Raw genomic sequence first — 574,671 nt, forward strand, 5'->3', positions numbered from 1 at the left:
ATTGCAGTGGTGCACAGATGAGACTGAATGGCGAACCCCAGGGCTGTAAGTGCTTATTGGATTGCTTTTCAAGTGCGTAGGCTGTCGACCGAAGATAGGCTTTTCACTTGGCGGAAGAATCTCACAGGAAAGGGGTGAGGGCGGTGCAGAGTCAGCGGGGGAGGGAAGGGACATGAACGTGCGGTTTGAAGCGTACTCAGTTAGAGGGAGGAGCGACGGTGCTCTAGAGACTCGTGCGCAGGCGCTTCGCGGAGGAGAGGCTGGAGCTTGGGCTGCTGGGCGAAATGGCCGCGGGAGGCGCAGGCGCACGTGGTGCTGATCATGGAACGTCTAAAGTCCGCCATTTTGAAGGAAAAATGAAGAAAGGCATGGAGTCCCTGGGAAATGACATTAATTAAATCCAAAGCAAAAGATGCAGTTCAGTACAATGCAGAATGGGTATTTTTCTTTTTGTTTTTCAATGTAAAGGGAGGATGAAAAGATATTCTGAGTCTTACAATGAAATGGAAAGACTAGATCAAGGTCATAATGATGTAAGAGATATGAAGAGGAGGTGACTTTGAAGGACAAAGGAGTTGAGGGGTGATTGTGTCTTTTGGACCTGAAGTTTTTTGGTTGAATGAAGAAAAAACGGAATGAAGTAATTGAAGATCTCTTATTTTATAAAGGCTGGTGCTTGACCTGGCATCACATTTAATCTTTAAATGAAGATTAAGTGAAGAACTCAAGCTCCCAATTTTACAAGTGTGAAAACCGAGAATCCGAAAAAGTTCAGAAATGTATTCAAGGAATTATAGATAGAAGTTAAATCCAGGTGTTGATTTTCAACATATATGTTCTGAATACATGACATTAAATAAAAATTTTAATTAAGAATAAACACTGAAGGATTAATTTGATTTGTAATTTACAGACCATTGAAAAGGGGGAAAATGGAACAGAGAAAACTTGTCCAGTACAACATAAGTCAGAATGGGAAGAAGGGAGGAATAAAAAAAGAAAAAAAAAAAAAAACCTAAGCAGAAATACGGTAAATACAAAAATAAAATAAAATAAAATTAGAGGAGTAAGTCTAAATATCAGTATTTACAATAAATATAAGTGGGTTAATTTACTCAGACCTTAAAAAGACACACTGGATTAAAAATAAAATCCATCTATAAACTGACCACCAGCAAACTCCAACAACAACACAGAAAGCTTGAAAATAGTGGGTTAAAAGAGTTTGTAATCTAATGGTAATTGAAGGAAAGCGATATAGCAATGTTAATATAATTGAAAGCAAAGGCATCAAAGAGAAAAGGATTTTATACTAATAAAGGATAAAGTCCACAAAGGTAACACACACCCTTGAACTATTGTGACTCTGGGAACATATTCTAGCCTATGCTAAGACTAAACTTATGAGAAATTTTTGACAATTTGTAATAAGAGTACAGTGAAGATATTTATAAATACATCTACCCCAGAAATAGGCATCTCAGATTTTTAAAATAAGTGAGGGTATGGAGGATCTAGATTACATAATTAAATATTAATGTGAAAAACAATAGCTGGGAACAAGTTCTATCAAACTTCAAATAACATATAATTCCTAGGTTACATTCATGGTTCCAGAACTTAAGAAAGATGGAAAGGTATCCAATGCATCTTATAAAACTTGCAAACCCCTATTATCCAATCTGAACCAGTAGAGTACAAGAAAGGAAAACGATAGTTCAATCACACTTATGAACAGAGATAGAAAATTCTTACATAAAACATCAGCAAGTTAAACCCAGCAACATATTTTTAAAATAATCACTGTGATTAATTAGATTATATGAATATGAGGATATTTCAAGATTAGAAAATTACTATAACTCACCACAACAGGTTAAAAGAGAAAAATTGTGTTCCTTTTAATAGAGGCTGAAAAGAACACACACTCACAATGAACACTGAACTACCAAGAAAACTAGGAATATTAAGAGCACACACATATTTAATGCTTATTCATGATTAAAAAATAATTTTAAACTTCCTACAAACCTAGGAATATAAGACACCCACCTTAGAAAAACACCTTCAAATATGAACTAGGAGACATCGACAAGGTTGTTCATTTCAGCATTGTCTGTGGCTGTGAAAAATTAGAAATAATCGAAATGTGCTTCAATTAAATAAATAAATGAAATGTGATACATATAGTGAAAAGCTGTAGAGCATTTGAAAGGGAATGAAATATATTTAGATGTACAAATAACGATAGATTAGCAAAACACATTTTGAATGAAAAAGAAAGTTGCATTTGGCAATATTTGAAAATACACACACACAAATTACACTATATATGTTCTATGAAATACATATATTGAGACTCATAATGATGGTTACTAGTATTGGAGGGTGCACACTAGTATTGGGGGTGTTGGTCAAAGGTGATTTAACATTGTAATTCATTTTTATAAGGCAAAAGTATTCATGTTACTTTTGAAATTTAAAGCTATATTTTAAATCCTATGAATGTAGTTTACTACATTAACACTCAAGAGTATTCATGACAAATTATTAGAACTAATACAAGCATCGAGAAGGTGATGCAATAAAAAATCAACAAAAAAAGATCAAAGAATTCCTATTCCTCAACAAGCATCAATTACAACAGAAAACAGAAAAAAAGAAACCATTTATGATTATGAAACTACAGAATACCTTGGAAAAAAACATAACATGAAATGAACAAAACCTGTATGAAGAAAGCCATAGAACTTTACCAATGGAAAGATATCCATAAAATATATGCATAAAGGAAGATTTGAAAAATTCCGTTTCCTTATATTACTTGATAAAGATGTCATTTCTCCTCAACTTAAACTACTTTCAAATTACATTTCTTTCAGTGAATGAAAGAAGCAAAATAGAAATACAGTAAGTCCCCTACATACAAACAAGTTCCATTCCAAGAGTGCATTCGTAAGTCCAATTTGTTTGTAAGTCCAACAAAGTTAGCCTAGGTACCCAACTAACACAATTGGCTATATAATACTGCACTGTAATAGGTTTATAATACTTTTCATGCAAATAATACATAAAAAACAAACAAAAAAAAAACATTTTTAATCTTAACAGTACAGTACCTTGAAGAGTACAGTAGTACAGTACAACAGCTGGCATACAGGGGCTGGCATCAAGTGAACAGGCAAGAAGAGTTACTGACTGGAGGAGGGAGGGGAGGTGGGAGATGGCAAAGCTGAAGGATCGTCAGCAATAGGAGACAGAGGGGAAGCTGCCATTTCCGTCACGCCTGACGCTGATGGCACAGGTTCTGGTTCCTTGCTGGATTCAATTCTGTCTACCCTCTTGAAAAAATGATCCAGTGATGTCTGGGTACTAGCTCTTTTTTTTTTCATCATAGATGACATAGTAGCACTGGATTGCATTCTGAACGGCTGCTGCAACCTTCGTGTACCATTCTAGGTTCGGGTCCTCTGCCTCAAAAACTAACAGTGCCTCCCAACAAAAGAAAGTCCCCTTGCCATTTCCTGCATCGTGAATCTCTTTGGTTGTTCAGTTACTTCTTCCTTTTGTCTCTCTTCCTTCTTTCTCTGGGCCTCCAATTCCATCAGGTCTTCAGTGAAGCTCCTCGTGTTGCACAGCAAGGAGTTCAATGAAGTCATCCTCTTGTAGATCTAGCTTGAAATAAAGATACTCTACTACTGTACTCTATACAGTACCGTACAGTAAAATACACAAAAGCACAACCACTTGTAGAGGATACACACACATGACAATGTACGCCAGACGCGTGAACTAACTTAAATGATTCGTCATGTGAACGCACGTTGGCATCTTTGAAACTTCGCAACTTGAAGGTTTGTTTGTAGGGGACTTACTGTGTGTAAATAATTAAGAGAATACATAAACAGATCCATGTATATATGAACAATTAATTTATGATTAACACAGCATTTCAAATGAATGTAAACAATAAACTATTCAATATATGCTTTGGGGTCTATTTGTTATCCATTAGGAAAAAATAACAAAGTCAGATCCCCACATCAACGTTCACAAAAATAAGTTCCAGGTGAATCAAAGAGCTTGATATAAAAAATCTAATAAAATATTTTAAGATTCCTTCCCCTTTTCCTTCCTCCTTCTCTTTCTCTTCCTCTTCCTGAACATTTCAGTCCTAAAGCCATTAGGAGTGCAGAGTAAGGTAGGTTTTCATAAGAAGAGGAATGGCATGGAATGTTTGAGCTAATTAAGAGTTATGGCCTGGCATCCCAGAGCCCAAGTGGGATGAAAAGGGTAGATATACAGAAGGTCAACCTGGCATGGGGTACCTAGAGCCCAAGTAAGGTGAGGCGGGCATCCATGAATGAGGATCACCTGGTGTGGTATGTTAGAGTCCAAACAAGGTGAATAGACTGCTCTCGTTGGGGGAAAGCATGGGACTGGAAGTTAGAGCCTGGGGAAGGTAAGGAGAGCATTCACTCAGGCACCAGCAAAGGACACTGAGAAGACTAAGAGAGACCTTAGAAGTAGGAGGAGAACAGGAGACAGGTGCATCCTGGAAACAAGGCAGGAGAGAATTTCAATATGGAGAACCATTCACAGAGGTCAAAGGATAAGCAGAAGTCAAGGCAGATGGAGGACTGAGAAGCAGGATATTGACACTTCCAACAAATATATTTTAGCCTGGAGGTATTGCCATAAATTGCTTCTATTAGTTTGTAAAAACTATCATCCAAGCTCCAGCATAAACATGACACTCAAAATCCTGCCGCTAATTAAATGAGTTGACTTTTACCCCAAGGAACATCAGAAGTTTCCAAAAGCCCTTAAGAAAGTTAGCAACTAGAAATATGGAGTCTGTTCGGACCTTGATTTCTCAATTGCAGAACAATTAGAATACAATTTTCTGTCTAAATCTGCTTCTCTTATATAGCACAAGAATAGTGTTTTGTGTGAAAATTTAAATGTTTTATGTTATTTCTGTTAATGCATTGCACCTGTGACAATTAATGCAAAAGACCATCAGTACTAAGCTCCTTGCCTCCTTTTTTTTTTTTAAAGAATTTTTCTGTTGAGGAATCATTTCCAGAGAAATGCACAGATCTTAAGTGACCAGTTTCTTCAATTGTACAAATGCATACATCCGTATAACCCACACCCCTATCAAGATGTAGAACAGGGGTCAGCCAACTACAGGCTACAGGCCAAATCTGACACACCACCTAATTTTCTACAGCCTATGAAGAATGATTTTTACTTTTTTTTTTTTTGGCCCAGCTATGCGGCTTGTGGGATTTTAGTTTCCAGACCAGAGATCGAACCCAGGGCCCCAGCAGTGAAACACACCAAGTCCTAACCACTGGACCACTGGGGAATTCCATATTTTTACATTTTTTAATGTTTGGAAAAAAAACCAAACAGTAGTAATATTTTTTGACCATGAAGACTGTGCAGAATTCAAATTTCAGTGTCTATACATAAAATTAGAACACAACCTGTAAACAGAGGGACCCATAATTTATTTTCTTCTGTAGTTTCCTTAATGTCTTCAAAATTTGGTCCCTAAATATCTCTAGATAAATTCTCTGGATTAAGTCCACTGGAAAGGCTAATACGCCTCCCCCACCCCCCCACACAAAAGAATCTCTTTCTTAAAATCATATATTTCAGTTACTGACTTCTTACCATCTGGCTGAATGACTCTGTAAGTGACCAAATATTGTTTCAAAAGTTTTGTAGAACTTGTCTTTTAGTTAGTTGACTTATGGCTGAATATATTGTTATTTCTCCAGCTGTTTTCTGTTCTACAACTCCGACCTCAACAATCTGTGCAATGAGTGGAAAAGGGAAAGAGGGAACATTTCACATGAGACAGTTCCTAAATGCAACCTTCTGTTTGTTTTTCCCCCCAATGCTTTATTATGAAAAATTTTAAATATTACCCATATGCCTACCATCTAAGTTCAACAATTAACATTTTGCCGTGGTTGCTTTATTTATATAATTTTATTTACATGTATATATATAATTTTTTTCTGAACCACAAAAATTTGCAAATATCATTGAACTTCACCACCTAAATACACCAGTGTGCATCTTCTAAAAATAGTCTTTTCGTACAAAACTGTAGCATTGTTATCTAATATAATTTAACATCCTGTCAATTTTCAACTTTCTCCAATCATTTTGAGTTTAATCTTGAAAAACAGACATTCTTGGATCTCAAATATTCCCTGAAGGAAAGAGATGATAAATAATCTATAATTAAGAAGTTTGGATCTTTCCCTGGTCTCTAAAACAAGGTGAGAACTAAAGGGATTTAGTTCATCAAAGTTGAACAAACAATTCTTTTATGCAAATCTTTCTGTCTCCCTCCTAAGAAATCACAGGGTAGTAATCATCCCTAAGAAGTTTTCCAAATAAAAGATTATAGGGCTTCCCTGGTGGCACAGAGGTTGAGAGTCCGCCTGCCGATGCAGGGGACACGGGTTCGTGCCCGGGTCCGGGAAGATCCCACATGCCGCGGAGCGTCTGGGCCCGTGAGCCATGGCCGCTGAGCCTGCGCATCCGGAGCCTGTGCGCCGCAACGGGAGAGGCCACAACAGTGAGAGACCCACATACCACAAAAAAAAAAAAAAAAAAAAAGATTATACATGTTTGGATTCTTAATATCTACCCCTCTCCCCCAACAAAAAGTGATTAACTGATTTTAAATCTTGATGATGATAAGTTCTGGCTTTCCATGGTTAAATGATTTGGGGTGCCTAAAAAAATTTTTTAGAACACAGCCACACCCAATCGTTGTTTTATGTATGGCTAATTTCATGCTACAACAGAGATTGTATGACCCCCAAAACCTAAAATATTTACTCTTCACCCCCTTACAGAAAAAAAATCTGCCAAACCCTGACAGAGAACATTCCATGACCCCTGAATGTTCCTAAGTATTATTTCCTAGTCAATACCCCTGCCCAGAGTAAACTTTGTTCCCATGTCTATTACTATAAATTGACTTTGCCTGTTTTTGAATTTTATTTAAATGACATAATACAGTATGTATTCTTTTGTGTCTAGCTTCCTTTACTCAGCATGTTTTTGAGATTTATCCATGTAATTATATCTATAAGATGTTTGTTTCCATTCATTGCTAGGTAGTATTCCATTGTCTAAATATGCCATATTTTGTACGTCCGTGCTCTGTTAAATATCTGAATTGTTTTCAGTTCTTGGTGATTATGAATAATGTAATTATGGGGGACTTCCCTGGCAGTCCAGTGTTTAAGACTCCGTGTTTCCACTGCAGGGTCTTGGGTTCAATCGCCAGTTGGGGAACTAAGATCCCACATGCCATGAAGTGCAGCCAAAAAAAAAAAAAGTAATTATGAATATGTTTGGGTTTAAGTCTGTTTTCTTAGTGTTTGATTTCTTATCTGTTCTGCCTTTATACTTTCCAACATTTTAACTCTTTCTGCTACTGTTCATTCCTTCCTGCAAAATCAGATTTCTATTTCATATTCTTTCCCTTCAGCCTAATGAACTTTTAAAAAGGGATTAACAATTTATTCAGTAATTTAGATGGCACAAGAACAAATAATCTGATAATCTGATAATTGCTCAGTGTGTAATTCTGACTACTGATAATGCTAAACCAAGAATTTGATATATATTCCACTCAGTTGTATTACAAGTTTCCATGTGTGTGATTTGGTCAACAACAAAGACCAACAGGGTTTGGTCTTCTTAAGAGCAGCTCAATGATTTGGGGAGTATTAATACAATACAGAAAACATAAGGGGGAAACGATATTTAGAATTTTACTTTGGAAAGAATTCATGAGAAAGCAAATTGGAAGGTAAGACTTCATCTTTGTTTTCAAATAAGTGATCTTAATTTTTCTATATAGAAAAAGTTTAATTCAGTTCATTATAAATATACCTAAACCATTCATTTTTGCAGCTTTCAGGTAGAGCCTAGCACTTTTACACGAATGAACTAATTTTAGTAGATCTTACAGTGTGTAGATGTGCTGCAGATAAATTCTTTCAACTTCTGTCCATTTAAAAAGTCATACTTTTAGGGAATTCCCTGGCAGTCCAGTGGTTAGGCCTCAGCGCTCTCACTGCTGGGGCCAGGTTTGATCCCTGGTCAGTGTACTAAGATCCCACAAGCCATGAAGCTTGGCAAAAAGAAAAAAAAAGTCATAATTTTACCTTCAATTTTGAACGATATTTTTGCTAGATATAGAAATCTAGATTGACAGGGATTTTTTTTTTCCTTTTACCTTTAAAGATGCCAATACATTATCTTTTGGTCTCTATTATTCCTGATGAGAAGTCAGACATTATTCTTATCATTGTTCCTCTGTATGTAATGTACCTTTTAGTCTCTGCTGTCAAAATATTCTCTTTACCTTTGGTTTTTAGCATTTTGACTCTGATGTGCCTAGGTGTGGTTTCCTTCGTATTTAAACTACTGTAGATTTACTGAGCTTCTTAGATCTGTGGGCTAATATCTTTAAATAATTTTAGAAAAATTCTTAGCCATTATGTCTTTAAATATTTTCATTCCATCTCTGTTCTTGTGGGAATTCATTCACACATATATTAAACAGTTCAGTATTGTTCTACACACTCAGATATTTTGTTTTGTTTTGTTTTCATTCTTTTCCTCTTTGTATTTTGGTTTGGGTAATTTCTAATGACTTGTCTTGAAGTTATCCTATGCCTGTGTGTGACCTGCCCTTTAAAAAAATCCTTTATTTCTTATATCATTTTTTTTTTTATACCTAGCATTTCCACTTGGCCCTTTATTATAGTTTTCCTCTTTCTGGGGAAATTCCCCATCTGTTAGCATATGTTGTCCACTTTTACCACTAAATCTTTTACATATATATCATGGTTATTTTAAGTATGGATTTTGATTATGCCAACATATGAGACAGCTCTGTGTCTGTTCTATTGACTGTTTTATCTCTTGACAACGGATATAATTTTCTTGTTTTTAAAATGTCCTTACACAGGACTTATTTGACCACATTATTGAGGCAATTAGTCTAAGGCTTATTTTGCCCTTCCGAGGACCCTATCCAATGCCCAGTGAATTATGATGCATTCTACTCTGCCTGGTACAACCATGGATTATTCCCAGCTCTCTGGTGATTGTGTTCCTTTCACACAGTTATTACCCTAGCTATGGGTAGATTACTTACTCAAACGCTCTGATCAACATTTAGCTAACTACTCAAGGTGGACCTTTAACAGTTATCCAGAACTTTTTCTTTGTGCAGCTATTTCCCTTCTGGTACCCTGCCCTGTGAACTTTAGCCTCCTTGGCCTCCCCAGTCTCCCAACTCTATCTGTTCAACTAAAGGAGACTTCCAGGCTCTGCCTGGGTTCCCACTCCTTGCACTGTAACCTGAAGCCTCTCTCAAAAAAAGTAAGTTGGGGGCTTCCCTGGTGGCACAGTGGTTGAGAGTCCACCTGCCGATGCAGGGGACATGGGTTCGTGCCCCGGTCCGGGAAGATCCCATATGCTGCGGAGCAGCTAGGCCCGTGAGCCATGGCTGCTGAGCCTGTGCATCTGGAGCCTGTGCTCCGCAACAGCAGAGGCCACAACAGTGAGAGGCCCGCGTACCGCAAAAAAAAAAAAGTAAGCTGGGGCAATTGTAGGGCACACTTCATTTGTTTCCCTTCTCTCAGTTCTGCACCATCCAATGTTATGTCTGTGACCCATTGTTTCATATAGTTGGCCTTGTTTTTTAATTTGTTTCAGGCAGGAGGGGTGAATATGGTCTTCAATGCTCCATCTTTCCAGAAGCAGAATTCCATCAAAGGTGCAATTCAGATCAGGGAGGAGAAGATGAATTGTTCAATAAATGGTACCAGCCCATGTATTAATTGGGGGTCCTAATTTACAGCTATAGAGTCCATTGTTGATAGTTTTAATAGAAAATAAATGTATGAAGCAATAGGAAGTAGAATAAAAAATTTCCAGAAGAGTTGGAGAGTTAGACTTTGAAGTGAAGCATTTGGAAACTGAGTTAGCTTGTTCAGCTACCCAAAGGAATGGTTGCACCATTTCTGGTGCTGGCACCAAACTTTCCACCATAGATGTGCTGTTGTTGCTGCTGACTTCTTCATGACTTTCTGCTGCACTTCATCACGCTCTTCAGAAACTATGTTCAGGTGGAAACTGTCTCCTCATTCTACTCTTTTCCAACTCAAGACCTCACTTGTGCATGCCTGGTTAATGAAACTTAGGTCATATTCCTCATAGCCACAAGAGAACCTGGGGAATCCTCTTTCCTAGCCACATGAGGAGGCAGGGCACATAACATGAGAATATCCCCAGATATAGAAATGGGATTCAAATGACACTAGGTGGCCACAAATAAAACACATGATCCCACAGCAAAAACTGAAAAATCATCTGAAAAAAAGGTAAAGTTGAATTCCCTGTCTCACACCTCACACCAGCAGGTCAAAGAGTTAAGCAGGAAAAAGTAAAACAGTAAAGGTACTAACAGAAAACTAAGAACAACTGAAAAATAACCTATTTTATTTATTTTTTGTATCTGTATCTTCTAATCAAGTATCTAAGAACTTACGAATCTAAAATAAACAACAAAAAACCCAATTGAAAAATGGGAAGAAGACCTAAATAGACATTTCTCTGAAGAAGATATACAGATGGCCAATAGGCACATGAAAAGATGCTCAACATCACTAATAATAGAGAAATGCAAATCAAAACTACAATGAGGTACCACCTTACACTGGTCAGAATGGCCATTATTAAAAAGTCTACAAATGACAAATGCTGGAGAAGGAGTGGAGAAAAGGGAACACTCCTACACTGTTGGTGGGAATGTAAGTTGGTGCAGTCACTATGGAAAACAGTATGGAGATTCCTCAGAAAACTAAAAATAGAATTACCATATGATCCAGCAATCCTAATCCTGGGCATATATCCAGACAAAACTATAATTCAAAGAGATACATGCATCCCTATGTTCACAGCAGCACTATTCACAGTAACCAAGACATGGAAACAACTTAAATGTTCATTGACAGATGAATGGATGAAGAAGATGTGGTACATATATGCAATGGAATACTACTCAGCCATAAAAAAGAATGAAATAATGCCATTTGCAGCAACATGGATGCAACTAGAGATTATACTAAGTCAGAAAGAGAAAGAATAATACCATATGATATCACTTCTATGTAAAACCTAAAATATGGCACAAATGAACATAGCTATGAAACAGGAACAGAATCACGGACGTGGAGAATAGACTGGTGGTTGCCAAGGGGGCTGGGGGAGGGGTGGAGTGAGAGGTTGGGCCTAGCAGATGTAAGCTTTTATACATAGAATGCATAAACAACAAGGTCCTACTGCATAGCACAGAGAAATATATTTAATATCTTATGATAAACCATAATGGAAAATAATATTTTTAAATGCATATATATGTATAACTGCATCACTTTGCTGTATAACAGTAATTAACACAACATTCTAAGTCAACTATACTTCAATTTAAAAAAGCAAAATTAAATAATATAAACAACATTAAAATGTACCAATGAAATGCTGATGACCTGTGAAATAAACATAAAATCCAACTTCATGGCTCTGCCTTAGGCATAGGCTGTACTAGTAGGATCTGGGAGGTGTCTCAAAGGGTCTACAGAGTTTTCTAATCTCTATGACTAAATATCCACAACCCATCAGCTGTGCTTCGGAGTCTTATCCCCTAGGGTCTCTATTTTTGTCAACAGGTCCGTATCCAACAGAGTCCTTTTAGCCTTTAAGAGCTGGAGGTGAGGGCCATTTCTTGTGGTGTTATTAACAGTGCTGCTGGAGGTTCTTAACTGCACTGTGGAACAACAGACACGGGAGAGTCAGTTGTGCAGTGGAAAGAACACGGGCTTTGACTCATGAGCCCTGGTTTGCGCCCTGGCTCCCATCACTTACTGGATGATTGAACACATCATCTAATCTCTATGGGGCTCAGTTTCCTCACAGATAAAATTGCCCCAGTAACACCTACCACATTGGGTTGTTCATGAGGACAAAATAAAAATAACATATATGTAATCTTATTTTTACGAAAGAAGAGATGTTTAGTTATGCTTATTTTATGCATACATAGTCCATCACAATATTTATAAAATTAATTTAAAATAGCACTTTCCTTTGAAGAATGAGGAAAACTATCCTTCTAATATATCAAGGAAGACATGGTTTGCATTGTGGAATATGAAACACATTTTTAAGTCACACATTTTAACTATCCAGGGGCTCGCAGTTGAATTGGTGAGCTCAGGTGTTAAAAAAATTGAGATGGAGTGAGGGGTTTTCACTGTCACTAATTTTGGACTCTGATAGACTTTCAGAACTCCATCTCATTTGCCTACAGTAGGAGAAGCATCCCCCTCATTTCTTGTCACAGAGCTCTGCTAAATTAAAACTGGTTTTATCCATTCTATATTTGGAGAAACATGAGTTTCATCCTTGCAGTTCCTCGTTTAACAAGAGCTGTAGGGACATAATACCTAATGTTGGAATCTTGAGGATGTATCGTTAAAAATGAACTATTTAATAGACCACCTTCAATATATTTTCTAACAGAGAAATTATTATGAACATCTCACCTCTCAAACTCCAGCATATTATGGGCTTAATTATTTGACTTAGTGACCTTGGCTGTAACAACCAATAATAAGGCAGATTTGAGGATATTGTTACCATGATAAGGTTCTAGAAAAGTGAAATCCCCTTACTGGTCCACTTACCTGCCATGTGGCATCCTCAAAACCATCTTTCATACTACTGCTCACCTACCAGAATGACCAAAATCCAAATTACTGACAATACCAAATGCTGACAGAGATGTGGAACAACAGGAACTCATTCATTGCTGGTGGGAATGCGAAATGGTACAGGCACTTTGGAAGACAGTTTGACAATTTCTTACAAAACTAAACACGCTCTCACCATGGGATCCAGCAGTTACGCTCTCTGGTATTTCCCAAAGGAGCTGAAAACTATGTCCACCTGAAAACCTGCATTCAGATGTTTATAACAGCTTTATCATAACTGCCAAAACTTGAAAGCAACCAAGATGTCTTTCAGAAGATGAATGGATAAGTAAACAGGTATATCCAGACAGTGGAATAATATTCAGTGCTTATAAAGGAATGAGCTATCGAGCCATGAAAAGACATGGAGGAATCGTAAATGCATATTACTAAGTAAAAGAAACCAATCTGAAAATACTACTTATTGTATGATTCCATTTGTATGACATTCTGGGAAAGGCAAAATTGTGGAGAGAGGAAAAAGATTAGAGGTTACTGGGGCTGAGACAGGCTGGGAGAGGGATGAACAGGTGGGGCACAGAGGATTTTTAGGACAGTGGAAATACTCTGTATGATACTACAATGATGGTTACATGTCATTATACAGTATATATACATTGTACATAAAAGGTACAACTCCAAGAGTGAACTGTAATGTAAACTGTGGACTTTGGGTGATTATGTTGTGTCAATGTATGTTCACCAGTTATAACAAACATACCACTCTGGTGGGAGATGTTGATAATGGGGTGGCTATGTATGTGTGGGAGCAGGAGGTACATGGGAAACCTCTGTACCTTCCTCTCAATTTTGCTGTGAACCTAAAACTGATCTAAAAAAAAATGAAGTCTCAAAAAAAGAAAACCAAAAAAACTTTTCACACAATCCCACGAGAATGGTCCTCCTGAAATGGCTGTAGCAAAAATATTTCAGTGGCTGGAAAGAATAAGTCGAAGACCCTTACCATGGCTTTTGAGGTCTTCCATACTTACCCCAACTTGCTGCTGCCCTGCATATATTAATTTTTCTTTTCTTCTTGGCCACACTGCATGGCATGGGGGAATCTTAGTTACTCCACCAGGGATCGAACCCCCACCCTCTGCACTGGAAGCACAGAGTTCTAACCACTGGACAGCCAGGGAATTCCTGCACATATTAATCTTGATTAACATAAACATACCTGTAGTTCCACACCTTCACGCTGATGTTTCTTGATTTCATGGTTTTGCATATACTATTCCAAGAATCTAGAATACCCATTACTTCTCCAAAGCCTGGCTAATTCCAGCTCACCTTTGAGACACAGATCCAGTGCCACCTCTCTGACAGTCCTAGGCTGGGCTGAGCACGAAGCCTTCTGTCTCCTTCTTTCAGGGCTCATGGATTAGGGTGGGTGAGTGAGGCGGGGGGATAGTGAACAGAGAGAGTAGTGAATGCTACGGTGGGAAAGTACAGGGTTCTGGTGGCGCCCCCGTCTCATGCAAGTGACACTGCAGCTGATAGCCAGCAAAAGGGGATGGAGAAATAATTTTACACCAAGGGAAGAGCTTGTGCAAAGGCCCAGAAAAAGGAAGCTGAAGAGTTATACCGGGCCCAGGTGGAAAGGAGTTTTTGAGGCATGTCAAAGAGTTTGGACTTTATGTTGAGTAAAGGGCAGCCATTGAAGGATTTAAGCAAGTTTAAGCAGATCTGCCTTCCAAAAGATCACTTTGATCAACTGTATCATGAATTATAAAACAGAGGAGGTGAGAACAACTGCAGGGAGGTGAGTAAGGAGATTGCTTTCTTAATAAAGATGGAAGATGATGGTAGCTTGATGTGGGTTAGCCAAAGAGGAGTTGGAGGGAAATGGAAGGGTTTGGAAAGTAATAAGGAAAAATCAACAGGACTTGGGGATACTTAGAGAGATGCTGGTGGTCCCAGTTTTCTGGGTTGGATGGTGACACTATCCATGAGAGAGGAGACAGGTAAGAAAACTGTGCAAATGTGAGTTGGTCTAACATTTTAGATCTTTAGAGCTTAAAATTTTAGATCTCAGCTACAGAGGAGTCATTCAACATTTGACAAAGATTTACTGAGCAACTACTATGTGCCAGACCCTGTTCTAGGCACTGGGGATATAGTAATAAATAAAACAGAATAAAATTCTTGCCTCTCTGGAGCTTACATTCTAGTGGGGAGATGGAAGGAAAATTAGTATATTGTACAGGTTATCAGAAGATGATAAGTGCTAGGAAGAAGAAAAAAAAAAAGCTAGAATAGTGTCCTAAGTGAGAAGGTTACCTCTGGACAGAGACCTGAGGCTTTAGGGGAACAAGCTATGTGGGTCACTGGGGAAAGAGTATTCCTGGCAGAGGGACCAGACAGTGTCCTGAGGCAGACGTGTACCCCGCATGTCCCATGGAGGCCAGAGTGGCTTCAGCAGAGGGAGCAAAGAAGAATAAATCTAAACAAGTAGCAGAAGGCCAGTGGCAGTCCTGACAGGCACTGTAAACATCTTGGATTTTAAACTGAGTGAAATGGGAAGTTTTTCAGACTAAGAGAGAGATGACCCGATACATGTTTATCCAGGATCCTCCTTGGGGCAAGAATGGAAGTTGGGGGTCCAGTTAGGAGGCTATTGCTGTGGTCCAGGTGGGAGATGGGGGTAGCTGTGGAGGTGGTGAGAGGCAGTCAGGTTATAGATGTATTCTGAAGGCTCTGCCAAATGATTGAATGTGTGGGGTGTGAGGAAGGGGAGAGTCAGGGATGCAATCATCCTGATACACTGCCTCGTTTTCACACGGTGGCCTCGCTCACTGATGCACTTCATGAGAGGCATTCCCTAAGTGACTGCGCTGACTTCTGTGGTTCACCACAAAGTCTATTTCCATGAAAAGTTGAGTTTCATAGTGCCCATTATGGTGTCTTTAACATCACCACAGAACAATTGATCCATGCTCTGTATCCTCTTAGCATGACCCTCAAGAAGCACATGTTTTCTGTTCTTACATGCTGAATAGTGTTTTGAAATACTTAATTCTTTGATTCTCCCTGAATTTTCCCCTTTCTCCCTCCTCTCTGAAAGCCCCCTCCCACCCTGTTGAACTCAGGAGTAACATTTGTTGGCAAAAGTGAAGTGGATCACTTTGAAATCAAAGCTTTAAGAGCTAGCCCGTGATTCTCCACACTTTCTCTCCCTTGGCCACAATGACTGACAATATTCCATACAGAGAATGCCCCAACAGCATGGGTCCAGAAGTGAAAGCAACATGGAATAGAGACACAGCTTACCCCTCAGTAAACATGTAGTCCAAGGGAGAACACAAAAACCCAGAAAACCAAAACAAACACAAAAACCTTTGTTGCTGTAAACAATTGAGATTTGGGGGTCGTTTGTTCCCACAGCATCATCTAGCCTATCCTGACTGACAAACTCACCTAAGGACATGTCACGATAAGCAGGGTTGCTGGGCTCCTGGGGCTCAAACCTAGACAGTCTGGCCACAGTTATTGATTGGTCACAATATGTAACGCTGTCTCTTTGTACAAACACAAAAGTTGCAGCCCACAGCAGCTCAGGTAAGCAATAGGTAGTAACTATTGCAAGAATTCAGCCTCACTTCTGCTTCAAGCCTCTACTCCATGAGGGGCTAGAAACTTCAGTGCAGGGTTGGGTCTACACTATACCATGGACATAATTTAAATTAGTAGATACAGATTTACAGGATGATCTTCCTAATTTACACCACTCCCCTGTTTAGACTTTTCCAATGACCTCCTTTGCATTCAGAATAAACCCCAAACCCTTACCATGACATGGACACCTTCCTGCTGTGGCCCTGCCACCCCTTTGGTCTCCTCTCCAACCTCCTGGCCCATCCACACAAGGCTTCAGCCACTTCCTAGCCTCACTAGACTGGTCCCCACCTAGGACCATGCCACTGGCAGTCAAGTCTGGAGTTTTTTTCGCCCAGATATTCCTAAGACTGGCTTCTCCTACTCATGCAGGTTTTCAACTCAGCATTCATTTCTTTTAAAGGGCCTTCCCTGGCAAGCCCCTCGCTGCACTGCCTCCGCTTTCCCTACCCAGCCCTGCCCACTACTAACACACTTATTTTATTTTTGAAACTTATCATACCTGAAACTATCCTGTTGATTTATTTATTTACCTGTTTATTATCCATCTTCACCCTCTTTCACACACCAGAAAGAGAAGAATCGTTGTATGTCTTGTTAACTGCAGAAAACCTGACTAAAAACCCTGTAGGAAAAGGGCTTAGTGTGTGGAAAGGCTCAATTGTGGAAATATTATTAACGTTATAAACAGTCTCGATACATATTGTCAAAATGCTTTCCAAAAAAATTGGACAACTTACATCTTTCCCTGCACTCTTGATAATATTAGAGAAGATTTACAAGTTTTGTTTTTGCTAATTTGCTAGTAACCAAATTTGAATCTGGTTATTTCAAATCTGCTTTTCTTTGATTACTAGTAAGTCTGAATATTTCTTATCCTCTTTCTAAACATTGTTTATTCACATCATTTGTCCATTGATGAGTTAGGGAGTTAGCTCTTGTCTTACTGATCTATATGTCTTCTTTATAACGAAAGGCAGAATTTTGAAGATCAGTAACTTACTGGGAGCTTGAAATCTATTTTAAAATATCCCACTGGAAGCCCAGAATAAAGACATGCTCACATGGTTTGTTTTGTTTGTTTGTCTTTAAATTTTTAAAAAATATTTATTTATGTATTTTATTTTTGACTGCATTGGGTCTTAGTTGCGGCACACAGGATCTTCCCTGTGGCGTGTGGGCTTCTCTCTAGTTGTGGTCCGCGGGCTCCAGAGCACGTGAGCTCTGTAGTTGTGGCCCGTGTGCTCAGCAGTTGCGGCACGGGGCGTAGTTGCCCTGCAGCATGCGGGATCTTAGTTCCCCGACCAGGGATCGAACCCACATCCCCTGCATTAGAAGGCGGATTCTTAACCACTGGACCACGAGGGAAGTCCCTGTTTGTCTTTATTGGAGTGGGGAGTGCATGTCTAGTTAATAAGCCATGTCAAGGGGAAGATTACAGGGGTAAACAAAATGCTTTTCACAATATGGTAAAAAAAATCCTACTGAAAACAGACAGGAACCTATAAGTGAGTCAGGTAGGTAAGACAAAGTCCTAGATCAGGGTTCAAAATAAGATTCAAGGTGAGTTCCAAAGGGAATTGTGAATAGAGGTCTCCCTATGAGACCAGGGTTAGATGAAGCTACAATTAATAATATTAAGGTGAATTTGAAAGGTAAAGTAACTACTTCTATTTAATGTTTATTAATCTGCTTAAATAATTCTTATTAACTCTGTATACTTGAGCTGTTTTAATGAAAAGTTGATTTGCTGCCTACTTTGTATCTGCCCCTCCAGATTTGCCCATCTCTTGTCTCTGTGTCCCAGGAGGCTGGCCCTCCTGTTGGGTAAGAGTTTGGATGGTGGGAGAGGGAGAAGTTGGCATGTGTATTCCCCAGGCTCTTCTTTCCCTGCTGGACCCTGGGTTAACTGCATTCCTTTAGTGAAGGTCACATCTCCTGCTGGGTGGCTCTCTCCTACAACCATAGCCTCTCCTTCCGGGCCCCAGTGACCCCTTCCTCTTCTTGCCCCTTGAGGTAATGGGTGGTGACGGCTCCACCTCGTTGCTAGCCTTGGAGTATTGCACCATCCTTGTGGTTAACCTTAACCCTGCCCTGGTCCTGTAAATACAGTGGCTTCATTTCGCACTTCTTGGTTTTCTTACTTGAGTGTGCTATTTGCTGCCAGGATCCTCACTGGTAAAGTGATGTTCCTTATTAAAAATAAGGAAGGAAGGAAGGGAGGGAGGGAGGGAGGGAGGAAGGAAACTGTCAATCTGGTACTAGTACCAATTGGTAGGATCATAATATATCCAAAGATGAGAAAATCTCTTAACAATCAAACTTACGAATCTCAGCAAACCCCATGACACATTCCCCCTTTTCTCTGCACAGCTCTGCTTACGTTGTGTCCCTGTAATGTAACACACCACCCTTTGTGGAGTATGTTGGCAGAGACAGCGAGTTGTCTCTGCATATCCATTATCCTCCCTTTTAGTAATGAATCCCCAAGTTTTAGCTGGGCTCATAGTCATGCAGCTCAAGATTACATTACTGAGCCTGTTCTATAACTAGATGTGGCCATGTGACTAAGTGCTGGCTAATGGGATATGAGCAGAAACAATAAATGAGGTGCACCTTCAGGTCATGCCTTTAAAGGGAAGGTGTGACCTCCATGTTTCCTCTCCCCTTCCTGCTGGATGGAGTATTATAGGGTGACCAGGGGCCCCTGTTTGTACAGATTCCTGAGATGCAGGACTTTCTGAGCGAAAACTGGGAGAGTCTCAGGTAAACTGGGACATGTTGGTCACCCTAAATGTGGATGTGATGGTAGAGACTGGAGCAGCCATTTTGAAAGCTGTTAAAGACAGAGGAGCTTGGATTCCTGGTTCCATGACTCTTACATAATCGAAAAACAAACTCCTTTCAGGCTATTGTTATTTTGGCTTCTTTTACAGTAACTAAACCTGTCTCTTGACTAATGCATGTGTTTTCCTTCTATATTTTTTCTCTTTCATTTTCTCCTCCTTCTTTCCTCTCTTTCATCATCTTCTCCTTGAGAGCTCTTACTTCCTACTGGAGTATTATAATGGTTTTTTTTTAAATTTACTTGTCTTATTTATGTTGTATTTTTAAAAGATGGCCCATTAAATGTATTATTACCATATGACCCTGCAATTCCACTCCTAGGTATATACCCAACATAATTAAAAACAGGTATTCCAACAAAAGTTGGTAGATGGACATAGCAGCATTATTCACAATAGCCAAAAGTTGGAAACAATCTAAATACCCATCAACTGATGAAATGGATGAACAAGTACAATGGAATCTTATCTGGCAACATAAAGTAATGAAATACATGCTACAACACGAATGGACCTTGAAAACAGGCTAAGTGAAAGAAGCCAGGCATAAAAGGTGACATATTGTTGTCCATTCATATGAAACATCTAGAATATAATATTGTATAGAGACAAAGTAGATTAGTGGTTGCCAGGGTTTGGACGAGGGGGAAATGGAGTGTCACTGCTAAGTGGGTATCCTCTTGCAGTGATGAAAATGTCCTGGGAGAAGATTGTGGAACTAGATCGTCGTGATGTTGAACAGCATTGTCAGTGTGCTAATGCCACTGAATTGTACACTTTAAGATGGCTGAGATGGTGAATTTTATGTTATGTGAATTTTATCATACTCTCTCTCTCTCTCTCTCACATACACACACACACACACACACACACACACACACACACACACACACACACACCACTCTGTAACTGGAACTGAGAAAGTATAGACTGGTTGAAAAGTATAAAACTGGTTGAGTTTTCTTCCTCGCTCCAATGGGCTTTTCTCCCTGTTTTACCTCTCCTATGGCTTCCTGGAGAGCTGGGGCAATAATGTGTCCAGAGCACAGTGTCTCCTTGGCTTTCATCACAAACAACTAGACCCCACTCCTCCAACCCCTTTTTAGGGAAGGGTCTCTGTTTGCTATTGGACTGAGTGATGATGCGTCAGAAGTCAGGGGCAGCATTCTCAACAGCAGGGTTTTGATGTGTTAGATGGTCCTCCAAGGCAGATCTGAATAATCTGTTCCTAGTAAGAGTTAGGTCTTAAGGAGCTAGGACACCTTAGCATGGACACTAGGTTAATCCTTACGGGGGGTATGGTAAATAGAATAATGACCACCTAAATATGTCCAGGGCCTAATCCTCAGAACCTGTAAATATGTCACCTCACATGGCAAAGGGACTTTGTAGGTATGACTAAATTAAGGATCTTGAGATGAGAAGATTATCCTGGATTATCCAAGTGGGTTTGATGTAATCCACAATTGTCCTTATATAAGAGGGGACAGGAGGATCAGAGAAGGAGATGTGATGGCAGAAATGAGAAAGACAGAAAGAGAGAGGTTTGAAGATGCTATTCTGATCACTTTGAAGATGGAGAAGGAGGGGGCCATAAGCCAAGGAATGCAGGAGATTTCTAGAAGCTGGAAAAGGCAAGGAAATGGATACTTCCCTATAGCCTCTAGAAAGAATTTAGCTCAGCTGACACCTTGATTTTAGGACTTCTGAGCCTCAGAACTGTAAGACAATAAATTTACGTTTTAGAGAAACAGACAACAAAAAAGTGGCATGGTTGAACCTTTCCTTTTTCTCCCTCAAGAAAATCCCAAAACCTTAAAAATGCTTTTCTTTCCTATACAGCTGTCATGAAAACGAACTCTTTTCTCCTAATGAGTGAATGATGAAGGCTATCCTTTGTTGATAGCTTATCACATAATTTGTAAGCTTTATCTTATAGAATCGTCAAGATAGCCTTATAAGGTAGGTGTATTATTCTTACTTTTCTCAGGAGAAACTTGAGTCTTTGAAAGGTTAGGAAGCTTGCCTAGGAGCGTGTAGCTAAGAAGGGTGAGTTGGTCTGTCTTCAAAGCTGGTGTGTCTTTACCCCAGTCTTCTACTATTCTTGACCTGGGGTGTTAAGATGTGTCTGACCTCTGCCGTAGACCATTATTGACTGCTGCAGCTGTGACCGCATGTGTGCAAGGGGCTGAGAGGGGCCTCCTGGCAACCCAGTTGGTTTGACAGATTTAGCTGACAGCTGCCTACTATTGCAGTGTGGTTTCTCCCAAAGAGCAGCCTGCAAGGGGCTCCCACAGGGGACTGGGGCCAGAGGACAGCGGTCCTGCTCTCTTGCTCTATGCCGCCCCCCAGGTTCCTCCCTATGGGGCTGCTTCAGCCCTAAATTCCTTCTTAAACACTCACCCTTGACTGTTTTTCATGAGTATATCTTTCCTTTTTAAGGGTTTAGTCTGAAATAGTTTTACCATTGTACTTTTGTATTGTCTTACTTTGTTTTTTTAATTCTGATTTATGTTGCTCTGATTTATTTTATTTTATTTTTATAAATTTATTTTATTACTTATTTTATTTTTGGCTGCGTTGGGTCTTCATTGCTGTGCGCGGGTTTCTCTAGTTGCGGCAAGCAGGGGCTGCTCTTCGTTGTGGTGCGCGGGCTTCTCCCTGCGGTGGCTTCTCTTGTTGCAGAGCACGGGCTCTCGGCCCGCGGGCTCAGTACTTGTGGCTCGCAGGCTCTAGAGCGCAGGCTCAGTAGTTGTGGCGCACAGGCTTAGTTGGTCCGCGACATATGGGATCTTCCCAGACCAGGGCTCGAACCCATGTCCCCTGCATTGGCTGGTGGATTCTTAACCACTGCACCACCAGGGAAGCCCTTCTGACTTACTTTAAATGGTATTCTCTTATTTTTTCACCTCTCAAGTCTTTATCAGTTTTCTAATTTTATCTTTTTAATCTTTTCATATTTGTTTTTCTTTAAAATGTTTCCTTTTTAAACTTTTATTTTGTATGCAATTTTTAAAATATATAGCTTTCCTAACATTGTGTTTGATTTTTAATCTTTTTGTTGCTGTTTTTCTCCCTTTAATCTTTTTCGTTTTTTGCCCTGCTGTCCTTTAGCAGTCACTATTTTATCTTCAACATTTTTGATCTTCTGGTTTTACTTGTTTCAATATATGGTTTTTTTCCAATTCTTTACATTTTAAATTAATTGGCTTCCTTGTTTTGATTTATTTTATAATTTCTATTCTCTAGCTCATTGTCTCCTTTTTATCTGAACACATTATATTAGCTTTGGGATTTATTTAAAGATTATTTGGGTTTTTTGATATTTATTTTCATATTTTATATTATTTTAAATTCCTTTAAAAATAATTTTATATCTAAACTGTGCCATTGATTTCACCAGATGAATTATTAAGCTTCTGCCTTGTTTTGAATTTTTTTCATGAATTTGAATCATGATTCTTTCCCCCTCCTTTTCATTTCATTTCTTTATCCCCTTAAAAAAGATAACTTCATCTTAATAGTTGTATCTATTTCTTCTTTTCTTAACTTCTACTTTTTACTGTTTGTTTTCATAATGGTCATCAAGAAGTTGCTGGGAGGCTGAAAGTTTCTGCAAAAACTCTCACCGTAAACTGCTGAGATTTCTTCTCAGCTCTGGCTACAGAGGTCCCTCTGGCTTCTCTTAATAGATTTCACATGCTCCTGCACTACTCAAAAGATTTTAAAAATAACAATAAGAGAAACAAATCACCCCTCCTGAAATGAACACCTTTCTGGCCGTGGAGAGGTTGCTGTGCATCAGCTGAGGGGCATGGATTTAACAGACACCTTCCTTGAGCTTGGGGAGCAGCGTACTCCCATGCAGCCACCAGGGCAGTACCAGAACCACACACGTATTCAAGCGGCAGGCATGCACCAGGGATTATTTTGAACTGATGTTCATGTTCTTGGTCCTTACGCTCCTGAAAAAAATGTCTTCAGCAAGCGAGTAGGTGTGAATCTCAGTCCATAGATACAGGTATGTAAGAAATGGAAGCTTCTTTACTTTTTATAACTCACCTTAAATTCCATGTCCAGCCTAGCAGAAGATCTTGAGTCCTGGCTGGGGTCCCCATTCACAAGGTTGTGTCATGGTTTGAGGGTCTTACTCTGGTCCAAGAAATGGGCGTGCCTGAGTCTGTCTGGTCATCAGTGATCTGAGCTGGGGCTCTGCCGCTGTCCTGCTCCACACCTGCTAAAGAAGGGGCATCTTTTTGAGGCTGACAAAAAGACAGGATACCCATTCCTCCAAAACCCACAGGTCCTCTTCCCCCCCTGGCCCTTACTATTCCGTCTCATCACTCTTCTCCCCCACCGTCTTTTTGGGTTTGGGGATGACCCTTCTCTCATATGAAATTTCTTCAAAGCCCTTGTTTATGCCCATGAATTTCCCTTCCTGGTAGAATTCATGGCAGACATGTGGGATACTTCTGGTTCTACTCCAGAGCAAGATGGGAAAGCAAGTTACTTAATATCTCTATGCCGATGTTTTCTCACTTGTAAAATGGGAATAATGATGGTATCTACCTAAAAGGTAGGTTTGTTTGTTGTAAGTACAAGGCACGAAGTGTTAAGACAGTGCCTGGTACATACATAGTAAACACAAGGTCCATGGGCCAAGAGTGGCTTATACAGTTTTAAGTGGCTGGAAAAAATCAAAGGAAGAGGGACTTCCCTGATGGTCCAGTGGTAAAGAATCCACCTTCCAATTCAGGGGATGAGAGTTCAATCCCTGGTGGGGGAACTAAGATCCCACATGCTGTGGGGCAACTAAGCCCCTCGCACCACAACTAAGACCCAATGCAGCCAAAAATCAATCAATCAATAAATATTTTTTAAAATCAAAGGAAGAATAACTTTCTATGACACATGAAAATGACATAAAATTCACATTTCAGTGCAAAACAGAAACAAAAATGAAAAAACAACTTTCCCATATTTCTCAATGCCTCCTAAGAATCAAGAATAGGAGAGAGATTGGGTCTCAGTGTCTCAACTTGCAAATTATTCTGATGTCAGGATGACCGGACACTTCCAGAGCCCAAGAAGAGCTTCAACCATTGGAATATGTACCCAGAAAGGAAAACACTTCTCTGGCCCTGTGACTTTTTGACTTTGAATGTTTTGAATGCTGTGGAAGTGATACAGTGTGGCTTCCAAGGTCAGGTTTTAGGGGCACTGTCACTTTTGTTTTCAGTGGAATGCTGCCTTGAGTCCACTGTGCTCTGAGGAAGCCCAAGCTATCCACCTGAAAAGATCACATGGAGAATATCCAAGATACTCCAGCTGACTACCCCCACTGAGCCCAGCCCCCAGCTGACCCACCAGCCCATCACCTATCTCAGCCAATATTGTATGGAACAGAAAAACCACCCAGCCAATGCATACCATGACAATCATCACAACAATTTATGAAGAATTGTCAGAAATAATGAATTATTGTTTTAAGTCATTAAGTTTGGGGTGATTTGTTACACAGCTGTACTCTCAAATGCTAGAGAGATTGTATGAGCCAGTGCATTCCATCTGCATATCCCAACCTAGTTCACGCCAAGTGAATGTATCAGCTGTTACCATCCTTAGAATCTGCTTCCTAGAACCAATTTTGATACTAATCATCTGATGTCAATTTCCCTGGAAGTTTAGCCTGAGACAGGGATGCATGTGCATCTAATTTATTGAGGGTATGCTCTCAGAAGAGAGGGAGTGAGGGAAGCTAGATGATACAGGGGAAAGAGCTAAGCAAGGATGCAGTCTCAGCCTGAGCAGTGTGATCACACAGGGGACACAAAAGCATGAATTGCACCTCAGCCTGGTCCTACCTTGAGGCAGGGAGCTGGTCTTTTATAAAAAACAGCTTTATTGAGATATAACTTCACATACCATACAATTCACCCATTTAAAGGGTACAACTCAATGGTTATATCCATCGCCCTTTAGTTATCACCTCCCTATGCTCCGTCCCCACATCACATGCCTTAAGCAACCACTAATCTACTTTCTCTCTACATTTCCTTATTGTGAACATTTCACATTAGTGGAATCAGACAATGTCTTTTCCATTAGTGGAATCAGACAATGTCTTTTGGTCTTTTGTGACTGACTTCTTTCACTTAGCGTAATGTTTTCATGATTCATCCATGTTGTAGCATGTATCAGTACTTCATTCTTTTTTTACAAGTGAATAACACTCTACTGTATGGATATACCATATTTTATTTATCTATTCGTCAGTTGATAGAAATTTGGGTTGTTTATACCTTTTGTCTATTACGAATAATGCTCCTATGACCGTTTATATGCAAGTTTTTGTCTATGTTTCATTTCTCTTGGATATATGCCTAGACATGAAATTGCTGGGTACTACAATAAATCTCTGCACAATTTTTTGAGGAACTGCCAGACTCTCTTCTAAACTTGCTGTACCATTTTACGTTCCCGTTAGTAGCGTATGAGGGTTCTAATTTTCCAGGATCCTTGACAACACTTGGTATTCTTTGACTTTTTGATTCTAGCCATCCTGCTGGGTATGAAGTGGTATTTTACTGTGATTTTGATTTGTATTTTCCCGATGACTAATGATGTTAGTGTTTCCAAGTGCTCATTGGCCATTTGTGTATCTTTTGGAATCAGATCCTTTGCCCATTTTATAACTGGATTATTTGCCTTCTTACGGTTGAGTTGTATGAATTCTTTATAGGTTCTAGTATAAGTCCCTTATCAGATACATGATTTGCAATATCCCCCCATTCTGTGGGTTTTCTTTTCACTTTATAATGGTGTCCTTTGTTTTTGTTTTTTAATTAATTTTTGGCTGTGTTGGATCTTCGTTGCTGCACGCAGGCTTATTCTCTAATTGGAGCGAGAGGCGGCTACTCTTCATTGTGATGCATGGGCTTCTCACTGCGGTGGCTTCTCTTGTTGCAGAGCACGGGCTCTAGGCATGTGGGCTTCAGTAGTTGTGGCATGTGTGCTCAGCCGTTGTGACACTCAGGCTCAGTAGTTGTGGCAGCAATAATAACTTTATGTCTATCTATATGCCATTTCCACACTGTCTGTATTATTGCTGCTTTGTAAGTTTTGAAATCGGGAAATTTGAGTCTCCCTACTTGTTTCTTCTTTTTCAAGTTTATTTTGGCTATTCAAGATTATTTTGGCTATTCTTGCAATTTTATATAAATTTTAGAATCAGCTTGTCAGTTTCTACAAAGAAGTCCACTGGGATTCTGACAGAAATTGCATTGAACCTATAGATAAATTTGAGAAGTTTAACCATCTTAACAATCTTAAGTTTTCCAATCCATGAACATAGATGTTTTTCCATGTATTTAGATCTTTAATTTCCTTCAACAATTTTTTGCAATTTTCAGAGTATAAAATTTGCATTTCTTTTGTTAAATTTACCCCAAGTGTTTTATTCTTTTTGATGCTATCGTTTAAGTGGATTTGTTTTCTTAATTTCCTTTTTTGGATTGTTTATTGAAAGAATATAGAAATATAATTAATTTTTATGTTGACTTCATATCCTGCAACTGTGCTGAATTTATTTATTAGTTCTAATAATTTTTTAAGTGGATTCCTTAGAATTTTGTACCTACAAGATCATGTCATTTGTAAATAGAGATAATTTTGATTCCTCCTTTACAATCTGGATGCCTTTTATTTCTTTTTCTTGCCTAATTGTCCTGACTAGAACCTCCAATACAATGTTGACTAGAAATGGTGAAAGCGGGCATCCATATCTCGCTCCTTATCATAAGGGGAAAGCATCCAGTCTTTCACTATTAAGTATGATGTCATCAGTGGGTTTTTAGGTAGATACGCTTTATTTTATTTATTTATTTATACAATTTATTTATTTATTTATGGCTGCATTGGATCTTCATTGCTGTGCACAGCCTTTCTCTAGTTGCAGCGAGCGGGGGCTACTCTTCATTGCGGTGTGAGAGCTTCTCACTGCGGTGACTTATCGTTGAGGATATTCTTTTTGTATATGTAAGTCAGTAAGTCTTTGGTTGTGGGATGCCCTTGGATGGGAAGCAGGAAGAGGGCAAAATATCTCAGCTGCTATCCCTGTCTCAGGTTACTGGCAAGTCAAGATGGCACTGTTTGCTCAGTCAGGATGGATAGATGCTTCTCCAAGGTATGTTCTCTTCTCTGTTTTGTTTACTGCCTTCCAAACACACACCTGGATTCTGGGGATGGGGGGGACATTGAGGGGGAGCAACGTGTTCTCACTTGGCCAGAGGGCCTGGGGTGTGGCCTTGGCACTTGACACACAGCATTTACTTCCAGACCCCATTGTGAGCCTGGCCCCAGCTCACAGCAGAGTTCTCTTGGGAAGTGATTCCAAACCTCATTTGTCCCAGTGACCAGAAAATTCTGCTCCAGGAGAATTGGACCCTTAGGAATGGGGAAAGAAGAGCCAGGCTTTCTCAGTCCCTCCCACCCATGTTGGTTGCCCCTGTTTAGCCTAACGTCATTTTTTAGCAGCAAACTACAGCTGACTGGGTCTTCCCTGGTGGTCCAGTGGGTAAGACTCCATGCTCGCAATGCAGGGGCCCCGGGTTCGATCCCTGATTGTGGAACTAGATTCCTGCATGCATGCTGCAACTAAAAGTCCGCATGCCACAAGAAGCCCACATACCGCAACAAAGATCCTGCATGTTGCAACTAAGACCTGGCACAGACAAAATAAATAAATAAATAAATTAATTAATTAATTAAAAAAAACCCCTACAGCTGACTGTCATTGCCTCCTATTCCCACCACCCTGGGCTCTGGGCTACAGTTACAGTGGCTGCAGGACTCTGAAAAAGGAGTCTCGAATCAACCCAACCTTTAAACCCTCAGAAGGGAAATGCTGTTCTAAGTTAGGGGATCTCAAGAAAGGCCTGTCGGCCATCTGGTTGTTGGCAAAGTCTCTCCAAGGCCTAGAGTTCAGGGGGCCTCTTCCTCATGTCTGGTCTCAAGGCAAGTTGCGCAGTGTGTTTTCACACTCACCCAGATCATTCAACTTAACATCACTAATAATGGGGCCCATTGCCATAATGTGTGCTATAAATTGAATGTTTGTGTCTCCCCAAAATTGAAGCCTAATCCCAATGTGATGGTACTGGGAGGTGGAGCCTTTGGGAGGTAATTAGATCTTGAGGGTGGAATCCTCATGAATAGGATTAGTGCCCTTATAAGAAGAGGCTCCAGAAAGCTCCCTCCCCATTTCTGCCATAGGAGGTTGTAGGAAGAAGACAGACATTGATGAGCCAAGAAAAGAGCTCTCACCAGACACCAAATCTGCCCTTACCTTGACCTTTGACTTCCCAGCCTCCAGAACTGTGAGAAATAAACTTCTGCTGCTATAAACAGCCCAGTCTGTCGGATTTTGTCATGGCAGCCCAAGCTAGGCCAACGTGACTCCTCATGTGCTGCTCAGAGAGCAACACGACATCATCTGTGAAACATTCCTCCTAAAAATATTGAACTGAATGTGATCATGAGGAAACAGTCAGACAAATGCATTGAGGGACGTCCTGCAAACAACTAGCTTGGAATCTTCACAAATGGCAGCCAACCCTCCCTGGGTATGTGTGTGTAGGGGTAGGAGGTAGGCTGGCCCTGGGACAATAGGAGGACCAGAGGCTCCTGGGCATATATCTCCCACCCCCTGCAGTCCTCAGCCCATCCCTGACCTGAACACAACAGACACCCCAGCATGCCCACTGCAGAATCAGGCTGGAGCGCCCCTCCCTGGGACTTGAAGGAAACCATACTTTGGTTTCCCCTCTTTCCTTTCCCTGTCCTGCTGACCCCACTCTGTGTTGATTTTCCTTGATAAGTCTCTTGCACAGGAGTTCTCCTCTACAGATCTGCTTCTGGGGAATCTCTCCAAAGTGGGGGTACACCAACCTAGCAGGAATTTTCCACTTTGCCCTCAGAGACTCCTCCTCAGGCTCCTCTCAATGTTTGACATCCCAGCCACTCTCCTGGGCACAGCTCTTCTTTAAACCTGTGTCACGACTTCTCCTTTCTGCTTCCTCTCTAACACCTCCTCCTCTGTTTCTCTCTCTGGCTAAGAGTGCTCACTCCACCCATGAAGGGAGTGTGCCCCAGAAGTTTTTTTTTTCTTTTCTCTCTACATTTTCTCACTTGACAAACTCATGTATTGTCATAGCTCAGCTCTTATCTCCATATTGGGTGGCTGCCAAAATCCATCTTCTCTCCTGAGTTTCAGTCTCACAGTACCACCAGATCCTGGCAGCTCACCCTTACTGTCTAAAATGGGACTCTCACGAATTCCCTGGTGATCCGGTGGTTAGAACCCGGCACTTTCACTGCAGTGACCCGGGTTCAATCCCTGGTCAGGGAACTCAGATCCCACGAGCCATACAGCGCAACCAAAAAATTAAAAATTTAAAATAAAATAAAATGGGACTCTCCTCCAACTGGCTTTGCCTCCTTGTCTCCTAGTTCTGGGACCAACACCTCTACTCTACTTCACTGTCATCGTGGGATCCTCACTCTACTTTGTTCCCCTTTTCCAAGCACCGGCCAAGGGCTATTGGTCTTGCCTCCACAATTCTTGACTCACTAGCCCTCCTTTCTCCGTCCTCCACCACCTCAGTGAATCAAGTCCATATCCAGGTCTAAGCCCCTCCCATTCTGCATGGTCTCAGGTCATTTCTGGTTCTACCCTAAGATATCACAGAAGTTAGAACAGACCCTGGGATCCCAAATTTCTCTCTGAAAGCATCACTAATGAATTCAATGACTTATATCAGTTTATATCTAGTAGATCCTCATTACAGTATTGATGCCAGAAGATGTTAATATCAGGAATTATAGGCATTTTGTGGTCACAGAAAGAAAGAAATCTTAGGTACTATGGAGTAGAGAGAAAAGGTAAGTTAAGCTCAGTTTACCCCAAACCATGGCATAATAAAGCCCTTTATAAAAGATTACTATAAAGTAAATGAGACACATTTTCATCTCATGGACATGCATTGAGTTGTGAAGCTATGGTAATTTGCTGAAAATATCTGGATTAAAATACCTTTTTGTTGAAACTTTAAGTAGTTGTTTGTTTGTTTATATTATCAAAAGATAAACACCTTATTCTAATTGTGTAAAAGACAATCTATTACTGACACCATCAAAATAGAATTTAAAAATATTGACTTGCTCACTAATTATGTCACTGACATGTATTTCCTCCATAGCAAAAGTTAACATGCATCTGTGTGGTATATTATTATTTATATCATCCGCCCATGACTGCAACATCCTTCTTCTGGGAAGTTGTCCCTACCCTCCAGCCACACAAGTCTGCCAATCTTGATACCCTACACTTCCAGTCACCAGTGAGGATAGGTCTAAAGGATTCCCAGACCCAGTTCCAGCGTGTGTGTGTGTGTGTGTGTGTGTGTGTGTGTGTGTGTGTGTTTGCGCACGCGCACATGGACTTCCCCACACCAACGAGGAATTCTTGGACGCCAGCAAGATGTCCGAAAATTCAACTCAGTTCTGACACTATCTACCCAGAGAGAGAATCAGATTCCATAGGTAAAGGGCTCAGTCCCATAAGACCGCCCTCCACTTCAGACACGAGTCACAAGCCCAGGTTGCTCCCTGTACTTCTGACTGACTGGCTATAAATCAGATGTTCCCATGACCTCCTCCTGGGGTTCAATTAATTTGCCAGAATGGCTCATAGGATTCGGGAAAACCTGGTTACTCACTAGATTACCAATTAATTATAAAAGAATATTAAAGGTTACGAAGCAGCTGCCAGATAAAGAAATACATAGGGCGACATCCCAAACAAAGGAGATTTTGTCCTCATGGAGCTTGGGGCCTGGCACGGTGGTATTTGGAAGTGTTCTGGTTCCCTCATGGGGAAGCTTTCTGAAAAGGGCCATAAAGCTATCCTTTTGGGGTTTTGTGGAGGCTTCATTACATAGTCATGATTGACTAAATCCTTGACAAATGATGATTGATTCAACTTCAAGCCCTTCTCCCTTCCCCTGAGGTCAGAGAATAGGAAAGGACTGAAAATTCTAACCCTCTAATCACATGGTTGGTTTCCCTGGCAATCAGCCTCCATCCATAGACTCTACTAAAAATCACCTCATTCACATAACCAAAGACAACTTTCCCTCCACCTCCCCCCAAGGGATCAAACCCATGCCCCCTGCATTGGAAGCACAGAGTCTTAACCACTAGAATACCAGGGAAGTCCCAACAAAAGACAACTTTATTACTCTCCACACTTAGGAATTTCCAAGAGTTTGGGGACCTGTGAGCCAGGAACTGTGGATGAAGACCAAATATATATGAGAAATGTATTTTGGTGATCTGAACGACCAACTATATATTTCTTATAAATCACAATATCACAGTGGGTAGTGCAAGCCAAACATTAACTCCTAAGGCATAATGATTGGGCCGGCAATGAATACATGACCTAAGCCTGGACAATCAGAGTTCTTCTGTAGGATTTTTCTCATTAGAACTTGGAGAAAAGAGCCCTATTTCCTCTCTGGTTGTGTGCTCTATGGTCACATCTCCTACCCCATAGAGGAGCCAGTCTAAGAGAACAGGCTAGAACGAAGAGAGGAAAAGAGACTCAAGCACAAGAAAAAAGTCCTGGAAGAGTTTAAGCCCTGGATCCAGCTGAATCTGAAGGCAGATCTACTTCTACTTTTTCTGCAGTCTTTCTCCTTGAGCCAATATGTTTCCCCTGCATCTATTTTTTTTTAAATATTTATTTATTTTATTTATTTAGTTTTTTGGCTGCGTTAGGTCTTAGTTGCGGCACGTGGGGTCTTCATTGAGGCATGTGGGATCTTTCGTTGTGGCATGGGCTCTTCATTGTGATGCTCAGGCTTCTTTCTAGTTGCGGCATGTGGGCTTCTCTCTAGTTGTGGCGTGGGCTTCTCTCCAGTTGTGGCAGGCAGGTTTTTCTCTCTCCAGTTGTGGCCTGCAGGTTTTCTCTCTCTAGTCGTGGCATGTGAGCTCCAGGGCACGTGGGCTCTCTAGTTTGTGGCATGAGGGCTCTCTCATTGAGGCGCACAAGCTCGATAGTTGTGGCGCGTGGGCTTAGTTGCCCCACGGCATGTGGGATCTTAGTTCCCTGACCAGGGATCGAACCCGCATCTCCTGCACTGGAAGGCAGTTTCTTTACCACTGGACCACCAGGGAAGTCTCTCGCCTGCATCTTTAAGCTAGCTCCAAGAGTCTTGACTAGTAAATCCTTGTAGGCAGAAACCGTGTCTTGTATTGATTTATGCTTCATGGAATCTGGAGCAAGCATAGCGTGAGGTCTTAATGAAGACCTGCTTTAAAAACTAACACACAGGGCTTCCCTGGTGGCTCAGTGGTTGGGATTCCGCCTGCCGATGCAGGAGACACGTGTTCGTGCCCCGGTCCCAGAAGATCCCACATACCGCGGGGCAGCTGGGCCTGTGAGCCATGGCCGCTGAGCCTGCGCGTCCGGAGCCTGTGCTCCGCAATGGGAGAGGCCACAACAGTGAGAGGCCCGCGTACCGCAAAAAAAAAAAACCTAACACACAATTATCTGAGTCAAGTTTAACTGATTCATTTGCTTGGAATCCCCAAGATAAGCATGCAAACGCACGCATACTCACATACACAACAGACTTACTCTGGCCTCCTCTCCATTTAGCAGAACTGGAGCGTATGCACATGTACACACACATACACACACACAAACGTGCACACACACACAAATGCTATTTCCTGGAAACACAGCAATAGTCAAAAGCCAAACTGCCAAAGTCAAGTCTTTTAGGGACTATATCCAGCATTATATTCAAGACATGAAAAAAAACTGGTATTTTTGAGGTCTTACTTTCCCAGGACTGGGCTTTGTGTTGTTTTCTAGTCCCTGTCATTTGCTTCCCACAGTACCCTGTCAGGTAGATATTATTATCCCCATTTCACAGTTGAGTGAGCTGAAGGCTCAGAGAATTGAAGATCAGGGCCACAATCTAATATCTAAATGGGAATTCAGGACCAAGCCTGGCTCATGCTCTTGGACCACACCTTGCAGATTACAGACTGCTCTGAGGTGGAGCAGAGCCCAACAGTTCATTTCTGGGAACACACCTCATATTTTCCAGAATCAAGAGAGGTGCATAGCTAAGGTCTCAGGCAAACCCGAATTCTGGGGACTCATCCACATGGAGAGCGGTGGGCACTCTGTTTACAGGGTTTACAGGTACAGGGTGGTGTCGGTGGCCTTGCGGCTGGTTTGCTCTGTGAGTCTGTGGAACCTACACTGTGAGGAACAAGAAAAAGAAGACAGTGTTGGGGGCAGCGGGAGGACCAGGGTTAGAAAGGGGAAGTAGACGAAAGCAAAGGGGGAGGGGCAGAGACCCAGACCTCCTTGTCCCCCATCTTCTAGTTTTGTTCTTTGCAAACCAATGACCATCTTTCAACCCATGAACCACTGACTGTAAATCGATACTTACATACCCCGGGCCATCTCTCCTTCTTCACTAAATGGACGACAGATGTAAATACTACTTAAAACGCTGTCTATTGGGAGGATTTCCCTTCGTCCTTGTCTTTCAGACTTGCTTCTGAGGGAAGGGGTAAAACTGCATCTGTTCACTGGAGGCTGTATCATACAGACCCATCTGCAGACTAAGCCTGCCCTGTCTTCCTCTGTCAACTAGTCATAATTCCCCATGAGGCTGTGGATGTGGGCTGAGAGGGAGATTGTAAAACAGGAGCAAGAACCATGGGAGTACGGCTGAGCTACTCATGCAATATTCTTGAGCCTTTAGATCTGCTGGAGGCTTTTCTTCTTCTTACCATTTCCATTATACACTGAGCGCTGTTCCAACTCTATGACTCAGTGGATAAAATAACATCGAGTTCATGAGGGACAGTTTGGGTTTCCTGGTGTCCCATGTTCAAGATTCAATCTCTATCAGGGCCTTGTTCTGATAACTGGTGCCTGGGGACTTGTGGTTTCATGGGATTTCCGGACTATCTTCTCTAAAGGGCACAGGGCTTCCTGTGTGCAGGAAGCTTGTACCAAAGGCTAATTGAAAATCTCCATCCTTAACATGGTTTTGTTGCTGCATAAACCAGGGTGATAATGACTAACATGGTTTTCACTTCTACTACCTTAGTTAACCTTCGTAACAATTTGGTGAAGTAGGTTTTATGATCTCCATTTAATCAGAGAGGAAAACCAAGACATGGCCCTGGATGTTAAAAGCCTTGCTCAAGTTCACATGGCTCAAAAGCGGTGACAGCTGGATTCAGACTGCCAACTGCAACAGTGTCCGTTTGCCTATCCGAAGTAGCTGCCTAAAGGCACGTTCACATCGTTGGCTTCTGGAGTCTTCTCACCGCAAACAGTCAAATTAGATTGAGCTAGCTTTGGCCAAGGGAGAGGGCATGTTGGGGGTAGGGGTTGTCAAGGCAGGATATCCATGGCTATGAACGGCCACAGGCTGATTTTGTTGAACTCCAAAGGACCACATTGTCAAAGGAGATGACTACGTTGTGATATATATTGAAGTACTTATGGATAAAATGATATCATCTAAAATTTGCTTTACAATGGCCAGGAGAAATCAGTGATGCAATAGATTGGCCATGTGTGGATAACTGTTGAAGCTGAGTGATGAAAATATAACTCATTATACTATTCTTTCCACATAATAAAAAGTAAAAAATATATTATATTCACCAAGATAGACCACATTCTGGGCCACAAAACACACCTTAACAAGGTTAATAGGATGGAAACCATACAGTATCTGCTCAGACCACAATGGAATTAAACTAGAAACCAATAACAAGATATCGGGAAAAATCCCCAAATATTTAAAAAAAAAGGCTTCCCTGGTGGCGCAGTGGTTGAGAGTCCGCCTGCCAATGCAGGGGACATGGGTTCGTGCCCCAGTCCGGGAGGATCCCACGTGCCATGGCCGCTGGGCCTGCATATCCGGAGCCTGTGCTCCGCAGCGGGAGAGGCCACAACAGTGAGAGGCCTGTGTACCGCAAAAAAGAAAGAAAGAAAGGAAGAAAGAAAGAAAGAAAGAAAGGAAGGAAGGAAGAAAGAAAGAAACAGGGGACATAAAAGGCTTCCATGCTCAGGAGCCCTGCCCCTGCGGGGGTGTCATGACACTCCAAAATGCTGATAGAGAGCCCTGAGAATCAGAGAAGGGTCTCTACTCTCCAGTTCACCACAATTGCCACTGTCCCCGAGAGAGGGAACAGCGGGGAAGCACCACATTATCCATAAAGTAAGTCTTCCAGCCCCTGGGGGTGTCCTCACATGGCCACGGTCGCGGAGCTCACACCACTTTGTAAGGCAGCATCCCCTCCTTAAGACCGAGTGACCCTGGAAGTTAGCATTCCTTTCTTTTTGTCTAACTTCTGTACCTTCTGGGGGACGGGGGCTCAGGAACGTGTGGCTGGCTGTTCCCCCATGCCACTTCAGAGCCATGGGAAGTTAGGTGAGGCTGTCCCAGGGCCTCTGTGTCCCTGGCATCCCACTCAGCCATTTTTACTCTAAGGCTGCTACTGCATGAAGGCTTGAGAAACTGCTGCAAGGTACCAGAGTTCTGGAGAGACAGAGGGAACAGAGCTCTTCTGCTCTCAGATCTCCAAACTCACTGCATCTCCTTCTGTGCCGCCCAGATGGTAACCACTAGCCACGTGTGGGTATTTAATTTTAAATTAATTTCAATTAAGTAAAATCTGGGGGAGGGACAAATTAGGGGGTTGGGATTAACATATACACACTACTATATATAAAATAGATAATCAACAAGGACCTACTGTATAGCACAGGGAACTCAATACTCTGTGATAACCTATATGGGAAAAGAATCTGAAAAAGAATAGATATGTGCATATGTATAAATGAGTCACTTTGCAGTACACCTGAAACTAACACAACATTGTAAATCAACTATACTCCAATATAAAATAAAGATTAAGAATTAAAATAAATAAATAAATAAATATTTTAAATTAAGTGAAATGTAAAACTCACTGCCTCAGTCACACTAGCCACGTGTCTAGTGGCTACTGCATTGGCTGGTACAGCTACAGACTGTTCCCATCATTGCTGAAAGTCCCACTAGACACCTCTAAACTATTGATTTCCATTTCATTTGGATCTAGGTGAGAAACCATTAGTTCTCTTGCTTCCTCTCCAGCTGTCTTCTATTCCACAGGCCAGAGGGAATTTTTATCTCCTTTCATCTCCTGTCGAGAGCATGTGTGTGTGTGTGTGTGTGTGTGTGTGTGTGTGTGTGTGTGTGTGTGTGTGTGTGTGTTGGGAGGGGGGCGCATACTGGTTAATTACAACATCCCTCCTCTCAGCTTTCCTATTCTTCTTCCTCTCCCATTATTTCCTCAGAGATACCTGTCATTAAATTGCTGACCTTTCCTCGGACTCATGAGAAGAGGAAGGAGTGTGTCACTCAGTGATTTATTAAAAGTGTCCTATGACAGTGCAATTCCTTTTATTATATAGGAAGCTGTTAAAATGGATATTGATCAGTACTCTTTATTAGTCAACGTGAACATTAGATTTTTTTGTTATTATTATGTTGCATGCAATTCTTTTACCATAACTGAGGTCTGTTAAAAATCAAGATTCTGGAACGCTGATCTGGCAACTGAAAAGCTGAGAACAAAAGGAATTTCATCTTATCCCAGGGATTGTTTCAGAGGGAACATCGAATGTGAATGAATTGGTAAATGTCTAGCAAAGCAGGAGGGAGGTTTTGAGGAGGGAGGGGGCTTCTGCAGTTAGTAAATAAACCAAAATGCCCTGCTATTGGCTGTCAGGTGCAGAGTTTTATGAATACCATACTGCTGCATAATTTTGTTCTGTCTCTCTCCTCTTTCACAAAGAGAGGAAAGATTCAAGAGAGATGTGGAAAGGAAATGAGAAGGGCAGAAATAGACCCCCACTCCCGCCCCAGGGGTGCTGTAAATAAACTGTTAAATGTTCTCCTGGAGGGGAATCAGATCTTTTTTTTTTTTTTTTTTTTTTTGCGGTAAGCAGTCCTCTCACTGTTGTGGTCTCTCCCGTTGCGGGGCACAGGCTCTGGACGCGCAGGCTCAGCTGCCATGGCTCACGGGCCCAGCCACTCCGCGGCATGTGGAATCTTCCCGGACCGGGGCACGAACCCGTGTTCCCTGCATCGGCAGGCAGACTCTCAACCACTGCGCCACTAGGGAAGCCCAAGAGAATCAGACCTTGAATGTAAGTGTCCATAAGGCACTGTGAAGTCAAGCTTTCCTCCTACTACTGAATGCTGGAGATGTGCATATTGTTTAAAATGTATCATACATTTTCTTTCTTTTTTTTTTTTTTTTTTTTTTTTTTTTTTTTTTGCGGTACGTGGACCTCTCACTGTTGTGGCCTCTCCCGTTGCGGAGCACAGGCTCCGGATGCGCAGGCTCAGCGGCCATGGCTCACGGGCCCAGCTGCTCTGCGGCATGTGGGATCTTCCCGGACCAGGACATGAACCCGTGTCCCCTGCATCGGCAGGCGGACTCTCAACCACTGCGCCACCAGGGAAGCCCCATATATTTTCTTTTAATTATAAAAGTAACACATGCTCAGTCTAAGAAATATAGAAAGTATAAATATGAGGAAGAAATGAAAAATTAATCACTATCCAGAGATAAACACTATTATAATTTCCTTCTGTTTCATTATACACAAACACACCTTTTTTATTTTAACACAATTGGGAATATACTACAGAAACATTATTTGACTCCTTTTTCTCTTTTTACAACATGAGTATTTTCCCATTTCATTAAAAATTGTTTTAAAATGTCATTTTTAATGACCACGTAATATTCCATCTTGTAAACACACCATAATTTATTTAATCATTCTCCTGTTGTCAGACTTTTAAGCACTTTTTTTCTCTTATAAAAAGCATGGCAAAAAAAAAAAAAAAGAAAAAGAAAAGGCTTCCCTGGTGGCGCAGTGGTTGAGAGTCTGCCTGCCGATGCAGGGGACACGGGTTCTTGCCCCGGTCTGGGAAGATCCCACATGCCGTGGAGCAGCTGGGCCCGTGAGCCATGGCCGCTGAGCCTGCGCGTCCGGAGCCTGTGCTCCGCAACGGGAGAGGCCACAACAGTGAGAGGCCCGCGTACCGCAAAAAAAAAAAAAAAAAAGCAAGGCAATGAACTTTTTTTTTGTATTGGCTTATTGTGGGTCTCTAGAAGTAGAAATTCTTGATCAAAGAGAATGAATTTTTATACATTTTTTGATGCACTCATAGCTAGGTACATAGCAGGCAGGTCTCCATCTGCCTAAATTCCAATTTAGACAAATTTAAGCTGTTTCCTAAGGCAATGTGAGCCCCATGCAAATCAAAGGATACTGTTTTTCAGTGTTCTGAACATTCTAAGATAGTTATAGAATGTGCCGGTTATCAGTTTATTGCTTTCCAGCTCCAACTTCACCCTTTTTGACTGCTCTGTGAAAATGGGGCTGGGACCTTTAAACATTTTTCCTTTCCCAACTGGCCTTAAAGCTGTGTCAGTAGAGGGCGCTGGAGAGACACTGCAGAAGGAAAGCTTTGCTTCCTCCTTCCAGTGTGCTTGGTCAGCAGGTTCGTGCAGCAGGCGCAGCTTGTACAGCCCCAGGCTCCTGCAGCACCCGGAGGCTAGCAGTTTTCCCTGGCACTCCCACCTCTGGTGGTTTTGCGGCCGAGTGTCTCCAGTGACACCGCAGTGTGAGCAGCTTTCCCTAGCCCCCTAGAGGGCTGATTCTCAGCAAGTTCTGCTGCTGCAGCCTCTCGGTAACCGTGCCATCCTGTCCACCATGCCAGCCCCAGGGGTAGCAGCTGCTCCTTGTATTTGCTATGGGTATATTCTTCAGAGTCCTCTTTGCTTCTTACTGGCCAATCCTTTGTTATTCCAATCCACTAGTATAGTTAATAATTCTTTGCATTAAACTTTTCCTGTTCAAACTGGTCTGTGGTTTCTCTTTTCTGATCAGACCCTGAATGATCCTGGAGCTAGACTGCCCTGAACTCTGTCACGGGTGATGCAGCCTGACTCCTCAAGCCAGCCTGGATCTCAGCTCTGACCCAGACCCAAATATTCTATGTTGCAGTATTAACTAAACTGCTGAAACACTGATTTAAACTTCCTTTTAAGCTTTCAGGTTGAAAGCCTTATTGATATTTAATTTAGGAGGCAAAGTATAGGCACTACTGAACTATTGCTTCTTCCTCTTTTCTGATGGCCTCTACTCAGCGGCCACCAAGTTCAGTCAATTTCTCCTCCATCTCTTCTTTCCTCTCTGTTGATGTCTCTCCGTTCCTCTTTCCCCATTTCAAGCATTTAACCCTCTACACACAGCAATGCGTTCTTGCCGTCACCAGGTAATTCTCCTTTCCACCTATTGCTCTACTCAAAACCAGCGGCATCTGAGTCAACAGTCCCCAGCCATGACCTTGGGTGATTAGTGACCTCGTGAACTAATGAAGATCATATATTTTCCCTTTTCTGTTATCATCCAGAGCCACCGGCAAATGAGGCTGCCTGACTTACAGGGTAAATACGAGATAGCAAGGATAACAGCTATTCTGCTCTGTTGAGCATAAAAGAAAACGTTGAGTTTAAGGATATTTGAATAGTTATTAAGTAATAATAAAGTCCTTCTTCTCTGCCTGCTAGAAATTGCACACAGCCTTCAAGGTCCAAATCACGTGTCACTGTTTTGTCACCTGAAAACTGGGTTTGCCTCTTGGTGGGCGTTGAGATAAAAGACACAACCCAGCCAAAGAGCAAGAGAGAGAAGGATTTATTACTTGCAGCAAGTAAGAACACCAGGGATCTTTCCCAAAGCAGTTGTCTCCCCAGACAGCAAAATTGGGGAAGTTTTATGCATATGCATGAAGAGGCTTGAGCAGAGGAGAGCTCAGCATAGAATTTGGGAAAAGGTTGACAGAGTCCAAGCTTTAGTTGATGGAAGTCATGAGAGTCAGAAAAAGCCAACGTCATCATTCCTTAGATTCCAGCTGACCTGGGGGTTGAGCGCTGGAGTGGGGTTTGAATTCGGGGAAACTGCTCAAGAAAGTGCTTCAGGCTAATCTTTGCCATTGAAACAGAACTGGGAGTCTTTACAACTGATTTATTACCTTTGCTGTTGTTACTTCTTTTGCCTGAAAACAGTCATTTGTTCCTGCATTCTTTTGTTCCCTTAAGGTCATTAATTACTTTGACCTGTTCAAGGGCAAGCATTGTGGCCAGGCTTAGATCACCAAATGGCTTGGGCCAAAAATGGCTTCTCTTATGTCAAGAAAGCCATGCCTGGTACCCTTTCTCTAGGACCTCCTACCCTACGTACCTAACAATTTCAGTAATGTTTTCCCTCAGCTTATCAGTGGGAATAAATCCCTTCTTTCTTCTGTGCCCTTAATGTGTTTACCCCTTGGCTGTAGAGCAGATCACAGTTTGTCTGGGTTGAAATCAAGTTTCCCATCAGATTGTAAACTCCTAAACGAAGAATTCTTGTTCACTTTTGTGTTGACTCATAAGTGCCTAATTAATGAATGCTATATTGTTATATTAACAGCAATAAAATCGATCCTATGTAATCAACATTCAGAGGACAAGAGCAACCAGAATAAGACGAATTCTAGATAAGTGGTTCTCGAACTGTAGCTTGTATCAGAATGCTGGAGTGGGGGTGGGGTGGAGAAGGAAGGTTTGTTAAAACACAGATTCCTGGGCCCCGCCCATAAAGTATCTAATTCAGTAGGTCTGGGGTGGGGTCCCCAAATCTGCATTTTTAACAAATTCCCAGGTGATGCTGAATCTGCTAGTCGGGAACCACATTTTGAGAACCACTATGAGACAGGGGGGAAGGGGGCAGGGCACAACCAGTAAAAGAATGATACAACCATTGAGAAGAACTGGATACGACAAAAACTGGTTAGAACCAAGTAGGTCCAAGATGGCGGAAGACTAGACTTCCAGTGGACTTTAAGCCTCATTATACGCTCATTGTAATATATTAGCATTTGCTAAATGACACACCCACCGGCGCCATGACAGTTCCGAGGCCGAGCATAAAAGGCTGAAACTGGGTGGTGGCCCAATTCCTGGAAATCCCTGCCCCTTCGCCGAAACAGCTGGAATAATCCTCCCAGTCGTTAGCCTATGAAATTACCCAGCGCATAAAAACTAACCACTCAGGCTTCCCTGGTTGCGCAGTGGTTGAGAGTCCGCCTGCCGATGCAGGGGACACGGGTTCGTGCCCCGGTCCGGGAGGATCCCACATGCCGCGGAGCGGCTGGGCCCGTGAGCCATGGCCGCTTAGCCTGCGTGTCCGGAGCCTGTGCTCCGCAACGGGAGAGGCCACAGAAGTGAGAGGCCCACGTACCGCAAAAAACAAACAAACAAACAAAAAAACTAACCACCCTCCACACCTCAGGGCCCTCTAGCTTTTTGAGACAGACCACATTCAGTCTCTGGAATGTGTACCTCTACTTTTTTTTTTTTTTTTTCCTATCTTTATTGGAGTATAATTGCTTTACAATTTTGTGTTAGTTTCTGTTGTACACCAAAGTGAATCAGCTATGTGTATACATATATCCCCATATCCCCTCCCTATTGCGTCTCCCTCCCACTCTCCCTATCCCACCTCATTAGGTGGTCACAAAGCATCGAGCTGATCTTCCTGTGCTATGCAGCAGCTTCTCACTAGCCATCCATTTTACATTTGTGTACCTCTGCTTTCACTTTACTGTGTCTGCTCTTGAATTCTTTCCTGCTCGAAACCAAGGACCCTCACCTGGTGGCCCGTCCCAGAAACTCGTCTGAGACCTGGGACATGACTATCCTCTTGTGCCCCATTTTCCTGCAACCCCTTTAATAAGTAGATATTTAAAAATCTACTTCTTACCTATCACTTTGCCTCTCATTGAATTCCTTCTGCAATGAGACGTAAGGAACCTGAGCTTCATTAAGTCCTGGGACAAGTTGTGCAGTTTCAGTTGTAAGACTGTGGGTTCGAGTCCCATCTGAGGTGCGGTTTCAGCTAGGCTAGCCCACCCCCGTCTTTCTCAGTATCTCCTCCAAATGTGCTTCTGTCATCCTCAGATTAACTCCAGGTGCGAGAAGACACCCCCACAAATGCACTTTTCCCTAAAGCAGCACCTGTGGTAGAATTGCAGATTCTTGACACAGAAACTTCAACTAGAGAAACTTCAGAGTTTTCTATTAATTGCAATTTTGTATCCAAAGCGGGAATCCTTTTGACTGTCAAGTGGTCCTCCGTACTTCAACTTTCGTCTTCTGTAACAGTCGATTGTCCTATTCTCCTCAAGTTCTGACACTTTCTGAGTTGGACCTCAACAGCTTTCACCTCACCTGGCTGCCTCTGACCCACCGGGGAGTGATGATGACCAGCGCCAGGGGCTGTCCCCTGTGAAGCGGACTCCTCCGGGAACCTCCCTTGTTTTGAAATTCTCAGCCACCTGTTCCCGATTCTAGATCCTCCCAGGGCATAAGTGTTGGGACAGTACGGGTTTGAACTTGGGTTTAACTTGGGGACTTAACTGAATTGCCGTCCCTCGGGAAGAGCCAAGCGCCGGCTGAAGGCAGCGGGTCCTCGGAGCCTCGACGGTGGCTTTTCTCGCACCCTCCCCGCAGGCTCCCCCAGGGGGCGCATGAACCCCAGGCCAGTCTCGGAGACGTCCGTTCTCGGGGCCGCACAGTGCAGACGGGCTTCCTCTTGGCGAGACGGTCTTGGGACAAATCGGGTCGGTTTGGGCTTGGGAGTAAGATTGCTGGGTCCTGTCTAACATTGTATTCCTGCGTGACCATGGGCAAGTTACTCACCGTCTCTGAAACTTCGGGAAATTGCAGGATTCGAGTGAGAAAAATACATTTAAAGCACTTGCCGCCAGCCTGGTAGATAACGGTGTTGTAAATGTTCGTTGCGGTTAAGTTCGAATCCACTGACTTCCATTTGAGTCGTATTTTCTCATCTGATGGAGGGATGTTTGCAGGAAAGAGCCAGGGACGCAGGGTTCTGCAATTAGGGGGAAGGTTGGGGGTGGGGGTAGATGAAGAGGGCGCTTAGCAGGCTGAGGTGCAGAGGAAGAAACAAGAATTCAGGGAATGCTGTGTGCCACCTGCTTTATAGACACTGTTTGATATAATCCTTAGAAGGAAGCAAAGGAAATACAAGAAAACCATCCTTATTTTACAGATGAGTGGTAGAGAGGTTACATAACCTGCCCGTGGTCAGCACGTGGGAGTAGAGCTGGGGTTTGAACCCAGGAATTGAATAGCTGTGCTGTTCTTCTTACTGGCATCCAGTGGAAGCCAGGGCACGAAGGAAGCTCAGGGTAAGGGGCACCTGGCTAAGGAAGGGCAAGGGGGCTTTGGTCATGAAAGACACTGTCCCCAGTAGGCTGCTTCACAAAGTCACCCCCAAGTCTGCCTGTCCCACTCACAGCCCAGCAAGCCACCTCCCTCTGCCCCTGAAATTATATCCCAACCCTCCTGATTACAAACGGATATGTCACTTGATTGAGGCAAAGTTAATAGCCTGGTGTCATGCCGCCTGGGTTTGCATCCTTACTCTGCCACTAACCAGCTCTGAGCCCTCAGACAAGAGTTTGGGGCCTCCAGTTAGAAATGTCTGTGTATAAGCAGACATTTCCTTTTCAAAATGACGTTGAGGATAATCATTGATTTAGTAGAATTAAATTTAAAAAAAAGAGTTTTGGGCCTCAGTTTCCTTATCTGTAAGATGGGAGAATTTTACACTTCCCCTCTTGGGATTGTCATGAGCTTAAGTGAGTTATATGCGTGAGGCCCTTAGCCCAGTGCACAGAGGAAGTGTAGGTCTGGGTTACGGGAGTGTATCCCACATGGCAAAGGTTGGTTTGGCTTGGCGTTGCTACTGGCCAGCCTGGCAACCTCAAGGAGGCACTTCCTGTCTCTGGTCAGCAGTTTCCTCCTCTATAAGGTGGCAGCAGAATCCTTTTGGTTTTGCTAGTGCTAGGTGTCAGCGCTGTCCCATGCTCTTGACGTGCGTTGAATGACCACCCCGGAAGATAGCTGCTAGTATTATCCCCAGTTCACAGTGGGGACACGGAGGCTCAGAGAGCTGACGTGATGTTTGCACATCACAGGACTGGGAGGGGCAAAGCTCGGAATCAGAGTCCCTTTTTCAGACAGAATCCCATGATGAAGTCCTGGGGGCAAAATACTTCAACAGTTTGGCCCAGGGTGGGGGAGGTAGGAAGGGCCTGGCACCTGTAACATCTGCCTTCTACCCACCTGTCCCCAGCAACTGTAAGGACCCTCCAGCTCAGAACACTTTCCCAATGCCTTTTATTTTATTTAGCCACACATATGTCTGTTTTCTTCATCTCCATGTTCAGTGTAGACACCTGGCTCCAGGATAAAATATACCCACTCCTGCATCTCTACTTTTCCTGAGATAATCTTTCCATCTGGAAGGTTCTGGCTCTCTGCCCTACCCATTTTAATAATAATTAGAATACCTAATATTTACTGAGAGCTTACACTATGCTGGATGCTTAAGAAAAAATCCTTTGAAACACTAGCCCCTCAGGCTTCAGAACAGCCCATGAGGTTGGAATTCATTTTATCACTATTTTACAGGATTTTCTACACTGGGTGTTGCTTCTCCTGCTAAATCCTGTCCATCAGCTCTGTTGTTTCTTCCTTTCTTTTTACGGGCACGTGTCTTATCTGCCCTTCTCGGTTACCTACGAGCTTTTTGACCTTGGGCACATTATTTACGTCCAACGGCCTGATGTGAGGCTAAAACGAGACATTGTTTGTAAAGTGCGTGGCGTGCTGCCTGACATGCTAAGTGCTCAGTAAATGGTAGTTTTCATCATTACATTATTAATAAGAACCGGATCATAACCTCCACGTGCTTTTGCCTCCTTGTTGTCTCCCCAGCACCCAGCCTTGCCTATTTTTAGTAACATTCTGCTCGTTCACTAATATTACCTCCACAGTGGCTCATTTTATCATCTCTACTATAGAGAGGGGGCAACTGCGCTGCGGACTGCCTCCTAGCCCTGGGCCCTAGCCTGGACTTTGCACAGGGCTATTTTCACAGGGCGTCCCTGTGGCTGGCTGTTACAAACCCATGGCCCTGTATACTTTGCTCACATGACTGTGATTCCCACCCCGAGCCCTGCCAGGGATGCGGGAAGAGCCCAGCCTCCAGAGAACAGGAAGAAAACAAAGGCACCTCCCCAGAGATTCTGAAGGCAGCCGCCTGTATCAGTCTCCTAGGACAGCCGTAAAAAATTACCACAAACTAGGTAGCCTAAGACAACTGAGGTTTATTCTCCAGTGGTTCTGAAGGCTAGAAGCCTGAAATCAAGGTGTGGTTAGGACTGGTTCCTTCCTTTTGTTTTTTTTAATATTTATTTATTTATTTGGCTTCATTGGGTCTTAGTTGCGGCAACCGGGCTCTTCACAGCGGCGCTGAGGCTTCTCTAGTTGCGGCACGTGGGCTCCAGAGCACTTGGGTTCAGTAGTTACAGCTCCCGGGTTCAGGGAAACTGAGAACTCAGCTAAGGGGCTGGGCCAAGGGGGAGGGCTGGGGGCGGAGAGGAGGGAGTGGCTGGCATCCGGGCTCTGCAGAGGGAGGGGCTCTACCCATCCTTTCCCCTCCTATTTGCCTCCCTCCCCTGCCCCTCTCCGGCACCCATGCTGCTCTCTGAAGGTCAGGCTTCTCTCCTTACTCCTGTCCTGGAAGGTTGTACAGTTAGCTGTGGCACACTCGAAAATGAGCCACAGTCTGGTGGTGTCTGTCTGCTCAGAGGCCCCCTCCGAAACCTCCCTCAGTCCCCCATTCCGCCCCCCACACCCAACCGTTGCCACCTCAATGCAGGTGGCAAAACCGTGGTGCATGGTTGGTGTGTCAGCGTCGCTCGGCCAGTGGGTTAGAATGCAGGTTTCAGGCCCCGCCCCTCAGGGTTATCGTTTGATTCTCACGGGCCCCGGGCAGGTCTCCCTTCCTCCGTAAAAAAAATGCTAAAAGTTATATTTTTCCACGATGTTGGTACAAAGAACCTAATCCAGGCTAGACTATGTTTCTTCTCATTTTAAAAGAAATTAAAACATTTTCATGGGCCACAGGCACTGTGCCTGGGGGATAGGGCAGCCCTGCCCTCCCCTGGACATTTTGACTGGGAGGGGCTGGGAATTCGCACTTGAACATGATGCTGACCGCACTTAGACGAAGAAAGCCGTCGGGGTTTTTTGGACATGTTCCTAAATGTAAGGAAGCAAGAACAGGTCCCAGGAAGCAGCTCTAGGGAAGACTTCTAGGCGGCTGAGGGAGGCTTAGACCTCAGGACACCCCCAGCTCAAGTGGGGAGTATGGGGAGGGGGTCTGTGTGTGGCGCCGTGTGCTGCCATGAGGAGGGTCCTCAGGAGAAGCAGAACAGAAGGTGAGGCGGAGCCAGACCTTCTAAGGTCTGGAGTAAGACAAGGGCTTCTGACCATCGTCGGGGCGGGGGGAAGGGTGAGGTGTCAGTGACAGCTCTGAGAGTCACGGGAAAGCTTTGGATCCACCGCCCAAAATGATGCACGCATGCACACACATAAAACAGCATTTAGGGACTTCCCTGGCGGTCCAGCAGTTAAGACTCCGCACTTCCACTGCAGGGACACATCGTGTTCCATCCCTGGTCAGGCAACTAAGATCCCACAAGCTGCGAACCTTGGCCAAAAAAGCAAAAAATAAAATAAAATAAAATAACACCAAACAACATTTACACAGAGTTTCTGGGGTCACCAGCAGCAACCTGTACCCTGGAAAAGAGAAGCGTTGCGCCAGCCGTGTCTCCCTACCTCCTACACGGAGGCTCCCTGCTCCTGGGTTCCAGAGCTCAGGCCGGAACGCTCAGCAGCATCGTGGGCTACTCAGAGGAGGCAGTGCTGTTCTGGACGGAGCATCAGTTTCCACGGGGAAGTACAGGCCTGCTTCTACAGCAGACTTTTGAGGGGCTCTTGCAGCACGACTGAGTTTGTCATTTGGGGCTCGGTTGTCCTGACGGTAATCCACGTTAATGAGCTCAACAGTAAGAACAGACAAAGCAGCCTTTTCTTGTAGTCCCGGCTCTGAGTTGAAATGCTTCCCACCTCCAAATCCAAGTGTCCCACAAGCATCGCTCTCCCGTGCCATGGCTAGCCAGCGCGCATCACAATAGCGTGGCTCTGGGTGGATTAATTAGAGTTTATGATAACAATTCACCCAGCTTCTACAGAACCTGCTTCTGCCTGGAGAGCAAAAGAAAAGACTTTAATTAATTCTGAATTAAAATAACTAGAAAGAAATCTCTCCAGTCTACCAATCAGAGAAGGCAAACTGAAAATGAAGCTAACCACATAGGCCAGAATTTCAAGTTTCGCACACTCAGCTAGCTCAGATTATTAATGTTGGTCTTGTACTTGAAGTCACTGTTTTCAACTAAATCTATTAAAATATAAAAGCAAAAGATTATTTGGTTAAAATAATAGTACCTGGTCATCGAATGTAAATATCCAGAAAAAATGGGGGTGTGAGGGTGTGTGTGTATCCATTTACGTTATCATTTATGGGGAATTCCCTGGTGGTCCAGTGGTTAGGACTCCGTGCTTTCTCTGCTGAGGGCCTGGGTTCAATCCCTGGTCAGGGAACTAAGATCCTGCAAGTCGAGCGGTGTGGCAAAAAAAAAAATTTTTGATCATTTATGGACTTTCATTCTCTAATTCGGTGAGATAAAGGCTGGTTGTGACAGGGAGGCAGGAGAAATTTAGGGAGTGCTTCCTTTGTGTCTACCTGGTACTTGCTTCATATGTGTGACTTAATTTAATTTAATTATCTTGTAAATAACCCTGTGGGAGATCACCATTTTGTGGATAAGAAACTGATGTTCCGAAAGCAATAGTTTATCATTATCATCATTTTTGTTGTTGTTGTTTTTTCTACTGAGATAGACTCTTCTTTCCTGGATAGCCTAAATTTTATGTTTCCTGAAGTCAGATGGGTGAACCAGGTTTCTTCTGGTCTGGAAATTCTCTGCTTGTATAATTCTCAGTTCTCACGTGTGGAGCGAGAGCTACTTGTTTTTCCGGACATGTCAGCCAGGTCTTCTAGAACAATGGCATTGCAGCGAAGTGTGAACTTCCTTCACATTTCTCAGTGGGACATTACCCTGAAATCTAATCAACTCTCTCTAGGTCCTTGCCCAGAGGATCCTGGACCTTTGGGAAAAGAGGGGTAAGCAGTAAGCTCTGCTCAGCACTTGTCCAGCCCAGCTGTCTTAGTCCATTCGGGTTACTACAACAAAATACCATAGACTATGGGACTTCCCTGGTGATGCAGTGGTTGGGAATCTGGCTGCCAATGCAGGGGACAAAAGTTCGAGCCCTGGTCTGGGAAGATCCCACATACCACGAAGCAACTAAGCCCATGTGCCACAACCACTGAGCCTGCGCTCCGGAGCCCGCAAACCACAAGTACTGAAACCTGCATGCCTAGAGCCCGTGCTCTGCAACAAGAGAAGCCAACGCAATGAGAAGCCAGCACACTGCAAGAAGTGTAGCCTCCACTCACCGCAACTAAAGAAAGCCCACGCACAGCAACGAAGACCCAACGCAGCCAAGAATAACTAAATAAATTTAGGGAGAGAAAAAATACCATAGACTGGGTGGCTTAGCTGACAAACATTTATCTCTCATAGTTCTGGAGGCTGGAAAGTCCAAGATCAAGCAAGATGCCAGCAGATTCCATGTCTCATGAGAACCCACTTCCTAGTTCATAGTCAGCAGTCACTTTGCTGTGCCCTCACTTGGTAGAAAGGGTGAGGTGAGGGAGCTCTTTTTTGAGGGCACTAATCCCATTCATGAAGACTCCACCCTCATGACCTAATCACATCCCAAAGGTCCCACCTCCAAATACCAACACATTGGGGATTAGCTTCCAACATATGAATTTGTGGTGGGTGACAGGGGGGCAGGTGGTGACACGACACACAAACATTCAATCTATAACATCAGCTTTGTGAAGTAGTAAATGAACTCTTTAGATGGTCATCAGTGAGTCTGTTAACACTCTTGAAAGACGTCAGGAAGCTAAAGAGGTTGGGTAGAAGCTGGGGATGTGGTGAGAAGAGCAATCAGCCTCTTCTCTGGGTTGGATACGAGGGAATAGAGATTCTTTGTCTTCTGGGACTGCCAACCTGGGAGGATAGAAGTCTGGGGCTGCTGGGCCATCTGTCTTCAGCCCTCTGTGTGGCTACCACCTACATGCAGACACAAATATCAGAGAGGCACAGTAAGAGAAATACAGCTCTGGTAAAGTAGGCATAGCCTGGGAGTTTGTCTAGTGTTTTTGATTCATTCATTCATTCAACAAGCTTACATGTAACACCTGCCACATGCCTACCATTGGGTCATGAGCCAAGGAGTCAGAAACCGTGGATGGGGAAGCCAGGCCTATGTTCTCTTGAATCTCCCAGTCTGCTGGGATTGAAAGATGTGTAATGAAATACAAGACACTTCACTACTCCCTGCTAGGTGTGAACAAAACTTCAGGAGAAACAAAGAAGGAAGTGATCAGGTTTGCTCCGGACAGGATCTTATAAGATGTATAAGAGTCCAGGGTGATGAGAAAAGGGTCTTCTGACATTGAACACAGCCAGGGTAAGTACTAGTGGAAGCTGCTTTCTCTCTATGCTGCCATAGAGAGAAAGCCAGCAGTGGGGGAAGCAATATTAAAATCCACCTACAAGAGGGAATGTGCTGTGGATCCAAACCCCACTCTTCCACAGCTGAGCTGTGGGGAGTCTGGGCTGTGGGTGTGGGCATCACGGTTCTCATCTCAGAGAATCAGTACTTGGGGCTTGGTACGCCTGTAGTTGGCTGTTGGTGAATATCCCTCAGCATCTGGGAGTCCTCAGCAGTCAGAAAGTCTTGGATGGGAATAGTTGGCCCTTTGCACACCTTTATGTCCATCTGTGATCTTGTTTTCCTTTCCATTCTAGGAATGAATAAACGTCTCATGGGAATAATTGGAATCATATTAAAAACTTTATGGGGCAGTTTCATTTGAGCCTCATAACAATCTTATCAGGTAAGCAGGGCAAAGATGATTTCCCCTACGTTCCTGGTGGAAAACAAAAACCTGAAGTTCAGACAGGTTGTAATTTGTTCCAAGGTCAATGGCTCACTAGTTGTGCAGGCAGAACTCAGAAAATTCTGACTCTTAGTACAGTCCACATTGCTTAATCCACATTGCTTGTCTAGCATGTATCTTACCAGGCATGTGTGAGTATCTAAACTTGTGTGGGATGAGTTCAGGGGCCTCAGAGGTCCCATGGACCCTGAACTGTTACCCCCAAAGAGCTTCCCTCCATGCCTGAGTTGAAGTTTTTGTCTCCAGGTAGCCCTTTTTAAAAGGCTGGACTCTTACCTTGAAGACATCGAAGCCTGAGCTGCTATAAGAGAAATGCCTTAGACTAGGTGGCTTAAACAACAGGAATTTATTTCTCACAGTTCCAGAGGTTGGGAAGTCCAAGATTCATGTGCCAGTCGATTCAGTCCCTGGTGAGAGCTCTCTTCCTGGCTTGCAGCTGGTCAACCTCTTGCTGTGTCCTCACATGGGAGATAGAGAGAGAGAAAGAGAGAGAGAGAACAAACTCTCTGGTATCTCTTTTTATAAGAGCACTAATCCCATATGAACACCCCACCCTCATGACCTCATCTAAATCTAATTACCTCCTAAAGGTCCCATATCCGAATATATCACATTGGGGGATAGGACTTTAACATATTAATTTGGGGGGAACACGGTTCGGTCTATAGAAACCTGCTATGTGAAACATTAGCACTCATTCACAGAATCCAAATTAATTGATCAATTTAGTCAGACATCACCATGGAGAGCAGAGTGCGGGATCCAGAGGGAATAGGGCACTAGATCAGCTTTGCCTTCTAACAGATAAGAGAATTGTAGAAGCCTGGGCGTTATTGGGGAGGGGGAACTGAGTAGGTTTTGGCACGTGAGGGGGGTTGGTCCTGATGTGGTAGTGATGGCTATTTCTAGCTTCTTTCTTTGAGCCCTATGATAGCATTGTACTTCTTAGCTACTCTGTGGTAAGGTGGGACCATGAGAAAAGGGTCAATGAGATATGAGCTTAGGGGGTATTCATCACTTTTGGGCTAGAGAATTTAATCATCAGTATGAGACTCTCCAGGGTACCCCTTCCCAAGCCACATTTCAAGGGTGGCTGTTCTGTCAGCCTCAGTCCCAGAGTGAAGACTTGCAGAGTAGCCAACCTGTGATTGTCACGTGGCATTAGAGAGAAATAACTTTGTGCGATAAGCCATGGAGCGTTTGGGGTTGTTTGTTACTGTGGCACAGCCTAGCTCTCTTAGTTGATGCATCGGGATTCGTAAGACAGTAGGAGGCAATCTGGGGCATCCTGGTGGGAAGTCATAGGGGCTAGGTCTTCATGCTTGAGAGTTGAGCACCGCTGGAATCACACCGTTCAGGCACACAACGCAGTCCTGCTTACTCAGCCTTTGGGATGTTGGGCCCTTCTCAATGAGGCCAGTGAATTCCTTAGGATTTGTTCTTTTTTTATGAAGATGGGCCGTAAGTCAATGCCGTATGCTGACCGTGATGATTCTGGTATATTGGCTGCTGCTTTAGAAGCCTTAGGCTGGAGGGGGTGTGTGGAGGGTGTCTTGCTGGTTTGAACAAGAATGTATCCAAAGCTTTTATGTGATGTGAGAAACATAATTCTCTTAGAACGTTTATTCATTCATTCAACAAACACGTACTGAGCACCTGCTGTGTGCCAGTCACTGTCCTAGATTCTGAGGATACAGCAGTGAACAAAATGAACAAATGCCCCTATTTTCATGGAGTTAATATTTTAGTGACAAGAGACAGACGTCAAACAAGAAAACTAGGTAAAAAGATAGATACTGTAGCAACCACCTCTTGAAGTTACTCATGTCTGCTGAAGGCAGCCTGATCTAGAGGAAAGAGCATGGAAGGCAGTCCTGGGTCCCGGCGCCACCCTTTGCTGGCTGGGTGACCTGGAGTCTCAGTGGCCACATCTAAGATTCTAAATGTATAGGCTGTGGAGGGCAGGGGCAGGTATAACCAACATGATTACAATTCCCCAGCTGTGAGGAACATTTAAACTATCATCAGATATTTCAGGCACACACAAAAAAAGAGAAAATAATGTAAGAACACTTACATAACTACCTACCGGCTTTAAGTCATGAAACTGCAAACTTAGGGTGGCCTTGTGATGTGTCAATTTGGCTGGCCTGAACTGCATTTCGCAGAATTTCCTTCCCTGTGTGCTTCTGCTGAATTGGGCCACAGGAGACTTCTCGTGATATCTGGAGGGCAGAGCTGAAGCAGCAGCCATAATATTTCTCGCACATGGAAAGTCAGGGCAGTTGCTTTTATTGCACATTGTTGCTTCTCTGCTCACCTTGGTGGCTGGGACAGCATCCAGGCCTGCAGGGCTCCACCACGCCCTGCTTCTTCCTTCGGTTTCCCTGACTGCTGAACCAGCTGTGTGCTAGGCTCCGTGACAAAGAATGCCAGCTTCTCCTGCAGGATACCCTTCATCAGGGTTGGAGGTTGTGAGTGACGGACACAGCTTCCTGTCCAATCTTGTGGGTTTCAGCTCACGCTCATGGGTTCTACCTCCTTCTCACTCTCCCCAACTTTACAACCGTCTTCCCCTCCTTAGCCCAAGCTTCAGCTAGAGCATCATATTATATACAAATAGGTAGATTTTAAAAAATCGATTTACTGAGGTATAATTTCCATATAATAAAATTCATACATTTTAAGTGTATGGTTCGTTGCGTTTTAAAAAATACATATACTAGGCCACATCCATCACAATATACGTAGAGAGAACATTTCTCTCCCCCAGTCAGTCTTCTCTCTCCACCCTGTACAAGTATCAATCTGCTTTCTGTCAATGTAGATTAGATTTGTCTTCCCTAGCATTTCCTATAAATGAATAACACAGTATGTATTCTTTTGTTGCTGGTTTTATTTATTTTTCTCAGCATAAAGTTTTTGGAGATTCATCCATGTTACTGCATGTGTCAGTAGATCATACCTTTTTATAACTGAGTAGTATTTCATTGTATGGGTACACCACATTTTGTTTTTCCATTCACCTGTTGATGGTCATTTGGGTTGTTTCGTATTTTAGCTGTTACAAATCATGCTACTGTGAACATTTGTTTACAAGTCTGTGTGATCATATGTTTTTATTTCTCCTAGGTAAAATACCCAGGAGGTAAATGTATATTGGGCCATTTGGTAAACATATATTTCTTTTTCTGTAAAGACTTATACATCATCTCGTATTTATGCACTTTATGTGTACATTTTATTTTATGAATGGAATTTTAAAAACATTTGGCATTTTATAAACAACCAACATGTTTTCCAAAGTGGTTGTGTCATTTTTCATTCCCATCAACAATGTACAAGACTTCCATTTGCTTTTGAGAGTTTGCTTTCAGCAATTGGTATTGTTGTTCTTTTTAAATTTAGCCGTTCTCCTGGGTGGGTGGGCTATCTCATTGTGGTTTTATTTTATTTTATTTTTAAAGATTGTTTTGATGTGGACCATTTTTTAAAAACTTATTTATTTACTTATATTTATTTTTGGCTGCATTGGGTCTTCATTGCTCGGGCTTTCTCTAGTTGCGGCGAGTGGGAGCTACTCTTCATTGTGGTGTGCGGGCTTCTCACTGTAGTGGCTTCTCTTGTTGTGGAGCACGGGCTCTAGGCACGTGGGCTTCAGTAGTTGGGGCATGCGGGCTCAGAAGTTGTGGCTCGCGGGTTCCAGAGCGCAGGCTCAGTAGTTGTGGCACACGGGTTCCAGAGTGCAGGCTCAGTAGTTGTGGCATACGGGCTTAGTTGCTCCGCAGCATGTGGGATCTTCCCGGACCAGGGCTCGAGCCCGTGTCCCCTGCATTGGCAGGTGGATTCTTAACAACTGTGCCACCGGGGAAGCCCGATGTGGACTTTTTTTTTTTTTTTTTTTTTTGCGATACGCGGGCCTCTCACCGTTGAGGCCTTTCCCGTTGCAGAGCACAGGCTCTGGACGCACAGGCTTAGCGGCCATGGCTCACGGGCCCAGCCGCTCCACGGCATGTGGGATCTTCCCGGACCGGGGCACGAACCCGTGTCCCCTGCATCGGCAGGTGGACTCTCTACCACTGCGCCACCAGGGAAGCCTGATGTGGACCATTTTTAAAGTCTTTATTGAATCTGTTACAATATTGCTTCTGTATTATGTTTTGGTTTTTTGGCCACGAGGCATGTGGGATCTTAGCTCCCTGACCAGGGATCGAACCCACGTCCTCTGCATTTGGAGGTGAAGTCTTAACCACTGGACCGCCAGGGAAGTCCCCTCATTGTGGTTATAAATTGCCTTTCCCAGGCCCTGGTTTAAGTGCTTAATTCTCACAACCACCTCATGAAGTATGTACTATTATTAGTATCCCCACTTTACATATGAGGAAACAGAGGCACAGAAAGGTAAGGCAGCTTGCCCAAGGGCATGACATACCTAGTAAGTGGCAGAACTAGGGGTTCAATCTGGGCACTCTTCCTCCAGAGATCAGACTTTTAATTCCTCTGCCTCACTAGCCTCCCCAAAAGTTTTTGGGTCCCACCACAGGTGACCATTTATAAAGAGGGGTGACAACAGCAGACAGTCACCTGAAGGGAAGAGGTGTTGCCTAAGTCAAAGCTTTACAGCCTAAAGATGGACGTCTGAAGAACCGCATGTCAGGAAACAGAAGAAGCTGCTGCTGCCAGCCCACGGTTGGGGGCTGGGCCAGGACGAAGGCCAAGGGGCCCTGGTCTCAATCTCTGCCTTTCTCTGCTGAGCTCTGCCACGTAGCAATGTGGCAGCTCTGTCTGCAATAGATAGCACAAGATCATCCCTCATCCACCCACTTCTGCTGTTTGAATCCTGTCGGCACCCGGGGAAGGGCCCCATCTGACTCAGTAACCATTATAAGAATCTGGGGGTATGCCAGGGGAAAAACTGTCTTGCTGCCTTGAATCCTTTTTGGAAATAGGTGGGGTATAAATTATAAACCAACATATGTGCTAGTTCTATAAGGGAAGAGGGAACAACCAAAGAAAACATGAAACCCTACAACAATGTCAAGTTTCCAGTGTATCTACCTCTGAATCCATGATACTCAGGGGATAGGACAGAGCAATGGCCCCTGGACTTCCGAATTTCAAATACCAGCGAAGCTTAAAAAAAAAAAAAAAAAAAAAAAAGGAACTGAAGGGAATGATATTTGTTTGGTAGCTTTTTACTTTGCCAGGAAGGATATTAGTAAAATAACAACCACTAATTGCTATCGCCATTATGTCATAAAAGAAAGGACATATTAAGAACCCCAAAGGTATAAAAGACAATCTCAGAATAAGAGATGGTCTTTTAAATGGCATATGTTAGCTTTATGAAAAATGCACTATATTACCTTGATTTTTCTCACTGAAAATGCTATCATTGCCGGGCACTGGTTCCCAGGAACCACTGGTGATGTAGAAAGTTCACGGTCTGGAGAATCAGAAAGATGAGTTCAAATCCCAACTTTGCTACTACACCTGGAGCTTCACTTGGCATTCTGGTTATCTGTCTATTGTCATGTAACAAACTACCGCAAACTAGTGGCAAAAAACAGCAACAATTTTATTACACTTATGTATCCTGTGGGTCAGGAATTTGGACTGGACACGGTGGGATAGCTTGTCTCTGCTCCAATATATATGGAAACTCAGCTGGGAAGACTCCAATGGCTGGGGGTGACTCTAATGACTAGGGGCTAGAGACATCTGAAGGCTCCTGTGTTCACCTATCTGGTGCCTGGGCTGGGATGACTTGAAGGCTGGGCTCAGCTGAGACTGTCAACTAAAACACCTACATACGGCCTCAGCGTAGTCATGTTTCTTTTATGAGCCTGGTGGCTCAGTCCTCCAAGAATGAGTAGCAGATAAGGCAGAAACTACATGGTCTTTTATGACCTGGCCTTGGAAGTCATGTGGCGTCACTTCCGCTATGAAACAGTAAAGTACTGAGCTAATACCTGACTCCCTGCATTTTCCTGTGCTCATGGCCTCTCAACCTGAACCTTTAAGCCGGCAGACCATACCCTCTGACCTAGCAGGTGCAGGAGCTGCAGGTGCCCAACACTGCTTGAAGAGAGGCCAGGGACCTGCTTTCTGCCTTAGCTGATCTGTTCCTATAAATCTACTTCCCAGGCCCCTAGCTCTCTCTGCCTCCTGGTCTTGGCACTGATGAGAACTGAATCCTCCACTTACAATTTTATACAGCCAATGATTGGAAGAATAGTCACAGACTAGATTTTTGGCTCTGTACATTTCAAACCTATTTCTCTGTCACTATCCAAACATTTCCAGGGGCAAGGCTGTAGGACACATTCATACCATGATCATACCAATCTTTAGCCCTGTACCCTTGTGTCTGAAGCTGGGTGTGTCGGCACAGAGGGCAATAGGAGGATTCTTGGAAGCCGTCCCTCCAGTGGAGAGTAGCCATAGCTTAAGCTAGACATGGAAATGACTGCAAGTCCATAAATCTATATCTTCAAACCCTAACAAAATGTATTCCCAATTCAATTTCACTTTAGCCAGCTCCCAAAATGCTTTTGACCACTTGCATAATACTCAGTACAAGGAGAAGCATGATTGAGAGATGGAGTGGGAAAATTAGCCACTCCAACAGATCTTAATGAAAATATTTTACTTTTGCACATGTAATCATGTGACTATATTGCTAGGGTCCTGCCTAGCGTCTGAAAAGGGAAAAAATTAGAGGCCGTAATATTCAAGGTTTTTTTTGGTTTTTTTTCATGATAAACCACTTCTGGTTTATCTGTACCTTATGTTGAGTTTTCATATCAATATCAATCTTTAAGGCAAAAAACTGTATACAGTAAAAAAATTATCTATGTGGTCCAAAATGTCTAATACAATGAGTTTTTCCTCAAGCCATGAATCAGATCACTTTATATTTTTGTTCATTTCCAGATGAAGCATTGGAAGTGTCTACGATGTCTTGCTTTCAAACAGGAAGGCTAGATATTGTAATGAAAAAAATTCTCACTAAATTAATTGACAAATCTTACCTCATAACAATTAAAAATAACAACCAGAAGTTCTTGAAATGAATAGTACGGCTCTAAAGTCTTATGAAAGTATAAATGGCAAGAATAACAAGAAAAATTCAGGAAATAAGTGGAGGGACTACCACTACCAAATAGTAAAATATATTATAAAAAGCTACATTAATTAAAATTGTTTGGTAGTAACTCATGAATGAATGGGCAGAACAGAACAGAGTCCCGAAATAGACCCTGATATAATAACAATTAGAGTATATCATAGAGATGGTCTTTCGAAGTAAGGGAGAAAATCGTGGATTATTCAATGAATAGTGTCAGGACAATCAGCTAACTCATACACTAAAATAAATTCCAGATAGACTGCAAGATAAAAGGTGTGAAATTAAAATTGAAACCACAACAGCAGAAAGCTTGGGGAGATCTTTTTAATTAAAAATATTTTTAAATTACAAAATTTTTTTAAAATTTATTTTTGGCTGCATTAGGTCTTCGTTGCTGCACACGGGCTTTCTTTAGTTGTGTCGAGCAGGGGCTACTCTTCGTTGCGGTGCGCGGGCTTCTCATTGTGGTCGCTTCTCTTGTTGCAGAGCTCATGCTCTAGATGCATGGGCTTCAGTAGTTGTGGCACGTGGCTTCAGTAGTTGTGGCTCTAGAGCACAGGCTCAGTATTTGGTGGTGCACGGGCTTAGTTGCTCCGTGGCATGTCGGATCTTCCTGGACCAGGGCTTGAACCCATGTCCCCTGCATTGGCAGGCGGATTCTTAACCACTGAGCCACCAGGGAAGCCCCAAACACTTTGAAAAGAAAAAAATACCATGAACAATGGAAAAAAACAACAAACTGGAAAAAAAAAAAACAAAAACATTTTTAATGTGGATTGAAAGACATTTTCTTAATATATAAAATTTTAAATCAATCAATAAGAAAAAGACTAATAAAAAACATGGCTTCCTAGAACTACTGAGCCTCACATAGCACATTATAAACTTTTTTTTTCTAATTTTAAAGATTAGCTTTACTGAGATATAATTACATAAAATAAAATTCGCCAATTTCAAGTGTAAAATTTGGTGAGTTTTGACAAATGTATATGGTTGGTAATTACCATCACAATCAGGATATAGAATTTTTTCATCATCCAAAAGTTCCCTCTTGCCCTTTTGCAGTCAATTCCCTTCCCCCATTCCTGGCATCTGGGCAACACTGACGTATTTTCTGTTACTATTGATAGTTCAGGTACAAGCAGCTAGAATTTGTAGAGCAAAAGGTTTTGTCTTGACTGGAATTTCGTATAAATGGTTGAAAGTGGAAGTGTCTTTTTCCTATTTTCAACTTTGGAAATCCTAGGGGAGAACTTCGGTCTAGCTTATGTCCAGTGCTCACCCATGGCCAATCGAGGTAGTAAGGACCTGTGAGAAAATGACACTTAAAATATTGGAAAATTGGGTTCCCTGGTGGCGCAGTGGTTGAGAGTCCGCCTGCTGATGCAGGGGACGCGGGTTCGTGCCCCGGTCCGGGATGATCCCACATGCCGCGGAGCGGCTGGGCCCGTGAGCCATGGCCACTGAGCCTGCGCGTCCGGAGCCTGTGCTCCGCAACGGGAGAGGCCACAACAGTGAGAGGCCCGCGTACCGCAAAAAAAAATCCAAAAATTGGAAAATTAACACAACGTTATAAATCAACTATACTTCAGTTAAACAAACAAACAAAAAAAGAGATTGGAGTATGGGTAGAACCATTCTGCAATGCAAAATGGAGAGATCTTCCCAGAAGAAAGGGGAAGGTTACAGGGTGGAAACGGATCGTAAGCACCCGCGTGAACAGCAGTTCACGTGAAAAATAACTTAAAGTGAACCAGCTGATACGGCTTTAGGAGTCGCATTGTCTAGAAGGCTGTATCCATTCCCTGGCCTGATGTTTTCCAGGGTCAAGGACAAACTAGAAGGGGTCTGTGATGGAGAGATGTAATATGTGTAACAGCTACCCTGAAAGACATAGAATGAAATAGAAAAGCAGCTTTCTTCTCTCTGTTCTTTCCCCTTCTGTGCCCGTCAATGCTTCGCACGGTTGAACATGTTCTTTCCATAACCCTTGAGTGAAATCTGGTTGGTCCCACTAGTTTTCTGGTCCTCTTCAGATAACAGAAAGACTTCCAGATATTTTAATCCCATGAACGGTCTCATTTCATTCATGAAAATGTCCAGTTGTGTGCAATAGACAAACCCAAGAATTTCATTAATAGGAATGGGGGCATCTCCAGCACAGAACTAGCACATGACCAGTTTCTCCTCTAATTTCCCACCCAAAGGCTTTCTTTGAACCACAGTTTCCCCCTCCCCCAATTCCCCCCCACCTAGCATCACTGACAGCATTTTCTGACCTGGGGCTGGGGGGAGGGGATGGAAGAAGGTCCTGTTTGATCGGTACTGTCCTGATCTGCCTAGTAGGTATTCCAAGCTTTTTCTTGTTGGGTACTGTTTGCACCATATTACCTTGGGGAAGGTATGGTGAGGCTGGATCGGGAGAGAGGAGGCAGAAGCTTTTACAGTTTTGTTTTGCTCACGGTTCCCTGGACAGAACACAGCATGCCACGTAGGGCCACTCACTGTAAACACTGGGGTGGCTTACCAGGCAGGCAGACAGAGGGAAATTGTGGTTTCTGCGGGAAGGAAAAAGCAAGGCAGGATAAACAGGTTCAGGATTGGCTAATTTGAATAATTTCAGTGGGCTCAAGGGCGTAGGAGCTGTCCCCGGCCATCTGGTACCCGGCCCTGGGGTGATAAGCCAGGCGTATGGTGGCCTGTGTGAGAGCCTGATAAAGCAGGTGGTGGGGTGTGGACTTATTTGGCCGCCTAAGAAGGGGAACTGACCGGTCCCTGATGGGCCTCAAAACTGGGTCAAAACAGCATTAACAACAACAACAACAACAACAACAACTGTATTACGTATTTTATGGGTTCTTTGGAGACCCCTTATCACAGAGGATGTTCTGTCTGCTGTCCCTTTATTGTGGGCAAGGTCTTTCTTCAGCCGGTATCACACCCACTCTCTCTCTACTACCTCTGAAGGTACATTTCCAGCCTCTTTCCGCCAAGGTCTGAGGTCTCCTTGCCTGTGCTAGGAAGCTGTCTTGGGCAGGGTTCCTTTAAAGAAGGCTTCGAGCTAGCTCTTTCCTGTGCCTCTCGCGTCTGACACTGAATTATACATGACACAGCATCAGCAAAGGAGGAGAGTGCTCTGAGAGGGCACCATGGAGGTGGTGAGGAAGGCAGCAACCAAGGCCAGGGGCAATGGACAAAAGTTTTTCAAGAGCACAAGGAAACAATGTACCAGGCAGCACTTATATAATAAGGGCCAGGATTAGGGTGTGGAGAGTGAGGCACTCTCCTCGGTGGCAAAATGTAAGGGAGTGCCACAAAATGCAGCAATCAAGATAAATCACATTCGATGCAATATTTTAAAAAACACATTAAAAACGGGCATACGATGCACATTTTCCCTTTTGCTTAAGGCTCTAAAATGGCTCCGCAGGGCACCGGCACTAGGCAATTCCAGCTTCTAGCTTCCTCCCAGCCAGATCGTACCCCTGAGTCACTTTGATACAGAAATGCTGAGCAGCCATCTAGGAAGGGCTTTCCTTAGGCAATAAACTTTATCTGAGGCATGGAGTGAATGAACAGGGGAGAGGGAACAGCGCTTCTCCAGGTCCAAAATTCCTGAAGTGAAAAGGGCTAGAGGGGTATCTGGGGCATGGTGGTGGCAATGAGTTTGCAGGCAGGGACAAGATCTTGTAGGGACTCTTTAGAATTTTAACTAGGGGAGACAGAGGCCCAGATTTGTTTCTTACGCAGATAATGCCTTGTGGGGGACAACAGGAGGGGTCATATCTGGATACAGTGAAGTCCCTTTTTAGGCTATCGCAGTATCCGTATCAGAGCGAGGGATGACTGTATCTGAATCAGAACAGGTGGAGACAGATTCCCAAGATCCAGGCCTCAGTTTCCCCACTGGAGCACAGATGGTGGGGCGGCCCCCGGGTCTCTGCCTTGCCAACTGGACCACCTCAGGGTCCCCTGTGAGCGGCGGGGGCACCGGGGCGCGCAGAGGAACCTCCCGAATTCAGCCTGGGGCCCGGGGCAAGCGGGGCGGGGCGGGCCCCGCTGGTGCCCGAACGGCTCGCCGCCCAATCGCCGCGGGCCCGCCGTGCCCCGGGGGGCTGGGGCAGCCGCCGCCGCCGGAACGTGCCGCGGCTGCGCCGACGCGCCAGCGCCGGGCAGGGCGGCGGGCGCGTTCAGTCTGGCGGCGGCGGCCGTGCGCGGACAGACGTGCCAGGAGCGCCGCAGCCGCCAGCATCCGAGACGCGCCGCGCCGCCGGGCCGCGCCCGCCCGCCCCCCGCCATGGTGGCGTGGATCATCTCCAGGCTGGTGGTGTAAGTGGCCTTCTTCCCCGCGTCCCTTCCTTCCTTCCCCTCCTTCTCCGGCCCCCGGCCCCCGGGCTGCGCGTGCCCCTGCAGCGCCCGCCCCGGTCGTTCCGGCTATTAATACCCGGCGGCCGCTAAATTTAGCAGGTACAGTAGGTGCCGAGGTCGCGGGCGAGCGGGCGGCACAGAACGCGGCTGCTGCCCTGCGGGGCCCGGCCCGGGCGCGGGGGCCCGGCGGGCGGGGCCGCGAGGGCTGGGGGCGCACGGGGCTTCACTGGGGTCCGCGTCGAGCCGCGCCCGGCCGCTTTGTTCCCCCGCTTGGTGGGCTTGGCCGAGGCCCCGAGTGAGTGCGCCGCGGGGACACGTGTCCCTCTCCTTGGGAAGAAATGTTGGCCTGGGGTCGCCCGTTGCCGCGCCCCGCCGCCACGCTTTTGTCAGGTGAAAATGACAGAGCCCAGAAGAGCCTGGGGCGCTGCCTGGAGGGATCGGCGCGGAGAAGGGCGCAGAGCTGGAGGCAGGGCTCCTAAGGGGGTTGAAAAATACTCCTCCTTTTTAGGGTTCTCAAATGGACAGCGGCCTAGGCAAGTAGGACGGAGGAGGACAGACCCGAATCTTGGGGTAGCCGCCCCGCGTCCCCTTGTCTGATTCCTTGGGCGGGGCGTTTGAAGGAGAGATAGAGACGGGCATCTCCGGGAATTCACGGGAAATTTCCAAGTGACAGACGGCCACACTGACGGTGGCGATGACACCTGCCAGGCCTTGTGGGAGAGCGCAGAGTCATCTGGGGTGAGGCCTTGTGTGAAGCCATTGCGGGTGGGCGCGGGGGCGTTTTGCTCTGTCAAGCCCCAGAGCCGAGTGGACCTTTGAAGAGCTCCTTCCCTCGTGGATTTGTTCTCCTTTGGAGGTAGACATGGCCATCTATTCCAGTCCCCCTCCTTTCCTAACCATCCTTGCCTGAGTCAGGACAGATTTGCCACCTGCTTGGGGAGCCGGGGTGAAATTGTTCTGGGGTGTGGGAGCCGGTGGTACCATTCCGGCTTTTTCTTTGTCTGAGGAAGAGGGGCTCCCGACTCTGGTTGATTGTGCGCCATCACTCCCCACGTTTGGGAACACCTCCCATCTCCTACCCTTCTTGCCTGATTTTCAAAGAAGCCGGTCAGGGTAGCCTTCTGAAGCCATTCTCAGCATTGTCTCCTGGCCACCATTATGAGCTTTCTTCCCAAGGCCAGTGTATGTCCCTCTCGGCCCCCAAGTCATTCATTCCTTGCTGGCCTCTCCACAGCTGTTGCCACCTGCTGGGGATTTGTGCTGTACCTAGAGGAAGCATGTTAAATGTTTGGAAGATTCCTGCGGGCAGAGGTGGCATGAATAACCCAGGGAAGTGGCTGGCACGGCTGGCCCCGCCTCATGCCTGATCAAGGCCTGTCTTGCCTTCCGGGTGGTATTTTTTTTCTCCTGAAGTAGTGCCCTGATTGTCAGATTTGCAGGTGGCTTCTGGGGGGTGGGGGTGGGGGTGCCTCAGGGTGGGCCAGAGAGTTGAGTTGGCCAGGCTGGAGGACTCACTCCCTATAGGTCCTCCTGGGCTGGGGCTGGAACACTGAGCAGCCAGGGTTTCTGGTCTGGGGTCCATGTGACTGTCTTTAATTTTATTAGCACCCACCCCCTGTATACTAGACAACTAAGAGGGGTGAAGGGGAGAAACATATGTTTGGGTGGGGTCTCAGGGACTAGCAGTTACTTTCTAAAACAACCACACTCCCCAGAAGTGAAGAATTGCATTTCAGAGAATTTAAATGGCCGTGAGAACTGCCCCTCAGGTCAGCCCAGGACCCTGTGCTCCAAGGGAGAATTTGTGAGATTTGGGGTTGTTATTCCCACTATCAACTCCAAAAGGTCAGAGATAGGACCTATCCCTTCAGCCCCTAATTCTGTATAGAAACCCTACATGGATGTGTCAGTTGTGAGTTGTTAAAACCATTTTAATAGGCAGCACCTGTTTTGCGTAAATCATACCTGTTCACTATAGGAAAATTAGAAAATGTAGGTCCATAGATGGAAACTCATCTGCACTATTCCCATGCAGAGATAGCTAAGGAAAAATCTGAGAAGTATATTCGTCAAGCTGTGTTTCCCTAGGCATATATGCACATATGTTTATATTTACCATGCAAGGAAATTATCGACTCAGCCCAAATTTCCACAAACCTCTTAGCAAGGAGTAGAAATGCCATGTTTGGACTCAGAAAACCCTTGATTCAAATCCCAGTTCTGCCTCTTGCCAACAGATCCCAGTTCACAGCTCAGATCACAGGAGATCCTAGTTTGCAAGCCCTAGTGAATCTCACTTTACTGTTGCAAAGATTTCGATGATACATGATTTCTAAATTGCCAAGTACCACAGAGGACATTCAGTCAATGAGTGTTCCCTCCCATCCTCCGAGAGAGGTTGTAAGAGCTCTGGAAGGGGCTTTCAGACATTATTCCTGCAGTTTTCCAACTGGCTTCCCTGAAGGCCACTCAGCCTGAGTGGGCGGGCTCTGGGTTCCCAGCCCTGATTCCTTTTCTTTGTTTTACATACTGGGGTTCTATATAAAATATAATTTGGAAACTACATGGGTTTTACTGCTAATAAAAACCACTGAGCCAGTCCTCCCCTCATCTGTAAAACTGTAGAGGAGTGTGCTTTGCCCAAGGACACGAGGTGAGCTGGTGAAGAACACAGGCTCTGGATTTGGGGGTCAGTGCCCTTTCCACCTCTGCCTGTCCTTGACCTAAACTGATCTCTTTCAAGCTTTCGAGACCTCTAGTATGGCATCCTATGATTTTGTCCACAGGTCCCTTTTCCTATAAGCAATCTTTTCATGGTTTCGTAAGCCCCTGTCCCATCAAAGAACATTTAAGGAAGACCTGTCACTGTGCTCTGAGGATGTGGGGGGAGCGTCTTCCTTCCAACCAGAGGCGTCAAGACAAGCTGATGGTGTCTGGGGACAGCCAGCTGTGATGGTGACTGTGTTGCCATGGGCTGTGAGCGTTTTTAGGGCAATGGTGGTCGTTTTTTGCCCCCTCCCACCTCTCGCCCCCTCCCAAGGCTCTTTTTTGAAGCACCTGGCACTTCAAGTGCACTCAGTAAAGGTTGGTTGTGTTGAGTGAGATCAGAGACCCTAGGATAAGCAGGGGAGCCGGTCATTGTCATCCCCTGGGGACAGAGGTTAGCGGGCATCGGGACAGGCTTGTGCCCACTGGGCAAAGCTCTTGGAATGGGAACCAATTTGAGACGCTGCTCTCTTGCCAGCTGTCTTCCTCCTAACTCCCCTGGCTTAGCTTAGGAAGAATTAAGGAAGAAATATTAGTGCAGTAGCAAGGGTGGCCTTGTTGAAACCTGGCTGATATCTGCATGGAACATGGGAGCTCATTTAGGACTGGTCTGCTCGCCTCCTTTCAAATACTTTGTTTTCTTTCCAAACAACTCAAGGCCTAGGTGTGGAAGCATTTCAAACTGTGTATTGGAGCGGGCATACAGAGGTCGCTCTGTGTCTTCTTGGGAGAATGCACTATCTTGAAGCATTTATTCCAAGGAGCAGGTTTTGCCTCATTGTCTCTGGACAGAATTTTGGCTAAGGCCCAGGATGTTGGCTAAATGGATCCAGAGCTTCCCACCACTTACTGGGTTAGTAGACCCAAACTCCAACTCACTGCATGGGGAAAAAGAGAGTCCTAATTCATAAGTAACCAATAGCTATGCCGGAAAATGTCATTTTCCCACATTGCACATCTTTAAAAAATGTTAGTTTTTGGAAGGTAGAGTCTGATGTTTAAAACAGTCTTGAGTTGATAGCTGAAGATCTAGCTAAGTCCTAGGACTGTCTCGAGCATGAAGTCTCTGTGCCCTGGGTCAGGGATGGACATGTAGAGAAGCCTGGAAGGAATGTGGGCTGTCCTCAAGATGTTCCTCAACTGTTGCAACACAAATGGAAAAAAACATACACTCTTAAACATAAACTTACCTTTCTTTGGGGCCTGCTTTCAAAAGGGGAATGCAGAAAAATGATCCTGTTAATGGAGGGTTCAGGTTAGTTGATGATTTCTTTCCTGGCACTGGGTGTGGTACAGGGTAGGAGCTGGGTGACTGTTTCAGTTGAATTGTGAGAGGAAAGATGTTAGGTTCTAGTCCAAGTGCTGGTCTGACCCGCCTGCAGAATCCTCAGGGCAACTGGCACCTGCGCTGGGGCCCTGCTCCCGGTCTATGATACAATATTATTGGCCAGCATCATCTTGGAGGTCTTAATAATTCCAAGAGCCAGTGCTCCTCTGGGCCCCTTCCTTTCCCTCAAGTCCCCCAGCCGGCCTACATGCACTGTGTTTATTTATAAAGGGGGGCCGTTTCCTCAAGGAAGTGAAAAACATCAACCTAGATTTCGCTGCTGTTCTTCTGCCCTGGTCTTTGTTTATTAATCCTGGCTGCCTGCTGGGAAGTAGCTTTTGTGCACTTCCTCCTGCTGTGTCTTATTTCGAGGGTAGCTGACAAGTGAGGGTCTCACCTGGTTATTAATGGCTCAGTTTTCCCCTTCCTTCTAAAGCGAGCTATCCTCTTTGTAGTGTGTATTGTCCGGGGGGGGGGGGGGCGCGGAAGAGCCCTGGGAAGAATGAGAGAAGGCGGGTCAGACCCTCAGTAGCCACCTAGTGAGGCTGCCATTTTGTGTTGTGTATGTGTGTCGTGTGTGTGTGTGTGTGTGTGTGTGTGTGTGTGTGTATTTTCCAAGGGATTTCAAGAGGCTTGGGGATGGGGTAGACTTGGCCGTGCAATAGTCAGGGTATATGTTACCTTTGCAGTTTTATTGCCAGCAATGAGCTGTGCACATGCTCAACCGGTTACCAGGATTCTTGGTTTCTGTGGGAATTTTTCCGAGAACCAACAGGAGGGGGTTTGCATTTGGGCCATGAGAATATTTTCCTCTCACTTCAGGGCCTTGGGAAGGCCCTGATGGATTGGAAGATGGATAGTTACATACATACGGGTTTGTTCTGAACTCTCAGATCTCATCCATCTTCACATAGAAGCACACTGTTTTCCCTCTGGGTTGTTTTAGTCACACCCAGGGCCTTTCCTTTGATTTTAGAGAAAAAGTAAATATAAAGGACCAAGTATCTGGCACACAGTAGGGGTGTCTGAAGGAATCTTGACAGTTAATCTGATATTATAGGCCCTCAAGCATGGCATGTGTACCTAGACCAGGATGGCTAGTAGGTTTTATCTCTTTTAATTGATGGGAGGCTGCCTGGGACCTGTCTTGAGATGGGGTATGAAGCTGAGTTGGGCTCAGTGGGGAAGGACACCCCTGAATTATTCGTGCAGGGATGATGGTAACGGGGGCACACATGTTGGCTCAGTATTTGCTCCCCCAGGACTTATTTGGTGGTCCAGTGTTTAAGACTCCGTGCTTCCGCTGCAGGGGTCGCTGGTTCAATCCCTGGTCGGGGAACTAAGATCCCACATACCGCGTGGTGTGGCCAAAAAAAATTAAAAGTTTAAAGCATTTGCTCTCCCAAACTCGGCCTGTTCCTGATCACAGAAGGTCTGTCCCACTGTCAGAGTTTTAAGAAGCTTCCCTAAATTAGTAGACAGGAGGAGCATCCTTTAACTGAGTTAACATCCCCTCCTGACACCCTGCCCCCACCAGGCTTTGTCAGTCACCTGGCAGTTCTAGGCCATAGGTACCTCCTTGACGCCAGCACAGGGAGCTGTCCAGCCAGTGGCTCTCCAGTCTGCTCCTTTCCTCTTAGGGTGACCACACATATGCCACATTTTCCCTTTTTCCTTTGCCCTTCACCCATCGCAGCTCAGTTACTTTCTACCTTGGCTGCTCTCATGTACTTGTGCATTCACATCCTTTCCACCTCCTTTAGGGATCTGTGGATGGTACTCTGGGCTTCCAAATGCATTTCCCATTCCCCTCTGGTCACATACCCCATCCTATCACCCTCCACTCAACCATGGAGGTGGGCAGGGACTCAGGCCTAGCGACACATTTCCTTGGGCACAGAGATTGGTCCAGAGGTGGGTCTGTGGCCCAAACGGAGCCCCTAGATCCTTCCCCAGGGTGTCTTGATTTGAAGCTGGGAGAGGAGAGCCTTGCCTATGGGACCCAGAGCTGGAAAGATGTGAAGGTGGGGCTACTGGTGGCTGCCTGGCACATGGAGAAGGCATGGTGGCCAAAGGGGCGAAGTATGACAAAGCAGAGGTAAACAGAGATGAGATACAGGCACAGAGAGCCGGGAGCTGGCTTGATTCTGGTGACTCAGGCCCCGGTTCCTGCAGCTCCTCGTTTAAGGCCTTGATCTGTCCCATATCCTAGAATGAAGGCCTTGAGTAGTGCTTGTGTTAATTAAGCATTTACTGTAGTGGTGAGGATGGACTGGGCTATGCTGCGGTAACAGCTCTCAAATCTCGGTGGCTGGGGACAGCACAGGTTGGTCTCTTGCTTTACGCTGCCTGTGCGCTGTGGGTTGGCAGAGGCAACCTGCTTACTGTCATCACCAGAGGCTCAGGCTGACTGAGGCCTCTTTGTCTTAGGGCGCTATCATTGCAGCACAAGGCACCAGGATTCACTGGAGTAGGGAAAGAAAGATGGAGAGTCATGCACCAGCGCTTAAGGACCTCTAACCGGGAGTGACACATGTCACTTCTGCTCACATATCATCAGCCCAAGACAATCATATAACCAAGCCTGAATTCAAGTGTGTGGAGAATTACAGTCTGACTAAACATCTGTGAACAGCCCCAGTGACCACCGTATATGTTGAATGAATGAATCCTAACCAGCTTTGCAAACCTATAAATGTCCTTTTTTGTTGAAGTTGGTGTAAGATGGTTTTTTTTTTTTCTTCTTGCAACTGGGACAGTCCTAACACACTCCTTTACCTCTTCATGTTAGAAAAATCTCTCACTCTCCTTTTCACCTCTTTTCTTTATCTTGTGTTTGAGTTTTAAAAGGAAGTCTTAATTTTGAGGAGAAATCAGCAATTGCAGAGGACATGCTATTCCATGGATAAAGACCTTGAAGGTGCCCTACTATTGTCATTACACTCTCCATGTTGGCCTCCATCTACCTTCCTCCAGGAAACCTCCCTTGGGGCCCCTAACTGAAGAAAGATTTCTGTTCCTGGGGCCCCGGTGTGGCATTGTCACTTTGTACCTTGTGACGTGGTGGTTTGTGCCTTTACCTCCCACATCTGTTTCTTAGTCTCCCTCTCCGCTCTTCATGGGTAGTAAGTGCCCAATGAGTATATGTTGGCTCATGAATGAGTCAGGACCTCTCTATTCAAAGAGTGGTCTGTGCACCAACCACATCAGCAACACTGGGAGCTAGTTAGGAATGCAGAATCCGGGGCCCCACCCAAGGCCCGGGGAATCTGCATTTTGACAAGACCCCCATGAAACTTGAGAAGCACTGAGTCAGGATTCAGGGAGTCATCATCTCCCCTGCGAAGTGAACAGAAATGGACTTGCCTAATATTCCCACTATTGGCTGTAAATGGGAATTCAATCCCGAGTCATCCATTTGTGCTGGACTGTGGTTCATCCCTCTGATTCCGAGAGGTCCCAACCCTGATTTGTATGAGTTCTGAATAGCCTAACTGGATTCCACCAACCCAGCGCTCAACTACGAACCTTTCACAAGTGGGCTGCCGAACCGTGATCTATGTAAAATTTAGTTTTGCTGCAACTGGGGCTTAAACCGCCAAGACAATGCCCGTCAGACAGGATATTGCGGTGAGCAGCTCGTGCTATTCAAGAGGGTGGGTTACAACCCACCGTGAGAAAGAAGCTGGAGAAACACAGTCGACTCACGCTGGGGACTCACGGTGGGTTTACAGGAACATGAAAGGACTTTTTCTCATGAGCACATGAGGCCAAGAACCACTGGTCCCTAGATGTCCCTCCTGAGGAAGTCACAGGACCCAGTGGGCTCTGTAAATGCTTCATGCCAGACACTGTGTGCTGCGGAATCCAGGCGTGTCAGTGAGTCCTCTCAGCCCTACCTTCAAACCCTCCCTGCCCAACCAACTCCCACCTCCACTGCCACCGCCCTGTTCCAATCCCAAATTATTGCTCTCCTGGACCATTTCAAAACTCTCCTAATTGCTTTCCCTGCTTCTACTCCCATCTCTCCAATGTCGACGTTGTTTAAAATGTAAGATAGGGGAATTCCCGGGTGGTCCAGTGGTTAGGACTCCGTGCTTTCACTGCTGTGGGCGCGGGTTCACTCCCAGGTCGGGGAACTAAGATCCTGCAAGCTGCATGGAGCGTCCAAAAAAAAAAAAATGTGAGATAGGTCTTACATAGAAAACAAACTTATGGTTACCAAAGGGGAAAGGGGGTGAGGGACTGATAAGTTAGGAGTTTGGGGCTAACATACAAACTACTAAATATAAAATAGATAAACAATAAGGACCTACTGTATAGCACAGGGGAACTATATTCAATATCCTATAATAAACCATAATGGAAAAGAATATGAAAAAGAATAAATATATATATTTGTATAACTGAATCACTTTGCTGTACACCAGAAAGTAACACAACATTGTAAATCAACTATATTTCAATAAATAAATTAATTAATTAAATATAATAAAGGAAAAAAAATTTTTTTAAAAACGCATAAAGTAGGTCTTAGCTGTTTAAAAACTGTCTAAAAGGGCTTCCCTGGTGGCTCAGTGGTTGAGAGTCCACCTGCCGATGCAGGGGACACGGATTCATGCCCCGGTCTGGGAGGATCCCACATGCCACGGAGCGGCTGGGCCCGTGAGCCATGGCCGCTGAGCCTGCGCATCCGGAGCCTGTGCTCCGCAACGAGAGAGGCCACAATAGTGAGAGGCCCGCGTACCGCAAAAAAAACAAACAAACAAACAAACAACTGTCTAAAGAACTCCCGTCACACTAAGAATAAAATTCAGACTCCTTACCATTGTCAGCAAGACTCAGCAAGGCCTGGCCCCTGCCCACTGCCCTGACCTCACCTTGTACTGTTTCCCCCTCACTTGCTCAGTCCCATCATGCTCACTGTTCCTAGAAGGCGACAAGCTTATCCCACCCAGGGGCCTTTGCACTTGCTGTCTCCTCTGCCCTGAACACACTGCCCTGGGTCATGCGTGGCCCTTTCCCTCTTTCCATTTAGGTCTCTGCTTACATGTCACCTATTCAGGAGAGGCCTCTTTTGACCACCTTCTCCAAGATACACCCCACCCACACCTCTGTGCTTTTGTCCCTCCCTGAAACTATGCTTCTAATTCTTTTGCTTGCTTGTTTCTGGTCTGTCTCTCCACTAGGATTTGATCTCCATGACGTTTGAGACTTTTATCTTGTTCACAGCCGTTTTTCCCAGCAGTTCTAAGCTCATAGAACATGTTTAAAATGTATACGAATGATGACTTTGTATTCCCTCTGGGGTTAGAAGATCTTTTCTTAAACCTAGGTTTGTAGAACCTTGATTTGTGACCATGGCAAGTAACCTAACCTAAGCCTCAGTTTTCTCATCTGTAAATTGAAAGATTTGATTTCTATTTCTGGCAGTATAGAAAACTATATAGTCTGAAACCCCTCCCTACTAAAACTGAATTGAACATTTTTCTAAAAATCTTGCATGAAATACAACAGCGATCCCCTAAAAGTATAGCAGAGCTTTTAAGTAAGTAAATTTGCCAGGAGACAAAACAGAGAGGGAATCATTTTGCAAGGCTGTAAACCAGTACTGTAGCAGCTGCACGACAGACTACCCTGAGATTTAGCTTAAAACAACAGACGTTTTGTTATCATCTCTCCTGGCTCTGTGGACAGGAAGTTGGACAGGACACCAAACACAAAACTCATTTCTGCTCCATGATGTCTGGGTCTCAACTGGGATGATGCAAATGGCAGTGGCAGACTGGCTGTCTCTTTCTTTTTTAAAAAAAAAGATTATTTATTTTTATTTATTTATTTTTGGCTGTGTTGGGTCTTCGTTGCTGCATGCGGGCTTTCTCTAGTTGCGGCGAGTGGGGGCTACTCTTTGTTGCAGTGCGTGGGCTTCTCATTGTGGTGGCTTCTCTTGTTGTGGAGCATGGGCTCTAGACGCACGGGCTTCAGTAGTTGTGGCATGTGGGCTCAGTAGTTGTGGCTCACAGGCTCTAGAGTGCAGGTTCAGTAGTTGTGGCGCATGGGCTTAGTTGCTCCACGGCATGTGGGATCTTCCCGGACCAGAGCTTGAACCTGTGTCCCCTGTATTAGCAGGAGGATTCTTAACCACTGCGCCACCAGGGAAGCCCTGGCTGTCTCTTTTTGTGTGTTTTAAGGCCTCTTCATCTGGTCTTTCTATGTGATTTCTCCAGCATGGAGGCCTCAGGATAGTCAAGTTGCTTACATGGTAGCTCAGAACTGCAAGAATGGGTGTCCAAGAAGCATCGACAGAAACTGCAAGACTTTTTACGAGCTGGTCTCAGAAGTCCCAGGATGATACTTCTGCTGCATTCTATTGGCCAAACAAGTCACTTAAGGCCATCCTAGATTTGAAGAGAGGGGGATTAGACTACCTCCCCATGAGTGGGGTAGCAAATAGTTCGCAGCCATCTTTAATATACCACACTGGAGGATTGACCTAACTTGGTTTTAATATCTCAATAGAGAAAAGAGGGGCCTTGAGTCTGTGGGGTATTAAGTCAGAGCTGAACGTTGGCATAAAGTGCAGACTTGAAGGGCGATTCTGCAGCATAATCCTTAGTAAAAGCATAGACCCCCAAGCACTGAGAGATGACAGTGAAGCTTGTCTGTCTTGCGCAGGGTTCTTGGTGGAGGGAAAATCTCCCTTGGGAATTTGATACCATTTTTGGACCTGTCCTCATCTGGATTTGGGGTTTAACACATTCTGCACGGTCTGCGTACCCTTAGCTGAGAGATTAACATAAACATTGGTCTTGGGCCAGCGTTACTCCTGGGACATCTGACAGAAATTAATCCAGTCTCTCTAAGAGCTCTCAATACACATCATACAGAATTAGCCCCAAAGCACATGAATTCATACTCCAAAATTATGAACCCCGCTCCTAAGCAGGAGTTAACAAACACTACAAGGCAGGATTAGCCCTCCAGAAATAAATAAACAAATAGGTAAATAGCATACCTATATTAATTGTATATTATTTATATAAAGTAACTATTAATACTTGGAGACCTTAGAATAAATCTTTCTAAAATGAAAAAGTAAAGAACATACAAGAAAATAGCAGGTGTCGGGCTGGAGCAGGGAGAGGAATGGGCCCACGGGAAAAGAAGCAATTCTAAAAGTAAAAAATAAAGCATTAAAATTTAAAACCCGATGGATAGTTTGAAATGATGAGGGATTGAACACCAAGGGGGTGATGTTTTCCACCCCGCTTCTTGGAGCTAGAGGGGCTCTTAGTGATTTCAGGCTCTTGTTGACAGACAAGGAAGATGGGGCATGAGGGTTTAGTTTTAGGTCATTCATCAAGGTCAGTAACATGATCGGCTAGGCCAGGACTTGAGGCCAAGTCTCCAATTTCTGAAAGTGTTTTGATGTGGAAGAAAGAGGTTTGTTTTATGTGGTTAGAGGCTTGGACTAGGACTCGTGGGCGATTAGAAGACAAACTCCTGTCATGATAGAAGGAAGAGTGTTTTGGTAATTGGTGCTAAAGTGAGGCAATGAGCCCCTGGTTTCCAACCCTAAGACCTTCCAACTCTGAAACTCTAGGATTTTAATCTTTTCCCTTATTATAGTGGAGGAAGAGAGATACGAGTTGTTGGAAAGATTCTGTTTTTCAGTGGGTAGGCCGCCTATCCTTGTTCGAGAGTTATTGATTCATTGCTCATTGATTAACTGCTCATTTATTGACCATTTGCTTTGTGCCAAGCATACACTGGGCACCAGGGATAGAGAGATGAATGCATTCCAATTGCATCTTTGAGAAGTTTCTGAGTTCACATAGCCAGTCAGTGGGGAACTTGGACTTGGATTCCAGTGTCCTTCCTGCCGGGCCAGTGTTCTTTCCGTTGGGTGGTTATTTTGTGGGTGTGTGTGAACGACTTTTCTGGCTTTGGTTGGAAATTGTAGGGAGGAGCCCTTTCACAGGGGAAGTGGTACATCTGATGTGTGAAAGGAGATTAAACCACTGCTGTGTCTCTGCCTGGGAGACACTGTGGCAGCCAATGTTGAGAAAGAAGAGGAGGCAGAGGAGAGGATGTGCTGCGTGAATACAATCAGGGACAAAGAGATGGGTAAAGTTGAGCATCCTTATCCACTGTATTAGTCTACTATTGCTGCTGGAAGAGAGAACCACAGAGTTAGTGGCTTACAACAGAAATGTAGTCTCTTAACAGATCTGGAGACCTGAAGTCTGAAATGAGTTTTGGGGGGCTGAAACCAAGGTGTTAGCAGAAGTGTTTCATTCTGGAAGCTCCGTGGAGAATCCATGTTTTGCTTTTGGAGTGTCTGATGGCTGTTGGCTTATGGCCGCATCTCTCCAGTCTGTGCTTCCATGGTCACATTGCCTTCTCTTCTGTCTTTATATCTTCCCCTACCTCTCTCTTAGAAGGACATTTGTGATTACATTTAGGGCCCACCTAGATAATCCAGGATAATCTTCCCATCTCAAAATCCTTAATTTTGAGACTCTGCAAAGTCTCTTTTGCTATATCAGGTAATATTCATAGAGTCTGGGGATTAGGACCTAGACATCTTTGGGGACCATTATTCAGCCCGTTAAACCCATGGCTGTTGGCCCTGCTGCCACCAAGCTGAGGGGAGTTAAGAAAAGCCTAAAGAAAGAACACTCTGGGGGAATTCCCTGGTGGTCCAGTGGTTAGGACTCCTCGCCTTCACTGCCAAGGGTTCAGGTTTGATCCGGTGCAGCCAAAAAAAAAAAAAAAAAAAACTCTCTGATGTTCTAACATCTTATTTTGTCTCCATTTCCAGACTCTCCTTGATTTGTAAAAATTAATTATTGCACCAATAGAAAAGATTAAAATGAAGTGGTTAGGGTATACAGTAATGGATAATAATACAATGAATACTCTTTTACTCACCAACCAGTTTAAGAAATAGAACATTACCTTCATTGTATCAATATACCACCGTTTACAGACATTTGCGTTCTTTCTAATTTTTGTTTTTCTCTTGCTCTTGAAAAGAAAAGACTTCTGCAGTGAACATTCTGATATGTGATTCCTGGCGCACTGGTGCACAGATTTCCTTGGGAATGGAATGGCTGAGGCATCGGGTATATGCATCTTTCGCTTGACCAAATAACATAAGTTTCGTAGATGTGTGGGTCTGTTTCTGGGCTCTGTATTCTGTTCCGTTAATCAATTGGTCTGACCCTGCACCAGGACCACACTGTCTTAATTACCATAACTTTTATGAAAATTCTTGATATCTGGCCTGCCAAGTCCCCTTCACATTTTGTTCATCATAAATCGCTATCCAACATCGTTTTTCTCCAGCAACATATACAATTTCAGTTGTACCATGTCTTTACCATCACTTGCTATTGTCACACTTTTAGAAGTTTTGCCAGTCTGGTGGGTACAGAATGGAATCTCATTATAGTTTTAATTTGCATTTCCCTGAATACTAATGAGATTGAGCATCTTTTCATATGTTTATTGCCCATTCATGTTCTCTCTCCTGTGAAGAGCCTGTTCAAATCTTGCCAGTTTTTCTCTTGTCCTTATCTTACTGATTTGTAGGAGTTCTTTAAATACTTTAGATGCTAATCCTCTGTCACTATGCATTACACATGTTTTCTCCCAGTCCCTGGTTTATTTTTTCATTTTCTTTATGGTGTGTTTTGATAAACAGAAGTTCTTGATATTAGTGCAATGGATTTATCAGTTTTTTTCCTTTATAGTTTATACTTTTTGTGTCCTAGGCAAACCTTACCTAATCATGAAGGTATTCTCAAATCATGAAGCTATTCTCCTATATTGCTCCTAGCTAGCAGTCTTACAGTTTTTTCATTCACATTTAATTTCTTAATCCTTTTTTTTTTTTTTTTTTGCGGTTCGCGGGCCTCTCACGTTGCGGAGCACAGGCTCCGGACGCGCAGGCTCAGCGGCCATGGCTCACGGGCCCAGCCGCTCTGCAGCATGTGGGATCTTCCCGGACCAGGTCACGAACGCGTGTCCCCTGCATCGGCAGGCAGACTCTCAACCACTGCGCCACCAGGGAAGCCCTATTTATTTTTTAAAAATAAATTTATTTATTTATTTTTGGCTGCATTAGGTCTTCGTTGCTGCGCGTGGGCTTTCGCCAGTTGCAGAGAACGGGGGCTACTCTTCGTTGCGGTGCTCGGGCTTCTCATTGCGGTGGCTTCTCTTGTTGTGGAGCACGGGCTCTAGGTGCACGGGCATCGGTAGTTGTGGCACGCGGGCTCAGTAGTTGTGGCACATGGGCTTAGTTGCTCTCCGGCATGTGGGATCCTCCCGGACCGGGGCACGAACCCGTGTCCCCTGCATCGGCAGGCGGACTCTCAACCACTGCGCCACCAGGGAAGCCCTCTTAATCCATTTTGAGATGATTTTGGTATATGATGTGGAGTAGGACTCCAGAATTTTTTTTCCATAAGGAAAAGCAATAGCACCGTTTATTGTAAAGTATGTCCTTTCTCTTTACATCTGCAATGTCCAGCCCTGTCATAAATTAAGTTTCCCTGGATGTGTAAGTCTATTCTGAGCTCTTTATTCTCTTCCATTGAACAGTTTTTCTGGCCCTGTACCAGTACCACTGTTTTAATTACCATAACCTTAAGAAAATTCTTAGAATCTGGCCTGGCAAGTCCCCCCACCTTCAAAAGCGCCTTAGCCCTTTCTCTTCCATATACATGTTTAGAATTATCTAGAATTATATATTACAACACACACACACACACACACACACACACACACACTCACTCACTCACTCAGAAATCTGTTGGGAGTCTGATTGGAATAACACTGATGTTCCTAAGATATTGACTGTTCCAATCCATATACATATATGTATACATATACATGGCATCTGTCTATATTAATTTAGATCTTCTTTAATGATTTTCAATATAATTTTATAATTTTTACTGTAAATGTCTTGTGCATCATCTGTTAGATTTATTCCCAGTTACTTGATGTTCATTGATGCCAGTGTATTTGGTATCTTATTAAAATTTTAGTCTTCCAACTGTTTGTTAGAACAATGCATCCTTGCCACACTATACATTCTTTGGGGCTTTCCAGATAGAGTCATGCCATCTGAGAATAGCACAGTGTTGTGTCTTTCCAGTAATTCCTTTTTTTCCCTTACTCTTACTGTCCTGGTTAAGATCTCTAGTACAAGATAACTAAAAGTGGTGAAGGCAGATCTTCTTGTCTTTTCCTGGTTTAAAAAGGAATGCTTCAACATTTTCCCATAAAGTATTGTGCTTGCTGTAGGGTTTTCAGAAATATACTTTATCACTAAGTTTTCTTCTTGTCCTAGTTTGTTGAGAGTTTTTATAATGAATGATACTGTATTTTAGCTAATGCTTCCATTGAGATGATAATGGGGATTTTTTGGGGGCCTTTAATTTGTTAAGTGGCAAATTGTATTAATTAGTTTTGCCATTAAACAATTTTACCTTCCTGGATAAACAAAATTTGGTCATAAAGTTGGGTTTTTGTTGTTGTTGTTGTTAGAACAACCTAAGATTCAGTTTTGTTAATATTTAGTTTAGTCTTTTTTTTTTTTTTTAAAGCTATGTTTGTGAGTGATATTAGCTGTGCTGTCTTGTCTGGTTTGGGTATAAAGATTATACAAGCCACATAAACCACATTGAGGGTGGATATATCCTCTTTTTTATACCCTGGAATAGTTTGTGTAAGATTGGATTTCTTTCTTACGTGTAAAATACGTGACCTTACCAGTAAAATTATCAGGGACAGGTGTTTTTTCTGTGGGGAAAATTGAACCTACCTATTCGATTTCTTTAATGATTATAGATTTTCTCTATTTTCTTGAGTTAATATTAGTTTAGGAGTTTATTCATCTTAGTAATTTTTCAAATTTATTCATCGTTAACAACACTGCTTTTGCACTCCATTCCTTTTTTCCTCTTTTCCTGGTACTCTCATTAGATATATGTTAGGTTCTTACTCTGTCTTCCGTATCTCTTCATTTCTTATTTCCGATTCCTTTTTTTGTCTCTGCTGCTTTTTTAGTCATTTTCTTCATGTCTGTCTCCTTAGCAGTCTCTAATCAGCTGCTGAACATATTCATTGATTTTAAATTTTCAATTATTCTATTTTAGGAATTCTATTTAGTTCTGTTTCAAAACTGGTCATATTTTATGGCTTCTGTTCCTTCCACATAGTTTAAATTCATGGATCTTTTATCCATGCGTAATTTGTAACATCACACTTTGATCATTTAGAAACTGTTGGTTTACCCAGTGAAATGCAGATCTTCTAAATGCTGACACATTTCATTATACAATATCAAAAATTCACATTCATTAATATCACCATCAATCCCATCAGGAAAGTCTTTTAAGTGTTGGGACACTGTCAGTTTCATGGTAGTGGATAAAAATTTTCCAAAATTCTGGTTTTAGCTGGAAATTGAATATTATCATTGGCAACAAACACTATTGGTTTTTCTTGAAGTCATGGGCTCATTTCATCCATTTCCTAAAATATGCTTGCCAGATACCCAACTCTGAATAACCATTGTTTATCAGTCATTCAAGTAACTGTACTATTCCCTGAAAAATGGGATAATCGGCACAAGGGCTTTTCCTCAAGACAGTCATCATACTTGGTATGCAGCAGTACTTAATGCATGCTTCCCATTTCATCACGAGATATTAAAAACACCTGTACTCCAGCGTCAAGCTTTAATTAAATTGATGATTTCTGCTATATCATCAATGACATTCTTAAATGAAACAGGCATTTTTTTTTCCTACTGCGTCATGGTGACGAATACAATGACTACGGGTAAAGTTTAGTGCCATTGCCTTGATTCGTGCAAAGGCAACGGTTTTACCCCTTATTGTTCTTACATCATCAGTGCAAGTTCAACACAGTGAAAAAGGCGTATGTTTTAGTATTATTATTAAAATTGTTTCAACCTCATGAACCCTCTGCCAAGGTCCCTCTGAAAAGGGTTTTGGGGTCTCCGAGGAGTCTGCGGATCTTGCTTTGGGAACCATTCACTGTTCTGTACAATGAACAATCATTTCCATACCTAAGAAAATCGACTCTCATTCCACAGCTTCATCCAGCATGTGGTCCGTACTCAAATTAACCCCAATTAAACAAAAATCCTTTATTTATTTTTTCTTGTTTCTATTTGGATCCAGTCAAAGCTCATACACTGAATCTGGCGGCCGTGTCTTTTGATCAACGTAGAACAGCACCTGCACCCCCCGCCCCCCAACTTTATGAAGAGTCTAGGCCGACTGTGATATAGACGTTCTGGACTTCAGACTTGTCCTTAGACTCAGGCCCTTGTGTCTACATTGTGTAGATGATGAGCTGCACCTCCCACTGCCTTCTGTCAAGAGGACAGAATGTCAGGCTGTCCCATGATTGGTGATACCAAACTTGACCACTTAGTAAAAAATTTACAATTTCTTTTTTTTTTTTTTTTGCGGTACGCGGGCCTCTCACTGTTGTGGCCTCTCCCGTTGCGGAGCACAGGCTCCGGACGCGCAGGCTCAGCGGCCATGGCTCACGGGCCCAGCCGCTCCGCGGCATGTGGGATCTTCCCGGACCGGGGCACGAACCCGCGTCCCCTGCATCGGCAGGCGGACTCTCAACCACTGCGCCACCAGGGAAGCCCCTACAATTTCTTTAAATCCAGAATTTTTAGTTGTTGCCAGTGGCAGGGTAAGTCAGAGTCTCTTGTCTGATACTATTGGAAATAATGGTCTCCTTTTGCGTCTTCATTTTTGAGGTTCAGAGGTATAGCAGTTAGAATTCTTCTCCTGATTTTAGTCACACACCTGTCCCTGAGCCAATCCCTATGGCAGGGGGATGGGATGTGTAGAATGACTTACACCAGCCAAGACCCACCCTGGATCTGGGGATATGGTCAGCTTCTCCGAAGCACAGGGGCTACATGGGGCTGCGGAGAGGACCCAGAGAGCCTCTGCATCCTGTATCAAGATGAAGGCAAATATCCGCCAAGGATTAGTATCCACAGTAATGGAACACACTTGACAGAGTACCTAACATGTGGCAGATACTGTGCCGTCCTGTTCCTCATTCATTCATTCAGCGAGTTCACTCAGTCATCTCATATTTAGTGCGAGGCTCCTGTGGGCTGCGTGCTGGGCCACCACTGAGGCGAAACGGAGTCTTCGCCATCACAGCACTTCTCATGTAAGGCTCTGTGATGTTATTAATACAGCAGTCATACAAAGCGGGCATTACTCCTTCTTTCCCAAATGATAAAACTGAAGCCCAGAGGGCTAGGTAGCCTGCCCCGGGTTCCCCAGCAAGTTAGTGGTGGAGCTGGACCCAGAGAAACATGGTGCTGCCAGCAGTGCCACCTGGCCCAGGACTGGGTGGGCCTTGGGGGTGTAGATTCTGGCCCCAGCTTTACCCCTGATGGGCTGTGTGACCTGGGGCTTCTCTCTCAGAGCTCCTCTTCCTCTCTGTAAAATCGAGTGGGGTCGGGCTGAACCTCCTGGCAGGCAGGTTCCCTGGTTGTTCACACCATCCCACCATTTACGTCTCCTGGAAGTACCAGCTGCTCGCAGCAGGGCGGACCTTCTCACAGCCTCTCAGCCTCTCTCCAGAGTCTCAGGGGCCCTGCAGGGTCTATGATATTTATAGTGAGGAGCTGTTGAGGACAGGAGACCCAGGAAGGAAAAGGCAGGACCCTCAGGAACTGCCTCCACCCACACATACCAGTCTCCCCATTCATAAAATGAAGTGGGGGCATAGCTGAATGCTCACAGGGGTCCTGCTACGTATGTCATCTGAGTAGTCATTGACAGTGTGCTGCTCGGCGCTGGAGGGTCCCAGATCTGCGCTTTGTTCCCAGACCTAAAGGCAAAACTTAGGTCCATTTTACTGTAATACAAATAAGTACTTTTATTGACACATATTTATACTCCATGTCAGATGTTGCACTGGCAGTGTGCGTACATCATCTCACTTAATCTTGACAGTAGTCTGATGGGATAGGTACGTAGTATTATTTCCATTTTACAGATGAGCAATCTGAGGTTTAGAAAGGTTAAGGAATTTGCCCAGTTCTTAATTGTTAGATCCGTTGGATCTGTCTGATTTCACAGCATTTGCTTTGTCTTTGCTTCAGTGTTGCTGCATCCCCTTTGTCGGAAATGATCATTAACAGTGGAAGGCCGGGGGCTTCCCTGTTGGCCCAGTGCTTAAGAATCCACCTGCCGATGCAGGGGACATGGGTTCGAACCCTGGTCAGGGAAGATCCCACATGCCGCAGAGCAGCTGAGCCCGTGCGCTACAACTACTGAGCCTGCGAGCCACAACTACTGAAGCCCGCGCGCCTAGAGCCCCTGCACCGCAACGAAGAGTAGACCCCACTCTCTGCAACTAGAGAAAGCCGCGCACAGCAACAAAGACTCAACACAGTCAAAAATAAATAAATAAAACAAATTAATTTATTTTTTTAAAAAAGCAGTGGAAGGCAGTGGGAGAGTAAGGATGCACTAAAACTCACGGAGATTCCAAAGTACTGTGTGCTGGGCTGGGTGGTCCCCAGTACTGTGAAAGAGGAATGAATGGTCTTCCAAATGCAGTTTGGGTTCCCTTCTGCAGGGAGGGAGGCCCACGCCAGGTGATATCGGGTAAGGTGTAGGGGGTGAGAATGTGCCAGTTGTGTTTGAAGGACCAGACTGGCTTGAGTTGAGAATTCATGTCATGCTGTCTGAGGAGTTCAGGTGGGAAAGGTCAGTTTGAGGTCAAAGTACAGGACTTTGCTTTGAGGCAGGAGTGAGCCAGTGAAGGTTTTTTTTAAGGGGGGAGTGATGTGAAAACAGTTATATCGATGTCAAGTTTGAAGCAATAAGGGTTGAACCAGAGTCTTGGCAGTGGGAATGGAAAGAGAGGACTGAATTGGTAAATCAGTAGAACAGGAGTAATTGACAGGACCTTGAACCCCACATGTGTATAATCGGAAGGATTTTTGGAAGTCATCTAGCTTTATCTTGTCCTGACGAGGGGATTCCTCCTTTGGTGACATCTGTCACAGCACTGCATCCAGTCACTTCCAATGCAGGATCAGGGAACAGTTCCTTACATGGCTGTTAGCTTCTGGAACCAGCACATAAGGGTGAGAGTTACTCAGTGTCTGCACTGACATGAATACTGTCCCCCAAGGTTCGTGTCCACCCAAGACCTCAGAATGTGACTTTATTTGGGAAAGGAGTCTTTGCAAATGTAATCAAGTTAGGATGAGTTCACACTGGCTTGGGGTTGGCTCTAATCCAGTGACTGGTGTCCTTATAAGAAGAAGGAAGTTTGGACACAGACTGAGACATGCAGGAAGAATGCCATGTGACAACTGAGGCATTTGGGAACGATGCCTCCGCAGTCCAAGGAACACCAAGAATTGCTGGCAACCACTAGAAACTAGGAAAAGACAACGAAGGATTCTCCCTTTGAGCCTTTGGAGGGAGCATGGGCCTGCTCATACCTTGATTTCAGACTTCTAGGCTCCAGAGCTGTGAGAGAATAAATTTCTGTTATTTTAAGCCATCAAGTTGATGGGACTTGGTTACAGCAGCACCTTGAAAAACCTGTAGTCCCCTGCCGGTCTCTCTGTCGTAAGAAGAAACAAGGGCTGCCCGGCATGATTGCCCTCAGAGGACCTGTGCAGGCCCCAGGTACTTGTTTGTTTCCTTTCCAGCACTCACATTCATTCCATAATCCAGTCTAGAATTTCGCACTGATGTTCAGGGCCCCCCATAATGTATCAGTACTTCTAAATGACCTTATTTTTCACTGTTCCCCATGACCATCCCTACACATGTCATGTGTTTTCCATGCTTTGACTTGAGTCACTGCTACCGCACTCCTGAAGGCCATACCCCAGCCCCTCCCCCCACCAAGCTATATGCCACCCATCTTTAATGCCTACTTTTTCTTCCTGGACCATTTTAAACTAAAGTGGGTTCTCTGTCCTGCCACCTCAAAGCACATTCAGCTCGCTAGCACCGGCCATTGGGCAATATCCTTCCCAGCTGTCCTGAGACATCTCACATGTTCTCTTATTTCTTAACTCATAATTTTTTTTTTTTATTTTGCCAGTGTTGATGGCTTGTCTCTTGGGCTCAGGTCTCAGTCCTTGAAGGTAGACTGTCTTTTGCTCCCTTTTCTGCTCTACACACTTTATACATTGCTGTTACTCAACATACATATAGAGGAGTTTCTACGGAATGACAGGTGATCATTTTCTTTGTCTGGGAAAGGTTAAAAAGAAGAAAGGTTGACTAGAAGGGAAATCTCTTGACCTTTAGGGTGGAAAGCATACTCTGGCTCTGAGAAGGTGATGATATGTCTGTGTATATCTTTGGAGCACAGACTCTTTATCCTTCTCTCAGTAAGTGTAGCCCAGTTTATCCAAAAAGGCAACATCCAGGCACTGAACATTGTCTGTGTGCCTGCTTCCTTATGGGCATGAAGAGGTGGTGGTGGCTAAGAGAGAAATGACCTTTATCCTCCATGAGTGTTTAGTTTTGTGGGAAATATTGACCAAGAGGAATACTTCTTGACTTGCTGCCCTACGGCTTTTCATTCAGGTGACAAGGTACAGACAGGCCTGGAGATCAGGATAGGCTCCAGGCAGCCAGGTTTGTGCTGGATGACCTGTCCTCTCCACATGGATACCTGACTCAGACTGAACCAATTCTGTTTTCCCTCTCTTGGCAACACAGAAGTGCGATTCAGAGGTAGCCAGTTGCCATGGACTGGATTGTGTTTCCCCCCAATTTGTATGTTGAAGCCTTAACCTCCAATGCAAAGGTATTTGGAGGTGGGACCTTTGGGAGACAATTAGGTTTAGATGAGGTCACAAGGGTGGAGCCCCCATGATGGGATTAGTGACCTTGTAAGAAGAGACACCAGAGAGCCCTGTCTCTCCTCTCTCTCTCTCTGTCTCTCTCTGCTTCTGTCTTTCTCTGTCTCTGCCATGGGAGGACACAGAGAGAAACTTGGACATCTGTAAGTCCTCACCAGAACCCAGCCTTGCCAGTACCCTGATCTTGGACTCTGAGCCTCCAGAACTGTGGGAGAATAAATTTCTGTGGTTTCAGCCCTCAGTCTGTAGTGTGTTGTTACGGTAGCCCGAGCTAAAACACCAATTATTCAAGAGGCAGGAGCCATAATAAGTAAGCGTGAGGAGGTGTGCAGGCTGTGTTTTGCCACGAGGAGCGTGTGGAAAGTGGGCCAGCAGGGAAGGAAGAGTGACAGGAGACGTTCAGAAAACACAGAGGTGCCAGAAACACTGCATGGTTTCCCAGGCTTTTCAGTCCCTGGTTCTAGACACTAACAAAAGCCCAGCTGCCCTGGGGTTCTGGCTCTACCCCAGTGTCCTCCCCACAAATTCCCTTTGTTGCTTACTCCAGCTTTGTCAGTTTCTGTTACTTAAAACCGAAAGAATCTCTACCAAGACCCTCCCATTTTACAGATGAGGACAACAAGAGCCGAGGGCTACATTGGTGAGTGACAGAGTTCGGGCTGCAGTTCAGGTCCTCAGACCAGCCGTCTGCAGTCCTGCCCTTCCAGGCTAGCAGGGTGAACTCGTTAAGCAGACCCGGGAGGTTCTGGAACCATGAGGAGAAATGTTACTCCTCTATGGCCCACCGTTTAAAACACCACGATCTGTGTTTGGTCATACTTGAAAGTGCCTTTCCAACATCACATGTGTTTTCCCCTTTTTTCTGTAATCCTGTCAAATTGAGTAGCAGGGCTGTCACCACTTGCATTGTTTGCCTTTGAATCTTGCATCTAAGAGATTCTTAGCAGCCTGCACTGGCTGAAAACAAAGGTCTGCCCAGTCCTTCCTGCCTTCTCTGCATTTGTCTGCCTTTTGTTCTTGTAATCGGATACACGTTTCTATCAAGAACAGGTGATTTTCTCTGAGCTATATGATAGGGAACACCTGACACCCGTGCCCGATTTGGTTTCTATATTTATTTTAAGATATATATATGTTAAATGAGCTCATCATTAATTGGAAACACCTAACAATAGAAAGGGAAAGTTATTACTGTTTCTACCAGCCCACCACAACTGCCGATAACATTGTAGAGAATCTCTCTGGTAGTTTTCCACTTGTGAACTTAATTTGTAAAAATATGTAGTTTTGATTACACATAGTAACAATTTTGTATTCTACTTTTCCCCTAAGCATGATGCTTGAAACAGTTCTGTGCTGTTTTAAGACATTATGTAAATATCATTTTTTAATGGCTGTATCCATTCTAGTAAGTTGAGCACAATTAATTGTATAGTACATCCTTTTTGGCATGAATGACAAGAAATAAGTACGTGAATGTGAGAGCCGTGCCTCTGTGAGACATTTCACTTGTTTCTGATTTTGTGTGCGCCTGTTTGGTTGTAGGGAATGGTATAGTCGCCTTTGTTTTTCAGATCTTCTCCTTATACTAGTGGAATTACGGATAAACAGGTGTGAGTCTTTGAAAGGCTTTTAATATGTGTCATCGAATGGCTGTCACACAGGGGGTGCTGATTCCCATGCTAACCGGCAGTGAGAGAGGCCCTACGAGAATTTTGTTGTACGGTTCTCGGCCCTAGGCTCTGCATAAGTAACGCAAGTAAGAACAAATAGCTGTTTCTATTAGTGTTCTTTGAGGTCTGTTAGGAGAACCCCCAGCCACCGGTCTGTGGAAGATCGCATGACCCTTAGCAAGAGGGAGGGACATGCATTTTGTCCCTTCATTTGAGAAAGTTATAGTAACTGTTTGTCTCTAGTGTATGGAAAACTGTGGCCAGTGTGGTACTGTAGGTCTCTTTCTTTTTTTTTTTTAGAATTGAAACTGTAGATTGTTTTACATAAAAATCCATCAGTCCTGTTTTTTTTGATGACTGGATAAAGACTAGGTAACAGTGCAGACCAACTGGGAACATTTTCTTATGATCACACTTTTTCAAGCAAAGGTGGGAAGATGAGGAAGTAGATTGTCTTTGCTTGACTGTTTCTGTATATTCTGTGTTTCAGGAAGAGAGGCCTCTGTGCTTTTCAGATGAGGGTGGGTGGGAAAAGTCTCACAGAAGAGGTGGGACTTGATTTCGAGGAAACGGGACTCAGGGTGAACACGATGAGGACCACGGGAGAACGCATGTGGGGTGCTGGGTGTGGCTGGATCGGCAAGTTGGGCCAGATTGTAGGATCCTGGGAAGCTGAGCCCAGGATTTTGGAAAAAGGTTACTACTCTGTATGGAGTCATTGAGAGGCTCCGAGCAGGGAGGGGATGCAAAGTGGTTCGGACACTTCAGAAAAGTTTGTCAGTTTCTTATTAAGTTAAACATACTTATCATCTATCACAGCCATTTCACTCCTAAGTATTTACCCAGGAGATAGGAAAACATATGTCCACACAAAGGCTGTACTCAGATGTTCATAGCAGCTTTATTCATAATAGCCAGAGGTTATGGCAGGAGAGTGTCCTGAGGATGAACCTGGCCATGATGTGCAAGGTGGACCATTTTGGGTCAGGGCAAAGCGAAGGGAAGCAGGTCAGAAGGTTCTCACGGCCCTCCAGGAGTGAAATGAGAAGGGCCAGTGTCATGAGATGAATAAGAAAGGGCTGAGGGGCTTCCCTGGTGGCGCAGTGGTTGAGAGTCCGCCTGCCGATGCAGGGGACGCGGGTTCGTGCCCTGGTCCGGGAAGATTCCACGTGCCGCGGAGCGGCTGGGCCCGTGAGCCATGGCCGCTGAGCCTGCGCGTCCGGAGCCTGTGCTCCGCAACGGGAGAGGCCACAGCCGTGAGAGTCCCGCGTACCACAAAAAATTAAAATTAAAATTAAAAAAAATAAATAAATAAAAAAGAAAGGGCTGAGTAGAAGAGTCACTACAGAGGAAAAGTCCTGAGATGTGGGTTCCAAGGGAGAGAAGGAGGTTATCTGAACAGGGCAGGTGGTGGTATCTCAGATGGAAATAGGGCAGTGGTCTTCACAGCGTGTTCCCCGGGCCAGCAGCAACACTACCTGGGAACTTGCTAGAAAGGCAGACTTGGGCCCTACCTCAGACCTACAGACTCAAGACGCTCTGGGGGTGGCCCAGCAATGTGTGCTTTAACAAGCCCACTGAGGAATTCTGATGCACCCTCACGTTTAAGAGCCACTGACATAGGGAAATTGGGTTTGAGTGGGGGCATCTGATCCAGGAGGAAATGCTGACAGGCTGTTGGAGATTGGGGGAGGGGGAGGAGGCTGGGGAGGGGAGTGGCGGGGCTGGTGTGGACACTGGGCTTGCCGGATCTGTGCACACAGGAGTGTAAGGGCTGCACTGCGGGACGAAGGGGGCAGGGCTCCCAGGCAGTCTTGGGGTGTCTCAGTGAGACTCTTTGGTTGCAAGTAACAGAAATCTGCTTTAGATCTGCTTAAGCAAGAGAGGACATTTATGGGAAGGATGCTGGGACAGCTCCTGGAGTATGAGGTGCGAGAGTCCAGACCAGGAGCTGAGCATGGAGAGGACCCCGAGAGCTGCTCCCTCTGTCTCTGCCTCTCTCTCAATTCACTGAACCAGCATCTATCCACCTCCTTACTCTGTGCCTGTTTTAGGTAACAATGATGAGCTAAAAAAAGAGACTCAGCTCTGCCCTTATACAGCAAGTCTGTCTCTCTTAGCATGAAATATTGTCTCTGCTTCTCTGTGTTCCATCCTTCTTTTTGTCTCTGCAGACATCCATTTCTGCTCTGGTGAGCATCTAGCCAGACGTGGCCACCCCAGAGCTGCTAGTTTACAGTGCTCATGTTCAGAAACCCGCAGACCTCTCAGCTCTGATTCTAAATTCCTGGGGAGGAAATCTGAGAGGCCCAGCTGGGAGCCAGCGCTGGTTGAATCAGTTCTGGCTGGAGGCAGGGTCCTTGGTACGTACCGTGAGGGTGGGTGGTCCTTATGAGAGAGGCAAACGCACGGCGCTGCTGTGCCAGTGTCTGTTCCAGAGTGCACTGTTTTCATCGTTACTGGTGGGATCCGTGGGGGAAAAATGGCTTTTGTTTTCTTTCATAATGAACTTAACGGAGCAGTCCCGCAACGTTGCAGGGCCCCGTTGAGGGTTTGCGCGCGCTAATTATTAGGAACCCTTGTTGGCCGAGGCAGGGGGAGGGGAGGAGCTTGTTGGTGCAGAGGGATTGACACGGTGCGTTTTTTCCTTTTGGGGGTGGGGCAGTAGCCTTGAAAGCCGCTCCCCTTGAGAGTCTGTGATTACACATGAAGCAACAGAGTTTGGGCTTCCAAGCCTGAAGGATGGGTTCTGGGCTCAGAGGGGAGAGAAGGGCATTGCAGTGGCTTCTGTGTTTCTTCCTCTCGGCCGGAGTAGATTCATCTTCATCTGGTTGGTGCTGTGGTGAATTTGGGTACATGCATCTTTCTTTCCCGTGAAATCTAAGGCTTGGTTTCTAATGGTTTTACAGGAATTGTTCCTTCGTTCTACTGGAATATTTATTTGAGTCCTGGGAGACCACAGGGCATATGTCTGAATGGATCTGTTACCCACCTTCCAAAGAGGGGGAACGCCGACTCACTGGTTTCCTAGCAGTCTTGGTTGTAAATTCCTTCTTTAACCTCCCCTCTGCCCCTGAGCCATTCATTCATTCATTCATTCACTCATTTATTCATTCATTCACTCAATTATTCATACCTTCTGGGAGCCAAGCACTGTGTTAGGAGATAGAGTTCATCCTACTTCGTATTTTCAATCACGCGCCTTGCCACTTTCCTCTTTCGTTTTCCCTCCTCCCCTCAGCCTTTGGAGTGACCCTGGCAGAAGGTGCTCTGAGGAGTGACAGCTCCCTCCCAGCCTATGCCCAGCTAGCCTGGTCCCAGCTGCACTGAGCACCTTGTAGCCCCAAACCCACGATGTTCACTCCTGTTTCTGGGGTTTGCTCATGTTCTCTCCCCTCCTGGAATGTCCCCTCCTTCCTCTCCAATTTACCAACCCCCTACTCATCTTTTAACATCTCCTGGAGCATCTTCTGCTGATGTAGTAGCCCAGCCTCGGATCACAGAGCGCAGTTGTGGGTGTGATGATCTGACTTGAGTGTCATCCAGCTAGACTTGAACTTGGTGATGTCTGGGACTGTCCCACTCATCTTTACATCATGACAGTGATGGATAAAGGATCAGATGCTACTCTGGGCAATAGGATGAGGGAGAAAAGGAAAGGATAAAGAAGACAGTTTAAAACCACTCATAGGGGCTTCCCTGGTGGCGCAGTGGTTGAGAGTCCGCCTGCCGATGCAGGGGACGCAGGTTCGTGCCCTGGTCCGGGAAGATCCCACATGCCGCGGAACGGCTGGGCCCGTGAGCCATGGCTGCTGAGCCTGCGCGTCCGGAGCCTATGCTCCGCAACAGGAGAGGCCACAACAGGGGGGCCCACGTACCACAAAAAAAAAAAAAAAACAAACCACTCATAATTCCGTTACAGAGATGCATCTGGAGGAGTCCTTAAGACTTTTTGAATACAAAAATTTTGTGTGGTTGAAGTTATACTGTGTATCTTCCTTTCCCATTAACATTAATATATTAATATATCCTTGTGTCCAAAAGATTTCTAAACAGGATTTTGGTGACCTTTTAAAATTGTACAGTTAATTCCTTTTTTTAAATTGTTGGACATCTATATTATTTTCAATTTCTTATATAAACAAAAGCCACGGAATGTAGTTGTGCCTTAATCTTTGTTTGCCTCTGATGATTTCTTTTGGATGGATTCCCAGGAGTACAATTACTAGGTCAGAGGGTAGTAAAGCTGTAAAGATTTGAGAGATAAGGGCAACTTGCCTCCCAGAAAGATTGTCCCAATCTCTACTCCCATCTGCGGTTTTTGATGATTGGGTTTGTAAATTCTTAAAGAAGATGGAGGCAAAAAAATGAAGCACTGATAGCTCTTAATTGGCTATGCCTTCCATCTGGAGGGAGTGGCAACTTTTCCTGTGTTAGGAGATCCCGCGTGGAGAAAAGCCTGTTGCTCCGTAGCCCGCGGCCTGGACTTTGGTCCTCAGTGACAAGGGCCTGCGCTATCAGCACAGCTGCCCTTTCCAAGACTCCAGAGCCTCCTGCACAGCTTTCCGAAGCAGGGAAAGAAGCTGCTTGCTGACGCGTGGTTAGGGAGCTCCAGGCAGCAGTGCATTGGCCGCACATCCATTAGTGAGGAGCTCAAGCTTCAGGAAGCCTGTCGGCTTTATAAAGCCTACTGGACATTAAAGGAAAATGGAGTGAGGATGAAGCATTTGTTGCCATCACGGTGTGGGGAGGTCTCTACTACTATGCATTCATCCGCATGGGGCCTCCTGGCCAGTTAAGCCCAGGAGCAAAGGTGGGTTCCAAGAAGTCATTCGTTGGCCTGATAGGAAATCGGACCCGCCTGGAAACTGAACTTGCAGCCTCTTGCACGTGTACATCTGTTGAAGTATTAAGTATACTCTGCTGGTATTGCCTATTTCTTTTTTTATATAATTTCAGTTTTTTCCTTTTCTTAAATTCTTTTTTTCTTTTAAACCCCACATTTGTTTATTTATTTATTTTTTTGGCTGTCTTTGGTCTTCGTTTCTGTGCGAGGGCTTTCTCTAGTTGCGGCAAGCGGGGGCCACTCTTCATCGCGGTGCGCGGGCCTCTCACTATCGCGGCCTCTCTTGTTGCGGAGCACAGGCTCCAGACGCGCAGGCTCAGTAGTTGTGGCTCACGGGCCCAGTTGCTCCGCGGCATGTGGGATCTTCCTGGACCAGGGCTCGAACCCGTGTCCCCTGCATTAGCAGGCAGATTCTCAACCACTGGGCCACCAGGGAAGCCCTGGTATTGCTTATTTTTGCTGACGTACTTTTGGAATTGGTGCCATTTCGAAGACACTTAAAAAATAAAATGAGTCCCAGGGCTTCCCTGGTGGCGCAGTGGTTGAGAATCCGCCTGCCGATGCAGAGGACACGGGTTCGTGCCCCGGTCCGGGAAGATCCCACATGCCGCGGAGCGGCTGCGCCCGTGAGCCACAACTACTGAGCCTGCGCGTCTGGAGCCTGTGCTCCGCGACGGGAGAGGCCACAACAGTGAGAGGCCCGTGTACCGCAAAAAATAAATTAATTAATTAATTAAAAAATAAAATAAAATAAAATAAAATGAGTCCTAATCACGTTTTTATTTTCCAGCTGAGGATGATCTCTCATAGATTATGTTTTTAAACTGACATTATATTGTCACTTAGTAAACTGAAAAAATTAATTAAACCGTTGAATATGAACAAGAAGGGAGATGGGAAGCTAACACCTGGTGAGTATTAAAACCCTCTTGTTTTAATACTCTGGTCCCTTTAAAATTCTCGTTTCGTTTAATCCTTGCAATGGGAGCTGTTGTTATTTCTTATTTTTGTAGATGAGGGAACTGAAACTTAGAGAAGTTAAACAGCTTAATCAGAGTCATTAAGCCAGTAAGGGGTAGAGATGAGAGGAGAATCTGTCTGTCTGATCCAGAGCCCCTGCCCTTCTCAGTATTCGGGGGTGGCTTTTCTCCTGGCTCTGGCAAGGGCTGGAAGAAAGGGCGCTGTAATCCAGCTGCCATTATCTGCTCCTGGGGAGGACAGGGCTATGCGCTGCTAGGAAAGTCTGTTGTACTTTCTGCTAGGGCTGAGGTCTGCTCTGAGAGGTGCTTAGAAGCGGCTTCAAAGGGAACCAGAGGGAGAAGTTGGACAGCTCCCAGCTTCTCCGGCCTTAGACCCTCACTGTGGGTTAGTTGGATGTGAATTCTTACACAAACATACACTTTGGGTAGGTACTGCTCGACTGGATTTCTGGCTCTCTCAGCTCAGGAACTAAAGCCTCACCTTTTGGTATCATCATAATTGGGTTTGTTGGTGGTACTGAGGCGTGAAGGGCTCTGTGCGCATGGACGCATAAAGCCCACCAGAGAAGCCTCCGTCAGCCCCAGTGGACGTGAGTTCATGTTGGAGAGAAGAAGGTTAAGGGGACCTGAGCTTTCAGGCATCCGTTGTCAGAGGCTGTGTCTTAGTCAAGGCTGCTTTCCCTTTCTGTTTTTTTGTTTTTGTTTTTGCATGAACCAGGATAGATAAAAACCAACTGGGGGACTTCCCTGGTGGTCCAGTGGTTAAGACTCTGCCTTCCAACGCAGGAGATGCGGGATCGATCCCTGGTCGGGGAACTAAGATCCCACATGCTGCGGGACAACTAAGCCCTCGCACCACAACTACTGAGCCCCTGCCACAGCTAGAGGGAAGCCCACACACTGCAACAAAAGATCCCACATGCCGCAACTAAGACCCACCGCAGCCACAAAATATAAATAAATAAATAATGTTTTAAAAAATAAATAAATAATGAAAACCAACCGGACTTAGCATGATCCAAAAAGGGGAATTCATTGTAAAGAGGCAGGGAGTTGCAGCTGGACTCTATAGGGTCCAAGCACCTGGGCTGGATGCTCTTGGGAAGCCTGCTGTTCTCACTTCCTCCCCCTCCCCCAGACCCTGGTCTCACATCTCTGCTTCTCTGGCCACATCTGCTTCATTTTCTCTGCGTGTGTCTGTGTCTGTGTGTACATCTGTGCTGCTCTCTTTCTGACTCTGTCTCTCTCTCCAGGTTTCTACTTTTCGTCCATAGAGAGCCAAACATGGGCACCTACAATGACAGTCCCCACTCCTGAGTTTGTATCTCTTGAGTCTAAGTTTCCAGCAGAAACTGCTAACTCACGTTTCTCAGTCCCGGTGCCAAACCCTGGGAGCTAGACCCTGCCTGTTCAGGGTCAGAGGGAGGTCGTGTAGTATGAACCTGGCCGCTGGGGCCCACCCCAGTGTTTGAGAGGGGATATTCTCAGAGGGGAGGAAGGAGGGCTGGATCGATACCCTGTCAGTGGAAAACTGAGTGAGTAGATCAGTTGGGCTAAAGAGGTAGAATTTGGACTGGACCGAGGAACAGAAGCTCCCAGGTAACAGGTTTCAGGTCAGCAGAAGAAAGAGCTCCTTAGAGGGGTCCAAGGTAGACCAGACTGCTTTGGGTGATTGCAAGTTCCCACACATACAGGGGTTCAAACAGAGTCAGGAGTAGCATCCTAGGAGATCCAGGTGTCTGCTGGGGGTGGACCATGTGACCTTAAGGGCCCCTTGTGGCCATGACAGTCTGGCTGTGAAATGCTGCCTCTGCTTGCAGATACTTCCCCTGGACTCTTCTTGCATAGAAAAGATTGGAGGGACAGGTACCAGTATTTTATTGGTATACTAGTAATGGAGGGACATATTCAGTATAGCAGTTTTTTAACTACCGTTATTGCTGGATGGTGGGATTCTGGGTGATTTTGATTTTTTTTTTTTTTTTGCGGGATCTTAGTTCCCTGACCAGGGATCGAACCTGTGCCCTCTGCGGTGGAAGCTCAGAGTCTTAACCACTGGGCTGCCGGGAAAGTCCCTGTTTTATTCTTTTCTGTCTTAATTCTTTTTTCTACAACAAACGTAAACAAGTAACGTAAACAAGTTATGTTTGTGTTAACAGTAAGCAAGTTAAACCCAGTGGTTGAGTTTCACTAGGCCAATAGGTATGGAATGGCTTGTAGAAGATGAACAAAAGGTGGTCTTTGCCCTCAGGGAACTTATGGCCTAATAAGGAGGGGTGATATAAGCACACGTAAATCAAGCTAAAAGGAGGCTATGTTAAATGCTAATAGAATATTACAAAGGGTGTGGAAGGCACACATATGAGATAACCCTCCTTCTAAGAAGCTCAGTGAAGGGTTTCATGAAAAGAGTAACACAGGATCTGGGTGTAAAATGGTGGTTCTCAACCAGGGGCTCTTTTGCCCCCAAGGGACCTTTGGCAGTATCTAGAGATGTTTTTGATCGTCACACCCGGGATGGAGGGAATGCTACTGGCATCTAGTGGGTAGAGCCCAGGGATACTGCTAAACATCCTCCAATGCCCAGGACAGCCCCCCGCCCCGAACAAAGAATTACCTGGCTCTAAATGTCAATAGTGCCAAGGTGTCTAATGCAATGCAAAGGATTCTGGCAGACAGAGATGGGGAAGAACCTTCTAGGCAAAGAGAATGATGGCAGAGCACGGTGGCAGAAACACATGATGTGTGCACAGGAGTTAGCAGAGGCGCATGAGCCTGGTGGGGTGGGCCTGGCTGGATGGTAGAGGCCCTCAAGGCCAAGGCAAGCAGTTTTCCGTGGGCAGTAGGGAGCCACGGCAGTTTTTGGAGCAGTGGAATCGCCCCATCAAGAAAGGTGTCATTTCTCATCAGCCCAGCTTTGCCTCATCATTTGCTCACCTGCACATCCACAGACTAAAACGCACCTGTGTTTTCCTGTTTTCCACCCCAGTCCGTCCATTCTTTGTTTTCCACGCATCCGAAGGAAAGCTGTATCAGCACTCTGCCTTGCTGGCCCATGATTCCCATCTGCTGGTGACAAAGGGATACAGCAAAAAACACGATCCCCTTTTGACCGCTTCACTTCCCGCGGCAATTTCCAGGAATCTACCACGGCGAGGGGTGACTGTCCACCTCTGTCCTGACGGCCTTGTAGCAGCTTTGCTCGTTTGCTTATCACCCACCGCTGTTTGGGGGTTTGCTGACATCCTCACTCTATCTCGGGATGCAGAGTGGAGCGGGGGGTGGTGACAAGGGGACAATTCATGCTCAGCGGTGTCCCCAAGATGCAAGCGGCCGAGCAGAGGCCGGGGCTGGAGCTGGGTCAGCCTGCAGTCATGGGATAAAAGAATGCCTGAGCTGGGGGAGGGGGCTGCCCCAGAGCTCGACAGGGTGCTCTCCCCATCTGTTCACTGCTGGCTCGTCAGCAGCAGAGTGGTGCTGGACACCTGCTGTACCAGGTCATGCAATAGGTACCAGGTCAGTAGGTCAGTGACTTCTGAATGGACGAATGAGGAGACCGAGGTCCGGGGAGAGACGGTGTGATGGCCCAAGATCACCCCTCTGGTTGGGATCAGAGCCGAGCCTAGAGCCGTGGTTCCTGAAGCCCAGCTGGGAGCCCTCCCCCTGTGCTGCACCCCGCTTCAGCTCACAGGCACCCAGAGATGTCGTCCTGGGCGCTGGCTGTTACGGATCTTCCCCCAGACCAGCCATCTCTACCCGGCACTGTGTGCTGCGAACCCCTCCTGTTGCTAGGATTCCACTGCTCCCCAAACCAACCAACCAACCAACCAAGTAACCAACCAACCAACCAAGTAACCAACCAAGTAAACAGCCAACCAACCAACCAAGTAACCAACCAACCAACCAAGTAACCAACCAACCAACCAACCATCCTACCCTCAAAAGCAACTTGCCTGCTCTACCTGCTGCCATGGCAAAAGAGCTGTAGAACTACCCCACACTACATCAGAGGCTTCCGGTTCCTTTAGTTATACCTCCCAGGATAGACTGTCCCCCAGGGATACCTCCAGGGACGCCTCAGTCCAGGCATATGTCTCCACAGACCAGTCAGGGCAGGGGTGAGAGGTAAGATCCTACTGGTGCTGAAGTTTGGGCCAACCTGTACCGTTTATAGTGAAGCCTTCTTGGTCAAATGCACATAGGGAGAGGGAGTGGTGTGAAGTAGTCCATCGTTTTCCCTCTCTATTTTGGGAGGGGCGCAGGCTGGACCTCAGGTGTCCTCTGAGACCCCCAGAACCTTCTGGGAAGAGGCATTTCCCTGGTGTCACACAGCCAGAACGAAGCAACAAGTCAGGGTAGGGGGCTTTTCTGCCCACGCCTCCCAAAAAAATACGTGTCGGAAAGGTTAGTGGCCACTTCCCCACCCAGGCCCCAGGGAGGGGCTTGCAGGCAGTGCTGTCCTTGGTCTCCCAGCAGTGGGGCATTCCTGGGTCTTACAGGCACAAGGGCTTGACCCAGCCTCACCCAGGACTGGCTGGATAACTCCCACGGTGGCTTTTGCTTTATCCCTCTTGGTAGTGGGACACCACGGTCCTCTGCACAGAGCTCCCTTTCACAGATCTGTGCAGCGTTTCTTTTCAAAGTATTTTCTTGTGTATCATACCATTTGACTGAACTACCAGCCCCTGTGGGGACACCCTGTTGTGCAGAGGAGATAAAACCAGTGAGTCTCCTGGGTGCTTGTCCAAGGACCGTCGTCTGGTGCGTGGTGCAGCACAGACCAGCACTGAGGTCCCTGAGCCCCAAAGCCTCCAAGGTTGTCACTCCTTCCATGGGCAGATAAGGGTTCAAGCAACTTTACAGCCAGGCCACATCCCCCGTTCATAGGCGCTGACCAGCTCCGTGGACAGGGAAATCCTCCAGATGTCATGAGCATGGGAGGAGATCCGGTGGGTGGTTTGCAGCGCAGTGCTGGGCACGGAGCAGGCACTGGGTCTGCGTGTCAGAAGCGCGTGTGGCACACACTCCCCGGGATAGGGGGTGGGGGTCCTGAGGAGGAGGAGTAGACTCACAATGTGGTGGGACCCACACGGTCCCTCACGCTTTCCTTTGCTTTCAGCAGAACCCAAGTCGTATTACCGTTTGCAAGAGCCTTGGGAAGTGGGCTTATGTATTAGATATTCTCATTCTAGATAAACCAGCCCTCATGATGACTTAAAAAGATTTCCTCAGCAAAGCCTGAGATTTCATCATCATACAGATAATATGTGATCAAAATATTTTACTGATTTTGTGCCGTCAAAATGTCAGGATATCAGTTTAGCACCGAGGCTTTGTAATCTCATGTTCTAGTTTCAACCCTGACATGGACTCGCTGTGTGACCTTAGCCTGATTACTTAAATTCTCTGATCCTCATAGTCAGTGTGAGAAATGGAGATTAGAATCATGCCTACTTCCTTAGAGCCATGCTCAGTAATTGACACTGCTTATTATGTGATGTTAATTTTTTCCAAAATGTGAAGCAGTCCTTCTTGGTGTTGATTCCCTGGATGACAGGCCATCCCTCACCAGAACTTTCCCTTATGCCTGCCCTGTGATCATGGCCATTTGGGGCTCACAACAAATGGAAAGAAAGTGTATTATTTTCATTCTGAATCGAACAGAATTTCTCATATCACCATCCTCAAAACCAGCTCTTCTGTATTTTGTGTTGGAATTTTTCTCTCCTTAGTGACCTAGTTTTATCCATTCTCTTCAGATCTGCAAAAGCAAATGGGACAGATGTCAGAAGTAGTTCTCATTCTGTGTAGTTGAGAGGACTTAGCTTTCTTTTCTAAACAAAGCAAACGATTTAGTGTATTTCAACTTATTATCTCTTAAGCAGTGTTCCACCACACCTTTTAGAGCAGTACCAAGCATTACCTTTTCAAGCATCAAAACTAAAATGTTGTTACCCACACCAGGGTTTCGCCTTCCTCTCTCAGGGCCCATTTGCGCCTGATGGCTGGGTCCCCAGGAGTCGTGCAGCCGGCACGGCCCCTCAGCAAGGCACTCACTGGCCTTCTCCCAGGGGAGCCGTGGGCTTCCTTACATCAGCTGTAGGACAGTAGGACAGGTGTTCCCGATGACGGGCGTGGGTTCAGAGCGCCCAGCCAGACCCATTCTTTAGCAGCCATCAGCGGCCTTTGTGCCCTAACCGTCCCTCATAATTAACATAACTCCCTTACCATTGAGACGTGTGCTGGAGAGCCTCCTCTCAAAATTTAAATTTCACTCACTGGAGGAAACCTGGCTGTTTTCCACTTTGTTTTCTTTTCTTGGACTTTCATGGTCTCATTAGGGAGATATTCTGGGCACCGGCCAAACATCCCTGCTGCAGACAATCTCTGTTCTTCCACGAGCAGGTGAGTCAGGTCTGGATGTGATTGGCCTTCCTGTAGCTCCTCCCACTTTGGGTGAGATGACAACAGTGATTTTGTTAGCTGCTCGATCCTTCCTGCTGACGAGCCCAGTGGCCTGGAATCGTGGTAGCTTCTTATGAGCCACACAGTTTATAACCAAGTCACCTCAGATCTTTTCTGGAGCAAATCAAGGTATAAATATATATATATGGTATCAATAGCAGGAACATACTTAGTAGTGAAACTTCTGGCTAGAATGTAATATACGGGCTTTTTTTCCCCCCTCTACAACCAGAACCATTTCAAAAATGCATATTTGATTTGCTTCCTAATTTTCATTCATCTTAAATGTCATTGTAGCCTTTATAATGAATTGAGACGGGTTTACAGTGCCTTCTAAAATTGGTAAATTTTATTTTGTTTGACAATTTCAGGAAATTAAATAAATGGCATTGTACCATGAAGCAGAACGGATGTAACCTGAAAAATTATAAATTTTGTTTTCTTCTAAATTTGTTAGAATGAACCATTTATGGATTGAATGAGCCAATGGCCTATACTCAGTATATTCTGTTTTTATAAAATTTTCAAGTGTGTAAAGATTTTTTGGGGGGGATTCATAAACATCATACATTTATTAATTTTAATTGTGGTAAAAAACACATAACAAAATTTGCCATCTTAACCATTTTTAAGTTGTTTTAAGTTCAGTAATCTTAAGTATATTCATGTTGTTGTGCAATCGATCTCCAGAACTTTTCTATCTAACATATATAATTAGATTTTAAAGTATATATATACACCTATACATACATACATATGTACACATATATACATATACACATATGTACACATATATACATATACATAGAGACAGAACCATTTTAAAATCTGAGCTGCATTCTTTTTTTTTTTTTAACTTATTTATCTATTTATTTATTTTTGGCTGCGTTGGGTCCTTGTTGCTGCCTGTGAGCTTTCTCTAGTTGCGGAGAGCAGGGCCTACTCTTCGTTGTGGTGTGTGGGCTTCTCATTGCGGTGGCTTCTCTTGTTGTGGAGCACGAGCTCTAGGCACGCAGGCTCAGTAGTTGTGGCGCATGAACTCAGCTGCTCTGCGGCATGTGGGATCTTCCCGGACCAGGGCTCGAACCCGTGACCCCTGCATTGGCAGGCGGATTCTTAACCACTGCGCCACCAGGGAAGCCCCTGAGCTTCATGCTATCCGGTTAACTTGGCTGACTTTAACCATAAAGAAATCAGTAACTCCACCCACAAGACCAGCCTCATTTGGCTGTATTTGTTCACTTAGTATCACAGGATCGTCAGGATGAAGGGTGCCGCCTCAGTTTAGCTGAGTGAGAGGGTTGGAAGGACCTGGATTCATACCTAGGCAGGTGTGTCTACCACAGGCCCACATCCCTGCTGCAAGGGAGACTAGAAAAAAAGTGAACATCCACCAGTTTCAGGTATGTAATGTGAAAGCTTCCCTCCACTAGGCGGTGGGGGTCCTGGCTGTGTGGGGAGCCAGAAGAATGATAAAAGCTTGTTACACCAGCTCACCGGCATCTAGAATTTTCACATCCTGTTAGGTCACAACTGTCTACCTGCCTTGAATGGCTTGGCGTGGCTGAGGAGATCATACCACGACACGTGCACTTGGGTGGTGAACACAAGTGTAGGACCACTAGGTTCCTGGTGCTCGTGTGGTCATGGGGAACCTTGGGAAAGCCCTGCACTTGTGTCCATGCTGGTTCTGTTCCACGGGATGTCTTCCCTACCTCTCTCTCTGCCGGAACCAGGTCTTGCCTTTCTCTAGGGTCCCACTTGAGTCCAACTTCCTGGGAGCCCACCAGTCTTCTCTTTTTTAATCTGTTCTTGTAGTTTTATTCAGGGGTGGATCTAGGTTTCATGGAGCCTGAAGCTTTCACAATGGAGGGAAGGCGCTTTCTCTGAAAGAGTCATAACAGATCTGATGAACACATTGCTAGGACCCCTTCCAGGACCCATGCAGTTGAGGGGTCTTGAAACTTAAGCTTCATTAGCTTCACTGTAAACCTACTTCTGCTTTTTATGTTCATTCTCTTTTTCTCTTTTTTCCCCATTAAAAAAAATAAGAGTATAATTTGTATACAGTGATATTTACCCTTTTTACCGTGTAGCTCTATGAGCTTTGACAAATGCATACACTCATGTAACCATGGGACTCCCCTGGTGGTCCAGTGAGTAAGACTCCACGCTCCCAATGCAGGGGGCCCAGGTTCGATCCCTGGTCGGGGAACTGGATCCCTCATGCGTGCCGCAACTAAAAGTCCGCAGGCCGCAGCTAAGGAGTCCTCATGCTACAACTAAAAAGAAAAAAAGAAATTATGTAACCATTATCACAGCATAAATATAGGACAGTTCCATCACATCCAAAAATTTCCCCATGCCCCTTTGAAGTCAACTTCTCCCCCCAACCCCAGCCTCTGGCAATGCATCTGTTTCTATCTCTAATAGTTTTGTCTTTTTCAGAATGTCACATAAATGGAGACAAGCAGCAGGTAGCCTTTTGAGTCTGGCTTCTTTCACTTAGCATAATGCATTTGAATTTCACCCATGTTGTTGCATGTTTCACCCACTCTGTGCCCAGCGCTGGAGATGCTGAGATGGGGAAGGCCCAGTTCCCGCCCTCAGAGAGCTCACAGTCTAATGGAGGAGGCTCTTGGGCCCATCATCATTGGCTTTTCCTTCAATGTTTAGTACACACAGCTTTGTCCTGCTAACTATCTTATTCTGCTACACCTGACACTCCAACCACTTTGTGATCACCCTGAGGATAAACTCCCTTGCCTTCTTGAGGTATCACTTGGATTGGAAAGAGCAAGGGGTTTGAAGCCACGAAGACTCTTTGAATCCAGCTCACCCACTTAGCAGCTGTGTGACTTGTGTTAGACTCAGAATTTGGCACAGAGAGTGTACTGAATGAATATCAGTTGAATGAATGAATATAACCTCTTAAGTCCCAGGTACCGCCTGTGGAAGAAGGGTATAGTAGTCTCGACGTCACTTGACTGCTGTGGGGGTCAGTGCCTGGTGCAGCACCTGGTGGGCATCAGTAAAGGTTTGTCCTGTTCCCCTCCCTCCCCTGGAGCCCTTTGACACCCTCCTCGGATGGGCGCGTGCACCTTGTGTAGACCTCCAAGCTGGGCAGGGTAACACCAGCCTCTGCCACGTGGGAGCCAGGAGGGGCATGAGCTGAGCAGACAAGTCCCCAGAAAATCCCACAGGTACTCCACAGCTACCACCCCAAGTCCAGCTCAAAGCACCCCTCAGGCTTATTCCCCCACCTCCCCTTTCATGGTACACACAGGAAGGCCCATCAGTCCTTTCCTCTCACCAAGTATATTCCTTGCAGGGGGCTTTAGAGAAAGTCCACCAGGAGGAGAAAGCCATAACCCTGTACCAGGGGACCCTCTGGCTGAGGGTCAGGTGTCTGGTTCTGAGATCCTGGGAGGCAACACAGGCTGGCAGATGGGTGGCCACAGGACAGTCATTGTAAAGCAAATCTGTTCTTGCCTTCCAAACACACTCAGCAAGACTCAACACATTAGTTGTCATTAATCAATTGTTTGTATAATTATCTGTTTGCTGGCTGCTTCCCTACCAGAGGGCCCAGGGCACATAGTAGATGCTCAGCAAATACTCAATGATTAGATGAAAACTGTTTTGTGCCTAAAAGAATTGGCATTCGCAGTGACTATTTCTGTAGAAGGAAAGGGAACTAGGATTTGTCATTCCTCTACAGTGTGTCTGGGATGTTAAATCCTTACCTATGGTCTCCTTGTTTAATCTGTGCAGTGGCTGTTGAATGTACGTGTTTTTCTTTTTTATACTCAAGGAAACTGGCTCAGAGGAGTTAATAAACACTCACAGTCCCATAGCTAGTCAGTGATGGAGCTGGATTCAGACTCAGGTCCAATGCCAAAGCTCAGCCTCTGGATTTCTTAAGAATAGAAATCTCTACAATTTAGATTTAAAAAAGATATTCAAACTGGTACTTGAGCAGGATATAAGTGGGTTGGATTGCAGAGTTTAACGCTTAACAGCACGAATTGAAATTTTGCAGCATGTGCTGTTTTGTGCTTTTCTAAATTGGATTCAGGGGTAAATCCGAATTCGGATTTTTGCCACACGCACAGTCCACACAGCCCTACATAAGCAATAAACCCCTCTCTGTGCTAGGGTGATGTGGGCTGTAGAATGGTCCTGGACTTGAGGGCAGGAGGCCTGGGTTTGAGTCTTGTTGGATAGGGAAGGGGCCTTTGGCAGGTCCCTGAACCACTCTGAGCCTCAGTTTTTCATTAACTGCGGAAAGAACCCCAGTTATCTCAGAGGGTTGTGGTGTGGATCAAAGGAGCAAATAAGTGAATGAGATGTTTGTGAGGGCGGTTCCCCCAGGAGGAGTTTTGTATGTGATTGTTGTCCCAAGTCTGCAGAGAGGAGTAGGGCCTGAAACACACTGAAAAGAAAGAGTCTACAGACAGGGGTCAGCAGAATCATGTGTCAGGCTGAGAAAGAAGGACGTGGTTGGTTTCTGTTCTGCTGAGATCAGCTTGGACGGAGAGAGAAGCTCGTTTGTGTGCTTGGAACCCTGTAATTATACTGTCACCTCGTGTCAGCAAATATATAATGCAGGGCCAGAGTGGAATTCTCCTGGGCAAGGAAGCAGGCAACATTCTTCCTCCCTCTCTCCTGGTCCTCACTCATTCATTCATTCATTCAGGGGCCACTGCAGGCTCTGAGCCATGCACTGAGGTCAATGAAGAAGGCAGTATGTCATGGGCAGTAGAGTCAGATAGATCTGGGTTTGAGTCTGACCCTCTCCCCCGCACAGTTGTGAAACTCAATTATTCGATTTAACTAAACTCCAGTTTCCTCATCTATATTATAAGGAAAACAATGTCTGTCTCATGGGGCCATATGAAGATGAAAAGTGACGACGCTTATAAAGAAGTTTGCACAGTTCGTTGTACATAATGAACACTCAATAAATAAATAGTAGCTTATAAATCATAGTAATATAATCTCCATGGAGCCAAACTGCACAGTGGGCCGGTTTTGCTGTTTTCCCCCCTCTAGCCTTTTAGAAGGTCACTGTGGGTAAGCAGAAGCAGAGGCCCAAGGGTTGGGACCCGTGGAACCAAAGCCTAGGTGGCTTGCTGTGCCACGGGAACCTTGAGCTTTGCACCCAGCCTGAGAAGCTGCCCAGCTTAAGTTTCTGAATAACGACTGTGAGTGAAGATGCTCCCTGCAGCAGCACAGTCAAGATCAGGCTTTTAGAACCCAGGCCCATAGTGCATCTAAGACAGTCCTTTCGGAGCTATAGTATTAACAGGAGGTGTATTATGTTTTTTGTGAATCCCTGTTTTGTCACACATGGACCCCTGATACCAGGAAGTTGTCTCGGAGCTTGGAGGCTAATGCCTGGTCAGCTTTATGCATTTTTGGAGACAACTATACACACACACACACACACACACACACACACACACACACGCTTATACTTGTGAGTGTGGATTCTTCCAAATGCTTTTTCTTTTTAAGGTCAAGCTTATTGAGATGTAATTAGTAAAATTTACCCTTTTCAGTGTGAGTGTTTTAAGTGGGAGCTTGAATTCTGAGTTTTGATAAATGCATACAGTTATGTAGCCACCATAATCAAGATGCAGGAAACTTCCATAATTTTCCAAAATTCTTCCACTCTCCTTTGTAGTTAGCCCTCCCACCGTCTCTAGTCCTGGCAACCGCTGATCTGTTTTTAGTCCCTGTAAACTTTCCTTTTTCAGGATAACATATAAATGGAATCATACAGCATGTTGGCTTTGGGGTTTGGCTTCTTTCATGGAGTGTAATGCATTTGGGACTCCAGATGCTTTTGATTGCAGCAAGTTGAGTGGTTCTGAGATCAACGTGGAAAACCAAGAGCATTCCTGTATACCATTAATAACCAAGAGAAAATCTAATTTATTTTTTTAATTTATTTTTAAATATTTATTTATTTATTTATGGCTGCGTCAGGTCTTAGTTGCAGCATGTGAGATCTTTCGTTGTGGCGCGCGGGCTCAGTACTTGCGGCGTGCGGGCTTAGTTGCCCCACGGCATGTGGGATCTTAGTTACCTGACCAGGGATCAAACCCACATCCCCTGCACTGGAAGGCGGATTCTTAACCACCGGACCACCAGGGAAGTCCCAAGAAAATCTAATTTTAAAAATGCACAATACCACCAAAACCCCCCTGAGGTACTTAAGAGTAAAGAAAGTGAAACATGCCCAAGATGTTTATAGAGAAATTTATAGCATATCATGAAAAGACATTAAAGAGGACTCAGTGGAAGAGACCATGTTCATAAAGAGGAAACCTGATAAAGTTGGTGATTTTTCCCAAGTAAATCTGTCACTTCACTGTATTCGCAATCAAAATGCAGATGAGGTTTTTCATGGAACTTGACAAACTGTCATGAAATTCATATAGAAAAACAAAGGCTAAGAATAGGCAAGACAGTTTTAAGAATATCGTGATTTATTATAAAGCTATGGAAATTAATACACTGTGGTATAGGTGCACGGCTAGTCGGTAGACCAGGGTAACAGAATGGAGAGCTGAAATAATACCTACACATGTTAGAAAACGTTACAAGTGACGGTAGAATTGAAAATCAGTAGGAAAGAATTCAGTAAATGTTATTGGGACAGTTGGGATCTGTACAGAAAAGAATAAAGTTGAATCCCTAACTCATAACATACATAAAGATAAGTTCCAGATGAATTAAAACCTAATAGTGAAAAAGCAAACATTAAACACTTTTATGAGAAGATGTATGTGACCAGATTTCCTCAACAATATATAAAAAAACAAGCTATAAAAGAAAAGATTGATGCATTTATCATATAAAATTTAAAACTTCTGTACAACAGAAGACACCACAGCAAAGTTAAAAGAGCTTTTTATTGGGAAAAGATGTTTGCATTGCATATGTCCAAGGCATAATTTATACCCAGAATTCACAAAGTAGTCCTAAAAATCAGTAAGAAAAAGATGAATAACCTAATGGGGTGGGGGGGAGACGGAAGGGATATAAATAATTCAGTTAAGGGGGCCAAATGGCCAAAAGGCATAAAATGTTGCTCAACTTCACTTGTAATTGAGGAAATGCAAATTAAAACAAACGTGATATACTGTTTCACGTCAATCAGACTGGCAAAAATTTTTAAATCTGACTATATTAATTTGGCAAGAATGGGGAGCATCAGAACTCGTTTACACTGCAGGAAAGAGTAGAAACTGGTACAACCTCTCTGGGGAGTGGTTTTGCATTGTCTGGAGGAAGATGCTATGCCCTGTGACCCAGCAGTTCCACACTGTGTGTAAACCCTAGAGAAAGTCTCACATGTGCCCAGGGAGACATGAATAAGAATGTTTGTTCCAGCCCTGTCTGTAATAGTGACAACTTGGAAATATGCATCAGTAGAATGAATAAATAAACCGTAATATATTCATATAATGAAATAGTATACAGAGGTTAAAAATGATCTAGAAAGACAAGTCTCAACCTGGATCAAAATTTCAAAAACTGGCAAAAGGAGGCATAAATTATTCACTTTGGGGAAGAAAATGTGTCAAAGTATATCAAAATGTTTAGGATATAAACCCCTTGACTCAATAATTCTATATCCAGAAATTTATCCCACAAATATATTCATACGAGAGTGCCAATGTGTAAATACACACAAACACACACACAGATTTCTTTACAGCAGTATTTATAACAATAAAAACTAAGAAGCATGTTAGGTATCTATTGCTACACAGCAAAATACCTAAAAAGTTAGCTGGTTAAACCTACAGTAAACATTTATTATCTCACATGGCTTCTGTGGGTCAGGAATTTGAGGAAACTTGAACAGGATGGTTCAGCTCAAGCTTTTTTCATTAGGCTGTGGTTAAGTTATATGGGGTCTGCAGTTATCTGAGGGCTTCGCTAGAGCTGAAGGATCCACATCCCAGATGGCTCCCTCACTTGACAGGCGTGTTGGCGCTGGATTTTGATGAGAGATTCACTTCCTCTCCAGGGCTGATTGTGTGTCCTTGCAACATGGTAGCTGACGTCCTGCACAGAAAGTAATCTGAGAGGGGTGAAGCCACAGTGTCTTGTATGACATAGTCTCAGAAGTTACACACTGCCATTTCCACCTTAGTCTGTTCTTTGGAGGTGAATCACCAAGTCTGGCCCACATTCAAGGGGACCTAAATTAAGCCTCACCTTTCGAAGAAACGAATGTCAAAAAAAAAAGAATTTGTATACGTATTTTAAAATCATTACAGGAAAAAAACTTAAACATCTATTAATGAAAGGCTGGTTCAATGAACTGTGACTATTATCCCCAAACTTTTTTTTTGTAGCACACCCCTTCAGTAAAAAAAAAAAAAATTTAATACACACTTCTAATATAAAAATATGAACTACAGTTGACACTTGAACAACATGGGTTTGAAGTGCAAAGGTCCACTTATATGCAAATTGTTTTCAATAAATATATTGGAAAATTTGGGGGGATTTGCAACAATTTGAAAAAACTCACAAACCATGTAGCCTAGAAATATTGAAAAAGTTAACAAAAAGGTATGTCATGAACGCATAAAATATATGTAGATAGTAGTCTATCCTCAAATAAGGTATGATATTTAATATAAATTAATAATGTGTTAGTTTTCTTACTGTTTTATAACTTTGCTTTCAAAGAATTACATTATCATACAGTATGCCTCTCTCTCATAATTGGAGAAATTGTATATCACCCTATCATCACAGATAAGTGGGTTTTTTTAATGTAACAATGTTTCCAATCCTGTATTAAAAATATTACTGTTGGAGTTCCCTGGTGGTGCAGTGGTTAAGAATCCGCCTGCCAATGCAGGGGACACGGGTTCGATCCCTGGTTGGGAAACTAAGATCCCATGTACCACGGGACAGCTAAGCCCACATGCCACAACTTCTGAGCTCGTGCGCCACAACTTCTGAGCTTGCGTGCCTCAACAAGAGAGCCTGCGTGCTGCAAACTACAGGACTCACATGCTCTGGAGCCTGCGCACCACAGCTAGAGAAAGAAAAACCCGCACGCCACACTAGAGAGGAACCCACACACCACAACTACAGAGAGAAAACCCGTACGCCACAACTAGAGAGAAGCCCGCACGCCACAATGAAAGATCCTGCGTGCTGCAACTAAGACCTGACACAGCCAAAAAAATAAATAAAATAAGTATCTTTTAAAAATTTCAAAAACAAGTTTGAGTGAAAAAATTTCAGTGGAATACATATAGTGTGATTCCATTTATATGTTTAAATAGGTATAAATACTTTTTTTGTTTTTAGGCATGGCTTATGTAGTTGATAAAAACATGGTGAGAATGATAAGCACCAAATTCAAGATGGTGCTTATTTGGGGGAAGGAGAGAGAGAAACGTATGAGGAAAGAGTATATGGGAGACTTCAAATATCTCTCTCACGTTTTAAGTTTTCCCATATTAAAAATTGTAGCATATTTATTGGAATGCCAAAAGGAGCTCAAGGACCAAGGAGTACCCTTCTGTTAGAGAGTAAAACTGGTCTTGGAAATTAATTCTCAGAGAAGTAAATCAAAATTGATTCATAAACTGTGTGGAAAAAACCTACAGAGGACAGTAATTAGAAATTGTACATTTTTTGCGTCAATGCTGAGCGTGCATCGCTGCCAGCCCTGGAGCCCCAGCAGGGCTGGGAAATGGTGGAGCTGGCAGAGGCAGGGGCGACCGAGTGTTAAGGGGAACCTGTAGACTCGGCTGAGATGGAATCGGGTGCGGGCTCACGCTCTGGGACCCTCCACTTCCAGTGGCTGCTGTTCTTGGGTTTGGTGAGCCCAGCCCTAGGTGGGGCTCGGTCAGGCTTTCAACAGACCTCCCATCTCTCTTCTTATGAAATTGTAATTCCTTGGAGATTAACTAGAGAAGGAAGAGAAGCCCCTAGGCCCTACTTAGAGCAGGTATCATGTCATTCGAGCTGAAAGAAAAGACCATATTATTCACTTGGAAAGGAATAACAACTCCCCTCATTAAGTGCCTGACTGCTAGCACCACCCAGCAAATATCCCCTACTACCAAGTAGAGGATTCAGCCAGTCTGTAATGAACAAAAGACAACTCAGTGAGGAAATGGACTTGTACTATTCAGAGGAAAGAAGAACGTCTTTTCTTTCCTTGAACAAGAAGGGAGACTGACAAAAATTCTCTGCTTGACCAAACTTTCCGTCAGGTTCCTGAACCGTCTCCTAGGCCCATCCGTGTAGTTTGTTGTAAAATCTGGTTTTAGCAAGAACCTCCCCCCTGCCCCCATATCTGATCACCCAAGGTGTCTGGTCAGGTTCTTCATCCTCCAGCCTGCTTCCCCGCCCAGTGATGTCTGATCACCCTGGCTTGTCTTCAGCAAGAATCTGTTAGATTGGTTTAGCCAGAATACCCCTCATCCCTGATGTTTCCTCTTAATCATTTTCCATCCACTGACCCCCACCGTGCTCCTTGGCTATAAATTCCCACTCGCCCATGCTGTATTTGGAGTTGAGCCTGGTCTTTCTCCCCACCCCCCTGTAAAATCCCTTTACAGTGATCCCTATACTTACGTCGATGATAAAGTCTGCCTTACCATCTTCAAAAAAAAAAAGAAATTCTATATTTTTATGTTATTAAGAACAAAAAGCACAAAATGTAATCAGTGTAAATTTTAATACCTTTTAATGTTCAGAGGAAACAATGTACCTTCATGACTTGGAAGACCTTTTGTGAAAATTCATTTTTTTAATATTTTTTATTGAAGTATAGTTGATTTACAATGTTGTGTTAGTTTCTGGTGAACAGCAAAGTGACTCAGATACATACATATATATATATATATATATAATATGTGTATTATATATATATATATACTTTTTCATATTCTTTTCCATTATGGTTTATCCCAGGATATTGAACGTAGTGCCCTGTGCTATGCAGTAGGACCTTGTTGTTTATCCGTTCTATATATATTATAATAGTTTGCGTCTACTAATTCTAAGCTCCCAGTCCATCCCTCCCCTACCTCCTCTCCTCCTTGGCAACCACAAGTCTGTTCTCTATGACTGTGAGTCATTTCTGTTTTGTAAATAAGTTCATTTGTGTCTTATTTTAGATTCCACATACAAGTGATATCATACGGTATTTGTTTTTCTTTTTCGGACTTACTTCACTTAGTATGATAATCTTTAGGTCCATCCATGCTGTTGCAAATGGCATTATTTCATTCTTTTTTATGGCTGAGTAGTATTCCATTGCATATATATGCCACATCTTCTTTATCCATTCATCTGTCAATGGACATTTAGGTTGCTTCCATGTCTTGGCTATTGTAAATAGTGCTGCTATGAACATAGGCGTGCGTGTAACTTTTCGAATTATAGTTTTGTCCAGATATATGCATAGGAGTGGGATTGTTGGATCATATGGCAACTCTATTTTTAGTTTTTTGAGGAACCTCTATACTGTTCTCCATAGTGGCTGCACCAATTCACATTCCCACCAACAGTGCAGGAGGGCTCCCTTTCCTCCACACCCTCTCCAGCATTTGTTAGAAAATTCTTTTTTTTAATATGGCACATTATTTAATAAAAATTATATATAACATGTACATACAGAAAAGCACATAGAACATATGTGTACAGTTTTGTTTTGTTTTGTTTTGCAGTACGCGGGCCTCTCATTGTTGTGGCCTCTCCCGTTGCGGAGCACAGGCTCCGACGTGCAGGCTCAGCGGCCATGGCTCACGGGCCCAGCCGCTCTGCAGCATGTGGGATCTTCCCGGACCGGGGCACGAACCCGTGTCCCCTGCATCGGCAGGCAGACTCTCAACCACTGCGCCACCAGGGAAGCCCTGTGTACAGTTTAATATACATTTGTGATTATAAAGCAAAACTCTGCATAACTACCATCCAGGTCAAGAAATTCAGTATTCTGAAAGCCCCTGTGTGGTGTACCATTTCTTTTTTTTCTTCTTCAGGCTCATTTAATCCATACAGCAAACCATGATATAGTTATTGTTTTTCCCCTTTTTACACATAAAGAAATTGAGATTGAGACTGAGAGAGCTTAAAACCTATGCCAAATCACCATGTTGCCATAGCATGAGCCGTAATTTGAATTCAGTCTGTCAGACAACCTCGAAGCCCCATACCCTATTCACTACACCACAGAGACCTCTCCAAGCTGGGGTAGATCTTACTTTCTGCTCTTATGGTGTACCACTTCTTAAATTCAGTTTGGTTTATCATAACATGAACAACTGTACAAATAGGCCTGTTGTTTTCATTTAAAAATTAATTTCAGAAAAAAAATATTGCTAGTATTGATTTTTTTAAATTTTCAAGATAACTTGGCATTGGGAATTGTTGGCCCAACACTAAGATGCCTGAGAAGACTGTGGAAGATACTGTCGTTTCATGGTTTACAAAAGCCTTGGCCCCAGTTGGTAACGGTGGTGCCACAGCTTGTAGCCGAGCCCTAGGCCAACAGTTGCTCCCCTGCAGTCACTCCAGGCTCCGGGAAGTGGTGGGCAGTCCTTCTCGGTGACTATAACTGATGCCACAGTTAACCGTTAATTCCCGTGAGCAGTACCTCTGTTCCTTGGTCAGAAGTTGATAAGTAGTTTGGGCTTCCCTGGTGGCGCAGTGGTTGAGAGTCCGCCTGCTGATGCAGGGGACACGGGTTCGTGCCCCAGTCCGGGAATATCCCACATGCCGCGGAGCGGCTGGGCCCGTGAGCCATGGCCGCTGAGCCTGCGCGTCCCGAGCCTGTGCTCTGCAACGGGAGAGGCCACAACAGTGAGAGGCCCGCGTACTGCAAAAAAAAAAAAAAAAAAAAAAAAAAAAAAAAAAAAAAAAAAAAAAACTAAAAGGGAATTGATTGTATAAAAAATAAATTCCCCAGATTAAAAAAAAAAAAAAAAAAAAAAAAAAAACTCTTGGGGCAGGTTGCCCGTGATGGTTGGGTGAAGGGTCCAGGACCCAAGGACCGGGAAACATCACACTAGACCAGGATTTCTCCGCCTCAGCACTTCCGATGCTGTGGACTAAATCATGCTTTACTGGGGCTGTCCTGTATGTTGTAGCAGCATCCCTGGCCTCCACCCAGTAGATACCAATAGCTTTCTCTCAGCTGTGACAACCAGTTTCCAGACATTGCCCAGATGTCCCCCAGGCAGCTAAATCACCCCCAGTTGGGAACCACTGCCTTAGAGGGTAGAATTCACATGAGGCTCATGGTCCCTCCACTGCAGCTGTGGAGGAGGTGGGAGAGGCAACCCGGCTGAAGGCCCCTAATTTGGAGCAGGAGGAGGAATTAGGGCACGGATAGGAGGAATGCAGCAGGCAGATAGATGGAGGCAGTAAGTTGGGGAGGGACCTTCTGGGTAGCAGTAAATGGCAGTGGGCAGAGGGAGGGTGGGTGCAGAGCTCTGCGGCTCTGAGGCGCCAGGCAAGGCTCCGTTCACAGAAAGCTGGGAGGAGTGTGTTAGCACAGAGCCCCGTCTCCCCTCTAGAGAATGGCACTCAAGCCTTCCCTTCCCGCTCCTGAGCCGACCTTGAGCTCTTAAGCAGCATTAGCTCTTTCTAAGAATTTTACCAGCTTTCCTCTTGAGCTTGTAGAGAGAGTCATGTGAATCTCTCAAGTGGGCTGGTTCCTTGGAGAGAGACTGCAATCGTTTGACATTTATTCACTCATCAGACACGTGTCCGGCACCCACTTGGGCAAGGGCTGTGTGAGGTGCTAGGGACCCCACTGATCACCCAGGCCTGGATGGTCTGGCTCAACCAGCCCAGGCAGCCCTGGGAGAAGACAGTAAGCCTGTCGTCAGGCTACCCAGGTCACATCCCAGCTCGGCTCCTGGCTGTTGCGTCTCTTTGGACCTCAGTGTCCTAGTACCTAGTCTGTAAAATGGAGTAGTAAGAATTCTTATCCCGTAGGGGTGTTGAGAGAATATACAGGCTCTAGAGCAGTGCCTGGCATTAGTGAGGACTCAGTGATATTAATAGCATTATTTTTAATTTTTTTTTTAAATTACAGCTACTACATAAGGACTGTAATAGACGTAACAAGTGTCAGGAAAATTCTGAGGGACAAGTGATCAAAGACACACAGAAGTGGCTCTTTTGAGATGGGTCTTAAAGGATTAGTGAGACTTTATCAGGGGGAATAAAAGGGTTGTGGGAAGATCATGCACTAAAATTCAGGCAGAAGAGGGAGACGGCAGGAAGTCACAGATTGTGAGCTTCCGAGCCCGGCTCACTGGGGGACAGCTGCTGGCCTTAGGGTCCGGAGCTGAGGGAGGAGGGTCTGGGAGGCCAGGAAGGAGAAGGGCCTTGTCAGGGGGACTCAGTCTGAATGGACATAAGTCCCAAGCCCCTTTGGCTTGGGCCTGCTTCATTTGTTACTTCTTTTCTCCAAAATAGATTTAGAAGAACTCGCCATTTTCATCCCATTCTCCCTCCCCTGGGCAGTGAAATACTGAGTCCACTCCCTTACATGTCAGTGTTTCAGAGCTTTTAGAGACTGGAAAGCAAATTCGTCTTGCTGTCCCTGTGCTGTCCAGAGGGACCCAGGTGGGGGGGATGCTGGCAGCCACTTCACATGCGAGGCCAGCAGACGCACGGAGTACTGGCCTCCCTTGTCTGGGTGCCCGTGCTTCCCACCTCTGTGACCGCTCAGGAGGTGGTGTTGGCCATCGGGGTTCACAGAGGAGCAGATCCGCGGGCCATTGGGTGGAGATGCATTTTCCACCTGTCTCTTCTGCTGCTCACACGCTGCCTCAGGGCAGGGGCTGGACACCACCCTGGCAGATGTGGCTAATAAGCAGGGCATCTGTGCCAAAGGACGGTGTGTTTATTTCTCTGGAGCCTGTGGTGTTGTGCCCGAGGCTTTACTGAATCAGACCGGTGCTGTCTGGCATCCCCTTGCTGCTGAGACCTCAGTCCCAAGGTCACGAGTGTCCCCTGGGTGGCTCTGGCCTTTGCTTCACCCCTCACTGAAACTTCCCAGAATGAACGTATATTTCCTGAGCACTTACCAGCCCCAGGGGGTGTGGTTCCATGAGCGAGATAGACCCCATCCTCGACTTTGTGGAACTTAAAAGGCTTGTGGGAGAGACAGACATTGAATAAACCATTGCACGTGGTGTGGATAAGGGCTAAGAAAGGGGACTATCTAGGGAGTGGCAGTAACGAACGGGAGAGGAACCTAATCTTCAGGGGGTGCTGAGGTCAGGAAAGGCTCACAGAGGAAGGAAGATTCTCCCTGGTATCTGAGAATACTGCTTAGGGGGCGGGACAGCACGGGGGTGTTGGGGAGACCCCCCTCTCTGAGCTGGCTTGTGACGGAATCCAGTGGGCTTCCCCAAGCTGCCTGTATCTTTGGCGCTGTGGCCATCCCCCTCTTTCTTAAATTTCTTGCTTCCTTTCAGACTACTTGTTTGTCCCCTTAGCTGTCTTGTCTTGTTCCCCAGATATAATTTCGGCCTTTCCAGAGGATGGCCCCATTTTTGGCTTCATGACCTCAAACCACCCTGCTGTGTTACCAAATGACAGATTGAAGGAGGTCGGTGTGGATCTGTAACAGGACGTAGAGGTTCCTAAGCGCGTCCCAGCCATGAGCAGAAAACCTTCAGGGCATTCAGAAAAACTAACCAAGCCTCACAGCAGCATTTTCTGTAGCGTGGAGGATGCTCCTTGCATCGAAGATGACATTTTCCGTCAAATAGGAGGAATGAAAATCACGTTGCTCTTTTTTCCCCTCTCTCTCCCCTCCAGGCTAATATTTGGCACCCTTTACCCTGCCTATTCTTCCTACAAGGCTGTGAAATCGAAGGACATTAAAGAATATGTAAGTAGCACTTTTGGGGGGCGGGGTGGTGGCGGTGATGGGGTTAGATGGGGGAAGCTGGGCGTGAAGTGCGGGGCGGGGGGGTGGCGCAGACGCCCTCTTTGGTGGGTACTGGGAAGCAGGGCAGTACGGCGACCTGCTGGGTGTGACCCAGGCGTCCTCTCCCGGCTAGACCTCCTCTTTAGAACTAGAGTGTGGAAGTGAGCACAGCGGGGAGACTTGGCAAGAGGAAATGGCACCTGGAATCGGAGGCCCCCAGTGGCCACAGGCCGCTCTATGGCCTTGGAAGGGTGACTTCACCTCTCTGAGCCTCAGTTTCCTTGTCTGGACTGGAAAGCAGCGTTACTGGGAGACAGTCTGGCACTGGAGGCAGGAGCACAGGTCCTAAAGCCCAGCAGACCCTGCCTAGCAATTCTGATCCCCATGCCGGTTCTGTGATTTGAACACCCCACTGTGTAAGCCCTGTTGCTTTATAAGCTTTTAGAGGGCAAGAGTCACCATCGTCCTATGACTGTTTCCCACTGCACCTCGCAGAGGGCTGAACACACGGGCAGGGGATTAGGAGTACTTACTGGTTGGAGGATTGTATTACTGTTGGGTGATTCGGGTGCCCCAGTCACAGCCCTAAATGTGTTGGGCACCTCTGGGCAGGAGAACCATCAGACCACACCTTGATTGAAGAAGACCTGTGGGGGGTGGCTGGGGAGGGAGGAGTGTCCCTCCCCAGGGGGGACAGTATCCCAGGTCGAAGTACAAAAGATATAGATTTTGTCATCAAGAGACTGAAGTCAGGTCCTGGCTCTGACGTCGGATTGGCACCATGCTTGACAAGAATCTTAACTTCCAGGAGCCTCAGTTTCCTCATCTGAGCAGTGGTGGATATCAGCAATCCCAGCGCCTAGTGTTGTGAGGGACAAAGGGTCTTTGCTCCGCTTTTACTCAGAGGAGGTCACTTGGCAAGTTAGGCACAGGCAAAGACATCATTCAGAGCAGGTTTGCAAGTTCTCAGCGTTCCCAGGATGTCCTTAGGATGAAACCAGCCACCTCCAGGTCAGCTCAACCAGAGCTGCCTACACCCACTCTCTGAGTTTCCTAGAACTGCTTGCCCGGCTTGCGTTTGCTACGAAGCAGGATATGCAGAGGATCCAGACGGGGCGTGTTCTCCTGTGGAGGCTGGGTCCCCAGTATGTGTCTGTGAACGCATCTCAGAGTGTGAACTATAAATAGCTGTTAAGTTGCAAGCACAGAACCTCATGATTCCTAATGGACTCGGCCCAGGGGAAAGCGCTGGGCAGCCTCCTCCAGGTCTCCCTTTCCCTGACTGCTTCCAGCCTGGGGAGGGGGGATGCTGTGCCAGGAAAGGAAGCAGAGCAGGGGTCACCGCAGTTCAAGGTCTGATCCTCGGATTTGCAGGGGTAGAAACTCAACGCTGTCCGCTCATCACCAGGGAGAGAGCAAACCCTGGTGAATTGTTTTGCTCTATCTAAACTCAACAGGAGCCTGGTTTATGCCTAGAACGGCAATCATTAATTTAAACTGAAAAATATAACGGACGAGCAGAGCAGCTGTTTGTGTTGGCGGTGAGCACGTGCTTTGCCCAGGAGGGAAAGCTTGAGAGCTAAGATTAGACAGTTTCTCAGTAAAAATGGAACTGGAAGCAAGGCACCCAGTGGTATTACGGGAGACCTGCCTCCTTTTCCTGCACTTTTTCACATGCGCTCAACTCACACACTCGCATGCATGCTCACATGCTTTCTCCCACACGCATTCACACTCACTTCTTTCCCTCCTTTTGACCAACAGACCCGTTTGTCCAAGAGAAAAACCTGGAAACTTCCTTTAACTCCTGTCCTTTCCTCACCACCCATCCCCACCCAGATGCCCAGGTGGTGACCATGACCCTTCCTCTGTATCCTCCTTAAAATCTTTCAAACCAGGTCTCTCCTTCTGTGCTGCCTGTCTCTTCAATGAGGCTGTCATCGTCGTTCCCTGGAATGTCACAGTGGCCTCCTGTATTCGATTCTTTTATTGCCACGGTAACAAATTACCATGAATTTAGTGGCTTAAAAGAACACAAATGCGGGACTTCCCTGGTGGTCCAGTGGTTAGAACTCCAGGCTTCCACTGCAGGAGGCACAGGTTCATTCCCTGGTCGGGGATCTAAGATCCCACAAGCTGCACGATGCAGCCCCCCCAAAAAACACAAAAAACCCACACATGTATTATCTCACAGTTCTGGAGGTCAGAGGTTGGATGGGTCTCACTGGGTTGGAATCAAGCCTCCTTTTGGAGGCTGTAGGGAAGAGTCCATTTCCTCGCCCTTTCCAGTTCCTGGAGGCCCCCTGCATTCCTCGGCTCGAGCCTCCTTCTCCATCTTCAGAACCAGCAGCATTGCGTCTCCCCCCGTTCTTCGGTAATCCTGTCTCTCTCTGACCGCAGCCAGGAAAGGTTCTCCACTTGTAAGGATCATGTGAATACATCGGGGCTGCCTGGATAATCCAGGATAATCTTCCCATCTGAAAGTCCTTAACTTAATAACTGCAAAGTCCCATTTGTCTTATAATGCAATATACTCACAGGTTCTGGGGATTAGGGCGAGGACATTTTGGGGGCAGGGGCTGTTATTCTGCCTGCCATACCGCTAACTGGTTTCTCCACCTCCTGTCCCTCATCTCATGCTCTGTTGTCTACATCACTTCGACAAGCCTTTGAAAAATGGAAATCTATTCATTTCACTCCCCCTGGATCCTTTCATGGCTGCTTATTACCTGCAGGATGAAGTCCAAACTCCATTAGACAGCATTGAACCTTCTTGATCTTTCTCTCTCTACTTTCCAGCCACTTCTCTACAAGCATTCAGTGCTTCTTTTTTTAAAAAAGATATTTATTTATTTTCTTTATTTTTTTGGCCGTGTTGGGTCTTAGTTGCGGCACATGGGATTTTTTGTTGCGGTGGGCGGGCTTCTCTCTAGTTGTGGTGCGAGGGCTCCAGAGCACATGGGCTCTGTAGTTGGTGGCACATGGGCTCTCTAGTTGAGGCGTGCGGGCTCAGTACTTGTGGTGCACAGGCTTAGTTGCCCTTCAGCATGTGGGATCTTAGCTCTCTGACCAAGGATCGAACCCGCATCCCCTGCATTGGAAGGCAGATTCTTTACCACTGGACCACCAGGGAAGGCCCACGTTCAGTGTCAACACCCAAAGTGTGGTCTGTGGACCGGCATTATCAACATCACCCGGGAGCTAGTTAGAAATGCAGAGTTTCAAGCCCTACCCAGACCTCCTGAATAAAAATTGGCATTTTTAACAAGATCCTCAATTTGAGAAACACCGCTCTTGACGTTCATAGCTTTTTATGTCTTTCCAAACTTACTGCAGTAGTCAAAGATTTGAGACAAAAACTTAAACAGAAAGGAATTTATGGGAATTTGTAGGATTAACTAGAAGCCGGGGGAAAGATATTCAGAAATTGGGGAAGATCTGAGAAGGCTGTGTGACAGCCAAGCTTATACCTCAGGAAGGGTCTGGTTAGGAAGCTGCTGCCCAGGTCACCACCATGGAACTGTCTGCCAGCTGCCCATGGCTTTGGAACATTTCATGAAGATTCAAAACCGTGGATAGGGGCATTTGATTTTTCCAAGCCTGGATAATAGGCCTTGCCTCCCATAAAGACCTGCATGCTGGGAGACGCCCTCCAAATGAGAAGGCTTTGGATGCGGGTAGTTTAAAAAAAATACATACGCGCGCGCACACACGCATGCACACACACGCACGCACACACACGCACACACAGCCCCCCTCAGAGATACTGCACGTTTGGTTTCAGACCACAACAATGAAATGAATATCACCAAAAAGTGAGTCACACAAACTTTTTGGTTTCCTACTGCGTATAAAAGTTGTTGTTTACATTATGCTGTAGTCTGTTAAGTGTGCAACAGCATTATGTCTAAAAAAACGCTATACACACCTTTATTAAAAGGTAATGCTTTTGGGAAAATGGCACCCATAGACTTGCTTAACCACAAACCTTCAGTTTGTAAAAAAAAAAACCCCAAGAAACCACAATATCTGCAAAGTGCATTAAAAAAAGCACAGTAACACGAGGTATGCCTGTATATTATATATATGAAAATATATAGTATAATAATCTAAATTACAGTTACTTCTTGGGCTGCACAACATCCACATCCACTTTTTTACCCAGGTTTTGGCTTTTAAAAAAACCTTCCAGGGACTTCCCTGGTGGCGCAGTGGTTAAGAATCCGCCTGCCAACGCAGGGGACACGGGTTCGAGCCCTGGTCCGGGAAGATCCCACATGCCGCGGAGCAACTAAGCCCATGCGCCACAGCTACTGAGCCTGCGCTCTAGAGCCCGTGAGCCACAACTACTGAGCCTGTGCTCTAGAGCCCACGAGCCACAACTACTGAAGCCCACGCGCCTAGAGCCCGTGCTCCGCAATAAGAGAAGCCTCCGCAATGAGAAGCCCGCGTACCGCAATGAATAGTAGACCCCCCCCCCCCGGGCTTCCCTGGTGGTGCAGTGGTTGAGAGTCTGCCTGCCGATGCAGGGGACACGGGTTCATGCCCCGGTCCGGGAGGATCCCACATGTTGCGGAGCGGCTGAGCCTGTGAGCCATGGCCGCTGAGCCTGCGCGTCCGGAGCCTGTGCTCCGCAACGGAAGAGGCCACAACAGTGAGAGGCCCGCGTACCGCAAAAAAAAAAAAAAAAAAAAAAAAAAAAAAGAGTAGCCCCTACTTGCCGCAACTAGAGAAAGCACGCGCGCAGCAACGAAGACCCAACTCAGCCAAAAAGAAAAAGAAAAAAAACCTTCCAACAAGAATTCTCTACCACTCATTTATTGATGCTTGCTAAATCCAATTCTTCATCTGAGTCCAGCTCCAGATCCAGTATCCTCCGGCTCTGACAGGATCTAACCTTAATATTCAACACTCTAAAAATTAAATTGTCAAGTGAACCGTCACTGATACACCGTATATACTATATTAGGGGGAGAAGGAGAATAAATAAAAATAAAATTAGTTAAAATATTTAAATCTATACATAACACAGAAAGGAAGAAAATGGATAGAAGGCACAGTCCTTATTTAGGCAAGTGGTCATGAGTTCATAGTTGGTATTTATGTCTTTTGTTAAAAGATGATTTTTTTTTTTTTGCAGTACGTGGGCCTCTCACTGTTGTGGCCTCTCCCGTTGCGGAGCACAGGCTCCGGACGTGCAGGCTCAGCGGCCATGGCTCACGGGCCCAGCCGCTCCGCGGCATGTGGGATCTTCCCGAACCGGGGCAGGAACCCATGTCCCCTGCATCGGCAGGCAGACTCTCAACCACTGCGCCACCAGGGAAGCCCAAAAGATGATTTTTAAAAGGGTAAAATAATGATTCTTGTACAAATATAAAATTGACACATGTTGAAAATTTTACTTAACTCCTTAAATAATTAGGGAACCAGTAAGGTGTTAAAAAACAGTTCAAAGGAGACTCCAAAGAACATATATATATAAGCATTGAGGAATTACTAAATGAATTTGTTCATAGATATTCAACTTATTTCTTGGGAAGTAGGGCCATTGGACCCAATTGTACCTCCATTGGACAAAATTCTTTGGCACATCTATAGACTAAATTATTTGCATTGTAATCAGTTTTCTGTAACTTACAAAGTTGCAAAATAGCTCAAAGACATTGTAAAACAAGACACCTGCAGAATTAAGATAACTCGGAAGGCTGCTCTGGACAGCACCTAGTATTCCACAGGACACCCATTCCAAAGTCTTTCACAACTTTTCCTATTACTTCCCTCTTCCACCATCCAGTCAGCGCTCCCCTGTGCCTTCAGTGTGGTTTCTTCTCCAAGTGTGTGGCCTAAATCTTCATTCCTGAGGAATCTGAGGCCTTAGTAGTCTTACCTCTGTAGGGTTGTAGTAGTGATCCATTGACTTTACCTCTGAATAAGACAATACTAGGGGATCCCCTAGAGGACCCTTAAATTCCATCCACCCTCCTTCCTGCCACATTGTGTAGTAGCAACTCTAGTTCCCCTTGATAGGCAGGATCAGTCAACCCATGAAAGCCCATGAGTCCTTTTATTATCTATTTCCTGGTGGCCTGGTGGTCTTGAAATGGCCAGGTGACCTTCTAGTCTCTGCTTCCACTTCATCAGAACCATTTTATATCCCTCACGGAAGCACCCATTTTTCGAGTACTAAAATTATTAAAAAGCAGAGCTCAGAGGTTTGAGGATGAGAAGCAGAAGTGTTGTGAGTGGGTTAGACCAGTGATTCTCAAACTTTAACATGCATATGAATAAATAGAGAGTTTTACTAAAATGCAGATTCTGATCCATTAGCTCTGGAGTAGGGCCTGAGATTCTACAAGCTCCTAGGAGTTTCCAGTGAACTGGAACCACAGCCCATGAACCACACTTTGAGTTACAAGGAGCTAGCCTTAGGCTTCATTGTAAGAAACACCACCCTCATTTGCTTGGTTCCTGAACCTTTAGATTCTGGCTAAGATGCAGTACCTTGTGTTGGTCACTAGTTCAGAGAGGAAACTGCATCCTCTAGGACAGCATATCACCTCACAGAATGCTGACTCCCACCTGGTTCTTTTCTGGAACTCTCCAAAGCTCTTGTAGCATTGTATAAGGCCAGCTGCCTCAGGGCATTGGGGTACATGATTAGATCAGTGATTCCCCAAAACATCAGCCTACTGTCATACTTCTTTTGCTGTAAGAGAGGACCCTTGGTCAGAAGCAATGTTGGGATACATCAAAATGAACAGGGCACTCACTGAGTCCACAGCTTGCTGTATGACTGCCAGAAACATGGCAGTGGGAAAAGCAAGTCCACATACCCAATAAAGGAATATTCCAGAAAAGAGTCTATGCTGCCCTTTCTATGAAGGAAGGGGCTTGTTATGATGAGCCTGCTCCCAGGATGCTGGCTGGTGCCTTAAGATATGGTACTGTCCTAGAGATACTTAGTCACTACTGCTGGCAACTTGGTGTCTGAGCAGGGTCATGGCCAGGTCGCCCTTGGTGAGAGGGGTGAACATTGCTGAGCCCATGTGTTCCCTCTGTCTACATGACCACTGGTCCATGAGCCCATTGAACATGCAATATCATGCTGGAGTAAAAGGCTCATAGACATGCAAAGGGCTGGTCATCTCATCCACCTGATTACCAAGAGCCTCCGCTGCCATCAGGACCTTTTGGTGAGCATTAGCAAGGACCACAAATACTTGCGTTCTGTGGGCCCATTCGTATAATTTCCAAACCACCTCAACACCAATCGCTCAGTCTTGTCCCTTCCAAGTACCTCATCATCTATCCAGACTCTTACGTGGTGTTTTAAAATGTATCCCAGATTTGTTTTAATAAGGTATGGTAAGGCATGCAGACACAGAAATGGCTCATGGAGGCAGAAGCTTTTACTCACAGTTCCCTGGAAGTAGGAGGCACAACACACCATGCAGGGCCACACGGAGAAGCACCAGGGTCAGTGAGAGGGAAATGCGGGCAATGACCTTTATCACGGTTTCTGTGGGAAAGGCAAAGCAAGGCAGAGTAAGCTAGCTTAGAACTGGCTAGTTGGAATAATTTCAGCAGGCTCTGGGGTGTGGGGGCTGCCTCTAGGTATCTGGTACCAGGTCCTGGGGTGATTAGGGCTGGGAAGTATTGGCTCAACCTACGAGAGCTCCATAAAGGAGGTAGTTCGGAGTATGGATCCTGGATTGGGCAGTTTGCATGTTTGCTCTGGGGCAAGAATGTCTCAAGAATTAGCTAGTCCTAGAGGGGGCAGTCTCTCTCCGGTCAGCAGGACCCCAGATGTCACAGCATCAAGACTACAGAAAATAAGAAAATACAGTTAGTAAACCTGGTGACAGTATAAATGTATTACCTCAGGACATTTCTTCTTCCAGGCTAACTGTGCTGCTCAAAGTTCTGCCTGCAGGGAATTTCCTTCCCCACTCCCTCCAGGTCACCCCTGACCATACAGTTGTCCACTGTGAGCTTGTGCCAGCAGATGGTGCAGACTCATCTGTCAACCAGCCTCACATTTGTCCTTTCTCAGTCATTTGGCATAGGGAATTCCCCGTGAGGCAGAAGCAGGGCCCGGATGCAGGAGGAAATGTGAGAGGCTCAAGAAATATTAGTGTGACTGCATCGGGGAGGCTAAAGGTGAGGCGAAGCTAAGAGGTGGCTGACTTTGCTGTCTCCACAGCTCATGGGGGAGGCCTTTTGCAGGCTCCCAGGAGCCCTGGGAGCAGGGTCTGTTGGGCTGTGGGGTCTCAGCCCACCTCTGTGGCTCATGGAAGGTCAACAAGCTCTGCTTCCCACCCTTTATTATGGCCTAGGGTTACCACTGCTCTCCTATCTTCTCATTCCTGTGCTTGACCAGTCCAGGGGGAGTTCCCAGTTATGCTGTCAACTCTCCACTCCAGAGTTGCCCCCAGTGATAACCTCGCAAATCAGCAATAACTTTCTGTCTCTTTTTTGGATGCTGGCCCACCCAAGCTCCCCCTCATCTTGCAGGGAATTTTGGGTAGAATCCCTCAAACCTGGCAAGTTCTATTTCAAATCTTGGAAAAATAACTTACATTTGGTTTCTCTGAGGCCTAGTGGGGAAAACCATTTCCAGGTAATTTATTTATGGTTTCCGTGAATGAGTCACCAGTATTTCATTTACCTTGTGAAGCTCAGTGAGTCATTCTCAGACCCTTCCTTCTGCACGAAAGTGTTTTAAAGTGGAGGAGTACATGACGGAAACTTCTTTTAGGCTAACACTTCCAGCCTCCTCTCTGCCTTGGCTCCCTCACCTTTGTCTTCAGCCCCAACCCCCCTCCTGAGATTTAGTTTTGCCTTTCCAGAGGCCTGTTGGGCATTCTTCTTGGATGTCCTCTGGGACCCTCAGACTGTCCTCTGCCTCATGGAGCTTAGCTTCTTCTCCCTAAATTGGCTCTTTCTTTACTTTCTTGCTAGTGTGAGAGGCTCCATAACTATCAGTCACTCATGCCCTGGCTTCACCAGGACCCTTTCATCCCATGTATACCTAGCCATCCATCTCTTGGGGAGCATCTGTTGCTTTGCCAGCTATCTAATTCTGTCTTCTCAAAAAGCCACCTAGACCAGTATTTTCCAAAGTATATTCCATCTCAACCTTTTTGAGACCATTCTTTCTTTTCCATTCACAACACCCAACATTCTAATCCAGGCATATTCACCTAGAACCTACTATGTGCCAAGAACTGTTTTGGGTACAAAAGATATAATGATGTGCAAGAAGAACTGGTCTCTACTCTCAGGGAACTTACAATGTAGGAAGAGAAACATCAGAATAAACAGATACTTTCAAAGCAGAGTGGTAAGTGTTATGACAGGGAACATGTATGATACCATGGGAGGAAGAAAGGAGAGGATACGTAAACTTTGGGCACTTCCTGGAGGAAATGACAGTTAAGTTGATATCTGAGGGCTGAAATCTGGAGGCAAAAGAAGATGCTCTATTAGGAAACTGAAAGAGGTTCGTTATAATTGGAGTGGAAAATTCGAGAAGGTATGTGTGAGGAGGAGAGCTTTTGGTGGAGGTAATCAATGTCCAGTTTATGCAAGGACTTGTAAGCCAATTTAAGGAACTGGGGCCTTATTGTAACAACAATAAGGAGCTATTGAAGGCTTTAAGCTAGGAAGGAGAATCATCAAATTTGGGTCATTCTGACTGGAATATGGAGGACGGATTGGGAAGGGGATAGAGGTATAAAAACCAATCAAAAGGCTGTAGTTTTGTTCTAGGCAGGAGATGGTGGTGGTCTGAAGTAATGGTAGAGGGATGGAGAAAAGATAAGTTCAAGAGAAATAAGAGGGTGGAAGTGACAGAACTTGATTCATTGGCTGTGTTAGGTGAAGAATGCAGAACTTCCTTCAGGGAGAATGTCTAGTCTAGGGTTAGAAGAGGATGTCAAGAACAAAGCCCTGGGGAGGAATTGATGAGCCTGAGAAGTAGCCAGAAAGTTAAGAGGGAAATCAGGTAGTGTTGTGAGAGCTTTTCAGTAAGTGATAGTTTCACGTCTAGCTGAAAAGTCAAGCAAGTCAAGTGAAAAACTGAAAAAGGGTCCCTTACACCCCCTTGAAATATATTACAAAGACCCCAGTGAGGGCAGTTTTGATGTAATGGATGCAGTGCACTGAGTAAGTGAGGAATGAGGAAGTAGACACTGCAAGTGTAGGTGACCCACTGGAGAAGTTTGTATCTAAGCGTTGTGTCAAGGAAAAATATTTATTTTATTGTTGTTATCATTTTCCTTTGTTTTTAACCGAAGATACTAGAGTGTGGTTTGAACACTAAAAGGAAAAAGCCTCCAGAGAGGGAATTCAGGCTCCTGGCAGTGTATCTGGATACCAGTGTTGGGAATTCCTGGATCTTGGGCCCCAGTATGCCATGGACTTTACAGCTGGACTAGATCTTGTTTGCTCCCTGATAAGGAGCCCGTTCTGCTGCAGATAACCTTGGTAGCGTGTAGCATCTTAGATAGTAGTTTCTTTCTTTCTTTTTTTTTTTTTTTTTTGTGGTACACGGGCCTCTCACTGTTGTGGCCTCTCCCGTTGTGGAGCACAGGCTCCAGACGCGCAGGCTCAGCGGCCATGGCTTACAGGCCTAGCCACTCCGCGGCATGTGGGATCTTCCTGGACCGGGGCACGAACCCGTGTTCCCTGCATCGGCAGGCAGACTCTCAACCACTGCGCCACCAGGGAAGCCCCGATAGTAGTTTCTTTTGATGGACTAAGCCAGCCTTGTTTCCAGGGGACTGTCTTGTTTTTCTAAATAGAGAAGTCCTCTAATTAATCTATTGTGCCACATGTTTCAGAGTCACAAAGACAATGGAGGTTCACCAGAACTGCCTTCATGTTTGAAAGATATTTTTGCTGGGTATAGAATTATAGGTTGACACTTTTTTTTTCTTTTAGCACTTTAAAGATGTTATTCCATTTTCTTCTGGTATTCATTGTTTCTGATAAAAAGTCAGTTATAATTCTTATTGTCATTCCCCTGTATGTAACGTCTTTTTTCCCTTGTTTAAGATTTTCTCTTTGCTTCTTAGCAGTTTTACTATGATGTGGCTAGGTGTGGTTTTCCTCATATTTATCTTGCTTCAATTCATTGGATTCCATGGTCTTGTGGGTTTGATATTTTGATCAAATTTTGGAAATTTTGAGTCGATATTTCTTCAGATAATTTTTCTGTCCAATTCTCTTTTTCCTCTCCTCTAGAATTCCTAGTCCATATGTGTTAGACTGCTTGATGCTGTTCTACAGGTATTGAGACTCTTCATTCCGCACCTGCCCTCCTCCAATCTAGACTTTAGCCTGGTTGACTCTATTGTCTTGTCTTCAAGTTCACAAATCTTTTTTTGTGTCCAAGCTGCTATAAATTCCATTCAATAATTAAAAAATTTTTTTTTCAGATATTGTAGTTTTCAGTTCTAGGATATCGTTTAGTTCTTTTTAAAAATTTTCCTTCTTTCTCTTGAAATCTCCCATCGCTTCACTCATTATATCTACCCTTCCCTATAGATTCTTTAACATATTTCTACTTTTTAAAGAAAATAATATTGAACCCACCCTTTTTCTCCTAGGATAAGTGTCTTGTTAAGTGGTGACAGAAGAAAAATTTAGCTTTATAACAAAATATTTGTTAATAAGTTGCTGTATATCTTCTTTGGTGAGGTGTCTTTCAGATCTTTTGCCATTTTAAAAATTGGGTTATTTTTGTTGTTGTTTAGTTTTAAGTATTCTTTGTATATTTTGGATACAAGTCCTTTTTCAGATATATGTATTGCAAGTATTTTCTCCCAGTCTGTGGCTTGTCTTTTCATTCTCTTAACAATGTCTTTTGCAGAGCAGAAGTTTTTTATTTTAATGAAGTCTAACTTATCAGTTTTTTTCTTCCATGGGTCACACTCTTGGTGATGTATTAAGATTCATTGACAAGCTCCAGGTCACCTACATTTTCTCCTGTGTTATCTTATAGAAATTTTATAATTTTGCATCTATCATTTAGGTCTGTGATCCATTTTGAGTAATTTTTGTGGAAGATGTAAGATCAACACCTATATCTATCCATTTTTTTTAATGCAAATATCCAGTTGTTCCCAGCACCATTTATTGAAAAGACTATCTTTTCTCCATCGATTTGCCTTTGCTCCTTTGTCAAAGATCAGTTGACGATATTTATGTGGTCTGTTTTGGAGCTCCATTCTATTTGTCTAGTCTATCTGATATATTTATCTGTAGTTTCACTAATACCACACTGTCTTGATTATTGTAGCTTATGTCTTGAAGTTAGATAGTGTCCATTCTCTAACTTTGTTCTTCTTCTTCAGTATCATATTGGCTATTCAGATCTTTTGCCCTTCCATATAAACTTTAAAATTAATCTGTCGATGTCCACGAAACAATTTGCTGGCATTTCAATTGGGATTACATTGAATGTATAGATCAAGTTGGGAAGAACTGACATTTTGATAATACTGAGTCTTCCTATCCATGAACATATAACATCTCTCCATTTATTTAAATCTTCTTTGATTTCTTTCATCGGAGTACTGTGGTTTTCCTCATACAGAGCTTTTGCATATTTTGTTAGGTATATTCCTAAGTAATTAAATTTTTTGTTGCTAATATAAATGGTATTTTTCTTTTAAATTTCAAGTTCCAGTTGTTCTTTGTTGGCATATAGGAAAGCAATTGGTTTTTATATTTTTTATATGATTATTTTATATATTAACCGTGTGTCCTCAAACCTTGCTATAATTGCTCATTATTCCAGGTTTTTTGGTTTTGTTTTTGTCAGTCCTTTTAGGTTTTCTATATAGACAGTCATGCCATCTGAAAAAAAAGACAGTTTTATGCCTTTCTTCACAGTCTGTATACTTTTTATTTCATTTCTTGTCTTATTGCATTAGCTAGGACTCCCAGTATGATAGTGAATAGGAGTGTTAAGAGGGGACCTCTTTATCTTGTTTCTGATCTTAGTGGGAAAGCATCTAATTTCACACCATTAAGTGTGATGTTAGCTGTAGTGTTTTTTGTAGATGTTCTTTGTCAAGTTGAAGAGGTTCCCCTCTATTCCTTTGCTGAGAGTTTTTATCATAAATGGGTATTGGATTTATTAATTATTGATTCATTTTCTAAAAGATATGGGCCCTTGGCACATTTTAAGTTGGGTTTTGTCTTTTTATTATTGAGTTGTATGAGTTCTTTATTATTTGGATACAAATACCATATCAGATATTGATTTGCAAATATTTTTTTCCCATTTTGTGGGTTGTCTTTTCACTTTCTTGATGGTATCCTTTGAAGTACAAAAGTTTTAAATTTTGACAAAGTCTAATTTGTCTATTTTCTTCCTTCATTGCTTGTGTTTTTGATGTCACATCTAAGAAAACATTGTTTAATCCAAGGTCACAAAAATTTACTCCTGTGTTTTCTTGTAAGAGTTTTTACATTTAGGTCTGTAATCCATTTTAAGTTCATTTTTTGTATATGGTGTGAGGTAGAAGTCCATCTTCATTCTTTCACATGTGAATATCTAGTTGTCTTAACACACATTTATACTTTTTAAAGTCTTTGCTAATTATAAAATCTAGGTCAAATATGGATCTGTTTCTATTGACCAGTTTTTCTCTTAACCATGGAGTATGTTTTCCTGTTTCTTCATATATATAGCTTTTCTTGTTTATTGGACTGTTATGTATAATACATCATAGGAACTCTAGACCTGCATTGCCTTCTTGTGAAGAACGTTAATTTTTGTTCTCACAGGCAGTTAAATTCTGACAGATCATCTTGACCTTGTGGCAGCTAGGTTTTACGTTTTATTGGGGCAGGTGTATTTCAGTTTTGCTCTTAGTCCTAGAGCTAATCTCTTAGTCCTAGAGCATAATTTTTATTCCTAAGGTATGGCCTTTTAGGTGTTTCACTGGAAATTCCCAAATGTTTACCAAGCTCCTCTAATTTGGCAGAACTTGAACTCCAAGCTCTATTTCTCCTCCAGTGGGCAGAAACTGAATCTCTGTTCAACTCTCAGTTTTCCAGCTGTATTTTACTCAGTCACCTTGGAATATTACCTGATTCTGTGCAATTCAGGAGCCAGCCAAGAAATTGAAAGGAATTTATATGTGGATTTGGGGGCCTACACCCTTATGGCTTCCCTCTTACTGGGGATTTTTCCTTTTCAGTTTCCAGCATCATTGGCAGTCTCAAACTCTATTTTCCACTTCCTCAGGCAAATAAGACTATGGATTTCTTCTGGAGTTCTATCTGCCCCATGATTTGCCAGCTAGGGAGTTTCCTTAACTACATCAACATGGATTTACTCTGGTGTGGTCCCCTTATTTCAAGAGTTGGATCCTTTCCAGTTTCTGCCAGCTTTTGATAGCTTTTCTAGCCTTCAAACAGTTGTTTTAACACATTTTGTTCAGGGAATTCCCTGGCGACCCAGTGGTTAGGACTCTGCGCTTTCACTGCTGAGGGTGCGGGTTCGACCCCTGGTCGGGAAAGTAAGATCCTATAAGCCATGTGGCGCGGCACGGCAGGCAATCAATCAGTCAATCAATCAATAAAATAAAATATTTTGTTCAGAGTTTATTATCGTTATTGGCAAGAGGATTAGACCAATACAAACTACCCCACCATTTCCGAAAGCGAGAAGGAGCAGACTAAGGAATTTGGACTTTATGCTGCAGGCTAGAAGATTTTAAATGGAGGATTAATAGGTTGAGTTCATGCTTTGGGGGAGATTAGTATGGGGATAGTTTGTAGACTGGATTGGTGAGGGGAAAGCCAAGAGACAGGGAAGCAGTCAGGAGACCCCTGCAGTAGTTCAGGAGAGAGGGGACCAAGGCCTCAATTGGGAAAGAGAGACAGTAGAAATGGAAAAGTATGGTCACATGTGGGAGATTAAAAGAAAAGATCCAGTTTCTGGGAGGGACTGTGGGGATTTCCCACATGGAAGGGTTTTTTTCTTTGTTTTTGTTTTTGTTTTTTTGCCACACCATGGCATGCGGGATCTTAGTTCCCCGACTAGGGATTGAACCCACGCCCCCTGCAGTGGAAGCATGGAGTCCTAACCACTGGACCGCCAGGGAAGTCCCTGGAAGGGTTTTTTAAATGACCAGTGAGGATTACCATCATTCCATATCAGAGAGTCTGGCCAGGTTAAAGTTTATTCCAGGGTGTGTCTCTGTGGAGGATTGAAAACTTTATTCACCTGGTGTTTTAGTCCTGGGCAAATGAGCTGACTGAAACCTGAGTCACTGCTGGTCTTCAGGTCTCCCTGGCTCACCCGAGGGCTATTGAAGGCCACCTAAAGTCTACTTAGAGCTTGAGCCCGGGTCAGTTGTGGAAACAGCCTGTTTGCCCCCAGCCCCAAGGTCTGGAGTAGAACTGGACCAACCTGGGGAAAGATAGGAAAAGGGGTTACCAGTGCAGGCCACTCTGCCTGGACACGTCTCAGCATCCACTGTCGGGGCCTGTTCTCTTCAAGTTGGAAGCCATTCATCCTTGACCTTTTCTGCTAGCTTTGTTGCTTTCTCCTTCAACAGGTCAAATGGATGATGTACTGGATTATATTTGCACTTTTCACCACAGCAGAGACATTCACCGACATCTTCCTTTGTTGGTAAGTACTGTAGGAATTGGGACTTTTCCAGGAAAGATGTTGCCAAGTGTCAGGGAGAGGTGGGAAGGTCTGAAAGCAGTCTCAAACCTTATTAGCACAGAGAAGCAGGTGCAGGAATACTAACTGGAACATTTCAAATCAATTAGTCTGTAAAATTGTTCTTCAAGTAAATATTTATTGAATGACCATGTAAGAGCAGGTATTGTTCTGACGGTGATATAATGATGGGCAAGATAAACACAATTCCTCAATTAATGGAGCTGGTAAAGAAGCATTCTTATGTTAAAAAAAAATAAAAAGGAGAAAAACAGTACAAAAAAGTGTGCAATAAAACTAAGTTTCTCTCATAAAACTAAGTTTCTCCCCTACACCATTCACTCTCACCGTTACTGCTTTTCACAATTGTATATACTTTTAAAATATGTATGCGTGTGTATACGTACACACATATACACATACTTTTCCTTTTTTAAAAAACAATAGTACTGTAGTATACCTAACAGTTCTCACTTCGTTTCTTAAATTTATTTTTGAAATACTTTGACGTAAGCATAAATAGATCTACCTACTTTTTTAAAGGCCACATAGAATTTCATGGTATAGATGGATCATAATTTATTTAATCAGTCCCCTTTCGAGAGAGCTTTTTCTCTCTCATAAACAATGCAGCTATTACAGCAATGGACCAAGTGAAAATCATAAGCTAGGTGTTTGTATTCACATATTGTGTCTTAGCTGAAAGAGGCTGTGAATAATATACAGTATCCTGTTTGTATCTAAAGGGTCTGAGTTTGTGCACATGTGAATGTGTACTAAAAATAGTGTGGAAAATACTTGTCTGTTAGCAAAGGTTATTTCCGCAACTTGGGATCATGGGGTCAGTTTCACATTTGCTGTGTTGTGTGAATGTTTTACCATGATCAGGTTTCATCAGGGAAGATAATAAAGATATATCCATTTTGGGAAAAAAAAAAGTTCTTACCCCAGAAAGGATTAGCCTGGACTTACCCTCTGGGATGTCCTAGATCAAAGACATCCACTTCTCTGAACACCACTTCACTGAATCCTGTCTTGGGTCAGTGGCCTTAATGACCTCAGTGTGTAGTTTTTCCCCTGAAGGAGCCTGGCTTTCATCTCTACTGGGAGAGATAGATGTCTCAGCTCTTATGGCCTTAAGCTGGAAGGAAGGAATCTGGATTACCTAATTCAATATGCTTGTGCCACTCTGCCCTGTCCTGTGCCCAGATAAACAACAGACTGAAGACGGGGCTGAGTCTCCAGGGCTGGAGATGGAACTCTGCTGAGCCATTTTTTCATCTTCCCCAGACCCCAGAGGCTGGCACTAGGAGGTGGACCTCATTTTGTGCAGAGCTACAGTGGGGAGGTTCCTGTCTGTCCTGCAGAGATGAGAACAGGCCAGACCCAGTGAGGATTGTGTAGTCGATTAAAGAGCATGGCCAGCACTTCATGTCGTGCAGCCTTCTTAATGATGCCCTCCTTCTGTCTGGTGCCAGGTGGCCTCCTGCTGTCCTCCTGTCCCTTATCATGAGCAAAGCGGGGAGAGCGTTCGTCTCATGAGCTCTTTCCCGGGGGTTTCGGGCATTTCAGCCTTGCTGCTCTTGCCTGGGTGGAAATCCTGCCTGATGATGGATGTGCTGCTCCCTGGTAGCTGGAATATGTTTTACCCATGGCCCTGGAATTTTAGTCTCATGCCTAATAAGTGCTCAACAACTGTTTCTGGGATGGATTTGATTTTGATTTGGGGAGATGGATTACTTTCCTTTTTGTTAATTAAATTTTTGTTTATTTATTTATTTTTGGCTGCGTCGGGTCTTGGTTGTGGGATCTTCATTGCAGCACGTGGGATCTTTCACTGCGGCGTGTGAGCTTCTTCTATTTGTGGTGCGTGGGCTCAGTAGTTGTGGTGTGCGGGCTTAGTTGCCCCGCGGCATGTGGGATCTTAATTCCCCGACCAGGGATCGAAGCCACATCCCCTGCATTGGAAGGTGGATTCTTAACCACTGGACCACCAGGGAAGTCCCAGTGTATTACTTTTCTGTTGCTGCAGTAACAGATTACCACAAATTTAGCAGCTTAAAACAATACAAATTTATTATTTCACAGTTTCTGTGAGTTAGACGTCCAGGTAGAGTCAACTGAGAACTCTGCTGAGGGACTCACAAGGCCAAAACCAGGGTGTGGGTCAGCCTAGGCTCTTACCTGGAGTCTGGGGAGATTCCACTTCCAGCCTCATTCAGGTTGTTGGCAGAATTCAGTTCCTTGTGGCTGTAGGACTGAGGTCCCCATTTCCTTGACGTGTGCCACCCTGTCATCTTCAAACCAACAATGGCACGTCATCTCCATCTTCTTCTGTTACCAGCCAGAGAAAGAGCTCTGCATTTGCTTTTAAAGTCTCAGGTGATTAGATTAGACCCACCTCAGTAATCAAGTATAATCTCCCTATCTTAAAATCAGCTGAGGGCTTCCCTGGTGGCGCAGTGGTTGAGAGTCCGCCTGCCGATGCAGGGGACACGGGTTCGTGCCCCGGTCCGGGAGGATCCCACATGCCGCGGAGCGGCTGGGCCCGTGAGCCATGGCCGCTGAACCTGCGCGTCCGGAGCCTGTGCTCCGCAACGGGAGAGGCCACAACAGTGAGAGACCTGCGTACCGCCAAAAAAAAAAAAAAGCAGCTGAGTAATTACCCTAATTACATCTGTAGAATCCCTTTGCTACATAAGGTAACATATTTGTGGGTAACATGGGGAGGAAGGCCATAGGATCAAGGTCATGTGCTGCATGCCACAGGAAGGCATCTGATAACTAGGGTATTTGGAGCATGTGCACAGGTATGGGTAGAATCCCCCTCTCTTTCTGACCCATGTGGAGGCCTCATCTGGTCCCTCGTTAGTCCCTCTGAACTGGCGCTGTCCATGCAGTTTGTGGGTGGAAAGTGAGTGTCCCTTGCCTCTCTCCTGGCACCGTGGGCTCTGCTTCTGCAGGGAATGGTTCGTTGGGGCCCTTCCCTGCCTGCCTCAGCTCACAGCCTGGACATACCCTCAGTCTGCTTTCTCTTTTCCTGCCAACCTCCAGGTATTACAGATCATGGCCTCCTTCTGGGAGAGTCCTTCCTCTCCATCCTGCCTCTCGCCCTGGGAATGGACATGGGATAGACCCATCAGACACAGGGCCCCCTTTCCCTTCCAGTGAATGGACACCAACTCAGCTGCTCTAAGCTCTGTTTATAATTGAAAGGGGGGCGGGGTAGTCCTGCACCTTCTGGCTTCCTAGAAGCATCTTTAACTTTTGTTTACTTCCAGGCCTGGAGATCACCCCTCATGTGTATACTCTTCCCGTCACTCTTCACTCATCCCCATCCTGCTCTCTCCACCCCTCCACCAGGGCAGTTCCCTCTTCATTGGTAACTTTTAAAAACTTTCTGTGTTGATGAAAACAGCAATTGTGTATGGTCACAGAAGAGATAGGATGGGGGCTTCCCTGGTGGCGCAGTGGTTGACAGTCCGCCTGCCGATGCAGGGGACGTGGGTTCGTGCCGGGTCTGGGAGGATGCCACGTGCCGCGGAGCGGCTGGGCCCGTGAGCCATGGCCGCTGAGCCTGCGCGTCCGGAGCCTGTGCTCCGCGGCGGGAGAGGCCACAACGGTGAGAGGCCCGCGTACCGCAAAAAAAAAAAAAAAAGAGAGAGAGATAGGATGGTGGCTTTTTTCACAATTTGTATAAGTGATTTCATTTAATTTTTTAAAAACTATAAAATAATACATACACATGACAAAATAAAATTGAAACAATACACTAAAAAGTAAGTAGGTGCCTCTTCTTGTCCTCTATTCTTCTATGTTGGTGGCTTAAGGGCAGGATTCTTTTTTCCGCTGTAGTGTGTGTGTGTGTGTGTGTCTGTCTGTCTCTCTGTCTGTCTGGCCTCCCTCCGTCCACGCTCTTCCCTTCCTTTCCTGTCCTGGCTAAGATACACAGCCTTTACTCCAGGATATCTCGTTCCACAGTAGGGAGGTAGGGAGGTTTCCCACTTACGTTCTGTGGCGTGAGGCTTTAGGTTTCAGCAGGAGCTCTCAGCTTCTTTTGATACCACGGGGCAGCTGGCATCCCCAGGGACCTTCTCAGGTGGCCTGCAGGCCTTACCGACAGTCACTGGCAACTTAGACTAAAACTTGAGGCCCACTCAGTCCTAAGCTCATTTCCTCACTTGAATCTGCAAAGGGGAGAGGGCCCTCACCCACCAGAGAGTAATGTGTAGAGACTTCTGAGAGATTTGCTCTGGGTCTACCAAGGTTGAGCTGATGCCAGGTACATAGTAAGAATTACGAAGTGGATGTTTGTGGGCGGCGGATGGAGATATGGAGAGAAGCAAGGCTCTTGATCCTCACTAAGACATTGTTCCATATCACACTGCACATTATGGGGTCACCTGTTGGTTTCCGCTCTCCTGCTAGACGATGAACCCCTAAGGGCGAGGACATGCCTAACCTAGCTTTGGTTTCCCTGTACTGCTTAGCACAGACCTTTCACCTCATAGCTTTTCAATAGAATTTTCCCAACTGAATGAATCAATCAATAAGCTAGTTGTTATCTTTGAGTAGAAAGTGGGGCAGGAAAAAAGCTTGAGGAGAGAGATTGAAAGAAAACGTAGTGATTGCTAACAGTAGGAGGCAGTCTTGAGATTCGAGTTTTGCTACTAAGACTCTAAAGGAGGCTCCTTTTAACCAAAGTCCTGGAAAGGTGGAGAATTAGCAGGCTGTAACCTCTTCCTCTTTTCTTCTGTGGATATCCATGTCAGCTTTCTGCCCAAGGAACAAACCCATTCCACTGTGATTCTTCTATAACTAGTTGATTTTGCTTCAAAGGAAGCTCCATCCCCCAAGGTGGACAGGGGAATACAGAGGAGCCCTCTGTGTCCTGGTCCAGAGATGCCAGGGAGGGCGGTATCTTGGTGGTCTGAAGACCACCAAGTGAAGTCTGCTACCGCAATTGGTCATTGGAGATGCTTTGCCAGCCTGACAGGAGAAGATTTGGGAGGTGAAGCCAGAAGGTTAGGAGGCAGGAAGGTTTTCAAAGGCTGCGTCAGCATGGATGGGGCACACGGGAAAGATCCTGAAGAACAGGAGGCTCAGGAGCAGGCTGGCCAAAGAATAAAGGGTCTCTGGCAGCCCAGAAGGATTGCTCAGGATCTAACGTTCTCCCCCCCACACCCCCGTCCAGCCTGGGGCAGGCTCTTACGGTTGGTCCTACACCGTGAGGGTGTGACTGTGGGCCATCAGCCTCTTGTACCTGTGTTTGCACAGAAGTACAACCTCTAGCTGTAAATTAGATGCCCGCAGAAATTCCACTTCTGGGCGTTTTCCTAAAGGCACGTTAGCATCGGTACATAAAGCATGTTCCAGGAGATGCACTGCAGCCCTCTTGTAGTAGCCAAAGATTGTAACCTTTTGTAAATATCCATTCATGGGGGTCTGGGTAGATGCTCACGCCCCCATACACAGCCATGAAGAAGAGTGAATAATAAGAACCTGCCGTATAAAAAAATAAATGAAATGAAATTCAAAAAAAAAAAAAAAGAAGAGTGAGGCCTGGGGAATTCCCTGGCGGTCCAGTGGTTAGGACTCCGTGCTTTCACTACCAGGGCCCGGGTTCGATCCCTGGTTGGGGAACTAAGATCCCGCAAGCCACAGGGTGCAGCGAAAAAAAAAGAAATCCCCAAAGTGTACTGTTAATCGTGTGTGTGCAGCAGGGGGAAGCAAGGCGCAGGAGGGGGTGCAGAGAATGCCACTAGGTGAGCATGGGGGACACTACGGGAGTCATATGTACCCACACAATTGTGTATCTTAGCCCTGGTCCACTTGTGGAAGGACGCACAAGACACTGATGATGCGTATGCTTTTGGAAAAGCATCCAGGATGGGAAGGAGACTCTGCTATATACTCTTTTGGACTTCTAGAATTTTTTAAACTCTGTGCACGCATGACCTATTTTTTACAAAACCCGTCTTTTACGTAGTAAACAAAAGAGCAGCAGTGTGACAGGACCCCTGGGATTATCCGTGAATCTTGGGTTGATGCCTGAGCTTCGCAGGTTCCTTCGTCCCTTGGGGCTGACACATACTTGTTTTCCAGACCAAACTTCCTTCACTGTTCATCACCAGAGTGTTCAATTACGGGAGAATCACACCTCTGTTCCTTCAGCTCCTTCTCTTTTCTGGCTGTGAAACATTAAGCAATCTTGACATGAAAGTGTCCTTCAGGTGCTGAGGGAATATTCAGGAAGGGCCTGCCGGAAGCAGAAGGCAGTGAACTAGGATGAGGAAAGGAGGAGGGGGTGGGGCCGCTGATTGGAGTGACGTGAGAGTTAAAGGGCTCTGAAATGACCTGCTAGAAATTGCTCTTTGTTTTGGCTCTCTTATCAGGGGGGATGCCTGGGAGGGGTTTACTTTTCTGATTCCTCAGACTATCCCAGGTGTCACTTTCCCTCATCGCATCTGTTTTAATGGTACCCAGACTTTGTTTTCAGGTCTGGTAAGACATGCAGTCACAGAAATGACTATCATGAAGGAATAAGTTCATTATATTCACAGATCCCTAGAGGTACAGCCCGCTGCGCAGAGCCACATGGGGAAGCACGGGGCTGATCAGGAAGCAGAGGCAGGAAGTGTGGGCAAGAGACTGTATTGTGGTTTCCATGGGAGAGGCAGTCTCTCCAGAGTCAGCGAGGTCCCAAGATGTCAAAGCATCAGAGGACAGAAAATTTTAAAATATGGTTAATACACATCCGGCCTGCCAAGTATGGTTGCACAGGTTGTTCGTAGCACAAGATATCTGGCCAAGGAGGCGAGCGGAGCTGAAATTCGGATGAAGCCCTGTTTGCAAGCCATGTGCTCCCAGGACTGCATCCAGCTGAAGGACTTGGCTTTTTCTCACACGTGCAGAGACACCACGTGGGTCAGCAGAGGCCCGTGATGGCACTCGTCTCAGGTTGCTATTCTATATTAATCGTGATGATTTGAGCAATCTCTGTTTCCTTGACTGGACTACCAGTTCCAAGGACACCAGAACCTTGTCTATGTTTCCCGCTAGACTGGAAGCTCCAAGAGAGCAGGGGTCAGGTCTTCTTTGCTTCCCACTGTCTCCTTGGTGCTCAGCACCGGCTGCCACATATGGGTGCTGGGTGGGTGTTTATGGGATGCATAAACACACGGCACACAGGACTTTAAACTTCAGTATCGTATGTTATCTGTACCCTGAACTCTTCTTTCTTTCGGCACCAAAAAGATCCAGACCTTTTTGCCTGCTGTTGGTTTTTTTAATTAAATTTAATTTTTTAAATTGAAGTAGAGTTGATTTACAATGATGTGTTTGTTTCAGGTGTAAGCAAAGTGATTCAGTTATATATTTTTTTCAGATTCTTTTCTCTAATGGGTTATTACAAAATGTTAAGTATAGTTCCCTGTGTTATACAATAGGTCATTGTTGGTATCTATTTTATATATAGTAGTGTGTATATGTTAACACCAAACTCCTAATTGATGCCTCCCCTCCTCCCCACCAGCCTGCTGTTGGTTTGAATAGGGTGAGTAGCATCCTCTTTCCTGGCAAGCATCGGGCTCCCGTCCCTGCCTTTTTGGGGGACTAAGAAGATAGCCGAGGAGGGGAGGCTTTACTCTCAGTCTGGCGATTCTTTGTCAGCTCCGCCCTACGGTAAATCCTGTGTCTGTGCCTTTGTGGCCTCCAGTGAAGAGTGAATGACCGGGAAATTGGGCACGGCTGGTTGTGGCATCTGGGCCTACAGGAACCCCGGCTCCAACCGAAATGAGCAGAGCTCGGACGGAAGCTCCAGCTGTTGTCAAGCACGGTCATAGGGTGATTGCTGGAGAGACCCCAGCTCCCTGGCTTGCTTGACAAGGAAAGAAAACACGAACCGGCTTTGGGAATTCCCTGGTGGTCCAGTAGGTTAGGACTCAGTGCTTTCTTTGTTGAGGGTCCAGGTTCAATCCCTGGTTGGGGAACTAAGATCCCACAAGCTGAGCCGTATGGCCAAAGAGGAAAAAAAAAAAAATGAACTGGCTTCCAAGAGGCCTTGGGCTTGTGCCTTGGATGTGCTTGTGTGTGCATACACTTTCATGGGAATCTGGGGGCCAGGCGGCCGTGTGCAGGCAGGAGAGGTGTCTGTGCCCCCCGGTCTCATGTTTCAAAGACTCAGGGCGGAGTTGCTGAGAACCTAATGGAATGTGTATTTTCTCATCTCTCTCCAGGTTTCCATTCTATTATGAACTAAAAATAGCATTTGTAGCCTGGCTGCTGTCTCCCTACACAAAAGGCTCCAGCCTCCTCTATAGGAAGTTTGTACATCCCACGCTGTCCTCAAAAGAAAAGGTAATTTATGTTGCTCTGCCTGCACTCCTTCCAGCGAGTGAAAAAATTTTAAAAAGTGATTAAAAAAAAAAAGGCAGGTTGTTTTATTGCAGGAGGCTCTTAATTGACTCTTATTTCCCCCCTCCAACATTCGTTCCTTCTAATCTTTCTTTTTTAAGTCTATTTTTATGACCTGTTTAGAAATAGTGGTGAAATTCTCCAGAGGATGTTATTCATCATTATTTATTGTAAAACATTTCCATACATTGAAACAAAAAGCAGAAGAGATTCGCTCATAATTCAACTCCCCAAACTGAATTTCCTTCCTTTCATCAGGCTCAGCCCCTATCCTTTTGCAGATAGGATTTTTACATAGACTATTAAAATACTTTAAAAACTTAACATAAACAGGAACGTTGAAGCCTAGAGAGATTAAATGATTTGAACTTGTACCCAGATAGCTACTAACAGAGACTGGAATATAATACACTTCTAGTATGTTTGCTTTATTGTTCAATGATAAAATGTATGCTACCAATGAAATACCTGCTTTACTTTAGTAATTATCTTTAGTACTTTAGTAATTACTTTAGTAATTACTTTAGTAATTATCAGTCAATAAGTATTAATGAGAATAGTCATAATAATTTGTTTCACGCTATTTATCATTTGTGTTTGTTTCGCTTCAAAGTACTTCACATACATCCTTGAAATGAAAATGCAGGTGTGTCTATTGTCAGAGATGGAAAAAATAAGATAGGGAGAGATTGCAGGAAGGGGTCAACAATAACTAAGGATTCAAGGGGGAATTACAACTTACACCTCTTGAAAAGAAATTTAAGCTACTTATAAGATAATGTCACTGTCTATAAAATTATTTTTTGTTTAACATCTCCACTGAACCTAATCTGCCGGATTTGCTTTCAATGGATTATGCCATTGTTTTCTTAAGATTTCATACAGTAATAGATGCTGAGACCACTAAAATAAACAGGACCTCTGTCTTATTAATTTGTTTGGTAGCTCCTTTTTTAAGTTCAATCCAGTCTGTGAAACGTTTCTTTAAAATAAAATTTTAAGCGTACATTAAAAAAAAAAAAGCCACTCCAAACCAAGAGGCAATAACAAAAACGCTGAGCAGATGCAGTATTTATCTTCTGAGATCTTAGACATGACGGCATAGCATCCTTTCTCACTTGGTCTTCCTAGTGACCCACGACAGTCACCACACATGGTATATAGTTCCTTCTGTTGACTTCTTATCTTAGAATAAATTCTCAGGACTGGGATTACTGGGTCCAAAATTGTATAACTCATTAATGATATTATATGACTTTCTAAACTGATTGTGTGGTAGGATCCTACAGCATGAATTAGGAGCACTGTTGGTGGCTTGATATATTCATTTCTATTGCTTCTGAAAGTTGGCTACTTTGGACTTCCAGGGGAAGCCTTTGAGTATATCGGTTGGATGAGCAGGCTACTGTAGACGTTTCTGAGAATCCGTTTAGGAACTAGGACACACTTCCCGTCTCAGAGGGTGGATTTTGAGGAACGGTAATCCCTGTCTCGACCTGGTTATCAAATCTCTATTCTTCCTGCTTCCCTTTCTCCAAACGCTGGACTTACCCTGAAGCTGCCAGTGTAATTTCCATGGAAATGAAGGGGACTGACTCTTAAGAGCTGCCAGGAATCACTTCTGGAGTCGGCCAGGGGTCGCAATGGAGACTTAGTGTGGTGACTTCTTGAAGGAGCTTAAACAAGGACAAGGCAGGGGGTTGACTGCCCGCCTGCATACCCCAAAGTCAAGGAAGTGCACCGATGTGCTGAACTTCAAATGAAACGGAGACCAAGTGTCATTGACTGAACTCTGCAATGAGCTCCTGTGATTCCAAAATCACTGTTTTCTTCAAACAGTGACAACAACCACCCAAACCAAACAAACAAAAAGAACGAGCCAACGTTGATTCAAATTTGAACTAAACCAATATCTTACTTGGTCTCGGTCCCTGAAGTAGATGTCAATCCTCTTTCCCACCTCACCTTTACCTTGTGGTATGATGCTGGATGACTTCTAATTTATGCTTTTATTTTTTTATCTGTACAATGATCTTCTCTATCAACAAAAATAACACCTATTTCTTTCTATGTCCTAATCCCTCCCATCGATATATACACGGGGAGGGATATGGATATCGTATGAAATAGCTGTGGAATAACAGAATTTCAGAGCTGCCGGGGCCTGACCTCCTTGAGATAAGGAAGATGACAATGGTTCTTGGTTATTGAAACCAGCCACTGTGTCAGGTGCTTTCCTGGAATGATCGCATGTAATCCTCACCTTGCTCCACAAGTTAGGTGCTACCAGGGTCCTCATTTTTCAGAAGACAGAACCGTGAATAGAGGCTAAGTACTTGCCCAGGTCTGACAGCCAGTTAGTGGCAATGCCAGAGAGAATGAGTGGTTGGGCACAAGCCCCCAAGCTCAGCGCTCAGGAGAAGGGAGAAAGAACAGAGATTTACTTGAGCTTTCCAACTCAGTGTGCCTCTGTTTTCCTTTGACAGGAAATCGATGATTGCCTGGTCCAAGCAAAAGACCGAAGTTATGATGCCCTCGTGCACTTTGGGAAGCGAGGCTTGAACGTGGCGGCCACGGCGGCGGTGATGGCTGCTTCCAAGGTACCATGTTGGGACCTGACCACCATGGCTGTAACTTGCCCAGAGACAGGCTAAGGACCGATCAGGTTCCTCATCCTTTTTGGGGTCCCATTGAAAATCTGAGGGGAAAAAGGGTGAATCTTGCCCCCAGAAAACTGCACACCCCCACACACAAATGATTTATGCAATATTGAGGGGTTCCCCGAGCTCCTGAAGCTCATCTGTGGGTCTCAAGGACCTCTAAAGTACTTGGAGTGAAATCCTTGGACGCAGAGAAGAGAGAAGGGGAGGAGAGGGAGCTCTTCTCTGCAATTTCCTAGGGTGCACTGGGAGAGTCACCTAAATAGACAGGTGCAGAGACTTATTACCTGAGTGAGTGGGTGCACTCCATGCTCACGTGGCCCCACAGATCCAGGGGAAGGAACCCAGGGTCCTAGAATAAGTTGAGTGGTTCAAACGTGGAGGACAATGATATGTGTAGCAGCAGTAACTAGAGGTAGAGGAGGTTTGAAATAAATACTGGTCTTGTGGGATATTGTGATATAAGCAATTACTTCCTTCTTTTTTCCACCCAGCCCTGTTCAAAGGCCCTCTGTGTTCCTTCCCAGCTTCCTCTCCCATTACATTCTCCTTGTCGCTTTGTCAGTTTCTCGTTATGTGCTCAGCCCTGAAAAATTAAATTGGTAGATGTTTACTCTCAGAGCAAATTCAGCATATTGCCCTAGTGTTTCCTGGTGACAACACCTTCCTCCAAATCCAAAGGTAGAGTAGGGGTCTACAGTTGGCTGAGGGTGGAGGAAAGGCAGTTATGCTTATGTCTGGAGAGATAGAATGGTTGGGAGGTGAGCTGTATTAGCAAAGGGAAGCTATGAATCCTGGGTGGCCATGTGAGGGTTTGGGGGAAAGAGAGGGTAGAGCTGTGAAAGTGTTTGGAAGAGGACAATTAATACAGATCTTCGTGCTCCACGGGCTCCCAGTGGATGGTGGGATGGAGGGTGTTGATAGCCAGTTGGGTCAGGGAACTGAGCTGGGTTTTCTGGGCCCTGAACCAAGGAGAGGCACTTTAGGAGCATTTCTGGGAGGAAAACTTAGCACACAGGGCTGGGAGTTTGAAAAGCACCTTCCACATAAAGTCAAGGAGTTCTGCAGACAAAGGCTGGCGGGGAGACAGGAGAACCAAAGGGGAGTGATTCCTATTTCAGAGAAGGACCAGGTGCTTCTGTAACACAGAACCATAGTGAAGTGTTCCGCTGGTACCTGGAGGGTCCCTGTCCACCTTAGGTACAAGAGTAGCTGGCAAAGTGATGAATCCCAATGAGTATCATCGGAGGGGAAGTTCCGCTTTGGTATCTGGAGATGTATCAGGATTTACAAAGAGCAGTGAATTCTAAGATCCTTCTGTTTGAGATGCAATCGTTTTAGGCTTTTGTGTTTAAGCTGACAGAAAAGAGAACTCAGAATTGCTAAATTCTGAATTCATCAGGCTAACTTTGCCACATAAAGCTACAGAGGCCTCCCAGGCCCTCTCCCCACCCCATCTTTGCTTCTGCACCTGAAGGAATATAGGTTACTGCTCTGTTCTCTGCTCAGTTGTAGAGCATCAGTGTGGTATATTTATCAGGGTGGCTCAGTACCGGTCACCAGGCCACTCAGCCGTGTGTGTAAATTATATTCTTATGGTAATTCTGTAGGGCCGTCCTCTTCCAGGTCTGCCTCAAGCTGGAGCCTCCTGAATCTTGGCCAGTCACCGCCAGTCCCTCTGACCACCGGGGAAGCCCGTGAGCCTAGGCCTCCAGCCGGGCACCTTACAACTAACCTGAAGGAAGCTCTAGATAGTCTGAAACTTGCCTCGGAAAATAACTGCTCATTAGTTCTTTCTAGTTGGGCTAAAAAGTAGTGAGGGACGCCTGCTTCCTGCTGAATTTGGTTTCAGACAAGAAAATTTTCTGCCTTGTGGGGGCTTTGCTTTTCCTCTCTAAATATCTTGAGAGAGAAAACACTCTTCTTTCCCCAAAATAATGCCCTCTGTTTTTGAAACAGATGTGTACTTTAAAAAAGAAAAGAAAAGAAAAAGAAGTAAAATTCAACCTGGCTGAGGGATAGATCAGTGGTTTCCATAGTAACAATGGACCACTCCAGGCCGCGGCCAAAGGATGATAAGTCACCACTAGGTTCAAATCTGGCTTTAGTATCCAAACCACCTGGGAAGCTTTGTTTTTCATTTTTAAACAGATTCTCAGATGTGCTGAATCAGAATCTCAGGCAGTGAGCCCTTGAATCTCTATTTTTAACAAGTTCCCCAGATGATTTTTAAACAGCCAACTCGGACTCCCCTGGTGGCTCAGTGGTTAAGAATCTGCCTGCCAATGCAGGGCACACGGGTTCAAGCCCTGGTCCAGGCAGATCCCACATGCCGCGGAGCAACTAAGCCTGTGCGCCACAACTACTGAGCCTGCGCTCTAGAGCCAGCAAGCCACAACTACTGAGCCTGTGTGCCACAACTACTGAAGCTCCTGCGCCTAGAGCCCTTGCTCCCCAACAAAGAGAAGCCAACTCGATGAGAAGCCCTTGCACTGCAACGAGGAGAAGTCCCCGCTCACCGCAACGAGAGAAAGCCTGCGTGCAGCAACAAAGACCCAACGCAGCCAAAAATAAATAAACAAAATAAATAAATATATTTTAAAAAATAAGTAAATTAAATAAACAGCCAACTCTTTACAGGTCCCTGCCTGAGGGCCCATCCAGAACCATACACCACAGGTGATGAGGGTTAAAACAGTTAACTTGTTTTAACATTCCTGGGATGCAGATTTAGCTGCTTAGAAGCATTAACCTTGAGAATGAGAAAGCTGAGTCCAGAACAACCTTGTCGATTACCCCCAGGGGAACAATCAAAGCAATTTTGTGAAAAAAAGACACTCTGCCCAGTCACAGTGGCTAGGGTGACCATATACTGTTCAAACAGCACACATCTGAGAGTGAAACGGTGCTGTAATTATTATGCTGGGACAACAGGTAGAAACTAGGTCTGTTCCAAGCAAACCGGGGTTTATGGTCGCCCTCCTCATGGCTCCATTTTACGTCTCTTGGACCCTGCCTGTCTCCTCCCAGAAAACACCCTCAGCCTACAAATCAGTTCTCACTGTAAACATCCGCTGCATTTAGCCAAACAGTTGCAGGAGAGAGGGTGAGGTGACTGAGAGCCTCCCTCTGAGTTCAGACAGATTGAAGGGAGGCTGGGACCAGGGGACCGGATGAGGGCGGTCACTCCTTCCTCATCTGCTCTATTTTCCATCCTTTGGTGGCTCCCCAGGAGGAAACTGCAGAACTTAACCAGAAGAATGAAAGATCTTCTGCCTCCACTTTTAGTTAATCCTTTTTTTCCTTATAACTTTGAACCCTGAGCCCTTTCTCTAAAAAAATGAATGTTTGCAGGGTTTTGGGATCATCATGAAGTGTGAAGAAGCTTTGTAAACCATATCATTGTACAAATATAAGTTGTTATTAATGTTAATGTTTTATCTTAGAATAGAAAAGCTAAAACAAAACAAACAAAATTACACGTTGGAAATTTCTCCCCAGGCCTATTAACCCCCAGCCCACCTCCCAGTTTTCCCCAAGGTCTAATCCTTGTCCCCGGGAAGTAGTGATGCATTTTTTTCTTTCAGCAAAAGCTGCTCTGTCTCCTTCCTAGGGACACACCTCGGTAGTACCTTCTTTCTAAGTGTCCCTAGTCTCTTGGCTGGCTCTGAGCTTAGATATTAGCTGTTTCCCAGCCAGTAATTCCACCCAGAGGGAAAATTGAGCCCCACGTCTTTTTAAGACTAGAGTTGGAAATCTCTCGCTTTTTAAAATTAATGCTCTAGAAACTCATTAGTTAAGCAAAACACATTCTCAAGGGAAGAGAAACAATAGTGAGAAAAACCAATTGATCAAGAGTTTTAAAACTGTCAGGTAGTTTTACAACTGACTTCCCTGGCGGTCAAGTGGTTAAGACTACGCCTTCCAATGCAGGGGGTGTGGGTTCGATCCCTGGTCGGGGAACTAAGATCCCACATGCCTCGTGGCCAAAAATTAAAAACATAAAAAAAAAAAAAACCAGAAGCAATATTGTAATAACTTCAATAAGGACTTGAAAAATGGTCCACATAAAAAAATCTTCAAAAAAATCCCCCCAAACTGTGAGGTATCCAGGCCACCTTATTCCCCTTGCCATTTGAACCATATCCTGGGTCTCTTCCACCTGCCCACTTCTCAGGCCTGGTAAACCAATCTTGCTTTTGACCTGTCTCATAACTTGAAAAATAATGCCTTTTACTTTCCCTGGAGATCCTATCCCTAGAACAGTTCCAGTGCTGACAATAGTGTTATTAAAGTCACCTGTTTAAGACAGCCGGTCTAAGTAAAGCTGGCGTTCTGTGAATTAGGGATGCTTCGTCCCCAGGTTGCGTGTGGGGTTTTTCCCCCCTAGAATCTAGTATTTCCTGTTAGATTGTGAGCTTCTGGCCCTGAGTGACTCTGGATTCTTTTCCTTTGTTTCTTGCTTAGCAAAAACCCAAAACCAAACTTTGCTAACTTGTCTGGTGTTTTGCACTCATTAAACCTTGTTGATGGGTCTGAAGAATAAACTTTTTGATGCCTCCACTCCTGCTCTGCCCGAAATGGTAGCCACTTGCCACGTGTGGCTGTTTAAATTAATTGAAATGAAGTAAATTTTAATATTCAATTCCTCAGTCTTTACTCACCCGCTTTTGAGTCCTCAGCAGCCAGCGTGGCTGGTGGCTGACACAGGGATAGAACGTTCCCACCATCGCAGAAAGTTCTCTTGGGCAGCACTGTCCCAAGCCTTCTGTTAAGCCTCTTGGGTTCTCCTTTGCCTTATTTCCATCTTCTCGCCTGCAGTGCTCTGCTTTGACAAGGGCCCCTCCCTTACCCACTTAGCCCTTTGGGGCCTCTGTATATGAGGTTCACGAGGAAAACGGGCAGATGGAGACTCAGCCTGCGGCATTGCCCATGGTCGATCTTTCCGTTTCTTCATCTTCTCCCCTGGTCCGGCTCTGCTTTCACACCGTGACCTCCGCTTTGCTGACTTGCCAGCCAGAGCTCAGGTACTTTGCCTGCAGTTATGGTCAGTGGCCACCAGGGTATAGCCAAGCCTTGCTTATAGCCCTAGCATCTGAACACCTAGGCACAATCACAGAGAGATAAATTATAGTGTTTTCCCACTCATTTAAAAAAAAAAATTCCCACTCAATTTTGCTTTAAAAACAAACTCTTTAAACAGTTCAGCATAAATAGTTTTTAAAAATGTCCTCTCCCTCTGATCCTTATTTTTTATCCATCACTGCTTTATCTAAACCTCTTGCTTGAATAAAAATACTGCTTTCAAACGACATGGAACTTTATTCTTGGAACCAGAAGCTCATTCTGGAAAGTTCATAAGCCTAGTGATTAGGGGCTTCTGACCAGACTGGAGTTGTTTGCCTTTGCCTTTGTTTTTTTTCTTGCCAAAAAACCCCACGATAGACAAAAGCAAAAACTACCTGTTTACGATTAATCAGAGGGCAGGTGTTCATTTTCTTTTTATAAAACCTCCCTGTATCCACTCATGCTTTGAATGTATTTCCAAGAAAGAAGAGAAGACTGCTGTCCCTTTTGGATCCCCGTGTCTCCCTCGTCTGGCTTCGCACACTTGTGTCTGCTGAATCTAAGTGGCTGAGGACTCTAAGAAGTTTCATGCTCGTCCCTTCACCCCCTCAGAGGAACATTTCCCAGCCTCTGCTCTAGCTTATGTCAAGTTAGCCCTCTTTCTTCTGTTGAAGCCAAGGACCGTGTAACATAAAATTAATATTTAGAGTTCACCGTGGCAACCATTTAAACACCAAGATTACATAAACTGTTATGGACAACCTGCTGAAAAAATTTAGGTAGCGGGTAGGGAATACTTCCCTCCCAGACAAATCAGCTTGCCCTGGAGCTCATTTCCAAAACCTGAAGCAGCACCTGAAGCCTTGTCCACTGTGACACTCGCCTTTGTTCCTCGACACCCTGTCTTCCTCCCGATGTTTCTACTTGGAATGTTACCTCACCTTACTCCACTCCATAGATGGTGAGGTGGATTGAAACAAACAAGAGACTCAGTCTCACAAGTCAGCAGAAGGCGGAGTTGCCGGTCTGATATTACTTGCCAAATCTCTGTTCCAAGTTTGCCTGTGGAGATCATATGTAGCTGGAGGCATCGAGGGTCCCAGTGGAAAGAGAGAAGCCCACCTGCCTGCCTGACCTCTGAGAAGAGCCTGGTTGAACCTAGGAGGTGTGAGAAAGCACTTGGCTGTGTCAGTGCACCTTCCTTCCTGGTCACCTCCTCCCCCCTGACTCCTGGCTCCTGCCCTCACTCCCTCAGTGTTGGGGGGAATTCTCCAGGGCCCCGCCTTGCTCTCCTCTCCATCCCAGAGCCACTCATCCTTTCCCTCACCTTCAGCTGTCACCACCTGTTGCTCCTGGTTCCCAGATAGGCTCCTCTCCCCAGGTCTCAAGTCCAGCATTTCTGGTCCTCTGAACATCTCCTCCCTGTCTCCTGGTACCTTCAGTCAGCATCTCTCTAACTCCAAATGTGTCCCTCCTCTTGTGTCCCAAATTTCTGATGATGACAAAATCACCATCCTCTCTGGACCCCAAGCTCCAAATTTCAGTCACCTTTGAGTTCCTCCTTCCTCTGATTGACTCTTCAAGTCCTGCCCATTTGATACCCCTTCCTTCCTTCCTTCCTTCCAGGCCCTCTTCCAGGCACCCTCCCTTCTAGCTTGGACTATTGCAGTAGCCACTCAAGGGGTCACTGCCACTCTCCCTTCCTGTTTGAGGCCTGTGCATTTGGCCCTGATCCCAACCTTCCTGTCTAGTCTCTCCTGACCTTTCTGGTTCTTGTATACTGTACTTACAGCACCACCTTCAGTGCTCTTCTAGAAATAGCAACTCTGCTGTTTCTAGAATTTTCTCTTTCCTGCCTCTACTGATGCTAGTTCATCTGCCCCTGTTCCCACCTGTTTGAAATCCTGTCCACCCTTCAAGGTCAAGAGCCACGTCCTTCACAGCAGCCTCCTTAGATTCCTGGGGGAACTGGTCTCACTTCATGGCACCCCAGTGGCCCTCTTGTAGTCATTTATATCCATGTCTTACCTGCACCCCTACTAGGTGCACAGTAAATGGTAAAGGGATGAAGGATGGCTGTTCATATTTTTAGCTGTCACAGCCAGGAGAGCAATGCTTAGCAACAAGTATGGGCTTTGGAAATATGCAGACCCAGGTTAAAAAAATCCCAGCTCCAGGACTTCCCTGGCGGTCCAGTGGTTAAGATTCTGTGCTTCCAATGAAGGGGGTGCAGGTTCAATCCCTGGTCGGGGAATTAAGATCCCACATGCCACGCGGCCTAGCCAAAAAAACAAACAAAAAAAACCCCACCTCCCCCACTTGCTGTTGCACCTCTATGAGCCTCAGCCTCTCCACCTGCAAAATGGGCATGATAATGGTTTTTGCCACAAAACAGTCATGAGTCGATGTCCATAGAGATTTCCCAGGAGGCAGAGCTCATGCTGAGGCCACCTGTTGGCCACTTCTCCTGTGTCAGTTTGCTCTCTAAGGTTGACCATGATCTTCACTCACTGTTGAACCAATAAGAGAAACAAGTCCGATGCTGGCATTGGGAAGTTACAGTCCAGACTCTTGTGGAGAGGAGGCTGTCTCCTGCTTGTGCGGATCTCTTCCCGTCTTTTCTCTGTGGTGCGGTAGCTTGGGCACAGTTGGGGCGCTGCCTGCGCCCTTGTCCCTCCCTGTCCATCTTGCCTGTGCTGTGTGGCCCTGGGCAAGCCACTCTCCCACCCTGGGCTTCAGGTCCCTCATTGCTCTGGGCCCATCTTCCGTCTCCTTGTTCAGCCTTGAGGTGAGCAGTGTCCGAGTGGCAGCGTCTATATAACACGTGAGCCCCTGCCCCAAACCCCACTGAGAGAGAGAGAGAGAGAGAGAGAGAGAGAGAGAGAGAGAGGAATGTCAACCTGTGGGTTGTTAGGACAGGAAGGAGTCTTAGGTGCCACTTACTTCACAGGGGAGGACCCCGAGATCCCAGTGCCCAAGGTCATGCTGCTGGGCTGAGAGCGATACTCCAGTTCCCAGTCCTGTGTTCCTGCATCACTCCAGACACCCCCATGGCCCCCTCCCCTCCACACACACTGAACTGACAATTCCTGACCACATTCTGCTTGGATCACACCCCCAGGCCCTGAGCCCCCATGGCCGAGAGCCTGAGGGATGCCTGTCTGCCCCTGACAATTCTAGAGCGAGTCCCAGCCCAGGGTACTTTTAAGGTTGTCTGCCTGAGCTTCTGACCGTTTTATCTGGAATACCTCTAGGAGTCAGGAAGGTACATTCATATGCGAGAGACAGCCAGCAGCTGCCCCCAAGGCAGGCTCCCACTTTGCCTTGAGGCAAGGCTGGGGCCACACTGAAATGCAGGTGGTGGGTCGCAAGTTACCTTAAGAGACTAAAGATAGTTTCTTTAAAGCTTTATCACTGTGTCCTCATATAACATGGTACATCAACTGTACTTCAGTAAAAAGAAATGAGGATATTGAAAAGCAAAACAAATAAACAAAGCGTATCACTGTGATAAAGTGGGAAGTTGTAATCGTAGCTCCGCTTTTCACTGAGCAAACTTGTCCTGTGGATGCCCCACCTCTGGGTCCCCTACCCGACTCCTACTCCTTGAAGAGAGATCTGCCACAGCTTTAACCTCCCCTCAGGGCCCGGCCTCTCCAAGGAGGAAGCCTGGACCAAGCAGAGCTTCCAGCTGGGTCTCACTGGTGGCCTTCTACACATGAGGGCTGGACAGCTGCTGCGTGTGGAGCCCTTCCCGGTGACCCCCAAACCCCATCACCTGGGTGCTGGCCTGGCTCAGATGACCAGGCCCTGCTCTGCTTTACAGGGACTCTGCTCATCTGTGTGCCGTCATTGTCCTGCACAGCCCTGTCTCGCTTCCCAGATCCAGGTCTTCATCTCCTCAGCAGCTGCTGTCAGCACCTCAGATCCAGCCTGGCCTGAGGTGTTGGCCAGTGTTCCCAACCGGCCTTCCCTCACCAGTTAATGTTCATTGTTGCGCTTCATCTCCCATGAAGGGCACTTCCGGTCTTTATTGCAGACATCCATGTGCCCAGCTCCAACCTGAGGAAGGAAGGCAGGGCAGATACCAGGGGCCGTTCTCCATGTGTGCCACGCAGTGTGTCCAGAATGTTCTCAGGACTCTAAAATCCCACTGTCTTCACTTTGCTCACTACCCAGAAACCTTCAGTGGAGCTCTCATCGAAGTCCAGGTTCAGGCAAAATACAGTTTTTCCAGACTGATCTCCCACTCGTCACCAGCACCCGAGCCTCTTCTCCTCAGACTGATTCAATCTCAGTTCCCCAATGCACCCGGGTTTTCCACTCTCCCACCTTGGCTCCAACCACTGTCTGGCCACAGTGTCCTTCCCCTCTCTTTCTGATGGGGCAGCCCTTGCCTCGCTCAAGTCTGAGCTCTTGGACGAGGCCTCCCCGGGTATTCTAGCCAACAGTACTCTCTCTCCGTCCCCTGAGCTTCTGTCGTATGTTTTGTCGTCTGTCATTTGCTGTCTTGCACGCGTTTGTGTCTCGATGCCTCAGCCAGACTGGGAGAACCTTGGAGTAGGAACCGTGTCGTGTTTCCTATTCATGTTTGTTTCCCCTGCGGGGCTTCACGCAGCACTTCAGGAGCTCTCCAGCAGCGTTGGCTGCGAAGGAAGGAATGAAGAAGTGAGTGAGTGAATGAGTGACTTGTAGGAGGCCAGGGCAGCATGGCTCCCTTCAACCCATTTTGTAGGTTTGGTGCCCATGGCTTTTTTTTTTCTTTTCCCTTTTATCAGGTGGTTCGACTCTTTCCTTTTGTCTCCTCTTTGGACCTCAGAGAAGGGCAGGTAACCCCGCTGAGAGATGTGACTAACTCCAAACTGAACCCTTCGGGGATGGAAGCCAGCAGCCACCTGTGCCCACTGGCCCATGGTCTGGATCGGAGCCAGGTGTCTCTCCTCCCGACAGCCATGTGTGTACATGTGCGTTAATCCCAGAGCCGAGGCCCTGTCAGCCTCCTCCCAGAGCCTCTTATTGTGTTGATTTGGTAGCATCTAACATGCAATTAACTTACTTGGTGTTTTGGTTTGTTTGTTTCATGCCTGGAGAATGAATTGAATTTGACGATTGATGCTACGGTGGGAAGAATCCTTTCTCTCTCTCTTGTTTGTTAATCCAATTCTATGTCACGAACGAGGCCCTTGCCTTCGTGCAGCATGTTGGGAAGGAGCCTGCTTGGCCTCGACGTGGAGCATGTATAGCTGTAGAGGTTAACTGTTTCAGCGAGGTGGAAACCCTGTGGGAATTTAGAAGGAAGTACTAACTCTTCTTTTTTTCAAATATTTGAATCGCCAGTGGGAAATGTGGTTATGCTGGTGGCTTTGTTATCAACTGCCTGACTTACTAAAGCCTTTTGTCTTTATTCTCATTGTCATCAGTTGAAGGCAGTAGAAACCATGTGAGGTGAGGTGGGCTAAACTTTGTGCTCTGCTGGAGCTCCCTCCTGTCACTTGTGTCCCTGTCACTGGTGTCCCTTCCCCTGTGTGTCCCTCTGGAAAAGAGGACCTCGTCGAGGGCTTGCAACCAAACTTAGTAACTGTTGACTCGGGGTTCTGTGGGCCCTAATGGCAGGTATTCTATTAGTGGTAAATTGTTTTACTTAGAATATCAGCTTTTTAAAGGTCTGGGTTTTCCCAGGAACACACTCCCTCATCTGACTAAGAAAAGCATCAAAATATAGAAAATTTGCTGTGTGTTAGCTACATGGATTTCTTATTCCTTACAGATTGGGGGAAGGATGAGGAATTAAAGTTCCCAGATTCACAACATTGTAAATCAACTGTACTCCAATAAAAATTAATTGTAAAAATTTTTTAAAAATTTACAGTACCTATACATATAAATATGTACATAAAAGTACATAGAAGTCCCTAAGGTTTATATCTTGAATCCATCTATAAAATTAGAAAAATGTAGTAATTAAATACAAATGAAAAACTACATCAATAAAATTGAAATACAAAAAAGATCTCAGATTAACAGACAATTCAGTGACACAGTTTACTTTTTTAAATTTACTTTTATTTATTTATTTTTGGCTGCGTTGGGTCTTTGTTCCTGCACACAGGCTTTCTCTGGTTGCGGTGAGCAGGGGCTACTCTTTGTTGCGGTGCGTGGGCTCCTCGTTGTGGTGGCTTCTCTTGTTGCGGAGCACAGGCTCTAAGTGCATGGGCTTCAGTAGTTGCAGCACGTGGGCTCAGTAGTTGCGGTGCATGGGCTTAGTTGCTCTGCAGCATGTGGGATCTTCCCAGACCAGGGCTTGAACCCGTGTCCCCTGCATTGGCAGGTGGATTCTTAACCACTGTGCCACCAGGGAAGTCCCCACAGTTTACTTCTTAAAGTCCAATTTTCTAAGAGTTTTAGCCAGGAAAAAGAAAAGATTAAAGTAATCAGGAATAGATTCCCCTCCCTTGCCCCCAAGATACTTCTGTGGGATTTCTGGGGCTCTAGGAGCCCAGCTGAGAGAGCCACTGGGCCATATGTTGTTGACATACCCAGAAAAAAGCAAGGTGAGTCTGTTAAAACAAACAGCATGTAAGCAAGCAGCCACAACAAAACTGGGTAGACCCTGCTTACAATACTGTGGGGAATAAAGAGGTCAAAGTATGACAATACAAGCAGGAGGTTAGTTTTCACGGAAGGCTGTGGATGTGTTCCTTTCTGGTCCCATGAGGCTGGGCTCTAGAGTGCACATGGGCTCAGCTGCCCCGTGGCATGTGGGATCTTAGTTCCCCAACCAGGGATCAAGTTTGTATCCCCTGCATTGGAAGGTAGATTCTTAACCACTGGACCACCAGGGAAGTCCCATCTACTTCTACTTATTAAAAAGACTCTTTTGGAGTCTTTAGACATAGATTTTTCTGTGTGTCACTTTTGTATATGCAATAAAGGATACAGGCACCATAAACTGATTGAAGTCTTTCTAACCTTCACTTTCAGAATCCGATTCTTCTGAATCACTTTTCAACTCCGCTCATCAGTATCCGTTCAGGATGAGGCCGCATCACTCTCTGTGCTTTCTAGAGCGTTGGTGATGCAGAGCTTTTGTCTCTGAGATTTTCATCCATGCTGCTGATGCCCATTCTGCCAGTTCTGATGTTGCCACTTTCTTCATCTTACTAGAAGGTGTCAGTAGAACGTGTTCTAGGCAACCTAGACTCAGATTCCTTCTTCAAGTGGGTTTTTTTTAAAAAAATCTTTTGGCTGCACTGCACGGCATGTGGGATCTTAGTTCCCTGACCAGGGATTAAACCCAAGCCCCCTGCATTGGAAGGGTGGAGTCTTAACCACTGTGCCACTGGGGAAGTCCCAGTTGGGTCTTAAATGGTTTGTTAACAGTGAACAGTCAGGAGTTTCCATTGTCTGGTCATGCCTTTGGGAATAACAACTGAGTGCATTCATGTGTAGGCAGTGACAACAAAGACAAGGCAACAGCAATCGTAAGACCCTCCCCAGTTTTCAGAGGTGAAAAAATGTATGTCTTGTAATTGACGATAGTTATCCACAAGAAGTCTAGGAGTAAATGGGCACCGTCGGTATTCCAGTGACTTAGTGATGTCAAGGCTCCGGGTGGATGTCTCTGCGAGTCTCCTCGTCACAAGGTGGCAGTTCCCACACTCAAAGGCAGAAGGCAGGGAGCAGGGTCAGGCCTTTCTCCTGCATGTGAGAGAGAGAAAATATCTTTCCCAGAAATCCCTTAGCAGATTTCCCCTTACCTCCCATTGGCCAGAACTGCAAGACATGGCCATGCATAATAGCTAGGAGGGAGTTTGGGAAATCTGGGTTTTTTTCTCACCATTTCGAGAACGGAATTGGGCATGACTTTTGGATGGTCAACTAACAGTCTATCCCACTGTGGTCAAATACATTTGGGATATGCTGAGTCAAACAACCCAAAACACTACAACGTCTCAAAGCTTTTCGTATGTGGCTCATTGAATTATAGAATATGTTTTTAAGCTTTTCCAAATTTAGGGAGTCCAAATTTATTTTCCCAAAAATAAGGAACCCAGTTTTGCAGAATACCAGAGAACCACTCTTGGGCTGTTCCCAGAATAAGAAAACGAAGGTTCTCAGAGCAGAGCTGAATCGGCCGGTGGAATAAGGTCTGTGGAAAGTGAATGGAGATGAGGTTTGGAGTAGAGACTGAGCAGGGCTGAGAGGTTTACAGCTGAGAGGGCTATATTGATTTGAACCGTCTCAGATTGTTTTGATGGGTACGGGCTAATTTGTTTTCAAGAGCCTGTATCCATGCTGCCGTGGTTTCTTCTGAGACAGGACTCAGTCGATACTGAGCTGTTATTATCTCCTTTTCTTTCCTAACCTTTGGCACTTCCTGCCTTCATGATGCTAGTGATACTGGAGCAGGCCAGCTGGCTTCTGGGACTGGAACTGAGTGCTTTGCTGAAATGGTCATGGACATGCCTGCTGCCTCTTTCCCTCAGATACATTGCTGAGCCTTTGTAAGAGCTGGCAGACCCAGGGAAGGAGTTAGTCCGCCACCATTTATTTGGACTTAGAATCATGAAGCCCCTCCTAGTTTTTTCCCCAGAAGTGATCCTTTTTTTTTTTTTTTTTTTGGCTGCCCCCCGCAGCATGTGGGATCTTAGCTCCCCGACCAGGGATTGAACACGTGCCCCCTGTAGTGGAAGCACGGAATCTTAATCACTGGACCTCCAGGGAAGTTCCTAGATGTCATCTGGAATGTTTCTGAGTAGAATAATCATGGGTCATTGGCTGATGGATTTGGAGGGGATTATACTGGGGAGCGGGTCTCCCCCCTCATTTTCTTGCCAAAGACCACCCAGCTGTCATGTCTAGAAGGTGAAGCCTCAAACCCCTTGCCCACCATCGTTCAGGAGCTGTATCTGAGGCAACCAGGGAGATTTCTGCCTTTCTCACATAATGCCCTCCAAACACCCCTTTGCCTGGATTTAGAATTCTAGTTGTATATATTTTTTATTTTATTTTATTTATTTATTTTTAAATCTATTTTTATTTTTGGCTGCGTTGGGTCTTCGTTGCTGCACGTGGGCTTTCTCTAGCTGCGGCGAGGGGGGGCTACTCTTCGTTGCGGTGCGCGGGCTTCTCATTGCGGCGGCTTCTCTTGTTGCGGAGCACAGGCTGTAGGCGCACAGGCTTCAGTTGTTGCAGCACGCAAGCTCAGTAGTTGCGGCACGTGGGCTCTAGGGCGCACAGGCTTCCGTAGTTGTGGTGTGTGGGCTCAGTAGTTGTGGCACACAGGCTTAGTTGCTCCGCGACATGTGGGATCTTCCCGGACCAGGGATCGAACCCGTGTCCCCGGCATTGGCAGATGGATTCTTAACCACTGTGCCACCAGGGAAGTCCTGTATGTATATTTGATTATTTAAATGGTTTTCTTTCTGCTGTTGTTAGTTTCCTGGAGACGTGGTTTTTAAATATCTTTGTAGGCTGAGAACTTATCATTTTCATATTTTAATGCATCTTTGTTTCATTCTGACATTTTTTCTAAAACTGTCTGCAAGCTCCTTTGTCTTCCCCCGTTGCCTCTAATGAACTCATTCTGCGTTTGCTCCTTTAGCTAACTGACTCTTTTGCTAAAGTTACTTCAGTGAATTACTGTGCTTTGTTGGCTCATTTTCATTACTATTTAAGTAAAGTGAAAAAAAAATCTCCAAACCCTTCTGCCATCTCTGAAAGCCTCTTAACTAATGCTGTCATGGCCCTTGTTGGTTTCGTCAATCCCACCCCCCAGCCCAGAGCCCTTGTTAGCTGCTCTCGCTGATTTTGTGCTGATTTGCTGGTTCTGTTCTATCTGTGGTGCCTGTGGTCCCCACGTCCTCTAGCCCTCTAGGACTACTCTTTCCTTCATTATTTAAATAAAATACCTCCGCCCCCGATCCATGCATCCCATGTACCTATGGGAAGTCTGCATGCCCGTGAGTGTTTCTGAAGATACCCAAGTTTATCAATTTGCCTAGTGGTTACTTGCCTGTCACCTCTTGCTCCGAATCCCAGCCCGGTTCTCAATAATCCACGTCTCCTTACCAGCCCCTCCGCCCTCGGGTTTCCTTCTCCCCCGAACACAGCTCTCCCCCTCCAGCCCCTGAGGCACACCTCAAGCAATGCTGTCATCCCTGTGCCTTCCTTATAATCTTCTCACTTTGACAGATTCTCTCATCCAGACAGCGAGGCCCTTCCCTTTCATAAGTATAATGGATTGATCTTGCTTTTCCTAAACAAAAGAACAGTTTCCCCCTGAGACAGCTTCTGTGGCTCCTTGAGAATGAGAAATGGTTACGGTCAACAGTGTTTTGTCGCGTGTGTGTCTTTTTTTAATATCATCTTTTTCCTTCCTGATTCGTTACTTTGGGTATTTTATGGAGCTCAAAGGTGACAGTGGCAGTCAGTGTGACTCACGGACAGTCGTGTGAACAGATAAAAGAAATGGCTGTTGTCATACGTTTAAAAAATACTGTCTGCATTTTATTTCCTTTGAAAAGAGTAAGGACTGAGCACATAGATTATGAAGTTCTGATATTCTAGCCAGATCCCTGTGTCCTGGGAACGGAGCAAAATGTAGCTCTATAAGGATTTTGATTTATGTAAAGCCCGAGGAGCCGCAGACAAGCCCTGTAGAGTAGGAACCGAAGGCAGCGGTCGTTTCCTCGGCCCTGAGTCTGGCCGAGGCTCGGGCTTATTGTGGGGGGCGTCTGAAGGAGAGGAAGGAGCCTGGAGCCAGAAGAACAATTCCTGAGCCCACAGGAGGCCCTAGAACATTCTGGGCCTGGATCCCCTCAGTGTCCCCTGCAAGTACACCAGGCAGCTGCCCCTCTGCAGAGTATTCCAGGGGACTGGCCTCCACCTGGCTGACCATCAGAGCCCCCCTCTTGGCCTCGGTTGCGTTCGCCCGCCACAGCTGCCCGGGTCTGTGGGGCAGGCCTCTGACGTGTGCCCCGTCCTGTGTTGTGTCCAGGGACAGGGTGCCTTATCAGAGAGACTCCGGAGCTTCAGCATGCAGGATCTCTCCACCATCAGGGGAGACGGCGCCCCTGCTCCCTCCGGCCCCCCGCCACCGGGGCCCGGGCGGGCCAGCGGCAAACACGGCCAGCCTAAGATGTCCAGGAGTGCTTCCGAGAGCGCTGGCAGCTCAGGTAGGTGTCACTTCCCTTCCCCTCTTTTCCACCTCGTAGGCCTTGCTTTCGTGAAGGGAGACCCAGGCCCCCCTAGGGCCCTTGCCCCAAGGACTCGCCACCCATACAGACGTCCATCAGACCGTGCCAGGCCAGCCAAGGGGCAGAGCACCACTTGGGCCAGGGCAGAGGGCTGGCCTTGGGGACTCTGATCAGGGGCAGGGTTGGGTCACCTGCACCAAAGGGCCCCATCTCCTCCATCTGATTATGTGGGGGTGGGGGTGTTGAGTAGTAGTACCTGGACCAAGCCTAGAGGCGACAGGCCCAGCTGGACCTGGGCCAAGGCAGCTTTCTCTGTGTTCTTCTTCTCTGACCCCACACTCCCAGGAGGGCTTACCTGTCGTGAGCACCTGAGTGTCTCCTCCCACCCAGCCAGGGCTTACAGCACAGTATCCCTTTTCCCTGCACGGTATTTCCTGTCCTGTCTCTCACTCTACCATCTCCTCCCCTCCCTGAGCCACCATGCCCCATGCATAACCTCGGCCACCACATGCAAACGCCACACTAGCTCTGAGGTCTAATTCCTGTGGAGGCCAGGGCTTTACGGAAACCACACCTCTACCTCGATGTCTACCCCTGGTAGAGGGGTACCTGGGCCAGGATTGGCCTGGAACTTCGTTTAAAAGTGCAGAGTCCTGGGCCCCCCCCACCGGGGGATTCAGTAGGTCTAGGGTGAGCCCCTGGTGTGTGATGCTGTCGAGGTTGCAGCCACATTTGGGACCCACTGACGTCTGATCCCTCAGTGGGTTTTGGGCTTGTGGAAGGTAGGGGCAGGGATCAGAGGGCTACGGAGTTGGACCGGGACTCGGTTTCCCAGACTGTTCCTTGGGAAGATTACGGGGCTTGGCTTTCGGGAGCTGAGCACTGCTGCTGCCAGCAGAAGGTTGATGGGGAAGGGGCTGCAGGGATCGTTCTGGATCATCACCTCCGCCCCTCCACCTTGCTGGGAAATTGAGCCTGGGGGCTGAAATTGGGCCACTATTGGAATCTCTGGCTGTGACATGTGCAGGTGGTTAGCCTGCCCTTAAATGTGTAAACAGGGACCTCCAGGCCACCTAGACCTAGACTGTGTGCTGTGAGGTGCAGCCTACAGGGGCATCTCAGTCCTGCACCTGGGGTCCTTCCAGGCCCCACCTGACTTGAGGGTCTAAGACATGGATGGGAAAGAGGGAGCCTCACCACTGCCCTGGGAATGACAACCCATGCTCCCCTCCAGGGAAAGGAGAACAGCTCAGGACCCGGCCCAGCGTCTGCCACGTTCCAACCCTTTCAGGAATGGCCTCTCTACCCCCGGCCCCAGGATTGAAGAATGTGGCTTTTCTGTTGGAAGGGAGAGATTTTAACCCTAGCAGGGCTGGGGAGGTGGAGGCTTGGCCATGGGGGTGAGGTCTACCTCAGGTAGGGGAACCCTGTCCCTGTGCCAGGGGAGCTTAGCATGGAATCCCAAAAGGCCAGGCAGGAGGGGACCTCGGGGATCACTCAGTCTAATCCTCTGATTTTGCCAGTGAAGCGACAAAGGCCCAGGGAAGGGAGCTGTCACCAGGGTTGCCCGCCGGTGGCATTCTCCTGTGGCCCCCTGACTCCTAGGCCAGGGCCTTCTCTCCACTCACCTGCTGGCCGTCAGGTTTCCCTGAGCATCTACAGCTTCTGACCTCCTGGGCACCGTCGCAGAAATAGGGATGCGAAATGCAATTAGATATCGCCTCCACCCTCGGTCAGCTTCCCGGCTACGAAGCCTCAAATGAAAGCTGTCATTGGAAGAAAAAGGGCCCCAGTTCTCTGAGGCTCAGTGGGCAGAGCTAGAACCAGTGGGGTCAAGTTCCAAGGGGGTAGCCACTTACCAGCTGTGTGGCCCGGGCAAGCTGTTTATCCTCTCTGCACTGCAGATTCTTTATCGAAACACAGGGAATGACGAGCCCCATTTGTAGGGTTGTCGTGAGGATTCAACCAAAATAATCCATGTAAAGGTGCTTACGGTCATGCCTGGCACTCGAGGTCGTAGCTGCTGCCAGTTTTGTTCTTCTTGTTGATATCTAACTCACCTACGAAAGCACTTTATAATATGAAAGTATCCGGGACAGAAATGGGCTGCCTTGTGAGATAGTGAGATTCCTGACATTGCAAGGGCCCAAACCAAAGTCAACTAGTCATATACCAAAGCTCTAGGGAGGGATTCCTGCTTTGGCTAGGAAGTGGGCCTAGGTGGCCCTACAGTCCCTTTCCCTCTTAGAGTCTCTATTGTCATTACAGAGGTGAACGAAGCAGAGGAAGTAGGCTCAGAGAGGTCACACGCTGTGCCAAGGCCACACAGGACTGGAAGCCAGGCCTCCTGCCTACACCTGCCCTTGGCGGATGATTCGTGACAGCTTCAGAACTAGGAAGGAGAGAGGTTTGGTAGGATCTAAAAGGCGATGGATATATTACTCAGCCGTAAAAAGGAATGAAATTTTGCCATTTGTGACAACATGGAGGGACCTGAGGGTATTATGCTTAGTGAAATAAGTCAGACAGAGAAAGACAGATACTGTATGTTTTCATTTATATGTGGAATCTACAAAATGAAACAAACAAATGAATATAACAAAACAGAAACAGACTCAGAGATACTGAGAACAGACCGGTGGTTGCCAGAGGGGAGAGTGGTGGCCGGGAGGCATAAAATGGGTGGAGAGGATTAAGAGCTACAAACTACCAGATATCAAATAGATAGGCTGCAAGGATGCAATGCACAACACAGGAATATAGCCATTATTATTTATAGTATCTGTATACGGAGTACGATCTATAAAAATATTGAATTACTGCACCTGTACACCTGAAACTAATATAATATTGTAAGTCAACTATACTTCAATACGGGGAAAAAAAAAAAAAGGTGATGGGAGGCATCCCCTGGGCTTTGAACATCTTCCCAGACAATCACTAGATGGAAGCGGATTTGGGCTGATTTGTTTGGTTCTGACCCTGCTGCCCTCCGTCCTCTGCTGTGCCCCGTGGGGCAGGGGCAGCGCTCTGGTTGCAGGTGTGCAGGCCAAGCGGGTGGAGTTTGCAGAGAACCAGAGAGCCTGCTGTGCTGCCACACGACCTGCTCTCCTCACGGCCTGCCCTTGGCCGTGGCGCCTGTGACTTCAGGGGGCGGGCAAGGGAGGTGCTGACCTAGCAGGGAGGGCAGGGACCATTGGCCCTCGCCCTGGCTGTTCTGGGCCTAAAATAAAAGTCATCTCAGAAAGAAAGACCAGTGAAAGATGGCCCAGGGTCTGGGCGTGGGGCAGAAGCACCCAGATCAGAGGCTCTGGGGCTGTCGTAACCCCAGAGTGGAGGGTGCGGGTGCCTGGGAGGGAGTCAGCCGAAGGAGGCCCAGCTTTGTGCACCCTCCCAGCACCCAGCCTCGGACGCCAGGCGTGGTCGGGTCGGGGAAACGGCCCCCAGTCTGGGCTTCCATCCTGGCTGAGTGACCCCGGGCCTGCGCAGAGACGGTAAATGCAACACAGCGAGGCAGACGTCAACAAGCAGTCACCACACTTGTTCCCTCTGGGCCTGGATTCAGTCAGAACCTTCCTCAGAATGATACCCCAGGCGGCTGCTATCAGAGGGTTTGACCTTGGCACAGAAAACGAGCTCCGTTGCCTTCAGGTTTCCTCTGGAGAAAAGGCGCAAGAATCCCTACCCCTCCTACATCTTAGGCTTGTGAGGAGAGCAGTTACAAGGCACAGGGCTTATGTGCAAGCCCTGGCAGGTAGCACCTGTTGCGGGCAGGCTGGGAGAGGATGGGCAAGACGCGGTGGCTGCCCTCCCGCGGAGTTGTGCGCAGCGTTGGAAGCAACAGTTTCAATATACATATAGGTAGAGTTTGAAAACACGAGGCCTAGTGAAAAAAGTACAAAACGGAACAAGATATTATATAACAATTTATGTAAAATAAAAATGTAGGCCCATTGGTGTAAAATAACACTATGCAGTTTGCATCGCCCACCCTGCAGAATGGACTGGGAGGCGTTTTGTCAGACACCATTTATTGAAAGTCTGGCACTGAACCCCAGGAAGGGTACAAGGGAGTTGAAAAAATGATCCTTGCCTTCCATGAACTTGGAGACAGCCTGTATTTAGTCAGCACCTACTGTATACCAAGGCCCAATGTGCACCAAGACCAATGGACTGTGTAAGGTAGCAGCCAATTAGCTGTTTGAGCACTTTGAGGGTTCAGCGGTCAGTTTCCTGCAGGTCATTCTGAACTGGGAGACAGACAGAGGAAGGGCATCTGGGCAGACACAGTTGGAGTTATTTCTCAGAGGAAACTTTGACGTCACCCCCTGCCTTCCCTTGGGCTGCAGGACACAAGGACTGAGCTCTGTGGGCCAGGCAAGGTCATTTTCTAGCACCCGAGAGGAAGCTGGATCTGGAATGATCCCCTCTGCCACCTCGGTGTCTCTACAGAGACCCACATTCCTGGGACCCCTGTATTGAACACACTGGGATCCCCACACCTCCCTGGGACCTCCCGGTTTACCTGGGGGCTGGTTCCTGTCAACTGGGGGCTATCACTGATGGTGCCCCCATTCCCACAGTGTGTACCTGCTGCTTCACCTGCAGGACCTGGAAAGGTGAGTAGACAGCCAGCATCTCTGCAGCGTGCGGGACTCGCCTCGGGACGAGGCTCTAACCATGAGCTGGTGTCAGACCTGGGGGCTCCCTTTCAGCTGCAGGGTCTGGGGGGTGGAGTCAGGAGGTTACCTCCTCCAAACAGCAAACATGTATTACCCTACAGCGAAGCCAGGCTAGACGTTTGGGAGCGGCTTAACTGGGTGGTCTGGCTCAGGGACTCTCAGGAGTTCCGGTCAGGATGTCGGCCAGGGCTGCAGCCATCTGAAGGCTTGACTGAAGATGGCTGTCTTGTGACTGTTGGCTGGAGGCCTCAGGTCCTCACCAAGTGGGCCTCTCTGGGGCTGCCTGCGCATCCTTACGACATGGCAGCTGGCTTCACCCAGAGTGAGTGATGCAGGAGAGAGAGGGCAAGCGGGAAGCCACAGTACCTTTTAGGACCTGGTCAGAAGTCACACACCACCACTTCTGCCTTATTCTGTTTGCTGGAAGTGAGTCATTAAGTCCAGCCCACACTCAAGGGGAGGGGAATTCATCTCCACCTCTTGAAGGGAGGAGCGTCAAAGGATGTGTGGAGCTATTTTAAAACCATCCCAGGGTCATAGTTCCTTGTGCTCTGGGTGATGATGACATAGGCACTTACCCAGCTCCTCTGAAGTGCTGGAGCCCCAGGGGTTTCGGTCCTTGTGCAGCCAAGGGAGCCCTGGTCCTGCTTTGCCACTTAACCAGCTGTGTAAGTATGTGCAAATCACCTAACACCCTAAGCCTTGATTTGCTTCAAATAGAGAGAAAGATCCCCGCTTCCCCACTTCACTGTGCTGTTGTGAAAATGTCTGTGAAAGGACTTTGTGAAGGGTGGTGATGGTGATTACTGTTAGAGCCAGGGGACCTCAGGGAGCCCAGCCGGCCCCTGCTGCCACCCTCCCTGGGTGTGGGTGATAGCTTAGCCACGTGGTTCTCTCCTGACCTGCTCCCGCGCTTTCCCTGACCTTAACTAGACACACGAGGGACCAGAAATGGTGCTGGGCTAACCCAGCCCCCTTTGCTCCCCCCACACCAAGGAGGTGCCTTTGGCTCAGAAGGCGAGAGGGGCCGCCCCCGGCCTGCAGCTGCTGGCTGGTGTGAGGGGAGGAGAGAGGCACGCCTGGCGCCCTTCTTGCCTTGTGCCCCCTGCCCCGGTGCCACTGAGACGTGGCTCGCGCCTCCCATATCGGTGGCGGGAGAAGGGTCCTGTTTTCCCTTTAGTTCTTCAGTTTTAAGACTTTTCAGTGCTAAGGTTTTCAAAGGTCTGTAGAAGACATGGGGGTTTTGGAGGCCATAAACCTAATGAGAACAGATGGTCCAAGGAGTCCTGAGCAGGGCTGCGGAGACCAGCATCGTGCTGGGACAGAGGAGTGTATATATGCTCAGCAAGGATAAAAGAAACGGAGGGGCTGCACGCAGCTGTTTCCAGCGCTAGCGGCCAAGACTCGGGCCTGGTGGACGTACTAGTTTGTGGGAAACAACCACAGCGTCCCGGGCAATTATGGTTATTTCTATCTAGTCACCCTTCACAATTTTGAGTCTGTAAATTCCATGAGCCGTTCAGAACGCCTCTCCTTCCGGGATCTTGTCACTTGGGGTACCGGGGAGAGGAGAGCTGCCTTCTCCTCCGTTCTTGCCTCGTGGGCCTGTTCTGTGCTGCTGTCTGCATGGGGAAGCCCTCGCCCTCCCCATGACCCCTGGTGGTTTCATAATCAGAGGCTGCCTTTCCAGTACGTTTAAACAGAATTACAGCGGATTGTGGGAACTGAGTCGAGTTCGGTCTTCCTGGGAGCTGCGGGGATGGGGGCTTCTTGGGGACTGGACAGCAGGTGGGGCTCGGTGGAGGCCTCCGGCTGGGGTGGCCCTGCTCAGGGTTGTGATCTGGGAGCCTTTGCCGCAGCCCTGCCTTTTCTTGGCCCTCTTGACACCCAGGGCCCTGGAGTTCTTCCCCGTCTCCCTAAGGTCTTCTTGCGAGGAACCTCTGTGATGGTGGGAAAACCCCTTGGCTCTCCAGGCCTCAGTCTCCTCCTCTGTAAAGTGGGGGTGGGGGTGGTTTGAGCTTGATGCCCCTGGGGGCCCTTCCAGCTCTGACCCGTTTTCTGCGGGTGAAGGGTGCTGAGTGTGAAGTGTCAGCAGACGGTGTCGGGGGAGGTTGGTCTCACGCCCGGGGCTGGGGCAGTGATGCTGGGAGAGAGGATTTCAGGGGGTCACAGACGCTTTGGTCAGAGGGGCCCTCCTGGTCCCCTGAAATGATTTCCATCTGTGCGTCTCGGGCCCCAGGAGAACATTCTGCTCCATTCCCGCCCATCTGTTAATCGTTTCCTGTTGTCTCCTGCACATCTGTCTCTCTTTTTCTGTGCTTCTGTTATTCTCTCTCTCTCTCTCCCGCTCATACCTACCGCCCTTTCTCCCCTCTTTTCTCTCTACCTGCCTTATGTTACATAGAGCTGAAAACTGAATTCTATTACTGCTTGAAATTAGTCATAGAGGTGGGGTTTTTTTTCCTTTTTTTAAAAAAAATCAAGTGTATGGGACATATAAAAAGCAGAGTCATCTCTTTATCCTCTCTATTAAAAGAAAGAGAGAATTGCATCTTTCTTGAGGGTGGCCCCGCGGCAGTTTCTTTCCGCGGCAGCCGGAGCCATCAGAGGTTTGGAGCGCGGGCAGAGAGTGAGCGTGTGTCCGTGTGTGTATACCTGTGTGTGTGCACGAACACTCACACGTGTGTGTGAGTTTCATCCCCAGAGGTCCTTCCCTAACAGAATATTCTCTTCTTTCTCCTCGGTGGCTGTCGGGGACGCTGATGTGAGTGTTCCAGATGGGCGTGCTCTCCTCCAGATGCCTTTGCTGACTTTCGTGAACGGCTCCCACTAACGTGTGCTGCGGGGGAGTGTTTGCTAACCTGGGTTGTTTGCTGCACTGGTGGGATGGGTGGGGGGGGGCCCGGGGCTCCTGCAGAAAGATCAGCTCGGCCTTGGAGGGCTGGGAGTTTCTCCCTCCCTGGCCTCTCCACGGAGAGAAGAGGTGCAGCTGCTTCCTAGCCTGCTGTAGACACGTTTGCTAATACAGAACGTCCGTCAAGGCCACACACTCACTCCCCTGCTGTGGAAAGTAAGGGCGACCCCTGTCCTTTCCTAGAGGCCGCGCAGCCTCGGGCACCATGGTCAGCTCTGCGGGCTCAAGGCCTTGGCTGCCGTTCCTTGAGATTTGGAGGTGGTTTTGGCCATGACCTTGCATGAGACGTTCCTCATACAAGTTGTCTTCAGGAGCCGTCAGAGTATTGAGATGTGGGCAGCAGTACCCTTCTGGGTGAGAACCTGTTCAGTCACCAATTCTATTTGGATCTAGAGGGAGAGGAGTGCTGAGGCCCACCATCGAATTTTCCACCCAGCCACTCACCTTCGTCCTGGTGCCCATCTTGGTGGGACCAGGTTCTGTGGGGTTTATATCTTCATTTATACGCCTCCCTGTTCCACAAAGGATTTAAGTCTGGTTGTGGAAATACAGATGATAAATTGGACCAACTAAGAAAAATGAAGCTTGAGAGAAAGGGAATAGGCAGGTAAGATGGAGTCAGAGTGAGAAGAAAAGTTTAAGTGCATGTCACAAAGTCACAGACTGTCCAAGATGCTGGGCTTCCTGGCAGCCAGTGCAAAGAGGGAAACGCAGTTCAGAGATTCAGTGTCCCAACACGGTAGCCAGCCGGAGGCTCAGAGGCTCAGCTTGTCCACAGTGGTTATTCTCACGGGTCCCGACAGTCAGGCAGAACATTACAAACAACATTCTTGGCAAAACCCTTCCGTGAACACAGTAAGCAGTAGGATTCTTCTCTTTTTAGCAGGTTCTCTCTGTGGCTTCCATCCGAAGCTACTTCCAGCCCCCAAGCTGCCCACACGAACCTCCTTTGTTCCCCACCTCTGCTGAGTTGAATGATTGTTTTCTACTCCTGCCTGGATATCTGGGTTCCCCTTGATCCATCACTCCTAGTGGGCCAGAGGGTCACTTCTTTTCTACCCTTTAGTCCATGCTCAAGGATGCAGAGGAGAACAAACTCGAAGCCATTTTTGTTTCAGTCCTGAGATAGTCGTTGTTGTTGTTGTTATTATTACTCTTATTATTTTGGTAACGTGTGGGTTCATGGCTCAGAATCCAGACCACGTGAGCAGGCGGAGTTGTTCGATGCCTGAGGATGTTTTGGTGACTCTGGGCTGCCCTCTGAACCCCAGAGTGATCGGTACAGAGAAAGCCCTGGCCCCGGATTTAGAGGGAACCACGTGTGCAGAGGCACAGACTCAAACCGGTCCCCTACCCGTTCTCAGGATGTGGGGTTCTGTGCTGGTGCGGACGGAGCTGGCCAGGCTGCTTCTGCAGTTTCTGGCCTGGCCTGAGAGCTTTCGGGCCTGGGCTGGCCTGTCTCTTTTTCCTCCTGTCAGGTGTCCAGAAGGAATGTCCTTGTGATAGGTGTCGAGTTCTGATTTGGGACAGGAGCCAAGCCCTCTGAGATGATGTCAGGTCTCCACCTTGGTTAGTGGACCAGCAGCCACTGTGGGTACAACCCCGGGGTCAGGTGCTCCGAGGGGCCCAGGAGGATCAGCCATAGCTCAGGATGCTTTCTGTGGGGCTGAGGCAGTGAGACGGACGGACAGGAGAACCAGGGTGCGCAGCACAAGCCATGTGGTACACATCCCAAGCCCCGCTGGGAGTAGAGAGGCAGGCAGGACCGGAGCATTCAGGGAGGGCTCCCTGGAGTTGCCAGCCTTCATGTTCCTTGGTCCTAAGGATGCAGCTGATTTGGCCAGGGGAAGGGACCAGAGGGAACCTAAACCCGGAGGAGACAGGCTGGGGGATGCACTGGAGCAAAAAACGCAAAGGAAGTTTAATGATCTCGGGCTCTTACTCAGGTGCTGTCTGAGCAGGTTGCTCCCAGCCTACGATTCAGCTTTGAAATCCGTGGTTAAGGCAGCTCTGCTCTCGTGCTGCCCCCTGCCGGCTATTGGGAGTATAGCAGCAATGACCCGGAAAGCGGCTCCAGATTAGGCTTCCGCTGTTAGTTTTACTAAGCCCACACCGGGTGCTGTTATTCCCCTTTTGGTAGAGAGAACACATTTGGTGGCTGAAAATGTTTTGGGGAGAAGTAGCAGGGTGTCCCAGAAAGAGCTCTGGTTTTTATCTGCAGGCCTTGGGGTGGTCGGACCAGGTGATCTGAGGGCCCCCTGGCTGTGCATTAAAAACAATATACGAAGCCTAGGAAGATGTGTCTCTGGGTGTCAGATAAACTGGGTGTGGGCAGGAAGTATTTTATATCTCGACTGAGATAGGACCACACGGCCAGATGACATGGAATATGCTCAGCGTTGAACATTGCAAAAATACCGTGCACTCAGTGACATGAGTCCATTCTGGTGCTCTCCCTGGGGATTAGTCACGGCAGACCGAAACAGGAATCCTGCTGTCGTTCTGGAGGGGAAGACTGCTGCTAGATTCTCCTTCCACGAGGCTCCTCTGCTCCTCTAGGACTTGCCTTTGAAATGAAAAATCTACGTAGCTTTGCTTAAGGTTCTCTTTGAAGGCTTCCTGGCATTTTACATCCTGTCTCTTAAAGAATGCCTGGAGCTGAACGTGCAAGTGTAATGAAGGCACTGTCAGCATTGCTGGTTTGTATTATAGAAAACTGTGCTATTCCTCTCCAGAGGTCACTGCCACCATCTTTCCTAGAGATTCTTTCCCGAAGCATTCTTCTGGTATGGCCTCACAGCTCTAAGCTGCAGGGTTAGACATGTCTCAGTTAAGGCAGCGCTGTCCCCACCGCCCCTGGTAGCCTATCCGTAGATTCTGAACCCTGTGCCCGTTCCCATGCACGGCGCCTGACCAGTCTCACAGTTGCAATGATCCTGGATCCTCTGCAGTATCGCTGGAGGATACCGGGGCCTCGGCTCTCCTAACCGGCCTGGCTTGCCGTGCTGTGTGCCTAACTTTGACCTTGCGTGCCCTTCTTCGCTCCTTTCTACACTGATCCCACCTCGCTGTACTTTGTCTCCTCTGCATAGATTGTAAATGGACATTCAGTGGTTGAGGGGGATGTGAATGAGGGTGGTGTGAAGGCATGGGAGCCTCACCAGGTCCAAAACCCATTGGCGTTTTCCGATGATGATGAGGAAGACCTGCTGGATTTCATGTACAAGTATAAAGCACCTCGAAGGACGGAGTTCCCCCTGGAGGTACACGGTGTTGGGGGCTGCGGGGTGGAGCGTGTGTTTGCAAAAAGGGCTCTGCCCTGGAGAACTGGGGCTCCCGGGGGCAGCATCTCTTCAGGCACCCAACGCCTCCGGAGTGCCTGGGGCAGGGAGACCTCTCTCCATCAAACAGGCAGGACAAGCCACTAGGTAGCGTCCAGCTACTTGCCAAGGGGTAAAAAAGACCCTACTACTTTTATTTGGAAATAGGAGAGGTGAGATAGTGCCTAGGGATTAAAAAAACAAACAAAAAACCCAACTACCAACCTAAGGTGATGTGTGAATGAAAAGCAACCAAATGAGTGTTTTGGAGGAAGAAAAACTCAGAATGTGTCATATGACAAGTCTTTATAAATAAAGCGTGTTCATCCCTGTATCTCCATGACACAGCGTAGTGCCTGGTACAACACAGATGTTCGTAAAAGGTTATACAAGGGGCACAGCCCTTCAAAATGACCAAAACAATACACTTGATGTGTGTACTCTTGCCAGTCGTAGATGCAGATGGAGTTTTGGCAGCAGGAGGGCCAAGCCTAGAGCCTCAGGGCCTTGCTCTGTGCAGGGTCACCAGCCTTGGGCTCGGGTGCAGGGCCCACAGAATCGGGGGACCCCAGAGTCTTCCTCTCTGTCCCGTCACATCTCCCCCCCTTCCCCTTCCCCTGAACACTGCGGCCTGAGAGTCCATCTGAGGCAAGTTGGGAGTCCCCCTGCCCACAGAGCAGAGACCCTTGTGAGCCTCAGGTGAGGCAGTGCATGGAAAGGCTGACCTCCTTCCCGGAGGGCAGGGAAGGTGCCAGAACCATTCTAGGTCCTGAGGCTTTGTGCCTTTTTGCTTTTGTTTTTGTACAGCTGCGCAAGCTGCTTTACTGTTTATGGTTAATCTGCTTGAGGCAGATCCCTAAAACAGGTTTCACCCATTCTTTTCTTACTGTGTCCAGAGGTGGCTGGTAAACATTTCCTAGCCGCAGAGGTGTAGCGTGAGGACTCAGGATGTGGAAGGCCAGAGCCTTCCGTTCCTGCTTCTTTCTCTTCTGCCTCCCTGCCTCCCTTCCACTGGGCACCAAGCTCCTTGCTGGGAAATGGTGGTGAACTCGGCCCTGCTCCCAGGAAGTCACAGTGTGGCAGGGGACACAGTGCACAGAGCAGGCAGGCTCCCCCGTGGGCGCAAAGTCCTCTGACGCCCTGTCACGTGCTAAACAATGTGAGAACCAAGGAGCCGATCCTGGCTGTGGGTGGGCCATGCGGGTGGGGCTCAGGAGTGACTTTGGATGGAGAAGGGAGGAAGGACCTCTGGTCAGAAGGGATGGAGGTATGAAAGGGCAGTGTAGAAAACGAAGCTGAGTATGGAGAGTTGGGGCCAGTTGTGAACCCCCTTGAGTGCTATGCTAGAAAATATTTTCCTTTTCTTTTATTGTGATAGTAACTTCCCCTGTGATTTGTGTGTCCCATGGAAGGAGGGGTCCCTTGATAGCCATCTGTAGGGAAGATGAGGTGGAACCCTTCATACTTAAAGGCAGTGTTTCCTCTGTTGTGTGGTTTGCTGTGCATGAAGGGATTTCACCTCCAGAAAGAGGACTGGAAATTTGGTGATGGAAATTTGAAGCATGTACCAAGTAACACGAGGCTGGTTCCCAAGGGAAGAGATGGGGAGGTCTTTCTGCTGAGTCATTTGGTAAGATCATTTTGCTCTCAAGGCAGAAACAAGATGTGTCATCCTTCTGTGTAGCCATTCACTTGGGAGATCCAGGGACTTAGGAGAACATGAAGAGGGAGGCGCCGGGCTCAACTGGCTCAGCTTCATGGCAATGCTTGGGCTGTGACTCCGATTCCTACTGTGGACACTCCGAGTGGGCCCCCAGCCGCACCAGCCTCTTCACACACGCGTGCATTTGACCAAAGGAGCTGGAGTCTCAACACAAACCCAGCCGGGTGCTGTCCTCGAAAGCTTCCATGCTATGCCAAATTGAGGGGTCCTTTTTCTGTTTCCTCTACCAGGCACCGCCTAGAATCCTTCGATCTCGCTTCAGGAAGAAAAGTACCTCATCCTCGGCCACTGAAACCACGTGAGTGAGATGAGCCAACAGCACTGGATCCACAGAATGTTTCTTCTCTGCCTTAAAGAGCTATTTATTCACTAATAACATAGAAACCCGCAGGCTGGTGTGCTGAGCGTGCAGCCTCGGACGCGGCCTTTCCTCTCTCCCCTGTTCCACTTGGAAGAGTTTCTCTTCCCCCCTCCTTTTCTTTCTTTTGCTGGGGAGAGGCTAAAGGGAAAGGTAGTGTGCCGGGGGTCAGCAGTTTTCCACAACTGGACCGGCGTACAGACAGCAGTGTTTTAGAAATAGAAGAGAATCGCCCCCACTGCTGGGATGCACATTTGTCATTTCTTGGCCGCATACTTCGTTTTTAGTCCTGTATATGCAAACAAGGCAATTTGCTTTTTAACTTCTTTTTGTTCTTGGTACTAGTACTTTGGACTACAATGTACATATTTATGGCTTTTGGCTTAAGACAGTGGACTTGCAAGGGCTGCCAGAGGTTCTGATGTGGAAGAAAACTGCAAAAGCAGAAGTGTAAAAAATTATCTTGATTCTAGAGGATGTCTCAGATGTGCTTACGAAGCTTCCAAATACACCTCGAGTACAGCATCCCTCTTCCTGCAGGGCGATGGTCCATATCCTTCAGACAGTCAGTCAACAGACCAGAGGGAAGTTTAGAATGAAGAGAGGCAACACTTTAGTGACAGGTGTGAGTGTAACGAAGACAGGGGAACAGCCTAGAATAAGAGGAAAGTCACAGGAAGCTTGTCTCTCCCATGGATCCAGGATTAGGAGCTTCTGAATCCTTACAGGGGATTTATCATTGTTTTAGGCAGGAGCCTCGCCCTTGGTAAAACTCCTCTCGGGCGTGTAGACTTACAGAGCTGTTGTAAGGAATCATCTTGAGTGGTTCAAAAGTGCTTGACGATGACTGTGTCTCCATAATAGGACCCAGTGCTGTGACTGATTTCCCCAGGTAGAGGAGCCCACAGTGGGAGCGCCTCGTTTCAGGAAACACTAAGCGAAAACCAACCCATCCACCCAAACAAAAGCAACCCTACGATCATGATCGTTTCAGATACGCGGTGAAGTATATCTGAGACACCTGGGTAACAGTCCAAACGCTGGGTTCTAGAAAGGTTTCAGAGGTCGAGACCTTCATGGATGTGACTGGCTCCCCAGCTCACGGGCAGCTCTGGCTCATGCCCTCTGTTCCTCTCCTGGCCTGTGCAGAATGTGAACCAGAGATGTCGCACGCTCATGGGCACTCGTACTTCATACAAGCCCGCATCGCTTAGGAAGAGAACAAATCACTGTCTGAGGGAACTCCCTGCTTAGACTGAGAATTTTATCTGAAAAGAAGAATCTGGTTTAAATAGCATTTTGGTCTGAGGCAGCTGCTCTGGTAGAGCTGACCCTAAATGTAGGACTCATATACTTACGCTTAGAGTTGGTGTTTCCTTTCAGTGTGATGCATGCAGTGGTCACAACCCAGTTACTTATAATACTTGGATTGTGTTTGTTCATAGATAGGCCCTGAACACTAGAGAGTGTTATGTACCACATAGAACCTACTGTCAATCAGCTATAAACAGGCCCAGTTAAAGACTGAGCTACGCAAACACACATCAGTCTTTGCTGGTGACACATTGGCTGGATCTTAGCCACCTCCGAGAGGGTTTTACTTGAAGTTGCTTGTTACCAGATGTGCATATTTAAATCCCTTTTCCCCACAATGCCTCTGAAGGTGACTTTGTAATTTACAAAAGGATTTAGGAAAATAAACCTAAAAGCAAATTTGTGGTTCAGAGGGCAAACAGAGGCTGTCTGTTCATTGTCTGTGCCCCACACCCACCAATACCTAAACCCCCGAGGGAAGACAGAAAACCTGTTTTCTTCAAGCTCACTGAATAGTTTCAGACAGAGGAAAAATATACGCTTTAAAATGTATTTACCTGTCATTGGGAGTACCCAGAATTATCAGAAACAAAAGCAAAAAAGCTTAACTCATTAAGCAGCTTTTTAGCAATTTTTTTTTTTGCCAAAGTAATAAATGCCTTTAGCAGCAGAGATTAAAATCCTATTGTGAACAAGCTATATTTTCACCATTTTACAATGGAGAGTTTTAACATACGGGCTATGAAGTTTGCACTCAACTATGCCAAAAACAAGTTTGAAGCACTCTACTCTCAGACATGCTGTATTAGTTCTCATTTAAGATTTAAAAAATATAAAGGTATCCAAACTGCTGTCTTAATGTAACTATTTTTCCTTCAAGTGTTGGTTAGGGAGTTGGATTCTCTCTTAAAAACACCCACTGTACAACTGAGAGCAGCTGTCATATTTCTGGCAAAACATGTTTACTTATCCAACAAGCTGTGTTTTTGTGTGGACTGACGTAAAATGTGAATGCCTCAAAGTGTACAAGTAGTGATGTGGAGTTCTGTCTAGAGGATAAAACTGAATGTTTTTAATTGGCTGATTTACAGACACAGGCTGTTTACAAAATGCTAGCTGGAAAGTCTGTACTTTTCATGTAGTAATTTTCGGTTCTTTGCTATTGAGCACCTGTTCTGTTTCTGAGAAGATGAGACGTGGTATTGTACTTATAAACTGGAGAGTTAGGCATAATCCCTCCTGGCTTTATGTGAATAGCTTGCTCACTTCGCTGGCCTCTGAAATGTATGTTCTCTGTAGTATACTGTCCATGTGTCTGTGCTAACAGTGCTTGTCAACCACGACCACCACCGAGTACCTTCCTAGTTGTTCACCTTGCACAGTATTGGAAATGGTAAAGGATGTGTGTTTCATTCACAAACGGCACACACTCAGAGAGCTGGCATTCTGGACGGTGACTGTGTACACTTGCCCTTGGTTTACTTCTGTAATCCCCATAGAATGATCTGTAATCAAATAGTATACTGAACTGTGCATCAAAGGGATGTAAAGTTACAGTACTCCAAAGGTTGAAGTTCTGCTGTTTTGTTATAATGCCTGATATATATCTTGAATAAAGTCTTAACCTTTTTCTTTTAAAAGACATCTTTGTAATGTTGGGCTTTTGAGGAAAGAGAAAATACTTAAAAAAAAAAGTATTCGTCAGCAAGGATTAGAAGCTGAGTACTCAGCCACTAACTGGCCTGGTGCCTGGTGACTTGGCTCCGTGCCTACTGCACAGAATTGTTGCAAAGAGAAAAAAATTAATTGGTATCTGTGCTTTGAAAACCAGTTGATCACATAAATATAAATCTGGTACTATGTTTGTCTTACATTTTTAAAGGTCGCCAGTGGAAACCAGGTAGCTGTGAAAACAGGGTAGTTCATCTGCAAGGCAGTTTTAATTCTGCAAACAGACCTTTGGTCTGTTGCTTTCCTTCTAGGAACCTGTGTCCTCATCGGCAAATGCGGGAGAAGGGATGCAGGTCAGAAGAGGGCGGGGCACATGGAGATGCACTGGGAGTTATGGATGCCCTTAATGCCACTGCAGCCCTTGCCTTTAAGATATAAACGGGTACATGGACTTCCCTGGCAGTCTGGGGGTTAAGACTCTGCGCTTCCACTGCAGGGGGCGCGGGTTTGATCCCTGGTTGGGGAAGGTCCCACATGCCGCGTCGTGCGGCCAAAAAAAACAAAAACAAAAACCCCCCAAAGAAAGACTTGGAAACTCAAAATCTGAAACGTCACAATGAAACCCTCATTTTCTTTGCCTTTATAGTCCTATGTGTTTGACGCGAGGACTGTAAGGCATAGCAGCAGCAGGTGAAGAAGACGATAGAGGACTGAAAGAAAGAAGAGATGCAAAGCAAGGCTGAAAACCCACTCGTTAATCATTTCCTGAGCCAAGTCCAATGTCAACAGAACTGATATTAACCAGGTTAAGAGCTGACAAATAACAGAAAAGCAAAGTTATAAAATTTAAAAGCTGACTTGGTTCAGTGTCATAAAGAAGTAGTTAGTATTTCTGGTGCTAGATTACAGTCACTTGTTGATTTTGATGTGAATTTTCATATGTTGTTAGAAGGCTTGGGGAAATACACAGGATTCCAAGGAGATGGGACCCGGGTTCTGTGACTTACTAGTTGTATTTTGGGTAACGTATTTAACCTTCTGTGAGCTTCAGTTTCTGCAAATCTAAACTAGGGACAGATAGTATCTCCCTTGCAAGGTTGGTATGAGGGTTAGCCGTCTTGTGGATCCATGCTGGGATGTAGTAGGTGTTAAATAAATTCCACGTTTACGTATACTTGAATGTCATTTAGATAGACCCTTTAATGTAATAAGATGTTCTGTTGTCAAACTATAAAATCAATGTAGATGATAAGCCCTGCTACCCATAAAACAAAAATTACATGTATGAAAATTCCCTTTCCCCTAAATCATGTGCCTGTCAGCCCTTCCACTTCAGTCCATCTCTGGCTGCTGGGGCCTTAGCCAGCCCTTGTCTCTACCTCTCCTGCCCCTGGCCTAGAGGGGAAACCAAGGTGCTCTGAGGCCCACAGACCCCGTTGTCCACGTTGCACTAAGAAGTCACGGAGGTGGTAGAAAAGGCTCCTCCTCAGCTTCTTCGGGCGCCAGATCCATCCCGCTTCCAAGGGTGAATGGAAGAGGTGAGGAGCCAGGCAGGTGAGAAATGATGTGGAGGCCTTGTGAGGGACTGGCTTCTGCTACCTCAGAAGCAGGAGGAAATGAAAACCCATGAAAACAGAAAGCCATTCCATGCGTCAGGTTCTTGAGATTCTCGTCTCGAATCAAATGTGTGTTCTTTATTAACTGGTCCCATAAACAGACACACACTTGGCCTTGGAGTTTTAGAACACTCTCTTGTCACCCTTTTTCCTTTTAGTGAACACACACTGGTTTCAAGGAGTTCCTCCAATAATCCTAGTCTGACATGCCACAGAATTCCAATTTGGTTATCTTTTTCTTAATCTGTTAATAGAGGAACGGCATCTTATCATCACCAACTATTATATTAAAGGATCTGAAGCAGTAATTGAGGAATAATTGTATTTAATAATGGTTTTTCAACCCGTCAAAATGCTCTGCTCTTTGAAAACGCTTCCCAGAGATTCTGACGGGACAGCGGAGAACCACTGCCCTAGACTGTAAGCATCCTGAAAAGCTGAATTTTCCTCAGCGCCGCTTACCTGCCCCTCTTCATGTGAGCAATGCTTAACTTCTGCATCGTTCCTAAACATGACTGAGATTACTTTTCCCCTTTAGATTCTACAATGTGTCTTTGGAAAATTTTGGAAAAAGTTTACCCTCACAATTAAAAGTATGAAATCTCAAGTGGATAAATGAACTTTTATAAAATATAGTATCTTTTAATTCTTGGTTAAAAAGTTTTTGTCTCCACTTATACAGCCTCTTTAGCTTCACGAATGGGCACACTGAAAGGCTATTTCATTTACTCTTCTCTCAATGAAAATCCTGTTCCAATAAACTAAGTGAGAACTGCTATGAATGCAGTGAACCTAGTAGACCAGACGTGTTACCACCCCAGGCCCACCTGAGAGAAAACTGCTCACATAACTATTTTTTGCTCCACGTGGACCTGCTAGCCCAATCAAATGGGCCAGGGTGGGCTCCTGACCTCAGAACAGCCAGTCCCCACACTGGTCGGTGACCCCTGATGAGACCTGGTGTAAAAGGACAAACTGACCCAGTTAGAGTCTCTTTGCAGTTTGTTAGAGACTGGAGATAGGAGCTGAGGGTCACGATGTAGAAAAGTACCTCAAAGGTGCATGCTAGCGTTATTATGGGAAGCAGACACTAAGAGTAAACAAAAGCTGTGAATCAGAGAAGTTGGTGAGGAAAGAGAATGGAGCCAGTGATGTAAAAAGAACTGAGCCCCGTGCATGGCAGACCCCAAGCCTAAAGATCCACCACTTCTGCTGCTGAGGCCCCTGGAGGTGCCTCAGATCCAGCATCACCATGTAATTTCTGCTCTTCCTGAGGCCTGGGGGTTAGTTCTGGGTGGGAGATGGGGGTGTGAGGTGTTCCTGCATTCCCAGGCACATATCCTTAATAATGTCACACTGCTTGAGCTAACTTGTTAGCTTTACAGTCTTCTTACGTTTGTCCTAACTGGAGATTCCTTGCAACTAAATAAGCCTAATTGGAACAACTGTTTAATCCATTACCATTTGTTAAAAATAATCAGAATTTAAAATTTCTAGTTCTCTGAACAAATCTGGGAATGTTTAATCCATTAAGTTTTAAAACATTGGTAAGTTTAATGTTGGTACTACATGTTTCCATATCAGTTGGTACAACTTACATCATGTCTTATACTATTTCATCTTTGCAAAGACATCATATACACAAAGATACACATTCAATAACTGGGAAATCATAAAACTTCTGATCTATACTTTCAAGTTTGTTCGGTCATGATACTTCTGATAAAGGTCATCAGCATACCAGTTTCGCCTCTTCCAGAAAGATGTTGTCATTTTATCTAAGAGCTTACTTTGGGTTTTATTGCAGAAGACAAATTCCCTCAAGCGTCTTTTTCTTGCAACCGTCTTCTTCCATAATTTTTTCTTATAACCAGCCTGTTAGATAATATTACAAAGACAATTTAAAACATTATATTATATAGGAAACAACAGCTATGTTAACCACTCATGGTTCATAGACTCGCTGGAAACAAAGACTAAACTTTCATAGGGGCTGGTATGTTTTTCAGAAAAATGTGGTTCTCAGTGTGGGGGTAGACAGAGAAATCGTGTGTAGTTTGAAAAAGGAATGTTAATAATTTAAGAGTTTTAAAAAGATTATTTAAAGCCACAGCAAATAAAGCTAAATAAATCGTTGTGCTGGTGAAGTACAGGGTAATGATATATAATTGTAACAGCTAAATTTATATGCATTACCTCATTATCTCTTCAACAATAGCATACTATTATTCTCATTTTACAGATAAAAGAGAAACAATTAGAGCAGTTAAGCAGCACACTGAGGTCAGAGAATTAATAAGAGCTCTTAACCACTACACTGCTATCTTCCTAAAGTGGAGGATGATGAAGGGAGTACTGGCTAGTTGGTGACACTTATGTTCAGTTAAGGGGGCCTAAGTATGACAAAGGCTGAGAAGCAGAGTTCTCAAGTATACTGTGTCATTTATTCTTTTCACACACTGGGGGGACCAGTTTCTACAGTAAGTACTTTTTTAAGGAATAATGACCACAGGAAAACTATTATTGGGAGTGGTGAAGGAATAATCCATGCATTATTAATTTTGAAGAATTAATTTTTGAAGAAATAGATAATTAGATAGAATATAAAACTATAATCATAGCCTGTTTCATTTTTTTTCTTTTGGCCGTTCTGCACAGCTTGTGGGATCTTAGTTCCCCAACGAGGGATTGAACCCAGGTCCTCAGCAGTGAAAGCGTGGAGTCCTAACCACTGGACCACCAGGGAATTCCCAATCATAGCCTGTTTAAACTAGAAGAGACCTTAGTTGCCACCCAGGTTAATGCTTGGCTACAGTAATTTATAGGAGAGGTGAGACTAGAAACGCAGCTATTGGTAAGAGCATTTGGGTCCTTTCAAACCAAGGGCTCTTTAGGGCAGCACACTAACTGAACAAAACCACAGCTCTTTGCTGAGAAGGTGCCTTGGGGTTTCTGACATGACTTAGTGTCATCACTGTGACCAGCAACTTCTATAGTACAGTGATGCTTAGAAATAAGGAAGGGTCATTTCAGAGTTCTGGCCAGTAAAATGCCAGAGATTAGATGGTTACTTCTCATTACTTACAATTCTAAGTTGAAAGAGTCAAAGAAAAATCCCCATATTTGTTTAACAATTTTCTAGTTTGCAAGCCAATCTGGGTCCCTGTGGATCTCTGACATACAAACAGCTAGTTTGCTGTGCTGCCCATCAACAGCAGAATATCTCCTTTGAAGATTATTCTGTGGAATGTAACCACTGTGAAAATGCTTGAGACTTTTTGGACAATCTACAAGTTCAGAAATGGAAGGAGGGAATAAGCAATAAAAATTAGGGACACCTGGATGAAACTGTGCTGCAGAAAATACTTTCTGTTTTTATACATTAGTGTAAATTAACCCACCCAGATTTTTGTTTTCTTCTTAAAATTAGATTTTGATACAGCAGGCCATTCTGCATATGGAATACTTTGGGGGGCCTTGAGCAGGGACTAGGTATTATGACTGGAGACTTCGATCAGGTCATTTATAACAGTGTGAGGGTTTCAGGGCCCAGTAAAAGGGATGTGGAAAGGAAGGCAGGGAAAACCACCCATTTTATTTTATCTAGGGCCAGATGAGGACCTGGAAATAGTTAGTATAACAAAGGGGAGGAAATGTTTCCAATGGTCCAAAATTCATAACCATGTGCTGAATTACTTAGTTCAGCTACTTATGGATTACATGAGCTTCTACTGACTAGTGTAGGAAACTAACGACCACAGTATTGTTCCAATGGAGAAGTGAGCTGAGAGTTCCAATTAACTTATTTGTCTACAAATTTAGGACTGTTTATAACAGAGTACCTTTCAAATAGTGAGAAAATGCTACCAATTATCTTATTTTCACAGGGAAACAAATTTTAATCTTTAAAGAATTATTTGTTTGTTAACTCCCAAGTAGTAAAAGGGAATTAGGATTTGAAATTATCAAAACTCAAAGGTGTTTTGCAAAACTCTGGTCTTCAGCTGCTTTCTAATTATCACCTACTCTGTTTCCATGAATAATAAGGACATGAATGGAAAAGACCTGCTGCTGTGGGAGAAGACAGAGTAGGAATACTCTGTCAGAGTCCCCCTCTAGAGGCCATGGTCCCTGGCCAGAATAAATATTGGAGTTCTGTCTGATATGATCACCAATCATACACACCACCAGAGAAAAACTTACAAAGTCAAATTTAAAACAAGTATATGAGGGGTTAATGTTCCGCCATAAAGAGTAAGCCACCTGGAGAACCCAATCCAAGGTAGGCTGGAAGCTATTCGGTCCCAAATCTACACCACGGGACTAAGTCCTTGCTGAAGTCCGCTCCGCTGTTTTAACGCTCTGGGCTTAAACAGAGCCTCCCCACAGGTTATTTACATATCGGGGGCTTCAAAGGGATTCCGGTAATCATCAGACAAGACAGACATGTAAGAGACCTGGGATGAACCTGTCCTGCAGGGAAGACTTTCGCCATTGTGAATAGTATTTTGTTATATGAATAGTTAAAAATGTTTTCTTTACATGTATTCACTGACATGAGAGATGCCTGCCAAGCCGGGACTTAAGCACAGCACTGTAAAAGCTGCTGGTAGGATGGGGGGAAGATGTGTCAAGGAACAGGCTGACTTCTGCTTCAGTTTAATCTAACCTCACGCTCCTTTTCTAAGCAAGTAACCGTGTGAAGACTCACCTTTCTCCTTAGCCACAGGCCAGAATGAAGTCGAAGAAACCTATAGATGGCAGCTTTCACAGTCTTTCTCTTGCCTTTTCTTGAACTGTAGTATGTTACAGTTCTGACTGGTGGCTTCAGGACGTTTGGGAGCAAGGGGACCACTCTAAAATATATTGAAAATTTTTTAACTCAGCAATAAGACATTAAAGGATAAAATCCACTTCTGTACTTAGAAATGAAAGCAGCAGCTCCACTGGAATAGAGCTCACTTTCAATAACCATTGTTACTCCAGATGATCCGTGACACTACACGTAAGAATGGCAACTCTCATCAATTTGCAAGTCCTCCATAATCTACCCCCTCAATCCCTAGGAGAGAATTTATTCTGCTGTATTTTAATCACCTGATTCCTTATCCATCTGCCACTAGATTATAAACTCCTTGAGGACTTTAACTTATCTTTAGCTTCGTATCGTTTTTGCCCAGTATGGTGCTGGGCACCCAGGAGCGCTTAACTAAGTATCTGCTGACTGAATAAGTGCCACACGCAGCCGAGCCTTGTAAGCTGAGCATCTTGTTCACCCTCCCACTTCGGCTGACAGCTTCCACCCAGGAAACCACATCTTAGAACATCAGAAGTGGGCCCTGTGTAGTCATCCCTGATGCTGGCATGTATATTCTCCCATCCTTCAGGCACAGTCTATATAATAAACCGGCAACGCATATCATCTACTTCTAAGATGTTGTAGGCATGAAGATTTTAGAATTTTTGTCCAAGCATCATGTTTACTGAAATATACTCAACCTATTGAGGACTGTGGCAGTCTGCCCACATGTCAGGTTTCTGACAGATGTGATCAGTCTGGGAGCAGAGGACACAACCAGTGTCTGAATATGACTGAAATGTCGGGAAGACAGTGCAGAACTAAGACAGGCATTCTTGGAGCAGTTTCGATAGGCTGAAGATGCCAAAATACTCAGGGGCCGTAAGATTCCTGGAGAGAGAGAGAAGCATATATACTTAATATGACACTCCAAAATACACGTGCAGGGAATTCCCTGGCAGTCCAGTGGTTAGAACTTGGCGCTTTCCCAGCCGGGGCCTGGGTTTGATCCCTGGACGGGAAATTAAGATCCTGCAAGCTGCGGGCGTGGCCAAAACAAAAACAAAATTATGCATCCAGATATTTAAAACGAAGTAATGTACCTAAGTGACCAAGTATTATACATAATTAATGGGTCCTGAGCATCAGACTCATGTGTGGAGCTTTTTATCCTTATTGAGGTATAGCTTACACATCACAAAATTACCCATTTATGTACAATTCAATGCTTTTTAGTAAATTTAGAGAGTTGTGCAACCATCATCACAGTCCAGTCTGATGTGTCCTAGCTCTACATTCAACAGTTGGGGACAGAAGACATGCAATGTTAATTCCCACCACCAGACCTTACACTGTGAATACACAGAACTCCTGCGCGTAGGGAACGGCAAGGCAGAAACACAACAGCTCCTCGGCTCCGCAGAGAGACAGCAGGTGGCAGGAGGAGGATTCATAAAGAAAACAGAAAAGGTACTTGAGCTTCCCACTAGAAAATGAACAGGCCATGAGAGGAGGCACAGAGTCCAGGTAGCATGAACAACGTACGCAAAGGCAAGGAAGCCGAAACAAATCCATGTCGGGAGCAGGGACTGGACCTGCCACAGAGGCTGAGCACTGTTTGCCTGACTATCGGAGATGCCTGGGGAGTAGTGGGTAACAAGGTGGGCAGCTCAGAAGGCAGATCATGGAAGGCCTAGATGTGTGGACTGAACGCAGTCCTCTTTATCAATCCTTCACACTATCACCAGATTCAGAGTCCACGGCTGCAAAGCAGAATCACTCACAGAGCTCTGACTCCACTTGTAAATTCTGAGTGAGGCTAGTGTGGGACTCAAGAACGTGCATGTTGGGCTTCCCTGGTGGTGCAGTGGTTGAGAGTCCGCCTGCCGATGCAGGGGACACGGGTTCATGCCCCGGTCCGGGAAGATCCCACATGCTGCGGAGTGGCTGGGCCTGTGAGCCATGGCCGCTGAGCCTGCACGTCCGGAGCCTGTGCTCCACCACGGGAGAGGCCACAGCAGTAAGAGGCCCGCGTACAGCAAAAAAAAAAAAAGAATGTGCATGTTAACAGAAACAGAGTCACAGATATAGAAAACAATCTATGGTTATTGGGGGGAAGGGGGGGAGGGATAAACTGGGAGATTGGGATTGACATATACACACTACTATATATAAATAATCAATAAGAGCCTACTGCATCGCACAGGGAGCTCTACTCAATATTCTGTAAAAACCTATATGGGAAAAGAATCTAAAACAGAGTGTACATATGTATATGTATAACTGATTCACTCTGCTGTACAGCAGAAAATAACACAACATTGTAAATCAACTATACTCCAATAAAAATTTTAAAAATAATAATAAAAAAAGAATGCACGTTGATAAAACTCCACAGGATGATGGAAATGTCTGAAAAGAGGATTGTGGTGATAGCTGCACAACTCACTACATCAAACTGTACACACAGGGCCTCCCTGGTGGCGCAGTACTTGGGAATCCGCCTGCCAATGCAGGGGACACGGGTTCGAGCCCTGGTCTGGGAAGATCCCACATGCCACGGAGCAACTAAGCCTGTGCGCCACAACTACTGAGCCCACATGCCTAGAGCCCGTGCTCCGCAACAAGAGAAGCCACTGCAATGAGAAGCCCGGGCACTGCAAAGAAGAGTAGCCCCTGCTCCCTGCAACTAAGAAAGCCCGCGCACAGCAACGAAGACCCAACGCAGCCAAAAACAAAATAAATTAAAAAAAAAACTGTATGTACAAAACAGGTAATTTCATGGTATGTAAATTATACCTCAATAGTTGGTTAAAAAAAAGCTCCACAGGACTTCCCTGGTGGCGCAGCGGTTGAGAATTCGCCTGCCAATGCAGGCGACACGGGTTCGAGCCCTGGTCCAGGTAGATCCCACATGTTGCGGAGCAGCTAAGCCTGCGAGCCACAACTACTGAAGCCTGCGCACCTAGAGCCTGTGCTCCGCAACAAGAGAAACCACCACAATCAGAAGCCCGCGCACAGCAACGAAGAGTAGCCCCCACTCACCGCAACTAGAGGAAGCCCACACACATCAACGCAGCCATAAATAAATAAATAAATACTAAATTTAGTTATTTAAAAAAAGCTCCACAGGTGAGTCTGATACTAAGTGAGGGCTTGGAACCACTTTCTTACTGTCCACTGCACTGATTTCACATGACAAATGAGGGGCAGTGTGGAGAAGTGAAATGCCAGTGTTTGAGGCAGACTGGGTTCATATTCTTGCTCTACTACTTACTAGCTGTGTGACAATGGGCCAGTTAGTTAACCTTTCTGTGCCTCACTTTCCTCAAATTTAAATGAGGTTAATTATGGGCTTTCCTGGTGGCACAGTGGTTAAGAATCCGCCTGCCAAGGCAGGGAACATAAGTTCGAGCCCTTGTCCGGGAAGATCCCACATTCCGCGGAGCAACTAAGCCTGTGCACCACAGCTACTGAGCCTGTGCTCTAGAGCCCGCAAGCCACAACTACTGAGCCCATGCACCACAACTACGGAAGCCTGCACGCCTAGAGCCCGCGCACCACAACAAAGAGTAGCTTCCGCTTGCCACAACTAAAGAAAGCCTGCGTGCAGCAATGAAGACCCAACGCAGCCAAAAATAACTAAATAAATAAATTTATTGAAAAAAATAAATGAGGTCAACCATGGGCAGGTAATGAGAATTAAATAAGATAAAATATGTAAAGTACTGGGAAGAATGCCTGGCATAGAGAAAACATTTAATAAATGCTAAAAGCAGACAACAGAAAAGAGCTGAGCAATGCTTAACAAAGATGGTATAATGTTAATAGGTGGCAGAAGGAAGATGGAATACTTAAACCCTTATTTTGCCTTTCTCTTCTCCATCAGAGACAACAATTTCCAGTCACCTGGTGACCTAGTGGGTAGGATTCTGGGCTTCCACTGACGTGGCCCAGGTTCAATCCCTTCAAATCTCCAAGTATAAATAATTTATATCTCAAAGAACTGAAACTATTTGCAGACATGATTACAAGCCAGGAGGTAAACTTTGAAAGATTAAGTGAATAGGAGGATTGTAGACAACAAAATGTCCCAATTTTCACAGACCACCAGAGCTTGATATATCTCAATTAAAAAACACAACAAAACTCTCAGAAGTTCTTGGAAACTGCCCCTGAAGGAGGTGAGCAGATGGGAGTCCAGAAATAACTGGGCAAACTACAGGCTTATCTGTAGGAAAAAAAAATGTTAGAATGGATAAATAGAAATGCACAGAAAAAAAATTTTTTTTCTCGTCAACCGGGAGTGAACTGTTACTTGAAAAGAACTTCATTTCACTTTTTGATGTAGTCACCAGCCTGAGAAATCATGAGAATATCTAGACAGTGTATCCTGACTTTAGGAAGGCATGTGAAAAGGTTTCTTATATTCTAAATAAATATAGAAATGTGGGCAGGACAATAAATTAGGTAAATTCCAAGCTGATTGGAAACTGTACTCAAACTAGTTGATTGCTGTTCTCCTGGTGGAAGTGTCTTCCTGGCTCCCTAATTGACTCTTATTTTTCCCCAATTTATATGAAGGTCCTGAAGCTGTACAAGGCATGTTTAGCAAATCTGCATAAAAAACAAGCTGGGAACCATGGCTTATCAACATATTTGTGAAAAGATAGACTGTCTAGACTCAAAGTGATCTCAGTAAAAGGAAAAACAGACCAAAATTAACAAAATGAAACCAGGGATAAACCAACTGAGGTTAGAAAAAAATGGTTCCTGGAACAACAGGAAGGGTGACTGTGGCTTGAGAGCAGTTTCTGGGAAAATGACTTGGGGGGCTTTAGCCACCATACCGTCTCCTGGACCAACACTGTGATTTAGCTTGTAAAAACCAAAGTCCAGCTTAGACTGTGTTAACCAAGGGCAGCTCACAAATCAAGGGCAGCGTTTAACTGCTCCTTCAGTCTTCTGCCCTCTTTGGGAATTTTAGTACAGACAGGCTTTCTCTTAAACACCCTCTTGTATGGAGAACACTCATGTTTTCATGAAGGAGGTGACACAAAACCAGTTTCGAAGGAGTAAGAGAGGAGGTAGTGGAAACAGGAGGCCAAAAATGGAATACGTGGTACGTAGTACGCTTGGGGAGCTCTGTTTGGGGAATTACAAATAGCCCCCCTGTGGCAGGAATCAAAGGAACGTGGGGGTAGGGGGAGGTGAGTGTGACAGTGTCTAAACTAGTGGTCTTCAAGGTTTTTTTTTGATCCTATATTCTCTAAATGAATTTTGAAAAATTATGTACCCTTTCACAAAATTTCAGTATCTAAAATTTTAAATAGTTTAAAAAGGATATAATTTCCAGTATATTTCTAAAACTGACATTTAAAAATAAGCTGTCGCACGACTCTTTTAAATGTTTTCAATGGAATCTAAATACCATAGTGAGTTAATACCCGCCTACATCATCAATTGTTAAAAAACAAGGACAATAAATCCAAATTGATGAAAATAAGAACTTTTCATCAAAAGATACGTTAAACAAACTAAAAAGGCAAGCCAGAGTGGGAGAATATATTGGAAACACATTTAAATGAGAAAAGACACACATCCAACATACATAAAGAACTACTATAAATCAGTAAGACAACTCAATAGAAAAATGGGCAAAATATTTGAGTATTTCACAAAAGAAATTCAAATGGTTAACACACATGTAGAAAGGTATTCAGGCTCATTACTTATCAGGGAAATGCTACTCAAACCACAACGAGACACCACTAAATACTCACCAGATAGAAAAAATGTACAGGTCTAACAATACCAACTGCTGATGAGGATATGGCGCAGACAGTGATGGGTGACTTTTTTTTTTTTTTTTGCGGTACGCGGGCCTCTCACTGCCGTGGCCTCTCCCGTTAAGGAGCACAGGCTCCGGACGCGCAGGCTCAGCGGCCATGGCTCATGGGCCCAGCCGCTCTGCGGCATGTGGGATCTTCCCGGACCGGGGCACGAAGCCGTGTCCCCTGCATCGGCAGGAGGACTCTCAACCACTGCGCCACCAGGGAAGCCCGTGCTGGGTGACTTTAAATAAACACATCACTTTTGCAGCATCAGGCAATACAGAATATAAACATATTCTCTGATTCAGCAATTCCACAGCTAGTTTTATATGTATAAACACACACACACCCCCCATAGAGAAACTCTGGCACTCATGCACCATGACACAAGGCCAATCAGCTTTGTACCTAACCGCCCCAAAGTGGGAACACCCAAATGCCCATCAATAGTAAAATGCAGAATTGTAGGGTAGTCCCATAAGAGACCATTCTATAGCAATGAGAAAGCATGACAGCTACTTGTAAAATGAATGAATTTCACAAAGAAAAAGAAGACACAAGAGTACATACTATGTGATTCGGTTCATGGAATGTAAAAAAACAGGCAAAACTAAACAATATATTGCTTAGAGATGCACATATAGCTCTTAAAACTATTACAGAAAAAAAGACAAGGTAATAATAAAAGTGAGGGCAGTGTTTATGTTTGGTGGAAACGGGCAATTTTGGTTGAAGAGGCACACAGAGGTGAAGGCTCCTGGTTCTGTTCTGTCCTGGCCTCGGTGTTAGTTATACCCCATGTTTGCCAGAGAGTTATTTGTTAAGGTAGTCATGTATGCTATATACATTTTTCTTTATATATTTCACAACTGAAAAATACCCCACATAAACCAACTCTTCTGTAACAGTTGGAAACTTTACACTTTTTTCTTTCTAGTCTTGTTCCACAGAATTTTATCCTATTTTGTGTGAACGTAATTTACCGATCACCGTATCTTATTTGAACGATCTTTAACTTTTGCCAGAGTCCCTACAGTGAAGGCAACCCTTCACTTCCGTCCTCTCTCTGTGTCAAGAAGTCCTTAAGGCTGCCCTAGGGCCGCCACTGAGTGAAGCAAGCAGCCGCACTCCCTGCACCTTGTGTGCATTTCATCCAGCCACGCTTACCATACGCCGGGTACTACACGCGGCGCTTTACGTGCTCGAGCTCATTTAGTCCTCAGGTGGATAGTGTTATCCCTATTTTAGAGCCGTAGAATCTGAAGTTCAGAGATATTAAATAACTTTTCAAGGTCAAAGCTCGTGAGTGGCGGATCCTCGCCTCGGTGGGACTTTTCTGTCTTTCTCGCCCCCCACCCGCGCCCTTCTGGTTTGTTTTCTAGGGAAGGCGGAATGGCTAGGAACCGGTAAGGAAGCCAAAACTGCGGGACACCCCGGTTCGCGAGGGTCCAAGAATCTCGGAGATCTCCGGTGCTGGCGGCCGAACACAGGCCGCCCCGGAGAAAATTCGGAACAAACCTCTGGCCTCATATAACGATCCCTCTCCTTTCTTTCTTTTTTTTTTCCTGTTAACCTCCACGCTAAACGCCCACTCCATCCCGCGCCAGTCCCCCCTTCCGTGAAGGCGTGAATCGAGCTCCTCGCCGCCCACTGACCTGAGGCTGCTCTCACAGTACACGCAAAAGCGGAGGCCGCCATCTTGCCGCCTTGCCTTACGGCAGCCGAATTGGATCTAAAAACTTCAGAGCAAGAGGGCACTAAGGAAAAGTAACTTGGGCGGAGTCGGGGGAAGGGAGTTAAAAACATGAATAAAGGAACGTTGAAGTCTACCTTTATTGAATATCTTCTTTATGCCAGGCTGTCCTTCACCGCTGTAAAACAAGTGCCTATAGAATAGTGCCTGGCATATAGTAGGCTCTCAATAAATTCTTACTGAGCATTTGATTGAAAGATGTATTTAAGTACCAGCATATTTGAAACAATTTCTTTTTGCTCATTTCATTAAATTAGTTTGAAAGAATAAAATGTATCCTTCCAAAGCTGGGATATGTTGGGCTAAATTGACAGGAAATAGCAACATTATTAGAATTTTTTTTAAAAATTGAATGCCAACTCTAATCAAATAAATGTAAGTATCCCGAGGACATCAGATACACACACACATTTGTTTTCTCTCTCTCTAATCAATAAGACTGCTATTTGGTAGAACAGCACCTCAACTCTTCCTGAACAATCTACATACCTTATCTTATTCCTGAAAATTAGTGATCATACATTTTTAAACAATGTTCATTTAAACAGAAAATAAACAGCAAACCTCTCTCCCATCCTTGTAGTCTAAGATACTTGACGCATATACAGTATATGGCACTATTTACTGGTTGAAATGGGTAAGGGTCAAACACTGAGTCTCAAGGAGTTCACATTTAATAAGGAGACAACTACAGACCATAATAGGCAGATAAATGACTGATGGGGCAGTTCAAAGATAAGGAGGGAAGGCTTCTGGTTGGGGTGATCAGGGGACAAGGAGATAGAGTATAACACGGATCTTAAAGAATGGGGAGGATTTTTTAACGAGGGCAAGGTCACTGTTGGCAGTAAGAGCATCAAGAGCATCTCATCAAGGTGAGAAGAGAGGAAGCCAAGACAGAGAGACACAGGATATATTTAGAGCAGTGGTTTTCAAACTTTTTGGTCTTGGGACCTCTTTACATGCTTAAAAATTGTGGATCCCAAAGAGCTTGTAATTATATGGATTATATCTGTAAGAATGTATTATATTGGAAAGTAAAATTGAGAAAAAAAATTAAATACGTATTGTACTAGTTTCCTATTGCTGCTATAACAAATTAACTCAAATTAGGTGGCTTAAAACAACACAAGTTCATTATCGTACAGTTCTGTAGGTCAGAAGTCCAAAATGGGTTTCACAAGGCTAAAATCAAGGTATCCAGGGCTGTGTTCCTTCTGGAGGCTCTAGAGGAGAGTTTGTTTCATTGTGTTTTCCAGCTTTTAGAGGCTTCTTGCCTCCTTCCATCTTCAAAGCCAAGAATCACATCACTCTGACTTCTGCTTCCATTGTCACACCTCCTTTTCTGATTCTGACCCTCCTGCTTCCCCCGTCACTCCTAAGGACCCTTGTGATTACGTTGGGTCCACACAGATAATTCAGAATAGTCTCCCCATCTCAAGATTCTTAATCACACCTGCAAAGTTCTTTTTTGTCATGTAAAGTAACATATTCACAGGTTCCAGGGATTAGGAGAATGTGGACCTACTGGGCAATAAGTATTCTGCCATTGCACTTATTAATTCATTTTAAAACAACAATTATAAGGACTTCTCTGGCAGTCCAGTGGTTAAGAATCTGTGCTTCCACTGCAGGGGCACAGGTTTGATCCCTGATAGGGGAACTAAGATCCCGCATGCTGGCGTGGTGCAGCAAAAAACCCCAAAAGACCTATTACATATTGACACAGATATTTTTATGAAAAATAACTATTTCAAAATTTTTAAAAAAATTAGCGAGAAGAGTGGCATTGTTTAACCTTTTTGCAAATCTCTGTAAGGTCTGGCTTAATAGAAAGCAGGATTCTGAAATTTGCTTATGCATTCAATTTGTTGTGGTATCACTTGTCATGTAGTCTCTGGGAAAACGCTACAATTATGTATGAGTAAAAACAGCAAATAATATCTTAATATTACAAAGGTTGTTTTGATTTTTTTTTTTTTATGGTACGCGGGCCTCTCACTGTTGTGGCCTCTCCCGTTGCAGAGCACAGGCTCCGGATGCGCGGGCTCAGCGGCCATGGCTCACGGGCCCAGCCGCTCCGCGGCATGTGGGATCTTCCCGGACCGGGGCACGAACCCATGTCCCCTGCATCGGCGGACTCTCAACCACTGCGCCACCACGGAAGCCCTGTTTTGATTTTTTAAAATATATTTATTTATTTATTTGGCTGTGTTGGGTCTTAGTTGCAGCACGCGGTATGTTCTTTGTGGCAAGCAGGATCTTTTAGCTGCGGCCCGTGGGCTCTCTAGTTGTGGCGTGCGGGCTCTAGAGTGCACATGGGTTCAGTTGCCCCGTGTCATGTGGGATCTTAGTGCCCCAACCAGGGATCAAATTCACGTCCCTTGCATTGGAAGGAGGATTCTTAACCACTGGACCACCAGGGAAGTCCCATATTGTTTTGATTTTATGGACCCTCTGAAAGGGTCTCAGGCTCGCCAGGGACCAGGGCCTTCCGCGCGGACCAGGGCCTCCCATACCACACTTTGAGAACCACTGAGTTGGTTATATTTCAGTTTCTCCGAGTTTTTGGGTAGACAAGTGGGTGATGAGCTTGAACCGCTATTGTTGCTATCTTGAGCTCCCATCTATGGTGGCCACTTTGAGCCATAGAACATGCACACAGGCTGGAAAAGTACTCTGAGACATTTCTTAAGGGTCTTTGAATTGGCAGTGGGAGTCACTGCCATGTGGCATGTTTTTGAACAAGGGAGTGATTTAAACTTCTGAGTTACTTTAGGAGAGTCCATTTTAAAGCAAAAGAAAAAAAAAATCTTAAACCGCACGTGGAAGATGAGGATTAACGACTTGGTTAAACGAGAGGTCAGGAGACTACAGAAATTAATTTTGGAGTTTGAAATCTTGAAGCTGGAGAAGTTGCTAATGATGTTCAGGCTCAAGGAATACATGGCTGGAAGAGACGGAAAATGTTCACTGGCCTTGAAAGGTTTATGGCCAAGGTTTTTGAAAAGTCATCACCCAGCATGACAGCAGTGGGCAGGGATGAGATGGGGGGCAGGGGGACAGCAGTTCAATAATTAAAATTACTAAAAAAGATGGGAGACTGCTCTGGAGGCTATTAAGTGATGGCGATATGAAATAGAGTGTAATGTAATTACAAAAGTACCCTGAAAAGCACTGAACCTATATAAACATAAGTCATTATTTCATTTTAGATAATTTTCAAACCTATTTCTCTACTTCACAAATGGGATTTAGTAGCATTGTGTACCTCTAGGGAGAACACCATACTACAATAGAGTACCTAGTTAAGACTTGAAAGTGAAATGCCCACGGTCGCGAGACCCCTCCACAAGACCACCAGAGTCGAGAGTCAAAGCCAAACGGCAAGGGTCATTTATTGCATGTTCGAACCTGGACCTCTGCGCACTCGTTGCCGGTGGCGCTAAGAGGTCCCGATGGAGTTTAGTTCAGCTCTTTTATAGACAGGTACAATCAAGTTCGGGACTTTCCAGGGGTGGGGAGTACTGATTGGTTAACCTTTAAACAAAGACACTAGTCGCCGTCTGATTGGTTGGATGATTACAAGGGGGGGTCAGCAAGCGTAGTTACAGAAGCGAGAGCGGCTGGTTAAGTTTCGGTTTCCTGAGGTTTCGTTTCTCAATTGGAAATACTTAAGACGGGGCCATGGTTACAAAAAGAAATAGTGCAAACAGGAAAACTGATGCAACCCTAACAGCGCTGCGGCCTCCACCAGCCCAACGGCAGGGCGGCGGGAGGCTGTGCGCCCAACTCCAGGCGGCGCTCCCAAATGTGGCAACCCAGCGCCGCGCCCTGGAAGGGCCCTTTCTCGGCCCTTCTCCTCAGAAAAGAAACTCCAGGAAAAGCACAGACTGAATGCAGGGCGTCAATTCAGTCTTATTCCCACCAAAGTAGAACGCAGTCCCCTCATTCCCCCCTTTCTCATGAACCAGAGGAGCCAATCTTGGGTCCTTAAGGCTCAGTTTCTTCAATTTCTAAGGCCTCGTAGGGCTGATATTGTGTTCTTAATACCATTAGCTGAACTGCATTTATTTTTTCTCGGACAAAATCTATGACTCTACTGAGTATACAGGGGCCCATAGTGAAGAGGAGAAGGAGGCATAGTAGAGGGCCCAGGATGGGGAGGAGGAAGGGAAGCATCCCATGAAATCCTGACCAAAGGGGATTATCCGCTAATTCCTGCCGCGGCGAGCTAGGTCTTCCTGGAGCTGGTGGATCTTGGTTCTTACAATGCCTGATTTATTTGCATAGAAACAACATTTTTCTTTTAGGGCGAGGCATATCCCACCCTGTTCAGCTGTCAGCAAGTCTAAGCCCCTCCTATTCTGTAGGACTACCTCGGCAATGAATCTAATTGGTCCTGTAAGTCCTGAATGGTACCAGAGAGGGCTTCTACATCTTCTATTAATTGCCTAGACAGCTGACTATAGGAGTGAAGGGAGACCCCCAAGACCCGTACTTCCTGTGGCCACAGCTCCTGTAATTCCTAATCCTACCAGGAGGGGTATGACTGTAATGGCTCGTTTGGTTCTCCCTGCCCAAAGGTCAAAGCTGGGAATGGGCAATGGGGTGTCTCCCGAGATTAGGTCTACATTGGGGAGGAGGGTGGCTAGGTTGCAGACCCCTGTCCAATTCGGGGGTAAATAGGTGTATGCTAGGTTATTTCCACAGACAAAAACAGTGGTGTTAGGACTACAGAGGGAGGAGTTCACGGGGATATACTGACTACATCCAGTGGATGAAAGGATTCCCAAGTCAATACTGGCGTTAGAGAGGGAATCGTTCTTAACAAAGCATGAGGTATTAAAGGTGGTTGAAAATTTTGAAAATTGTATGGGGAACGGCTCGGGGAGTAAAGTAGGGTTACATCCTTCGCTGATGTTTAAATTGGCGAAGGTGGGGATGGCTATAGGGCAGGGCGGTCCTTGAGGAAGGCAGAGCCAGCAATCCTGTGCTAAGTTGGGGTTGGTGGCATTCAAAACTGTAAAGGTAGCTTCTAGTATAGTCATGGTCTGGGGGTCCAATTCAGAGGGATTGACCTTAGGGAGAATTAGGGGTGGTAGTTGAGCTGTGGGTACAGATGCCGATAGACCTCTTCTATTTGTCTTCGGGTTTCTATCTGGCGCACTGCGTCCTGGGGCCCCCCACCGTCTGACATATGTGTGGGGGCCCTGGTATTCCAGCATACCGGGGTCCCGGGGGTGCCAGTGCATCCAGCCTGAAGGTATTTATTACCCTCACTAATGGTGGGGCTTTTATTATTCTGTAGTATGGCTGTGAAATAAGTCTTGTTATTGGCCCCTATACATTGCTGGTAAGAGGTATAGCACATGCTATGCATTGATTCCTGGAAGGTAGAACAGGGGCAAGTGGCTCGAGGGGGGAGTGGCTTAGGCTTATGGTAGCATTGCCAGCTTTGAGAGACCCCGGTGCCCTTATATTCCTGAACAAGGTATGCAGTTATGCCCCCGCAGTCCTGCATATGAGTATACCCTCGGGGAACAACAGGAGCCTCGATAGTACCTCCCCTGCACTCACACGGTGCACCATATAGTTGTTGTATTAAAGTATTCTTATCGGGGGAAGGGCCGAGTCCTCCCCTCGTGGCCCGAGGGTTGAGGGTTAGGACTATCATTAGGGCTATCAGCAGTACCTTGGTCATCATGGGGGAGGGTACGGTGCAAGGTCAGTTTGAAGGGATTGTCCTTATTCCGGTCAACCGTCCAGGTGACGTCAGCTTTAGTGGACTTGATGAGGTCAGAAAATGGGTCCACCGGCTTGACGTGGGTGTAATGGATCCAGGCAGCTATGCTGTCCACCCTGATGGCCGTCGGCGTTGTCAGGATGATCTGGTAAGGTCCTTTCCACCTGGGTTCTAGGGTCTCTTGTCGATGGCGTTTGACAAGGACCCAGTCACCTGGCCGGAGCTGGTGTGGAGTAGGCGGGGGTCCTGTTGCATATAGCTCTTTTAGTTTGGGCCAGATTGTCTCGTGTGTCCGCTGTAAGGCTTGGAGGGAAGACAGGAGATTATTTTCTGGGTCCAATTGGATAAGGTTAGTCTTTAGGTTAGGGATGATAGGAGGAGGCCTACCATGCATTATTTCGTAGAGAGTAAATCCTAGCTTATAGGGGGAATTTCGCACCCTAAACAGAGCGTAGGGGAGTAGGACTACCCAGTTAGCGCCAGTCTCCATGGTCAATTTAGTCAAGGTCTCTTTTAGAGTTCTATTCATTCTTTCTACCTGTCCTGAACTCTGGGGGCGGTATGCACAATGTAATTTCCAATTAGCCCCAAGTATGGAAGCCAGATCTTGACTTACCTTAGAAACGAAGGCTGGCGCGTTGTCGGACCCTATCATAACTGGAAAGCCATACCTGGGCAGGATCTCTTCTAGTAGTTTCTTAGCTACTATTTGTGCAGTCTCTTTCTTGTTTGGGAATGCCTCAGCCCAACCTGAAAAGGTATCTATAAACACCAGTAAATATTTATACCCATATTTGCCAGGCTTTACCTCCGTGAAGTCCACTTCCCAGTAGGCTCCGGGCTGGTTTCCTCTTTCCCGGATGCCAGTGGTTGACGGGTGGGTGCTGGCATTATGGAGTTGGCAGACTGCACAGTCAGCAACCAGTCGTTCAGTCTTCTCGGAGACATTTTTAATTTTAAGTCCAGTCTGCCTGATAAGATCCTGTAGCCGTCGGGCGCCCAAGTGGGTGCTACGGTGGATCCGTTCAAGGACCAGGGTTCCTAGTTTCTCAAGAAGGAGGATATTGTTCTTAGCGTCCCGCCACCATCCGTCTCTAACCTGGGTTAGAGGGAGCTTGCTCATCCATCTGATGTCATCCTCCGAGTAGTCGGGTTGGGGCGGTAGTTCCCGGGGCCCTGGATCCGGCAGTTGCAGGGGAAGTAATGGTATTGGAGTGTGTGCCGCCTTTCGAGCCGTCTGGTCTGCCAAATTGTTGCCTCGGGCGACTGGATTCGTGGGTTTTTGATGCCCCGGGCAGTGTACAATGGCTAGCTTTTTGGGTTCCCATATGGCCGCTAGCAAGGCCAGGATTTCCTCTTTGTTCTTGATGTCTTTGCCCTCTGCTGTGAGTAGTCCCCGCTCTCGGTATATTGCCCCATGTATATGTGCGGTAGCAAAAGCATACCGGCTGTCTGTATATAGGGTGGCTTTTTGGCCTTTGCTCATCTTGAGAGCTTGGGTCAGGGAAATTAATTCAGCTTTTTGGGCTGAGGTCCCCGGGGGGAGAGTCTCTGCCCATATCACCTCAGTTTCTGATGTTACCGCTGCCCCCGCATACCTCTGACCTTGCTGGACAAAGCTGCTGCCGTCAGTGAACCATGTGACTTGTGCATCCGGTAGGGGCTGGTCACGTAGGTCTTCCCGAACCCCATGGATCTGGGCCAGTACCTCTGCACAGTCATGGAGTGGGGAGTCCAAATCTGGGTCAGGTAATAGGGAGGCAGGGTTTAATGCCCGTGGCAGAGTGTAGCTGATTCTGAGGGGATTTAACAGTAGACCCTGGTAGTGGACCAGTCGAGCATTGCTCATCCATCGGTCGGGAGGCTGTTTGAGAACCCCGTCGATGGCGTGGGGGGTGGTGACATGCAACTCCTGCCCCATAGTTTGTCAGCATCCTTTACCATTAGGGCCGTGGCGGCGATCATCCGGAGGCAAGGAGGCCAGCCGGCAGCCACTGGGTCCAATTTCTTTGATAGGTAAGCGACAGGCCTGGGCCAAGGACCGAGGGGCTGGGTCAACACGGCCTTAGCTATGCCTTTGCTTTCATCCACAAAGAGGTGGAAGGGTTTGGAGACATCAGGGAGACCCAGGGCGGGTGCGGATAGCAAGGCAGTTTTGATCTGCTGAAATGATTGCTCAGCCTCCTCTGTCCATTTAAAGGGCGTCTGCTCTTTGGTGGCTAAGTATAGCGGTTTGGCCATTTCAGCAAATTTGGGTATCCATAAATGGCAGAACCCCGCTGACCCCAAAAATTCCCTCACCTGTCGAGGCGTGGTGGGTCTGGGGATGCGGAGGACGGTTTCCTTCCGTGCATCTGTGAGCCATCGTTGCCCCCCTTTCAATAGGTACCCCAGGTAAGTTACCTCAGGCCTGCAGATCTGCGCTTTCTTGGCAGAGGCCCGGTATCCCAGGGTGCCGAGAGTCTGTAGGAGGTTTCTGGTTCCCTGCAGGCAGGCTTCAGCGGTCTCAGCAGCTATTAAGAGATCATCAACATACTGCAGGAGGGTTACATTGGGGTTTTGTCTCCGGTACTCACTGAGATCCTCGTGTAGGGCCTCATCAAACAAGGTGGGCGAATTTTTGAATCCTTGGGGAAGTCTGGTCCAGGTGAGTTGTCCGTTTATGCCTCTCTCGGGATCCGACCATTCGAAGGCAAAGAGTTCTTGACTTTTGGGCGCCAAGGGTAAACTAAAAAAGGCATCTTTGAGGTCCAGCACAGTATACCATTGTTTTCCTGGACTAAGGGCGCTCAAAAGAGTATATGGATTGGGCACAGTAGGATGGATGTCTATGACCCGTCTGTTAACTTCTCTCAGGTCCTGCACTGGGCGGTAGTCTTTACTGTTAGGTTTGCGGACTGGCAGCAGGGGTGTATTCCAGGCCGACTGGCAGGGACGCAGTATCCCCAGGTCAAGAAGCCGGCGAATATGAGGAGTGATACCAGTCTTGGCCTCTAGGGGCATGGGATACTGTCGGACACGTGCAGGATCTGCTCCTGGTTTGATCTCTATGAATAGGGCTGGGCGATGTTTGGCTAGTCCCATCCCACCTGTTTCTGTCCATGCTTCGGGGAACTGCTGAAGCCATGACTCTATATCTTGATTTTGGGAGGGTGGTTCCTGATGAAGTCGGTACTCATCTTCTAAGTTCAGGGTGAGCACAGATATGGGTTGGTCGTGAGGGTCTGTTACGATTGGCCCCTCTGGCCGAAAATGAATTTGTGCTCCCATTTTAGTGAGCAAGTCTCTCCCCAGTAAGGGGCAAGGGCTATCGGGAATGACCAGAAAGGAATGGGTTACTCTTCCCGTGCCCAAGTCCACAGTTCTCTGAGTGGTCCAGGGGTAATGTTTGACTCCCGTAGCTCCCTGGACCCAGGAGGATTTGTTAGAAACTTTCCCGTGGGGCTTAACCAAGACCGAATGCTGTGCCCCCGTATCCACCAGGAATTGGACTGGTTTCCCCTCCACTTGTAGGGTTACCCTGGGTTCGGGGAGGGGGTCCGAACCCCGTCCCCCCTACTCTGCATCATGTGTAAATAGGACTGGGGTGGCCTTCGGTTGCCATTGCCTCTGGTTGGGGCGCGGCTGCCTTTTCTTGGGGCATTCCCGAGCCCAGTGGCCCTTTTCCTTGCAATAGGCACATTGATCTCTGTCCAATGGTCGCCTGGGAGGCCGAGTGGCTGGGGGGCCCTCTTGATCTTTCTGAACAATGGCGGCCAGGACCTTAGTCATTTTCTCAGTGGCTTTAAGTTGTTTATCCTCTGGGGCGTCTCGGTTATTAAAGACGCACTGGGCGATACGGAGTAGATCCTGTATCTGTTTGCCCTCCAGATCTTCTAACTTCTGGAGTTTCTTTTTAATATCAGGGGCTGCCTGGTTAACGAAGGACATTACAGTGGCAGCCTGATTTTCGGGGGCCTCTGGATCCATAGGGGTATACTGCCTAAAGGCTTCCATTAATCTTTCTAAGTAAGAGGAGGGACTTTCTGTTTTACCGTGTATAATTGAATATACCTTGGCCAAATTAGTGGGCTTGCGCGCGGCAGCCCGGAGACCCGCCATTAGAGTCTGGCGATAAATGAGCAGTCATCCCCTACCTTCTCCGGTGTTATAGTCCCATTCATCCTGCGGGGGGGGCGAGTTAAGGGAAAGGCCGCATTGATGAGGTCAGGGTTAGCGGTGGGTTGACCATCATCTCCAGGAACCAGTTTTCTCGCCTCCAGCTGGATTCGCTCTCGTTCTTCGGTAGTGAATAGGATCCGGAGGAGCTGTTGGCAGTCATCCCAGGTGGGCTGATGAGTGAACATAACGCTATCTAGAAGAGCTGTCAAGTCTTTAGGATTATCAGAGAAGCGGGCATTCTGGGTTTTCCAATTATATAAGTCACTGGTAGAGAATGGCCAATACTGGAGTCGGGGGTTCCCTGTCTCATCGGGAGGGCCTATTTCTCGCAGGGGTAGGGCTATGGTGGAATCCGGATGGCGGAACCCTGGGTCGCGCTGAGTGCGTCCACGGGTGCGTCCAGCCGGCCCATGGGAGTTATTTTCATTGGGCAGGAGGACCGGTAGTGCTTCTGCCTCTCGGTTCTCCGGTTCTGACCTGGGTGGCCCCTCGGGAGGGGCCGCAGGAGGTTCTACCAAGGGGAGAGGAGCAGGGCCAGGAGTAGGAAGGGGGACCGGTTGTGGGGCCAAAGGAGGAGGTTGATATGGGGGGGGTCTAGGAGAAGGAGGTCTTGGCTATCAGAGAGTATGGGTGCAGTTGGGGCCTGAGGCTTGGGAGGTTTAGTTGGTCGGGCCGCAAGGATCTTACATGACCCTGATGACAAAAAGGGGGTCATCCAGGGAGGTGGGTTTTCTGTCAGGTCCTGCCATACCAGGATGTAGGGGATCTGGTCTGGATGGCCTTCTTTTCCTGGCAAGAAAACTCTAGATTTAACTTTTAGGATTATAGGAAGACAAAAGGTACCCTCGGTGGGCCAGCCAACCCCGAAAGTTGGCCATTCAGAGCGGCAGAAGGTAATTAGTTTTTTTCTCCGGATGTCCAGACTGAGGTTGTGTCCTCGGGACTTTACATCCCCGAAATTAGCGAGAAGGAGGGAGAGGGGGGTACTCTGTGCTTGGCCCATGTCTGGGTCCTGGAAGAGATTGGTTAGAGAAGGTTACTCTGAAAACGAAAGTGATTAAGAGCCGTCCCAATAGCGGAGCCTGTAAAAGGAGGAAGGGGAGGTTATCGCGTGCGCGCTTCAGATGGGCTATCAGCCCCAGATGGGTCGTGGTGGACGTCTCCAACCACACCCGACTAGGTGTCCTATATCGCGTCCGCCAGGACTGTCCTAGTCCCCAAAACAGAAGGTACCCTGAGCCGGCTTACTTACCGATCGGTTGTCAGCGATGACCCGTTGACCTGATGTCTGGTGGGCTCGGGGGCATCCCGGACAAGCCCCCAAATGAAATGCCCACGGTCGCGAGACCCCTCCACAAGACCACCAGAGTCGAGAGTCAAAGCCAAGCGGCAAGGGTCATTTATCGCAGGTTCGAACCTGGACCTCTGCGCACTCGTTGCCGGTGGCGCTAAGAGGTCCCGATGGAGTTTAGTTCAGCTCTTTTACAGATAGGTACAATCAAGTTTGGGACTTTCCAGGGGTGGGGAGTACTGATTGGTTAACCTTTAAACAAAGACACGCCGTCTGATTGGTTGGATGATTACAAGGGGGGTCAGCAAGCGTAGTTACAGAAGCGAGAGCGGCTGGTTAAGTTTCGGTTTCCTGAGGTTTCGTTTCTCAGTTGGAAATACTTAAGACAGGGCCATGGTTACAAAAAGAAATAGTGCAAACAGGAAAACTGATGCAACCCTAACAGCGCTGCGGCCTCCACCAGCCCAACGGCAGGGCGGCGGGAGGCTGTGCGCCCAACTCCAGGCGACGCTCCCAAATGTGGCAACCCAGCGCCGCGCCCTGGAAGGGCCCTTTCTCGGCCCTTCTCCTCAGAAAAGAAACTCCAGGAAAAGCACAGACTGAATGCAGGGCGTCAATTCAGTCTTATTCCCACCAAAGTAGAACGCAGTCCCCTCAAAAGTACTTTGCAAACGCAAGAGACACACAAGTTATTTAGTTTCTACGATATATTGACGGTAAGATCATAATTAGTACTAATAGCATTGAATACGGTGTTCAGTATTTAACGTGTGTTACCTTGATTACAGGCTCAGTGGAATACTTTGAACAGTGTTTCTGCACTGACCTCATCTTCCCATCCATCCCACAGATTGCGACCAAAATTATCTTTCTAAAATAAAAACTTGGTGAAGAAAGCGGTGTGGTTTAATATGAAGGAGTTGAAGCTGTGGAACCCGAAGAATCAGGGTTTCTATTCCTGCTGTGCTATTTATTAGATTCCTGAACGACACATTCTGCACAAAGATCTCCCCAGTGTTCTTTCACCCAGTCTCCCACAAGCAGGATGACTCCCGGAAGAAGGGCTGCCAAACGAACAGAACGCGCAAACCGAGACAACACCACTGTTTACGTAACTTTGGGCAAATCCATTCCTTTCTACGAAATATCCAGCTGACAGAAACAGCTGAGATGCTTTCTTGTTTGAATTCTCCGGAGTCACACCTGCCCGGTTTCCGCGCGGACCAGAGCCCGAGGTCCAGACGCACTGCTACCCACCTCAATCACCCAGTAACCCGAGCTTGGGGTAACAGCCAAGAGCCCCGAGCGCGACCCGGAAGGAGAAATCGCCCCTTCCGTCTAAGCAGGGCCCACCCTCTCCCAGCGGCCTGGACAGGGGCGAGAGGGAGCTGCGCGTGCGCAGTGGCGTTGGCTGCCCTTCCGGTACGCCCGGCGCGGAGAGGCGGCACGGACGCAAGCACGCACGGACGCAAGGTTTCCCCTACTTGCGCCGCCGCCCTAGCTCCCACTTACACCTGCAGCGCGGTCAGCCCCGCAGAGATGCTGCGAGCCTGTCAGTTATCCGGCGTGACCTCCACCGCCCAGGTGAGGACGCGGGCGCCGGGAGAGAGCGCGTGGTGAAACTGACTCCCGGCAGCCGGCGGAAAATAAGGGAGGCTTTGGCTCTGCCTAGGCCTGGGGACAGAGGCGTGTCTCAGGGCCGCCCTTATCGCGAGAGTCCGGGGTGAGCCCTCGAGGCAGTCAATTCGGCAGTTCGATGGACTGGAATGACTTGAGGGTTATTGCTGAATAGGGATGGGGCGTGGAGAAGAGAAGGTGGCGGGGAGGCGGGTGTAGGACGGGAGGCACGGCTTCGGGGACATGCCATCCAATCAGCCCCGCGCTGCCCCAGTCTAGGACCAATTGAGGCTGCTGGCGCCCGGGTCGCCGGTTGGGCGCTTGATAGGTTTCGCGCAGCCAGTGGTTGAAGGTCGACGGAAAACTGCAGTTCCCAGCAGGACATGCATAGCCTTGGCTTGTTGCATCTTAATAAGGAGGTGCCTGGACTGCTAGAGTCCGCGTTTTGGGGGGGGGGGGGGTCAAGATTGTAATTAATCAGGAGGGGCTGCCTTTCTTTTCGTAGCGGAGAACACTTCTTGAGCTAATGAAAGATTGTAATTTATGGAGCTCGAACACCTGGTACTCGAGGAAGGTTAGGCGTCATGACCTTGTGCTCATTTCTGAGATTAGCCTGAGGATCTGTGTCTTCAGGTGCTGGGACGACTTTGGCAGACATTCAAGGAGCCCAGACACCCAGTTATTTTTATTTCTGCATAATTATCAAAGTAATTTTCTGAAATTAAAAAAGGAAACCTATTCCCATTGCTCACAATTTAAAGAAAATTGGTATTTTGGCAAAATGTGGTATTTGCAAAACAGGTACTGTGACTCAAGCAATTGAGCAAACTCCCTGGGCACAGCGAGTTAGAAATAAAAGTCAAGCTTTTTTTTTTTTCAAGTTTGCTTATCTCCCCTTTCGTTTCCAGGGTAGGAGAAGCAGTCTCTTCTGTAGGAAAGTGCGGGGTAGTGTTAGTTTTCTGTTGCTTTATAACAGGTGCCACAGATTGAGTAGCTTAAAACAACACATTTATTATCTTAGTGTTTCTGGACATGAATGGTCGGGGTTCTCTGCTCGTTGTCACACAAGGATGCAAAGTGTTTTCCCTGCTGTGGTTCTCATTTGGAGCTTCTCTTCTAAGCTCCTTCAGTTTGTTGGCAGAATTCAGTCCCTTGCAGCTGTAGGGCTGAAGTCCCTGTTTTCTTGCTAGCTGTCACCTCACCCTTCCTGGGGGCTGTCTGAAGTTCCTTGCTGCAAGGTCCTCAGAGGCAGTTTGTAACACAGATGTTTACTTTCTTGCAGGCTACCAGGAGCTTGTCTCTTAGACTTCAAAATTTCTCTTAACTTCCCTGTTTCTGATCTCCAGACCCAGATTTAAACGGCTTATGTGATTAGGCCAGGCCCACCTGGGTAACTCCCTTTTGATTAGTTCAAGTCAACTGATTAGAAACCTAATTACATCTGCAAAATCCCTTTTGCCATACTACTCTAATCATGGGCTTAACTGCAGGGGGCAGAGATCTTGGAAGCCGACTTAGAATCTGGCCTATCATACTGCCCAAGTGGGGCTAGGAGGTTGGAGGAAGCATAACTGCCTTTCAGGGCAGAACTGGTAAGGTATGTTTTCGGAGCTCTCCTTTCAGGCCCAGTCTTGTTACATCATGGTTGTCACTGATCTGTCTCTGTCTGCCCTGAAGTCCAAAACTACTTTTTCCTTCCTTGCCTTTATCAAAATATTTTCCACTTAATGGGATCCCAATTAGGAAATTAGGAGAAAACTGGTTAAAACTTCATATTAAAATATGAACCCTTTTCTAGCCTGCAACCAAGATTTCTTACCTTCCTAAAGCTGCTATCTTGAAAAATTCATTGGTTTATTCTTCTTATCTCCTCATTCATTCTATAGTATTTGCTCCTGTTGCGTTGTGAAACTCTTTTTGCTCTTCTCATGTAGTATCTTGGGTCCCATTTTACCCTTCATCTCTTTTATTTTCCTTTGTTGAGTCGACTTCTTCTTGTACCTCTAGGAGCTCTGGTACCCCAATGAACTTTCCCCCTCTCCCCCTTTCTCTTTTCTTTTAAGACATTATTTCAGAGCAGTTTTAGATTCACAGCAAACTAGAGGGCATTCCCCATATACCCTGTGCCTGAGGGATGCATAGCCTCCCCCTGTATTAACGTCTGCCACCGGAGTGTTACATTTGTTACAATTGATGAACCTACATTGACATATCATAATCACCCAACATCCGTTGTTGACACTAGCGTTCTCTTTTGATGTTGTACGTTCTGTGGATTGAGACACATGTATGATGGTATGTATGCATCACTATGGTATCATATAGAGTATTTTCACTGTCCTAGAAATCCTCTGTGCTCCACCTATTCATCACTTGCCTAGCCCCACCTCCTGGCAACCACCAGTCTCTTTACTGTCTCCACAGTTTTGCTTTTTTTAGAATGTCATATAGATGGAATCATACAGAATGTAGCCTTTTCAGATTGGTTTCTTTCACTTAGTATACTTCAGGTTCCTCCATGTCTTTTTATGGCTTGATGGATCATTTTTTTAGTGCTGAAAAATATTCCATTGTCTGGCTGTACCACAGTTTATTTATCCATTCACCTACTGAAGGACATCTTGGTTGCCTCCAAGGTTTGGCAGTTAAGAATAAAGATGCAGTAAACTTTTCAGTGCGCGTTTTTACGTGGACATACATTTTCAGCTCCTTTGTGTAAATACCAGGGAGCACATATGCTGGATCATATGGTGAGAATATGCTTTGTTTTGTAAGAAACTGCCCCTCTATCTTCCAAAATGGCTGTACCGTTTTGCATTCCCAGCAGCAGTGAATGAGAGTTCTTGTTGCTCCACAGCCTCACCAGCATTTGGTTGTGGTCAGTGTTGGGGATTTTGGCCATTCTAAGAGGCATGTAATGATACTGTCCCATCTCTTTATATGCTCTCTTACTGGGATTACATCAGTTCTCAGAATTTTAATCCCTAAGCAGATGATTGTCTAGCCTCTGCTTTTGAACTTTGTACTCAAATTTCTAAATTCTTGTTTGATTTTGTCAAAATCCTTTCCACTCCATCACACCATCTTCTTTTTTTTTTTTTTTTTGCTGTACACGGGCCTCTCTCACTGCCGCGGCCTCTCCCTTTGTGGAGCACAGGCTCCGGACACACAGGCTCAGCGGCCATGGCTCACGGACCCAGCCGCTCCGCGGCATGTGGGGTCTTCCTGGACCGGGGTATGAACTCGTGTCCCCTGCATCGGCAGGCGGACTCCCAACCACTGCGCCACCAGGGAAGCCCCACACCACACACCATCTTCTTAAATGTCTTCTGGCTTTTACTGTTTGCCCTCCTAGAGTCAGTTCTTCACCTAGTTGTTAACAAAGGCCTTTAAAAAAGCATACAGACCATGTCATGCCCTCCCGTGACATCCCGTCTCATCAGAGTAAAATCTAAAGTCTTTACCGTGCCCCCTGGGCCCTTCATGATCTGGCTCTTTGCATATCTTATTTTTCTACTCGGCCTCATTCTCTTCTTCTCACCGCCTTTTCATTTGCTGTTTACCCTGAAGTTCTCCCACACATCTTTGCTTAGCTCTCACTCCCTTCAGATATTTTCTCAGCTATCACCTTCCCTTCAGAGAGGCCTTCCCTATCTAAAACAGACCTCTGACCACTCTCTCCTTTGCATCACTCTGAACTTACCCTTACCCTACTTGGTTTTACTTTGTAGCCCCTACCACCACCTGACATACTGTGTATTTATTGTGTATTTTCCACATTAAAATGGAAGCTCCTCAAAGGGACTGTATCCATATCAGTACTCACAGTAGTCCCAGCTCCTAATAGGTGCTCAGTAAATAAAGATATGTCATTTGTGACCTGTTTGAATGAAAGAATGACATGTTTGAATGAAAGAATAAATGTGTTCTGTGAATTTTTCTTAATTTCTGCAAGTGGATGTGACCTCCCTTAAACTTAAACCTCCATAGGTTTTAGAACCTCTCCAGAGAAACAGAACCGATAGGATGTGCATGTAGATAGAAAGATTTACTATAAGGAATTGGCCCATGCAGTTGTGGAGGCTGGCAGGCTTGATATGCACAGTCCCAGAGGAGCTTGTGGTGCATTTTCAGTCTGAAGGCTGGCAAACTGGAGACCCAGGAGAGCCGATGGTGCAGTTCCAGTCTGAAGGCATTCTGCCGGAGAATTCCCTCTTGGCTTGGGGAGACTGGTCTTTTTGTTCTATTCAGGTCTTCCATTGACTGGCTGAGGCCCACCCACATTATGGAAGGCAACCTGTTTTATTCATAGTTCATTGATGCAAATGTTAATTTCATCCAAAAACACCCTCCAAGTTGACATATAAAATTTACGTCACGGCTGGCATCTAGCTTATCCTCAATGTGTGGACTTAATCATCCTTAAATTCCTTACATGTGGGTATTCAGCAGAAATGAATTGCTCTTTCTTTCTTTCCCAGAAATGAGCTTCAGAGCTCTGATTCTTCCTCACTTTACTTCCCAGACCTGACGCCATCTGTCTTCTTTTAGTCCCAGGACTGCATGGCCAGGCCCAGCCTTTTTTGAGGTGGGCCTTGGGTTTGTAGGACCTGGGCTTTCAGCCTAGCCTGGCCCTCTCCCAGACTACAAATTTGGGAGTGGTCATCTGCACGTGCATTGATCTTATCTGCTTATAATTTTGAAAAAGCGAAAGAAACATTATTTTTGAGGGTTGACTAAGCTAGCTTATTTAACTAAGACCAAGTTTGATATCAGGGCTAATTTAGGACTGAACTTGTGTGTGGACATTTTTAGCTGTCATCTTCTGGAATTCTTTCTTTTCATTAGGGTTATAAAACACTGTTACTCAATAATAGATGTAGGTAGTGAGGCACACGTGGTAGAAAGTAGTTTAGTATATGATGCAGCCTGTTGCTTCTATGCATATTAGAATCCTTTATTTTTAAAATAAATTTATTGTTTTAATTTTTGGCTGTGTTGGGTCTTCATTGCTGCGCACAGGCTTTTCTCTAGTTGCAGCGAGCAGGGGCTACTCTTCGTTGTGGTGCGTGGGCTTGTCATTACAGTGGCTTCTCTTGTTACGGAGCACAGGCTCTAGGTGCTTGGGCTTCAGTATTTGTGGCACGCGGGCTCAGTAGTTGTGGCTCGGGGGCTTAATTACTCTGCGGCATGTGGGATCTTCCCAGCCAGGGCTGGAACCCATATCTCTTGAATTGGCAGGCAGATTCTTAACCACTGCGCCACCAGGGAAGTCTAGAATCCTTTTTTATTATTCTTCATTTTCATTTCTCTGGACCAATTGCTTTCAAACCATTTTGAAATACATTTTACATCATAACTTAGAACAGAAGATTGAGAGTATATAGGTAATATATATTTTCACACATATATGCAGAGAAAACTAGAGAAATATCACCTTCCTGCTTTTGCCATACTGATGAATGTCTGCTATTTCCTTGTCATAACTGAAAAGCACTTTTTCTCCTATAGAATATGTTTTTACTGGGAAATAATACTGCTTTCATGCCAAACTTAATTGGATTTGTGTATGTGATATATTTTTAACCTTAATGCATGATTCCTATAAAATATTTTGTCAACTATAGAAAGAGTTGTTGGATATTAATCTGTAATTTAAATGTAGAACTTGCCATTAACTTCGGGATACCTTTTGTTTGTGTGGGAGGAATCCTTATTACAAATCTCAAAACCGAAATGTCAGTTAGAGCAAACGGCCACATCTAGAAGGGAAACCTGCAACCTCCAGATAGGGTTCACATGAGGGGATTTGTATTATAGTCTCTGTTTCCAGGATTGTGGTTTCTTTTTATATGTTCACTTTAATTTGGAAGAGCTAAGGAATAAGTGGTCTTTGCAAGAACATTACATGGGAATTGTGTGTTTTAACTTGCTTTTTTGGGTTTTGTTTGTTAAAATCATGTTTCTATAGGTTGGAAGCAGCAATGCTAACCTTATAACATTTATTACAAGGCTATATATCAAGGCAAATTGTTTTGAAACAGTATTGTCTTTTCTACATTGTTGGTTATTATTAATAAAAAGGTATTCCAGAACTAAGAAGTGTCCAGTATTTTGTGTGTTAAAGTTAGGACATTTAGTTTATATAAATAAGGAGAGTTTAGTTTGGTGCTTAAGAAAGAGGATTCTGAAGGTAGACTTTGGATTTGGAAGTGGTTTCTTACACGTGACACCAAAAGACACAAGATAAATTGGATTTCACAAAATTAAAAAATGTTTTGGGGCTTCCCTGGTGGTGCAGTGGTTAAGAATCCACCTGCCAATGTAGAGCCAGAAAGTAGATAGTGGCTGACAGGAGCTGGGGAGAAGGGAAAATGGGGAGATTGCTTAGTTGGTACAGGAGTTTACTTTTGGAGTGATGAAGCTGTTCCGGAGCTAGGTAACGGCGATGGTTGTACAGCATTGTGGATGTACTAAATGCCTCTGAAACGTACACTTTAAAATGGTGAATTTTATAAGCGATTTTTACCACACAGAGAAAAAAACAAAACAAAACACTCAACACCAGGCAGTTGCAGATGGCCTGATATATACAGAGCTAGACTTAAATATATATATATAATTAAAGTAATATAAAATAATATATAATAAACTTGAAGTAGCATCCATTAGCCAGAAATGGGACAATTTGAGTTTTCAAAAGGATAACAGTTGCAACTGGTTTAAGTTCATTAGAAGTGTTTAAATCCATGAGTTGATAAAGATCCTGTTTTGGTTTGCTAAGGCACCTTGAGCTTGGGGTAAAAGATTTATTGACTGCCTCCCTCAGTTCTGAGGGTTTCTGGCCTCAGCTGGGCATTTTGTGTCCCTCGTGAGGTTGTAGTCAGGCCGTGGCTGGGGCTAGAGTCATCTCAAAGGCTTCCTCACTCCCGTGTCTGACAGCTGATACTGGCTGCAGCTGAGACCTCAGTGGGTCTGTTGGCTGGAACACCTACATGTGTGTCTGGGTTTCCTCCCAGTTTGGCGGCTGTGTTCCAAGAGCAAGTGTGATGAGGGGCAGAGCCAGGCAGAAACTGTATCCCCTTTATGTCTTGGTCTCAGAAGTCACAGAGCCTCACTTTCACTGCCCTCTATTAGTAAATTAGTAACTAAGGCATGCCCTTGTTCCAGGGAAGGGCTCAGTTTGCTGGAGGAGTAGCAAGTTTCTGGAAGAGCATGTGTTACAGGAAATATTGTTGTAGTCAGTTTTGGACAATACAGTCTGCCTTGTAGCCATGACAGCTTGCATTCCTCCCACATGTAAATACATTCACAGCCTTCCTCATAACGCTCCAAAACCTCATCCCATCACAGCATCAGGCTTAGACTAACGGACCAGGATCTTGCCATCAAATCAGATCCCTTTGCAGGTAAGACATCTTGAATGTGGTCTGTTGGGTACAGTTCCTTAAGTGCTTTTCCTTTCAGTCTAAAGACCTGTGAACTAAAGAGACAAGTTATCTGTTCCCCATATACCCTACACACAATATAGTGTGACACTCCCTTCCAAAGAGGCACACAGCAGTCACTGTTCATAACAAATGTCAAATCCAACTGACACATGTTGCTGCTTGCTTAATTAGGACTTAGTCTTCTTGCTTGGGAATGTTTCTCCATAGCTCTTTTTTTTTTTGGCTGCACTTCGCCGCATGTAGGATCTTAGTTCCCCAAACCCGAGCCCCCTGCCGTGGAAGCGCTTAGTATTAACCATGCTCCGCCAGGGAAGTCCCTCTCCATAGCTCTTGGTTCTACCCTCTGGGCTTCAGGTTTCACCCTTTGAATCATCCTTCCTTCTCTGTTTATTAATTAATTAATTTATTTTTGGCTGCGCTGGATCTTGGTTGCTGTGCGCGGGCTTCTCATTGTGGTGGCTTCTCTTGTTGCGGAGCACGGGCTCTAGGCGCGCGGGCTCAGTAGTTGCAGCACGTGGGCTCAGTAGTTGTGGCTCGCGGGCTCTAGAGCGCAGGCTCAGTAGTTGTGGTGCACGGGCTTAGTTGCTCCACGGCATGTGGGATCTTCCCAGACCAGGGCTCGAGCCCATGTCTCCTGCATTGGCAGGTGGATTCTTAACCACTGCGCTACCAGGGAAGCCCCATCCTTCCTTTTCCAGATGTGTCGCCTGTTGGCAGCTGAATCGTTTTCTCAGACTGCTTTCTGTCTGTAGAGGTTCTAGAGGCCCAAAACCTCTATTTGTTTTATACTCTTCACCTTTAAATCCAGGCCAGCCTGTTTTTCATCTTAATGACTCTGTGGGTTTCTTGTGAGTCTTACTGGGGTGTTCTCCATTAGACAAGAGCCACACCCACAAATCTGATCAGAATAAGCTCTTCTCCAATTTTGGGCTCCCTGTGAGGCTGCTGTGGTCTCAGACCCCTAAGATTCTCAGTTGCCCTGTTGTTTAATAAAAAGAATATGGGATGCATACTCTTAAGGTCCTTAGTGGGCCTTTTCTCAGTATAAAAAGTTCTGTGAGGAGCACCTCCTGAGATCTTTCTGAGGTCTTAACTGGACCTCAGATGGCTAACTGGAGAGGCTGAGAATGAGAAACAGTCTTATTTTTTAACCCACCAAGTACTAGCTCCTTTTTTTTTTTTTTTTTTACTAGCTCCTTTATATTTCCTTCAAATTTGGCTTGAAAGCTAAACAGTTTTTTTCAGTTTGTTTGTCTTTCAGAAGCTTGGCGCTATCCTTATCATACTCTGCTAAAAGGAAGCAGTTGGCACTTGTGAACGTTCTGCTTAGTACTGTCTTTAGCTAAATCCATCAGTTCATTAGGTATAGCTATACCTAATTTTCTATTTTCCACGTCTTACCACGGGTGACAATTTTGATAAACTTCTGCCACTACATACAAAGATCCCTTTTTCCTCCAGGTTCCAAAAATATTTTTCTCACTTTTCTTAAGCCCTCACCAAGACAGCTTCTGTGAAGGCCATTAGGCTTCTGCTAACAGTCTCCTCAAGGCCCTTCCAACTTTCACTCCCCACCCCCCAGTCCCAAAGTCATTAACACGTGCTTTATGTTTTATAGTAGCACCCTATTTCCAGGTACAAGTTTGGTTATAGCTGTAAAACAGATCACCCCAAACCTAGTCTTTATTTATTCTTTTATGGTAAATAATATTTATTATTATACAGATAAAAATTATATTGTATTGTATATACTTATAAGGAAATAACATATAAGTAAATATCTTTCATTTCTAAGGAGGTTCCATTAGGAGGTTCTTGGGGTCTCATGAGCTTGCAAGGTTCTGAGGAAGTGGCAAGGTTCTGGGGAAGTGGCAAGGTTCTAGAAAAGCATGTGAGCTGTGAACTATAGCAGTTTTTGGAAAATACAATCTGTCACAATTAATAAATGAAAACCAAAAAACTGCACAATTGTTCATCATCAGAGGATAACTGGATAAAAGGATAAAAAGAATCAACCATTTATCCTCCTTTCCTCTGGGAACTGTACTATTGAGTAATCAAATTGTAGATGAGGGGAAGCATCTCTATAAAATACGTCAAATTATAAATGAAAAATAGAATTAGAGACCACTTTTTGCAACTTCCAGTAAATTAATGGATCTAGACATTGTACATTAGCACAATTGATAACAGCACAAAAAGAGAGGCAAGCAGATGTTGTGTACCTCCCGATGAAAGAAAACACCACCCCCTAAAGTCTTGCCAAAGAGAGTAAACCTGAGTCTGATCAAGTGTCTGGTTCCAGCTCCAGCTTGCAGGAAATACAGAGGACAGGAACGTGTTAAATTGCACCTTGAACAAAATCCAGTCTGTGGAAAATTCTGCAGGTTGAACAAGCAGATTTCTTCAACAGAATAATTACTGGAGGGAACACCTATAGAGTAAAAGACCTATGGATTAATAGACTTAGAAGATATCCATATTTTTTTAATAGGCAAGACTAAACTATGTATCTAGGGATTCATACTTGGGTGATAAAACCATGAAAAACTTAAGTATTTTGACTCTTAAAGCTCTGTTTGGAATATGAAATGCAACATAGACTATGATGGTAGCCTAATGAATAGGATACTTAAATTTTTTAAACCAGGAGCCACTATTTCAGATAAAAAACCTGTTTATTTGCCTCAGGATACAATCAATTTTCTTTTTTTTGTACAGAAGTATGAAACTTTTTTTAAATTAATTTTTCAGCTACGTCGGGTCTTCATTGCTGTGCGTGGGCTTTCTCTAGTTGCGGCGAGCGGAGGCTACTCTTTGTTGTGGTGCACAGGCTTCTCATTGTGGTGCCTTCTCTTGTTGCGGAGCGTGGGCTCTAGGTGTGCGGACTTCAGTAGTTGCAGCGCGTGGGCTCGGTAGTTGTGGCTCACGGGCTCTAGAGCACAGGCTCAGTAGTTGTGGCACATGGGCTTAGTTGCTCCGCCGCATGTGGGATCTTTCTGGACCAGGGATCAGACCCATGTCCCTTGCATTGGCAGGCGGATTCTTAACCACTGCGCCACCAGGGAAGTCCCAAGTGTGAAACCTTCTATTGCTACTATGTTTTGGTCATAAAAGATAAATTTTTCCACGTTTTATCCCTTCTTAAATCAGGGTGCATATTACAGTTGGTGCATTTTTACAATTGTTTAATTCAAAGCTCAGCTTTCAAAAACAAAAGCAAAAGCAAGAATATCCAGAAAAATTCTGAAAAAGAATAGTACTAGAAGAGAGGACTAGCTCTACCAGGTCAAAACCTAATTCTAAGATGCAGTAGTTAAAACATTGTGGGGTTAGTCTATGAATAGAAGTGTGTGAATAGGTGGAACAGTGGAACAAATTAGGAAATCTAAGTGCATCAAGGAATTGAGTATATTTTAAGGTGGCATTTCAAATTGTTGGGGAAAAAATGGATTATTCAGTCTACGATTTAGGGACAACTGAATGGACATTTAAGAAAAAATAAAGTTGAATCCATGCCATATACTTTACACTGGATTCAAAGATTTAAATATAAAAAAGATGAAACCATGAGAGTAATACCATGGAAGACTTATTTTATCATCAGAGGGTGACTTTCGAAGAATAGGAGAAAACCCGGAAATCATAAAAGATGGACACTTTTGGCTATAAAAGTATCACAAACTGGATAAAACCATTTGCAAGTAGCAGGGACATGGCTAATTTTTCTTTGTATGTAAAGAACACTTAGAACATGAAGATGATCAATCTTATTTAAAAGTGGTCAAAGGATACACTGACAGTTCATAGAAAAGGAAGTAAAATAGATAATAAATATATTAAAAGATGCACAGTCATAACAAAGGAAACTGTGATTAAAACTGCACTGCAAGGCTGTTGGAGAGGCTGTGGGAACCCCCATCCCCTGCACTGGCAGGCGGACTCTTAACCACTGTACCCCTAGGGACGCCCCTAATACAGCAATATTTACCAACATTTCAGATTTTACTTTTAGGAATACTTTTAGGAATTGACCCCAAATGATGTATGTTTCTCATTGTTTATTATAATAAAAATTTAAACAAAACCTCAGTCACCATCAAAAAGAGGCTGGTTAAATATATTAAGTGACAACTGTTGGAGGCCAGAGAGAATGAAATGTACCTACCAAACTGAGAGCGTCTTGAGACCAAAACACAAGGCAGGCAGCTCCACATAATCAACAGATCAGTTTATTATAGGGTAACTGACAGGGTGGGATCCAGCAGGCAATGATCCAGAAGCGTTCACAACTGCACTCCGCATGTCTGAGGGGCTATTGGGACGATTTTATAGTTAACCTAGAGTACAGGGGTACGTGCTTGGGAACAGGACGTGCATTCCTAAGTCAAGATGATTGAGTGGGTAACGGGTCTCATGGGTAGGGGAATACGTCAGCAAAGGTCTTCAATGTTTGGGGACCAACAGAGCATAGAGGCCCCCTGGTCCTAATGATTATTAAACAATATCTATTAACTACAAAGCCTTTGATGACAGAGAAGCGATTTACCACACAGTACCATCCTCGGCAGGGTCTGTGGAAGGACAGGAGGAACTGTATGGGCCTAAGATGGCATCAGTTATGCTGACAGCCGTACAACCAACCATACAGTGGAGTACTGAATCACTCAAATCCAGTAGGAAGATTTTCATGTGCTGATATAGAATGAGCTCAAGTGTATATTGTTGAGTGAACTTTAGTACAGGACTGGGTGTATGTTATGGTATCATTTGTGTAAAGGGGGCGTGCCCGGACTTCTCCGTCACAAACTATCTGAATATATAAGAAACAGGTAGCATTGGTTGCCTATGGAGAGGGAATCTAAGTGGCTGGAAGACAGAAGCATGAGGGAGACTTCACTCTGTATGTAACTAAACATTTTGAATTTTGATTTTGAATTTCAGATTTTAAATTTACTTAATGCTAGGAACTGTAAACTTACAATCACATCAAATATATCTGTCAAAGGGAGGGAAGAGGGGCAGGGTAAAAGTAGAAGATGGATAAAGGAGCAGGTTAAAAAGTATATATTGCTGTGAATTAGGGTGTTCTCAGACTCTAGTGTTGAATTTGGCTCTGTATTACACAGAATCAAGGATCCATTATTACGTTTGCTGCTTGACGTTCCAATTAGCTAATTGTCCGCCGTTAACAGTGCCTTAATTTTTGACTCAAATACCTTTTTATACCCATTGAGGTAAAAAAATGCTTTCTTAAACAAAACACAACTTTAATGGTTTCCTAATATTTCATCCCTAAGTGAACAAAATGGAGTTGTTGATATATGAAAGTAGATGCAATTCTGTTTGAAATTTCATGCTACCTGCTTTATAGAACAGTAGGAAAACACCCTTTTCTTGTAATTTCAGTTGAGAATTCTACACTAAAGGTAATAATTGAAATACTTTTAAAATACCAATTATAGCTGCTTTACACATTGTAAAACATACAGTTTTTCCTCCCCCAAATGTATTAATATGTTAATTTGATGTTTACCTCTAGGCTTTGGCAAATAGAATGTAAATGCAACTATTATTCTAGAGTAATTTCATGTGCTCTCTGATCATGTGATATATTTTCTTAAAATTTAAGATACTTTTAAAAGAAAGTTTGTGTTTTTCTGTTACTCCTTAGATGCAGTTTCATCAAGGAACCTAGAGAAAGCATTTTTTTTCCCTTGCTGCTGTTTGATTTCCTACTTGGTATAAAGAAAGATTTTATTTCTGGATACAATAAGTTTGAAATTTCTAATTGATAGCTATGCATGGCCTTAGGTTTATCAAAAGCCTCCCCAAATAGTATTTAGATGCCCATTTGTTTCTTTTATTTAAGGGATCTACATTTTGTTAAGAAACGTTTGATGTTATGTGCTTTACTTTGATTAAAACTAATCACACAGCATTGTCTTGATCATTTGCTTTTGTGTAAAGGTAGACAACTTATATGGAGATAAGTATTTACATGAACATTTATGACATTAGTAGACTTAGTTTTTTTTCTTAAAATTATTGACTTTTAGTCTAATTATATATTAGGAGAAACCAAAATGAACTTTGAGATTTAGATGAATAAATAAATTTATAAAAAACAAAACATGGCAAATCGTCTCTAAGAAATAATTAGCATACATAACATTAAAAGTGCTAATTGGCACCCCAGTGTTATAGCAGCAGTATTTACAATAGCCAAGAGATGGAAGCAACCTAAGTGTCCACCAACAGATGAAGAAGGTGTGTGTGTGTCTGTGTGTGTCTGTGTGTGTGAGTGTATAAAATGGAATACTACTCAGCCATAAACAGGAATGAAATTTTGCCATTTGAGCAACATGGATGGACTCGGAGGACATTATGGTAAGTGAAATAAATTAGACAAAGACAAGTACTGTATGATATCACTTACACGTGGAATCTAAAAAATACAACAAACTAGTGAATATAACAGAAACAGACTCACAGATATAGAGAACAAATCAGTGCTTATCAGTGGGGAGAGGGAAGTGGGGAGAGGCAAGACAGGGGTAGGGGATTAAGAGATACAAACTGCCATTTGTAAAATAAATAAGCTACAAGGCTATATTGTACAACACAGGAAGTATAGCCAGTATTTTATAATAACTATAAATAGAATATAACCTTTAAAAATTGTGAATCACTATGTTGTGCACCTGAAACTTATACCATACATCAACTGTACCTCAATATAAAAAATGCTAATTGATCATGGTCTCATAGTCCCTGTTTTTTGAAATCTTAAAAGTCGTTTTATATGAGCCTTTGGGGCGTAGGAAGCATCACTGTTTTTAAGGGTTTGTAAATATGTTTCATGGTAAGGTAAGTTGGTTTCTGAAAGTAAAATAAATTTTTGTTTAATGAAGACGTTTGTATTGGTAATAAAAGTACTACTACTGAGTTCCCAACCCTAAAGTCCTCCCAGATTCTTATAACTCTATTGGTTGTGGTGTTTTTTCCTTCTTCTCTAGAGTTGTCTTTGTGGGAAGTTTGTACTCCGTCCATTGCGACCATGCCGTAGATACTCCACTCCAGGCGGTTCTCGGTATGTAGCATGTCTCCCTGTAAATACATAGGCTTTTAACTGTATGCTGAGGGGCGTGTGTGTGTGTTCGTTCTTTGGATATGAGAATATCTGCATAAAATCTTTTTTTTTTAAGGGGTACAAACACTGGAGCTTTGCCATAGTATCTTTGGAGCATTATTTATTTGTAGGCGAAAATTTGTCAGGGTGCTCCTTTTGGTTCTTTGGTGACTGGATGGCATCCAAGGTAGACCCCCCCACCCCTTTATGGCAAATAGATATACATCCAGAACTCAGCACGTTGGAACTTTAGAAGTATTTGTTCTACTTGACATTTGTTTTATTGTATTTATGGAAATGTTTAAGGGAGAGGACTGTTGAAAATTAGTGATACTTGTTTTTTGGGTTCAAAGGAAACCTCGTGATTGTGAACATGCCAAGGTTTGTTTTTTTTTTTTGATGTGGACCATTTTTAAAGTCTAGGAGGCATGTGGGATCTTAGCTCCCTGACCAGGGATCAAACCTGCACCCCCTGCATTGGAAGGCGGATTCTTAACCACTGGACCACCAGGGAAGTCCCTGAACATGCTAAGTGTTAAGTGTTAAAGGGAAGATTGCTTCATTCTTCCTATCCTAGATATTACTGTGTTAAAAAATTATCCATAAAGAAATATTATTTTTTGTTGTGAACATATTAAAAAACAAATCAGGGAAAGGTGATGTGCAGCTGTGGTGATAAACTGGGCTGCTGTGATCTGAATCAGTGGTAGAGAAATAGAGGCTTGAGGTCTTTGAGACTCTTACATTGGTCTAGGGAAGTAGGTTTAGGAGAGCCAAAAAATAAAAATGTGTTTCCTGTTTCTTTCACTTAGGTTGTCTCCTAGCAAAATTGCTGGAGCTGGCATCTTGTTTGTTGGTGGCGGTATCGGTGGCACTATCCTGTATGCCAAATGGGATTCCCATTTCCGGAAAAATGTAGAGAAAACCATACCTTACTCAGACAAGCTCTTTGAGATGGTTCTTGGTTCCCCACCGTATACTGTTCCATTGCCAAAGAAGCCGGTAAGAGTTTTAAGCACAATTTCAGCTTATCCTAGAGAATACTTTGAAAAGCAGGTTGTTTTCATCTTGAAAATATTTTGCCGGGTATATGTTTTCATTTTTTAAAAAATTGAAGTAATATTACGTAGAGCTGGATTTTTATCCCTTTGGAGTCCCATAAGTGCTCTCCTTTAGTCCACATCGTATAGAAAATAATTATGTGGCACACAAGGCTAAATGGAAGGGGCAGCTCGGGCAGAAGTAACCCCAGCTGCCCTGTGGATGGAGGGGGTTCTGTGTCAGCCTACAGCATTGCAGCCCTCAAACTCTGACTTAGAAGACTAAAAACATAAACGTGGAATGGCCATGACACAGGACCCACGTGTCATAGTTAGTAATGGCTCCTTTTAGACCTCAAAACAGCCACAGAATTTTCAGCTACGTACCGATTCTGTGACGGGAATACCTTCTCGTATTCCTGGAACTTTGTGCATATTCTTCATATTCTTCTTTTTCCCCCATTAGGCTTACAAATTTTTTTTAAACATGTTAACGTATTTCCTCTTTCAAACGGGTGCTTGAAAAAAATGTATAAAAGAGAGCATGAATTTTTGCTGCTTTGGTATTGGATATTTCTTTATGCTGTGAGGCTGGACATGGCTGACCAGTTCTTTATTAGAAACTGGGTAGACGTCTGTTCTGCAGTATCTAACATGGTCTCGAGACCAATCCTATGACAGAGTTACTATGTGGAAGAGCAGGTGTCCTCTGACTTCTCTCACCTCCACCCCAAATGACTCAACATGTTCTTGGTCTTCTACAGCATTTATTCTTCCATCTGAACTTTAAAATGTCCACGTGGGCTGAGGGAGGTAGTGTTGCAGCTTCAGTAGTCGAGGAGCAGAATCCTATGGCTTCATTCTAAAGTCCTGGGCCTATTTTAAGCTCCATGACCTGGGAGAAAGAGCTGGAAGCAATTTCAGGAGCATACAGTCAGGCTGAACAGTTCAGAGTAGTGTTCTTTTTGCCCTTGACATGACTTCAGGTGTCATTCTCAATAGCCTTGGCCTCTTCTTGCCCCACTTTCCCTACCCTGCTGAACATTGCCACTTGTGAACTTTGCATGTCTGTACTCCACCACCTCAAAACTTGCGCTCTTCCTGATTTGCTTTCTATGTATTAAAGATTGTACCACGCTGTCAAGTAGCTCGGTTAGAATTCCTGGATTCATCCTCACAGCTGCCCATATTTTGTAGCTATCCTATCTTTTTTTTTTAATGTCATTCATTTCTTTTTTTTTTAATTCATTCATTTATTTATTTAATTTATTTTTGGCTGCATTGGGTCTTCGTAGCTGCGCGTGGGCTTTCTCTGCTCGCGGCAGGTGGAGGCTACTCTTCGTTGCGGTGCGGGCTTCTTATTGCAGTGGCTTCTCTTGTTGTGGAGCACGGGCTGTAGGTGCGTGGGCTTCAGTAGTTGTGGCTCGCGGGCTGTAGAGCGCAGGCTCAGTAGTTGTGGCGCACGGGCTTAGTTGCTCCGCGGCATGTGGGATCTTCCTGGACCAGGGCTCAAACCTGTGTCCTCTGCGTTGGCAGGCGGGTTCTCAACCAGTGGGCCACCAGGGAAGTCCTAGCTATCCTATCTTGTTAGATCTCTAATGTTTATTGTTTTCTTTCCACCATCTTTATCTCATTTCTGACCTTTATCACTTTGTATTTAAATTAGCCCTGTTCCTCTCCCCTGACACACAGCCTTTCGCACTTCCTCCCAGTCTCCAACCCCCCAGTCTCTCTTCCTAACATGATCTAGGCCATCCTTATATCAGTATCAGAGAATCTTCTAGAATAAGTGCTGTGATGTTTTCATGATATTTTCATCATATCACTTAATCAAGAACTTTGATTCCTATTGTTTTAAAGACAGAAGAGAGATTGTCTCATGTTCTGAATAAGGAAAGTGAAGGCAGGAGGTTAAATGTTAACCTAGGAGCTGGCTGTTGGTTCCTTTATTTCTGTAGTTTATGACTTCTGCTGGCTCTTAGGTTGACATTTAGTACCCTTGGCATTCTGGCTCTCATTTACATTTCCAGTCTTATCTCTGTATGGTCCTGCTCATAAATACTTAGTTTCATACTTGTTTACCTTACAAATATGCCTTGTGCTTTTCATTCATTCATTTACTCAAATGTCAATCAAGTGCTTATTATGTACCAGGCATTCTTCCAAGGTCCTTGGTAAACTAGAGAACTAAAGAGTGATCCTTTCCATATGTACAACTCTTCTCATGTTTGTCTTCTACTCAGAGTGACTTCCTTTCTTTTGTCTTTCAGTGTTCTCTTCAAGGCCTGCATCTTTCACTACACAGCTGAATTCCAATAGCAATTATTGTTTTTATTTTTTAATTTGTACCATTTATTCAGCACTCTATACTGTTGTGCTTTCTTACAAACTTGTTTCTTTTAGAAACTATGCATTTTATTTCATGGTAACCCTTTTAGTGTCAACATGGTTATTTATGCATAGACAGTAAATACTGAGAGAAGATAAACCTAAAATCTTTTTGATGGACATAGAATAAGACCTGTCTAAATGGTGACAAATGTTATGTTCCTGGATGGGATGTAATATAAAAATGTCATTTCTCTTAAATATATGCATTTCTCTCAAATCTCTCTTAAATATGTATATATTTGAGAGAAATAATGTTTTTATGATATGTGTGTATATGTACATAAGTACACACACAGACATCTGATATGAATTCTAATTGATTTTTCCAGAGGGTGAAGAACCAGACAAGATGATTTTAAAGTTCATGTGGAGGAATAAGTAATGTATAAGACTAGTCAAGGACATTTTTAAAAAGTGTTGGGGTAGGGGGTCAGAGGTCACTTGCTTTTCCAGATACTGACTGTTACAATCCTACTTTCATCAAACAATAAGGTTTTGACATAGGAATAGAAATTAGAGGAACAGAACAATGGAGTCTGGAAATAGGCCGTATTTATACACAAACACATACACACACATTTGTTGTGAGAAGTGTGAGTTGCCAGAACCTTATGTGAAAGTGGTAATGTCTTAAAAATATACAAGCCCTCTGACCCAGCACTCCCTCTTCTGGCAACTATCCTGCAGACAGCACACTCTAGTGCTTTTCAGTTGTCTGTGGACAAGAATGCTTAACAAAAATCAGGAAACAACTTGAATGTCCATAAGTAGGGGAGTAATTGACCAAATTATGGGATTTGCCACTCCATTAGGATATACAATTAAATTAGAATATTATTCAACTAAAAAGAATTTCTTGACCAGAAGCAAATGTCCATAATATGTTGTTAAATGAAAAAAGGGTTACATGATAATTTGTATAATATAAAATTAACTATTTTAGTTTGTTTAAAGAAATGAAAAATTGTATATGTATATAAACCTGAGCTCATGGGTGGAAGGATAGATTTCAGGGCATTAGCAGTGGCTCCCTGAGAGTGCTGGAAGGAGCAATGAAGGGGCAAACTAAAACAATGATGTATCTTGATGTATGTTATTTTGCTTGTTATATAGTGAGCATGCATTTCATGAGTTAAAAAATAACAAAATTTTAATAATAAGAAAATGGATATATTTCTTTTTTTTTTTTTTTTTTTTTTGCGGTATGCGGGCCTCTCACTGTTGTGGCCTCTCCCGTTGCGGAGCATAGGCTCTGGACGCGCAGGCTTAGCAGCCATGGCTCATGGGCCCAGCCGCTCCGCAGCATGTGGGATCTTCCTGGACCGGGGCACGAACCCGTGTCCCCTGCATCGGCAGGCGGACTCTTAACCACTGCGCCACCAGGGAAGCCCGAAAATGGATATATTTCTGATTTCTGGTAGTGACAAAATTCAGAACCATTTCTATTATGTTTGAGTAGACATCTTAGGGATATCTGAGTCCCACTGCCAAGTTCTGGCAAAAAAGGGGACAGCATAGGTGGTGAATGAAAATATTTCTGTTACTCAGTAATTTTCTGTGGCACATCACCTGGCAGTCCTGTTAATGAGTGGTGCCTTAAACTTAAGGCAGGTGGTTATTGAGAAAGAGAAAAACAGGCATTACTCACAATTAGATCATATATCTTAGTGTGCAGGTATGGGAATCTTGGAGATTAGAGAGAAAAAAGATGAATTTTCATTTTTACTCAGAGCCTTCTAAAAAAACATTTGTTTTTAACTGAATTTATTTAGAAGACACCATAACTGGATTTAGAATGCGAATGGAAATAGCCTTCTCAGTGTTGTATATATAAAAGGAATGGTGTTTAAAGGGAAGGTCATATATCATGTACTTTATTAGTTGCCCTAAGAGAAGTCTTTGTTATTATTAAAATATAGACTAGTCATTTGGAATGACATTTTTGGACTGCGTTTTTCTAGTACGATGGCTTCTCTTACTATGGTTAATAAAATACATTGTTTTGGCACATATATACAATGGAATATTACTCAGCCATAAAAAGAAACGAAATTGAGTTATTTGTAGTGAAGTGGATGGACCTAGAGTCTGTCATACATGGTGAAGTAAGTCAGAAAGAGAGAAACAAATACCGTATGCTAACACATATACATGGAATCTTAAAAAAAAAATGGTTCTGATCAACCTAGGGGCAGGACAGCAATAAAGACGCAGACGTAGAGAATGGACTTGAGAACCCGGGGAGGGGGAAGGGTAAGCTGGGACGAAGTGAGAGAGCGGCATGGACATATATACACTACCAAATGTAAAATAGATAGCTAGTGGGAAGCAGCCGCATAGCACAGGGAGATCAGCTTGGTGCTTTGTGACCATCTAGAGAGGTGGGATAGGGAGGGTGGGAGGGAGACGCAAGAGGGAGGGGATATGGGGATATAGGTATATATGTAGCTGATTCACTTTGTCATACAGCGAAAACTAACACACCGTTGTAAAGCAATTATACTCCAATAAAGAAGCTTAAAAAAAATTAAAAAATAAAATACATTGTTGTAAATTGTTGATACCTTTATGTTAAAAGCCTGAAAAACTTGACTTTTAAAATAATACAAGATACTTTGTGCTGCCTGTTTTTAAGAACACTGTCATATCTGAAATGTTAAATGTTTTTCATTTCCAAGATTCAGTCTGGTCCACTAAAAACCTCTAGTGTATCTGAGGCAATGAAAGAATCTAAACAGCCTGCTTCACAGCTCCAGAAACAAAAGGGAGACACTTCAGCTTCAACAACAGGTACCTATATTTAGAATCATTCTTTTAAAATTATAGGTAAATGAATTGTTTTAATGTATTTGTACCCATGGTCAAGAGGGGGGCCCCGTCCCCATGAAGGACTCTTCCCTCACCTTGGGGAGGGAGTATTCTCACCTGTCATCTTGGCTCTCCTTTTAAGGGTTGAGTGGGATATGAAATTGGGCTTTATTGTGAACAGCTACTAAGTAATGGTAACAAGAATTGTCTTGCCTGCAACACACTTATTTTTCTGTTTCTTTTTCCTTTTCTCTGACTCCTAGCTTTCCCTCTCTTTAGATTTTAAGATTTGTTCTCTTTCCACACCTCTTTTTTCTGCCTGTTCACCAGCTCTTTCTTCTCTCTTCTTTCTTAGTGATGAAGTGTCTTCATCTAGTTTTGATCTGCAGATTTTTTCCCCTTGATGATTGTAATCCCACACTAATTTATAGCAGTGCCTAGTCCTAACCTGGTCTGCATGCATTTGAATTTATTATGTTTCTCCTTTCACTTCTGTCCTTGATTAAATCACCTGACTTTCACTCAGTAAATACTGAGTATCTACTGTGTGCCAAGTGCTGGGTGTCTTTTAGGCACTGGGGTTATAGCAGTGAACAAAACAGTAAAAACAAACACACAAATGCTGTGAAGATTCCTTAGTGGGATGAGGGGAGGGAAGTCGCATATAAATATACAAGTAAATTATGTCTAGGATGTCATACAGTGATAAGTGTGGGAGGGAATATTGCAATTTTAAATGGAGTGGGTAAGAAAAGTTTCCTCTGGAAGGTGTCATTTGGGCAGAGACTAGAAAGAGATGAGGGAGTCAGTCATGTAAAGGGCTGGTGGGGAAGAGCATCCAGGCAGGATTAGCTAGTGCAAAGGCTTGGCGTATTCTAGCAAGGAGCAAATGAAACCGGGGTAGAGTAAGAGGAGAATAATAGCAATAATGGAGAGGGAGCAGAAAGCCTATAGTGGCAGTCGTTGGAGGCCGTCATAAGAGTTTTGTTTTCTAGTCTGAGTAGGATGGGAAGTTGTTGGGAGGATTATGAGCCGGGGTTGATAGCTGACATTTTTTTTTTTTTTTGATAGCTGACTTTTAATAAGATTACTGGCTATTGTGGAGAATAGATAAAGGAACCACGGACGCAGCAAGGAGACCAGTTAATGGGCCTTGTGATAATCCAACTTTAACTCTTAAATGGGACCTTCAGTTTATTTAAATTTTTTTTTCTCCATTTAGTTGCTCCCCACCCCACCATCTATTCCACCTTCAGAATTACTCATTTCTCTTCCATCAACACTTTTATTTATAATTTATAAGCTCTTGATTTTTCAACCTTCTTTTCTTTAAAAATATGTCTGTGAAGTAATTTCTTTAACCGAGTCCTGTCCTTTACTCACTCACCATCTAAACTGTGAACTTGTCTTCTTTGTGTTTAAAATTGCCGTGCTGTTCTTGCCCACACCTCTTTCACCTCTGCCACTCTTCAGAGCAATTAAAAAATAGTTTTTGGTTACTTTCTTTTATCTACCTTCTTCATTACAGGCTCTTTTCTCATTTGTTTTTATTTTTCCATGTTATGTAAATCTTACGTCCCCTTCTCATGTCAAGATTTAGTACCATTTAGTACAGTTATTAGAAGGCTTGCCTGAGAATAATGGTTGAAATGCAGGTGGATGCTGACCAGACTCTTCTCTTGTGCTTTCCCAGCCATTGCTCATTGTGTGTGGGTTTGTGCAGTGGACAGCGCCCCTGACTGTGTGTTTGAGTAGTGGCAGCACATGTGTTTGTGTCTTTAAGGAGTCAGATGTGAAGTGGGAGGTAGTAGCAGTGGATTCCTGTGTGTTTCTCTGTTAACCCAGGAAACTGTAAATACCATGTGTAACATATATTTATAGCACCTACAGAGGCAGCTCAAATTATTTCTGCGGCAGGTGACACACTGTCCGTCCCAGCGCCTTTGGTTCAGCATGAGGAATCTACAGAAACTGATCACCCTGAAACTGGTGAAGGAAAACCCAAGCCTGCAACTTCAGGTAGTTAAATTATCTGTATTTGTGGTTATGTAAATGATATGCTCATCAGAACTATGCAATGTCTAGGCATTCCCTAAATTTCAAAGTCTGAATGAATCTTTGAAAACAAGGGGTTTAAGAGCTGACCCTTTATTTATTTATTTTTTTAAATATCTTTATTGGGGTATAATTGCTTTACAATGGTGTGTTAGTTTCTGCTTTATAACAAAGTGAATCAGTTATACATATACATATGTTCCCATATCTCTTCCCTCTTGCGTCTCCCTCCCTCCCACCCTCTCTATCCCACCCCTCCGGGCGGTCACAAAGCACCGAGCTGATATCCCTGTGCTAGGCGGCTGCTTCCCACTAGCTATCTATGTTACGTTTGGTAGTGTATATATGTCCATGCCTCTCTCTCGCTTTGTCACAGCTCACCCTTCCCCCTCCCCATATCCTCAAGTCCGTTCTCCAGTAGGTCTGTGTCTCTATTTCTGTCTTACCCCTAGGTTCTTCATGACATTTTTTTCCCTTAAATTCCATATATATGTGTTAGCATACGGTATTTGTCTTTCTCTTTCTGACTTACTTCACTCTGTATGACAGACTCTGGGTCTATCCACCTCATTACAAATAGCTCAATTTCGTTTCTTTTTATGGCTGAGTAATATTCCATTGTATGTATGTGCCACATCTTCTTTATCCATTCATCCGATGATGGGCACTTATGTCGTCTCCATCTCTGGGCTATCGTAAATAGAGCTGCAATGAACATTTTGGTACATGACGCTTTTTGAATTATGGTTTTCTCAGGGTATATGCCCAATAATGGGATTGCTGAGAGCTGACCCTTTATTTCTTCATGTTGGAATCGTTGAGTGATGATGTGGTTTTAGAATCTTTATCACAAAAATGCCCTCAAGTTGATACATCTGGCAAGCACAAATGATGGTGTTTTTATGTCCCCATTAGCTGTTGAAATTCTGTGCTGAAATTTGATTGCCTTTCATTTAGTTTTACTGCAAGAGGAAGCATCCTCAACTTCTGTAAGGGAGCGGCCACCTGAAGAAGTTGCAGCTCGGCTTGCGCAACAGGAGAAGCAAGAACAAGTTAAGATTGAGTGTATGTAAACCTGACGCTTCTTAAGTACTTGGGTCATCTCTCTCGGTTGCTCTCTTCTTTAGCTGTCACACAAGTTTCTCATCCGTCAGCTCTTTGTGGTTCCTTCAGTGGTGTTGCTCTGTTCACCATCTTTATTTCATCATTTGTGTTCTTTCCATCTAAACTTTTACCCAGGTGACAAGGGCTATTCTAATACGCATAAATTCAAGTGATTCACGTACTTTGTCCTTCTGTTTTTATCATGGTTAGTGCTGAAGATTCCTTATACTCTGCGGAACACAAATTATTTATGTTTTGGCCACTTGCTTAATGTTAGTGGGACTTCCTGGCGGTCCAGTGGTTAGGACTCTGCGCCAAGGGCCCAGGTGTGATCCCTGGTCGGGGAACTAAGAGCCCGCCTGCCACAGGGCCAAATAAAACACGGATATAAGTTACCTAAAAATGTATTTTCCTGTCTTAAACGAGGTACCTGGAACATAATTTATTGTACTGTGCTACAATATATTGATGTCCCTGGAGGTAGTGTGCATGTAGCTTTTTGCTGGACCAAGAGATGTTAGTTTTAAATTCTTAGGACAGCTGTTTATAGTTTTTCGGTTTTTTTGTTTTTTGTCTCCATCACGTTTTTCTGTTTTTTTTTTTTTTTTTGTCTTGAGTGGTTCTTGTTTTCCTTCAACTTGCTGGCTCTGTCCTACTCCTAGGAGGCAAGTTTGTTAGAATTGTGTACAGAGTAGAAGGGCCAGAATGAGCGCAGATGTAGGGCATTCGTTTGATTACTTGCATTTGGTTTTTGGTCTTAGCTGTGTGGGTTTATTTTGGGGCTCTTTATTCTGTTCCATTGATCCATATGTCTCTTTTTCTTTCAGTACCACACTGTTTTGATTACTGAGCTTTGTAGTGTTGCCTGAAGTCTGGGAGGGATATCTTTCCAACTTTGTTCTTTTTCCTCAGGATTGTTTTGGCAATTCTGGGTCTTTTCTGGTTCCATATAAATTTTAGGATTATTTGTTGTAGTTCTGTGTATAATGTCATGGGTATTTTGGTAGGGATTGCATTAAATCTGTAGATTGCTTTGAGTACTGTGGACATTTTAACAATATTAATTCTTCCAGTTTAAGAACATGGGATATCTTTCTATTTCTTAGAATCATCTTCAGTTTCCTTTATCAGTGTATCGGTCTTTCACCTCCTTGGTTAGGTTTATTTGTAGGTATTTTATTTTATTTTTTAGTGTGACTTTAAATGGGAATTGTTTCTTTACTTTCTCTCTGATGTTTCATTGTTAGTGTAAAGAAATGCAACAGATTTCTTTATATTAATCTTGTATCCTGTCACCTTGTTGAATTCATTTATCAGTTCTACTAGTTTTTGTGTGGAATCTTTAGGGTTTTCTATATAGAATGTCATGTCATCTGCATATAATGACAATTTTACCTCTTCCCTTCCAATTTGGATCCTTTTTATTTCTTTTTCATGTCTGATTCCTGTGGCTAGGACTATCCAGTACTATGTTGAATAGAAGTGGTGAGAGTGGGCATCCTTGTCTTGTTCCACAATTTAGTGGGAAGGCTTTCAGCTTTTCACTGTTGAGTATTATATTGGCTGTGGGTTTGCCATAAATGGCTTTTATTATGTTCTCCCACATTGGTGAGAGTTTTTATCATGAAGCGGTGTCGAATTTTATCAAATGCTTTTTCTGCATCTATCGAGATGATCATGTGGTTTTTGTCGCTGTGGTGTATCACAGGGATAGATTTGCATATGTTGAACCATCCTTGTGACCCTGGAATGAATCCAACTTGATCATGGTATATGATCCTTTTTATATGTTGTTGTATTCAGTTTGCTAATATTTTGTTGATGATTTTGACATCTCCATTCATCAAAGATATTGGCCTGTAATTTTCGGGTTTTTTTTGTAGTGTATTTGTCTGGTTTTGGTATCAGGGTGATATTGGCTTATAGATTGACCTTGGGAGTGTTCCCTCCTCTTCAGTCTTTTGGAAGAATTTGAGAAGGATAGGTATAAGTTCTTTGTATATTGTTGTAGAATTCCCCATTGAAGCCATCTGATCCTGGATTTTTGTTTGCAGGGAATTTTTTAAAATTATAGATTCTATTTCATTTCTAGTGATTAGTCTGTACAAATTATGTTTCTTCTTGATTCAGTTTTGGCAGGATGTATGTTTCTAGAAAGTTGTCCATTTCTTCAAGGTTGTCCACTTTGTTGGCATATAACTGTTCATAGTATTTTCTTCTTAATGATTTCTTTTGTATTTCTGTGGTATTAGATGTTATTTCTCCTCTTTCTTATTTTGTTTATTTGGGTCCTCTCTTCTTCTTGGTGAGCCTGGATAGAGGTTTGTCGATTTTGTTTACCCTTTCAAAAAACCAGCTCCTGCTTTGTTTTTTTTTTCTATTTTTTTAATCTCTGTGTTATTTATTTCATCTCTAATCTTTATTATATCCTTCCTCCTGCTGAATTTAGGTTTTGTTCTTCTTTTTCTAATTCTTTTAGGTGGTAGGTTAGGTTATTTATTTGAGTTTTATTTGTTTGTTTTTGAGGACGGCCTTTATTGCTATGAATGTCCCTCTTAGGACTGCTTTTGTTGCCTCCCATAGATTTTTGTATGGTTGTGTTTTCATTGTTGTTTGTCTCGAGGTATTTTTTGATTTCTCTTTGATTTCCTTGTTGACCTATTATTGGTTTTTTAGTAGCATGTTGTTTAGTCCCTATGTAATAGGTTTTTCCTCATTTTTCTTTCTGTGTTTGATTTCTAGTTTCATGCCTTTATGGTCAGAAAAGATGCTTGAAATAATTACTATCTTTAATTACTTATCCTCAATTTCTCGGGCTTGTTTTGTGTCCTAGTATGTGGTCTGTCCTAGAGAATGTTCCATGCACGCTTGAAAAGAATGTGTATTCTGGTTTTTTGGATGTAGTGTCGCTGTAGATAGCAATTAAGTCTAACTGTTTTATTGTGCCATTTGGGATCTCTTTTGCCTTGTTGATGTTTTGTCTGAAAGATCTGTCTGTGGGATGTTAGTCTCCTACTATTAATGTATTCCTATCAGTTTCTCCCTTTATGTCTGTTAGTATTTGTTTTATGTGTTTAGATGCTCCTATATTGAGTGCACATAAGTTAATGAGTATAATATCCTCTTCTTATATTGATCCTTTTATCATTATATAGTGTCCATCTTTGTCTTTCTTCTTTGTCTTTCTCCATGGCCTTTATTTTAAAATGTATTTTTTCTGGTCTGAGTATTGCTGCCCCTGCTTTTTTATTGCTTCCATTTGCATGAAATATCTTTTTCCATCCCCTCACTTTCAGTCTGTGTGTGTCTTTCGCCCTAATGTGGGTCTTTTGTAGGCAGCATATTGTAGGTTCTTGTTTTATTATCTAATCTGCCACTCTGTGTCTTTTGATTGGAGCATTTAGTCTATTGGCATTTAAGGTAATTATTGATAGGTATGTATTTTTTGCCATTTAAAGTCTTGTTATCCAGTGAATGTCTTCTTTGTTCCTTTCTTCTTCTTTTTGTTCTTCCTTTTGGGGTTTGATGGTTTTCATTTGTATTATGTTTGAATTCCTTTCTTTTCGGTTTTTGTGAATCTGTAGCGTGTTTTGATTTGTGGTTACCCTTGTTTTCAAGTGTGTTAACCCGTTGCTATATCTGCTTGCCTTAGACTGGTAGTCATATAAGCTCAGACACATTGTAAAAGATCTACATTTTCTTATTCCCCTCCTCCACATTTTGTGATTTTGATGTCCTATTTTATATCTTCATGTTTATCCTTTTGCTGTTCACTGTAGTTATAATCGCTTTCACAAAATTTTTCTGATTGTTTCTTAAACTATATGCTGGCTTATTTAAGTGATCTTCAATCTTTTTATATATTTGCCTTTCCTATTGCGATTTTCCCTTTCATATAGAAAACCCAAAACATGTCTTATTTTGAAAAAATTCAGATATACATAAAAGTAAAAATAGTGTAATGAACCCACATAGATTCACCATCTGGAGTCAGTAATTATTAATATTTTATCATACTTTTAAGTGAAATTTTGATTCGCTAAATCTGTATTTTGTTTGTTTTGAGGGGGAAATGCAGTGTAAGACTCAACAGGTGAAGAGGGAAAGATTAAAGTCATTTGGCAGGAGGGATCTAGTTTTTAACTTTTTTTTTTTTTTTTTTTAACTTCAGCACTAGCCAAGAGCTTAGAAGATGCTCTGAGCCAGACTGCTTACATTACTCAGCAGGCTATTGTGGCTCAGAATGCTGCGGTCCAGGCTGTCACTGCCCACGCCAACATACTGAAAACAGCCATGGACGATTCTGAGGTGGGCCAAAGAACGTTAGACACGATTTCTTCCTTCTAAGTTGGGCTTTCTCTCACTAAGCGAAAACGAACTAGAATGATTGTCTTTTTAGAAAAACAAACAAAAATGAAAAAAAAAATTTCAGGTGTTCTTTTTAATGAATTTTATAAATGGTGCTTTATCTCACAACGGTGATATGATATAAGAATTAGTTCAGATTTGCTTTCATATCTTAATAGTGCTTGGATGTGTTTGTTGTTTGCCTGTTTTCTTTTGCTTTAAAATCGCCAGCCATTTTTTAAAATAAACTTTTTTGTGTGAGATACTTTTAGATTGACACACAGTTAAAAGAATAATACAGAGATCCCAGCTACCCCAAAACACCAGCTACTTTAAATGCTTATATGTTGATTATTTAACTTACATTGGACACTTCACAGAATAAAGTAATTACACTAATTAAAATCTAATACTGGGACTTAGGGCTTCCCTGGTGGCGCAGTGGTTAAGAACCTGCCTGCTAGTTCAGGAGACCCGGGTTCGAGCCCTGGTCCGGGAAGATCCCACATGCCATGGAGCAACTAAGCCCATGCGCAACAACTACTGAGCCTGCACTCTAGAGCCCGTGAGCCACAGCTACTGAGCCCGTGTGCCACAACTACTGAAACCCGTCCGCCTAGAGCCTGTGCTCCCAACGAAAGAATCCACCACAGCGAGAAGCCTGCACACCACAACAAAGAGTAGCCCCCACTCGCCGCAACTAGAGAAAGACTGTGCACAGCAGCGAGGGCCCAGTACAGCCAAAAATAAATAGATAAATATATTTTAAAAAATGTAATACTGGGACTCAATAAATTTCCTTTATAATTACATTCAGTTATTCAGTATATAAAAATGTATCTTGACACCAAGTCATTTAAAGAATAAAATGAAATAGAGAACCTATAGATCTCAGGAATCAGGATCATGCATGATCCGTAAAGTTACTTTGCCACCATGACTGTGGTTTTTAAAAAATTTAAATACACTTCAGATTGCTTTAGTTGTATGTACGTGCATCACAAAGGAGTTAAATTAGACCTCTGATGCAAACAGTCAAGAAGCTACAACCTTTGAAAAATTAAAAGAAAATTCTGTTTTGTTCAAAATCCACGAGAAAAATTTAAATCTTAGTCAGAGTTCAGTCAGGAAAGTAGAAACCACACAGGAAATATTTACTATGCTGGTTAGACACATGTATAGAGAAGGCTGGAAGTTGCATGATATCAGGAAGTTGAGTTCAAACCCAAGTAGGTTCTTTCAGAAGGACAGTGATTAGAAGCTTTAGATGTCCATGGTACTGCTTTGGTGGAAGGCTGCATAAGAGGGTATTTCCTCTTCCCACTGAACACATAACGTAGTGCATGTGGATTAGACAGTATGAGATCGTTTACAATAAAGATGTTACAACTAAAGGATACTTTATAGTAGCACAGTTAACCAGATTAGGGAATACTAGCTGGTGTTAACAAAATAATCAGAAAAACGTATTGAACACAAGTTTTGAAGTGTTAAAAATTGATCCCAACCCTGTTTCTTGTAGTAAAAGAAGCTGTAGGTGCACATGGGCTGTTCTATAATATATACTGAGTTAATTTCTCAAAGCATTGTTTGTAAACAGTTGCACCAGGCTTGATCGTGGGGGAATCCGCTGTCTGTTTTACAGGACAGCTTATCCTTGGACCTCTGTAAACAGGAATACCTTTAACAGAGGGAGACACATTTTGGCCCCCAGATATGTCATTGACATTTACCTGATTCATGAGTCTGTTTGGGTTAGTTATGAAGAGTTATCTTAATACAATACCAGGGTCTTGTAACAGCATATGATAAAGTCTTGGAAAATTTTTTATACAGGATACTGATATGGCCCAAACCAGCAACTTTTTTGATGTATTTTATTTTGCAAGATGGCTAAAGTGGCAGTTCACTGAATCTTCAACTTGATTATCCACATCATGAAATTAATTGGTTTCGTCACTTTGCAACAATCTATGTAGAACATAAAAATTAGAAAAGTGAGATACAAAGATAGAAAAGAAGTACCAAGTATTTCTTCTAAAAGCAGGGGTTCTTAATCTAGAGTTGGGTCTGTGGATAGAATTCAGGGGCTCGCTGAACTTGGATGGAAAACATCTTTATTTTCCCTGGCCTCAAAAGCTTTTCTTCAATTACGAATAGTGACAACAAGAGCAGTAGTGTTAGTATAGTAGTATCCATAACTTTATTACCAAGAGAAAGCATAGGTATTTTCATATTACGTTATGGTACTTGCAGATCTCTTGAAATACCATTTATGCCCATCACTACTTCTGGATTAGGGTGTTTATTAGTTCTACTACTAGATCTTGGTTTCTATTTCATAAAATTAAAAAAATGTATATTTTATGACCATATTTCAATGTAATTGGGCTTCTCTGCAATCTAATAGTTTCATTTTAAGCATTTAAAAATGTTACCCCGAGAGGCTTCCTCAGACTGCCACAGTGGTCCGGTGGCAGGGTTAATCCTGCCTTAAGGAACTTGGTTGTTTAAACTTTCCATTGATAATGGATGTACCTTTAAAATTGAGATCACACTAGATGTCAGTAGGAACATAATGTGGAGAATTGCTTGTGAATGACCCAGACCAGAGGCATTACTTTTGCTGAGCCCTATTCCCCTTAAAGTAGCAGGCTTAGGGCTGCAGAGGCAAAACCACTTCTGTTTCTAACAAGGGAAGATACGGGTTGGGCATCCAAGGCCCAGGACACCGCACTGAGATTGCACTCATGTTTTAAGTGTGCAGCAGCCCCTGTAGTGGCCCTCTTTGGGCGACTTGAAATATAATTATTGAACCAATTCAGTCGTTTTTTTCTTTGATAAAAAATATTTCATTCTTTGGTAATTTAGCATGTTCCTATTCCTCTCTAAGGTCCTAGCATAGTATATAGTTACCCCTCAGTATCTGCAGGGGACTGGTTTCAGGACCCGCCACGGATACCAAAATTCACGGTTGCTCAAGTCCCGTAGTTGGCCCTCCTGCATCTGTGGATTCAGCCAACTGCAGACTGTGTAGTACTGTGTTGAAAGGAATCTTTGTATAAGCGGACCCATGCAGTTTAAACCTGTGTTGTTAAAAGGTCAACTGTACTTTGAAGAGAAGCCATAAGGTGGTTTTTGCTTCGTATCTACACATAATATACTACTTTAAACTGTATGTACTTGGCAAAAGAAAAGGGAGGGGAAAATGTCATTTAAAATAGTTAATAACTAATTTTAAAAATAGTTTTAAAGAGTTGAAACAGTTCCAAATAACATTCTGCTCATTGTTTATATGATGCAAAGTGAGAGGGGGATGCAAGCTGGACTTGCCTATGCCACGCCTTCAGTGATTGGCTTTCTTACACCTCTCTTGTGTGAGCATGTTGCTGCACTGAGTGTGATTATAGTGTTAGAGGTGGTTTTTGGTTTTGGTATGATGGATCGCCTAAGTATTAGCCAACTCTGCTCAGTTGAAGAAGTGGCAGTCAGTTCCAGTGCTGGAGCAAAACATGTTAGACCTGCCTAAGGAATTTGCACGGGATATATATATATATATACACATTCTGTAGAAGTCAGGTCAGGGTGGAGTGGGGTTCTTGACAGTAGTTGATTTTCTCCTTAAAAATTATGGAGGGTCATTCTTTAGGGTAATGTTTTCGGAGGAGTAAGGACCCTACAAATGGGTAAACTTTCTACTTATTCTTACTGTGATTTCAGTAGACCTGCAAATAAGAAAATTTTAAGCACCGATGCTTCATTGAGGAATGATTTAATCAACAAACAATTCATGACAAGTTATTGATCTTACTAATCTTTTCTGCTTCGTGTCTCCTTTTGAGACTCTGATAAAAAATATCATGTGCGCTGGAGCAGAGTCTTTTACAGTTTTGGTGCGGGTGGTTGACGGGAGACGGTTCATGGATTTCTTTGAGCCTGTCCGTGAACATTAGATTAAGAGTTCCTCTTCCGGAGAAATAGTGTATATAACTTTTTACCTTTGACTTTTATGTCACTACTTTCTGCATTTAGTCATGTTATTGTGACAGTAATAGCAGTTATTCTTGTTTACATAATTAAAACTTTTTGTTTAGATTGCAGGTGACAAGAAGTCAGCTCAGTGGCGCACAGTGGAGGGTGCATTGAAGGAACGCAGAAAGGCAGTAGATGAGGCTGCCGATGCCCTTCTCAAAGCCAAGTAATTACTCATGGACTTTAACAAGTAATTAGGGCCTCCTGGTGGCTTTCTTTGTACTGTCTGCATAGAAAGAGGAGGCAGAGAAACCCTTCCCTCCCCTCTCCACCTGTACTGTATTGGTGATAGGAGCACGGAAGCTTAAAAGGGAGAGAGGGAATAAAATATTGATATATAACCCAGCCAAAATAAACTTGGCAGAAGCCTATATAAAAGATCTTGTATAAAAATCAAGTTTTTCTTTGGGTTATTATTTAGGTGATATGTGTTCTACAGACTTACTGAGGCTCTGCCATCATTTCAAGATGTTTCTGGGATGTCTTGAGCAGTTTTATCAGAAATTAAAGAGTATGTCACAGTCTCTTTGCCTTAACTACCAAAGTAGTTAGCGTATAATGAGTCTAGTTTTATGCCACCTTGACCTTTCCTGGAAGTTGGCTAAAACTAGGATCAACCAAGGAAACCAGGTACAAAATCAACCTCTGACAATGGGAACCTTCATTTGAATAAAGGGCTCTCATCAACATGATGGAATTATTATTGGGTGGGCCAAAAAGTGCCTTCAGTTTTTTAAGTAAAAATGAAAAACATATTTTTCATTTTCTCCAAGAACTTTATTGAACAGTGTTTTCACCCTTTTGTTCCACTGCCTTCCTGCCATTTTTCAGGCAACTTCATAATTCCATCTTCCCAAAACTTCTAATCTTCTTGAGCAAAGAGCTGTTCCAGGTGCCTTTTACAGTCTTCCCGGGAATTGAAATTTTTTCCATTAAAAGAATTATGTCGGGCTTCCCTGGTGACACAGTGGTTGAGAGTCCACCTGCCGATGCAGGGGACGCGGGTTCGTGCCCCGGTCCGGGAAGATCCCACATGCTGCGGAGCGGCTGGGCCCGTGAGCCATGGCCGCTGAGCCTGTGCGTCCGGAGCCTGTGCTCCGCAATGGGAGAGGCCACAACAGTGAGAAGCCCGCATACCGCAAAAAAAAAAAAAAAAAAAAAAAAAAAGAATTATGTAAAGACCAAAATAAATGAAAATCCGAAGGTGCAGTCAGTGTGTGGTGTATACGGTGGATGAATCAGGACGACCCAGCCAAGCTGTAACAGTTTTTGCCTGGGCATCAAACATGCAGTCTTGGGTTATCCTGATGGAAGATTACGCGTTTTCTTTTGACTAATTCTGGATGCTTTTCGTCGAGTGCCGCTTTCAGTTGGTCTGATTTGCAGCAGTACTTGTTGGAATTAATCGTTTGGTTTTCTGGAAGGAGCTCATAATAGAGGAGTCCCTTCCAGTCCCACCATAAACACATCACCTTCTTTGGATGAAGACCAGCCTTTGGTGTGGTTGGTGGTGGTGTATTTCTCTTGCCCCATGATCTCTTCTGTTCCACATTATTGTACAGTATCCACTTCTCATTGCCCATTACAAATTTGTCTTAAAAATGGAACGTTTTCATTACATTTAAGTAGAGAATCACAGGCGGAAATATGGTCAAGAAGGTTTTTTTCCGCTTAACTTACGTGGAACACAAACGTCAAAGCGATTCACATGACCAGGCTGGGGCAAATGATTTTCAGTGCTTGATTTGGATATTTTGAGTATGTCGGCTATCTCCCATGTGATGTAACATAGATTGTTCTCAGTTATCGTTTCGATTTGATTGCTGTCGACTTCAGCTGGTCTACCTGACCATGGAGCATCGTCCAGCAAGAAATCTCCAGCACGAAACTTCGCAGACCACTTTTGACACGTACGATCAGTCACAGCGCCTTCTCCATACACTGCACAAATCTCTTTGTGCGTTTCAGTTGCTTTTTTACCTTTCTTGAAATAAAGTGTAATATGCTGAAAATGTTGCTTTTTTTCTTCCACCTTCAATATTAAAATGGCCACACAAAAAATTCACCAATTTTGATAATTCTTTTTTTTTGCGCGGGCCTCTCACTGTTGTGGCCTCTCCCGTTGCGGAGCACAGGCTCCGGACGCGCAGGCCCAGCAGCCATGGCTCACGGGCCCAGCCGCTCTGTGGCATGTGGGATCCTCCCGGACCGGGGCACGAACCCACGTCCCCTGCATCGGCAGGCGGACTCCCAACCACTGCGCCACCAGGGAAGCCCTGATAATTCTTTTTTTTAATGCGTGCTGATACGACAGCTGTCACATACAATCTAACAAAATTGTTTAAGTGCTACTAAAGCCATCTTACGGAAAAAACTGAACAAACCTTTTGGCCCAGCTAATCAATATTTGTCATTCAAAATTTTGCTGTCTTAACAAAATGTTTAGAGAAAGAGAAGCCTTCTAATAAAGCCAGCATATCTTTTAGGAGATTGAAGGCATTATGCTCACATCAGTAGACCATGAGTCAGGGCTCTGAGTTCTGTGTTTTGTGGTTGGGTAGACCATAGTCCATCCAGCCTGAATCGTGAGGGCTCCTGAAGACCCAGCTATTTGCTTAGTGAGCTCTTAGGCCTCCTCCCTTGCCTTTGCTTTCCTCAAGCTCTCATTGGCAGGGGAGTCAACCTAATCCTTGCAAAAGCTGCCATTTATTGAGTGCTCCTGATGTAGCAGGCACTGTGCAAGTTACTTAGCATGAATTACCTCTACTCCCTGTATAAGGGTGAGCAGCAAAGGAGAGGCCGGTCTGGGAGCTGAATCCAAGTCTCTCTGGTCTGAAGCCTGTGTGTTTTCCTGTACACCATGCTACTCGTCTGGTTCACTCTAAAATCTAGCTTCTCACCAAGGTGTTTTCAGTTGTTGGTGAGGAAAGGTTCTCTGCCTGTTGACTGAAAAAGCATTGAGTAGTTTTTTCCAAATTAAATTTTTCATAGACTTAACAAATTGTTTGTCATATTCTTTAATAAAGTTGATAAGGACTAATACTAAACCTTTGTTTTGTTTTATTGGTTTCCAGAGAAGAGTTAGAGAAGATGAAAAGTGTAATTGAAAATGCAAAGAAGGAAGAGGTTGCTGGGGCCAAATCTTATATAACTGCTGCAGAGGGGAAACTTCACAACATGATAGTTGATCTGGATAATGTGGTCCAAAAGGTATGTTTCTTAGATCTTGTACAAGTATTTTTTATTTTTAAATGTAATTGTTTTGTCAAAGGATTTTTAAGAATTCCGGAATGTAGTAAGATTCCTATAATCTTTCTCTCTTTTCCCTTGAAAAGAATATTAGTTGTAACTAATTTTAAAAACTTGCTTTGGACACAAAGTGGATTCTTCAGTATTGTTGATACTTTTTATAATAGGTAGACATTTGCTCGTGGTCATTACCATTTATGGAAATTTCACAAGTCTGCATTTGTGATGTGTATGGGTAATTTCCCGTGACCCAGAGAAAGAGGGACAGGGGCACAGTGAGATGAGACAGGGCCTGTCCATGGCATTTGAATAGAATTAGAAGGAAACAAAGACAAGACTTACGTTCCTTTTTCTGAGCTTGAGGTTTCTTTCTGTATATTGCTTATATATTCACAACCAAATGTAAATAAATAAATGACTGTGACTTAGAGTATTTTGGAATGTTCATGGTACTTTTTGTTCACTTTAACCACATACCCCTTGTATCTGTTCAGGTTAAGGCGGCTCAGTCTGAGGCTAAGGTTGTGTCTCAGTATCATGAGCTGGTAGTCCAAGCCCGGGATGACTTTAAACGAGAACTGGACAGTATTACTCCGGAAGTCTTGCCAGGGTGGAAAGGGATGAGTAAGTACAACTGAAGTGTTGGTACCTTCCCTTTTTTTTTTTTTTTAACAACTGATCAACTGATCTAAACTTGCTTCAGCTCCATTCTCTAGTCTAAACCCCTCTGGCATGCACATCTCATCTGATATGCAGTATCGTGTTTTCCACATTTTATTTCAGTCACACCTGTGACAGGTGACACACCTGGTTTAGCCGTGGTGGACACAAGTTCCAGCCAGTGTAATCTGGAATCTAAGTGAGTGAAGTGACATAACCTTGACTCTGTTAGCATATTATATATATGTAAAATTATTCAAAACCTTTGTGACTTTAAAAATATTCATAATGAATTACTTAAGGCACACCTTATGACTGCTTTGTGACAACACTGTGGTTGAGAACTCACCCAGGGGTGCTGGGTGGAAAGGAAATCTGCTGTGCGGCCTTCAACTTGCAAATAGCTCAGACTGCGTGGAACTTGGATGGCTCAACAATTACACGTTGTAACTGCAGGGAATAGTCACATTTCCTTGAAGCTCTGTGAGAGTAATAAGAATCACGGAGATTACCAGGCTCAACAAAATCAAAACAGTACTTCTTAAATGCCAGCGTCTGTTAGAAACTGAACATCAGGTAGCACCTGAAGAACTGGCATTATAGACCTCTCTGGGGTGAAGGTGGCAAGGTTGCATCACAGAACCGTGGCTGGTCTAAGGAGCTCAGGTAATAAAGACAGTGCAGGAATTTTCACAGCATCATAGCCAACCAAGGAGATGTCATGGCAAGAAGTGGAGTCAAGGCTGATATTAACTCAGATATGTAGTTAGTTTTTTTAAATGTAGTTGACTCACTTAAGAGGGAGATAGATACCAGATTCTTGTCAAAGCAAAAAATAAAAGCAGGATTTGTAAGAGAGGATTAAATGGAGAATCACACAAAGTTTAGTGTGGGAACAGTGAGTCAGTCTTATTTGAACATTGTTGGTTAAACTTGTTTGAACTGACTAGCAGCAGAGGGGACAGTGTGGACAGTGTGTCCTTGAGCAGGCCTGCACCGTTTCCCTCACCAGAATCTTTCAAGGGCTGGGCTTCACTGAGGTTACAACTGAGACAGATGTGATTATCCCACAGACATCCTCCTCCACAAGTCACTCTACCACGTTACCTTTTTTTAATCCTTCTGAAATACTTACTCACTGGTTTTTGTTTGTTGTGTGTGTATCTCTGTCCGTTGGATGTAAGCTCCTTGGCTTAAACCTGACGTTGGTAGACAGTAGGGAGTCTAGGTTGGCTGCAGTAAATTAAATAAGGTTGAAAGGGCAGGTCAGGCTTTGCCTATAGAGAGTTAGTTATGAGTGCCATCCCTAGAAATTTGCATTCTCTCATCTAAAATACTTGTCTTTGGTCTTCCCAGTAGGCTAAATCCTACTAATTTTTCCATGCCAGCCTGTGAAGTTTTTAGCTTAAAAAATTTGGGGACCTGGGTCGGGGGGAATTCGTTGGTGGTCCTGTGGTTAGGACTCAGTGTTTTCACTGCCGAGGGTGCAGGTTCCATCCCTAGTCAGGGAACTAAGATCCTGCAAGCTGCGTGGTGCGGCCAAGATAAAAATAAATAAAATAAAGATTTTTTTTGGCTGATTAGAAAATTGCCCATTGTAAAGCATGAAAACATTAAAGCAGGTATTCTCAGCTCAGCATTTTTGCCCCCAGAGAATATTTGGCAATGTCTGGAGACAGACTTGTCACATTGGGGGGTTCTACTGTCATGTAGGGTGGAGGACAGAGGTGCTGCTCAGCACCCTCCAGTGCACAGAACAGCCCCTCCAACTAACTGTCTGGCCCAGAAAGTCAGTAGTACCAAGGTTGAAAGACCCAGCATGAAAGAAACGTATCGTATAGAAAGGGAAAATCTTCTGCAGTGTAATCTTTGGATTATTTTTTAGAGGGAGGAAGGCAACCTCCATTTAATTTCTTATTTTTTAAATAGATTGAAAGGTACAAATGGCACCTGCTGAAGTTTTTCCCTTCCAGCCATGCCTACAGCTGCAGAGTTTTCCTGCCATTGCTGCTAATTGCTTGTGTCCCTCTGGAGATAGTGACTTATTCCATGATTACCTCAGCCCTCAATATATGTTCTCGCTTCTGAAATCTGAACTCTTTTAAGACCTGTACTAAGCTCATTAGTACTGATTTGTGTTACCAGTTATTCTTCTCTTATTAGTCTTATTTCCCTAAGTTATAAGTATCCTGGTGATACTCATCTGTCTAGTACTTTTTCTGTGTTCTCCATAGCTGAGCACAGTGGCAAACATAACAATATTTAGCTAACATTGTTGAGCATTATTTTATTTCTAGCACTGTGTTCTGAGTGCTTCACATGTAGCTAACTTTTTTAAAGTTCATAACAATCCTTTGAGGTGAGTTTTATCATTATGCCCGTTTTATAGATGAGAAAACTGAGACACAGAGGGCTTAAGTAGTTTGTCCACGTTTGGGGCTAGGGCCAGGATCTCATTCTTACCTACTAGCCTCCCTGTTCTCTGGCTGATTGACTCGTATTGGCAGCACAGGACCCCCTTTTGAGCTTTTGAGAAGAGGGATGATGTGATTATCATAAGTAGGAAGATTCATTTTTATGAGCTTGAGGGTGAGTTTGACGTAGGGAGGGATGCTTCAGGGTAAGGAAGCTATTCAAAGCTGCTGGAGTAATCTGAGGGCGAAGTGATATGGGTCACCCGGTGTGTATGCCAAGGGCGCTGAAAGTGAGGAGTAGGAAAGAGACTTAGAAGTGGTCATTCACCAATTGTTTTGTTTTGTTTTTGGCTGCACCTGTGCGTCTTGTGGGATCTTAGCTCCCCAACCAGGGATCGAATCCAGGCCCCTGTCAGTGAAAGCGCTGAGTCCTAACCACTGGACTGCCAGGGAATTCCCAGCAACTGGTCTGTTGAACCATAACTTGTATCTAGTGAAGTTGACAGTGTATATACTCCCGATCCAACAGTTCAGTTCCTAAGTATGAGCTCAGGAAGACTCACACAGGTGCTCAGGAAGATTCATTAAAATGTTTATAGCAGCACTGTTTGTAAGAGCAGAAAGATCAAAGACAGTTAAATACCACACATATGGCAGTGCAGATGAATGACCCAGACCATTTCTCTTGAACATAAATGTTAAGGAAAAGCAAAAAGTTGCAGAAGAATATGTAAAATAGGATACCGCTTACATGAAGCTTAAGAACATGTAAAATGAAACTATATATTGTTTAAGGATGCATGCGTATGTGAAGTATAACAAAATGAGTGATAAACACTATATTCAGATAACGGATACCACTGTGGGAGGAGGGAGGAGGAGCCACTAGGAGGTGTGCGCATGGGTGTTGCCAGGATGAAAGAATGAGGTGCAATTTGTAGGTTGTCAGTATTCCCGAGGGACATTTCCTTTATTGCTAGTAGACTAGTATATGTAGCCATACTTGCGTGCCACGTTGACACTGACCTATTATCTCTTAGCCTTGTCCATCTTTTGCCGGTTTTTCCTGCAGCATTGGGACAGATCCCTGTGTCTCTGGTTGAATACCAGATTAAGTAGTTGAACTTTTAGGGCCATTCTGGATGAAAAATACTTGTCTTTGAACTTGTTGAATCCAAGGGTCATACCCAGGATATTAAGAAGCTTATTCTGAGAGGCAGGAGACTGGCTGCAGGTCCTCTCCTGTCAGGGCTTCACGCAGTGGCACTTGTGATCGTGGCGGGGAGCATCATCCGAACTCTTCAGAATGTTATTTTTTTTTCCTTTCTGCCGCGTCAGGCAGTCATAGTTCTTAGTTTAATTTGCACCCATTAAGCGCAAATTTAATGTGAATTCACTGTTTTCAAATTTCCAAAGAAGAAAAATTAATCTCTTAAGTATTTGCAATGTTAGGAGAGAATGTTATTGAGAACACAGTCAGGACTGTGCCTTCGTGAAATAGTCTACGAACTAATGCAAATGGGATAAACAAGAATTGTAGTTTCCATGTAGAAACTAACCAAGTTGATTGCTTTACAACAGTAGTTAGAGATGAGCCCCAGAAACCAAGACTACTTTCATATCATTGACTCTCTTATTTTCTGAAATGTTAGAATTTACCTTGATTTATGTAATGTCTTCTGATCCTTTAAAAAATTTTTAGGAAATAAACTCATCATTTTACTTTCCAGTACCAAAATATGCTTTTTCTACTACTAGCTTCTGCTTCCTTCTTGCTTTCTTTTGGATATTCCTATTTAATGATTAATAACTGAAACATGTACTTACTTTTTTTCAAACTTATTCTTTTTCTTTGTAGGTATTTCTGACCTAGGTGAGTAATTATGTGTATTTTATGTTTAAAGGCTTCTGTTTTGAGTCTTAAAGGACTCAAGTCTTTTCGTTTTGCCTATGATTCTTATACTAAACCGTCTGAATTAATCTAAAGTAGAATTATGTTGCATGTGATAAATCTGATTTGTATATTTTTGTCATCCATGTGCTCTCAGGAACAAAAATGTTTTCCCTATGTGATTGGAAACCTGTAGATATGATAGATATATATATATCTTTTATAAAAGATATATAAAATATATAAGATATATATCTTATATATTTCTTATATATCTTAAAAGATATAAGATATATAAGATATATAAGATATATACTTATAAGATATATAAGATATATATCTTTTATAAAAGATATATATATATCTATATAAATATATATATATTTTTTTATTTTGTAAAATTTGAAACATTAAAAAGTAAGAAAACGATAATGAACTCCTGTTTACCCATCACCCAACTTTAGCAGTTACCAACACATGGCTGGTTTTGTCTCATTTATTCCCCCAACTTATGTTGAAGCAGATCCCAAACATTATATTCTTCAGCTTGTAAAAACTTTCAGTATGTTTTTTAGAAAAATGTGATGACCATACCGTTGTCCCAGTCAACAATAATTCCTTAATGTCATCAAATATATCTCTTAAGTGTTCAAATATCCCTAATCACTTTATAGAATGAGTGTTTTTAGTTGTTTTGTTCAAATCAGTATCCAGAGGAGCTACACATGGTGAATTTGGGCAATAAATCTCTCATCCTCACTTCGTTTTTTGCTTTTCAATCTACGTATCGTGGAATTGAGTTGTTTATCATAGTATTTCCCATATTCTTTATTTTGCTGTTAGAGCCATAATTCCTAACCTGTGGTAATATATCAGAACACTTCTGGAGTGTGAGATTGGGGAAAGAAAAAAAAAAAAACATCAGAATCAGAATCCTTGGGTATGATTATTTTTAAAAGCTCTACCAGTGATTCTGATGGACAGCTCTGGCTGCAGATCCCTGTCCTGGATCATATTATCTGTGTAAGAAAAAGTAGAAAACTCTTATTAGGGAAAAGTCTGAGAGAACTTGGATTTGATTCACGTTTTAGCAGAAAACGTAGAAGTGAGTACGTTTGTAAGCTTTGTATTTAATTGTAAGCTTTGTCCTTAGAGGCAGAATTATGGTGAGTTATAAAGCCAATGTATAATCAGTTCACACTGGAAGTACTGCTCATTTGGGTTCCTGGAAAAAAACTGATTCTATACTTGGAGGCCTCCCTGAATTATTTTGCTTGGGATTGAAAATGCTTAGTTGCTGGCCATGAGCTGTGAATTTCTGATTACACGGCAGCCTCTACATCTCTTTTGAAACGTCAGCTCCTTCCTCTTGGCTTTTCTTCCTAGCTGTTTAAGTTACAATCAGTTGAGGCAAGTTACCTCGTAGATGTATGATTTTGGTGAAATCATTAACATTTTCATGTGGTTTTGTTTAGCTGACAGGCTGTCCCCCGACGACCTAAACTCCCTGATTGCTCACGCGCATCGCCGCATCGACCAGCTGAACAGAGCGCTGGCCGAACAGAAAGCCACGGAGAAGCAGCACATTGCCTTAGCCTTGGAGAAACAGAAGCTGGAGGAAAAGCGGGCGTTTGACTCTGCAGTGGCAAAAGCATTAGAACATCATAGAAGTGAGATACAGGCTGAACAGGACAGAAAGGTAAAGAAATGAGCAAAACTGCCTAATGTTTAAAGTGAATCTAACTTGTTTGCTTCTAGAGGTAATACCAGCAGTCACTGACTTTAAAATACTAGCTGTTAAGTCAGGCCAACCCCCCTCTTGAATGGAACTTTGGCCCTTGTTCTAGTCAGAACTTCTAGGGAAGGATTGGTCTAGCAGAGAGCCTTTACGTTGAGCTGATGCAGGAGTGTCAGAAAGTAACGAGCTGCTGTCACCCAGGATTATCTAGCTTGCCTTTTCCCAGTGGAGCCTCTGTCCCCTTAAGCAGTGCTGAGTCTGTTGGATTCCGAGTATATTTTTCTCCTCAAGGGTTGTTTTTTGTTTCTTTGTTTGTTTATTTGGGGTTTCTTTGGCTGCAACACATGGCCTGCAGGATCTAGTTCCCTGACCAGGAATTGAACCCGTGCCGCCTACAGTGGAAGTGCTGAGCCCCAATCGCTGGACCCCTCTCTGCAAGCGTTTCTAAGTAGTTAGTGGTGAAGCATGGATGAAATAGCTGTAGTCTTCTGTCTGAGCACATCATGTATTAAATAGGTGTCTACAGGCTGATTTGGGAACCTGACTACTCATCCTACCTTCGCATTTTCTCAGCTGCACAGTTGACCATTCCCTCCTCCTTTTTTAAAAAAAATTAATTAATTTATTTTTGGTTGCGTTGGGTCTTTGTTGCGGTGCGCGGGCTTCTCATTGCGGCAGCTTCTCTTGTTGCGGAGCACGGGCTCTAGGCACGCGGGCTCAGTAGTTGTGGTGCACGGGCATAGTTCTCTGCGGCATGTGGGATCTTCCCGGACCAGGGATTGAACCCATGTCCCCTGCACTGGCAGGCAGATTCCTAACCACTGCGCCACCAGGGAAGTCCACTTCCTCCTCCTTGAAGCTCTTTCTTCCCTAGGCTGCCAGACCCCGCACTTGCTGGCCTTTCCCGCTGCCTTGCTGACGCTCCTTGGCTTCCTTTGCTCAGCCTTCAAATAGCGGCGTGCGCTGGCATTGTTCTGAAACCCTTTATCCATCTAAGCTGCCTCCAGGTGCTCTTTGCTAGTCCTGTGGCCTTGAAGTTCAAATACCGTCTATTACTGATACTTATATTGCTGGCTCTGACCTCTGCCTTGGCTTCAAGGGCTGTCCAGCAGCTGACTTGATGTCTTCAGCTGGATTTTCAGTAGTCATTTCAAACTCAACATGTTCAAAACAAATTTCTTGATTCTCTCCAAACTGTCTCCCAGCCCCTCAGCTGCTTCTCTCTAAATAAACCTCCATCCACTCATTGATCAAACTAGAAATCATGCTCAGTTGTTCCTCCATCAGTTTTTGCATCCAGACCATTGACAGAGTCTACCAGCTCTGCATTCAGAATAAATCCCTAAACGCTCCACTTTTCTCTCCTTCAGTCACCACCACCTTAGTTCAGAGTGTCGTCTTAACAGTGTCCCTGTTTGCATACCCATCTTTCTATGTCTGTTTACACAGGCAAGTGGTCCTTAGAAAATGTGTTCTCATCAGACACTATGCTGCTGCAAATCCTCCACTGACTGCCGACTGTATTTAAGATAAAATCCAAATTCTTAACTTATACCAGAGAAGCCCCTTGATCTCATTCCTGTTGCTGTGAGCCAGGCTTCCCTTCCTTCCCTTATTTCCCTAGTGTACCAGGTACCTTGGGCTTTCTTGCTGTTGTGTTGGTGCCTTGACTACGTCTTTTGCCCTGGGGTAGCCCCGTCCTGTTCCCTTCAATCTAAAGTAGAGTCTCTGTATTACTTTCTCTGATATTGCCCTATTTATTTTCTTAAAAACAAGTACCACAGTCTGAGATGTCCGTTTTGCCTGTCACTGATTCCTCTCTTGAAATGTATACTGCAAAAGAGCAAGGAGTTTGTCTGCCTTGAGCACCATCGCATCCAAGCTTACAGTAGGCACTGCCTGGCACAGGGCTGGCACTGCGTAAATATTTATGCACTGACCGAATGGATTCATTTATTAACTGTATTGTTTCTGAGAAAAAGGAAGTTATGATTTCCAGGTAATTAGTATTAAATAATTTGTAATATGACCCACGGCTAATTGTTAGGCCAGACATTGTAGGCTTTTCATAGTGTGGGCTTGATTTGGCCTGTGTTGAGTCTGAATTCATACTAAAATAAGCAGTTTCAGAGGAGCTTTCTTTGTTGAGAGAAACTGTGTTCGGTAACTGTCAGACATTTGTTACTTTTCTTAACAGTTCTGCATGGTAGGCATTATTATTCACAGACAAGAAAATGGAGACTTCGAAGATGAATAATCTCCCTAAGGCCACACAGATGGTTGCGGTGAAGCTGTGTTTGATCCCAAGTCTTTGTAGTTATTTCTGTGGTCTCGGATTTCTTGATTCTCAGGGGAGTATGTGATGCAGGAAATGACAGTGTTTGCTTTGTACAGGAGGCAGCCTGGTGATATGGAAGAAACTCAAGTCTGGGGGTTAGAGAGACCCCTGTTTGAAATCTGATTTCGCCACAGCCATGCGACATTGTTTGAGTCACCTTCCAACATTCAACTTTCTGATTCCTACGAGAATTTGAAATAAGAATGTGTTCCCGTGCACGGCTCATCGTAAGGGGTTCTGGACGTGGAGGCTGCCATCATCGTGGTTACTGGTCTTTCTCTTTTGCTAAAAGCGTATGTGGAGAATTGAGAATTCCTCATCACTGTGCTTGGCTTCACAGGTGGAGGAAGTCAGGGATGCCATGGAGAATGAAATGAGGACCCAGCTTCGCCGCCAGGCTGCTGCCCACACCGATCACTTACGAGATGTCCTTAGGGTCCAAGAACAGGAACTGAAATACGAGTTTGAGCAGGTGAGGACCTGTCGTAAAGCATCGTCTCCCTTCAACCTCCTTTTCCCCTTTACACTATAAACAGTCTCTGCTTTCCTTCTAATGTGCTCCATGTCATTCAGTCTGAGAGTGTGGAAGAATGGGGAAAGATTTCTAGTGGTGCCTATCCTTGCTGGAGGGGGACTTTTGTATATTTCACATCTGCTCCTTTTTACATAAAGGTGTACCTATGTGTTACTGATCATATGTGTTTTGTATTTATGTCCTAGTCATTTGGAGCCTTTAAGCTTGAAGGAGGGTTGGTACAGGGGGTTTCAGGAAAGCAGGTAATAATACTTGACACATGTGTGCCTGCTTTATCTCCACAAACCCTTGTGGATTATGTGGTAGTTCTGAGATTTTTATATTTGAGGAAACATCCCGGAGAGGTTAAGTTTGGAAACCACAGCAAACCATCAGGATACCTTTAATCATAATTAGTTTCTACTCAGCAAGTCATTTATAATATATTAACTTATTATTTTGTCTCACAAGAAGGGAATGAAGTTTTCCAAGTAAAGAAATCTTCCAGAAAATTGAAATTTATACCAATATGAAAAGGTATATTACTTTGAATTCTCTTTGATGAGTATTTTGAGAAAAATGAACTCTTAAAGTGGAAGATATTGAATACAATTTAATGTCTGGGTGGCCATACAGTTACTGTATTTTCTAAAGTTGTCATCTTCTCATTTTAATAGACTTCTTTCTTCCCCTCCTGGTCCTCTTCCTCTAATATTAGGTTCCACCAGTAAATTTGTAGAAGATGAAACATCACATGTGCTTTAGGAAATTTTTGAAACCTTACACATAATGTAGGAGTTTCATGACACCTGTTTTGACATTAGTTAAAGGCCCTCTTTACTTTGGGAGGCAGCAGTTACTGGAAGACTTAGTGGCCGATAAGTGACATGCACTGAGGTAGCATCACTCTCTCTGTGCACTGTTTACCATTTCAGGACCTGTCTGAGAAACTCGCTGAACAAGAACTACAGTTTCGTCGGCTCAGTCAAGAGCAAGTTGACAACTATACTCTGGATATAAACACTGCCTATGCCAGACTGAGAGGAATCGAGCAGGCTGTTCAGAGTAAGCACATGGACCTCTTACAGCTAATTTCATCAGCCCTACTTCTCAGGGTAAATTCTTGCTGTGAGGATAATGGTATACATGCATTGACATTAGGGAATAAAGATGCCAAAGTCCCTCTAATAAATTTTATTCATTTCTTAGAAAATTAGCCCCGGATTTGGTAAGTTTGTAGTATAGAGAGTTGTGAGAAGAAATGTAAAAGGATCTAAAGATTAAACCTAAGTAACTTGAAGTTTTACTCCTTATGTGACCGGCATGAGATCACCATTTACAAGGCAGTTTACCCAACACACTTTGGTGGTGTCTCATGTGCCCTGAGTGGAGAAAAAGGTCAGTGTGCTGCATGTTCGCCCTCCAGGCTCTGCCGTTGGAGGGTTACCTGGAGGTGGTGACTTGCTTGTTCCACCCACCAAATGGATGGTAGTTATGCCGAGGCCTCCATGTGCCACACTGGAAGGGAAATGTCCTGACAGTGAGGATTTTATTAAGAAAATGTGTTTCTGTGGGATGTGATGGAATCTTTTTTGTCAGATAAGCATAGCAATAAGCTAAGTACTCGTGAAGTTTCAAGATCCAGTAGTCCGTTCCTTTGTAGAAAGTAAAGTTTCTGATGGCCTTAATGTAAGTCTTGGCTTAATTTAAATATCACGTTTCTTTCTCAAATATTTCTGAAGATAAATGTATCTGAATTAGATACCCTGCATTCTCCTAGATGTCACAGGAAGAAAGAAGGGAGCCTCATCTGTGCACATCCACCCTCTCAGCTTTCTCCACGGCTACAGTAAAAACAAGTCCTCAGCAGATTATGTCGTGCCTTGTTGCCTCATGTGAAGAGGCCAGCTAGGAAAGAACGCACCATAAATAAGTGGTGGGATGGGCTTGGAAGAGGCTCTCTCCAGCCCTGTCTTCCACTGCTGTGGAAGGTGTACCAGTTCTCTCTGTGTATGAGGACATAGTCAGGTGGAGAAAAAAGTCTGTCTTTGCCTTTTTTTTTTTTTTTTTTTTAATAGGTCACGCAGTTGCTGAAGAGGAGGCCAGAAAAGCCCACCAGCTCTGGCTCTCTGTGGAGGCGTTAAAGTACCGTATGAAGACGGCATCTGCAGACCTGCCCACTGTTCCCCTGGGTAGCGCAGTGGAGGCCATCAGAGTCAGCTGTTCCGATAGTGAATTTGCCCAGGCTCTAAGCGCAGCCCTCCCTCCAGAGTCCCTGACCCGTGGGGTGTACAGTGAAGAGACCCTTAGAGTCCGTTTCTATGCCATCCAAAAACTGGCCCACAGGGTAGCCATGATCGATGAGACCAGGAATAGCTTATACCAGTACTTCCTCTCCTACTTACAGTCCCTGCTGCTGTTCCCACCTAAGCAGCTGAAGCCGCCAGCAGAGCTCTGCCCCGAGGATACAAACACATTTAAGTTACTGTCATATGCCTCCTATTGCATTGAGCATGGTGACCTGGAGCTGGCGGCAAAGTTTGTCAATCAGCTGAAAGGGGAGTCCAGACGAGTGGCACAGGACTGGCTGAAGGAAGCCCGAATGACCCTAGAAACTAAGCAGATAGTGGAGATCCTGACAGCATACGCCAGCGCCGTAGGAATAGGAACCACTCAAGTGCAGCAAGAGTAAGGTCTAGGAAGAGTCTTGTAAAGTCACATCTCATGTCAAAGGAAATTGGCAGTAATATATGAAGGGTTTGCAACAAGGTCTCAGAACTGCCTTGAAATGAGCAGGTGACAGGTACTGTTCTAAATGTTAACACCTGTTGCATTTATATTATTCCTTCTTGCTGTCATGTCAGTCAACTCCAGGAGCACTTTATTTGCAACTCGGGTAACATTTTCTGTTTTTCAGGTTTTACTGATCAGGCTTGTGAGCCAGTCAAAATAATGTTTGCGGTCACTGTACTGTTGGTTTTGCCCTTGGAGCAAACTGAATAAAACAGAAATTGAAAACTGAGCAGCTTATCCCTTTTCAAAAAGTATCATTTCTAGTTTGTTGTGTATATGGAAAATTTCCTTGAGAAGCAGAAGTAGCAGAAGTAGCAACTCCTGGGCGCTCAGAGTTGCCAGGCTGTGAACCGGGTTTCAGAAGCCCTAGGCCTGTTCTTGGCTTTGAAGGTCCTAGTGAACTGATTCCTGCTGGTCAAACTCAAGAGTGATGTAAATATAAGCCAAAATGCCAATATGTTTATAATTGGAGATATGTCATTCCAGTGATTCAAAGGCACTAGAAATAGTCTGTATCCCAAACTTCGATTGCTACCACAGGGAAAAATAATATTTTATATTGGGATCCAGTACACCCGCACGCACCCTTATATGAATGTATACATGAAACGGTTTCTGGAACCATTGCTTCTCCTTTCTACTTGTGATGTACTGTGTTCTGGTCTGTGGCATTAGAAAAATGTTGGTGTCTTCTCTACCCACAAATTAATTCCACAGCCCTCAGAAAAGTTCATGGCTCCCAGTTCTGGAACACTGGTAGTTGACCTTGCTCCTTTCTGGTATGTGGACTGTGAATCTCTCCATTGAAGTGGGGGTGGGGAGCCTGGAATCTTAAAGGGGTTCAATAATTTTGTGGTATATTTGAACTGGATTGCTGTAAAACCCAGAGAACTTGCTTACATAGTTCACTTCTCTGAAGATTAGAACAGTTGCCATATTGCGTAAACATTAACCAGTGTTTCACCTTTCATTTTTTACTTCATGAAGTTACCGTCAACATATTTTTTCAAAATCATGATTTTTTGTTGAGGTTTTTTTTTATATAAATTTATTTATCGTATTTTATTTTTGGCTGCGTTGGGTCTTTGTTGCTGCGCGTGGGCTTTTCTCTAGTTGGGGCGAACGGGGGCTACTCTTTGTTGCAGTGTGCGGGCTTCTCATTGCAGTGGCTTCTCTTGTTGCGGAGCATGGGCTCTAGGTGCGTGGGCTTCGGTAGTTGTGGCACACAGGCTCTAGAGCGCAGGCTCAGTAGTTGTGGCTCACGGGCTCTAGAGCGCAGGCTCAGTAGCTGTGGCGCACGGGCTTAGTTGCTCCACGGCATGTGGGATCTTCCCGGACCAGGGCTCGAACCCATGTCCCCTGCACTGGCAGGTGGATTCTTAACCACTGCGCCACCAGGGAAGTCCTTTTTGTTGAGGTTTGTGTGTTCATAAACAGATTACTGAAGAGGCATTTTTATCTGAGCAGCATATCTGGAAATCATGAGAAAGGGTTGTCTATGTATTTCTGCAGGCCTGTCCCGGCTCCTGATGGTTACATTCAGGTCTGCATGGCGCCCGACGTCCTTTGATTTGGGGACCCAGTGGTTCGTTTGGTGTTATTAACGGTCCTTATGTTCCTCCTAAGTGGATTCTTAATTCAGCACATCTAGTTTCTGACTGGAACACACACTTTGTGTGATGTCCTTAATCTCTGCAGGTAGAGGTACTCTCGGCACCTGTGGGCCATTAAGCTTTGACTGGAAGATAATAAGGCTGTTCTAAATTAAGCCTTTCTTCCCTTTGGAATAGCATGAAATTGTAGAATACATTAACTTGCAAAGCTGACTAACTTGTTTGTCATGTTAGAAGTGTTCATAATTTTTATTTTACTCAGGAAATGTGTAAAACATTACAGATTAGAAGGAAGTAAATTTCTCTAGGAGCCCAGGAATAACTTCCTTCGGATGTGATTATCTGAGCTCACAGGAAGCAAGCAATACTGAGCGGTTTATTTCAGCTCTCTAAATCAAATAACAAAAGCCACTGGCTTTCAATTTTAGTATTCCTTTAGCAAACCTCCCCAACCCTCACTGCATATTGAGAAACAAGATGATGTTGAAAGGGGACTCTGCTTGTCCAGACCCTGATTTTTCTTCCTCATGCCCAGTAAGAGTCACATCTTCCTGAGCTATCACTCAGCAACCCCTTAGGTGAAAAGGGCCTTCACTTGGGCCTAAAGAGCCTTTACGTGGGTTCTCAGTTCTACCTTCAAGTAGGTGGAATCATTAAAACTCTGATATTTGCCTTAATGTTGTTTAAAGTTTCTAAATCAGCAAAGTAAGTAAAATGTAAATTAGGCAGTCTCTTTTTTTAAGGCACGGTACTTCTGTGTTCCTTAGTATTGACTTAAACCCTCTGCTTTCTTAACAGGTTCTGCATAAAAGCAGTCTCCCAAGTCCCAAATTAGTTGTCCCACCACTTTTAAAGTAATTTGAACTCAGTGCAGAAGATAATTTAACATAAACAGGAAATAAAAAGTGATTACATTTCAGGCAAATCACTCATCAGGTCCAGTGGGCACCATTTACCTGAAGCAGGGCTCGGCTCAGCTCCCCTGGTTTCCTCCCTGCGGATGCATTCAGGGGGTGGGGGACCTGAGAAAGCAGAGGGAGCACTGAGGAGGAGGGGCTTTGCCTGGGCACGCCACCCTTTTCCACAGGGGGTGGTGCCACGGTTTCACAGGTTGGTCCAGGTTAGCTGTACGGACGCTGCCCTGGGGTCTCAGGAAGAAAGAGGAGGGGCTCTGGAGGGACTGGGGGCACAAGCCAGCAAAGGCGCTGCTGTTGTGGGAAAAGATGGTGCTGGTATCGGCAAAGCTTAGGTTTTCCTGGGGATGAGTTCTATTGTGACCTTCACTTCTCTTGGACGTTCTCAGTTTTCAAGAGTAAAGTCTTGCTGAGCTCTGTAAACTTGGGTTTGATCTCCAGTGTTCCTTCTAAAATCTTCTATAAAGTCCACAGCTATGCAGGTCGGCTAGACAACTTTTTTTTTAAAATAAATTTATTTTACTTATTGATTTTTGGCTGCGTTGGGTCTTTGTTGCTGCGTGCGGGCTTTCTCTAGTTGCGGTGAGCGGGGGCTACTCTTCCTTGTGGTGCACGGGCTTCTCATTGCGGTGTCTTCTTGTTGTGGAACATGGGCTCTAGGCGCGTGGGCTTCAGTAGTTGTGGCTTGCGGGGCTCAGTACTTGTGGCACACGGGCCGAGTTGCTCCGAAGCATGTAGGATCTTCCCGGACCAGGGCTGGAACCCATGTCCCCTGTATTGGCAGGCGGATTCTTAACCACTGTGCCACCAGGGAAGCCCAAGGACAATATCTTGATGTTGAAGGTGATCATATGGGTGATGGTTACTTTGTCCAGGAAAGGCCCTAGACAACATTCTTTTACAGGTTAGGCTCCTTCCTGGGCCAGGCTGGAGCCTCCTTCACCCCCACTGTGTGTACCTTACATTTGCTCGCTCCATGTCCTAGCACACCGCCTTAATCAACCGAATAAAGCATGCCCATTTCTCGGGTAAACTGCCACTCTACCACTGAGATCTAATCTAAGTGATTCTGTAAACCTTGCCCTGCCCGTCCACACTCCTGGTGACTGCCACCTTACAGCACGTCCTTTTACCAGCAGTAAAATAATTTACATCGCCGTCAGGTACACTTACACGTGTTTATCAATATGCGTGTGTCTGTGGTGCTGTAAGAATGTCACACAACTTGAACGCATGCAATGTACTTAATTTTCTAATCCATTTCATTAAAATATTCTAGTCACCTTCTGCAAAAACTGATTTCAAACCCTGCAGTTTGAAGGATGTAAGAATCCATTTTATTAAGAGTACTCAAATGTTCTATTGAACCCAAACCAAAATTGATAGGTTATTAACTTTGGCATAGAAAAACAGAACACCTTATACTATTAGAGGGTAAAGAGAGAATGGAGACCAATCCTACAGGCCTTCCTTAATTTTTTTCTGAAAAGCTGGAAGCAGTTGTTTTGCCCACAATAGGAATCTGGAATGTCTGTAGCACAGAGTTAAGACCACATGGCCACAACATCACCCACTTGGAAAGTCCACTACAAATTCACGTGCCATCAGCCCAGATGGACCTTTCCCCCATCAACGCCATAGCTGCAAAGCACGATGCTGAGGACTGTTCTCTGGCAGGATTCCCCGGCAATGTAAGTGTTCTCCATCTGTAAGGATTGCACTGAATGCATACTCGGCCCAGAAGAATCAGCCATTTCCAGGTGCTGATGAACCAGAGGGAAAGGGAGGGGCCAAGTTTACAGAAGCTTCCAGGCAGCCAAGTTCTCTTTGCAGGTTTTAAGGCAAGAGCACAGGCTAATCTGCCCTACCTATCCCTTTTGCTCATTTGCTATGTCAAGGGGCTACTGGGGCGATGCACATGAATACTTAAGTAGCTAGTTGCTGTCATTTCCCCTGCCCTCTGTCTCTCACTTAGATGTCTTAAATTCTGGTGATCTAGGAGAAAACATGAGTCAATACTTAGGTTTCTGAGGATGTATGACTGACTGGGTCCTGGCCAGAGGATAGCCAAATGGAGATGGGGACAGGCACATGTTACAGACACATGTACAACACAGTAGCCCATAAATGGCAACCCCGGCAGGGTAAGGATGAAGTTGCTCATCCGAGAACTCCTGGGATGCCTGGGTAGATCTGGCGATCAGAATATGAGCTAAGCAGCCTGCGCTAGAAGCCCTTGTGAAGCTCCTGCAAGCCTCACAAGCTCCTGTTTGCTTCCCATACCACTTGCCAGTCATGAGGGAGGCTGGAGTAGAGGTTCTCGACCTGCTCGATTACCAGCAATACACAATTATGTCAAGAAGACACTTCAATCCTCTTGTCATCACATACATTTAGGCCACTTTAAGTACAGCACAACTGAAGGTGCCAGCACTCACACAGAGAGAAAGGGGGAGATGAAACTCTCGTGCAAGCCCCAAGCCTAGTGGGAGGCTGTGGGCTATTCTATAAAAATAATGGAAATGCATACATACGTACCTCAGTTACAGTATTTATTTCCAGTCTGCATCTTCCCAGCTGTGCAGCCTAAACTCCTGATGTTGTTTAATCAGTTCTAAGATTAATAATTTCCCACATATAAATATCCCTGAATTTGGCTACTACTGACCCAGTATCAACTGTGATGTAATTGTACAAAAACTTCCTTTAGACGCTTTCTGAGTCGGAGGAAGTGTCAGGTCATAGCATCAGCCAACAAAGGCTACAGTCCCCAATGGAGGGGACTGGGGGAGGGGCAAACCACACCGACATCAGCTGACAGACACTGCAGTTGTGCGGAGCTTAACATCACAACGTGTGTCCAAAGAAATGAAAACGGCAGTGCCCTTTCTGTTCACGTGGGAACCCTGGCATGGGTGGTTTAGTTCAGGAATTAAACGTAAACAAGTGAGCGTTGTTATCAAGATTCACCAAATCTGTATTCTCTTGTTTTCTTCACATTACAATTAAATACTAACATCTCAGTTCTCAAGTGTAATCACAACAGCCACGCTAGGCCACAGTAGCTCCTGATTCGACCACTTTTATTTGCCTTCGCCGACGTCATTGTCACTGTCACTGCTGCTGTCACTGTCGCTGTCACTGGTCAATGCAGTTAGATCTCCCAGGGCTTCCCTGTAAGAAAAATAAATGAGAGGGTTACACTGCAACTCAGGCTTGGGGCTGGGGGACTCTGCAGCTGCACTAAAGCAACAAAGGGAAAGGTTCCAACCAGCAAATAAACCTATAGGCCTCCCTGACTTTTATGACAAACGAAAAATATCGTTAAATCCTGACTTTCTGCAAGGAAAGGAAGTTCAGGGGGTAGAAAGCTACAAACATCTGAATGGGCAGACAGACAAATGGTCTGCTCCATTTTCATAACTTTCCTTGATGGTGATGATACAGGACGCACTTACTTCTGCTCCTGGCTGAGGGTGAAGTCAGCCCTTAGTCTCTGGGTGAGGCTCTCACAAATAGGTAAGCTGAAGGCACCTGCCAGCTTCACTATCTCAATGGCCTGGGCAGGGCTGCCGGATGCTTTTGCACTGTCCATAAACTCATTCAGCAGCTCATTCCTGTGAAAGGCAAAAATGTCAACATTCCCTAACTAAACCCCTCAAAGATTCACATACAAAATCTAGTACCTTACAAAGATCAGTCATAAAATCCTCAACAGTAGCTTTGCAGACAGTTACATGGAGTCTGACTTTAAAGGGCCAAATAAACAATGAACACTGGTTCATTATGCCTTCACTGAGGATCCAGCCAATGTATCCCCAGCGTGCTGTGATCACTGAGCACAGATTGAAAAAAACAGCGCTTGCCTCAGGGTGCCTTAGATGGTAGGAGTGACCGATCACCTACCTGCCTAACAGAAAAGTGCCCAATTGCCATGGCTGAGGTATGTGAGGAAATTCCAACCCCCTTCCCCCAATAAGAGTTAAACGCATGTGGCTAATCCAGGATGTCCCCAGGCAGCCCTGTTAACTTGAACTTACCCAGGGATCTTATTATGTTTCCTGAAAAGCCCCAGCATTTTCCTGTTCAAGATGAGATAGGAAAAAGATTATGAATACTAATAGAACAGAAGGCAACCGAATGACCATAGCTTTTCTCCTGGACTCAGAGACCAAGTGTCCTTCCTGACAAGCAGAGGGGAAGCTCCTGGAGACACGTCTGTGAGCTCCACCAGCTCCCAGCCCTATCTTCCCATCAGAATCACCCCAGGTGCCTCAGCCCCCTCTTCCCAAATTTCATATATGCACATAGCATTACAAATTTCAAAGGCAAATCTGCTTTGTTGCCAGCATTGAGAATTGCTGAGGCATATCCTCCAGAGGATCACTTCTGTCCCCCCAGGGAGGGAATGTATGATATCATGTGGGCAGTGGGAAGAGAGGGACGCAAATACAATTTGATCTCTTTCCTCTTACAATCCAGTGTGAGCTCAGTGTGTCCTAAAACGACGTTATGAAGAGCAGGCTCAGATTAAGGCATCAGTCTCATGTAAGTGCTTGCCGTCATCCTGCCACACGCAGGACAAAGGACAAACACATACACTCAGCTCCCATGATCAGCTGAGGTCCGTACCCCTGCGCCAATCATCACAGCCTGATTCATAACAAGCGTGTGTCAACCTGCCCTAGTCGACAAGTCCAAGCATCAAATGTTTGTCAGCAGCTGTGTAGCCGGCTGTGTGATTTGCCACCAGTTATGATCAGAGGAGGCAGCAAAACCTTTAGCAGCCTTTCGTGGAGAGAGCAAACATCCACACCGTGGACTGACCATCATGTTCAAATTAAGATCCTCTCTAGTGAACAGCCAGGCACAACAAGCCCTGTCACTGGCTCTTAACACCAACACACGGTTATATCCAAAACAATACACATCGGAACCGCCCCTAGCAAGGACTCTCACTGACTTCTCCACTTTTGGAAAAACGACTATGCATAACGTCTCTATTCACAGTTAAACACCAGAAATTAGTATGTGAGTGAAGTGCTGATGAACACACAGAACTAGAATACAGTGGCACCAACCAAAGACAGGTTCTAGTCAAGGCCAGGTTTAGTAAACTGGTAAAATGCCAGGTTCCGGAAGTCCCAGTACACAGCCCGCATTTTAGGCTGGGGGGTGGGGGGGGGGCGGAGAAGCACCCATGAGATGAATAAACCAAATGACCAAAACATTTTCAAAATTAAGATTCTCTAATCACTTTGTTCTACTCAAGTGAACGGAGAAGTGACTCGCCCACAAATACAGAAAACAAAAACGGAAAGAGAATGAGCCCACTGAACCACACCTTCTCTTAAACTCATCATGTATACTGGTTCCTCTTCCCCAAGTTTGCTTTTTTAGTTGGTATTTGGAAATTCCTATAGAAAACACAGTACGTAGAAAACTCGTTTGTCTCCTGATAAACTACACAGTGTGCAGCCAAATTAGAGAAACTCTAATGACCGGGTAAACGTTCTCTGAGATCCAAGTACAGGTGCTTCCAGTGACATGTGTGGCATGTACTGTACTCACCAGGCTTCCTGGGTTCTCCCAGCCCTTAAGAAGAGGACGGCTATGTGGTTCAGAGAGCTGGCCAGCCAACTGGGAGCCGTCTGTCCGGCATCCTGGCTTTCATAAGTCGATTTGATATCTGCAGCACAGTCAGCAAACGCCACCTGCAGCTGAGACGCTCTGAGAGTCAGCGGAAATGCCCAACTGGTTTTATGAGAATTTAAGTTCGGGAGACTCCATAGGACCATTAAAATTTGTAAGCAATGCATTTTACCGTTGGAACACATCACATGTACAGCACACAGTAATACAGTATTTAAGAAAAAAAAAAAAGCAAAGCACTCTGCCCTGGGGTAATAATGGGATCAGCCACATATTTCAAATCCAACTACGGGTTTTCTTTTTAGAGAGAAATTTACAAGAAGGCAAGCTGCTATTAACTGTCAGGATCGAGAGGATCCATTTTCATGCTGCTTGCTTTGGACTAGAGGAATAAGAGTGACTTTAGATGGCAGAATTCTCCACAATGATAGGTAAAACCATGGAAATGACCCTCACCGGCTGTCAGTATTAGAGGATACACTGGTTAGTATACACCTAATAACGACAGCAAAACCTGAGTGTCAACACAAGCCTACCTCTGGTGGGTGCCGATCCCTTGCCATAAGCATCAGAATCTCTTCTTTTAGGTCACGGCGAAAAGTATGACCATATTCTTTACTATCTAGAAACAAAAAAGAACAGAGTGAGAAGTCACTGGCATGTAAAACCAAGACTCTTTGGCTGACCTTTGTCCACTGTCAGCAGTCACCCATATTTGGTTGGAGGGGTGAACATACATTGCTGACATGTATTCCAGGATTCCAGAAAACTAGCAGGATGATTCATGGTAGGAAAGGACAAATGAGCAGTGAAAGCCAGCACCAGTAACGTGCTCCCAGGCAAGTGTTAGCACGGCACGTGCACCACACTCCAGCAGCCACCAGCTCCACGCGGTTCTACAGCACGTGGGAATCGTCAGTAGTCCTCGTACACTATCATTAGAGCAGCCTTGTAAGGTAGGAGGGCGGGGCTATAGTCTCTGTCTCAAGGCAACCTGAGGCAGACGGAAACTGAGTTTATGATCAGTCACCTAGTGGATGACATACAGCATCTTCTGCAGCCAATTTACACACAACCACACACACAAACCCACAGTCATGGCTGTTTCTTAGAAACCTGAGTATCACTGACTGTTAACTTTTTTTTTTTTAATTTATTTATTTAACTTATTTTAAAATTCTTGGCTGCGTTGGGTCTTCGTTGCTGCACGCGGGCTTTCTCTAGCTGCGGCGAGCGGGGTCTACTCTTCCTTGCGGTGCGTGGGCTTCTCATTGCGGTGGCTTCTCTTGTCGCGGAGCATGGGCTCTAGGTGCTCGGGTGTCAGCAGTTGTGGCACGCGGGCTCTAGAGCGCAGGCTCAACAGTTGTGGCGCACAGGCTTACTTGCTCTGCGACATATGGGCTCTTCCCGGACCAGGGATTGAACCCATGTCCCCTGCACTGGCAGGCGGATTCTTAACCACTGCGCCACCAGAGAAGCCCCTGGTTAGCTACTGAAGCACAGTGATGCAACATGGTATAGAGGAACGAACGGTACAGGCTTCGGGGGTTGATATTTTGGGTGTCCCAGGTAATTAACACTGATGTCACACAACTGCACAAAACCCAGCCTTTTCTTGTCACAAAGGAACCAATTTAGGTCTTTTCCACTACACTGTCACTCACGCAATCCAATATGTAACATGAGCAAATGGCCCTGAAGTAGACCTCAACTACTGCATTCAATTTAGTCAAAAATGGAAGTTTTGGGGACTTCCCTGGTGGCACAGTGGTTAAGAATCCGCCTGCCAACATAGGCGACACGGGTTTGAGCCCTGGTCCGGGAAGATCTCACATGCCGCGGAGCAACTAAGCCCATGCGCCACAACTACTGAGCCCGTGCTCTAGAGCCTGCGAGCCACAACTACTGAGCCCACGTACCACAACTACTGAAGCCCGCATGCCTAGAGCCCATGCTCCGCAACAAGAGAAGCCACTGCAATGAGAAGACCGCACACCGCAACGAAGAGCAGCCCCCTCTCGCTGCAACTAGAGAAAGCCCGCGCACAGCAAGGAAGACCCAAACAAAGCCAAAACATAAATAAAGAGTAGTAATAAATTAAAAAAAAAAAAAAAAAGGAAGTTTTCTTCCCTAACAGTGTTAACATGCTTGTTAATCAAAACATAAGACAAAATGAGATGGGTCGGGACACATAAGCTGAAACTGACCTTTCCAGATCTGAGGAATCAATTCTAGCCGATTGGCCACATCTAATGCTTGGAGAAGATCTATCAGTGTTTGGGAATGTGGAAAGAATACCTGATTCAGAAAAATACAAATACATTTTTTAAGTGTTACTCAGCAAAGACAACCACAAACATCTACAATGATAAATGGTAAGTAATGAATCATCTTACTGAAGGTATCAGGTCCTTATACCACTTCAAGGTGACATCAATTTGTTCCATTAGACAAAGCAAACCAAAGAACTTGGAACTGTAATGGAGAAAGAAAGCATGTTTAGTTTAAAATCCGTGCTTAATAGGGGAATGACAAAATTACAGCACAGTCATATGATGACGCGTTACACAAAATTTAAAGACAGTAAGTTACACACAATTTCAAGTTACACAGGCCAATGCTGGACCCAGGAGGTGCTGCTAACTGTGCTTTCTGGACTTCCCAGTTAACACCTTCTAATCCTCAACCAGTCACTGATGCCACCTCCTGGTTATACTCTCAGCTCATGGTAAGGAGAGGGCAGATCTCCTATTCATTTTAAAAGCGTTCAACGTAAAGCGAGGATTTGGACCACATAGAAGAGAACCATCACACACCTATAAACAGTCTGCCTCCTTAAGTTCTGGTTTTTCTCTGTTTAAAAGCAAACCCATTTAAGGAGTCTCTTTGGGCTCCAACATGTTCATCTTCAAAAACAAATGAGGCTGCAATGAAATCTTTAGGGACCCACCCTCCTATGAATTCAAAAACATAAAATAGGAGGGTTTACAGGGAAAAGATATATGAATTTAAAGTGTTACAGGGACATCCCTGGCAGTCCAGTGGTTAAGACTCCACGCTTCCACTGCAGGGGTTGTGGGATAGATCCCTGGTCATGGAACTAACATCCTGCACGCTGTGCGGTGAAAAAAACAAACAAAAACAACAACAAAAACCCCCAAAGTGTCACAAATAAAAACAGCTTAAAAGATACACAGCAGACATCTCAGTCTGACAAATCAGTTTTACCACTGCTTGACTCTTCAAGTGTTCAGTTAACTTACACTGTTACGTCAGGGTCAAGCTGCCTAAAATTAGGCCACCAATAGCCTCCCACTGGCAGAACTGACTACTGGTTGCATACAGGTGCTCCGTTAATGCAGAAGGATACATTTCCAATACACTTACTAGTAGAAATAACGCCGATGATCCGGTCCAATGAATTTCCGGTTGTCTCCAGTGTTTAAAAGGTCATGGACCTGGTAAGCAAGTTCTAGATCTCTGAGAGATGAGCACTGAAAATTTACAAGTAGTAAATAAGCATCATTCTGCGATCCTTATCAGCCCAACAGTGGCTCATTACATAAAGAGCTCATTATATGAAGAAGTACAGTTACCTGCGGAAACATCTATGCTGATTTAACATTATTATTGGTTGACAGCAAATGAATTACAAGAAAATGGGGGGGGAGGGAGGAATCAAAACAAATCACCAAGTTCTGTGAAATTTAAAACAAAATAACCTTAATCTAGTAATTATACCTATATTTAGTAACTATATGAAAACACCTGGTTGCCATGCACAAGACAGCTGGAGTGCTCACTCCAGCATCACTATACTGGCAAAAAACCCATGAAGTAACTCCAAAACCCACCCACAGGAGAAGTCCTTCCCTCCTGTGAAATAACTGTACTGCTGTCAACAAACAAGATAACATGGAAATGAGTCTGGACGTGCATGTCTGAATAACCAAAGGAGAAAACCTGGAAGGACACTCACTAAAATGTAAAGCAATTGTCCTTAGGGAATAATATATATATAATAATATATATCCTTAGGGGATAATAGGATATGCTAATTCATTCTGAAACTGCTTGAAAATTTTCCTGTGATTAGTATGATAAGATGAAAAACCAAACTTAAAAACCATCAATTTAAAAAGTTACCAATAGGCAAATATGAAATACTCTGAAACCTTACTTTCAAACCTTACTTTCTGAAGAAAGGTATGAAAAAAGAAAATGTATACAATAAACACAGGGCAGGAATGTTGTGACTTTGTAGAGATTTAAGAGGAATAAAAATTAGAACTAAAGACATGAATATAAGTAAGAGTCAGGAAGTGAAAGAATCAGGGAGAATCCCCCACCTCCCCAACGATGAATTTAGGAGATGGATAAAAGAAAAAAGGAAAACAAAAGTTAAGCAAGAAATTGTACTTACAACCCTCATGGCTGACTGAAAAAACATATCTGAAAATCAAAGTTCACAAGAGCCTTGGTTACTATGGATAAAACGTTTTCAAGTCAGTAACATTAATAAAAATCCTGGCAACAAAACTGGTAACGTGTAAGACAAACCTAACGGCGTAAAAACTCAGGAGGGGAAGCACAGGAAGCATACAGCTTCCAAGAATCACTAAGCTAAATTAAACCCTGTCCTCACAAGGCTCTAATACCCGGCAGTCAGGAAAACAGGGCTCTCTGTCTTATACAAGCAATTTCTGTACATACCGTCATCCGGGTCCTTTGGAGAAAATTTCTTTCCCGTTAATTCATTCATGATGTCATAGATGATGAGGGACGATCCTTTTGAAGGGTTTTCTGCAGAACAAGAAGGCAACTGGGTTTTCTCATGAGTTCACTTCCTGTACAACCACCGGGTGTGCAGAACTAGTCCTAAGGCCGCATTTCTCCTTCCTCCACCCAAGGCACGGAGCTGGCCGGGCACATCCCTGCTCGAGCAACGAGCGCACCCTCTGCACGGAGTGCAGCTCTCCCCAAGACCTGGGACAGTTACAGGTGCTCCCAACAAAGACTCCACCCTTCCTTCTTAGGCTCCTCACAAGGTCAACTTGCATTGAAACGGGAGACAGACAGACCCTCACTAAGCCTGCATACTTAGAAAACAAACACGTTTTTGCTAATAAACATTTGCGCTCCTTTTAAATATAACCAGGATGGGAGCCAAGAAAAAGAAAACTGTAGAATTAAAATGCAACTATGACATTTCCAGTTAAACATTTCACATTATTAATCCACATCCCTTCCCCACCTTATCCATATGCAAGTGATAATATACTTTCCGTGACAGCACAGATGTACTTTTGAAGTTCCTCAAGCATGTTTTCATTTGTTAGCAATCCTAATTATTCTGTTAGTTTTATAATAACCTATTTTATATGTATCATTTCTTCATTATTTTAGGCTTTCTCCTTTGGGTAAATTCCTAGAAATTATTATTACAGGCAGCCAATTTATATCCCTCAGACACACCAACACTCCTCCCCCCACAGCCCTGGGTATTAGGAAGCACAAGTACCAATGACTTTAGTTAGGAACGGAACCAAAGTGATATGTGATGTTGAGGAGAAATGGAATAGGCTTTGGGGTCAGAAATAATAGTTTCAGCAAAATGACACCAAAGTTGAGTAAAATTTTGGAAGACAGAATTACCATGGAAACTGTTCACCTGTCTTCAAGATAAAGTCAGTTAACTGCCCTTACTTCCCGACAGGTGAGAATGTGAATTTTGTAAAACTAGCCCTCCAAAACAGATAATCGAGGTTTTCTGTTGTTTTCACACATAAAGTCTACCACAGGACAGAAGGACTAGAATTGTCATTTCTGAACCCAGAGGTTCTTTCTCAGGTTGGGGCAAATGGATAGGAACCAACAGACTGTGAGTGCCTACTACCTGCCTTCCAAGCACAGGACAGGACACTGTGCATAATTCATTTCATCATTACACCGTGATGGCATCACTCAGGTAAGGTATCCAGTTCCTTCTGACACAGGTGGTAAATGGTAGAGGTGAAATTTCAACTCAGGTGTGCCTTGCTCCAAAGTCCATTCAATAGAGCACAGCTGACCTAAAACTAGGTGACAGACAGAGCCTCAAGGTTCTCCCATGAGGTTTCAAAAGAAAGTTAAGGTTACTGTGGGGCAGCACCGTCCAGCAGCTTCCTGCAAGGATGGGAATGCCCTGCACCTGCATCGCTGAACATGTAGCCAGCAGCTACAAGCGGCTACTGAGCACTAATGCCATGAAGGAATTTTTAATTTTATTTCATTTTAATTCAATAGCCATGTGTGGCTAAGTAGCTACTGTATTGGACAGCACAGCTCTGGAGAGCAAAAGGAACTCCAGACTAGTTTCTCCTGACCAAAACTGTACACCATCCTTTCTTTTTTTTTAAAAAATAATTATTTCTGGCTGCACTGGGTCTTCGTTGCTGCACACAGGCTTTCTCTACTTGCGGCAAGCGGGTGCTACTCTTCGTTGCGGTGCGTGGGCTTCTCATTGCGGTGGCTTTTCTTGTTGCGGAGCATGGGCTCTAGGAGCATGGGTTCAGTAGTTGTAGCTCACGGGCTCTAGAGCGCAGGCTCAGTAGTTGTGGCGCATGGGTCTAGTTGCCCCGTGGCATGTGGGACCTTCCTGGACCAGGGCTTGAACCCGTGTCCCCTGCATTGGCAGGCGGGTTGTTAACCACTGTGCCACCAGGGAAGCCCCACCATCCTTGTTAGTACGTTTAATGACCTCCCTCCCCTCCAGCTCAAGTTTTACATCACAAACAAGATGTTACTCTCCTCAAGAATAACGGTTTGCTCAGGCTGTAGACAATGTTATTTTGTGAACTGTCTAGTCTTAATTCATAAGCAGTGAAGTTAGCCTAATTTCTACATAAATTAGTAGCATAATGACATACATACCATGTTGATAAAACAGCTGAATAATATAGTGATACGTTGCAAGCGAGGGTTCTTATATTACCAGGTACATAGAGGAAAAAAATAAAATAAGTCAAACACAGGTATACAAAATACAGCTCACTGAGGCACACTGATCTAAAAACATATTAATGTTGGTATTTAAGTAAAAGATACATTTCTGTTCCTCTGAACAAAGACATTTGCTAGCTCATATGATCAATGTAAAGATGGAAAGGTGTCAGAGATTGAATCCCTCTTAGAAAGTCCAGACACCTATTACAGCCAATGCACAATGAGTTTCATTTAAGAAAACTAAAGCATACCAAAGTGAATTGATTCCCAAAACATCCTTCAATAAAGTAATTACTGAAAAATATACAACACACTAGCACACAACTGGGTTCAAATACTTAATTATGCTAGAAAATGTCACGAGTTTAAAACCAGCCAACTGTAGGAGAACAATTCTCCCTAGAATTAAGAAATCCATAAAAAAGTACCTAAAATACTAAAAGAATGTAACTTCCTATAGATGATAAAAGAGTTCCCATCATAATAAATACACGTAATTAAAATGTGCTAGAAAGGAAATTCCCAACATACTATGTAAACAGCAAAAGAGTTTACAGTCTCTTTTTTGCTTGTCTGGACCTGAAACCTCTGGTCAGCACTGTCTTCAGTGAGGGACACTAGGACACATCCTCACCAATTCCAATGGCTTTCATTTCCCGTAAGGTCTGTAAGGCTGGCAATTTTCCAATTGCATGAAATCGTCGGAGACATTTCAGAATAGTATTAAAAGTCTGTAGGTTGGGTTTCACGTTCTGTGCAACCATTTGTTTCAACAGGTCCTAGTTGAATCAAAAGCAGGAAGTATTTTTTATGGCTGGTAGGTAATTTATCCAATAAACTAATGTAACATACTAAAAAAGACTTGGGGTCTCTGCCTATGTTTAAAGTAGATTTATAAATACATCCCCAATTTCAGAACTATCTAGTAACTAGCAGGACAAGTAACTCTGCCCCTTAGAGAAGCCCCTCCATCAGTTACCCTGACAGCATGTGATCAAGGTGTCCCAACTGTCTTTAGCGGCCCAGTGAGTTTGAGACTGAAGCAAGAGAGCAGACTAGAATGGATTGCGTTTTTTCCTTTTTTACATGCGCAGTATGGTATAACACGGTTTCTATTCCTGTCACTTCAATCCAGTGATTTCAATCTTTTTAAAAAATTAATTTATTTTATTTTTCGCTGTATAGGGTCTTTGTTGCTGCTGTGGGCTTTCTTTAGTTTTGGAAAGCAGGGTCTACTCTTCGTTGCGGTGCACGGGCTTCTCATTGCAGTGGCTTCTCTTGTTGTGGAGCACAGGCTCTAGGCACACAGGCTTCAGTAGTTGTGGCACGTGGACTCAGTAGTTGTGGCTCAAGGGTTCTAGAGCACAGGCTCAGTAGTTGTGGCGCACGGGCTTAGTTGCTCTGCGGCATGTGGGATCTTCCTGGACCAGGGCTCGAACCTGTGTCCCCTGCATTGGCAGGCAGATTCTTAACCATTGTGCCACCAGGGAAGCCCCTCAATTTTTTAAAGCTTAGCTAATAAATTTTTGCAATAAATGTGTCTCATTTTAATGAAAAAACCATTATGAGAAATAAGTGAATAGAGCAACCCAGGTCTTCCTGGATTCGAGCTGTATGCTTGGGTCACATGTCAGATACACCTACGTAAACTACAGGGTTGCTGGAAGGGTGTGAACAGGTCACCATGAGCTGAGCGCCCAGCACAGTGACTGCCATGAAGATGCTCAGTGAATGCTGTCTCCAACCCACGTACTCCTAGCAAAGAATATTTTAGGCCTATTAGAAGACAAAGTGAGAGTTCCTCCTTACCAGTATATTATTCCATTTTTCTTCTGATTTCTCATTCGCCATGAATGCTGTTGCTTCTATCAATGAATTGAAGGTGTGCACATCAGCTATAAAAGAAGAAAACTACTTTAACAAAATCTGGGGTTGAAGATTAAAGGCAAAGACACACGCACATGTCTACAAAACTAGAAAACTATTCTTTTCTCTGGCTCTGGACTCCTGCTTCGATCACCAATACCACAGGAAAAGATTAAGAATGAACAAATGACTGAGGTAAAATCCTGAGATTTTATAGATGCCTGAGAGAAGGAAAGAAGAGGAAGGACAGAGGGGAATTCTCCAAACACACTTACCACGAAGTCTGTTGTTTAATAATTCAGTGTACAAGTTTAATGCCTGCGTAGGAGCTCGGTGCTGGAAAAGGGAAAGTATGAAAATTAAGGATCATCAAATTTGTTCATTTAAGAAATATGTGCGTATCGACTGCTCTAGGGTTTGGGAACACAGTAGTAAACAGATACGGTCTCATTCTCAAGAAACGTATCCTCCGTGCAGTGGTTCTCTACTGGGGCAACGCTGCTTCCCAGGAGACACTGAATAATGCTTGGAGACATTTTGGCTGTCACAGCTGGGGCGGGAAGGATGCACCACCGGCATGCAGTGGACAGGAGCGGCTCCTCAACGCCCTTCAAGGCGCTGGACAGCTCCACAAGAGCAGATTATCTGGCCCAACGGTGAACAGTTCTGAGGTTGAGAAGTGCTGATTTAGGGGAAGATAAAGATATATAAAACAGAGTTTCCCTGGTGGCACAGTGGTTGAGAGTCCACCTGCCGAGGCAGGGGACGCAGGTTCGTGCCCCGGTTCGGGAAGATCCCACATGCCGCGGAGCGGCTGGGCCCGTGAGCCATGGCCGCTGAGCCTGCGCATCCGGAGCCTGTGCTCCGCAACGGGAGAGGCCGCAACAGTGAGAGGCCCGCATACCGAAAAAAAAAAAAAAGATATATAAAACAAACGTTACCTTCACCATTCCTCGGATCATTGTGCAGTAGGAATGTGCATTTTTCTCTGGCATTAGAGCAAAGATTCTCTCAGCATTGTTTTTTGCTCTAGACACAAGAAAGTAAATGTGAACCAGAGGAAACAGGAAAAACCAGTAATAGCCACCAACTTACCATGTTCCAGGCACCGTGCTAAGCATTTTATGTGTATAATTCCAAGTAATTCTTGCCACCCAGAGTGGAAGACATGGTTATCATCATTTTGAAAACAGGAAAAACTGAGGCTCAAAGACCTCAAGTTGTCCAAGGCTTTACAGGCTAAGTGGCAGAACCAGGACTGAAAAGGTGTAATATATACTCAAGGTATTAAACAAAAAGCAAACTGCACAGCAGGGTACATAGTGACGTTTCCCCACCCTCTTTCAATTGGATACAATTCCCCAGAGGCAACCACAGACAAGCGGTGTCTCTAGAATCCTTTGTCCTATTCTAGCCTATCAATGTGCCATGTTATACAAATCATGCTCTACCTTGATTCTCCCTGTTACCAGTATGTCTTGGAAATCAGACAGAACCAGGATTTGGGCCAAAATGGTGCTCCACAGTCAATGCTCTTAACCACTATGAGAAATTATTAATATCTACTGAAAAAAATTAATTTTTGATTCTATTCATTTTATCACTTCAAAAAAGACTTTAGATATTAATGGTAGCTTCCCTTTCTCAGACATCCATATGAAATACCTTTCTTTTATTTAGAGCTTCTACTCAGTTAATTTAATTCTGAAATGTTAAATGATATTCACCTTTTGTTCGGAAGTGAATACTTCTGTTTGCTGGCCACTAGTCTGAACTTAGAACTGTGCTCTAGCATGTGTATTCTAACATAATAAAAAACTGTGAATCTTTTAGAATTAGAGGTATATATTGCAGGGTAGGACTACTGATGAAACTACCAAAAGAACCATAACATGAAGGTTGCATGGAGTTAGATGGAAAAAAGAAGTCAGGTGTCAACCTTGTACTGCTGGCTGGAGGCAAAGATCTAATGAAAAACGGTCCAAAATCATATGAAAACCAACTGAGACATTTATACTGCACAATGAAAACAAACTGCATTTTAGAATATTCCAGGATCGTATCTTCTTCGGGGCTGATGGGGAACATTCCACGCACTGTACGGAGCCATAACACAAAGTTCTAATCATGCTGTAACACACCTCCAAGTAACTCCAAGCTGATGACCAGCCTTCCTCTTAGGTTTCTCGTTACTTCCCTCTGTGGCCTCTTCCTGAAATGAACCATCACCAACAGATATAAAACAAAATATGACAATGGAATGCATTCTCTGAGGAAACTTCAGAAAAGCAAAGGAAATACAGATCCAATAGAAGGCAAAAAGGAAACCCAGTGTTTATTAAGAAATATTAATTTCTAAAGTGTAGAGTATGCTCACTCCTCTCTGCCCACCTACGTATGAATTTTTGAGGGGGCTGGAACCAGGGGTTTTTGCCCCCGTCCCTTACACATCATACTATCACTGTAACAACAACAAAGGGGCCTGTCCAAACGTTTCTGGTCAAAGGTTTGCTGCATGTGGCAGGCAAGGTCAAAATATTTTTAAGGAGGGAACCAGGGCAAAACAATTGTTAAAATCCGTCTCCTTCTCCACATTTTTGTCCAGGCTATGTACCATGCCCCACCACACCTCAGAACAAATCTCTTCGACCCTAACACATGGCACAAGAACCTGCCTTACTTTGAGGAGGTGTTGCTACCAAAAGAAACTTTAAAAATCACTGCCAAAGCCATTACCAACTCTTCTGCTTGTTCACGTTGTTGAAAATTATAATTAGTTGAGGGCTCTTGGTTACCATAGTAACATAATAAATCCAAGAGACGATTAGTTGTTTCCAGAGATACGGTGGTTCCTGTGGGTAGTGAGAAAAAAGGGAAAGAAACCTTGAGGCATCCAAGAACTAGAGCCTACTAGATGAAAATTCTTCACTTTTCCATGAGCTGTGGCCTTCCTGGCCACCTATTCAGTCTCAGCCATCACCTTCTTGAGGGATGCGTGCGCACTCCACATCAGCTTAAACACGCGGAGCGATGCAGACAGGACACAATCCCTAACAGTGCCGTGTGACAGAAAAGAGAAAACACAAGATCAAGTTTGACCCTGTGCTCATTTATTTTATGGACTCATATCCCCAGAGAAATTATCTCACGGTTCTAACTATCATCTTCAAACTGAACCCTCTGCAAATGACTGCCACGTCGTCCCCCGGGGCCAGTTCCATTTTTACAAATGCAAGCAGAACTATTCCACTTGGACCCAGGCCCTCACTGAAATACCTGCCTAGAAATACTAGCATAAATGCCTAATTATAGTAGCCTTTAAAAAATTATTGCTCAAAACATTATGTTCCCATCTTGACTCTTATGAAGGGGGAGAAAAGGGAACAGGAAGAAGTATGAAACATAATTTAGTGCTTTAAAAGAAAACTAACTGCATTTGTCTAAAGAAAATATACTGATAATACAAATGCCCATCAGGAAACTTAAAAGCCCAGAAAAGACAGCATGGCAGAGTGGACGGGACACCGGTGATGGAGTGTAACTTGACTGGCTCTTACCATCTCAAAGCTGTGTAACCCTAAAGATTACCTGTAGTCAGTTTCCTTTATAAAATGGCGAGAAGCACACCAACTCATAAGGTGTATAATTCAATGCCTAGCAAAGCACATGGCACTTATTAGGGCCTGATAATAAAATTTTGTTTCCTCTCCCAGTATGCTGCCTCATTCCATTACTGTGAATGAGTCGAGTGTTACGGGTTCGACACACTGTCTGTAGTAATGCTTACTGAACATCTGCATGTGCCTACACCACACAGCGTGTAAAACAAAGGAAGACAAGTCTTAGCACTAAGATGTTTATCGTGCTCAACCAGCAGGGGGAAAAGCCTCCCTAAATGATGACCTGCATCAGCAATTCATTTGTACACCCGAAGCTTTAACAGGCTACACACCAAAAGTCTCAAATCAAACACAGCTTTCTGCAAATGTTTCTTGTTGTGTTTAAGGCTGTATTGAGTGACTCAGTCCAGTTTCTTGCACGTTTGGCTAATTTTTCTCCTAAATCACTGAACAGCACTCGGAATTCTAAAACTTAATGCTGCTGCCTTCCATGCTACTATAGGTACATTCTCATGACAGCTTACAAGCCCTGGCACCTACATCTACACCCCGGGAGGTTCATCCAGATCAAATTCAGAGCCGCAGGATTTGACAGAAGTGACTTCTTCGAGGCCACAGTGCTAACTGGTGCCAGAACCTATCCAAACCTCTGATCCCGCAGCTTAGCGCTCTTTCCTTTTTAAGTATTTTTTTGCCTGCTTTATGCCTTCCAAACATACTTAAAGAATATAGGAAATGTGAATAGAGTATGTACACACCTGATGTTAAAAACAGAAGCTAAGGAAGAACGGCTGTATAATTTGTCTGCCTCTGATACAGCACAAGAGGACAAGATACTAACAAAGTTGCAACTCTACCCCACCCACGGTTTTAAAATGATGCTCAAGCAGAACAAGAAATATGACTTATTAAACTATAAAGAACACAAACACAGCCACTGAGCAGAGGAAGTAGCACAGCACTTGTAACTTCTACTCGTAACTTATCTGGATCACATACGTAACTGTGGCCCACTGCCAAGCCCATGTTCCCAGAGAGGCTGCAAATGAACTTCGTCACCTGCTTGCAAGAGCTGATCGAACATGTCCACAGAAGCTTTGACTTTTCTGAGCTTGATTCGTTCCTGCAGAGCAGCCTCACTTATATCTTCAATCTGAGGTTCAAAGTACTCAGGCATAAAACACTAGGAAAACAAGATGGCTAAAGTTACTGCAAACAAGGCAATGTCAAAGGTAACCGGGTAGGACAAAATTTTGATCACCAACACACCAAAATAAAACTTCACTGCTCCGATTCATGCTTCATGTACCAGATACTATATTTTTAACAAGAATACCTCTGTAGGGAATATAACTTATTTCAAAAAACCTCTCCAGTCTCCAAAACAAGATTACTTAGCGATCTCCTAGCTTGGGGCGGAGAATTTAAAAGCACCCAAACATAAATATTTAATCCATATCTGAAGAATCTAATTTCCAACCAAACTTCCCAATTTCAAGGTGAACTTATTTTCCCCTTGCTAAAACCATCCTTCCTACTTTCCTCCCAATCTTGGTTAAAAGTGCCACAGGACACCCAGTTTGCAAAGACAGAAACCTTTCATCCTTGATACTTCTTTTACTCTAAACGTTTAGTACTACCAAGGTATGCTGATTTTACCTCACTCACCAATTTACCCAAATATTTATTGAAGGCCTACTACTCGATGCCAGGCACTAAGCTAGACACTGGGGATAAACAGACGGAAGTCATTCTCTACCCTCAAGATGCTCACAATCTAACAGAGAAAGCAAATAAGGAATAATTATGATACAGCGTGAATGATAAATGATGTAAGAGGTCTCAGAGGTATGCGAATGCTGCCCGCCATGGGGGCAGGGGATCCACGGACAGCTTTAAGCAGAAGTGAGCTAAACGTAGAAGAGTAACTGTTAAGTCAGAAACTTAACGGGGAAAGGATAGCCAACAAATGATCATTCCACTGCTGCCACTGTCTTAGTTCAGGATTCTAATATTTTTATGGACACAATCACACTGACTACCTAATTTGTCCCCAAGAGTCGCTGCTTGAGAAGCACAAGAGGGTGTGTCTGAGTGTGTGTGTGTGTGAGTGCTTCGGAAAGTAGGGAGATGTGAGAGGGAGCAGTTTTAGACATAATGAGTCTGAGTTACTATTTCCACTAATAAACTCAGGAGGGCAGAGCCCATGTTTCGCGCACCACTGTATGACACGCTAAGCACAAGGCCTAACACACAGCAGGCCCTGCACACTCCTCATGACTACAGAACAGAGGTAGCTGGAAATGCAATCTGGACTTCAAAGTAGAGATACCTAGGCCAGATATACAAGAATGCCAAACGGAGTATAAGGGTCACTGAAGCAGGAAGATTCTGAACAGAAAAAAGAGAAAGTGCCTGAGCATGGAACCCTAAGAAAAAGACACCAAGGCTTAAGGAGTAGATAGAAAAGCTAATGAGGGAAACGAAAAAGGAACAGTCACAGAGGTAAAGATCTAAGAGTCTGGTGTCACAGAAACCAAATGGGGAAAAAAAATGGAGAGCAAATACATATAGTTTAATAAAGGTTAGTATTGTAAGCAAAGATAACCATAAACATTAAAAGACTTTTCACCCAAATACTGTAGGCATTCAAATAGCTACTTAAATATGAGCCATAAAAACTTAGTTTAAGTTACAATTACATAGTATTATCTGAAAAGTCCAATTACCTCTCCTTACCGGTATATGAGGTTCAGCTATGTCTTTCTGAAAATATTTGGGATACGAATTAATAATAAACTTTGCTGCATTCTCCCCGGACTTCTTTGCCAACAAAAATGAATGCTATATAAAGAAAAAGATTTAGATATAAATTGATATAACCTCTAATTTAAACTCAAGAGATCAAAGTCACACCCTCAGCAAAAATTATTCTGCCCCCCTTAAAAAAAAAAAGAATACAGATACACAGAATCCCAATTAGAAGTTAAACTACATAATTATTACTTATCTACCTCTGCTGAGTGTGACGTAATTTCAGGTCACATCTTATATACAGCTTGAGGTATATAAAAGCAAAGTGCTTAAACCGAGTGGATTGCTCTATAGTGGGAAAGAGCCCTAAGTACTAAAAACCCAAACCAAATACCCTCTCCACAGGCAACCTCTAAAACTTTTTAATAAAAGTAGTAAAAGATTCAGAAAATCTACCAATTTATCTATCAGCATCTGTAAACTTTTCAAAAGTTTTTACAACTAAGCCAAGTTATACATGTACTCTTGTACCCAAACCAACAAGATAAAACATAATACTAGAAAAGTTTCATAAAAATACTCACAGATTCCATAGAGGATGTTGGTATGAGATAAGGATCATCTTGAAATGCGTAAGGGGCAGCTGTAGCATCCTGTGGAGAAGACACAGAAGTCTCTTTAACTAGATTTTTATTAAGAGGACCTTGCAGGTTTTGGTGATGACTAAAAACTCTGTAAAGTAAGTTTAAACTATACATGTATCACAGAAGCAGAAATATGTATGTTTGCAGACACTAATACCTACACTGTACCCGTGGCTCTGTAGAGTTGTTTGTGATTATGCACAACTTAAAGCAAACAATGGCTCAAACCCCCATGACTGCTTTTTAATTGAAGGCTGCTATCACCAGGGACAATTGCTGTTTTAAACTGAAGGTCAAGAGCTTCTGAATTAACTAGCCTGGGCACCAGCTTCCTGCACTAAGGTTTCCTGCAAATGGAGGAGAGTAGTTACTGGGCCCTCTCTGGAGGCAGGAACTGCAGCTTCTCCCCCGTCCTGTTGCCCAAGGTTCTATACTTCCAGGTAGAACCCTGAGCAAAATTAACTCTCCGGCACCACTAGAGGCTCACTTAGAACAGCCCTCAAGTTACTTCTTCTGGCCTTCTCCTATCCCTTGCAGCCCCCTTCCCTGGGCCTTCTGGCAACTCTGTTCCACAGGAAAATCTCAACTTGCATCCTGAATCTCTTCTGTCCCCCTGATGCCTTGTCTTACTGACCTGGATTCTCCAGGGGAAAGCCTCCCTGCGGCTCTCACCGGAAGGACGCTCATACCTAGGGCGCGGAGGCAGTACTCTTTGGGGTCCTCGCTTCCTGATGCCTGATGCTGTATTCCCTTTATACTCATTTGAGCCTCCTTTCATCTGGTTATACCACTCTCTACCAACATGTGGTGGGTATGTAATGGCAACGCAGAGGAAGCAGTTCTAGGGCAGTTGCCCTGGACTATTACTCCCCGATTACCAACTGCTGCTTGGCTCTGTCCTGTCCACCATCCTCATCAAATACCTGTTTGGGGCCCCTAGTTCTGTGACATGCTGGACTTCCCTTACTAGACTTACTCTTCCTATTTGTTTCCTACATTTTCCTCCCTCAATGATTTCCAAGCCCTTCATGGTTTCTGAGAAACAACTTCTCTACTCTGGGCCTGTAGCTCAGATGCCTCACACTAAATTTATCCTCAACTGAACTTCCCTGACAGAGCTCCTTCTCCCTCCTATCTTCTCTGTCTCAGTGAATGGTACCAAGCACTCTGCAAGCCAAGCCAAAGATCCTCTCCTACTACTTCCACTCAACTAACCTGTCACCAGCTGTGGTCAACTAGAGCTCCTTAACATCCCCTACCTACTCCACCGTCCCTTATCCCCACTGCCACTGCCTTAGTTCAGTACCTTCCTTATTCATTCATTCCATATTTACTGAGCACCTCGAATGTGCCAGGCATTATTCTAGCTACCAAGGAGACAATAAAATCTTATCCCCCACAGAGCTCACAATTTAGTAGGGAAAAAAATCTCCAAACAACAAAAATAAATAAAACATATAATAATTTTAAAGGCAATAACTGCTATGAGAAAGAAAGGAAGGGAGGGAGGGAGGGAGGGAAAACGAACTATCAGAGAAAAGAACCATACATTTATTTATTAATTCTTTTTTTTTTTCTTTTTTTTGTGGTACGCAGGCCTCTCACTGTTGCGGCCTCTCCCATTGTGGAGCACAGGCTCCGGATGCGCAGGTTCAGCGGCCATGGCTCACGGGCCCAGCCGCTCCGCGGCATGAACCCGCGTCCCCTGCATCGGCAGGCGGACTCTCAACCACTGCGCCACCAAGGAAGCCCTAATTCTTTTTTTAAATTAATTAATTTATTTATTTTTGGCTGTGCTGGGTCTTCGTTGCTGCGCACAGGCTTTCTCTAGTTGTGGTGAGCAGGAGTTACTCTTAGTTGTGGTGCACGGGCCTCTCATTGCTGTGGCTTCTCTTGGTGCGGAGCACAGACTCTAGGCGCATGGGCTTCAGTAGTTGTGGCACACGGGCTCAGTAGTTGTGGCTTGCAGGCTCTAGAGCGCAGGCTCAGTAGTTGTGGCACACGGGCTTAGCTGCTCTACGGCATGTGGGATCTTCCCGGACCAGGGCTCGAACCCATGTCCCCTGCATTGTCAGGTGGATTCTTAACCACTGTGCCACCAGAAGTCCCCGAAACATACAATTTTAAATGGTGTGGTTGAGGAAGGCCTCAATGAAAAGGCTTAAAGAGATGAAGGAGGAAATTATGTGGATATCTCAGGGAAAAATACTCCAGGCAGAATAAACAGCAAACATTAAAGCCCTGAGGCAGACCCAGGCCTACTAAGAAACTGAGAATTAGCCAGGAGGCCACGTAGAGCAGAGCCATCAAGGAAGACGGCAGGAGATGTGGCAGCGGGGGTGGCGGATGGACACGCAAGGCCTCAGAGGCCCTCGGATGGGCTTCAGCTTTTATTTGAATTATAACAAATGAGAAGCCATTCTATGATAAATGAGAAGACAAATGAACTCTGAGTAGAAGAGGGATGTGATTCAACACTGTAGCAGGTCACTACGGCTGCTTAATTGAGAACAGTCTGTAGGGGGCAGAGGAGGTGAAGAGGACAGAGACTGTTGTGATTAATCCAAGATGGTAAGAGATGATGGTGGCCTGGATGACCAAGGTGATCACGGTGATGACAAGCGCTCAGGATTTGGATGCTGTGCAGGAAGAAAAGTTACCAGGCTTGAAACTGCTATTCTTAGAAAGGCCTGCTTACAAGGCCTGGTGGGCATCTGGGAACTTGGATTTTGGAGGGTTCCCACCATTCCCAGTACTGATCTAAACTGTACTATGTGGTTTATGCTAAACTCCTGCTTTCCTTCTGGGAGTGTGGAATTCTGGTATGTGCCAGACATAGACTCTGGGCACTGAGTCTCTAAAGAGCTTTCCTGGTAGACTTTCCCACGTGTTGTCAACTCTGCTGGAGGAATTACGTGAGTCCTTTGTGACTGCACTGGGAAAACTCTTGGAAGCTTTCTCCTGGTCTCCTTTGGACTTTACCCCACGTGCCTTCTTCTTTTACTGATTTTGCTTTGTGTCCTTTCGTTGTAATAAAACATAGCTGTAGGACCATATGCTGAGTCCTGTGAATCCTCCTAGCAAACCACTGAACCTTGGCGTGGTCTTTGGGACTCCGTACACAAATATTTTGATGGAAGAAACAGGATTTACTGAAGTGCAGCACATGAAAAAGAGGAGCACCTAGAAGCATGGAGCTGCCATTAATGAGATGGCGAAGAATGTGTGAGTTTTAGAGAGAAAGGGGCTGGGCTTTGGACATGTTAAGATCATTATTGTACCTTTGAGAGAAAAGGTTTCTCGTATCCACATTGCTGTCTTTCCTAAATTTTTTTTTTTTCCTTTTTGCGGTACGCGGGCCTCTCACCGCTGTGGCCACTCCTGTTGCAGAGCACAGGCTCTGGACGCGCAGGCTCAGCGGCCACGGCTCACGGGCGCAGCCGCTCCGCGGCATGTGGGATCTTCCCGGACTGGGGCACGAACCTGTGTCCCCTGCATCGGCAGGCGGACTCTTAACCACTGTGCCACCAGGGAATCCCCCTAAAATTTGAATGATTATGTCACACCACTGCTTAAAGTCTTTCAGTGGACTTGAATAAAAATCAGAAGACCCTAGCATAGCATTCATGCTCTTGCCTCACCTCTCATTGCTCTACCCCACAAATTCTTGCTTCCCCCATACAACCTACTCATTCTATGCCTTTGTGCCTCTGCTCCTGGTGCTGCCTCTGCTAGGAATGCTCTTCCCACTATCCTGGCTTCTCATCTCCCAAGCATCGATCCGATACCAGCTCTTCTGAAGTCCTTTCCCAGTCTGGGTTATGCACCCTCTCCTCAGGGCTCCTTCAGCCTCCCTCTCTAGAAACCATGCAAGGACTCTGTCTTAATTCCACAACCAGCACAGCGCCTGGTAAGCACAGTTAAGGGCAGAATGTGTGGTTACTGAATGAATGAATGACTATCCCTTGGATTTTAAGTGCCCAAACAGACAAGTCAGACAACTCCACACATAATTCTGTAACTTCTTTGACCTGAAAGGGCCCTGGGCCATTCTCATTAAAAAACTGAGAACAGTCTCAGAGGCCTATTTCAAGAGTTTACATTTCAGGTGCCTATTTATGGATAAGTGAGCTGGAAATCTCAATGTCTTGCTAGTGTGGAGATGCAGTATTTAAAAACCCGTCCTCAGATACTGCTAGGGTCTATCAGTGCATATTTGGCCTGACAGCCTGTAAGTTTAGCATCTACAATAGAAGAAAAATTCTGGAAATCTGTGATAACGGTCTCAGGGAGGGTCAGAATCCACACAGACATTGCAGCAAAAAGAAAGGACTTAATTACTTTAGATATTTCCCCCACAGCTGAAACTGAAAGTACAGTTTGCAGCTAATGAAAAATACAATCAATCAGAAAGTTCCATTTCTAAGGCATTAACCAGGGTTTCAGTTTATCTATCAAGACTACAGACTCTATTCTTGAACTGTCAAGAGAGCAAATTACTCACAAATAAATCACCAAGATAGCTGGAGCAATAAGGAAATAGCTAGCACTTACCGAGCATGTCCTTTGTGTTAGGCACTGTCCAAAACCCTTTCACGTGTACTAACTTATTTAATTCTCACCCAAACCTCAAGGTTTGGTGCTATAATTAAATCCCCATTTTATAGATAAGGAAACAGAAGCATCAAGAGAAAAGGTCACTTTGTGATAAAGATGAAACAAAACATTTGGCTCCAGGACCCAGATTCTTAATCACTGAATTACTTCCAGCATGGTGGGTACACTGTTCCCAAAGTTGGTCTACAGATCACTTGCATTAGAGTATCACACCCAAACCATTCCCCAGGAACATGCATTTCAACAAGCTCTTCAGGAGGTTAAGTTTAAAAATCACTGGCATAGTATAAAAACACTGAATTTGGAGAAAAAAGACATGGTACTAAGTCAGGGTTTTAATATCCTAAGTAGCCCTGGGCCAATCACTTTAAAAGCTTTAGTTTTCTCATTTGTCACATGAAGGGACTGAACTAGATATTTCTAATAAGAAACTCTCTAGATCTACAACAGTTTAATTGTGAATCATGCAGAGATATGAACATAACAGTTATTATTAGCTGAGTTAGATACAAAAACCTAAAATTCCTACTTACCCTGTGTACCGTGGATGCAAGTGCCTGAAGAACAGCCACTTTATCCCTAAGAATGAGAATCACAAGTTAACCCTCTGAGGGCTTTTCACACTCACAAAGCGAACAAGTGATCCTACTCTCAGAATGGACTGGCCAACAACAAAGTTCAGGTCTCAAATAAAGCCAGTTCTGATCTCTCAAGATCACTAGAACAATAAGTTAGAAAATGAGAAAACTGTTTAGTTCTCTTGCCCAAAGGTGGTTAGTACACGTTCCATGCTACGCTCTCTGGCCTGGTCCCTATAACCATCACCCAGGGCTAGCAATTTTCACCCTCATCTCATCAAACTCTCTAACCTGAATCTTTCCTCCTCCTACCCAGTTTCCTATGCATTCTTACTGTAGCTTTCTGTAATATTCTTGCCTTTATTATCCAAACTGGTGGCTCTTAATGCAGCTATATATAAGAATAAATCACAAGCCGCACTCTGGACTGTTGAATCAGGACCCCCAGGTTCTATGGAGAACTGTCACATTCATTCTTACTGAATTCCCAGATGATTCGAGTTTGGAACCTCTCAACTATATAACCTTTATAAGAAGTTCAGGCCAGCCACCCACTATGACTATGGGTAGAGACATTCACTAACTACTGAAAAGAGGTTTCACTGGAAAAATTGACAAACAAAATAATTTGGTTTCAAATGTATTTTTACTTGTGTTAGATTTTGTGTTTCATTTCAAAAAGGGAAATAAGAATAAACTTAATAAACCAAATGTATTTTTTAAATAAAGTTTAAACATACACTCATAATTTAAGTCATTTGAAAAAAAAGAAAACACGTAGGAAATTTTATACTATGTCAAGACTAATTCCCTGACATACACAACATCTACTGGATTTTCTAAAATCACACTTACGTAATCTCAGTGAGAGAAAGATATTCTTTCATCTCTCAGTATTCCCTAACTAAATGCTACGTTAGCATATTTAAGTCGTATCAAGTGAGTACATCTTTACAACATATTGAACAAATGTAAGTGAAAAAATTATGAACATTCAGATCACTCACTAAAAATAACCTCAATGAATACATTATACTTAAAAAAAAAAAAACTAGACTATTATATCTGGTGTCATTTTGCGACCCCCTCCTCCTCTACTGTAAGTTTGGTGTTTATAATTCCAGAACTTTAAAGGGTACTTTTACACACATACCACCATAAAACTAAATCGAAAACATATACCATCATTCTGGATACGTGCTTCCATAAGTTTGACTGTATTATCCATGCTACGATGTGTAAATCTAATTAATTCCTTAAATGTTATATAGTATAATAACTGCTTTTTATTATCCCCTTACATATGGGCATTTGGGCTATTTCAATTTCTTATTATTCCCAAGTTGTAAAGAACACTGTCATCCATGTCTCTCTGGGCGTATTTGCAGGGGTTCCTCCAGAATGGCTAACCGATAAGGTGTGCACATTTTAGGTCGTGGTTCTGCCCACTTTCCCTTCAAAGTGTTGTTCCACTGACTGCCCAAGCAACAACCATATCTGAGCAACCATTTCTCCACATCCTCTTCTGGCCAATCTGGTAAGTTTTAACATCCATTCCTTTAATGAGCCCAGTTACCTATGCACCGATCATAATTGGGCTCCCTGCCCTCTCTACAGTAACTACACCATCCAGATTAGCATGCTCAGAATACTCTATCCTGTCACATTCCTATATGAAAACTCACAGTGACTCTCTACAATTTGTTAGTCTTCTATGGCATCTGTGATTTGGGAAAGATACCTTAAAAGCATCTTAAGAGCCTTAAAAGATGCTTCATCTCTCAAATAAGGCAACAGGAATTTGTAGTCTTTTATGGCTTCTTCTAGGTCTAAAAGCACAAATTCCTGAGCCTGGAAAGCAGAGGCTATCAGAGAGCCTCTATCAATCGCTTTGTCTATAAAGGGACAGACAGTAAGTATTTTCGGCTTTATGGGCCGTGAGGACTGTTGCAACTACCCAGCTCTGCCTTTGGAGCATAAAAGTAGGCACAGATAGTAAGTTAACAAATGAGTGAGGCTGTGTTCCAAAAAAAAATTTAACTGACACTGAAATCTGAATTTCACATAATTTTCACATGTCATGAAATAGTCTTCTTCTTTCAACTATAAAAAATGTAAAAACCATTCTTACCTCATGGGCTGTAAATAAATAGGCCTCAGTTTGCTCTCTACCAACTACCTTATTTCTCCTATTCTAATAGAGCATTTTTCACAGGCCTGCCTGCATGGTCTCCTACTACCACCAGACAGATCATGATCATGTCCCACCCTACCTTACTGTTTCTGTATCTGTGGGGCTTATAGTTTAGGGTTTATAAGAATTACCTGCAGGAATATGTATTTTAAACAAAATTCCCTGGTGATTCTGATGCCAACAAAATCATCTGACCCATTTTAAGGTACAGCTAAACTATGTTTTCAATAAAACTCACCTTGATTACTGCAATACAACCACTCTTCGTTCCATCATATCCTGTGTAGCCCCTAGTCATGTGTAAACAGTTATGTACACATGTAAAGTGGGTGTAAGACATAAAGTATAAAATATGCACACAACTCAACTAGACTTTAGTCCACCTGAACATATCCTCAATACACTCCCTCTCTTGTATTCCCTGTGGTACCTTTGTCAGGGATAGAGGCACAATGAGTTGGTAAAGTGCACTGGGCTGGAATGTCATTCAAGAAATGCCTCATTCACGATATGTATATTCCTACTCTTATCTTGGTTCTGATTCTCAGTCCAGGGAAGACAAAAATGACCCTGAATATAACCATATAATAAAATACTACGTAATCATTCAAAATTTATAACAGAGTATAGAACGGTACATCTAACAAATCAACTCTGCTAAACTAAATGTATACGTACAACTTCAAATGTTACATTCCAGAACTTTAAAATAATAGGTATCACCTATTGAGATCTGATTCTGTGGCAGGAACTGTTCAAATGCTCATTTAATCCTAAGGCAGGTACTGTATTACCCACATTCTACTATGGCACAGACAGATTAGGTAACTTGTCTCTGAGTACAGTGATTGTTGGTAATTTTATTTCCTTTCTGCATGTTCAATTTATCCCACTGAACAATAACCATTAGTTACCTTGCTAATTAATGGCAATAACCATTAATTACTTTAGTAATTTAAGTTTTTTTTAAGTGAGCCTGAATATTCAGGTCATACTCAAAAAACACCTGGCTTTTTGAAGGATCTTTTTTTTTTTTTTTTTGCTGTACGCGGGCCTCTCACTGTTGTGGCCTCTCCCGTTGCGGAGCACAGGCTCCGGACGCACAGGCTCAGCGGCCGTGGCTCACGGGCCCAGCCGCTCTGCGGCATGTGGGATCTTCCCGGACCGGGGCACGAACCCGTGTCCCCTGCATCGGCAGGTGGACTCTCAACCACTGCGCCACCAGGGAAGCCCTGAAGGATCTTTAAATGCATTCAATAATATCATTACTACACAAACTTTTGTAAGTTTTAGTTCTTATATATTCAACAAATGTTTACTATATAAGGCAATTTGTTCAAGGATCTATCAAGTGAGTTAAAAAAGCTAAATTTTGCAGTGTGCACCATTTGTTTCATCTTACCTCAGTAAAGACCATAAAAATAATTTTTTTTTTTTTTTGCGGTACGCGGGCCTCTCACCGCCGTGGCCCCTCCCGTTGCGGAGCACAGGCTCCGGACACGCAGGCTCAGCGGCCATGGCTCACGGGCCCAGCCGCTCTGCGGCATGTGGGATCCTCCCGGACCGGGGCACGAACCCGTGTCCCCTGCATCAGCAGGCAGACTCTCAACCACTGCGCCACCAGGGAAGCCCCCCATAAAGATAATATTTTTTTTAATCTCCCAATAACGTGAAAACTTCCTTAAAAAAAAAAAAATTACTCTAATAATGATGCTCATAATTGACCATCACTACGTAAACACTAACCCAAATTTAGTTCAGGTCTTTTAACTCTTAAGTAAATCTCATTCCCCACTCACACACTACTCTCTACCTTCCTCTTCTATGTTCTTTCAGACCCCTAAGCTTTTCTCTCCTCAATGGTTCCCTCCCCAAGAATGCTCTCCCATTGCTATTCCCACCACTAGCTTCTTACCTAACAATGTTTTGCTCATAATAAGCACTTAACCACTTGCTGAATGAACACTGATGGAATACTCACCAAGTTTTCTTTTTTGGAATGACCACTTCTTCAGTCCCTTAATGTGAAAAATAAAACAAAGTGAATCAGTTTCCTAATACTACTACTATAAATAAGTATAATGCATTAATATAAAAATTGAGTTACTTCAATATATTTTTATATACCTGTTGCACCAGCTCCTTCAACCTCTGGGACGGCTGCACTTCCAGAATAAAATCTACAAAAAAATAAAAGCCCTAAAGCTAATACACATTAATGAACTTCCCAGCTCACCTCCACTTATGTGAAACTCAGCCAAAATTTTCCAATTATCACGGATCAAACCAACTGGATAATTCATGTCAACGTATGCTGAGAAGACGTGGTCTCAATGGCAAGTTCAAAATGATTACAAAATATGTACCAGATATCGACATCATATTGCCAAAAAAATTTTAAATCAGGCCATCTCATTAAATAAAATCAGGGGAAAAAAGGAAAAATTTAGTAGCACTTGAACATTTGAGCAGCTTCTGAAATATAAGGAACTTTCACCTTTTGAGAACCCAAAACACTGAGGCTAAAAGGGATGATGTAATGAGCTCCTGATTTTACATGGATGATGCCCTGATGACAATAAAAGATTATCCCACTTAAAGCAATTTTGACAAATTATGAAACTAAGATCACCACAGCCTTTCATTGCACTTCCTTCAACAATCAGGAATGTACCAAATGTACGTGTCCTAATTTAAACTTGGAACAATTTATATTATTTTTTTAACCCAAAATATAGAATCACTGACCCATGAATGAGTTTTAAAACGTTCTGATCATGCTAAAAAATAGAGTCAATATACCACACAGATAATGTACACTACCTTGTAAGTATTTCCTTCCTAAATAGCATTGGTACCATTCAGAAAATTGTCAAGATGTGATTAAATGAAGAATTACTTCCTCTACTAGTATCTGGTCTCGGGCATCATCTTAAAACAATACCTCTCTGCTACGGATCAACTTCAGAAAGGGATCAATTCTTTCAAATCATGCTGTTTCTCGTGACATGTATGTCACATACACCACTCTTGTCTTGTGGGTGAAGACTGAGGGAGAGATGCTGCTGCCAAATCAAAGGAAATGGGTAGAAAAACAACAACACTGGGCACCACCGGGAAAAGGACTGGGATTGAACAGCAGCATTAAGGCTCCTGCACTACCAGGTGGAGCGTCTTCTCTTTTGTGAGGACTGAGGAGGGAAGATGTTACATATAAAATGTATATTGTAAATTACACACCTCACTTATTACTCACAATTTTCTGATGGCTACTACTAGCTCCAGTTTACACATAAGGGAATTTGTCTACTATCACTTCACAAAGGAAATGGCAAACATCGAATCCAAAATTAGGCTATTCCCAAATTTTCACAACAAATTCCCACCTCATACTTCCACAACGCCAGTTTGTACCTAGTGAAAAAAACTACACAAATGACACATGCGCCAAGTTTTAACAATCACAGCAATCCTATCCAGATTGTGTTCAGATCTTTTAGACTTTCTTGTTTTTATAAACACCTGTATAATTTCTTTGGCCAAACATCCCCACAACACCCAGCATACGGTGGAACTCGTAAACTGCCTTTAACTTGGGAAAACCTGATTTTCTCCCCTTTCTCCCGGTGGGTGAAAACGGGTAAGGGCGGATACAATTTTTCTTTTAAAACTTGGGGAGGCGTTGCCAATACCCACACTTACTAGAACGCAAGATCCACAACAGTAGGATCCTGAATCTTGCCAAGAATTCTAACCCTGGGGTAGGCGAGCCCCAGCAATAAATATCCCCCTAACCAGCGCGTTTGGAGCCCTTCTTCAAGTACGCGGACTCCGCGTGCCAGCTTCTCGGGGCACGCAGCCGCGAGCGCACGCGCGCGCCTTCCACTCCACCGTACCTAGTTCCCCAGCTCTCCGGGGGTAAAGGGGATACATATGGCCCAGGTGATCCTGGGGTCTTTCTCATGGATTCTCCAAGCTTCTCTTACCTGCTACTGGGGGCCCGTCCGCAGAGACCTGCCCGTCGACCCGTCAGCGGTAGGCAAAGCCCGCGGCGGACCCTCAACCACCGAGCCGAATGTACGGCCGCCATCTTTGGCGTCTTCGCATAGCACACGGGGAAAGCATGCCCTCCACCTAAGGCTGTGGGGGAGGGGGGAGGGGGCGTGGAATAGCTCGGCTATTGGCTGAGACGGAACAAGACGAAAGCAATCATAACATAGGAGGTTACAGTCCCATGGTTTGAAAGATTTTGCTTCGGAAGTTAAAGGCTCAGTACACCTCATTTGCCTCAAAGATATTTCTTAAAATATTATTTTAATGTCTTATATGTATTCGATTATTTTCAAAATAAAAGGGCGAGTGAGAGTCGTGAAATTATTTCCTTCCCCCCCTAGATCGGAAATGTTATCGTCCACGTAAATCTTCCCGCGAGCCTTTCTCGCGCGCGCAAGCGCATTTTAAATCACATGGTGGCTGCGGGCCGGAGGTAGCGTTAGAAATATACCCGTGGTGACTGGAATTTCTCTCCGGGTGTCAGAGCTCGGAACTGACCTGGAGGATGTTGGGCTCAAAGAACATGCCCTGGCGGCGGCTGCAGGGCATTTCTTTCGGGATGTATTCGGCCGAAGAGCTCAAGTAAGGAGTTGGTGGGAAGCGTGCAGAGCTTCTTGGGGTCGGGGCCACAAACTACCGTTCCCAGAAGGTCTGGCGCCCAATTTCTCCTCAGAGTCCATGGCTGTCTGGCGCATGGCCTGCTGGGACCCGTAGTTCCGGGAACGTCCCTGGCTAGTGAGCACTGCCTAGAACCCAGTGGGGCTAGGGAAGAGTTTGCCCTTGGGAAGGTGGGGGTACCCAGATTGCGGCGTTATCATCCGCCAGTCTCCTCGTTAATTAGCCTGCGTTTGTGTAGTTACTATAATGTCTCTGACGTGGTTTATTAAGCTCATGGTTAGTCTCCTCTTGTCTATAAAATGATGATCGTTCGAGACTCAATTCATGCGACAACTTCTCCTTGCTAGGACCGCTTATATTCTCTGCCTAATTACTAAATCAAAGCGGCCCTCTTCAGTCCTCATTTTGATCACCGTAGCATTTGGCAGTCTTTCTCTTTTCCAGCACCTTATTTATTGTTTTCAGGTTCTTTTATTTCTGTGACAAGTACTACTTCTTTCTTCCCTTTATCAACCCACAGACATTTATCCATCATCCAGTTTTTGCCAGGCACTAAGCTAAGCATTCAGGACACATTGGTGAACAAGGTCCTTGCATTCGTGGTTAATATTCGAATTCGTCTCAGGCTCCTTAGCTGATTCCTCTTTTACTTAAATATTGCTGTTCCTTGAGATTCTATTCTGGTCATACATGCTGCTTTTCTTGTCCTAAATGTCCTCCCTAGACAATTTCACCACTTTCCTGAGTGATACTCTCAAAATTTAAATCTCCAGACCAATTTTCGTTTCCTGATTCTTCAGACTCATTGTTTTCAGCTGCTTTTTGGACATCTCTATTTGAATTTCACACCGAGTTCTTAAACTCCTATACCAAAAACTCAACAACTACTTCCCCTAAAGGGAGAGGGAACTTGCCCCTCCAAAGTGGTGTACCTAGACTAGTGCAAGATGGTCAATATTTTGTGACAGGACAAATATTCTATATCTGTTTCACCTGACATCTCATTTACTTATTGGGCTCTTACTGTGTGTCACTTACATGTCTATTCGTTCTATAATCTCCTTTCAACACTACTGTTACTGTCTTAGATCATACCCTCATCTCTTGTTTGAATTGTCTTTTTCTTCCGCCTCCCCTGCACTTACACCAGTCCAGTGCATGCTCTACATTGCTGTTAAAATTATTCTTCCAAAGTGCAGATGTGATCATGCTACTCTCACCCTTAAAACCCTCCAGAGGCTTTCCATTTCCCAAAGGTAAATGATAGTTTCTTAGCTTAGCCTACAAGTTTACCCATGAGCAGGCCAATGCTGATTTTTGCTAAAGCATCATCCCTTCGCCAGCCCTACTAAACCACTTGCACATTCCATAAAGTGCCATGAGGTTTCAACGTCTGGGCCTTACCTCAAGCTATTTCCTCTGCGTGCATTGTCCTCTCTGCCAGAGGGATCTGCTTCTCTGCTCTTGCCCCCAACCCCCAGCAGACACCTGGAGAGCATCTCTCCCCCTCTTAAGGCTCAGCTCAACCTCCCTCATTTTCTGAGGTCTTTCCACACCTAGTACAGCTGTCTATTATGGTGCCTCAGTTCCTTTTTTGTTTATATTTCCGCCTCTCTCCACTAGCCTTGAGCTTCCTCATTCCTTTCTTTTATCCTCAACTCTGGTCGAATGACTGGATGAATAAACTGAGCTACAACGGTATGCTGGCCCAGAAATGTCAATTATACCATCACTAGCCATACATCCTATTTCATCCAAAAGCAAAAGAATTGAATTTTTACAGGTTAATTGTGGAGTTTTTAGACAGGGAAGTGCATAAGCAAGTTTATACCCATTACTAGCATTGTAGACCTATTTGAGTCTGGGGTTGGCAAATATCAATCATTATGCTGCCTTTTATTGTGTTAAGTTCTAGTAGCTTCCTAGGTCACTTGGAGTAAAAGCCAAGTCCTTAAAATGCCTTGGAAAGGTCATTCTGGCCCTTGCTACTTCTCTGAACTTACCTCTGTACTCACCCTGGCCTCCTTGCTGTTCCCGGAGCACCATAGTCACACATCCACCTCAGGGCCTTTGCACTCCCTGCTTCTTTCTCCTGTAAAGGTGACCGCATGGCTCACTCCCCCATCTCCTTCAGGCTTTTGTTCAGTATAACCTTCTCAATAGGGGTTCCCCCAGCCACTGGCCCACTCTATTGTCCTTCCCCTTTTCTGCTTTACTTTCTTCATAGAATGTTCTGCCATCCAATAGACTGTGTGCTTATTTATCTTGGCTTTTGTCTGCCTGCCTTCAATAGGATGTAAGGCCCATGAGCACAGGGATTCTGATCTGTTTTTCCAGCATCTAAAGGTGTGTCTGGCACATAATAAGCACTCAGTAGATATTTGTTAAGTGCACTCACGGGTGGATGGGAGCTATCTGTTCAGTGCTTGGTACTACCAGTCCTTATGCAACCATTCGTGTTGGTGTCTGCAGTTACAGGAGAGGAAATTACTGTCCAGCAAATAAAATGACTCTCTAGGAGGCAGCAAAGGTCATCCTCAAACCCAAGTTTGCTAGTCTTAAACTCTTTTCTCTCCAGTGGACTCCTTGCTCTTCCCATTGCATCCCATTCCTGCAATGATCAGAGGAGTTTTCTCCTCCTCCCCAGCTAGAGAGAGGAACTTTGCTCCTTACCACACAGAAAGACTTAGGATGAAGATAAAAAAAAAAAAAAATACATTCAGTTTTGGATGTGAGCTATTTGTGTTGCCTTGACAAGCACAGGACACAGTTCTTCTGCCAGTTGACACAGGTGTGTGCCGGCCCCACCTGCGTACTCTTTTTCCATCACTGTAGGCTCCAGGCAAGGGAAGTGAAGTACCAACTTACAGAACATGATAGAAAGAGGATCTAGTGGTACAAGTCTTTGCACCCAGACCTAATTAATTTGTGTTTGCCTTATGCAATAAAGGTTTTCCTTGTTTTTAATTCCAGTTAAGTTTTTTTTTTTTTTTTTTGCGGTACGCGGGCCTCTCACTGCTGTGGCCTCTCCCATTGTGGAGCACAGGCTCCGGACGCGCAGGCTCAGCGGCCGTGGCTCACGGGCTGTGGGATCTTCCCGGATCGGGGCACGAACCCGTGTCCCCTGCGTCGGCAGGCGGACTCAACCACTGCGCCACCAGGGAAGCCCCCAATTAAGTTTTAGAGCTTAGTGTAAAATGAATGAGAAGGAAATGTAGATGAATATTTATCCAACTTCGAAGGAGAAAGACTTAGCCCAAAGGTAGTGGAAGAAAGCAGCAGTGAGTTTAACTCATTAAAAAATTTTAAATTATGCAAATAATATCATGAAGAAAGTGAAAAGATGAGTCGGAAGAAATATCTGCAAATCATGTATCTGACAAAGGACTTGTATACTGAATATACAAAGCACTCTTACAACTCAATAATAAAACAGCAAACAACCCAATTACAAAACAGGTGAAGGATTTGAATAGACATCTCTCCAAAGAGGATATATAGATGGCCAATAGGTACACAAAGATGTGCTCAACCTCATTAGTTATCAAAACCACAGTGAGATACTATGTCACACCCACTAGGATGGCTAGAGTCAAAAAGTCAGGTCATAAAATGTGTTGGCAAGAATGTGGAGAAGTTAGAGCCTTGGTGTATTGCTGGTGGGACTGTAAAATGGTGCAGCCGCTTTGGAAAACAGTCTGGCAGTTCCTCAGAAAGTTAAACGTAGAGTTACCATATGACTCAGCACTTTCATTCCTAGGTGTATATCCATGAGAAATGAAAAAAATATATTCACACAAAAACTTGTGTACAGGACTTCCCTGGTGGCGCAGTGGTTAAGAATCCGCCTGCCAGCGCAGGGAACACGGGTTCAAGCCCTGGTCTGGGAAGATCCCACACGCCACGGAGCAACTAAGCCCATGTGCCACAACTACTGAGCCTGCGCTCTAGAGCCCGTGCGCCACAACTACTGAGCCTGTGTTCTAGAGCCAGCGTGCCGCAACTGCTGAGCCTACACGCCACATCTACTGAAGCCTGCGTGCCTAGAGCCCGTGCTCTGCAACAAGAGAAGCCACCGCAGTAAGCCCGCACACTGCAACAAAGAGTAGCCCCTGCTCACCACAACTAGAGGAAACATGCACGCAGAAACGAAGACCCAATGCAGACAAAAATAAAAATTAATTAATTTTTTAAAAAAAAGAAGAGTACCCAGGAAATTTCCAATGCATTTGTAATTTAAAAAAAAAAAAAACTTGCATGCAAATGTTCCTGTCAGCATTATTTATAGTAGCCAAAGTATAAAACTAACCCAATAAAATATGGTATATCCATGCAATGGAATATTTTTTGGCTATAAAAAAATGAAATACAGATACAGGCTGCAACATGGATGAACCTTGAAAACATGCGAGGTAAAAGAAGCCTGCTATAAGAGACCACATAGCATATGATTTCATTTATGTGAAATGTCCGGACGGACAAGTCTCTGGAGGCAAAAAGTAGATTAGTCATTGCATAGGACTGTGAGGGAGGTAGAGACGGATGGAGAGCGACTGCTAGGGTTTCCTTTACTGGGGACGAAAATGATATTGTGGTGATGGTTGCACAGCTCTGTGGATATACTAAAAAACACCGAGTGTATACTTCAAATGGACGAATTGTATAGTACGTGAGTTACAGCTCAACAAAGCTGTTCGAAGAATTTATAAACTTTCACCTGTGAAAAATGACAAAAGACATCACAAGCTAGGAAAGTATTTGCCACCAAAAAAGGTTAATGTCCTCATATGTAAGGAGCTCACGTAGACAATAATAAAAAAAGTTAAGATTTTAACTTAAAAATGAGTTCAATTTTATTTTTTTAATTAAGTAAAGGACCAAAATGGCCTTTAAAACAAAACATAATGAAACGATTAATTAACGTGACGGGGAAGGGGGTGGGTGGGTTGCTGATTCACTTCGCCGTACAGCAGAAAGTAATGCGACATTGTAAAGCAACTGTACTCCAATAAAAGATTTTAGGGCTTCCCTTGTGGCGCAGTCGTTGAGAGTCTGCCTGCCGATGCAGGGGACATGGGTTCATGCCCTGGTCCGGGAAGATCCCACATGCCGTGGAGCGGCTGGGCCCGTGAGCCATGGCCGCTGGGCCTGCACATCCGGAGCCTGTGCTCCGCAGCGGGAGAGGCCACAACAGTAAGAGGCCCGCGTACCACAAAAAGAAAAAAAAAAAATTTAAAAATTAAAAAAAAAGATATATTCTAATTTCTGTTAAAAAAAATTTAACATCACAGTGGGTAGCATTTTTTCACCTTAAATTTGGAAAGTTTTTCAGTGCTAAGACTCAGTGCTGGTTAGGACAAACAGACAATCTATTGTTAGCCCATGTTTTCTGGAATACACTATGGCAGAATATATCAAGAGCTTCAAAACAGTTCACCCTGGGACTTCCCTGGCAGTCCAGTGGTTAGGACTCCAAGCTTCCACTGCAGGGGCCCTGTGTTCAATTCCTGGTTGGGGAACTAAGATCCTGCAAGCCACGCAGGAGGCCAGAAAACAGAACAGTTCGCCCCCTTTGATTCAAGGATTTCCCTTCACCAAGGAACTAATTATATTTTTAGGAAATAGTTAAAAGTTTGAATTATGCTATACAAAAATCTGTATACAGATAGGTGGCATGAGCTTACTTATAGTGGAGTTTGGCTAAATGAATTATATTAATTGACATATAATGAAAGATTTGGTGATTCTTTATTTTTGGCTGTGTTGGGTCTTCGTTGTGGCGCGCAGGCTTCTCATCGCGTTGGCTTCTCTTGCTACGGAGCTCGGGCTGTAGGCACGCGGGCTTCAGTAGTTGTGGCTCACGGGCTCTAGAGTGCAGGCTCAGTAGTTGTGGCACATGGGCTTAGTTGCCCCGCGGCATGTGGGATCTTCCCGGACCAGGGCTCGAACCTGTGTCCCCTGCATTAGCAGGTGGATTCTTAACCACTCCTCCACCAGGGAAGTCCCTGGTAGTTCTTAATTACAGAATCTTTCCAAAGAATTTTTAGTGACCTGAAAACACTTAATGCTCAATGAAAATGACAAAGGCAATGCTAGAAATGGCAAATGATCCCAGTTACAGTTTTTAAAAATGTATCCATAGAAAGAAGTCTGTTAGCGGTTTTCTCTACATTGTGAGATTTGGATTTCATTATCTTTATTTTCTAATTTACAAAAAAAACGAAGTTTAAAAGCAAACTTGGCATGAACGTAATTTGGTTAAAAGTAGTTAGGTGTCCTATGGGAGCCTGCTTTCAACCAAACATAAAATACTGCAATGAAACCTTTAGTAAAGCAGGTTATACTTCTCAAAGGTTTGCATATTTATGTTTAACTTTTCTCAATTCACTATTCCTACATACTGGGATTATTCCCTTTCTTGAACTCTGTGGGTTTGGGGTTAGGTCTGGTCCATATCTCACCACACCCCCACCATTCTGGGCTTTGTCACCTGAATTAAATCACTAACCACTCTGAGCCTGTTTCCTCTTCTGAAAAACGCATATAGTGATGCCCATCTCAGAGGGTTCAAGTCAGACTAAACGCTGCTTATGATGCGTTTGGCATGTAAGTCGGTACTTCTTTGTATAAAGTCGGCCAGTGTGTTCGGTTAGCGCAAGATTTGCACTAAATCTGGGTTTTGAAGATGTTACCACTCACTGCTCTTCGTTCAGCACATATTCATTGAGCACCTGTTGAGCGCAGGCTCTGGGCTAAGTGCTGAGCTGCAGTGGGGAGCAAGGCAGACACCGAGTCTGCCCCCTGGAGCCGTCTGCACGTCTGAAGACACAGACATTAAACCATCCCTTTGTAAGTGCTGAAGAGGAAATGTCCTAGAAGTTGGGTAACCTTGTCTCACCTGGTCTTTTTTTTATCTCCCTAGGAAATTAAGCGTTAAGTCCATTACAAACCCTCGGTACCTAGATAGCCTGGGGAACCCGTCAGTGAACGGCCTGTACGATCTAGCTCTGGGCCCCGCAGACTCTAAAGAGGTGTGCTCCACCTGCGTGCAGGACTTCAGCAACTGCTCCGGGCACCTGGGCCACATCGAGCTCCCGCTCACTGTGTACAACCCTCTCCTCTTCGAGGTAGGTTCTGGCCTGGGCTACCCTGGCCGCGTGGGTCTCGGTGCAGGTGGGATTTGTGAGTGCCACCCCTCTGCCTGGGGCAGGTGTCTCAGGAGGTCAGCTCCCAACACTTGGAGTGAAAGTGCTCTTTACTTGGCAATTTAAAACCTTGAGGAGTGAAATTCAGTACATTCAGCTTGGCCTCGAGCCCTACCTAAAGGAACTTCAGTTTGATTCCCATTGAGAAGAGCCACGGCTGGATTCTGTTTACACAGGGGGGAAAGTGTTTAGATCCGTCCCTAGACCTTTTGTTCTAAGGGCTTTATGTCTTTCAGAAATGTGGGTGGGGCTTCCCTGGCAATAGAGGACTTTGGAATTCTCCAGGCCTCCCTGAGCCCTTCAGGTGGATTTGTTGGCTCTTGCTTAGTGGCAGGAAGAGCAGAGCTCCAGAAGGCCCAGCACTGAGCTGAGAATGAAGTTACTGTTCAGTCCTACTTTGAACACTTTTGGCTTCTTACATCAGTTAACCCAGCCTCCGGGATTTGTACATGGACATGATTTTTGTCTGTTAATCGTATTAGGGGAAGAGAATTGTCTTAGTTAAATACTGAACATTTGAAACATTATTTTAAATGAAACTTTTTTTTTTTTTTTTGCGGTACGCGGGCCTCTCACTGTTGTGGCCTCTCCCGCTGCGGAGCACAGGCTCCGGACGCGCAGACTCAGCGGCTGTGGCTCACGGGCCCAGCCGCTCCGCGGCATGTGGGACCTTCCTGGACCGGGGCACAAACCCGTGTCCCCTGCGTCGGCAGGCGGACTCTCAACCACCGCGCCACCAGGGAAGCCCTAAATGAAACATTTTAATTAAACGTTTTCAATATTTAGGACTTCCCCGGTGGTCCAGTGGGTAAGACTCCACATTCCCAATGCAGGGGGCCCCGGTTTGAACCCTGGTCGAGGAACTAGATCACACATGCTGCAACTAAACATGAAGCAGTGAAGATCCCACCTGCCACTAAGACCTGGTGTAGCCTAAATAAATAAATATTTTTAAAAAAGTTTTCAGTGTTTAAATGAGTACTAAATTTGGTATTTAAATAAAATAAAGGTAGTTCCCGACCTCAGGCCCAAAGTAAATTTCTAGTGTTAATGGATTAAAATGAAACCGTAAGAGAACATATAGAGGAATATTTATCGAGTTCTTAAGGTGAAGAAGGACTTTCCAGGTACATAGGGTGAAGTAGAATTCTTAAAGGAGTAAACTGACAACATAGAAACAAAAATCGTAAGTATTTATTACGTTGAAAATCACTTTGACTGCTATGTCACGTTCTAATATCCTGTCTCTCTTATTCCCTCTCTTCAGAAACTCTACCTGCTGCTCCGGGGTTCCTGTTTAAACTGTCACATGCTGACTTGCCCCCGGGCTGTGATTCACCTGCTGCTCTGCCAGCTGAGAGTTCTGGAAGTCGGGGCCCTACAATCAGTGTACGAGCTGGAGAGAATTCAGTACAGGGTAAGTGGGTAGTGGCTGTCGTGGCAATCAGACAAGCCAGAGTGGTGGGTACAAGAGCTATTTGTGTGTGGCCCCTAAGAATAGTCAGCAGAATGCTTGAGCTTTAAGTCTTGTGACTGGGTACAAATAGCTAGGTGTGAAAACATGAAGCCATAAGAATAATTAAAGGACTTCCCTGGTGGCAGAGTGGTTAAGAATCTGCCTGCCAATGCAGGAGACACGGGTTCGAGCCCTGGTCCGGGAAGATCCCACATGCCGCGGAGCAACTAAGCCCGTGTGCCACAACTACTGCGTCTGCGCTCTAGAGCCCGTGTGCCACCAGTACTGAAGCCCTCATGCCTAGAGCCTGTGCTCTGCAACAAGAGAAGCCACCGCAATGAGAAGCCCACACACCACAGTGAAGAGTAGCCCCCACTGGCCGCAACTAGAGAAAGCCCGCGCGCAGCAGTGAAGACCCAACACAGCCATAAATAAATAAATTTTTTAAAGAAGATATTGTCCTAGTCTCCAGGAACTCCCTCTCTTTATCCTCCTTGTATACTTATTTTTGACAGTTTGTCATTGTACTTAGCAAATTCTTTGTAGGAATAATTTGAGGTCTGGGATGCTGGCTGCCTTCCTCCAGAGAGGGTTCTTATTGCTTTTGCCATATGCTTGGTGACCTGGGACCATCGTCGTCCATGTTCAAGGCTGGACTGCACTGCAGGCTATGGGAAGCCAGGTGGTTCTGTTCCAGGGCTGGTCTAGTTCCCAAGGACATAGCCCTTAGGGTCCCCAGCCTCCTGTGTTTGTGGGGTGCGATATGGCAGGAAGATATCCTGTTAGATTCCTGTCCTTGCACTAACTCTAAGCTTTCATTTCTCTCCGCTTTATCATTTAAGACTTTCAAAATGAAAAGTTCAAAATTTTTGGATTGTAGAATGTTTCCAAGGCCAGGCTAACGTGTTGTGCAGCTCCAGGGAGCATCACAAGTCTGTCAGCATCTTCCCCGGAGGGACACAACTACCCTGAGGGTTGCCCCAGAGCTGTGCAGTGCGGCATCCCTGCCTCAGAGCAGCCCCGGCCCCTCTGTTCTTTGACCTGGATTCCCATTTTCCCTTCAGTTTGGCCTTGGTTATCCCTCACTGTCCTGTCAGTTCTTCGGAGCTTTACATTCTTTTAAATATTTTATCCTGTCTTGGTTCTTTTCGGTTTGATCTGAATAATCCAGCCGACCACTACTGGAAGCAGAATAGTCTAAATATTTATTTTATTTTTTTAACAGCAGTGTGGCCAAACTTTGGAAAATGCACCACAGCAGCCATGAGGTTTCTTTCTCTCCCCTCAAACGACACTCTCCCGTCCTTGGAGAGGCTGCCCCCTGCTGCTGCTCGTCATACACTTGCTTTACTTTGATCATACAGTTTTTTTCTTTGTTTTCCAGTTTCTGGAAGAAAATGCTGATCCTACTGCCTTTGAAATTCAGGAGGAGTTAGAACGATATACAACCAAAATCCTACAGAACAACCTCCTGGGAGCCCACGGCGCACGTGTGAGTTATCCTATCTCTCTGTTTCCCAAACACTCGGTTTTTAGCATAATTATCCCAGTTGCCTCCGCACTGCACTGTCTTTTGCGTATCCTTTAGCTTCCCAAAGTTTGAATCCGAGCTCTGCCTCTCGTGAGGCCTCTGACCTTGTAAGTTACATAACCGTCCCTGAGCCACTGGGTCCTCATCTTTGATGCTTGCCTGCAGGAGAAGGTTAGGTGAAATTAGTGGCTTGGGTGCGGCATCCAGTGAGGCTTATGCTCTGGCTTATGGTCTCACCTGGAGAATAAGGCCCACGCCCTGTGCTGCTTTCTCCTTCCAACACTGCTAAACGACTGCTGCCTCCCTGTCCCCCCATCACACCTGCGTAAGTGTTAATTTGTTCAGGGAATGAGTTGTGTAGGTAATCAACCTGCAGGGCTCATCTTGAGATCTGATTCACCTCATGCCCAAGTTTCACACCAGAGATTCTGATTTAATTGGTCTAGGGTACGGCCCCAGGGGAGGGTACAAAAGCCCCCTGGGTGGGTCTCATTTGCAGCCAGTTCAGAACCACTAGTGTAGCTTAACTGTGGATGTGCCTTCCCTCGGAACTTTGAGGTCCATTCAAGGGAGGCAGCAGCTGCATCCAGAGGGGTTTCTTTTTTTCTTTTTAACATTTATGTATTTATTTGGCTGTGCCGGGTCTTAGTTGAGGCATGCGGGATCATCGTAGTGGCATGTGGGATCTTTAGTTGTGGCATGCAGTATCTTTAGTTGCGGCATGCAGAGTCTTAGTTGTGGCATGCAAACTCTTAGTCGCGGCATGTGGGATCTAGATCCCTGGCCAGGAATCGAACCCGGGCCCCCTGCATTGGGAGCGCGGAACCTTAGCCACTGGACCACCAGGGAAGTTCCCAGAGAGGTTTGTTTTATTTATTTATTTATTTTTAATTTATTTATTTTTTACTTTTGGCTGTGTTGGGTCTTCGTTGCTGCACGTGGGCCCCCTCCAGTTGCGGCGAGTGAGGGCCACTCTTCGTTGCGGTGCGTGGGCTTCTCATTGCGGTGGCTTCTCCTGCTGTGGAGCACGGGCTCCAGGCACGCAGGCTCTAGAGCGCAGGCTCAGCAGTTGTGGCGCACGGGCTTAGTTGCTCTGCAGCATGTGGGATCCTCCCGGACCAGGGCTCAAACCTGTGTCCCCTGCACTGGCAGGCAGATTCCCAACCACTGTGTCACCAGGGAAGTCCAGGTTTGTTTTAAATTAAAGTAGCATTTATTGATCCTTGCTGTATTCCAAGCCCCCCGCCTCCACTGCATTCATGATGTCTTTATCTTAGTAACAGCTTGGTAAGGTGGTTATTATTCTCATTCCCATTTTATGAATGAGGAAACTTAAGGAAAGAAGTCGCTCAGTGATTGGTAGAGTTTGGCTATATTAGGGTTCTGTGGGAAATTTTAAGAAAGGGGTGGCTTCCTCTGGCTTTTCAAAAAAAGGTGAAAACCACAAAATGAATACCTACTGGATTGTCTTCAGAATGGCACTCTGAGTTTCCTTGCTTTTTTTTAATAGGTAAAAAATGTCTGTGAGAGCAGAAGCAAACTTATTGCTTTCTTCTGGAAGGCACATATGACTGCTAAGCGATGTCCCCACTGCAAGTGAGTACCTTCCTCTCTGTTGTTTTTTTAAATTTTATTAAAGTATAATTGATTTACAATGCTGTATAAACTTCTATATAGCAAAGTGATTCAGTTATACATATATATATATATATATATTCCTTTTCATATTTTTTCCATTTTGGTTTATCACAGGTTATTGAATATAGTTCCCTGTGCTGTTTACCCGTCCTATACATAATAGTTTGCATCTGCTAATCCCAAACTCCCAATCCTTCCTTCCCCCGCCTGCCATTCCCCTTGGCAACCACAAGCCTGTTCTCTATATCTGTGAGTCTGCTTCTGTTTCACAGATACGTTCATTTGTGTCGTATTTTAGATTTCACATTGTTTGGTTTTTTTTCTCTCCTCAAAACTGTCCTCATGTCCAGAACCGGGCGGTCAGTTGTCCGAAAGGAGCACAACAGCAAACTGACAATCACGTATCCGGCCATGGTGCACAGGAAAGCTGACCAGAAGGACACTGAGCCCCCGGGTAAGCAGGCCGGGCCCCAGGAGGCCCTCGGCATGTCTTTCACGTGTGACCATCAGACGTGTCCCGAGCCTTGGGGATCCCTGGTCCTCCACACCACGTGTTTCTCAGCTGCGCGTTTGTGGTGGGCCAGCAGATGGTAGGTGTCCAGGCCCTAGGGCCAGTGGGCATCCTGGCGAGCTCCCAGCCCCGGCCTCTCGCGCAGAGCTGACGGCTGGGCTGCAGGGCGAGGCAGCTCCTCACAGGCTGAATGACGCACCTCTTGCCACAGGTGGTTGGTTTTTTGAAAGATTTTTGAGGAAGAAGTTAAGATATTTACCTGGCAAATATTTCACGCCATTTTGTTGTCAAACAAGTGTGGATTTATTTTGAAGTAAAGTGTAGGTGAATTTTAAAGAAAAGCTGTGAGCAGCCAGAGAATGTTAGCGCCTCCTGCAGGCTGCTTCTGACTGTCCTGTCAGATCCCTGGAGTAGCTCTGCTCTGCCCTTGGGGGTACCTGGGAAGAAACTTGAGAGACTTGGTACTCCTGCTTTTTCATTTTTGTAGTTGTAAGTTTGTTTAAAGATGCTTTTTGTGTTTTCTTTTGAAGTGAAGGTTGAATAAGGTGTTCCGTTTGAAGTACTGAGACCAGTGCCTGCTACGTCTTACGTGCTCTGTAGATATTGACCGTTTGTTTTTTGTTATACAGTCAATGTGCCAGGGCGGGAAAAGCATCACCTGTGATGGACACCTCACTCTGCTGCTTATTCTGAGGGGCTTAGAGAAGGTTGCTTCTTGGACCTTGGGTTTCCAACTCTATGTAGTGGCAGCGACAGAACTTCTTGCCCAGAGTTGAGGAAATTTCATGTGCGAAAGTCAGTAGCATATTGTTTCTAAACCTTATTCCAGAGTTCAAGAACACAGAGTAGGCAAGGAAGTAAGTTCTCTTCCTGGAGTTGCATGATCTGTCTTTTGCATCGAGGACTGTGGCAAGGCCTGGAGTAACTGCCTTGCCCATTTGGGCCGCTGTAACAAAAGTACCATAAACCAGTGGTGTTTATAAACAACAGACGTGTATTTCTCACAGTTCTGGAGGCTGGGAAGTCCAGGGTTGTGGTGCTGGCACATTCGGTGTCTGGTGAGGGCCCACTTCCTCAATGACAGCCAACTACACCCTGTAACCTCACATGGTGGAGAGAGGCAGGGGAGCTCTGCTGGGGTCTTTTCATAAGGGCACCAGTCCCAGTCACGAGAGTTCCACGTTCATGACCTAATCACCTCCCAAAGGTCCGACCTCCTAACACACCACCATTTGGGGGGTTAGGATTTCAACACATGAAACTTGAGGGAATACAAACATTGAGACCATAGCAATAGCAAATGTGTTTATTATTACTTTTTTTTTTGCGGTACGCGGGCCTCTCACTGTTGTGGCCTCTCCCGCTGTGGAGCACAGGCTCCAGACGCGCAGGCTCAGCGTCCATGGCTCACGGGCCCAGCCGCTCCGCAGCATGTGGGATCTTCCCGGACCGGGGCACGAACCCGTGTCCCTTGCATCAGCAGGCGGACTCTCAACCACTGCGCCACCAGGGAAGCCCTATTATTACTTTTTAAATAAACCTTCTACTTTAGACTAATTTTAGACATATAGAAGGGTTGCAGACATGGTACAGAGAGTTACTGTGTACTCTTTACTCAGTTTGCCCTAACGTAACATCTTAGATGACCATGGTGCGTTTGTCAAAACTAAGAAATTAACATTGGTCACTATTAACTGAACTACAGACTTTATCTGAATTTCACCAGTTTATCCAGTAATGCCCTTTTTATGTTCCAGGATCCAATCCAGTATACCACAATGCATTGAGAAAGCCTGTTCAATGGTTACCGTAAACCACGAGGGCGGATTTTTCTACACTATATATAGCCCTTAAACTAATTTTTAAGGTTGGAAACTGCTGCTCTAGCCCTTAGGGCACCTTAGAAAATGTTCACAGATTGAGAACAAAGATGGTCAGAAATCTAGAGGATACCTGTTTCTTTGGGGCAAATATCTAAAAGTTAGGTAGCCTTTGTCAAATCCATTCTTTGAAGTAATCTTCACTGCAGCTATGAGAATATGATCGTGCCACCCAAAATTCTGTGCATTAGGAACAAGTGAGCCCTAGTCTTCGATAGTTTTTGGATTGGGTTTTTAGTATTTAGCAGACATTTACCTGTTGGGCGCTCAGCCTCGTGCCCAGGACCCAGCCTCTGGCCAAGTCCAGTGCCAAAGTGGAGACCTGACCTTGTGGCCTGTGCTCTTGGGGGAGGCTGTGGGTGACGCAGGTCAGTAACCCCAGGGGGAGGTGATGTGGAGGCAGGTGAGCATTAAGACAGGGGTCTGGCCACGTTCCTGGTATCGAAGGGGGCCAAGCAGCGAGGCCTGTGCCTCAGTGATCTCCACGCACTGGTGATCCCATGAGGGGCGCCATAAGCTTGTGAAATACACGTTCACTCCAGAGTGTTCCTCAAGCCCCAAGATGATAGCATTTTCAAATGAGAATTCTTAAAGCCGGGTACTCCACCCACTGTGATCTTGTCTTCCCCAAGTTATTTGACTTCCCGACATTTGTTTTTGACATGGCAGCTCTTAGAGCTAAACGAAACACACATTAGGGCCGTTCTGAGGTCCCATCGAGGCAGATTTCATTTTTTGCAGGCTGCAAAAGTGTCCCGTTAGGAAGGGTGCGGTCCGTGTGAGGAGGTGGCATCCCACAGGTCTCTTCTGACTCCAACCCAATGAGGGAACAACGCCAGTCTGCTTTAGTCTGTGACTGAACTGGTGGGGTCACTTCCTGCACTGGCAGCTCTGGGTCAGGAGCTGGAGAGCACTGCCAGATGCAGCTCATCTTCCTCAGCTCATCAAGCCAGTTTAGTAAGAGCGGGGTTCTTCCCAGAAGTGCCCGCAAGGGCTTCCCTGGTGGCGCAGTGGTTGAGAGTCCGCCTACCGATGCGGGGGACACGGGTTCGCGCCCCGGTCCGGGAAGATCCCACATGCTGCGCAAAGGCTGGGCCCGTGAGCCATGGCCGCTGAGCCTGCGCGTCCGGAGCCTGTGCTCCGCCAACGGGAGAGGCCACAACAGTGAGAGGCCCGCGTACAGCAAAAAAATAAAATAAAAAAATAAGCATTCATAATCTTAAAAAAAAAAAAAAAGTGCCTGCAAAATGGTTCTTTAGGTTAATGGGGTCTTTTCTCTCGACTGAACGCACATAGCTTTCTAACTCTGTGCTTTATCCCTGAAGGTCAGAGCCTCTCTTCATTGCATTCCCCACATTTCCTTCAGTTGCATTAATGAGTTGAAATGTTTTGCTTTTATAGGAATCAAAATTTTAGACGTGTAAACTCTTGACCTAGCAATTCCACTTTAATGATTTTATCCTAAGAATTAGGCATGCCCACAGTATTAAGTCGTTTAAAATTGGAAATGACTTCAGTGCCTCTTAATGGAGAGTAATTAAATTATGGTACATCTATTAATTGTTCTCCAAGTTACAGATTTCTCTAAAAACTTTCAGTGACGTGTCTTCTGCAGTTGGTAAAGAAACCAAGTAGAGAATTGGAGGTGGAATGAAGCTGGATTTTACAAACGTGGAAAAAAGCAGAAGAGTAGGGTTTTTTAAATACAGTTTATCTTACGATATTTCGAACATGTATATTCAAGCCAGTGAAAATTAAGTATCTGCTGGGTCCTAGATACTGTTAGGTGTTAGGAACACAGACAAGTCACAGTTCCTGCCCTGATAAGTACATAAAAAAAGAATACTGAGCAATTAAAAAAAATTTTTTTGGCCACCCTGTGCAGGTTGTGGGATCTTAGTTCCCTGACCAGGGATCGAACCTGGGCCCTCAGCAGTGAGAGTGCGGAGTCCTAACCACTGGACCTCCAGGGAATTCCCAAGCAATATTTAATTTCAGTGAATGTATTCCAAAAGAAGTTGATAGTTTTGAACCTAGACTGTCACATTACTTACTTATCTTTGTTAATCATCTCAGTGCTTGGGGCCACACCTCCTGAATGGCAGCCCCAAGTGTGATTTTTCTGTCTTACTCTGGGTATAGCTGATAAACATTATCCCAGAGTGATCTTGCTTAATCTGAGAGACCAAAATGAAACTACTTCTTACGCACCAGCAAGATATTTGTAAGAAGAAATTGAATATACGTTTACCCATAAAAATATTCATCCTCATTTATCCATAATTCTGCTGTGAAGCTTTCTGGTAAAAGCCATGTGCATAAAGCTATTTATCACAGTGTAACTTATAGTAGTAAAAAGATTGGGATCAACTCAGATATCCAACTATCGCAGTGTGGTTCAGTCACTCGGGAAACATCCTTTCCGAGGGATATCATGCAGCCATTAAAGATGATGGTGATTGGCCTGACTAGTGCCCTGGGCCAGAGCTTCATCTTCATGACAGTTGTGTATTTTGGTCCCCTGACCTGCTCCATGATCACCACAACTCGAAAGTTCTTCACCATTTTGGCCTCTGTTATCCTCTTCGCCAACCCCATCAGCCCCATGCCGTGGGTGGGCACTGTGCTCGTGTTCTTGGGTCTCGGTCTCAATGCCAAGTTTGGGAAAGGAGCCAAGAAGACATCCCAGTAGGAAGAGAGAGACTACCTCCACTCCAAGGGTATTTAAGTTATTTTCTGGAACAGTGACATCTCTTGGGAAAATAGACAAAATAGAGACAAAGGACTAGGTTTCAGTCTGGGTTAAAAAAAAAAAAAATGATGGTGAGACTATAGGGCAAAAGCTATAGGGCAACATGCAGAAATGCTCACAAGATGACAGTAAATGAACAAAGTAGTACAAAATAAATCCACACCTGAGATTATAATGATCTAAAACTGTATAAACCAAAGGACCAGAAAAGAATATATAAAAGTGGTAATCGTGTTAACGTGATGAAATCGTGGGTGATTTTTTTTCCCCTTTGGCTCTACTTTTTTAGATTTCATACACTAGTTATATGGTTTTCATTACTTTAGAAATTAGATTAAAGGGGAAAAAATTCAGAGCAGAGAGTATGCTGTCCTAGAGATTGATTTTTGTGGTTAGATTGCAGGCTTGGCAGGGTGGGGAAAAGACTTGATAAATCCCATTAAGGAGGGAGTGCCTGTAATTAACTTACTGTGCTCTGATTCCCCTCTTCGGCTCCAGGAATTGAGGAAGCTCAGATGGGAAAACGAGGATACTTGACACCCACCAGCGCTCAAGAACATCTCACGGCTCTTTGGAATAATGAAGGTGCTGTACCAGCCTAAAGAAATAGCCCTTTGCTTTCCTGGACTCATTTACCCTGCCTTTTTATTTTTATGCTTTCACAATTGTGATTCTTGTGGCTCTCTCCTGAAATCGAACAGTAGATTTGGGGCAGGCTTCAGGGTACATTGTTGTTGATGCCTTATAGTGTGGGGAAGGCATGAACTTGACAGTGACTGTAACTGAGCCTGGTCATTAAATGACAGCTGCAGGTGGGCATCGCCTAATACAGTTTGACATGTGTCTCGAAGGTTCAGTGTGACTCACTTTATTTTAAATGCCCATAAATAAAAGTTGGTTTTTTTTTTTTTTAAGGTTTCTATGGGAATTCCTTCTGTGAATCAAAAAAATGAACTCTGTTTTTATTAAATTAGGATTCTCATACATTTTAATTCCCTACAAGTAGGAAAGTCTTCCATTAGTCTTTGAATTTATAAGCAAAGCCCACATATCACCCACCCTCTGAGAGTGTGTTCTGGAACACTGAATGTAGCTGCTGTGTAATGGCAAGCACTTAAAAATGAAAATCTTGCTAAGGGGATAAGTGATGTCAGAAAAAAGATAGCACTCAAGTTAGTATGAGTGTTGTTGGCCCTGACATGTCCTATTCATTCTCTCTGTAGCTTTTTTTTGGGTTACCAGACACCTGAAACACAGCTTTGATCCATAGACGATCTTGGTAGCATCTACGTGGAGGGTTTTTTATTTTGTTTCTTTTTGTTGTTATTATTTTTTTAATTGGGGTATAGTTGCTTTACAATGTTGTGTTAGTTTCTGCTGTACAATGAATTGAAACAGCTATATGTGTACATATATCCCCTCCCTCTTGGACCTACCCCCCCATCCCACCCATCTTAAGAAGACTAACTATTTTTTGATTTGATTTTTGTTTGTTTATTTCAAATACATTTTCTTATAAATACCAAAGTAATAAGTGTGTCGTGTGCACGCGTGCGCGTGAGTCTAATGATCCAGGAACGTAACCCGAAGCACGTGAAAGTTTTTGTTTCCCATCCTTGTCCATCGCAGCCCCTGGGCTAAGCACTGTCATCCCTGTAGCACCCGTCTTTAAACCCATCATCTCCCCTGTGTGTAGGCTCACAGCACCCAGAGACTGTTTTTTTGCTCATTAGTTTTTATAAAGACAAGTGTGATCTTACTCTACATATTGTCCTACATTCTGGGATTTTTTTTTTTCCACTCAGTAAAATTTCCGTGGTCATCCTTCCATGCTCTTACATATAGATTTAAATGATCCTTTTGGTTTATTTCAAACACAGGATTCTTTCTGAATTACCTTTTTCTGGGACTGGAAGATGTTGGCGTGGAGTCCGGATTCAATCCCAGTATGTTCTTTCTGGATTTCTTGGTGGTGCCGCCCTCAAGGTAATGCCCTTTCGTTGGCTTTATTTCACCTGACAAAGGCTTCTGGGACAATTGAATAATGACCTCTGGGAGAGGATGATGGAAGGGTCACGGGCACTGAGAACTAGCGCATCTGTTCCACTCCCAGGTGGCAGGTGGTAGGAGCATTTTCCTTTCCATTCTTCCTGAGTGCAGGAAGAATGTGGGTTTCTTTCTGAGTGTGGTGGTGAAGTAGGGGTGGGTGAGAGGCTGAGGAACACGCCCTTCATGCTGCGCACCCACCGATGCCATGCGTCCTCCTACAGGTATCGCCCCGTCAGCCGCCTCGGGGACCAGATGTTCACCAACGGCCAGACGGTGAACCTGCAGGCTGTCATGAAGGATGTGGTTCTGATCCGAAAGCTTCTGGCCTTGATGGCCCAAGAACAGGAGCTGCCAAGAGAGGTGGCAGCACCCGCCGCAGATGAGGTCAGGGGAGCTGATGTCGTAGTTCTGACTCCCTACGCTCTGGGTCCTGGGAGATGCCTGTTAGCAGTTCTCTACAGCTGTGTGTGAGCCGTGGGTTTGGGAGGACCAGGCGAGGTCTGGGGGAAAGCATGGGTCTGAGCGTGGCCCCAGCGATCACGCCCGGGGTGACCTTGGTTGAGTTGCTTTAACTTCTTGGTCTTGTCTCCACTATAAAACGCGTGTGGTCTGGGGTGGGATTTTATATGTGGTGTGTTCTGGGCCGCCTGCTCTCCCTGGCAGCTCTAGAAAGACCAGTCTGCTGCCCTCAGCTCTAAGAATGTCCCTCCTGCGTTATGGTACCAGAGCCCATGCCACCCAGCTCCGGTTTTGGCTCAGGAAGGTCTCCAGCACTGGGGTCAGGAAGGCAGTGTTGTCATTTGTAGGAATTTCCCAGAATAGGACTGTCAGATTTGGGGCCTCAGCTTCCTCTCCAGTAAACGGTGGAGCTGAATTTCTGTTTCAGCAGACATTTCCCGAGCCCCTTCAGTGGGCCAGGTCCTCGGTGGGTATGAAGATGAGTCAGGGGCTTCCCTGGTGGCGCAGTGGTTGAGAGTCCGCCTGCCGATGCAGGGGACATGGGTTCGTGCCCCGGTCCGGGAAGATCCCACATGCCGCGGAGCGGCTGGGCCCGTGAGCCATGGCCGCTGAGCCTGCGCGTCCGGAGCCTGTGCTCCACAACGGGAGAGGCCACAACAGTGAGAGGCCCGCATACCGCAAAAAAAAAAAAAAAAAAAAAGATGAGTCAGGCGCTCAGGAAGTTTGCTGAGATCACTGACATCCTTCCCATCTCTAAGATGCTCTCTGGATGCAAATGGGAAGGACCCTCTCAGCCTTGAGTAGATAGTCAGGGCTTCCAGGCTCCCTTCCTCTGCTGGGACAGGCCTGTCGCCAGGTGGCGCCACTGTCTGTCCCGGACGCCCATGCTCTGGGTTACTCGGCCCTTCTGCTTGGGGTTTCTTTGGTTTTGCTTAAGTTTTCTGATCTGCTGGGGCAAATGTGCTTTTAAAAATCCTCAGTATTAGAGAAATCTGCCATCTGCAGGTCCTAGTTCAGTTTCAGAGGTAAGGCCTTAGGATGGCTGGCTCCAGTGACCAGGGCTAAGGATTTTGCGTTGACATCCCTTGAAACTAGGGCAGCCTTTTGTCCAAGAGAAAAAGCTAAATCTCTGCAGAAATGAACAGTGTCCTCTGTGATTCCTGAGGTCCGTTTGCTACCTGAAGTCCCAGTGCCCTCCTGCCATCTGATTAACAGGGTGTGTGGTTTCTTCCCACGCTTGCGCCCAACATCCCATTCCCATGGCGGCCCTCTCACGAATCGTGAATGCCTTGTGTGGGTGGGCTAGCGCCGCTCCAGGCACCGAGAATATACAAGGTGAGACAGGGTCTCACTCATTTCACAAGTAGTCACATGGCCCTGAGTCAGGTGACGTCATAAGAAGTGAGTTAGTCTGACAGGGCCTCTGTCATCACGTAGGTGACCATCTCTCCCTGTGAGGCTCCTTCTGCCAGAACAGAAAATAGGCCTGTCCTCCCTGTAACTGAGAAGACCCTGCTGTTCCTCAGGATTGAGGACAAGCCCACTTTATCACTAATGGGTTCCAAGACATCCTCATTTACTGGGTCTTCCCCACCCTCCGCTTTCCCTCCTCAGTGCTGGCAGCTTTCTTCTCTCATCTGACCCTCCCTGGGACAAAGGACCATGTGTCTCTCTCCTGTGCCGTACCCAGCCCCATGAGACCAGACAGTGTCAGTAGGTGGTGCTCTAGGGCCGTTTACTGCCTTGAGGCCTGTCACCTGGGCGGGTGTGGGAGAAGAGGAAGAGGCAGAGCCAGGGACAGAAATATTGAAAGGATTGGTTAAATATTTCACTGAGGCCTGGAGATCAGCCAGTAACTTGACATAGCCTTTATCTCAGTTGATGGCGCAGGAAATCATAAGGCAAGCACTTTTCCTTTTAAGAAATTACTTCACCTGCATCTTTATGAGTGCTTTGGATTAAGTTTTTCCAAAACCATAAATAAAGCTGAAACTCCATACGAGAATCAGTTATCTCGCAGGATAACAGAGCTACATAAGAAGAGTATTGACATGGGAAGAATTTCTAGCGTTGCCTTAAGAATTAGATACCAAGGGACTTCAGCTGCTGCTAGCAGATACATCCATTACCTTCTTGGCCTGCATACTTTGAGGGAATAAGCTACCATGTTGGAGAAGCCCATGCAGCAAATAATTGAAGGTGGCTTCTGGCCAACAGCCAACTAGAAACTGAGGCCCTTGGTCCAGCAGTCCTCAAGGAACTGAATGCTGCCAACAGCCGTGTCAGCTTAGAAGTGGGTCCTCCCCCAGTTGAACCTTCAGATGAGACCCTAGCCCTGGCTGACTCCTTTATTGTGGCCTGGGGGAGACTCTGAAGCAGAGAACCCAGTTAAACTGTGCCCAGATTTCTGACTCTCAGAAACTGTGAGATAATAATTGTGTGTCAATTTAAAAGGAAAGGCAGGAGACTTCTTAGAAATTTGAGTTCATTTTACTCCCAGAAAGAGACGGGCTGGTAAATAGGTAGTGGGGCTGATGTTTTGTTGATGCATGTGGACAAGAGAGATTTAGGACTACTTTTGCCACTGATCTGTCAAGTTCAAAAGACATAAAGGCAAACTCCAGAGCTCATCATTTGTCAGAGCTCTAGTAAGAAAGAAAAATGGAACCAGGCCTGGCCTTTTTGAGGTTCTTCCGTCACGCCTGTTTTCTTGGTTGTGTCTTGGCCAGGAAAAAGACCCTTCGATCGCTATGGACCGGTCCTTTCTGAGTCTACTTCCAGGCCAGTCCCTCACAGACAAACTTTACAACATTTGGATTCGCCTTCAGAGCCACGTCAATATTGTGTTTGATAGTGAGATGGACAAATTAATGATGGAGAAGTACCCTGGCATTAGACAGGTGAGCAGTGAGTTGGATCCCCATTGCTAGCCAAAGGGGCTAAATAGTAAACATGTTTGTCTTGAAGGAAGAAAATGATAAACATATTTGATTTTTTTTTTTTTTTTTAATGCTTTCTGTGGACTTTTTCCCCCATAAAGATCCTGGAGAAGAAGGATGGTTTATTCCGGAAGCACATGATGGGAAAGCGAGTAGACTATGCAGCCCGCTCAGTCATCTGCCCGGACATGTACATCAACACCAATGAAATTGGAATTCCCATGGTATGTGCTGTTAGGTGGCGATGGGAGTGGCGAGGAGGGCTGGGGAGAAGGCACGTGGCCGACTGCAGTGGCTTGGGTGGGGACAGCCTCTGCCTCTTCCCGGACGAGCTGTTCGGAGGGGACCCTGAGGCCACGGGGTAGCGTTGCTCTCAATCCCTGCCTGGTCTCCAAATACCCTCTACCCACCAGGAAGACTCACCTCCCGGGCCACCAGGAAGCAGACGGCAGGGTGCACATCCCTCCCGCCTAGCTTCTTCCTGCCTGTCTTGGCCTAATCTTTAAGCCTTCCTAGTGAGATTGAATACATGACAGAGATGAGGGGGAGGGAAGGGGGGGGTGTCTCCGTCCCGTGTACTTGCCGGCATCAGGAGTCAGGCCGCGGAGGAGCCCCAGAGAGCAGGCATCGCCCATCCTCCCAGATCTGCAGGGGTAGGCGGTTTGCCCCATCCACCCATTAGTGTTTCCTCAAGGAGCCAGCCTCCTTTTCTCATTCCCCACCACGACAAGCTGTGGTGCTCATTAGCAGCGGCCCCTTAATCGGCTTCCTCCTTAATGGGCCTTGATGTCAGTAATAGAAGATGGTTTAATTCCCTCCACGGAGAGGCTCACTTCCTTGTGCACGGTCCCCCTGCCGCTCTCCTGGGAGGACTGGTGAGCAGCAGAGAGCAGAGCTCAAGTGTTCCGATGGACTCCCACCTGCTGCCGCCTCCTCCCTCGGGCACACATGGGCTTCCTGGGCAAGGGCTCTTGTGGGAGGGGACAAGAGTCAGAGAACGCCCAGTCCGGTGCCCATGGCCTCCTGGGAACCCAGGGATCTTTGCATCTGGAAGCTGGGTCAGGTGGCAGGGAAAGGCATTGGGAAGTTCCTGAGGCCGAGGCCCTGGAAGGAGACCTGTTCGTTGGTCTCTTTGGACAGAGGGCAGGGGCTGCCCCTTTTGGCTTTGGCCTCATGGTGCCTCCAGGGTCCCCGGCTGTGGGAGGGACCTTTAGTGTTGCTCCTTTTTCCACCTTCAAAGGTCCTCTCTTTCTTGGATCCGGGTTCATTTGGTAATGGAGGGACTCTGAATTTCCCCCTCTGCCTATCTCCAGCCTGCCCCAAGCCTCAGGGCCATGGTGGCCTGGGGTATTACTCACAGGATAGCCGCGAGGAGCAGAGTGTGTGAACTGCCTCTTGGTTCCTTGTGGCACGCCCTTCTCATCTAGCGTTGTGGACAGGTGTTAACAGAAGCAGAGGAGGCAAAGTCTGGGAAGTAAGCTAGAGACCCAGCAGGGAACCAGACTTAGCATGTCCCCCGTGAGGCTTACATTACAGCAGTGGAGACGTATCAACAGATACACAAGTATAGATCTTCCTCAACTTATGATGGGGTTATATCCCTGTAAACCCCATCGTAAGTTGAAAATGCCATGGGTCGAAAATGCATTTAACGGACCTAACCTACTGAACAGCATAGCTTAGGTCTAACCTACCTTAAATGTGCTCAGAACACTTACGTTAGCCTACAGTTGGGCAAAATCATCTAATGCAAAGCCTATTTTATAATGTTCAATAAAGTGTGGAATGTCCCTTGTTAAGTTACTGAATACTGTCCTGAAAGTGAACAGCAGGATGGCTCTGAGTGTGTGGGTTATTCACCCTCGTGATCACGGGGCTGACTGCCAGCTGCGGCCTGCTGCCCCGCCCTGCTTCAGGAGAGTGTCATACAACGTGTCAGTAGCCCAGGAAGAGACCTAAGTTCAAAATGGGGAATACAATTTCTACTGAACACGTGTTGCTTTTGCACCATCGTAAAGCCCCCAAAATCCTAAGTCGGGCCCAGTCTGTACATGTACACTCTGTCAGGCAGTGGTCAGTGCATTGGCAGAAGTGGAGTGGGCCACGGGGCGGGGAGGGCCTCTCACACAGAGCCACTCACGTCGAGACCTGGCCAGCATTTAGCACGTTCCTTTACCTGGGACTTCTCAGAGTTGCCCATGTACTTATATGTGCCTTCTGAAGCATCAAAGGGTTTTAATATTCAGTAGCTCAGAACTCGCTTAACCAGGGAATTCATTTTTCTTGGAGTGTGGTGCAGGTCCGGTGTGTCAAATGGAGCACTGAGTTTTCTCATGTATCAGGAGACCAAATCAGTTTCATCTCAGGGCAAGTAAAGAGATTTGAATGGCATGTCTGGGCTCAGGGCATGGGCCACCTTCAATTAGAGATGGCTGCTGGAGGCGTGGGGGAAGTGTTGGCGGGAGAAAATGGTACTTGAGGGTGAGTATCTGCTGTCTCTCTCAAGCTAGCGTTCCATGCTATTTTCTCTCTTTTGGGACTAAATGAGTGTTATTGGCAGACCAGGAAATGGTGAAATTTTTAAATGGGTTAAAAAAAATTCTGTGTAAACTGCAACATTCAGATTACTCTCTTCGAGCAGACTCTGCTAGAAAAGGAGACCCAATCTCTTTCCTTAAGGGAGCGGGTCTGGAAAGATGTGGAAAAGACAGGGAGGATGCTGCTTTACTTGCTGAAGGACGACCTTCTTGGCTCAGAGAGTACCTTTGCATCTTAGGGAAAAAGTAACACAGCCTGTTGAGTTGGATCTGGGGGTCCATGTAACCTTTCTGCCCACCCTGAATTTTCACATCCACTCCTTGTTTCCAGGTGTTTGCCACAAAGCTGACCTACCCTCAGCCAGTCACCCCCTGGAACGTTCAGGAACTGAGGCAGGCGGTCATCAACGGCCCCAGTGTGCACCCAGGAGCCTCCATGGTCATCAACGAGGATGGCAGCCGCACGGCCCTGAGTGCCTCGAACCTAACCCAGCGGGAGGCCGTGGCCAAACAGCTCCTGACGCCAGCCATGGGGGCACCTAAGCCCCAGGGGACAAAAATTGTGAGTAATGGGCAGATTTGGTCAGGGGCTCGGCCACCTGCTGTTGGCTCCCCATGACTGCCGGCTGTCAGCTGTGGCCTCAGTGAGTGCAGATGCAGGAATGCTGTGAGAGCAGTTCCTGCCTCCCCTTCCCTCTCCCTGCCCCCCCCCACCCCCAGGGGAAGCTGCCCCCAGACGTGGGTGTTCCCTAGGGCCTGAACACCATGAATAAAACTCCATTTGGCCATCCCATGCATGCAGCGCAATTCTGGGTACATGTCGGGGCTTGAAAAATGCTCTTGAATTATAACGCTGTTGTGATTTGCTGCCCTTGAGCAGGGCTGCTCAAAGGGTGGTCCTCAGAGCAACAGCATCCCTGGGGCTGGTAGGAAATGCACATTCGTTCCTTCCCCTCTCCCTCCCCCCCACCCCTGAATTAGTCTCTCTGGGAATGGAACCTAGGAATCTGTATATTAAGAAGCTCTGCAGAGGGTTCCTCTGCGTGCTAAAGTTTGAGAACTGCCCTAAAGGAAGGGAACATTCTGTGTCTGATAACTGAAAACTGACAGGTTTCATCTGATACTTCACTTCCGGGGGACTGCTAGTTCTTGCCTGTAGTACTGGGTTAAGGGATCCTGAGGCTTTATCTGGGCTTCACCGGAAAGAGTATATGATGGATTAGCAATGTCTGCTGAGGACAGATGGGTGGGTGACATCACTTGTGTCTGTGTCAAATAATAACCATTCCTGCTGGGAGGGGTATAGCAAATAACGGCTAACCAGGCAACAGTGGCGGAAGTTGCTAGAGTGAAATGGACTGGATTTGGGATTAATTTATGGTGACTGCCCAGAGTCAGGGGATAACTGAGTGTGTCTCCCGCACCCACTTGCACGCTTGTTAGACCTCCTCTTGCCCTCTGACACATCCAGACCCAGTGGCCGACTAGGTCTTCTCTTTAGTGGGTTTGAGCTCTACAGAGGACCACTGGTCCTTGAAGGAACTTTGGTTGGAGGACAGAGGGGGAGAGGAAGCCTCGTCACGGTGACCATTGGTCCCCGCTGCTCTTCACCGCGTCCTGTCCTCTTGCTTCCTCTCCATCTCACCGCTGTCCTGCAGTCAAGCAGGAACAGACCATGCGTTTTCTGGTTTGGTGGCAGGGGGCACATGCAGACGCAAATCTAATCACCTGTTTTGTTTTTTTTCTCGTGCATTAAGTGAGGTTTGTGTTCAGGCTCACGGGACTATTCTGCCATTTTTAAGTGCCTAGTGTTTTGCTAGGAGCTGTGAGAAAGATGCAGGAGAAATCAAGGTGTGTTTTTCGTAATTTATGGTGAAGCAAGGCAAACACTGGTAATCTTCCTACTAACTCAAGTCGAGCATGTGAAACAGTCTCTCAGTAGGACATTTTGAGAAAAAAATTGAGAGAAGAGAGCAGAGTGGGGTCAGGTACTCTGCCAGGCACCGTGGATGAGATCCTGCTGTCTCGGGGTGGACGGCCTGGTAGGGGCACCCCCAGTGAATGAGACCATAAATGTGTCACCGCTACTGAGTGGCGTGGTGGACACAAGGGAACAGCGACGGGGGACGGTGACTTTACCCGCATGAAGCTGGAGAAGCAAAGAGGGCTGTGGGCAGGGTGGGCATGCAGGGCGAGTTTGGAGTCACCAGGGGGCAGTTGAGGGCCAGCCCGGGGGCTGCAGGGGAACCGAGGGTGAAAGCAGGGTGTGTTTCAAGGGGACCTTGAAGTAGGGGGGCTTGGCTGTAGGCTGGGTGTCAGGGCTGTAAAAGAGAGAAGGTGAGAAGGAAGCGTGGTTTCCAGTGTCCTGGAAGGAGGTGTGTCTGGGTCCTTCTGAACTGAGGTCATGGTGGAGAATCTAAGGGCAGGCTAGTCTCCCGTAAAAGGTAGAAATGTGGCACTTAGGTTAGGGGGGCATAGAGTTAAGAAATGAAGTCATCAGGAATTCCCTGCCAGTCCAGGGGTTAGGACTCCGAGCTTCTACTGCAGGGGGGCACGGGTTCCATCCCTAGTCGGGAAACTAAGATGCCGCAAGTCACGTGGTGCAGTCAAAAAAAAAAAAAAAAAGAAAGAAAGAAATGAAATTATCCGAGTTAAACTCTTTGAGCACAAAGTACAACAGAGAGAAAATGCAGTGGGGGCACCTGTGGAAGCAGGAGGCAGGTAGGGGAGGACGCCGAGGGAGAGAGGGCTCGCTCTCGGTATCTGCATCTGTCTCCCACCTGCGCTGGGGGGGTTCTTCCCGGTCAAGACCAGCCCCAGAGTATGTTTGCATCTCCCAGAGGCACTTAGTAGGTGTTTGTGGAGTTAAATATGAAGTTTAAGAAGAGTGAGGAAACGGAAGGAAGATGCAGATTTGTCCACATGAAGGTCACGTGTCACCCAGGAGAGCCGTTGGAACAAAGTGTGGGGAGCTGGGCTTCAGGGCCTTTGTGATGAGGCAGCGAAGCAGTAGCTTCATCTATGACTGGAGCAAAAGCAAAAGGATACGGGGGTTTCTGACATTAGTGGGGAGTGAGGATGGGCAGACGCGGAGGGGAGCTTCCTTCCCGTGGCCTTGTTACGTCTGTGGGGCTGGGGGTGGGCTTAGGAGAGGGCAGGTTGGCCTCACTGCACACTCAGGTCAGCTCGTGGGAAGCGACGGAAATGAGTTCTCAGCAGCCGGGAGATTGAGTGAGGTTGGCCCAGTGGCCTGTCCCCCAGCCTAAGTTCACATCCCAAGCACACTGACCCTGCCTTGTCTCCCAGCCCCACCTCTCGACGTCCCATCGATGTGGGCCTCTTTCTCCCCTTCAGGCCTTGAACTTGCCGTCCCTGCCGGGAATACTCTGTCCTCCCCGACACTCCCCAGCCATGGCCCACTCGTCCTTCTGCAAAGCCTTCGTTCCTCTAGGGCAGGGGTCCACAGCCTTTTTCAACGAAGGGCCAGATAGTAAATATCTTAGGCTTTGCGGGCCACACGGTCTCTGTTGCAGCTGCTCAGCCCCGCCTATGTAGCGTGAAAGCCGCCACGGCAGTACAAAGTCAATGGGGACGGCTGTGTTCCAAAAAACTCTAGTTGCAAAAGCAGGTGGCCTGCAGTTTGCCACTTTTACAACATGAATGGGGTCCCCCCCCACGGTGTGTCCCACCTCACCCCCCCAACCCTCATTGCGTTATGTTGTCACTCCAGGTACCCCCATCTGACTGACCTCGAGTTCCTAAACCCCGTGAGGACAGGGCAGGGTGTTCGGCCCTCCACTGTCCCCAGCACCCAGCATGTAGGAGGCACTTGGGAAACCCCTGTGGACTGGACGGGTCCAGGATGAGATGCAGGAGGCTCTGAGGTGTGAGGGCCACATTTGACCTGAGGATGTGGCCCTGGGGCAAAGACAGGAAGGGAACTTATGAAACAAAAGTGGTGCTTATGTTGGGACCTGGGGTCTAAAGGTGATTATCTTTAGTTTCCAAGAATCTCAATGATGTCACATGTAAGGTTTATATATGTAGTCGATATGTGTGCATTTACAATTCATTTGTCATTTGTAAAGTAATTTTTTGGTTACTGTGTTCCTGTGGAACACATTAGATCAGGACCTGGGCCAAAGGGCCAGGTGACGTGACTGGGAGGGACAGACCCAGGTCCAGGAAAGGACAAACTGCAGGTTAGATGAGAAGGGGGAGGGGGGAGTGGAAGAAGCCATTTCCCCTGGGAGGGGTAGTCTCTGCCCCTTCTCCTGGGCCTGGTAAATGGAGTAGAAAGTGGGCAGGGCGGCCAAGCCTCATTTCCCGGCCCAGCAGTCAGCCAGGAGCAGCTCTTTGGCTCCGGCTCTGCCCCTGGGAACTCTGACCCGGGCACTGGGGCACACTAATTTTCGCTGCGGTATTTATTTAGAGACAAGAGAAAGGAAGGGCCTCAGGTTTGGGTTGGCGAGGGGAGCACCCTGTGCTCCAGGGCTTCTGTTTGGATTGGCTGGTGCCTGCTGGCCGGGCCTGCGAGCCTTCCCAGCTGTGGGGTTTGCTTACGCTGGAGGATGTCTCGAATTTTCGAGACTCAGATCCGAGGCGAGCCCGGGGTTTGGGACCCAAGCCACAGGTCCCGGCAGTTTCTTCCTTGAGAAGCTAAAGAAATAGACCTTGAAAGTCAGTTCAGGCTCCGTGACGTGCCCTAGGCAGCCACTCCTGGGAATCCTCAGAATCCAGGTCTCCTTGGAAACACGGACATGGGGGTGGGAGGAGGAAGGGTTTGAATTCCTTGGGAGCAGAGAGACTGCCTCCCCGCTAGCTGCTTTTAGGACTGCCTTTTAGAATTTGAGGGGTGTGCTCCCTGCTTCCCTGAGTTGAAGGACACTGTCAGCCCAGCCAAACGGATGCGGGGAGGTGGGTGGGGAGCATCTCTTGTTGACCTCTAGCCTCTTTCTGCAGCCAGCTTTCTGATACAACTTCATAATGTGGACGACATAAGAAGAAACCAGACTTGGAGTAATTTGTATCCCCCCAACCGGTTATCTGCTGGATAATTTAGGGGAGACTTGGGATGGGGGGAGGCCTCACTGAGTCTCCACAATTCCTCTGGGCTGCTAAGGGCAGCCTGCAGAATGATTGGGGTAGCAGTTGCCTCATGCATTTGTTTTTTTATTTTTATTTTATTATTTAAAAATTTTTTTTGGCCGTGCCGCAAGGCTTGTGGGGTCTTAGTTCCCCGACCAGGGCTTGAACCCAGACCCCTGCAGTGAGAGCATGGAGTCCTAACCACTGGACCACCAGGGAATTCCAATGCATTTGTTTTTTTTTTTGTTTTTTTGGGTTTTTTTTGCGGTATGCGGGCCTCTCACTGTTGTGGCCTCTCCCGTTGCGGAGCACAGGCTCCGGACGCGCAGGCTCAGCGGCCATGGCTCAAAGGCCCAGCCGCTCTGCGGCATGTGGGATCTTCCCAGACCGGGGCACGAACCCATGTCTCCTGCATCGGCAGGCGGACTCTCAGCCACTGTGCCACCAGGGAACCCTGCATTTGTTTTTTAAAGTGGCGTCTCTGTTCATCATTTGGGAAGCCCAGTAATTAATATAGCATAAGATTAAGGGCCTTATACTAAAGTCAGCTTTGTGGGAGGAGGTGTTCTGTCAGGAGGATGTGACCAGTGGCATATTGATATTGGTAAGGAACAAAAAAGCGTGAGCGTTGGTTGTCTTTAAGGAGTAAAGTTACTTGTGGTTTTCATTCTCTTCTTTAAGTTTGTCTGTATTTTCTGTGCTTTCCCCCACAGTAAGCATCACTTGTGCAGTTTTTCTTGCTTTCTTTAGAAATAGTTGAAGATCTTTTAAAGAAATTTCATAGAAGTAGTACACGCTCGTTGTAACATGAACATCACTAAGACATATAAAGGTAAAGGTGATGATCTGTGCCTTACTCTTCCTCCCGTGTGTCCCTGCCTCAAGGAGAGCATAGAAACAGCTCAGTGAGGATCTAAGTGCCCTTTTCCCTCGTGTATATAAGCCCGTAGAGTTGGGTTGTGTTTTATTTATTTATTTTTTGGCCGTGCTGCGTGGCATGTGGGATCTTAGTTCTCTAAGAACCCATGCACCCTGCACCGAAAGCCTGGAGTCTTTTAACCACTGGACCGCCAGGGGAGGCCCCTGGGTTGGGTTTTAAATTGCCTCATCCTATCACCTTAGATGGCACCTGGATTGTTTTTCTTTTACCGGAATACATTATTGCCATCGCTTTAGGACTATTATAGGGTTAAGTCATCCTTTTTCATCATTACATAATATTCCATAGTACATACCATGATTTAACCACCAATGCCCATTCTGTGGGGCAGCCAGGTTTTTCCCAGTTCTTGCCACTGTTAACACTGCTGCATAAACATGCACATTCTTAGAACCTTGCGTTGACAAAAGGAAATAAGTTTTAAAGGTTTTAAAATCTATTGTGAAATTGCTTTCCCAGAAGACCATGCAGTTTAAACTTATTATTAATTTTTAAGTGCAATAAAACATTTGCAGAGAGCATTGAACTGGGAATCCGGAACCCTGTGTTTCAGTCCTGGCTCTGCTGGATGAGGTTGGGCAAGTGTTTCTAAAACGTGGAATTCACGTTTCGAATAACGTACTCAGATGTGGCCCTGGCGGGGATTCTAGAGGTCTGTCAGATCCTTCTAGATCTGGCAGACCAGGAGTTTTATGGTTATATGTAGATATGCTGTATTCAGATGTGTCTCTTTCTTTCTTCAGATTAATTTGCAGAGGAATTCAAACTCCGGAAAGGTTATGCATCTCTGAAGAAGACAGAGATTACTGGGCAGGAGCCTGTAGCCTCATTGGCATATGCCTCTGTGCCCAGAGCCAGGACAGGACTCTGCTGGGCTAGCGGCTATTTCTCAGAGTACCAAAGGGGCTTAGTAGCTATTTCTCAAAGATTTCTAGGGTTTCAGTCCAGACTAAAAGTTCTCCTTTTATTTAGTTGAATAAAACCTGAGACAGACAGAAGGCACACTCAGCCCAGGCCAAGGTGAGCCCTTGGAATAGTAGCGATGTTGCCAAAGTCGCTGCTGCTCACCCTGTTCTCTCCTGTGCCCCCAGGTATGCCGGCACGTGAGGAATGGGGACATTCTCCTCCTGAACCGACAGCCCACCCTGCACAGGCCCTCCATCCAGGCGCATCGCGCCCGCATCCTGCCCGAGGAGAAAGTCCTGCGGCTCCACTATGCCAACTGCAAGGCCTACAACGCCGACTTTGATGGAGACGAGATGAACGCCCACTTCCCTCAGAGTGAACTGGGCCGGGCCGAGGCCTACGTCCTGGCCTGCACGGATCAGCAGTACCTTGTTCCCAAGGTAGGTCTGACCTTGAGGCGGTTCCATGGTCATCGCCAGCACAACTTGGCAGTCCAGGTCCGGGCCCTTGCCAGCTCCTGGAGTCAGTGGGTGGCTCTAGGGCAGGGGCATGTGGAACAGAAGGTCTTGGCTTCTTCCGGGTGGGGTCTTCAGCTCTCTAGTGGCTAGAGGCAGGGAAAGGGTTCTCTCTTGCTGCCCCTTAAGGTGGCAGGAAAGAAGTTGTAACAGTCACCCCAGAACGCTGAGGTTAGTAGCTGCATAATAGGTCTTGTCTTCCAGTCTGTTTGGATTCGACAACTTATTAGCCTCTGGCAAGCATTAGCATCCCAGCTGTGAGGGTCCCCGAGGTCCACAGATGACTCTGATCCTTTGAGTCTGGACAAGCAGGAGTTTTAAGAGACAACGTAACCCCAAGGGTCTAGATGAAATTCCCCTCCAGCCCCTGAGGAGTCTCCTCTGTGAATCCCTTCCTTTATGAGCCGTTTGCGTCACAGTGTTTCACAATGATACATCGTTCATTTGGGCTGCAGTGTGGAGTAGTAATAATAATAAAGAACTATGGCTACCGTTTGCCAAACACTTTTTCAGTGTCAGACACTACAAAGCACGTTGGAGGCCTCTCCCTTCTTCCTCCCCGCACTCCTTGGGGTAGGTACTACTAACGTCCACATTTACACATGAAGAAACGGTGTAGGGACTTCCCTGTCGGTCCAGTGGTTAAGACTCCTTGCTTGCATTGCAAGAGGCGCAGCTTGCATCTCTGGTCGGGGAACTAAGATCCCACATGCAGCGCGGTGCAGCAAAAAAAAAAAATGGTGTAACTTACCGAAGGGCACAGAGCTGAGGAGGAGGAAGGGCCAGGAACTCCCAGATCCTTGTGGCTTGTTCTTCTTGGCTGTGCGGGCCCTGCTGCCCTTCCACAGAAGAGAGGGAGACCTCTGCACCCAGGAAGCACCAGAGGCTGCTCGGAGATGTCCCTCATCGATTAGTAACCTCTCCTCCTGGGAATTTCTCTTCCCCTGTCAAGTCCCACCTGGGGAATCAGGCAGGTGGCCAGGGTCCGAGCGTCCCAGCCTCGCTGCCTACCAGACACACCACTGTGGCTTCATCCTGGACTCAGTTATTTGAATATAACTTTCTTTCCCTTCTCCACCCACCTTAGCTGGCTGTTGGTGAGTGAAGGGGCTGACAATAGGCAGGAGGGGTTTAGGGGCCCACTCAGGTCCCCCAGAAATTAGAAGAAATAATTTGGTTAATTTTTACTAATAATTTTACTAGCAATTCGTAATGATTTTACTAATAATTAGAAGAAAAAGAAGAAATAATTAGAAGGAAATAATTTGAGTAATTTGAAAATTGGCTTTTTGTCTTCTTATGTAAATCATATCCATGGTAGCTATGACGGTGGTGGCTTTGCCACCGTCTGCTGAGCGCTCCCTGTGCCTCAGGCACTGCTCTGAGCAGTTGGCAAACATTCTCACTTAGTCCTCACGACAGCCTCAGGAGGTGGGTGCAATTTTCAGATGAGGAAACCCCGGTGAGTGACTTGCCAGCCAGTGACGAAGCTGGGACTTGAACCCAGCACAGTTGGCCCCCCAAGCCTGTGTGCTCAGCCTCGTGTGTGATTAGCCCCGCTGACAGGCGAGGCTGGGCCTGGCTGAGGGCACGTGGCAGTGAGGGGTTCCCAGGACTGAACCGGCTGTCCGGCTCTCTAAAGGGAGTGTCACATTTCACCACAGGGGATACTACCAGCGAGCAGCAGGTGGTTCATCTTTTTGCCGGCAGAGTGACCTCTGGACTTTAGCCGCATGGGGAGTTGGGGTGCTCCGAAGTTCTCAGGCCAATGAATTTGTAAGTGCTATACTTGATTTTGATTGAATAAGGTAGAATAGGCGACCTCATTGCTTACGGCATGTCCTGCGCAGGGCTGGACTATGTAAAATCCAGATGTGCCTCATCACATGCTCACCTGCCTATGAGTTTTAGGTCAGGAGACAGGGAGAACACAGATCAATAAGCTTACATCAGTAAACGAAATTCTTAAAGAGTAAAAACAAAAAACAACACTTCTAGGGGATGACCTGAGGGTTCACTTTACTTTCAGATAAATTTTTTTTTTTGGCCATTCTGTGCGGTGTGCTGGGATCTTAGTTCCCCAATCAGGGATTGAACCCGCGTCCTCAGCAGTGAAAATGCAGAGTCCTAACCACCGGACCGCCAGGGAATTCCCTCAGACAATTTCTTTTGTCAGAGGTAAAGAGCTTTTGATTCTTGATAAATTTTGTTTAGTCCTCAGTGTGAATGCCGCGGTGGAATCGTTATTTTTTTGCTAATGGTTATAAAAATGAAACATGTACTTTGTTGGCAAAGTCCTAAAAGGACAAGAGCTGGTTTTCCTAAGCCATTTTTGGGTAATTTTTCTTGGCGTGTCTTTATTTCCCTTTGTTTCTGTTTCCCTTTGTTCATTATTCTGTTTCTTCTCTATTTCTAGGTTCTCTTCCTTGACTAACCATAGTCCCCGATTTAAGTTCATTTTATTGTTGGTTATATGTGTTTAACAGGGTTGGAGGTTGTCTTCTTACTTAAAATAGGAGAGGAATGGAACTTTAGCTGTTTCTGTTCCAGGAAAACAGTTACACTTTTCATTTACACGTTTCTGTGTGGATTCTATTTTTTTCTTCTGTTTGTTGTCTCTATTGAGGGCCAATGCTTCATGGAAGTTTTTTTAACAAGGCTTGAGACATAGTTTCCAGACTTTGACTTAGCTACGAAATTCAAGTCACAGAATACCCTAATTCTCAAAGCATCCTGACCAAAGACATCAATTTTAATGTCATTTTGCTGTGATATTAGGTGGAATAGGATAGCTGACAATTACCTGGGTTTTTGATTCAGAGATGGTCTTTCTGATCCTAAGCAGATTTAGGAAATTCAGAATTATAAGTAGACCCTTAGTAAATTGCTTTAATCAGTATTCCTCCCTAGAATTCATGATTATTGCATTGAAAGCAATTTAGCCATTAAGGTAATTTTTTTAGTCATGGAAAAGTCTGGATGGAGAGAGAAGGCACTGACTAGATCCCATAACTTATAATTATGTTCTTTAAAGGAAAAAAGCAAAAGGGAAAATCTATATCTGCCCCCAAAGACTGTGGGATGAGTCAAATGCCTAATACTGTTTTGGGTTTTTCCTCTAAGCAAAATAAGACCTTGTCTTTGGAACAAGACACAGAGTGTAATTTTTTATTCATGTTCATAACTCAGAGCCTTCGTAAGAAGGGCCGCGTGCCCTGTCTGATCTTGCCTTGCGTCTGCACCACCTATTCAGCTCATCTGTAGTAATTATCTTTGAGTTTACGTAAAGCCCGTTGCCACAGTATTGAGACTGTTTAACAAGCATCCTTTTTAGCCTTTGAACTAGTGCATGTGGTTAAATTCCTGGCGCTCCTCCACGGCTGCATTTGTGAGTTCCTTAGTTATGAAACATGGACATAATGTTGGACAGTATTTAACCAATAAGCAAATGATAACAATCTGTAGATCCAAGGCACAGATATTTCTCACGTTCCCATAAACATTGAAAAGGTTGCAAAAACTGCTTCTTAGAGCATGTCAGTGGGCACAGCTATGTTTACTTTAGTGTGCCTTATGTTGCCATGAATGCACACCTGCAGATAGGGTGCAGGAGGCTGGGGATCAGAAAGGCTGGGGAAAGATGAAGGTACCCACCCAACCGGGGCTTTTATAAAGGCCCTTGTTTTGACATCTGGTAAATAACAGCCTGCCATGAATACGTGCTACAGTATGAAGAGACGCTGACAGCAGGCATTCTTTCCTTCTGCAGTCACACACGTCAAAGCCCTCCACAACCCTCTTGAGGAACCTCTGCCCGAACCCCACCCTCCCTGCGCTGGCCCACTCCAAGTCACTCCTCAGGCCAAGCTGCAGTACTGCCCCTCAGAGAGACCATTCCTGACCAGCCTCCTCACCCCAAATCTATGCGATGACCCATCCTGTTATTTTCCTCCCATATTTAAAACTCTTTGTGATAATGTATCTGTCCAGTCATTTGTTCACTGTCTAGCTCTTTCTCATCATGAAGGATCGTGTCTGCTTGGGCCACTGGAGTCGATTAAAGGTCTAACCCAGTGCCTAGGCATACAGTAGGCTCTCAATAAATATTTGTTGAATGGATGACTGATTTAGAGGAGAACCAGGCCAGAAATGTGTGAAAAATACCAAAGCGTAAAACCAAAATATAAAAACAAGGACACAGCTAACAGCAGCCAGACCAAATGTATGCATAAATGCCAGAAATATGCTGGAGTAACTAGAAACAGATAGGATTATGGAGAGAAGGCTGGGGGCCTGGATGAATTTGCAGCAGTTTTGATACAGAACAGTGGGCAAAAGGCAAAGGTGGGAGCTGGTCAGGAAGCCCTGGTCATGTGCTTATGGTAGGCAGTTTGCTCTCAAGATGGGAAGCCCAAGCACCGGCCTGGTGCGGCTCAGAGACGGGACAGTACGGGGATGTGAAGGAGGGCTGTTGCTAGCGGGCAACTCCCAAGCACAGGATTAGGCATTAGAATGCGACTTCAGTTTTTTCTTTGTTCTCCTCTTATCTGTTTTGGTTTGTAGGATGGCCAACCATTGGCAGGGCTGATCCAAGATCACATGGTTTCGGGTGCAAACATGACCATTCGAGGCTGCTTTTTCAGCCGGGAGCAGTATATGGAGCTGGTGTACCGAGGACTCACAGACAGAGTGGGGCGTGTGAAGCTCTTTCCTCCTGCCATCCTGAAGCCCTGTCCGCTGTGGACAGGAAAGCAGGTAATTGGGAGAAAACAAACGGTGGCTATAAAACAAGGAGACAGGCCACTCGGTAAAGAAGTTTTGGTTCCCAGGAGAGCCCAGGCCAGAAACAGAAATGGCAAATCAAACAATAGTCTGACTCTCTCTTTGATGGGGTTTTTGGGTGTAGATGGTTTCAAGGGAGTGTCTGCTAAGCGTAAGCTGCATAGTTTCTGTCCTTTGCTTCTAACTTAAACTCCGTGTCCTCAGAATCCAGATATGGTGGTAATAGGCAGTGGTGCTGATGGTAGCAGTAGTTAAGGTTTGTTGGGAGTGCTTCAAATATGTTATCTTACTTAACCCTCACAACCAACCTGCGATGCAGAAGCCATCATTATCACCATTTAGCAGATGAGGATAATGAAGTTTGGAGAAGCTGTTACATGCCCAAGTCCATAGGAGCCAGAGTTGGGATTCAAACCCAGGACTTTCTAACACCCAGGCCATCATACTATACTTAATCAGTTATGTGACCTTGGCTCTCTCAGCCTCAGCTCTTCATTTATAAAACAAAAGGGTTCAGGTTGACGAGCCCTAAGGTCTCTCCCAGCTCTGCAGTTCTTTAAATCTGTGGACCTGGGACTTGACTGCTTTTTAGTTACTGAGCCAACTTGTATTCCTGAGATAAACCTTACTTGGTTATGAGGTAGTGTTTGCTAAACTTTTGTGTAGAATTTTTTGCCTCTGTGTACATGAGGGATTTTGATAGGTGGTTTTCTTGTCATATGTTTGCCTGGTTTTGGTATCAGGGTAACATTGGCTTCATAGGATGAGTTGGGAAGTATTTACTCTTCTTCCGTTTTCTGTAAGAGTTTGTATAGTATTTTTTTTTTTAATTATTTATTTATTTTTGACTGTGTTGGGTCTTCACTGCTGCGCACGGGCTTTCTCTAGTTGCGGCTATCGAGGGCTACTCTTTGTTGTGGTGAGTGGGCTTCTCATTGCAGTGGCTTCTCTTGCTGCGGAGCACAGGCTCTAGGCACGTGGGCTTCGGTAGCTGTGGCACGTAGGCTCAGTAGTTGTGGCTTGCGGGCTCTAGAGTGCAGGCTCAGTAGTTGTGGCTTGCGGGCTTAGTTGCTTCACAGCATGTGGGACCTTCCTGGACCAGGGCTCGAACCCGTGTACCCTACATTGGCAGGCGGATTCTTAACTACTGTGCCACCAGGGAAGTCCCCAGAGTTTGTGTAGTACTGATATTATTTTTTCGTTAAATGTTTGGTGGAATTCACCAGTGGAGCCATCTGGACCTGGAGTTTTCTCTTTAGGAAGATTTGTTTAACTAAAATTTCTATTTCTCTAATACATATAGGGCTATTTAGGTTATCTCTTTCTTCTTGGAGGAACTTTACTGCTTTGTTTTTTCAAGGAATTTCATCTAAGTTATTGAATTTATAGGCGTAAAGTTATTCATCATATTCCTTTACTTTCCTTTTCTATTTGTAGAGTCTGAAGGTGGGTCCCCTGTCTCATTTCTGATAGTGGTAATTTGTGTCTTCTCTCTTTTTCCTGCTCAGTTTGCTTAGAGGTCTGTCAGTTTTATTGTTCACAGAGAACCAGCTATTATTGACTTTCTCTATTTTTCTGTTTTCTGTTTCATTGATTTCACTTTGATCTTTATTTCCTTTCTTCTGTTTACTTTGGGTTTGATTTGCTTTTCTTTTTTAGTTACTTAAGGTTGAAACAGAAGTCACTGATTTGAAACTTTTTTCCTTTTTTTAATATTGGCATTTTATATATAAAATTTCCCCTAAGCATGTTGTATTTTCATTTACGTTCACTTCAGAATACTTGCTAATTTCTCTTTTTTTGACCCCTGAGTTATTTAGAAGTATATGATTTAGTTTCCAAATATTGAGGGGTTTTCCAGATGTCTGTATTACTGATTGCAAATTTAATTCCACTGTGGCCAGAGAACATACCTTGGATAACTTGAGTCCTTTTCAATTTATTGAGATTTGTTTTATGACTTCAAATACAGTCTGTCTTGGTAAATGATCCGTGTGTCCTTAAAAATAATATGTATTCCGCTGTTGTTGGATGGCGTGCTCTGTAAATGTCAGTCAGGTTCAGGTGATAGATAGTTCAAGTGTACTATATCCTTGCTGATCCCTGTCCTTCACTTCCTAAGGTCACTGTATCGAAAACCTTTGTTTTATATTCATGTTTCATGTTCATGTCTGCTTTTGTTGTTATTGTTTTTGTTTCTAGTGGTTGTGAAATCAGGTCACCATTTTTCTATCCTGGCCAGAAACAGAAGTTGATTTAACAGAATAGATGGGGAATTTTGCAGTTAAGTTTAGTTCAGGGATTGGTGAGCTTTTTCTGTAAAATCCAGAGAGAAAATATTTTAGGCTTTGTTGGTCATCCAGTCTCTGAGTTACAACTACTCAGCTCTGCCATTGTCACGTGAAAGCAGACATAGACAAGGCTTAAATGCATGAGCATGACTGCGATTCAATTTAACTTTATTTACAAAAACAGATGGTGGGCCAGATTTGGCCTATAGGCTGTAGTTTGCTAGCCCCCAGTTCAGCTGGTTATACGTATTTGTCCACTTATATTCTTTTTATTATTTCGTTTTTATGTGTCTTTATTTTATAAGTCATCTCAAGTTATCTTGGACCTAAAGGGATTTTAATTCTTAAGTAAGTGTCCAGAATTTATTAGGATTTTGTTTTAACATAAGCAGTGAGTTCAAAATAGAACCAAATAGTTGACAAAGACTGTATATCTAGAGCTACGAATATGTTCATTCCCTTCAATCTGAGAATCCAGCCTAAGGAAATCATCTGAAGTATAGTAAAATAACTTGAAAAATGCAGTCCATGACATTGTGGTTTATAGTGGTGGAAATTAGAAAAACCTAGGTACCCAGCACTGGGGCTAAGTAAATTGTGGGACATCCATTTGTTAAGATATTATGTAGTTGTTTAAAATAGTGGTTTTAAAAAGTTATGTAACCGTCTGGAAAATTCTCTGACATAATGTTGAAAGAAGAAATAGACTACACAGTTCTATGTGTAATCACAGTTGGAACGTGTTAAAAATGTATATGAGCAAAAACTTTGACATAAAAAAGATCAAAGTGATAGAGTAATTTGGTTTGTGTTAGGAATAATTTCTTTTTCACTGTTTAACATGTCTGGCCTATGCTTATTTTATAATGAAATCGAATTGGAAAATAGGCCCAGGTTTTATTTCTGTTGCAGTTGAGATTTTTCAGTGTTTTTTGAGAGGTTGGTACAGGCTGTTATTTCTTTGCAAATAGATGAAAAGGGGAAGAGTGACTGTACTGCACAAGAATTTGTTAGTGACTCAGTCTGATTCTACAGAGAAAAGCCATGTTTTGAATCAGGAAATAAGCAACTTAGCTTGGGAAATTTATTTGTACTGCCCTAGAAAATTAAGTGTTAGGCTATTTCTCCAGGGCATTTTATACAGCCTCTCGAGTGGTTTTCTTTCCACCTAAGAATCGGAGGTCTCTCACCATTTGTTGAAAATGAGAGAGCATGTAAAGGAAGAAGCTTTGCCCGTCACTGCAGATCTCGAGCATATAGAGCTCAATGAGTGTTCCCAAAGTGAATACGTAAGTCGTCACCTAGATCAGAAAGTAGAATATCACCAACACCCCCAGAAGACCCTTCCAGGCCCCTCTCAATTTCTGCCCCTCCCCAAAGGTAGCCACTCACCTGACTTCTAGCACTACAGGTAAGTTTTGTCTTTTCTTGAACTTTACAAAAATGGGATCATAGAGTAAATCATATCTTTGTGTGAGTCACTCATGTCATCACATATGGTGGTAGTTTATTCACTTTTGTTGATGTGTGGTATTATATTATATGAATATACCGTTATATATTTGTCCATTTTACCGTTGATGGACATTTGGGTTGTCTTCGATCGTCTTCATTTGGCTATTACAAATAGGGCTACGATGACATTCTTGTACATGTCTTTTGCTGAGCATATATATGCATTCTGATGACTAAATGCCAAGGAATCAAATTGCTGAGTCATAAGATCTACCTTCAACTTTAATAAATAGTTTAATAAACAGGTTTCCAAAGTGCTTGTAGCAATTTACACCTCTACCAGCAGGGCATGAGAGTTCCAGTTACTCCTTATTCTCAGCAGAACTTCATATTATTGTTCCATTTCGTTTGGGTGTCTTTTATTTTTTGTTTTTACCCTCATCTGTAAATTTAGCCATTGAAATGGGTGTGGAGTGGTGTCTTATTGTGGTTTTAATTTACATTTCCTAATGACAAGTGAGGTTGAGCACCTCTTCATATGCTTATGGCCACTGGGATCTCATCTTTTGTGAAGTGCCTGTTCAAGTCTTTTGCCTTTTTTTTAGTCTATGCCATTCTCTTATTACTAGGTAAGAGTTTTAGAAATACATTCTAGTGTAAGTCCATTGCCAGATATGTGTATTACAGATACCTTCTGCTTGATGGCTGGCCTTTTTGCCCTTTCACTTAATGCTGTTTTCTAATGATCAGAAGTTCTTTATGTAATATAATTCACCAGGCTTTGCCTTTTATGGCTAATCCTGTATAAAAACTACTTGGCTGCCCCAGGGTCATTAAGGTATTTCCTTGTATCATTGGTAAGCAGCTTTATTGTTTGCCCATTCATGCTTAGGTCTACTGTCTGCCTGGAGTTGAATTTTGTGGATGTTGTTGATGTGAGGAAGGGGTCAGGATTCATTTCCTTCCCATAGGAGTATCCAGTTGATACAACATCGTTGATGAAAAGACCATTGTTTTTCCTCAGCTCTTTAGTATCTCCTGTGTTGTAAATCAACTAATTGTATATGTGTAGTTGTACTCCTGGACTCATTTCAGTTCCATTGATTAGTTTGATCCCATTGCACCAATACCACACTGTCTTAATTATTGTAGCTTTATAGTAAGTTTTGATTTTCGATAGTAAAAGTTTCCAACTTTGTTCTTCTTCATGACTATCTTGAATATTCTTGGCCCTGTGAATTTCCATATAAATTTCAAAGTCATCTTGTATATTTCTGCAAAAAAGTACCTGCCAGGAGTTCTTTTGAGATTACATTCCAGGGTTGAATCTTCCAAATTATGAACACAGTATGTGTTTCAGTGACATAAAAGTCTTGTTCATCTTTCATTAGATTCATTCCTAGGTTTTGCTATTACAGATGATATTATGGGGGGTTTTTTGTGGGGTTTTTTGTTTTTTTTTTTTTTTTTTTTTGCGGTACGCGGGCCTCTCACTGTTGTGGCCTCTCCCGTTGCAGAGCACAGGCTCTGGACGCACAGGCTCAGTGGCCATGGCTCACGGACCTAGGCCGCTCCGCGGCATGTGGGATCTTCCTGGACCGAGGCACGATCCCGTGTTCCCTGCATCGGCAGGCGGACTCTCAACCACCGCGCCACCAGGGAAGCCCAATATTATGTTTTAAATTTCCTAATTGTTTATGGTTGGTATATAGAAATACAGTTAATTTTTGTATATTGTCCTTGATTCAGCAACCTTGCTGAGTTCATTTATTAGATCTCTGCCCTTTAAATTCTTTCTAACTATAGAAGTAACGTAAGTTTTTCGTTAAATAAAGAGACAGTAGGGCTTCCTTGGTGGAGCAGTGGTTAAGAATCCACCTGCCAATGCAGGGGACACAGCTTCGAGCCCTGGTCCGGGAAGATCCCACACGCCGCGGAGCAGCTAAGCCCGTTTGCCACAACTACTGAGCCTGTGCTCTAGAGCCGGCGAGCCACAGCTACTGAAGCCCACGCGCCTAGAGCCCGTGCTCCGCAACAAGAGAAGCCACTGCAATGAGAAGCCCGCACGCCACAACAAAGGGTAGCCCCCGCTCTCCACAACCAGAGAAAGCCCGCAGCAGCAACGAAGACCCAATGCAACCAAAAATAATAAATAAAATAAATAAATTTATAAAAATAAATAAAGAGACAGTAATATGAAAGGAAAAAGGAAAAATTTCCTCTCTGTCCGATCCCATTCTTCATGTATGTGCATACTCTCATAGAGAAGAAATAAAAATGGAATCATATTATACCTACTCAGGAGAACCATGAACCATGGTTAAATTTGACATTCAATTTTGAGCTTGTATTTAAGACCACTTCTTTATCCATGATATTCTGGTGCCTGAGGCATGCACTTACCTCATCCTCAGGCACGTCAACCTCAATTTTAACTGGTCTGTAAGAGAGCTTACTTTAATTGAGCCACCAGGTCCTCCAAAGGGAATCTCATTATTTCAGGCAGTTTGTATTTTTAATTTGAACCACCCTAACACACTCCAAATATAGCATGAAGTTTATTTAACTGTTTTCATGTGCTAGGTTGACAGAACCTTTCTTGTAATTGCTTTGTGACATATTTAGTTCACTTAATGATGTATCATGGGGTTCATTCTGTGTCTGTACATGTAGACTGACTTCATTCTTCTTAACCCATTCTGTGTTGTACCCAACAATATGGATATATATAATTGATTTAACTGTCTCTCTATTGGCAGACATTTAATGAGTGTCCAGTTTTTTTGTTGTGGTGATTTTTTCGTTTTGTTTTGTTTTTGGCCACGCTGAGTGGCTTGTGGGATCTTAGTTCCCTGACCAGGGATCGAATCCAGGGCCCTGGCAGTGAGAGCGCTGAGTCCTAACCTCTGGACCGCCAGGGAATTTCCTATTGGCAGACATGTAGATCGTCGCCTGGTTTTTTACTATTCTGAACAGTGCTGTGGTGGACACCCACTTATATCTATACTAGTGTACTTTTCGTTGGTATATATTTTAAATGAATTCCTAGAATTGTGATTGCTGGCTTAAAGGGTATACACATTTCAAAACATTTTTTAAAAAGAAGTCCATTTAATTTTTAGAACATTTTTTAAAGTTCAATACAGGCTTCATATAAATAATTTAAATAATAAATAATTATAATTCTTGTAGATTTTGCCTCCCTTCACAGTTTAAAAGAATGTTGCAGGTATGATCTTTCCTCCCTAGCATAGTTTATGACCAGAAAGTAAATTATGCGCTTCTAGAATATTAGTGTAGGTAAGGACCTCGAATCATCTTGTCCGGAATCCTTGTTTTTTTTATTGAAATGTAATTCATACTTACCAGAAAAGTTACCATTTTTGGTATATAATTCAGTATATATAATATAATTCAGTGATTTTTTTTCGGTGTATTCTTTATGTTGTACAATCATCACCACTAATTCCAGAACAATTCCATAACCCCCAAAAGAAACTCAGTACCTATTGGCAGTCAGCCCTGATTCCTCCTTCCCCCATTCCCTGGTAATCACTTTCTGTCTCTGTTGATTTGCCTGTTTTGGACATTTCATATACATGGTATCATACAAGTTAGGTATGCTTTTGTGGCTTGTTACTTTTACTTAACATAATGTCTTCAAGATTCATCCATGTCATAGCATGAACAGTACCTCATTCCTTTTCATGGCTGAATAGTATTCCATTGTATGGTTATACCACATTTTGTTTATTCATTTGTCAGTTGATAAATGGAATATTTGGCTCGTTTCCACTTTTCGGCTGTTATAAATAAGGCTGCATTGAGTATTCGTGCACCAGTTTTTTATGAATGTGTACTTTCAATTCTCTTGAATATATAGCTATGAGTGAAATTTCTGGGTCATATGGTAATTCTATGTTTAACATTTTTGAGGAACTACCAAACGTTTTTCCAAAGCAGCTATACAATTTTACATTTCCACCAGCAATGTATGAAGGTTCCAATTTCTCCACATCCACACTAGCACTTATTTGTCTTTTGTTTTTTCAATGGCCATCTTAGTGGGTGCAAAGTCGTGTTTCGTTGTGGTTTTCATTTACCTTTCCCTAATGATTAAAAATATTGAGCATCTTTTCATATGCTTACTGGCCATTTATAATATCTTCTTTGAGACATGTCTATTCAAGCTCTCTGCCCATTTATTAATTGGGTTGTTCGTCTTTTTAATTGTTGAGTTCTAACAGTTCTTTATATATTGTTGCTCTTAGATCTGTATCACATATATGACACAAATATTTTGTACTATTATATGGGTTGTTTTTTCACTTTCTTGATAGTGCCCTTCAACACACAAATATTAATTTTGATGAAGTCCTATTTATTGACTTTTTCTTTTGTTGCCTGTGCTTTTGGTGTCACATCTGAGAATATGTTGCCTAATCCAAGGGTACACAGATTTACAGCTGTGTTTCCATCTAAGAGTTTTATGGTTTTAGCCCTTACATGTAGGTCTTTGATCCATTTTGAGTTAATTTTTCTATGTGGTGTGAGGTAGGGGTCCAGCTTCATTCTTTTGCCAGTAGATAACACAGTTGTCTTGGCACCATTTGTTGACAAGACTATTCTTTCTCCATTGAATGTTCTTAGCACCCTTGTTAAAAATCAGTTAACCACAGGTGTATGGGTTTATTTTTAGACTCTCAATTCTAGTCTATTAATCAGTATGTCTATTTTTATGCCAATATCATGTCCTGATTACTGTAGCTTTGAAATAAGTTTTAAAATCTGGAAATGTGAGTCCTCCAGCTTTGTTCTTTTTCGAGATTGTTTTAGCTATTTGGGGTGCCTTGCATTTCCATATGAATTGTAGGGTCAGCTTGTCACTTGTGTAAAACTGGCAGTTGGAATTTTAATAGGGATTGCATTGATCTGTAGATCAATTTGGGGAGTGTTGCCATCTTAACAATATGAAGTCTTCCAATCCATGATGTTTCCATTTACTTAGATCTTCTTTAATTTCTTTAAATAGTATGTTATTGTTTTCCACTTACAAGTTTTGGATTTCTTTGGTTAAATTTATTCCTGAGTATTTTATTCTTCGTGAGGTTATTGTACATGGAATTGTTTTCCTAATTTCATTTTCAGATTGTTCATTGTTAATGTGTAGAAATATGGTTGATTTTTTAAAAAACATTTATTTGTTTATTTATTTATGGCTGAGTTGGGTCTTTGTTGCTGCACACAGGCTTCCTCTAGTTGCAGCGAGCGGGGGCTACTCTTCGTTGCTGTGCGCGGGCTTCACATTGCAGTGGCTTCTCTTGTTGCAGAGCATGGGCTCTAGGCATGCAGGCTTCAGTAGTTGTGGCACGCAGGCTCAGTAGTTGTGGCTCGCGGGTTCTAGAGCACAGGCTCAGTAGTTGTGGCACACGGGCTTAGATGCTCTGTGGCATGTGGGATCTTCCCGGACCAGGGCTTGAACCCATGTCCCCTGCATTGGCAGGCGGATTCTTAACCACTGCACCACCAGAGAAGCCCTACGGTTGATTTTTGAATGTTGATCTTAAATCCTTTAGCTTTGCTAAGTCATTTAGTAGCTCTAATAATTTTTTGTGGATTCCTTTGGGTTCTCTCTACATAAGGTTATGTCATCTGCAAGTAGAGGTAGTTTTCATTCTTACTCTCCAATCTGAAAGCAGCTTTATTCTTTCCATGCCTGATTGCCCTGGCTAGAACCTCTGTTGAATAGAGTGGCGGGAGCACACATTCTTTTCTTGTTCCTGATCTTAGGCAGAAAGCGTCGTCTTTGCTCGCTGAGAATGGTAGCTGTAGGGTTTTCATTGACGCCTCCCCTTTATTAGGTCGATGATGTTCCTTCCTGTTCCTAGCCTGTTGAGTGTTTTTATCATGAAAGGGTATTGAGATTGTGAAATGCTTTTACTGCCCCCTTGATTTTACAGATAAGGTGGCAGGTCACATCTCCCTGTCCTTAGATGGTTGGATACATATGTTACCTTTCTCTCAGACTTTCCATCCTGACTGTGCCCAGCTGGCGGTCCCAACTGGGCATGTGACACTGCGGTTGAAGTGCAGCTTGTGGTCAGCATCCCAGGGAAGTCACCCTCCTGCCTTTACTCCTCACCCCCTCTCCTGGCGGTGCCAGCCTTGTGAAGCACGGGGGCCATGACCTTCCTGGTCATTTTCTGAGAGATAACAAGGGCTGTTGTCTGCTTTCTTTCACGATGCTGTTGCCAGCTGTCGCTGGTTCCCGGAGCCCATGCGTGAAAAGACAGCTGCTCCCGTAGCTGCCCCGACCCCACTGTGCACATATAGATACTTCCTTGTAGGGCACAGGCACACAGAGAGCCGTTGATGCCAGCCGGCGGCTCCCAGCCCCTCCGCAGCCCTGGGCCTGTCTGACCGGTCTGCCTGCCCCCAGCCTGTCGTGTCTTTGGGAATGCGTGCCCTTGGCCTCTGTGGAGCTGACCCGTGGTCATCCCCAGGAACGGCTGCCCCCATGTGGCTTCTCTGTGGAGCAGCTGTTTGTGAAATCGCCTCTCTCGGCCTCCTGCTGGCAGTCGTGTATTGAGTGGACGGCCATACCGATGGGCCCAACTGGGCAGAGGAAGGACTCCCCGGCCTTTCAGTAGCCATGATTAGTCCCAGTCAAATAAATGTATTTCTGGTATTAGCTACGTAGAAGTGAATTGTGTGGGAGCCATGGGGTGGCCCAGCAGTCACATCACCAGCGCGCCCTGTGACAGACCTCACGCAGAGACAGCCTCCCACGTGCTCCCCACTCAGGACGCCTTAATAACTGCTTCCAAAGTGCCAATCCTTCTTGTCAGTGTCACTTGGGAGGCTTATTCTTTGCAGCATTTATTTAGCTTCAAAGTCGAGACCAGGAATGTATTTGGAACAGGTGATCCTGCTAAAATTTATATCCGAGCACGTCGCTCCTTTGATCGAAACTTTCCGATTACCTTTCCTTCTCACTCAAACGAAAAGCCTTCTGCACAAAACGCATGCTCTGACCTCTGCAGGGCTCCCTTCTCCTCCGTGGTGAGGCTTTCCTTGCCTGTCTTGTGTAAAATCCCAGGTACTCTCTCCGCCTGCCCTACTCTGGGTCCTCCTTCCCCACTTTATTTTCCTCCAAAGCGTGGATCCCCTCGGGATTGGAGGCTCCACTGAGGGCAGACTGTTTTATTCATGACGCCCCCAGCGCCTGGCTCAGAGTAAGCCCTCGATGTATAATTGCTGAATGAATAAACGGATCTCATCTCTATGCTACACACGAGCAATGCTAAGGCTAAGAGAACGTAACCCTTTGCCCCCCAGCCCACGACCAGTCAGTGATGGAGTGGACCCTGGGACACCCCGTTATCCCCGAAGCTCCACCGCAGCCTGCTTCTCAGTCACATACCTCGGGCCTCCTCTGTGAAGCTCTTCAGAGGGAAGACTCTGGATTCTTAGTCTGTATATCCTTTCCTCCTTGGTGCCCCCCAGAAAGTCAGCACTGTTCTGTGGGAGGACATCACTAACTGTATGTGATAATTGTCATCTCTTTTGATGTGGCCTGAAAATGAGAGAAGGATGCCTCTGACGGGGTTCTTGGACCTTTGCCTCAGTCCTGGGGCTCACGTGTCAGAGCTGCCTTTCCCTGGCAGAGGGCGGTGTTACGAGCCCCACCATCTCTCTCAACCCTGCTGTCTGTTTTCCTTTTTTTTGTTTTTGTTTTTAACCACATACAAATTTAAATCTTTCTCTACTGTGATCCCACAGCAGTTTATTTTCCTTTTCTTCCTTTGGTCTATTCAGGAAGTTGATTTCAAGTCTAGGGGATTCTTCACTCTAAGAAGAAGTGAAGTTCTTAGTGGTATGTGTTTGTTTCCAGTCCTAAACTCCCTCCCTCCTAAGTCATGTAAGCAGAAAAGTAAAAACTGAGATCTTGTCCCACAGACAAGAAACTGTCCCTTTTTTGTTGGTGGTGTTTTTTTGTTTGTTGTTTTCTGCTTCACCTGCAGCTCATCAGAATGGAGCTGTCTGCCTTTCAGGATGAAGAGGGACAGGGGGCCCTAAAAGGGAACGTCTCAGCTTTTCTTCCCTCCATCAGCTTTGTCTTCTTTTTCTTTCCAGGTTGTGTCCACGCTGCTCATCAACATAATCCCAGAGGATCACGTCCCACTGAACTTGTCAGGAAAGGCGAAGATTGGCGGGAAGGCCTGGGTGAAGGAGTCTCCTCGGCCCGTTCCCGGCTTTAACCCCGACTCCATGTGCGAGTCCCAGGTATGGCTGCCCAGCTGTGTGGGTTGGAGTCTCCCAGTCCTGGGTTTAGGCAGCTTGATTTAAAATCAAGACAGAGAAATGGAGGCACGTGCACAGAAAGAGGAGTCGTGCCTGAAGGGAAGAAGTTGTACCCAAACTGTGTCGACTTCGGTTTTGGAAAGAGTAAGAGTTGACCATTAGCATTTGACTCTCAGTATAAAACTCATAACCAGCATGGAAAGGCTTCTCTGGCAGAAGGCCTCTGAACTTGACTCAGCAAAGCTTGGAAATGCAGACCCTGTGTTTTCCCCTGAGACCCCTGAGAGGCTAAAGATCATTATGCTGCTGTGAGGTTTCACACCTCCCAGCTCTGTGCTCAGGAACCAGGCCTTGGGGGCAGCCCCAGGGCAGCCAGACCCGGGGGGCACGGTGCTGCTGCAGGAGAGCGACACACTAAAGACTGCCAAGGCCTCTGTGTGCTCTTGGTGGGGGAGTATCCCCACGGCCCCAGCTCACAAGTGCTTTGTCACAGGGTCTAACACACATCGCATTTGGAACCCAAGCTGCCCCTCTTCTTTCCCTTCCTAGATTATATACTTAATGTGTGTGGCACCGTGCAACTAGAAGTCCTTCCTTGAATTAGCTGCTAATGCTTGAAACCAACTTTATGGAAGTACAAATTCAGGTCTTAAATGATATCAAAAAGGTTGTGTTTTTCTTATTACCAGGGTACAAGGAAGGAAGTACCTAGGCCAAGGTCACGGTTATGAAGTTTAGACGCTAGGTTTTCTCATTTCCAGTCACAAGGTTTTTGTCAAGGATCCTTGACTTTAAGTCAGTACGGATGGGTGGAGGGAGCACGGGGCATAAGAACACACTGAAATATCTGTGTGTGTGTGTGTGTGTGTGTGTGTGTGTGTGTGTGTGTAGTCTTCTTTGCATCAAGGGCTTGAGGCAGGTTACAATGAGGTTAACAAGACACGAGATGGGGTGGGGTTGGGGGCCTCACACAGGAGGCGCTGCCTCCAACCCAGCGTTGGTGGCCGTCCCTCTGCAGGTGATCATCAGGGAAGGGGAGCTGCTCTGCGGGGTGCTGGACAAGGCACATTACGGGAGCTCCGCCTACGGCCTGGTCCACTGCTGCTACGAGATCTATGGCGGGGAGACCAGCGGCAAGGTTCTCACCTGCCTGGCCCGCCTCTTCACCGCCTACCTGCAGCTCTACAGAGGCTTCACTTTGGGTGAGTGTGGGCAGGTGGCCCTGGGGCCCCCTCCCCTGGCCAGCACGCACACCAGCATGTCTCCCCGGCTCTCCTGGCAGCCTCCAGGGGAACAGCCGGGCTCCTTCGACAAAGGCATCCTCACTTGGCCACCAGCCACACTTCACAGGCTTGCTCCTTCTCAGTGCTTCCCCTGCCCCCCAATCCCATGTTTCTTCACATAGCACAGAATGACACCCCCCTGTACCCTCATCTCTATTTCCATTCTGTCCCTTTCTCAACCCCACCCTTTCTGGTTTTCGGTCCCTGAGACTGATGTTTTCACACTCACACTCACCTCCATTCTCTCTTGCAAGTGCCCTTCCAGAATCCTCCAGTGCAGAATCCTCCGCACTCCATCTAGGGCCCTCCCTGTTGTCAGAGCTGCCTACACCTCCCGACGCAGCAGGTGAGGTTGGAAACACCACGTTGGGGCAGACCTGTCAGGTGATCCTAAGATAGGAAGAGGAACTCTCTGGTTTCCTCCCTGGAAATGAGAGCCCGCTGTTCAGGAAGTTGGCTTTGTAAAGAAAACACGTGTGCAGATACCTTCTGTGCCCCGAGCTCATTCAGGGCAGCGTGTCTCCAGGTGCGCAGAGCGGAGTCCGAGCCCTCCGGCAGTTTCCTGTGAGGAGTGGGTGACGGGCTGCGTGCTGAACAGGAGCCCCAGTGAGCGTGGGAATCGTCCAGCCGACAAGACCAGCAGCGGTGGGACTGAGACCCCGTGTCCGTGTAGACGTGGGGCCGGTGGGCCTGCCGCAGCTGGAGTTGGCTCGTTGGCCTGCAGCGGGGCCTGCGTAATTGTATAATTTATATTAATCGTGGACAAGTCAAAATAATGTAGTACAGGTGTGAAAATAATTTAAAATCACCCAGCATTCAACTGCCAGGGATAACCACCAATGTCGATTTGATGTGTGTCTTTCTAGACTTGCCAAGTGCAAACACATTCAGAAAAAAGGGGATCCTACACGACCTAGTGTTTTGTAATCTGCTCCCCTCCCTCCGGGTGCAGATGTGTTTTTTTTTTTTTTTTTTTTGCGGTATGCGGGCTTCTCACTGTTGTGGCCTCTCCCGTTGCGGAGCACAGGCTCCGGACGCGCAGGCTCAGCGGCCATGGCTCTCGGGCCCAGCCGCTCCACAGCACGTGGGATCTTCCCGGACCGGGGCACGAACCTGTGTCCCCTGCATCGGCAGGCGGACTCTCAACCACTGCGCCACCAGGGGAGCCCGCAGATGTGTTTTATAAATGTCCTCTTGGGTGAGCAAATATAAACCGACATCCTCAGGTCTGCGGCTACAGACTCTTCTACTTGTGTAGATGTACCGTAGCTTATTTAACCAGTTCCTGTTATTAGACGTTGAAGCTCTTTCCTGGTTGTCACGATATTGCTGGGATGAACACCCTTGAGCAAATATCTTTCAGAGCGAAAAGTAGAGGAAGATCCCACACCCAGACAGTGACGAGGATCAAACCTAACAGGCAGCTCTGCTCAGCACATGGTACGAGGAGAAGTTGGCCAAGGTGCAAAGACCATCTGGTGCCGAGAGACTGGGAGGGCGCAGGGCCAAGCTGGGCGTCGAGCTCGGAGGGGAGGCCGGGCTAGCCGTGGTGCCTTCTAGCGCTCGCAGCCGGAGGCCGCTGGAGGGACGGCAAGGCGGTCTGGAGCTGACCCCATGGAAGGGCCCACTTTCATGGTTGTGGCTTCCTCGCAGAGGGACAGTTTCTTTCCCCTCCTGCTCACACAAGTTCTTTAAAGGCTCTCAAGCTTCCAGGACTTTGCATGTGGGAGTCCTAGCCACCTTAGCCCCGCTTTGGAACAGTGCAGCCTTTGTCTCCCTTCCCACTCAGACCTTGGCCGAGGGACTTTGGAGTCCAGTAGCTCTCAGATGTAGACAGAAAGTAGTTCATTGAAAGAGAAAGTGGGAAGACTTCTTGCCCAAGGTGAGGAATTCCTCAGCCCTTTGAAGCCAGAAGGACAGGCTTAACTGAAGTGACCCAGGCTTTCCTCCTTCCAGTGCAATGACGGGGACCCTGCGGTGGTGGTCCCTGTCCCCCAGGCTCGAGCATGTCTGTGTGTGTGCCTGCACACGCGTTCTCACAACCACATAGGCTGGGCCCTACGCAGTGTGACTCCTGGGAGTCAAAACTAGGATGTCCTCTCCCTCCCTCTCTTCTTTCCTCAAACTCAGTTTTTCACCCAAAACGTCATCTTCACTTCTAGCCCATCCATCCAACATGTTTTTATTGAATGGAGGGAGTATAGCTGGTGGCTAAGGCACAAGTTTGGGACGTGGGCTTGGATTTACTCTCTGCCACTGTAACTCTGGGCTCAAGTTCGAGCCTTAAGTTTTGTCCTTTGTAAAATGGTAAGCCCGTAAGAGATGGTAGCAGTCTCTTAATGGTGATATGAATGTCACCATCATTGTCCAAGTGTTTCCTGCATGCGTGGCACCATGCTCCATGCCCTGACCTCACCAAGTTCACAGCCTGGTGAGAAGTCAGGCCCGGTCGCATCCAGGCTTGTCTGTTTCACTTCACAGGCGTGGAAGACATTCTGGTCAAGCCGAAGGCAGATGTCAGGAGACACAGGATCATTGAGGAGTCCACCCACTGTGGGCCCCGGGTGAGGAGGGCCTGGGTGGCTACTGCCTGCCGCAGAGGGTTGGCTGGGCTCCACACCCTCCTCACTTGGCTGCAGCCCTCGATGTTGTCCTTTTCTCATTCTAGGCTGTCAGGGCTGCGTTAAACCTTCCAGAAGTGGCATCGTGTGATGAGGTCCGAGGGAAGTGGCAGGATGCCCATCTGGGCAAAGACCAGAGGGATTTTAACATGATTGATCTGAAGTTCAAGGAGGAAGTGAATCATTACAGCAATGAAATTAACAAGGTTAGTCCAGCAGTGTGTGCACTTACCACCACCATTTTGAATGCTGGTGTTTTAAAAAATTACATTTTGATTCTCGCTCTGGGCTCTTTGGAGCAATTTGGCTGTTTAATAGCTGACTAGGTGAGACGTGAGGTGGGGCGAGTAGAATTGATCGTTTTGAAAAGCCAAGGGCTTCATTCCCTCACCCCGTTGGGGTCTGGAAAGGTCTTTGACGAATGCTGAGAAAGAAGACATTGCACTATTTTTCTTTTTTCCTTTTTTTTTTTTGACCACGCACAGCTTGTAGGATCTTAGTTACCCGACCAGGGATTGAACCCAGGTCCTTGGCAGTGAAAACACCGAGTCCTAACTACTGGACCACCAGGGAATTCCCCACTATTTTTCATTTTAAATGTTTGTATTTTGGGGTAACTGCATTAAAGGGGACGGAAGGAAATCTTTCCCAGGGGCCACTGCAGGGTGGAGGGGCAGAATGAAGGATCAAAACCACCAGTGCTGCTTATATGGGGGACCCAGGGGTGAAGGCCTGGGTTCGCATCCTGGCTCTGCCGTGGACTTGCTGTGAGATCTCGGGCCTTGTGTGATGTGAGCGGTCTGAGCCAGGTGTCCTCCCCCAGGGGGTTGGGGATGGGAAGAGCACCTGCCTCGTGGGCTTGCAGGGAGGATTTAGGAGCTAATCTGCACAGTGCCCTGGGTGAGGTGAGCGCCCTGCCAGTCCTCCAGAGCCCCTTCCTGCGCAGCTGAGAAAGGAGAGGGACGTCCCCGCACAAGCCAGGCTGGCAGACCCCGTTCTCTCACCTTCTCAGCCCAGAGCTGGGGCTCCCAGTCCTGCGGCTTGAAGGAGCCCACCTGGCCCTCATCCTGCCTCCTGGGCCTTGAGGCCCCACCTGAGGAGGAGGGAGGGAGGCGTGGCCAGTGCCCAGCAGAAGTCAGTGTTTGCTCATGGAGTCCTCTGACTGGCTGTCAGCATCCCCTCAGCGGCCAAGAATGCAGACCTTTTGGTTCAGTTCCGTCCTTGAGAGTCGTGGTTCAGAGGAGCCCTCCAGTACCGCGTGAAAACAAGGAGGCTCAGCTTCCAGGGCTGACTGGGGACGCTGCAGGTGGGGCGTTGTCTCAGAAGCATCTTAGGATTATCTCTTGTTCCTCCATCTCTTTCCACCCACTCTGCCTCTCCTGTGTGGGGCTGGGTCTCTGCAACCCTAGGCAGAAGCTTAGATAGACTCAGAGCTCCCCCCACCTCAGCATCTCCCTGGTCCCCCTGGGGGCTTTGCTAGCTTCCGCTGGCCCAGGAGCCAAGGTGAGCCTCCTGCTTGGTATTTGGGCAGCATGTTGGGAAACGTGAATGTGACACAGACATTGGTCATCATTGCTACTGTCCAGGGCCAGGCCATGCTCTGCTGGACAGGTTCCCAAGGGCACCACCTTAGGTTTTATTTTTAACCAGCTGCTTTTCAGAATCACGAACTGGAGATGCTGGCCCCTCTGCATCTCCTTTCCGGCTTCCTGGCAGAGGTGTCAAGAGAACGCAGCACCCTGGGCCATCCTCTTTTTTTTAGTTGTTATTGGAGTATAGTTGATTTAAAATGCTGTGTAAGTTTCTGCTGTACTGGGCCATCCTGTAGACTTCTCTCCAGGGCTTCTAGCCAAAGGGTTGATGCCGGGTGAGACTTCTTACCTCGCGTGGGACCTGGCGCTTCTCTCTAGATAAATAGTCTGTGTTGGCTTCTGCATCCTGGATTTACCTTCTGAACCTGGGATTCCCAAGAGGGTGAGTCACTGACCAGTGCGTGTGTTCCATCTGCAGGCATGCATGCCTTTCGGCCTGCACAGACAGTTCCCAGAGAACAACTTGCAGATGATGGTGCAGTCTGGAGCCAAAGGTTCAACTGTGAATACCATGCAGGTGTGAGCCGAGGCGGGTGCTGGCTGGTTTGCAGAAGGGTGGGGTAGTTGCAGGAGGCACTTTTCAGATTTGTTTCTATTTTTGAAAGGATCCACATTCCATTCGAAATGTGGCAAGTACTGAAAAATACAAAAGTATGTCGAAATCAGTGCAGGCGCTAACCACTGTTAAGTGTTATAGACAGATACCGACACAAGTATCCAGATACTGACGTGTACCAAACAGATCCATGTTGTAAACTTACACACTGTATTATTATACATAGTCACATTATATATAAACACGGTGTGTGTGTATTTATAATCTTAGCTGAGATCCTGAAATGTTGCACGATCTGCGCTTTTCATTCAGTGTTACATTATAGGCATTGTCCTAGAGGTTTCTTAACCTTTAATTTTTGGCTCGTTATGGGGGACCAATTACTGCAGTGCTATCACAGCATTTTCACAAATTTTAGCAACTTTTAAAAAATATCTTGATGACCTTGAGAGGGTCTCAAGGACCATCTCATTATCTGGTGAGTAGAGAGCAACAGGAATGGGCTTAAAAGGCTGGAGGCCATCGGGAAGCCCTTGCGACTAAATAAAATCCAGACCTGCTGCTCTTCTCCCCCCAAGAACATTAATAGGCAGTTTTATTCTCTTTTGACCTGAGAATGTTAAAGATCACAGTTAAACTACTTTTTCTGCTAGTCTCAGTTTCCCCGTTAGGACCTGGGGGTCCTGTCCAAGTATAACACGCGATGCTTCGGAAACATGGCTGCCTTTACAAACACCGTCCGTTTCAACTGAGTCCAAATGCGAAAATTGCCGTCATGGAAAGGAAGACATAGTTATCTTCCTGGAAGGTCAGCTTTCTGGGCTCGTTTAGCAATCTAGGCTGGCCTTCAGGAGCTTGGATCCCATGCAGTGTTTCTGGAAGAGCAGGCCTCCCCCATCCCCTGCTGGGACGGAGCATCATTTAACGAGCATGTGGGTCTTCAGCTGCCTTTGGGTTTCCTTTCTCCCAGATCTCGTGCCTGCTGGGCCAGATTGAACTGGAAGGCCGGAGACCCCCGCTGATGGCATCTGGCAAGTCACTGCCCTGCTTCGAGCCGTATGAGTTCACCCCCAGGGCTGGCGGCTTCGTCACTGGCAGATTCCTCACCGGCATCAAGCCTCCTGTATGTAGTTTGGGTTTTCCTTTGGGCTGTTCTCCTCATCTCTTAAGCTCAACAGTAAGAGGCCTGTGACTTTCACCAGCAGCTTTAAGCAAAGACAGCCAAGTAATAAGTGCTAGGCTATCCCTGCTTACCCACTAGACCCTGGGGCCTGCAAGGACCAAGAGAACGCAGCCATGTCGTGTTCACCATCATAATGCCAGAGCCCAGCACGGTGCCTAGCGCATTGTGGGTGCTCGGGAGGGATTGCTGATGAATGGGAAGATGAATAAGACCAATCCCAGCTCTGCCTCTTCCTGCTCTGCGCCCTTTCTCCACCGGTTCTTCCCTGCATCTGAGGGCAGCTGGGGACGGCGAGGCCCCTCACCAGGGTGCTCTCTGTGGCCAAAAGGAGCATCACAGAGACTAATTTCACAAAGCTTCCCTAAGAGAACCTCCCTGGCTCCTCCTTGACCTTGGGAAAATTGACCAGCGGTAGCAAATGTCTAGTTTTTCCTCAGTCAGCAACAAAACTCTCCCTTAAGAGAAAGGTTTTCTCCTCACACTTGGCAGAAATGGCTTTTCGACTGTGAGTACCTTCTGTTCCCTGGTCTAGCGCGTCTCTGCAAGGACGCCTCTTGTCAGACAGCTAAGTCCAGGTTGTGAACGGGACCGACCCTTTGTGTCAGGGCCACCAGCTGCTCCCAGGGCTCCTCCCTCAGTCCCACACGGACTCTCCAGTGGCCATCCGTGGCCCCTGGCGAAGGGTGGTGGAAAGCTGACGCAGACCAGAGAGTTCTGTACTCTGGTTGCGACCCCTTCGTGCATCATGAAACGATTGACTTCATGGAATGAAACAGAGGAGTGGTAAAGGCAGCATCAGAGTGGGGGATGGGGTCATTTCATAGAGTTTTAGCTCGAGTCATGTTATCTTTTATCGGCACGTGTGTGTGTGTATGTATGTACGTGTTTGCTGATTACTGTTATAAACCCATGTCTCGTTGTGGAATTTTGGAAAACCCTACATGATGAGGCACCAGTGCCGTTTCTGTTTGGAAAATGGGATGCGTGTGGGGTGTGGGACATGGCACTGAGGACGGACTCCTGGGAACGGGAGCTGGAACATTTGTCCCTCTGTGCTCGGGCAGAATGAGACAGAGGCAACCCCAGGGGAGGGCAGGAGTCCCTGGGGCCGTGGGAGACGTCAGAGCTGCCAGGGGCACTGGCTTGAGCCACCCTTAGGAAGCACACCGTCCTCACTGCCACCCCTGGGACCTGGGTCCCCACTTCTCCCACAGGAGTTCTTCTTCCACTGCATGGCCGGGCGAGAGGGTCTGGTGGACACGGCTGTGAAGACCAGCCGCTCCGGCTACCTCCAAAGGTAAAGAGCACCTGCTCTGCCACCTTTAGGTGGCATCAGCGTCTCAGGTCCATTCACCTCTGTCATTTTTTTCACATTTTCATTGACAATTCACTTAAGATCCCTTTGGATGAAAAAACTTCTAGAAAAAAATGTCCACGGGTGGCCCAAGACAGAAAATAGCCGATATCCTTCCCCTCCTAGAGGATCGGTAAAGTGTGAGCTCAGAGGTTTATAGGAAGGGCCCGTGCGTCAGCGTGTGCGCCTTTCCCTGGGAGGAAGGTCCTGGGTGGTGATGCACTGGTCCTGCCCCCCGGGAGGGCTCTGCGGTTGGGGCAGAGAGGATTCCAGGCCCCTTGGGTCCGGCACTCGGAGCCAGGCTGGTCTCAGTTTTAAGCTTCAACCTCCCACCTGCCCAAACAGGCCAGCCAGAGAAGCTCCGTGTTCCCTTTCCTCCCAGAGAGGAGGTTAAACAAGCAGGTCTGGGCTGGTGCGCCCTGAGTTCCTGCATCCGGCGTGGATTACAGGGCCAGATCCACCTGTGAGCAGGGGTTACGCCCCACCTCCATCCTCTTAAATCATTCAGGGATACCTGTGGAGTGTAGAAAAAGCTAGGAATCGAGTGATCGCCTGAGTCTGGGGGTGGGCGATCTGTGTCGGGGGCCATCTGAATGCAGAGCAGGGAAGAGGAGGGTGTTGGGGATCCGGGCTGGCATGAAGAGCGGCAGCCACTGGGGCAAAGGGCACAGCGGTCCGCAGGACCCCTCTGCCGGTGGAGGGTCACGGCAGGAAGGGCGAGTGCCTTCCTTCAGACAGGAGGGGCCGTAGGTTGGAAGGCTGCCTCTTGTGGGTGGCGATGGAAAGGGAGAATCCGACGCGGCGAAGACGTGGGGCAACCGGCTGAAATGAACAAGAGGCAGGAGGCGTCAGGCCTGAGTGGCAGCACAGTGGCACGGTGGACAGAAAGCAAGACGCTGCAGAGGGGAGAGAGAAAGTTGTGGCTGGCGTGAGGGGGCAGCAGCAGGATAAGCAAGGGGATTGTTCCAGGGAGGGGGCCTGAAGCTCGGGAGAGGCCTGGAGATGCAGCCTCCAGGGCTGTGGCTGCTGCCGAGAGCTGCAGCCCTGCGAGGTGCCTGGTACCTCAGCATCTGCAGCAAAGGGGACAAGGATGCTCAGCTCCAACCTCGCCAGGCCCCGGGCTGGGTGCCGAGAAGATAGTGCCGAGCTCTGTCCTTGGAGCTCAGGGGAACAGTGGCTCCTAGGAGACCCCCTCTGAAGGTGGCAGGAGGAGAAACCAAGGCAGGGTGGCCAGAGAAGTAAGCTAAGGCCAGCACCAGGGCAGCAGAGGGGGGCAGGTTGAGGGCGGCAGCTGACCGCTGGGAGCACTGAGGAAAAAAGGCACCGGGTTAGGGCTGTCACGTCAGCATTTAGTTCCTAAGGTCCCCTTTGTCCCTGACAGTCTCTGGACTAATGGCGTGAGAGAAGCATTGGATGGGGCGACAGCCCCGCTGCTTTGCCTGCCTCCTGGGTCTAAGGACACTGGTCCCTGGGGAGCCCTGCCATGTCAGGGAGCGATGGAGCAGGCAGTGGTCCCAGCAGCTGGGGCTGGAGCTGGGAGTCGGGGTCGAGCGGGGCAGCCAACCTCCTCAGGACACGTGGCTGCAGCCCCTGGCCGCGAGGTGCTGTAGCTCAGAGCCTGGGGCACGGGAGCCAGCCTGTCCTGGGGGCTTGCCTGGCTGCAGGACAGCAGTCCCCTTTTCTGCCCTCCATCCGCTCCATCAGAGGCTGCCCTGGGAGGTGGCCCGGTGGGCGCTGAGCCAGTGGTCCCTGTACAGGTGCATCATCAAGCACCTGGAGGGGCTGGTCGTCCAGTACGACCTGACAGTCCGCGACAGCGACGGCAGCGTGGTGCAGTTCCTGTATGGGGAGGACGGCCTGGACATCCCCAAGACACAGTTCCTGCAGCCCAAGCAGTTCCCCTTCCTCGCCAGCAACTGTGAGGTAGTGTGCCGGTCCCCCGCGCCTGTGGGTCGTGGGGCGGGGGCCGTGCGGTGGGCCTCCCGCCCTGAGCTTTGCCACTCAGAGTGGCCGCTGAAAACTAGGGTGGGAAGAGTTCAAAAGCACCAGGCGATGCCTTGGAACGCCTGACCTTGTCAGAGCCCCTCCCTCTGTGTGCTTCATCCCGTGAGATGGCAGAGAGGCACGCACACGTCTAGAAAAACTGCACCGTGTGGGGCATTTGCCTTGTGCCGGGCCCTAAACTAGAGCGCACCATGGCTGCTGTCTCCCTTCCTCCTCCCTGCAGCCTGGGGACGCAGGTGGCCCTCTGCCCATTTTACAGCCAAGGTAGCTGAGTGGCAGGGTTTCAGGGACGAGCTGGTGAGTGGCAGGGCTTGTGTCTGCACCCAGGCCCTCTGACACACAAGCCCGCGGTTTTCCTACCACACCTTACCGCCCCGAGAGCGATCGTCACCGTTGGCCCAGCAGTCACCCTGTTTTACAGTTTGGGAAACTGAAACTGACATGGCCTGTCCAAGGTCATGAAGCAGGTGGTCGAATTGAAGGTTGTACTCCGGGGTTGGCTCCTTCCCATCCTGGCGCCATGTTCTGGAGGGACTCTGAGTGTCACGGTCTCTCCCCCGTGACCTCAGCTCCTGAGACCGCCAGCTCCCAAGTCTGACTGGCACAGAGTGAGGGCCCTGGTTAGCAGTGGGTGCTCAGACCCCCCCAGGGGCATCGTGAGGGCTCCACACGGGCCACCTCCGTCCTGTGAAGTTGTGTGACGTGGCCCTTGTGTTACGCCCTCATCTCTTTGGTTTTGTCTGTGTGGTCTGTTTGTTTAGGTGATAATGAAATCGAAGCACCTCCATGAAGTTTTATCCAGAGCAGATCCCCAGAAAGCTCTCCGCCACTTCAAAGCCATCAAAAAATGGCAAAGCAAGCATTCCAACACCCTGCTGAGAAAAGGCGCGTTCTTGAATTATTCCCAGAAAATTCAAGCAGCTGTGAAAGCCTTGAACCTCAAGGGCGCAAACCAGAATGGCCGCAGCCCCGAGACTCACCAGGTAATGCTGGGGTTCGGTGGGGGGCGGGGGTGGGCGATCAGTCAGGGGTTGAGGGGATGAGGGAAGGAGTTGTTTTCCCGGTGGAAGGTACAGTCATGAAATCTGGCTTCATTCAGTGCTGGTCAGGAAACATGGCACTCAAATAGGGATTTAAGGAAGGGAATCTTTACAGAGGTGTGGACAGGGTTCCAGGAAACTAGGGCTGGTAAGTTGGGTTCCCACCCGCCCCCCACAGGCAGGAACAGTCACCAGGAGTGGAGAGGGTGGCCGTGGGCAGAGGCCACCTGACAGGAGCCCTCAGTAGAGTTCTGGGCTCCGAGATCCATTAGAGAGGGCGGGGGATGAATGCCCAGCCTCGCTCTCCTCCCACATGCCCTTCTGCTTCTGGGACCTCCCGTCAGCCAAGCACAGCTGGGAGCCAGGAGGCAGGGGAGCGCTTTGGGGCACCGAGCGTGGGAAAGCCTGGGTGGGGGACAGACAGGGATCCAGCACAGTCACCTGGCTTGTGGTGACTGTGTCCTTGTTGACCTGAGACAGCCCTGGCTTTGCCTCTCATCCCAGTATTATTATTAATAGTGCCCCGTTTTACGCTACAAGACACTCAGTTTGGACAGTAACTTAACGTGGTCACCCTGCCTGTGCTTGAAGGGCCAGGACGAATCGCTTGTAGAGTCGTGGTAAAGCAGTGCGCCCTGGGATGGATTCGGTTTCTCCGCGTTTCAGATGTCAAGATGGCCTTCTCATTGCCGTCAGGTTTCTGTCTCTTTCCCCTGTTCTCATTTGAAGCCAGTGCCTCTGATACGCCTTATCTTACTGGGCGTCCCAGGAAGAGAAGCCTATTCCTGGTGTCCTCCAGCATAGCTGAGGCCCATCCTTCCTTTCAGATGTTGAGGATGTGGGCTGAGTTAGATGAGCAAAGCCGGAGGAAATACCAGAAGAAGGCGTCTCCTTGTCCTGATCCCAGTCTGTCTGTCTGGCGCCCAGACATCTACTTTGCGTCAGTGTCGGAAACATTTGAAAAGAAGGTGGATGACTACAGTCGCGAGTGGGCAGCTCAAGCAGAGAGGAGTTACGAGAAATCGGAGCTCTCTCTGGACCGGTAATGACATTGATTTATTGCACAGCACACACACAGGGAGAATCTGCTTCTCAGGCCCTTCCCCGCCCACTCTGGCAGCCTCCTGGGTTCAAGGCCCCAGCAAGAAGGAGGGAAGTGAAACAGAGGGCGCCTTGCAGGCCCTGAGGCCTGTGGGACGGATGAGAGCAGGTAGGCAGTAGTGCATCCCCCATCTGGGCCACGACGGAGAAGAGCGCTCTTTGGGGACAGAGCCCTGCACAGGTGGCCCCTCTCTTGAGTGTGGTGTGGTGGGCACGGTTATGTGAGAATCAGGGAATCTGGTCAGAAGCTGCCAACCCTTCACTGGTTTGAAGTAGCAGGGAGAGAAGACACATCAGGTCAGCAGAAAGTCTGACTTTTGAAAAGAACTTGCGTAGAAACGTAGTTCTGTTACCTTCCTCTGTGTTCAGACGTAATGTCCCATTTAGTCGCTGTTTGTTGAGCCGCTTCCTTGTCCTACGTTCCGGGGTAATACAGTGTTCCTTGGCTGTTCTAAAAGGGCCGGCATCCGTAGGAAGAAGGGTTAGTGAATTATAAAGTTGTGGAGCGCGCACACTTCCGATGTGGCCTGTAGCCATTTGCACTAATTAAGAAAGTAAGCACCCCCTTCCCGCCTCCCCCCCATATCCCCATAATTGCTCAGTGAACCTCTTCCTAGTTTGTACAGAGGGAGGTTTAAGCCCTCTCCAAGCCGTCACAACTACTGGGCAAAAAAAGAATTAACGAAGGGACACGTGAATAGTGAGCTCACTAGTTCCGGGACGTTCTCAGGGTGAACGTGAACAGTCCGAGCCTGGACATCTAGAGCTTCAGCTACCCAGCTGGGCTCTGTGCTGTGTCATTTAGGACATTTCAGGGTCACTGGCCGGAATTTAAGGCTTAGAAGGACCATTTGCTTAGGAAAAAACAAGCCCAGAAAGAGGGAGAGGTAACAGGTCCATGTGCCCTGCTTGTGGGTGGCATTGACAGCTCCTGACAGGCAGGTAGTGTCTGTGCCCCTGACTCCTGCTGTCCCCTGCCCCACCTCCAGGTTGAGGACTCTTCTGCAGCTGAAGTGGCAGCGCTCGCTGTGTGACCCGGGAGAGGCCGTGGGCCTGTTGGCCGCACAGAGCATCGGGGAGCCCTCCACGCAGATGACCCTGAACACCTTCCACTTTGCCGGCAGAGGCGAGATGAATGTCACCCTGGGCATTCCCAGGTGGGGGACTGCGAGGGTGCAGGGGCTGGGTCTGTCCTAGCCCACTCCTGGGGAGGAAGTCATTTCATTAGAGAGAGAGAGAGAGAGAGGGTGTCATCAAAGCAGGGGTCAGGGTTGGAATTTCCAGAGCCCAATGGGCTTCTGTGGTTGGATCCATGCCCAGGCCTCTTAGCATCTCCATTTATCTCTCCACCAACTCCTGTATCCAAGTTACCTGAGATGCTTGTGAAACTACATACTCCCGGGGTCAGGCCGTCTGGTTGCCCAACTTCGGGGGCGCCACTCACCTAGAACATGACCCAAAGGGGCCCTGGCCCTTCAGGTAAAAGTACACACCTGGCAGGCTGGTGGTCGCTGGGTGAGAGGAAAGAAAAGAGATCAGGCTCGCCTGCCTGGCCCGGCTACTTTTTAGCAGAGTGACACAGGCTCCCCAGCTTCCTGTGGGAGGGAGGAGGGCGGGGTGCACCATGCAGTCGGGCCGTGCAGGCTGACTGAGCCATGGCCGAGGTCTAGCCGTGGTCCCTGTGCCCAGTGGGAGCGCTGCAGACGCTGCTTCCCTTCCCTGCATCTCTTATTCGTTCAGTAAGCACCCACGCTGTATTGCGAGGCACAGGTGATAGGAAACAGGAAGAAGACACAGCCCTGTCCTTGAGGAGCTCGTGCTCCAGCGGAGGAAGCTGACAGAAGAGTCCCTTGCTGTCACACGCGGGGCCAGAGCTGGGACTCCCTGATCAGCATATCTCCCCCACGAGATCCTGTGGTCTCTCGCAGATCCTCAAAGAACTGTGACATCTTTATGAGAAAGGCCTCGCAAAAGTAAAGAATCGGGGTACCTCTTACGGCCAGATGTGCCCTTGTTCTGTGACAGGTTGAGGGAGATTCTCATGGTGGCCAGCGCCAACATCAAGACGCCCATGATGCGCGTGCCTGTGTTCAACACCAAGAAAGCGCTGAAGAAAGTGAAAAGCCTGAAGAAGCAGCTCACCAGGGTGTGCCTCGGGGAGGTAATTGTCTCCCTGGGACCCAGGGCTGCAGGCTGGCTGCAGGCGTTTTCCTGCATCCTCCCATCCGTCCTCCCAACTCTTCTCCCATCCGGGCAGAACAGCCTTTGCCAGCTGTTCAGACGCTGGCTTAGACTCCACCCAGTGAGAGGGAGGCTTTCTCTGCCAGGTGCTAAGCAGGGATGGATCAGGAAGCTTTAAAGGTAATCACTGGTCTGCAGCATTCTTCGTGCCTTAAGAATCAGGACATCTTCTGGGTCAGCTCACCAGCCCCGCTGGAGCCTGCCCCCTCCAGCCTCAGGCCGTTCTCTGGAGGTGTGCCTACAGGGTGTGGGGGGGTCTCTCTCCCCACCCACCGAGGGATCTACACCAGCAGAGCTTGTTGGAGTTTCTCTGGGATTTTGGCCTGTGGTCCCAGCCCCTGTCCCTGCAAACTCTCAGTTTTCCCATAACCCACTTGTAATACTCAGTCCCAGGCTTTGGGCAAATTGGTTTCTGTCTGTCAATCTGGTTCTAGGTGTTGGAGAAAATTGATGTCCAGGAGTCCTTCTCTATGGGGGAGAAACAGAACAAGTTCCGGGTGTACGAGCTGCGGTTTCAGTTCCTGCCACACGCGTACTACCAGCAGGAAAAGTGCCTGAGACCCGGGGACATCCTGCATTTCATGGAAACAAGGTCAGGACTCAGGCCGTATTTATTGCTTGACTTTGTCATGGACCTTGAGGGCTTCTGGCCACAGGACTCCCAGAGACCGGGTGCTTTTGCGCAAATGTTTCCTTCAAAGGAGGTGTTTAGAAAAGGAACAGGTCCTGCAGCCTCATGTGGCTTGTGGGTACGACTGCATTAACCGCATTCCCATCTCTGCCCCCTGTTTTTCTCTCTGGCCCATGAGTCTCGGGTACTCGGGTTTTGTAGGCTTTAAGATGGAGGAGGTCATGTACCATAAAGAGAGCAGAGCCCCGTCGCAGTGGTGCTGCTGTGACGTCAGACCAGCACGTGGTGTTAATTTCTGTCATGATGCGGTTCCTGATACACTTATATTCTGCTAGGAAGGAGCAGTGTGCTGACGGCACGCTGCTCTTGAACACAGGTCTATAACTGGGGTTACCTTCAGCTTCTTAGAGCAATTCTGGTTCCCTTCTGGTGGGGAGAAGGAACATCCATTTTCTCTCCGGTTCAAGTCACTGTTGGCCATTGGAAAGCACGGGCCACAGTGCTGAGTGCGCAGGAGTAGGATGGGGGTCATACTGGGGCTGGGGGAGCCAGGAAGAGCCAGCGAAGCACTTCCGACTGGCCACCTGACCCTGGATTGCAGTGCGCAGACTCAGATGGCTGCGGGGCCAGCAGGTGAGAAGGCCGGTGAGGCAGGTTGGGGGCCTCCGTCCGGCTGGAGAGCGCGTCACCGGCCTCAAGCGGGCAGGGATGTGGGCCAGGGTGGCCAGACCTTCTGATGCAGAAAAATAAGAAGAAAACCCCCTCTGCTTTTTCTTTCTTTGGCTGTTTGCTTGCTTTTACTTTTTCTAGATAAATCTTCTCTAATTTGTAAGCATTGGCAACTAATTCATATCTTTTTAAAAGCCTGGTGAGGGGACTTCCTGGTGGTCCAGTGGTTAAGACTCTCCGCTTCCAATGCAGGGGACACAGGTTCGATCCCTGGTCAGGGAACTAAGATCCCACATGCCACGCAGCACAGCCAAAAAACTAACTAACTAACTAAATTAATTAATTAAAAAAAAAAAAAAAAGCCTGGTGAGGCTGAAATAGATCCCATATGTCAGCAGGATTTGGCCACGGACCACTAACCACTGTCTTGAGTCTAGAACAGCCCTCAGGTTTTCCGGAGCTGCTTGGAAGTAGAGAACTGATGGCAGAGTTGAGGCAGGACGTCTGTGCACTCAGTCATCCCACAAATATTTACTGAGTGATGCCCACTCACAGGCTAGGCCCCAGGGCAGTGTGGCTGGGAGGGAGTGACTGTCCTGCCATGGGCCCTGTTCTGCCCTCACCTGAAGATGTGGACTGGCTGCAGCCTGGCCCCCGAAGCAGGTGGCACGTAGGATGGCGGGTGTTGTGGTAGATGAGCTTGGATGTGAACTCCACCCTTTTTACGGGGGAGCTTGCTGGGCCTCGGAAGCACCTATGTCGCTCTTCGCCTGGGTGGAGGAGGCTCATCTTATCAGGCAGGCCCAGTGCTCTCGGGGTGCTGGGTCACGGCGCAGGAGACCTGTCTGTGCCCCAGCTGCCGGCTCATTAATTAACCAGGAGGAACACCACTCCCAGGCGTGCCGCTGTCTGTGCCGGCCAGGCGGCCCTTCCCTGAGAAATCGGAATTCGGATCACGTGGCCTCCTGAGAATTACCAGGAGCAGGCGGAGTCTGCGATCTGCCCCATTTCTCTGCATCTCAGGTGTGGGCCTGCCAAGCAGGTAGGTCACAGGAGGCGTGCCCCAGGCTGTGCTCAGAGTTCTTTCTCTTTACGTTGCCTTGGGGAATTGAAAATTCATCACTTTTTTAAAAGTTCTTCTTGGTAAGGAGGAGCCCTGGCTTCTTGCCAGTGGTGACAGACTTAGTCAGCTCCTTCTTTGTATTTGGCTCGTGCGCTTGCAAGGCTGTGATGAACAAAGCCATGTGCAGTCGCGCCTGGTGGAGCTGCCCTGTGACTTGGGCAGGGGGGCCAGAGGGAGCAGCACGTGGAAGGGCTGTGGTTGGGCTGCCTTTGCCAGGCCTGGGCAGTGAAGCAGCCTCATGCAGGCCCCCTGGAGACCACACGGGGATGGGGGTGTGCCTTCAGAAAAGCGCCCCCCCCCCCCCCCCCGCCGGGAGCATTTTCTTTTTCCTTTCTCCCTTCCTCTTCTCTCTCTTCCCTCCTTCTGTCCCAGCTGTGGGATCTTGAGACTCTTTTGACACAGATTGGAGAAAAAAAAATAGAGACACAGAGGCGCTTCCCTAGATGGAGGTGTAGAAGCCGTGAAGCTCCCCTCAGTATCTGTCCTGGCGCCCACCCCTTTGGACGTGTGTACATGATCTGGAAGGTGGGCCGGGGTGGTGAGGTGGCAGGAGTACCGAGCTAGGTGGCAGGGGTGTGTGAGTTCCACGGCCTGCGGTCCCCAGCCGTGTAACACAGAGCCGGCAGTCTGCGGCGAGAGCTTCTGTGGGTCTGACTCTGCAAACAGCAGGTGGTGGAGCTGTTGGCAGGCACTTTCGGAAACAGCCGAGGGTCATGTTCCCTGCTGGTAATTATTTATGTGGGACGGAGGTTTCTGTGCAGCTGCCCCCCTCCGGTTCCCCCTCGGTTGCCACATTCTGACAAACAGCACGACCTTCACAGAGCAGTCACTGTGGGCCTCCGGTTTCCCGGCTCTGGGCAGAATCACAGAAGGGCAGACTCTCTGTACCCCCGGGAGAACTTCTGGCACACAGGTGACATGCCTGCCACTTACCGTTCAGGGGGTTATTCTCCTTTCTCACCTTCTGTCACGTTCTGCACTGGTCCTGTTCACCAGAAGAGGCAGGCAGGGTAGAGAGGATTTGCACCGGGGGGGGGGGGGTTAGGGAAGGTCTCTTGGGGGGTTCCATCTGTGCTTAGACCCCCACCGTGGGCCTGGGCGCGGCTCCAGCAGGTCGATGGGAGGCTGGGGAAATTGATGGCGGCGCACATGGCCCGCACAGAAGCCCGACGATGCACGTGCAGGGGGTGGGAGCAGGTGGGGGATTGGGGTTGAGGCCAGTTGCGAGGATTGAAGTGCTGGCAAGGGAGCCTCAGAGGGGTGATGTCACCTGAAGGGACAGGCCAGGGCGGCAGCCTCACAGCAGAGGGAGGCGACAAGCAGCTTCTGTGTGCGGAGGCAGCCCAGCTTCACACCCCGTCCGTGTCATTTCGCGCCCTGCAGTCTGCGCTGCAGGCTCAGGCGTGGGGCAGGGGCGGTCCCAACACTTACAGACGGGGTCAAGGCCCTCGTCTGTCTCTGTCTCCAGGCTCTGGCAGAACAGAGACTTGAACCAGAGCCTGTCCTTTCGGAAACGTCTCTTCCGCCCCTTCCTCCCGGGTGGCCCGTATCTTTCTAAAGTCAAGCCGGGCTTCTCCCCTGTCTGGCCCTCTGGTCTCCGTCCACAGCACCTGGTGACCAGGCTCTTCCTTGGGTCGGTGGTGAGGAGGCTTTTTTCTGCCAAGGGTAGAAGCTCAGCCAAAACCCTGTACAGCTTTAAAACGTTGGGGAAAAAATAGTGGGGAGGGAGAGGAGCAGTCTTTTGTTTTGTTTTGTTTTGTTTTTTTAGCGGTACGCGGGCCTCTCACTGCTGTGGCCTCTCCCGTTGCGGAGCACAAGCTCTGGACGCGCAGGCCCAGTGGCCATGGCTCACGGGCCCAGCCGCTCCGCGGCATGTGGGATCTTCCCGGACCGGGGCACGAACCCGCGTCCCCTGCATCGGCAGGCGGACTCTCAACCACTGCGCCACCAGGGAAGCCCCAGTCTTTTGTTTTTAATGAACAAAATAGTAAACATCTGACCTGCCTGCTTCTCCAGTTAAAGCTCTAAGTGCCTGTCTTTTCATCCTTCCTTTGCCCTCAGGGCTGGTACATGGTGGGCCCATCATAGGCGCTCGGAGAACACAGGAAGGCTGGCTGGGCAGATGAGGAACTGATACTTTATATAACTAAAAGAAGGCTGTTTGATGTGCTGCTATGGCCTGATGCAGAAGGTGGGCAAGAGGTTATATGAAGAAAGGAGCAGGGGGCGGGAGACAGGGTGAGGCCCAGAGGAAGCAAGAAATAGATAACTCAGGAGGGAAGGACCCAGGGGCCAGGAAAGGTCCTCTGGGCTCTGCCTCAAGTTGGTCCTTTTAAATTGGTTTCATTCTAACCTGTCGACATGATTTACTGCCACAAAGTAAGTTATCACCGCCTTGGAGATCCCGATAAGCTCTTCCACGTCTTAGTTCTCTCATCAAATTGTCGGGGGTCCCACACCAAGGAGACAGGAATTGCCAGCCCCGAGCAGTGCCACTTCCTGGAGATGCGGTAGGCGGCGGGCTGGGGGCGGCCCTCGTCCCGGCCTGGACTCCCCTCTCCCGCTGCAGGCCCTGCCACCCTAGTTAGACGGCCACCACACAGCACCAAGAACTGTCACTTGCTGAGCAGCCAGCCTGCCAGGCCCCATGACAGGTATCGGATGTGGGGTTGTTTCTAATCCCTAAAGCAAGACTGCATGGTATCTATTAATACCTGCGTTTTCCAGACGAGAGAGGTAAAGCTCAGGAGGCCATGTGTGGTGATCGAGGCCACGCACCCTGGGAGTGGCAGGGCACGTATTCAGTCCAGGCCTGTTGGGTGTGGAGCAGTGTTCCTTCCGATGCGCCATATACCACCCAGAAACAGCAGGAGGGGGAAGAGTGAGCTGACGGGAGAGGCAGGGTCTCCGTCTCCTGTAGAAGTCCCCAACGTCACCTTAGGCGGGTGTGAGATCCTTAGAGCGTCCTGTCCCCACAGTGAGGGGAGAATGGAGGTGCTGGTCCTGAACGGGGCTGCGTGGCTTTCATCTCGTTTCAGATTCTTTAAAATTCTGATGGAATCCATCAGAAAGAAGAATAGTAAAGCATCAGCTTTCAGAAGCGTAAACACGCGGAGAGCTACCCAGCGGGATCTAGACAACGAAGGCGAGTCGGAGAGGAGTCGGGTGAGCGAGTCCCCTGAGGGCCCCTTGGGGAGGGGGAGGGTCCAGGGCTGGGAAGCACATCGGATGGCGGCTCACTGAGTCGGTTCTCCTAGGACGGCTCTGCGACCATGCTCGGCGCCCCTTGAGCCCCTTCCTGCTGTCGGCCCATCTCTCCACCTACCTTAGCGTTTATCCACTGTTCTGAGAGAGCCGGAAAGCAACACTTTCTTCTTGAGTGTGGCGGGCCACGTCGGGCAGCATAGTCTGCCTGGCCCTGGGTGAGGGCCCTGGGTGAGGGCCCCAGGTCTTCCATCTCTCTGCTCTCAGGGACCCCTCTGTCGGTGGTTTTTTTTCTCCTGAGGTTAGACTCAAAGTAATGGTACCCACTGAGGTCTTGGAAGTTCTTTTTCTGGTTCCATTCACTCTGCCTTTGACTTACCTAGGCCAGATGAATTGAGGCCCACGGAGTACTAGGCAAGGACCAGAGAGGCATTTTGAAGCCGGGAAGTTGGGCTACAGTGACGAAAAAGGATAGAGCCAGGGAAAAACCTGTGGAGGCAAAACAGTCCAGGACTGATGGTACCTCATCCGCCAAGAGGCCCAGGAGCGGCGTGGGGCAGGTCCCTGGGTGTCGTCTGAGCCGGCGGTTGGTAGGGCTGTGCTGTGCTTGGACAGGGCCACAACGAAGACCGGTCCCATCCCTTCCCGGCTCGGTGACCTCAGCTATGTCACCTCCTCTCTCTGGGCCTGTCTCCTCATCCCTAAAATGAGGGCGTGGCCTACCTAGAGAGAGAGAGTGCCAGGTCTCCTGCCCCGGGGTCTACCAGTTGGCTAGCTCAAGCACAGACGGGCATGGGATGTCTTTGAAAGGCTGCCTGGTCTTAATTCTCAGATCACCCAGAAGGAGACTACAGGGAACTAGGAACCAAGGCCAGGAGAAAGGTATAAATATTTGGCTTTTAAAATACCAAGACAACTCTTTCCCTTCATCTCCACCCATAACAAAAATACTTGGAATAACACCTTCTTTTCATGACGTGAAAAGCCTCGGCACTTCCTTTCTTTGGTTTCTTTTTTTTAAATGCAGGATTTTGCGAGTGGTGCGTGTAGAGATGTAGGGTGCAGAGAAGGAAGCGTGGAGTCCAGGGGTGGGTAGGGGGGTGGAAGGTAGGTAGATGGATAGTTGGCAAGGTGATAGGTGGCTGAACGATGATGAGCGGATGGGTGGGTGGGCAGGTGGGTGGCTGGGTGAGTGTGGTGGGTGGAGAGATGGATTCACCAGGGTATTAGAGCTCATCTTTCTCTTTCTTGTCCCCACACCCCAGGGAGAGCAGGAAGGCGACGAGGAAGAGGAGGGGCACATCGTGGACGCCGAAGCTGAGGAGGGAGACGCTGATGCCTCGGACGCCAAACGCAAGGAGAAACAAGAGGAGGAGGTGAGGGGACCCCTTTGTCACAGATGAGGGCTCGCCCCCTGGTGCATGAGGCCACGCCTGTGCGTCATGCTGGAACCATCAGGAGCCTTGCAGCAAGGCGGGCTGCCCAGCGCACCAGTGGACTGAGAAGGTGGTGCTCATGGGGTGGCGGGTGGGCAGGGGCTGGCCGTCCCTGCGTCTGAATCAGATTCGAGGACCCAGAGGCCTTTGGCAGGGGGAGGAAGTCGGGCTGCCTCCTGTCTTTGCCGTGAAAATTCTTCCTTCTCCTGCCCGTTACTGGTCCTCCACTGCCCTGGTTGCTGCCAGGACAGAGGGCGGTGTGGCAGGGCTGAGCGGCTCCACGGGTGCGAGAGCTAGAGGCGCGGGGCGGGGTTCAGCTCAGAGGAGGGGGCCCAGGGGCTGAGGGGCTGGCATCCCCAGGGGAAGCAAGGAGGACGGCGGCCGGGCCGACGGAGCAGGCGGGGCCGGGGTCAGCCAGCAGCTGAGGCCTCTGCAGGGGCACCTGTTGGGCAGGCCAAGTCCAAACGGCTGGTGGGGCCCGAGTGACGTGGCCTGTGCTCCGCCCCCCGCCAGGTCGACTACGAGAGTGAGGACGAGGAGGATGGCGAGGACGGCGAGGACCTGCAGGAGGAAGGGACCGTCCTCGGGGAAGGCACTCCCCGGGCCCAGGCGCAGGAGGAGGAGGGGGGCTCAGGCCCCGAGGAGGACTCGCTCCCCGCTGCCCCACTGGCGCAGCCGTGGAAGCCCACCCGCAGCCGGGAGCCCCAGGACGCCGAGGCGGTGGAGCGCCGGGTGCAGGCCGTGCGCGAGTGCCACCCGTTCATCGAGGACTACCAGTACGACACCCAGGACGGCCTGTGGTGCCAGGTCAGTGCCAGGGCGGCCACCGGCTGCTCTCGTCTCCACCCCGGGTCCCTTAAAGAGGCTGGTGACAGCCGTGCACCTGCTACCCCCGGTCATGGCCTCGCACATTTGATTTTCACACCCTCGTGGGCCAGTCCTCTCTCTGCACGGGGATCTGAGCCACCAGACCCTACGGGTGCTGTCACGTTGTGCTTCAGGCCTCAGCACAACACGTGTGTTGACGTGTATCGGTTGTCATAGAGACGGGCAGAGACACTTCACTCCTCGCACCGCCTTTGTTCTGGTCCCCAGCTTCAGCACTGCAGTGTTGCCTGAGAGACTCGGTGGCTTGGATGCCTGGACGTCTGTACACGCAGACTGGCGTTCTAGTCCTTTCCTTCGATCCGATTCATTGGTTCCTAAGTGGTAGCGTGGGTACGGAGCCTTGACCGGGGTTGCACCCGTGAAAGGACACGTGTTGTGCTTTGTGGTGATGGAAAGGATATCAAGGGTGGTGTGAGTGGATGTGATTTTCACCGTTCTCACCGACATCTGTGAAAACGTTGCTCTGCTCTTTCCTCCTCAGCGGACTGGAGGTGGCTGCCGTGTGGCCGCAAAGGCACCCAGCATTCACAGGCCCGGCCCGCCACCCGCTCACCCCAGCAGGGCCGCGGTGTTCCCTAGTGGGGCTCCGGAGGCGTCTCCCGGGGAGCCCGGGCAGTGGGTCTGGGGCGGCCCTCTCCCCGGCCCCAGCTCTCCCTCCTCTTGCAGGTGATGGTGAAACTCCCTCTCATCAAGGTCAACTTTGACATGAGCTCCCTGGTAGTGTCCCTGGCCCAAGGCGCCATCGTCTACGCAACCAAGGGCATCACGAGGTGCCTCCTGAACGAAACCACCAACAGTAAGAACGAGAAGGAGCTCGTCTTAAACACAGAAGGCATCAACCTCCCGGAGCTGTTCAAGTACGCCGAGGTGCGTGGCCCCACTCCCTCCTGGGCTGTTCGCGCTCCCAGCCCAGGGTCCCCGAACCGAGTCTGCACCTCCCGGCTCACCTCCCGGGGACCCCTGATGCACATGAGCCTGGTAAGGCTTGCAGTACGGAACCGGCTTAACTTTACAGAACCCAGAGTTTCCCAAATCACTTTGAGTACAGTTTCTTCTCCTTGAAATTAAAACCTTCCCGAAGTAGACTCGTAAGAAGTAGTTTTCTGAGTCGCTGGCCTGGGGGCTGCTCACTTTACCGGGTGAAGGAGGTCCTGGGTGCAGAGGGGCCCCGCTCCGCCCCCCACGCCCAGCAGAGGCCTGTGCGCCCTGTTCCACCTGCTCCCCCACCCTTTCCTCTGGGCTCTCTCCTGCTTCCCCCCAGCTTCACGGAGCCTCCCAGAACCTTCCGAGGTGCTCTCGACCCGTGGGCGCGAGTTTTCCCCACAGAATTCTGAGTTGCCGGGACCAGCTCACTCTTCCCTGGTCCGCGCGCACCAAGCTGGCGAGGCTCTCCGGCCTCACACGCACCCCCCCGCCGCCCCGCACCCCCCTGCCCCACTAAGGCCCCTTCTGCCCCGGAGCCTCTCACAGGCTGCTTTCCCGGAGGACGCAGCAGGCAGAGCTCATGCCTCCCGAGAGCCGGCCACTGACAGGCCGAGCTCCGCGTCGTGCTCGTGGGATTTGTCCAGACGAGGCCAGGCAGGCCACCAGGGTCTCTGCTGTTGCCTCTGGGGTGACCTGCCACAGTGCAGAGCCACCGTGGGCCCCCCGGGGCAGCCGACCTGGAGCCCCAGGCCCCTGATAGGGCCCGGCTGACCCCCATGCAGCAGGCCCAGCCCTGCTCCCCATGCCTGGGGGAGGCGTTTGGGTCTCTGCTGAGGAACTTGCCTCGCCTACCAGGGGAAGCCTCTGTCCTAGGAAACAGGTCTCTCCATTAAATAGACAAACACCTTTCTTCCTGTTGACTGTAAAGCAGGTACCAAGTCATCCTCTAGCCCTGCTGATGATGAGACAGACCTTGGGGCCTGGCCAGCGTGCTGTTGGCAGCTCTGCCTACACTGTTTCCTTTCGCTAGTCCTGGGCCACCTCGCAACCACTTTGTCATCAGCTGTGCTTGAGTGCCAGCCAAGCGGGGGGGTCGGCCTGGGGGGGTGTGTCCGCAGGAAGGGGCAGAAGGCCAGGCCCTCCAAACCAACCTCTCCCTCCTCCCCCAGGTCCTGGATTTGCGTCGCCTCTATTCCAATGACATCCATGCCATGGCCAGCACCTACGGCATCGAGGCCGCGCTGCGGGTGATCGAGAAGGAGATCAAGGATGTGTTTGCCGTGTACGGTAAGAGGGGCTGCGGGCGGCGCTCGGGAGGTCCTGGGGTGTCAGTCCAGCTCCGCAGGGAACTGAAATAGGGGCACGGTGAGCATGGAGCCCGTCGGGGATCCTCAGAACCACCGTGGAGAGGGAGTCCCTTGTGGGTCAGTCTTGTCAGTCCTGTCCCCGAGGCCTCCTAGCGTGTTTCTCGTCTGCTGGCCTCTGAGGGAGAGTCTGCTTCCTCATCCTGCCTTCAGGGTTTCAGTTCCCAAGTGCAAACAGTGATTTAGGGTCTTGTGTCCTGCAAGGCTGCTTTCCGTGCTGCTGGATGGAAGTGGAGAGAGATGTAGTAATGGTGACCGGGGAGGGAGGGCTGCCCGCCGAGGTCGGGGGTTAGGGAGCTGAGTGAGTAGGTGACGGAGCTGGAGGGGGGCGCCCTCGTGTCAGGTGATGCGGCTGCCATCGTCCCCTCATCACTGCTTAACCCTCCCTTCGGTTGCCGCCCGTGTGACAGGCATCGCCGTTGACCCCCGCCACCTCTCCCTGGTCGCTGACTACATGTGCTTCGAGGGTGTTTACAAGCCGCTGAACCGCTTTGGGATCCGGTCGAACTCCTCCCCGCTGCAGCAGATGACGTTTGAGACCAGCTTCCAGTTTCTGAAGCAGGCCACCATGATGGGTCAGTCGTGGGCAGGTGCCCTTGGCCTCCCCTCTCCTGAGTCTGCTCTGGGCAGATGGGCTCGTCCCTCGGGCACCTCTCCACACGCCTCGCACGCAGGGGAGATCTTGGCATCTCACTGCGGGAAGCAGCTGGCAGGGGCGGGCAGCAGATGGGAGAGCTGCCTCTGCCTTTTGGAGAAGAAGGAGAGGGTCTTCCTCTCTTTGAAATGCAGGAGCAGCGCGGCCTCGTTCCCGTCAGACCCTGAGCCTCAGCACCACCCCTCGTGGCCTCGGAGGTGCCCCACCCGCCCAGCCTCAGTGCTGAGTGCCGCCCCCCCTCGCCTTCCACCGCCCCCGGCTTCTCCCTCAGCCAACTAACGAGCACTCTGGTGTCTCTCCCAGGATCCCACGATGAGCTGAGGTCACCGTCAGCCTGCCTCGTGGTTGGGAAGGTCGTCAAGGGCGGGACAGGCCTCTTCGAGCTCAAGCAGCCCCTGAGATAGCAGCCCCTGCGCACTGGCCGCCTGGCCTGCCCGTCACAGGAGAGGACCGGGAGACCGGAGTCCCGGGCAGTTCATGGTGACGGTGCAGAGCCCGGCAGTGACTTCGGGGGGTCCAAAAAGCAGCCGGCCTCTGGGCTGGACTGGCTTCACCTGGAAAGTGGCTACATTGCTCATCCCTGCCCCTCCCCATCTCACGATGCACACGAGGTCCACCAAGTCCCCCGAGCCCCTCCGAGGCGGCCGGACCTCCCCCTGTGCTGCAGGAGGCCTTGGAGGTGGAACCCCTGGCCGCCCCCAGGGTAGGGGCGCGAGGTCTCAGTGCTGTGAGCAGCCAGTGACTGCAGGCAGGCTTGCTGCGGGCTCACGACGAGCGGGGCCCCTGCTGCTGCGTGGCCTGCCCCTTCTGGCCGCACCAGCCCCTGGGGACAGAGTTCCCAAAGAGGCCCCCGCTAAGGTTCTTTCTCTGAAACAAGCACAGGATGGTGGAGACCTCTACCCACCCAGCTTCCGTGCCTGGGGCAGAGCCCTGGCCCTGCTGGCATGTGGCTACGTGTCCTTCTGAACCAGATCAGCCCTGAGTCCGGGGCTGGTCTCTTCGGGGCCCCAGCGGCTCACCCCCAGACATAAAACCCTGGATCCCCAGCCGGGCTGTACCGCTTGAGCAAGTTGCCCGGCTGTCTCCCTAGCTCTGCTCTCAAGCCAGCACTGAGGCCTGCGTCCCTGTGCAGGCTCTGCTCCATCCGGGGTCATCCGGGCTCCCTTGACCTTTGGTACCAGCAGCAGGCGGCCCTGACATGGACAGAAAAATCAGAGGACTTGTGCCGAGGCTTTGTAAAACCAGACGCTGTTTCTATTTTTGTCTAATGTTATTCCAACTCAGGCTGAGTAATAAACATCACTGGAACTAGCTGTTGGGAGGGAAAAAGTCTAAAAGACTGCGGGCTTTTTGGTTTTGTTCTTTGCTCTTTGGTTTGTGGTTTCTACATCTGTGACTTGAGAGCCTGGGACTGGAATTACTCAGCGCAGTCACATCTCAGATTCCTCTTCCTGTTTTTTTGGCAGAGGACGTGGAGGGAGAGCTCAGCCCTGGCAGCCTCCCACTCTGACCCCTGCCTGGCCCTGTGGTGTCCCCCTTCCACAGCCAGCTTCTGGCCCTGAGGCCAGGAGAGCAGAAGCCAGTGGGAAGGAGGTAGCTATGTGTGTCTGGGCTGGGAAGGGAGGCCTCGCCTGGGGAGAGTCGCCATGCTGCTCCCTCCAAGGTACGTGATGACAGAACCCAGCCTGTGTGTCCTGTGCCCACACTGGAGAAAACCTGGCAGAAACAGGGTTCACCTGGGACTTCCCTGGCGGGCCAGTGGTTAGGACTCTGCGCTTCCACTGCAGGGGGCGCAGGTTCGCTCCCTGGTTGGGGAACTAAGATTCTGCATGCTGCACAGCGCGGCCAAAAAAAACAAAAACAAAAAGAAGAAATAGCGTTCAACCAGGGCTTGGGTACAGAGGATTATGGACAGCTTCTGAGGGGCGTAGGAAGAAGGGTCAGGATGGAATCCACACCGCAGGTGAAGATGTGCTCTCTGGGTGTTAAAGGACCAATTTATAACCTGATAATTTCCACTCCTACTGGACTGTCGGAGAGGGTCTTCAGGAGGTCACAAGGTGCCCATTGGACAAATAAGCATGTGGTTACCTGGCCCTAGGGCTCGGCGTAAGCACTTGAGTGTCATGGCTCAGCCCCACCTGGGAACTGAGGGTGCGGAGGTGAAGAAGCGAGCCCCAGACGTGGGCAGGGCCGACGTGCTTGCTGAAATCAGACCCCTGACCTGCGTTGGGAGGGGGGTGGTGGCCCCCTGCCCTTCCTGCCCGGCCATCCATGCGTGTCCTGGGCAGCTCCATTCTACGCGTGTTTCTCTCCTGGAGACCTACTCCTGGTTTGTAAGCAGACGTTCCAGGCTTGCACATCTTGGCCGACCAGGACTCCCTTTCTCCCCTATGGGATTTACACGCTCCCTTCAGTGCCACTCTTTGTTCAGCAATCTCTGGGGGTGGGGGGTGGCCTCTTTTGCCATTTAAGATGGCATGTCCTTTGGAATATTCTCAGTATTGTAAAGGCTCCTCTCTGAGGGCAAAGTTGATTTTTGGAGAGAGCCACAAGTAAGTCCAAGTCAAATCTGATGAAGAGAATAGGTCAAGCTGCATGATTTTTTTTTTTTTAATATTTACCAACTTCATTTCTTTATTTTTATTATTTTTTTAATTTTTTTTATTATTTTGACTGTGCCACGCGTCTTATGGGATCTTAGTTTCACACCCAGGGATTGCACCCACACCTTCAGCGGTGAAAGCACAGAGTCCTAACCACTGGCCCGCCAAGGAATTCCCCCGAATGATCTTTTTTTTTTTTTTTTTTAATCAAAGTGGAATGGATTGTGATTGGTGGGGTTCCCAAACTTCACAGAAGCTACGAGTTCTCGCAGAACCCCAAGGTGCTGGACCAGACACTGCTCCTGGATGTACACTCCCCCCACCCTGTCCCTTCGCGTATCAGTTCCTACCTACTTGCTTGCTTCTAACAACACTTAAATTTTTAAAAAATCTCCCCTCTCTAGGTTCTCATCAAAAACACTACCAGCATTCCCACAGGTACCCCAGTGAGTCTTTGAGACATTTTCTACCTGAATCGAGAAGAAAACCAAGGAATGGATAAAGCCCCCTGTCCCATTCCCAGTCTGTCCCCTTCCCCCAAAATACAGGAGCCACAACATATGTAGGTTCCCCTGGGCCTCCCTGGTCCTTTCAGGGCTGTCACAGGCCATTACTCTGATAAACCACTTCTGGTGAAAATGTGGGTTCCTTCATGTGTGCCCACCCCAGAACTAGGCTGTGGGGTTTTGTTTTTGTGTTTTAACTTTGGTAAAAAATAACATAAAATTTACCATCTTAACCATTTTTAAGTGTGCAGTGCAGTGACATTAAGTAGTTTCATTGTTGCGTAATGATCACAGTTACCTCCATCGCAAAACTACAACTGTACCCATTCAATAACTCCCCATTCCTTCCTCCCACCAGCCCTTGATAACCGCCATCCTACTTTCTGTCTCTGAATTTGACCACTGCCTGCTATAGGTGGCATGATAAGAGTATTTGTCCTTCTGTGATTGGCTTACTTAACATAATAGCCACAACATTCATCTACATTGTAGCATGTGTCAGAATTTCCCTCTTTTTAAGGCTAATACTCCATTGTATGTATGTACCATATTTTGTTTATCCATTTACCTGTCAGTGGACTTTGGGGTTGCCTCCACCTTTTGGCTCTTATGAATGATGCTGCTATGAACATAGGTGTACAAGTATCTGTTAAAGTACCTGCTTTCAATTATTTTGGGTTTAGACCCAGAAGTAGAATTGCTGAATCACACAGCAATTCTATTCTAATGTTTTGAGAGTTGCCATACTATTTTCCACAGTGACTGAACCATTTCACATTCCTACCAACAGTGCACAAGGGTTCTCCACACCCTTGCCAATACTTGTTATTTCCTGTTTTGTTTTATATGTCTTATATACATAATAAAATCCATGATGAAATACTATATATATATATATATATATATACACACACACATACATATATATAGGCCATCCCGATGGGTGTGAGGTGGCGTTTCATCGTGGATTTGATTTGGGTTGCGGGACCCAATCAGATGCTGGGGCCCTTAGGGGGTCTGCACCTACAGAGAGTTAGGAACCACTTAAGAAGTGTCTCTTTGTTGCTTGCCAACCCTAAAATTTTGAGTTTACGATTGATTTGGGGGCTGTAGGAGTCCAGAGAATGCTCTTGAAATAGGAAAGACCAGTCCTCAAAAGCTGGCTAGGTGACAAGTCGTCCATCAGCGACTTCTCTGTGGCTTCACCCACTCGTGAGTGGGTGGCACTGGACCGCAGCATGAGCGAACCAGCTGCCGCTCGTGTTTGGGGCCATGCAGTTCAGGTGATGGTTTTGCTGGACTCTGCAGGTATCCCAAACCTGGTGTGATTTTCCTTCTCCTGCCTCGCTTACATAGGGCTCTTAGTTCGGTCACAAGCGCCGAAATAGCTACAGTCTAAAATTTCAATATTTCTACACCGTCAAGCCCCCTTTTGCCAAAGTCCACTTAGAACAGAGGTCCTCAACTCTGTGCATTGGAAACACCTGGAGAGCTTATAAAACCTGTGATTACAGGACCACTGTCCCAGAGATTCTGATTTAATGAGCCTGCGGCGTGAGTCTAATGTGAGCAGGGTTGAGAATCGCCGACTTAGAATAAGCCCTAAGCTGTGCCGAGTCACAGCCACCCACCGTCCCCTCCTATTAGTGTGTTGACTTCTCGACAAGTGAGTCATGGACACCAGGTTTCTCCACAAAGCTCTTAAGGTCTGATCCCTGTCTTCAGAAAGCAGGAGTGCATGTGTGTGATAAAGTTCTCATGGTGCCAAGAATACAGTGGGGTTCAAAGGATGCCTTGATCAGCTCTACCTGGGGGCTCAGCAAAGAAAGAGGTTGTGATGCTGCTTCCCAGCCCAGCACATCAGGGCAACTGCTTTTTCAACTTACACGTTCCTACCAGCAGGGGACCTGCAGGGACAGGAGGAGGGGACACAACCAGCAAGTGTTTCTAGAAGCAGCTCCAAGAGAAGTTTCCGTTTAAAAAGCTAAGCTTGAATTATTGAATGAGGATCATGCCTCAAGTTCTTTAAGCAGCTCTTCTCTCCTCCCAGGAGAGGTAATCAGGAGCTCTGTTCAGCTGAAAACTCACAGCCATGCTTTGTTCACAGATCCAGCGAAAGGCCAGAACCTAGTCCCAGGGGACAGAGCTGAGCACCTCAGCTCACCAGGGCTGGGCTTGGGTGTCACTGGAGCTGCTCGGCCCTTGAGCAACTGCCCCTCTCCCACCTCCTTCCCTCATCCTGCACCCACCCAATCTTGATGCCCACCAGGCTCTGCCTTCACAGAGCTCATGGTCTAGGGCCCCAAACAGATGAGCCAACAGGAAATTCAGCCCATTGTGACCTGGCCAAAGGTTGAGGAAGCCACCAGGCATCACGTGAACATACGCCCGCCCACCTCCCCTGCCGTTCCGGGTAGGGCTGTTGCCCACCCAGCTGGCTGTAGCGGGGCTTTGGGGAGAGGGCAGTGTGGGGACAGTGAGTGCGACAGTGAGTGGGGAGGGAGGCACTTGGGTGCCCAGAGGCCAGGAGGGAGGGAAATGAGAAAGAATCAGGAGTCCAGTCATCACCACCCTCCTCATGCACCTGCCCCCATCCAAGCGCCTCCACCTTCCCCCCCCCCGCCGCCCCCACCCCGTGGTTCAGCCTCTAGGCCTTTCTTTGCAAATGGTGGTCAGCCCTGCTCAGAGGTCAGGCGGCCCTGCTGGCTGATGCTTTTTGGACTGGCCGCCCAGCACTGTCATCTCAGGGAGCCAAGCCAGCCCTGGGGCTGTGGCCTCATACGTGACAGTTTCAGACACCACAGGCCTGGGCTCCCCTTCCCTGGCCCGTGGTTCTTGCCTGGAAACGTGAATCTGAAGTCCCGGTACATTCAACCAGTCAAACCTCAAAAATGTAATTGAGCAGTGTGGCTGCATTTCAGGTAAGAAACTGAGCTATGAAATCAGACTCCTCTTGGAATCTCGGGTCCTCAGCTGACAGTTACTTGGCCTCTGTGTGCCTCAGTTTCCTTATCTGTAAAATAGTGATTAAAATCAAGTAAGCGTTCATTACAGCATACGCAGCTGTCAACGTTTAGCTATATACCGAGTGGTTTTCAAGCAGAGGTGGGGGACAGTTTTGCCCCCTGAACATTTGGCAGTGTCATCCTTGGTCATCACAACTGGGGAGCGGGGGGTGTGCTACTGTCATCCAGTGGGTAGAGGCCAGAGGTGCTGCTACAGACCCTACAATACAAGGACAGCCCCTGCCATCAAGAATTGCCCCCTCCTTTCCCCTGGCTGGCAGTGCAGAGGCCCCACGATGCCTGGAGTTACTGTAAAAGACGTAAACCAGCGGGAGTTCGTCAGAGCCCTGGCAGCCTTCCTCAGCAAGTCCGGGAAGCTTGAAAGGCCCTGAATGGTTGGACACTGTCAAGCTGGCCAAACACAAAGAGCTCACGCCCTGTGATCCTACACGCGAGCTGCTCCCACAGCACTGCACCTGTACCTCCGGCGTGGCGCTGGGACAGCTCCAGGACCGAGATCTCTGGGGGGGACGGCAGAGAAAGTGTCCTGCCCAGCCATTTCAGCACAGGCTCCAAAAGCGGGGCCCGCCGGGTCCTCTGAGCCCCAGAGGGGCTGAAGGTGGTGGGAAAGGACCAAGATGGGGGCTGCAAACTCACATGTTCGGGACAGAGAGATCTGGACAGAATCGCTGGACAGGTGGCGGCTGCCAACAAGAAGCATTACAACAAATGATGCTGGGTTAATAAGCTGCCTTATTCATTAAGAAAAAAAAAAAAAAAGAATCATCTGGCCCGAAATGTCAGTTGTGCCGGAGTTGAGAAAACCCTGCCACATACACATCTATGCGGGCCGGGGGGGGGGGGGGGGGGGGGGGGCCGGGGGGGGAGGGGGAGGGGGGAGGAACATTGTCTCTTTTACAAAATGGAATCATTGAAATTTTAGCCACTCTGAGAGATAACAACGCCTCTCATTGTTACTTTAATTTGCAATTCCCTATTCATAATTCTGAGCCTCTTTTCAGACATGTATTGGCTAGTCTGATTTGCACTTAAACGAGAATTGTCTACTTGTATCCTTTACCCATTTTCTATTGGTTGGTTTCTATTGACCTTTACTGTCAATTCTGAAGAACTCTTATTTCTTACAGACATAGATAACCTTTTGTCATCTGCATTAAATACTTCCACCCCTTCCCAAATCAAATGAGATAATACAGGCCAAAAATTCAGTGCAGAGCTCACACTGGGCATCTTCTGATGTACGGAGATTGATTGACAAAGCAAGCTCCCCCTTGTGAGGGACCAACAGGAGGTCTGCACACAGCATCTCCATAGTGATGGAGGGACCGTGCCAACAGCAGAAAGTTCCCGAAGTCAGGAGCAGAGCACGGAGAGGAGCTCTCCGCTCCTGCATGGCTGTTCTTAGCTGGGTCCCAGGTGCGGACACCCACCCTCCCCTGCCGCTCACCCAGGGCAGTGAGGGATACGGTTACGCTCCTCCTTCCCTGGGAACACGTGGACACAGTCAACATGTGGGGCCACTGAGGATCTGCAGCCCGACTGTGGGCTCCAGAGCCTGGGCTCCCAGTCTCCACACTGTGCCCACCCCCTCCGCTCAGACCCCAAGGAAGGGGTTTTCGCATCAGAAGCTGTCTACATGGAGTGTGGCTGGCAGACGGGAGGGTATCAGATGCCTCCCCCCGCCAGAGAGCACCCCTTCTGAGTGCGCCTTGCAGAGGTACAGACGGGACAGCCAGGTGCGGGGAGGGGATCCTGTGCTTTGCCTGGCTGGGGAGCTGGCAGCTCACGAGATGAAACTGGAACAAATGAACAGCAAGCAGACACCTTAAGGAACTAAGAAGCCCAACCTATGGCCCCAATCAAAGCGGAGGTAAATTTTGAAGAGTTTGAGAAATATGTCATGTGTGTTACCAGAAGGAATCTCAGAACCTGGGATCCAGCCCTTAGCTGCAGAGGAGAGAGGTACCGGTTACCCAGGATTCCCGTGATACTAGCTGGTACGATCCCCACAGCCCTTCGGCACTCGTCCTATTGGCCCCATTTCTTGATTGAAGGAATAGGTCTGGAGAAGGTGAAAGCAATGCCCTGGGGTCAGATCAAATTCCAGGGAAGACGCCCAGGTTTGGTGTCCCTTTTGGAGCTGAGCCTCTGCAGTTCATCTCCTGGCGCTTTTCTTGGGTTCTGATGATGGACACAGGGGACCATATTAGGTTCCATTGATCGGATTGGTTTGTGATCTCCTTTGAAAATAGAAAAGGAGGCCCTGAGGAATGAGACCCTGGTCCGTGAGGGAGGAGAGGGAAGGTCCAGGGAAGCCTGTTGGATGAGTCTCTGGGAAGGTGGACTGCAGGGTCCACCATGGGTCACGGGGTGGGACACAAGGACGCTGGAGTCTTCAAAGAAAAATGTCACAACCTGACCATCTAAGGGCCAAGGGCTGGCTGCCCCAGTGCCCGTGGAGCTCTGCCCCTACTCACTGAACCTCTCAGCCTGCCTGCCAGCCCTCAATCTGCGGGATCTTAGTTCCCCAGCCAGGGATTGAACCTGTGCCCCTGCAGTGGAAGCATGGACTCCTAACCACTGGACCGCCAGGGAATTCCTCCGGCCCTGCCTCGGAAGGCCTAGCCTGGCAAGCGCCTTAGGGCTGGGCTGCGGGGCCTGGCACGGCACCGTATCAGATGCCTCTCCCAAGACCAGCTCCCCACCCAGTGTCCTGCTGTGTGGGTACCACCTGACCCCGGAGGAAGGCTGCCCCGGCCTTGCACAGTGCCCTGGGCTCTTGCAGGGCCTGGAAGGCTGCCTGGCCCCTCGCCCAGAACATGGTATTTTCCCTCCCCCCAGCAGCCTGACTTACGCAGACTCCTCTGCATCCGGTCACAAGCACAGGCCTCGGGCCCTGGGCAGCCAAGGACCATCTGGTCAACCCAGGCCAGACTCTGTGCTCTAATAATAAATGTTGGACAAAAGAGGAAGGAAAGAAACAAGAAAGGGAGGGGAGAGGAAAGGAGGGATGGAGGGAACTCATGTGTCCGTGGTCTTCAAAATAAGCATCTTTTTTCCTCCATTTTCTAGAGCCGTGATTCTCGGAATGCGGTCCCCAGATCAGCTGCCTCAGAACTTGGAGGAGAGCAGATTCCTGGGGCCCACCCTAGCCTCCCCGAGTCAGAAGCTCTGGGGTGGGTCCGTTCTCTGTGTTAACAAGCCCTCTGGGGGATTCTCAGTCCTGTTCTAATTTGCAAACCACTGCCCCAGAACTGTCTTGAGGAAGTGATCTTACTGAGCTGTCCTCTTTTTAGCTATTTCAGCCCCGGGGGCTCTTCCGGCCTTGTGGAAGCAGCCTCAGCCTTTGCAGACCGTCACCCCAGCAGTGCGCCTGTGTGACCCACCAAGAGGGGTGCGTGGAAGGCAGCCCGGGAGCGGGGGGTGGGTCTCCAGCAGGAAGCAGCATCTCCGTGTCCCTCACGTCCATTAGTTTATTTGAACCTCCCGACAATCTGTGAGGTAGGCGGGCCAATACCAGCACCTCAGTTTTATAGCCAGGAAAAGAGAGGCTTAGAGAGGAGAAGGGCTGTTCTCCCTGGAGAAATTCCCAACTCCAGGGGGGCAAGATCTATGCCTGATAAACAGTTAAATAACCGGGCAGAGAGACTTGCTGCACCTGGGTGGTGGGTCCGGGCTCCCGCAGCCCCACCTCCCCCCGCAGCAGGTGAGGGGTGCCTAACCAGGACATCCTGGGGGGGGAGCGGGGAGCAGTGAGGAACCTGGGGGGTCTTGGGCCTCCTCCTACAGTGCTGGTGGGCAGCATTTTCCCCTGGACCCCAACGAAGCCCACCAGCACCTCTGACCCACATAAAGTCCTTTATGTTAAAAATTCCTCCAGACACAGCAGTCCCACTTCTGGGTATATACACAAAAGAATTCAGAGCAGGGACTCCAAGAGATATTTGCATACCCATGTTCATAGCAGCATTAGTCACAATAGCCAAAAGGTGGAGACAACCCAAAGTTCCATCAATGGATGAATGAATAAACAAAATGGGGTCCGTGCATGCAATGGAATATTATGAGCTATAAAAAGGAATGATGTTTCAATACATGGTACAACATGGATGAACAGTGAAGACATTAGGCTAAGTGAAATAAGCCAGACACACAAGGACAAATACCGTATGATTCCACTTATATGGAATAGAGTCGTCAGCGTCATAGAGACAGAAAGTAGCACGGTGGTGGCCAGAGGCTGGTGGGAGGGGTATTGGGGAGTTTCTGTTTAATGGGTACAGAGTTTCAGTTTTGCAAGATGAGAAATCTCTGGAGATGGATGGTGGTGATGGTGCCCAACAATGTGAACGTACTTAAGGCCACTGAACTGTACACTTAAAAGTGGTAAATTTCATGTCATGTATATTTAACCACAATAAAAATTGCTATCCGTTAATGAGTCCCACTGCCCCCACCTCCCAAATCCTCTGGAGGTTGGAGCCAATTTCCAGGAAACAGCAGCACACAGATCATTCTGCAAATCTCCTACACAGCCATACAACCTCCCTGACACCACAGTGACAAGGGTAAGAAAGCCCTGGACATTGGGTTCAAGTTCCTGGGCTCCCATGTTCCGGCGCTGTGACCTGATCTCAAACTCGCAGTCTCCTCTTTCATGAAAGGGACCAATACTATCTCGGTGGTCTTGTGACGGCTCAGAAGGAAGCGATCTGAAAGCTTCTAGCACATAATCAGTGCTCCATCAATGGTAGTTAATTGATGGTGTTTCCTCAGCCTGGAATGTTCTCCCCCTTCTCTGCAGGGTAAGCTCCTGTTCATCCTTCAAAGCCCAGCCAGCTCAAATCCCACTGCTTCTATGAAGCCTGGGGTAGCCCAAAGGATCATTCACCAAAACAGCTCTTCCTCCCTGTCTGACATCTGATATCGGGCACAGCCATGCAACTCGGAGGAGCCAGAAGGTGCTTTGCGGTGACTTCTCTCCCTCTGCTCTGGCCACCTGGTTCCTGGGAGCAAAGCCCCAGCAACTCAGAGTGGACAGGTCACGTGAGTAAGAAACAAGACTTTGTCACTTAAGCTTCTGAGATTTGGGAGTTGCCTGTTTCCTCAGTGTAACCCAGCTCAGGGCCACTCAAAGCGTGGTTTCGCATCCGCAGCCTTGGCATCCCCTGGGCGCTGGTTAGAGATGCAAATTCTTGGGCCCCACCCTCGACCTACTGAACCAAATTCTGTGTAAAGCACTAAGCATGGCTTCTCTCCCATAAAGGTGTTCAGTGGTTGTTATTCCCCCCACCCCCACCCCCCTGAGACTTCCACAGAAGACTCTGCTAATGGCCTACTCAAAGCCGTGCTCCCCTTCTCCCTACCTGAGAATTCAGGTTTTTGAGGGGATGACAATGTGCGCAGGTGAGAACATTCAGTTTCCCAGACTCCCTTGCAGCTAAGGGTGTTTACGTGACCTGGTTCTTTTCTGGCCCAGAGGAAGTCAGAGCAGGGCTTCAGGGAGAGCTCGTCAAAGGCCACAGGCCCAGGTGGCAGGTGCCTCTGGCTTTGGGCCTTGTCCTTCCCCTTCCTTCCTGCCTGTTACTTGGATGTGGTGGAAGATTGTTACCCAGTGGCTCCGAGGGATCACACCTCCCTGTATTCACACTCTTGGGCAATCCCCACCCACATTGAATGTGGGCTGGCCTGAGCCTGACTCTGACCAATAGCATGTGGCTGCAGTGACTTCTGCTCTTAACCTGCGGGCTGCCTACAGGAGATCTCCCCACAGGAGATCACATTCCTGTCAAAGGGAGGGACATGCATCCAACCCATTGTCCAAACCTGAAACCCGGGACTCACCTCACCTCTTCCTCTTAATCTGCAGCCAGTTGGTCACCAAGCCTGTCCCTTCACGTGGCTCAGGTCCATCCCAGGCTTGATCCGCGGGGCAGCTACCTACTGACCTCCTGCCTCTATCCCCGCCTGCCTGCTGTCAAGCCTGCACATAGACGGGTTGTTGTCACATTGATTTCTTTTTTTTTTTAATTAATTAATTAATTTTTGGCTGTGTTGGGTCTTCGTTGCTACGTGCGGGCTTTCTCTAGTTGCGGCGAGCAGGGGCTACTCTTTGTTGCGGTGCGCAGGCTTCTCATTGCGGTCACTTCTCTTGTTGCAGAGCACGGGCTCTAGGCACACGGGTTTCAGTAGTTGCAGCATGCAGGCTCAGTAGTTGTGGCTCGCAGGCTTAGCTACTCCGTGGCACGTGGAACCCCCCCCAGACTAGGGAACGAACTCGTGTCCCCTGCATTGGCAGGCGGATTCCCAACCACTGCGCCACCAGGGAAGTCCCAGATTGATCTTTCTAAATGTGGACCTGAAGATCATTCCCCAATGCTTTTAGAGTAAGTCCCAAGGCCCTGGCATGGCCTACACATCCACATGTACTACGGTGGCTGCCTCGCTCTCCAGTCCCATCTCTGTCCACTCCCCTCTCTAAACATCATGGGCCCTGGACATACCATGCTGCTCCCTGTTTCTGATACCAACTTCGCCTATCAGTACCTCCATGTCTTTGCCCCAGGAATGACAAACATCATCCTTCATGTTGACTCAGTGTCTTGGTCTGCTCAGGCTGCTATAACAGAATACCACAGACTGGGTAGTTTGAACAACAGAAATTTATTTTCACAGTTCTGGAGGCTGGAAGTCCAAGATCAAGGTGCCTACAAGGTAGGTTTCATCCTGAGGCTTCTTTTCTTGGCTTGCAGGCAGCTGCTATCTTGCTATGTGCTCACATGATGTGTGAGGACAGGGAGAGAGGGAATGAGCTCTCTGGCATCTCTTCCTATAAGGACACTAATCCTATAAGATCAGGACCCCACCCTTAAGACTGCATTTAATCATAATTGTTCCGTAGGGGCCTAATCTCTAAATACAGCCACCCTGGAGGTTAGGGCTTCAACATATGAATTTGGGAGGGAAAAAAATATTCAATCCATAACATTCAATTAGGAGTAGCTGCCTAGAGAACTGTATTGAGAAGAATTCTGAGGTCCTTTCCAGGTGCTGTGATAAAGAGAGCTATGCTTGATTAGTCATGTCTGCCTGTGGCTTAGAAAGGAGGGATTGTGGTGGCTCATGTACTGTTTATTTTCTTTCTCTGTTTTATGTGTTTATCTTTTCTACGCTCTCTCTTGGCTCAAGCACAATGCCTGACACATTCTAGGCTCTCAACACATTTTCGATGAATGAGTCAACGAGTGAGTAGTTGTCTCAAAGCACATTTCACATCCATGATCTCATTGAAGTTTCACAGCCAACTGCGAGGTAGGTCGGAACGATCAAAGATGCTTGGGAATCTCCTTGAAAGTGTTCACCCTTCTCTCTCTTACCCCATACTGGAGACGCTACATCTCTACTGGAGATGCTGCATTTTTCCTAGAGGCTACATGGCTGCCTGGACCAGGGTCTGTCCAGATCACAAGGTGGCTCTTGCTGCCAAGGTGGCTCCTAGAGCTGCTGAGGCCTTTGCCCTTCCTGCTGCCCCACCACCCCTGCACCTCTACTTATCCCAGCACTGCCAACCCCATCCTCTGGCTGACGTCACTATGAATGAGAGGCAAATACATTCTGTGGCCTCCAAGCCCAGTAGAGCAAGGGAGGGATTGATTTGTCTTCTGATGGGAGACAAGGGGCATGTGTTAGCATATTAGCAATGTTAGTCACATTGCTGTGACACAGGAAATCGAGAGCAGGTAAGGGTGTATGTGATGGGGAGAGGGTGCCACGGTTAAAGGGGAAATGGATTCAAGTCTCCAGTATACCTGTTAGAACGTAGCTCATGTAATTGTGAGCGTGTGTCAGTGTGTGTGTGTTGGTGGGCTGCCTCTCCCCTGCCTGTCACCCCTGTTCCCAGGCTCAGCTGTGCTGTCCCTGCCATGTGCCACGTGCTTGAGCCCCTTGAGGGCTGCAGATGGACCCACTGCCCTGGCCCTGCTCCTGCTCTGTCCGCTGTGGCCTCTCCCCACTGAGCATTAGTTCTCAGCTAGCACCGTGCTTAGCCCTGTGAAACGTGCTCCAGCCCATGAGGAGCTCGTGGCCTGCGTCAGCAGCAGGACCACCCTGGGCCATGTGTTGGGAAGGCCAGAGGCCGTGCCCCCATCTCATTGGCTGGGGAAGGCAGGTGAGCCGGCGCAGGGCGGGGTGGGCGTGTTTAGGCCAGTGCATCCCCCTGTTTGCCTGCAGTCGAAGCGGGGGGCACGGGGCTGAGGAGAGGAGACCACATCAGGAGGGACTGCTGGAGCCACACCAGACAGCAAAGAGCTAGCACCAGTGCCTGCTCTCTGGGCCTCACAGCCTCGAGAACAAAGCCAGGACTTCCTGCAGCTGGTTCACTCTGGGTTCTGTCTCCTCACCGTGGCCACTGTCTCATGTAGTTACTGCTGGGAGAGAAGGAAGCCGAGCCCAGCTCTTCTTAGAGCCCAAGGGGGGCCCAGGACCCAGCTCTCAACCAGGACCTGGCCTCCAGTGAGTTTCCCAAGGCTGGATAAAGCCTGTGATCATTTCCCAGGCCCCTCACAGGCCTTCCTAGGAGACCCACCCAGAGGGCACTGGCCTTTCCACTTCCTCAGCATCTTCCTGGAGGTCCCACGAGTCCAGCCAAGAAGGCAGTTGAGTCCCTGGGGGTGGAGTCACAGGGAGAAGGTGAGGCCTCTGTGCTCTGGGGGAGCGACCTCCCTGCTAAGTGCTTGGCGCCCTCAGAAGCGCTTTGAGAAGGTCTCTGTTCGAAGCCCGCCTGTGGACAAACCCGTCTCATGACAAGAATCCCGGGTGGCTCACTCTCTACGAGGCTCCTGACTCCCCAGCAAAGTTGTCTGATGTTTATTGCATCGTAAAAATGGAATCTTTTCACAGCCATTTTCTGCGCGTTTTGTGTCTTCTACTGTGGACCCCCAGAAGGGGGCCAGGGCTGTGTACCCTCAGCCCCTGCTTCCCTTACTAAGAGAGCCCCACTTTCAACCAGGCTGCAGTACACCCAGCCTCTGATTAGTCTAAGCCAAGAGTAACCCCACTCCCTTTGCTCTTGACCCTGGCCGACAATGACAAGTAAGTGGCTTCTGGGAAGATCCATGTTTTCCATAGACGGAGGAGGGCTGTCCTCGTCCTTCCCTTCCTGCTGTGCACGGTCCTGCCAGGGTGCAGAGCTGAGGCAGATGTTCTGCTGCCACTGGGAAGACCAGGGAACCCCTGGGAAGTGGCCAGAGGGCCACTTCCGGCTGACGTGGCAGAGTCTGTTGTCGTGACCAAGCAGGACCCTATTGGGCCTTCCTGGGACAGACCCCTCCCCCATATCCTCTACTGTAGCTCCTCTCTGAAGTTCCTAGATAATAGTATCTGATGCACATTTTCAGAGTTGCTTTACAGATACTAAAACCCCAATCAAATGGAAGAAATTAACTAATTGATGACCATGAGCACGTAGGCCCGGACCTACTAGTGCCTAAGGTTTGATAATGTTAACCCCTGTGACACCACCCTGTTACCTCACCATCAACCAATCAGAGAGTTGTGCACGAGCTGATCACAGACCCTGGGAGGCCCCTCCCTCACCTGGCCTTTACAAATGCTTTGCTGAAACCCTTCAGGGAGTTTAGGGTTTTTGAGCATGAGCCACCCATTCTCCTTGCTTGACACCTTACAATAAACGCTACACTTTCCTTCACCACAACCTGGTGTCAGTAGATTGACTTTACTACATGAGGGCGAGTGGACCCAAGTTTGGTTCAGTAACACTGTGACCAATTTCAATTCTGCATTGTATTTTAAATTTCATCTATTGTCATCAGTCTTACATTTTACAAAGAGGACCATGCCTTTCACTGTTTTCCTAATTTTAAGAAAATCTGAACAGTCTTCCTATGTAAGTTGAGTAAATGAGAATGAGATCAATGAGGTCAAGGGAAGTTCACTGTCACCTGGACCAGTGGATAAGATCAAAGGCCTATTCAAATAGAATTTGCAACCATATGTGAACAAACTCAGTTTTCTACAACAAACATCCTGGTAAATGTTACTGGAACAGACATATTCTGGTCTCAAGGTTTTTTTGTTTTTTAATTTTAATTAATTAATTTGCCTGGTCGGGTCTTAGTTGCAGCACACGGGAGCTTTTGTTGCAGAGCGTGGGCTCTCAACCTGTGGCCCGAGTGGGCTCAGTAGTTGCAGCACATGGGCATAGTTGCCCCGCGGCATGTGGGATCTTAGTTCCCCTACTAGGGATTGAACCTGCGTCCCCTGCGTTGGAAGGCGGATTCTTAACCACTGGACCACCAGGGAAGTCCCTGGTCTCAAGGTTTTGTAAGTCAATGACTCTTAGAACTATGATAGCAAACTTTCACTATTTCAGGAAAACTCTTTGTCCTTTTTATTAAGAAGTGAATAGGCAGAAACTGAATTTTATGATGAAACTATACCAAAAAAGTATAGTTTTAACTTACATTGTATGGTAATAGGTATTTAAATATTTTCTTTCTCTTTCTTTTTTTTTTTTTTTGTGGTACGCAGGCCTCTCACTGTTGTGGCCTCTCCTGTTATGGAGCACAGGCTCTGGACGCGCAGGCTCAGTGGCCATGGCTCACGGGCCTAGCTGCTCCGCGGCATGTGGGATCCTCCCGGACCGGTGCACGAACCCATGTGCCCTGCATTGGCAGGCGGACTCTCAACCACTGTGCCACCAGGGAAGCCCGCCCCCCTCACCGTTTCTTGATTACAGGAAATAGGCTTCATTCAGCCTCCATACCCTCCCTGAGTTTCTTGAGCAGGTTCAAATAGTTGCTAATTAGGGAAGGGAGGGGATGCAGAGACAGGGGAGGAACAATAGTGCAGCCTTGGGGCAACGTCCTGGTTCCCCATCAAGGGTTACAGACAATATCTTTGAGCTGTTTTGCAGATACTGAACCTCACCAGGTGGGAGAAGTTAAAGGTTAACGATGGTACGCTGCCCACAAGCACTAGACACCAGACCAGCTGGAACCAGAAGGTTGATGATGCTGACTCCCACTTACCTCACCACCAACCAATCAAAAGAATGGGGCCCTAGCCCTCTGTGGCCCCCTTTGCCTGGCAAAGCAATAAAGCTATTCTTTTCTACTTCACCCAAAACTCTGTCTCCAAGATTTAATTCGGTGTCGGGATACAGAGGCCGGATTCGGCTCCATTATGTAAGAGGAGGAGACATAGATAGAATCTTTGTGCACAGCGCTAATGACCATCCCAGTTGCTACGAGGGGCTTCATTATTTGCCCGTGGAAACCAATGCAGTTCACCTAGCATTCTCTGATTCATCTCTTTAGGAGTTCTCTCACCTATCAGCCTAGTGACTCTACAAAGAAAGAATATGAAATTAGTTTGGCACGACTTATTCCTAGGAAATTTACACTGGCTTATGGGACTTCCCTGGTGGTCCAGTAGTTAAGATGCCGTGCTTCCAATGCAGGGGGTGCAGGTTCAAACCCCGGTTGGGGAACAAAGATCCCACATGGTGCGTGGCCAAAAAAAAAAAAAAAGAAGAAAAGCTCACACTGGCTCCAAGGACCAGTATTTTCTCTACCTTTTTTTTTTAAACTTAAAATATATTCCAATTTTGGGGCTTCCCTGGTGGTGCAGTGGTTGAGAGTCTGCCTGCCGATGCAGGGGACACGGGTTCGTGCCCCGGTCCGGAAGGATCCCGCGCGCCGCGGAGCGGCTAGGCCCGTGAGCCATGGCCGCTGAGCCTGCGCGTCCGGAGCCTGTGCTCTGCAACGGGAGAGGTCACAACAGTGAGAGGCCCGCGTACCGCAAAAAAAAAAAAAAAATTAAAAAAAAAAATTCCAATTTAAATTCTTTTTTTTTTTGGATGATATAAATTATTTATTCCTGCTTAATTTTCATCTTTATCCTGAATATGTTGTTTTGAAGATCACAGATCTAGGATTGGTAATGCCTGGTGATGACACGAGACCACTAATGAATGAGCATAATGCTCTTAAAAAAAGCTAATGCACAATGTCACCAGGATAAGGACGTAGGCGGCTCCTGAATTTCCCTGCTCTCATGGACACGCCGAATATACAGCTACACGTGGAGCAATTCCCTGTAACGAAAATCCAGAAACTGTCAACTTGTCTTCCAAAGTGTTGTACGTTTTGCATTCCCCCCAGTGATGAATGAGAACTGCTGCTGCTCCACATCCTCACCAGCATTTGGCATTGTCTTGTTCTGTATTTTGGCCATTCTAATAGGTGAGTAGTGGTGATATTTAAATTCTTTTTGTTTCCAATCTACATTCTAAGTCAGCCATCCCCAGCTTTTCTGGCACCAGGGACTGGTTGCGTGGAAGACAATATTTCCACGGATGGGGTGGTGGAAGTTGGTTCAGGCAGTAATGCGAGCGACGGGGAGCCACGGGGAGCGGCAGATGAAGCTTCGCTCGCTCTCCCGCCACTCACCTCCTGCCGTGCACCCCGGTTCCGAACAGGCTGCAGACCCTGTTCTAAGTGATGACAATCTAATGTGTAGCTAATTGTTCTGGCATTCTCTCAGGGATAAATGAAACTCACAAATCTATGGTTTCTTAAGTCATGCATAATCAATTGCCGAAAAAGTAATTGCATGCTATTCATTGTTACAGTGTTGTAAAGGCCTTTTTTTATATAGTCAAGGCAATTACAAAGTCTGGAATGAATGATCAAAAGTATTATGGATACTCGAAGCTCTGTGTGTGTGTAACCAAAGATGGTTGAAACCAACCGAGGCTTAACCTCAAATGCAACAGAAGACTTGGGTTTTCTAAGAAGACATGGGGTGTCCTGGCGTTGACAGGCCAGGTTGGGACACCCCATCTGAAGATAAGTAGAATGTACCGTGAATGCACCTCCCGGGGAAGCCCTTCCTGGTACTTGCTTAAGATTCCCAGTGAGCTAAGAGCAGCCCAGTGTCCAGGAATCCACAAGACTCTGATGTAACCTTTGACCCAAGCATTTAAATGAGACAACCAGGGGTCCCAGGCCTGTCTGTGAAGAGAGAGGCAACTAGCACCACCATGTGATGAAACCAGAGTGAAATCAGAGCATGGAGAGGCCTGAAGAAGAGATGACACCAAAGGGTCGTCCCCTCAGCTCCTCTGGGATGGAGTTAGCTCAAGGGGAGGCATGCACAAGGTCCCCTGAGTGACCACGAGTGATATCCAGGGGGGCAAGCACGGACTCTTTAACTGGCCCGAACTCAGCTATCCTTCCCCCAACCCTTCCTCCTGGACTCTCCGCAGTCCTCTTCGGAACGTAGGAGTTTAACGTGAGCGGCCGCCTGTGGCTGAGAGGGCAGGGCAGGCCTTACCTGGAAGTGGGAGTTGGACTGCACGTTTATTATTATTATTTTATTATTACCTTTGGCTGCATCGGGTCTTTAGTTGCGGCACGTGGGCCCTTCTTTGTGGAGCACGGGCGTCTCTCTCGTTGTGGCGTGCAGGTTTTTTTTTTATTCTCTCTCTAGTTGTGGCACGCAGTCTCCAGAGTGCGTGGGCTCTGTAGTTGGTGGCACGCACGGGCTTAGTTGCCCCGCGGCATGTGGGATCTTAGTTCCCCGACCAGGGATCCAATTGGCGTCCCCTGCACTGTAAGGCGGATTCTTTACCACCGGACCAGCAGGGAAGTCCCTGGACTGCACATTGATGAAAAGATGGAGCGGGTGGGGAACGAGGATTGGCAGGTCAGTGTGGAACCTGATTCATCAGGAGAGGGAAGTTCCTGGAAGGGGAGTTAGGCCAGAAAGTTGAGTTGGGGACCAACGGCAGAGGTCTTGAATGTCGTCGGGCTGAAGCTTTCAGATGTTTCACCAGGAAGCCGTGGAATGCTTCTGATGTGGGACTCGACATGCACAGGCCTGTGTGAAGCCAAGACAAAGCTGACAGTGAGCTGTGGAACAGACTGGGCAAGAGAGACTGGAGACAGGGAGGTCTGACCTCGGCTACGGTCATGGTCAAAGCCCCAAGTGAGATGTGCATGGGCCAAACTGAAAAAGGAAAGGAAAAGACAGAGATTCTGGTGACCAAGCCAATGAACTTGCGAGTGAAAAATACAGAGAAGTTGACAATTTAAAAATACCCTGTGTTCAAAACCTGTATTATGCTCGTTTATAGACAGCTGTGTCCTAGGAAAGAGAGAGGGCCCTAACTGAATTGGTGGCATATTCCTATTTCCAACTCTTTTATGTGGGTCACACTCTCCCAGGAAAATGGAGAGTTCCTTTCAAAAGAAGTAACTCCCCCCCACCAGTGCACATGTATTATTTTTTCCTGCCAAAAGAATCCCGGCTATCTTCTTGGTTCTGGGTATCTTATTTATAATTTTTATCTCAAAGGCCTTCTAGCTCTTTATCCACTTCCTGCGGGAGCCAGAGTGGGAAGTGGAGCAGGGAGACAAACTTCTCCCTTGATCTCATTGAATCACCAGAGTCCCAGCAGGAGAGAGATGGCAACAAAGTTACAGCCTCGTTCCCAGAGAGAACATAATAAATGCACGATGTGTAGAGACTTTTACAGAGATGTGGACAAGATGAAAGGAAACCAACCAAGATGGCAGAGCACCTCCGGGATAGTAACGTGGAGAGCCGTCAGCACAGCCAGCTTGAAGGGACCGGGAGAGGAAGTGGTTACGAGAACCCAGAGAGGCCTGTAGCTGAAGGATGGGGTCGCTGGAAAGCTGCTGTGGCCTTCAGTGTAGGAACCAGACACACAGCTGCCAGCCCAACCCCACTGGCAAGGCGCTAGAACAATCAACGCCCTGCAGGCTCTTTCCTCCTGCCCTCCTATTTCCTGCTGGTGTCTACTATGGGCTGAAGTCAGCCAGAACCCAGAAGGGGAGGGAGCTCCAGGAACAGTTCACACAGGTCGGCGCCTGGGGACAGAGCAAGGTGGAGGAGAAAGGGGTGCAGATCTGGAGGGACGAACGGAATACTCAGCAAGTTAATACTGACATACACAACAAAGCAACACAGTAGAAACTGGCCTATCTTTTACGGAGCACAAACTATGGACCCAGCTTGAGGAAATCATGGGAAGCCAAGGCTTTACTTGGTGAGCTTCTCTTTGGAAGCTGGTCTGCAGGGAGAGGAGATGAGCTGAGGCCCCAAGAAGCAGGCACCCAAGAGCACGTGGAGACAGGACGGGATGAGGGACACTGCAAATCCTTTTTCAGGGTCCTGGTTTCAGTTTTCTGAGAGGACTGGTGGCCTGTTTCCATGAAAGTCCCTTAATTCCATAGAAAAAATTCCCCTTTTACAAAGAACAGCTTGAGGAAGTTTCTGTGTGTTACAACCAAAGAACTTGAGGTCCGCTTCATCTGAAACAAAGGAACCTTGAGCACACGACTTCATTTAATCCACGTAACAGCCCTGATGGGAGGTAGGTCCCCTTATCTCCATTCTATTTTATTTTATTTTTATTATTACTACTTTTATGGCCACGCGGCTTGCGGGATCTTAGTTCCAGACCAGGGACTGAACCCGGGCCCTGGCGGTGAAAGCGCGGAGTCCTAACCACCGGACCGCCAGGGAAGTCCTCCCTTATCCCCATTTTAAAGATGAGGCTATTCAAGGTCTGAGTCAGATCAGGCAATCTTTGTCTAGGTGTCTGGGACTCACACACTGGGGTCTGCCTCCAACGCTCTGGAATTTTCAAGGACTCCGCAAGCTGGCAAGCAGGGCCAAAAGCAATTTCCAAAACCAGAAGGGAACTCCGCCTTTGCCCCAGGCACCCCGTGGGGACGCTGGCCTCTCCTGTCAGTTTGCCAGCTAAAGCAACTGGAATGCTGGGAGGAGCCAGCAGGCACGGCCACCCGGCTCCTAAATGTTTGAAAGGGACCAACCTTGGACTTGGAAAACTGCCGCCGAGTTCTTTTTCAAGTGCTCCTGGGAAAGCAGCGTATTTGCAAATGCCGTGATTCCTCAGCTAAATACCAAGGATGGGGTTGACTGCATGTGGGAACATCCCCGCATCCCCCAATTCCAGACCCCCCAGCCCCAGAGGTAGACCGAGTTGTTGGAGGAAGGCGGCCTGCTCACTCCGGCCCCCAGGAGCCCGGGGTGGGGCTCTCTCAGCCCCCCCTCTCATCCCACCCCCAGGCCCACTCCCTGTCAGCTGCCCCGCCTCAGAGCCGGAAGGTGAAGTGAGGTAATGTCTCCACAGACCAGCGGTGGCCAGGAGATGAAAAGAATCTCAGAAACACTGCGTTAAATTTAAAGCAGACCCACCTGCCTTAGCCAGGCTGCAATTCCACTCAGAATAACCAGTTTGTTTTTCTTGGACATTCCAGGAACTAACTGGCCACCCCGTGTAAAACCCCAACAGGAATGTTAGGGGGGCCCCTTGCAACTCAAGCATTTGCTGCCTCGTTCTCCCTCAGGCGGGGTTGGGCCTCTCTGGGGGTCACTTGAGGGCTCTCCCTTTGCTCCCTGTGGCTCCTTTATCCCTGAGAGCCTGACTTGGTGCCCAGAGCTGTGGGGAGAGGTCGTCAAATGGGTAATAGGAGCACCTGATCCGTTCATCCACTGCTCTCTCCGTGCCCTGCTAAAGGCGTCGTTTACTGAACTGTCCAGTCCTTAACCACATCCCAGGAAGGTGTGTCGAAAGTGTTTACTGCTCCCATTTTACAGATGGTAAAGCTGAGGCTCGGGGAGGTTACCTAACTTCTCCCAGGTCACCCAGCTGGGACTGAAGCCCCCCCAGCACTGGTCCGAAGCCCAGGTTCCTCTTACTGCCCATCTGGTCATCCCACCCCTCCCCCAGCCTGGGGGGCGGTGTCCTTGTTGGTTATATTGTTGTGAAGGGAGTGCCCTGGGGACATCTGGGTGACAGCTGGTGAGAGGCGGTGCTGTCATCACAAGCCCCGCCTTCTGGTTTTGACACCCTCACTTTAGATTGGGTTGGCTTGGGGCCTTCCAGCCCCTGGGGGTTTTGCTGCTTCCGGGATCTGTTGAACCCCTGGCTCCCAGCAGGGCTAAGAGGCCCACGCGGTGAAACGAGCATGGGCAGGGCCTGGCCTCTCTCCAGCCTCAGCTTCCTCTCTGTAAAATGGTAATCGGGGATGGAGAGGGGGATGGGCACGGGGCTCAGATGTCTCGGGCCTCTGTTTGCCAGGCAAACAGATTCCTGCAGCTAGGCAGGGCCAGCAGGGGGAAAGCGGGTGCCTCTGGTGGGGTGGGGAGCCTGGAGCTGAGGCCTGGCAGGCGGACAGTGATAAGAGCCTTGTGAGGGCGGCCGGCTCAGGGGACAATGGACTTAGTGTGGGAGGCCTGGGCTGTTGCTTTCCCTCTCTGCTCCCAAGAGAGGTTTCCATGGCACCCAGACCGGACTTGGACACAAGTGTCAATGGAGACATTGTGTGGGAGTCCTTGACTCCCAGCCCCTCTCTGGGGGGTGGGAATGGTGGGGAAAACCCGTCCTAGGCCTGCAAATGGCCCCTAGCACCATGCAGAGGGACATTCTCTCCCACCCAGGAAAACGGGGAAGATGTTGGGGGTTTTCCTGGGAGGGGCCTGTGTGAGGTCTCCATTGAGGCCTGCTCATCCCGGGAGGGGGGCAGCCAGGTGACACTTATCCTTCTTGTGCATTTTTCCCAAACCTAAGCTAATAAATGAACTCTCCCTTCTACCGACTCATCTGTAGGAATGATAAATTTTGGTGCCAAGTTTGGCAGAACGGGACACATTTTACAAATTACCAAGCCATGAGGACATGCCACTCACTTGTTTTTTTTTTTTTTAAAGAAAGAAGCATTGTAGCTAGTTAACCTAGTTAAGCCTTAGTACAAGGCAGCTAATGGCAAATGCTATCATTAATGTACAAACAAAATGCTGCGACAGTGGCCTGGGGGTTCCAGGAAGGGTTTGTAGAAGAGCTGGTATAGGAGCTGGGCCTCAGCAGGTACAGTCAGTAGGAGCAAAGGTGAAGAGGTGGGAATGTTTAGGGAATCTCGGGGCATGGGAGTGAATAATGGAATATGGCCTGCCATTTCAGTAAACAAAGGATGTCACAGTCATCAGCCATTGCAGCCACCACTGGTGAGCTGGTGAGCCCTGAGGGAACTCAGGAAAGAAGAGAGTACCTGCCATGTAGCAGCCATCAGACTGCAGCCACTCCCCACTGTGAGCCCTGAGGAAACTCAGGATGCGAAAACACAGGATACTGGCCACAGATAGCTGAGGTGCAAATCAAAAGAATGATTTAGGTGAGCCCAGATTCTTGCATCTTTCCATACATAGAAAAGCACGAAATTCCTTAACCGAGATATTTAGTTTTCTTAACAGTAATCTTTTCTTCCTACTACCTGCCCTTTGTTGCAAAACTGCTATGTATCCTAGCTCCCCGCCTAGTCTCCTGGGAGCAGTTCTCTCAGGGTTACTTGAGATACTGCCTCCCGGGCTTGAAGTCCTAAAACTTCCCACCAAATAAAACAGAACTCTCAACTTTTAGGTTGTGCATATATGTTTTTAGTCGACAGGCACGTGGTACCAGGTAATGGGAGATGAGGTTCCCACAGATCACATGACCCTGGATTGGGCTCACAATCTAGACTTTATTGGGCAGGTTGGGGAGACACTATTCAATTAAAATGGGTCTTCACAGAAATAAACCCATGCACCTGTGGTCAATTAATCTACGACAAAGGACGCAAGACTATACAATGGAGGAAAGACAGTCTCTTCAATAAATGGTGCTGGGAAAACTGGACAGCTACATGTAGAAAAATGAAATTAGAACATTTTTAACATCATACATAAAAATAAACTCAAAATGGATTAAAGACCTAAATGTAAGACCAGATACTATAAAACTCTTAGAGGAAATCATAGGCAGAGCACACTTTGACATAAATTGCAGCAATATCTTTTTTGAGCTGTCTCCTAGCGTAATGGAAATAAAAACAAAAATAAACAAATGGGACCTAATTAAACTCAAAAGCTTTTGCACAGCAAAGGAAACCAGCAACAAAATGAAAAGACAACCCACAGAATGGGAGAAAATATTTGCAAACGATGTGACTGACAAGAGATTAGTCTCCAAAATTTACAAACAGCTCATGCGGCTCAATATCAAAAAAGCCCCAAACAACCCAATCAAAAAATGGGCAGAAGGCCTAAACAGACATTTCTCCAAAGAAGACATACAGATGGCCAAGAGGCACATGAAAGGATGCTCAACATCACTAATTACTAGAGAAATACAAATTAAAACTACAATGAGATATCACCTCACACTGGTCAGAAAGGCCATCATCAAAAAATCTACAAACAATAAATGCTGGAGAGGATGTGGAGAAAAGGGAACCCTCTTGCACTGTTGGTGGGAATGTAAATTGGTGCAGCCACTATGGAGAACAGTATGCAGGTTCATTAAAATCTAAAAACAGAGGGACTTCCCTGTTGGTGGGTAATACTTCACACTCCCAATTCACGGGACCCAGGTTCTATCCCTGGTCGGGGAACTAGATCGCACGTGCATGCCACAACTAAGAGCCCACATGCACAGCTCAGAAGTCCGCATGCCGCGATGAAGATCCTGCACGCCACAACTAAGACCCAGCTCAGCCAAAATAAGTAATAAGTAAATAAATATTTAAAAAAACCAAAAACTAAAAATAGAGCTATCATATGATCCAGCAATCCCCCTCCTGGTCATATATCGGGAGAAAACCATGGTTCGAAAGGATACGTGCAATCCAATGTTCATTGCAGCACTGTTTACAATAGCCAAGACATAGAAGCAACCTAAATGTCCATTGACAGATGAATGGATAAAGAACACGTCGTACATATTTACAATGGAATATTACTCAGCCATTAAAAAGAATGAAATAATGCCATTTGCAGCAACATGGATGGACCTGGAGATTAGCATACTGAGTGAAGTAAGTCAGACAGAGAATGACAAATATCATATGATATCGCTTATACGTGGAATCTAAAAAAATGATATAAATTAACTTATTTACAAAACAGAAACAGACTCACAAACTTAGAGAATGAACTTGTTAGCACAAATTCACGTGCCTGATACACAGTGAGGCCAAACAAGCCAAAACATCGGAGTCTGGAACAGAGAAAGGTTTATTGCAGGGCCATGCAAGGAGATGGGTGGCTCATGCTCTAAAATCCCCGAGCTCCCTGAAGGGTTTTGGCAAAGCATTTATTTTTTTTTTTTTTGTACTTGATATTTACTTTTATTCTGATTACATAAGCATTGATTTTTTTTTTTTCAAAAAATATGGAACGCTTCACGAATTTGCGTGTCATCCTTGTGCAGGGGCCATGCTAACCTTCTCTGTATCATTCCGATTTTAGTATATGTGCTGCCGAAGTGAGCACTGGCAAAGCATTTTTTCTTTTTTTTTTTTTTGCGGTACGTGGGCCTGTCACTGCTGTGGCCTCTCCCGTTGCGGAGCACAGGCTACGGACGCGCAGGCTCAGTGACCATGGCTCACGGGCCCAGCCGCTCTGCGGCACGTGGGATCTTCCCAGACCGGGGCACGAACCCGTGTCCCCTGCAGCGGCAGGCGGACTCTCAACCACTGCACCACCAGGGAAGCCCTGGCAAAGCATTTTTAAAAGCCAGGTTTGGGGCGGCAGGTTGCAGGGTATGTGATCAGCTCGTGCAAAATTCTCTGACTGGCTGATGGTGAGGTAACAGGGTGGTGTCACAGGGGTTAACATTATCAACCTATAGGCTCCAGGAGGCCTGGGGCTCCAAGCTCATGGCCAACAAGTAGTTAACATCTTCCATTTGGTAAGGGGTTTTCACATCTGTAAAACAACTCAGGAAATGTGCATCAAATACTGTTATCTATGTTCTTCAGAGAGGAGCTAAAGCAGAGGCTATGGGGGAAGGCCTGTCACTGGATGGCCCCATAAGGTCCAGCTTGGTTACAAACTTATGATTACCAGGGCGGGGAAGGGTGTGTGTGGCGGGGAGGGATAGATTGGGAGTTTGGCATTGACATGTACACACGGCTATATTTAAAATAGGGAACCAGCAAGGACCTACTGTATAGCACAGGGAACTCTACTCAATACTCTGTAATAACCTAAATGGGAAAAGAGTTTGAAAAAGAATAGATATCTGTATATGTATAACTGAATCACTTTGCTGTACACCTGAAACTAACACGTTTCTTTTTTATCTTTTTTGGCTACGTGGCATGCAGGATCTTAGTTTCCTGACCAGGGATTGAAACCACGTCCCCTGCAGTGGAAGCATGGAGTCTTAACCACTGGACTGACCGTCAGGGAAGTCCCCTAACACAACATTTCTAATCAACTATGCTACAATATAAAATTAAAAAAATTTTTTTAAATAGGGCTTCTGAAAGCCCACTCTGCTAAAGAGCTCTGATCAGGAACAATGCTCTCACATAACTGCCATGAAATGGCTAATTGTGAAAGCAGTCATCAATCCCATTTTCCCCAGTAAAATGTCCATCCCATATGAACCCGTGCCCTGCTGTACCACCTCCACAGCCCTGGTGAGTGCTGTTGGGTGAAGTGTAGAGGGTGGATTTGTAACAGGGAAGAGACAAATCTGACCCCATATTGGATCTGTTTCTTATAGGTTAACATTTGCTTTCCGTTGCTTTTCTTATTATAATCATACATAATGGCCTGCCACAGAGAACCCTGCCCCTCTGCCTGAATGTTAAACTAAAGGGCCTTTGTTCAGCTCACAGGGAGGCATTCTGACCCTGCCCACGTGTGAATGGCTGCAGGAAAGAAGAAATTAACACATCCCCTCCCCCACGCAGGCCATGCGAGATGCTTTGTAAGACTGATGGCCGTTTTACTTTACTTCCTCACCTCCCCCTCCCCCGGTTCTATAAAAGAATCTGGCATCTAGACCCCATAAGAGGGTTATTTGGGGACCTTAGTCCGCCGTCTTCTCGGTCTGCTGGCTTTCTGAATAAAGTCACTATTCCTTGTCTCAACACCTCATCTGATTTATTGTCCTGTCGTGTGGCGAGCAGAGTGAGCTTGGACTCCGCAACAGACTGGGGAGGGGAGACCAAATAAGGGACGGTGGAAGTAGGGACCGTGGAAGGAAATGGAGGGTGATAGGTAAGACACAGGGGGTGCAGTGACCTTGGCAAAGGCCTATTTTACAAACGAAGAAACTAAAGCTCAGATAGGTAATACAAGATCTGGCCTTGCCTCTCTGCAAAACTTGTCTTTTTCCTTTGAGACCCTGAGTGTCAGGTGAGCAATTCTCCAGGAGGACAGATGTGCAGGAGCATGGCGGTGGGGGGCATGTAGGAGAGGTGGGCGAGCTTCTTTTCCCCCCACCCCAACCCCACGGAAGAAGATACAGGGCTCAGCAGGGTCAGAAGGGAAAGACCTGGGGGGCACACTTGATTCTTCTGCATCATCCTTTCTTTCCACCGGTGGCAGAGTGGTCCCCCAGGAAACAGACTCTGAGGTGGAGATTAGTGGGCAGGAAGTTTATTGTGCTGTTCCCTGGGCTTAATGCCCCTGGGATGGGGAGGTGGAGGCATGGTGGGGAGAAGCAGAAGCAAGCAATAGGAGAAACTGGGCAGCCAAGAGGTCTCAGCAACGGCCACAGCCCAACACACAAGGCACTCTGGAGCTGGGATGGCCTCTGAGAGCTGTCCTGAGTTGGAACAAGAAGGCTGGCAGCTGGGGAAATAGCCCCCTCGGTCCTGGAAGAAGGTCTGAGGAGCACTACACACAGTCCAAGTGGGACCAATGTCTCCAGCAAATGCAACTCCCTCTGAGTTCGAGAGGTCACATTCCTGAGACAGAGAATGTGACTGACCCAGTTTGTTTTTCGGAGCCAGGATACACAGGTCAAAGGCCACTGACCAGCCCATGGACTGGCTGTGTTTGGGTAAGCCATGCAAGCTTCTCAAAACTAGAATTCCTTTCTTTCTTTTTTTAAAAACAAGTATGTACAACAGGAACTAACACAGTATTGTGAAGCAATTATACTCCAATAAAGATCTGTTAAAAAGAAATGAGTATGTGTAAGTTTTGTAGTCAGGAAAAAAAAATACATTTACGTTGTAAAAAATGGACTTTTGGGGGGCTTCCCTGGTGGTGCAGTGGTTGAGTGTCCGCCTGCCGATGCGGGGGACGCGGGTTCGTGCCCCGGTCCAGGAAGATTCCCCATGCCGCGGAGCGGCTGGGCCCGCTGAGCCTGTGCGTCTGGAGCCTGTGCTCTGCAACGGGAGAGAGGCCACAACAGTGAGAGGCCCGCGTACCACAAAAAAAAAAAGGACTTTTATTTGTGCATTTATACAGCTGTGTGCTGTGAGGGAGGAAGGTGAGATAACTGCACGGTCTAGGAAGGGACAAGCTGGAACAGGCTTGCGTGGCCACATGCAAACCTATGACTGCGAACACCCGAAAGCCCTATGCTCAGTCTCAGCCAGAGAGAGGAATCTTGCAGATGCTATGTTGAGCAAGAGATGCCCAGAGAGTACATCCGGCATGATTCCATTGATATGAAATTCAAAAGCAGGCAAAACTAATCTATGGTGACGGAAAGCAGAATGGTGCTTACCTTGGAGGGGAGGATTTGACCTGGGAGGGAACAGAGGGAGACTTCTGGGGAGACAGAAGTAGTCTGTGGTGATCTGGACGGTGTTAACCTGGGGAGATCTGTCTATCTATCATCTGTCTATCTATCTATCTAACATCATCTATCTATGTAATAAGTCATTAGGCCACACTCTTAAGATGTGTGCTCTTTGTTACACACGTTACATTGGAATTTTTTTGAAAAAACAATAAAAGAGCAATTTTCTACTCAGCCAGAAAAAGAAACAAAATAGTGCAATTTGCAGAGACGCGGATGGACCTAGAGATTGTCATACAGAGTGAAGTAAGTCAGAAAGAGAAAAACAAATATCGTATAATATCACATATGTGGAATCTAGAAAAATGGTACAGATGAACTTATTGGCAAAGCAGAAATAGAGTCACAGAGGTAGAGAACAGACTTATGGCTACCAAGGGGGGAAGGGAGGGTGGGATGAACTGGGTGATTGGGATTGACTTGCATAAACTACTGTGCATAAAATGGATAACTAATGAGAACCTACTGTTTAGCACAGGGAACCCTACTCAATGATCTGTGGTGACCTAGAGGGAAAGGAAATCTAAAAAAGAGTACATATATGTATATATATAACTGATTCACTTTGCTGTACCGTAGAAACTAACATAACATTGTAAAGCAACTATACTCCAATAAAAATTTAAAAAAATAAAAATAAAATAAATAAAAAAGAGCAATTTTCTCATGAAGTTATTTGCACTGAAGTTCAGTGGGGATCTAGGCCAAAAAAGACATTGGCTCTAATGATAGAACATTACGTTTTTCTGGAGGGCCAATGGAACCTTGAAGATACCTTCTAGGCTGTGGGATTCCATTTTCGTCAGCTCTCTAAATTCTCCCTCAGAATCTCCTGGTTCCCAGGCCACTAATATCCTGCCCCACATGATAGGGACTATTTTTAGAGATGATTCAAGAAAAACTTCCTCTGGACTCAGCACGACTCCTATCTCATGCCTGCAGAAGGGGGTGCTGGCTGAGTGCAGGGCTCCTTGGGGTGGTCTGGGCCTCCTGAAAAACTGGGTGGCCCCTGGGCCCTCTGCTTACTTTTAAAGACTCTATTCCAACAACATATCAAACACGTTAAACACAACCTGCCCTATGATAGATGTATGTATATATACATATAACATAATCACATATACGTGTGTGTATATTTTTTTTATTGCCAAGTATTTTTAACTGGCTTTAATAATTTTGCTTTTTAAAATAATAGGATATGAACAAACAACACACGTTATTTCTAGGCGATCTCCACGCACTCTTGCAGAGAAAATGTTACTTTCAATTCATTTTTCAAATGTAACAAAATTATTATAAATACTAAATTTACCAATTAATGTAGCTGACATAATGGTCCACTTTGTAGACATTTAATTAAACATGTATTCATTTTGATTATGCAGTTTTTCTTTGTATATTTTGGAGCAAATTAATTTTTTCCCTGGAACTCAAATTTTCCTGTGTGGATAGCGGTCAGTGGATAAACTGGGTCTGCCTGGGCTTACCTTTTGGGCCAGCTGGGTGGGCCTGGTCAGGCGCATGGAGATCAACAGCAGACCCCACAGCTGGGGTGGGCAGACAGGTTGTGGGTTGTGGGCAGTGAGCATGGGATGGTCTCAGAGAAGAGTCGGTCATTTCCCAAGAGTTGGTGAAAGTCGTCTTTTCTGTCCTGTGGTGATGGGGAGAAAGTCAAACTTAGCAGATCCTCGGAATCATGGCGTTCTATTGAGTCTGACCAGAAATATGAGTCTGATGAATCATTTTATTTATTTACTTATTTACTTATTTATTTATTTATATAACCGAGGCTTGCGGCATGCGGGGTCCTAGTTCCCTGACCAGGGATCGAACCCTCGCCCCCTGCTGTGGAAGTGCAGAGTCCCAACCACTGGACCACCAGGGAAGTCCCCTGATGAATCATTAAAATAAGTCCTCTCGCATGGTAGATCTTTATGAGCTGATGTGAAAAGATGTCCAAGGCAAGTCAAGTGGAAGAGGCAAATCTTAGCACAGTGAGTAGTAGCATCCTGCAGTATGTGTGTGTGTGTGTGTGTGTGTGTGTGTGTGTGTGTGTGTGTACACAAGCACAGACAAATCTGGAAGAATGCACCAGGGACTAGAAACACTGATTATATCTAGAAAGCATAATTATGGGGAACTTTCACTTTCTAAGTCACCCATATCTGTGATGTTTGAATTTTCACGATGAACATGTAAATCTATCTCTTGATTTATGTGATAAGTCCTGAAATATGTCAGTTCACTCAAGATGCTTACCTCAAAACTTCAAAATAAAGAAATCAAGAACACTAGCGATATATTCCAGTAGGTTGAAAACAGCATGCCAGGAGTGTCATTTCTTGTCATTCATTAAACATAGGCAGAAGATTACCCAAATAAACATATATGAATGATTATTCAAGAAAAAAAAAGGCCACCTGGCAAAGAGGGCACCTGCAGCAGTGAAGCTGCCGGTGGTGGCTTTGGCCTATAACCATTAAGAATGTGTTTCTCCTTTTTCTCTGTTTTTGAAAACCTTGCTTCCAAAATGTTTGCTGTGAGCGACATTTCAGTCTTTGTCCTTTAAAAAATTGTGCAGCTGTTTGATAAGGTGAAATTTGGTTGCAAGGTGAAGCTGGAGACCATTTCTCTAAGGGCTGACAACTTTTTGGTGATAACGTTTTCGCCACCTGTTCATCGAGGATCTCCCAAGGGTATCAGCTGACATTTTCTGTCCTGATATCCCTACAAGGTAAGCTCCCGGGGAAATACATGTCACAAAGTGTCATCTCAGATCACACACAGGACACAGCTTCCAGGGTAACTGGGAGCCCATGGCACTTTGCATCATGCTGTGAATGTCACCAAGTTTCTGAACTTGGTGGTCATGGAGAAGACCCAAAAAAGGAAGGCAGGCAGGTTATCCCAAAACAAGCTCTGTATATTTTTAAGGAATTAATTTCTTTAGCAATTTTTTCTAAAATGTGTAGAAATGAATACTGTGCAAGTTGACTAATCAGAATAAGTCCTGCAAATGAAAATTTCAAAGGAGAGGCTCCAGCTCTGTGTGTCCAAGTTTCCATTGGTTGATTTGCTTATTCATTCATTCAGCGTTGGCTGCCCCTAAAGGAAGGGCTGAGGGAGGCTGATGCAGCAAGTAGAGTGAACGTGTAGACAAGCCGTATATGATGGTAAAGAACTCACAGTCTGGTATTTCCCAAACTCTGAGCACCATGGTTGCATTTTTTGCTGTATCTGAGTACCACATGTACTATCGTTTACTTAAGATTTTTCTTTAGGGCAACTGATATTTTTTCCTTCAGTAAATTTGTTTCTAAGGGAGTCTATGTATCTATTACGGACTCTTTGTGTCCCTCCAAAATTCTTATGTTAAAAACCTAACCCCCATGTGATGGTATTAGGAGGTGGAACTTTTGGGAGATAATTAGGTCATGAGGGTGGAGCCCTCATGGATGGGATTAGTGCCCTCATAAAAGGGACCCCAGAGAACTCTCTTTCTCACCAAGTGAGGATATACTGAGAAGGTGGCCATTGGCAACCTGGAAGAGGGCTCTCACCAGAACCCTGATCTCACACTTCCAGCTTCCAGAACTGTGAGTAATAAATTTCTGTTGTTGGTAAGCCACCCAGTTTATGGTGTTTTGTTATAGCAGCCTGAACTAAGAGAGTACCACTGTGAAATATAGATTGAATGTGATACTCATAGTTTTTCTAATGTACATTAAAATAAATATAAACTATTAAAATGGCAGGATGGCATGTGGGATCTTAGTTCCCCAACAAGGGACTGAACCTACACCCCTTGCAGTGGAACTGCAGAGTCTTAGCCACTAGACAACCAGGGAAGTCCCTAAAATGTTTTAAATACCTGCTCACATATCACCTAAAGACATCTTGATTATCAACCACAGAGTGAGCAGCAGTCAGGGAAACATTGACTTTGTAGAGGAGATTGGACATACACAATAGGCGTTAATAATCATAACCTAAAACAGGGCCCAATTCATGGGTGTGAGACCAGGGCAGTCACACAGGCCCCATGGTCAGAAATGCCCTGCATTGGGGGTTTAACGTTCTGTGGGCAGTCTTGAAGTTTTGTTAGTTTTTTTAAAATAAATTTATTTTATTTATTTATTTTTGGCTGCGTTGGGTCTTCATTGTGGTGCGTGGGCTTCTCATTGTGGTGGCTTCTCTTGTTGCAGAGCACGGGCTCTAGGTGCATGGGTTTCAGTAGTTGTGGCTCGCAGGCTCAGTTGCTGTAGCACGCGGGCTTAGTTGCTCCGTGGCATGTGGGATCTTCCCGGAACAGGGCTTGAATCCATGTCCCCTGCATTGGCAGGTGGATTCTTAACCACTGCACCACCAGGGAAGCCCTGTCATCAAGTTTTTGATTACTTTTTAAATTGAGATATAATTGACATATAACATTATATTAGTTTCAGGTGATTCACGTTAGTTTCATAATGATTCTATATTTGTGTATATTGCAGAATGATCACCACAATAAGTCTAGTTAACATCAGTCACCATTCATAGTTACAAAGTTTTTTTTCTTGTGATGAGAATCTTAAGATCTACTCACTTAACAACTTTCAAATATGCAATACAGTATTATTAACTATAGTCACTATGCTGTATATTACCTCCCCATGACATATTTATTTTATAACTGGAAGTTTATAACTTTTGACCACCTTTACCCATTCCTCCCATCCACATCCCCAATCCACCCCTTCACCACCCTACCTCTGGCTACTTCCAGTCTGTTCTCTGTATCTGTGAACTCAGTTTTGTCGGGTTTTTGTTTTTTGGTTTAGATGCCACATGTAAGTAAGATCATATAGTGTTTGTCTTTCTCTATCCGACTCATTTCACTTGGCCAAATGCCCTCAAGGTCCATCCATGTTGTTGTAAATGGCAAGATTTCATTCTATTTTATGGCTTAATAATATTCCATTGTGTATATATCTGGTTGGATAGATGGATAGATAGGTAGATACCATATTTTCTTTATCTATTCATCTGTTGATGGACACTTAGCTTGTTTTCATTTCTTGGCTATTGTGAATAATGCTGCAATGAACATGAGGGTGCATGAAGCTTTTAATAATCTTATCTTTGAGTTTGTATTTTCTTTTATTTTTTTTAATTTTTAATTTTTAAAAATGGGATCTTAGTTCCCTGACCAGGCGTTGGGTCTGAGCCCCCTGCTTTTTTTTTTTTTTTTTTGCGGTACGCGGGCCTTTCACTGTCATGGCCTCTCCTGCTGCGGAGCACAGGCTCCGGACGCGCAGGCTCGGTGGCCATGGCTCACGGGCCCAGCTGCTCTGCGGCATGTGGGATCTTCCCGGACCGGGGTACGAACCTGTGTCCCCTGCATCGGCAGGCGGATTCTCAACCACTGCACCAGCAGGGAAGCCCAGTCCCCTGCTCTTGAAGCTCACAGAGTCTTGACCGCTGGACGGCCAGGGAAATCCCTTTGAGCTTGTATTTCGTAAGTGAAGTCCGATGGGACAGTGAAGCATGTCCTGGTGGCTTGGAGCCTTGGTTCACACACCATGCTGTCTTCCTTCACTTCCCTGGGATGTGGTCTTGGCTGCCCACTCCCCTGACCCACAGTGTTCCAAGGTCTCCCAGCTTCCCTCCTTGCTGCTGCCCAGAAACCACTGCCCCTCTTAGCCCTGGCTGGAGGGGCCTGGGCACACGGGCCCTGCTGTGTCTTGGGACAGGGTATGGTGGCAGCTGTCTCTGCCCTGGGCTGGTACTCAGCAGGGGCAGACCTCTTGGTCTCCCCTGATCCAGGTACCTAGTGCATCCCCCTTGGGGATTGCCCGTCTGCCATGGGTTGGGGCACAGGCCTAGGGGAAGGGAGATGCCTGGCTCTGCTGATCCAGCAGCTGTGGTGGGAGGGGAATCAGTCAACCAGTGATGGGTGAGCGCCCAGTTGCGGAGAGCAGAGGTGGCTGGATGCCTGTGAGAGTCTGCCATCAGTATCGCCATGCCTGAGGGACCACCAACACTAAATAGAAAACAAAAACACCATGACAGGTCAAGAGAGAGCTTTCGGAAGAAAGGAAAAAGCTTTATATTTTAGCTTTATACCTTTAATGGTACCTTTTTTAGCTTTATACCTTTAATGGTACCTTAATTTATACCTTTAATGGTACCTTTTCTTTTTTTTCAACAGAGGCCCCTGTATTTTCCTTTTGTACTGAGCTCACAAATGAAGTAACCGCTCTTGACCCAAAGCATCACCTGGGAAGTCTCACTGGGGCTGTGCAGGTAGTTTCCAGGGGGCACTGGAGAACGTTTCCTGGTGGCCGGAGGCTCCAGGGAAGCGTCGCGGTAGATGCAGCCCCTGCTTTGGGAGTCAGATGGGATTTGGACGTGCAGGGCTGAGGCAAGGCGCACTTTGAGAAAAGGAACAGAGGTGGGAACTCAGGGTCTGCCCGGGGGACTGCGAAGGTGAGGTCTGGCTGGAGCACAGGTCAGGGAACAGGAACTGTGGGAAATGACTCAGAAAGTGGGTTGACTCAGGTCAACTGATGCAGGAAACTGGTTGTAGTCTGGGACTGCAGACAGGACGACCCTGATAGCTGCTAATCAGGGAAGCAACGGCTGGGAGACTATGATGGTGGTGATGGCAAAAGGCCTAGGAAAGGAAATCCAAGTCTGGGAAAGGGGTGAGATTGGACCCCTTGAGGTGATTATACAAGTAGCAAGTCACCCTTTTCTTTTTTTTTTAAAATTTTTATTTTATTTATTTATTTTTGGCTGTGTTGGGTCTTCGTTTCTGTGCTAGGGCTTTCTCTAGTTGTGGCAAGTGGGAGCCACTCTTCATCGCGGTGCGCGGGCCTCTCACTGTCGTGGCCTCTCTTGTTGCGGAGCACAGGCTCCAGATGCGCAGGCTCAGTAGTTGTGGCTCACAGGCCCAGTTGCTCCGCGGCATGTGGGATCTTCCCGGACCAGGACTCGAACCCACGTCCCCTGCTTTGGCAGGCAGATTCTCAACCACTGCGCCACCAGGGAAGCCCCCACCCTTTTCTTTATAAACCTTGAGAGGTGAGGAGCTGAATTGCAGCAAGAGGTAACTCTGTGAGGAGAGAATGAGACTAAAGGCAGGGTGGGGCATGGGGAGAGTCCAGAGAGGAAAGAGGCTAGATGTGTGTTATCCAGGCCAAGAAGAAATGATCTATCGCAAGTGTCTCCAAACTTTTTGGATCACACAACCATAAGGTATTTTTTTGAGCACACACCCTAAGATATATATCTTATTTATGCATAAATTATGCACGTGCACAATTCTATTATGGTTGTTATGAAACAAAAGCAAAACCAACTTTTAAAAGGATAACTAGGGAATTCCCTGGCGGTCCAGTGGTTAGGATTCCGGGCTTTCACTGCCGGAGATCCAGGTTTGATCCCCGGTCGGGGAACTAAGATCCTGAAAGCCACGAGGTGCGGCCAAAAATAAAAAAATAAAATAAAATAAAAGGATACCTAAAAATGAGGATAAAAAGACGTCCTGCTGTCCTCTTTCACCCCACAGGGGGCTGCCATCTTGTCCGTGCTGGAGCTCTGGAGCCTGGTATTTTGCCTGGAGGCCTCTTGCCCGGTTCTGTGTCCCCAGTGGCAGTTCAAGACTGTCCTCCCAGATCTTGTCAAGTAAAAGGGGGCTGGGCTTCTGGGCAGTTTGCATCGTACATGTGTGTGGAGAGCGTTGTGTGCAGAGTTGTGCAGAAGAGTCGGGCGTCGGGGCAGCAGACGCCGCCGAGTGTCTGGGAAATTCCTGGGCGGAGAAGCCTCGGGGGATCCTCATAGCACCCCCTGGGCAGAAACTGTTGCCTCGAGGTTACCAGTCACACAGCTTGGCCAGGATTCAGACCCAGGTTTGGCTGACTCCGGAGCCCGTGTCTGCCCCACTGGGCTGCACCACCTCCTCTGGTCAACTTTGGGTCGGGTCTGTGTTTCTGAAGAGGAGTAAGCTGTTGGGTTTTGCTCCATCGCCAGAGCAGGACTGGTTGTTGGAAGGGGAAGGTCACTGCAGAAGGCCCTGCCAGCACCCTGCCCACACTTGCCAAGGGCATCCACCTGCAGGCTGGGATCCCCATCCCAGGGTTTTGTCCTGGGGTACACTGGAAGTTGAGGGGCATTGGAGGAAATCTCCCCCCTCCGTCTCCTCTCAGGTGGGACAACTCTGAGGGGTGGTCCCCACTCTCTCCCAGAGGAGCCCCAGCCGAGCCTCAGATGCTCTTAGAGGCGACCTACCTAGTAAGGCACTCTGCTTGGGCTCCCTCCCCTTCCCTTCCATCCCTTCCCTGTTTCAATCCCTGTTCCTGGTATCATTTCTTTCCTTTCCTTTCTTCCTTTCTTTTTTTTTTTTTTTTTTGGACCGAGCCACATGGCATGTGGGATCTTAATTCCCCAACCAGTTATCGAACCCGTGGCCCCCTGCAGTGGCAGCACGGAGTCTTTATCACTGACTGGACCGTCAGGGAAGTCCCCTGGTATCGATTCTTGAACAAACTGCTTGCACAAGAGTCCTTGTCTGGAGTCTGCTTCTGAGGAAGCCAATCTCAGCAGGGCCATCGGGAAGGAGCCTTGTCTCAGGGGAATATAACTTGCCTGTCCCATTCCCTCTGCCTAGGCCTTGGCAGACATCGCCAATCAATCATGCCCTTCCTCTCTATAAGCCCAGATCTCTCCACGGGGCATCTCAGGACACTATTAACAATCGGTTGGAATTGACGAGTGAGTTGGAATCTGCTTGCCAGAGACGGAGCCTGAGTGGGGGTCACCACAGGGGAATATACCCCTTTGCTTCCAGCCCTTAGAGCAAAGAAAACCCACCACCAGGTGAGCAGAAGGGAGGGGGTGAAGTGGAGGGAGGGGGCTTCTCCTCTACCACAGAGCACCCCTCCCCATACAGCTTTGGTGACAAGTCCCAGCAAGCATAGGAACGGAGAATACAGTTAGAGGTAAAGCTAGTGCCATTTATCAAGTACCTGCACCCTTTAAAACCTCACTGCTAACCTTCATCTGCGACCCAGGCCTCACTAGGCAGCAGGTGCAAGTGCAGGGCCTGTTGCTGGTAAGGCCTGTGTTCTTCCCACCCTGTGCCGCCCTGCACACAGCACAGGGCCTCCCAATTCAGCCCCCAATCGAGCAGCTCGTTATTATTTGCCATCACGCACGTGGCGAACGTACATCCCAGTTTGTCCAAGGTGGTCTGGCTCTCACAGCCCTTTACTCTTTTCATTCCAGCGTTCAAGCCAGGAGGGGTAGAGCCAGCCTTTGCCACACTTCTATATAGTACAGATTACCGATATGTTATAATATGCATGTAAATACGATTGCAAATCTGAAATCATTTGTCAGACTACGTGCCCTGGCGATTTTCATTTGGAGACCCTGATTGTTGTTGTGTCTGGGCCAAACCTCCAGCGGGACTGGGGTGCCAGAGAAGGGCAGCGTCAAGGGGGTGTCATTTCTGAGCCACGGGCCTCAGTTAGGTCTTTGAGTTGGGCTTCCTTCTTTGGAAGGTGGCAATATCTAGGCCTTGGGAACAGAGCACTGCTTCCTCTCTGGAGTGTGTTATTGAAACACCCAGCATATTTGCATGCTTTTTCTCTGCATCTTTAACATTTCTGGGAACTGCTACAACTTTTTTTTTCTTTTAAAAATATTTCTTAAACTAAGGTGTCAGGCTTCTGCACTTCCATACAATTTGAATTTATTTGCATTCAGCACAGGTTGTAAGACGCCCTGTTTCTCTTGTAATTTCCTGTGCTTGGGATATGCACTTGGGTGGGCGAGACTCCTGGGAGAAGCTGCTGGCATTCTCCAGAAGCCAGAAGTTTACCCTGGAAGCTTTTGCTCAGGGTCCCCTCCTGCCCCCCGGCTGATCCGTCCCAACAACCCAGCTCTGGGCAGACCCAGCTTTTGCCTTTTTAAGGACAAGAAATCTTTCCCTGCATGCCCCATTTAAGACACATTATTTCAACACCTCCTGGAAGGGTGACAGAAGGCCCAAGCTGGTGTCCCCGAGGGCTGAGGGACAGGAAGGCCCCAGGCTCCCAGAAAAACCAAGTTCCTTCTCATCTGGGCTGCACCAGTTCCTCTAGGTAATGTCCCCCCAGCTCCCTCCCATCTGGTCTTCCATCTGACTCCTAGTCCGAGATGATGGTGTTTAAAGTCCTGGCTTTACCTTTAGGGAAGTCTTGGTTTTACCTCTTCTATAAAGTGAGAACACCACCCTCTTCCTCCTAGAGTAGATGTGGGATTAAATGAAATGTGAGAGAGAGCCTGGGAGAGCTCTCACCGTGAGGCCTGCCCTGAGATGAGTGGGTACCCCGGAGGGGGTACGTGTTTACTGCCTCAGTGTCCATATCTGTAAATGGTGATGGTTACATTTCACTCACAAGGGGTTCTTGTGACATGGAAATGAAATATTCCATGTAGAAACTCCCACCCAATAAGTGGCGGTAATTAGTTCCCCATTGCTGACAATTGCTCATGAAGCCTCTGTTGTCCCACCTAACCCCGGAACTATGTGAGCGATGAGATTTCTGAGCCAAACATTCTTAGGAAAACCAACGGATACCTAGCACTAACCCAGTGCCAAGCACTGGGGATCAGACATGGAGGTGAGAGATGAGACACCATGGCGTCTTTAAGGAGCTTGCACACAGACCAGAGGAGGAAGACAGACTGGTCCCCGCCATCGACAAATGTTAGGAGAAGGTGCATAGAGCAGAGCGGAGGCACAGCTGAGGGAGCGTGTCTGATCTGCCGGGAGCTGGGGGAGCTTCCCAAGGAGACCCTGGCACTGGAGTGATGGGCCTGAGCTTGTCAGGCAGAGGAGGGGGAGTAGGGATTCTGGGCGTGGGGAAGAGAGTGACAAGGATACCTGAGCGGGAAGTCATCTGGAGAGGTGTGGGGAAGCTGGGTGGCTTGGAACATAAGACAAGAGGTGAGGCTGGAAAGGGACCAGGGTTTGGCTTTTGTTCCAGCATCACTGATAGAACATCAAAGTCCCTGCCATTCCCTGTTCTCTCTCTGTCTAGTGTCTGGGAGTTGCCTCTCTGAGAAGAAAGAATAAGGAAGGACTTGAAGGGGACAGGGAGACGGGGGTGGGGGTAGGTTTGACACTTGATACAGGGTGATCAGAGAAGTCCTCTTTGATAAGATGACATCAAAATAAAGGAGCATGTGGGACTTCCCTGCTGGTCCAGTGGTTAAGACTCCGTGCTTCCAATGCAGGGGGCCTGGGTTCAGTACCTGGTCAGGGGACTAGATCCTGCGTGCCGCAACTAAGAGCCCGCATGCCACAACTAAAGATCCCGCATGCCGCAAAGATGATCCCGCACGTGTTAACAGAGACCCGCGTGCCGCAACTAAGACCCGGCGCAGCCAAATAAATGAATTGATTTTTTAAAAAAGTAAATGAGCATGTGACTATCCAGGGGAAATTGTCCCAGGAAGAAGGAGCAGGAAAATGCAAAAGTCCTAACGTAAGAATGTGCTCAGTGCATCCAACAGGGGCCAGTGAAGCTGAAGCAGAGTGACGTGGGGAGGAAGTAGGAGATCAGGTGAGTGGGACGGCAGAAAACAGATAATATAAGGTGTTTGGGCCATTGTAAGGACTTGGGCTTTTGCTCTGTATGAGATGAGAAGTCACAGGACAGTTTTGAGCAAAGGAGCAATTTGATCTGACTTGAGTTTTAAAAGGTTTACTCCAGTTGCTTATGTAGAAGTAAGGATGAAGGCAGAGGCAGGGAGACCACTTAGGAGGTTACAGCAATAATTCCGGCGAGAGTTGATGGTGGCTTGGACCATGTTAGAAGCAGTGGAAAGACGCACTGGGTTCTGATGTATTATATTTTGAAGGTAAACCAACACGATTTACTAATTATTGCATGTAGGGCATGAGAGGAAGAAAGGAATCAAGGATGACTTCCAAGATTTTTTTTTTTTGCCTGAGCAACTGGAATTGTCATTTTCTGGGATGAATAAGACCAGGAGCAACACTTTGGAGGGATAGGAGATGGTAAGTTTGGGATGTCCTTAGACGTCCAAGTAGAGAGCTCAAGTTGTAAGTTGCAGATAGAAGTTTGGAGTTTGGGGGAAAGATCTGGGCTGGAGATCTAACTCCGGGAGTCATTCAGTCCTTGAGACTGGATGAGGTCAGTGAGGAGTGGTAGAGGGAAGGTCCAAGGTCTGAATCCTGGTGCCCCCCAACATTTAGGGTCAGAGAGATGTGAACAAGCAGACAATGAAGTCAAAGGAGAGCCAAGGGGAGTGCATGTTCATACCAGGAATGTGTCAGGAAGGTGGAGTGAGCTGCTCCGTCAAAGGGTCAAACAAGATGAGGTCAAAGAATCGCCCATTAGATTTGGCAGCAAAAGGTCTCAGAAGTCTTGACACAAACAGTTTCAGTGGAGTGAGGTGACAGGGCCAGTGAGGGTGGAACCAGAAAGAAGGGAAGAGGAATTTGTGATAGGAATTGGACAACTCATAAGGAGTTCTGTCCAAGGGGAGCAGAGAGGGGAAACAATGTCTGAAGTGGGATGAGAGATAAATGGGGAGACATCTGTTGTCACTTCGTTTCTCTGTCTTGTCATTGATTAGGCCAGCTGTGCTGAGGTTCTGCCAGGCAAATACAACGGAGGATGTGGGTGTGCGCAAGAAGTCCTCTAACAATGAGCTGTGAACTCTATGTTGGGTCAGGAAGGGAATGAGGCAATGAAGGGTCTAATTATCAGTGAAAACGTGGTTGAGTCATAGATTGTAAGTCCCGACTGGAAGAAGAATTATTGCAGTCTGAATAAGAGAATGAGTGAGCTGGAGAGACAGAGCAGAGTGGCTGGAGAGTGGACCACTAGAAACGGAGATAACGGAGAACTGTAGTCGGTGATGGTGACAGGTCCCAGGGTATGACCATGGGAGGGAGTGTTCGGGGTGGAGGTGTCAAGGTCATGAGTGGAGAGTAGGTCATGAACTGCAAGGCTGGGTGCTATAGACTGAATGCTTGTGTCCCCCTCAAATTCTTATGTTGAAACCTAATCCCCAATGTGATGGTATTAGGAGGTGGAGCCTTTGGGAGGTGATTAGGTCATGAGGGTGGAGCCCTCATGAATGAGATTAGCGTCCATATAAAAGAGACCCCATAGCATTCCCTTGCCCCTTCCACCAGGTGAGGACACAGCAAAAAGATTGTCATTTAAGAACCAGGAAGTCGGTTCTTACCAGACACCCGGTCTATGGATGCCTTGGTGATCTTGGACTTCCCAGTCTCCAGAACTGTGAGAAATAAATTTCTGTTGTTCATAAGCCACCCTGTCTGTGATCCTCTGTTATAGCAGCGCAAATGGACTAAGACACTGAGACATGGGGAGGATCTTCTATGTGGATATTGAAATCCCCATGAGATAAAACAAAAGTAGTGCTGGAGAGAGTGAGTGTGAACCCCAAATCCTCAAGGAGCCTGGGGTGAGCGGATGCTGGCAACAAGCAAGGGGTCAGCTGTATTGTTTGATGAAATTCAAAGGGAGATTCAACCGGCTGGTTTTTTAGGAAGGAAGGAGGAGGGAGAAGGGTTTGGCAGCAGCACCGAGGAGCAAAGATGATACTGACCCTCCCTCCCCTAGGACCTGAGATCTGAGAGCCGGAAGGCCAGCAGCCCCACTATTGGCTGCAGGAGAGTAACAGCTTCATAGGAGCACTTTCTGAGCCGCTGAAAGGCTCTACATATCATTTTCACATCACCTAAAGTGCTTGAAAGACAGTACATTCTGAACCCACACGTGATGCTGACACTGGAAATTTTAACCCAAACCACAATTACCCATTCACTTAACATTAGGACAGTTTTTCTCCTCCATGTACCCTGTAGGTATATATATCTGTCATCTTCAGAGCTTTTCAAAGGTATTTTTAAATGACCTTTAAAATCCCTGTTTACGAAAACATGCAACTCTTTTCCTTGTGAGGTCTTATCTCCAGGGAGACTTACTAAATTTGTATTTAAAGTTTTTTGCCTATGTTTTTCACCAGTGTCATCAGATGACCTTTATAAACATACAAACAAGCACTGGTTGAGGTCATTTCAGGCTAAAGCATCTTCCCCAGACAGTTGTCATAACTTAAGAGGAAGGAAGGAAGGAAGGAAGGGAGGGAGGGAGGGAGGGAGGGAGGGAAGAGGGAATGAAGAAAGGAATGGGGAGGAAGGAAGCAAGAAAGCAAGGACCCCCATGTAAGACTACTTGGAGTTAGTCTTTTCTGGGGGATCATTTTCAGAGAAAAGCAGGGCCAAGAAATATTTGTGGAATGAATTAACTGATCGCTATTGCCTCCTAGTCCTAGCAAGGATTCCTTCTTGGCCTTTAGGACCGTGGGCCTGTGGTCCTAAGAAAAACATCTTCCCCTCCTACGCCCACCCCATGCTCTAGGTTTGCTCAGCTACTGAGCTCTAACTTGCTTCTTTTCTCCTCCAACACATGTGTTCAGAAGCTCTTGGCTTTTATTAAATGCAACTGTACTGCTAATACATTACAGAACATAATCTTGTGCCAGCCACACCCTGGCACTGGACCCGGCCGGGTAGGGGGCCAGATTTGGAACAAAGTTCTCCCCGCCAGTGATCAAGTTTGGTTAAGAGGTGGGATATTCACTGCCAGATGCAAAAATTCCAGAATGTTTTTCCATCTGCATTGAGGACGCTGGTGACGGAGTTTAGAGGTACTCTGAACTGCGAGTGTTGTGAGGCAGGAGCTATAACAGAAAGATGTAAATAAAACAGAGGTGAGGGCAGTAGGGGGAGCTGGGTCTGGCCTGGAGGAGAAAATAAACTATGTTGCTATGAGCCTCTCCAATCTTTTACACCCCTAACCCCATCTCTGTCCAGGTAACCTGTCGATGAAAATTAAATTAACTATCAAGTTAAGAAGAAAAAAAGGGAATTTTATTTGAGCCACACTGAGGATTATCACCCAGGAAGCAGATTCCCAGAAAGGTCTGAGAGATGTTCCGCCTGTTAGAATTCAAAGCCACGGTCATACACATTTTTGAGACAAAGGGTCATACATCAAAGTGACATATTGATATTTTACATAAAGTGCATCCGGGATACCTAGTCCAAGTAAGCACTTACAAAGCGAGCAGCAAATCACCTTGTTGCTCATGACCCTCTACAGAACTGGGAAAGAACACTATTCTTCTGGGGACTTCCCTGGTGGCGCAGTGGTTAGGACTCCACACTCCTAGTGCAGGGGGCCTAGGTTTGATCCCTGGTCAGGGAACTAGATCCCACGTGCATGCCACAACTAAAGAGCTCACATGCTGCAACTAAGGAGCCCTCCTGCCACAACTAAGACCCAGTGCAACCAAATAAATAAATACATATTTTTTTAAAAAAAGAATACTATTCTTTCAAGAAGTTGCATTGCTAACATCACAAGAAAGGAAAAATTGATCTTTATGGTCGAGCAGGCGTTCCCATCTTTGAGGAGCTCCGGTTAATGGGTAATGCAGTTGCACACTGCACATTAGGGAGGAAGGAGGCCCAAGCAAACACACACACACAGAATTTTATGTTTAATTTTTTCTTGGTTTGCCTTAAAGTATCAGTTTTATTTCATCAAGTCATTGTCTGGACCAGAGTTGGCTTTGAGAGTTCTGAGAGTGGACATTTTGATAACACATGGTGAGTTTCTAGACCAAAGCCTATGGAGATGGTTGTCTTCGAGGAGATGCATAGTTCATTTCGCAGTCTCTTGTGGGGTCAGGTAGCTTTGTTTCGTTCCACCAAGCACTATTTCAGCCACAAGGGCACAGGACCGTGGTTTGGGGAAGAGTCCTCACAAACCATCCACTTAGCTCTTGAGTCCTCAAGACAGAGTCCTCATTTGATGACCCAAGTCCTCATGCGCTCCAGTGAGACGAAAAGGAAAGGCTTCCAGAGTGAGGCTCTGCACATACCTTTGAGGATGCTCCAGGTGAAACATCAGTCACTCGTAATGGCATGGAGAGCACGTGTTCTTCCCACCTCTGCATCCTGGAGCCCGGAAATTTCTGAGACCTTCATCATGCAACTCAAGGCTAGGAAGGAGACAAATATAATTTTAACATAAAAAGGTAGAGCAGAAACGCTAGCAGGAGGTTTATTCTTCTAACGCTATAGATGCAGTGCCCCAAAGCTGATCATCACAGTTCTAATCAAACCCACCATTCCACCTCTTAGCTCCCCCTGCCCGTTCACCAGCCATGGAAACAAACACAGCTGAGAAGGACCTGCCATCCATACTGGAGGCCAGGCGCAGGGGTAGCACATAAAAAACACCAAGAGGCTAGAGAGGCGGGGAGAGCAAGAAGGAGAGGCTCCAGGGGCAGGAAGGGCGGTCTTTGCTCATCAAGATGGTGGTCACGTCAAGTGCCCTGAGGTTTCCACGCTGGGCCACAGCCATAGAGATCCATTCAGTGGTTTGGAGGAGTCACCAAACCCCGACTCTGTGGCTTCCCTGGGAGAGACCTGAAGCAGGGGACCCTGGGCGCCCCCCCATGTGCTGGAGGGCTGGAAAGATGGCTTGTCTCGAGCCCTGTGCTGCCCCTCTATCACAGCAAGGGCTTGAGGCGTGGTTACTGTGACCTGTGCTGAGTGCCTCCTATGTACCTGTTACTTTAACACACAGAGTTCCCTCAGCTGAGAGAAGCCACGTCCCCTGCGCAAGGTCCCACACTCCCGAGTGAGTGAGAATAGGGTAGAGCTGAAGGCTGATATGTGCATCACAAATGAGCAGGCTTTTTCTTCTTTCTTTCTCTCTCTCTTTTTTTTGGGGGGGGGGGCGCTGTTCTGCGTAGCTTGTGGGATTTTAGTTGGTTCCCCCGCCAGGGATTGAACCTGGGCGCTCGGCAGTGAGGGCTCGGAATCCTAACCACTGGACTACCAACGACTTCCCTTTTTTTTTCTTTTTAAAGCACACACTGAGGCCCACCTCCAGTCCGAAACCCCGTCACACCTGCCAAGGTCCTCCAGTTGAGCTGCTATCCTGCCTGGTTCGGTCCTATCTGGTGTGAACCCATTTCACATCCTTCTCTGACTTGTCCCAGGCTGCCAAACATACCACACCCATCACGTTCATTTTGGTATTTTGTTGAAGGTGAAAAAAAACGTGTTGGACGAAAGCTGGGAGAGTAACAAAAAGGAGGAACCACATTCTTTTTTTTTTTTTTTTTTGCGGTAACTGGGCCTCTCACTGTTGCGGCCTCTCCCGCTGCGGAGCACAGGCTCCGGGCGCACAGGCTCAGCGGCCATGGCTCACGGGCCCAGCCGCGCCAAGGCACGTGGGATCTTCCCGGACCGGGGCACGAACCCGCGTCCCCTGCATCGGCAGGCGGACTCTCAACCACTGAGCCACCAGGGAAGCCCGGAACCACATTCTTGATGCAATTTCTTCTTTTCAGTCCTATTTTCTCCTTGGGAAAGGCGCTCGGCACAGGTCAGCGCTCCCGTCTTGGGGAAAGGCAAGATTACAGAGACTGTCCACGCCTATGTCTTCTTCTTGGTCCCCTAGCATAGACGTTCTCAAACCTTGTTGTGCTGAAGTAGCACTTGCAGAGATTGCTTAAACACATTGCCGCCCCCCACCTCCAGAGACTGACGTTTCAGTAGGTCTGGGTGGGGCTGGGGCAGAATCATCATTTCTTTTTTTTCTTCTTTTCTTCTTTTGGCCGCACTGCACGGCATGCGGGGTTTTAATTCGCCGACCAAGGATCGAACCCATGCTCTCTGTGGTGGATGCGCGGAGTCCTAACCACTGGACCACCAGGGAATCCCCACAATCATCATTTCTGACGAGCTCCCAGATGTTGTAGATGATACCCCAAAATACGGCACTTTGACATATCGAATGTCTTGAGCTGAAGGAGTTTGAGAAAATGACAGAAGCAGGAAGGTCAGTCTGATCACTGCCTGTTTCCTCCCTGAAACAAATCATGAAATTCCCATGTGAAAGGTGCCCTCCCTGTACCAGGAAGAAGAAATACATTCTTATCACCAGAGACAGGGAAGTGGGGGCCAAGAAATCTGTACAAACAAACATTGTTAAACTAACCCTTTTCTTCCTAGTTAATTCTTCACCACTTGCCCTTAGCCCCAACCCCTTTGTTTTGACAACCCTTCAAAAATGGATTCTTTCTTTGTCTAAAGTTATAAAAGCTTCCTGTTCTGGTCACTTCTCTGGCTCTTCATGCTTTTGTGAAATCTCCACGTACATGTAAAAATTCAATAAAACGTGTAGGCTTTTCTCCTGTTACTCTGTCTTTGTCAGTTTAATTTTCAGACCCAGCCTGGGACCCTAAGAGGGTTGAGGAAGACTTTTTCCTCCCCTGCACATAGGCTCTTAGTCAGCAAATGCATTGAGTGGCACTGCCTTAAGGATGACACAAGTGGATCTTCTCATGTCCTGGCTGGATTTGTCTGCCAGTGCTGGGAGAATGGAGAACTTTCTAGATTGCCCTGAGGGCTCCTGGGAAATGTGGTTCCTTAGGGTGTTACTCTTACCCAGGAATATCAGACTGTGCCCAACTTTCTCTTCCTCACACCAGCTTGGTGGGGAGAGGTTTGGAAAGAAGTGGAGCAGGTGGTAAAATGAACTTTGCTGGGTGGTCATTTTGCTGAGACCATCCCTGCGAAGAGGTTTATTAGAAAACATAGCTGTGTTTGATCCAGATCTGAAGACTGGAGGTTGGACATGCATATCAGTTTCCTTATTTGTAAAATACAGAAAATACTACTACCTTGGGGATTGTTACGATTAAAGTCACAAAAAATAACTGTTGCACCAGAGCCAAAGTCTGGTTTCTCAGAACAGTGCACGTATTAGTAACAACGGTATTAGTGGTTCCCATGGAGCGAGTGCTCAGTAGGGTGCAGGCAATGTACTAATTGCTCCATAGACAATTTTCCATTTAAGTACCACAGTGCCCCAAGGAGCAAGATATTATTATTCTTACCATACCCCTGAGGAAGCCCAAGCTGAGAGATGACGTAACTTGCCCACCGTCACAGAGCGAGGGCTGGAACCCAGGACCCACCCACAATGAGGCTGTTACCACCTCACGAATCCCAGGAATCTTCCCATCCGTGCCTCTCAATAAACTATCAGATTGGTTGCAGCCCAGACAGGGCTGGGAGCGGGGAGACTTGGGGCACAGTACTGACGCTGCTATCACAGAGCTGTGTGGGCATGGGCAAGTCACTTCCCCTGTCTGGATCTGTTTCCTTACCTGTAAGGTAGTGTCTAAGGCCCCTTCCGGTGCTAACATGTCTGCACTCTACTACTTTTTTGTTAGGGCTTGGGAACCAAGTTGGGTTCCAGAACTTTCTCACATTGCCCTGGAACGTCCAGCTTTCCAGCAATAAACCAGGCCCCAGGAGACTACTTAGATGCCTGTAATTCTCCCCAGCTTGTAGAGAAGGGGCCTCTAAGTTAATTAAAAAATTTTAAATCTAGATCAAAATACAGAATTTTCTAGGAAAATACAAATTACCAAAATTTATACAAGAGGACATAGAAAACCTGAATACACCAATAAGCACAGAAGAAATTAGAACTATTGTCAAAGTCCTTTCCCTTAAAACAAAACAAAACCAAACCACAGGCTCAGATGGTCTTATTGGTGAACTACATCTAATTTTCAAGGACCTGATCGTTTCTAGGATATATAAATTCTTCCAGAGTGTAGGAAATGAACAAAGCTTTATATCAAGCTGGAAAGGGTAGCATGTGTGTCAACTGCGGGCTCTGGGAAGCACATGCTGGTTGGAGTTGGGCATACAGACAGTTTATTGTGGAGTAAAACCGTGAAAGGGAAAGGGCAGGATCCAGACTGGGCAGGGAAAGCTGTCAGACCAGGATGCGGGTCTGACCAAGTCTTTGCCAGCCCAACAAGAAGCTCCAGAGCGAAGACTGCATTAGAGGATCCTACAGAAATGGGCAGGCACTTGTACCTTCTTTCTAGTCTTTTAGTCATTACCTGGAAGCCTCCTGAGAAAGGCGTGACCTTGGCTCACCATATCCCATTAAGGAAGGATAGAAGGAAAGAAAGAAGGATGGAAGGGAGGAAGGAAGGAAGGGAGGGAGGAAGGAAACTATAGGTTAATTGCACTAAAAACTTAAAGGCAAAAGTTCTAAATAGACTATTAGCAAATGAAATCCAATGGTATTTTAAAAGGATTATATGTAGGGACTTCCCTGGTGGTTCAATCAGTAAGACTCTGAGCTCCCAATGCAGCGGGCCCGGGTTCGATCCCTGGTCGGGGAACTAGATCCCACATGCATGCCGCAACTAAAGATCCTGCATGCCGCAAGGAAGACCCGGTGCAACCAAAATAAATAAATAAATGTTAAAGAAAAAGGATTATATGTAAAGAATCCAAAGATGGTTTTCAGCAGAGAATCTATTAATTTGCTACAGGACTAGATTAAAAGGGAGAGAAGATATTCCCATTACGATAAATGCTTTTTTTTTTTTTTTTTTTTTTTTTGCGGTACACGGGCCTCTCACTGTTGTGGCCTCTCCCGTTGCGGAGCACAGGCTCCGGACGCGCGGGCTCAGCGGCCATGGCTCACGGGCCCAGCCGCTCTGTGGCATGTGGGATCTTCCCGGACTGGGGCACGAACCCATGTCCCCTGCATCGGCAGGCGGACTGTCAACCACTGCGCCACCAGGGAAGCCCACAATAAATGCTTGGATGAATGAATTCGATAACTTATCAACAGATGCTTATTTCTAAATAAGAACATAAAATTCTTGGCAAGCTGAGGTGGAAGAAATCTTTCTTACCCTGATGAAGTCTAACTACCAAAAACCGTTAGTAAATATCCTATTCAATGGTGAAAAATCAGACATTCCAGAAAAATCAGGAAGTAGACAAGAGTGACCATAACCACCAGCACTACGTAACAGTCTACTGGTGACACTAACCCATTCAATAAGGGAAAAAAAAATTTTTTTTAAATTGCCATTCATTGTTTTGAAGTCGATTTTGGAGGTGACTGCACATTCTGTGAATATAGTAAAGAAACGTTGAATTGTACCCTTTAAATAGGAAAATGGTATGGTATCTAAATTATACCTCCAAAAGCTGTTAGAAAAATCATTATCTTCTCTATTACAAGATTTTACTATTTAGAAGCTACTTCTCTATTTAGAAAATGAAAGAGAACACACTTAAAAACTAGTCAAACTGAGAGTTTAGAAAGGTGACCAAGTACAGTCAACATACAAAAGTCATGTTCTAATAAACAAACAGTAGACAATTTCAAAACATGACAGAAAAAGAATCCTATTGACTATACACAAAGCTAAGAATAGACCTAATAAGAAATGTGGAAGACTTAAACTTAAAAACAATACAATTTTTTACAGCTGGAAACAAATTGGTATAAAGCATTTCCTGTGCCCCAGCCCCCCATTCAGGAATGGCTGGGGGGAAGTTCTTTTCAGAAGTGCCTCTGGACATCACAGGGACCATGAAGAATGTGATTTATGAACCATATTAAACGCCTGGCACAAAGTCTGGTGAAGAGTGAGCATTCTACAAATGTTAATTATTTTTCCAGATTCCATGTACAGCTAGAACTCAGGATCACAGAAATGGAAAACTGAACTTGATTCAGTGGTGTTGGCGGATTGGCTGGGATGGTAGAAATGCTCAGGAAGGAGCGTGACGTTTCTTTGAACAAAATATGCCCCTGAGATGAGGGGATCTGACTGGATACAAGAGCTCCTAGGAAGATGAATCATTATAGTTCACAGACCTGACTCACTCAGTGTTTGTGTTTGGGGGTGGGGAGAGCTGTCTTACTTGTGGTGACCAGATCATGAGACAGTGGGGCTCCCTTATCCCCAAACTCCCCACCCCAACCCCAAACCCAACAGCCGGCACCTGCCCCTCATTCTCAAAGGGCTATCCTGAGGCTACAGAGAGAGGGACCGCCTGGGAATTTACTTTCCCCCAACAATTAATAGGGGGCTACAGCTGACCTCTGTTCTAATAGGTTGGGGGCCTGAATTCATCAGGGTAAATTGAGCTTCTGTAACACAAAATGTAGAGTGACTCAAGGATGAACACAGCTTATCTTTCAGATAACGTCTAAAATGGGTGTTCTTGATTTCTGGGTGGGTCTCCTCTAAGTGGGCATCTGGGGCCCAGGCTCCTTCTCTCTGCACTTTGCCCTCTGAGCGCATGTCTTCCAGAGTCACTGTTCCTGAAAGATGTGGGGGCTGGGCCGGGAAATGGCACACATCGCTTCTAATTACAAGGAGGCTGGGGAAGCTGGTCTAGCTGCCGACCCAAGGAGAAAAGGAAACTCGTTAGGTAAGCAGCTAAGCAGTCTCGGCCACTGTACCTGTGCCACCTTCGTGGTTAACTATTTCGGATGCCGACCCCGGTCAGAGGACGTGGATCTGAGGCTCGGCTTAAATCGTAACTGAGAGACTTTCAACAAGATTTTTAACCTCTCTGAACCTCAGTTTTCTTTAATCTAAAACAGTGATGATAATAACAACCCCTTCAGGGTTATTTGGAATTATACAGAAGGTTGTTTGTTAAAGGCCCTAATAAATGACAAAGCCCCCTGGAAATGCTCTTCACTCACCTACCTGGAACGCGCTGCCGTCCCCTGCCTTTATTTAGTTTCTATCCCCCATTCAGAGGCTGGGTCTAATTCCTTGTGAAGACTTCCAGAGTCCCCTATTCTAGCAACTGTAGCCCTTTGGGGTCCTGGCACCACTGAATGGAAGACAAAAACCAGATTGCTTTGAAGTAGTTTGGGAATTTTTATTACCTGGGAAACCTGAGGGCAATTCTGACCACGCAGCACTTACTCCTAGCTCAGAATTGTTCGTTTCCTCTCCTGGTGAGCTTTTAGCCATTTGTGACATTCCTCCTCAAAGCACTGTGGATTCTTGGCCAGCGAGTAGTCAAATCCAACCACCCAGAAGGTGAATAACTCAGCAAAAGAGACACAGAAAAGAGGCCAGAGGCTTACTCATGCTTCATATTAGAAGAGCTATGACTTCAGATTCCCCCCAATGTAAGTGGGGAGCCCAGGGCGGCTCTCTAATCCTCATTAATGTCCCCTTAACAACCACCTCTGTTATAAAACATTCTCAAATGTTACCAGCTCAAATTAGGCTCCACTTTCCCCCAAGGGATTGCATTTGCTAAATGCCACATGACAGAGCTCCCACTTCAATTCAAATCCTTCCCTTGTTAGTTTTGCCTCTCACACAGATTAAGTTACTGGAGATCAGGGACTGTGTCTTTTGATTCCACGCTAAAGATATGCAGATAGGGGCTTCCCTGGTGGCGCAGTGGTTGAGAGTCCGCCTGCCGATGCAGGGGACACGGCTTCGTGCCCCGGTCTGGGAGGATCCCCTATGCCGCAGAGCGGCTGGGCCCGTGAGCCGTGGCCGCTGAGCCTGCGCGTCCGGAGCCTGTGCTCCGCAACGGGAGAGGCCACAACAGTGGGAGGTCCGCGTACCGCACAAAAAAAAAAAAAAAAAAAGCAGATATCAGTAAAAATGTGTTAATCAAGGACATTCCGTGGGGAGTGGCATTACTGGAATGGGTTAGTTGTGTTCTGATCCTAAACCCACAATATAACGGTTAGGTTCTCTGGATCCTTGAAATGTGATGTTCTTGGGCATTTATCGACGCAGGTTAGCACTGCTCCATGGCACTGCTCAGAACTGAACAGAGGAAGGGTGGATCATAGAAGGGTTTCCATTCACTCCATTCGTTCTTTCATCCAACAGATAATTACAGGGTTCTAAACTGTTCATAGCACCAGCAAGGAGCTTAAAGAGAAAAGGGAGATAAAGACTCATTTTCCAGTCTAGTAGAGTGAGACCAGGACAGAGCAGACCAATAAAGTTGGACAAAGGACCAGGCAAGCAATTTAGAAGCAAGGTTGGGGGTAGGTAACTTTAGGGGCAGGCATGTGGGAACATGACCCAGAAAGAGGCCCAGAATGGAACAGATTTCAACAGCTGTCTTTGCTTTTCAGACTGACAAACATTGAAAGATTGACAACACCAGGTTCTGCTGGGGTGTGCAGAGCCGACTCACACATATTGCTGGGATGGTGTAAATTTGGGTCAACCTTTCTGCAGGGCAACCTCACAAAATGTGTCCATGTTTAAATCGCACATACATATGACTCAGCTATTCCAAACCAGGCACTTATCCTGGACAAATGAAGGATTGGACAAATGAAAAAAGATGTCACTATCAGTATAGCACGTTCATTGCGTCATTACTTGAAGAGGGGAAAATTGTAGGCATTGGATTGGGTCACATGCTCATCCTTGAACGAATCACAATGGCCAGAGGGATCAGGTCCTCTGATTGGCTGAAATTAAGTCATGCATCTCTCCTGTGTTGCCAGGGTATGGAGGAGAACCATGATGGACAGGCAAGGATTAGGTCCAGGGGAAGGGAAGTGGCCCAAAGGGAAAAAAAGAAGAGCACTGTTACCGGTAGACTGAGGATGAGAATGACTATTGAGTAAACAAAATCTATACCTGCTTCCATCCACTATAGCAGGAGTAGCTGGGGCAGAGGGAGGGATGTTTCATGCACAGAGAATAGATTATTCTTAACAGATCCTCAGGGAGCCTTTATAGCCTGTGATGAGGCTCCTTGTCCTGAGAGGATGAGAAGGGACATTGGGGAAGGTCAGCCCTTTGGAAGGAGAGCCAGACTGATAAATCCAGACACATGAATAACTGAATAATTTGAGACTGGGGGAGGGGGAAGTTTTAAGCAAAACATAAACAGGACAGTTGAGAATGCTATGAGTGGGATCAGGAAAGGTTCTGACCCTGGATGGGTCCATGTCATGTCCACATATGTCAGGGTAACATTGGCCAGAACTGTCTGGGGACATTGGACAGATGGCTTAATCACTCGAAAGCTCGGTTTCCTTACCTCTAAAACTGAAAGAAGAAACCAACCTCATGGGCTGCCTGGGAGAATTTCATGAGACTGTGTAGGTGAAAATCCCTAACACAATGTGAGTTGACTCTAAGGAGAAGGGCAGGCCAGAAGGAACCCTCAAATTTAAACAAAAAGAAAAACACTTTGCGTGGAAGGCGTTAATTACGGTGGCCCCAGGCAGTCTGAAAGCCAGAGCTTTGTTCTAAGGCAAAGGGAGCCCTGGAGTTTAACTTGGGGACAGTAATGAGGGTTACAGTTCTACTTGTAACCTGAAACTATGTTGAAAAACCAGAACTTGCCCTTCTGCAAGCTCTTAACCGTGTACAAATGCAACAACTGTTTATTTTTACGTTTTTATTTTTCATGTGTACTTTTGCAGGCTGAGGAAACACTTGAGAACAGGAGCTACTTAAACTCCCCGAGGCACCCAAGCCCCACCACCCTGTTCCTCCACTTTGCCCTGTGCCCAGGGTACCTCGGGCTTTGCTTCTGCCTCACGTGCCTCTTCTCAGGATGGAGGATGGACCACTCATACAGAGGCTGCCTTGAATACCCTTTACCTCCAGCTCAGAACCAGTGAGTCTTGTGCCAACAGGGTGGCGAGCGTGTGTTGCCCTGTCCAGGAAGGAAGGAGAGGGCACGCCCCTGGGAAGGAGTGAGTGGGGAGAGAGCCCAGACGCTCCCACCACTCCTGACCCCAAAGTGGTCCCGTCTGCGTGCAAAGAGCCTTGAACCTGGAGCCCAGAGGCCGCTCTGTGTGGTACTGGACAAGGCCTGGCCTCTCCAAGACCCTTTCTTTTTTTTTTCCCCTCCAGGAAATATTTTATTTTATTTAAAAAAATTTTTTAATTGGAGTCTACTTGCTTTACAATGTTGTGTTGGTTTCTGCTGTACAGCAAAGTGAATCAGCTATACGTATACATATAGCCCCTCTTCTTTGAATTTCCTTCCATTTAGGTCACCACAGAGCACTGAGTAGAGTTCCCTGTGCTCTGCAGTAGGTTCTCATTAGTTATCTATTTTATACGTAATATCGAGAGTGTATATATGTCAGTCCCAATCTCCCAATTCATCCCACCCCTCCAAACCCCTTTCTTCACCCTTAAAATGGTGGCAACGCCATCTCAGAGGACAGCCGTGGGGGATGGGAGAAACCCTGCGATGACAGCGCCTCGTAAACAGCGGGGCCCCGAGCAGGTGCCTGTTATTATCACCCTTCCACGTCTCACGGGGTTTACAGGGCATCGGAGCTGCGGTCTATGTCCCAGGGTGAGAAGTGGGTGGTCCATCTGGGTCAGATTACCAGGCACAAAATCAAAGCCAAAAATCAGCAGTCACTTCTGAGAGCCTGTCTTGGGTTTTTGTATGGGATCCAAAGCAGTGCTGTTGCCATGGACACCGGGAGTTCCTTGCCTGTGTCCAGAGGGAGAACCGATGTGGTGGCCAGGAGCTCTCAGAGCTGTTTGTGGATCAGGACGGAAGCAACTCCGTTGCACCCACAGAAGTGTGTTCCCGTGGAGAGGAGCAGGGAACAGAACAGGAAACAAGGAAGGAAGCAGAAGCGAACTTTCTCTCCCTTCCCTGGCACCTCATCACACGTCCCGGGGCTTAACCAGCCCTGGCATCAGAGCCCAGCCACCGCCAAATGGCCTCATCCCACCACCAAGCGGTGGGCTCTCCCTAGAGGTGAGGTAGGGGCGCCACCAGAACAGATGGTAGCGCTCTGAGGCAAACACGGCGTTCCAAACAGCACGCGTGAGACAATTCCTACACGCCTGTCCTCTGCTTGGCGCTTTGGGAAGAAACCAAAGACACGAAAGGACCTGCTGCCACAAGATGCTCACAACAAACAGCTGTTTTTGTGCAGTCATCCCTGAAGAGGGACTTCCCTAGGCCACCAAGTAACATAGGTGCCAGTAGGCTCACCTTCAGGCACATCACTGGTCACTGGTGTCCAGTGTCCAGAGGGACGGCCTGAGGGACAAGAGGGTGGGGTTCGCTGGAGTGTCGTATGGCCCCCGGCCAACATGGAAGGGGCCCTCTGGAGGTTAGGTCAGGTTACTTGGCTTGAGAGAAAACACCAGATCAGGGCAGGGCAAATCCAGCAGAAGGAAGGTTGTACCGTCAAAGGGTGTGGCAGAAGCTCTTTCAGGAACACGCGTGGCAGACAGGCCAGGTGTGCTTAGGTGATGAGGGGCGGGGCCCTGCTCGTGAGGACGCAGCCCTCTTCTTTCCCTCCCCCCGCCCTTCTCCTCCCCCTTTTCCTTCTTTCCTTTGATTCAGCAGCTTTTGACTTGATTCTTTCCCAAACAGCTGGAAGTCTTGGAGATTTTACTGCTCTCGCGGCCACTGAGAATCTGAAAGCTGCCCTGATGGTTCCAGCCCTTCGATATTCCTTAGTTGTCCAAAAACATTTCTTCTGAGGGGAAGGAGTAGCTGCACCTGCCAGGCTTATGTAGATTTTTTAAAAAATAAATTTATGTGTTTATTTACGGCTGCGTTGGGTCTTCGTTGCTGCGTGCGGGCTTTCTCTAGTTGCTGCGAGCGGGGGCTACTCTTCGTTGCGGTGCAGGGGCTTCTCATTGCAGTGGCTTCTCGTTGCCCAGCACGGGCTCTAGGCACGCGGGCTTCAGTAGTTGTGGCACTCAGGCTCAGTAGTTGCGGCTCTCAGGCTCTAGAGCGCAGGCTCAGTAGTTGTGGCACACTGGCTTAGTTGCTCCGTGACATGTGGGATCTAGTTCCCTGACCAGGGATCGAACCCGTTTCCCCTAGTATTGGCAGGCGGATTCTTAACCGCTGCACCACCAGGGAAGTCCCTTATGTAGATGTTTTGTCAGTTAACTTCTAGCCCAGGGTCTGGTGAAACTCTGGGAGAACACATTCTGCTGCAGGAAACCCCTTGTCTCATCAGCAATACACAGGCATCTCTCAGGTGGATCATTTCCTCAGAAGGTCACATACTTTATCCAACTCTCTGGAGTGTTGCTCTGAAGCTCAGGGCCACGTGGATTGATCCTTCCCGCACGTATTCAGGCCTTGGGCCTCTCTTAGCATGTAGGCTCTTTCTTGGGCCATCACACCCTCACAGGGTGAACTGAAGTGGATGGAACATGCCTAGAGCTTGTGCTTGGCCGCCCCGGGTGGAACCTTCCCTCTTTCTACCACGGGCACACTCAGGCCATCTAGTTTCCGTGGAACACATGCCCCAGCATGTTGAGATCTGAATGGAATCTTTCTAGATGACAGTTGCCTAACAGTCTCCCTTATCCCCCAGACCACCCCCAGGCTGGCCAGAACTATTTAAAATGCCCATCTGAGCCATCCCTCCACGTGCCAGGTGAAAAGCATCTCTGATCTTCATCATTACATCTGCAGCCCAATCGCCGCCCTTTATTCTGCCCCAATAAACTGCTCAGAACGACTCTACCCCCGACTCCTGCCAGTACCCACCGCTCACCACCAGCTCCTGATAACGCTCTGTGTGCGCACACCATGCCTCTCCCGGAAAATCGGTCCCCATTCTCCTACGTCCAGAGCAGACATGGCTGCACTGTGCACCTTCTCCTCCCACAGGCATGCTGTCATTCTGTTCTCAGAAGCTGGCTGTGCCACCCACATGGGATAATGGTACCTCAGCTGTTTAGCATCTACCCCCACCCCCTCTACCAGGGCAGCTTGAAGGCAGGGGCTGAGCTCAGCACTTGATAGGTGCTTATTACTTATCTACTGCTGCAGATAAGACAGAGGCTAAAAGCTCTAATTGGAGAGGAATAAAAGTGCATTGAGTACGTACTACGTGCCGGACATTATTTAAGCTCAGTTAATACTCACAACAACCCTATGGGACAAGTACTCTGACAGTCCTTACTTTACCGTTAAAGAAGCAAAGAATGGTTAAGTAACGTACACAAAATCTCTCAGCTACTAAATAATAAAGCCAGGATTTGAACCCACAGTTTCCACTCTCAACCACTAACTTGTAATGCTTTTCAAACTAAGTAAGAATGGTCAAGAACTCAGTTTTAGAAGTTTAGAGCATCAAATGGACCAGGATACAAACTTTGGCTCTGACCTTGACCTTGCTCAACCAGGCTGAACCTCAATTTCCTCAAATGTAAAATGAGCACAAGAATAGTATTTTGCCCTGTCTACTGTTGGGTTGATTTTAAAACTATACATATCTGCTATAATCTACAACTGCACTGCAGGAGTGTGGTGGCCTTGTGAGGCTTTTAGATTTGAATTACTGCTGCCACCTCGATAATCTCAACGCTCACAGAGAATTTCCTGGAGAATATGTAGGGTATCTCCTTTAGATTTGGTGGAGCCAGATTATCAAAGGCTGTGCACTTGAACTCCTTTTATTGGACACTGACTTTCCCTCAAACTATCCTACTTGCTTCCATGATCATTGCCCTTGGGTGTGGGGCCCTCACTGTGTACCGGAGATGATGGGGTTTCTTGTGGGCGTTGGTGGTGGACACCCTGAATGTGATTCAGTGTCCCTTACATGAGGGTCATAGGGACACTCCTCTAACACGCGTATTGTCTTCATCACAGGCACAATGCTGAAAGGAGGGGAACTGTTTTGATCTTTAATTGCTGTTATTTCTTAGGCAGGAAATAGTGCTTGTTTGGGAAAAGATTTTGATAAGCTGCGAGGCATGGGAGTCGGGACCCAAGATCTGTGTGTTCCCTTAAGTCAAGCAACTCAAGATGAGTCACAGACTGCTCTACCTGAGATAAGGAGAGGAAGTTGACCCCTGAGAAGGAGGAGAGGAAATTCAGGGAAGCCAGGTGAGAAGTGGGAAGGGATCCCTGTGAGATGGTGGGTGTGGTGAAGGCCAGTGGCAGAGGTGCTATATTAATTTCTAGGGCTGCCACAATAAAGTACTGCAGGCTGGGTGGCTTAAACAACAGAAATTTAATTTTTTCACAGTTCTGGAGGCTAGAAGTCTGAGATCAAGGTGTCAGCAGGGTTGATTTCCTTGTCCTGTGGGTGGCTGCCTTCTCCCTGTGTCCTCACATGGTCTTGCCTCTGTACATGTCTGTGTCCTAATCTCCTCTTCTCATAAGGACACCAGTCATATTGGATTAGGGCCCATCCTAATGACATCATTTTTAACTTCATCTTTTTTTTTTGGTGGGGGGGTGGGGGGCAGTACGCGGGCCTCTCACCGTTGTGGCCTCTCCTGTTGCGGAGCACAGGCTCCAGACACACAGGCTCAGCGGCCATGGCTCACGGGCCCAGCTGCTCTGTGGTATGTGGGATCTTCCCGGACCGGGGCACGAACCCGTGTCCCCTGCATCGTCAGGCGGACTCTCAACCACTGCGCCACCAGGGAAGCCCTAACTTCATCTTTAATGACCCTATCTCTAGGGACTTCCCTGGCAGTCCAGTGGTTAAGACTTCACGCTCCCAATGCAGGGGGTCTTGGTTCGATCCCTGGTCCGGGAATTAGATCCCGCATGCCGCAACTAAGACCTGAAGCAGCCTAAATAAATAAAGACCCTATCTCTAAACACAGTCACATTCTGAGGGACTGGGGGTTAGGACTTCAACATATAAGTTTTGCGGGGGAGCAAAATTCAACCTATAATAGGAGCCAAAGGACATTTGAAGACCACCCCCCATTCTCCCAACCATGTCCTCCTGTGTAAATCTTCACTAGCTGCTTTGTGTGAGCGGAATCTTTTGTAGAGGTCAAAGTAAAGGTAAGCCTCACATCTGGGAGCCATGTGGTGTGGAAGAGAGGTACCCCTTGTGGGATCAAGAACTGTGAGAAAGGAAGCCTCCAGGGAAACAGAAGGAAACTTGGGACATTCTTTGGACCTCCCCGGGGCCTGGAGACCTCGGCTAGCATCTGGTTTGTATCACTGATCATGTTTCCTTCTCGGCTTTCATCGTCAGGAAACTCAGAGTCATATTGGAGGTCCCTTATAAGAAATGTTCGGGAACTTATACAGAGTCACTCTCCAAGGTGTATCCTACTACTTGGCCTTCATTTTCTCTTGCCCCTGTATGGTGAACCTTTCTTGTCTTTGTCTACCCTGCATCCCTTCCTTTGAAGCATTTCACTCCCTTCCATATAGTCCCTTCAAAGCTGCCAATCATAGCTCCCGATGGGGAGTCTTCCCCTACACCCTACTGAGCAGTGGCCTTAGAAACCCCTAGACAAGGGGGTCCTTGCAATTAGTAGGAAAGGGAGCAGTTGGTTTGGCTGGACCAGACACTGACTGCGTTGCCTGGGCCATCCCTCTTTCTGCCCTGCAGAGCGTGGAGCACCCTAGGAGTGCTCTGCATGGTTTTTCCTTCTCTCTGTTACCAAATGGGAGACTTATTGCAGGGTTTCCATTGTCTCTTTGTCACTGGGTGCTGGGTATATTGGAGGTGGTGGTGATGGTGGTTACACTTATCTTTTAGCTATAGGCTAATCCATGAAAGGCCGTTTTGGAACCTGATGGGAGAGGAAAACCCATCAACCAGAAATTCTGGTCTTGAGACTGCATGTGGCAACTAAACCTGATCTTGGTTTTTAGTGTTTGTTTATAGAGGGGTATTTATGGGAAGAAGGATGATTTTGTTTGTCAAGCTTCCTTCCCAGGAAGGACCATTTTTCTGACCCCACGTGGTCTTGAAGGGTCTAGGAGTCAAGACACTCCCATCCCTATTTCCATCTCCACAAAGACGGAACCTAGCCCAGGCTGGTCAATCAGAGAACCCCATCTGTCTATCTATAGCGATTGGTTCAATTATGGACACATGACCTAAGCAAGGCCAATCATGATTGACAGATGAGCATTAGATAAGAGAGGTCCTCTTTACCCAGAGAAAGCTGAGGAAGTAAAAGCAGCTTCAAAGTCAGCATTTTCTGAAAGGTTCTCCAGTCATTCTACCATCAGAGGTTTTTCCCTAGCAGTTTCACCTTGTAAAAGTTTGGAATCACAGACCATCAGTTTTTCTTTGACCCATGACATGAGTTATTTGATTGATATGTTTTAATTTACAAATCTATAGATTTTTTGTTGCTACTGACTGAATTCATTGTTTTTGTTAGAGAATGAGATCTGTATGAATCTGTATGTGATAAGTGTGTTCAGTTCTTTGAACATTATTTAGACTTGCTTTATGTACTAGTGTGTGGTCAAGTTTTGTAAAACATATCTTGGGTGCTTGGAAAAAACGTTTTCCTAAATTGATTAGTGCAGAGTTCTATGTAAGTCAAGGATTTTTGCGTTGTGCAAATCATCAATATTCCTACTGATTTTTATTTGGTATTTTTATCTACTTAGTCTGTAAATTACAAAGAGGTGTATTAAAATCTCCTATTATGATGACAGAGAAGTCAATTTCTCCTTGTTATTCTAATTTTTGTTTGCTATTTTTTTAAAAACAACAACTTTTTTAGAGCAATTTTAAGTTCACAGATAAATTGAGCAGAAGGTACAGAGATTTCCTGTCTACCCACTGTCCCCATACATGCAGAGCCTCCTCCACTATCAATATCCCCCACCAGAGTAGTACATTTGTTACAACTGATGAATTTACATTGACACATCATCACTCAAGGTCCATAGTTTACATTAGTGCACACTTGGTGTTGTATGTTCTATGGGTTTGGACAAATGTATAATCATATGTACCCACCGTTATAGTATCATACAGGATTGTTTCACTGTCCTGAAAATCCTCTGTTCTCTACCTGTTCATACCTCCATCAATGCTAATCCCTGGCAACCACTGATTTTTTATTAATTAATTAATTATTGGCTGCATTGGGTCTTCGTTGATGTGCATGGGCTTTCTCTAGTTGCGGCGAGCGGGGGCTACTCTTTGTTGTGGTGCGCGGACTTCTCACTGTGGTGGCTTCTCTTGTTGCGGAGCATGGGCTGTAGGGTGTGCAGGCCTCAGTAGTTGTGGCTCACGGGCTCTAGTGCTCAGGCTCAGTAGCTGTGGTGCACAGGCTTAGTTGCTCCACAGCATGTGGGATCTTCCTGGACCAGGGCTCAAACCCATGTCCTCTGCACTGGCAGGCGGATTCTTAACCACCAGCAAAGTCCAGCCACTGATCTTCTTACTGGCTCCATAGTTTTGCCTTTTCCAGAATGTCATAAATTTGGAATCATACAGTATGTAACCTTTTCAGATTGGCTTCTTTCACTTAGTAATGTACACTTAAGGTTGCTCCATGTGTGAACGTAAATCTTCCACTCCTTTGGGTAAGTACCAAGGAACACAACTGCTGGATCCCGTGGTAAAACTATGTTTACATTTTGTAAGAAACCACCTAGCTCTTTTCCAAAGTGGCAGCTCTATTTGGAATTCTCACCAGCAGTGTATGAAGAGTTTCTGTTGCCCAACAACCTTGCCAGCATTTAGTGTTGTCAGTGTTCTGGATTTTGAACATTTTAATGTATGTCCAGGAGTATCTCGTTGTTGTTTTAATTTGCATTTCCCTGATGACTTATGATGTGAAGCATCTTTTCATATTTTTATTTGACATCTGTATTTCTTCTTTGGTGAGGTGTCTGTTAAGGTCTTTGACCCATTTTTTTAAATTAATTTTTATTGGAGTATAGTTACTTTACAATGTTGTGTTAGTTTCTGCTGTACTCTCTGACCCATTTTAAAATCAGGTTATTTTCTTACTGTTGAGTTTTAAGAGCTCTTTGTATATTTTGAATAATAGTCCCTTATCAGATGTGTCTTTTGCAAATAGGTACTTTCAGTCTGTGAGTTGTCTTTTCATTCTCTTGACAGTGACTTTCCAAGAGCAGAAAGTTTTACCTTTAATGAAGTCCAGCTTAACAATTTTTTCTTTCATGTGTGTCATGCCTTTGCTGTCATATCTAAAACATCACCACCAAATCCAGGGTCATCTAGATTTTCTCCTATGGTATTTTCTAGAAGTTTCATAGTTTTGCATTTAACATTTAGGTCTATGATATAATTTTGGGTTAATTTTTGTAAAAAGTGTAAGGGCTATGTCTACATTCATTTTTTTTTTTTTGCATGTGCATGTCCAATTGTTCCAGCACCATTTGATGAAGAGACTGTTTTTTTCTCCACTGTATTGCCTTTGCTCCTTGTCAAAGACCAGTTGACTATATTTATGTGGTCTATTTTTGGGCTCTCTATTCTGTTCCGTTGATCTATTTGTCTGTTCTTTGGCCAATACAACATTGTCTTGATTATTGTAGCTTCATAGTAAGACTCAAAGTTGGGTAGTATCAGTTCTCCAACTTTGTTCTCTTTCAATATTATGTTGGCTATTCTTTTGCCTTTCCGTAAAAACGTTAGAATCAACTTGTCAATATCTACAAAATAACTTTCTGGGATTTTGACCGAGATTGCACTGAAACTGTAGATTAAATTGGGAAGGACTAACATCTTGACAATCTTGAGTCTTCCTATCCACGAACATGGAATAACCTCTTCTTTAGTTCTTCTGTGATTTCTTTCAACAGAGTTTTGTAGTTTTCCTTGTACATATGTTCTTGTACATATTTTGTTAAATTTATACCTAAGTATTTCATTTCGGAAAATGATAATGTAAATGGTATTATATTTTTAATTTCACATTTTACTTGTTCATTTTTGGTATATGGGAAAGCAATTAACTTTTGTATATTAACCTTGTATCTTGCAAACTTGCTATAATCTCCTATAGTTCCAGGAGGTTTTTTTTTTTATTCTTTTGAATATTCTACATAGATAATCATGTCATCTTTGAACAAAAACAGTTTTATTTCTTCCTCTCAAACAGTATACCTTTCATTTCCTTTTATTATCTTATTGCATTAGCTAGAATTTCTAGCATGATGCTGAAAAAGGGCAGTGAAAGAGGACATCCTACCTTGTTTCTGATTCTAGGGGGAAAGATTCTAATTTCTCACCATTAAGTATGACATGATATTTTTTTCTCAGGGTGAGGAATTTGCCTGTATTTCTAGTTCACTCAGAGTTTTTATCATGAGTGGGTGTTGGATTTTGTCAAATGCTTTTTCTGCATCTATTGATATGATTTTTCTTCTTTAGCCTGTTGATGTGATGGGTTACATTAATTGATTTTCAAATGCTGAACCAGCCTTGCATAGCTGGGATAAATCTCACTTGGTTATAGTGTATAATTGTTTTTATACATTGTTGGATTCAATTTGCTAATGTTTTGTTGAAGATTTTTGCATCTGTATTCATGAGAGATATTAGTCTATAGTTTACTTTTCTTGTAATGTTTTTGTCTGACTTTGGTATTAGGGTGATACTGGCCTTATAGAATGAGTTAGGAAGTATTCCCTCTGTTTGTATCTTCTGAAAGAGATTGTATATAGAATTGATAAAAATTTCTTCCTTAAATGTTTGATGGAATTCACCAGTGAACCCTCTGGGTCTGGTGCCTTCTGTTTTGGAAGGTTACTAATTATCAATTCAATTTCTTTATAAATATAGGCCTATTTAGATTGTCTATTTCTTCTTCTGCCTTTTGTTATTTTAAATGAGCATATTGTGTCTTTCAAGGAACTGGTCCGGTTCATCTGTGTTATCAAATTTGTGGGCATAGAGTTGTTCATAGGATTCCTTTATTATCTTTTTAACGTCCAAAGGATCTGTAATGATGTGTTTTCATCTCTCTTCTTACAGTGCTCATCTGTTCTTGCATGCAGAATATTTTATCCTTAGAGACCTTAGCATATTAATCATAGTTATTTTAAGTTCCCTGTCTGATAATTCCAACATCCAAAGTCTGGTTCGAATGCTTGATCTATCTCTTCAAACTGTTTCTTTTTCCTTGCAATTTTTTCTTTTTTTAAAGAAATTATTTAATTATTTATTTACTTATTTTTAGCTGTGTTGGGTCTTCGTTTCTCTGCGAGGGCTTTCTCTAGTTGCGGCGAGCGGGGGCCACTCTTCATCGCGGTGCGCGGGCCTCTCACTGTCGCGGCCTCTCTTGTTGCAGAGCACAGGCTCCAGACGCGCAGGCTCAGTAGTTGTGGCTCACGGGCCTAGTTGCTCCGTGGCATGTGGGATCTTCCCAGACCAGGGCTCGAACCCATGTCCCCTGCATTGGCAGGCAGATCCTCAACCACTGTGCCACCAGGGAAGCCCTCCTTGTAATTTTTTCTTGATAGCTGGGCATGATGTAATGGGTAAATGGATCAGTTGTAAACAGGACTTTAGTGATGTGCTGGCAAGTATAAGGAAAGGGGCAGCATTCTATATAGTCCTATGATTAGATCTCAGTCTTTTGGTGAGCCTACGTCTCTGGACTATGAACTTCACAGTGTTTTCAGTTTTTTTCTGCCCCTTAGGTGGGACAGGAAGAGTAGAGTGGGCTGGAATTGGGTATTTCCCTTCCTCCAGGTCAGTTAGATTTCTGATAAAACCCAGCAGGTTAGGCTTTGGTTAACTAGTTTCTTCTAAGGGCAGACCTTGTTAAGAAGAACAGAGTGTCTTGTATATTTAAAAGTAGTTCCTCCCCCGTCCCACACCCTGCTCAGAGCACAAGGGGATTTTTTTTTTCTTGATATTTACTGTGAGAACAGGGTAGAGCTCCTAGAGATAAAACTCACAAAGCACACTCTTGCCCCTCCCCCCATAATTTTTAACTCTCAAATTTGTCCAGCAATTCATCAATTATAAGTTTGCCCTGCCCCACGCTGCTTCCTGCATAGACTTCTGCTCTGGTATGTTGTGATTCTCTTTAACCACTTATCTGTTTCTCCAACTTGGGGACCAGAAGTTTCTCCTGTGACCTTACTTCTCTCACAGATCTAAAAAGAATTGTTAATTTTTCAGTTTGTCCAGCTTTTTACTTGCTGTTAGGATGGAGTGGTGACTTCCAAGCTCCTTATATGCAGAAACTGGAAATCGCTCTCTATATTTGGAAGATGTGTTAGTAGATATTTGCAAGTCTGGAATTATTAAATCTTCCTGTGAAATAAATTTTGTATCAATATGTGTAACTCTTCATAACTAGTAATATTTTAAACCTTAAAGTCTATTTCATTTATGATCAGTCTAGCTGCCCCAGCTTTCTTTCAATAGAATTTGCCTGATATATCATTTTCCATGCTTTTAATTTCAACCTTTATTATTCTTATGTTTTACCCTTGAGCTTAAAGACAGCATATAGCTGTAATATAAAAAGAATCAAGCTGTTAATCTTTGTCTTTCAACTGGAGATTTTTGCCCATTTACATTTATTACAGATTAAAAAAAATTTTTTTTGGCCATCTTGCATGGCATGTGGGATCTTAGTTCCCAACCAGGGATCGAACCAGCACTCCCTGCAGTGGAAGTGTGGAGTCTTAACCACTGGACTGCCAGGGAAGTCCTTATTACAGATATATTTGAATGAATTTTCTTTTCTCCTTTTATGCTATTTATGTTACTTTTATTTTTTCTTATTTTCCATCCTTTTCTTTTTTACATCTTTATTGGATTATAATTGCTTTACAATGGTGTGTTAGTTTCTGCTTTATAACAAAGTGAATCAGTTATACATATACATATGTTCCCATATCTCCTCCCTCTTGTGTCTCCCTCCCTCCCACCCTCCCTATCCCACCCCTCTAGGTGGTCAGAAAGCAATGAGCTGATCTCCCTGTACTATGCAGCTGCTTCCCACTAGCTATCTACCTTACATTTGGTAGTGTATATATGTCCATGCCTCTCTCTCGCTTTGTCACAGCTTACTCTTCCCCCTCCCCATATCCTCAAGTCCATTCTCTAGTAGGTCTCTGTCTTTATTCCTGTCTTACCCCTAGGTTCTTCATGACATTTTTTTTCTTAAATTCCATATATACGTGTTAGCATACGGTATTTGTCTTTCTCTTTCTGACTTACTTCACTCTGTATGACAGACTCTAGGTCCATCCACCTCATTACAAATAGCTCAATTTTGTTTCTTTTTATGGCTGGGTAATATTCCGTTGTATATATGTGCCACATCTTCTTTATCCATTCATCCGATGATGGACACTTAGGTTGTTTCCATCTCCAGGCTATTGTAAATAGAGCTGCAGTGAACATTTTGGTACATGACTCTTTTTGAATTATGGTTTTCTCAGGGTATATGCCCAGTAGTGGGATTGCTGGGTCATCTGGTAGTTCTATTTGTAGTTTTTTAAGGAACCTCCATACTGTTCTCCATAGTGGCTGTACCAATTCACATTCCCACCAGCAGTGCAAGAGTGTTCCCTTTTCTTCACACCCTCTCCAGCATTTATTGTTTCTAGATTTTTTTTTTTTCTTTTTTGCGGTACACGGGCCTCTCACTGCTGCGGCCTCTTCGGTTGCGGAGCACAGGCTCTGGACGCACAGGCTCAGCGATGGCTCACGGACCCAGCCGCTCCACAACATGTGGGATCTTCCCAGACCGGGTCATGAACCCATGTCTCCTGCATCGGCAGGCGGACTCTCAACCACTGCACCACCAGGGAAGCCCCTGTTTCTAGATTTTTTGAAGATGGCCATTCTGACTGGTGTGAGATGATATCTCATTGTAGTTTTGATTTGCATTTCTCTAATGATTAATGATGTTGAGCATTCTTTCATGTGTTTGTTGGCAGTCTGTATATCTTCTTTGGAGAAATGTCTATTTAGGTCTTCTGCCCATTTTTGGACTGGGTTGTTTGTTTTTTTGATATTGAGCTGCATGAGCTGCTTATAAATTTTGGAGATTAATCCTTTGTCAGTTGCTTCATTTGCAAGTATTTTCTCCCATTCTGAGAGTTGTCTTTTTGTCTTGTTTATGGTTTCCTTTGCTGTGCAAAAGCTTTGAAGTTTCATTAGGTCCCATTTGTTTATTTTTGTTTTTAATTTCTATTTCTCTAGGAGGTGGGTCAAAAAGGATCTTGCTGTGATTTATGTCATAGAGTGTTCTGCCTATGTTTTCCTCTAGGAGTTTGATAGTGTCTTGCCTTACATTTAGGTCTTTAATCCATTTTGAGCTTATTTTTGTGTATGGTGTTAGGGAGTGATCTAATCTCATACTTTTACATGTACCAGTCCAGTTTTCCCAGCACCACTTATTGAAGAGGCTGTCCTTTCTCCACTGTACATTCCTGCCTCCTTTATCAAAGATAAGGTGACCATATGTGCGTGGGTTTATCTCTGGGCTTTCTATCCTGTTCCATTGATCTATCTTTCTGTTTTTGTGCCAGTACCATACTGTCTTGATTACTGTAGCTTTGTAGTATAGTCTGAAGTCAGGGAGTCTGATTCCTCCAGCTCTGTTTTTCGTTCTCAAGATTGCTTTGGCTATTCGGGGTCTTTTGTGTTTCCATACAAATTGTGAAATATTTTGTTCTAGTTCTGTGAAAAATGCCAGTGGTAGTTTGATAGGGATTGCATTGAATCTGTAGATTGCTTTGGGTAGTAGAGTCATTTTCACAATGTTGATTCTTCCAATCCAAGAACATGGTATATCTCTCCATCCTTTCTTGACTCCACTTTAACTGATTGGATTTTCCCCTCTCTTTCCATTTGTTTTTCTTACTATTTTTTAAATGGCTATTTGAGAAATTTTAACACAAATATTTAACAAAGTCCAAAGTTAGTATGCATGCTAGTTTGGGTTGCCTCAGAAGCAGAACTTGAGGTAAGAATTTGGGTAAAATAGTTTATTGGGGAGATGGCTTGAGTAAACACTGATAAAGGAAAAGGGAGATGAGACAGGGAAGGGAAGGACACTAATCAAGGGTCTCTATTTTTGTTACCAACGTGGCCAACTAGAGCTAAACCCCAATAGGAAGCTCAAGGAGACAGTGTAGAATGTGTGCCAAGGAATGCAGGAGCTGGAGTATTTATCAGCTAACTCCTATCAGTTCCTAGTCGAGGGCTTCTTTTGGAGACATTAATTCCTCAGCACTTCCAGCTTGTCCTGCCCATGTACAGGGGAGCTGTAATGGCCAGAAGAAGCCCTCAGGAAAAGGTTCAAATGTTTCCAGTTATAAGTTAAGCTAGAGTCCAGAAATGGTAAAGCCCAAGGCTATACAGGCAGGGCATTGATAGCACCTGCACAGTTACTATCTTTACCTTCCTTCCCAAAATACAAAGGCCTTAGAATGCTTTAACTCAAACTACTCTCTCCCAAATTATATGCTATCGCTGTCCAGAATTTTAGTTCTTTTTAACCACACAAATTAGAGATTACGATGATGATGATTTTACATGGTCGAGTGTGTATTTAGATTTCTCCATATGGTTATAATTTTTATTGCTCATTTTTCATTTCTAACACCTTTGATTGTTCTTCTGAGGTCGTTTTTATTTTTCCTGAAGTATATCTTCTGAAGTTCTATCAGTCAAGGGTCTGTGGGTATAAGTCCTGTCTGAAATGTCTTTATTTTGCTCTTGTTTTCAAATGAGAATTTCCCCGGATATAAAATTCTGCACTGACAGTTTTTTTCTCTTCATGTTTTGAAGATATCATTGAACTGTTTATTGGCCTCTGTTTGTGTATTGAGAAGAGAATTGAATTCCCAATTCAGTTTGTCATTCTTGAATTTAGTCACATGACCACACCTAGCTATAAGTGAGGCTGGGAATTACAGAACTTTAGTGGGTTGAATTACCTTCCCATTAATTTATTTATTTGCTTTTTTGTTTGTTTGTTTGTTTGACTAGCAGAAAGACAACCTTCCTGTTTAATCATGCAGTTTGAAGATATCCTACTGTTCCAATACTGATAAATCACTCACAGCTATGGCACACTAGGAGGAAACAGCTGACCCACTGGCTCTTTGTACACCCAAGATGAATGTGTCTTTAAGACAGAAAGGACCCCCAGTCGGCCCCACCCCCTCCTCCAAGAAGTGTGTGCAGAGGACCTGATCACAACAGCCAGCCAAGGGGAGAACTCTGGAAATTAGCAAAAACCGGACACAATCTCATGAAGTTAACACAGGGCGGTTAGCACTGGGTTGGAAATTACTCAGACACACAGAGCCAGATCAAGTGACAACTGTCAGATGAGATCGTTTCAGTGAGGATTAAGAGGTAAGCTTCTTAGAACTGATTTTTTTTTCCAATCCCTGGCTGAGTATTATGGTCTGGGGAGAAAACAGCAACCACTGATCACCACCGTGCGTGTGGGAAAGGCCCACTTTTGCGTTCCTGACACCAGCTGGCAGGAAGGCTGACTCCACAGGGCTCCACTAACCTGTGGCAAGTCAAGGACAGGTCCAGCCCAACCAGAATTTGGTATACATTCATCTATCTGTACTTCTGAACATTAAATTAGCTGGTGGAATAATCACTATTTCCTGTCAACCTCCCAAATTTAAAGGCTGGATACATTTCAGGAATGACAGGTTAATAACTTGGCAGTTCAAGTGATTATTAACTCCAGTGTCCACAGATTGACTTGCTTATTGTGTTTTGTTTTGTTTTGTTTTGTGGCCTCTCCCGTTGCGGAGCACAGGCCCAGCGGCCACGGCTCACGGGCCCAGCCGCTCCGCAGCATGCGGGACCCTCCCAGACCGGGGCACGAACCCGCGTCCCCCGCCTCGGCAGGCGGACTCTCAACCACTGCGCCACCAGGGAAGCCCGCTTATTGTGTATTTTGTTGAACTTCCTCAAAGGAGTTTCCTTGTCAGACCAGGTGCCATGATTAACGGCATCTGTGCCTCATTTAGGAGACGCGCACCATATTTCTCAGCTCCACCCCACGCTCAACCGTTCAGACCTAAGGAAGGAAAATTACAGCATCAAAAGGGATTAAAACAAGCGATTTGCTGTTGGAGCCTTTCAAAAAGATCTGGAACACCTATGATTCAGCAAATGGAGAATAACTTTAAGAAATAAAAAATCATTTAGTTGCCAGGGCAATGTGCTCCATAAAAGTAAACACTCTATGGAAACCCATTTCCTAAAGGGTGCCTCCAGGTAATGAAGGTTTAATATATGCTCTTCCATTCCCGTGTTCATATGCCATTTTTATATTCCGACTCGGGCCTGTCTACTACTTCTTTCCATGCCCTTTGTGGGGTTAGATTAGAGAGGTAGGGTGTTAATAGGGGACTTGATGAAGATTGAAGACCCACTTTCTCCCCCTGGAGACCAGCCTGATTTGAACAAATGGAGGAGAACAAAGCAGCCCTTCTGTGTCCTTGGAAGGAAACCTGCTCTGTGTCCGTTTCTGCAGCCAGGTCTGCTCCTCCCAGGGAGGGATGGGGGGTCGTCCACAGGGATCCCGGCTCGGGGAGGACACGGCTCCTGCGCCATCTGGGCCCACCCGAGTCACTCCACACGTGCACCACCTTCATCGGTGCTGCTGGATGGCTGAGTAGGAGTTGGAGCCTGGGCTGGAAGGCAGTGAGTTGCCGCTGGGGGCCTACAGGACATGCAGGTTGAGCTGTTGACTGGCCAGGCTGGTGTCCCCTGTCCCCAATTCCTCACTGTTTTCCTCCTTCTGGCAGCTCTGCTGCTCAGGACACTCAAAGTGGACATAGCAGAACACCTTGTTTGCAGTGTTGTGTGTTCCAACGATTCGGATGAAGGAGGTTGGCTGTCTTTCAAAAGTTACTGATTGCCAGGATTTGCAGGTGACTTTAGTTCTTTCGGCTACCGCGGTCCACTGCTGCTGGTTGGTGGAAACCTCAACATAATAGCTGTAGCTCTGATCTTCACAGTCCCACAGTAATAACCACATTGACCCGATCATGTATGGCTGTGACAGTTGAACCCCGATTGTACCACTTCCCAGCTGATGACATGTATAGCCAGAATCCCAATCAGAGCTCTTGGTGTCCTCGTTCAGCAAGGTATTTTGGCCCCGACTGACCCCTTCAATCACACTGGCACAATCAGCGATTGTTGCAACGTTCTCCATGGGCACTATCAGCCCCTCCTCCAGAGTGAAGGTTTTGTTTGTAAACATACGTTCAAGAGCCACAATGTGAAAACTCTTATTCACTGTGTTATGAGTCCCAACTATCTGAATATACCTGTTGACGTGGGCTGGAAGATATAACTTTTACCAAGAACGACCCAGATATTGTGAACGATCAATTACCCTGATCCAATCAAGTTCATCCATTGACACTTCAATGGAATATGAGTGAGACCGGCTATCTCGGTCCAACAGGAATATCCGAATATGATTGCTAATGGACGGCTGACACGGCTTAATCTCGATGCCAGAACGGCAGTCATTATCAGTCAGATGCCTAGAAAATCCATGATCCAAATCATAATCTTGGGTGGCACCCTCTGATAAGACAGACTTCATCTGCCCTTTTTCCATCTGGGCTCCATACTTCATAGTTGCAATGTTCTCTTCTGGTATGAGCATGCCTCTATAATTGAGGTCCATGTCCCGGCTCTCTGATTGAACTTTAATAGTATCTGGAATGGCATCAGGGGACAACAGTCCCAAAGGCCTCACATCATTCAGAAGTTCAGTGAGGCTCATCAAAGGCAAACACACAGCCTGCATGATTTCAGCATGATTCTCCTTTGAATTATGCTTACACAAGTTTAACAAGGCTAGGAAAATATCTTTTTCGGGAGCTGCAAATGAATCTTTTAATACGACGTTTAAAAGTGCTCTTTTAGAAAGGGAGAGGAAGGCTTGTCTTGAGAACACCTCCTGAACATTTCTGTCCACAAACGTGCTGCACATGCAAGTTAACTTGGGAAGTGAGTAGAGACTGGAAACATCAAAAGTCATACAGACATTCTGCATGTTAAGTATGGTGCAGAGGTACTCAGAGGTAGAGTCCTCCAGCTCTGGAAATTCATATTATAGCCAGGCTCAAAAAGTCCAGCAGCACCTCCTCCTTCTTTTTTTTTTTTTTTTTTTTTTTTTGCTGTACGCGGGCCTCTCACTGTTGTGGCCTCTCCAGTTGCGGAGCACAGGCTCCGGACGCGCAGGCTCAGCGGCCATGGCTCACGGGCCCAGCCGCTCTGCGGCATGTGGGATCTTCCCGGACCGGGGCACGAACCCGCGTCCCCTGCATCCGCAGGCGGACTCTCAACCACTGCGCCACCAGGGAAGCCCGCCTCCTCCTTCTTATCTGTCAGCCTCGCCTGCCTAGTGTATTGAATAGATATATGGAAGTAGCATTGCGACTTCTGCAGTGGTGTCCTGGAGAGGGATTTTGACTTCAGGCTGAGATTGTCACATTCCACCATATAGTAATGCTCCAAAATATTGGCACCTGACTGCTAAAATTACCCTGTGGGCAAGAAAACATTTCTTTTGCACAACAAATGTGACATGGCCATATTCTTCCCCAATCAACAAGGCACGAATATGGTCAGAAATATGTGCACATGGTCAGTTCCCCCCACTTCAGCAAAGCGGCAAAGAGGGTGGCTGTTACTCGTCTTGTAGAACAGTTGATAGTCGTGGATCCCCACGATGTTCCTCTGAGACCTCACCGCCCTCACAGACGCCTCTTCCACCCATTCCGCACCCCCATCGTAGCCACGGCCCCCTCCTCCGCCGTCCTCGCCACCCCTGCCTACCTTCCCATTTAAATTTGTGGTTCTGACATAAGGAAAAGGAGGACAACGGCTCCTGGCACAGGCAAGTAGCAAATCTCTATCACAGTCTGTCTTTTGGCTGTTAAACATCCATTTTATACTCCCTTCCCACATCTAGAACACACTCATCTTCCAAAAGAGAACCCTCAGAGGTCTCACCCTCTGACATCTAGCTCGAAGTCCTTCTTTTCAGGCTCAGATGTGACTCTTCATGTTCCAGTGACCTATAAACTAAATGACAACCCATCTGCTAAACAACCATTGAGAATAGGTTTTAGTGGTTAAAACTCTCATTCAAAAAAGGGGGGCATGGGCAGCACGCAGCCGTCACTGGTCTGTAGCAATCACCAAGTGCAGTTGAGTAGGATAGCAGAGACCTCCAGCCCTGGCAGTAGGGTCCGCTGCCTGGTTCACTGCCAAGTTCTCTGGGTCTTTTATCTCATCACCCCACTGCTTTATAGCCCATGGTTTCCTTTCTCAAGGTCCAAGGTGGCTTCTGGAGCTCCAGCCCTCACACCTATGTACCAGTCGGTTGGATGGTACAAGGAAGGGAGAGACGCTAGAGGACATAAAGGTCCTTTGTGGCTGTGGCTCAGTTTCTTCCCTGTCTCTCATCCTCCGTGGCCACATCTGTGTGGGCACTGGAAGGTCTGCTTCTCGGAGCCTCATTGTCTTCAGTCTGCTTCTGCTGGTGCAGACTTGGGGTGTACAGTGTACTTTGGAGTGGGTTGAATTAACTCTCACAGGTTATATCAGGCCAGTCTTGGGATTTTTTTGGCAGTAAAGTTCCATTGAAAACTTAGTAGGCTTCCAGACTTTTTTGCTTTCACTTGGAACCAAGATTGTTTCTTTTAAGCCTCAAGACCATCATCTTTCAGTTACTGTCTCTGTGCTGTCCATCCTTCTCCCTTTGAAATACTCTATTTCATGGCTTCCAAGGCACAAATTTCTTTCTTTTCAGTTTTATTGAAATGGAACATATTTACATAAAAGGGTGCAATTTACAGTATACAGCTTGACAAATTTTCACAAACTGATCAACCCTATGTGACCGACACTCAGCTCAAGAAACAGAACACTACCTGGAGTATAAACCTTCTAGTTACTACTTGCCTCAAGGGTAACCACTATCCTGACTTCTAACATCATAGATTTGCTTTGTTTTGCCTACTTTTAAATTTATAAAAATTATATATAAATGGAATAATCAATATATGATTTTGTGTCTGGATTGTGTTGTTCAAAGCCCTAAATGTGGGTATCAACCATATTATTTTGTGTGGCCATAATTTGTTTATTCTTATCGTTGTGTAGTATTCCACTGTGTGAATATACCACAGGTTATTAATTTATTCCACTACTGATAGGCATTTTGAGGTAGTCACCAGTTTGGAGCTAGTACAAATAGTGCTGCTATGAATATCCTTGTATTTATATTTCAGTGAATTTATATACATATTTCTGTTAGGTATTGTCTCAGTTACCTATGGCTGCATGACAGTCTCATTTTAGTATACTCATTGATTCTGTGGGTAAGGAATTTGGATAAGATACAGAAGGTACAATTTGTACTCTGCTCTATCTTGTCTGGGGCCTCAGCTAGGAAAACACAAATGGCTGGGGGTGATTCAATGGCCAGGGGCTGGAATCTTGTGGAGACTTCTTCCCTCACTTATCTGGTGTCTGGGCTGGGATAACTCAAAGACTGGGCTAAACTGGAACTAGACTTCAGGGTACTTGTCCACAGTCTCTCCATGTGGCTGAGGCTTCCTTACAGCATGGGGGCCTCATGTAGTCAGACTTCTTACCTGGAGACTGGGAGCTCTAAGAGAAAGTATTCTAGCAATTGAAATGGAAGCTGTAAGACCTTTTATGAACTGGCTTCAAAAGTCACACAGTGTCAGGACTTCCCTGGTGGTCCAGTGGGTAAGACTCTGTGCTCCCAATGCAGGGGGCCCGGGTTCGATCCCTGGTTGGGGAACTAGATCCCACATGCATGCCACAACTAAGAAGTCCAAGTGACGCAACTAAAGATCCCGCACGCCACAACAAAAATCCCACTTGCCGCAACTAAGATCCGGTGCAGCCTAAATAAATAAATAAATAATTATTTTTAAAAAAAGTCACAGTGTCACCAACACCACACTTTATTGGTCAAAACAGTCATAAACCCTCCGTGATTCAAAGGCAGTGGATATAGACATCTGTTTTTTGATAAAAGGAGTGTTAAAGAATTTGCAGCTGTGTTTTAAAACTGCCACATACCTTGAACTAGAATTTTGGGGTCTTAGGATATGCCTATGCTTAGCTTTTAGTACTGCCACCCAGTTATGTGGTATAGTTGTATCAATTTATTACATGAGCAATGTATGAGAGTTCTGGTTGCTCCACACTTCTGCCAACGCTTGATGTCACCTTTTTCATTTTAGCTACTCAGGTGGTTGTAAAGTAACAGCACGTTGTGATCTTAATTTGCATTTGCCTGACAACTAATGATGCAAGATTGAGTGGGCTGAATGGTGCACTCAAAAGACATCAGGTCCTAATTCCTGGAAGCTGTAAATATTATCTTATATAGTAAAGTGTTTGCAGATGTGATTAAATTAAGGATGAGATGAAGAGATTATCTTGGATTATCTAGTGGGCCCTAAATGCTATAACAGGTATCTTCAGAAGAGAGAGGCACAGAGGGGGAGGTGGAGGGAAGATGGAGGTAGAGATTGGAATGATGCAGCCTGAAGCCAAGGAATGCCAGCAACCACCAGAGACCAGAAAAGGCAAGGGATGGATTTTCCCTCAGAGCTTCCAGAAGGAGTGTGACCTTGCCAGTATCTTGATTTCAGACTTTTAGCCCCCAGAATTGTAAGAAAATAAATGTCTGTAGTTTTAAACCACCAAGGTTATGGGAATTTGTTACAGCAATCCCAGAAAACTAATATAAGAACATTTTCATTATTTATTGGCCATTAGGATATTCTCTTTTATGAAGTGCCTATTCATATATGTTGCCTGTTTTTGGGGGGATTGTCTGACATTTTATTTATTGATGTGAAGTGGTTCTTTTAATGTATTCTGGATATAAATTGAACTGATTTGAGTTCTCTGGGAAGCAGAGACCGAGGTGGAGTAAGTAGTATGAAAAGCTTATGGTGGAGTAGCACCAATGAAAGAAAAGGAGAGAAAGCAGGATTGGGAGGGGGCCATCAGACTACAGTGTAGACCTGAAGCTCTCTGACAGCCCAACAGGGAGCTCTGGAGCAAAGGCTGCCCATTAGAGGAGCCCCATGGTGGGATGGAAACAGCTAGGACCTTGTACGAATGCCTTGTTTATCTTTGGTTGAGGAACACCCTGCAAAGAACATGGTTGGTTATCAGTGCCTTTCTCAATCATTGGTCAAGAGCCACCACAGGTACATGACCTGGGCTCAAAAGCTGATGTGGACCTGAAGGAGCTAACAACAGGAGGTTGTGAGTTAACCACACTCCTCACAGGTCTGCAGTGAGTCCTCTCTTGAAGAGGGATCTGAATTGTGCATCCCAGCCTGCCATGTGAGTCCTTTATTGTAAATATCTTCTCCCACTCTGTGCTTGCCTTTTCACACTTTTAATGGTGTCCTTTCATGAACAGAAGTCTTTGATCTGAATGTAGTCCAATGTATCATTTTTTTCCTTTATAACTCGTTATTTTGTGTCATGGTGAGAAACATTTGCCTACCTCAAGTTTTATCCTAAAAGATTAGTTTTTTAACCTTTCACATTTAGACCTATAATTTACCTAGAACTGATTTTCATGAATGTGAGGTAGGGAGTCAAGATTTATTTTGTCTCTTGGACTATTCAATTGCCTTAGAAAAGAACATCTTTTCCCCTTTTCCCCACTGTACTACTGCAGGTGTTGCCTTTGTCATCAATCAGGTGAACATATATGTTGATTTGCATTTCCCTTATGACTAATGATGTTGAGCATCTTTTCCTGTGCTTATTGACCATTTGTATATCTTCTTTGGAGAAATGTCTATTCAGGTTCTTTGCCCATTTAAAAAATTGGGTTATTTATCATATTATTATTGGGTTTGTAGGATCTCTTTATATATTCTAGACACAAGTCATTTACCAAATATATTCTTGGCAAAAATTTTCTCCCATTGTGTCATTGTCTTCTTACTTTCTTGATCATGTCCTTTGAGGTACAAAAGTTTCAAATTTTGATGAAGTCTAATTTTTCTCTCTTTTTTTGTACTTGTGTTTTTAGTGTCATATCTAATTCAAGATCGTGAAGATTTACACCTATCTTTTCTTCTAAGAGCTTTATAGTTTAGGCTCTAATATTTCAGTCTTTGAGAATTTTGAGTTATGTTTTGTATATGGTGTGAGATAGGGGTCTAGACTGATTCTTTTGTATGTGAATATCCAGTTGTCCCAACACCATTTGCTGAAAAGATTTTTCTATGCCCCATTGAACTGCTTTGGCACTCTGATTGAAAATCAATTGACTCTAAATGTGAGAGTTTATTTCTGGACTTTAAATTCTATTCCATTGATATATATGTCTGTCCTTACGCCAGTACCACACAGCCTTGATTACTTTAGCTTTGTAGTAAGATTTTTTAAATTGAAATATAGTTGATGTACAATATTATGTTAGTTTCGGGTGTACTGTATAGTGACTTGACATTTGTATACATTATGAAAGGATCACCACGATAATTCGAGTAACCATTGGTCCCCACATAAAGTTATTACAATGTTATTGACCATATTCTTTATGCTGTATATTACATCCAGTGGATTATTTAGTTTATAACTGGAGGTTTGTATTTCTTAACCCCCTTCACCTATGTCACCCCCCCCACCCCCAGCAACCACCCATTCGTTTTCTGTATCTATGAGTCTGTTTCAGTTTGTATTGTTTGTTCATTTTGTTTTGTTTTTTAGATTCCAGAAATAAAGGAGATCGTATGGTATTTCTCTTTCTCTATATGACTTATTTCACCTAGTGTAATATCCTCTAGGTCCACTGATGTTGTCATAAATAGCAAGATTTATTTTTTTCATGGCTGAGTGATATTTCGTTGTATATATACACCATATCTTCTTTATCCATTCATCTATTGATAGACACTTAAGTTGCTTTCATATCTTGGCTTTGTAAATAATGCTGCAATGAACTTTGGTGTACATATATCTTCTCAAATTAGTGTTTTTGTTTTCTTTGGGTAAATACACAAAAGTGAAATTGCTGGATCATATGGTGGTTCTATTTTGAAGTTTTTGAGGAACCTCCATACTATTTTCCATAGTGGCTGAACCAATTTACACTCCCACCAACAGTGCATGAGGATTCCCCACATCCTTGCCAACACTTGTTACTTGTTGTCTTTTGGATGATAGCCATTCTGACAAGTGTGAGATGGTATATCATTCTGGTTTTTATTTGCATTTTCCTAATGATTAGTGATGTTGGGCATCTTTTCATGTTCTGTTGGCCATCTGTATGTCTTCTTTAGAAAATGTCTATTCAGGTCCTCTGCCCATTTTTAAATTGGGTTGTTTGCTTTTTTGATGTTGAGTTGTATGAGTTCTTTGTATATTTTGGGTATTAGCCCCTTATTTAGTATATCATTTGCAAATATCTTCTCTCATTCAATAGGTTGCCTTTTCACTTTGTTGCTAGCTTCCTTCACTGTGCAAAAGGTTTTTAGTTTGATGTAGTCCCATTTGTTTAATTTTGCTTTTATTTCCCTTCAGTGAGGAGACGGATCCAAAATAATGTTGCTAAGACTGATGTCAAAGAGCATACTGTCTATATTTTCTTCTAAAAGTTTTATGGTTTCAGGTCTTACATTTAAGTCTTTAATCCATTTTGAGTTATTGTGTATATAGTGTGAGAAAGTAGTCCAGTTTGATTCTTTTGCATGTAGATGTCCAGTTTTCCCATTTTTTGAAAAGACACCATTTAGTGAAGAGACTCTCTTTTCCATATTTTATATTCTTGCTTCTTTTTTTTTGGGTGGGGGGCTGCACCATGTGGCATGGGCTCAACCAGGGACCAAACCCACATGCCCTGCAGTGGAAGCATGGAGTCTTAACTGTTGGACTGCCAGGGAAATCCCTATTCTTGCTTCTTTTGTCATAGATTAATTGATTATATAAGTGTGTGTTTATTTCTAAGCTCTCTATTCTGTTCCATTGATCTATGTGTCTGTTTTTGTGTTGGTATCATACTGCTTTGATTCCCATAGCTTTGTAGTATAGTTTGAAATCAGGGAGCATAATACCTCCAGTTTTGTTCTTCTTTCTCAAGACTGCTTTGGCTATTTGGGGTCTTTTAGAATTACTTGTTCTAGTTCTGTGAAAAATACCTTTGTTATTTTGATAGGGATTGAGTTGAATCTGTAGATTGCTTTAGGTAGTATGGTCATTTTAACAATATTAATTATTCTAATCCATGAGCTTGGTATATCTTTCCATTCGTTTGTGTCATTTTCAACTGAAGAAAGTCATCAATGCCTTATAGTTTTCAGAGTACAAGCATTTTACCTATTTGGTTAGATTTATTCCTAGGTATTTTATTCTTTTTGATGCAATAATAAATAGAATTGTTTTCTCAATTTCTCTTTCTGATAGTTTGTCGTTAGTGTATAGAAATGCAATAGATTTCTGCATATTAATTTTGTATCCTGAAACTTTACTAAATTCATTGATGAAATCTAGTAGTTTTCTGGTAGCATCTTTAGAATTTTCTATATATAGTATCATGTCATCTGCAGACAGTGGCAGTTTTACTTCTTCCTTTCCAATTTGGATTCCTTTTATTTCTTTTTCTTGTCTGATTGCTGTGGCTAGGACTTCTGATATTATGTTCAATAAAAGTAGTGCTAGTGGGTATCTTTGTCTTATTCCTGATCTTAGAGGAAATGCTTTCAACTTTTCATCATTGAACATGATGTTGGCTGTGGATTTGTCATATATGGCCTTTATTTTGTTCAGGTATATTCCCTCTATACCCACTTTGTCGAGAGTTTTTATCATAAGTAAACATTGACTTTGTCAAAAGCCTTTTCTGCATTTATTGAGGTGATCATTTAATTTTTATTCTTCAGGTTGTTAATATGATGTATCTCAATGACTGCTTTGTGGATATTAAACCATCCTTGCATCCCCAGGATAAATCCCACTTGATCATGGTGTATGGACCTTTTAACGTATTGTTCAATTCAGTTTGCCATTATTTTGTTGAGGATTTTTGCATCTATGTTCATCAGTGACATTGGTTTGTAATTTTCTTTTTGTGCTGTTTTTTCTGGTCTTGGTATCAGGGTGGTGCTGGCCTCATAGAATGAGCTCAGAAGCATCCTTTCCTGTACAATTTTCTGAAATAATTTGAGAAGCATAGGGGTTAATTCTTCTTTGAATGTTTTGTTGAATTCACCCGTGAGGTCATCTGGTCCTGGACTTTTGTTTGCTTGAGATTTTTTAATTTAATTAATTAATTAATTAATTAATTAAGGCTGTGTTGGGTCTTTGTTGCTGTGTGCAGGCTTTCTCTAATTGCAGTGAGTGGGGGCTACTCTTCGTTGCAGTGTGCAGACTTCTCATTGCGGTGGCTTCTCTTGTTGCGGAGCATGGGCTCTAGGCACACAGGCTTCAGTAGATGTGGCATGCAGACTCAGTAGTTGTGGCTCACGGGCTCTAGAGCGCAGGATCAGTAGTTGTGGCGCACAAGCTTAGTTGCTCCACGGCATGTGAGATCTTCCCAGACCAGGGCTCGAACCCATGTTCCCTGCATTGGCAGGCAGATTCTTAACCACTGCACCACCAGGGAAGCCCACTTGGAGATTTTTAAATTACTGATTCAATTTAATTACTGGTAATCTGTCTGTTCATATTTTCTATTTCTTCCAGATTCAGTCTTGGGAGATTGTACATTTATAAGAATTTGTCCATTTCTTCTAGTTTGTCCATTTTATTGGCATATAATGGTTCATAGTCATCTCTTATTATATTTTGTATTTCTATGGTGTCAGTTGTAACTTCTCCTCTTTCATTTCTTTCTTTCTTTTTTTTTTTTTTTTCAGAGACATCAGTGGTTTAATGGATGGGGGAGCTTACACATCTGAAGCAAGGTCCTGGAGCAAAACCCCACCATGTGCAGCAGACAGTGGACAGGACATGGTGACAGTCTTTGCTCTCATTTCTGATTTTATTTATTTGGACCCTCTCTTTTTTCTTGATGAGTCTGGCTAAAGGTTTATCTTTTTTTTTTTTTTTCAAAGAAGCAGCTCTTAGTTTCATTGATGTTTTCTATTGTTTTTCAGTCTCTATTTTATTTATTTCCACTCTATTATTTCTTTTCTTCTACTAACTTTGTGTTTTGTTTTTTCTTCTTTTCCTAATTCCTTAAGCTGTAAGATTAGGTTGCTATTTGAGGTTTTTCTTGTTTCCTGAGGTAGGCTTGCATCGCTATAAACCTCCCTCTTAGAAACACTTTTGCTGTATCCCATAGATTTTGGATTGTCTGTCTCCATTTTCATTTGTCTCCAGGTATTTAAATTTTTTTCTTTTTGATTTTTTCAATGACGCATTGGTTGTTTAGTAGCATATTAGATTCCACATGCTTGTGTTTTTTTTGCAGTTTTTATCTTGTAGTTGATCTCTAGTCTCATACAGTTGTGGTCAGAGAATATGCTTGCTATCATTTCAATCTTTTAAAATATGAGACTTGTTTTGTGGCCTAGCATGTGAGCTATCCTGGAGAATGTTCCATGCACACTTGAAAAGAATGTGTATTCTGCTGGTTTTGATGGAATGTTCTATATATATATTAATTCCCATGGGTCTAATTTGTCATTAAAGCTAGTGTTTCCTTATTGGTTTTCTGTCTGGATATCCATTGATGTGAGGTGTTAAGTCCCCTACTGTTATTGCATTACTTTCAATTTCTCCCTTTATGTTTGTTAAATTTGCTTTATGTATTTAAGTGATCCTATTTGGGGTGCATGTTTATTTCTCATCATTATATCTTCTTGTCAGATTAATCCCTTTAGCATTATGTAATGTTTTTCTTTGTCTCTTGTTACAGTGTTTGTTTTAAACTCTATTTTCTCTGATATAAGTATTGTTCCCTCAGCTTTCTTTTTCTTTTTTTGGTTGTACCAACCAGCTTGCAGGATCTTAGTGCCCCGACCAGGGATTGAACCTGGGCCATGGCAGTGAAAGCCCAGGGTCCTAATCTCTAGGTCATTAGAGAACTCCTTCCCAGGTTTCTTTTTGTTTCTGTTTGCATGAAATACCTTTTTTCATCCCCTAACTTTCAGTCTGTGTGTGTCTTTAGATCTGAAGTGAGTCTCTTGTAGGCAGCATATATATGGGTCTTGTTTTTGTATCCATTCAGCCACTGTATGTGATTGGAGTGTTTAGTCCATTTATATTTAAAGCAATTATTGATATGTATTTACTTATTGCCATTTTGTTACTTTTTGGAGTTTTTTTCATAATTCCTTTTTTTTTTCTTCTTCTTTTGCTCTCTTTACGTGTGATTTGATGACTGTCTTTAGTGTTATGTTTGGATACCTTTCACTTTCTTGTGTGTGTATCTATTATAGGTTTTTGGTTCATGGTTACAATGAGCTTTATAAATAACAACATGTGTGTATGTGTGTGTGTGTATATATATATATATAATCATATATATGTTATTATTTTAAGTTGATGATCTCTTTTTTTAATAAATTTATTTATTTATTTATAATTTAATTTTTTTTGGCTGCATTGGGTCTTTGTTACTGCACATGGGCTTTCTCTAGTTGCGGCGAGAGGAGCTACTCTTTGTTGTGGTGAGCAGGTTTCTCACTGCAGTGGCTTCTCTTGTTGCGGAGCATGGGCTCTCGGTGCGCAGGCTTCAGTAGTTGTGGCACTCAGGCTCAGTAGTTGTAGCTCATGGGCTCTAGAGCGCAGGCTCAGTAGTTGTGGCGCATGGGCTTAGTTGCTCCACGGCATGTGCGATCTTCCCAGACCAGGGCTCGAACCCGTGTCCCCTGAGTTGGCAGGCGGATTCTTAACCACTGTGCCACTGGGGAAGTCCAAGTTGATGATCTCTTAAGTTTAAATGTATTCTAACCACCCTATGTTATTACTCCCCCACCATGTTTAATTTTTTTTTTTTTTTGCAATATGCGGGCCTCTCACTGTTGTGACATCTTCCGTTGAGGAGCACAGGCTCCGGACGTGCAGGTTCAGCGGCCATGGCTCATGGGCCCAGCCGCTCTGCAGCATGTGGGATCTTCCTGAACCGGGGCACAAACCCGTGTCCCCTGCATCGGCAGGCGGACTCTCAACCACTGCGCCACCAGGGAAGCCCTGTTTAATGTTTCTGACATCATATTTTACATCTTTTGTTCCGTGTACCCCTTAACTGCTTATTGTGAAAATAGGTGATTTTACTACCTTTGTCCTTTAACCTTCCTACTAGCTTTATAAGCAGTTGATCTACTACCTTTACTGTATATTTTCCTTTACCAGTGATAATTTTTCCCTTCATAATTTTCATATTTCTAGTTGTGGCCTTTTCTTTTCCATGTAGAGAAGTCTCTTTAACATTTCTTATAAAGCTGGTTTAGTGGTGCTGAACTCTTTTAGCTTTTGCTTGTCTGTAAGACTATCTCTCCTTCAAATCTGAATGATAACCTTGCTGGGTAAAATGTTCTTACCTGTAGGTTTTCTCCTTTTGTCACTTTGAATATATCATGCCACTCCCTTCTGGCCTGCAGAGTTTCTGCTGAAAAGTCAGCTGAGTCTTATGGGAGTTCCCTTGTATGTAACTACTTGCTTTTCTCCTGCTGCTTTTAGGATTCCCTCTTTATCTTTATTTTTTGCCATTTTAATTATAATGTATCTTGGTATGGACCTCTTTGGGTTCATGATGTTTGTTGTTTGGGACTCTCTGTAATTCTTGGATGTGAGGTCTGTTTCTTTCCCCAGGATAGGAAAGTTTTCAACTATTATTTCTTGAAATAAGTAATCTGCCTCTCTCTCTCTCTCTCTCTCTCTGTCTCCCTCTCTCGCTCTCTCTCTCTCTCTCTCTCTCTCTCTCTCTCATCTCCTTCTGGGACCCCTATAATGTGAGTGTTAGTAGGCTTGATGTTGTTTCAGAGGTCTCTTAAGCTATCCTCACTTTTTAAAACTTCTTCTTTTTCTGTTTGGCTCGGGTGATTTCCACCACTCTATCTTCCATATCACTGATCTGTTCCTCTGTATCATTTAATCTACTCTTCATTACTTCTGATGTATGTTTCATTTCAGTTATTGTATTCTTCAGCTCTGTTTGGTTCTTCTTTATATTTTCTAACTCTTTGTTGAAATACTCCCTCTGTTCATCCATTCTTCTCCCAAGTTCAGTGAGCATCTTTATGATTGTTACCTTGAACTCTTTATTGGGTAGATTGCTTATCTCCATGTCATTTAGTTCTTCTTCTCTGAGGTCATATATTTTTCCTTTGTTTGGAATATATTCCTCTGTCTCCTCATTGTGCCCAATTCTCTGTGTTTATTTCTATGTATTAGGTAATTTGGTTATGTTTCCCAGTCTTGGAGAATTGACCTTATGTAGGAGATGTTGTATGGGGCCCAGAAGCATGCTACCCTCTGGTGACCTGAGATATATGCTCTAGGGATGCCTCTTATGTGGGGTGCATGAGCCCTTCTGTTGTGACAGGGCTTAATACTGTGGATGTGCTGGTAGGCAGTGCTGGCCCCAGCCCAATTGGCTGTGAGGCCCTGCCTTGAGCAGTGGCTGCAGTCCTACTGAAGTGGGGGGGGGGGTAGGCCTCTCACCCAGTTGACTGTGTCCAGGGGGTCGAGGGGCTGATGACAACCTGCTGCAGGGCAGGGCCAGGTCCCTGCATGCTGGTTGCACAGCCCCATGGGGCTTGGGGTTGGTGCCAATGTGCTGGAGGTTTTTGTTGTTGTTGTTCTTTTGGTTTTTTTTAATTAATTTATTTATTTATTTTTGGCTATGTTGGGTCTTCGTTTCTGTGCGAGGGCTTTCTCTAGTTTTGGCAAGCGGGGGCCACTCTTCATCGCGGTGCACGGGCCTCTCACTGTCGCGGCCTTTCTTGTTGCGGAGCACAGGATCCAGATGCGCAGGCTCAGTAGTTGTGGCTCACGGGCCCAGTTGCTCCGCGGCATGTGGGATCTTCCCAGACCCGGGCTCGAACCCGTGTCCCCTGCATTGGCAGGCAGATTCTCAACCACTGCGCCACCAGGGAAGCCCTGTGCTGGAGTTTTAAGTTTGGTGTTACATAAGGATTATGAATTCCAGCTCCTAAAACAAATGTAAATAGGCTTATGATTAGGGATTATTAGAAGAGATCTTTTTTCCATTTCACTCAGAGCCAAGGCCTAGACAACACTTTGAGGGTTGAGGCTTTTTTCTAGTTCACCAACCGAGACTGTTACCTTTCAGAGGTACTGGCTTGATGAAAGAGCCTCTAATCCTACTTCCCAGCCCACATACATCCCAGAGTTTGTTCTTGTTGCCAGTACACAAGACCTAGCACAGTACACAAGCTCTAGGCCCCCAGGGATTGGCAAGTATCTTCTGGGTGAGTTCTAACTTCAGCATTTGCTTACCTCTGTATTTGGGTTTGCTCATCTTGGACCTCTACAGAGTTCTCTTACTTTCCCTCTACTTTAACCCTATATTTTAAAAGATATTTTAAAAAATACTGTATCCAGGCCTTCCCTGGTGGCGCAGTGGTTGGGAGTCCGCCTGCCGATGCAGGGGACATGGGTTCGTGCCCCAGTCCAGGAAGATCCCACATGCCACGGAGCGGCTGGTCCCGTGAGCCATGGCCGCTGAGCCTGCGCATCCGGAGCCTGTGCTCTGCAACAGGAGAGGCCACAGCAGTGAGAGGCCCGCGTACCACAAAAAAAAAAAATATATATATATATATATATATATATATATATATATAGTATCCAGCATTTCTGAGTAGTCTACATTGGCAGGGTTTCTCTGGCACCTTTGCTGGGAATGATCAAGTCTGGATGGCTGCCTGCTGACAAATTCAGCTCCAGGTTGACCTGAGCATGTCCAAACCTATCAGGTAACCAGAGCTGAAACAAAAGGCCTATTGCATAACAGATTTTCTTCTTTGTAAGGCAGTTGTAGTTGATCATAGAATTTGTTCCTTTCTGTTACAGTTCATACAGATGATTTGGAAATGATCAGTTTCTCTCAACTGGGGGCAATTTTGTACCTTCCTTCCCCACAGGAGACATTTCGCAGTATCTGAAGACCTTTTTGGTTGTCACAATTGAGAAGGGGGTGCTACTGGCATCTAGTGGGTAGAGGCCAGGATGTTGCTAAACAACCTACAATACACAGGATAGCTCCCCTGTAACAAAGATGATCTCCCCCCAAATGTCAAAAGTTCCATGATTGAGAAACTTTGGACAGTAATCAAAATCTTTTAAAAATCTTCCTACAGGAATCTTGAGTACAAGTGTGACTGTTAACTGTCTCTTCTAACTCCTTTGGCTTAGATATAAAAGTTGAAAATATCTACTTGTCAAAAATAGATGAAGGAGGATGAACATTGCTACCATCGATGGAGCACCTTTTCTGCTCCAGGCATGGTGCTGTGTTAATGAAGATGGTACCATTCATTTCATCATTTTCTCCAGAACTTGGGTGCTTTGGGTCAAAGGTTGATATAAAGCTTTCAGAGCAAATGATAGGTAGTCTGCAATTTTCAAGTAAATTATGCAATTCAAAGCAGAAACAATTTCAGTTGAGTTTCTAGGTATAAAAACATGTGGCATTTTGAAGTTAAATTTTCTTAGGTCAACGTATCATAGTGTGATTGATGTGACCACAATAACTTTCCTCTGACTTTTAGAAAAGTTAGAGACACAGAAACAAGGCTGACTTAGCAGCACTGGGAGTCAGGCTGCAGGTAAGAAACGCTCCTAGAATCACTTCCCTGGCCTCCATGACCCTACCTGTATCAGCCTGTGTGGTCTTCCTTGCAGGGCCTCCCTTTCAGGGAAGGGGGAACTGATTAATGACTTGAAAACTTGATCAGCAGCATCAAGCCCACTTGACTGGTTAGAAAGAAAAAAAAAGGTAACAAATATTCTCACAAATATAGTGCCATTTGACTTGCAAAATCCCACAGGATTGTCCAGGGATCGGGGCAATGGACAGGGATGGACCAAGCAGCTATAAATAAAAAATGGAATAAAGGTTTTCTCTTGATTAGGAAGGACAGTGTAGGGTGCTGAGAGTGAGCCTGAGGCAGTGTCCAAATGCAATGGGAAAGAGCACAGTCATCAACTCATGATAATGGGTTTATGCCATATTTGCAATGTCTGCTCTAATGTCCTGCTTTCATTTGAGAAAAGCATGAACCATCAGGAAAAGTTATGGGCTGTCTCAATTATGCCATTTATATGGGGTTAGGAGCAGGGTCATCCCACCCTTATTAGCATGCACGGTAGATAGGGTACAAATCCAGCTGAGTGTAGGCTCATGTCATCAAATTCATCCAAGCTTCCCCATTGTCTTATAACAATTTCTGGCTCTCATCTTTCCTGGACCTAGAATTGGTGGGTTACAGCAGATGCACATTTACTGTCTTGGTAGAGGTTGCCAGCTACCCTACAGCAGTATCGCTCCATTTTTTTGGTTCCCATCAGCAGTAGATGATAGTGCCTGTTTCCTCACATCCTGCCAAATTTGGGTGTCATCATTCTTCTCAATATTTGCCAATCTGATAGTTGAAGATAGCTGCTGATTTTGATCCACTCTTGTTGGCTCACCTTTCAATCTTGTGTTCTTACATTTCTGCCCCTAAAATTACTGTAATTACTCCATAGTCTAACTTTTACCTAGCCCTTGGGCCCAGTGGTTGGGTCTCTACCACTAGAAACAGATCTTGGAGCTCAGGATTCTTATATCTCAAAATTTGATTTCCTTTTCCAGGGCCTTAAGTATTTTGGGAGGGTACAGGATAGCCCCAAAAATGCTTGCTGAAATGAGTGGATTTAGGCCAATGTCCACGTAGAGGAAGAGTGGAATGTTGGCTCCTGAATGGTTGGGAATTGGGTGTGGTCAGCAGATTTGGGATGCACATCTCCCAAAGACCCTTCACTTGGGAAGTGCTCTGCACCCCTCCAGAAAAGGGGGCAGCCTGAGTGGCCATATTTTCTTGGGAGACTCACCCTTGGTCATAACCGATTGGACCACAGGGAAGAACTGACCCAAGCTGAGCCAATTAGATTCTCGGGCATTCAAAGTAAGAGACACAGAAACCAATCTATTGTGTTGTATTGTGGGCCACTGGAGTTGTAAGGTCATGGAGGGCTGAAGCTGTTTGGGGTAGAATGGTAACTCAAAACAATGAATTATTATTACAAAGCAGGAGATATTCAAAGCCTGAAGCAAAAGTTAAGAGAAGAAGAGATGAAGGAACTCAGGGAGGGAGGGATTGAGAGAGAGAGAGAGAGGGTGGAGAAAAAAGCCACCAGATCCTGTGAGTCCTGGCTTCTGCAGGTGTGTTCCCTGAGGTTACCTTGTATCCTTACAATAAATTCTCCTTTTACTAACCCATCCTTGACCAAGGCTATGAAATTATTGCATAAGTCCAACTCTGTTTGCTCATTTTTCACAGTTCCCAAACAACCTTCTGAGAACTGCCCTTGACAACACGATATAGGAAAACACACCTGTCCGTGTATGTTTGCCCATTATAAATGAGTAATTACAAAGGGGTTACTGAGTAACCTCATGTGTCTGGCGCTATGCTGGGGGCCATGTACACACCAGAAAAGTAGAGGACATAATTCCTCACTCCAAGGAGTTAAGGTGGGAGATAAAACTAATATATGAAAGAATTACACCCTCATTTATCCTAAGGGCTGGGCCAAGAATGTCTTTCCTTGAGAAGACTGCTGAGATCAGATTGACATGTACCAGACACAGCTGGAAGGCACGAGGGGCAGCTCTAAAGAGGAGACGTCAGGCTGTAGTTGGAGGGACTATCCTTCGTGCGTCCAGCCACCACACAGCCATGTCCCGGCAAACTGGGGACCTCCCAGGAGGCTGATATGCCCTCTGGGGAACAGCCCTAAGGGCCAGTAGGTGTGCCCACAGTAGCGTTGCCCTACAAGCTGTCCTTTGAAAGGGGTGAATTGTTGTCCTTGTTTTGGGCTTTGCACAGAGGCAGGGGGAGTGGGAGAAGGCATCGAGCTTACCAGCCCGGGTGGGATGGAGGGGTCAGAGGACCTGGTCCACTCCAGACCCTGGACTCTCCAGGTGAAAAGCCTCCATCTCATTTTCTCTAAAAAGAAGGACACTTTGCTTCCTTCCCAGGATAAGTTTGAAGACTTCAAGAAGCCAATGTGTGGAAATTACATTGCAACTTTTAAAATGCTATTTGGAAGAGAACTGTGGCTACCCTGGTGATTATAACACTGAATGTTTTTTTTTTTTTTTTTTGACATTGAGCATTTGTTTTAAGGTAGTAGCCAGTTGATTAGATGTAAGTCCACGCCTGCAGGCCCAGCCTGCCCCCTTTTCTGGACCCACTCCTGACTTGGGGTTTAGGGGCCCAGTTATGGCTGATGTGAATGGACACATCGCATGCCACATAGTTCTAGGTGCGTTACATACATTACCTGTCTCCATCCTCCAGAAGTGAGCATTACAACGATTCTACTGAGGTCGAGGAGGCCAAAGGACCTTCCCAAGGTCACACAGCTAGGAAGCGGCAGAGTCAAGATTCAATCCAGGCAGGCTTATACCGGAGCCCTTGCTCTTGACTCACTCTGTTGCCCTTGGAAACCTGCCTGACCGGGGTGCTTTCCTCCTGATCAATGCCAGCACCGTGGGCCACCCCTTCCCCTGTGTGCTCCAAGCATCCAGATGTGAGAAATTCCTTTCCACTCTTTGAATAAACCCATTTCTCTCTTGCCTCGGGGTCTTTGCACCTACTGCTCATTCCTCTCCATCCTTCTTTACTTGAACAATTTTCCGTGTTGTTAGGGTCTCAGCTTAGACCACATGCCCTCGGGGAAAGCACTTCCTGAGCGCCCTGGGTCTGAATTAGTGCCCAACTCTGGGCTCCTACAGAACTTCCCCTATAGTAGGGCTCATCGCTTTGGATTGGAATTGCCTTTTTATGTCTCTGTCTACGCAGCTGTTAGCATAAGGGCTGCATTCGTTTCCCCCCACCCGCCAGGGTTAAGCTTGTTCCCTGAGTATCCTGAGTGGTTAGCACAGTGCCTGGCACATAGGCACCCATACATACTTGATGGAGAAGGGATTAACTAATGACTGCTCGGCCCCGCTTCCCTCACTGTCTCCACCTTGGACCGTGTGCGCGCTCTCTGGGCTCCCGGGAGCCCTTCTCAGCATGTGCTCGCCTGGCAGTGGGGCCCTGTCTTGCACGGTGCTGACTGCTGGCCCAGAGCCCGCCCTCCAGACCCCTTGTTTGTCTGCTGGACTGGATGCCCTCGTGGTGCCCCACGTCTGCCCCACCTGGAGAACAGGTCTGGCTGGTCTAGGTCTCTCCTGGGACTCTCTTTCCACTGCTACCCACTGGGCCATATCCTGCTGAGTATCCACCTACGGCTCCATTCACAGAGATGGGCTTAATCCATAGTTATTTTTTATTATTATTTTTTTGCGGTACGCGGGCCCCTCACTGCTGTGGCCTCTCCCATTGCGGAGCACAGGCTCCGGACACGCAGGCTCAGCGGCCATGGCTCACGGGCCCAGCCGCTCCGCGGCATAGGGGATCTTCCTGGACCGGGGCACGAACCCGTGTCCCCTGCATCGGCAGGCGGACTCTCAACCACTGCGCCACGAGGGAAGGCTTAATCCATATTTAGAAAACATAAGTTTGACCATCATAAAAGACCTCAAAGCAGGCAAAGCTACCTTTCACCCATTCCCTGAGGACAGGAATGACAGTCAAAATACAGTTAACAGGTATATCATGGACCCCAGCTGATCACAGCCAAGGGACCAGAATCTGGTCTGGTCCTTGATATGTAAAGCAGTAACCCTTTATTACGGAATCTGGGGAGTGTGGGCTTCAGGGGCCTAGGGACAGCAGGTGTGTACAAACTGATACAGAATTATTTCAATACCTAACAACTGATAATAGCACCTTGGTGTGTTCTAGCGTTGTTTATGATACGGAATTGGAGTGATTGGGCTGAATGACTGGAAAGGCAAGTTGTCTGCCGTTGCCTAAAATAGCATCATCAGTGCATATCAGCAAATTATTCATGGTCAAGATGGGGAGACAGACAATCCGCCCCTGGTGACATTTCCCTGTGACCTGGGGATTGAGAAACACACTGGAGGCTGTGGAAGGACAAAAGCTGTTACCAACTCCGTTCCTGCCCAGAACAAGAGTTGACAAGAGTCAAGTGAGTGAACGTGTGTGTGTGGTGTCTAGATGTGCACTATATGTGTGTGATGTGTGTTTATGTGTGGTCTGTATGTGTGTGTGGGGTGGGGGGTAGCATAAGAATGGTGTGTGGTGTGTGTGTTTCTGCGTTGTGTACCATGGATGTGGTGTGGAGGTGTGGTTGTGTGTCCATGCCTCTGCGTTCTGAATGAGACCAAGAAGATGGTGGCTGGGAGAAAAAAGAATGGAGGGGGCCCTCCCTTAGCCAAGCCCTTGAAGTACATTGTACGCCATCATCCCAGGAGGCAGGGAGAACAGGAGACTGGCTGGGACCAACCAGCAACGGCAGCACTCAGCAATGGTCTCCCCTGATGGGGAGGTTCTTCTCACCTCTGCAGGGTGGGAAGCGAACCGCATTCCAAAGACAATTTAACAAAAAAGGAAAGAAAGGACCTTCCAGCTTCCTTTGCAGCTTCTACACTGTTTTTGGTTGGTATGTTGTTTTTTTTGGTATAGCTCTTTGCCAGAAGAACTTGTCCTATCGAGCCTGTTGGGGAAAATTTACAGCCTGAGTCAGTCTCAGGTCACATCAAACAAAGCAAAGCCTTCAGCCCAGGGGAGATTTCCGCCTTTCCTGGCAGTGACAGTAGCATAGGGATTATAAAGGATTTTCGTCAAGGGAATGTCATAATGAACGAACTGTTCTAGGAGCCTGAGGCCCTGGGTAGATTGGAGCAGAGGTAACAAACTCCTTGTCCAAGGTCACCGCACTGTTTCTTTCCGGCTGGGTGTCAGCATGGCTGGGGATGGATTTTTCATTTTTTTGCTTTGTTTTGTTTTGTGTTTTACTTTTTATTTTATATTGGAGTATAGCTGATTAACAATGTCGTGTTAGTTTCAGATGTACAGCAAAGGGATTCCGTTATACATATACATGTATCTATTCTTTTTCAGATTCTTTTGGGGACAGATTTATTGGTCAGTGTAGGTTATTGGAAGAACAAAATCTCACTCCAGGCACCCTGACCCCCAGCTAACAGGATGCTTCAATTCTGTGGCACCTTCAGAATCTCATGATTCACGTGAGGCTGTGACCAAAATGTCACCATCTCTCCAGTCCCCAGGTCTGAGGGATTGGACAAGCCCTGCTCCTCAGCAAGGGAGCATAAGGGGACCCTGACATAAAAGTCACCAGTAATGACATTTTGAGTTTACTGAGCAGAACCTGAGAGCCACTTGTACAATTATTTTAAGAACCTAACTGGGGGGACTTCCCTGGTGGCAAAGTGGATAAGATTCTGCACTCCTAGTGCAGAGGGCCCAGGTTCAATCCCTGGTCAGGGAACTAGACCCTACATACATGCTGCAACTAAGAGTTTGCATGCCACAACTAAGGAGCAACTAAGGAGCCTACCTGCCACAACTAACACCAGGAGCAACCAAGTAAATAAATAATTTTTTTTTTTTTAAAAAAGAACCTAATTGAATGGACCTCATTCTCCATTTTCAGAAACGCTTTCATAAATGATTAACTGATGATAGAAAATGAAACAGTTTCCAGTTGGCTGCCGACCACAAGTTCCCCCAACTGCCTCTCCAGCTGGAAGGCCATCGATGTTTCCATTAATGTTCCGGACACAGACCTCCTAAGTTTGCTCTTAGACCATTTGAGGAAATAGCCTGATTTTTAAAAAATATGTTTTATTGAGGTAAAATTTACACACAGTGAAATGCTCAGCTCTAACCTACAGAGTTTGATGAGTTTTGACAAATATTTACAAGGTGGGGCCACTACTCCAATCAAGACATAAAACATTTCTATCACCTGGAAAGTTCCTTCTTGTTCTTTTCCAATCAATCCCAACTCTTCTTTCAACGTAGATTGGTGTTGTCTTTTCTCGAGTGTCTGTTATGGGCTGAATGTTTGTGTCCCTCCAAAATTCATAGGCTGATGGTATTAGGAGGAGGCCTGGAGCCCTTATAAGTTCCCTTATAAAAGGAATCCTGGAGAGATCCCTCACCCCTTCTACTATGTGAGACACAGCGAGACGATGGGAACTCTATGAACCAAGAAGAAAGCCCTCACCAGACACCAAAACTGCTGGTGTCTTGACCTTGGACTGCCCAGCCTCCAAACTGTAAGAAATAAATTTCTGTCGTTTATAAGTCACGCAGTCTATGGTATTCTGTGATAGCAGCCCAGATGAACTAAGATTGTGTCATATAAATGGAATCATACAGTATGTAGTCTTCTGTGTCTGGTTTCCTTCACTCAGCATGTCTGTGAGATTCATCTGTGTTGTTTTGCATATTGGTAATCCTTTACTTTTTATTGCAGAAGAGTTTTCCGTTGTATGTGTAGTCCACAATTTGTTTATCCATTCATCTGCTGATGGACCATTAGGTTTTTCCAGCACTTGGCTACTAAGAATAAAGCTGCTATAAACCTTTATGTAGATTTCTTTGTGTGGGTTGGATATCGGTTTCATTTGTCTAAGGTAAAAGTATCTAGGAGTAGAACTCCTGGGCCATAAAATAGGTGGATACTTAAGTTTACAAGAAACATGTGGCTTGTTTTTTAGATTACCTTTCTGAAAGGACGTTTATAAATCAGCTTGCAAAGACCACACCAAAAAAATCTCCACAGGAAGAAGGTGGTAGCAGAGAGGTCACAGCCTTTATTGAAAATGGCTGTTTTAACCAACTTCTGAGTACATGCTAACTTTGGGCTGTACACCAGAAAATGCTATTTGCATTACTAATGGAAATGGACTAAGCAGAGTGGCAATACTGAAATACACAGAAGGTTATTTATGCCAAAAGTTTGACCAAACCTTTCGGAATTTTGCCTCAACCAATTACAATTTAGCAGGTTGATTTATTGAGAATGTAAACTATGGAAAGGTCACCCTTTGAAAAGCTAATCTGAGTTCTGAGTTTTCACTTCCGTAGACTCTGTCTTACCCCGGGAAAGATAAACAGGCTTTTCTGTGATTAGAGGACCTGGCTAACTGGGCCTTCACTGTCAGCCAGATGTATCAGCAACCCTTATTCTATGAGAAAGCAGCATGAGAAAGCTTTCGTGTTTGGGGGACTGAACAGGAGAAACGGATCTTACCTTGGCTGGACCCCTGGGAACTGCGGTAATGGAAAATGACAGGCTGGTCCCACATGGAGAAGTCCTGAATCTCGTGGAGACCCTGCTTCTCTCGGCAAGACCTCTGAGGAAATGGTGACAGGGTGGCTGGTGAGTCCGGACACTAGGAATTGTGGCCTAGAAAGCTTATATGGGAGGCTGGGCTAGCCTTGTTCTCCCACCTGGAAAATGGGGCCATCAGAAGTGGGAAGCTAGAGCTGGAGACTGCAGTTAAAGAAACAGCAGCATAAGTAGGCTCCTGGGAGGTCTTAGGGGACCAGAATCACGGATACTGCATTTCCTGGCAAAGTTGGTTGGTCTCTGTCATAGGATGAATCATTGTTTACCATTTTGCAGACCCTTCCTGAATTAGAATTTTACTCTCACAGTCTTTGACACGTGACTTTGCAGTGGTACGCATTAGTGTGAATGGACTATACCTCTGCCTTTGATGTTGGCATGGCCACGTGACCTGCTTTAATCAATGGAGTGTGGGCAAGAGGGACTCAAGAGGACTCAGGGGCTTCCCTGGTGGTGCAGTGGTTGAGAGTCCGCCTGCCAATGCAGGGGACGTGGGTTCGTGCCCCGGTCCGGGAAGATCCCATATGCCGCGGAGCGGCTGGGCCCGTGAGCCATGGCCGCTGAGCCTGCGCGTCCGGAGCCTGTGCTCCGCAACGGGAGAGGCCACAACAGTGAGAGGCCCACGTACTGCAAAAAAAAAAAAAAAAAAAAGAGGGCTCAGGAAGCATCATGTGTCTCTGCTCAACTTCCTGGGCTCCTGCCATTTGCCATGAAAGGAACATGCCCTAGTAGGGCTGGTCATAGGGAAATATGGAGGAATGTAGACGAGAGCCAATTTGAAGCCTTCATCCTAACCCAGGAGATTTGTAGCCTCAAGCAGAGCTTTCCCAGCCCAACTACAGACCTGAGAGCAAGAAAGGTCTATACTCGTTGTATGCCGTTGAGTTTTATGTGACTTGTTATGCACAATAATTACAGCATTTGCTGACTGATACATACACCAATACTGTTCTCCTCTTCTTTCATAATAATGCAAATCCCAGTTTTCATTGGCTCTTCGGAATAAGGCTAAATACCCCAGCCTTCCTTGCAGCTCTGTGTGGCCATATAACTGAGTTCTGGTCAATGAGATGTTAGTAGAAGTGCTGTGTGGAACTTCTGAGACTCTTCCTTCAAGGCCAACGGCATGCAATGTTCATCCCTTTCTGCATCCTGCTATCTGGAACAAGGATATGGTGGCTGGAGCTCCAGCTGACATTTCAGATCCTGAGGAAGAAGGCCGTATCCTAGAGAAGATGGACAGTGAGCTTCCTGGAGTTACCTGGGCTATTCTATGAGACAGAAATAAACTGTGGTCTTTAAGCTTTTTTCTCTTTAAAATTCCCCTGCTGAGCTTACTCCTGACACAGTTCTCAAGACAGTTTTTGCTAAATCTGGTAAATACTTGTGATATGACTTAGAAGCAGCCTATTGTGCAGCAACGACGGTTCCTACTAACCAACTGTTTGTTAGAAATCAAAATGGGTACAACGTTAAACAGTCTAAAAATAAGTCTCTTGGGAGGGAGAATGGGGAGTGACTGATAATGGACGTGGGTCCCTTCAGGGGTGATAAAATTGTTCTAATATGAGATAGTGATGATGGCCGCACAACTCTGAATACATGAAAAACAATGAAAATGTATCCTTTCAAAGGGTGAATTTTACACTCTGTGAATTATAGCTCAATAATATGTTAAAAAAAAAAATCGCTCACTTGTTCACTGTTTGCACCCTCGTGAAGCAGGTGCTATCATTTTCCCGTACGTCTCGGTACCTGAAACAAAGTCTCAGAGAGCTGAAGTGACTCTCTCAGTTCGTCTACCTCATACATGTCAGAGACCAGACTGGAACTTAGGTCTCCTGACACCAGCGCCCATGCAGCTCCCACCTCAATCCCCCCCGGTGTGGTTCCCACCCCCACCTTAGGGCTACAGGGAAACCGAACTCAGGGGCAATTTAGACAACCTTGAATTGTGAATAAAGCTCATTTTCCGCTCTTCCTTTTAGCACTTTCTCCTCTGGCACCCTCTTCCCTCCAGCCACCCTCTCTTATGTCAATGGCCCTAGGGATTCAACATCCCTGCCCGCTCTATTTTACAAGCATTCTTGTCAAGAAATGTAAGAAGATACTTGACTGATAGCAATCAACATACGACGTAATTGCAAGTAATTTTTCCCACCTTGCCAGGTACCTCAACTCCCAAGTGCCCCTACCCCACCACTCAGGGTAGATGGGGGGGCACCTTTTCCTTTGGGGCTCTGTCATCTGCGGGGCTTTCAGTTGACAGCAACACACCTTGACGGGAGGTCTCCTATGAACCGGCGATTTGGATGAATGCTTAAATACATTCTGACTTGAATTTCCGCACAATCCATAGAGTATGTGCGTTCATGAGCCCATTTTACAGATAAGGAAACTGACGCTCAGAGAGGTTAGGGAACCTACCCAATTCTCGCAGAGAGTGAGTGACCAAAGCAGGGTCCCAACCCAGGTCTCCCAATTCGAAGTCCCACATCTTTTTCCTTATTTTATATAAGCATTTGTTCCTCAGTATCCCCATGGGGTCTACCGCAGGCCTGGAGCAGAAGAGGTGTTCAGAGAGGGGGTGACAAGGAAGTGAATGAAAGCCAACCTTTGCCAGGTTGCTCAAAGGCCTTTCTTCTTCAAGCAAGATTTATGAATCAGTCCTCACCCCCAGCACACACGCACGTGTGTCAGGAAGACTCACCCTGGGGTTTTCATTTCCAAAAGGAGAAGAGTACCAACTGCCCTGCATTGGCACATTTGGGGCATAAAATGGGCAGAAGGAGGATGGGGGTGGGGAGAAAGGCAGGAGAGGTATGGCTTCCTCTTTTGAGAGGCAACCAGCGCTGCCTAAACATCTGCTGAGGAGATGGAGGGTAGGCAGCCTGAGAGAGGAATCCCTTGGGAGAGGCTTAAGGAGATTGATGTCAGGGAAACTCGGCGACTACAGAAAGAAAAGGAATGTTAGAAAAGGCACAGGCCGGCAAGACGCAGAGACTCTCTGGCAAAACTAACATCCTGTAACGTCATCTGTGATACCTTGCCTCTTTCAAAATGGATTGCAGGTAGCTGGATGCTGGGCTCTGTGCTTGCACTGTGGCCACTGCTGGCCCGGGTACCACGGACGCCACCAGACACTGGATGCCTTAGCCATCAACCCCGTCAAAAGAAATTCCAATTATATTGTTCAGTCTGTATTGAAACTCTCAGGTGAGAATCTGATTGGCTATACTTAGTTCATGTGTCTGTGCTTTTGCTGCCAGAGATCAAGGGGAGTTTTCAGCCTTCAGACCCAGACAGGGCTCACGCAAGGGCAGATTCCCCACAATCAGGAAGCAGGCTCAGATGCTACACAAACTATTAATCACCGCTCTATAATTCTCTCCAGCACCAAGTGTCTGGGACAAACCACCGAGGGGCTGCCAGCTTCCATTACTGTGGACGAAGCCTTTGCAAACCTCGGGAGTCAGTTCATTTAAAGCTGCCATCTTTTCCACAGTTTTGTTTGCTGGGGTGGTTTGCATTTTATGCAACTGGTTTAAAATCAGTTCTTTCTTTCTCCTTGCCTAGGAAGAGTGGCAGAAGCAAATGAGAAATAAGTGAGAAGATGCCGAAGATGGATGGGGTGGAGCAAAGTGATTTACTAGGTCATGGTAGATTTGCCATGACAGAGCCTGACAGGAGACAGGCTTCAACCACCAGTTTTCCATTAATTCTTGGAACCAGACCCTCCCTGGCACAGTGGTTAGGAAGGCAAGGTTGATTTTATGCTCAAAAATGTTGGGACTGGTAGTTCAGTGGTTAGGACTCTGTGCTTTCACTACCAAAGGCCCAGGTTCAATCCCTGGTTGGGGAATTAAGTTCCTGCAAGCCGCGTGGTACAGCCAAAAAAAAAAAAAAATATTGAGACTGGAAGGGACTTTAGAATTACCTAGTCCAGTTGTTGTCAAGCATTTTTAAAGCCATGGAATCCATGCTTTAAAGAAAATCTTCACGAAAGCCCAAATTCTAAAAGTTGATCAAACAGGAGCTACTCTGGCTAAAGTGAGACTGGGGGCCCAGGGCAGTTTAAGAATCACTGAGTCCACACAGACATAGAAAACAGACTTATGGTTACCAAAGGGGAAAAAGGTGGGAGGGATAAATTAGGAGTTTGGGATCAGCAGATACAAACTACTATATATAAAACAGATAAGCAACAGGTCCTACCGTAGAGCACAGGAAACTATATTCAATATCTTGTAATAAGCTATAATGAAAAAGAATATGAAAAAATATATATATATAACTGAATCACTTTGCTGTACACCTGAAGCTAACATAACATTATAAATCAACTCTATTTCAATTTAAGAAAAAACGATAATGAAAATGACCGACACACACACACACACACGAAGAACACTAAGTCCAACCCCTGTGCTACAGGTGAGGAAACTGAGGCCTGAAAATGAGAATGACTTGTCCAAGGGCACACAGCCATTTAGTGGCATAGCGAGCTCCCAGACCCAGACCTCTCAGGCTCCTTCAGCCTCATGCCGGTCAAAAAAGAGCTATTTCTAAAATTCTAGAAGACATTGGAGCACAAACAGTACATTGCTGAGATCCCTCTAACAGAGTGACACAGAGCAGGGAGAGATGCTCCCTCCCACACTGCCATAGGCACTGTGTCAGCTCTACTTTAATAAGACAGAGTAGAATTATCGGTGATGCTCAAGGGGAGGTGGGATGGCCCCAAGGATGTATATACAGTGGAAACAGCAGCGGTGTCTACGTGATCAGGGTCCTAAAGGGAAGCAAATGGCATCTCAAACTAAGGAGAGTTTGAAGAAGACCATTTACAGAGATGTGAGCAGTGAAGGGAAACCTATAAGGGGTTGGAAAGCATCCCAGGGCTAACAACAGCAGGAAGGCTTTACCTCTCCTAGACCTGAGGGCACAAGCAAGGAAGTGCCACCTGATCAGAGCTGCAGCCTTTGTTAAGGGAATCAGTCAACTCACCGCAGGGAGGAACAGGCAATGAGCACCCTGCTCTCAGTGCCTTCCACTGGCTGAACCTAACCAGAGGCCAAGACAAAGTAGCCTTGGATGAGGCAATTCATAAAGGTCAGCTTTGCAGGACACTGAGCATGGCAGGGAGGGTGGGGAGGGAGTCTGGAGGGGCGAGTAGAAGATATCCACCACAGTGTGGTCCGGTGGAAGCAGCAGTGTGCAGCAGACCTCAGAAACAGCTGACTCTGCGTGTTCATGAGAATACCCCCAGGTACTCCAGAAATTCTCACGGGGCATAGGCACTTCGCAGGGGTGGATGTAGGGAAGAACTTGAGAAACAAGGCCATGAATGTGACCTCATTTGTACCTATGGGGCCTGGGGAAATTTGCATACTTCATTACTGAAGTCCAGCTCCTCTGACGTTGTCAATGGAGGAACATGCCCCAGTTGCAAGGGCAGGTTAGGTCTGCAAAGGTCCATTTTGCCCCTGGAGATCTCCTGATCTCCAGCACTTGCTACCACGGCAGCCTCAGGGGAGCGTGGCTTCCTCTTTGCCTTTCACATCTGCATTCCTGCAATGCAATTCTGAACCTAACTACTCAGGCCAAGTGCAGACTCCACAGGCTAAGGCCACATGCCAGCCACAAGTTCAGGGGTCCCTGAGCCACCCAGACTTCTGACCAACTGGCTACAAACTTGGGGGTTTCCACTACCCCTGCAGGTTGGTAATTCACTAGAATGACTCTCAGAACTCAGCAAAGTGCTAGACTTACAATTTCAATTTTATTATAAAGGATACAAATCAGGACCAGACAAGTGAAGAGGCTCATAGGGAAACATCTGGGAGGGTCGTGAACTCGGAGATTCCATGTCCTCTCCATGTGGAACCTAGAGCATCATCCACCCAGCACTTTTATGGGTTCACTAGCCAGGAAGTTCACCCGAGCCTCAGGGTCCAGAGATTTTCTTGGGGTTTCATTATACAGGCTTGATTCATTGAATCACTAGAAGTGTGATTAAACTCAATCTTCAGCCCCCCCACCCCTCCAGACCAATATCACCTGACTCAAAACCCCAACTTTGTAGTCACATGGTTGGTCTTTTTGGCTTGGCGAGCCCTCATCCTGAAATTCCAGGGCCCACCAGGAGTCACCTCGTTAACCTGAGCTCAGGTGTGGTCCCAGGGCCCACTGTGGATAATAAAGACACTCCTGACGTTCAGGAAATTCCAAGAGTTTAGAAGACCCATCCCGGGAATCCAGGACAAAGACTGAATAAATTATTATACAACAATATCCCATAACATGGCTGTCATAGGCTGAAATATTTAAGTTGGACCTGACTAAGGGCGAACACCGGAATGGCTAGGATTTTCCTTAGGTCCCAACCTACAATGAGTTTAGTGACTGCCTACAGTGCTGGGTGTGGAGGGAAGGCAGATTCTGAGACCACAGCCAGGATCAACTGGAAAGAGTGATATGATTAACCAGGCATGACAGACTTAGCGTAGAAGAGGATTAGAAGGGGAGGGTGAGAGCATGCATGTTTGGTACTTACTAACCCTGTGCTAAGGGATAAAGTTTTTAAAAAAGGAATAACTATCATATGACCCAGCAATCCCACTACTGGGCATATACCCTGAGAAAACCATAATTTAAAAAGAGACATGTACCTCAATGTTCATCGCAGCACTATTTACCATAACCAGGACATGGAAGCAACCTAAGTGTCCATCGACAGACGAATGGATAAAGATGTGGCACGTATATACAATGGGATATTACTCGGCCATAAAAAGAAACGAAGCTGAGTTATTTGTAGTGAGGTGGATGGATCTAGAGTCTGTCATACAGAGTGAAGTAAGTCAGAAAGAGAAAAACAAATACCATATGCTAACACATATATATGGAATCTAAAAAAAAAATGGTACTGATGAACATAGTGGCAGGGCAGGAATAAAGATGCAGATGTAGAGAATGGACTTGAGGACGCAGTGGGAGGAGGGGGAAGCTGGGGTGAAGTGAGAGAAGCATCGACATATATACACTACAAAATGTAAAGTAGATAGCTAGTGGGAAGCAGCAGCGTAGCACAGGGAGATCAGCTCAGTGTTTTGCGATGACCTAGAGGGGTGGGATAGGGAGGGTGGGAGGGAGGCTCAAGAGGGAGGGGACATAGGGATATACATATGCATATGGCTGATTCACTTTGTTGTACAACAGAAACTACACAGCATTGTGAAGCAATTATACTCCAGTAAAGATGTATTAAAAGAAAAAAAGGAGGGCTTTCCTGGTGGCACAGTGGTTAAGAATCCACCTGCCAATGCAAGGGACACGGGTTCAAGCTCTGGTCTGGGAAGATCCCACATGCTGTGGAGCAACTAAGCCCGTGTGCCACAACTACTGAGCCCACGTGCCACAAGTACTGAAGCCCACGCGCCTAGAGCCCGTGCTCCACAACAAGAGAGGCCACCACAATGAGAAGTCCACGCACTGCAACGAAGAGTTGCCCCCGCCCACCACAACTAGAGAAAGCCTGCGCGCAGCAATGAAGACCCAACGTAGCCAAAAATAAATAATTTTTTAAAACATTTAAAAAAAGAAATAACCTCAGAGTAATAAAAATGATAATACTGTTTGCAAAGACTGCTCATTAGAACATGTAAGACCCATCCCACTTTAGTTCCCATCCTAATGCCACGTAGCAAGTACCATGTTTAACCCTCATCAGCCAGGAGGTCATATCTTTTTATTTCTCCTCCTTAAAATCTAGACTCATGAAAGGAAGACTCAGAAAGAGATGGGAGTGCCTCACCTGGCCTCTGAATTCTGATTTCCAAGCTAAGGAATCACTTCTACCCCAAATGACTGTCCTAGTGAATGTGGGTCCTTTTAGGGACTATCACGTAAACTCACATCTGGGCCGATATGCACTAGTTGCCGTACCAGCTGTTAAGTTAATCGAAACGCTTCACACAGGTTGGTTAAAAAAAACTGCTGCTCCCTATTTCTGGAATGCACTTCTACCATTCTGACTTTCTACCCCATTCATGTGGGTAGAATGCACTTCTACCCACCCTCCGCTGGGACCAGGATGGCTACCTACAATAATTTTTAGAGCCCTGTGCAAAATAAAAAGGCAAGACTCCTTGTTTAAAAATTGTTGAGAATGGGAACATATGTATATGTATAACTGATTCACTTTGTTATAAAGCAGAAACTAACACACCATTGTAAAGCAATTATACCCCAATAAAGATGTTAAAAAAAAATTGTTGAGAATTTCAAGACAGTGTCAGCTGAGCATTAAACCAAGCACAAGACCCTCTGAGCACATGGGGATCTATACACCTGCCCAAGTCACACAGCCACGAAGCCAGCCCTGCCCAGGACCCCTCCACACCTGCTCACAATCTAAGGAAAGGGCTGATCCTGGCACAGATGGGGCCTCCAGGACCTCGCCCAGTTGCACGGCCAGCATCCTTCTGATGAATTGTAGTTGACAGAACACTTCTCCGCTTACCCCCTCCCCACCAATGCAGGAGGAGCAGGGAGCATGAGCAAGAAATAAGTCTGTTTTAAAGATACTAATGGAAGGTTGATTGTTACTGCAGCATGACTCAGTGCATCCTCACCAATACATACCGATACCCTACAAATTCTTACTTTTTTTTTTTTTTTTTTTTTTGCGGTACGCGGGCCTCTCACTGCTGTGGCCTCTCCCGTTGCGGAGCACAGGCTCCGGACGCACAGGCTCAGCGGCCATGGCTCACGGGCCCAGCCGCTCCGCGGCATGTGGGATCTTCCCAGACCGGGGCACGAACCTGTGTCCCCTGCATCGGCAGGCGGACTCTCAACCACTGCGCCACCAGGGAAGCCCAATTCTTACATATTTTGACAGCCACCCTGCCCATGTGGTTATCTCCTTGATGCCCCAACAGGACAAGCAGAGTTGTTTTCTTGGAAGGAATATGACTTGACTTTGTTACCAGAAACCCGCAGAATTATACAAGGCACAACTATATTACCCAACACGATTTTTAACGTGTGAACTTTGCCAGTAAACTCGTTTTAATAGGTCGCCACAAAGTTAAAGGACTTATGTTTTCACTGGAAGGTTTCCTCCTTAAGAAAGTGCCAATTTCCTCTCACTGCTGGATCGGAGGTGAGGCAGCCCAAGAAGGCGGGAGGGAAGGAAAGCAGACAGGTTCAACTTTTATTGATTTGTGAGGATAATCTCCTTCGCGGAGGGGTATTGGGTGAACTGAAGAAAAGAGCAAAGCTGAGAAATGCTGGCCTCCTCTGGAAGCTCCCAGCCCCTCCCCACTCCTACTCCAACCAGCAAAGAGGAGCACGGAGGTGGGTACAGGGAGTAGAGCATTTGGGGGTTTTGTTTTGTTTTGTTTTGTTTTGTTTTCGCGGTACGCGGGCATCTCACTGCTGTGGCCTCTCCCGTTGTGGAGCACAGGCTCCGTTGTGGAGCACAGGCTCCGGACGTGCAGGCTCAGTGGCCATGGCTCACGGGCCCAGCCGCTCCGCGGCATGTGGGATCTTCCCGGACCGGGGCACGAACCCGTGTCCCCTGCATCGGCAGGTGGACTCTCAACCAGTGCGCCACCAGGGAAGCCCGCATTTGGGTTTTAAAACTAAACATAGCCATAGGATTTTTTTAGGGCAGTGAAACTATTCTATATATGACACTACAACGGTGAATCCGTGTCATTGTACATTTTGTCAAAGCCCATAGAATGAACAACACAAACAGAGACCTCTAATGTAAACCAGAGACTCTAATCACCAGGTGTTATTGGTTCATCCATTGTACCTAATGTACCACACTAATGCAAGACGTTCAGAACAAGGGAAACTTGGTGTGGGCGAGGATGTGTGTGGGAACTCTGTATTTTCTGTTCCATTTTTCTGTAAACCTCAAAATGCTAAAAAAAAAAAAAAAAAAGAGTCTCTTAATTTAGAAACTAATAATAAATGTATATTAGAGGAAATGCTCTCATTCTTGCTTCTCTCTGCCTGCTATTACTCTTTTTCAGGCAGACGTGTCCTAACCAACAGACTGGAAAGATAAAGAGATTCTGCTGTGAGCTCAGGAGAGAGGCCAAAAGATGGCCTTGGACCCAAGGCCACTGTGTGCAACTGCCCAAGGCACCTTGTGCCACTGCACCAGTGCACCACGTCCAAGAAGGAGCGTTGCCCTTGTTGACATTAGAGCTTTGTGTACTTATCATGCAAAATCCAAGAGGTACAGTTCCCTGTTTTGCTCAAGGCTAGTAGTAGCCCTGTCTAGGCCCTAAACCTTTCCAAGGTGAAGAGGCGGGCCATGGGGCCCAACCTTGCCGACCTACCTAGAGGCAGCTTTGGGGTTTGGGGAATAAAAACCTTTCTGCATTTACCTTTCTTCAGAACTTTGAGGTGTGGCAGGTCGTGGGGAGACCCATGCACGGGAAGCCCAGAATTGGACATAAACGCAAAACCTGAAGCCCTGTCACCCAGGTGCAGAGAAGGAGAGATGGCCCAGGGCTGGTTCAGCCACAAGGTCAGGAGGAGCTGAGTAGTGCTGCTTCCTGAATGGCAGAATTAATGTCACACATGAGAGCATAAGTGGCTTCAGGATGCTGACGTGGCTGGGGGTATAAAAGGCTGAGCGCCCGCAGCTCTTACCTCCTCCACCCAGGTTGCCGAGAGCACCGAGTTTCATGCCTGCCCACCGGAGGTACGAAGGGGAGTTGCGTCCATCCATTCATCACCACCTTTTACGCGGCTTATGTGCTGTTTCGAGAGCAAAGCTAAGTAGGCACCCTGGACGCACACACGCCTGTCCCCTGCACCTGACTTAAGGTGTGGCCTCGGGCAGGAGACGTGGAGTTGGCTGTGGCAGCTCAGGTGCGTGGGCAACTCTCTCCATAGAGATAAACGTCTCTTAGCCACTAGCACACTTACAGTGATGCTATGTAGGAAAGAATTTTAGGAGGAGACAATAGCAATAACATTCTGGAAGCGGGAAAGCAAACCAAGGAGGGATAACTGGCCGAGCAGTCTTTCGAGCCCAATCCCAAGTCTGACTTGGAAAAGGATAGAGCAAGTGTTTCACACCACAGACTCCTCAAACGGAGGAAGCGGGAGCCCCAGGGACTTCTGGATCCGGCTGGCAGATCATGTGTCATTAGGTGAAGACTAGGAGAAGCGCTATTTGAGGCGTAGTCAAAGTATGTAAATATATGTTTATATATGCAAACAGAGCTAGGATATGTAAATTACCTTGGGCTTACCGTAGGCAGTGTTCGCACTTGGTAAGCAATCTCTGAGTGTCTGCTGTTACTACATTTCCTAGGTCCCTTGAGACCCTTTTTATTCCACTGGGCACCTACCCCCGTCTCACCACAGCAGAAATCTGGAGTTTTACCCTCTGGAGACGGTAACAGAGTGGGCCTCTGGGTTGAGGGCCAAGGCACAGTGCAGTGTGGGGTGCAGAACAGAAGGACAGAGGACTCATGCCATTAATTTCTTGCACTCCAGCCCCAGGCTGTGCTGTGTGGCTTGTGGAATCTTAGTTCCCCGACCAGGGATCAAACCTGCGCCCTCCTGTGCCTCGGCAGCGAAAGTGCGGACTCCTAACCACTGGCCAGCCAGGGAATTCCCTCATGCCATTAATTTCTAAATTCAGGGAGTCCCAGCTCTTCTTGCCGCTCGGGGTCCAGACATGCTGGCAGCCTGACCCCACCTTCCAGGAAGATTCCTCTCTGGGGAGTCTGTGCAGCTCTGGGCTGCGTGGGAAACAGCCCACCCAGATCCCCTACAATATGATCAAGCTCCGTCTATATACACGCTTGACTAATGAGGGAGTGCCATCTGAGATGGGCCTTGGGAGGCTTTAAGAGGGAAGTTAAAGAAATTGGGGTGGAAGGAATAGTATAACAAGCGTGCAGATACAGGATAAGTTGAGGCCTTTGAGAGAGGCAGTGAGAGGGTGCTGGGCTAGGGAGAAGGGCAGGGAGAAGGGAGAGTTAGGAGATGAGTTTGGAAAGGGCATCTGGGACCAACAGGTGTCTGACAAAGGCACCGGGGTGAGCAGGGCAACGGGGCTCACCTGCAGTTCAAATGCCCCTTTCTGAGCCTTGCGCCCCAACCTGGGGCTGCATCAGCCAGTGGAAACAGTGCGTCTGGCTTTGGGTCTGTGTTGGCTGTTGCCCTGGGGACCAGATGGAAGAAAGCCGAGGTCAGGAGATGGAAGTTATTTCAGTAGATCATGAGGAGCCTGATGAGAGTTTGGAAACAGGAGAGTGACATACAGAATTGAGTTAGACTTGAGAGAAGCATTAATTCACGAGCCAGATGCGCGACTACACCAAGGTGAACTGGAAAACTCTGATGAATCAGTGTCCATATTTATAGGATAAAGAAGAGACCAGGGACTAGAAAATGGAAATCACTCAAAAAGGAATTGAGCCCTTTGGATAAGAAACAAGAACTCTGATGGAATAAAGGAGGAAGGATTGAGCAAGAGAGAAAGCAAGCGGCTGCCAGCCTATCCCACGAAAACAAACACCTTGAACTTGACAGGCGACTTCAAACGTTACTAAACTTTTTGGCAGTTTTTTCCCCCTTCACCAGCCTAACGCAGGAATGCAAGGAGAGAATTATTTCCCTTTCCCGCTGCTGTGGTGTTTTCAGATTTCCCAACTGAAAACAGCCTCATGGAAGCATCAGCTTGTTCCAAGCAGCTGACAGATGGAGGACGTTTGGGAAGTTGGGTTTCCCAGCGGGTGTCTTGTCCTTGGAAATTCTTTTCCCCTCAGCCTTCTGCACAAGAACTTCCCTGATGACGTAGATAACAAGGTCCGTCCTTTCACGAGGAGAGAGATGGCAATGCCAGCAAAGTCTCCCGTGAAGGAAGCAGGACCCTCCGACTCAGAAGTCCCTCTTCTCCACCTGCCTGCAAATTTGAAATTTATTCCCTACTCTTTTCTCTGATCAAAGACATGGGAGGTCTTGGTTACAAATGCAAATAATTGTCCGGAAACGGAAATGAAAAGTTTGTTACTCACCATTCCCACGTTGGTTCATGTAGCAGGGCCCAAAGCAAGGAAGGGGTTCCAGAGTAAATATTAGTAATATATACCGATCAGGCTTTAGAGTAAATTGAAGACGTTCACACGTATCAACTCGATCCTCAAAGTCACTCTGAGGACCTTATAGGATTATTATCTCCCTCTGACAGCTGCGGGAGTCAAGACCCAGAGAAGTTAAGTGACTCGCCCAAGAATACACGAGTAGTTGGTGTTGGGAGAATTAGGACTTGAGCTCCCGATGTCCAGTTTGGTGCCCTTTCCCACGTGTGGGGGTGGTAGGAGCTGTGGCAGTCTGGGTTATGTGTGGTGGAAGGGTTCAGAGGACCTTGGGCACACCACCACCTGCTAGGGTTGAAGCCACAGTTAGGCTCCCCTAAATTTCACCCATTGCCGAGGCCTCTTCCTTCAGCTCTGAGTGAGACACAGTAAAGAGAAGAGAATAGTGGGCAGTAAAACCCTGGCCACACCTCAATCCCCAAACCCCACCCTGCCACCCAGTTCTTTTCCTCGAAAGGAGACAGTCCTGGAGAGCCAGCCCTACACTCACTACACGCTCCAGATTTCCCTGCCAGAGCCGATATCGCTGTCTAAGAACTTGGCCCCTCGGGGAACTCTGTCCTCCTGACATGTGACCCCTTTCGCTCACAGTCCAGGGTCCCTGAGGTGCTCAGAGCGGGGAGCTGACTGGTCGTGGGTCAGCCCACCATCAGTGGTAAACTCGGAGGCGGCTCCGGATGCTCTCCAGAAAGGACTTTGCCCCCCAAGCTCAGGCCCTGGACAGATGCTCACAGGCACGATGTCTGAAAGAGGCAATAACATGGCTATGACTCTGGATTCAAACACCTAGATCCCAAAAGAGCTGCCCCTGAGGCCAACTCTACCCTTCCTCAAGGCCCCCGTGGGAGATCCAGACAGACAGGAAAAAGTCCAGCAAGAACAGTTGATGACTTGCAGGGGCTTTGACCCAACCTCAGATGTGGAGCTCAGCAAGGCCTCCTTCCTCTTCAAGGCCGAAGGAAGGAAGCAGGGAGGCCAAAGTGTTCTTTGGAGCTGAGTCCCTCTGGGAATTCCAGGAGAGCTCTGAGGCTCCTCCCCGACCCTCCGCCGCCCCACTCCCCAGGGGCACACTCACTCAACAGTTTGCACGTGATTACCGGCGTTTATCGGACCGATGCTGCCCATCTAAGGACCTCAGTTAGAGGACCCCGGACCCATAATGAAACTGGATGACCACTGCCTTGCCCCTTTCCCTCAGGCCTCACAGGGGACGAATAAGAGAATGGGAAGAGGCCGCCCTGGGATCCCACCCTTGCCTCAGACCATCTTATCCATATATCCTTTGAAAATAAATAATCATTAAAAATGACCAGGATAGACATTCCCCTTGGACTCATCAGAACATCTTTCACACTCTAATGCTCTTGATGGCCCCAATGAATGCAATTTAATTCGACATAGCACAGTGAAGGGGCTATTTGAGTCAGAAAGAGAAATCCAGCAGGATCGTTCATAGAAGCAGTGTCGTCAGGAAAACACATACACAACTAGTCACCATTGGGGCCAGTGTTGTTAGAGTTTGGGGAGAACAGGGGAGGCATGATTCTCTCTGGATAGAGGAGAAAAGTTAGGCAGCAAGCATATATAGAAGAAGAGTATGTGGGTCGGGCCTTTGGGCCTCCCCTGGGAAGGCCTCCTGATCAAAGCAGAGAGGTGAAATGCCGGTGTGTCTGAGAAAAGGCAAGTACTCTGGGAGGCCAGATGCGGGACACACGTGAGTGCTGGGTTAGGGGAAGGAAGGAGTGAGCCAGCTGTGATCCAGGTAAATCTGGGGCCCAGCAACAAATGGAGCAGGACAGGGAAGGGGGTGTAAGAGAGAGATTACTAAGGGGACTTGCAATACAGTAAGTCCCCTACGTACGAACGAGTTCCATTCCAAGAGCACGGTGATTAAGTCCAATTTGTTTGTAAGTCCAACAAAGTTAGCCTAGGTACCCAGCTAACACAGTCGGGCTATATAGTGCTGTACTGTAGTAGGTTTATAATACTTTTCACACAAATAATACGTACATAAAAATCAAACAATAAAGAAAACATTTTTAATCTTACAGTACCTTGAAAAGTGCAATAGTACAGTACAACAGCTGGCATACGTACAGGGCTGGCATCGAGTGAACAGGTAAGAAGAGTTACTGACCGGAGGAGGGAGAGGAGGTGGGAGATGGTAGAGCTGAAGGATCGTCAGCAACAGGAGACGGAGGGCGAGCTGCAATTCCACTCACGCCTGAAGTGGATGGCACAGGTTCTGGTTCCTTGCTGGAACCAGCTGCACATTCGTATCTTTGAAAATTCGCAACTTGGAAGTTCATATGTAGGGGACTTACTGTATTGAACACTCGGGCACTGTTATCAGAACTGACCAGTTTCTCCCCTGAGAAGTAACATTTACGGTGAGAAGTGCATTGAATTAGGGAGACCATTCGTAGCTCTGGCACTCACAGCTGGGGGACCTTGGATGAGTGTGTTCCCTCCTGGGTATCAGCTAGCACCTGTACAGGTGGAAGGAAGGGATGCCTACCATTGGTGATGTTTGACATCGCATTCCTCCTAGCAGGAAGCAGATGGCCCCATGAAAGGGAGGAGTTGAGGAGGGTTCAGGGAAAGGATTGTTGACAAAGGGATGGGCACGATTAAGGGTGCCAAAAGGAGATGGTAAATGCCAGGGACTTGCAACACCTGGAAGTCATGACCACTCTTCGACCTGAAGGGATGTGTTGAGAAGCTAGAAGCTGGTGTATTGAATTAAGAATATGCCGATTAGGGGGCTTCCCTGGTGGCGCAGTGGCTAAGAATCCGCCTGTCAATGCAGGGGACATGGGTTCGAGCCCTGGTCCAGGAAGATGCCACATGCCGAGGAGCAACTAAGCCCGTGCGCCACAACTACTGAGCCTGCGCTCTAGGGTCCGCGAGCCACAACTACTGAGCCCGCGTGCCACAACTACTGAGCCCACATGCCGCATCTACTGAAGCCCCCCCTGCACTCTAGAGCCCGTGCTCAGCAACAAGAGAAGCCACCACAGTAAGAAGCCCACGCACCGCAACAAAGAGTAGCCCCAGCTCGCCGCAACTAGAGAAAAGCCCGCACGCAGCAATGAAGACCCAATGTAGCCAAAAATAATAAATAAATAAAAATAAATAAATTTTTAAAAAAAGAACATGCCAATTATGACCTGCTGAATGAGGAGACGGAGCCACTCCTCGGGGGGGCATGGCCCGGAGCTCCCACAGCATCTAAGCTCCCACTTCAAGGAAGTGAAACCCGTCAGCTTGATTGAAGGCACAGCTCTAATACACCCACACAAAGGAAATAGAGTCATAAGATTTATTATTCACAAGATTCTAGAAGCTGGGGGAAGGGCAGTCCTACATCCCAGGTCATGAGTGAGCAGGACAGAGAGAGCAGGGTAGCAAGCCGGGGTGGAGGTCACTAGGCTTTCCGGGGCTTAACTCTAAACGGTTATTCGAAAGCTGCCTCTGGGAATTCCCTGGCGATACAGTGATTAGGACCTCCTACCTCCACCACTGTGGGTCTGGGTTCGACCCCTGGTTGGGGAACTAAGATCCCACAAGCCATGCTGCATGGACAAAAAACAAAAACAAGAAACAAAACTGCCTCACAAGGCGGGAACTTAGGGCGGGTAACCTAAACTCAAGTCCATATCTAAAATGTCCACACTCTGGGTGTGAGCAGGGTTATCATACTGTAAAATGCCTAGGCAGTAACTCAGAAAAAAAAAGTTGTTTTTCTCATCACAAGGGGCAAGAAGATGAAACTATTAGCTGTGAGAGAGTGTCTGCCTGACCAGATCTGCGGCCTTTGATAGAGAATGTGGCCACTGCCGACTGGGGAAGGGCAGGGCAGAGGCCAGGGGCATGAATACCCTGACCTCTAGCTACCCTCCAACGCCTCGCAGCTGAACACAGCAAAAGCCAGAAGACAAGGGAGCTGCTTGAGTCGGTCTGCAGGGGTCAGCTTCCCAGACAGAGGAAGGTGGGGTTGGACCAAAATGAGACACGGAGAATATATCACACAGGAAGCAGGCTGACAAATTTATTTAAATAGTTATGTGTTTATTTTTTTAAAATATCTGTCTCATGTTCGAAGAGGAGGTTATCTGAAACTGTAGTCTTTCTTTTTAAGCTTTTTAAAAAATATATATTTATTTTTTTGGCTGCGTTGGGTCTTAGTTGCGGCACGCAGGATCTTTCATTGAGGCACGCGGGCTCTTTGTTGCAGGACGCGGGCTTCTCTCTAGTTGTGGCACGCGGGCTTCTCTCTCTCTAGTTGTGACATGTGGGCTTAGTTGCCCTGTGGCATGTGGGATCTTAGTTCCCCTACCAGGGATCAAACCGGCGTCCCCTGCATTGCAAGACAGATTCTTAACCACTGGACCACCAGGAAAGTCCCCATGTGTTTATTTTAATGTGTAATAGAAAGAACATAGCTAGCACATCAAAGCTATCTGTTCAAAGCAGCCGTCATCGCTTAAGGTAAGGCTGAAGCAGATCTTTAAATGATAAAAAGTTAGACAGTGGAAAGAAAAATATTAAGTGATGGTAAGGTGGTACAAAAATATGGCAAAAATCACAGCTATGGCATTTGTACAGTTGAAGTTTGGGAAATTCTGGGCTGGATGATATATAAGATTTCTTCCATCTCTGACTCTCATTGAGTTTCTAAGCGTCTCCACATAGCTATACTGAGTACAAGAACTATCTCAGATCATCTAGGTTCGGTAAAATGTTAGATCACGAGTGACAGGGTGGGATGATAGCGGGACTCCTAGTGACGTCACTACTCTCTTAAGATTGTTCTTCCTCTTCTTGAAGGTTAAAACAAGGCACAAGGCCACCAAAACTCATGAATAAGACCATTTACAGCATCACTATTTGTTATAATCTCAAATTTGAAACAACCCAAATGTCAATCAAAGGGATAAAAAAATTGTCATATATCCACACTAGGCAGCAATGAAAATGAACAAATTTAAGCTGCATTCGGCAACACAGATGAAACTCACCAACCCAACATTGAATGAAAGGAACCAGACACAGAGTCCATACAGTGGGATTTCTTTTGTATAAAGTTCAAAAACAGGCTAGGGCTTCCCTGGTGGCGCAGTGGTTGAGAGTCCGCCTGCCGATGCGGGGAACATGGGTTCGTGCCGCGGTCCGGGAAGATCCCACGTGCCGCGGAGCGGCTGGGCCCGTGAGCCACGGCCGCTGAGCCTGCGCATCCGGAGCCTGTGCTCCGCAACGTGAGAGGCCACAACAGTGAGAGGCCCGTGTACTGCAAAAAAAAAAAAAAAAAAAAAAAGGCTAAAATCTATGAGGTAGAAATCAGAAGAGTGGCTACCATTGCAGAGGAGAGGATGGAGATGGTGACCAGAAAGGAGTTGTGAGGCAAGCTTTGGGAATGTAGGCTACGTTCTCTTTCTTGACATGGTATCTTCACTGAGTCAGAATTCACTGAGCTGTACAGTTGTGATTTTTGAACTTCTTGGTTGGTATCCTATACTTCAGTAAAAATTTTAATTTTAAGTGTATAGAAAATAGAAAAGCTGTGATTATTCCCTTGTTGATCCTAGTAAAATGGCCACAAAGGATGAATTGTCCCTCTGGGATAAGCAGAAGTGACATGTCCCTGATGGTCGAAGGAAATTTATGGGAATTGTCTTAGGCTTGGGTCTAAAAAGCATGTCTCTAGAGGTGATTTCCTTCTTACAGGGATCTGAGAGAACTACCAACCTAGGACCGCTTTAAAAGGTTTTTTGTTCTGGAGGTGATGTGAACTCCAGCCCCAAACCTGTATGAGTGCAGGCTTTTGGTTGAGAATTCTCAGGGGAAAATTTCCTCTTTATTTTGGTTCCACTCTGAACTAAAATTAGGTGTCTTAAGGCAAGTAATTACCTGTAGTGAGTATTCCACTGTTTCCCTTGGGGAGTGAAATCTGACTACACCCATTGAAACTTCTACCCTTTGAGGTTCTGGGCTACCCATAAGGGTCACCATTCTAATCTCACATTCTGCTTCAGCCTAGGTTTTGTCTCCCATCTCCAATCTACTTGACAAGAATTAACAGATGGCTCTAAGGCAAACTCTGGTTCCCACTCACCTCTCTATAGTCACATTTTTCCATTGTTTCTGCCTCAGAGTGGCAGCTCAGCCTTCCTGTAAAAACATGCCTTTGATAGTATCCTCAGCATCTTAAGGATTTTTTAAAATAAATTTGTTTATTTAATTTATTTATTTTTGGCTGCATTGGGTCTTCATTGCTGCACTTGGGCTTTCTCTAGTTGCAGTGAACGGGGGCTACTCTTCGTTGCGGTGCGTGGGCTTCTCATTGCGGTGGCTTCTCTTGTTGCGGAGCACGGGCTCTAGGTGAGCAGGCTTTAGTAGTTGTGGCACATGGGCTCAGTAGTCGTGGCTCGCGGGCTCTAGAGCGCAAGCTCGGCAGTTGTGGCGCACGGGCTTAGTTGCTCCGTGGCATGTGGGATCTTCTCGGACCAGCGCTTGAACCTGTGTCCCTGCATTGGCAGGCAGATTCTTAACCACTGCACCACCAGGGAAGCCCCCAGCATCTTAAGGAGTTTTGACTTGGCAGATATCTCCAGAATTTGGCCTGCCATGTGGCTGGAAACATGGCATTCACTTTTCTATATTCATTCTCCAACGGTCTCTCGGAATCCTTTGCTAATCCTATTTCCTCTTCTTGGATTGATCTTCCTCATCTTCTCCATTTGCTAAATCTCCATTTGCTAACTCCTGCCTACTGTGGTAGGCAGAATTCTAAGATGGCCCCCCATATCCCAAGCCTCTCGTGTACACACACTTTCTCCTGGTTATTCAATCAAACACTAATCTAGGTGTTGCTGTGAAGGGATTTTCCAAATGTAATTATTTCCCAAATCAGTTAATCTATTTTTTAAAAAATATATTCATTTATTTATTTGGCTATGCCGGGTCTTAGTTGCAACACTTGGGATCTTCATTGCCGCATGTGGGATCTTCTTTGAGGCATGCGGGATCTAGTTCCCTGACCAGGGATCGAACCCAGGCCCCCTGCATTGGGAGCACAGAGTCTTAACCGCTGGACCACCAGGGAAGCCCGCCAAATCAGCTGATCTTAAAATAAGAAGATTTTTCTGGGTGGGCCTGACTTAATTACATGAGATTTTTTTTAAGCAGAGAGTTTATCTGACTAGTAGCAGAAGAGCTAGTCATGGAGCTGTGCTCTGGCTGGCCTGGCAGAAAGCAAACATCCATGTTGTGAACTTCCTATGGGGTCACAAAGCAAGGAGCTGTGGGCGGCCCCTAGGAGCTGAGGGTGGTCCTTGGTCCACCGCTAGCAAAAACCGTGAGGACCGCAACCCCGGAACTGCAAGGAAACAGCCAAAAACCAGTGAACTTGACTGAGGACCCAGAGTCCACGTGAGGACTGCAGTCAAGGCCAACACCTTGATTTCAGTCACGTGAGATCCTGAGCAGAGAATCCAGTCACACTGTACCTGAACTTGAAGTGTGAGATAATAAATTGGTGTTGTTTTAATCCGCTAAATTTGCGATGATTTATGCAGCAACCGAAAATGAACACAGCCCCAAATGAATGTACCTGCCAGTCTACCTACCCTACCTTTTGATGCCAAATTCAAGATTCACCCCTCCAAGAGATGTCCTTGAGCTCTGAGGCAGACCCAGCCATGTCCTCTTGATGCTCCCTTGTGCTTCGTTCATTATCTTTCCCTTATATCTCGTGGCGTGGCTGGTTTTGTTTGCTCATTTGTTTTTCAAGTGTCTTTCTCTTTAGTTAGACCATTTGGTCCTGAAGGTCCTGAAGGGCAAGGACCATGTCTTAGGTGGGCTCTGGAGTCTGATCGCCTGGGTTCACATCCTGACATTGCTACTTCTTAGCCATGTGATCTTGTGCAGGTTACTTCCTTTCCCTAAGTTTCCCCAGGCCTCAACTTCCTTAGATAAGACATCCCTCACCTCAAAGGGGAGTCGTGAAGATAAAACACAGCCCTGACCGACACCTTGATTAGCATAATACCATATACTACTAATAATTACGGCACATAATAGGCACTCGGCAAATGTTTGTGCAATGAACATAGGGGTGGAGGATGGACGGAACGAGGGCCTGCTTGAATCTCTGTGTGTGAAGACATGTCCCACAGCTTCCAAAAGGATTCAGTCTGGGCAGAATTGTTTCCTCAATAAGCCGTCCTCTGCCCACAGACAGCCTCTCCTGATGCTTTCGTAACGTCTCTTTCCCTCCCTTGTGTTTTACTTCTGCTTCTCCCTTGATTGTTCACGGGAAACATTCCTAGTAAAACCTCAAGGGACCAGCTTTCCTTGTGCTTCGGGGCAGCAGAGAGAGTCTGTGCTGTTTTGGCTGCAGCCGCGCTCCAGCCCCTTGGGGCCGAGGGAGGCACGGCACCTCCGGAGGACTCGGATGGGGGTCGAACAGAAGGTGAAGCACACCAGGGGGAAAAGACAAAGACAGTGCCTGGGGCAGAACCCCCATGAGGTGGTGGTGGAGGGCGAGGGATTCCTGAATCCTCACCTCACCCTCATCCTCAGTCTTGGCTGCTACAACTTCCTTCCCTTCTTTCCTTCTGGCCGCTTACAAAGGAGTCGTATCGGCATCACCACTAACAGCTTCAAGGATGCCAGGCCCTGGGGAAGGCACAGCTTCTGTCCTGGTGTCAGATGAGAGCCATTTGGCAGGTGAAAAGAAACAGGCCATCTGGAGAGGCCTCTGAGACCTCGGTAATTTGAACCAATGACTCCCCGCATTTTTATTTATTGTAAAAAACATTTAGCAACCTGGAAGGACATTCCTTAAAAAGGAAAAAAAGATTATTCATGATCTCACCACCCTAATGCCACAACTGGTTTCTTTTTCCAAGTTATCTTCCAGTTTTTGGCCACATGATAGAGAGAAATTTGCATACAATCTGTATCCTCTTTTTGTTGTTGTTGTTTTCACTTAAGTTCTGTCTTAAGCCTTTTCCAGTGTTGGAATAATCTTCACATTTGTCTCTCTCTCTCTCTCTCTCTCTCTCTCTCTCTCTCTGTTTTTTAACTGCAAATATTCCAGCCAATTTGATTGAGGCATAATTAATGAATCCTTAACCCTTCGGGATGTTGTTCATTCCCCTGAATCTTTGAAGTTGACTCCTGGCAAAGCTGGAAATGAAAGGAAGTTTGTTTCCTAGGCCCATCTGCATGCCTTACAGATCTTACATCCCTGCTAGCAATTTTAGCCCAAGAGTTCTCTCGCCGTGGGAGCAATCTGCTCTCCAATCCCAACCTGCAAAGCCTTGCCCCCATTCGATGGGCTATTAAAAAAATAAGAATATAGTTCTATTTTTTTCTCAACATAAAAGTGATACATGCTCATGTTATCCAATCTGAAAATACACAAAAGCAAAAGAAAATAAAAATCTGCTATAATCTTCCTATTCAAGATCAGATGCCACTGTTCCTTGTTCCTCTCAAAAATGTTGGCACTTTTGACGTCACTCATCTGTGCTAGGTTCCTTTCCTCCCAGATCCTACTCTGCCTTCCAAGTTCACTTTAGAAGCTAATTTGTGTTGCAGTGATGAGGACTGGATGAGTAAACCCTAGAAAGTATATTATCCTGAGGTCTCAGGCACCTGTTGAGGAAAAAAAGAAATACACACAAACAGGTACATAATGCATCAACTGCGGCACCTGAGGTTGGCTAGTTTAACCACAGTGGAATTCGTTGGCTCATAAAACTGGAATGTGTAGAAGTAGGATGGGCTGCAGGTCTGGTTTGATCAAGTGGCTCAAAATGTCAAAAAGGAAATGGTTTCTTTCTAACCTCTCTCTCTGCTTTCTCCACAACATTATTTTCTTCTTAAGGTAAGTTCTTCTTACTTGGCTGCCTTTTCAGCCATTTCTAAGACTACGTATTGCCTGGCTCCTGTCTTGCAGGATATGAGAGCATCTCTTTCTCACCACTTGATAAATTCCTGGGATCTCCTCTGATTGGATCAGTCTTGTTCCTATGGCCACCCATAAACCAATCCTAGTGGCAAGGAGGATGAGACAACTATGGGTGGTTGAAACCAGTAGGTCTTAAACTATAGTCTCAGAACCCCTTTACACTCACAGAAATTAACGAGGCGACCAAAGAATCTTTTTAATGGAGATTTTATCTATTGATACTTGCCAAATTAGAAGTTAAATTCATCGACACCGAAGAAATACAAAAGATCATAAGAGATTACAATGAACGATTTTATGCCAATAAAAAGGACAACCTAGAAGGAATAGACAAACTCCTAGAAATGTACAATCTCCCAAGGCCAAACCAGGAAGAAATAGAAAATATGAACAGACCAATTTCCAGCAATGAAATTGAAACAGTAATCAAAAAATTCCCAACAAACAAAAGTCTAGGACCAGACAGATTCATGCGTAAATTCTACCAAACATTTAGAGAAGAGTTAACACCTATCCTTCTCAAACTATTCCAAAAAATTGCAGAGGAAGGAATACTTCTGAACTCTTTCTGTGAGGCCAGCATCACCCTGATACTAAAACCAGAAAGATACCACACAAAAAAGAAAATTACAAGCCAATATCACTGATGGGCATAGATGCAAAAATCCTCAACAAGATGTTAGCAAACTAAACTCAACAATACATTAAAAGTATCATACATTATGATCAGGTGGGATTTATCCCAAAGGTGCAAGGATAGTTCAATATCCACAAATCAATCAGTGTGATTCACCACATTAACAAATTGAAGAATAAAAATCATTCGATCACCTCAATACAGGCAGAATAAACTTTTGATGAAATTCAACATCTATTTTTGATAAAAACTGTCAACAAAGTGGGTATAGAGGGACCATACCTGAACATAATAAAGACCATATATGACAAGCCCACATCTACTATTATACTAAATGGTAAAAGCTGAAAACATTTCCTCTAAGATCAGGAACAAGACAAGGATGCCTACTTTTGCCACTTTTATTGACCATAGTATTGGAAGTCCTAGCCACAGCAATCAGACAAGAAAAAGAAATAAATGGAATCCAAATTGGAAAGGAAGAAGTAAAACTGTCACTGTTTGCAGATGACATGATACTATACACAGAATATCCTAAAGATCCCACCAAACAACTACCAGAACTCATCAATGAATTTGGTAAAATTTCAGGATAAAAAATTAATACAGAGATCATTTCTATACACTAAGAGTGAACTATCGGAAAGAGAAATTAAGAAAATAATCTCATTTACAATCACATCAAAAAAAATAAAATACCTGGGAATAAATCTAACTAAGGAGGTGAATGACCTCTACTTAGAAACCTATAAGATTCTGATGAAACTGAAGATGACCCAAACAAATGGAAAGATATACACATAGATTAGAAGAACTAATATTGTTAAACTTACCAAGCTACCCAGTGCAATCTACAGATTCAACATAATCACTATCAAAATACCAATGGCATTTTTCACAAAACTAGAACAAATAATTCTAAACTTTGTTTGGAAACACAAAAGACCCCAAGTAACCAAAACAGTCTTGGAAAAGAAAAACAAAGCTGCAGGTATTATGCTCCCTGATTTCAAACTATATTACAAAACTTCAGTAAGCAAAACAGTATTGTACTAGCACAAAAACAGACACAGAGATCAATGGAACAGAATAGAAAGCCCAGAAATGAACTCACACTTATATGGGCAATTAATCTCCGACAAAGTAGGCAAGAATATATAATGGGGGAAAGAACATCTTCAATAAATGGTGTTGGGAAAACTGGACAGCTACACGCAAAAGGACCAAACTGGACTACTCTCACACACCATGCACAAAAATAAATTCAAAATGGATTAAAGACTTAAATGTAAGACCTGAAAGGTCGAAGAGTATAGGCAGTATACTCTTTGACCTCAGTCTTTGTAATTTTGCGGGGGGATATTTCTCCTCAGGCAAAGGAAACAAAAGCAAAAATAAAAAAAATGGGACTACATCAAACTAAAAAGCTTTTGCATAGCAAAGGAAACTACCAACAAAACGAATAGGTCACCTACTGAATGGGAGAAGATATTTGCAGGCGATATATCCAATAAGGGGTCAATACCCAAAATATACAAAGAATTCATACAACTCAACATCAAGAAAACAAACAACAGATTAAAAAATGGACAGAGGATCTAAATAGACATTTTTCCAAAGAAGAAACACAAATGGCCAATAGGCACATGAAAAGATGCTCAACATTACTAATCATCAGGGAAATGCAAATTAAAACCACAAAGAGATACCATCACACCTGCCAGAATGGCTATCATCAAAAAGACAACAAATAACAAATTTTGGCGGAGATGTGGAGAAAAGGAAACCCTTGTGCACTGTTGCAGCCACTATGGAAAGCAGTATGGAGAACCCTCCAAAAATTGAAAATGGGACTACCATATGATCTAGCAATTCCACTCCTGGATATTTATCTGAAGAAAATGAAAATATTAACTCAAAAAGATATATGCACCCCTATGTTCACTGCAGCATTATTTACAATAGCCAAGATATGGAAGCAACTTAAGCGCCCATCAATAGATGAATGGGTAAAGAAGATGTGAGATACACACACACACACACACACACACACACACACTGGAATATTACTCAGCCATAAAAAAAAGAATGAAATCTTGCCATTTGTGGTAACATATATGGACCTAAAGGGTATTATGCTAAGTGAAATAATTCAGACAGAAAAAGACATAGACTGTATTTCACCTATATGTGGTATCTAAAAAACAAATGAACAAACATAACAAAACAGAAACGGAGTTATAGATACAGAGAACAAACAGGTTTTTGCCAGAGGGGAGAAAGGTGAAGGGAGGAAAGAAATAGGTGAGGGTGATTAAGAGATACAAACTTCCAGTTGCAAAATAAATGAGTAACGAGTATGAAATGTACAGTGTGGGGAATATAGTCAATAATTATTTAATATCTTTATATGGTGACAGATTGTAACTGGACTTATCATGGTGATCATTTTGAAATGTATAGAAATATTGAACCACTATACTATATAACAGGAACTAACACAGTGTTGTAGGTTGATTATACTTTAAAAACAAGCAAACAATAAACAAGCAGACTCAGAAAAAGAGATCAGGCTTGTGGTTACCAAACGCAGAGGATGGGGGGGAGGTGAATTGGATGAGAGCAGTCAAAAAGTACAAACTTCCAGATATACAGTAAATAAGTACTAGGGATGTAATGTACAACATGATAAATATAATCAACACTGTTGTACATTATATATGAACACTGTTAAGAGAGTAAATCTTAAGAGTTCTCACCATGAGGGAATAATTTTTTTCTATTTCTTTAATTTTGTATCTATATGAGATGATGGGTGTTCACTAAACTTATTATGATAATCATTTCATGATGTATGTAAGTCAAAGCATTATGTCGTGCATCTTAAATTTATACAGTGCTGTATGTCAATTATATCTCAATAAAACTGGAAGAAAAAATTAAATTCTTTAAAAATAACATAATTCATAAAAAATAATAAAATTATATGTTAATATGTTGGCAAAAAAGCCTATGTTTTCCAAAACAAAAAGATGGTGAGAAGAATGGCTTTTTTAAAAAACATATTTGCAAGTCTCTTTAAGTCTGGCTTAATAGAATTAAGCTGGATTTTCATATCTGCTTCTGCATTCAATCTGTTGAAAATCGTTTTGGTTAAAGTACGTGAAGAAAACCTGCTTCACATTAACATGTAATTGGAAAAGCGAGGAATATTTTAATGGCCTTTTAGGATAATTGTGGATATTCTTTGATAGTACACCAAAACTCTACAAGAGGTGATTTCTTAAAAGTTTGTTGCATTGTGGAATCTGAAACCCTATCTATGAACTTTTCATACTGTTAAATTAAAATCCATTGGGGAATTCCCTGGCGGTCCAGTGGTTAGGACTCCGCGCTTCCACTGCAGGCGGCAGGCGTTCAATCCCTGGCTGGGGAACTAAGATTCCCATATGCCACGTGGCTCGGCCAGTAAATAAATAAACAAGTCAAATCTGTTTTATATTAAAATATAAATAAATAAAAGAAAACCTATTGTCTGCCTTGCATTTAAAATGGATCTTTTACCCATACATGATTTTGTAACATCATGCATTAGCCATTTGGAAAACACCGATTCACTGAGTAAATGCAGGTCTTCCAAATATTGGCACACAATACATTATCCAATGTCCAAAAATCACCTTCATTTATATTACCATTGATCACATCAGAAAAGTCCTGAAATACTGACAAGCTGTCAAGCTGATGGTGATACAAGTTTTCCAAAATTCCAAATCCCTTTTGAAATCTGGAATTTTTTCACCATTGGCAACAAGTAGTCAATTGTTGTCCTTGAAGAGACAGGATTGCTTAGTTGATTTTCAGGAAAATGTCTACCAAATACCCAAGTTGAAATAACCATAATTTGTCAGCTGTTTTCTCAAGCAAAAATGGTGTTCCATGAAAAAAACAAAACAAAAACCAACCAGCTAGTTCAGCTTGCAACTCAAACGATTGCATGAGTGCTTCTCCTTACACAACCATCATACTTCAGTTTGCAGCAAAAGTGTTTTATGTGCAGTTTCCATTTTGCCATATAAAATATTTAAAAGGTGTGTACTCAAGAGAGATTGAGATTTTTTTTTAATTATTTAATTTTTAAATTATTTATTTGGTTGGTGCAAGCAGCTTTTCTCTAGTTGCGTTGAGCAGGGGCTACTCTTCATTGCGGTGCGCGGGCTTCTCATTGTGGCGGCTTCTCCTGTTGCAGAGCATGGGCTCTAGGCGCGTGGGCTCAGTAGTTGTGGCTCACAGGCTTAGTTGCTCCACGGCATGTGGGATCTTCCCGGACCAGGGCTCGAACCCATGTCCCCTGCATTGGCAGGCGGATTCTTAACTGCTGCGCTACCAGGAAGGTCCCAGAGATTGAGATTTTAATGAGGTAATCAAATTTTTGCTGCTCCATCAAGAACATTCTTAAATGAAACCGCATTTTTTTTTCACCATGAACGTGTGGTGGTGAAAATACTACTACAGTTGCATACCTTTTGCACACCTTTGCTTTTGCACCATCAGTGAGAAAGGTAAATAAAGTCTTAGATTATAATGAAATAATTTTGACTTCAGAGATACTCTGAAAGGTCCTCAGGGATCCGATCCCCACCCCCGCCCCTCCCCAGCCAAGGGTCTGCGGACCATACTTTGAGAACCACCAATCGCAGCCCAGTCATAGAGCTAAGAGTGGGGCAGACTTACCTAAACCGTATGTTGCATCACAGAGGGGGAAGATGGGATGGATGTTGGGGGCAGTGCCTGCTAGAAGAATGACCAAAGTAATGAGCATAAGGAACTAACAAATTACAAAATCATGGGTGCTGTCCCAGATTCACAAATAGCCCCACCATTTTTCTAGTCAGGGTCCAAAGGCTTTTCTGAGACCAGTCACTGACTTGAAGAGATTCTAGTTGAGGCTTTGAGATCCAGTGGCTGATTCTCATCTACCGTTTGGGGATCTCTGTCTTAACCCTGAACAGTAACTAAGCGTGGCAGGGACTCCCCTGGCGGTCCCGTGGTTAAGACTCTGTGCTTCCACTGCATGGGGTGCAGGTTAGATGCTGGCCGGGGAACTAAGATCCTGCATGCCCTGTGGTGTGGCCAAAAGTAACTAAGGGTGACCCTGCGGGCAGTGGAAAGGATGTTTAGGGCACAGCTTGTCTTGCTGCACAAGTGGGTCAGCTTCTCTCTCTACCCTCCAAGCCAGAGTACTGCTGACCCCCGTGCCAGCCATAAAGGGTGTCTGGGCCATGCCTGCCCCAGGGCTGGCTGAAATGCGGAGGTGGATGGATGAGGGTTCTGTCCAGGAGAGGACAGTGGTGGTGATAAGGCCTCATCATGGTTCTGCTAGTGGTGGATTGACTGGAAGGTCAACTGTTCCTGCTCTAAATAAATACTTCCAAACAAGGCCTGGCTTTATGGACAAGCAGTATCTGGGAGAAAAGGGGAAAAGCCGCTGAGGCAAGTAGAGGTAAAGAGTATCTGATAATCAGGCAGGCCTCTGCTGGTCTCCAAGAGAGGAGGGGGAGGTGCTCAGCATTTTCCTTGCAGCTGTCACTGACCCCGGAGACAACAGGGAGCTAGGCTGCTGCTCTGTTGGCCAGCCTTGGCCAATACACTGGATTCAGATCTCCTAGTGACAGCTTTTCCTCCAACATTTTCAAAATGCTCAAGTGTCTTCAAATTAAAATAATCCAGAAACATTTTTACTACAAAATCCCTCTGAAAGGTGTGAAGGCAGAGTCCTTCCAACCCTTCATCTCCGAGATTTCCCTTCTGATTTTGTTACCCAGATACCACAATTTTTTTTTCCCCCCAGCACCCCTGCCCCCACCCAGGGAAGAACACAGACAGCTCCAAAGAGAGTCTGGAGCTATACAAACCGTGTGCAAGCTGTTGAACAAAAAGAGTGACAGGACTCTCGGTGCACGCAAATATATTTTGCTCCTTGTCTAGGATCTCCTTTTTCAAACGGGAACTGGAACCGGTATCACAGGCACACGACTGCGATGCTCTGTGCTCACCAACCCGAAAGGAAATTATGAGAGCAGATCAACTTCACTGACTTTACTGAAGAGTCAACAAGTCCTACGGCACAGCAATGTACCAGGCGCATTATACACACCTGCCTGTGTTAAAGAAATAACATATCCGTGCTTTCAAGTCCTCTTAATTCCTGAATTTGGGGATTCACTAATATTCACACTTTTAAAAATTGTATGACACTTCCGCTCCAGAATCGAGGGGGACTCCGGAGTTATGGAAATGGGAGATCCAAGCACAGGTTCTGATCCTGGCTCTGCCACTAAATGCCCTAATGATTTAGGGTGACTCACTTCTGCTCTCTGGGTCTTAATTACCCATCTGTGAAACTAGTGCTCCCTCGATTTTTTCTGATACGTGGAACAACAGAAAGCTGTTCGGCAAATGCCCAGACACACTCAGGCTGCTCTCATTGTGTCGAGGGCTCCAGGAACTCCAAACCAGTATTGCCTGCGGGTCCGTCCTAGAGAATAAAGCACGTGACTACATAAAGCCCCTTCATTCAGCGGCTCCGCATCTACGAGTCCTCTGTGCAGTAAAAGCCTATAACCAGCCTATAAACACCTTTTGTTCCTTCGCCATCTAACCGCACGCAGAGATCCAGAGGGCGGTGGGTGCCCGGGACCCTCACCCGGGCCAGCACACAGCCAAGCGCGTTTCCAGCTACGGGCGTCTGGCTGGGGGTGGCCAGTTCCCCTAAGCCCGCAGGGTGGAGGATTGAGCATCGGTGGAGCAGGGCAGCCTCTGGGGCCCTCGCGCGCTCCGATTGGTTCTCGTGTCCTCGTGACTCCAGGCCCCGCCCCACGCCCCTCCTCCGCATCTGAGCTGGGGAGCGGACGGTCCGGGACTGAATGGGCGCTAGCGCGGCGCAGGGGGCGGGCCGGGGCGCCGGGCCCAGGACTGGTGGCAGGCTGGCGCCCGCTCCCTAATATGCGGACGAAGGCGGAGGGCGGCGCGGAGCGGCGTCCCCTACAGCCGCGGACCAAGGCGGCGGCGGCGGCGGCGGCACCTGCCGGTCGAGGTACGTGGCGCAGCCCCCTCCTCTGCGTAGCGGGGCCCGCGGGCAGGGGGCGGCGGCTCAGATCCGTCCCTGCCCCCGCGTGGCTGGGCCCGGAGACTCCGCCCAAACCCCCGCGGGCAGCGCCCAGGGCACGGTTCCCCAAAACGCGCCTGGCGGGGGCGCAGGCTGGGAGTCGTGGCCTCGCGCGGAGTGGACCGGCGGGAGGCGCCGCGGCCCGCGCAAGTGTGGACGCGGTGGAGGCGGAGGGGTGAACGACCGGGACGTGGGGTCCAGGCGCGGTGTCCCTTTCCCCTCAGTCTTTCACATCGACTTGGGGTTTAATTCATTGCTGGAAGCTTCCGAGCCCAGGAGAGCAGAGTTGACTCATTTCCCCGGGACAGAATTGGGGGACCCTATGACTAGCAGCTCCGGAAACTGACCTTTGCATCCATCGGGAAAGCGTGCGGTGTCTGCAGGTAGAAATTCGCCAGTGATCTTCCCTGCTTCCTCAATGCGGCCAGCCCTGCGGAAGAGACACGTTTTGGTGACCTTTGTTTTCTCCTGAATTGTAAGCAATGGCATTCATATGAGCCTTTAGTGTGTAAGTAATGCAAGATTTTCGGGGAGCATCTTCGAATAGGAAGAGGCGAGGGGTCCTGCCCAACCCCACATCAGGTGGGTGACCTTGGCGGACACTGATCCCCCTGTAGGACTCCATCTCCTGATCTGTACTGGGAGGTTTGACCTGCTGATGGCCAAGGCCCCTTTCAGGCCCCTGGTTCTGTGGTTCTGACTGCAAAATGTGTTGACCGATGAAGAGGGTCCTGCAGAATTATTAGCTGACTTGAAAGACAAATTTATGTCCTCATGTCTTAATTCATGTTTACGACGTTGCTTCATTAGGTATTGTTCATTTAAAAGGGAAAATGGTTTTACCTGCTACCCTTCATCTGGCACCCTCGGGTTGCCTGCTCATTAGGCCACGCACCATGCTGGGTGCTGGGATTACAAAGAGAAAGGAGACACATCTCCTGCCCTCTGGTGTTAAGCGGAGCCCTTCTCTTGGTAATCCTCTTCCACAGAAGAGTTGCGCTATCCTGAACCTGGAAGAGGAATCCTGTCTGTTGAGTGAAGGGGCACAAACTCAAAACTGTCAGGATGGGTTGTGGTTTCACTCACATAATCCTGAAAGCTTGATGGTTTAGAAGAATGTCTTAAATTTCTAGTCGTAGAGCAGGGGATCACCTAAATTCCAGTCAGTGCTGGGACAAGGAGAGACTAATGTGAACTGGCAGAGCCCTGTGACTGGAATGTCGTTAGCCTTTTCATGTGTCTTTCCGTTGTCTGAGTGCCGCTGTTTCTGTAAGATAAAATGAACCTTGGTTACGATTAGTAGCTGTGTCTTCCTCTAGGCGAGAAAAGAAATGGGTGAGGTGGGAAGGCACGAAGGTGTTTGTAGAAGACGGAGAGGGCCAACAGGCAGAAATTCTAAAAATGCACATTTATGACTACCTATTTGGAAAATGCTGATAATTTTGGCACAGACTGCCAAATTGTTTCATATTACCACAATAGATTAGTATTGAATTTTTGTAATTTAATTTTTTTGGAGTATAGTTGATGTACAATGTTGTGTTAATTTCTGCTGTACAGCAAAGTGTATCAGTTATACATGTACATATATCCACACTTTTTTAGATTCTTTTCCCATATAGGTTATTACAGAGTACTGAGTAGAGTTCACTGTGCTATACAGTAGGTCCCTATTAGTTATCTGTTGTATATACGGTAGCGTGTATATGTCAATCCCAATCTCCCAGTTTATCCCTCCCCCCACCCCCTTTAGTAACCATAAGTTTCTTTTCTACATCTGTGACTCTATTTCTGTTTTGTAAATAAGTTCATTTGTACCATTTTTTTAGATTCCACATATAAGTGATATTATATGATATTTGTCTGACTTCACTTAGTATGACAATCTCTAGGTCTATCCATGTTGCTGCAAATGGCATTATTTCGTTCTTTTTTATGGCTGAGTAGTAGTATTGAATTTTAAGACTATATTCAAGACAGGATAAGAACAAACCCTTTGTTCTTTGATGTGTCTCCTTCAGTCCTTCCCTGCTTTCCCTGCTGGTCTGTTTGGCAGGAGTTTATCTAGCAGGTTGGCTCTTGGGAGGTGAATGGGACAGTAAAAAAGGTTCTGGGTCCTCTGTGTGAGTCATCCAGGTGCTGAGGGCGGAAGGGCTAGTCTTGGAAGAGGGTCAAACCTCACTTTCCACACCTTGCTAGTTCCTGAGAAGCGATTTAATCTGAACTGCCTGTGGAGACACTCCCAGAGAGCATGCTCTATGTTTTTGGTCTAGCTGGGAAGCCTTGGCAGAATTAAAGCAACTGGGAGTATACACACATTAATGATGGAACGAACTTCCCTAACTGCTGAGGAAGGAGAAGCAAGGGCTGGATCGGTATGAGGGGTATAAGTTAGCAAAGGCATCCAGAAGTGGGTGAATCAATGGCCTAGTGTGGGAGGGAGCCATGACTGCATGACTGTGGTTGGTGACACGCAGGCTGTCCGGGGAGAGAGACCCAGCTTGAGCACACGTGCAGAGGGGGAGTGAGGAAGAGGGATAGGGGAGCGGGAGAAAAACGAGGTTGGAGGGCTACAAGGACGCTACCAGGCTTTCCTTACCTGGACAGCTTTTTCTTTGTTTTTCTAAGTAGAGTATACATACTAGGAAAGTAGGCATAAGTATACTACTGTTCAACAGATTTTCCAAACTCAGCAAGACATTTTTGTTCCCCCTTTAGAGTGTGGAAGAACATCCAGGATTAAGTTACTGGATGGTTCATCAACGCCTTATACCCATGAATTCTTCCCCTTTTCCAGCTTTAAATATCTGGAATTAATAGTTCAGAATCAGGTGGTATGATTTGATTAATTTAAACAGGGAAAAAGTGATACAAATAACAAATTTGTTTTGATGGAATAGTAGGTTGTGTTTTGAACATGAAGTCTGCCTTTAAGACTAGGTGTCATTTTCATAATTAAAGGCTTATATGTATTGAGTTCATCAACTCCTTTCTGCTTTTCACAAGCGTCTTGTTCTCATTTCCAATCTAGACTTCAGCAGCAAGAGAGGAGAACAGAGTTGTGGTACTTTTACAGGGCTGCCAGTACTCTCCTCTCTTTGCTTGTCATTTTCTGCAGTCAAGTCCTTAGTCGCCCAGGATTTGGTAGCTGGTTTCCTTGCTTATTCTTCCTCTAGACCAGCTCTGTCCAACGGAAATATAACCCAAGCCATGTATATAGTTAAAATTTTTCTAGTAGCTACATTTAAAAAATTAAAAGGAAACCGGTGGATCAAAGTTTCAGTTTCCCAGGAAGATAAAAAAAAACCTTCTAACTCTTATGCTTATTCTTCTAACCTAATGACACAGCTTCAAACTGTATAAAGTAAAAAGTGACAGAATGACAGTAAAAGTTGACAAACCTGCCGTAATAGTGAGAGATTTTAGCATATCTCTTTCCGTAATTGATAGAACAAGCTTACTAAAAACCAGTAAGGGATTTTTTTTTTCCAATAAGGGATTGATTCAACAAGCAACACAATTAATAAGCTTGATCAAACTGATTAAATAGAAAACATAGTTCCAGCAAGTGAAGATTATATGTTTACAAAAATCGAACATATACCAGGTCATAAAGTAAGTCCTAACATTTAAAATAATCGGTATCGTATTGACCAAGTTCTCTGAACACAGTGAAACTAAATTATGTATCAATTTAAGAATATAATTTTAAAAATTAAAAATTTTGAATTTGAAAGATAAAGAAGTAATAACAATGAAAATATATAAATCAAAACTTGTAGAATGGGGCTTCCCTGGTGGCGCAGTGGTTGAGAGTCCGCCTGCCGATGCAGGGGACACGGGTTCGTGCCCTGGTCCGGGAGGATCCCACATGCCGCGGAGCGGCTGGGCCCGTGGGCCATGGCCGCTGAGCCTGCGCGTCCGGAGCCTGTGCTCTGCAGCGAGAGAGGCCACAACAGTGAGAGGCCCGCTTACCGCAAAAAAAAAAAAAAAACTTGTAGAATGAATTGTACACGTAAGGCTTGTGGGATGCAACTAAATCAGTATTTAAAGAGAAATACACAGTCTTAATTACTCATATTAGCAAGAAAATAGTCAAAAACTAATGAGCTAGTCAGCTAAATTAGGAAGAAGTTAGGAACACAGCAATTAAAATAAATCCAAGGAGTTAGAAGGAAGGAATTTTTAAAAAAAAGGTGACTTAATTTTAATAATATATTTTAGTTAACCCAATATGTATAATATATTATGAAATCAATATAAAAATTGTTATTGAGCTATTTTACATTCTTCTGGTCAAACTAAGTCTTCAAAGCCTTGTGTGTATCTTATACTTTTATTAGCGCACATCTCAATGTGGTCTGGCCATGTCTGAATTACCAGCAGCCACACGTGACTATGGTGTCTTCGCCTCCTGTAAATGTTGAGGAGATCTGTGGTGATAAATAGGACAGTCAGAGCTAACAGTGGTGGGGTTCAGTTATCTGCCAAGTGAATCGAGGGTCATGGGAATCTAAGAGTGTTTTGTGGTTAGCAGAGGGTGGCTCTTTTTGAAAATCTTATAAGCACCCCCCCCAACAAACCCACATGCTACAAAACATAGGACAGAAACAAAGATAAATGCTCTACTGACTCACTTTGTCCTTACCTGTTTTAGACATGTTACGTATATGTGTGTGTATATATATATATATATGTATATATATATATATATATATATATGTTCTTTTAATTTTCACAAAAGCCATATGAGTTTGGTACCATTATTATCCCCATTTTACAGATGAGGATATTGAGGCTCAGGGAGGTTAAGAAACTAAGAAACTCGAGGGGACAGAGCCGGGATCCAGACTCAGGCAGTCTGGCCTGGAGGGCGCAGATGAGGCAAATGCATCCCTGTCTTTGCAGTGTACAGGACATTCCTACCCCACCCCTCAGAAGGGCTCCTAAGAGGATGATCTGAGGTGGCTGAGGCAGCTCTGTTCCCTGGTCCAGGTTCCTGCGTTTCCAGGCACAGCATTGTCACTCTGCTGCGTCTCCACGACAGCCTCCTCACTGGTCCTGCCTCACAAAAGGACTTCCCCGTCTCCAGTCCTGCCTCAAGAGAGGTCTCTCCAAACTCCAATTCCAGTTCAAATCCACACCCCAACCCCCAGTTGCTTCTTTTATCTTAGGATAAAATTCCAACCCACCATGGCATGACCTGCTTCCTTTCCCAGCCTCTGGGTACGTTGTTCCCTCTGGGGCTAGACCTTCAGAAACTCCCCTCAGTGCCTACTGTCCCTGCTCAGGCAGCACCTGTCTCCCCACCCCCAGCAAGTCCTACCCATTCTTTTCCTGGGGTGGGGGTGAGCCTTTTCTAAGCCCCTCCCAAACACACACATACACGCGTCCTCCAAATGTACAATGCCTCCTGACACTGCCCTCATGTCCAATGTAGAGTGAGTTAAAAAGAAAAATGAGGAAAATAATTACATTGGTGTTAGATCTACTTGTCTGATTTTGAAAATGAGACGAGAGCTTTTAGAAGAGGCTGTTTCTGTGTTGCTTCTTGCTCTACCCCCAGGCACGTACTCCCTGCCTGTTTAAAAACGGGGTTACGTGAATGACAGGTATGCCTGTTTGGGAGCTTGCCCAAGTGCTGGTTTCCCAAATTTTTGGAGCAGAGAGTAAAAGGGACATGTGATTGGGGTGTGAAAGGCAACTGTATGTTTTAACCATGCCTCTTACAGACCTAAATACATGTTGTCAGTTTTAGGAACTCAAACATGCTTAACTTATTCTGGGCTTAAAGCGACCCAAACAAAACTTTCCTTTGTCTCCTGTGTTTGCTCCCTCTCTTTCAAGTCTCTCAACTGCCAGGGCCTGTCAGCCTCCAGGTTGTTCCCTGTCGCTGTCCCTCCAGTTCCTTTTCTGGGGTCATTACCACTTTCTGGTAATGGATTTGGGGTTTTACATGACTAGTATGGTTCTTCTGTTCCAGTAGAACAAAGAGGGTTATTGAATACAGCCAGCCCTCCGTATCAACCAACTGTGGCTCAGAAATACTCAAAACGGAAACTTTCTTGAAAGTTCCGAAAAACAACGCTTGAGTTTGCCGCATAGTGTCAACTACATACATAGCATTTACATTGTATTAGGTATTATAAGTAATCTAGAGATGATTTAAAGTATACGGGAGGGGGGCTTCCCCAGTGGCACAGTGGTTGAGAGTCCGCCTGCCGATGCAGGGGACACGGGTTCATGCCCCGGTCCGGGAAGATCCCACATGCCGCGGAGCGGCTGGGCCCGTGAGCCGTGGCCGCTGAGCCTGCACGTCCGGAGCCTGTGCTCCGCAACGGGAGAGGCCACAACAGTGAGAGGCCCGCGTACCGCAAAAAAAAAGAAAAATAAATAAAGTATACGGGAGGATGTGCATAGGTTATATGCAAATACTGCACCCTTTAACATAAGGGACTTGAGCATCCATGGATATGGTATCCAAGGGGGGGTCCGGGAACCAATTTCCTCTGGATACTGAGGGACCACTGTACCGGATTAGTGTATCAACTGCCTATCGAATCCTCCACCTTCCCTTCCCCATTGACCAGCCAGCTGCTCCCTGAGGACTATTGCTAAGGTCCTGTTTGGGGATGTCTCTTCATAATCCCAAACCTTAAGAAGCCATATCCTCACCCTTTCTTTCTGGGGTGGGGTCTTGGTTATTTTAGAATTTGCACACTCACTTTTCCATCATCTACCTGGTGTTTCCCTTTATGCTGCTGTTTGGGGGAAGGTCGCCATTTTGGAGCTTGTTTCTGTTGGGTCCCGGAGTTGCTTTTGTTAACTGTTCATTCTACTGACTTTCACTTTCTCCTGTTAAGTATTCTTTATTCAGCCTGACTCCTTGTATTTCCTTTAGATTAAGAGGGAAATCTCCCGTTAAAAAGGCAGCTTCTAGATTTGGCTTTATTTATGGCACTCATGAGGTTGCCACAGACGTGCTCTGCTGTAGCATATTCTGCTCGTCTAATTTGCTGTCACGTGGAGGCCCACCGCCAGAGAGCTGTTACGTAAGGTGTTTTGTTAGAGCTTGGTGGGGCCCAAGGAGGACAGGCAGTTCTCTGGGCAGTTTCCTCAGTTTATCCCAGTGTCCTGTCTTATTCCCTCTGGCCTCCTCCTCTTTGATGGGTGCCCACACCTCCGCCGGGAAATCATCTCAGCGGATGGTGGAATGGTGGCAGCTGGTGGAGCCTTCTTGCATACTTTGCTATTTTTTTTCTTTTTTTTCTCCCGTTAGCGGCCTGAATTTGTTATGCAGGCCGGATCTCGGCTGGCTGGGTGCGACAAGAACAGCCCCTGCCAGCTCAGTCACCAAGTTCCGTGGCCTCTTCTTCCTCCACCACTCTTGTCGGCCCCCATCTCGCCGTCCCTGCTCTGGCTCAGCTGCCCCATCACCCCTGGCTGCGGTGGTCACAGCAGCCCCTTGACCACTCCGTCCCGTCGCCTCCTACATCCCAGTGTGAGCTCTCCGCCCCCCTGCTTAAGAACCACTTAAGGCCGCTTCCTCCTCTGGGGCCAGTTGGGAGGGCCTGGTTCCTTCTTTGTCACATCTTCTGCCACTTTCCCCCAGGTCCCCTGTGACCTGGCCTGAGCAGCCCTCTCTGGGCATCTTGACATGTCCTTCCTTCCATCCAGAGTGCCTGCTCTCTCTTCTTTCTGTCTCTGAGGTCTTGCCTATCCCTCAAAGATCCGTTTACACATCATGTCCTCAGGGAGGCCTCCTTGATTTCGTCTGATGGAGCTAGTGGTCCCTTGGCCCGGGGCTCTCCAGGTTCCTCTGTTATTTGGCATTTTGAGTAGTTAACTATTTTTTGCTTTCCCTAGCTGGGTTTTTCATTTCAAGAGAAAGGCTGTGTCTTAGTTTTCTTTATATTCCCAGTGCTTGGTGTATGCTTATTAAATGTCTGTTTAAAGGACTATTAGGTGAACAAAGGAAATTATACAGCAGTACAGACCAGCCCTCCCCAGCTGGGGCTCTACAAGAGAATTAAGCCCTAATGCGCTAAGGTCACCATTGTATACTATGAATGAACTTCTCTCCTGTGCTTCTGGAGTGATTCTAGTTATATACCATCCTTGGGAGAATTAAGAAAATAGACACTCAGGGACTTCCCTGGCGGTCTAGTGGTTAAGACTTCACACCTTCCAGGGCAGTGGGTGAGGGTTTGATCCCTGGTCAGGGAGCTAGGATCCCACATGTCTCGCAGCTGGAAAACCAAAACGTAAAACAGAAGTAATATTGTAACAAATTCAATGAAGACTTTAAAAATGGTCCACGTCAAAAAAAAAAAAATCTTGAAAGAAAATAGACACTCAAATCCTTTTCTGTAGGGCTTAATCTCCAGTGGACCCAGCCTGAAGAGGGCTAGTATAGGTAATATGATCCCAAACCTGATAAAATATACATACGCCAAGAGGAAAGGCAGATGGAATATAGACCAGAATGTTAGCAGTGGATATCACTGCACTGTAGTGTAACGACCGGTGTGTGATTTCAAAATGTTCTCTCTGAAGTTTCTAACTTTGCGATAACAGAGTTGTTGTTGTTGTTGTTTTTAACGTTTCTTGAATAATCCAACTCGGAGTTCCTAAACCTGATTGTGCTTTAATATAAGGCAAGGGAGAGTTGGAGTTTTGTTTTTGAATATAGCTCCCTGTGCCATGCCACAGCGGACCAGAAATCACCGAGCTGACCCCTCAGCATTGCCCCTGGAGAACCAGGCCTCCACAGGAGGATGGGCAGCTGTCAGCCCTCTGAACCTGGGTGTTGCCACTGGACACTTGTAAATGAACGGCTGTGTCCAGCAGGCATGACTCAACGTAAGAGAAAATAGCACAGTCATAGGCACTCATGGTATACTCTCCAAAGCAAATCTAGAGGTGTTTTTTTCTTAATAGCAAAGAGTGAACACACCTTGTGGTTATTTGAATTAAGTCTGGTAGAGGCGTCTCAATGCTACGTCTTGCTCATCAGCTACTGCTTCAACCAGCCCTGGATTTTTTTCCTGAACTTTGACCTTGCTTGACCTCACACAGAATTGTATCCTTATCCTGGGTGCTGAAACCAGTAGATTGGATGAGGAACAGGGTAATTACTTAGTCTCTAAGTATCTCCCATCAAGTTACTTATTAATTACAAAGGGAAAAGAGTAACTTGACAGTAGTTAAACTTGCCTTACACAGCTTTTTTTTTTTTTTTTTTTTTTGCGGTACGCGGGCCTCTCACTGTTGTGGCCTCTCTTGCTGCAGAGCACAGGCTCCGGACGCGCAGGCTCAGCAGCCATGGCTCAGGGGCCCAGCCGCTCCGCGGCATGTGGGATCTTCCCGGACCGGGGCACGAACCCGTGTCCCCTGCATCAGCAGGCGGACTCTCAACCACTGCGCCACCAGGGAAGCCCTACAGCAATATTCTTGTCGCACAACCTCTGCAGGTGCCCCTTCAGCCAATCTGTCACACAACTGCCAGTAACTAAAACCTAGAGCTGATGCTTTGACGTCCTTGCTCAAAGCCTTTTAATGTTTCCCTGCTGTTTAGAGAATATACCCCAACACATCACCATGGTAGACAAGGCCTTCCAGAAGCTCATTCCTGTAGACAGCTGTTCTTCCATCACTTCCTGTCAATACTCAATGCCTGAGAACCACGGGACTGAGCTGTCATTGGTTTCCATTCTTCTGTTCTCAACACCTTTTTACGAAGCATATCCCCCTCCCCTCCCACTCTCTTCATCTGGCTACCTCCAATGTGTCGTTTAAGATTCAGCTCAAGTGTCCCATCATCCTCGTCACCCGAGGATGGGGCTAGACCCCCTCCTCTACTCTCCCATGGTTCTCTTGGATGGCTTCATCACTGCTTTCATCACACAGCTGTATAACCAACTGCTTTGTGTGTGTCTCCTCTACTGGAAGGCAGGGGCCGTATCTCCTTCATCCTTGTATTCCAAATGCAGGGTACGTAGTAGGTGCTCAAGAAACGTTCCTTCCGTAACCAAATAAAAAGTTTGCGTTGGCACGGTAGGTCTGTACTGGACCAGTTGGCATGCAATGTTGCAGCATACAAAATGAGTTCACTTATTTCCCTTCATTTTATCATTGCAAGGACAGGGGATGAGCAGGCCATACAATGCCCATTATAGATGAGAAATTGAGGCTCGGGGAACCTAAGTGGTATATCTGGTGTCAGACGTCTTTTACATGGTAAAGCTCTCTCTCTCTCTCAGACCTGGATCTTCTGACTTGTGGTCCAAGTCTTTCTCTCTGACAGATTTCAGTCCTGACTTTTGCTGGTTGGCTAAGTGTTGGGGGTGAACTTCACGGAGAGCAGGTGTTTTGTTCATTTTGTCCACTGTTCTTCAAATGCCTAGAACCCATGGTAGGTACTGAATACACATTTGTTGAATTAATTAATTCATGAGTTAGTGAATGCCAGCCTGAAGTCAAGTTTTGTTGGTTGCAGTGGGGAAGCCAAGCATTTGAGAATTCAATAACAGTGTATGAAAGAGATATCAAACTATCCCTCAGTTCTAGAGACAGTAGGTAGAAAGAGAGCACTTTCTCTCCTGAACCAGATCATAGGATGTCTGTAGGGTCTCTCAGAGCTGAAGTCCATGACATTCCACCCTCCCTGAGCAGGTGAGAAGAAGCGTTAGCTGGCGGTCAGCTTCTACCACACCAGGAGTGGGGTTCTTGGAAAGGTATTATCCCTCCCAACTGTCAGGACTGGGGCTGGAGCTCATTGCCTTCCAAGAATGTGACTGATGGCAAATTCAAGTTCAAAAGAAGATTGGATTTCAAGGCAACTGGAAGCTATTCTGTCAAAGCAAAGTTTTACAGGGAGAGTTTCTTCCTGTCTCCTCTCTTCTCCTCCCCCCACCCCCAGGGCTTGTGGAGACCTGAAAAAGAACACACAGTGCTCAACTGTTTCCCTAATTGAGAAAAGGAGAGACAGAAAACCAGGCTCTGGACTCATTCACGAGCCCAGGGAAGATCCAAGAAGTGCATCTCCCTGGGTGCCTTGGTTACTTGCATTGAGTCCAACATGGTGACCAGTGGATGCCTAGGCTGGGCCTGAGCACTGTGTCCAGCACTCAGCATCCTCTCTCAGGAAAAGAGACCTTTACCACGCTGTTGACTGTAATGGAAAAAGAAGGGGCCACTAAGAACAAATTGAAATCTTACGTGCGTGCAGAACTTTTCCAGTTTACTATCCCAACAATACCGGGAAGCAATTACACAGGTGCAGATGAGACATCTGGGACCAAGAGAGGTGAAAGGTCATGGTCACACTGCCAGCCGACGGTAGTGCAGGCTTGAAGCACGCCCTTGATGGAAGACAGCCACCAATGCCTGAGTACCTCTTCCGTGCCTGGGACACGTCTAAGCACTTTCATGTATTAGGCATCTCATGTTCATAGCAACACTATGAAGTAGATGCTACTTTTATTTCCATTTCATAGAGGAGGAAACAGAAGCTCAGAAACATGAAGCAAATTGCCGTTAATAGTGGAGCCAGAATCCGTTTTTTTTGTTTTTTGTTTTTTTTTTTGCGGTACGCGGGCCTCTCACTGTTGTGGCCTCTCCCGTTGCAGAGCACAGGCTCCGGACGCGCAGGCTCAGCGGCCATGGCTCACGGGCCCAGCCGCTCCATGGCATGAGGGATCCTCCCGGACCGGGGCACGAACCCGTGTCCCCTGCATCGGCAGGTGGACTCTCAACCACTGCGCCACCAGGGAAGCCCGAGGAGGCGACTTTTGAATAAAAACCAGGATAAAGATGGTGCGGGAGGGAGCCTTCTGGAAGAGGGGCAGAGGGAACCACCAGTGAAGACCCTGAAGTGGAAGTGGGGATGGCCTCCCCACCCCTTGAGGAAGAGCAGGAGGCCTGCTAGGCTGAAGCAGAGAGAAGAGGCGAGTGAGGAGAGTGCAGGGACGGGGAGAGGGCTCCAGATTTGACACTGCAACAGTCGATGTCCTGTTAATATCTTTTGTCACTTCAGTAAAGCCTTGGAGAAATACCATCTGCAGTTGCCGGGCATGTTCTCATTTTGGAAAATGTTTACGTACTGTGAGGGCTCAGTTAATTGCCTTGAACAATTTTAAACATATAAAAAGCAGGCGATTGAATGATAGTCATCATGTATTCTCCGCATTGGAGCTATACCAGTTGATTAGAAGTAGATTAAAAAGCATACCTCAGAATCATCTTGCAGTTGCTTGCCTCTTGGTAGGTGGTCAAAATTAGTAGAGTGTAGACTACATATTCGCAGAGCAACACTTTTATTTGCTTTCTCAGAAGACAGGTCCTCATAATTTTGTGCAGTTTGCAGGAGGATCTGAAAATCTTTAGGCTGAGATCTGTTGTTAATCGCAGCTGTGAGAAGCTTGCTGGAGAGCAAGGGTTCCTAAAGGGCCATACCCACAGAACTCGGGGGAACGTGCTTAAAATGCACATCTGGTGTCCTCACCTGGTCCTGCCAGGTGGGAAATTCTGGGGATGTTACAGCAGCAAGTGGTTCTTGTGCGTGGTCAGGTTGGAGAACCGCAGGCTGAGACGGGTGGAGGCATTGATCAATTAAATTGAACAAAGAAGCTTTGGGGAGATGTCTGAGCGTGATCTCAGCATCAGTGCTCTCACCAGCACTTTTGTTGTGGTTTTGACATCATGGGTGAAATCTCACATTCCTAAAATAGAAATGAGACACTGCCTACCCAGCAGAAATAGGAAGGTCCCATATAGCAGAGGTTTGCACCCTTTGCCGGTGGGCATGGACTGAGATGGTTAAGGTGATCTGCTTGAGTTGCATGGATCCAGGAGTGAAAGCGGTCCTTCCTCCCCCATGCACACCTGTGAACCCGCCTCAGCAGGCTGGTGTGTGAATGCAGGGCTGTGCCTGCCAGTTGGTTCCTGTTCCATTGTACACATGAGAACACGACCACGTATCTTGCTGAATCAGGATTTTCTGAGCTTATGCAACCCAAACCAAATCTAGAAAAAGATTGGATACCGAAGGTCAAGTAACATCAATTTTCAGCCCACAGTCTTTGATTTTCAGTTTTTGCATTGTTTAATTACCTGCAATCCTTTAAAAACTACAGCAGTATTGAGATTTTAATATATATAGAGACTTTATCCCAATGGGTAAAGTCAGGGGCGATTTTGTCCTCCAGGGGATGTTTGGCAAGGTCAGAAGACATTTTTGGTTGTCACAACTGGGAGAGAGGGCAAGGACCAGAGATGCTAGCAGCATCTAGTGGGTGGAGGCCAGGGATGCTGTGAAACATCCCACAGTGCACAAGACAGCCTCCCTGCCTCCTACAACGAGGAATTACCCAGCCCCAAATGTCAGTAGTGCCGAGGCAGAGGAACCCTGCAAGCGATCAACTCCATGCCTCTTATCTGTGTTATATGTTAGGATTCTAAGCGAGTGTTCCTGTTTGAAACACAAAAAGAGTTCCACGGCTGAAACTGGTTTGAAATTAGCCACCTAGATTATATGAGGATGCCTGTCAGCTTGGTTGGACAGGGAGCACAGGTCACCAAGACTCTGTGAGCCCCAGATAAGGCCCTGGCTGGTGTGCTTTTGAACTTTTCCAACGAGACCATCTTCCCCCCGCCACTTCTCCTTCCTGTTGGCTGGGGGCAGAAGAAAGTTTAGTTTAGAACTTCACTCTGACCCACTGCTTCCCAGCTTCCGGGCCCTAGCCCCGTGGCTTTGGTGATAGTACCTGTGGGTGGGCTTTGGGGAGGCCACCGTGCCTGTGTCTGCGCTGGATGTCAGGCACCACACTTGTGAACAGCCTCCTTTCCTGAAGCCCTCCCCACGCAGTTGGAGTCACGTTCCTGTTGTCATTTCCCTGGACCTCGGGTTTCTAGAAAGCGGGGACTGAATCCATTTCATCTTGGCATTCCCACAGAGCATGTTGGAGGAACTGATGAAATTAGAAGTCACCCTTTTTTCTGTGTACAGTGGGGGCACCCATATTACTTTTTTAGGTTAAAGCGATCCAAAATGCATTTTGTTTTAGGAACTGTTGTGCTCCTTTCTTAAATAGTTGAATTTCCGGAGCGTTATGGAACCCAGGCTTGGAACTGTCACAGCAGAGTCACAGATTTTACTTGAGGTTTCCTTTTCTGATTTCCAGCAGCACCTCCTGTGCTTCTTCCTCACCTCTCCAACCCCTAGAAGGCTCTGCCTTTTGTTCTTCGCCTTGGAGATCTAATCTCTTTAGAACAGCCTTAATTGTTCCTTTATCTAAACAGCCCCAGGCCCTTATCTCGCTGTGGCTGGCCCTGCTGCTGATTTAGAGATTCCCTCTCTCCTCCTTCATTACTGGCAGAATCCTAATTTTGTGTGGAAGCAGCTTGCCCAATTTGTGAAAAGCTCCTGGCCAACTTTGCAGCTGGGGGTAGTCACGTGACGCAGTTCTGGCTAACAAGATAGAATTGGAAGCCTGTCAGGGATTTCCGGGGAAGTTTTTCCTTTCCTGATGGGGGTGCCTCCCCTTCCTCTCTGGCTCATCCCTCTTCTCCTTCCTGCTTGGAGTTTGGAGCAGAGGCTGGTGGGAGCCAGGGACAGGGACAGCTTTGCAGAGCCACTGCGCCTGTTCTGTAAGAAAAACACACGCCTGGGGAATTCCCTGGCAGTCTAGTGGTTAGGACTTCAAACATCCACTGCAGGGGGTACGGGTTTGATCCCTGGTTGGGGAACTAAGATCCCGCATGCCTCGCGGCATGGCCAAAAAAAAGAAAGAAAGAAAAAAAGACACCCCCAGTTGGCTGAAAGCCTCGGCTGGTGCCCAGGTTTCTGTTACGTGCGACCAAGTGCACCCCTGACTGATACTCCAGCTTAGATCCCTCCCCAGGGCTCCAAGCTGGCATTTATCAGCCTAATGGCCCACTGGCACTGGGGACTCCGCAAGGGCACACGTCCTCCTTGTGACCTCCCTGACACTTGAGTTCTCCTCCCGCCCGCCTGCTTGCCACATCTGACCTGCCTCAAGCCCTGTCTCTTATGCAGCTGGAAGCCCTTCCTGCCCGCCTGGCCACAGCATGGGGGCTGGGGCACAGGGTCTGCTGCTGAGACCAGTCCCGTCTCTGGCTCTCCCCCTCCACCCCGTCCCTGCTGCCTCCCCGGCGACTCTCTTCCACATCTCATGACCCCCCTGAATAAAATCTTCAAGGGCTTCTCATGATCGTCCGTGACCTTCTGCCATCACCCATATGTTGACCCTGCTGACCCAATGACCTGTCTTAGGTCAGGTTCCCTAGAAGCAGAGCCTGGAACAGGAATTGTGGTCTCAGCTGCTCCCCCAGGGAGCTCTGGAGCTTGAATTGCTCTCCAGGGTAATCCCAGGCCTTTTGTCCCCCTGTCAATCAATCGTTGGCTGGGGACAGAGGACAGATCCTCAGAGAAGGGGGCAGCGGTGTGCTGTCAGCAGTCAACACGCACAGCCGAGATGTGGCACCAGCCCTGGGGTGTCCAACGAGACCACAGTATTGCCCTTAACGCCTGCCTGTGCCCACACCCCAGGCCATACTTTCGCAGCTGTACCTGGTCACTCGCTCTCCAGACTCCCCAGGCCTCTGCTTTGCTCATTCCTTCTGCCCACGGGGTGGGTCTCCCCTCCTCACCCAGCCCCCTCTGCTCCTGCTGTAGCTGGGTGTGTTATCCTTGGCACTGGGAGGTGTTTAATCTCTGCGCATTCCAAAGCCGTCTCCCCCTGAGGCAGGCTTTCTGTCTTGTCTCCTGTCCTCCTTTATCAAGTACAGTTATTCATCTAAAACATAAAATCCAAGCATGATTTCAGTGACTGTCTTCTCCACTTTCCCGTGGATGGCGTGTCACTTGTACCAGTAGAGGTTCACAGGAGAGAATCAGTCTCGGACCTGCCAAGAAAGGCTGGCTGGAGGGAGGGGCGTTCTGGGGAGTCCAGGCCGCATTTCCAGCTGCATCCTGGGCGTCTTTGTCGAGTTATTTATCATCTCAAGTTCTTCACATCATCATCACTAAACCACAAAAATTATTGCTTTCCATAACCGGGACCCAGGTTGATCTTTGCCTGCTTCTTTTTGGCGCTAGTCTTCATCATTTCTTTTTTTTTTTTTTTTGCGGTACGTGGGCCTCTCACTGTTGTGGCCTCTCCCGTCGCGGAGCACAGGCTCCGGACGCGCAGGCTCAGCGGCCACGGCTCACGGGCCCAGCCGCTCCGCGGCATGTGGGATCCTCCCGGACAGGGACATGAACCCACGTCCCCTGCATCGGCAGGCGGACTCTCAACCACTGCGCCACCAGGGAAGCCCCTTCATCATTTCTTGATCGATCTCTGTCCTCGTCCCGTCCTCTTCCTCACCAGGATGGGCCTCAGGCTCCCTTTCCACCCGAGCGTCCAGTGTCGTGCCCCGCTGTCCCCGGACAGCCTAGGGTGAGGCTTCCTTCTCTCTTGCTGTGAAGTCCTTCTCAAGACACCTTCCACCTTGAAGGGCATATGCTCTTCCGGCTGCCGTGTTAATATCTAAGCTCTACCTGCTCATCTTCCCAGATTGTCTGCTCCAGCTGTGTCAGTTTATTTACTGCTTTGTCAGTTTCAGGTTTTTGTTAATAATCTGTGCTTTGGCATGCCTTTATTATTAAAAAAATAAAGAACCAGAAAAACCTTCACATACAGGCGTACCCACCTAATTCCAATATCTACCCTGCCTAAGTACCCCCGGTGGAAGGGCGTGGACCTGGACACGGATAGATGTTGGTTGAAAATTTCAGCTCCCTACTTGTCTGTGTGTGACCTTCGGCAGGTTAAATGCAGATAGCAATTCAAAAAAGCAGGTGTTTGGGTTTTTTTAAAGATTGATTGATGTGGCAGCATCGGGTCTTAGTTGCGGCACGTGGGATCTTTGTTGTGGCATGCGGGCTTCTCTAGTTGTGGTGCGAGGGCTCCAGAGCGGGTGGGTTCAGTAGTTGCGGCGTGCAGGCTTAGTTGCCCCGTGGCATGTGGGATCTTAGTTCCCTGACCAGGGATCGAACCTGCGTCCCCTGCATTGGAAGGTGGATTCTTAACCACTGGACCACCAGGGAAGTCCCCAAAGAAGGTGTTTTTCGGATTTAATGATATCATGTGTAGGCTTATTCCTCCCAATAAATATTAATGTCCTACCCTCTCTGGCACCAGTAATTGGCTCTACAGTTAATCTGACAGTTTGTCATGTACTGCTTTGCAGCGTCTGTTGTATTCTTATCTTGGATGGTTAAGTCTTAATTTGAAAACGTTAGTGCCAGTTCTACAAGTGGACTGAAGGCCTGGACCTTGCCTTAGTATTTCTTCATCAGGGCCTTAATAAGAATGATTTCTTCATCAGGTATACAGGCACTTGAGAAGCATCTGTGACAGTTTTACCTGTGAGTAGAAATATATATTTTGAAAGCCAGGCCTTTTCTTCGTAGAAAGGGTTAGTGGAGGCTCTTACTCTGGCAGTCTGAATGAAAGGAGGGACACATCTATGAGCCTTGGGACCCTAGCACTTAGAAGGAGGTGGTAGGGGACGAGCTGCCCGTGAAGGAAATGGAGAAGCAGAGCCAGGAGAGTGCCACGGGACAGATGGTGATGGCTTGCCAACACACGTCCTGGGAGGAATGCCTGAAACCAGCATCACCTCTGAAACCTCATAAGAAGCTTGAGTATTTATTCAGTAAATACGTATTAGTTGCCTGTTGTGTGCCCCTTACCATCCTAGGCACTGGGAACTCAGTGGTGAGCAAAACAAAGACCCCTGCTTTCATGGAGTCTACATTCCGGTGGCGAAGACGAGAGATAAATGTACATTAAAAAGACAGAAATGATGTGTAACACGTCTCATGATGATAAGCGTTTTAATTGCACTTTTCATTGCAACCCGTCCTCCACCAAACAGCACATTAAAGACAAAAGCAATGAATGGACACAGTGCAGATGGTGTAGAGATGATCATGACTAGAAATACGTAAACCCCAGGTTCTCCGAGGGAGCATCTTAAGGCCACCCAGCCGTACGTCAACAGCACGTGTATGAAGATGACTCTGCTTGGCCCTCCTTTTGTCGTGTTGAATCCATATGGTCCCTTCTAAATTGGAAGAAGACATTCCAACCCAAGTAGGAGGATTCACTGACTTCACGGGAAATCAAATTCTCCTGCCTTGAGTATGTGCACCCTAGAACATGATTATAGGTATATAGACATAATTTTTTACAGACCTGCTTTTTTCTTGCAGTATCTTTCTGTGCCAATAAATGTATGGACCGAATACCTTGAGTGCTTCTCAGACTTTAACGTTCGTATGAATCCTGTGATTCAGCAGATGGAGGGGGCAGTGCTGAGACTTTGCAAGTCTAACCTGCTCCCAGCTGATGCTGAGGCTGTGGCCACAGATTGCACTTCCTGTAGCAAAGGCTTTAACAACTGCAGAGTATTCTAAGTGGTTTGCACCATAATTTACCAACAAATTCCCCTGCTGCTCGACATGTTAGATGTTTCAGTAGAGTTTACACTTTACTCTTTGCTCTTAGAATTGCTGTTAACATTCAGTTTTAGTTTTAATCTTAAATATCATTGGGAAAGTACACTTGTGGGGGGGGGGAGTTTATCTTGTTTGATAACAGGCCATAGGCGAGTCATGCACATTCCATTCAATGTGGGATGTCTCTTAAGGGCCTGCTGTGTGCCAAGCCCTATCCTAGGTGTTAGGGTTACAAAGATGAGCAGAGCCCTGGCCCTGCGGCTCAGTCCTCCAGGTGCTTGCAGAAAGGTAGAGGAGACCCCAAATGTACACAGAACATTTCAGTTCATAAACAGAGATGGGGAAGTGCCCAGGGACAGTTATGGTGTTGAAAATGATCTTCACAGAGAAGGAGAAGGGTTTAAGGGTGAAAGGAGACACTTCACCAGGCAGATCGTTGGTGGGGGGATTCCCACCAGGATTCCAGACGGAGCGTGCATCTGTACAAAGGCACGGAGGCAACAGTGTGGCACATCCAGGCTTCTAACAGTACTTCTTTGTGGCTAGAGTGTAACAGACAAGGTGTCACCTGACGTCACAGCACCTGAGATGAGCTGGGAGCCAGTAAGCAGGTACACGGAAAGATGGCTTTGAAGGGACAAAACTGAGACAGGGGAGTCTGGGTAAGTGACCTCCACTAAGAGAATGTCCGTGGGCCCGGGAAGTTCAGGAAGGTGTGATCGAGAGGCCCTGGGGATTGATTGAGCCTGGGGTTGCCAGGGAGAAGTCTGGGGTCAACCTGCAGGTTTGGACTTAGATGACTGAGTAGATGGTACAGCTACCAAATGATGGGAGAAAAGAGTCTGCTTTGTGATTTTGTTTGAGGAGAAGATAGCAGGCAGGTCGTTAGCTAGACAGGTCTGAGCTGGGTGAGAGGCCTGCAGAGGGTGATGGATTTGGGGTCTGATCCCTTGAGGAGGTGAGTAAAAGGCAAGTGGTGAACCTTGTCGTGAATATACGTGAGCGAGGAGGAAATGGTGCTGAGGGTGGGAACCGGGACCCTGGGGTCCTGCACCGTGTGTAGGGGAGTTTACCGTTGCAGGGGTCGGGAGGGAAGCGTGGTTCTAAGGCACCCGGCGTGGTGCGCAGACCGAGTGAAGGAGCGGCTGGGCCGTCAGGGTGGGGAGGAGAGGCCGGTGAAGGAAGCTGGGCGTTTAGAAAGGGGCTGGGGAGAGAGAGACTGACCGGGACCTGACTGGGTGAGTGCAGGAGGGGCTTTGGGAGGACGCTGCCTCTCCAGAGATCCCCAGGAAGGGACATGGATACGATTGAAGACAGGCCCCTGATGGGGCTGGAGCGGAAACCTGTGGCCAGAAGTGAGAGTGCCTAAAGGATGCAGATGTCTTAAAGCCCTGTCAGATAGTTGTATAAAATGCTTGTCACTTCCCTCTCTGTGTAACAGTGGCAACAGCCAGCACTGAGGTAGTGCTTCTTATGTGCAACCACCATTCCCACATGAATCCTGGGAGGTGGGTAATATTGGACTCATTTTCCAGATGGGGAAACTGAGCTCCAAGAGTTAGAGGCAGTCGCCCCAGACTTCTCAGGTGGCAGGTGGAGGAGCTGAGCCTAGGGGTCTCTCCTGAGATCCCCTCCAGTGTGATAGGAAAAACAAAACAAAAACATAACTGTCTTTTTCTTTTCTTTTGTATCTCTCTCTCTCTTTTTTTTTTTTTTTTTTTGAGCGTTTGAATGATCCATGAGTGTGTCGTGTGGCAGTAGTGGTGAGAAGAGGAAGGAGTCCAGGACTGTAGACCCTCCTCTCACCTCCAGAACCTCTTCCTGTTTGGTTCCACTTTCCTAAAAGTAGCAGAAGAGAGTCATCTGATGTCCCAGTCCGTATCCAGCAGGAAACCAGAAACCATGGAGATATGAAAGGCTGCCCCCTCCCTTTGCCTTCCAGTTTTCCACGCAGACAGCACACAATCACAGTTCCTCAGGAAGCTGGGTGGCACAAGAGGGAGTCTGGGAATGCAGTTTGCAGGCTTGCGGCCTGAGTGGCAGAGCAGATGAGAAAGAGGGGGCAGAGTAGAGCCCGGAGCCCACAGCGCCATCCAGCGCGCCAGCCGTGGGCAAGGGTGGGATCCCGGTTCTAATACCACCGTCTGCTTTGTTCTCGGGAGGTCCACGCGGGTATGAAGTGTCATTCTGGTCATAAAAACATGGGCATCATAGACTCTTCCTTTTTATAGATGGCCTGGTCATAGGCAGCCCCCTAGGACCCACCACTTGGCTGACTGTGCATCTAAGTAACCACGAAGTTGTGGTGATTGAAAACCTTCCAGGGTCTCAGTTGATCTCGCTTCTCCTTTAAGAATTCAGTAGATTCTTCAGCAGAGGTTTGCTAGTGAGGCCCTTGGCTCAGTTTTTTGAAACTACTCAAATGGAGTGATGCAAGTCTATGAAAATTCTTGTACTCTAGTGTTACACAGTTAAAATTGCAGTTGAGGGAGAGTGTTTACAGTAGCAAGAAATCAAATACTTGGATGTCAATTTGATAAAAGATTTTTTTTTCAAAGAAAATGGCACAGCACTAATGGGGGAAATGAAGTGAATAATGAGGTATAACTTTCTCCTGGCTTCAAGACTAAGTATAGTAAAGACATTATTTCTTGAATTAATATGTAAATATCATAACACAATCGGTGCCTGTATTAGCTGGGATTTAATTAACAGTTGCTTCAACAAGATGGAGGGTTATTTCTCCGTCATGTAAGAGTCCAGAGGCAGGCAGTCTAAGGTGGATTGGCAGCTCTGTCCTTGGGCTGGTCCAGGGACCCGGGCCCCTTCTCTCTTGTTGCTCCTCCATCCCTTGGGTGACATGCTGCGTGGTCCAAACTGGCTCATCAAGTGTCAGTATTTCAGCCAGCAGGAAGGGGGATAAAGGAGAAAAGGGCGTATGCCAAGGAAAGCACCCTGAAAGTTCTCCGGGTCACTTTTGCTTGTATCCCATTGACTAGAACTTAGTCACAAGGCTGTACTTAGCTCCAAGGGTGGCTGAGAAATGTAGTCTTTTTTCTGGGAGGCCATGTGCCCAGCTAAAAATCCAGAGGAGAGAGGAAGGGGGAAACTGATATGAGGGGAGATGTTTTGATTTCTACTACAATACCCCTTGTAATATTGCTTAAAAATTGAAAATTTGAGAATAAAATTAATTCAAAAGAATAAGTAAGCAGGCATACAAGAGAACATAGGTATTTTTTAAAGAAAACCTCTTTTAAAGTTGCCATTAAAATTTTTTTAAACTGCTATGTTTTCTTTTTCTTTTTTTCTTAGTGTAACCCTTTTCCTCTCTTTTAATATACCACTTTCTTTTTAAACTTTTATTATCAAAAATTTCAAAAAGTTTTGAGAATTGTATAGTAAGCCCCACGTACCCATTGCCCAGATTCTACAGCAGTTTAAAGCTCAACTTGTGTCAGCTATTCCCACAAACACTTATCCCCTTCCTGGTTTTTTCTGAAGCAGATTTCATTTCTCCTGCTTCATCTGTAAATAGTTCCGTAAGTATCTCTAATAGTTAAAGACTCAACAAAAATTAGACTTTTAATTTTGGGATAGTTGTAGCGTCAAACACAGTTGTAAGAAATAACACAGATTACTCACTTTCCCCCCAATGGTAGCATCTTGCAAAACCGTAGAATAGCACAACTGGGACAGTGACAGGGGTACAGTCAAGATACAGAATATTTCCATCACCAAAAGGACCCCTCCTGTTGCCCTTCCATAGCCACTGCACCACCCCCTCCCTAACCCCTGACACCTAATCTGTTTACATTTCTGTAATTTTGTCATTTCAAGAATATTATATAAATGGAATCCTGCAACATGTAACCTTTTAGTATTGGCTCAGCATAATTGCCTCGAGATTCATCCAGTGGCGTGTATCAATCGGTCACTCATTTCTTTGGCTGAGTAGTATTTCGTGGTATGGCTATACCACATCAAAGCTCTTTAGGAGGGCTTCCCTGGTGGCGCAGTGGTTGAGAGTCCGCCTGCCGATGCAGGGGACGCAGGTTCGTGCCCCGGTCCGGGAAGATCCCACGTGCCGCGGAGCGGCTGGGCCCGTGGGCCATGGCTGCTGAGCCTGTGCCTCCGGAGCCTGTGCTCCGCAACGGGAGAGGCCACAACAGTGAGAGGCCCGCGTACCGCAAAAAAAAAAAAAAAAAAAAAAAAAAAAAAGCTCTTTAGGAAATTCCCTGGCGGTCCAGTGGTTAGGACTCAGCGCTTTCACTGCCAAGGGCCCAGGTTCAGTCCCTGGTCGGGGAACTAAGATCCCGCAAGCTGCGCAGAGAGGCCAAGATAAAAAAAAAAGCTCTTTAAAAGCATAATCTGCTGAACTCACTTTCCTCTTTCCCTTCTCCTGCCCTCTCCTCTCTTCACAGCAATGCCAAGCCAGTACAACCGTGTGAAGCTGAAAAGCGATTGCTCGCGGCCCTCCCTGCAATGGTACACCCGTGCTCAGAACAAGATGAGAAGACCCAGCTTGTTGTTAAAAGACATCCTCAAGTAAGCACGAGCCCTCAGGTTGCAAGACACCTCTGATTTGGGTCAACTGGGTAGAACTGGGGGAAAAATTCAGTGAGAACCCTGAAGATGGCTCTCATCCGCAGTCACCCTTGTTCAGGATCATTTAAAGGCACATCTGGGTTTCCCTGGTGGCGCAGTGGTTGAGAGTCCACCTGCCGATGCAGGGGACACGGGTTCGTGCCCCGGTCCGGGAAGATCCCACATGCCACGGAGCAGGTGGGCCCGTGAGCCATGGCCGCTGAGCCTGTGCGTCCGGAGCCTGTGCTCCGCAACGGGAGAGGCCACAACAGTGAGAGGCCCGCGTAACACACACACAAAAAAAAGAAATAAGGCACATCTGAGTCAAGGCTCAGAGCACAGGTGCTGTGGGCTCCTGCATCAGGCTGTGCTTGGAGGCAGCACAGCACCAGCCCGGGAGTCTCCAGGCTCCACAGCTTCCGGTGCACAGCCCTTCCAGCCGCTGCCTAGTGCAAGAGGGCTATCCCCTTTGCCTTTGCCATTTCCAGTGAATCTAAAAATACAGTTAATTAAAGTCCCCTACAGGCATTTGAATAACATTGAACATCAAACACTAAAAAGGATGAGAGGGGTACCAGCCAGGTCACCCGTACGTCCTAGTAAGAGATAGAATTGTTTTTTTGTTTTTTTAATATTTTATTGTATTTATTTATTTAATTTTGGCCACTCGGCAAGGCTTGTGGGATCTCAGTTCCCCGACCGAGGATTGAACCCAGGCCACTGCAGTGAAAGCACCCAATCCTAACCACTAGACCACCAGGGAACTCCCGAGATAGAATTGTTAAAGGAGGAACTTGTCCGTTTTACTTGGTACCAGCCAAACTAGGTGGTAAACTACCCTTTCTTTCATGGCGACAGGTAGAAATCCAACCCTGAAATCTAGCCTCCCATCTCATGTTACTAATTCGGGAGGTGTAGAAGAAGAAAGGTGGGAAAGGAAATGTATGTTAATAAACACTCAGATCATTTTCCATCTCCTTTTGTCATCAACCAGTAATTATCGAGGCCCCCATATGCCTGGCACCATGCTGGCCGCATGGGAGATAGACCTGGGCCCCGTGCTGCTTACAGTGTGGCCGAGACAGACTTGCAACCAGGAATTACAGAACAACGGAATCAGGGCTGTAGATTCTGGGCCTGCTTTTAACTTTTTCTTCCTTCCTTTTTTTTTTTTCTTTTCTGGCCACACCGCACAGCTTGTGGGATCATAGTTCCCCGATCAGGGATTGAACCCGTGCTCCCTGCATCTAAAGCTCGGAGTTCTAACCATTGGACCGCCAGGGAATTCCCCCTTTTTTTCTCTTATAATCAAAATAAGGGAATTATTAAAGCACTGAATATAATACCTTTTCTGGGACTGGAGAAAAGAATAGGTCATATTGCATTCACAATATTCAAAAGATGTTAAAGGTACTCAGTAAAACATCTTCCCATCCCTGCTCCCCACATTTCCTCTTTCCACTTAAAGATGACCAATATTAGCAGTCTTGTGTATGTAAGAAATACTGTGTGTGTGTATTCCCCTCCCCCGACCGTCTCTTTTTTATGCAAATGGTTGCATCCCATTCACTTAGCGTTGTATTTGATCCCAGAGAAGAATTAAGATGCTTGTCCAAGTTTTCATGGTAGAGTCTATTGAAATGAGAATCAAGAAGTCTTGAAAACACTTCCTAGCAATACTTTCTTGCAACATAATCCTCAAATATTAAGAACTATTTAGCATCTATGGTATACTATGCTAAATGCTATATATATATATATTTTTTTAATTTTAAAAAATTTATTTATTTATTTATTTGGTCACACCGGGTCTTCTCTGTGGCAGGTGGGCTCCTTAGTTGTGGCTCACCGGCTCCTCAGTTGTGGCACGTGGGCTCCTTAGTTGTAGAGTGAACTCTTAATGCTGCATGCATGTGAGATCTAGTTCCCTCACCAGGGATTGAACCCGGGCCCCATGCATTGGGAGCGCAGAATCTTAACCACTGCGCCACCAGGGAAGTCCCAAGACTGACTTTTTTTTTTTTTTTTAATTGAGGCAAGGAATATGACTTTATTCCGAAAGCCAGGCATCTGAGAAGATGGCAGACTAAAGTCTCAAAATAACCATCTTCAGAACTGACTATTTTAAAGTGGCAAAAAATTGAAGCTGAGATTCTGTCGTTCAAAATTTATTAGTTAGTTTTTTTTTAAGTCCAGTAATCTATATTGTGATTCAGATTTTATTGCAGTACCTTTGCAGAAAAATGTTTTTTCTATATTTGCTTATAACAAAGACAGTCATAAATGACTTGTTAGAAAAATAAGAAATGCTGCCTTAAATTAAGAGGTCTTCTTAAAGACTGTACTTTTATGCTGTGTGGCAGGCAGACTCTATTTGGGTTAGGTTTTCAGTTATTTCACATGATCTCTCTTGATTATCACATGACGACGTCATTATACGTAATTGATTTTTTTTTTCTAGGTGTACATTGCTTGTGTTTGGAGTGTGGATCCTTTATATCCTCAAGTTAAATTATACTACTGAAGAATGTGACATGAAAAAAGTGCATTATGTGGACCCCAACCGCATAAAGGTTAGATATTCCATCAGTGTGGTTTCAATTAGAATATTTCCAAGTGTACGCTTAAATAGTAATGTTGTCTCTCAAGTGTTATAAATAAATGTTCATGAAAGTTATAAACAGAAGGGAAAACACTTAACCTTAGCACTTCAAAACGCCCACCTGACACTCACTGTTCTTCCCCCATGTACTGAAGTCGTGGGGTGAGGTGAGTTCCATTTGACCCCGTAGGGCACCTGTCATGGAGTTAATACACCATGACGCTGCCAGCGTACCTGTTCTTAAAGCAGATCAGGAAGAAATTCTTTTAGTATCATTTGTCATTTCTGTGTTTTATTTTTCGTTTTAATGATTTCACATTGTATTTCAAGATTTTTCCTTCAATGTATATTTATTTTTTTAATCAGTTGACATATTAAATCCTGATTTCACTGATTGTTTGAGTTGTAAATTATCTGATACTGTTCAGCCTTGGACAAAAGACAGGTGATTTTAAGTAAAGTAGCATGGTAATAATGATAACCGACATGTATGGCTGCTTTACATATATTATCTCATTTAGTGATCATCATGACTGAGAGATATCCCAGGGTTCTCTGCATCTTACAGATGACGGCCTGGGAGGTTAGGCTGCTGGCCCAAGTTCACACCTAGTTTAGTTAACTATTTTAGTTAATCTAGTTTAGTATATACTGTGTAGCTGTTCTGAAAATGCTTTAGCAATAGAAACTCATCGAACCCTCATAACAGTCCTGGGGATACAGCTGCTGTTATCATCCCCACGTCATAGATGAGTATAGGGAAGAACCTTAAGTAACCTGTCTAAGGTTATCTCGGCAAGTAAGTGATGGTGTGAAGGCTTGGACCCAGCAGTGTGGTTTCAGAGTCCCGTCTCCTGATGACTCTGCTCTCTGCTGGGGTAGGGAGCGTCCACCGAGAGGAAGCCAGAAGTTACAGGTGGCATGATGCAGAGGAGAGAGCTCAAACTTCTGACCTGGATTCAAATCTAAATGCCACTTCGTAACAGTGAGACCCGAGGCAAGCGACTGAATCGTTTGGAGTCCCAGTTTCCTCAGCCATGAGGTGTAGATAACAGCGTCTGTGCAGTGGGGTGGTCATCCAAGTCCAGTAAGCTAGTAGGCACAAAGCTCCTTTTCTAGGCCTGGTTTTTATTCACATGTTTCTCTTCTGTACATGCTTTGAAGTACCTCACATTTTTCGTAGTACAGACAGGTATAAACATGTAAATGAAAAGAGTGTATTGTAGTTAATACATGCACAGCTTGGCCTTTGCAGAACCCTTGTGTCTCAGGGGTCTTGCTGATCACGGGGCCTTCCTCCCCTGCTGTTTCTGTCCCTCAGATGTTGGCCGACTCAGTTCATCTCGGCAGCATGAGCCCCTCCTCTCTGCTGGAGCAGGATGTGGTCCCGCATCATCCGCTCGGGCTTTCCCTCCCGAACGGCTGGCCTTGCAGACATTCCCAAATCCCTTTCAATTCCAAGGCCTTCCACAGCTCGCTTGGATAAACTTTGCAGACATCCTGTCTCTGTTTTTTGTCTCCTGGAAAAACCCTGAAATGCTGACACTTGACACTGTGATATACGATTGCTGGTATCTGTGAACTCGTCCCTTTGCTACACTTCTCCACATTCTCTGTGCGTCCCCTCTGTCCTGTCCACTTCATTCATCAGGCCGTTGACCTCCTGACCAACAACAGAGATCATTGCTCTCGAGTCTGGGTTAATTGAGGAGAGATGTGAGCTCTCTGTGCAAGAGTAGAGCACTGTGTGTACTTGTGAGATAGATGGAGAAGATGTGGTTTGCTAACACCTTGGGTGAAATCAACTTAGTGGTTTTCGTGCCTGGCCAGCGCTGTCTGCATCAACTGTGCTGTGACGGCCTACAGCTGTTTTCTTTTTAGCTACATTAATAGGCCAGTGGTGGTCTGTTTAAGTTTCCCCTAAGGAATTCTAGTGACTTGTAAAATTTGTTTGGCCCCACCTCGTGGCTTGCGGGCTCTTAGTTCCTCAACCCAGGATTGAACCCGGGCCCCAGCAGTGAAAGCACCAAGCCCTCACCACTGGATCGCCAGGGAATTCCCTAGTGATTTCTGAGAAGGACCAGAGAAGAGATTCTAGACCTTGTCCCCGAGGAACCTTTGAAGGGATGGGAACATTTGCATAGAGAAGACCAGTGCAGGACACATGGCAGCTCCTGCCGACAAGCCAGAGGCCTGGCCCGGGGGAGAGTCAGCCTGCCCCGGTGGCCTCACTGGAAGAACTTCGGGTCAAGGGTGACAGCCAAGCCGCAAGGAGAAGGGTTTGATGGTCCACGACGTCCAAAGATGGAAAAACTGAGCTACCTTTGTGGCAAATCTCTGGAGGTCTTTGACCAAAGCCAGGATAGCTATTTTGGGGTAGAACTCAGGCATCAGACAGTTGTTGGCTCAAGGACCTTGTGCTCCCTTCCAGCCCTGGAATTCCGTGGTTCACTGCAGTCGTCTAGTACCTGGCTGGAAAGTGTAGGCTGGTTTCGTAACCTGGGTTCTTCCTATTCTGAATGAGCTTCCTTCTTCCTCATTATGGTTTTGATCAGATAACTAATGATGTTGACCATCTTTTCACGTACTCTTTGGCCATTTGTAGGTCTTCTAAGGAGAGATGTCTATTCAGATTCTTTGCCCAATTTTTAATTGGCCTGTCTTTTTATTATTGAGCTGTTGAAGTGTTCTCTGTATATTCTAGATACCAGTTCCTTATCAGATATATGATTTGCAACTATTTTTTTCCCATTCTGTGGGTGGTCTTTTTACTTTTTTTTGATGGTATCATTTTTAGCACACAAGTTTCTAATTTTGATGAAGTCCAGTTTATCTACTTTTCATTTTGTTCCTTGTGCTTTTGATGTCATATCTAAGAAACCATTGCCTAATGTTTTCTTCTAAAAGTTTTCTAGTTGTAGCTCTTATATGTAGGCCTTTGATCCACTTTTGAGCTACTTTTTATATATGGTGTGAAGTCAGGGTCCAGCTTCATTCTTTTGCTTGTGGCTTTCCAGTGGTCCCAGCATCTTTGTTGAGCACTTTACTCTGTGTTTGCTGCGTTGTGTGTTTTTTTTTAATGTATTTTATTGAAGTAGAGTTGATTTACAATGTTGTGTTAATTTCCGCTGTATGGCAAAGTGATTCAGTTTTATATATTTTATATATACACACGCACACACACGCATATATTCTTTTTCATTCTTTTTCATATTTTCCATTATGGTTTATCACAGGATATTGAATATAGTTCCTTGTGCTCTACAGTAGGACCTTGTTGTTTATCCATTCTCTCTGTAATAGTTTGTATTTGCTGCATTCTTTCTTCTCTGCCTGGAGCCCTTCCTTTGCCTCTCTGTTATTCATCTTTTACATCAAATCTCAGCTCAGGGCTTACTTTTTCTAAGATCCTTCTCCGATCACCCTTCCCTCTTGTCTTCTAGGAACCCCCTCATACCTTAATCTTGACAGTTACCACTGTGGTACTTTAACTGTTTGTCTTCCCCACTTGTCCTCCAGGCAAGCCCTTGGGAGATAGGGATTGTGGGATAACATTTTACATTAACGAATATGTACTTATATGTATTGAACTCCAGAGGGAGGAGAGATATTACTCAAACCTCAGCACGGTGTCTCATCTTTGAACTCCAGATTGCACAGAAAATCCACGGTTAAATTTTAACAGGCAATTCTTTGAGGACTTTCAGTTATGTACATTAAGTTTAATATCCCTTTGAGGAATAGGACAGATACCTCCTATCCAACTCTTCCTATCCCCCAGTAAACAGACTCTCCCTTCTCTTTCCCCCTAAACCATGGCATGTGAGTCCCCCCCTTCAGGCTGGTGGGACCAGTTTTAAACCTAAGTTCACTGCTGGGCCAGTAACAGCCTCTCATGGGTGCTAGTGCCCTGTCCCGACTGGCTCCAGTAAGGATTCCTAACTCGTCCCTGATGGGGGGATGGAAGGACCTGATGAGTGAGATCAGCCTCCCAAGCCCCACTGCCTGCGTGGAGAAGGGGTGACGGCTGCCTGAAGGAAGGACACTACGGTTCCCGAAGAGGAAGGAACAGGAAATGGAGACCCAGGAGGTAGCCCACGGTGACAGCCACGTCAACCCATTTCCGAAAGACTTCTAAAAAGATCATTATTTTTTCCAATTAGAAAGTCCCCCGTAATGGTGTGGAAAGAAGGAGGAACGGGGGCACGGTTAAGTCAAACAGGTTTGTGCAAGTCTCCGTTCAGAAATTAATAAAGTAGAAAGTGCAAGCCTGCTCTAACCGTGGTGGAATGAGGGGTGACTTTTATTCTATTGCTTGAGACTTTTTTTTAAAAAATGTAGCTTTTTAGCACTATTGACTCTGTCATATTGCCCTGCTTTTCACAGTGGTCGTGACAGCGTGTGCAGAAAGCCCATGTCTCAGCGGGCTTTGCAAAGTAGAGGAACAGCAAGAGTTAGATACTGCTGAGGATTTGGGGTGGGGAGTAGCAGGATATGAGACTGAAAATGAGACAGGGCCAGAGCGTGAGAGGCCTTGAATGCCACACTGAGCAGTTCCTGACTTTGATATCTGGTCACACGTCCCTAAACAAGAAGAGAAATCCTCTCTCAAATCCCCAGCCAGCAAGCCGGCTGGTATGAAGGGCTGGGAGATGGTGTTCAGCGTGAGCTCTCTACAAAGAAAACCCTGCCTCCAGGCTTCGGTGGAGATTGAGCCTTACTACCAAGAGAGTTTGGGCGAATCGGAATGATTGTGGCTGTGTATTAGCAGAAGAGGGTCTCAGGGTCGTGAGAGTGGGGCCCTGTGAGCTTTGTTGATGACATTCAACGACTTGAATGGTCAATAACCCTGCTGGACTCTGAACACCTGGTTGCATTCTGCCTGCATGTATACAGCGGAAGTGTGGCCATGTTTGCTGTGGGTTTTATATTTTCTATTTAAAGATGTCCCCGAACGTGCCATTTGTGAAAAAAGACGAACAGTGGTCTCTGCAGGGATGCTTGGATAGTTTGAATGTGGTGCAGATGTGAAATTGCACTTAAAAGATGTGTGAAGGGTTTGCCTGGTGGCGCAGTGGTTGGGAGTCCGCCTGCCGATGCGGGGGACACGGGTTCGTGCCCCGGTCCGGGAAGATCCCACATGCCGTGGAGCGGCTGGGCCCGTGGGCCATGGCCGCTGAGCCTGCACGTCCGGAGCCTGTGCTCCGCAACGGGAGAGACCACAACAGTGAGAGGCCCGCGTACCGCAAAAAAAAAGATGTGTGAAGAGCACATTCACATCAATTTAGGTTCAGACCGCATGGTAGCACCAGTTTGAACTTGGCCTTCTCTTAGGAACTAAAGACCACACATCGCCCTGGGGACTGCATCCTGGGCTGTGTGGTTCATCATGGCCAAGTTTACGTCTTCACCGTGACTCCATAGACCTACACTCACGTATCCAAAGTCAGCAGAGTAGGACTCCCCTGGCGGCCCAGTGGTTAAGACTCCGCGTTCCCAGCGCAGGGGGCACGGGTTCGATCCTAGGTCGGGGAACTAAGATCCTGCAAGCAACGCAGTGTGGCCCCCCAAAAAAAAAAAAGTAAGCAGAGTAACCCTGGGCTGAGTTAAATCAGTCCAGACACTCGCACTTCCAAACCGATCCCTTTCTCTCCTGGGTCCTGCTCTTGCTTTTCCCAGACCATCCTTCAGTGGTCTCATACAGGTGAGGAAACTGAAGCCTTGAAAAGCCTTAAAGTTCATGCTTTAACCAAGTTTACTGATAAAGAGATCCGAAACTGGGTCTAGATCCAGATCGTCTGATTGTTTTCTTCTTAACCGTGTATTGTGATAAAATATACATACCTAAGACTTCCACCTTTTAAGCATCCAGTTGGAGGAGTGTTAGTAAATTCACAGTTAAGTTTACACCATCACCACAATCCTGTTCAGAACATTTCAGCACACAAGTTAGCTTCCCTCTCACCCCTTCTGTGGTCAGTCGCTACCCTCAACTACCAGCCCGAGGCAACCGTTGATCGGCTGAGATTTTACTGTGCTGTTCCCTCTGTGACCTGTTTATTCAGATTTTCCTGCTTTTAACCGGTAAAAGTTACACACAGCCGACTCATGGAAGTTAAACCAGAGTTTACAAACGTGGAAATGAAAGTGTCGTTGCATAAGTCATACCCTCGGTTCATGCGGTCCGTGGCGGAGTTGGGCTCCTACCCAGGTCCAGTCAGCTCCAGGCCCCAAACTCTCCTTCATCCCACATGCTGTGCCCTGTCCTGGGTTTAAATCAATAAATAAAAGAACACATTGCCTTTTACTAAGAATTATGCCACTTACCTATATTTCTGAGAAGGGTTGTCCTAAAAATTACGGGGTAGAAATGAAAATGGAGATTTTTACTGAGGAAAATTCGTTTTTTAATACCCTTCAGGGGATTCTCACATTGTGGTTTAACATCCTTCAGGGGATTCTCACATTGTGGTTTTCCGTGGTACATCGCCACATCAGTGACAACTGAAACTGCCTGATGTCTGTTTATTCTCAGTTGTGGGCAGCCAGCAAGCTCAGCCTTGAAGCCTTTCAAGAAATGAAGCTCACAAGAGCTTCGATTTGGGAGAAGAGGGGTTCCTGTATCTTTGGGGAGGTCACCAGTCCTCTGGTTCCCAGTGGTTCTCATCCGAGACGGATGCCATCCGGACCCCACTGCGTCCTTCCTCTCCAGCCTGCTCCGGCTCCCAGGCTTGGCACTGTCTGCAGTGGAGAAGAGGAAGGTCGAGATGCTTGCGGTCATGACCGCAGCTCCACGAGGCGAGCTGTCCTCCCAAGGCATTTTTCTTCTGAGCTTTGAAACCTGAAAGAGGAAGGAGGGAGGCTGAGACACTTCTGGGGCGTGTTACATGTTTAAACAAGTTGAAACAAGAGAAGAAAAGGAATCGCTGTGGCTTTGGCCATTTCCAGTGGCATTTAGAACACTGTCCCTGGGATTGATTGACTGCACCTGCGGAGGGACGGGAGGGGTCACCATCAGAAGATGCTCTTTCCACAGTCTAGAAAATTAAGTCTGAAGCCTGAGATGGAACTCTTTGCCAGAATGGAAATGGAATGAAATGTCACTCCTTCCAAATGAAACTAGAACATTTGGCGCCCCAGAAAGTCGTGCTCCGGTGTCCGGCTCCATCACCTCACACCTCTCTCCAGTCCTGAGTCAGCCACTAAGCTTCTGTCTCTTGGCGCTTCTCGGATGTTCATTTCCATCCCAGGAGATTTGTAGAACAAGATGCTTGGGATGTCCTTCCATAGTGAAGAATTAGACCTTTTGTTCTCTAAAAACTTGTTCACAACCCTCAGGCCCGGGGTGTAGAGACAAGTATGGATAGTACATGTGGCTCCTCTGCTTGCCCTGCCCCCCAGTTGGGCATTAAGTGCCTGTAGGTGCAGAGTGTCACCAACCTGGAGGCCCGGTCAGGGCGAGCCCTCCACTCAGGGGCTGTTCTGGGTCACGACCGATTTCCTCGCGAAGATGCTAACCCGCGAGGTATCAGTGGTGGTGTTTGTCACCTGCTCTCTGTGGGCAGAGGCTGGGATTGTAGGGGTTTGGGAGGTGATCAGGCGACGTGAACCTGCCAGCTCAGCCCTCTTCCTGGGTGTGCCACCTGCAACCCACAAAGCGAAGACGCTCAGGACCGTCTTGCGAGGCGTCCTAGGTGTCGTGCCGGTGACCTCAGACAGTGACCTTGTGTCTGCGGCATCTTCTGAGGCTCAAAGAAAATCCATTCCCTTCTTCAGACATGGGGCCAGACTCTTAAGATGTAGACGGCGTGCTCTTCCCAGTACTAAGAACTTTTTGAAGCTGTAATTTAAAGAAAAGGGAGTGGGGTTCTCCTGCAGTAAGATTATTATTTCTACAAAAATTTTATTATACAAAAATCAGACAAGACTTTGAGGAAAAACATAGTTGAGACAAACATTTAAAACTGTATATGGCAATAATAATCCTCATAATAGTCCTGACACAGTTCAAGAGACATATTCAATCCTAAAAATAAATATCCCAGCAAATAAAATAGAGGAACACACACACACACACACACTCGCAGCTTGGTGGGAGGAGGGATACGGTAGGGCCAAGACTGCTGTGGCGATGAGGACAGAAAGCACAGTGATGCTGCCAGGTGATCCCGAGGCAGCATTTGGCCAGACTGAGCCCAGGGCAGACTGGGGGGCAAGTGGGTGTCTGCCCCTTGTTTCTCCGCGTCTTGCTGTGTTCAGCCGGGCTAGTGTACTTGGCCTTCAACAGTCATTTCTTGTTGTTGCAAAATATTAACGTGCAGGGAGGATGGTATACAAAACCAAGGCAACTTCTTTGTTGACCGGACACCGTGGCAGGTTACACCTGGTTCCCATTCCAGACTGTGTGAAGCGCATTACTCCCTCTGATAAATAAGCCTGTTTCTCATCCAACTAGACAGGAACCTGAAATAGGAAATCTTTTTCTCTTTTGGCTGTGCTGCACAGCATGTGGGATCTTAGTTCCCTGACCAGGGGTTAAACCCATGCCCCCTGCATTGGGAGCTCGGAGTCTTAACCACAGGACCGCCAGTAAAGTCCCGGAAATCATTTTTTTTTAATTGTGTTTAAAAAAGAAACCCACATAAAATTTACCGTCTTCATTATTTTTAAATGCATAGTTTGGCCCTGTTAAGTATATTCACATTGTTGTGAAACAGATTTCTGGAACATTTTCATCTTGCAGAACTGAAACTCTACCCATTAAACAGCAGTTCCCCATTTCCCCTCCCCCTCAGCCCCTGGTAACTACTGTTCTTCCTATTTCTGCGAATTTGACTGTTAGATACCGTCTATAAATGGAGTCCTACAGTATTTGACTTTTTGTGGCTGGCTTATTTCACTGAGTATAATGTCCTCAAGATTCATCCACGTTGTAGCGCATGTAAGGATTTGTGTGTGTGTGTGTGGCCACACCACGCGATTTGCGGGATCTTAGTTCCCCGACCAGGGATCGAACCCAGGCCTTCGGCATTGGAAGCACAGAGTCCTAACCACTGGACCACCAGGGAATTCCCATGTCAGGATTTTATGAAACATGAAATCTTAAACACCTCAAATTTGAACAGCTTAAACATCTCAAAATTTCTTCAAAATTTACTTGTTCAAAATTTATTTGAAAATTTGTTCAGATTTGTTCAAATCTTGTTCAAAATTTATTTGAACACCCGGAATTTATTTGAACAGCTTAGGCTGGGAGGGTAGGAGGTGGGGGTCCTTCCTGTTCTACTTGTGCCGTGAAATAAATACCCTTGTTGAGTTTGTCTCCTTGTCATGTGCTTCTCCCATGTTTCCCCCTCAAGTTTCTAGCATAGATTAACTCTTTAAAGCAGATTTTTGTTGTTGTTTTTTAAAATTTATTTATTTTATTTATTTGCTTTTGGCTGCATTGGGTCTTTGTTGCTGCGCGCGGGCTAGAGGGGGACTACTCTTCATTGCGGTGCGAGGTCTTCTCATTGCAGTGGCTCCTCTGGTTGCAGAGCACGGGCTCTAGGCGCGCGGGCTTCGGTAGTTGTGCCGTGTGGGCTCAGTAGTTGTGGCACGTGGGCTCAGTAGTTGTGGATCAAGGACCCTAGAGCACAGGATCAGTAGTTGTGGCGCACGGGCTTTGTTGCCCTGCAGCATGTGGGATCTTCCCGGACCAGGGCTCGAACCCGTGTCCCCTGCGTCGGCAGGTGGATTCTTAACCACTGCGCCACCAGGGAAGCCCCCTAAAGCAGACGTTTTGTGTTACAAGACAGTCATCCACAAGGGAGCTACACCAAACATCGCAGGACAAAGTGTCACCTGTCAGAGTATATTTATGATGCCTGAGAGCCTTTGAAGCTCAGGCCTGTGTGCTTCATTCCAGAGAGCCCAGCAATATGCCCAGGAAGTCCTGCAGAAGGAATGCCGGCCCCAGTTCGCCAAGAGGTCGATGGTGCAGCTCTTCAGGCACAGGTACACCTCGGACCTGCCACCTTTCGTGACGAAAGCCCCCGCAGGGAGCGAGGCCGAGTACAAGTACGACCCTCCTTTCGGATTCCACAAGTTCTCCGAGAAAGTCCAGAGCCTCTTGGAACTCTTGCCCGAGCATGACTTTCCTGCACACTTGAAAGCCAAGAGCTGCAGGCGTTGTGTGGTCATTGGAAGTGGTGGAATCCTCCACGGGCTAGAGCTGGGCCGGGCCCTGAACCAGTTCGATGTTGTGATAAGGTACGTTGGCTTTCAGACCATCCTCTCCCCTCTGGACTTTAGTTCTCTGCTGTGGGTCAGGGCAGCACCAAAAACAGGAGGGACCCAGGCAGCCCTACATGTCCCTGCCTGCAGGGGACTCGCTGTTTGAGAAGTGGAAACAAAGACATGAAAGGATTGGACGCCCCAAACTGTGCAGTACTGACCCTAATTTTGGTAAAAACCCTTTCAGAGGAGGTGAAGGTTGGAAGGATCGGTAGATTCAGATAAGCCAGCAAAGGTGGAAGGCTGTGCTAGGCAGGGCCCAGAGGAGGAGGCAGTGCAGGGAGCTTGAGTCCGTGGGACGCCTGGCTTCTGGGAGTGGGGCTTGGGGTAGGTGAGCCCTGGAAGGTGGTACCGGTTGGGACCAGAAAGCACACAGAGGTGTTTGAAAGCCACATAACAGGCAATAGGCAGTCATCCTACATTACAGGAGTTTCTGATAGTTTGACAGTCACGTCAGGGGACGCCAAGCTTTCTAGTCTGGGGTCTGAGACGTTAGTGGGACCGCTGTCAGAAACGGAGAAGTTGAGGAAAATCTCTGGCTAGTGAGGGAGGATGACAAGATCCATCTCAGATATTCTGAGCCTGAAAGTGGTGCTAGATCCCCATAATGCCTTTAGCCCCAGTAGCTGTGACCTCGGGCAAGTTTCCTCGCTGTCCTGTGCCTCCGTTTCCTCACTGTCCTGTGCCTCCGTTTCCTCATCTGTAAATGGGGGCAGTGATGGCACAGACCTTACAGGGTGACTGTGAAAACAAAACGAGTTCACATCTAGATGTAAAGCACTTGGAACAGTGTCAGAATTGGGTAGATGCTCAGTACATGTTAGCAGCTATTTTGGGAGAATGTGTAGGAAGCTAAGGAGGAAAGGACACAGGGTGTAAGATGTTTGTAGGAAAGAACCAGACGTTTGTAAGGGCCAAGAGATAGAAGAAACAAGAACTACGTTTTCAGGTGAAAGGTGGGAAGTGAGGGTGTGGGAGTGGGGTTGTGGGCTTTGGTGGGGTGAAGGAGGAGGGAACTGCTTCCTTTCTCTGGGTGCTTCCTGTGTGCCCGACACTGTCACGTGCCCTGGATGTTCTCGTTCCATAGTGAAGCCATCCCCTTAGCCAGTGTCAGGCATGAGGACACAGAGACACTGTAGGGCACAGAGTCCAGGCCAGAGCCTAGCATTCCGAATGCAGGGTTTTGAGGCTTCCAGAACCTCACCCTGACTCTATGTAAGCAGCTGAATGATCAGCTGTGCACAGGCAGCACTGGGGGAGGCAGACAGGACCCCATATGCCCTTCTAATGGTGTACGACCGATATACGGGAGGAGAAGAGGTAAGAAACTGGGGTGCGCACTCCGGTCCAGAGGAGAGATGCAGTGGAAGAGAAGGGCGGCCTTGAGCTGACCTTGAAGAATGGTGGCATTTAGCCCTTTAGGAAGGAGGTGGCCAGGAGATCTGGATGGGGAAGCTTACCTGGCAGGAGGAACGAGGGCCTGGGAGAGGGAAAGGGGGCTGGGCAGGTGGCTCGATGCCCAGTGATGGTGAGGCCAGACTGGACAGCATGGACTTCAGGCACAGGCACTGGGGGACACAGAGCACTGGGGACCAAGGAAGGGGACTTAGACTGATTATGATGGAGATCAGTTGAAAAACTTCTTTGGGGTAACTTTTATTTATTTATTTTTAAAATTAATTTTTATTGGAGTATAGTTGATTTACAATGCCGTGGTAGTTTCTGCTGTACAGAAAAGTGAATCAGCTGTGTGTGTGTATATATATATATATATATATATCTCCACTCTTTTTTAGATTCTTTTCCCATATAGGTCATTACAGAGTATTGAGTAGAGTTCCCTGTGCTATACAGTCGGTCCCTATTAGTTACCTGTTTTATATATCGTAGTATGTATATGTCAATCCTAGTCTCCCAATTGACCTCTCCCCCCCGGGGTACCTTTTAGGTTTAAAGCAATTCTGAACTTAACAGGGAAGTTGCAAGAGTAGTACAAAGAACTCCCATTCACGCTTTTCCCAGTCTCCTCAGTTGATAACGCTGTATCACACTGGCTTTATAATTTTCTCTCTTTATATACTATTATTCTTTTCTGAACCCTTTAAGAGTTAGTTACACATCTCAAACTCCTTCTTTACCCCTAAATACTTCAGTGTGCATTTCTTAAGAACAAGGACATTCTCTCATAGAACCGCATGACGATATTCAGAATTAGGGAATTAACACTGATGCAGTACAGACCTTAGCTACAGTCCTTATTCAGACTTCACCAGTTATTCCAGTCGTGTCCATTATTTAAAAAGAAAGGAAAAGAGGGCTTCCCTGGTGGCACAGTGGTTAAGAATCTGCCTCCAAGGCAGGGGACACGGGTTCAAGCCCTGGTCCAGGAAGATCCCACATGCCACGGAGCAACTAAGCCCGTGCGCCGCAACTACTGAGCCCACGTGCCACAGCTACTGAAGCCTGCTCACCTAGAGCCCTTGCTCCACAGCAAGAGAAGCCACCGCAATGAGAAGCTCGTGCACCGCAACGAAGAGTAGCCCCTGCTCGCCACAACTAGAGAAAGCCTGTGTGCTGCAACGAAGACCAAAAAAATGCAGCCAAAAATAAATAAGTAATAAAATAGAAAGAAAGGAAAAGAAAAAGAAAATTCCTCATCCAGGATCATGCCGTGCATTTAGTTGTCATGTCTAATAATAGCTTTTTTTTTTGCGGTACGCGGGCCTCTCACTGCTGTGGCCTCTACCGTTGCGGAGCACAGGCTCCGGATGCGCAGGCTCAGCGGCCATGGCCCACGGGCTCAGCCGCTCCGCGGCATGTGGGATCCTCCGGGATCCGGGCACTAACCCGTGTCCCCTGCATCGGCAGGCGGACTTCCAACCACTGCGCCACCAGGGAAGCCCTAATAATAGCTTTTAATAATCCAGGAGTTAGGTATCTGAGTTCTGGAAGAGGAAGTGATGGTGGAATAGAAAAGAAAGGTTTGTACAGGTGTGATAATACAGGGAAAGAACCAAACAGACTTTTTTTGAGATTTCAAAACTGTGTACCTGTGTGAGTGGTACTGCTTTGGGAAGAATTCTTAGCATTTTCCCCAGAGCATCCACCCTGGCAAAGCCTTCATTGATCTAACAGTTCTGAGTGCCCCAAATTCCTGCTTTAATTTAAGACCAGGTTGCACTTGGACCCAGTGCCCTCCTCGGGCCCATCCCTGTCTATATATAACTATGGTTTGTGTCTGCCTTTCCCCGGTTTTTAGGTTTTCTTTTTTGATTCCCTTTTTGAAATTCTGGCAAGAACCACTAATATCTAAGCACAATGGGAAGCTTTCAAGGAAACATTACTAGTGCCCAGAGTGTAATGTGTTTGGGTTGGCTTAAAGTGGCAGGACTAGATGGAATTGCTTGTCATTCAGAAATTGGATACGGGAGTCTCTTGCAGACTGAAGACTGCGTTCATCAAGCACCTGGAAAGGGCAGAGCTGAGGGATGACAGGGCTGCTGGGAGGGGTGCCCTACCCCCCAACCACACCCTCGTTCCCAGTCCTAAAAAAATGTGGAAAACACGCTGCAGGAATTTGGCATGTGTTAAAGTGGTTAATGTCAGTTTGTCTTTGTCCTTTTTACTTAAATAGGTTAAACAGTGCACCGGTTGAAGGATATTCAGAGCATGTTGGAAATAAAACTACTATAAGGATGACTTATCCGGAGGGTGCACCACTGTCTGACCTTGAATATTATTCCAATGACTTGTTTGTTGCTGTTTTATTTAAAAGTGTTGACTTCAACTGGCTTCAGGCGATGGTCAAAAATGAAACCCTGGTAAGCACTAGAAATTCAGCCATCAGATATGCCTCCGTAAAAAGCGAAGGGGCCTCTGATTGGAATTAACAGGTTTTTATTTTTAAACTAACACACATGCTTTCAAATAAACACTCCCTTTGTAGAAGCCCCTCAGAACTTCCCCTGGAAATTGCTTTCAGAACTTGACTGAGTCACATGTGGAAACTGGGATCATTACTTAGTGGAAATAACAAGCTTGGGACCAAAATGGCTATCATTGAGGTTGGCCACCCACCTCATTCACCAGACATGAATTTACATGGCTTCTGACTATTTTCAGAAATTAGTTTTATGTGCATGAATATAAACCATTATTGAGGCAATTCAGAAGAATATACATAAATTCTCCGAAGAGTATTTTCAAAGAGATTCTCCAAAAATGCTTTGGTGGTGTTCTTTTTTTTTTTCTTTTTTTAATGTTTATTTATTTGGCCGCGCTGGGTGTTAGTTGTGGCAGGCGGGCTCCTTAGTTGCGGCATGCAAACTCTTAGTTGCGGCATGCCTGTGGGATCTAGTTCCCTGACCAGGGATTGAACCCGGGCCCCCTGCATGGGGAGCGCGGCGTCTTATGCAGTGCGCCACCGGGGAAACCCCTGGTGGTGTTCTCGCTGGAGTCAATTCACGGCGTTCCAGAGGGGCAGATGTGGAGGAGATGGCCCCAACTTGGTCATATTCCTTTTCTTTGTCTTTACAATAATCTATCACCTTACTTTATAGTCCCCCAGCCCCCCACATTATGTTGAAATGAATTCCAGAGGTCAGCTGTTAAGCAGTGTGTGTGCGTTTATATGCACTTGCACAAACCAGCTGACTGTAAAGTTAACAGGACATATCAGACTTTTCACAGAAGCTTCACGTGCTGGAGAATTTGTATCTCCAAAGCTCGATTCCGTACAGGTTACTGTGGTCCTCTGGATTTTCTCTTGGGTAGTTGTTCTAGTTGAAAGATGAAGCACATACGAAATGACTTACAGTCAGTTACCAAGAGACATCACAGGACTAGGAAGTGGAGTAAGTGGAGAAGGGGGTGCGTGGTGGGGGCCTGAGCACAGGCGGGGCACCCAGAACACTTCATACCCTCGAATTGGATCTGTTTGCTTGGTTTTCCCTGGGCAAAATGGTGGCTTTGGATCCTAAAAAGGCTGACTATCTCAGGTCATTACCTGAAGAATTTCTTCCCCAAATCAATAAGAGCTGCTTCTGCAGTTCCTTTCCTTGTCCAGTGCCACCTTCATAGATCAGATCCTTAGAGTTGCTTGCCTGAGTTGAGGTACTGGATTTGCATAGATCTGTGACTTGGCCACAGAATGCAGCCTACAAACCCACAAGGGGCCACACCCACGGTTCTGGCCTCATTAGCAGGGGATGCACTCTGCCCGCTCCACTGATAAGATGACTTGATTAAATCCCCCTAACGATCGCTTGCTTTCTTTCCTTAGCCGTTTTGGGTGCGACTCTTCTTTTGGAAGCAGGTGGCGGAAAAAATCCCACTCCAGCCAAAACAGTTCAGGATTTTGAATCCGGTTATCATCAAAGAGACTGCCTTTGACATCCTTCGATACTCAGAGCCTCAGTCAAGGTTCTGGGGCCGAGATAAGGTATTTTTGTCGCTACTGAAACTTAACTGTTCTTCTCTGTGTTGGAAAGGAGGCACCTATACAGCTTTCAGTTAGGCTCAGCTGTATACCCAGAAGCATCTTCCGGGGGTGAAACCTAGTCATTGATTAGATGTTCCATGTGTTTTTCCCTCTCTACATCTTCACCTTAGGGCTCCCCACTGATTGATCCCCCCACTCCTGGTGGCTCATCTGACTAGTACAGTCGGCACGTTAGCACTTCGGTCACTGAGATATTATTTAAGGTATTCTTACTCCAGGATTCCATATAATTAGCTGCAGGACACTGAAAGGAACTTCGGTGATCAGAAAGTTCTTTACATTTTAACTCTACAGGCCACTTGGGTGAAAATTGACGTTTATCCTCACTTTATAGGTGAGAGCAGTGCTTTTCAGTTGATGCCTGGATCCCACCCCAGACATTCTGATTTAATCTGTCTATGTTGTGGTCTGTACATTGGGATTTTCAGAGTTCCCTGGGTGATTTTTATTTTTCAGCCTGCTCTGAGAACCTTGGTGCTATAGGCTGTTCACTGCGGTAGATTCTTTACCTGCAATTAGCCTGTGTTGCTACTGGGCGGAGGTGCCTTTATTACCTGTTTCTTCATGATCTGAATAGCTAAACCTGTGTCTTTAAATAAAACTTTTTTAAAAGCAGTGGAAATGGTTTAAGCAAAACATTTATATTTAAGGAAAAGCAAGGAATTTTGAAACATGGGGACTGCTACTCACACTGGGGGCCTGAGATACCTCCTAGGAAATGGGGCTGGTTCAGGGTGCAATTTGCAAATGGAGCTAGACTCAGGGGTCCTCATCCAATAGGCAGATGAGCAGGGTCTTCTATTTGCCCTTTGAATCAAATTCTAATTAAAAAGATGCTTTAACACAACTGTGTAAATTTTAAAGGAAGAATTCTGTGCTCGTTAAGGAAAACAAATACCTGAATAGTCTCCTTAAAAACAAAAACCTAGTTCTTCACTGCGATCAGTAAGAGCTAAATCCAACTCTGGCTCCAACTTCAGGCTTGAACACCCAGCTCGGGTGAAATGGTTCACATAGTGGAAGCTGTTCCCTTCGCAGTCCGCCGTTTTCCTCCAGGGCTCTGGCCTCTCCATCCATGGGGAGCCCAGGAGGGCCATGCAGTTTCTGCCCATTGCAGGAACGTGTCCAGAACCCGTGATGTGTTTTCCCTCTCATAGGAGAGCAGCCCTACCCCCGACCAGTGACTGTCGGGTCTCTGATTGGCTTTAGCTGGGCTCTCCCACACAGAGCACATGGGTTCCTCCGGAATGTGGGCTTACAACTTTTAACCTGTTGGCATCACTTTTAACAAAACAATTTTATAAAAAAGACAACATACTTTGGCAAGATTCTTAAACTAAGTTATAAAGAGGTTTCACTATAAGTGCACTTAGATTTCTGTATCTTTTAAACTGCCCCGTTTCTTTATTAGATTCCATAGTATTTTTTTAAACACAGGCAGATGCTCATTTGTTGGCTTGCAGGTCGATTTTATTTTAAAAATAACCTTTAAAAAATGGACAGATTTAATTACGTGAAATACGAAATTGCTGAATGGCGAAGGGTATCAGAAACAAAGTTAGTGGGGGAAAATTTATCATAGAAATCACAGAGTAAATAGTCTCAAAGCATTTAGAGATCTTATTAAATCAAAAAGAAAAAGATGAGCCAATAAAGAAATGAGGAAAGGATATGAACAGACATTTCACAGAAGAAATTAGTACAGCCCAGGAATACATGATAAAATGTTCATCTTCACCAGTAATCAAGTAAAAGCGAATTAGAGCCACAGTGACATTTTTTGCCTGTTTTCTTAGCAGAGATTTAAAAGCTTGATAATGTCCTTGTTTGGCAGGAATGTAGGTAGAATTATAAGTTGGCACTTTTTCCGGATGGTGGTTTGGCAATACATATATCACTTTAAAACATGAATAGTCTTGGGCTTCCCTGGTGGCGCAGTGGTTGAGAGTCCGCCTGCTGATGCAGGGGACACGGGTTCGTGCCCCGGTCCGGGAGGATCCCACATGCCGCGGAGCGGCTGGGCCCGTGAGCCATGGCCACTGAGCCTGCGCGTCCAGAGCCTGTGCTCCGCAGCGGGAGAGGCCACAGCAGTGAGAGGCCCGCGTACCGCAAAAAATATATATATATATATGAATAGTCTTTGACCCCGCAATTTGACTCTAAAAATTTTATTAGAAGGAAATTAGAGAAAATCTGCAAGGCTATTCTAGGATGTTCATCGTAGCATTGATAGCAAAGGACTAAAAACAGCCTAAACATTCATCATTAGAGAATTGTTTAAACGTTATGGTATAGTCGATGCAATATCGTGTGACTGTCGAGGATGAAGAAAAACTAATAGATATGAAAACACCTCCACAATGTATTAAGCAAGAAAATCAAGTTACAGAACATTTATTTAATCCCGTTTTTGTTTAAAAACTAAAAATGTATATATAGTTGCATAGGAAAAAGCTTGGAAAGAATGACCAAACTGTGAAGAATGCCCTTCTCTGGAGAGTGAGTCTATAGGAGTCTTTTACATTCTACTTTATAATTTATCATTTGAATTGAATATTTGCTTATTTTTTATCATTGTCAAAATGGTATTCTTCTTTTGGATAAAAACAGTAACTTGGAAGATGGCTTCTGATCTAAAATTGCATCGTCAGAAACTCCCTCATGCATCTGCCCTCCCAGCAGACAGAGAAGCCTGTTGGACAGTGAGGGCTGCTCTTGGGGGACGTGTTCTGGAGATAACGTGCTCTGGGGAGCTTTTGATAGTTTCTGAGTTTCTCTCCATGCATTACCCCTATATACTCCTCCACAGACACTGATGGGTACTCCTAAGGTGCTGTGTGCCGAGCTGCCGCAGGTGGAGAAGACAGGACACACTGCCTTAGAGTCCTAAGCCCAAACAGGAGGCTGGCTTCTTTAGGGTCAATTTCCCTTGGTTTTTATTTCCAAACATGTAAAATGACTGTTGAGTTCCTTTTTAATAAGGGAGGTTGGCCTTGAGAGGTAGACGGGACACACTGGGGAGCAGGAAGCAGTTTTTATCAAATGATGGGTTCCCTGGATGTTCGCTATTCCCACCTTAATCTCTGAACTGTGAAAGGTTCACTGTTGTTCCAGTTTACAGAAAAGGAGAGCTGGTTATGGAAGTCACAGGCTCGGCTGAGATGAACCAAGGAGGTATATTTGCACATGAAAGACGATACAAGAGAATATCAAGTACTAGATGGGCAGCAGTCTCCAAGGAGGGCTTAGGCACTGCAGGGCTTTCCGTATTCCTGTCTGCCGCCCTGTGTGCTGTCTTTACCCAAGTCTGTGAGGGAGATCCAGAGAACCAATTCCAGATGTACAAGTGGCAAGATGTTGGACGTGAAGAGGGAGTGGTGATACAGTCAGAATACAAAATTCTGGACATCTGGCATTCTAGGCCGAAGTCAGCAGGGGTACATTTTGGAAAAAACAAATGTGAAAGCCCGTAATTTGAGGCGAAAAATGTACTTGCCTGAACAGAGAGCCAGCAGAAACTGGCTGAGCTGCAGGACGTGTGAAAATGGCCTGGGGGTGTTATTTGCCAGAAAGGCAAGTAGGGGTGAAGTAAGACTGTCTTCACAAGTAAGGGGTGAAGACAGTCTTCACCAACGAGAGCTGAGCCCGCTCTGTTCTCAGGCAGAGGCTGTACAGGAGCCAGCCAAGACGGGACGGGTTCCCAAACCATGTCCGGAGAAGGGCTGTGGCCACTTGTCCCAGAGCAGACCTTGTAGACGTTTGTCGCATGAGAGAGGAAATGGGTTAGTCTTGCTATTATGGTCCTTCTGTGCAGGACCGGTGGGTGGAAGTTTTAGAAAGAACACCTTTTAGCTTGGTGCAGCAGGACCTGCCAGGCTGCCTTTTGCTTGTGTGTTAAAAGAATTCACATCACAGACCATGATTTAGAGTCTAGATTCCTGACCTGGATGGCAAGTCAGACTTTAGAATTGGGTGATATTTGAAATTGTGTGATGTATAAAATTGCAGCCCCCAGTGCCACTTTCATCACTTTGCATGGCATGTAGCCTACCTGTAAAGCAGCGACTTGTGCTAAGACCTTTTTTTTTTTTTTGTCTTTTCTCCTTTCCAGAACGTCCCCACGATTGGTGTCATTGCCGTTGTCTTAGCCACGCATCTGTGCGATGAAGTCAGTTTGGCAGGCTTTGGCTATGACCTCAGCCAACCCAGAACACCTTTGCACTACTTTGACAATCTCTGTATGGCTGCCATGAACTTTCAGACCATGCACAATGTGACCACAGAGACGGGGTTCCTCCTGAAGCTGGTCAGAGAGGGCGTGGTGAGGGATCTCAGCGGAGGCATCCATTGTGAATTTTGAACCCAGAAAACCTCACTTGAAAATGCAGTTCTGACCAGGAGGGCTGTTTTTCACAGCCTTCTTGACGCGTCCTGCAAGAACTTTGAAGTGCAGCTGGTGTTTTTTAACTTTTAATTTAAAAAACAAAAACAGTACAAAAAGTTCTGTTCTTCCCACTTTTTTTCCCTATTTATTTGAAGCCAGTGTTTTTGCACAAAATTTTGGAAGTTAATTTTGAGAATGGGAAAGACTTTCCAAAGAGAATTGTATGTAATGATGTTTTATTGTATTTTAAGAAAGTTATTTAATTTGTAAAAACTCTGTTCATGTCTACTGCACATAGAATCCCAGGTCATTATGTGGAAGAAGGGAGGCGACTCCTTTGATGACAGCCCTGAATGCCTGACTCTGGTTCTCTGTTAGTCTGTTCGGTGGGACAGATGTCGGAAGCACTTCCAGGGTGACGTGCTGGGTAGCTAAACCACTGGGACTGGTTGGGCCATGCTGCTGCATGAGGCCTGGGCCGGTCGGAGAAGTTCACCGTCCCTCTCTGTTGATCTGCCTTCTGCAGGAAGACTTGTAGGAATCAAGCAGGGGAGCTGTCCTGAAGGTCCCAGGTCAAGGAGGGACACAGAGACATTTTCTGTGTCCTCCGAGTACTGCAACGCTGCCCCAGGCGGACAACTCTTGGATTTCTTGAGAGTTTTTAACTGCCTTCCAAACACTTAAATGTTAATCCAGATTATTCCATTGTCTGTCTGAGGTGGCTTATAAAAATTAGGACAAAACCTCTGTTCTCCAGAGTCGTAGAGGAATAAACTCTTTCCAGGAATAATCATGTTTTCTGAAACACTGAAATGAAGTCTTCCCCGTGTTATAAATTGCCTGTTTAAGAAAAAACGTTTTTTTTTTTTTTTTGAATGCCTCCTTGGCAGTGTGTACCAGGCAGTGTGCTGGTCCAAAAAAAAAAAAAAAAGAATAAAAGCTTTTGAGGAGCTCTTACAGTCTAGTTAATTTGAGTGCTTTTTTTTTTTCCCCCAGAAAATAAGTTTATAAGTCTAGCTAAAATGTCCTTCTTGGATGCCACTGCTAGTCAGGACCTCACTGCAGATGCCTGTGAGGAAGGCTGGGGGATGAAGGGGTCTCCTCCGCTGGCTGCTACTGCCGCCCCTCCCCCAATTCTATTTCTCCCACAGCCCCCGGTGCAGCTCTTGACTCCCAGGCCAGGCCGATGGCTCCCGCATCTGCCGGCTCCTCGGCATATGCGGGGCAAGGAGCCAGGTCATAGCTCTGAATGAGTCCCTTGGATCTCCAGGGTTCTGGGGTCAAGCTCAGAGCAGCCTGCGTAGCAAAATAGGATTTCTCTGGTTTTATGTCTTTTCTTAAAATTTTCTATGGATTCTACTCTGTAAGACACTGTTTAGGAAAAAATGCTTTAAAATTCCTATCTGGGGCTTCCCTGGTGGCGCAGTGGTTGAGAGTCCGCCTGCCAATGCAGGGGACACGGGTTCGTGCCCCAGTCCGGGAGGATCCCACGTGCCGTGGAGTGGCTGGGCCCGTGAGCCATGGCCGCTGAGCCTGCGCGTCCGGAGCCTGTGCTCCATAACGGGAGAGGCCACAACAGTGAGAGGCCCTTGTACCGCAAAAAAAAAAAAAGAAAGAAAATTGCTATCTGTTAAACGGTGAGACTTAGCTCTGAATATGGAGACTCAGGAAAACGGTCTGCGGCTGTCCTGTGTTTCAGGTGAGGCCAGGCCTGCACCACACACCTCCACCCCCTCGTTCCTCAGGGGCTACTTAGAGAAGCCCAAATGCTTATTAGAAAAGACAAGAAACAGCCAGGGTCCAACAATTGGAAAGCTTTCCCGGTGCATCCCTTCACGGGTGCGCCTGGTCTCGTGGTCCCGTTTCCCCTGCCTTGCACAGCTGCTGGGAAGTAGCCCGTCCAGCACTTCCTCAGCTTTCAACAGATACCAGACCTGGCCTCATCCCTCCCCTCCTACTCTGTGTGTCTTTTTTTTTCCATTTTTACATTGTTTTGCCCGTGCCTCTCAATGTTTAATTACTGGCAGGCAGTAAGTGCCCTAAGTGGATAAAAAGGCATATTTTTTTCAATGACCTTTCATGGTGTCCACCAATCAGAGTTGACCAGAGACCATCTTTGAGAACTTTAAGCACTTCGGCAGTTTTCATTAGAAGTTGCTTCTTTGCTTCAGGGTTGTGTCTCCGCCTGCTTTTCTGGGAACAGACCTCCAGGTGCCCCAGGGTGTCACAAGGTTGGTCTCCAGTAACTGAGTTTCCTCCATCACATTTTCAACTTTGTGCAGCCTTGTAGGCACACATGCTCTTACGTGGATGTAATCATCGGTTTTGAGGCAACTTAGGATGACTTACACATGGTCTGTACTTTAACATACTTCTCACTAGAACTTTGAGCCACAGAAAATTTCAGTGAGTTTTAGTTTTCTGTTTTTTCCTACAGAGAGCTTATTCTCTCCAGAAACCTAGGCTGGCCGTAGAAAAATGTTTTTGGGACCAGGATGAGTATCTCCTGATGACGTGTGCCATGTTTCTAGGCAAAGATGAATTGGGATCTTCTGAACAACTTCATGCCTCTAGGTGTTACCTTGTCTTCTTCACTGATACTTTTGTGTCACGGTGGTGGTGGTGTTTTTTTTAAATTTCCCAACAAGGTACTAATAAGGCATTGGTGATGTCTATTCTCACAGATTTGGGGGTGGGGGCGGGTCTCATCATCTGTGGACCCATTAGTTAAAATAAGTTGTCAAGCCCACTTTTTGGACTGTTTCTGTTGAACTATGACCTCTTGACCGGCAACAGTCAATCTGGTTTGCAGACATGGGCTGATTGTAAAAGAGAACAACAAGTAGTCACACCCTAGTCTCCCCAGGGTATTAAAGATTTCTGAAACCAAGGACCTCTTTATTTTAACTACATTCTAACTCCAGTGCTTTTGGACTTGATATCAAAGGGATTGTTACGTTTGCCTTATTTCTGTCTCAGGAGAAACTTTTAGACCAGCATCATAGGAAGATTTTGAAATCGGATCTATTCTCCTTGGCAGGTTTACAGCATCCAAGTGTGGGTTATTTTTTCTTCCTTTCTTTGGTGCACTTCAGTCAAGCGCATTAAGAAAGAAGGAAATGACTAGTTCTGTGATTTAGCAGAATTCCCCTTAGAATGAAGTGAGCTTTTAGAATGCTTGTGTAGCAAGCAGGAACTGTGCAACGCTGGGCCTGACTTCCGTTCACGCACATGGTGACAAAATGCTTCCCTCAAACGAAGGACTCTGTGTTGCTGCCCGTGGGACCGACACCGTCTTCCCAGACGCTGACCCTCCCTGAAGGCCGCCCAGATGACCGCACCCTCAGCTCTCAGACTAAAGTGCAGACAACAGGGGAAAAGACCCAGTACATAGCGCACCCCCTGCCCTTCCCTGGAGGGCCAGGCACCCTGGCCCAAACTTGTCTTTTTCTCTTCTTTCCTACATCCCAATGCCATTTTAGCCTGTTTTTGTGTCCACAGAACAAGGTGTTTATCTGTATTTACCTACAACCGACACAACATAAAACTGAAGTAAATTGAAGAGAACCATTCGTTCATATGCACATTCAAATTTTGACAAGAGGGCTTCCCTGGTGGTGCGGTGGTTGAGAGTCCGCCTGCCAATGCAGGGGACACGGGTTCGTGCCCGGGTCCGGGAGGATCCCACATGCCGCGGAGCGGCTGGGCCCGTGAGCCATGGCCGCTGAGCCTGCGTGTCCAGAGCCTGTGCTCCGCAACGGGAGAGGCCACAGCAGTGAGAGGCCCGCGTACCGCAAAAAAAAAAAAAAATTTTGACAAGAAAGTAGTGCTCCCCAAAAGGAAACTGCAGTCTTCGTAGTTGGACTTTCATTACCCAAATGATTCAATTTGACTAGTTCCCAGTATTAAATTCCAACCCATTCTGCAGACAGGAAAAGTAGCCACTCAGCGGGGCTGTGGTGAAATGAGAATAAATTACATGCTGTGAAATTTAGTTATGACTTTTTTAAAAGCAGATTTTTCCAATGAGCTGTGTCAATAAGACATGTCCAAAGAATGACAGGTTTATAAGTTTCCTTCTGTCTGGCAGAAGTGAGATGTCAAGTTTTGCTCTGGTGTCAGGCAGCCATCCAAGATTGGGCAGATGTAGCCATTACAGCCTTTGTGTAGCTGGAAATATTAACAAAGTGAACTTTCAGAAAATGTACAGTAAGAAACTATTCAGGAGATATGTCATAACAGCAATAACTGTTCGTACACTAAAAACTTGTAACTTCTAAAGGAGCAATGAATTTCCACTCTGTTCTCTGTTACCTGGCTTATATTCTTTTGATTTATCGAAGAAAATCAGTTTCAAGAAAAATGACATTAAAGACAATGACGGAATTCCCTGGCGGTCCAGTGGTTGGGACTCCACGCTTTCACTCCTGAGGTTGCACGTTCAATCCCTCGTGGGGGAACTAAGATCCCACAAGTCACACAGTGTGGCCAACAAATAAATAAATAATAAAATAAATGGTGGACAAAATACTTTCTGACTATGAGGTTTTGTTCTAGAGCTGCTTCCTCTTCCAGTGTGATATTTAGTATGAACAGGAAGACTCAAAAAAAATATACGTACGCACACACACATGCTCCAAACAGGCAAAACTATAGATTCCAGTGTAAACCAAAAGTCTTGTCCTAAAGTTAAAAGTTGAGTGGAATGTCCCAGCAGTGGCCTTTCCCCCTCTGTCTCGTCTGTGGCTCATCTGTGTCACTTTGCTCTAAATTGACCTAAATTTAAGAACACGGTGTGTGCTGTGATCCTGGAGGGTGAGCTGAGGAGAAGTCAGAGGGACAGACCCTCTGTTCTCTTACTAACCTCTCCTGTTCTCCCAACATCACCACCACTCATGATCCGGAAACAGGACCAGGAATCAGGAAACATCTGGTCGACCTCTTGCTTCACGGCTGAGCATTTAGGGTTCATGCACGCCAGCCTGGCACCTCTCATCTGGAAGGGGTGGGCAGGCTCAGTTCCAATTATACTGTCCAATTAGCTTGTCAAATATCCTGGTTTTGACTTTAAATAGTATAATCACCATACTCATTGCTTTATAGATTTATTCCTAGTGACCTATTTTGTGTTTTTTTAAAGTATTTATGCCAAGACAGTTGGAGTAACTTTCAGAAGGGGTTCTCCGGACCACTTACATCTCAGCCTGAAGCTACTTCAAAGTTGCTCCAGAATTTTCCCCAAACCTTTCTCTATAGAGAGCCAGTCCTGATTTTCTTCCCCTCTCCCTTTTCTCTGCCCACCCCACCCCCTGTTCACATCCTGTACTAAACATTGATTTCGCTTCTCTCCCACTAGAAAGAATCCTTCCTCTTTAGGAAGTTTGCGAAATTAGGCTGACAACTGAGGAGATCCTGGCCTGGAGCTAGGAGGCAGATTTAAAAACCACAGCCTGGTGTCAAAACTTCCTGCAGAAACAAAGGACTATCTAATTTCTATTGTCCAATTTTGAATACTCCTGAAAAAAGTTAACAGGATTTTAAATATCATTTAGCATTGAGATATGAAATAGAAAGAAGAAAAGCTTATTTAGATCATTTTTCATTTCTTCAGGCTTTTTGAAGTCTCTGTGCATGACCTCCTTTGCATAACAAACTTGGGTTTCAGTAGCCCTGCAGCTGGCCTATGCACTGGGGAAATCCAAAACGTCTGTTAACACCCACTGCTACAGCTTTGTTGTAAGAGAGAAAGGAGAGGGAAATATTTTGACATGTTTGTCCTATTGGCCAACAGCCCAAAGTTGGTAATGTCCACAGCGACAGCATGGCGGGGCGCTGGTCCACCATCAGCTTTGTGGGTGCCTCCACATTAGTCATTGTCTGGCTCAAGGGTCTGTTGGCCTCATCTCTGGGAGAGGTCTGACCAGGTGAGAACAAAGGCCGTGCTGATTCCTACCTGCTCCAGATGCAGCCCCACATTCTCCAAAACTTGGAACTGAAACCCTGATTGTTCTATTTTTAAAAACAGTAAAATATACCAGCTCCTAGAATACAAAAGTGAGACCAACCGTGGGGGCCCCTTCTGCTGACTCGATTCTGTGGCTCTGGCTGACCGTTCTGTATGGAACACCATTGGTTCAAACGCTGAGAACAGCTGATGGTCTGCCCACGGTTCCAGACAGATGCTCTTGGCTATACGTTAGTACTCAGTGGACCTGCCCCAAAGATCCTGTCCCGTGACACCTGGTGCTAGCTCCTCGCCCGCTCTGCCAGCATGGTCATCCTTAGTGCGATAGCCTTCCTAGAGCCGCGGCTGGACCCTGATGGACAGGCTGCAGACAAAATGGACCCTGTCCTAGTGCCCTGGAGTTCAGTCCAGAGGGGAAAAAACATTAAAGACATGAACATGACAACGCAGGCATTAGAGCACAGGGGAGGGCACTGTAGAGCCAGGAAAGTCAGCCTGAGACCAAGGGGGTAGTTAGAGGAGAGAGGAGGAGTGGGGAAGCAGAGCGAAGAGATTGGTGGAGGTGACACAGCAGGACCCGCTATATCAGAGCAAACCCAAAAGGCAAGTATGCATAGGCTCAGGGTGAAGCGTCTAGAGGCATGAAGCCCTGCGGGCCAGGCTAAGCTGAATGTCGGGGTAAAAAGCAATCTGGAGCCACCACAGGGTGTTACTGGGAGAGCCACTTGATTCAGTTTATACTGAAACACATCTCTGTGGCTGCAGGTGGACGGAGAATGGGGGTGGAGCCGATGGGGAACCGGAAACAGAAAGGATGGGAAAACCAAGGAAGGTGATTTCACTGTTGGCATGACTAAAAAGTGGGTGGTGCTGGAGGGCTGGGCCTGGTGGGCAAGGTGGCCCTACCTCGGCCATGACACCCCTGTATGCTTTGGGGAGAACCACAGTCCCTCTCTGAGCTTCTCATCTGTTAAACAGGAAACGGGGGGTGGGGGTGGGGAGGGCAGCACACATTAATTTCTCTTTAAAAAGAAGAAAACCCCGACACGAAAAGGAGTGGCTGTTAGAATGGGCCACAGCGCCGCCTAGTGTCTTGCGGTGCGTGCGCGGCTCTCAGAGCCCCGGGCTTCCAAGCAGCCCCAAGGGCGGCCGGTGGGACCCACTCCTCTGCGTGCCAGGCCTCTTCTTCGGCTGGGCTAATTTCCTCCTTCTTGCACCATCTCTGACCACTTCTCTTTGGGTTCCCCTTCCTCCTCCCAAGCCTCTGGCCGTGATCCTCTTTTCCCCTTCCCGTTGTAATTTCTCCCTGGAGGGTCATCCACTCCCGTGGGTCACACTTTGATACAGCCTCTCTTTACTCCACACCCAGGTCTGCGGTGAGGCCTCCCCGTCAAGTCTCCAGAGCCACAGCCCAGCGTGTCCACCTCCTTCAGGACACTGCCTCCTCCCCAGCTAGCCTGGACCTCAGACTCCAAATGCCCAAAATTCCAGGGCTCTTCTGCTGAACGACTCAGTTTCTGATAGGCAGAATCTCACAGATACCATGACCCAGAGTCCTCCAGTTTCAGGTGGAAGGTCAGGTGGATTCTGCCTTTGCAACACCTCTTACATCCAAGTTTGTCCCTTGTTAAGTGGACGGTTTGGGAGAGTGAGGCTCTGGGAGGCAGTGGAGCTCCTATAGACCCTGCAGAGCCCAGCTTGGCCTTGACACTTCCTTGATCTGCTGGTCCGTGCCCACCACAACTCCTGACTCCTAGACCCGCCATCAGGAAGAAACACTACTTGTGTTTTTTCTTTATGGTACAAATAATACACATCCACAGGAGATACTGATACATTTAAACATACATGCTGGGACTTCCCTGGTGGTCCAGTGGTTAGTGGCCATTGTCCTAGAAAATGTCCTGCTTGGCCTAGTTTGCGTAGAGCGTTGTTCAAGTCATTTATTGTAGAGCGTTGTTCAAGTCATTTATTTCCTTGTTGGCCTTCTGCCCAGTTGTTCTATCCAATGTATATAAAAGAAGCCTTAATAAACTTAAAAGGATTGAAATGATGCAAAGGATGTTATCCAATCACAATGCAGTAAAATTAGAAGTTAGTCAAAGAAATAAATTAGGGAAATTCACAAGGATGTGGAAATTAAATGACACACAACTGAGTAGCCAAACAGTCAAAGAAAAAATTTATGAGAAATTAGAAAATACTTTGAAATTAATGAAAATAAAAAACACAATGTACCAGAAATTGTGGGATGACGTTAAGCAGTCCTTAGAAAGAAATTTATAACTGTAAATGCCTACATTAAAAAAGAAAATCTCAGGACTTCCCTGGTGGTCCAGTGGTTAGGACTCCACATTTCCACTGCAGCGGGCATGGGTTCGATCCCTGGTCGGGGAACTAGGATCCCGCATGCCATGTGGTGCGGCCAAAATAAATAAATAAATAAAGCTTTAAAAAAAAAAAAGATATCAAGTCAACAGCCTAACCTTCCACCTTGAGACACTAGAAAAAAGAAGAGCCAACTAAACCCAAAGCAAGAAGAAGGAGAGAAATTACAAGGATTAGCATAGAAATTAATGAAATGGAGACTAGAAAAATTATAGGATCAACAAAACAAAAAGCTGGTTCTTTGAAAAGATCAACAAAATTGACAAACCTTTGGCTACATTGATCAAGAAAAATGAGAATACTTAAATTACTAAATTAAAAAATAAACAAGGGAATATTACTACTGACCTTCCTTATAGAAAATAATCATAAGTGGCTACTATGAGCAACTGAATTCCAACAAATTAGATAATAGATGAAGAGGAAAAACTCCTAGAAAGACATAGAAACTAATTCAAGAAAAAAAAATCTGAATAGACCTATAACAAGTAAAGAGATCAAGTTAATAATTAATCAGTAAACTTCCCACAAAGGATAGCCCAGGCCTAGATGGCTTCATTGGTGAATTCTACCAAACACTTAAAGAATCAATACCAATTTTTCACAAACGCTTCCAAAACACAGAAGAGAACACTTCCCAACACATTCTGTGAGACCAGTATCACCCTGATATCAAAACCAGAAAAGACATCACAAGAAAAGAAAACTATAGAGCAATATCTCTTATGAGTATAGATGCAAAAATCCTCAACAAAATATTATCAAATCTAATCCAGCACTCTATTAATAGAATTATACACCATGACCAGGGATTTATCCCAGGAAAGCAAGGTTGGTTTAACTTGGAAAAAACACTTTTTGTAATACACTATATCAATAGAATAAAAAACAAAATTCACATGATCATCCCACTAGATGGGGGCAGGAGAATCATTTGACAAAATCCAATACCATTTCATGGTAAAAAAAAAAAACACTCAACAAGTTAAGAATAGAAGGGAAATTTCTTAGCTGGATAAAAGACATCTACAAAAGGCCCACAGCTAATGGGTTTTCACTTAATGGTGAAAGACTAAATGCTTTCCCCCAAACTGGAGATTCTAGACAGGGCAACTAGGCAAGAAAATGAAATATCAGTCACCCAGATTGGAAAGGAACAATTACAACAGTCTCTGTTTTCAGATAACATAATCTTGTACATAGAAAATCCTAAGGCATCCACTGAAAATGACTGAAGTAATAAATGAGTTCAGCGAGTTTGCAGAATACAAGTTCGACTCATAAAAATCAATCATATTTCTGTATAATAGCTTTGAGCACACTAAAAATGAAATTACAAAAACAATTCTATTTACAATAGTATCGAAAAGAATAAAATACTTATGAATATAAAAGTATACTTTTAACAAAAGAAGTGCAAAAGTCATAGTCTGAAAACTACCAAACACTGTTGAAAAATTAAAGAAGACCTAAATAAGGGGAAAGACATCCCATGTTCATAGATCAAAAAACTTAAAATTGCTAAGATGGCAGCACTCCTCCCAAACTGATCTACAGATTCAGTGCAAACTCTATCAAAATTCCAAATGCCTGATTTGCAGTAATGGATCAGATGACCCTAAAATTCATATGGACATGCAAGGAAACACAAGTAGCCAAAGTAATCTAGAAAAAGAAAAAAAAGTTGGAAGATACACACTTCCAAATTTCAAAACTTACAATAAAGTGACATTAATCAAAACAATGTGGTACTGGCATAAGGATAGTTAAATAAACCAATAGTACAGAATTGAGAGTCTAGAAATAAACTCATACATTGACAGCCAATTGATTTTTTTTCTTTTTATTTTTAATCCATTCTTTTTCAGATTCTTTTCCCATATAGGTTATTACAGAATACTGAGTAAAGTTCCCTGTGCTATACAGATTTTCAACAAGGGTTCCAAGTCCTTTCAATGGGGAAAGAGCAGTCTCCCCAATAAATGCTGTTGGGACAACTAGATTTCCACAAGCAAAAGAATGAAGTTGGATCCCTATCTCACACCACATACAAAAAACTAATTCTAAATGGATCAATGGCCTAAATATGAGAGCTAAAACTATATATATATAAAAAAAAACTTAGCAGGAAACATAAGGGTAAATCTTTATGACCTTGGATTTGACATTGACTTTTTAGATATGACAACAAAGTTATGAACAACAAAAGAAAGGAAGGTGAGGGCATTGGGGTACTTATAGGATTAGCAGGGTGGCCTTAGGTGTGGGGAAAGGTGATTGGATGTATGGGAAAAAGATGAGGTAATTGGTGTTTGGGAAGGTGCATCTGGGTTACATGCTTCTGCATATTCATGTGCTTAGCATGATCTGAGGGTGGAGTTTTCTGGCCCTCTGATGTCAAAAGGCTGTTGGTTGGACATCTGCACAGGCCAGGTCTAGGATTCATGGTCCCAGTTGTTCCCCAGCCGTCTTGCACTGAATAGGAGCTGACTCCAAGTTCCTGTAGAACAGCTGGCTGTGTGAAGCTGGGAAGGTATGTAATTAAAGAGAGGGGGGAAAAAGAAAGAAAAAAAACTAAAGTGAACTTAATCAACGAAGGCAGTTTACAAGCAAAGGACTTTTAACAAGTTGTTCCTTTATCTGTTGTTATGTAAGACAAGTTCAAGAATTTCTGTTATCAGCTTCTGTTAATTCTATGGGGCACAGTTTCATAAACAATGGAAATTTATTTTCTCACAGTTCTGGAAACTGGAACTGCAAGTTAGAGGGAGTTGCCAGTAGGTGTCTGGTGTGGGCTTTCCCCTGGGCCTGCAGACGGCTGCCTTCTTGCTCTGTGCTCACATGATGTCTCTCCTAATAAGGACACTAATTGTATTGGATAAGGGCCCCACCATTATGATCTCATTGCAACCTTAACTACTACCTCAGAGGCCCCATCTCCAAATACAGCCACACCGGGAGTTAGGGCATCAACATGTGAATTTGGGGAAGACACAAACACTTGGTGAGAGTTCTGTGTGAGCTCGAGTAGAATGTGTATTCTGTTCTTGTTGGGTAAGTATTCTACAAGTGTCAATTAGATCCAGACAACTGATGGTGCTCTTTAGCTCAACTATGTGATTACTGATTTTCTGTCTCCTTGATCTGTCAGTTTGTTCAGCTTTTCTCCTGCTGTAAGGATGGGAGCAACGACTTCCAAGATTTCAGAGCTAAAACCGGGGTCCCCCTGATTTGCTGTTTTGAGTTACAAATAAGAGGTGGGGAAGTAGAGACAGCCCCCTCCCGGGGTGCCCTTGGGAATGTATGTAGATGAAATGTCTTCATCCATTCATGTTGGAAAGGAAGAAGGTTGCCTTTGGAGTGTGGAAAATAAAGACGGGATGGAGACAGGGGCAGAGGAGAAGGAAGAGGTCTCAGAAGGGATCCTGAGGCTGTGGTCCCAGTACCAGATACAGAAGGCTGCCTAATGTTCCCACAGGGCATCCAGAAAGAGTGTTTACAAACTCAGAGAGACACTGGAGCATAAGCATGAGGGGGCTTTGGGGACCTTATGTTCGATGCGCAGGTTGGATGCCAAGGAGTCAGAATTTCCAGAGGGTCAAGCAGACAGAATCCGCAGTATTGAAACCGTCTACCACCCACAGAATCTCCACCAGGCACTGTGCCAGGCACTTTGCAAACATTATCCCTAATCCCTACAGTAAACCTGTAAAGGCGATGATACCCCACTTCACAGATGGGAAAACTAAGACCCCAGGGGAAAAGCTGACTTACCCAAGCCACATTGCTGATGAGTCTCGAGGCCAGGATTCATTTTACAGATGAGGCAACAGAGGTCCAAAGATGTGACATCACTTGCACAAGATCACACAGATGGTAGAGTTGTGGACTTTGAATCAATTCTATCCCTTCATGGCACACAACCTTGTACAGATGCTCCACTGCCTAACCGGAGGTTATTGCCCTGTCTCACCCACCCCAGGGCTCAGGAAGGCCCTGGTAAGAATCTTGGCTCTGCAGAAATCAGGGAACCTCAGGAAGGGCTCTCGCAGCCACAGGCCTTGATCATGCAGCAGTGGGGCAAACGGTATGGAGACATCCTGTTACTCTAAAAAGACCCAGGTGTCCCAAGCCAAAAGGTTGCTAAGTTCAGGCTGGCATTTGCTGCCAGAACTCCAGTGCAATAGTCAGGCAGTCTAAGAATCCCACACTTTAATGATAAATTTTAAAAAACATTTTTTATTGAGGTATAGTTGATTCATAATGTTGTGTTAGTGTCAGGTATACAGCAAAGTGATTCAGATATATATATATATATATATTCTTTTTCAGATTCTTTTCCCTTATAAGTTATTACAAAATATTGAGTATAGTTCCCTGTGCTATACAGTAGGTCCTTGCTGTTTTCTATTCTATATATAGTAGTGTGTATATGTTAATCCCAAACTCCTAATTTATCACTCCCCACACCCTTTCCCCTTTGGTAACCAACCATAAGCTTGTTTTCTGTGTCTGTGAGTCTATTTCTGTTTTGTAAATAAGTTGATTTGTATCATATTTTTTAGATTCCACATATAAGTCCTATCATATGATATTTATCTTTCTCTGTCTGACTTCTTTCACTTAGTAAGATGTGAATTTATTAATGATAAATTTAATGCTATGTGTTTTTTACAACAGCAAGAATAATAATAAAAAATCTTGAACTTCATTGCAGCATTGTTGAGAAATAGCAAAAAAAATTGTATATTACCTAAATGTTCAACAATAATAGCCAACAGCAGTATTCTGAACACTTTATGTGCGTTATCTCATTTCATTCTCACAACCTCCTAATAAGGTAGGTACTATTATCATCTCCATTTTACAAGTGGGTAAAACAAGGCACAGGGAAGTTAAGCAACTGTCCCAAAGTCACACAGCTAGTGCATGGTGAAGCTGGAATTTGCAGTCTCGTTCTAGAAGCTGTTATCCGAAACACCGTTTCTGTTGTTTCAGTAGAATTGATTATAATTGCACCTTAATTAAAAAAAATTTTTCCCTAGTTGGAATTATTTGAATTTTCGTCTGACCTAAAGTGGGAGAAATTTAATTACAGAATAGTATATGTAGCATTATCTTATATTTTGGGGAGGTGTGGCTATTCAGGGTCATGACCTTATAATACTTAGTCAGATGTAGTATGGACATACCTATGATCTATGACAAAGCAATTTCAGTTCTGGGTATACGTTTTAATTGCACATAAGTTCTCACACAGGTATAAAAAGGAAATATGTATAAGAATATTTATGACAGCATGTTGGGGGGCAATCTGGGTGTCCACCCTGGAGGAGGAGATAGGTCCAGTGTGGTCCATGCACGCCCCATGAAGTTAGAGGCGACAGACCTGGTGTAGACGCTACAAGATGGATTATCTTCAAATCAAAGAGCTGAGCACAAAAAGCAAACAAGAGAATGAGATCTGTTTCAGGCCAATCAACAAAATGGAAAGCACCATAAACATTTTAAACAGAGCGGATTGAACACAGAGCATTAGTGATAAAGGGGGTGGAATTGCTGGAGGGACAAAAGTGGAAGTTCAGGCTACCTACAGATTCGTACCTGCGGGAAGCAAAAAAGGGCAGCAGTGTTACCCAGTACCACCACCCCTGCCACTGCTGCCACCACTGCCAGCACTGCTACCAAGAGAGTTGCTATCAGAAGCCCCCACCCCTAAAAAGGCTTTTCCCGTCTCCGCCTTCCAGTCTCCCACCAATTGCCTCTCATCAGCAGAATCTCACAGGTAGAGAGTCAGGGAACACGGCTTTCAGATTTCCAAATCTTTCCGTGGAGAGGATGGTTAGACAAGCAATCAGGAGACAGCGGACGTGACCCAGCACAGCCCTCTGAGTGACAGGGATCACTACACCCTCACACTGCTGCCTAGCAGAATGCAACTGTCACTCATACAGATGTGGACACACGCACTCTCTTTACAAAATTTTAGACACCAAGTCCCACTAGTCTCTGCCTCCATCTTTCCGCAATGTTAATTTCTCTTCTAGTTCAATCACCAATCCCACCTGAATTTTCTGTTACCTAGAAACGATGCTGTAATGTTAAACACCATTTCTTATGTAAATCGTTAGGAGAGGGACAGTAAGGGAAAAGGACTAATGTATACAACAAGGAAGAAAATATGCATAGCTCCTGGTTCACAACTGTCACAAGGCCATGGCTATTGTCAGAAGTTCTGTGTTTACGGGACACAAGTATATGGCAGTTCCACAAATGGTACTTAGGGGTTCAGATTGGCCACTCAGAAGTCCCTTCCCCAAGGAGGAGTAAGATAGGAGTAAAGAGTTAAGAGGTATAAACTACTATGTATAAAATAAATAAGCCACAGGGACATATTGTACAATGCAAGGAATAGAGCCAATATTTTATAATAACTGTGAAAGGAGTATAACCTTTAAAAATTGTGCATCACCATGTTGTACACCTGAAACATATTGCACATCAATTATAGCTCAATATTAAAAAAAAATCCTGAAGACATACATTTTAATGGAAAATGGGACAAAGTATATGTATAAAAAAATTAATAGGGGCTTCCCTGGTGGCGCAGTGGTTGAGAGTCCGCCTGCGGATGCAGGGGACACGAGTTCATGCCCCCGTCCGGGAAGATCCCACATGCCGCGGAGTGGCTGGGCCCGTGAGGTGTGGCCGCTGGGCCTGCGCGTCCGGAGCCTGTGCTCCACAACGGGAGAGGCCGCAATAGTGAGAGGCCCGCGTACCGCAAAAAAAAAAAAAAAAAGAATTAAGTGCTCCGTTTAGCTGTCCTCCTGCTCTAGGTGATGTCTCCTCGCCCATCTGCTTTGGATGCCCACTAATCGGTTATTCGGAACCTTCTCTGTTCTGTTCCCCTAGCCCTCTCCCAAACACTCATGAGCAAATAAGTAGGCCACATGGATAAGTTTCTTTAAAAATAGTACAGAATTTCTGGGACTTCCCTGGTGGCGCAGTGGTTGAGAGTCCGCCTGCCGATGCGGGGGACGCGGGTTCGTGCCCCGGTCCGGGAGGATCCCACATGCCGCGGAGCGGCTGGGCCCGTGAGCCATGGCCGCTGAGCCTGCGCGTCCGGAGCCTGTGCTCCACAACGGGAGAGGCCGCAACAGTGAAAGGCCCGCGTACTGCAAAAAAAAAGAAAAGAAAGAATTAATAGGGCTTCCCTGGTGGTGCAGTGGTTAAGAATCCACCTGTCAATGCAGGACACGGGTTCGATCCCTGGCCTGGGAAGATCCCACATACCACAGAGCAACTAAGCCCATGCGCCACAACTACTGAGCCTGCACTCTAGAGCCCGTGAGCCACAGCTACTGAGCCTGCAAGACACAACTACTGAAGCCAGCGCACCTAGAGCCCGTGCTTTAGGTGACAAGAGAAGCCATGACAATGAGAAGCCCTCACACTGCAACAAAGAGTAGCCCCCGCTTGCCACAGCTAGAGAAAGCCCGTGCACAGCAACGAAGACCCAATACAGCCAAAAATAAAAACAAATAAATAAATAAATTTATTTTAAAAAAATTAATAGATGTCAAAAAAAAAAGTCCCTTCCCTATTTCTGCTGAGCACCAAAGCAGCTGGGCAGATGGGGCCCTGACAAGCTCGCATTCACTGGTATGAGTTAGGGAAGTGTAGCCATTCTCCAGGGACCTCGGTGCAGACCCTGGAAACCCAGGCCCCAAAGATCGTTCAGCACTGTGGTTAATAGTGCAGCTTCTGGGGACTTCCCTGGTGGTCCAGGTGTTAAGACTCTGAGCTTCCACTGCAGGGGGTATGGGTTTGATCCCTGGTTGGAGAACTAAGATCCCATATGCTGTGCGGCAAGGCCAAAAAAAAAAAAAAAAAGGGGAGAATGCAGAATTTCTCCTCCAAAAATTAATACCGTAGCCTCTGGAGTGGAAGAGCCAACTCAAGTCCAACCTGTACAGCCTCCTAGATGTGTGGCCTTGAGCAAGTTCCTGACCTCCCAGGGTCTCATCTAGAATGGAAGATGGAATGAGATCGTCCGTGTAAAGCCCTCCATAAATATTAGCTGTTAGCATTAATAGCTGTTCCTGTGAATTATTTTTTTAAATCTGAGGGCAGTCCAGAAGGGACTACTTAGAGTTACTTAGATTTTAAATTAATGTTCCCTTCATAACATAGAAATAACCTCGTTATCCTTAAGCAGTTATGTTCAGTTTACAAATCTTGTTATCCTGTTTATAAATATGGCAAGATAAGACTAGTGACCTTCGATTCTCTTTGATTAATGATCTATTAACTCAACTTGAAGACCCTAAGCTCCTTTGAAAAATCATTTACAAACTTAATTAATTAAATTCCCCTAAACACTTTGAACTGCAATCATAAATTTAATATATTACATTTCCTTTGTAAGCACTTCAGTTGCCTGACAAAGAAAAATATCTCTAAGTAATAATTCTTATAAACCTAAGAAATAAAATGTATTAATATAGTGAAGCACCAGTTTTCTTTAAAATCTCATAATATTCCCAAAAATGGAGTCAAATTTTCTTTCCCCTTCCAACTGAAAGTCACAAGTCTAAATTCTATTACATATTTAAAACACATCGTTAATCTGTCAGTCTTTAATGTGTTAGAGTCTCTTAACTATTACAATATTTTAAAGAAACCACTATAGACATGTTACTTCTAAACTTAACATGAGAGTTTGATCCTTAGGGCTTAATTTGTTTCATCATCTTCATGTTTAAACCTAAACTTTCCCAGATTGGAAAAGGGCCCTTGAGGAAGCAGATGCACCATCTCTAGCAGGCCATGGGCACCACCCTCAGGGAACCGGTGACACTAAGCTGGTAGTTTATGGCCAAGCAGTGGATGGTTTTTGGTCAGAACTTCAAGACAGTATTGTGGATTTGGGAACTGCGGAGTCCAGAGGGCCGCAGTTTGGACCCACCAGGCCCTTTGTACACTTGAGATGACAACAGGGGCCCCAAGTCCATCCCTTTCAGATAGGAATGGCTTTGCAACCCAGGCTCCCTGGGTATTTATCCCGTTACCCAGTTTTCCATAACCTCTTTTTCAGCTCTTATCGGTTTAGTTGGGACATGAGTTAACACGTTCCATTCCTCATGACCAACCGCTCCCCCAGGCTTTCTTTCAGTTGGATTCAACCAACCTGCTCACTGTCTGAGCCGTGTCTTATTGGCTTCAGCTGCAGCAAGAAGGTCATTCCAAGGACATAGCATTTTCCCATAGGCACAAGTTGCTGCCGGGCAGAGTTTAGAGGGGCAGGAACTTTTCTCGAGATAATTATTTACCCTTTGTTCTTGATCTACTTTCCTTCCCTTATTCAACCTACTTTTCCTGCTTTTATTTTCAGGATCCTGAGCAATTTAAGGGGATTGGGCTGAGGGTTTGGGGAGAAGAGAAAGAGGTAGTTTGGGGAGAATGCGGTGACCCAGAGTAGCAGTGTTCACCAGGAAGACAGGACCTCAGGTGGCAAGGCTACGCTGTGTGGGGCGCCCGGGGAGCATGTGGGCATGGGCCCAGGCCCCAGGGCTGCCGATCTTGGCAAGGAAGCAGCAGAGCCTCCTGGAGGCTTAGACAGGACGCTCTCACGGTGGCCCCAACATACTGAAGATTTGCCCTCCCGCACACTCACCCCTTTTCTGGCATCATGTTAGGCTCCTGGGTCCTTGCATGGGCCTAGGGGAGAGGAGCCCCACTCCCACTTCCAAAAGCAAGTAACAATGAATTTTTCTGCAGCCCTGGAAAGGTGGCGTCAGGTCTAATTTGATTTTTTTTTTTTTTGAAGTATAATGGATTTACAATGTCCTGTTAGTTTCAGGCGTACAGTACAGTGATTCAGTTATATATGAATATATATATATATATATATTCTTTTTCAGATTCTTTTCCCTTATAGGTTATTACAGAATATTGAGTAGAGTTCCCCGTACTATATAATAGGTCCTTGTTGGCTATCTATTTTAGATATAGTAGTGTGTATATGTTAATCCTAACCTCCTAATTTATCCCTCCCCCACCCAGGTCTAATTTGATTTTAATGAAATAAAGAAGGGCACTGTTTCCAGTATGCCTATTCTGTTACATTCACACAAAATGACTCTATCTGGAGTAGGAGGAAGAGCACTGCGGGGTGGGTCTGGCTTGACCATTCAACAGCAGTTTACTTCACTTCTCTGATCCTCGGTTTTCTCATCTGTAAAATGGGAATGGGCTTCCCACCTACCAGGGTCCCTCCTGGGCCGGGGCCTGGCCTGCATGCCCAGTACAGGGGTGTGGAGGCCCTGCCTGAGGCTGCTTTTAGGGTCACCATCACCCTGTGCTGAGCAGCAGCCAGTGCCAGCCCAGCCTGGCCAGCAGAGGGCGCTGCCATGCCGTGGAGACTGTTTCTGCTTCAGCCTGCGGGATGGGTGGCTCAGGGAGGCCGCCAGCCCCCAGGGCTGTATGGAGCAGATATGCTGTCCAGCATCCACCCTCCTTTCAGGGGAGCAGTCTCACAGCTGGGACCAGGTCACAGGGTCATCCACTCAGGCTCAGGTCCCAGACTGTCTGGCGGGTCCAGGTCACCCCACCTGTGTGACTCCACTTAACCCCACCAACACTCCTGTTCCCACAGTGTGCCAGGCCCTCTCATACTCCTGCTGTCACTTAATCTCGAGGAAATGAGATAGAGAACATCACCCCCATGGGGAAACTGAGGCTCAGGATAGGCGAAGTGACTTGCCCAAGACCTCATGGCACTGCACTGAAACCCAGACCTCCAGATTCCAAAGGCCATGTGATTTTCACAGCACTGTTGAGTCTCTTGAACATGGGCACCGAGGGTTCGGCTGTTTGAGGGAAGCAGCATGGGAGGGTGTGTGGGTCCAGCTGCCCGGCAGAGGGCTAGAAGATGCACTTGCTCAAGCTGAGGTTGGTGTCACGTGGAGCACAGACAGGCCTGGAAAATAGATGCCCTTTGCAGGCCGCTTGTTTGGGACAGCCCAGCCAGAATGAGCTCAGACCCCTGTGAGGCGTCCGTCCTTACCTGAGACTGAGCAGGGCTCCTGGGAAACCCTGATGACAGGACACTTAAGGGGGAAGTAGAGGCAGGGGTGGGCAGGGGAGCCCAGGCCACACTCTCACTGTCCTGGCTGATTCCTGGGCTGGTGGCAGATGTTAGCAACATGGGGCTGGTGCCCACCTTGTCTCCCACCTCCTCTGAGCAAGCTGGTTTGAGCCCCTCTTCTGTTTCCCTCACACACGTCACCAGTGTGATGTCGCCCATCAGCCCAGATTTACCATCAGTGAAAATTCAATTCCCCCAAATGGGAGGTCCTGTCTGCGCAAGAAACCGGGTCAGACATGCAGGGGTCTTGATGAGGGACCAGATGAGGAAGATGAACACATCCACAACTCAAGGTGGCCCAAGGTCAAGGGCATGGGAGACCTGAAGGTGGGGGGAGGCGAGTATTGGGGGAGCTCAAAGAGGGAGGGAACCTCTCTGGCCAGGGTAGCCTGGGAGGACCTAACGCACAGATGGTCAGCGGACAGAGCTTTGCGCTAGGAGAGGCGCTGAGCCCTGGCCGAGAGGTGGGAGGAGGAACACAGGTTCAGAACCAGGGAGATGCGTGGTGGCTACGTAGGAGCCCTGAGGGCATTCAGCAGGGATGAAACTGGGAAGGTGGGCAGGCGCCACGTGTGGGGCGCTTCGTTTCAGGCTGAGGACACCATGGGCACATACAGCTGACCAGCAGTTCAGAGCGGCAGCAAAGCACCTAAGTCTCTGAAGCAGAGGTTGGTTCAAATCCCAACCCAGCCAATCACTAGCTGTGTGACCTTGGGTAAGTCATTCTGTTCGTTGCTGTTCTAGTTTCTCACCTAAAATGTGGTTAAATTACTACTTCATGGGGCTACTGCGAGGATGAAATGAATTAAACTGCATGCAGCACTTAGCAAGGGCCTGGCTCATAACGGTGCTCTTACTATTACCTCATATAAATAATAACAACGGCTACCATTGGGGGAGCACATAAAATGTACCAGACTCTGAGACGTTTCCCTAACTACGTCATCTCTTTAATCCTCACAGGAAATCTCAGGGGTACCATCATCTTACCATTATCACACCCATTTTACAGATGGGGAAAGGGGGTGTCCTTGCCCACAGTCACAGAGCTGCAAAGCGCTGAGCCAGGCTCCCACCCAGGCCTGCCTGGCTCTAGGGACCTCTAAGCCACCGTCTCCTCTGGCTGCATCTTTCTGCCAGCGAAGGGGCCTGGGCTGTGCCCTGTGGTTCATGGATCCCAGGATTCTGAACGCAGCTTTGTGGGTCTTGGATGGGGTAGGAGAAAAGTTCAGCACCCCCCCACACAACCCCTACAGACACCTCCCGGGGCCCACGTCCAGGAGTCTAGGTTTTAGGCGACACATCAGTGCTGCCTGTTCAAAGCAGAGCAGGGGGAAAGGCGTGGAGCCCTTAAAACAGTACAAACGTGTCCCTCACAGCCACGCCTGATTCTCCCGGAGCCCGGGCGCGCACAGACAGAAGTTGTGTACGCAGGATTTTAGTATTTCCTCTCAGGCTCCAGCCCCAATTTGAGGGCCTGTAAAAGCTTGAATGGCGTCCAGTGCGGCGTGGTTTGCCTAAGCTCGGCTCCCGGCACGGAGTCAGAGCAGCCCACACAGGGATGGGGCGCCCACAGGAGGCCCTGGGGGGCAGAGGGCGCCCATGCCCACGCCCGGACCGCCTAGCCTACCCCCAGCAACCCCTCACCCCCAGCCTGGGGCACTGATGGGGGGAGGTGAGGGCCAGACCGTGTGACCCTATGCTCCCCACTGGCCTGGAGGAAGAAAGGGTGAGCTGGGAACCTCTTTCACTTCATAGGAGGTGGGGAGGGCTCCCCCGTGACTGGGGGGACTGGTCCAGGCTGCACCCCGGGAGGTGGGAGGCTTGTCCAGTCCCCGCTTTTAAACCTGCCCCCGGCATCTCTGCCACTGTCTGAAATCACTCAGTCTCCTTCCCTAACTGGCTGTGTGAGACTACACAGCTCATTCGCCCTCCCCGGGCCTCAATTCCCTCACCTGTAAAAAGGGGCTGTTGCTGCTCTAGCTCAGGCCCCAGCCCCAGCCCCAGCTCCAGCATCTTGGGGTCCGAGGAGCCTGTGAGCTGTCTGCGCTGTAGACAAGGTGCTCTCTTAGGAAGGGAGGACTGGCCCCCTCCTCCAGGGGCTGTGACCCTGCACAGCCAGGCAATAAGGGGAGGAATGTGTCTCAGGGCCAGGAAGGGACACCCCAGGACCCCCATGCTCGGGGGACTGGTCACAGGCCTTCCAGGGGTCACTCACACCCTGAGCACAGCCACCTTTGTGGACACAGCCCAGGTCACCCAGGTCTCCACACATGGAGGTGTTCAGCCTGCCCTCCACCATCACTGCTCTGCAATTCCCTCGTGTGCATTTGTCTTTGAGGCTCTCAACCAGGGACTTTTGCAGAGGAAAGTTTTTCATTTTAATGAGGCCCAGTTTATCCATTTTTCCTTTTGTCGATCAGGCCTGGGTTTAGACCTCGAAGATTTTTCTCCTATGCTTTTTCAAGTTTTATAGTTTTGTGTTTAAGCCCATTTACGTCTACAATCCATTTTGAGTTGATTTTTGTATAAGGCATGGGGTTAAGTGGAGGTTCATTCCTTTGTCTGTGGATAACCAATGGCTAAAGGGATTATAAGAGCCGTTTTGACCATACGCAGTGTCTGCCTTAGAGTGCCACTTTTAGATAAAGTAAAGGAAGCCTGGAGAAATTAGACGACTTTCCCCAAATGACTATGTTCATCACGAGTGCCGCTTACTAACCCTTTCCCACTCTCTCTTTTCCGGGCGCATGGTGGGATCACTCCTCGGGGGTCCCTCTATGGTTGCGTGGGTCCTCGCCAGTGAGTTGTGAGTAGAAATTACATGAGTCTCTCCCAAATCAGAGCATTTAAATGCCATTTCAAGACCCTCCAGATCTTTCCTTTCCCTCTGTCCCGGCAACCAGCAAGTTCCAAATGGTGACCATCATTAGCCTGCGTTCCAGAGGGCGGAGAAATGGAACAGAGCCCGCAGTGGACTCATGATGGACATTTAGAATGAACAAGATATAAACGTTGTGTTTAAACCATTACACTTTTCAGGCCTTTTGTTACCACAGCATGACTCAGCCTCTCCTGACTGATACAGCCACCAAGTTGGACTGAGGGCCCCTCACTCCCCTCACTATGGACTTGCCAGGAGAGGAGACCAACCATAGAGTTATATGGACAATACAGCCCCTCCAGCGTATTGCTGCTAGTACCCTCTGCTACTAGGACACCAGGCTCCCAGCAGCAGCTGTCCCCAGGCCCCTTGCACCCCCTCAGCTCAGAAAAGGCCCACAGGGAGGTCAGCAATGGTGCTGTGTCAGATGACCCAGGGACCCCCTCCCCACTCTGCTTAGCACCAATCACTACCCCAGACACAGGGGCTGGATCTACTTCTAATGGCTCCTCTAAGGGGGGGTAGGGATAAACTGCCACCCGCTGAGGAGAGTGTCTGGAATGGAAGTGGGGAGATACAGTGGGTTTCACAGTGTTAAGTCCAGAAGCTTCTGCTTTCCTGATAAAAGGGGATGGATTCAGCTGGCGTGGCCCCTTTCTTTTCATCTTTTTGTCTCTGTTTTCTTTTGAATGTGGGCATGATACCTAGAGTTGTACCAACCATCGAAGACCATGAAGAAAAGGCCAAGGAAACCCTCCTGCACTGTTGGTGGGAATGTAAATTGGTGCAACCACTATGGAGAACAGCATGTAGTCTGTCATACAGAGTGAAGCAAGTCAGACAGAGAAAAACAAATACCGTATGCTAACACATATATATGGAAACTAAAATTTTTTTTTAAATGGTAATGAAGAACCTAGGGGCAGGACAGAAGTAAAGACGCAGACGTAGAGAATGGACTTGAGGACACAGGGAGAGGGAGGTGTAAGCTGGGATGAAGTGAGAGAGAGGTATGGATATATATACACTCCCAACTGTAAAATAGATAGCTAGTGGGAAGCAGCCGCATAGCACAGGGAGATGAGCTCGGTGCTTTGTGACCACCTAGAGGGGTGGGATAGGGAGGATGGGAGGGAGACACAAGAGGGAGGGGATATGGGGATATATGTATACGTATAGCTGATTCACTTTGTTATAAAGCAGAAACTAACACACCATTGTAAAGCAATTATACTCCAATAAAGATGTTAAACATAAATAAATAAAATAATAGAACTACCATACGATCCAGCAATCCTACTCCTGGGCATATATCCAGAAAAGATGAAAACTCTAACTTGAAAAGATACATGTACCCCAATGTTCATAGCAGCACTATTTACAATAGCCAAGACATGGAAGCAACCCAAGTGTCCATCAACCAATGAATGGATAAAGAAGATGTGGCATATACATGCAATGGAATATTACTCGGCCATAAAAAAGAATGAAATATTCCATTTACAGCAATATGGATGGACCTAGAGATTATCATACTAAGTGAAGTAAGTCAGACAAAGATAAGTACCATATGATATCACGTATATGTGGAAACTAAAGAAATGATACAGATGAACTTATTTACAAAACAGAAACAGATTCACAGGTGTAGAAAACAGACTTATGGCTACCAAAGGGGAAAGGGGGCAGGGAGTGATAAATTGGGAATTTGGAATTAACAGATACACTCTATTATACATAAAATAGATAAACAACAAGGACCTACTCTATAGCACAGGGAACTATACTCAATATCTTGTAATAGCCTATAATGGAAAACAATCTGAAAATATATATATATGTATATTTAATTGAAGCCCTTTGCTGTACACCTGAAGCATTGTAAATCAACTATACTTCAGTTAAATAAATAAAGAAGAAAATGCCAAAGGAAATCTCAGAGTCGTTGAGCTACAACAACAATGTTATGACGGCCTCCTCTTGATTTCTTGTTATGAGAAAAAGACTCCCCTGTGTGTTTAAACTTCTATAACCAGGCTTCCTGCTACTTGCAGCCCAATACTTTCCTAACTGGTACAGTTCCTAGCAGGGGAGTTGGAAGAAAGGACTTTTTCTGGTTATCAACGCCTGTGCTCCTCCTCTTTCCTCACCCGGGGTTGTCTGGCCCCAGATCAATCCTGTCCCCAGAAGCTGTCCCCGATCAGTTCTAACTGCAGCAGGAGGTGAGATTTAAGTGCCCCACATCCGGGGCTTTTTGCACCTTTCACATCAACTCCAGAGTTATCTCCCCAAGACACAAACCTGAACATGGCACTGCTCTGCCCCCAGACCCTACCACCTTCTCTCGGACCCTAAGAATGACATTCAGGTTCCCTTCCCGGGCCCTCAAGGCCCTTCCCACCCCGGATTCAGCTAACCTTTGCAGCTTTAAATCCCTTGCCTCCTCACCAGGCACCATCCCCTTCCTAAGCCACCACCTCTGTCATCCCACATCCACTGTGGGTGGATGTGCTGTTACCCTCCTTGGCACCCTTTGTCCACATCTTTATTATAGCAAGTGCACTTCACCTTGTAATTACTTGTTTGCAAATCTTTCCTTCCAGAGATTGTCAGCTCTGGGGACAAGGGTCAATCCTTATTCTATTTGTATGTGCTTTAGCTTCCAGAATGGCTAGTACTCAAAACACAGCCTGTTGAATAGATAAAACCCCAGTGCTTTGGTTATACTTTGGATGTTAACTGTGAGCTTTCTCTTTGGGTCCTATATGGAGCCACTCTTCAGGTAACCTGTGAATTCCCCATTATAAGGAAAGGGCTTGCTTAGTTTCCTATTAAGCAATATTTATTGAGCACCTACCATGTGCTTGTATCAGTTAGCTATTAGCACAATCATGCTGTATAACAAACACCCACAAATCCCTGAGGCATATAATCATAAGCCCTTATTTGCCACTTGTTTTTGTGTTGGCTGGGGCTATCTAAAGTTGCTATTACAAACCCCATTTTTCAGATGAGACCAGAGGTGTAGAGAGGTAAAGTAACAGTCTAAGTTTGCACAGTTGATAAGCAGCAGAGCCAGAAGGAAAACCTAGGGAGCGTGGCTCACATCTGGATTCTTAACCATTAGGTTGCACTGCCTCTCTGCTATAGACTGAATGCTTGTGCCCTTTCCTCCCCAAATTTAATTGTTGAAACCTAATCCCCAATGTGATGGTATTTGGAGGTGGAGGCTTTGGGAGGTGATTAGGACATGAGAGTGGAGCCCTCGTGAATGGGGTTAGTGTCCTTATAAAAGAGGCCCAGAGAGCTCTCTAGTCCCTTCTGCCATGTGAGAACACAGGAAAAAGACGGACATCCATGAACCAGTAAGCCGGCTCTCACCAGACAGTGAATCTGCTGGTTTCTTGATCTTGAAAGTCTCAGCTCCTAGAACTGTGAGAAATAAATTTCTGTTGTTTGTAATCTGCCCAGTTTGTGGTATCTTGTTGTAACAGCCCCAACAGACTAAGACGCTCTCCATCTTTGAAAGCATTCCACCTCTATGCATAAAGAGTTTGCTCATCTTTTAAAATCACTACCTAAGGACTTCCCTGGTGGCACAGTGGTTAAGAATCCGCCTGCCAATGCAGGGGACACGGGTTCGATTCCTGGTCTGGGAAGATCCCACATGCCGCAGAGCAACTAAGCCCATGCACCACAACTACTGAGCCTGTGTGCTGCAACTACTGAAGCCTGTGAGCCTAGAGCCCGTGCTCCACAACAAGAGAAGCCACCGAAATGAGAAGCCCAAGCACCACAACGAAGAGTAGCCCCTGCTCGCCACAACTAGAGAAAAGCCCACGCGCAGCAAAAAAAAACCCCAAAAAACAAAAAAAACCACAACCTAATATTTCAATGAATGGATGGCAATGTATCATAAGTACTTAGTCAGTCCCTACTGATGCGCATTTAAATTGTTTCCAAACTTTTGCTGTTACAAACAACGCTACATGAATAATTTGTGCCCAAGTCATTCAGCATTGGTGAAGTGTATCTGCAGGGAAAATTCCTAGAAGTGGAATTGCTGAGCCAAAATTATGTGCCTTTATAATTTTGAATGCTATCACTTAATTGCCTGCCAGCAGTCTATGGACTGTCAATTTCCCCACACCCTTTCCCACATGGTGCGTTAGCAAGCTTTTTGATCTTTAATAGCATGATAAATGAAAAATACTATCTCAGTGTTGTTTTAATTTGCGTGGTTTTCATTATGAGTAAGGTTGAAAAAATTATAATGTTACCTCATGGGGTTATTGTGAAGATGAAATGAATTAAGACAATTAAAAGGATCAAGTTCTTAGGACAGTACCCAGTACATGGTAAGCACTTAATAAACGTTCATCACTATTAATATTATATACTCCGGGGGTGAGGAGAAGGGCGAGACACAGAACAGTATGTATAATATGCTGTTATTTGTGAAAAAGAAAAGTATATTATTTGTGAAAAAAGAATATATATGTATATATATACATGCACACACATTCACACATATATATGTATGTGTATATATGTATATATGTACTTGCAGGTATATATAACTTTTCTCAGAAAAGATATACAAAAGTAGAGAATGGACTTGAGGATATGGGGAGGGGGAAGTGTAAGCTGGGACAAAGTGAGAGAGCGGCATGGACATATATACACTATCAAACATAAAATAGATAGCTAGTGGGAAGCAGCCGCATAGCACAGGGGGATCAGCTCGGTGCTCTGTGACCACCTAGAGGGGTGGGATAGGGAGGGTGGGAGGGAGGGAGATGCAAGAGGGGAGAGATATGGGAACATATGTATATGTATAACTGATTCACTTTGTTATAAAGCAGAAACTGACACACCATTGTAAAGCAATTATACTCCAATAAAGATGTTTAAAAAAAAAGTAGTAAATATTGATGCCTCTAATAGAGGAACTGGGTGCTGGTGACAGCAGTGAGAAGAGATTCTTTCCTGCATTCTCTTGGTATCACATAATATTTGAACCATGTGCAGGAAACATTTATTCTCAACAAACGCTGCAGTTACTGGCACTTCCTGTAGGAAGGCTGCACAAGTAAGGAGAAGGCTCCCAGCCCCATAGCTTTAGCCCTAAGCCCCCAGGTGATACAACGCATTTTGCCACCTTCCCACCCTTGCCTCTTGAGGGCGCCAGACTCAGCCCTAATTGTAGCTCAAAAGAAGGTTGGCTTTGCCGCAAGCTGAGGGATGGAAAGAGCTGTTCATTCTTCCCCATTTGTCCATGCTCTCCAAACCCTATCATTCCATCCAACCCCCTCAAGGCAGCAGGAGGAAGGACGACGGAAGAAGGGAGCCTGAAGCATTTGCTGCCTTCAAGACGCCTGACGAAGTAAGAGAAGAATTCGTCGACTTGGGCGCCTTCATCCAGTCTCAGTGATGCCACTGACCTCCTGGGCAGGCAAGAGCCATCACCTCCCTAGGCCCGAGTTTCCTCAGAGTGAAAAAGGGCTACTGACACCCAGCCTGCATCATGGATCTTAGGTTCAATCAAATAAGCAATGTGAAGCCACATTGAAAAACCAAAGCATGATGTCAGCCAGGCATACGGAACGTGGGAGTGGAGTGTAACAGTCAATGCTCCTGATCTGTCACCAAAGAGAGATGCCACTCCCCAGGGCATCTTTTCATCCAAGACAACAGAATGAAACACCTTGCCCAGACACTGTCAGATGTCAGATACCACGTCAAGGATAAAGAGAAAAAGGATGTAGGAAAGAGAAAAGCTGATTCCAGGTTTAATAAATGTCTGCGGGAATTCGGCAGGATGTATTGGAAACATCAATCCTTGATGAAAATCTGTTGATTAAAAGCCATCCTCAGCCATAAGAAGGAATGAAACTCCGATACATGCTACAACAGAAAGGAACCTTGAAGACATTAGGCTAAGTGAAATAAGCCAGACACGAAGGACAAATAATGTCTGATCCCACATCTATAAGGTATCTAGAATAGGCAAAGTCATGGAGACAGACAGTAGAATAGGGTTAACAAGGGGGGCTTCCCTGGTGGCGCAGTGGTTGAGAGTCCGCCTGCCGATGCAGGGGACGCGGGTTCGTGCCCCGGTCCGGGAAGATCCCACATGCCGCGGAGCAGCTGGGCGCGTGAGCCATGGCCGCTGAGCCTGCGCGTCCGGAGCCTGTGCTCCGCAATGGGCGAGGCCACAACAGTGAGAAAAGGAATAGGGTTACCAGGGGCTGGGGAAGGGGGAAGTTGGGAGTTATTGGTAATGGGTTCTGAGTTTCCATTGGGGTGATAAAGAAAATTCTGGAGATGGATAGTGGTGCTGGTACACTGTGAATGTATTTAATGCCACTGAATTGTATGCTTAGAGATCGTTAAAATGGTAAATTTTTGTTAATCCACAAATAAATAATCTCCCTCCGAAAAGAGGGGAAAATATCCCTTAATGCTCAAAGTGAACTTTGTGCAAGCATCTTAGCAGGTAATAAGACTAATTGGAAAATAAGGGCCCAGGAACAAGAAAGCACCCAGTCCCAAGACCAGCAGTGTCGGGCTGGCACGAAGTGGAGGGTATAGAGGGTGTGGAAGGTAGAAGGGGGCAGCGGGGCTTCGCAGGAGAGGAGCCCACCCTGTCCAAGCCGGTGTCATCTCCCCGCCACACTCCTCAGCGCTCCTTCTGGTGATTAGTGAGAAACCCCTGGGCAGTGACACCAGAAGGCGCCGTGGAGTATTCATAGTCACATAGATTTGAGTCTATGTTTGTATAAGCTGTGTCGTAAAATGCATTCTCATGTCACAAAAAATGTGAGTTCATTCATGCTAAAACGAATCCTTTTGTTGAATTCATATCGTCCTGAGTTTAAACAAAAGGAAGGACCCTTCAGCGGACGCCCTGGATCAGGGCAACCTTACCAAGCTATAAAAATTCAGACTCTGCTGTTCTGAGTGGGGAAATCAGGAAAGCCCCAGGCCCAGCCCTCTTAATAGAATTCTGTCCAAGGGAGGCTTGGTTCATGGGTCATGTGTGACCCATGACCGTCATCAGGGAGAAACGACATTATTAAACAGCCTATGAGAAGATGGAAGGCATCCACCTCAGCTCTGCTGCCACCTCTGTTCCTGAGGCGGGCAGAGCCCGAAGAGAAGGTAGGTTGGGGCGTGGAGGCAGCTCAGGGGGAAGAGACGAGGAGTCCAAGACAGCCCAAGCGGTTCTCTGAGGCTGGGGAGGGGAGGTCGTTCCGGTTCGCTGAGCTAGCTCTCTGCGCAGGCAGGGGGCGTGGCCATCACGCTGGGGCTTCTTGCCCCTGGGGAAAGCCGAACCACCTATAGCACCCACCAGCCTGACTGACCCCTTCAGGGCATGACCACCCAGGGGCCTTATCAAGGAGAGAAGCACATGTCAAACTACTAAGCAAAAGCTCACTTTGCAGAGAGTCTTCGTTAGGATAAAATTTGGTTGTTGTGACCAAGATCCAAAGCTTCCCAAATTGTATTCCCATTCTGGCACGCAGGGAAAATGACAACAATTATATAGCTCCACTGGCCCAGGGATGGCTCTAGGCAATCAGTAGCTTCACACACCTGTAACCCACACACCAGGGAAGCCCAACATGGGTGGGGAAGCTCTGATCTTATTTTTTATTTTTTTTGCGGTACACGGGCCTCTCACTGTTGTGGCCTCTCCCGTTGCGGAGCACAGGCTCTGGACATACAGGCTCAGCGGCCATGGCTCACAGGCCCAGCCGCTCTGCGGCATGTGGGATCCTCCCGGACCGGGGCACGAACCCGTATACCCCTGCATTGACAGGCGGACTCTCAACCACTGCGCCACCAGGGAAGCCCCACTCTGACCTTATTAATACAGATGTTTACTTCCCTGTCAGATAGAAGAGCGAGTTATTATGTTGATTTTGCTCTATGGAGCTATCAAGAGCCCACACCCTGTCTTGTTGCTCCTCCATCCTTAGCATGTTGCCCTCATCTGAAAGATCCAGGATCGCACAGCCACACCCACCTTCCATACAGAGAGAGGGCGAAGGGGAAGCAAAGGCCCACCCATCCTCTTAAGAGCATGTGTTATCTGAGGCCGCATAACAAATTACCCCGGAACTTAGTTACTTCGAGCAATATACATTTATTATCTCAGTTTCAGCAAGTCAGGAGTTCAGAGGTTGCAGTCAAGATGTCAGCAGGACTGTGACCATCTGAATGCCAGCTAGACTGAGGCTTGAGGATGTGCTTCCAAAATGTCTCCGTCATGTGGCTGTTGGCAAGAAGCCTCAGGTCCTTGCCACGTGGGCCACTCCATAGGGGCTTCTTGATTGTCCTTATGACATGGCAATTGGCTTCCCCATCGTGCTTATTACAAGAGAAAGCAAGGAGGAAGCCAACTGCTTCCTTGCCCTAACCTATGACTTCTGCCATATTCTGTCCATTAGAATCAAGTCACTAATTCGAAAAGATACCTGCACCCTGATGTTCATAGCAGCATTATTTACAATTGCCAAGGAAGCAATTGGAAGCAACCAATTGTCTTTGGAAGCAACCCAAGTGTCCATCAACAGATGAGTGGGTAAAGAAGATGTGGCGTATGTATACAATGGAATATTACTCAGCCATAAAAAATAACAAAATATTGCCATTTGCATGCAGCAACATGGATGGACTTGGAGGGCATGATGCTAATGTGGCATAAGTCAGATACAGGAAGACACAAATATTGTATGACATCACTTATATGTGGAATCTAAAAAATACAACAAACTAGTGAGTGTAACCAAAAAGAAGCAGACTCACAGATATAGAGAATAAACTAGTGGTTACCAGTGAGGAGAGGGATGGGGGAGGGGCAATATGGGGTGGGAGAAAATAGGGTTATTATGGGATTACATGAAATCGAGTGTGTGAAACTTTTGAAAATTGTAAAGCACTATAGAATTTAAAGCATCTTTCATTCAATTAAAAAAATTCAGAAAAAAAAAAAGGCAAGTCACTAAGCACAGCATAAACCTAAGCAGAGGGGAATTAGGCTTCACCTTAATGAAAGGAGTGTCAAAGAATTTATGAACATGTATAAAACCACCACAGGACACATCCAAAAAATTGTGCATATTCCTCTTCTGCTCACCCCCCATTGGCTAGAACTCAGTCACATGACCAAACACAGTCCAAGGGGAGCTGGGATGTATTGTCTTTGTGGTAGTGGCTGGACACCCGGTGGGTGGTCTGTTACTATGGGAGGGAAATGGAGCATGAGTAAAGTTTCTGCCTCCAAAGAAGCAACAATGCAGATATGCCAGGTGAAAAAAGGACCCTGTGGAATATAATTTACATTCTAGGCAAGGGAAACCATGTTTCTCATCACTGGCATCCTTGAAAATGCTCATGACATATGGACGAGTGAAAAACGCATGTTGAATAACAGCGTGATGCCATTTAAGACAATTGATATACGCAGATCTCAATGGGCGCGGAGGCTGAGAGGTGATTGGATGTTTGCCAGCACAATAATTGTGGTTATCTCCACGTGGCTGAATTACTGGCAGTTTTTTCATACATTTCTGTCATTTTTCTATATCATTTACTATTTTTCCCCAAAATAGAAAAAGACATAAACAATATTTCTTCCTATCCTTTCTAATCAACCCACCTCCCCCAAGCTGGTCTAAAAAGAATGTCGGTGAGAAATTCCTGGGTGTCCTGCCGTGAGTCTTGCTGGAAAATCTGTCAGTTCAGAGACAAGCCAAGCACGGGCAGCAGGAGGAGAAGGGCCAGGGGTCTGGTTAGACCGTGAGGATGTGCCAGTGGGATGTAGTACCAGGGCACGAAATCGCAGCTGAGACCATGAGATCAGTGGTGGGGGGCAGGCCGTGAGAACGGAAGTCAGAACAGAGAGTCAGACCAAAGCTGGGAGCCGCTAAGGTGTAGTGCCTGAGGGGATGTGCCAGGGTCTGGGCCAAGTCACAGTCTAAGCACCCAGGCTGAAGACAGTGTTCCCGGTTCCAATGAGCCCTAGGGAGCAAGAGGAAAAGAGATTTCAGAAACTGATGCTTGGTATGAGTGATGGGAGCCAAGGCAGGTTGAAAAGACCCCTGGAACCTCAACAAGGGCACTTCTGGGGAGACGCAGCCAACTGGCAGCCCCTATGCAACCAGGAGGCTGCCGGGGAGCGTGCTACCGCCCCAGCAAGAGAGGCCTCTGCGGGGCTGCTGCTGACTGCACTGCCTCCCGCCTGGGCAAGGATGGGTGGATGGGTTTAATGTTGCCTGCCAGCTCTGATCTATGACTAGTAGTTCCCTGTACTCCTGGGTTGAGAAAGGTTCTAAGGCTAAGTCTGGGCTTAGGAGGAACCACTGAAGTGATTGATTGGTGATGTCTGCCAAGGTCCAGAGGAGAGAGTAGGCCAAGTGCCGTGATTCCAACAGCTTATCCTTCTCCGCTGGGGATTCAGCACCACCCCCTCTTCCCCCACTTGCCTGTCTCCCATAGTAGGGAAAAATTATCCATAATCCCCCCCTTTTCACTTTGGCTGATTCACTGCTAGAGTTTCTATATACAGAGAGCCTTTTTATGTAGCTGTCATCAAAAAGTACATCCTAATTATAAATGTTTTTTCCACTTGGCAATACAACACAAGGATTTTCCTATGACTTTTTTTAATATCTTTTTTTTAAAAAACTAACACAAGTACATTGTAGAAGAGACAAAGAACCAACAAGAAAAAAACTTTAAAACGTCTTTAATTCCAAAATGCACAGGGGACCCCAGAGCATGTCAGGAAGTGGCAAACCAGGAAGATGTTCACTCTAGACCACTCCAGAAGCTCCATAAGTATCAGAATTGTATGGGATTTTCTTTTAAGAAATGAGGATTCCCTCTACAAACTCATTAGAAAAGGTAAGCCTCTCTCCCCGACAACAACAACAAAAAAGGGGAGCAAAGACTATAAAAGAGACAATTCATAGAAATAAAAATTCATGAGGTCAGTAAATAAGAAGCATGTTCTTCTCTAATCAGTCAGGAAAATGAAAATTAAAACAATGAGATGCCTTCCCCCGCCTCCAGCACGCTGACATCACACATTCAAGGGTGAAAACATCCAGCACAAGCAGGGCAGTGGGCATGAATTGCTACAGCCTCTTGGGCAAGTAATCTAGAGTTGATTATGAAAATTAAAAACAAATCTATATGTACATTTTTTTAGAACAACCTCACTTCCAGGATCTCCTCTACAGAAGTGAAAAACCCAGAACATGAAGATCCATGTACTAGGACATCTACTGAAACACCCACCTATTTGTTCAACAAACATTTGTTGATTAACTACCATGTACCAGGCACTAGGAATACAATGAATAAAACAAACACACATCCGCGATCCCATCGAGTTTATCTTGCAGAGGGAGGAATCAATTTAAAAACCAGATACATTTAAAAGACATAGCATGGAGAAAAATACAACAGAAAGAAAGACGGAGAGAATGCTAGGGGAAGTGGAGTATGTGGGGTGGGGGGAAGAGGGTTGCACTCTGAAACAGTGATCACGAAAGGCCTCACTGAGAAGGTGGCATCTGATCAAAGCACTGAAGAAGGGGAGGGAACAAGTCATGGGGATATGCAGGAGTGGAGCATTCCAGGTGGGGGAACGGCCGACGCAAAGGCCAAGAGGCAGAATGGGTCTGGTGTGTCCAAGAACCAGATAGAGGTATGTACGGGTGGTACAGGCCTTGGAGGCCACTGCAAGGACTCGGTTTTACCCTGAGAGGGATCTAGCCGTCTCTGGGATACAGGTAGGAATTTGGAAGTCAACAGCCTACAAAGGGCATGCGGCCCTGAGGGAGGGAGGAGGGGGAGATTGTGGGGACTGAGGACCAGGCCGCAGGGCATCCCAACAAGCAAAGGAGGCCGAGGACAGCAACCAGAGAGGTAGAGAGCAACCCAGGGAGACTGGGCTCCATTTCAGGGAGGGCGGATGGGCTGCGTCAAATGTGCTGGCTGACAGGTCAAGTCTGATGAGGACCTAAGGACCAGCATCCTGAAGGAGACGGGCTGGTCCAGCCCTGACGGAGGACTTCAGTCACTGAGCGTGGGCACTTGTACAAGCCCCTCAGGAAGGGAAGTGGAAAGAACAGTGAGAGCAGAGGGGATCAAGAGGCAGCAGCTGAGCAGCCTGATGAGGGGCTGCAGGGGCAGCTGGCCGGCTCCAGAGAACAATGGAGTGCCCTGTGTCCTTGAGCTCCGAGAAGGGCGCCTCTCACCCAGGGCCGGGAGGAAAGCGGATCCCCGCGTTAATTAAGTCCCATCAGCAGCAAGTCGGTGCTTGCCAAGCTGCCGGGCGGGGCCTGATCCAGGTCCTGCCTCTAAGGAAGCATCCAGGCCGCCAGGACAGGCACTGGCTCCTCGGAAAAGTGCTCATGCCTGGAGGAGGAAATGAGTCCCTGACCGAGAGCCCGGCCAGAGGAAGGCCACAGCCCTGGGAGGAGCCCGGGTGCCTGGGGAGAGGCCAGGCCAGCAGAGGCCAGTCCTGAGTGAGAAAAGCAGATGGAATGAAATGCCTCTCCCTTCCTGCTGTGGGTGATGCCTGGTGGGGCAGGGCAGGCTGAAAATGGTGAATTTAAAATAGAGATGAAACAGATTTTTAACTCAGCCTGGCGCTGAGTGATATTTTCTGGAGAGAGAGAGCTATATAGCTGGAAGAGGCTTTAGTCGTCATGTCCTCAAACCACATATTTTACAAATGGAGAAACTGAGGTTCAGAGAGGGGAGGCATTTGCCCTGGGTCACACAGCCAGTGAGCAGAGGGGCTGAGAACCAGCCTCAGGGCCCCTGGCACCTGTGACAAAGTGCAGGCCAGGGGGTGCCTGGGAAATGTGGCTGCCACCTGAATCCATGTACTGAGGAAAGGAGGCTGGGGAGGGGAAAGCAGGAGATGTCAGAAGCCAATGGGCAGAGGAGGGAGCAGAGCAGAGGCCTGGCTCCCAGCAGGAGCGGGCTCTGTGAGCGGGATGGGGGGAAGACCCTGGGAACAGCCTGGCCCAGGTGGGAGAGGGGGCTACAGGTCTGTGAGAAGGTGGGTCTCAGTGGTCTCAGGACCTAGAGGGAAGGGCAGACAGGCCCTGGGAGGGACGAACACCCTGCACCTCGGCCTGTGGGCAAGTCAATTTCACTTCAATCCTCTGAATACCTTCGGGCTGGAGAAGCTCACGTACTCCCGGGGTTCCACTCCCTGTGTGTTCCGTCTGGCGTCCGCTCCTTATTTATTTCGTGCTGAGGACACTCATCCTGTTTAATACTTTCTCCCTTGCCTGGATCTCTGCTGGGCTCTGCGGGACAACCTGGGCTGAAGAGGGATGGGCAGGACCCTCTGGGCTCACCCTGCGGCCCCTCACCAGGGCAAGGAAACCCTAGGAGCCCTCCCAGCCCAGGCCAGCAGTGCTGTACATCGAGGCCACAGGGCCTAGGACTGTCCTGTAATGTGTAGACAGATAGACCTACTCTCTGTCCTCCAGGAGCCCACAACCAAGCCAGAAACATAGATGGAGAGGCAAGCAACAGTGCCAGAAGGGGGAAAGTGGGTGTCCTGAGAGGCCCGAGGCGTGTGGAGTTTGGACAAAGGTTAAAGGACCTTTCGTTGAGGCAGGAGGTCAGCAGTCTGGGGGTCTGGGGAGGTGAGCTGTACCCAGATTAGAAGGATGACCACTTGTTTATTTGTAATTTCTCTAAAGATGCTCTGTTGGTTTTTGTTTAACAACTCTGGAAGGTAACTGCTCCTTCAAATAATTCTCTGGTTCAAAAGGTAATCCCTCAGGAGAAATACAGCTGTTCTAGCGAGACGGAGGAAGAACCTCAGCGTCCGGGTGGTGGGAGAGCCCGTGTGGGGAGCTGTAATCTGAGCCTTGAACTCAGAAATGCAGGCAGGACAAGGCAGTGTGGAACCCAGGATGGAAATCAGCTGCGAGGGACCTTGGAGGTCACAGAGCCACTGTCTACTTGTCTACTCAAGACGGGTCACACGGGGAGTTGAAGGTCTGGCCAAGCTGACCCCAGGCCCCCAGGTTCCCAGAGGACGGCGCGTTCTCCCCCCAGTCACAAGGGGCTTGGTTCTGGGTGTTTCCTCCCTTGCATTTCCCAGATCCCTGAGCTTGGGAGAAGAATGCACAGCAGAAGGCCCTCTGGAGGGGGGTGAGCACAGAGGGCACGCACTTTGCCCCAGCAGGTCTGCCCGTGGGAAGTGCTGGCTCCCAGTGCCCGTGGGGAGGGCAGTGGTTCGGAATAGTCTGTCCAGCTCCCTGAGGAGCAGGACAGGGTGCACCTGTGAGGCTGCCAAAAGGGGGCTGGGGCCTCCCTCAGGCTTGGCTCTGGTCCAGTCCTGTCATCAAAGCCAAGGGAGGCCGCCCTGACAGATGTCACCAGCACGGAGCTGTCAGTCATCCCAGCAGGTCTCCTCAGCACAGCCACCATCCTGTGAGGGTTGGAGGGCAGGGCTCTTCCTGGCTTTCCCCCAGCGCTGATCACTGATCACCGCTCCCGGGTCCTTCGCAGACAGCTTCAGCCTCTGCCTTCAGTTTCGAGACTGAGCCGATCAGAGCGCCTCTGGCAGTGCCTGGGGCAGCCATGTGGGTAAGGAAATCCTGGCCCATCCAAAATCCCCATTAACCAGCAGTCCCCAAACTGTGTTCCATGGACCTCCCCACATGGTGTCCAGTGAGAGATTGGGGCATGAAATAAAGAATAAGTGCCCTGCATCAACAGATGAATGGGTAAACCAAATGTAACACACACATGCAACGGAACATTATTCAGCCATAAAAAAAGAATGCAGTTCTGATATACGCTTCAGCATGGATAGACCTCGAAAATCTTATGCTTAGTGAAATAAGCCAGACACAGAAGGACAAATATTGTATGATTCCACTTATATGAGGTACTAAGAATAGGCAAATTCATAGAGACGGAAAGTAGAATTGAGTTTACCAGGGGTGTATTGGGAGAGGCGGGAAAGGGGGAGTTATTGTTGAATGGGTACAGAGTTTTTGTTGGGGATGATGAAACAGTTTGGGGTATAGATAGTGGTGATGTTTACACAACATTGTGACTATATTTAATGCCACAGAACTGTGTACTTAAAATGATTTAAATGATAAATATTATGTTATACATTTTACCACGATAAAAACATTTTTTTAAAGAGTAAGTAGTCAAACAACTTTGGGAGACACTGTGTCCTCAAATTTAAATGGAGGGGCAGTACGGGGGTAGGGGATTAAATTTTTTTTTAATAAAAAATTTTTTTAATTTAAAAAATTTTTAATTAAATATATTTTTTAAAAAGGGTTGTTATGTGGGATTATATGAAATCATGTGTGTAAAACTTTTGAAAATTGTAAAGCACTGTAGAATTTAAAGAATCTTTCACTCAATAAAAAATAAATTTAAAAAAATTTAAATGGGTTTTCCTTGTGCAGGACTTTTCAGAGCCTTTATGAAGGGGATATATTAGCTATGGTTCCCAGTGGAGAGGATCACTGAACACTTTGTTCTTAGAGAGCCTATACATCTTTTTTTTTTTTTTTAATTTATTTTTGGCTGCGTTGGGTCTTCGTTGCTTTGCGCAGGCTTTCTCTAGTTGAGGCGAGCGGGGGGCTACTCTTTGTTGTAGTGCGCAGGCTTCTCTCACTGTGGTGCCTTCTCTTGCTGCGGAACACGGGCTCTAGGCGCACGGCTTCAGTAGTTGCAGCACGTGGGCTCAGTAGTTGTTGCGCACGGGCTTAGTTGCTCCGCGGCATGTGGGATCTTCCCGGACCAGGGATGGAACCCATGTCCCCTGCACTGGTAGATGGATTCTTAACCCCTGCCCCACCAGGGAAGTCCCCCTATTTAATCTTAGATCTGCCCCTGAAGTTACAACATTTGACTTCCTAGGCTGCCTCTCACACCTGAAGGAGACACTAAAATCTTTGTCAAACCCTTTGTCCTGATTTTTATTCAGAAAATAAAGCATAGCATAGCTATCCCAAAGCATACCCGAAGCTTGATTTTTTTGTTCTATTTTCTTCTCCAAAAATAGAAATTTATTTCCTGGGACTTGGAAGGGTTTTGAGTTCTTTATTAAAAAAAAAAAAAAAAAAGTGTGTGAGTTGCATGCATATGTGTGCCTGCAAGAGGAAAATTCTCTAGAAACTTCTGATTGTGGGGATGGAAATGAAGTCCCGGAGGAGGAACACATGTTGTCTGTGGGCCAGATGGCTTTGAATGTGGTTTGGGGTATGGGCTTGGCACGGGGCTAAGTTCAGGGCCCTGCTTGCCTCTTGGGGGAGGGGGCAGGCTCTGTCCTGTCCCCTCCTCCCCATGGTATTACCAGTCAGCTGCCCTTGGTTATAGGAGAGCCTGGGGAAAGGAATGTGCATCTCTCCAGGTCATGCATCTCTCCTCCCAGAGGCAAGACCCTGGATGCCTGCTCAGCTGAGTGTGGGTGAGCTGCCCGGCCAGCTGTCATATTTGCTTGTGACCTTTCCACTGGGCATCGTATTTTATAGTCTCCTGTTTTCAGGCTGGGATTTGGTGGTGACCTGGGGTTGGGTAGGGAGATGTTAAATTGAAGAAAAAAGACTGGATTCAAGCCCCAGCTGTGGGACAACTTCGGTGAGTCACAGCCCAGAAATGTAGTGTCAGAGAGTGAAGCCAGAGGGGAAAATATTTATAACTGCCGGAAACATGATGAACCTGTCAAAAATACATGAAATCAGCTAAATAAATTGGGAAGAAAAAGGCAAGGTCTTATTTGGTTTTCTGTGAGTGTAAACATTTTTAAAAATCATCAGGAAGGAGAAAAATAATTCCTCTATACACAACTGCCTTGTGTGAGTGATGTTTTGGGGAAATCAAGGGAAAGTGGCTATGTTCCCTTGAACTAAAGCGGAGTAAAGAGAAGGCATCAGCCATAGGCGGCGATTGAGAGAGAGATAATTAGATCAAAGCAGAGACAACCATGGGATGTAAGCCCCTCAAGAATCCTCAGAGATCTGGGGCAATGCTGGCTTCTCAATGAAGATGGGGCAGCGAAGTGATGTTCTGATTAATATATATGAACAGGAAAGACGAGTCCTTAGGATAGGAGGACATGTACCCAGGCCACTGCTGTTGGGTTAAGCAGGGCCTCTCTGCCTGTCCAGGTTCTGGGATTGAGAAATCTAGATTTCCCCTAGGGAACCAGGGGCCTGGGTGGATGCAATAGAGGAAAGTTAGATTAAACAGGAACTGTTTCCATTGCAGTGAACACGAGGGTCCAGAAAGAATCTTGTTTTGTGGGCAGCCAGAGGAAAGGGAATTGAGACATGATTAAGAAAGAAGGGCTGTTAACACCTGGGGATAGGATTCAGCCAGCATCCTTAGATGCCCAAACTGGGGGTCACTGAGTCTGGGGAGGCATTGGAGTCACTGGGGGAGGGGATGTGACCATCCGTGACAAGTCCTATAGGTAGCTAAGGAGACTGGACTTTGCCTGGAGGCGATGGGTCCAGGGCAGGAACTTCAGGAACCACCTCCATCAGCAGGAGGAAGGGGCGGCAGGGAATAGATCAGAAAGTGGGAGGCCAGCCAGGAGGTGGCCGCACAGCCCTATGGGCATAAGGAAGGCGACCTCCTCACATATCCTCAGTCTTATCATCCTGATGGTGCCCCAGGAGGCTGGTCTGAGGGTGTCCCCACCTACCACTTACCACAGGATAGCCCTGAGACCAAGACGGCCAAGAGAGCACATCTCTTCAATGGATTAATAGTGACTGCCTGAAGCACTGTCCTGAACTCGGGCAGCTTCAGGGACCAGGCAGAAAAAGAGCCACCATCGATTAGAGATGTCTGAGGAGGGGCACGAGGGTGGGGCAGCGTTCATTCATTCATTCATCCCCACACCTTCAATAAATGTTTATTCAGCACCTACTGCATGCCAGGTGCAGGTGCCATGAAGCTCTCCTCTTTGCAGGAGCACAGTTCTCAAAGGCTCAGCCACAGAAAGAGCAAAAAGCCCCAGGCCTGGGCTCCACTCTGCTCTGGACTTTCTCCCTTTGAGCCTCTTGGAAGCCTTGGCAAAGGCCTGTGTCCGAGTCTCTCAGGGTCTTGAATAAATTAGCTGCTTGGTAGTTATTTGCGGAAGGAAGAAAATACATGCGTGACTTACCATATTTTTCATTTTTATCCATTCATTCGACAAAGAAACCAATATATACATTTTGCAAGGCCTTTTCAAGGATTTGGAGATGTATTTGACCTAATCTTTGCCCTCTAGGAATTCATAGCGCCATGTGGAGATTAGACACATGCCCGCATAGCCGTAAAACAAAGTCGTTATTTATAAATCCAAGTTCCTTGGAGTGCCTGGCTTTAGGGAGGCAGACGTAGCTTGTCTGGGGTCCAGGGGACCAGAGGGGACCCGTGAGAAGGTGAGGACCCTGGGGCAAAGGGCCAAGCCAGCCGCCCCCTCCTCTCCACCCCTTGCCTAGGCAGGGTCTCCTCCATGCCTTCCTGTCGTCCTGGAGCCTGGAAACGGAAAGCAGCTGTGCAGGTGGCAGAGAGACAGAGGGAGAATGGCAACACAAATCCGCTGAAGGAAACACGATGGAGATGTCTGAGTCTTGCTTTGAGAAGGCCAGGCTATCTGTCAGCCGGCCTGCTGGCAACAGTCCCTTTTAGCCCAGGAAGCAGCGTGGAAGGTGGGAGGCAAGTGCAACCCCTGCTCCAGGCCCCTAGCAGGCCTGCCCTGGCTGCCTTACTGTACAGCTCAGCCTATTTAGCGGTACCCAGGTCTCTGCCCTGTATCTCGGGCACACAGGAGCCCTGTCTGCACCTCAGCTCCCTACACGGTCCCTGCTCACGGCTCTGCTACCCAGTTCCCAGCCCCTGAGACCTGCCGGCTCCTGCCTCTCTCACTGGCTCGGAAGGAAGGGGAGATGGGTGGGAGGGATCAGGAAAAGGAATAGGACAGCACAGGACAAGGTGAGGTGGAGGGGGGCGGGGGAAGGAGGAGGTCCAGGACAGCGCAGTGGGCCATGGGGCCGGGAGGAAGGACAGTGTGGGGTGACAGAATCCACTGGGGCCCTGGCCACGCTGTGAGACCAAAAAGGGGCCCAGGGACATGTGGAAGGCCCTCCCCAGAATTCACACCTCTCTTCTGGCATTGTCCGAGGCCGGAACCGGGAAGCAGCGGGCAGCCCATGTGCACGGAGTTTTTGAAGAGTCTTGGAAGGCTCAGCCTTGAGCTGGGGAGATCTCCGACTCGCAGAGGCATTGTTTGTGGTTTTGTCCTTTGGAGAGCAGGAAGCAAGCACGCTGCAGGAACCAGGCATGCACCAGAGCTGCAGACACGTGTGTACACACGTGGCCTCCAACATGGACACCCTCCCTCTGTGGCTGGTGTCCGATGAGCCATCCCCGGCATGCGGAGCCAGGACCCAGAGCAAACAACGGAGCACAGAGCGGGTGTGTGCAAACAAATCTGTGACCACACCCTCGGCTGCCCAGGACGGGCGCTGTCAAGGCCCACGAGGGTGGCTCTTCATAACTTTTATTCTGCTGAGGGCCTTCTTGCGTGGCTGTTTACACAAACTGTTGAGAAGGCTGCCGATGAAATCTGAACCCATGTGAAATGGACTTCCCTTCCCTGGGAATGTACACAGTGGGTATCTGGGTGTGCATATGCACACGAGAAGGAGTGTGTGTGTGTACATGTGTGTGCACAAGAACACAAGCTGCTGTATTGGGAGAGGAGCCGAAAAAGGAAAGAAAAGCGTGGACTTTCAATCACTCATATACACACATACCTGTGTGCATACGTTCGTGCCGTCGTCTGATGGTATCACAATTAGCTTGTCTATTTGGATACGCACGCGCACGCGCGCGCGCACACACACACACACACACACACATATCCCTGTACATTTTTGGCACAGCCTGGAGCCCATATCAGTGATTCTAAATCACTTGTCAGAGATCTCAGCCCACTTCAACCAGTAGCTCTCAACCTTGCCTGCACATTGGAATTACCTGGGGAGCTTTTAAAAATCCCAGATGCCCAGACCACACTCCAGACCAATAGAGCAGAATTTCTAGAGACGGAACTTTGGTATTAATACTTTATGTCAGTATTTTAAAATCTCCTCAGGTGATTCCAATGTCTTTCGAGGGCTGAATACTTCTCTGCATAGAAAGTCCTTCTTCCTTTCCTCTGCTCAGAAAACTTCTATTCATCCTTCATGACCCAACTCACATAGCTCCTTTCTAGGATAGCCCTTCAGGATACCTCCCCAGGGAGAGTTACCTTTTTCTTTCCCGAAACTTCCAACAACACCTTAGTCATCCAACTGTATCACAGTTATTTGCTTGCCTATCTGTCCGTCCCACCTTCTGTTCAGAACTCTGAGCTCTGTGAAGACACTGCATGGGATCCATCTCTCTATTCCTGATACCCAGCTTAGAGTCGGCTATGCAGCTGGTGATCA

At 46.0% G+C, this 574,671-nt stretch overlaps 6 protein-coding genes, 3 long non-coding RNA genes, 3 other non-coding genes and 2 pseudogenes across 36 annotated transcripts; 5 read left to right on the forward strand and 9 right to left on the reverse strand.

The window, feature by feature from the left end:
- The first annotated feature begins 61,858 nt into the window (after positions 1–61,858).
- On the forward strand, positions 61,859–173,014 carry REEP1 (receptor accessory protein 1). 7 transcript variants are annotated; one of them, XM_067704462.1, is made up of 10 exons: positions 61,859–62,055; positions 113,918–113,990; positions 129,611–129,687; positions 137,961–138,081; positions 140,625–140,738; positions 150,644–150,796; positions 156,865–157,042; positions 161,647–161,682; positions 167,771–167,922; positions 169,933–173,014. In XM_067704462.1, the coding sequence occupies exons 1-10, from the start codon at positions 62,024–62,026 to the stop codon at positions 170,002–170,004; spliced, it is 1,008 nt and encodes a 335-aa protein (XP_067560563.1). In that variant the 5' UTR covers positions 61,859–62,023; the 3' UTR covers positions 170,005–173,014. The 7 variants fall into 7 exon arrangements, with proteins under 7 accessions (XP_067560563.1, XP_067560562.1, XP_067560564.1 ...); XM_067704461.1 differs by lacking the exon at positions 61,859–62,055 and adding an exon at positions 62,598–62,832; XM_067704464.1 differs by lacking the exon at positions 61,859–62,055 and adding an exon at positions 62,601–62,832 and having other exon boundaries at positions 150,644–150,694.
- Positions 173,015–176,190: 3,176 nt separating this feature from the next.
- MRPL35 (mitochondrial ribosomal protein L35) lies at positions 176,191–187,070 on the reverse strand. The gene is made up of 4 exons (XM_067704468.1): positions 186,949–187,070; positions 180,161–180,350; positions 179,373–179,517; positions 176,191–176,536 (listed from the first exon to the last, which is right to left on the reverse strand). The coding sequence occupies exons 1-4, from the start codon at positions 186,989–186,991 to the stop codon at positions 176,348–176,350; spliced, it is 567 nt and encodes a 188-aa protein (XP_067560569.1). The 5' UTR covers positions 186,992–187,070; the 3' UTR covers positions 176,191–176,347.
- A 3,349-nt stretch (positions 187,071–190,419) lies between these two features.
- LOC137205990 (uncharacterized) lies at positions 190,420–199,534 on the reverse strand. Its single transcript, XR_010934399.1, has 2 exons — positions 198,206–199,534; positions 190,420–193,095 (listed from the first exon to the last, which is right to left on the reverse strand). It is a non-coding gene; the product is annotated as an uncharacterized lncRNA (long non-coding RNA).
- A 121-nt stretch (positions 199,535–199,655) lies between these two features.
- Positions 199,656–248,047, forward strand: IMMT (inner membrane mitochondrial protein). Of its 10 annotated transcripts, none has more exons than XM_067704477.1 (15): positions 199,656–199,828; positions 214,332–214,405; positions 215,257–215,446; positions 220,554–220,665; positions 222,565–222,702; positions 223,696–223,803; positions 228,014–228,150; positions 232,284–232,387; positions 235,296–235,431; positions 235,965–236,094; positions 240,403–240,417; positions 241,911–242,134; positions 244,852–244,983; positions 245,961–246,140; positions 246,806–247,092. In XM_067704477.1, exons 1-15 carry the CDS (start codon positions 199,784–199,786, stop codon positions 246,935–246,937), a joined length of 1,857 nt encoding a protein of 618 aa, XP_067560578.1. In that variant the 5' UTR covers positions 199,656–199,783; the 3' UTR covers positions 246,938–247,092. The 10 variants fall into 10 exon arrangements, with proteins under 10 accessions (XP_067560578.1, XP_067560579.1, XP_067560570.1 ...); XM_067704478.1 differs by having other exon boundaries at positions 245,961–246,090; positions 246,806–247,076; XM_067704469.1 differs by lacking the exon at positions 246,806–247,092 and adding an exon at positions 247,104–248,047 and having other exon boundaries at positions 199,657–199,828; positions 245,961–246,090.
- Positions 228,563–237,497, reverse strand: LOC137205991 (uncharacterized). The gene is made up of 3 exons (XR_010934400.1): positions 237,266–237,497; positions 234,983–235,167; positions 228,563–230,160 (listed from the first exon to the last, which is right to left on the reverse strand). It is a non-coding gene; the product is annotated as an uncharacterized lncRNA (long non-coding RNA).
- Positions 248,048–252,880: 4,833 nt separating the features above from the next.
- On the reverse strand, positions 252,881–283,394 carry PTCD3 (pentatricopeptide repeat domain 3). Of its 4 annotated transcripts, XM_067704481.1 has the most exons (24): positions 283,241–283,394; positions 281,382–281,434; positions 281,236–281,272; positions 277,016–277,061; positions 271,806–271,874; positions 271,207–271,311; positions 269,527–269,650; positions 267,584–267,699; positions 266,989–267,059; positions 265,789–265,876; positions 265,123–265,183; positions 264,791–264,876; positions 263,616–263,760; positions 262,910–262,960; positions 260,711–260,800; positions 260,421–260,449; positions 259,385–259,491; positions 258,394–258,472; positions 258,205–258,295; positions 256,534–256,619; positions 255,917–256,065; positions 254,386–254,427; positions 253,804–253,962; positions 252,881–253,519 (listed from the first exon to the last, which is right to left on the reverse strand). In XM_067704481.1, the coding sequence occupies exons 1-24, from the start codon at positions 283,342–283,344 to the stop codon at positions 253,429–253,431; spliced, it is 2,079 nt and encodes a 692-aa protein (XP_067560582.1). In that variant the 5' UTR covers positions 283,345–283,394; the 3' UTR covers positions 252,881–253,428. The 4 variants fall into 4 exon arrangements, with proteins under 4 accessions (XP_067560582.1, XP_067560583.1, XP_067560584.1 ...); XM_067704482.1 differs by lacking the exon at positions 254,386–254,427; XM_067704483.1 differs by lacking the exon at positions 281,382–281,434 and having other exon boundaries at positions 283,241–283,371.
- On the reverse strand, positions 254,866–255,001 carry LOC137206247 (small nucleolar RNA SNORD94). Its single transcript, XR_010934564.1, has one exon. It is a non-coding gene; the product is annotated as a small nucleolar RNA SNORD94 (small nucleolar RNA).
- Positions 283,395–283,697: 303 nt separating the features above from the next.
- On the forward strand, positions 283,698–360,371 carry POLR1A (RNA polymerase I subunit A). 2 transcript variants are annotated; one of them, XM_067704485.1, is made up of 34 exons: positions 283,698–283,889; positions 290,848–291,052; positions 292,398–292,547; positions 293,971–294,078; positions 295,628–295,713; positions 296,106–296,209; positions 301,397–301,483; positions 302,779–302,884; positions 303,169–303,331; positions 306,136–306,306; positions 306,447–306,569; positions 309,214–309,444; positions 316,002–316,256; positions 320,895–321,086; positions 332,996–333,145; positions 334,182–334,365; positions 336,928–337,010; positions 337,115–337,273; positions 339,078–339,176; positions 340,186–340,338; positions 341,613–341,695; positions 343,510–343,675; positions 344,518–344,739; positions 345,624–345,838; positions 346,887–347,054; positions 347,923–348,058; positions 348,573–348,730; positions 353,600–353,726; positions 355,031–355,141; positions 355,715–356,008; positions 356,756–356,956; positions 358,183–358,300; positions 358,788–358,952; positions 359,336–360,371. In XM_067704485.1, exons 1-34 carry the CDS (start codon positions 283,813–283,815, stop codon positions 359,434–359,436), a joined length of 5,151 nt encoding a protein of 1,716 aa, XP_067560586.1. In that variant the 5' UTR covers positions 283,698–283,812; the 3' UTR covers positions 359,437–360,371. The 2 variants fall into 2 exon arrangements, with proteins under 2 accessions (XP_067560586.1, XP_067560587.1); XM_067704486.1 differs by lacking the exon at positions 339,078–339,176.
- Positions 300,047–300,119, reverse strand: TRNAE-CUC (transfer RNA glutamic acid (anticodon CUC)). The gene has a single exon. It is a non-coding gene; the product is annotated as a tRNA-Glu (tRNA).
- Positions 360,372–365,440: 5,069 nt separating the features above from the next.
- On the forward strand, positions 365,441–365,932 carry LOC137205591 (small ribosomal subunit protein eS19-like; annotated as a pseudogene).
- A 19,513-nt stretch (positions 365,933–385,445) lies between these two features.
- On the reverse strand, positions 385,446–385,552 carry LOC137206256 (U6 spliceosomal RNA). Its single transcript, XR_010934572.1, has one exon. It is a non-coding gene; the product is annotated as a U6 spliceosomal RNA (small nuclear RNA).
- A 45,553-nt stretch (positions 385,553–431,105) lies between these two features.
- LOC137205594 (BTB/POZ domain-containing protein 9-like) lies at positions 431,106–433,235 on the reverse strand (annotated as a pseudogene).
- Positions 433,236–482,845: 49,610 nt separating this feature from the next.
- On the reverse strand, positions 482,846–485,546 carry LOC137205994 (uncharacterized). 2 transcript variants are annotated; one of them, XR_010934402.1, is made up of 4 exons: positions 485,370–485,546; positions 484,646–484,776; positions 483,465–483,524; positions 482,846–483,113 (listed from the first exon to the last, which is right to left on the reverse strand). It is a non-coding gene; the product is annotated as an uncharacterized lncRNA (long non-coding RNA). The 2 variants fall into 2 exon arrangements; XR_010934401.1 differs by having other exon boundaries at positions 482,846–483,108; positions 485,370–485,545.
- A 64-nt stretch (positions 485,547–485,610) lies between these two features.
- ST3GAL5 (ST3 beta-galactoside alpha-2,3-sialyltransferase 5) lies at positions 485,611–535,598 on the forward strand. Of its 5 annotated transcripts, none has more exons than XM_067704488.1 (7): positions 485,611–485,826; positions 508,852–508,975; positions 511,476–511,587; positions 521,524–521,867; positions 525,526–525,712; positions 527,173–527,331; positions 531,503–535,598. In XM_067704488.1, the coding sequence occupies exons 1-7, from the start codon at positions 485,736–485,738 to the stop codon at positions 531,749–531,751; spliced, it is 1,266 nt and encodes a 421-aa protein (XP_067560589.1). In that variant the 5' UTR covers positions 485,611–485,735; the 3' UTR covers positions 531,752–535,598. The 5 variants fall into 5 exon arrangements, with proteins under 5 accessions (XP_067560589.1, XP_067560590.1, XP_067560591.1 ...); XM_067704489.1 differs by lacking the exon at positions 485,611–485,826 and adding an exon at positions 485,990–486,406; XM_067704490.1 differs by lacking the exon at positions 485,611–485,826 and adding an exon at positions 485,990–486,373.
- The last annotated feature ends 39,073 nt before the right edge of the window (positions 535,599–574,671 follow it).

Source organism: Pseudorca crassidens, chromosome 14 (genome assembly GCF_039906515.1).
Source record: "Pseudorca crassidens isolate mPseCra1 chromosome 14, mPseCra1.hap1, whole genome shotgun sequence".
NCBI classification, from domain to species: domain Eukaryota; kingdom Metazoa; phylum Chordata; class Mammalia; order Artiodactyla; family Delphinidae; genus Pseudorca; species Pseudorca crassidens.

Bases quoted from the DNA above. Each gene is read 5' to 3' on its own strand.
- REEP1 (XM_067704461.1), top strand. From the start codon at position 62,789: ATGACACCTGCCAGGCCTTGTGGGAGAGCGCAGAGTCATCTGGG. The intron at 62,833-113,917 runs GTGAGGCCTTGT...TCTCCCCTCCAG, and splicing joins AGAGCGCAGAGTCATCTGGG to GCTAATATTTGGCACCCTTT. The intron at 167,923-169,932 runs GTACACGGTGTT...TTCCTCTACCAG, and splicing joins GGACGGAGTTCCCCCTGGAG to GCACCGCCTAGAATCCTTCG.
- PTCD3 (XM_067704481.1), bottom strand. From the start codon at position 283,344: ATGGCGGCCGTACATTCGGCTCGGTGGTTGAGGGTCCGCCGCGGGCTT. The intron at 265,184-265,788 runs GTAACGTTTGTT...TCCCTTTTCCAG, and splicing joins TGATCCGAGGAATGGTGAAG to CACCGAGCTCCTACGCAGGC. The intron at 253,520-253,803 runs GTAAGTGCGTCC...TTTTTCTTACAG, and splicing joins ACCCTCAGCCAGGAGCAGAA to GGAAGCCCTGGGAGATCTAA.
- MRPL35 (XM_067704468.1), bottom strand. From the start codon at position 186,991: ATGGCGGCCTCCGCTTTTGCGTGTACTGTGAGAGCAGCCTCAG. The intron at 179,518-180,160 runs GTTGAGTATATT...AATATATTTTAG, and splicing joins ACTGCCACAGTCCTCAATAG to AGTGGTCCCCTTGCTCCCAA. The intron at 176,537-179,372 runs GTGAGTCTTCAC...ATTATCTAACAG, and splicing joins GCCTGTGGCTAAGGAGAAAG to GCTGGTTATAAGAAAAAATT.
- POLR1A (XM_067704485.1), top strand. From the start codon at position 283,813: ATGTTGGGCTCAAAGAACATGCCCTGGCGGCGGCTGCAGGGCATTTCT. The intron at 341,696-343,509 runs GTAAAGAGCACC...GTCCCTGTACAG, and splicing joins CGCTCCGGCTACCTCCAAAG to GTGCATCATCAAGCACCTGG. The intron at 356,957-358,182 runs GTGCGTGGCCCC...CTCCTCCCCCAG, and splicing joins AGCTGTTCAAGTACGCCGAG to GTCCTGGATTTGCGTCGCCT.
- ST3GAL5 (XM_067704488.1), top strand. From the start codon at position 485,736: ATGCGGACGAAGGCGGAGGGCGGCGCGGAGCGGCGTCCCCTACAGCCG. The intron at 485,827-508,851 runs GTACGTGGCGCA...CTCTCTTCACAG, and splicing joins GGCGGCACCTGCCGGTCGAG to CAATGCCAAGCCAGTACAAC. The intron at 508,976-511,475 runs GTAAGCACGAGC...TTTTTTTTCTAG, and splicing joins TTGTTAAAAGACATCCTCAA to GTGTACATTGCTTGTGTTTG.
- IMMT (XM_067704469.1), top strand. From the start codon at position 199,784: ATGCTGCGAGCCTGTCAGTTATCCGGCGTGACCTCCACCGCCCAG. The intron at 215,447-220,553 runs GTAAGAGTTTTA...TTCATTTCCAAG, and splicing joins TTCCATTGCCAAAGAAGCCG to ATTCAGTCTGGTCCACTAAA. The intron at 232,388-235,295 runs GTAATTACTCAT...ATTGGTTTCCAG, and splicing joins GATGCCCTTCTCAAAGCCAA to AGAAGAGTTAGAGAAGATGA.